Source organism: Symphalangus syndactylus, chromosome 18, assembly GCF_028878055.3.
Source record: "Symphalangus syndactylus isolate Jambi chromosome 18, NHGRI_mSymSyn1-v2.1_pri, whole genome shotgun sequence".
NCBI lineage: Eukaryota > Metazoa > Chordata > Mammalia > Primates > Hylobatidae > Symphalangus > Symphalangus syndactylus.
In genome coordinates this window covers 18,157,495-18,720,729 of record NC_072440.2, presented here as the reverse complement: position 1 = coordinate 18,720,729, position 563,235 = coordinate 18,157,495, and the positions used below count along the sequence as shown (strand labels likewise).

At 50.5% G+C, this 563,235-nt stretch overlaps 13 protein-coding genes, 1 long non-coding RNA gene, 2 other non-coding genes and 2 pseudogenes across 45 annotated transcripts; 9 read left to right on the top strand and 9 right to left on the bottom strand.

Annotated features, from left to right (window-relative positions):
* Positions 1–21,977: 21,977 nt before the first annotated feature.
* LOC129467890 (actin, cytoplasmic 1-like) lies at positions 21,978–23,075 on the bottom strand (annotated as a pseudogene).
* A 17,887-nt stretch (positions 23,076–40,962) lies between these two features.
* On the top strand, positions 40,963–135,144 carry EP300 (E1A binding protein p300). 2 transcript variants are annotated; one of them, XM_055252743.2, is made up of 31 exons: positions 40,964–42,307; positions 67,386–68,020; positions 77,295–77,471; positions 78,593–78,854; positions 81,002–81,115; positions 82,470–82,715; positions 89,787–89,880; positions 91,643–91,780; positions 94,107–94,224; positions 95,016–95,190; positions 101,093–101,170; positions 102,486–102,595; positions 103,682–103,819; positions 104,399–104,836; positions 106,477–106,656; positions 106,852–106,996; positions 109,638–109,756; positions 111,814–112,053; positions 113,063–113,151; positions 115,278–115,358; positions 117,951–118,007; positions 118,894–118,971; positions 121,727–121,794; positions 123,504–123,654; positions 123,776–123,922; positions 124,548–124,661; positions 125,451–125,616; positions 127,305–127,469; positions 128,377–128,538; positions 131,316–131,597; positions 131,842–135,144. In XM_055252743.2, exons 1-31 carry the CDS (start codon positions 42,214–42,216, stop codon positions 134,032–134,034), a joined length of 7,254 nt encoding a protein of 2,417 aa, XP_055108718.2. In that variant the 5' UTR covers positions 40,964–42,213; the 3' UTR covers positions 134,035–135,144. The 2 variants fall into 2 exon arrangements, with proteins under 2 accessions (XP_055108719.2, XP_055108718.2); XM_055252744.2 differs by lacking the exon at positions 101,093–101,170 and having other exon boundaries at positions 40,963–42,307.
* On the top strand, positions 123,269–123,371 carry LOC129468683 (U6 spliceosomal RNA). Its single transcript, XR_008652764.1, has one exon. It is a non-coding gene; the product is annotated as a U6 spliceosomal RNA (small nuclear RNA).
* A 2,973-nt stretch (positions 135,145–138,117) lies between the features above and the next one.
* On the bottom strand, positions 138,118–154,475 carry LOC129467899 (uncharacterized). Of its 3 annotated transcripts, XR_008652508.2 has the most exons (4): positions 154,326–154,475; positions 152,495–152,534; positions 141,412–141,782; positions 138,246–138,258 (listed from the first exon to the last, which is right to left on the bottom strand). It is a non-coding gene; the product is annotated as an uncharacterized lncRNA (long non-coding RNA). The 3 variants fall into 3 exon arrangements; XR_010117036.1 differs by lacking the exon at positions 141,412–141,782 and having other exon boundaries at positions 138,118–138,258; XR_008652507.2 differs by lacking the exon at positions 138,246–138,258 and having other exon boundaries at positions 140,867–141,782.
* Positions 154,476–162,222: 7,747 nt separating this feature from the next.
* On the top strand, positions 162,223–189,709 carry L3MBTL2 (L3MBTL histone methyl-lysine binding protein 2). The gene is made up of 17 exons (XM_055252484.2): positions 162,223–162,396; positions 167,333–167,570; positions 171,548–171,681; positions 173,670–173,793; positions 174,663–174,742; positions 176,957–177,074; positions 178,583–178,717; positions 179,049–179,137; positions 181,574–181,805; positions 182,277–182,353; positions 182,519–182,623; positions 183,343–183,490; positions 184,525–184,607; positions 184,957–185,191; positions 185,673–185,738; positions 187,983–188,099; positions 188,582–189,709. Exons 1-17 carry the CDS (start codon positions 162,373–162,375, stop codon positions 188,692–188,694), a joined length of 2,118 nt encoding a protein of 705 aa, XP_055108459.1. The 5' UTR covers positions 162,223–162,372; the 3' UTR covers positions 188,695–189,709.
* On the bottom strand, positions 187,956–200,354 carry CHADL (chondroadherin like). The gene is made up of 6 exons (XM_055252485.2): positions 199,355–200,354; positions 197,929–198,106; positions 195,672–197,369; positions 194,980–195,146; positions 193,416–193,614; positions 187,956–188,173 (listed from the first exon to the last, which is right to left on the bottom strand). Exons 1-6 carry the CDS (start codon positions 199,690–199,692, stop codon positions 188,147–188,149), a joined length of 2,607 nt encoding a protein of 868 aa, XP_055108460.2. The 5' UTR covers positions 199,693–200,354; the 3' UTR covers positions 187,956–188,146.
* Positions 200,355–204,919: 4,565 nt separating this feature from the next.
* Positions 204,920–247,469, bottom strand: RANGAP1 (Ran GTPase activating protein 1). 4 transcript variants are annotated; one of them, XM_055253052.2, is made up of 16 exons: positions 246,798–247,469; positions 241,435–241,584; positions 235,240–235,367; positions 227,868–227,927; positions 224,289–224,468; positions 221,081–221,215; positions 217,510–217,668; positions 216,292–216,405; positions 215,772–215,871; positions 215,602–215,686; positions 213,899–214,085; positions 212,465–212,584; positions 210,300–210,402; positions 209,023–209,111; positions 208,623–208,744; positions 204,920–205,992 (listed from the first exon to the last, which is right to left on the bottom strand). In XM_055253052.2, exons 1-16 carry the CDS (start codon positions 246,922–246,924, stop codon positions 205,923–205,925), a joined length of 1,929 nt encoding a protein of 642 aa, XP_055109027.2. In that variant the 5' UTR covers positions 246,925–247,469; the 3' UTR covers positions 204,920–205,922. The 4 variants fall into 4 exon arrangements, with proteins under 4 accessions (XP_055109027.2, XP_055109028.1, XP_055109029.2 ...); XM_055253053.2 differs by lacking the exon at positions 246,798–247,469 and adding an exon at positions 242,277–242,498; XM_055253054.2 differs by lacking the exon at positions 221,081–221,215.
* A 15,732-nt stretch (positions 247,470–263,201) lies between these two features.
* ZC3H7B (zinc finger CCCH-type containing 7B) lies at positions 263,202–318,617 on the top strand. 4 transcript variants are annotated; one of them, XM_055253041.2, is made up of 23 exons: positions 263,203–263,628; positions 281,599–281,657; positions 286,185–286,218; positions 286,342–286,539; positions 287,633–287,791; positions 290,437–290,517; positions 292,280–292,336; positions 295,534–295,576; positions 296,261–296,451; positions 297,397–297,718; positions 298,669–298,727; positions 300,420–300,519; positions 301,307–301,468; positions 304,183–304,388; positions 306,245–306,345; positions 307,284–307,465; positions 310,086–310,171; positions 313,992–314,125; positions 314,280–314,385; positions 314,477–314,585; positions 314,864–314,997; positions 315,166–315,329; positions 315,698–318,617. In XM_055253041.2, exons 2-23 carry the CDS (start codon positions 281,605–281,607, stop codon positions 315,948–315,950), a joined length of 2,934 nt encoding a protein of 977 aa, XP_055109016.1. In that variant the 5' UTR covers positions 263,203–263,628; positions 281,599–281,604; the 3' UTR covers positions 315,951–318,617. The 4 variants fall into 4 exon arrangements, with proteins under 4 accessions (XP_063478973.1, XP_055109016.1, XP_063478974.1 ...); XM_063622902.1 differs by lacking the exon at positions 263,203–263,628 and adding an exon at positions 271,977–272,356; XM_063622903.1 differs by lacking the exon at positions 292,280–292,336 and having other exon boundaries at positions 263,202–263,628.
* LOC129468763 (uncharacterized) lies at positions 310,957–311,057 on the top strand (annotated as a pseudogene).
* An 8,018-nt stretch (positions 318,618–326,635) lies between the features above and the next one.
* On the top strand, positions 326,636–358,564 carry TEF (TEF transcription factor, PAR bZIP family member). 3 transcript variants are annotated; one of them, XM_055253079.2, is made up of 4 exons: positions 326,636–326,776; positions 346,881–347,198; positions 353,354–353,574; positions 354,985–358,564. In XM_055253079.2, exons 1-4 carry the CDS (start codon positions 326,710–326,712, stop codon positions 355,198–355,200), a joined length of 822 nt encoding a protein of 273 aa, XP_055109054.1. In that variant the 5' UTR covers positions 326,636–326,709; the 3' UTR covers positions 355,201–358,564. The 3 variants fall into 3 exon arrangements, with proteins under 3 accessions (XP_055109054.1, XP_063479088.1, XP_055109053.1); XM_063623018.1 differs by lacking the exon at positions 326,636–326,776 and adding an exon at positions 340,990–341,405 and having other exon boundaries at positions 346,866–347,198; XM_055253078.2 differs by lacking the exon at positions 326,636–326,776 and adding an exon at positions 340,995–341,405.
* LOC129468479 (uncharacterized) lies at positions 328,242–330,008 on the top strand. Its single transcript, XM_063623995.1, is given in 3 exon segments — positions 328,242–328,374; positions 329,036–329,184; positions 329,186–330,008. Coding segments are annotated over 3 exon segments (645 nt in total). The 3' UTR covers positions 329,549–330,008.
* Positions 336,409–336,515, bottom strand: LOC129468779 (U6 spliceosomal RNA). Its single transcript, XR_008652839.1, has one exon. It is a non-coding gene; the product is annotated as a U6 spliceosomal RNA (small nuclear RNA).
* A 12,356-nt stretch (positions 358,565–370,920) lies between the features above and the next one.
* Positions 370,921–493,222, top strand: ACO2 (aconitase 2). Of its 5 annotated transcripts, XM_063622908.1 has the most exons (21): positions 405,748–405,938; positions 406,621–406,692; positions 408,685–408,851; positions 429,693–429,862; positions 462,516–462,652; positions 471,155–471,413; positions 475,855–475,947; positions 479,607–479,765; positions 479,997–480,147; positions 481,746–481,850; positions 482,697–482,788; positions 484,401–484,506; positions 487,060–487,217; positions 487,435–487,508; positions 488,061–488,172; positions 489,098–489,220; positions 489,452–489,607; positions 490,494–490,685; positions 491,532–491,664; positions 492,141–492,262; positions 492,713–493,222. In XM_063622908.1, the coding sequence occupies exons 4-21, from the start codon at positions 429,827–429,829 to the stop codon at positions 492,845–492,847; spliced, it is 2,343 nt and encodes a 780-aa protein (XP_063478978.1). In that variant the 5' UTR covers positions 405,748–405,938; positions 406,621–406,692; positions 408,685–408,851; positions 429,693–429,826; the 3' UTR covers positions 492,848–493,222. The 5 variants fall into 5 exon arrangements, with proteins under 5 accessions (XP_063478976.1, XP_063478979.1, XP_063478978.1 ...); XM_063622906.1 differs by lacking the exons at positions 405,748–405,938; positions 406,621–406,692; positions 408,685–408,851 and adding exons at positions 370,921–371,394; positions 380,408–380,525; XM_063622909.1 differs by lacking the exons at positions 405,748–405,938; positions 406,621–406,692; positions 408,685–408,851 and adding exons at positions 370,951–371,394; positions 380,404–380,525.
* On the bottom strand, positions 391,765–405,665 carry TOB2 (transducer of ERBB2, 2). Of its 4 annotated transcripts, none has more exons than XM_055253076.2 (2): positions 404,889–405,665; positions 391,765–395,693 (listed from the first exon to the last, which is right to left on the bottom strand). In XM_055253076.2, the coding sequence occupies exon 2, from the start codon at positions 395,629–395,631 to the stop codon at positions 394,597–394,599; it is 1,035 nt and encodes a 344-aa protein (XP_055109051.1). In that variant the 5' UTR covers positions 395,632–395,693; positions 404,889–405,665; the 3' UTR covers positions 391,765–394,596. The 4 variants fall into 4 exon arrangements, with proteins under 4 accessions (XP_055109051.1, XP_055109049.1, XP_055109052.1 ...); XM_055253074.2 differs by having other exon boundaries at positions 404,893–405,665; XM_055253077.2 differs by lacking the exon at positions 404,889–405,665 and adding an exon at positions 403,814–404,880.
* Positions 419,850–429,469, bottom strand: PHF5A (PHD finger protein 5A). Its single transcript, XM_055253128.2, has 4 exons — positions 429,283–429,469; positions 428,806–428,829; positions 428,129–428,295; positions 419,850–420,556 (listed from the first exon to the last, which is right to left on the bottom strand). Exons 1-4 carry the CDS (start codon positions 429,332–429,334, stop codon positions 420,467–420,469), a joined length of 333 nt encoding a protein of 110 aa, XP_055109103.1. The 5' UTR covers positions 429,335–429,469; the 3' UTR covers positions 419,850–420,466.
* POLR3H (RNA polymerase III subunit H) lies at positions 493,073–517,822 on the bottom strand. 9 transcript variants are annotated; one of them, XR_010117023.1, is made up of 8 exons: positions 517,726–517,815; positions 517,316–517,446; positions 510,383–510,479; positions 497,823–497,909; positions 497,264–497,327; positions 495,860–496,061; positions 493,700–494,576; positions 493,073–493,338 (listed from the first exon to the last, which is right to left on the bottom strand). XR_010117023.1 is itself a non-coding variant. In XM_055253097.2 (7 exons), the coding sequence occupies exons 2-7, from the start codon at positions 517,424–517,426 to the stop codon at positions 493,249–493,251; spliced, it is 651 nt and encodes a 216-aa protein (XP_055109072.1). In that variant the 5' UTR covers positions 517,427–517,446; positions 517,726–517,822; the 3' UTR covers positions 493,073–493,248. The 9 variants fall into 9 exon arrangements, 7 of the variants coding, with proteins under 7 accessions (XP_055109072.1, XP_055109071.1, XP_055109075.1 ...); XR_010117024.1 differs by having other exon boundaries at positions 493,073–493,322; XM_055253097.2 differs by lacking the exon at positions 493,700–494,576 and having other exon boundaries at positions 517,726–517,822.
* A 13,860-nt stretch (positions 517,823–531,682) lies between these two features.
* CSDC2 (cold shock domain containing C2) lies at positions 531,683–548,316 on the top strand. The gene is made up of 4 exons (XM_055253119.2): positions 531,683–532,048; positions 543,414–543,712; positions 545,304–545,426; positions 546,384–548,316. Exons 2-4 carry the CDS (start codon positions 543,537–543,539, stop codon positions 546,544–546,546), a joined length of 462 nt encoding a protein of 153 aa, XP_055109094.1. The 5' UTR covers positions 531,683–532,048; positions 543,414–543,536; the 3' UTR covers positions 546,547–548,316.
* A 233-nt stretch (positions 548,317–548,549) lies between these two features.
* PMM1 (phosphomannomutase 1) lies at positions 548,550–561,480 on the bottom strand. 4 transcript variants are annotated; one of them, XM_055253093.2, is made up of 8 exons: positions 561,332–561,475; positions 557,704–557,821; positions 556,175–556,251; positions 555,929–556,020; positions 555,606–555,705; positions 550,453–550,528; positions 549,461–549,576; positions 548,550–549,092 (listed from the first exon to the last, which is right to left on the bottom strand). In XM_055253093.2, the coding sequence occupies exons 1-8, from the start codon at positions 561,416–561,418 to the stop codon at positions 548,970–548,972; spliced, it is 789 nt and encodes a 262-aa protein (XP_055109068.1). In that variant the 5' UTR covers positions 561,419–561,475; the 3' UTR covers positions 548,550–548,969. The 4 variants fall into 4 exon arrangements, with proteins under 4 accessions (XP_055109068.1, XP_063479089.1, XP_055109069.1 ...); XM_063623019.1 differs by having other exon boundaries at positions 548,550–549,576; positions 561,332–561,480; XM_055253094.2 differs by lacking the exon at positions 561,332–561,475 and having other exon boundaries at positions 556,175–556,667; positions 557,704–557,774.
* Positions 561,481–563,235: the final 1,755 nt, after the last annotated feature.

Below are 563,235 nucleotides of genomic sequence, written 5' to 3'. Positions count from 1 at the left end.
AAATAAATAGGCCGGGCGCAGTGGTTCACACCTGTAATCCCAGCACTTTGGGAGGCTGAGGCAGGCGGATCACCTGAAGTCAAGAATTCGAGACCAGCCTGGCCAGCATGTTGAAACCCAGTCTCTACTAAAAAATACAAAAATTAGCCAGGCGTGGTGGCAGGCAACTTAATCCCAGCTATGTGGGAGGCAGAGGCGGGAGAATCATCTGAACCTGGGAGGCAGAGGTTGCAGTGAGCCGAGATCCAGCCACTGCACTCAAACCTGGGGAATAAGAGCGAGACTTCTCTCTAAATAAATAAATAAATAAAATTAAGTAAATTGGTAGAAGTTTCCTATTACTGCTATAACAAATTACTACAAACTTAATGACTTAAAAACGCACAAATTAATTTTTTTTTTTTTTTTTTTTGAGAGGGAGTCTCTCTCCGTCACGCAGGCTGGAGTACAATGGCGCGATCTCGGCTCACGGCAACCTCCACCTCCCAGGTTCAAGCGATTCTCCTGTCTCAGTCTCCCGAGTAGCTGGGATTGCAGGCCCGCAGGCCCGCAGGCCCACACCCCCATGCCTGGCTAATTTTTTGTATTTTAGTAGAGACCGGGTTTCCCCATGTTGCCCAGGCTGGTGTTTAACTCCTGAGCTCAGGCAATCCACCCACCTTGGCCTCCCAAGGTGCTAGGATTACAGGTGTGAGCCACCAAGCCCAGCCACAGATTTATTCTTTTACAATTTTGGAGACTGAAAGTTCATAACGGGCCGGGCACGGTGGCTCACACCTGTAATCCCAGCACTTTGGGAGGCCGAGGCGGGCGGATCACGAGGTCAGGAGATCGAGACCATCCTGGCTAACACAGTGAAACCCCGTCTGTACTAAAAATACAAAAAAAAATTATCCAGGTAAGGTGGCGGGCGCCTGTAGTCCCAGCTACTCGGGAGGCTGAGGCAGGAGAATGGCGTGAACCCCGGGGGGCGAAGCCTGCAGTGAGCCGAGATCGTGCCACTGCACTCCAGCCTGGGTGACAGTGAGACTCTGTCTCAAAAAAAAAAAAAAAAAAGTTCAAAATGGGTCCTACAGAACTGCAGCCAGGTGTCAGCAGGGCTGGTTCCTCCTGGAAGCTACAGGAGAGAATCCGCTTCTTGCTTCTTCCAATTTCTAGAGGCTGCTCATGGCTCTTTCTTCCATCCTCAAAGCCAGCTAAGTGGCAGCTTCTCTTTTAGACTATACGTACCTCCGCTTCCTTCTTCCTATGGCTTTGGAACCTTGACTCTTTCTGCATCCCTCTTATAATTTCCCTTGTAATCACATCTGGTCCACTCATATACTGCAAAACAATCTCCCCACTTTGAGATTCTTAATTACATTTGCAAAATCCCTTTTGCCATATAAAGTAACACTCATAGGTTCTGCAGATCAGGGCATAGATATTTTGGGAGGGCCATTATTCAGTATTCAATAATTGATATTAATTTTTCTTTGACTATTTGGTAGAATTCACCAGTGAAGCTATCTAGGCCTGTATTTTTCTTTATGGAGAGTTTATTATTATTATTATTATTATTATTATTTTGAGACAAGTTCTGGCTGTATCACCCAGGCTGGAGTAAGGTGGCACAATCCCAACTCACTACAACCTCTGCCTCCTGGACTCTCGCCATCCTCCCACTTCAGCCTTCCAAGTAGCTGGGACTATAGGCGTGCACCACCATGTCCAGCTAAATTTTGTATTTTTTGTAGAGACGGGTTTCTGCCATGTTGCCCAGGCTGGTCTCAAACTCCTGAGCTCAAGCAATTCACCCACTTCAGCCTTCCAAAGTGCTGGGATTACAGGAATGAGCCACTGCACCCGGCGAGTTTTTATTATTAATTTGATGTCTTTATTTGTTATAGGCCTACTCAGATTTTTGGTATCTTTTTGAGTCAGTTCTGGTAATTTTTTTCCTAGAATTTGTCCATTTCATCTAAGTTATCTAATTTGTTGGACTACAGCTGTTCGTAGTATTCCCTTGTAATCTTTTTTTTTTTTTTTTTTGAAACAGAGTCTCACTTTGTCACCAGGCTGGTATGCAGAGGTGTGATCTCGGCTCACTGCAACCTCCGCCTCCCGGGTTCAAGCAATTCTCCTGCCTCAGCCTCCTGAGTAGCTGGGATTACAGGTGCGTGCCACCATACCTGGGTAATTTTTCTATTTTTAGTAGAGACCATGTTGGTCAGGCTGGTCTCGAACTCCTGACCTCGTGATCCACCCGCCTTGGCCTCCCAAAGTGGTGGGATTACAGGCGTTAGCAACTGCGCCCAGTATAATCTTTTTTTTTTTTTTTTATACAGCGTCTTACTCTGTTGCCCAGGCTGGAGTGCAGTGGTGCCATCTCAGCTTACTGCAACCCCTGCCTCCCGGATTCAAGCAATTCTCCTGCCTCAGCTTTCCCAGTAGCTGGGATTACAGGTGCCCGCTACCACACCCGGATAATTTTTTGTATTTTTAGTAGAGACGGGGTTTCACCATCAACGTGGATATGTTCTAAGAGGCCCAGTGGATGCCTGAATCCTCAGTACTGAACCCTATATATACTATGTTTTTTCATATACATACATACCTATGATAAAGTTTAATTTATAAATGTATAAATTAGGCACAGTAAGAGATTAACAAAAATAACAACAAAATAGAACAATTATAACAATATACCACTCTTGGCCGGGCGCGGTGGCTCACGCTTGTAATCCCAGCACTTTGGGAGGCCGAGGCGGGCGGATCACGAGGTCAGGAGATCGAGACCACAGTGAAACCCCGTCTCTATTAAAAATACAAAAAAATTAGCCGGGCGTGGTGGCAGGCGCCTGTAGTCCCAGCTACTCGGAGAGGCTGAGGCAGGAGAATGGCGTGAACTCAGGAGGCGGAGCTTGCAGTGAGCCGAGATTGTGCCACTGTATTCCAGCCTGGGCGACAGAGCGAGACTCCCTCTCAAAAAAAAAAAAAAAAAAAAAAAACAATATACCACTCTTGTGCTTTGGGACCATTATTAAACCAAATAAGGATAACCTGAACACAGGCACTGCAATCCCAAGACAATCTGATAACCAAGAAAGCTACTAAGTTACGGCCAGCGGCATCTAGAGCCTGGACAAGCTGGACAAAGGGATCTTTCTCATCCTGGGCAGGACGGAGTGAGATGGTGCAAGATTTCATCATATTACTCAGAACTGCTCAAAATTTAAAACATGAATTGCTTATTTCTGGAATTTTCCATTTAATATTTTCAGAGGGCGGTTAACGGCAAGTAACCACAGAAATCAAAATTGCTGATAAATGGGGGGGATCTAGTGTAGTATAACACTCTGGCTGGGATTAATAGCAATTTAATTCCAATTAATAAACTACAACTTTACTTCTCTGTGGCTGTTTTCCTCCTCCTTTGTGCTGTTATTGTCACAAATTACATTTTTTCCTTAGATAACATGTCCTTGAAATAAATTACTTTTTTTTTTTTTTTTTTTTTTTTGAGATGGAGTCTTTTTTTTTTTTTTTTTTTTTTTTTGAGACGGAGTCTCGCTCTGTCGCCCAGGCTGGAGTGCAGTGGCGCAGTCTCGGCTCACTGCAAGCTCCGCCTCCCGGGTTCACGCCATTCTCCTGCCTCAGCCTCTCCGAGTAGCTGGGACTACAGGCGCCCGCCACCACGCCCGGCTAATTTTTTGTATTTTTAGTAGAGACAGGGTTTCACCGCGGTCTCGATCTCCTGACCTCGTGATCCGCCCGCCTCGGCCTCCCAAAGTGCTGGGATTACAAGCGTGAGCCACCGCGCCCGGCTAGAGATGGAGTCTTGCTCTGTCGCCCAGGCTGGAGTGCAGTGGCGCGATCTCGGCTCACTGCAAGCTCCGCCTCCCGGGTTCACGCCATTCTCCTGCCTCAGCCTCCCGAGTAGCTGGGACTACAGGCGCCCGCCACCTCGCCCGGCTAATTTTTTGTATTTTTAGTAGAGACGGGGTTTCACCGTGTTAGCCAGGATGGTCTCGATCTCCTGACCTCGTGATCCACCCGCCTCGGCCTCCCAAAGCGCTGGGATTACAGGCGTGAGCCACCGCGCCCAGCCAAAAAAATTACATTTTTATACACTGTGTGCTCATCAACAGATTAATAATTCTTGCTTTATGCAGTTGTCTTTTAAATCACACAAGAGAAAAAAGATAAACAAAATGTATTTATACTTGTCTTTTGTATTTACCTATATAAAAGTATGTACTCTGCTGGTAATCCCCAATTACAATGGCCCAAGAGTTCTATAATGCAGAGATTTTCAGGGCTGAAAAAAAAAAAGCCATCTGCTTTGGTATTTCAGATCTAAGTACTTATAAGGAGTGGCTTGGGAGCAGTAGCTTTAGCAAGAGATAAGACTTAACTTCCCCCAGGAGCTATGAGCTGAAAGGCAAAACTGGGAGTAAAGATGTTGGCTCCCAACCCTGTTTCAGAAGGATTGAAGGTGGCTACCACCTTCAAGCTCAGCACAGAGGCTCATTTGTAGAAGACCAAAGAACAGTATTGAGGCTTGAAAGGTGTGTGTCTAGGCCGGCCGTGGTGGCTCATGCTTGTAATCCCAGCACTTTGGGAGGCCAAGGCAGGCAGATCACCTGAGGTCAGGAGTTTAAGACCAGCCTGGCCAACATGGTGAAACCCTGTATCTACTAAAATACAAAAATTAGCCGCTGTGGTGTCAGGTGCCTGTAATCCCAGCTATTCAGGAGGCTGAAGCATGAGAATTGCTTGAACCTGAGAGGCAAAGGTTGCAGTGAGCTGAGATCGCGCCACTGCACTCCAGCCTGGGGGACAGAAGCAAGACTCTGTCTCCAAAAAAAAAAAACCCAAAAAACAAAAAAGGTGTGTCTAGATGAGATCTTTGGCTGTAGTCATTAGCAGAATTAAGCCAACAGCCAGAAACCTGCTAAATGTTTGAAGGAATTATATTACCAAAGAAACCACTAGCTGGCTCACAAAAATTGTAGCTACTCAACCCCTGAAGCCATTCCCAGCCTCCAAAACCTGCACTAGCAGGATGCAGGCTCTGAAAACTGGGCAGCTTACAACAGGCCAATCTCTCCAGGGCCCACCTCTCCCATGTCCATGGGGGATAATGCCAAAGGAAGAACCTCCCAGAAGGCAGAGCTAGGGGCTATCAGACAGTTGCACCCAAGAACTAATTCTACTGCCATACAAATCTTCCCTCTTCCTGCCCAGATACCTTTACCCACTGCAAGGGACCAGCATCTGCAGCGTGTTTCATATCCCCTCGTTTTCCGAGTGCTTTTTTTTTTTTTTTTTCTTTTGAGACGGGGTCTAGCTCTTGTTGCCTAGGCAAGAGTGCAGTAGTACAGTCAGGGCTCACTGCAGCCTCAACCTCCTGAGCTCAAGGGATCCTCCCACCTCCACCTCCAAGGAGCTGGGATTACAGGTGTTCATGTGCCACCATGCCAGGCTAATTTTTAAAATTTTTTTTGTAGAGATGGGGTCTTGCTATGTTGCCCAGGCTGGTCTCAAACTCCTGGGCTCAAACGATTCTCCTGCCTCAGCCTCACAAAGTGCAGGGGTTACAGGCGCAAGCCACCACACCCAGCCCAGTGGTCATTTTTATTGTGATTATTTTTTTCCTATTCCACAATTGTATATTGAAAGATAGTTTGTCTTTCAGTTTATAGGTAGTACCTATATCCAGACCTAATGAATAGTTATGGACTGTGAGCTGAACACACTGGGAGTAAAGATGTTGCCTTTCCAACCCCGTTTTCTCTACTGGGGAGCAGGTGAGTACTTTTCATGTGAAAAGATATATATTTTTCCACATATATATAAAAAATATATATAATCTCTATATACTGATATAGATGTATATATATATATACTGATGATATAATTTATCATTCAATCTATGAATTTTAAAACATCTCTATTGTTATTTTTATCTATTTATTTATTTTGAGACAGGGTCTGGCTCTGTCACCCATGCTGAAGTGCAGTGGCAAGATCTAGGCTCACTGCAACCTCCACCTCCCTGGCTCAAGCGATCCTTCCACCTCAGCCTCCCCAGTAGCTGGGAACACAGGCGTGCACCATCACGCCCAGCTAATTTTTTGTTTGTTTGTTTATTTTGTGTGTGTGTGTGTGTGTGTGTGTGTGTGTGTGTGTGTGTGTGTTTGAGATGGAGTCTTGCTCTGTTGCCCAAGCTGGGGTGCAATGGCACGATCTCAACTCACTGCAACCTCTGCCTCGCAGGTTCAAGCAATTCTCCCTCAGCCTCCCGAGTAGCTGGGATTACAGGTGCCCGCCACCATGCCTGGCTAATTTTTGTATTTTTAGTAGAGACAGGGTTTCACCACGTTGGCTGGGCTGGTCTCAAGCTCCTTACCCCAGGTGATCTGCCTGCCTCGGCCTCCCAAAGTGCTGGGATTACAGGCTTAAGCCACCACGCCCAGCATTTTTTTTTTTTTTTTTTGAGACAGGGTCTCACTCTGTTGCCCAGGCTGGAGTGCAGTAGCGCAGTCATAGCTCACTACAACCTCAAACTCCTGGGCCAAAGCAATCCCCCTACCTCAGAGTCCCAGGTAGCTGAGACTACAGGTGCAAGCCACCGTGCCCAGCTAATTTTTGTGGTTTTTGTAGAGATAGGGTTTCGCCATGTTGCCCAGGCTAGCCTTGAACTCCTGCGCTTAGGTGATCCTCCCACTTTCAGCCTCCCAAAGTGCTGAGATTACAGGTGTGAGCCACCACATCCAGCCTACATCTACTCTCAACTCTTTTGGATATATATCAGGGAATTGCTGGATTATAAGGTAATTCTGTGTTTAACTTTTTGAAGAACCACCAACTGCCAACTGTTTTCCTTTTTTCTTTCTTTCCTTTTTTTTTTTTTTGAGATGGAATCTCGCTCTGTCGCCCAGGATGGAGTACAGTAGCACAATCTCAGCTCACTGCAACCTCTGCCTCCCAGGTTCAAGCAATTGTCCTGCCTCAGCCTCCCAAGTAGCTGGGACTACACGTGCATGCCACCACGCCCGGCTAATTTTTGTATTTTTAGTAGAGACAGGGTTTCACCATGTTGGCCAGGCCAGTTTCAAACTCCTGACCTCAGGTGATTCGCCTGCCTGGGCCTCCCAGAGTGCTGAGATTACAGGCGTGAGCCACCCTGCCCGGCCCTGCAGAATCTTTTTATCCAGCTTAGGCCCCACCCTGAGGCTGATACACAGGTATCCAGCTGCCTGCTGCCACTAGTGCATGGTCCTTTCACAGGCCCATCTGTCTTGATGGCTTCATCATCTGTAATTTGCTAGGACTGCTATAACATAATACCACAGATAAGTAGCTTAAACAACACAACTTTATTTTCTCACAGTTCTGGAGGTTAGAAGTCCAAGATCAAGCTGTTGGTTTCTCCTGGTACCTCTCTCCTTGGCTTCAGATGGCTACCTTCCTACTGTGTCCTCGTGTGGCCTTTTTTCTGTATGTACACATCCCTGGTGTCCCTTCCTCTTCTTGTTAGAATACCATTATAGGCTGAGCTCAGTGGCTCACACCTGTCATCCCAGGATTTCGGGAGGCCAAGGCAGGAGGATCACTTGAGCCCAGGAGTTGAAGACCAGCCTGAGCAACATAGTGAGACCCCATGTCTATTTCTTTAAAAAATTTTTTTTTAATTAAAAAAAAAAGAACACGGGAGGCCGAGGCGGGTGGATCACGAGGTCAGGAGATCGAGACCATCCTAGCTAACACGGTGAAACCCCGTCTCTACTAAAAATACAAAAAATTAGCCGGGCGTGTTGGCGGGCGCCTGTAGTCCCAGCTACTCGGGAGGCTGAGGCAGGAGAATGGTGTGAACCCAGGAGGTGGAGGTTGCGGTGAGCCGAGATCACGCCACTGCACTCCAGCCTGGGGGACAGAGAAAGACTCCGTCTCGAAAAAAAAAAAGAACACTAGTTATAACACTAGTCATACTGGATTAGGACCCCAGTCTGATGACCTCATTTTAGTTTAATCAGCTCTTGAAGGCCCTTTTCTCCAAATATGGTTACATTCTGAGGTACTAGGGGTTTGGACTTCAACATATGAATTTGCAGGGGAGCACGATTCAGTCCTATATATCATCTTTCCCAGAAACTTTTGCCTTCATTTATTCACTGAGTCATTCAATACACATTTACTGAACATGCAGAATGGCACTTAATGCCATGTTTGTGGATGAGGCTGTCCAGGGATAGGTTGTGGTCATAAAGGGCTAAGAATAGTGCCCTAGGGAACTCAGCCTCTTTTTCTTTCTTTCTTTCTTTCTTTCTTTTTTTTTTTTTTTTTTTTTTGAGACGGAGTCTCGCTCTGTCGCCCAGGCTGGAGTGCAGTGGCGCAATCTCGGCTCACTGCAAGCTCCGCCTCCCGGGTTCATGCCATTCTCCTGCCTCAGCCTCTCCGAGTAGCTGGGACTACAGGCGCCCGCCACCACGCCCGGCTAATTTTTTTGTATTTTTAGTAGAGACGGGGTTTCACCGTGGTCTCGATCTCCTGACCTCGTGATCCGCCCGCCTCGGCCTCCCAAAGTGCTGGGATTACAAGCGTGAGTCACCGCGCCCGGCCTCTTTCTTTCTTTCTTTTGGCGGGTGGAGGGGTAGACATGGGGTCTTCCTGTGTTGCCCAGACTGGTCTCCATCTTCTGGGCTCAAGCCATCCTCCTACCTCAGCCTCTCAAAGTGTTGGGATTACAGGCGTGAATCAATGTGCCCAGCCTGAGCTCAGTATTTCACTTTCTTTTATCTTATTTTATTTTATTTATTTATTTTTGAGACGGAATGTCGCTCTTGTTGCCCAGGCTGGAGTGCAATGGTGCAATCTCAGCTCACCGCAACCTCCGCCCCCAGGGTTCAAGTGATTCTCCTGCCTCAGCCTCCTGTGTAGCTGGGATTATAGGTGCCCATCACCATGCCTGGATAATTTTTGCATTTTTACTAGAGATAGGGTTTTGCCATGTTGGCCAGGATGGTCTCAAACTCCTGACCCCAGGTGATCCACTCGCCTTGGCCTCCCAAAGTGCTGGGATTACAGGCATGAGCCACCACGCCTGGCCTATTTTATCTTACTTTATTTTATTTTATTTTTTAGAGACAAGGTCTTGCTATGTTGCCCAGGTTGGTCTTGAACTCCTTAGCTCAAGTGATCCTCCTGCCTTGGCCTCTCCAAATGCTGGGATTACAGGCATGAGCCACTGAGCCTGGCCCTTAGTGCTGCATTTTATTTGTTTAGTTTCGTTTTGAAATAGGGTCTCACTTTGTCACCCAGGCTGGAATGCAGTGGCTCGATCAAGGCTCACTGCAACCTCAACTTGCTGGGCTCAAGCAATCCTCCCATTTCAGTTTCCCAAGTAGCAAGGACTACAGGGCAGGTACCACCACACCGAGCTAAGTTTTGTATTTTTTAGAAACGGGGTTTTGCCATGTTGCCCAGGCTGGTCTCAAGCTCCTGGGCTCAAGTAATTCGACTGCCTTGGATTCCCAGAGTGCTGAGATTACAGACATGAGCCACCACACCAGGCCAAGCTCAGCGTTTTAAAAGCGGGGGAGGAAAGCCCAGAAAATGAGATTGAAGAGCAGTGCAGCCTACCCACTGCCAGCACGTGAATGCTCCCTTGTTCCCCTCTCTCCCCATCCCTCTGGTGTGACAGCAGTCCCAGTTCATTCGCTTCTGATGTTGCATTCCAGTTGAGCCTTCCTCCACTTGGAGGTCTACTTGGTCTCCAAGGAAGATGGGGCAGAGAGGGACTCTAGACCTCCTAGGGAGCTGTAAAATCTTTGGCATTTCCTCTTCGGTTCAGTCTCTATCAGCAGTGGCTGGAGGTGTTTTGCTCCTCAGTTACCAAAGGGCAAAGTCACGTCATCACCATAGAATTCATTTTCTCCCAACCTCACACCGGGTAGTTTCACGAAAAATATAATTTATTCCTATTGGTAGGATTTTGCCTTGTTTACTTCGAAATGATAAAAATTCCCTGGCCTTTTTGTTCCAACAATTCATTTGCTTTTCCCCTAAGCATTTTTTCATAAAAATGATTAAATGACAGCCGGGCGTGGTGCCTCACGCCTGTAATCCCAGCACTTTGGGAGGCCGAGGCAGGTGGATCACCTAAGGTGCGGAGTTCAAGACCAGCATGGCCAAAATGAGAAAAACCCTTTCTCTACTAAAAATACAAAAAATTAGCCATGCATGGTGGCGGGCGCCTGTAATCCCAGCTACACAGGAGGCTGAGGCAGGAGAATCGCTTGAACCCGGGAGGCCAAGGTTGCAGTGAGCTGAAATCAAGATACTGTGCTCCAGCCTAGGCAACAAGAGCAAAACTCCATCTCAAAAAAAAAAAAAGATTACATGGAAAAGATTAAATGTAGGCCGGGCATGGTGGCTCACATCTGTAACCCCAGCTCTTTAGGAGGCCAAAGCGGGCAGATCACTTGAGTTCAGGAGCTCGAGACCAGCCTGGCCAACATGGAGAAACCCGGTCTCTATTAAAAATGCAAAAATTAGCCTGGTGTGGTGGTGAGAGAATCGCTTGAACTTGGGAGGTGGAGGTTGCAGTGAGCAAAGATTGTGCCACTGCACTCCAGCCTGGGTGACAGAGTGAGACTCTGTCTCAGAAAAGAAAGAAAGAAGGAAAGAAAGGAGGGAAGGAAGGAAGGAAAGAAGGAAGGAAGGAAGGAAGGAAGGAAGGAAGGAAGGAAGGAAGGAAGGAGGGAGGGAGGGAGGGAGGGAGGGAGGGAGGGAAGGAAGGAAGGAAAGAAAGAAAGGAAAGAAAGAAGAAAGGAAAGAGAAAGCAAGAAAGAAAGCAAGAAAGAAAGCAAGAAAAAGAAAGAAAGAAAGAAAGCAAGAAAGCAAGAAAGCAAGAAAGCAAGAAAGCAAGAAAGAAAGAAAGAAAGAAAGAAAGGAAGAAAGAAAGACAAAAGATTTCCTACTTTTGGAGACTCCTGAATCCCTTGGCCCCTGCACCACTTCCCCTCTCCTTCCTCAATGACCATGCCTTCTGAGTCGACACTGTGCTGTTCTGCATACAGCCAGCTCCTTAGATGATGCGGTTCTCCAAGATCCAAGACCCTCTTCTATTTTAGCTTTATCAGGTCTCCCTGGGAAAGCTCATTCACCCCTTAGCATCAAGTCTTAATTATATGCTGATACTTTCAAAGACTAATCTCCGTTTGCAACCAATTTATCATGTTTCATATCAGTATTTCTACCTGCTTAGTGAATAATAGGATTAGAAAGATTTTGGTTAACGGATATAAAATTTCAGTTAGACAGGAGCACACAGTACAAGAGATCTACTGTAAAACATGTAACTGTAGTTAATAACAATATATTGTATACTTGAAAATTGTGAAGAGTAGATTTTAAATGTTCTTATCACAAAAAAGATGTGTGTGAGTTAATGGATATGTTAATTAGCTTAATTAGCTTGATTTAGCCATTCCACAATGTATGCATATATCAAAACATTGCCCCGGCTCAGTGGCTCATGCTTGTAATCCCAGCACTTTGGGGGGCCGAGGCAGAAGGATCACTTGAGCCCAGGAGTTTGAAATCAACCTGGGCAACCAAGTAAGACCCTGTCCCTATAAAAAATTTAAAAATTGCTCTTTCGGCCGGGCGCGGTGGCTCACACCTGTAATCCCAGCACTTTGGGAGGCCGAGGCGGGCAGATCACGAGGTCAGGAGATCAAGACCACGGTGAAACCCCGTCTCTACTAAAAATACAAAAAATTAGCCGGGCATGGTGGCGGGCGCCTGTAGTCCCAGCTACTCGGAGAGGCTGAGGCAGGAGAATGGCATGAACCCGGGAGGCGGAGCTTGCAGTGAACCGAGATTGGGCCACTGCACTCCAGCCTGGGCGACAGAGCGAGACTCTGTCTCAAAAAAAAAAAAAAAAAAAAATTAGCCAAGCGTGGTGGTAGCCACCTGTAGCCCCACATACTCAGGAGGCTGAGGCGGGAGGATTGCTTGAGCCCAGGAGTTTAAGGCTGCAGTGAGCCGTGTTTGTGCCACTGGATGCAAACCTGAGTGACAAAGCAAGGCCCTGTCTCCAAAAAAAAAAAAAAAACAGGGTACTGTTATGACAAGATATTTTTTTAGCCAAATTTAGCACTGGGATTGCCGGGCGCAGTGGCTCACGCCTGTAATCCCAGCACTTTGGGAGGCTAAGGCGGGCGGATCACAAGGTCAGGAGATCGAGACCATCCTGGCTAACATGGTGAAACCCCGTCTCTACTAAAAATACAAAAAATCAGCCGGGCGCGGTGGCGGGCGCCTGTAGTCCCAGCTACTCGGGAGGCTGAGGCAGGAGAATGGCGTGAACCCCGGGGGGCGGAGCTTGCAGTGAGCCGAGATTGCGCCACTGCACTCCAGCCTGGGCGACAGAGCGAGACTCCGTCTCAAAAAAAAAAAAAAAAAAATTTAGCACTGGGAGGTTGTATACCAAATGTAGTGACACTAATGTTAGTAAGCTCTGACAACCCACTACCATTGGACCAGCCAAGAAGCCAGATTTGATGTTGGGCATCAACAAACATCTATGACAACGTTCCTCTTCCTGCACCCCTGTTGTTTAATGGTAATATCTTCAATTTAATCACCTGAGGCAATCCTTGTCAGATCCCCTACATCAAATCAGCCACCAAATCTCAAGATTCTAATCTATTTCTCCTCTCTGTCCCCAGTGACAGGTTGCCACACGCTGTCTTACAAGTTCACAATGACCCTCCAACCCTTAACATGTTTGCCTGCCCTGCCGACTTTGGAATTGGCCATATGACATGTTTTGAACAAAGGGATATGAGTGGACATGGATTTTGTCCCTTTTTTTTTTTTTTTTGAGACACAGTCTCTCTCTGTTGCCCAGGTTGGAGTGCAGTGGCGCGATCTTGGCTCACTGCAAGCTCCGCCTCCCGGGTTCACACCATTCTCCTGCCTCAGCCTCTCGAGTAGCTGGGACTACAGGCGCCGGCCACCACGCCTGGCTAATTTTTTGTATTTTCAGTAGAGACGGGGTTTCACCATGTTAGCCAGGATGGTTTTGATCTCCCGACCTCATGATCTGCCCGCCTTGGCCTCCCAAAGTGCTGAGATTACAGGCATGAGCCACCGTGCCCGGCCTTGTCCCTTTTTTTTTTTAGGCAGTCTCACTCTGTTGCCCAAGCTGGAGTGCAGTGGCGCGATCTTGGCTCACTGCAACCTCCACCTCCTGGGTTCAAGCAATTCTTGTGCCTCAGCCTCCCGAGTAGCTGGGATTACAGGTGTGCACCGCTGTGTCTAGCTAATCTTTGTACTTTGAGTAGAAATGGAGTTTCGACATGTTGGCCAGGCTGGTCTTGAACTCCTGACCTCAGGTGATCCGCCTGCCTCAGCCTCCCAAAGTGCTGGATTACAGGCATGAGCCACCACGCCTGGCCTTTTGTTTTTGTTTTTGTTTTTAAGAGAAGGGGTGTCACCATGTTGCGCAGGCTGGTCTGGAACTCCTGGGCTCAAGTGATCCTCCCACCTTGGTCTCCCAAAGTGCTGGGATTACAGATATGAACCACTGTACCCAGCCTGAACTTTGAAACATTTGAGCAGAGCTTGAAATGCAATTGTGTAGCTTGGCTGGGGTACTTTTGGTTAGTCCTCCTCTGTGAGAACAATGTGCCCCAGATAGTGGCTATTGTTTAGCATGGGTTCCAGAATAAGATGTGTGCTGATTGGGCACGGTGTCTCACCCTGTAATGACACACCTTCACTTAATGGCAGGCACCTTCATCCACACTACTCTCTCCACCTGAGGCTCTGCCCTTTACTTGTCTGTCACTACTTGTCCTTCAAGATTTACCCAGGCCGGGCACAGTGATTCATGCCTGTAATGCCAGCACTTTGGGAGGCCGAGGCAGGTTGATCACCTGAGGTCAGGAGTTCGAGACCAGCCTGGCCAACATGGTGAAACCCTGTCTCTACTAAAAAAATGCAAAAACAAACAAACAAAAAAAAATTGGCCGGGCGCAGTGGCTCATACCTGTAATCCCAGCACTTTGGGAGGCCAAGACAAGTGGATCACCTGAGTTCAAAAGTTCAAGACCAGCCTGGCCAATATGGTGAAACCCCCTCTCTACTAAAAATCCAAAAAAAAAAAAAAAAATTAGCCGGGCATGGTGGCACATGCCTGTAATCCCACCTACTCGGGAGGCTGAGGCAGGAGAATCGCTTGAACCCGGGAAGCGGAGATTGCTGTGAGCCGAGATTGCGCCACTGCACTCCAGCCTGCGTGATGGAGAGAGACTAGGTCTCAAAAATAAATAAAAATTAGCCAGGCATGGTGGTGCATGCCTGTAATCCCAGCTACTTGGGAAGCTGAGGCAAGAGAATCGCTTGAACCTGGGAGGTGGAGGTTGCAGTGAGTAGAGATTGTGCCACTGCACTCCAGCCTGGGCGACAGAGCCAGACTCTTGTCTCAAAAAAAAAAAAAAAAAAAAAAAGATTTACCTCCAGCCACATCTTGTATTAAGGAATCTTCTCCCCAAGTCGGATTAGATCTCCTCTCCCTGCTCTGTGCTCCTACAGCTCCTGATGCCCACCTACCCCTCTCTTAGCATAAAGGTCACTAACGTCACCATCCTTGGCCCTGAAGTTCCATGAGGACACAGACAGGGTTGGGTTTGTCTCTAGGTTCCCTAGAGTTGGTGTCTCTCACTGCAGCCTCACCTCCTGGGCTCAAGAGATCCTCCATCTCAGTCTCTCAAGTAGCTGGGACCACAGGTGCACACTACCACGACCGGCTAATTTTTGTATTTTTGGTAGAGATGGGGTTTCTTGGTGTTGCCCAGACTGGTCTCAAACACCTGAGCTCAAGGAATCCACCCACCTTGGCCTCCCAAAGTGCTGGGATTACAGAGACGAGCCACCATGCCCGGCATCAGTGAAGTTTCTTTTTTTTTTGAGACGGAGTCTTGCTCTGTCGCCCAGGCTGGAGTGCAGTGGCGCAATCTCGGCTCACTGCAAGCTCCGCCTCCCGGGTTCACGCCATTCTCCTGCCTCAGCCTCTCCGAGTAGCTGGGACTACAGGCGCCCGCCACCACGCCCGGCTAATTTTTTTGTATTTTCAGTAGAGACGGGGTTTCACCGTGGTCTCGATCTCCTGACCTCGTGATCCGCCCGCCTCGGCCTCTCAAAATGCTGGGATTACAAGCGTGGGCCACCGCGCCTGGCCAGTGAAGTTTCTTAACCTCCTTCAACTTTTAATCTGTAAACTCTCATTACAGCAGTACCTACTTCCCTCGTTGCTGAGAAGACTGAGCGACGGAATCACACCAAGTGCTGGAGAGGTGCTGCCCCCCCCATAGGAAATTCTTTTTTTTTTTTTTTTTTTTTTTTTTTTTGCGACAGAGTCTCTCTCTGTTACCCAGGCTGGAGTGCCATGGTGCGATCTCAGTTCACTGCAACCTCTGCCTCCCGGGTTCAAGTGACTCTCGAACCTCAGCCTCCCGAGTAGCTGGGATTACAGGTGCCTGCCACCATGCCCGGCTAATTTTTTTTGTATTTTTAGCAGAGACGGGGTTTCACCATGTTGGCCAGGCTTGTCTCGAACTCCTGACCTCAAGACATCCGCCTGCCTCAGCCTCCCAAGGAAATTCTTACAAAATATTAGCTTTTATTATTATAATGATCCTCCATTTCCTTCACTCAGTCATCCAATCACCATGTCTGTAGATTCTAAGTTCTCAGGGTCTATTGAATCCGTCCCGTCCTTTCTGTCCCCCACCACCACCTCCTTAATCCAGCCTCCTGTCTCCTCTTATCTGATGACTACAGAAGCTTCCTAACCCATCTTCTTCTTTTCTTTTCTTTTTTCTTTTTTCTTTTTCTTTTTCTTTTTTCTTTCTTTTTTTTTTTTTTTTTTGAGACAGAATCTTGCTCTGTCACCCAGGCTGGGGTGTAGTGGCTCAATCTCGGCTCACCGCAACCTCTGCCTCCTTGGGTTCAAGTGATTCTCCTGCCTCAGCCTCCCGAGTAGCTGAGATTACAGGCACACACCACCACGCCCAGCTAATTTTTTTGTATTTTTAGTAGAGATGGGGTTTCACCATGTTGGCCAGGCTGGTCTCAAACTCCTGACCTCAGGTGATCCGCCCACCTTGGCCTCCCAAAGTGTTGGGATTACAGGCATGAGCCACCGCACCCGGCGTAACCCATCTTCTTGACTCCACTCTTTCCCTTTTCAATCCTTTCTCCACATTTCTAGCATGGCTTTTTCTGAAAACCAATTTGACTCATGTAGGCTTCCGGTTGAGCTGAACTTCTTTCAGTTCCTCAAATTGACAGAGCTTTGCCCTCCTCCACAAATGCTGTTTTCTCTGCTGGGGCCTCCTGTCCCTTAAGCCACCTCCATGGACTGGCTCCCTCTTCTTTCTGCCCCCTATGTAAATTTCAGATTGCCTGCCCACCTCCAAGACTGCTGGGTGTCCCTGCTGTGTGTCACCCTCCTCCAAAGTGCCTTGGTGTTGGTATGCCCCGTCACGGCACTCATCACACATCCCTGCAGCGCTGAGTTCAGGGAGTGTCTCCCAGCACCAGACTGGCAGCTCCCTAAGGCAAGGTTTCTGTTTCGTTCACCACTGTACCTCTAGAATTTAGTACAGGCCTGACATGTTAAAATCACTCAACTTACTTTTATTTTATTTTATTTCGAGATGGAGTCTCACACTCTGTCACCCAGAGACAAGGTTTCCTCATGTTGGCCAGGCTGGCTCGAACTCCTAATCTTAGGTGATCCACCCACCTCGGCCTCCCAAAGTGCTGGGATTACAGGCTTGAGCCACTGTGCCTGGCTGTTTGACTTACTTTTCATAGGGAATACATGCATATCATAGAAAATCTGAAAGGTGCAAATTGATGTACAGTAAAAAAAAAAAATCTCTTTTCACCCTGATTCCCCAATCACCCACTGACTATACCTCTATACCTTTTTAATTAATTAATTAATTAATTTTTTTGAGACAGCGTTTCTCTCTTGTTGCCCAGGCTGGAGTGCAATGGAGCAATCTTGGCTGTATGCAAGCTCCACCTCACGGGTTCAAGTGATTTTTCTGCCTCAGCCTCCGAAGTAGCTGGGATTACAGGCGCCCGCCACCACGCCCAGCTAATTTTTTTGTATTTTTAGTAGAGACGGGGTTTCATCATGTTGGCCAGGCTGGTCTCGAATTCCTGACCTCAGGTGATCTGCCCACCTCAGCCTCCCAAAGTCCTGGGATTACAGGCGTAAACCACCACGCCCAGCCTTCTCCAAGATATTCTATGTGAAAACAAGCATATATGCATATACACTCTGGAGATTATCGTATATTTTACACATATTCTGCACCTGATTACTTTCTTACTTAATATTGTGTCTTGGAAAATATGCATTTTCAGTGTATATAAAATGGATTTTTAAAACTCAGTATACTGTACCTTTGTAAAGATGTATCATAAATTGTTTAATCAGTCGTCATCACTGGGCATTTAAGTTCTTTATTTAAGTTCAAATAAATAATAAATTACCACTCTGTCACACAGGCTGGAGTGCAGTGGTGCAGTCACGGCTCACTGCAGCTTCAACCTACTGGGCTCAAGCAATCCTCCCTCCTCAGCCTCCTGAGAAGCTGGAACTACAGATGCGTGCCATCACACCTAGCTAATTCTTTTTGGGGGGGCGGTTTTTTTTGGTTTTTCTTTTGTTTGTTTTTGGTAGAGACAAGGTTTCGTCAGGTTGTCCAGGCTGGGTTTTTTAGTATTTTTTGTTTGTTTGTTTGTTTGCTTGTTTGTTTTTTGAGACGGGGGTCTCATTCTGTCACCCAGGCTGGAATGCAGTGTCATGATAAGGACTCACTACAGCCTCTATCTCCTGGGCTCAATTGATCTTTCTGCCTCAGCCTCTAAGTAGCTGAGACTACGGGCACACACCACCATGTCTGGCTAATTTCTGTATTTTTTTTTTTTGTAGAGATGAGGTTTCATCCTATTGCCTAGGCTGCTCTCCAACTCATGAACCCAAGAGATCCACCCACCTTGGCCTCTCAAAGTGCTGGGATTACAGGCCTGAGCCACCTCGCCTGGTCAAGTTCTTTTCAATATTTTGCTATTATAAACAATGTTACCCTGAATATCCTTGAACGTGTCATTTCACACACAAGTGAGTATATCCATAGGACAAATTCTGAATAGTAAAATGGTTGAGTGAAACTGTACACACACTTTTTTTTTGTTTTGAGACAGTCTCGCTCTGTTGCCCAGGCTGGAGGGCAGTGGCACAATCTTGGCTCACTGTAATCTCCGTCCGCCAGGTTCAAGTGGTTCTCATGCCTCAGCCTCACAAGTAGCAAGTGCCACTATGCTTGGCTAATTTTTTTTTTTTTTTCGCTCTTGTGGCCCAGGCTGGAATGCAGTGGTGCGATCTTGGCTCACTGCAACCTCCGCCTCTCAGGTTCAAGCAATTCTCCTGCGTCAGCCTCCTTAGTAGCTGGGACTACAGGTGCCCACCAACATACCTGGCTAATGTTTGTATTTTTAATAGAGATGGGGTTTCTCCATGTTGGTCAGGCTGGTCTCAAACTCCCGACCTCAGGTGATCCACCTGCCTCGGCCTCCCAAAGTGCTGAGATTACAGACATGAGCCACTGCACCCAGCCTAATTTTTGTATTTTTAATAGAGACAGGGTTTCACCATATTGGCCAAGCTGGTCTTGAACTCCTGGCCTCAAGTGATCCACCAGCCTCAGCCTCCCAAAGTGCTGAGATTGTAGGCCCGGCCCACACAATTTTTTATTTTTTATTTTTTTGAGACAGAGTCTTGTTCTGTCGCCCAGGCTGGAGTGCAGTGGTGCGATCTCAACTCAGTGCAACTTCTGCCTCCTGGGTTCAAGCCATTCTTCTGCCTCAGCCTCTCGAGTAGCTGGGACTACAGGCGTACGCCACCATGCCTGGCTAATTTTTGTGTTTTTAGTAGAGATGGAGTTTCACCATATTGGCCAGGCTGGTCTTGAACTCCTGACCTCGTGATCTGCCTGCCTTGGCCTCCCAAAGTGCTGGGATTACAGGCCCAGCCTCACACAATTTTAATAGTGTGTTAGATATGCCAGACTGCTTTCCACTGAAGTTCACCAATTTATACTGTGATCCATACATTCTTCACATGACTGTCAACATGGTATTATTAAACCCTTTGGTTTTTGGCCTATCTTATAGTGACAAAAAGAATATCATTGTGGTTTTGTCATATCTCTTTTTATAGTTGAAGTTGAACATCTTATCATATACTTAAGATCCATTTGCAAACTTTTTTTTTTTTTTTGAGACGGAGTCTCGCTGTCACCCAGGCTGGAGTGCAGTGGCACAATCTCGGCTCGCTGCAGGCTCCACCCACTGGGGTTCACGCCATTCTCCTGCCTCAGCCTCCCGAGTAGCTGGGACTGCAGGTGCCCGCCACCTCACCCGGCTAATTTTTTGTATTTTTAGTAGAGATGGGGTTTCACTGTGTTAGCCAGGATGATCTCAATCTCCTGACCTCGTGATCCGCCCGCCTCGGCCTCCCAAAGTGCTAGATTACAGGCGTGAGCCACCGCGCCCGGCCCCATTTGCAAACTTAAAGGGCAAGTAACAAAGTGAGAAATTACAAATCATATCAATGAGACAAAGACAAACAAGAAATTGAAAAAAAACTTGAACTGGAATGTTACAAAAGAAGAAATCCAAATGGGCAATAAAGGAACTACCAATTAAAAATTAGAATCAGCCAGGCAGGGTGGCTCACGCCTGTAATCCCAGCACTTTGGGAGACCGAGGTGGGCGGATCATCTGAGGTTGGGAGTTCAAGACCAGCCTGGCCAAAGTGGCGAAACCTTGTCTCTAGTAAAAATACAAAAATTAGCCGGTGTTGTGGCATACGCCTGTAATCCCAGCTACTTGGGAGGCTGAGGCACCAGAATCACTTGAACCCAGGAGGCAGATATTGCAGTGAGCTGATATCGCGCCACTGCACTCCAGTCTGGGCAACAGAGTGAGACACTGCCCCCAAAACAAAACAAAACTAAACTAAACTAAACTAAAATCACAATAAAGCACCATTGCATGCTCATCTGAGTGTTTAAAATTAAGAAGTCTGTGAAAACCAAATATTGCCAGTGAAGTGGAGCAGTGGGAACTCTCACACACTGGGGCAGGAGTATAAATTGGTAAACTGTACAGACAAGTGGTTTAGCATTATTTAGAAAAACTGAAGATATACACACCCTTTATCCCAGCAATTCCACTCCTAGTATACATACTCCTTGACGAAGCCTTCCCTATGTGTTCCAGGAGTCTTATAAATTATTGTTTAGAGCAGAAGTGTTTCTAATAGAACAAAAATGGAAAACCTAGCTGGGCTTGGTGGCATGTACCTGTGGTCCCAGCTACTCAGGAAGCTGAGGTGGGAGGACCACTTGAGCCCAGGAGTTCGAGGCTACAGTGAGCTATGATCTCATCACTGCATTCCAGCCTGAGCAACAAACACAGTGAGACCCTGTCTCTAAAAATAAGAAAGCGGGGGGACCTCAAATGTTTGTTCATAGTAAAGTGGAAAACTAAATTCTAGTTTATTAATACAGTGGAAATCACACAGCAATAAAATGAACAAATCACAGCTTTACACATCAATGTGGCTGGATTGTCAAAAGGAAAGGGAATAATGGTGACGGGAGTCAGTGTAGTGGTTACATCTTCAGGGAAGCAAAGGGTATATGGGAAGGCCACACAGTTGGGAGCTGGTCTGCTAAGACGGGCTATATTTTATTTCATGGCCTGGGTAATGATTACACAAATGTTGGCTTTATCTTTTAATTGTACTTATTGGCCGGGCACGGTGGCTCATGCCTGTAATCCCAACACTTTGGTAGGCCGAGGCGGGCGGATCACGAGGTCAGGAGATCGAGACCATCCTGGCTAACACAGTGAAACCCCGTCTCTACTAAAAATACAAAAAAATTAGCCAGGCGTGGTGGCAGGCGCCTGTAGTCCCAGCTATTCGGGAAGCTGAGGCAGGAGAATGGTGTGAACCCGGGAGGCGGAGCTTGCAGTGAGCCGACATTGCACCACTGCACTCCAGCCTGGGCGACAGAGCCAGACTCTGTCTCAAAAAAATAATAATAATAAAACTAAAAACTAAATAAATAAATAAATAAATCGTACTTATTATATTTCATATATGCCCTATGTGTATGATTGCCAGGGTTTGAATGTGTATGTTCCTCCAAAAACCATGTTGAAATCTAGTCACCAAGGTGATGATATTAGGAGGTGGGGCTCTGGAAGGTGGTCAGGTTGATTAGGTCATGAGGGCAGAGCCTCTGCCTTTTTTTTTTTTTTTTTAAAGTGTGCACTTCTATTCAACCTGGTCTCAAGTCACTGTACAGGTAAGCCCTGGCTGCCTCCACCCACTCCCAGGGAGACCAAAAGCCTTCATACATCTCAAGTTAGGGGACAAAAAAGGCGGGGCATGAAGGCTGATCATTCAAAATAACACAAAATAAAAAAAAGGCGAAGATTTAAAAAATTTTGCATTACATAATTTACATGAAAGCAATGCTGTCACCTCCCCTGTGTGGACTAGGGAAAGGACCAGGCCATTCTCCTTAGAGAGAAGTGGGGTGGCTTTTAGGAGCTTTGTTAGGGGCTTCCTGTAACAATGCATCTCATGATATTTGGAATGACTATTAAAAAAAGAACAGTGTACAATCAAAGTCCTCGGCCACACTGTAGAACTTTGGGGGATGCTCGCTCCAACCAACTGCTGTCACCTTCACTGTTCCAGTTTTTAAATCCTGAGTCAAGCCAAAAAAAGCCCAAAACAAAACCACAACAACAAAAATAAAGCCATGCCAATCTTATCTTGTTTTCTGCGCGTTAGGTTTTGTCAAGAAAGTGTGTAATGCAACTAAGTCACAGTCCACCTAGAAGCATTCGTGGATGATGGAGGGGCCGGACTGGTCATACTTCTGCTCGCTGATCCACATCTGCTGGAAGGTAGACAGAGAGGCCAGGATGGAGCTGCTGATCCACACGGAGTACTTGCATTCGGGAGGAGCAATGATCTTGATCTTCATCATGCTGGGCGCTAGGGCGGTGATCTTCTTCTGCATCCTGGTACATGGTGGTGCCGCCAGACAGCACTGTGTTGGTGTACGGGTCTTTGCAGATGTCCACGTCACACTTCATGATGTAGTTGAAGGTAGTTTTGTGGATGCCACAGGATTCCATGCCCAGGAAGGAAGGCTGGAAGAGCACCTCGGGGCAGTGGAACCGCTCGTTGCCGATGGTGATGACCTGGCCATCGGGCAGCTTGTAGCTCTTCTCCAGGGAGGAGCTGGAGGCCGCCATGGCCATCTCCTGCTCAAAGTCCAGGGCGATGTAACACAGCTTCTTCTTGATGTCTCACGCACGATTTCCCGCTTGGCCGAGGTGTGAAGCTCTAGCCGTGCTCAGTGAGGATCTTCATGAGGTAGTCAGTCAGGTCCCGGCCAGCCAGGTCCAGAGGCAGGATGGCGTGGGGGAGGGCATACCCCTTGTACATGGGCAGTACGGACAGAGGCATACAGGGACAGCACGGCCTGGATGGCCACATACATGGCTGGGGTGTTGAAGGTCTCAAACATGATCTGGGTCATCTTCTTGTGGTTGGCTTTGGGGTTCAGTGGGGCCTCGGTCAGCAGCGCAGAGTGCTCCTCGGGAGCCACATGCAGCTTGTTGTAGAAGATGTGGTGCCAGATCTTCTCCATGTTGTCCCAGGTGGTGATGATGCCATGCTCGATGGGATACTTCAGGGTCAGGATGCCTCTCTTGCTCTGGGCCTCGTTGCCCACATAGGAATCCTTCTGACCCACACCCACCATCATGACCTGGTGCCTGGTGCACCCCACGATGGAAGGGAAGACGGCCCAGGGGACGTCATCACCCGCGAAGCTGGCCTTGCACATGCCAGAGCCGTTGTCAACAACAAGCGCAGCAATATCATCATCCATGGTGAGCTGGCTGGGGGTGTGGACAGGCAGCCAAGCCTCGAGGGTGAGGCTCTGTGCTTGCGGAGCGGACGCGGTCTCCTTTTTTTTTTGAGACAGAGTTTACTCTGTTGCCCACACTGGAGTGCAGGGCTCCCTGCAGCCTCAACCTCCTGGGTTCAAGCGATCCTCAAGCTCCCTGGGACCACATATACACGCCACCATGCCCAGCCAGGTATGGTGGTTCACGCCTATAATCCCAGCACTTTTGGAGGCTGAGGCAGGTGGATCGCTTTCAGCTCAGGAGTTCAAGACAAGCCTGGCCAACACGGCAAATCCCAGCACTTTGGGAGGCCGAGGCAGGCTGATTGCTTTGAGCTCAAGAGTTAAGACAAGCCTGGCCAACATGGTAAAACCTCGTTTCTACAAAAAATACAAAAATTAGCTAGGTGTTTGTGGCTCGAGCCTGTAGACGCAGCTACATGGGAGGCTGAGGTTAAAGAATTGCTTGAACCCGGGAGGCAGAGGTTGCAGTGAGCTATAATCATGCCACTGCACTCAAGCCTGGGTGACAGAGTGAGCCCCTGTCTCAAAAAAAAAAAAAAAAAAGGTGGGGTGGGTGGGAGTTCAACTTTGTTGCCCAGGCTGGTCTCGAACTCCTAGGCTCAAGCATCCCAAAGTGCTGGGATTACAGGTGTAAGCCACTGCGCTGGGGCCTTATCTCACAATTTATTTATTTATTTATTTATTTTCGAGATGGAGTCTTGCTCTGTTGCCCAGGCTGGAGTGCAATGGCGCAATCTCTGCTCACTGCAAGCTCCGCCTCCCGGATTCACGCCATTCTCCTGCCTCAGCCTCCCGAGTAGCTGGGACTACAGGTGCCCGCCACCACGCCCGGCTAATTTTTTGTATTTTTAATAGAGACAGGGTTTCACCGTGTTAGCCAGGATGGTCTTGATCTCCTGACCTCGTGATACGCCCGCCTCAGCCTCCCAAAGTGCTGGGATGACAGGTGTGAGCCACCGCGCCCGGCCCTTATCTCACAATTTCTGTGGGTCAGTGTCCAGGCATAACTTAGCCAGGTCCTCTGCCCAGGGTCTTCCAGGGCTGCAATCAAGGTATGGACTGGGCTACATTGTCATCCGGAGGCTCCAATGGGGAAGAATCTGCTTCTAAGCTCATGCAGATTGTTGGCAGAATTCATTTCCCTGTGGCTGTGTGGCTGAGGGCCCTGGCTTTTTATTGTTGGCAGGAGGCCTCTGGCAGATTCTAGAGGCCACCCAGAGTTCCTTGCCATGTGGGCTTCCTCAACATGTGGGTTATTTCATCAAGCCAGCAAGGAGAATCTACTGATTCAATCTGCTAACACAGAGTCTTATATAACATGATATAATCTGGAAATGACAGCCCACCACCTTTGCCATATTCATTAGAAGTGGGTCATAGGTTCTGCCCACATGCAAAGTGAGGGGATCACACAAGGATGTGGACACTAGGAGGTGGGAATTATTAGGATTCTACTTAGGGTTAGTCAGCTGCAACTGCTTATTGTTTTGGAAGGTGTTGCCTATTTTTTTTCCCTTTTTTTTCTTATCAATTTACAAGACCTCTATAGATTAAATAAACACACTCTTTGTTTGCCACATAAGGTGCTGCTTCAATACTTTTTTTTTTGTTTTTGAGACAAAGTCTCACTCTGTTTCCCAGTCTGGTGTGCAGTGGTGTAATCATGGCTCATTGCAGCCTCGACCTCCTGGGCTCAAGCGATCCTCCCACCTCAGCCTCCTGAGTAGCTGGGACTACAAGCACCAGCACACTTGGCTAATTATTTTTATTTTTAGTAGAGATAGGGTCTCACTATGTTGCCCAGGCTGGTCTCAAACTCCCAGGCTCACGCAATCCTCCTGCCTCAGCCTCCCAAAGTGCTGGCTTTACAGGTGTGAGCCACCATGCCTGGCCTCAATACATTTTTGATAAATAAATAAATCACTTAATGAATATCTCTACTGGTTTTTCTACACATTTGGCAGCAGCAACAATGATTTCAGCAGCCTTAAGTATCAAGAGTCTGTTTCTCTTACCAAGAAAACTGAGCTGGGTCAAAGCACAGAATTTAACTGAGGTTCAAGAATTTAAACCAAGGTACTGATTTGGATTTGATTTGAAATTGCATTTACTTTGATTTATGGAAAATGAATCAAAGTAGTACAAAAGATCAACCTGCAGTGAGGCTGCAAGGCGGAAGACAAGGCAGGCATTCCTCTTGTGTCTCATGGAGATGCACCTGAAGCCCTGCGGTCTCGGCACCCCATATGGAATATGATATTTGTCAGGTTGGAGGAGCATGGAACGGTGAAGGCTTGCTGTCTTTTTTTTTCTTTTTATGAGACTGGGGTCTCACTATGTCATCTAGGCTATAGTGCAGTGGCACAATCACAGCTCATTGCAGCCTTGAACTCCTGGGCTCTAGCTGGGACTACAGGTGTGCAAGCGCCACCAAGCCTGGCTAATTTTCTAATTTTTTGTAGAGATGAGGTCCTGCTGTGTTGCCCAGACTGGTCTCAAACCACTGGCTTAAATGATCCTCCCACCTTGACCTTCCAAAGTGCTGGGACTACAGGCATGAGCCACCATGCTTGGCCAAGGCTTGCTGTCTTGTATGCCTCTAGCAACCTCGATACCCCCAAAGTCTTACATCACCAGGCAGTGCCATACATTCCCCTCTCTTGTAAGCCACATCACCAGTGCCCATTGTCCAGGTGCTGGGCTTTACGGATTTGCTGTGCCAGCCCTGGCCATGTCCCCCTTACTTGTGCCTGGACTGCAGAGCCAAGCAGTTGTCCAATTATTTCACACAGGCTTCTTCCTTTGGCCCAAGAAAACCACTCGGAATCATTCAAGACTCAACTCCTGGTGGGATGCGGTGCCTCACGCCTGTAATCCCAGCACTTTGGGAGGCCAAGTGGGTGGATCACAAGGTCAGGAGATCAAGACCATCCTGGTTAACATGGTGAAACCCCATAAAATACAAAAAATTAGCTGGGCATGGTGGCAGGCACCTATAATCCCAGCTACTCAGGAGGCTGAGGCAGGAGAATCGCTTGAACCCGGGAGGCGGAGGTTGCAGTGAGCCGAGGTCAAGCCACTGCACTCCGGCCTGGGCGACAGAGTGAGACTCTGTCTCAAAAATAAATAAATAAATAAACAAATAAATAAATAAATAAAATAATTCAGCTCCTAGGCTGTCTCCTAGAGGAACATCAACATTTCCAGGCCGTGGTAGTTATACCATCACCTTTGTGTGAACCTCTGTTCACCTCCACTACAAAGTTCTGTCATTGGGCCAGGTGCAGTGGCTCACGCCTGTAATCTCAGCACTTTGGGAGGCCGAGGAGGGCGGATCACGAGGTTAGGAGATCAAGACCAGCCTGGCCAACATGGTGAAACCCCGTCTCTACTAAAAACACAAAAATTATCTGGGTGTGGTGGCGCATGCCTGTAATCCCAGCTACTCGGGAGGCTGAGGCAGGACAATCATTTGAACCCAGGAGGCAGAGGTTGCAGTGAGCCAATATCGTGCCACTGCACTCCAGCCTGGTGACAAAGGAACACTCTGTCTGAAAAAAAAGAATACTGTCATTGATCTATTGTTTTATTGTGTTTACATTTCTGTTTCACTAGGTAGTAAGACCCTTGAGGACATGGACTGAGTCTGATTTTCCTGTCGACTTGTTTGTCCAGCTGTCCATGCGTGATCTCCATATGGGTGTCCCACGGGCACATCACCATGCCCACTGCTGAACTCATCTGAAGCACTCTCTGAATGTCCATACATCACCCAAGCCTCTATCATTGCTTCTGCACATGAGCTTGCTGTTTCCTATTTATGAGTCCGACTCTCCTACTAGGTAGTGAACAACTGAAGACAGAAACCAGGTGAGTTTCATTTATTCTTGTATCCCTGCTGCCCAACACAGTGCCTGCCACATAGGGGTTAATTCATGTTCGTTGAACTGAACCAGATATTTGTATCTTCAGGGCCAGTTACCTAAGAAATGCTCAAGACCTGTTTGTTACATTACATTCTAGAAAAGATGCTTCTCCCAAAGCCTTCTGCCCACCCTCCTTCTCTGGCAGGCTTGGATTAACACTGAGAGCCAATAGTTTGTCACATAGCAACAATAGTAAAGAATGAGCTACTGCAGAATAGAGCAGACGCTTGCCTGCTGCAGAGAGCAGAGCAGAGCTATTTTGAGATCCTTTAGGTAGAGTCACAGTCTGATAGGTCCACACATTGTGGCTATAGTTACCACACATGGCATCAGCTTAGGGGATACAAGGCATCAAAAAAATCTTATTTGCATATCAGTTTCTTTTGCCATCCTTTGAAGAATCCTTTTAGAATATAAAGGACTAGGCCGGGTATGGTGGCTCGTTCCTGTAATCTTCGCACTTTGGGAGGCAGAGGCAGGCTAGTCCTTTTCAGGGCCAGAAAGCCCTTGTTGCTGTAGTAGCATAGATGAGGTTGGGGCAGGTGGGGATCCACTAACCCTGACCAGATTCACAAATCAATGGTATATATTCATCTGAACAATAAGTTTGGGTTGAGTCCCTCTTCATCAGGTCTTAAATTAGGAGCTGGGAAAGAGAGATGGATGACACGGTCACCTTCCCTGCTGTGCAGGAAAGGCTGACAAGGACCCAGGCAACTATAATATGGTGTGTAATGTAGGTGATTCAAAAGTACAGGATAGGCTGGGAATGGTGGCTCACACCTATAATCCCAGCACTTTGGGAGGCTGAGGCAGGAGGATCGCTTGAGGCCAGGAGTTCGAGACCAGCCTGGACAACATACTGAGAGCTGTCTCTATTAAAATAATAATAATAGCCAGGCACGGTGGCTCACGCCTGTCATCCCAGCACTTTGGGAGGCTGAGGCAGGTGGATCACGAGGCAAGAAGATCTAGACCATCCTGGCGAACACGGTGAAACCCTGTCTCTAATAAAAATGCAAAAAAAAATAGCCAGGTGTGGTGGCGGGCACCTGTAGTCTCAGCTACTGGGGAGGCTGAGGCAGGAGAATGGCGTAAACCCGGGAGGCGGAGCTTGCAGTGAGCCAAGATCACGCCACTGCATTCCAGCCTGGGCGACAGAGGAAGACTCCATCTCAAAAAATAAATAAGTGAACAACTAAAAAATAATAATAATAAAAGAAGACCAGGCACAGTGGCTCATGCCTGTAATCCCAGCACTCTGGGAGTCTGAGGCGGGAGGATCACCTGAGGTCAGGAGTTGCAGACCAGACTGGCCAACATGGTGAAACCCCATCCCTACTAAAAATACAAAAATTAGCTGGGCATGGTGGCGGGCCCCTGTAATCCCAGCTACTCCGGAGACTGAGGCAGGAGAATTGCTTAACGCGCCACTGCACTCCAGCCTGGGTGACAGAGTGAGACTCTGTCTCAAAAAATAAAAATAAAAAAGGCTGGGCATGGTGGCTCTAGCCTGTAATCCCAGCACTTTGGGAGGCCGAGGGGGACGGATCATGAGGTCAGGAGATTGAGACCATCATGGCTAATATGGTGAAACCCCATCTCTACTGAAAATACAAAAAAATTAGCTGGGTGTGGTGGCATGCACCTGTAGTCCCAGCTACTTGGGAGGCTGAGGCAGGAGAATCGCTTGAACCAGGGAGTCGGAGGTTGCAGTGAGCTGAGATTGCGCCATTGTACTCCAGCCTGGGCAACAGAGTGAGACTCCGTCTCAAAAAATCAATCAATTAATTAATTAAAAATAATTAAATAATTAAAAATAAATAAATAATAAAATAAGTACAGGGTATTTGCCAGACAGGGCACAAGAGGAGTGTGTAACTAGGGCTCAGAGGGATCAGCGGGTGGGCACTTTATAGAAAAAGGAATATGTTAGTTGAGACCTGCAGAGTGATCAGGAATTTGTGGGTAAAGAAAGGATTGCTGTGGTATTTCAGACAGAAGGAGTATATGTGTGAATGTCCCAACAACAGAGAGAGTATGGCACCAGAAGAATAGAAATAATTCCACTTGGCTGCCGGGAGGGAAGTTCAGAGAAATAAGGTAGGTAAGCATGGATGATTCCCTGCAATTGAAACTTTATCCTAACAGCAAAGAGGAGCCATTGAAGGTGTTTTTGTTTTTGTTTTTTGAGATGGAGTATCGAGTATCGCTCTGTCACCCAGGCTGGAGTTCAGTGGTGTGATCTCAGCTCACTGCAACATCCGCCTCCCAGGTTCAAGCAATTCTCCTGTCTCAGCCTCCTGAGTAGCTGGGACTACAGGCACACGGCACCATGCCGACTAACTTTTTTTTTTTTTTTTTTGTATTTTAGTAGAGACGGGGTTTCACCGTGTTGCCCAGGCTGGTCTCGAACTCCTGAGCTAAAACAATCCACCTGCCTCGGCCTCCCAAAGTGCTAGGATTACAGGCATGATCCACGGCTCCTGGCCTGAATGTTTTTTTAGAAAAAATACTTTCTAGTTTTGACTTCAAACATCTCAAAAATTTGTAATGTACAATGAACGCTCCCCATAACACTTCTCTCCCCAGTACTGCTAACAGTTTGTTGCATATTCCATCAGCTTCTAACCCTTTATTTATTTATTTATTTTTATTTTATTTTATTTTTTTTGAGACAGAGTCTTGCTTTGTTGCCCAGGCTGGAGTGCAGTGACGCGATCTCGGCTCACTGCATGCTCCGCCTCCCGGGTTCACGCCATTCTCCTGCCTCAGCCTCCCAAGTAGCCAGTACTATAGGCACGTGCCACCATGCCCAGATAATTTTTTGTATTTTTAGTAGAGACGGGGTTTCACCTGTGTTAGCCAGGATGGTCTTGATCTCCTGACCTCGTGATCCTCCTGCCTCAGCCTCCCAAAGTGCTGGGATTACAGGTGTGAGCCACCGTGCCTGGCCCTAACCCTTTATTTATTTATTTATTTTTTATTTTTTTATTTTTATTTTATTTTTATTTTATTTATTTTTTTTATTCATTTTTTTGCATACAAAAACAATAAACATTTTCTAAAAATACATACAAACAAAAAGATGCGTATCAAACATATTAGGAAGGTTGCACATGGGAAGTCGGGGAATAGAAATGGGGGTGGGAGTTAAAATAAATGAAAGAGGGACTTTATATGGATCAGTGATAATAACTCAATCCTCTATTTGACAAAGAAGAGGGAGAAGGAAGAGGAAGAAAAAGAAAGTGGGATAAAGGATCAGAAAGGGAGGAAAATAGAAAAAATTAGAGTATGACTCCAGGGTAGACCTGTTTTGTTGTCATTGAGTTGGTTGGTTGGTTTGTCTGTTGTATTCTTCATGTTTCGCCAAGTTGGCCAGACTGGTCTCGAACTCCTAGCCCGAAGTGATCAACCCGCCTCGCCCCCCAGAGTGCCGGGACCACAGGCGTGAGCCACCACGTCCAGCCCCCACATTGCTTCTGGCCTCCGTGGTAGACCTCCCAGACGGAGCGGCCAGGCAGAGGAGCTCCTCGCTTCTACCCAGACACGGGGCGGCCGGGCAGAGGGGCTCCTCACTTCCCAGACGGGGCGGCCAGGCAGAGACGCTCCTCACTTCTTCCCAGACAATAGGTGGCCGGGCAGAGGCGCTCCTCACTTCCCAGACGATGGGTGGTCGGGCAGAGGCGCTCCCCACTTCCCAGACAATGGGTGGCCGGGCAGAGGCGCTCCTCACCTCCCAGACGATGGGTGGCCGGGCAGAGGCCCTCCTCACTTCCCAGATGGGGCAGCCGGGCAGAGGCGCTCCTCACTTTCCAGACGATGGGTGGCCGGGCAGAGGCGCTCCTCACCTCCCAGACGGGGCGGCCGGGCAGAGGCGCTCCTCACTTCTTCCCGGACGGGGCGGCCGGGCAGAGGCGCTCCTCACTTCTTCCCGACGGGGCGGCCGGGCAGAGGCGCTCCTCACTTCTTCCCGGACGGGGCGGCCGGGCAGAGGCGCTCCTCACCTCCCAGACGATGGGTAGCCGGGCAGAGGCGCTCCTCACTTCCCAGACGGTGGGTGGCCGGGCAGAGGCGCTCCTCACTTCTCAGACGGGGCGGCCGGGCAGAGGCGCTCCTCACTTCCCAGACAGGGTGGCCGGGCAGAGGCGCTCCTCACTTCCCAGACGATGGGTGGCCGGGCAGAGGCGCTCCTCACTTCCCAGACGATGGGTGGCCGGGCTGAGGCGCTCCTCACTTCCCAGACGGGGCGGCCGGGCAGAGGCGCTCCTCACTTCCCAGACGGTGGGTGGCCGGGCAGAGGCGCTCCTCACTTTCCAGACGATGGGTGGCCGGGCAGAGGCGCTCCTCACTTCCCAGACGGTGGGTGGCCGGGCAGAGGCGCTCCTCACTTCCCAGACAGTGGGTGGCCGGGCAGAGGCGCTCCTCACTTCCCAGACGGGGCGGCCGGGCAGAGGCGCTCCTCACTTTCCAGACGGTGGGTGGCCGGGCAGAGGCGCTCCTCACTTCCCTGACGATGGGTGGCCGGGCAGAGGCGCTCCTCACTTCTTCCCGGATGGGGCGGCCGGGCAGAGGCACTCCTCACTTCTTCCCGGATGGGGCGCCCGGGCAGAGGCGCTCCTCATTTCTTCCCGGACGGGGCGGCCGGGCAGAGGCGCTCCTCACTTCCCAGACGGGGCGGCCGGGCAGAGGCACTCCTCACTTCTTCCTGACGGGGCGCCCGGGCAGAGGCGCTCCTCACTTCTTCCCGGACGGGGCGGCCGGGCAGAGGCGCTCCTCACTTCTTCCCGGACGGGGTGGCCGGGCAGAGGCGCTGCTCACCTCCCAGATGGGGCGGCCGGGCAGAGGCGCTCCTCACTTCCCAGACGGTGGGTGGCCGGGCAGAGGCGCTCCTCACTTCCCAGATGGTGGGTGGCCGGGCAGAGGCGCTCCTCACTTCCCAAACGGTGGGTGGCCGGGCAGAGGCGCTCCTCACTTCCCAGACGGTGGGTGGCCGGGCAGAGGCGCTCCTCACTTCCCAGACGGGGCGGCCGGGCAGAGGTGCTCCTCACTGGTGCTCCTCACCTCCCAGACGGGGCGGCCGGGCAGAGGCGCTCCCCACCTTCCAGATGGGGCGGCGGCCAGGCAGGGGCTGCAATCCCAGCACCCTGGCAGGCCAATGCAGGCGGCCGGGGGGTAGAGGCTGCCGCGAGGCCAGTCCACGCCACCGCACTCCAGCCCGGGCAACACCGAGCACTGGGTGAGCGAGACTCCGTCTGTAGTCCCAGTACCTCGGGAGGCTGAGGCGGGGAGAGCACTCGGCGTCAGGAGCTGGCGAGCAGCGTGGCCAAGATGGCGAACGCGTGCCTGCATCCAAAGGAGAAAAGGCAGGCAGCGGTGGCGCGCGCCGGCAGACCCAGGCAGTCCGTGGCGCGGGCAGCAGCAAGCCGAGTAGATTGTAGCCTGGGCCAGAGAGGGAAAGAAAGAAAGAAAGAGAGAGAGAGAGAGAGAGAGAGGAAGGAAGGAAGCTATTTTTATTTTTTTTGAGACACAGTCTCGCTGTGTTGCCCAGGTTGGAGTGCAGTGGCGCAATCTCGGGTCACCACAACCTCTGCCTCTCAGGTTCAAGCGATTCTCCTGCATCAGCCTCCCAAGTAGCTGGGACTACAGGCATGCACCACCATGCCGAGCTAATTTTTGTAATTTTAGTAGAGACAGGGTTTCACTATGTTGGCCAGGCTGGTCTCAAACTCCTGACCTCAGGATCCTCCAGCCTCAGCCTCCCAAAGTGCTGGGATTACAGGCATTAGCCACCGTGCCCGGTCTAACCCATTATTACTAATAATTATATTTGTAAAAATAGAGACATTCTATACCTGCTATTCACCAATATGCTTTTTGTCCTTAGTAATACATAGACATCTTTCTATGGTAGCATATATCTGCCCACTCATTTTCAATTGACTGCATAATAGCCCATCATTGTAAGACTGTTCCATAGTTTTTGTTGTTGTTGTCTAGCTGTGATAAAATCTGTGGTACGTAGGCCATGCGCGGTGGCTCACGCCTGTAATCCCCGCACTTTGGCAGGCTGAGGCGGATGGATCAGCTGAGGTCAGGAGTTCAAGACCAGCCTGGCCAACATGGTGAAATCCCATCTCTATAAAAAATACAAAAATTAGCTGGGCGTGGTGGTGCACACTTGTAGTCCCAGGTACTTGGGAGACTGAGGCACAAGAATCACTTGAACCCAGGAGGTGGATGTTGCAGTGAGCAGAGACTGCACCACTGCACTCCAGCTGGGCAACAGAGCAAGACTCTCTGTCAAAAAGAATATATATATATTATTCCCACAGTGCTGGGATTACAGGGGTGATCTATTTTTCTTTTCTTTTTTTTGAAACAGGGTCTCACTCTGTCGCCCAGGCTGGAGTGCAGTGGTATGATCTCTCAGCTCACTGCAACCTCCACCTCCTGGGTTCAAGCAATTCTTGTACCTTGGCCTCAGAGTAGCTGGGATTACAGGCGTGTGCCACCATGTCCAGCGAACTTTTTGTAATTTTAGTGATATATATATATATATATAATCTCTGTAATCCCACACTTTGGGATTTTTACATATTTTATATATATATGTTATATATATATAACATGTATAGAGAGAAAGAAAGAACATAAAATTTATCATTTTTACCCTTTAAAAAAACTTTAGTAAGTTCTCATGAAATACACATATATAAAATTTATGGTCTTAACCTTTTTTTCCTTTTTTTTTTTTTTTTTTTTTTTGAGACAGGGCCTCTCTCTGTCACCCAGGCTGGAGTATAGTGGAGGCATGATCACGGCTCACTGCAGCCTTGACCTCCCAGGCTCAGGTGATCCTCTCACCTCAGCCTCCTGAGTAGCTGGGACCACAGGTGTACACCATCATGCCCGACTAACTTTTTTTTTTAAATGTTTGTAGAGACAGGGTGGGGGGCGTCTCACCATGTTGTTCAGGCTGGTCTCGAACTCCTAGACTCAAGGGATCCTCCAGCCTCGGCCTCCTAAAGTGTTGGGATTACAGGCATGAGCTACCATACCTGCTTCCTCTTTTTTTATTTATTTATTTATTTTTGAGACGGAGTCTTGCTCTGTCGCCCAGGCTGGAGTGCAGTGGCGCAATCTCGGCTCACTGCAAGCTCCACCTCCCGGGTTCACGCCATTCTCCTGCCTCAGCCTCTCCGAGTAGCTGGGACTACAGGCGCCGGCCACCACGCCTGGCTAATTTTTTGTATTTTTTAGTAGAGACGTGGTTTCACCGTGGTCTTGATCTCCTGACCTCGTGATCCGCCCGCCTCGGCCTCCCAAAGTGCTGGGATTACAAGCGTGAGCCACCGCGCCCGGCCCCCTGCTTCCTCTTAACCATTTTTTTTTTGTTTGTTTGTTTTGTTTTGTTTTGTTTTTTTTGAGACAGAGTCTCGCTCTGTCGCCCGGGCTGGAGTGCAGTGGCGCAATCTCGGCTCACTGCAAGCTCCGCCTCCCGGGTTCACGCCATTCTCCTGCCTCAGCCTCCGAGTAGCTGGGACTACAGGCGCCCGCCACCGCACCCGGCTAATTTTTTGTATTTTTTAGTAGAGACGGGGTTTCACCGTGGTCTCGATCTCGTGACCTCGTGATCCGCCCGCCTCGGCCTCCCAAAGTGCTGGGATTACAAGCGTGAGCCACCGCGCCCGGCCCCTCTTAACCATTTTTTAGTGCACAGTTCAGTGGCATTAAGTACACTGAAACTGTTGTACAGCCAACACCACCATGCATCTGCAGAACTTTCTCATCTGCTCAAAGGGAAACTTGTACTTATTAAATAGATCTTCCCATTCCCTTCGGTCCCCAGCCCCTGGCAACCACTGTTCTACTTTCTGTCTCGACACCTCACATAAGAAGAATCATATCCATTGTTTGTTTGTTTTTTAACCATTCGCCTACATACAAGCTGTTAGTTTGTTTCCCTTTGTTGGGGAAGGTGGAGAGGAGGGACTATTACACTGCTGCAGGGAACATTCTCACATCTTTGTACACTTGTAGAATGTGTCCTAGATTCTGGGATTTTCAAAGGCTATAAACATTCAGTATGAACCTAAAAGTTTGTACCACGCTCTATTTCCACTAACAGTGTATGAAAGCCCAAATTCTCCACTTCCTTGCCAATATTCACTATTAAAATATTTTTCTTTTTCTATTTTTCTTTTCTTTTCTTTTTTTTTTTTTTTTTTTTGAGACAGAGTCTCACTCTGTTGCCTAGGCTGGAGTGCAGTGGCGCAATCTCGGCTCACTGCAACCTCCACCTCCTGGGTTCAAGCAATTCTCTGCCTCAGCCTCCCTCTCGAGTACCTAGGATTATAGGCGCCTGCCACCACACCCAGCTAATTTTTGTATTTTTATTTATCTATCTATTATTTATTTATTTATTTATTTTTTGAGACAGAGTCTCGCTCTGTTGCCCAGGCTGGAGTGCAGTGGAGCGGTCTCAGCTCACTGCAAGCTCCGCCTCCCAGGTTCACACCATTCTCCTGCCTCAGCCTCCAGAGTAGCTGGGACTACAGGCACCTACCACCACACCCTGCTAATTTTTTTGTGTTTTTAGTAGAGACGGGGTTTCACCGTGTTAGCCAGGATAGTCTCCATCTCCTGACCTCGTGATCCACCCGCCTCGCCTCCCAAAGTGCTGGGATTACAGGCGTGAGCCACCGCGCCCAGCCTAATTTTTGTATTTTTAGTAGAGACGGGGTTTCACCATCTTGACCAGGCTTGTCTTGAACTCCTGACCTCAGGTGATCCACCTGCCTTGGCTTCCCACAGTGCTGGGATTACAGGCGTGATCTATTTTTCTTTTCTTTTTTTTGAAACAGGCTCTCACTCTGTCGCCCAGGCTGGAGTGCAGTGGTATGATCTCAGCTCACTGCAGCCTCCACCTCCTGGGTTCAAGCAATTCTTGTACCTTGGCCTCCGGAGTAGCTGGGATTACAGGCGTGTGCCATCATGTCCAGCGAACTTTTTTGTATTTTTAGTAGAGACAGATTTTGCTATGTTGGCCAGGCTGGTCTCGAACTCCTGGCCTCTAGTGATCTGCCTGCCTCAGCTTCCAAAATGCTGGGATTACATGCGTGAGCCACCATACCCAGCCTCACTTCTGCTGTTCTGAAGCCATCTTAAGAGTCACCTTGATTGCCTTTGTGTGATCCTTATTTTCTTGCCATCAGCCACTTCCAACGTGGCCAGTTTCAGGTTCAGGGTCCTGGGGAAAGGCCAGAGGAGCACATCTCAAGAAGATGCACCAAGCATCAGAGTTCTGCGTGTACAGCAGAGCCAGAGGCCATGGCCTCTGATTTCTTTTGGTTGAATTTTCTCATGGGATGTTCCTCAGATCTCCTTCAATCCACTTCTTATATCTAGTCCTACAGTATTTTTGGCCAGGTGGGCAAGGTATGTTTGAATGCTGCTTTGATTCAAGCTGGATCCTCTGTAAAACTAAGCAAATCTTTTCCCCAAAGTTTACAGAAACTCTTTAAAAAGAAAAAAAAAGAAGCTGGGTGCGGTGGCTCACGCCTGTAATCCCAGCACTTTGGGAGGCCGAGGCGGGTGGATCACGAGGTCAGGAGTTCGAGACCAGCCCGGTCAACATGGTGAAACCCCAGCTCTACTAAAGATACAAAAAATTAGCCAGGCGTGGTGGCACACGCCTGTAATCCAAGCTATTCGGGAGGCTGAGTCAGGAGAATTGCTTAAACCCAGTAGGTGGAGGTTGCAGTGAGCCAAGATCGCGCCACTGCACTCCAGCCTGGGTGACAGGGCGAGACTCTGTCTCAAAAAAAAAAAGAAAAAGGGAAGAGGGGCCAGGCTCGATGGCTCATGTCTGTAATCCCTGCTACTAGGGATACTAGGGAGGCTGAGGCAGGAGAATTGCTTGAACCTGAGAAGCAGAGGCTGCAGTGAGCTGAGATCATGCCACTGCACTCCACCTTGGGCAATAAGAGTGAGACTGTGTCTCAAAAGAAGAAAAAAGAGAAACTCTAAAAAAAAAAAAAATAAAATAAGCTGAGGCCAGGTACAGTGGTACAGTGGCTCATTCCTGTAACAGCACTTTGGGAGGCCGAGGTGGGTGGATCAACTGAGGTGAGGAGTTCGAGACCAGCTTGGCATGGTGAAACCCCGTCTCTACTAAAAATACAAAAAATTAGCTGGGTCCATGGTGGTGCATGCCTGTAATCCCAGCTACCAGGGAGGCTGAGGCAGAAGAATCACTTAAACCTGGGAGGCAGAGGTTGCAGTGAGTGGAGATCATGTCACAGCCTGGGTGACAGAGCAAGTCTCCGTCTCAAACAAACAAACAAAAACAGGCCGGGTGCGGTGGCTCACGCCTGTAATCCCAGCACTTTGGGAGGCCAAGGTGGGCGGATCACAAGGTCAAGGGATCAAAACCATCCTGACCAAAATGGTGAAACCCCATCTCTACCAAAAATACAAAAATTAGGTGGATGTGGTGGCGCACACCTGTAGTCCCAGCTACTCAGGAAGCTGAGGCAGGAGAATCGCTTGAACCGGGGAGACAGAGGTTGCAGTGAGCTGAGATGGCGCCATTGCACTCCAGCCTGGCAACAGAGCCAGACTCCGTCTCAAAAAAAAAAAAAAAAAAAAAAAAACTGGGCAAGTAATCTCCCATCAGGAAATGACAAGAGCAAGTTTCCAGGTTTCTCCACATTTCTCATTTCTTTCCTTTGTTTTTTAAAATATCAAATCCTCCACATTTCTCATTTCTTTCCTTTGTTTTTTAAAATATTTATTTGTTTATTTTAAGAGACAGGATCTCTCACTCTATTGCCCAGGCTGTAGTGCAGTGGCATGATTACACCTCACTGCAGCCTTGACTTCCCAGGCTGAAGTGATTCTCCCATTTCAATATCTGGAGTAGCTGGACTGCAGGTGCTGTGTACACCACCACGTCTAAGTAATTTTTTTTTTTAACTTTTGTAGAGATGGGGAATAGGGGGGTCTCTTTATGTTTCCTAGGCTGGTCTTAAACTCCTGGGCTCAAGCGATCCTCCCACCCCCGTCTCCTAAAACTTTGGGCTTACAGGCGTGAGACACTGTGCCCGACCAACATTCTTTTCTTTGTACTCCTTAGTCTGAATATGGGTATAAACTATTAAAAATAACAAAATTATCCCTGAAGGCCAATCTTGATCTTACTCCTACACATTGAATTCATCCTGTAACAACTTTAAGATAAAGAAGTTCTGTCCTTTTCAATTTGCCTGCTTTTTTTTTTTTGAGACGGAGTCTCACTCTTTCGCGCAGGCCAGAGTGCAGTGGCGCGATCTCGCCTCACTGCAAACTCCACCTCCCGGGTTCACGCCATTCTCCTGCCTCAGCCTCCCGAGTAGCTGGGACTACACGTGCCCGCCACCGTGCCTGGCTAATTTTTTGTATTTTTAGTAGAGACGGGTTTCACCATGTTAACCAGGATGGTCTCGATTTCCTGACCTTGTGATCCGCCCACCACGGCCTCCCAAAGTGCTGGGATTACAGGCGTGAGCCACCGCGCCCGGACTTTTTTTTTTTTTTTTTCGAGACAGAGTCTCGCTGTGTCGCACAGGCTGGAGTGCAGTGGGCGATCTCGGCTCACTGCAAGCTCCGCCTTCCGGGTTCACGCCTTTCTACTGCCTCAGCCTTCCGAGTAGCTGGGACTACAGGCGCCCGCCACCACGTCCGGCTAATTTTTGTGTGTGTGTTTTTAGTAGAGACGGGGTTTCACCGTGTTGGCCAGAATGGTCTCAATCTCCTGACCTCCTGATCCGCCCTCCTAGGCCTCCCAAAGTGCTGGGATTACAAGCGTGAGCCACCGCGCCCGGTTCAATTTGCCAGCTTTTTCTACTGCAGTTTGGGTGATCTAGGCCTGAACATTACAGGACAGAATCCATCCCTGTCAGCAACTTCAATTGCTCCATTAGGATCTTCACTCTTAGGTTCTTATTTATTTATTTATTTATTTTTTTTTTTTTTTGAGACAGAGTCTCGCTCTGTCGCCCGGGCTGGAGTGCAGTGGCGCAATCTCGGCTCACTGCAAGCTCCGCCTCCAGGGTTCACGCCATTCTCCTGCCTCAGCCTCCCGAGTAGCTGGGACTACAGGCGCCCGCCACCGCGCCCGGCTAATTTTTTGTATTTTTTAGTAGAGACGGGGTTTCACCGTGGTCTCGATCTCCTGACTTCGTGATCCGCCCGCCTCGGCCTCCCAAAGTGCTGGGATTACAAGCATGAGCCACCGCGCCCGGCCGGTTCTTATTTATTTCTCCCAACATTCATTTAAAAAACAAACAGAAACAACATGAAAAAAAAAAACAAAGAAAATCCAACAATTCGCAAATACCAACTAAGGAGGATGAGATATGAAATAAAAGAAAAAAAAATTTTTTTTTCTTTGGGACAGAGTTTTGCTCTTGTCGCCCAGGCTGGAGTGCAATGGCACAATCTCAGCTCACTGCAACCTCCGCCTCCCGGGTTTAAGAGATTCTGCTGCCTCAGCCTCCCAAGTAGCTAGGATTACAGGCGTGGACCACCACACCCGGATAATTTTTGTATTTTTAGTAGAAACGAGGTTTCACCATGTTGGCTAGGCTTGTCTCGAACTCCTGACCTCAGGTGATCCACCGGCCTCGGCCTCCCAAAGTGCTGGGATTACAGGCGTGAGCCACCGTGCCTGGCCAAGAAAAAGCTTTTAACAGTATCAGTAGATACTGGTGTCGGGGTTTCTTTCGGGGTCACTTACACCCCTGCCACCTCCTCCAGTACCAATTTACCCATGGCCAAACACAGGGTAATGTGTAGGAACCTGAAAGCACGTGTCCGACCTCAGCTGCGAAACTGTGGAGTCCCACACACTAGACTTTATATTCCAGCATTTCCTCCCACCATTACATTTTTGCTTTTTTCTATCCTTACACTACCTTTACCACATTTTTGTTTTTCTCATAATTACATTAGATAAGGCACTGGCTAGACGCGGTCTTTTATTAACTTGTTTTATTGGGAGCGGACGAGAAAAAAGACAAACCCTAAAAATGTCTTCAGGTTCCAGGCATGTTAAGAAAAATACTTAAAGGCTCCTGTGGTGAGAGTGCTACCTGGTAGGAGCGTATGGACACACGTGGAGTGCAAGAAATGAATTTGGGTCTGGTGCCGAAACATCTTTCCACTGCTGTGATTTTGTTTTCTGGTCAGAGTAATAATGCTCGTTGTAAAATAAATAAATAAAAAAAAAATAAAAAGGAAAAGGAAAATTCAGAGAAAATGAAAACAACTCGTAATCAACGTGCTTTTTGGATGTGAAGTGCTCCTTTTGGGAGGGCAATAGAGAAGTGAGGATGCACTGGGTGTCTGGCCCGGAACAGCCAGCAGTGGGTACACCCTGCCTGGTGGATTTGACCGGGGTTTGGGGGACCCGCCACCCAAGGGCCGAAGAGCAGGGCCGCCCTACGGGCGCTCCCATTTGGCCATCTGAGTGGCGACTTGGCGCCTTCCTCGGCGCAGCTCCGGGGTTCCGTCGTCCGGGTTCCCACTGGTCCCTTACGCAGAGACCAAAGCCAGGCACCTTCCCTCGTAACTATCCACCGACTGAAAATAGATTCTGAGTCCGCCCCCGCCCCTCCCCCCCTTAAAATCCTTCCCACTCTTAAAATCCTCCCCTTTAAAGGGAGCCACCGGGTGACGCCGGGGGAGTTTGCGGAAGCGCTAACCGCGTTGGGGCCTAGGGCGGATCCCGTGATTGGGACAAGCCCCGCCCCCGGCTCCACTTCCCCCATTGTGTGAGCGGCTCGGGCCTAGGCCCCGCCCCCTCCGGAGGCCCGGCCCCGCCCCTTTTTCACCCCCCCCCTTGGCTCATTTCCGGCCGCCGCCGCTACCGCTAGCCTGTAAGGAGGATTCGGCAGAGGGAAGAAACAACAGCCGCCATCTTGTTTGTGTGCTAGGCTGGGGGGGAGAGAGGGCGAGAGGGAGCGGGCGAGAGTGGGCAAGCGGGACGTCGGGCTGAGTGCTAACTGCGGGAGCCAGAGAGTACGGAGGGGAGTCGGGTCGGAGAGAGGCGGCAGGGGCCGAGACAGTGGCAGGGGGCCCGGGGCGCACGGGCTGAGGCGACCCCCAGCCCCCTCCCGTCCGCACACACCCCCACCGCGGTCCCGGAGCCGGGCCGGCGTCGACGCCTAGGGGGGACCATTACATAACCCCGCGCCCCGCGGCGCCTTCGCCCGCCGCCGCGGGCGGCCCCGAGCGGAGCCCCGGGGGGCGGGCGCTCCCAGCACCTGGCCGCCGGCGGTGGGGGCCGTAGCGGCGGCCGTATTTATTTATTTTCCGCGGGAAAGGAAGGCGAAGGAGGGGAGCGCGGCGCGAGGAGGGGCCGCCTGCGCCGCCTCCGGAGCGGGGCCTCCTTGGTGGGCTCCGCGTCGGCACGGGCGTGCGGGCGGCGCTGCTCGGCCCGGCCCCCTCGGCCCTCTGGTCCGGCCAGCTCCGCTCCCGGCGTCCTTGCCGCGCCTCCGCCGGCCGCCGCGCGATGTGAGGCGGCGGCGCCAGCCTGGCTCTCGGCTCGGGCGAGCTCTCTGCGGCCATTAGGGGCCGGTGCGGCGGCGGCGGCGCGGAGCGCGGCGGCAGGAGGAGGGTTCGGAGGGTGGGGGCGCAGGCCCGGGAGGGGGCACCGGGAGGAGGTGAGTGTCTCTTGTCGCCTCCTCCTCTCCCCCCTTTTCGCCCCCGCCTCCTTGTGGCGATGAGAAGGAGGAGGACAGCGCCGAGGAGGAAGAGGCTGATGGCGGCGGCGAAGCTCCGAGAGACCTCGGCTGGGCAGGGGCCGGCCGTGGCGGGCCGGGGACTGCGCCTCTAGAGCCGCGAGTTCTCGGGAATTCGCCGCAGCGGACGCGCTCGGCGAATTTGTGCTCCTGTGCCCTCCTCCGGGCTTGGGCCCAGGCCCGGCCCCTCGCACTTGCCCTTACCTTTTCTATCGAGTCCGCATCCCTCTCCAGCCACTGCGACCCGGCGAAGAGAAAAAGGAACTTCCCCCACCCCCTCGGGTGCCGTCGGAGCCCCCCAGCCCACCCCTGGGTGCGGGGTGGGGACCCCGGGTCGAAGAAGAGATTTCCTGAGGATTCTGGTTTTCCTCGCTTGTATCTCCGAAAGAATTAAAAATGGCCGAGAATGTGGTGGAACCGGGGCCGCCTTCAGCCAAGCGGCCTAAACTCTCATCTCCGGCCCTCTCGGCGTCCGCCAGCGATGGCACAGGTTAGTTTCGGCAGCCCCGGCCTTCCACGTTCCCTTTAATCTTTTCTACTCGGTGCGCCTTTATTCTTCCATTTTTTTTTTCTTCCTCTCTCTCTAGTTTCCTGCCCCTTAATTAATTTTAAAGGTATTTGAATGAGCTGGTCGAAGACGTCCAGTAGCCCAACCATTTTCTTTGCCTCCTAATACATTGGTTGCAACACTATGTCATATCGGTGTGTGTTCTGGAATTAGAGCTCATAAGTGGGTGCTGTATAGAAATGGCCTGTATTGTTGCTCCCATGCTGTTTAATTTGGGAAATGCCAATGCATTTGTATGTAAGAGCTCCTATGCAATTTAAGTTTCATTTTTTTTGTTCTTGGCAAATGAATTTCGAATCCTTTCTCCTTACTGTACTTACTGTGTTTCCTGTACTTTCCACGCTTTTCAAGATTTTCTCTCCTTTGCAGAATATTTTCTGTTGAGGAATAGGGTGTAAAAAAATCTTGATTGTGTGTGTGCGAGGTCCAAGATTTCAGGTTAGAGGTGAAGTTTAACAATGTTTTTATCTTACCTACCATTCTTAGCTTTTTTTTCCTTTTTCTTCTTATTTGCTTTAAGAATCAATATGGAGCGCAGTTCATTTCACATCGCCCAGTTCTTTGGTGTGAGACCAAAATGTCTGAAACTCTGGGTTTTTAGGTTGGGAGAACAGGGGCATGTTCTTTGCAGTTTGCAGTCACTTTCTCATTTTAGGGGAAATAAAAAAGATAAAACAATTTCGTGGAGTTACGTACCTGGAAATCAAGGTTAGAAGTTGAAAGAGTTCCAATCATGAACTACAAACACGAACTGATTGTACAAAAGTTTAAAATGTGCATTAGGTTTGGTGTTTGTGTGTGTCTTTGTATTTTTACACTTTTAAACATACTTGGAGATCAAGATTTTCGTTTAAAAGCTTTACGGATTCTTTAGTTCATTCAGTTGTGGACTAGCCCCTTTGTCAGGAGAAGTTCAGGGAGTCTTCTTCCATCATCCCTTCATTCTTTTCTTACAGTTAGTTTAATGGTGTTATCCTGATGGGTAAGGACCTTTTCTTTGCTGGGATAATGAAGATGAAGAATGGCTAGCCATCTGACAGTCCACAAGATGTTCCCCTTTACTACGGAGCATCTCTTTAACTCCCTGAGAGCAGGCTCAGCGTCATCCCTCCATCTGCCAGTGAGAGTGCATAATGGAGTTAAATGTACCCTTTGAGTTTGTAGAGAACTTGGAGAGCATGTTTCTAAGTAGGCTTCATTTCAGAGGGTGAATATAGGAAGACAGAGCTAATGCTTTGAATTCGTTGCTTTTATAAGAAAGATGTGAAATGAATTTAAGTTAACCTGCAAAAATTTAGAAGTAGGAATCTTGCAGAGTTCCTCTACCTAAGGCTTGTAACATTGATTATGCATGAACTTTGATCTGTACCTATTCTGTGAATGTACTGTAGTCTTCAGGGATTTTTTTAGCTGTTTTTTTTCCTTCAAAATTCATACACATACACAGACGTCGTTGTATTCCTTTGCACCTACTAAAGTGCAATTCAGAAAGATTTTTTAGATCATCTTTAGACACTTAATCACCTGTAGATTTTTGTGGTGTTTCCTTAGTATTTGTGTAATGTGGTAGTTTTTGCTTTTTAGTTTTGGTGTAACGTGGTAGTCGATTTTACATTGGAGTTAGCTAGTGACTTGGAACGTAGGGGAAACTTTTTACGTACTTTGAGTAGTCCTGATTTGAGCAGCTTCGTCTTGGAGCTGTATTGTTTAAATACTTCTGTTCAGGTGTGCTACTGCTTTCTCCATGTCAGTCTGTTTTGCTACTTGAAATATCTTTGAATAATTACAAGAGTTTTAAATGTATCAAGTGGGCTTTTATAGTTTAAAAAAAAGCCCTCAACATTGAGATTAATTCATTCACTCATAATACTAAGAGTTTATCTTAGTTACTTTTCTAAATTTTGTAATGAGGGCTGACTTTACCCACCTCCCCAAATCAAGATTCTGCTCCACGAATTCTTTGGTGTACAGTTTTTAATTGTAACCAGTCTGGGTTTGGGGGAGGGGAGAAGTGAGTGTAAAGAAAATACTGTCCGTCTGTGAACTTACTTCAAGTTGGGTACCATTATAATTTTTTTTTTTTTTTTTTTTTTTTTTTTGAGATGGAGTCTCGCTCTGTCACCCAGGCTGGAGTGCAGTGGTGCGATCTCACTACAGCCTCTGCCTCCTAGGTTAAAGCAGTTCTGTCTCAGCCTCCCTAGTAGCTGAGACTACAGGCGCAGGCCACCATGCCTGGCTGATTTTTGTATTTTTAGTTGAGACGGGATTTCACCATATTGGTCAGGCTGGTCTCGAACTCCTGCCTTCAAGTGATCCACCCACCTTGGCCTCCCGAAGTGCTGGGATTACAGGTATGAGCCGCCCGGCCAGAGGTACCATTATATCTTGAATTTTTTTTTTTTTTTTTGGCATTCTGCAGTTTGTAGTATGTTTGCAGGTAACTTTTATTGGAGGCACATCACCTCTTAAAACTTGAAGTTTCAAACTTGCAACTTTTGATTTTTGAGTTGTTACTTGGGTATTTTATAAATGTGAAATAAAATTATTTCTTGATATTATGGTTTTTGTCTAGAACTGGTTGAAATAAGCCCGAAATTCTAGCGCCTACAAACTTTTTAAAAAAGTGATTTAGGCTTGCAAATCTTGTGATGTAAATATATCCACCAAGAGCGTTCTAATGTCATCTTTAAAGGAAAGAAAACTGGAATCCAATGGGATGACATGCTAAAGTGTTACAAATTAAATTAGTACTTAAGTCTCAACCTCTGAATTTCTGTTTAATACTCAAATATTCTCCTAAAAAATTTCCAGGTTGATTCAAATAACTTAGGTTAAACTCAACTTTTACGTGTTGGGATGGGGAATAGAAGACTTATTTGTAGCCATCACACCTTTATGTTCCTGTTTCAGTATTTGCATTTGATCCATTGAAATTTTTATTTCATATGGTATGGTTAGGGTAAAACAAATAATTTGAGAAATGACATTTTGTTCTCCCTCTCCTCCCTCCAAAAAAAAAAGATTATGAAAGCCACTTGTAAACTTTTTTTGTAAAAATGACCAAAAGACTAGAAAAGTTAATGTTAGGCAAATCCTAGAACTATCTTTTGGAGCTGTTTCTGATCATCTGAGTGATGGAAATGATGAGGGTCATCTGTTGTCTTCATTACTCAGTGGACATGTTTTGTCACTGCTTCGTAAATGCTTAATGCTATATGCACTTAAAAAAAGCACCTGGAAAGATAGGATTTTAGGATCCGGCATATAATTAAGTAGGGTAAAGATCCTTCTCGTGTTGGTACAGTTTTGTGGCCTTGGGTTTTGTGCTTTTTTGTTTTTTGGGTTTTTCCACCATTTCAAAGACACAGGGCAGATAGTGTGTAAAGTATCCCTGCCTTTTGACCAGTAGATTAATGTACACAGTGGAGAAGTGGTAAGGATTTTTAAAATGTCAGCTCTACTTTTTTTTTTTTTTTTTTTGAGACTCTTGTTGCCCAGGCTGGAGTGCAGTAGTGCGATCTTGGCTCACTGCAACCTCCACCTCCCAGGTTCAAGCGATTCTCTGCTTCAGCCTCCTCAGTAGCTGGGATTACAGGTGTCTGCAACCATGCCCAGCTAAGTTTTGTATTTTTTAGTAGAGACAGGATTTCACCATTTTGGCCAGGCTGGTCTCGAACTCCTGACCTCAGGTGATCCACCCGCCTCAGCCTCCCAAAGTGCTGGGAATACAGGCGTGAGCCACCACGCCCGGCTGTCAGCTCTACTTTCTTAAAATGCCATTGTGTGTTAGTGGTTCATCATGCTAACCAAAACATTTTGATCAAGACCTTTTTTTTTTTTTTTGAGACGGAGTCTTGCTCTGTCGCCCAGGCTGGAGTTCAGTGGCGCGATCTCGGCTCACTGCAGGCTCCGCCCCCCGGGGTTCACGCCGTTCTCCTGCCTCAGCCTCCCGCGTAGCTGGGACTACAGGCGCCCACCACCTCGCCCGGCTAATTTTTTGTATTTTTAGTAGAGACGGGGTTTCACCGTGTTATCCAGGATGGTCTCGATCTCCTGACCTTGTGATCCGCCCTCCTTGGCCTCCCAAAGTGCTGGGATTACAGGCTTGAGCCACCGCGCCCGGCCATCGAGACCATTTATTTTCCAGCTCTGTAACTTGTGATATGCTATGTTTTATTTTATTTTGGCTTGAATGTTTACCTAAGAGTTTGCTTCTGGAGTCTTGCAGATATAGCTCCTTGATTTAAGTGAGGCATTGCTCTCCTCATTATTAAATTGCAAAATATTTTACTAAAGTGCCTTAAATTTTTCTGGCAATTCTCAAGGCCTTGTAAGTTCATTTATAGGACTTCAAGAAGGTTGTCTCTGGTTGATAGTGAGATAAAGTGACTTTTAAGTTGTAAATCTTGAATGTGTTACAATATGGGTGTGTCTTATTCCAGCAGGAGTTCATCTTCTATAGCAGAGGTTGGAGTTGTATTGGCATGTCCAGTGAATGGATAATAGGGAGGAGGGAAGAAAGGGTTTCTGCCTTGGTGGCCTTTTGGCATTATTTTGTGTTTTTCTTTGCTTTTCTATCTCCTCTTTAGTCTATTTAATAAAAAAAAAATGGAAACAGTTGAAAATTAATGCAAAGTGGTATTTGTAGGGACATTAAGTGGTAAATAAGAAAGAGAAAAAAGAGTAGGAAGAATGTTACAGATACCAGTAGGAGTGTAAAATACTTTTTCCTGGTATATTTTCAAAAACAATTTGAGAGTTATTCTGCCAATTCATATATCCAGCAATTAATGGAAAAGTAAAAGATGCTACTTTTGTGTTTGTCCAGATTTTAGGGTTTCCTCCTTTGAAGATTTCTAAAGTTGAACTTTAAGTGAGGCAAGCGGTAAAATTAATGGGCAAATGAAACAAATTATACCAAGTCTAAAATTTTTCTTTTTTTTTTTTTTGGGGGGGGGGCAGAGTCTCACTTTGTAGCTGGGACTACAGGCGCCTGCCAGGATGCCCGGCTAATTTTTTGTATTTTTAGTAGAGACGGGGTTTCACCATGTTGGCCAGGATGGTCTCGATCACCTGACCTTGTGAACCGCCCGTCTCGGCCTCCCAAAGTGCTGGGATTACAGGTGTGAGCCACTGTGCCTAGCTAAAAAAATTTTTTTAAATTATTATTATACTTTAAGTTTTAGGATACATGTGCACAACGTGCAGGTTTGTTACATATGTATACATGTGCCATGTTGGTGTGCTGTACCCATTAACTTGTCATTTAGCATTAGGTATATCTCCTAATGCTATCCCTCCCCGCTCCCCCCTAAAAAATTTTTTAACATTGAACTTCGCAGGTGACTTTTTTTTCACTTAATAGACGGTAGTTTCATTCTGAAATTTTAATGGGAAATTTTTTATTCCTGCTCACTTTCCTGGAAACGCTTAAGAGGATAAATAATAATTGAGGTGTGAAGCCTCTTCTGAGCAATTTGGATATAATTTGTTTTTAGATACAGATTCTTTTTAATAAACGTCCCAAAGCAATTAGAAGTAATTTTTTTTTTTTTTTTTTTTTGAGGCGGAGTCTCGCTCTGTCGCCCAGGCTGGAGTGCAGTGGCCCAATCTCGGCTCACTGCAAGCTCCGCCTCCCGGGTTCACGCCATTCTCCGGCCTCAGCCTCTCCGAGTAGCTAGGACTACAGGCGCCCGCCACCACGCCCGGCTAATTTTTTGTATTTTTAGTAGAGACGGGGTTTCACCATGGTCTCGATCTCCTGACCTCGTGATCCACCCGCCTCGGCCTCCCAAAATGCTGGGATTACAAGCGTGAGCCACGTAATTTTTTTTTTATGAGACGGAGTCTCCTCTGTCACCCAGTCTGGAGTGCAGTGGCGCAATCTTGGCTCACTTCAAGCTCCACCTCCCGGGTTCAAGGCGTTCTCCTGCCTCAGCCTCCCGAGTAACTGGGACTACAGGCACCCGCCACCACACCTGGCTAATTTTTTGTATTTTTAGTAGAGACGGGGTTTCACCGTGTTAGCGAGGATGGTCTCAATCCCCTGATCTCGTGATCCGCCCACCTCAGCCTCCCAAAGTGCTGGGATTACAGGCGTGAGCCACTGCGCCTGGCCCTAGAAGTAATTTTGTTGAGAGAGAGAGAGAGTAAAACTAAAAGTACTGAAAAGAGTAAGAGAGTAGCTAAGAGAATGAGTATTGGTGTCAGACTGCTAGAGTTCATATCCCAGACTTGTATTTATTAACTGTGAACTTTGGGCCAAATACTTAACCTGGTTCAACCTCCTCACATTTATTCCTAACCACAGCCCTGTAAGGTGGGTACCCACCTTACAGGAACCCACCTTACTTACCCACCTTACAGGAATCCACCTTACTTACCCACCTTACAGGATTGTGGTTAGGAATAAATGAGAATTCTCTTTATCCGATGCTTAGGACTATGCTTGCTTCTGTGTAGTATGTGTTTATTGTTAACTGTTTTTAACTTTACTGCTAAATATACCAGAAGGAAAACAGTGGTAGATGGTTTGGGGGTGGTTTTGTTTTTTTGATATGCGACGAAGTCTTGCTCTGTTGCCCAAGCTAGAGTACAGTGGCGTGATCTCGGCCTACGGCAACCTCTGTCTGCCGGCTTCAAGTGATTCTCCTGCTCAGCCTCCCGAGTAGCTGGGACTACAGCTGCACACCACCATGCCTGGCTAATTTTTGTATTTTTAGTAGAGACAGGGTTTCACTATGTTGGTCAGGCTGGTCTTGAAGTCCTGACCTCATGATCCACCCGCCTCGGCCTCCCAAAATGTTGGGATTACAGGCATGAGCCACCGCGCCCGGCCTGTTTTTGTTTTGTTTTTAATGGATGTACAGTAGTCCCCGTTATCCTTGGGGGGATACATTCCAAGATCTCCAGTGGATACCTGAAACCCTGGATAGTAGTGAACATAATTGTCATCAGTCAGAACACGTTTCTGTCGGTGTCTTCCACACAGAAATTTAATGCCTTTTCCATCTTAACTAATCATTTGTCATGCACTGTGGCTGTCATGTTTGCAGTTTGAGTTACAACAGCAAAACTATCACGAATTTTTTTCCTTCACAATTTCACGTATAAATTTGATCTTTGCAACCTCAGCATACAATTTTTTTTCATTCCTTATTAAGTCAAGAACTTTCACCTTTAAGCAATTTACAGCTTCTCTTTGGCATAGCCAAATAGCTGTCATTGCTACTTTTGGACTTAGGGAGTGTCATTAAGTAAAATAAGGGTTACTTAAAACTCAAGCACTGCCCTCCGCCATAGTCAGTCTGACAATCTGATAACTGAGATGGCTACTAAGTGACAAATGGCTGGTAGTTTATACAGGTGAATACATTAGACCGAGGGGAGATTCACTACCCAGTCAGGTGAGATTTCATCAGGCTACTCAGAATGGCGCACAGTTTAAAACATTGTTGTGACTCATGCCTGTAATCCTGGCACTTTGGGAGACTGAGGCAGGAGGACTGCTTGAGGCCAGGCATTCAAGACCAGCCTGGGCAATGTAGTGAGACCCCCCATCCCCCCACCATCTCTAGAAAAAAAATTTTTAAAAATCATCAAGGCATGATGGTGTGCGTCTGTAGTCCTAGCTTCTTGGGAGGCTTAAGGTGTGAGGATCCCTTGAGCCCAGGAGTTTTGAGGTTACAGTGAGCTATGATCACACCACTGCACACTCCAGCCTGTGTGACATAGCAAGACTGTTTCTAAAACAACAAAAATTAGTGTTTATTTCTGCAGTTTTCTTTGTAATATTTTTGGACCACAGGTGTCTGAAATGGCAAAAACGAAACGGGATAAGGATGAACTACTGTATAGATAGACTGTATAAAGAGAAAGCCAAGTGCATGACCATAGAGGAGTCTTAAGAGTAACTCTTATGTCATCTTTCCAAATGTTGTTTTCTAGGAGTATAAGAATAAAGGAACAGAGCTTAAAATAGAAAAATACTGTACAGTTAGCCTTCCAGATCTGAAGGTTCCGTGTTTGTGGAGTCAGCCACGGATTGAAAATATTTAGGGGAAAAAATCCATGGTTGCATCTGTACTGGACATGTACAGACTTTATTTTCTTGTCATTATTCCCTAAACAATACAGTGTAACAACTATTTATGTTGCATTTACACTGCATTAGGTATTGTAAATAATCTAGAAAGAATTCAAAGTATATGGGTGGGTGTGTGTAGGTTATATGCAAATACTACATGTCCCCTTTATATCAGGGACTGGAGCATCCTCAGATTTTGGTATCTGCAGTGGAGGGAGTGGATTCTGGAACCAATTCCCAGCAGATACCAAGGGACAACTATATACCAAGGGACAACCATATATATATATGCATGTGTACTATCATGTAAGATGTCTTGTATACGTAAGTAATTGAAATGAAAATCAGCAGATAGTTAAGGCATAATGAGAAAATGGAAAACATTGTACTTGTTAGAAATGTTCAAGAATGGCTTCTTGATAAAGAACTGTGTTAAGCATAATTTTTTCTTTCTTCTTTTTAGACACAGAGTCTCACTCTGTTTCCTAGACAGGAGTGCAGTGGTGCAATCTTGGCTCACTGTAGCCTCCATCTCCTGGGTTCAAGCACTTCTCCTGCCTCAACCTCCCAAGTAGCTGGGATTACAGGCACCTGCCACCATGCCTGGCTAATGTTTGTATTTTTAGTAGAGATGGGATTTCACCATGTTGGCCAGGCTGATCTCGAACTCCTGACCTCAGTCTGCCCACCTCGGCCTCCCAAAGTGCTGGTATTAGAGGCGGGAGCCACAGTGCGTGGCCAATTAAGCATAATTTTTTCTATTTTTCATTTTGTTACGTGGATCTTTTTTTTTTCTTTTTTTTGAGACGGAGTCTCGCTCTGTCGCCCAGGCTAGAGTGCCGTGGCACGATCTCGGCTCACTGCCAGCTCCGCCTCCTGGGTTCACGCCATTCTCCTGCTTCAGCCTCCCGAGTGGCTGGGACTACAGGCACCTGCCACCAGGCCCGGATAATTTTTTGTATTTTTAGTAGAGATGGGGTTTCACCATGTTAGCCGGGATGGTCTCGATTTCCTGACCTCGTAATCCACCCTTCTCGGCCTCCCAAAGTGCTGGGATTACAGGCGTGAGCCACCTGGGTCTTAAAGAATAAATTTTCTTGAGATGGAGTCTTGCTGTGTTGCCCAGGCTGAAGTTAACCTCCTGCTTCAGCCTCCTGAGTAGCTGGGATTGCAGATGTGAGCCACTATGCCTGGCTCCAAGAAACTTTCTTATAAAGGAGGAAGAAGAAAAGTAGGAGCAGTGCAGTGCTCCAAAGAATTTTTTTTACACTTAAGAACTACCTTTTACTTGTAGCACTAGAGACTCTGTTTCAAAGAATGCACAAAGAATACTTACCCTTGGCTGGGCGCGGTGGCTCACGCCTGTAATCCCAGCACTTTGGGAAGCCGAGGTGGGTGGATCACGAGGTCAGGAGATCAAGACCATCCTGGCTAACGCGGTGAAACCCCGTCTCTACTTAAAAAAAATACAAAAATTAGCCCGGCGTGGTGGCGGGCGCCTGCAGTCCCAGCTACTCGGGAGGCTGAGGCAGGAGAACGGTGCAAACCCGGGAGGTGGAGCTTGCAGTGAGCCAAAATCGTGCCACTGCACTCCAGCCTGGGCGACAGAGCGAGACACCGTCTCTAAAAAAAAAAAAAAAGAATACTTACCCTTATTACTTATAATATACTCTCGTATTTTCTGTTGCTTTTTTTCTTTTTTTTTAAGTACTGGTTGCAGCCTACTATATTGATTTTGATGACCCACTGTTGGCTTGTGAGCCATAATTTGAAGAATACTGGCATAGAAGAGTTGACAAGATGGCAGTTATTCTGTATTAGGCCAACATTTTCTGCATGCTAGGCACTTATGCTCTGTACATTGTTCCTTCTTTCCTTCCTGGAGTTTATAGATAAGGGAAGAAGACTGGCATTCACTGAGTCTGGTGTGATCAGCATTGTATTTGGGAAGTACGTATATAGTGGGAGGAACAGGAGGACCTAACCCAGTAGTTACCCTGGTGGCTGTCTTTGAGGAATTGTCTGATTTTGGGATCTCACAGATAGAGATAGGGTTAATAAAAATGAGCCCAGGCTAGAAAGGAGACTGTGTGAGGCCAGAGTATATCCTGTTCTGGGAACGTATAAGTACTATCTGACTGGTAGGATAGCCAAAAACTTGACTGTAGAGGTGAGCAAGGGGCCAATCATGGAGGGCTTATAATACAGGAAGTTAGACTTTCCGTTTTACCCATTTAATGGATGGGGCAGAATTGTGCTTTAGGCAGTTAAGTAAAAGGGGGAATAGTTTGGGAAGAAGCAGGGAAAAACGGGAGGCAGGGAGACCAGTGAAACAGCTGTTTTAGGGTTCCAGCCACCCTTACCACAGAAGATGGAAAGAAGTGGAAAGATTTGAGGGAAGATGGATGGTCAGCAGAACTTGGTGATTGATTAGAAGTTAGGTAGTAAGATGGATACGTCAAGGGTAATTCCCAGGTTTAAAGTTTGAGCAACTTGATGGGTGATGATTTATTTATTATTGATTTATTTATTTATTTTGGGACAATCTCTGACCCAGGTTAGAGTGCAATGGTGTGATCTCAGCTCACTGCAACCTCTGCCTCCTGGGTTCAAGCAATTCTCATGCCTCAGCCTCCCGAGTAGCTGGGACTACAGGCATCCACCACCACGCCTGGCTAATTTTTGAGATAGGGTTTCACCATGTTGATCAGGCTGGTCTTGAACTCCTGGCCTCAAGTGATCTGCTCGCATTGGCCTCGCAAAAGTGCTGGGATTACAGGCATGAGCCACTGCGCCCAGCTGGATAATTATTTAATAAATTGGGGAGCATAGGAAGCATAGTATTTGTGAAGTGGGTAGGCAGGTGTGATGGGGGTAGTGATGTTACATTTGGGGCATTTTGAAGTTGTGCGGTTCTTCTGAGTTGAGCAGTCAGTCACTCTTCATTTGCTGCACCTTTATCTCATTTTAGCCAACAGACATTGAATACCTACCAAGGCTTAGGCATTTGCAATGTAAAGACGAAGTAAGGTGCCTTCTGCTGTCAGAGACTTTAGAGATACAGTGGGGTTGGTATACATGTCCACACAGTTTTCTCGTAAGTTATGCTTTAAAAGGTTTTTTAAATGTTCTGTATAAAGGCAGGGGATAGGAGTTGCTTTTGACAGAGTAGGTTTGGAGCGTTGATGGAAAACTTCATGGAGAAAATGTATATTTGAACAGGGTTGGTGGAAATTAAAGTAACATACCTTAGAAGTAGGGAAAGTTGGAAGGGTTTTTCAGATGAAGCTAACATGGTTCTGATGTGACTAGAATATACGCTGTGTGATAGGGTTTTTCATGGGAGAGAGATGGGAAAGGATGTTGGGATTCTATTGTGGAAAGAGAAATATGCTAAGGAATTTGCCATTTATCTTAGCATCAGGATAAAAATTGTATGAGCAGGGGAGTGACATGGTTGGGGAAAGACTAATTCTGGTAACACTGTACAGAGCAGCAGTAGGTAGAACCTATGGCAGGAAGACTAGGAGTATGTTATTTACCTCTTTTGAAATGAGCTTGTCATTTGCCTTGGAAGTTTTTGGTAAATTGTAATTAACAAAGTGAATTGTATATTTTGTTCAAGATCCATGCTTGGTTTGCCAGTCGTTATAAATGTGGAAAATATACCAGATACCAACTTAGAAACCAATCACTCTCCCTCTTATTTACAGATAGGCAAGGTTTTTTTTGTTGTTTTTGTTTTGTTTTGTTTTTAAAGGGTATGTTTCTCCATGTAGGATTCCCTATAGGCCTTCGCTTGTAACAAATCTCGAGGTTTGCTCAAAATCAAGAACTGTTTGGTGACAGTTAAGTTAGCACACAATTTAGGCTTACTATAAAACATGTCCTTGAGTTGATTCTTAAGGTGGGATTTTAATAAATAATAGTGTCTTCATCATGTAGGTTTTTTTTTCTTTTTTCATACAGAGTCTTGCTCTGTTGCCCAGGCTGGAGTGCAGTGGCGTGGTCTTGGCTCATTGCGACCTCCGCCTCCCCGGTTCAAGTGATTTTCCTGCCTCAGCCTCCCAAGTAGCTGGAATTACAGGCGCCCACCACCACACCCAGCTAATTTTTGTATTTTTAGTACACACAGGGTTTTGCCATGTTGGCCAGGCTGACCTCGAACTCCTGACCTCAGGCGATCTGCCCGCCTCAGCCTCCCAAAGTTCTGGGGTGACAGGCGTGAGCCACCGTGCCCGGCCTCGTGTAGTTATTTTTACAAGAAGTGTCACTGTATTAATACATTGAAAAAGAGCAAGGTGAATTGTCAATGTGAATTTTCTAAACATGACCCCAGGTCACGTTCTTGATCAGTTAAAGCACTTCATTTTTTTAAAATTCAAGACTTAAGGCTGGGCGCAGTGGCCTACACCTATAATCCCAGCACTTCGGGAGGCTGAGGCAGGTGGATCACTTGAGGTCAGGAATTCAAGACCAGCCTGGCCAACGTGGTGAAACCCCATCTCTACTAAAAATACAAAAATTAGCTGGGCATGGCCGGGCGCAGTGGCTCACACCTGTAATCCCAGCACTTTGGGAGGCCGAGACAGACAGATCACAAGGTCAGGAGATTGAAACCATCCTGGGTAACACGGTGTAACCCCGTCTCTACTAAAAACACAAAAAAATTAGCCGGGCGTAGTGGCGGGCGCCTGCAGTCCCAGCTACTTGGGAGGCTGAGGCAGGAGAATGGCGTGAACTCGGGAGGCGGAGCTTGCAGTGAGCTGAGATCGTGCCACGGCACTCCAGCCTGGGTGACAGAGTGAGACTCCGTCTCAAGGGAAAAAAAAAAAAAGAAGCTGGGCGTGGTGGATGCCTGTGCTACTTGGGAGGCTGAGGCAAGGGAATCTCTTGAACCCAGGAGGCGGAGGTTGCAATGAGCTAAGATTGCACCTGAGCCACAAGAGTGAAACTGCATCTCAAAAAAAAAAAAAAAATTCAAGATTGAAATGTGTTGGGTTTTTTTGTTTGTTTGTTTCTTTTTTTGAGATGGAGTCTCACTCTGTCATCCAGGCTGGAGTGCAGTGGTACGGTCTCGGCTCACTGCAGCCTCCGCCTCCCAGGTTCAAGCTATTCTCCTGCCTCAGCCTCCCGAGTAGCTGGGACTACAGGCGCATGCCACCACAGCCGGCTAATTTTTGTATTTTTAGTAGAGATGGAGTTTCACTATGTTGGCCAGGCTGGTCTTGAACTCCTGACCTCATGATCCACCCGCCTCGGCCTCCCAAAGTGTTGGGATTACAGGCGTGAGCCACCATGCCCGGCGTGTTGGGGTTTAAGAATAAACTTCAAGTTAATCTCTTCCCAAAGTATAAGTATACCTTTTGATGTCATGACAGCAGGACCATGTTAAGAGTACATATTTTGAAATTTGCTTGCACTTTTGCCCTTTCACTTCATTGGATTTCAAAATTCAACAGCTGTCAGCATTCGTAGCTATGTAATCCTGTATAATTATCATCTTTTATCCAAATTTCTATAAAACTTAAAAGTTTTCCTAATTATTTTGGAAGTATTAGAGATCTTGCCTATCTTTCCAGCATGGATATTTTATTTTACTTTTCTTACTGTTCCATCAAATTACGTAGTTTGAAATGTTTGTACCTCTTTATTTCCTTGCTAGGTGGGTTGCTTATATGATTAGATAATTCCTCATTTACAGAGAGTTAAAAAGTACCTTTTTTAAATGAAGTACTGAATAGAGGTTAGGAAAGTTGTTGGAACCTGATAAATTTGTAAAATTTACAAAATTTCTCATTTTAAAAGCTACAGTTTTAAAATTTCATGCTTTTTAAGCATCCGGTGTAAGAGTAGGAGTGTCCAAAAGCAATAAGAACAAGAAATCTTTGTAAGATTGGTAGTTTCAGCGTTTAGCCAAACCATTATCAGAATTAGAATGACTAATGTTATGTAGGTTTGATTTTCAACTCCATTCTTTTTCTGTTTCGTTTTTTAAAAAATTCCAAATCTCTAACCTGGACTTGGCGCTCTGAGTCTTCTGATCTCTGCCCACCTCATCACTCACTTTGTTCTCCCCACTTTGTTTATTTCAATTGCTGAACTGGCTGAGCTTTTACTCCTCCCCACCTTAGGTTGTTCCACTCTTCATCTGTCAAGCTCCTACTCATCCTGTGGACTCAACCACTGGGTTAGATGACAGAAAAGTTTGGCCGGGCGCGGTGGCTCACCCTTGTAATCCCAGCACTTTGGGAGGCCGAGGCGGGCGGATCACAAGGTCAGGAGATCAAGACCACGGTGAAACCCCGTCTCTACTAAAAAAAAAAAAAAAAAAAAAAAAAAAAAAAAAAAAAAAAAATTAGCCGGGCATGGTGGCGGGCGCCTGTAGTCCCAGCTACTTGGAGAGGCTGAGGCAGGAGAATGGCGTGAACCTGGGAGGCGGAGCTTGCAGTGAGCCGAGATTGCGTCACTGCAGCCCGGGCGACAGAGCGAGACTCCGTCTCAAAAAAAAAGAAAAAAAGAAAAAGAAAGAAAAGTTTGACGTGTCCACTCTTTAAAAACCATTAAGTGTTTTTTGTTGTTTGTTTGAGACTGTCATCCAGGCTGTGGTGCATGCAGTGGCACAATCTTGGCTCATGGCAGCCTCGACCTCCTGGGCTAAATGATCCTCCCACCTCAGCCTGTAGCTGCACCACCATGCCTGGCTAATTTATAAGTTTTTTTTGTAGAGGCAGGGTCTTGCTGTGTTGCCCAGGCTTGTCTAAAACTCCTGGGCTCAAGCAACCTGTCTTGGCCTCCCAAAGTGCTGTGATTACAGTTGTGAGCCACCTACTGAGTCTGACCTAAAAGCATTTCTTTATTTTTATTTTTTGAGATGGAGTCTCGCACTGTCGCCCAGGCTGGAGTGCAGTAGCGCAATCTCGGCTTACTGCAACCTCCGCCTCCAAGGTTCAGGTGATTCTCAAGCCTCAGCCTCCTGAGTAGCTGGGATTACAGGTGTGCGCCATCACTCCCGCCTCATTTCTGTATTTTTAGTAGCGATGGGGTTTCACCATGTTGGCCAGGCTGGTCTCAAACTCCTGATTTCCGCTGGCCTCAGCCTTCCAAAGTGCTGAGATTACAGGCATGAGCCACCGTGCCTGACGTAAAAGCATTTTAATGCCACAGAGAAATTCAGCTAAAGAGAGGAGAAGCAGTAGATGGATTCTGTCTTCTAAGTGAGATTTGAGAATTGACTAGATTTTAAATAATTAATAAAGGTATTTTACTTAATGAACACAGTTTGAGAGAACTGAGTTGATTTTGCTTCATTTTACCTAAAGCACAAAGGTGTGTTTACTCAACAAATAATATGTGAGCCGTTTAAGTAAAAAAAAAAAAAAAAAAAAAGTGTAACTGTGAGAGATACTAATATAGTAGAATTAGATTTTGAGCCAAAATTATTTTAATTTTAAATTACATTTTGTGTCATAGTTAAGTAACTAGAAAATTGTCTGATTTATGTTCATAGTACAGTGTTTGGGATTATATTTTTAATGGTCTTAATTTTGAAGGTTATGCTTCATTTATATATAATTCATTTGTTTAATTTCTCACATATCATTGAATTATTTTGATCCTTTGATTTTTGGAAAGGCTAAATGAACCGAGTTTATTTTTTGATTTATTTATTTGGAGTTTGGCTTTTGTTGCCCAAACTGGAGTGCAATGGTGCAGTCTCGGCTCACTGCAACCTCTGCCTCCTGGGTTCAAGCAATTCTCCTGCCTCAGCCTCCCAAGTAGCTGGGATTACAGGCATGCGCCACCACACCCAGCTAATTTTGTATTTTTTTTTGTAGAGACAGGGTTTCTCCATGTTAGGCTGGTCTTGAACTCCGGACCTCAGGTGATCGCTTGCCTCGGCCTCCCAAAGTGCTGGGATTACAGGCGTGAGCCACCACGCTCGGTCACCAAGTTTATTTTATAAGGGATTATATGGTTAAATCTGTTGCAAGGAGCAGACCACAAGCAATATAGAAGACAACAAGGGTGATCTACAGAATCAGTATGTAATAATGAAAGGATGTTTTGACTCAACACTAGTTTCCCACGTGTTTAATCCAAACTCAGTTGTTGTTTAAATTGTCACATTTCTAATACACGGTCCACTGGGTAAACCATGTATAAGGATACACTTTTCTTTTTCTTTCTTTCTTTCTTTTTTTTTTTTGAGACAGGGTCTCATTCGGTCGCCCAGTCTGGAGTGCAGTGGCGTGATCATGGCTCACTGCAATCTCAGCCTCAACCTCCTGGGCTCAAGCAATCCTCCCGTCTCAGCCTCCCAAGTAGCTGGCACTACAGCTGTGCACCACCATGCCTGGCTAATTTTTGTATTTTTTTTGTTGACACTGGGGTCTTTCTACATTCCAGGCTGGTCTTGAACTCCTGCATTCAAGCAACCCTCCAGCCTTGGCCTTCCAAAGTGGTAGGATTATAGGCGTGAGCCACGGTGCCCAACCTATGCTAAACTTTTCAAATCAGATTTATATGTGTCCTGTCCCGTTTTACTTCACCATGATTGGACTCAGTGTACACTTAGATGAAGAAACTTAAAAAAAAAAAATACTGCTCCTTGTGAAGCAGAAGAAACATTTTACTGAAAGTCATGTTTGTATTGGAGCATCATTAAAGGCATTAAAGGAACTTGTGAACAAACTACTTGGTAGAAGCAGCCTGGTGATGTTGATTGGTTGATACTTTAATAAGCAGGAAATGTCTTACTGGAGATAGTTCATTCATTTCAACAGTCATTTGTGATACTGTTTTTTAATATTTGCCATAGGGTAGTTAAAACATAATGGAACAAAGTTCAGGTTTATAAATTTTTAATTAAATATAAAGAGGGCAAAAGTAGATAAATATCTAAGAGCTCACCTTACTATTTAGAAAAAATACTTGCTGGCCCAGCGCCGTGGCACATGTGTGTAATCCCAGCACTTTGGGAGGCCAAGGTGGGAGGCTTGCCTAAGCCCAGGAGATTCAGACGAGTCTGAGTAACATGGTGAGACCCCCATCTCAACAAAATAAAATAAAAATTAGGTGTGGTGATGTGTGCCTTTGGTGGCAGCTACTAAGGAGGATTGCTTGAGCCAGGAGGTGAAGCTGCAGTGTGCTGTGATCCCATCGCTCCACTCCAGTCTGGGTGACAGAGCAAGACCCTGTCTCAAAAAAAAAAAAAAAAAAGGGAAAAACATGAGACAGCAATCAAATACAAATCAATAGATTTGGCTTCAGTAAATTAAAACCCTCACTGTAGGCCCTAGAATAACAAGACTTCTATATTACTAAAGTTGATTACTGCTTGATGAACTCTGTACGTGTGATGTGGCTAGTATGAACTTCTGAGGTTGTTGAGATTAATGAGAATAAACATGTGAGGTGCCAAGAAAAATGCCTGACACATTGAAAGTGCTGGATAAATGTACGCTGTCATCATTGTAAGCTGGGCTATCTCCTAATGGTGTAATGAGTCCATTGAATAACAATAGGTAACATGTTTATAGTGCTTAGCGTGTGCCAGGTACTGTTCTAAACACTTTACATTTATTCACTCATTTAATCACAAATAACATGAAGTGGGCACTTTGCTGTTATGCAGAGATGGAAACAAGGTTATTCCCTGCATCTTTTTTTTTCTTCGGCGGCGAGAGGAGGACGGGGACGGACAAAGTTGGTGTTTTTGGAGCTTCTGAGAGCCAAGCTTCAGGCCATGCTTCCCCCCTTCCCCCCCAGAGATGTAGTCTCGCTTTGCTTTCCAGGCTGGAGTGCAATGGCGTGATCTCAGCTAAATGGAACCTCTGCCTCCCGGGCTCAAGCGATTCTCCTGCCCCAGCCTCCTGAGTAGCTGGGATTACAGGCGCCTGCCAACATGCCCAGCTAATTTTTGTATTTTTAGTAGAGATGGGGTTTCACGATGTTGGCCAGGCTGGTCTCGAACTCTTGACCTCAGGTGATCCGCCCGCCTTGGCCTCCCAAAGTGCTGGGATTACAGGTGCGACCCACTGTGCCCATCCTGCCCCCCCCCCTTTTTTTTTTAAGTTACTGAGACAGAGCCTCACTTGGTCACCCAGGCTGGAGTGCAGTGGCAGGATCATAGCACACTGCAGCCTCAACCTCCTGGGCTCAAGCAGGCCCTTTGGGTAACTGGGACCTGTAGGTGCATGCCAGCATATCCAGCTAATTTTTTTTTTTTTTTTTTTTTGAGACAAAGTCTCACTCTGTTGCCCAAGCTGGAGTGCAGTGGCACCACTGCAACCTCTGCCTCCTGGGTTCAGGCGATTCTCCTGCCTCAGCCTCCCGACTAGCTGAGACTACAGGCACACGCCACCATTCCCAGCTGATTTTTTTATTTTTAGTAGAGATGGGGTTTCACTGTGTTGGCCAGGCGAGTCTTGAACACCTGGCCTCAAGCGATCCACCCACCTCGGCCTCCCAAAGTGCTGGGATTATAGATGTGAGCCGCCACATCCGGCCTATATCCAGCTAATTTTTTAAAATAATATTTTTGTAGAGAGGTGGTCTTTCTCCACTCGGCTTTCCAATGTGCTAGGATTACAGGGGTGAGCCACCCTGCTGGCTGTCTTTTCCTTTTTATTTTTTCACACTTCCAGTAGTCCTTGGGATCTGTGTATACTTTAGAATCATCTTGTCCAGTTTCTTGACAAACTTCTAGAAGTTTGATTGATACTGCATTGAATCTATAGATCAGTGTTGGGGAATGATGTCTTTAATACTGAGGATTTCTGTCTTAAATGTTTGAGATATTCTATTTAGTCAACCTTTACTTTTGAGTTTACACCTGTTTTATACATTGTCAGTTTTTCCCTATGTTATAAATCTTTTTTTTTTTTTTTTTTTTTTTTTTTTTTTTTTTCATTTTTGAGATGGAGTCTCGCTCTGTCGCCCGGGCTGGAGTGCAGTGGCGCAGTCTCGGCTCACTGCAAGCTCCACCTCCCGGGTTCACGCCATTCTCCTGCCTCAGCCTCTCCAAGTAGCTGGGACTACAGGCGGCCGCCACCACGCCTGGCTAATTTTTTGTATTTTTAAGTAGAGACGGGGTTTCACCGTGGTCTCGATCTCCTGACCTCATGATCCGCCCGCCTTGGCCTCCCAAAGTGCTGGGATTACAAGTGTGAGCCACCGCGCCCGGCCTTTTTTTTTTTTTTTTTTAATTTGAGATAGAGTCTCACTGTTGTCACCCAGGCCGGAATACAGTGGTATAGTCTCTGCTCACTGCAAACTCTGCCTCCTGGATTCAAGCAATTCTTGTGCCTCAGCCTCCTGACTAGCTGAGGTTACGGCTTGCGCCACCACGTACCGCTAATTTTGTGTTTTTGGTAGAGACGGGGTTTCTCTATGTTGCTCAGGCTGGTCTCGAACACCCGACCTCAGGTGAACGCCTGCCTTGGCCTCCTAAAGTGCTGGGATTACAGGCAAGAACCACCATGCCCGGACTTTTTTCTCTTTTTTTTCTTTTTTAGAACTTGTAACCTTTTTTTTTTTTTTTTTTTGAGACAGAGTCTCACTCTGTTGCCCAGGCTGGAGCGCAGTGGTGCGATCCCCAATCACTGCAAGCTCTGCCTCCCGGGTTCACGCCATCCTCCTGCCTCAGCCTCCCAAGTAGCTGGGACTACAGGCATCTGCCACCGTGCCCGGTTAATTTTTTGTATTTTTTAGTAGAGACGGGGTTTCACTGTGTTAGCCAGGATGGTCTCGATCTCTCCTGACCTCGTGATCTACCCGCCTCGGCCTCCCAAAGTGCTGGGATTGCAAGCATGAGCCACCGCGCCCAGCCACCTCTTTTTTTTTTTTTTTTTTTTTTTTTTTGAGACGGAGTCTTTCTCTGTCCCCCGGGCTGGAGTGCAGTGGCGCGATCTCGGCTCACTGCAAGCTCCGCCTCCCGGGTTCACGCCATTCTCCTGCCTCAGCCTCCCAAGTAGCTGGGACTACAGGCGCCCGCCAACAAGCCCGGCTAATTTTTTGTATTTTTAGTAGAGACGGGGTTTCACCGTGTTAGCCAGGATGGTCTCGATCTCCTGACCTTGTGATCCGCCCGCCTCGACCTCCCAAAGTGCTGGGATTACAGGCTTGAGCCACCGCGCCCGGCCAAGCCACCTCTTTTTTTATGTGTGTATGTGAGACGGAGTCTCGCTCTGTCACCCATCCTGGGGTGCAGTGGCCCTGTCTCTGCTCACTGCAACCTCTGCTTCCCAGGTTCAAGCGATCCCTTCAGCCTCCCAAGTAGCTGGGATTACAGGTGCCCGCCACCACAGCCAGCTAATTTTTTGTTCTGTTTTGTTTTTAGTAGAGACGGGGTTTCACTGTATTGGCCAGGCTGGTCTCAAGCTCCTGACCTCAAGTGATCTGCCCACTTTGGCCTCCCAAAGTGCTGGGATTACAGGTGTGAGCCACTGTGCCTGGCCAAGATGAATCTTATATTTTCTTTATCCTTTGTTACTATGGCAAATGACAGTTTATAGATGTTCTAGTGTCCCCTGGATTCCTGGGATTATCCCAGCTTGATGATGATTTTTAAGACTTTGGTTTGCTCTTTTTAAAGAGTCTTGTTTCTGTGTCCATGAAGAAGATTGGCCTGTGTTTTTCTTACATTGGCCATGTGTAATTTTTATAATATTATTTCTGTTTTGTTTAGAAGTATTTGTGTTAGCTCGAATTGTATTTTCCTTGAAAGTTCGGTGTAGGGCATGCCTGTAAACAATTCGGATATGGTGCTTTCTTTATGGAAAGATTAACCAAGGACTTATTTCTCTAGTAGTAGTAGGATTACAGTGTTCTGGTTTCTCTTGTGTTTTTCTTTTAAACTTTTATAAATGGGAAATTTCAATTTAATGGAATATATTATAAAAAAATCCCATGTGCCTATTACCCAGCTTCAAGTTTACTAGTATATTATACTACTCTTCCCTCCTTTTTTGCTGGAGTATTTTAAAGCAAATCCTAGCCATGTCATTTCACCAGAAATATTTCAGTATATATCTTTCAGTAAAAAGGGTTTATTTTAAAATTATGCCATTGTTACAGTCAGTAAAGTTAATGATTTCTTGATATCACCCATTACTCAGTCTGTACTTAAATATCTCTTACACTCATTTCAAAATGTGTGTTCAGAGTTGGCTTGTTTGAATCAGGATTCCACCCCCACCCCCAGCTTATGCTATGGATTTGTTGGAGAAACTGGTACATTCCATAATCCAATATGATTTCTTTTTTATTAAGGTTTGAGTATTTTCTCTGGAATTTATTTATTTTGTATATTTTCTTTATTTGTATAAAGTTGATAATAGTATTGCTTTGTCTTTTAATTTTCTTTTTTTCTTAACCTTCTTGAAGTTCGTCTTTTGTTACTCCAAAAAACTAACTTCTAGTTTTGGTAATGCTGTTATGTTCCTATTTCCTCTTTCATTTATGCTTTAATCTTTGATTGTCTTCTTCCTATTAATACTGTTTTTCTAATATAATTTGGATACTTAATTCACTATTTTTTAGCAACCTCAGGAGACTCACTAGAGAATTCATTAATTTTTAACTTTATTTTCTAACATAGGCCTTTAGGTTTTGAAATACTTTTTTTTATTACTCAATTTCCTTTGTGATTTCTTTTGTAATTTATCACTGCCTGTTTTTAAAATTTCTAAAGTGGAGATTTTTTTGCCCTCTATGTTCAGTATGCTAATGATAAAATATTTTCTTGGATACTCCAGGGGAAAAGTAAAAATTGCAAATAAAGTATGATCTCAGTTTTGTAAAACACGTAAATATAAGGAAATAATGAAGGAACTATATTAGTATATTAAGCAGTCATTTTTGAATAGTGGTTTTAGGTCAGTTTTGTTACACATTTGGGTATTTGTTGTTGTTTGAGATAGGATCTCGCTCTGTCACCCAGGCTAGAGTGCAGTGGTGCATTCACGGCTCACGGCAGCCTCAACTTTTCAAGCTGCCGCGATCCTCCTTCCTCAGCCTCCCTAGTAGCTGAGACCACAGGTGCAGGCCACTAGGCCTGGCTAAGTTTTGTATTTTTTTGTACAGTTTGGTTTTCTCCATGTTGCCCAGGCTGGTCTGCTAAGCTTGAGCCATCTGCCCTCCTTGGCCTCACAAAGTGCTGAGATTACAGGTTGTGAGCCAAAGTGCTCAGCCTTGTGACACATTTTTGATGGAGGAGTCCATATGATATTTCAAAAGGAAAGAGTAATTCTGTAGAACTCTGGACTCTAAATTATGCCCTGAGATCTTGGGATACAATTTGATTTAGTTTATATATGACCACATGTTGGTTTAGTTAATATGTGACCACGTGCTTACTATGTTGCCAGTAGGCAAGGAGCTGGTATATAAGTGGTAAAACACGTCCTTTTCAAAGAGTGTATGGGTAGAGTGAGGGGTGGTCACAAGGGATGGCAAGGGGAGGAGAGGAGGCAAACCCAGAGATAATTGCAGTGACATGATAAAATGGTAAAAGGTACAGAAGGAGCAGGATTGGGAAGGAAAAAAAAAAACTACAAGAATAAGAAGGGCACATACAGGAAGAGTTATACTTAGGAACCAAGATTAATTGGATCAAGTAGACCATTAAGGCAATATTTTGTCTTCAAGGGATGGACTATTTTTTAAGAGGATAATAGCTGTAGATTTTTTGTTGTTGTTAGTAGACAGAGTCTCACAGTGCCCAGACTTGATGTGAATTCCTGGGCTCAAGCTATCCTCTTGCCTCAGCCTCCTGAGTAGCTTGGACTATAGGTATGTACCACTGTGCCCAGCATCCAGTAATGCCTTTTTAATGTGAAAACTACTTTAGAGAATCAAAAGGAAAGAAACCTCAAATAATTTCTATAATAAGTTAATACTATCAGTAGGTCAATCAGGAGTAATTTTCTTCCCCCAGGGGACTTTTGGTGATGTCTGGAGACAGTTTTGATTGTCACAATTGGGATATGGGTGCTACTGGCATAAGTAGAAAGACTCAGGAGTCTCCTGGTGATATTAGAGGGCACAAGACAATCCCCCTCCACCCACAACAAAGAATTATCACATAGCTCAAAATGTTAATAGTGCCAGGGTTGAGAAACCCTGCATTAATCTATACTTAGCACCCAGTTTTGTTTGTTTGTTCTTTTTTGAGACAGGATCTTGCTCTGTCACCCAGGCTGGAGTGCAGTTGTGCCGTTAGAGCTCACTACAACCTCAAATTCCTGGACGCAAGTAATCCTCCCACCTTGGCCTCCTGAGTAGCTAGGACTATAGCTTAGTGCCGCCACACCTAGCTGACTTTATTGTTTGTAGAGACAGGGTCTTGCTATGTTGACCTGGGCTGAAGAATTCCTCCTGCCTTGGCCTCCCAAAGTACTGAGATTACAGGTGTGAGCTACCAGGGCTGGTCTTGCACTCTGTTTTTGATGGGGATGGTTTGTATGGTGAAGGAGCCAGAGGCATGGTGTTGTACCCTATTCTGGCTAGATTTTGGTTAAGGAAAGCATTCTGTAGGCTACAGGTCAAAAACTCAGCCTGTTGAAGGCCTACTTTGAGGCAGGTACTATATAGGAACTTGGTAAAAATGGTGGATAGCCCTCTGCTTAACTGGAGCACACACTGAATGTTCCACAAATGACAGATCTTTTGTATCAGTTGTCTGTCTTTATGTATTACAATATTTAAAATGTTTTCTTTCCATCCTGAGTTTAGTTTGTTATAGATATTTTAACTGTTCTTCTAAGGAACTTGGGAATATTAATACAGCTTAATTGCATTTCTTTTTTCCATGACTGTGGATACAAACCTTTAGCTAGCAACTCATGTAATAATGGGTGTTGTACTTTTTTTTAGCAAAAAATAAAATTTTATTTCAACTATTATGCTAATTCTATAACATTATTTAGAATGTTTTTTCTTTTTTTAATTATAGTTTAAGTTTTGGGATACATGTGCAGAACGTGCAGGTTTGTTACATAGGTATACATGTGCCATGGTGGTTTGCTGTACCCATCAATCCGTCATCTACATTAGGTATTTGTCCTAATGCTATCCTCCCCTAGCCCCCCATCCTCCGACAGGCCTTGGTGTCTGATGTTCCCCTCTCTGTGTCCGTGTGTTCATATTGTTTAACTCTCACTTATGAGTGAGAACATGCAGTGTTTAGTTTTCTCTTCCTGTGTTAGTTTTCTGAGAATGATGGTTTCCAGGCTTCATCCTTGTCCCTGCAAAGGACATGAACTCATCCTTTTTTATGGCTGCATAGTATTCCATGGTGTATATGTGCCATATTTTCTTTATCCAGTCTGTCATTGATGGGGGGTGTTGTACTTTCAATCCCTTTGGTCTTATTTTAGGTACAGTTCTTAAGTGTTTAAGTCTGTTGATATAACCAAGTATCCCCTCAATTTAAACAATCTATAAAAATGGTTTTAGTATGACCTAAAAAACTACAATACATATATACAATAGTATATATATAGGGCTGTGTGTGGTGGCTTGCACCTGTAATCCCAGTACTTTGGAAGGCTGATGCGGACAGAGCTTCAGCTCAGGAGTGTAAGACCAGCCAGGTCAACATGGCAAGCCCCGCCTCTACTAAAAATACAAAATTTAGCCGGGTGTGGTGGTGCGCATCTGTAGTCACAGCTACTTGGGAGGCCGAGATGGTAGAATCACTTGAACCTGTGGATGGAGGTTACAGTGAACCAAGATCGTGCCACTGCACTCCAGCCTGTGCAACAGAGCAAGACCCTGTCTCAAATAAATAGAAAAACGTGGAGTGAGGTTTGGAAGTGATATTTAATGCTTATTAAGAAGAAAACATAGAGCAGTTTTTTATTTTGGTTTTGTCATACTTTGACCTTTGTCTTTTCCCTTTGCTTTTAGATTTCGGCTCTCTATTTGACTTGGAGCACGACTTACCAGATGAATTAATCAACTCTACAGAATTGGGACTAACCAATGGTGGTGATATTAATCAGCTTCAGACAAGTCTTGGCATAGTACAAGATGCGGCTTCTAAACATAAACAGCTGTCAGAATTACTGCGATCTGGTAGTTCCCCTAACCTCAATATGGGAGTTGGTGGCCCAGGTCAAGTCATGGCCAGCCAGGCCCAACAGAACAGTCCTGGATTAGGTTTGATAAATAGCATGGTCAAAAGCCCAATGACACAGGCAGGCTTGACTTCTCCCAACATGGGGATGGGCACTAGTGGACCAAATCAGGGTCCTACGCAGTCAACAGGTATGATGAACAGTCCAGTAAACCAGCCTGCCATGGGAATGAACACAGGGATGAATGCTGGCATGAATCCTGGAATGTTGGCTGCAGGCAATGGACAAGGGATAATGCCTAATCAAGTCATGAACGGTTCCATTGGAGCAGGCCGAGGGCGACAGAATATGCAGTACCCAAACCCAGGCATGGGAAGTGCTGGCAACTTACTGACTGAGCCTCTTCAGCAGGGCTCTCCCCAGATGGGAGGACAAACAGGATTAAGAGGCCCCCAGCCTCTTAAGGTAAGTACAGTTTTGGTTTGTGTGCACAGTCAGCATGCATGTGAGTATTGTCATGAGGGATGGAGGGTTTGCCTTACATTGTATAGTAGTTTCCACTGTTACATGCCAGGAATTTACTGTGCTGTCATAAGTTTTAAGAACTGCCTGGGCCGGGCGCGGTGGCTCACGCTTGTAATCCCAGCATTTTGGGAGGCCGAGGCAGGCGGATCACGAAGTCAGGAGATCGAGACCACGGTGAAACCCCGTCTCTACTAAAAATAGAAAAAAATTAGCTGGGCGTGGTGGCGGGCGTCTGTAGTCCCAACTACTCGGAGAGGCTAAGGCAGGAGAATGGCGTGAACCCGGGAGGCGGAGCTTGCAGTGAGCCGAGATTGCGCCACTGCACTCCAGCCTGGGCGACAGAGCAAGACTCCATCTCAGGAAAAAAAAAAAAAAAAAAGAACTGCCTGTATTTAAGTAAAACATTTATTTTACAACTGGTATTCTATAACTTCGTACTTCCATATGATTGCTGGCTAATGCTGGTTCTCTCTGGCACAAGTATTGGAATGTTTATATCTCATTTCCAAGTCCAGTTTAGCCTTGTAGCCTCCTTATAAAATTACAATTTTGAGATGGCTGGCATTACACTATCTTCAGATGGAGACTCCATTTGTTCCTATTGCTTCAAATGTCCCTAGTTTTCAAGAGATACATTTATTCTGAGAAATGTATTAACTGTTATTTTTCTTTATTGGTTGACGGAAATTAAGGTGCATTTGTTTATGTGAAACCTCAACAGTGTAGATGTTTCAGTGAACCAGAACTTGGCCAAAGACTTCTGTTAGCTTTATTAACTAGAGAATGCTAAGTATATTAAAAATATTTTAAACTTTTAAATGTGTATCCTGTATACATAAATAAGACATAATCACACATACTTTAGTGCTTATTTCTTCATATTTTTCTTTACATATTTTATCCGTTTTTCTTAAAATGGGATCACACTATGGTTGCCGGTGCCTGGCATGTAGTTAGTTTTTGTTGAATGAGAGATGGCTTCACTTGGAAGATGAAATTGGAGATAGGTACGATTTTCACAAGGAGTCAGGAGCAAGCTTTCTCTGTAACAGGAATAATTTGAGCAGACACCAGGACTTCTGTGTTCCTGAGAATCTTGGGTGCAGTGGCTCATGCTTGTAATCTTTGGGAGGCCAAGGCTAGAGGATCGCTTGATCCCAGGAGTTAAGAGACCAACCAGGTAGCATTGACCCCATCTTCTATTTAAGGGAGAAAAAAAAAGAGAACCTTGATGGTGACAGAGAATGCAAGTGTGAATTGGAGACAGATGGACAAACTTGTGTTGGGGGGAACTGAGGTGACATGTAGGAATTCAAAAACCTTAAAATTTTTTTTTGCTGCAAGAATATTGACAAGTTAGGACTCTGTTTTAGCGTTCCTTCTTTGTAGATTCTCGCTTTCTGCCCCTCACCCCCTGCACCTTTTTTTTTTTTTTTTTTTTTTTTGAGACAGGGTCTTGCTCTGTCACCCAGGCTGGAGTGCACTGGCCTAATCATGGTTTACTGCAGCCTCAACCTGCCAGGCTTAAACAGTCTTACCTCGGCCTCCTGAGTAGCTGGAACTAAAGGCACATACCACCATGCCTGGCTGATTTTTTTTTTTTTTTTTTTTTTTTTAGAGATGGGGTCTTACTATGTTGCTCAAGCTAATCTCAAACTCCTCTTGGGCTCAAGTGATCCCCTTGTCTCAGCCTCTCAAAGTGCCAGGATTACAGGTGTGAGCCACTGCACCCAGCCTCTGACACTTTTAGATTGCTGTGTCAGTGTAGTTTACTTAGAATATTTGGAGTGAGAACCAGAAACAACAAGGTAAATTATTAAGTACCTTTTCTAGGATCTAGGAACATAGCTATGAAGAGATAAAGTCCTTGCCACTGATGTTTATATTCTGCTATGGAGAGGAGGGATGACAGACTTACAATAAACCCTCACTGGTGGACAAAATACTTTAGGGTTAAAGTAGTGAATGAACTTACTTTATGTAACCTACTTTCTTTTTTTTTTTTGAGACGGAGTCTCGCTCTGTGGCCCAGGCTGGAGTGCAGTGGCGCAATCTCGGCTCACTGCAAGCTCCGCCTCCCGGGTTCACGCCATTCTCCTGCCTCAGCCTCTCCGAGTAGCTGGGACTACAGGCGCCCGCCACCACGCCCGGCTAATTTTTTTTGTATTTTTAGTAGAGACGGGGTTTCACCATGGTCTCGATCTCCTGACCTCGTGATCCACCCGCCTCGGCCTCCCAAAGTGCTGAGATTACAAGCGTGAGCCACCGCGCCCGGCCAATGTAACCTACTTTCTACTGTGCCCATAGATATAAATTTTAGAGTATTCCAGGTAAGTGCTATGGAGAAAAATAAGGAAAGGCTCATTGACATCTGCTTGGGGATATGGGACGATTATGGTTATAATCTTAATTTCTTTCAGAAACTGGGTTTATATAGAAGTGAACAAAACAAAAATCCCTGTCCTTGTGGAGCTTGTATTTTGATGAGAAGGAGGAATTCAAATTTTAAACTTCTGTTAAACGATATTTTATTTCCTTATTTGATTTTTATTTTGAGACCAAGTCTTGCTGTTGCCCATGCTGGAGTGCAGTGGTGTGATCTTGGATCACTGCATCCCCTGCCTCCCGGGTTCAGGCAGTTCTCCTGCCTCAGCCTCCAAGTAGCTGAGACCACAGGCATGCACCACCATGCCTGGCTAATTTTTGTATTTTTAGTAGAGAAGGAGTTTCACCATGTTGCCCAGGCTTGTTGTGAACTCCTGACCTCAAGTGATCTGCCCACCTCGGCCTCCCAAAGTGTTGGGACTATAGGCATGAGCCACTGCGCCTGCGCCTGTTTCCTTATTTTAAATGAGCCCACCTATATTGATGTGTCGTAGAGTACTTATATCAGTGTTTGACAAATGAGGGAGCTTTAAATGTTTAATAAATTTAAAAAAATTTTTAAGTTATGTAGGTTTAGGATAAGATAACCACTTAAGGCTGGGTGCAGCAGTTTACACCTAGAATCATTCCAGACCAGCCCCAGCAACATAGTGAGACCCCCATCTCTACCAAAAAAAAAAAATTATCCTTGTGTCATGGCACACCCATGCCAGTAGTTGCCCTTCCACTGTACCAAGTCCTAAAATTATCTTTTTTTTTTTTTTTTTTTTCTTTTTTTTGAGACGGAGTCTCGCTGTATCGCCCAGGCAATGGCGCAATCTCGGCTCACTGCAAGCTCCGCCTCCCGGGTTCACGCCATTCTCCTGCCTCAGCCTCTCCGAGTAGCTGGGACTACAGGCGCCCGCCACCACGCCCGGCTAATTTTTTGTATTTTTAGTAGAGACGGGGTTTCACTGTGGTCTCGATCTCCTGACCTCGTGATCCGCCCGCCTCAGCCTCCCAAAGTGCTGGGATTACAAGCGTGAGCCACCGCGCCCGGCCCCTAAAATTATCTTGTAGAGTGAATTGTACGCATTACATTTCTTAAACTCCTAAGACTTGTGATATTTAAGAATTAGGATTTAAGGTGTAAAGAAGTTTTCAGTGAGATTTGATGACTGTAACCCTGTTGGCAAATGACATCAGCTTTTGCACACAGTTCTTTTCATGGATGAATCTGTGGTTCAGGATGTGCAGGCAGGTGGTGACATTACTACTACAGCTGTCTTCCAAAAGTCTGACCCATGGTGATTTATGGGAAGAAACTTGGATCATACTGCCTTTTACCCCAATCTTTAGATTCAGCATAAACTAATCAAAGCCAGAATGCTTTAAGTTACTTTTGTTTTTGAGACAGGATCTCTTTCTATCACCCAGGCTGGAGTGCAGTGGCACCATCACAGATCACTTGCAGCCTTGATATCCCAGGCTTAAGCAATCCTCCTACCTCAGCCTCCTAAGTAGCTGGTACTACAGGGACTGTCATGCCCTGCCAGTTATTTTTGTTGAGACAGGGTCTCACTATGTTGCCCTGGCTGTTACCAGGCTCCTGGCATCAAGCAGTCCACCTGCCTTGGTCTTCCAAAGTGCTCAGATTACAGACAGGAGCCACTAAGCCTGGCCACATTTTTTTCAAGAAGAAAAAACAGGCATGGCTCAGTGGCTCACATCTGTATTCCTACCACTTTGGGAGGCTGAGGCAGGAGGATCTCTTGAAGCCAGAAGTTCGAGATGTGCCTGGGCAACATCTCTACTTTTCTTTTTTCTTTGTTTTTTTTTTTTCTTTTTTTAGAAAAAGAAAGAATAGTTGTCTGCAGGACCCATTTCTTGTAGCTGCCTAGAACTGTGTGTGGCTTCTTCACCCTCTCCTTTTTAGTTTAGGTAGCTATTTGTATGGTGGTGGGTAATTGGACATCTGGAGCATGTTAGCTATGGAGAAAGAAACAAGATCAAATAAGTATAGTGTAGCAGAAATTAAGTACAAAATATTCCTTCCTTATTACAGTTAGTGTGGGGAGTAAAGAAGGGGGGCTCAGGAGATAGAAGGGGCAATGATCTGGAGGTTGGTTGTTATTTTCTAACTCCTCAGCAGATCTCTGTGGGAGATGGAAAAACAAAAGCTGGAGAATCTTTTTTGGTCACAGTGACCAAAAGTGTCAGGAAGAAATTACTGCCAGCTGATCAGCAGTCAGTGTAGTCTGTGTATTTAAACCCATAGTCTGCCATAGAGGAGCTTGGAGTTTCCAGGTAATGCATCGTGATTAAGGGAACAAGCAGTGTCAGGAACTGGTTGAAATTGAGTTGGTCTAGGCAGGCAAGGCATGCAATCATGAAGGATCAGATTGTTTGGGGAAATATTTGGATAAAGACATTACATTTATGAACAAGAGACAACACAGCTTAGAAATTCCAGCATTTTGTTGATTCAGATAATACGACTCTTGAGGGCATAATTTATTGTCTTAGTCTTTTATTGTTTGTCATGCAGGTTCTGTGATAGAATGACTTTCATACTATGTCTATCATGAATTTTCATGCTAGTGAGAAACAGGTTAAGCAACAACCCCATGTATAGGTATGGATATTATTGGAGCCACATAGGATAAATACTAGTACTTTAAACAAAACATAGGTAGCAGCAGCACTTGGAGCCAGATTTGTAACTACCAAAAGTAGCCTTGACTTGATATAAACCTGTTTCTGCATTCTATTGCCTCTGCAATCTTTTGGCCATATTTACATAGAATCAAGAAGGTTTTTTTCTTTCTTTTCTTTTTTTTTTGGAGACAGAGTTTCGTTCTTGTTGCCCAGGCTGGAGTGCAATGGCCTAATCTTGGCTCACTGCAACCTCTGCCTCCCAGGTTTAAATGATTCTCCTGCCTCAGTCTCCCGAGTAGCTGGGATTACAGGTGTGTGCTACCACACCCAGATAATTTTTGTATTATTAGTAGAGACAGGGTTTTACCATGTTGGCCAGGCTGGTCTCAAACTCCTGACCTCAGGTGATCCATCCACCTCCGCCTCTCAAAGTGCTGGGATTACAGGCGTGAGCCACCGTGCCCGACCAAGAAATTATCTTCTCTGAATGCTTCGCATTTCAGGCCATCTCATTCTTTTATGCTTCCATCAAATTGCCACTTGTAAATTATGTGTAAATCATTCTTGTAAATTACTTACCTTAGTCTCTGAATTTCATCTGGAAAATGAAAATGTTCTTTAACTTTTTTTTTTTTTTTCATTTTTTGGTAATAGCATGAAGAAGATTAATTTATATTTTTTTGTCTTTTTTTAATAGAGACAAACTGCTGAACTGAAAAAGATGTCATATTCATAGATTTGCAGAGTATAGATATTGCATATGATTTAAAGAACGAATTTTAGGCCAGGCATGGTGTCTGTAATCCCAGCACTTAGGCAGAAGGATTGCTTGAGGCTAGGAGTTGAGTCAACTCCTGGGCAACATCTGCAAAAATAAAAATAAAAATTAGCTGGTCATGGTGGTGCAAGCTTGTAGTCCCATCTACTTGGGAGGCTGAGATGGGAGAATTGCTTGAGCCCAGAGGTTGGGAATTACAGTGAGCTATGATAATGCGACTGCACTCCAGCCTAGGCAACAGAGTGAGACCCTGTCTTTTTTTTTTTTTTTTTTTTGAGACGGAGTCTCGCTCTGTCGCCCAGGCTGGAGTGCAGTGGCGCAGTCTCGGCTCACTGCAAGCTCCACCTCCCGGGTTCACGCCATTCTCCTGCCTCAGCCTCTCCGAGTAGCTGGGACTACAGGCGCCCGCCACCACGCCTGGCTAATTTTTTTTGTATTTTTAGTAGAGATGGGGTTTCACCGTGGTCTCGATCTCCTGACCTCGTGATCCACCCGCCTTGGCCTCCCAAAGTGCTGGGATTACAAGCGTGAGCCACCGCGCCCGGCCCGAGACCCTGTCTTTTTATAGAAAATGTAAAAGAAAAAAGATTTTATTAAGAGCTCTGTACCTGTCTAAAACAGATGCTTCACAGAGGTAGTAACATTTGAAATTATAAGGATGAGTAGAATCTGCAGGTGTTTCTTAGTTAGGTTGTACTATCTAAGGAACCAACAGAAAATGCCTCTCTGTGAACTTGGTGTTTATTTCCAGGTTAGCATTAAGGAGTCAAATAGGAAAGGAAATGTGCTACTGTTCAGTTGTAGGGAAAGGGAAAAGCTTGAGGCAAATGCTGGAGGCTCAAGGAGCATACTTTCAGAGTTTAAGAAATCAGTACAGGAAATATATAAGATACCATAGATAGGTAGTCAGACTTCATAAAGGCTTTGGTATACGTACTGTGGGGTTGATTTTTTTCTTTTATAGAGGCAGGTGAAAACAGAAGACAGGCAAACCTGTTGTCCACAGTTTGTGCAGGCACTGTGATAGGTTTGAGTTAAGACAGTCACAGTGGGTAGGAATACATGGGAAGGGTTTTAGTGTCTATGTGTGCTTTTAGAGGTAGAATTGAAGGGCCGTTTGACTGATCTTGGCAGACAGAGAAATCTGGTATGAATCCTTTAATTGGGCAGTAGCTGTAGCATCTTGAGTTATTCTGAGTGCTTGCTCAATATTTCTCGTAGTGATGGTGACTTATAGTTGGGATCCTATGTGTAATTTGGCAGAAGAGGACAGTGGCTTCAAACTTTATGTTTGGGATATAAAGTTGGCCCCATTTTGAATTATTTTAAAATAATTTGAAAGATTAATGAAAATGCACTTTTATAACTTTCATTATCAGTAAAACATTTGACTTTAGAATAATAGATGCTGTTTTTCAATTAATTATTATTATAGTATAATGGCTCCAGGTGAACTTAACATAAATATAGAAAAGAAACTACTCTTTAAAGTACATAGGGAGCCGACACAATGGCTAACGCCTGTAATCCCAACACTTTGGGAGGCTGAGGCAGGCAGATCACTTGAGGTCAGGAGTTCGAGGCCAGCCTTGCCAACATGGCAAAACCCCATCTCGACTGAAAGTTAAAAAATTAGCTGAGTGTGGTGGCGCACGCCTGTAGTTCCAGCTACTCAGGCTGAGGCAGGAGAACCCAGGAGGCGGAGATTGCACTGAGCCGAAATTGCACCACTGCACTCCAGCCTGGGTGACAGAGCGAGACTTTGTCTCAAAAACAGAAAAGTACATAAGGGTTGCAAAGTCAAATGACTTGAAGGGCCAAGCAGGTGACTTAATAGAGCAGCTAGGTTTAAAACAGCAAGGAATAGTGTGGAGTCTGGACTTTAGCATGCTCTATGTAAAGGAGTCAGAATCAGAGGTTTTAAAAAAACACTGTTATCAGTGTCCCTACACAAAAAAGGACATATTCCCAAACCATCAGTTTTCTACTTTTTATACAAACGAAATACAGGAATAATTATTCAAATGAGGCCAAGCGTGGTGGTTCACACCTATAATCCCAGCACTTTGGGAAGTTGAGGTGGGAGGATTGCTAGAGCCTGGGAGTTTGAGACCAGCCTGGGCAGCATGGCAAGACCCTGTCTCTATTTTTTAATAGTCAAAAAATAATAAGGAAACATTCAAATGCTTGAACATGACAAAGGGGTTAGATGGCTTATTAAGTTGAATTCGCCATATAGCATCATGTGTTACTTAATGGAAATGAATGGCAAACCTTGTTTAGCAGATAGAATTAAATGAAGATGATTAAAAGTATTTCTAAAACATCTTTATTTCAAATATTTACGAAAATAGCTCTGTAAATTTACCATACCCACGGCCCCTAAATCTTAATTTTGATCTTAATCTTGAAAGTATGTTGTCATTAGCATACTTTGTATAGTGGGTTTTTTTGTTTGTTTGTTTTTGTTTTGGAGACAGGTTCTCACTGTTGCTGAGGCTGGAGTGCAGTGGTCTGATCATGGCTCACTTGCAGCCTCAACCTCCCAGGCTCAGGTGATTCTCCTACCTCAGCCTCCTGAGTAGTTGGGACCACGGGCACATGCCACCACATCCAGCTTTTCTTTTCTTTTCTTTCCCATTTTTTTTTTTTTTTTTTTTTTTTTTTTTTTTTTTTTTGAGATGGAGTCTTGCTCTTTCGCCCAGGCTGGAGTGCAGCAGCGTGATCTCTGCTCACTGCAAGCTCCGCCTCCGGAGTTCACTCCATTCTCCTGCCTCAGCTTCCCAAGTAGCTGGAACTACAGGCGCCCGCCACCACACCCGGCTAATTTTTTGTATTTTTAGTAGAGATAGGGTTTCACCGTGTTAGCCAGGATAGTCTCGATCTCCTGACCTCGTGATCTGCCTGCCTCGGCCTCCCAAAGTGCTGAGATTACAGGTGTGAGCCACCGTGCCTGGCTGTTTTTTGTTTTTTTGTTTTTTGTTTTTGTATTTTGGTACAGATAGGGTTTCATCATGTCCCCAGAATGTTCTCAAACTGCTGGCCTCAAGAAACCCTCCTGCCTTGGCCTCCCAAAGTGGTGGGATTACAGGTATGAGTCGCCAGGCCTGGCCACTTGGTTTTTTGTGATCATAGCTCCCTACAACCTCTACCTCCCAGGCTTAACTGATCCTCCCACTTTAGCCTTCCAATTAGCTGGGACTATAGGCATGCGCCACCATGCCCAGCTGATTTTTGTATTTTTTAGTAGAGATGGGGTTTTGCCACGTTGCCCAAGCTGTAGTGTGTTTTCTGATAGAAGCTGAGAATTTCCTTTGAAACTATCTTTGTGAGCTAGGAAGTAAAATCAGAAAAGGAATAATAATGTCTTAAATTTTATTGCTCATTTTGTTTTCTTTTGTTTCTTACTCTTAGATGGGAATGATGAACAACCCAAATCCTTATGGTTCACCATATACTCAGAATCCTGGACAGCAGATTGGAGCCAGTGGCCTTGGTCTCCAGATTCAGACAAAGACTGTACTATCAAATAACTTATCTCCATTTGCTATGGACAAAAAGACAGTTCCTGGTGGAGGAATGCCCAACATGGTGAGTACTAATCCATTACAGACTTGTTTTCAAACTGGCATTTTGACAAAAGAATTGTGTTAAACTTTCACCCTTCTGTTATATACGCTGGGATTTGTACACACTAGGAGCCTAAATTGATATGTAATTGATGATCCCTGTGAGGAGGCTTGTGCTTCCTTTCCATTTCTCTGTTTTTTTGTTCCGTGTGGTTATTGATCAGTGAGCATGTTGATCCAAACAGGAGTAAGTGGACTGCTACAATGAAGTTTTAGAGGCCTGCCATTCAGCAGCTTGGTCTTGTGAGCATTTCCATAGGATACGAAAGTGGAACCTTTCACTGTACTAGAGCTGTACAGATGAATTAAACATGTCATCTCTGTCCTGAGAAATGTTCACTTTTTTTTTTTTTTTTTTTTTTTGAGGCGGAGTTTAGCTCTTGTTGCCCAGGCTGGAGTGCAGTGGTGCCATCTCGGCTCACTGCAGCCTCTGCCTCCCGGGTTCAAGCAACTCTCCTGCCTCAGCCTTCTGAGTAGCTGGGATTACAGGCATGTGCCATCATGCCCGGCTAACTTTGTATTTTTAGTAGAGACAGGGTTTCTCCATGTTAGTCAGGCTGATCTCGAACATCCGACCTCAGGTGATCCGCCCGCCTCGGCCTCCTAACATGCTAGGGTTACAGGCATGAGCCACCGCACCCGGCCTGAAATCTTCACTTTTTAATTAAAGAAACTAAATTTCTCCCAGAGTTTAGAAAAACTAGTTTTTCACCAACCTGAAAGACCCCTCTGCTGAGTCTCCTGAGAAGTTCTTCATTGCTCTTTAAAAACCTAATTTGGGTGTGCTTTTAACTACAGATGCCTTCTCACCCTTCCCTCTCCTACTGGAGTTTACCATGTCCTCTCTGCTTTTGCTCTCTGTATATTATACATACTTATATAACTTCGTAATGTCATTTTTCTTATTAAATTGAGCTTCTTAAAGGTAGGAGCCATGGTTTATGAATTCCATGTGTCAAAAAATGGAGTCTGGCTTATAGTAGGCTAACCATAAAAATTTTCATTGAAAATATCCACATCTCTATTTATTAAGAAATAGCATATTATGACTCCTACCATTAAATATATTGTTACATCTCTCAGGGTCAACAGCCAGCCCCGCAGGTCCAGCAGCCAGGCCTGGTGACTCCAGTCGCCCAAGGGATGGGTTCTGGAGCACATACAGCTGATCCAGAGAAGCGCAAGCTCATCCAGCAGCAACTTGTTCTCCTTTTGCATGCTCACAAGTGCCAGCGCCGGGAACAGGCCAATGGGGAGGTGAGGCAGTGCAACCTTCCCCACTGTCGCACAATGAAGAATGTCCTAAACCACATGACACACTGCCAGTCAGGCAAGTCTTGCCAAGGTAAGTGGACCCACAAGGTTACTGTACTTAGCAATTAATTTTTATAGCCAGGGAGAAGAGGGAAAATGTGATCAAGTCTATTTTGTGGTGATGGATATGTTTAGTACCTTAATTGTGGTGATGGTGTCTGTGTATGTACAAAGTCACCAAAATGTATACATTAGACCACGTGTGGTGGCTCACACTTATAATCCCAGCACTTTGGTAGGCCAAATGGGGAGGATTGCTTGAGGCCAGGAGTTTGAGACCAGCCTGGACAACATAGCAAGACCTCGCTGGGCGTGGTGGTGCACCTGTAGTCCTAGCTGAGGGACTAAGAAGGCTGAGGAAGGAGGATTGCTTGAGCCCAGGAAGTCAAGGCTGCAGGGGGCTATTATTGCACCACTGTACTCCAGCCTGGGTGACAATGTGAGACCATGTCTTTAAAAAAGCCTGGGCGCAGTGGCTCATGCCTGTCATCCCAGCACTTTGGGAGACAGAGGTGGGCAGATCACTTGAGGTCAGGAGTTCAAGACCAGCCTGGGCAATATGGTGAAACCTCGTCTCTACAAAAAATTACTAAAGAAAATCAGCCAGATGTCTGGGTGTGTTCCTGTAGTCCCAGCTACTTGGGAGATTGAGGTGGGAGGATGGCTTGAGCCCAAGAGGCAGGGGTTGGTGTGATTCGACGACATACTGCTGCACTCCAGCCCGGACGATAGAGCCAAACCCTGTTTCAAAAAAAAAAAAAAAAAAAAAGTGTACATAAATATGTGCAATTTTTTAATTTTATTTATTTGTTTTCTGAGACGGAGTCTCACTCTGTTGCCCAGGCTGGAGTGTGGTGGTGCAATCTCGGCTCACTGCAAACTCCACCTCCCAGGTTCATGCCATTCTCCTGCCTCAGCCTCCCAAGTAGCTAGGACTACAGGCAGGCGCCTACCACCATGCCCGGCTAATTTTTTGTATTTTTAGTGGAGACGGGGTTTCACCATGTTGGCCAGGATCGTCTCGATCTCCTGACCTTGTGGTCCTCCGGCCTTGGCCTCCCAAAGTGCTACGATTACAAGCATAAGCCACTGCGCTCGGCCAATATGTGCAATTTTAAAAATATTTATACCCCAAAGCATTTAAAAAATTCTATTGTCTAAATGCATCATCACCGTTAACTCACTTGGTAAAGGTTGTCTTGGCTGCATCTATTCTGTGGCAATTATGGATAAAGCTGCCATAAAAAAAGGGGTGCCAATTTGAGACTCCTTTACTGATAGTGACATTATTTTAGGAAATGATAAAAACACAGTTGTTTTTTTTTTGAGATGGAGTCTCGCTCTGTCGCCCAGGCTGGAGTGCAGTGGCGTGATCTCGGCTCACCGCAAGCTCCACCTCCCGGGTTCATTCTCCTGCCTCAGCCTCCCGAGTAGCTGGGACTATAGGCGCCTGCCACCATGCCCGGCTAAATTTTTTTGTATTTTTGGTAGAGACGGGGTTTCACTGTGTTAGCCAGGATGGTCTCAATCTCCTGACCCCGTGATCCGCCCACCTTGGCCTCCCAAAGTGCTGAGATTACAGGCGTGAGCCACTGCGCCCAGCCAAAACACAGTATCATTTTTGTGAGCAAGTATCTAAGGATATGAGAAGAGAATAAATTTTAAAGGCCTTCCTGTGTGGTGATCCTCATAGACTTTGATTTTTATTTGCCCTAGCATAGCATACTTTAAATGTTACTGAGGGTTTGCTAACTGTCATGTAGGCAAGTGTTCAATTTAATACAATTTACTGCAATCATTTTTACCTGATCTAATACAATTTGTATGGAGTCATTAAAAAGTGTTCTTATAGGCATGTGTGTCATAACATTGGTTTAGAGTACATTTGCTTAGAATAAAGTAGGTTGTATAGCACGGTGAAAAATGAGGGCTCTAGAGCCAGACTGCTTGAGGTTGAATCTCACTTTGAGTGCTCTGTGACTTTGTGCAAATTGCTTACCCATTCTTTTTGCCTTTCTTGACTGTGAATTCTGAGTATTAATAGGAGCTACCTTATAGGGCTGTTAGGAAGATGAAATAAGTTAATGCATTTATGTTACTTATTAAGTGGCCAAGTTAGCTATTATTAATGTAAAAACATTAACCTGCTCTTGAAAAAAAATTTTTTCTTCTCTTTAGTGGCACATTGTGCATCTTCTCGACAAATCATTTCACACTGGAAGAACTGTACAAGACATGATTGTCCTGTGTGTCTCCCCCTCAAAAATGCTGGTGATAAGAGAAATCAACAGCGTAAGTGATGAAATCTTTTGAAGGTTTATGTGAAAAGTTTTGAAGTCTCACCAGTGCCATTTATAGTACTTCTTGATTATGTGAGGGACCTGTGGTGTTGTACTATGTTGAATAAATGTTTTTTTCCCTTTTAATTTTTCTGCTTCCTTAGTGCATAGAATTGAACTACTTAGGGAGTTTGAGGCTACAGTGAACTATGGTCATGTTACTGCACTCCAGCCTGAGTGATGGAGTGAGAACCTGCCTCAATTCAATTTAAAGAAAAAGAAAAAGTGCAGTGGCTTACACCTGTCATCCCACCAATTTTGGAAGCCAAGGCAAGAGGATTCCCAGGAGTTCAAGACCACCCTAGGCAACTTAGCGAGACCTTGTATCTTCCAAAAACTAAAAATTAGCTTTGTGTGGTGTGTGCCTGGCTGAGATGAGAGGATTGCTTGAATCCAGGAGTTGGAGGCTGTAGTGAGCTATGGTTGTGTCACAGCCTGGGTGACACAGTGATACCCTGTCTAAAAAACAAACAAAAAAAAAACAGAACTGAACACTGCTTAACATCTAAAATAAGATCCAGGAACTCTCAATATTCATTATTTATACAAACAGCAATAGGTAAATTTATGTTCTGCCTTGAACCTATGAAAATTTAAAGACTGTTGCTTTGGCATTGGGCAAGTTATTCTTTTATACTTGTGATCTAAACGTTTCAGTACTTGGAAATTATTTTAAAAAGAAAAAATGAGATTATTTTTATAATATTGGGATATAGAAGAGCTTTTTTTTTTTTTTTAAGAGAAAAGACGAGATTAACATTTTAAAAGCGTAACTACCACATCTCTATAGCAAGAAAAATTTAAGCTTTTAGGGTTAAAGGACAAATTTGGGAAGTATTGTACAGCATTTGAAAATGGAATTAAATTTCATAACAAGAATTGGGAATAGAAAATAGACAATTCACCAGAGGCAGGAGGAGAGAGGGGAACTCACAATATAATTCACTATTAAGAAGAGAAATAAGGTACCATTTCTCTCCTGTAGTGTAGGCAGAAATGATGCCGCCGGGTGTTGGCAGTTGAATGGCTCCAAAACATTCATACAGTGTTGGTCGGAACATTAATAAAGCCCTTTGGGAAGGCTATTGGGCATTCAGAATCAAAAGCCTTTTATACCAGTGGTCCCCTTTTACCAATCAGTTCTGCATCTAGAAATTTCTTCAAGGAAATAATGGAAGACAAGATCCACGTACTCAGATGTTTCATAATCACGTAACAATAATTTTGTGGGTTTTTTTATTAGACATGTTAGTCTTTTTTTCTCACCAGCATTAATGTTGTAATACTATATCTTTTGTTTTCTCTAGCAATTTTGACTGGAGCACCCGTTGGACTTGGAAATCCTAGCTCTCTAGGGGTGGGTCAACAGTCTACCCCCAACCTAAGCACTGTTAGTCAGATTGATCCCAGCTCTATAGAAAGAGCCTATGCAGCTCTTGGACTACCCTATCAAGTAAATCAGATGCCGACACAACCCCAGGTGCAAGCAAAGAACCAGCAGAATCAGCAGCCTGGGCAGTCTCCCCAAGGCATGCGGCCCATGAGCAACATGAGTAAGTTTGTGTCATCCTAATAACATGATATTGGTTGTGTCAGTAAATGACATTTATAAATGCAGGGTTGTTAGCTCCTTTTTTATTTTTTCTGCTACATGATTAATTTTTAAAGTAATTTTTTAAAGATTACAGTGTAAATGGTCCCTTACAGTTCATCTACGAGAGGTAACTGCCACTGGTTTGTATCTTCCTTGATCCTTTTTTTGCATTATATGAGTTTAGATTTGCAGAAATGAGATCCCATATGTTATTCCACAACAAACTTTGATTAATACTGTGTAGACAGGCCGGGCACGGTGGTTCACACCTGTAATCCCAGCACATTGGGAGGCCAAGGCAGGTGGATCACAAGGTCAGGAGTTCGAGACCAGCCTGACCAACATAGTGAAACCCCGTCTTTACTAAAAATACAAAAATTAGTAGGGTGTGGTGGTGCGTGCCTATAATCCTAGCTACACGAGAGGCTGAGACAGGAGAATGGCTTGAACCTGGGAGGCAGAGGTTGCAGTGAGCCGAGATTGAGCCATTGCACTCCAGGCTGGGTGACAGAGCAAGACTCCCATCTGAAAAAGAAAAAAAAAAAAAAATACTGTGTAGACATCTTTCATAGTCAGTACTCTATGTATCTTTTTTTTTTTTTTTTTTTTTTGAGACGGAGTCTCTCTCTGTCACCCAGGCTGGAGTGCAGTGGCGCGATCTCGGCTCACTGCAAGCTCTGCCTCCCGGGTTCACGCCATTCTCCTGCCTCAGCCTCTCCGAGTAGCTGAGACTACAGGCGCCCGCCACCACGCCCGGCTAATTTTTTGTATTTTTAGTAGAGACGGGGTTTCACCGTGGTCTTGATCTCCTGACCTCGTGAGCCACCGCGCCCGGCCCTCTATGTATCATTTTAAATGGTTGTATAGTATGTCATTCTCTTTTTTTTTTTTTTTTTTTTTTTTGAGATGGAGTCTCGCTCTGTTGTCAGGCCAGATTGCAGTGGCACGATCTTGGCTCACTGCATGCACCTCTGCCTCCCGGGTTCAAGCTATTCCCCTGCGTCAGCCTCCTGAGTAGCTGGGACTACAGGCACATGCCACCATGCCCAGCTAATTTTTGTATTTTTAGTAGAGATGGGGTTTTCACCATGTTGGCCATGATGGTCTCAATCTCTTGACCTCGTGATCCACTCACCCGGGCCTCCCAAAGTGCTGGGATTACAGGCGTGAGCCACCGCGCCCGGCCCAACAATCTCTTACAGGTGGACATTGAGATCTACAATTATTCTGCTGTTTTAAACTATACAACAGAAATCGTGTTTTGACTTGAGGCATTTTGGGCTGAAACATAGAAATGAGTGTAGTTGGTAATGATTACCTCATGTCTGGCAGGAGGAATAGTGTGCCTTTTCAAATAGTTTTTTTGGGACTTGTTTGCCTCACTTCCTGTTTTATGACTGAGAGGGAAGAGGGAGAAGTGTTCCAGTATCCTAATTTGGGGATATATAAGTTTCTCTGATTGCATATGATAAAATCGGGAGAATTGTTCTAATATCTTAATTTTGGGATATGTATGTTTCTCTAATTGCATATGATAAAATCAAACAACTTTTTTCTGTGTCTGTCCCTCTGCTGTCAAGCAGTTCAAATATCTAAGCTATTTTGTTTGAGTAGTTAGATATCCAGCATTGTAGAGACTGGGTCTTATCCAGGTTGGTCTTGAACTCCTGGGCTCAAGCAATCCTCCTGCCTTGGCCTCCCAAAGTGCTGGGATTACAGGCGTGAGCCACCGCACCTGGCCTAAGATTATCCCCCCCCACCCCCCCGAGACAGAGTCTCGCTGTGTCACCGAGGCTGGAGTGCAGTGACACGATCTTGGTTCACTGCAACTTCCGCCTCCTGGGTTCAAGCAGTTCTTCCTGCCTCAGCCTCCCAAATAGCTGGGATTACAGGCACCCACCACCATACCCAGCTAATTTTTTTTTTTTTTAGTAGAGACGAAGTTTTGCCATGTTGGCCAGGCTGGTCTTGAACTCCTGACCTCAGGTGATCTGCCCACCTCAACCTCCCAAAGTGCTGTGATTACAGACATGAACCACCTTGCCCGGCCCTCTAAGATTATTTTTTAATACAGATTGAGTATCCCTTTTCCGAAATGCTTGAAAACAGAGTACTTTAGATTTTTTCGGAGTTTGGAATGTTTATATTTGCTGGTTGAGTTGAGAATCCCAAATCCAAAACTCAAAATGCTGTATTGAGCATTTCCCTTGAATATCATGTTGGCAGTCAAAGTTTTAGATTTTTGTATTTGGGATGCCAACCAACCCATACTGCTATTTTTTACTTTCTTCCTATTTTCCACTGCTGTGTTCTTTTGCTCCCATTTTTAGTTTTTGAATTAATCTTCAGGACATTTTCTTCTTCCTGTTTTTCTTTACTATATATTTTCTTTACTATATAATAACAGTATTTTCAAACCAGTGATCTGCTTTTAAGCACATATTGAGCCACTGTGCAGTAAAGTTTTAATGCTACTCTTTCCATAAACTGTTTAACAACTGTTCTCTCGGAAACTGAAAGTTATGAGAGTGAAATGCAAACATTTTTAGACCCATCAATTTTGATTTTGACTTTTAATAATTTAAGATCTAAAATGCTAGATAGTGACATGGAGCTTCTTGTATTCAAGTTTGTAAGTCAGATTTTGCAGTCACTGGCATGCCTGTTTTAGACAGTTGTGCTGATGCTCATTGTACCAGACCATTTCTATTTTAATATTCTTCAGATTCTTCATTCTTGCCCTGTTGTTATTATTTATTACTTGGTCCGTTGATTTCATTTTTTTTTTTCTGATTTCATTCTTGAAAGTAGTATTTTCAAGGAGGATGTTTTTCTTGAGTTTTACCTAATCGGAGACTTAGATAAGTTTTCTTAGATAAATTTTGGATAATTAGAAACGTATATGTGTGTGTGTGAGATTGGTCTCGCTGTGTGCGTGTGTGTTTTTGAGACTGGGTCTGATAGCTAGAAACATACGTGTGTGTGTGTGTGAGATTGGTCTCGGGGTGTGTGTGTGTGTGTGTATGTGTGTTTGAGACTGGGTCTCGCTGTGTCACCCAGGCTGGAATGCAGTAGTGCGATCTTGGACTGCAACCTCTGCTTCCTAGGCTCAAGCGATCCTCCCACCTCAGCCTCCCAAGTAGCTGGGACCACACACGTGCACCACCACGCCTGGCTAATTTTTGTATGTTTTGTAGAGACAGGGTTTCGCCATGTGGCCCAGGCTGGTCTTGAACTCCTGAGCTCAAGTGATCCGCCTGCCTCGACCTCCCAAAGTAGTTTGTGTTTTTCATTACTTCCATGACAACCAGTTCTAACTAGTTAAATAATTATTGAGTGACAAGTTTTTAAGCAGGACTAGGAAAAGGGATGAGGAGCAATCTTGCTTTTTCAGGCTTCCTTTTACCTCTTCTGTATTGAAAATAACATGTACAGGGGTAATGGAAAGTTGGACCTGGACACTAGCATATTTTCCCCTCTTGTTTTATATCTTCTGTCTTGGAATTAGCATTGCTTTTTTCTTTCTTTTTGAGACAATGTCTCACACTGTCGCCCAGGCTGGAGTGCAGTGGTGCCATCTCAGCTCACTGCAACCTCCACCTCCTGGGTTCAAGCGATTTTCCTGCCTCAGCCTCCAAGAGTAGCTGGGACTAGGCGCACACCACCACCTTTTCGTGTTTTCTTTTAGTAGAGACAGGGTTTCACCATATTGGCCAGGCTGGTCTTGAACTGCTGACTTCATGATCTGCCTGCCTCGGCCTCCCAAAGTGCTGGGATTATAGGTGTGAGCCACCACCCCCGGCCAGCATTGCTTTTTTATCTCCCATTCCGTGTTACGCAGAATGAACTTACCTTTTTCCTTAAGTTTTAGTAGGTTGTTGTCTTCCCCTGGCCTGGAATTTCATTATTGTAATTGGGTAGTTCCCTTTTATTTTTCAAACTTACATGTATAGTTCCTGTTACAGCTCTTTTCCTCTCATATTGCCTGTGTACTTTTATATATATACAGAATTATTTGAATGATAATTTTGGGGGATTTTTGCCCCCATTTCTTCATGTCTTTTTATTTAGAATTAGATTTAAGATTACTCAAGTTTCCTTTGTTTTTATTTCTTCAGTTAATAGTACCTTTACAGTAATAATTGTCTTAGTGAACAAAAATCTCTAGAATAGACCTGGAAACCTTGGAGAGAATGTGTAGCTGTGTTGTCATGAACCATCAGAATGCACTAAGATAAGCAAATTCATGTACAGTGTAATCAGTTTTTTATTTCATTGCACTAAACAAAACTTGTTAAATATAATAATTTATCTAGAAATGTAATTTTCACACAAGATTTTTACAGTAACATACATAATTAATGACATCACAACTCTATTTGAAAAAGACACTTCTAACAGCTAAATTTCAGAGCTAGCCTGATAATATTAGAAGGAAAATTCTGCCCAGGCACAGTGACTCGTGCCTGTAATTGCATCACTGGGAGGCCAAGGTGGGAGGATTGCTTGAACCCAGGAGTTTCAGGATGCTGTTATCATTGTGTGCCTGCACTTTAGTCTGGGTGACAGAGTGAGACCTTGTCTCAAAAACAAAACAATGAAGGAAAGTTTAGCCTAAGCTTTTATGGAGCATGATAAAGGCAACAGCATTTCTCTTCATTAAAAATTGTTTATAAATTGAGCCAGTTATTTTCATTTTAGTGGGAAGTTTTGTTTTTAAAAATAACTTGAGTGGTGTATTAATAGAACTGTGTATCAAAAGTCTTTTAACCACATGAAAATCTGGGGGCCGGGCGTGGTGGCTCACGCTTGTAATCCCAGCACTTTGGGAGGCCAAGGCAGGCGGATCATGAGGTCAGGAGATCAAGACCACGGTGAAACCCTGTCTCTACTAAAAATAGAAAAAAATTAGCTGGGCGTGGTGGCGGGCGCCTGTAGTCCCAGCTACTCGGAGAGGCTGAGGCAGGAGAATGGTGTGAACCCGGGAGGCAGAGCTTGCAGTGAGCCGAGATTGCGCCACTGCACTCCAGCCTGGGCGACAGAGCGAGACTCCGTCTCAAAAAAAAAAAAAAAAAGAAAATCTGGTTTGATGTGAATGTTGCTGTTGGTTGTTTATAGTGTTTGTTTTGTTTTTTTTTTTTACATTCAACAACACGGGTTTGAATGCTTTTAGTTTTTCTTTCTTGTTTCATCTCTCCAGTCACTTAAGATGTTATTAGTGTTTAAAGCAGTAGAATATGCAGTCAGGAATGATGGCTTATGCCTGTAATCCCAACACACTGGGAGGCCAACACAGGAGCATAGGAGTTTGAGACCAGCCTGGGCAATATAGTGAGAATCCCCATCTCTATTTTTCTTTTTTTTTTTTTTTTTTTTTTTTTTGAGACAGAATCTTGTTCTGTCGCCACACTGGAGTGCAGCGGCATGATCTCTGCTCACTGCAACCTCCGCCTCTGGGGTTCAAGCGATTCTCCTACCTCAGCCTCCCAAGTAGCTGGGACTACAGGAGTGTGCTGCCATGCCCAGCCAATTTTTGTATTTTTAGAAGAGATTGGGTTTCACAACGTTGGCTAGGATGGTCTCGATCTCTTGACCTTGTGATCCGCCCGCCTCGGCCTCCCAAAGTGCTGGGATTACAAGCGTGAGCCACCGCTCCCGGCCTCTACTTTGGGAGGCCGAGGCGGGCAGATCACAAGGTCAAGAGATCGAGACTCACCTGGCTAACGTATTGAACCCCATCTCTACTAAAAATACAAAAAAACTTACCCGGGCGTGGTGGTGGACGCCTGTAGTCCCAGCTACTCCGGAGGCCGAGGCAGGAGAATGGCGTGAACCCGGGAGGCGGAGCTTGCAGTGAGCTGAGATCGTGTCACTGCACTCCAGCCTGGGCGACAGAGAGAGACTCTGTCTCAAAAAAGAAAAAAGAAAGAAATAGGATATTCATTAAAGGTGTTAATTGAAGAAGTAATGTATGCACATTAGAGCTATTTAAGCCATTTTGTAGGAGTGTTAGAATATTCGATACAAAGTGTTCCTTCACCCGAACACTGCTTTGCGTCCCTCTCTCTAAGGATCACTGTACTTAGGCTCCTATCTCCTTACATAAATTTTTGTTGCTTATGGAAGCATTTGCATGTATAGCTCAATTCTCTAAACAATTTTGGATTGAGGATTCTTTGCTCCTTCTAGACATATATAACTATAAGCCATCAAAAGTGGAAATTCTAAGAATATATGTTAGCACTTGCCAGATAGCTCTTCCAAGAGATTCAAGAGATTATCAGTTTATACATCTGTGCATTTTAGTTGAAAATGTGTATTTCCACACATCATTCTCAACACTTGGATGTAGAAAATCAACTTCTAAAAGTTTTGAGAGTTTCATACATGAAAATATGTTTTAAGTTTAACCATAAGTGCTGTTGTGCACATTTGCCTTTGTTTTTTTGTTTGTTTTTTTGTTTGTTTGTTTGTTTTTTTGAGACAGATTCTCGTTCTGTTGCCCAGGCTGGAGTGCAGTGGCGCAGTCTTGGCTCACTGCAACCTCCACCTCCCGGGTTCAAGTGATTCTCATGATTCTCCTGCCTCAACCTCCCAAGTAGCTGGGATCACAGGCGCCTGTCATCACACCCGGCTAATTTTTTGTATTTTTAGTAGATAGGGGGTTTGACCATGTTGGCCAGGCTGATCTTGAACTCCTGACCTCATGATCTGCCCGCCTTGGCCTCCCAAAGTGCTGAGATTACAGGCGTGAGCCTCTGCGCCTGGCCACATTTGCATTTTTTTTTTTTAAAGTTATGTTTCGTTTTCTATGATTTACTGTTGGGTGCTTCATCTTTTTCTTACCTGTTTGTAAGGGTACTTCAAATCAGCCTTTACATATGTGTTGCCAGTTATATTGTCAATTATTTATTGTATATGCTGCTAATATTTTTTTCCTGATTTGTCATTTGTTTCTTAACTTTATGGTATTTATTGTATGGTGGCTGTTGTGTTTATTTCTGTCTTCTGTTATTTCATTTTGACTTAGGTGCTAGTCCTATGGGAGTAAATGGAGGTGTAGGAGTTCAAACGCCGAGTCTTCTTTCTGACTCAATGTTGCATTCAGCCATAAATTCTCAAAAGTAAGTCTTACCATGATTTGTACCCTGGGTCCCATTACAAATACTGGTTAACAATTCCTTGTTTGACTTTTGAACTTAGTTTCCTCGGTTTGAAGATGTCTTTGAATACAGATAGATGTGTGAGTCCATTCTTTCTTTTTTCGCTCTGTAGCCCAGGCTAGAGTGCAGTGGCGCGATCTCAGCTCACTGCAGCCTCTGCCTCCTGGTTCCAGTTAAAGCATTTCTCCTGCCTAAGCCTCCTGGGTAGCTGGGATTACAGGAGCACGCCAACATGCCCAGCTAATTTTTGTATTTTTAGTAGAGACAGGGTTCCACTATGTTGGCCAGGCTGGTCTTGAACTCCTGACCTCATGATCCGTCCGGCTCAGCCTCCCGAAGTGCTGGGATTGCAGACGTGAGCCACCGTGCCCAGCCCATTCTTTCTTCTTTCTACAGCCTTAATCGAAATTGTATTGATTATCTAGCATAGCCTATACCTTCCCTAATACAGTAGGATGTTGCAAGGTTACAGCTCCATAACAGTCAGCCTTATCCTGATGTTAAGAATTAGCCCACCAGCCTGGGCAATATGTCAAGATGTCTTCTCTACAAGAAAATACAAAAAAGTTAAGGAGGCGTGGTGGCGTGCACCTGTAGTCCCAGCTACTGATGAGGCTGAGGTGGGAGGAGCACTTGAGGCTGGGAGGTCGAGGCTCCGGTGAGCCGTGATTACACCACTGCACCCCAGTCTGGGTGACAGTGAGACTGTGTCTCAAAAGATAAAAATTATTATTTTAAAAAGAGAATTAGTCCATCATCCAAAGCATTCCCTGAGGTGAGCTGTGTTAGAATGACAGCTTCATCTGATAACACAAGCCTTAGAAAACTAAGTATGGGCCGGGCATGGCAGCTCCCCTGTAATCCCAGCACTTTGGGAGGCCGAGGCAGGCAGATTGCATGATCTTAGAAGCTCGAGACCAGCCTGGGCAACATGGCGAAACCCTGTCTCTGCTAGAAATATGAAAATTAGCCGGGCATGGTGGCGCCCAACTGTAATCCCAGCTACTCAGGAGGCTGAGGCGGGAGAATCGCTTGAACCCCGGAGGCAGAGGTTGCATTGAGCTGAGATCACGCCACTGCACTCCAGCCTGGGCGACAGAGCGACACGCCATCTCAAGAAGAAGGAAAAAAAAATGGCTGGGCGCAGTGGCTCACACCTGTAATCAGCACTTTGGGAGGCCCAGGTGGGTGGATCACTTGAGGTCAGGAGTTTGAGACCAGCCTAGCCAACATGATGAAACCCCATCTCTACTAAAATACAAAATTAGCCGGACGTGGTGGCGGGTGCCTGTAATCCCAGCAACTCAGGAGGCTGAGGCAGGAGAATTGCTTGAACCCGGAAGGCAAAGATTGCAGTGATCTGGGATTGCACCACTACAGTCCAGCCTGGGCGACAGAGCAAGACTTTGTCTCAAAAAAAAAAAAAAAAAAAAAAGGCATTACAGACTTACAGACAAAACCCAGAAAATTAAGTCTTATGATATCTTGTGTTAGGACATCATCCTGTCCTCCAAAGAAATACAACTTACCCTCACACAGGTATAAACATGCACAGTTTAAAATCAGTCTAGTCACACACTTCTCCCTGCCTATCTCCTTAATGCAAATAGAAGTGCCATAGCATATTGATTCCATTACAACAATCAGTGTCAGCTTGAATTAAATGAGGTCTTCCTTCTCCTACCTTTCTTCACTAAAACTATTTGGTGACCCCTTTTTGAAGCCCAATGATGAGTGAAAATGCCAGTGTACCCTCCCTGGGTCCTATGCCAACAGCAGCTCAACCATCCACTACTGGAATTCGGAAACAGTGGCATGAAGATATTACTCAGGATCTTCGAAATCATCTTGTTCACAAACTGTAAGTAAGATCGTGGACATATCTCGTTCATAAAGAGATGTCATGTCAACGTGCTTTCAGTCTCCTGGGCATTTAATTACTAAAGGAATATTAGCAATTTTTCTGTAGCATGGACATTGATACTTCTACTCTTGTGGATTTCTTGCTGCTGCTGCTTTTTTCCTTCTCAACCTTTCTCACCATCTGTGGTAGTCTTTCAGCTTTAATAGTGTGTGAACTATTCTGTCTAGTGACAGTAAATAGTATATTAATTAAACACTGTTTTTAGCTATTGCCTTTGCAAAACTTACATATCTAAGAAAAACTAGGCCTCAGCTCATTAAAATATTGCAGTGATAACATTCTTTTCTGTTACTCCTGGTAGAGCAGAGTTTTTTTTGTTTGTTTGTTTGTTTGAGATGGAGTTTCACTCTGTTGCCCAGGCTGGAGTGCAGTGGCACGATCTCGGTTCACTGCAGACTTTGCCTCCCAGGTGCTAGTGATTCTCCTGCCTCAGCCGCCCAGGTAGCTGGGACTCACAGGAATGTGCCACCTCACCTGGCCAATTTTTGTATTTTTAGTAGAAATGGGGTTTCACTATGTTGGTCAGGCTGACTTCAAATTCCTGACATCAAGTGATCCGCCTGCCTCAGCTTCCCAAAGTGCTAGGATTACCGGTGTGAGCCACCACGCCTATCCTGGTAGAGCTTATATTATGTAAAAATCTGATAGGGTGGGGTCTCTGGTCTTCTCATCCTCCAAATGTGCACATGGCAGTTTATTTTTTGAGAAGTTGATATATTTCAGGCACTCTCCCCTTATGAACTCCATCTTAAAGAGTTTTGTCAGATGAAGGAGGGGGAGGCATATAGAGCAAGGTAATGAAATGTGCTCAGCATCATAAAAAGGTAGAGCTTGGACCTTGCCGATTACAGAGTTTACCCTTCAAACACCATGCAGTATTTTTTCTTGGAGAAGTCTTTTCATTTCACTTTCGGTTAATAGCAGGGTCTCCTTTACTGTATCCATATTTTTTAATTGATTGAGGAACTATTTATCATTTTGTCTTAATTTATTTTTATGTTACGTGAAACTACCAATTATATACGTTTCATTTAGGAATTTTTTTTCTCCCAGGAACCCATGCTTGCTAATTATTTAGGATTTTTTTTTTTTTTTTTTTTTTGAGACGGAGTCTTGGTCTGTCGCCCAGGCTGGAGTGCAGTGTCGTGATCTCGGCTCACTACTGCAACCTCCCATCTCCTGGGTTCAAGCGTTTCTCCTGTCTCATACTCCCGAGTAGCTGGGGTTACAGGTGTGTGCCACCATACCTAGCTGATTTTTGTATTTTTAGTAGAGATGGGGTCTCGCCATGTTGGCCAGGCTGGTCTCGAACTCTTGACCTCAGGTGATCCACCTGCCTTGGCCTCCCAAAGGGCTGGGATTACAGGCGTGAGCCACTGCGTCCAGCCAGGAATTCTTCAATGGTAGCACTAAGTAACGGAATTTGACAAGGAAAGAACTTCACAAGTTTAATGAAATTATTCCTTTAATAAAAAATAACCAATCTCTTATTTTGTGACAAACTATTCAGGAACTTTTATTTAATGGACAGAGATCATTTGACTTTACATTAAAAGTTTATTATATATGCTCAAGTTTTCTACCAACTCGGTATTCTTCTAAACTTCCATTTATATCTTCTTGATCGGGTTCCTTCAAGTCCTATGCAACTGAGTATGGGATGTCCAAATAAAATCAGTGCCTAAAGATCACGTTTATCAGTCATAAGAAATACTAGTGCAAAATATTTTGTTGGGGAATTGCATGAAAGTGAAAAACTGAATCTAACAGAATCATTATGCATTTCTGGTCTCTCCACTTCAGGTTTTTGATTTTTTGTTTGTTTTATATAAAAGCCTTTGTCAGAACAGTTCAAGTTTTTGATGTTTTAACATTTTAGAGTGGTTACTGAATTTTATTTCAGTAAGCTAAATAATAAATTTAGAAGAGCAGATGGAACTCTGAAGGCTACTTGATACTATGACAACGCCTGTTTTCCTCACTGTCTTTAGTATGTAGCCCAAAGTAATATTTTGCTTTACGTCTAGAGTAACAGGGACCAAAGAGTGTTTTTTATTGAGTCGTTTCTTATATTGTGATCGGAAATATAGACAAAAATTCTTTTGTTTATCACAAAAAGACAATTTCATTTCAGTAAGTATTTTAATATATATCACCTTGCCGTTATTTTTTCTTTTCCTCTGTGTGTTCAGTGTATAAAAATTGGAAAAATGCTAATTAAATGCTGACACGATATTACAGTGGTAGGATTTTCTTTTTCCAGCGTCCAAGCCATATTTCCTACACCGGATCCTGCTGCTTTAAAAGACAGACGGATGGAAAACCTAGTTGCATATGCTCGGAAAGTCGAAGGGGACATGTATGAATCTGCAAACAATCGAGTGAGTGTCTGTTTTTTTTCTATTAATAGCCAAGATTGAGGCTGTTGTGGTTATTTTATTTCTCTTTAGCATGTACAAGTAGTACATGTGCTTCAGACGGGGGACACGCTGTAGCTATCCCGTCTTATTGTCCCCAAGCACAGTTAGGATAACAAAGCAATTTCTTAAGGGTATGTCATCAAGAATTTTATGTTTTTCCTCCTAATACAATGCACTCATGTGGCATTTTATCTGGTTGTGCTGTCAACCTAAAAAGTGGCTGAGCTGGTCAAGTGCAGTGCCTCGGTGCCTGTAATCCCAGCAGTTTGGAAGTCTGAGGTGGGCAGATCACTTGAGCCTAGGAGTTGGAGACCAGCCTGGGCAACATAGCAAAACTCCATCTCTACAAAAAATTAGCCAGGCATGGTGGCGCGTGCCTGTAGTCCCAGCTACTCAAAAGGCTGAGGTGGGGGAATCACCAGAGCCTTGGAAGTCAAGCTGCAGTGATTCGTGATTGCGCTGCCGGTGACAGAGGGAGACCTTGTCTCTCTCAAAAACAGGAGGGGGGTAGTGCTGAGCTGTTACCACCTCTGTTCTCTTTTCACTAGAATATAATGAAGTAGCGACTTAACTGTTGTTCACGATAGTTCAGATTCTCTACATAAGTTGAACTTTCCTTTCTAAATTGGCACCGGTTCTTAATGCAGCATATAAAATGAAACTAATATCTATTCTCAGTTTGTTTTTTCTGTTACCTGGTGGTAGTTCCTTTTTTCCTCATCTCCCTTATTTTACTTCCAACGATTCAAAAGGCGGAATACTACCACCTTTTAGCTGAGAAAATCTATAAGATCCAGAAAGAACTAGAAGAAAAACGAAGGACCAGACTACAGAAGCAGAACATGCTACCAAATGCTGCAGGCATGGTTCCAGTTTCCATGAATCCAGGGCCTAACGTGGGACAGCCGCAACCAGGAATGACTTCTAGTAAGTGTTTTTTGTTATATTTCTATTTGAGAGAAATTGATAATAAAATAGTTTCTATCCAAAGTCATTAATTTCTGTAAGCTTGTGTAACTATTCTAGAGTTTTTTAAATAACCATTTGCCTTTGCAAAGAAAATAACTCATCTACTAGTAAAAACAGAAGCGGAACAAGTATGTTTAAGATGTCTGGGCATGGTACTTAACATACCTTGATAATCTGGAATTGTTTTTAGAGCCCAAGGTGTAGACTTCTCTAATAGTGACATCTAGAAAGCGATAGCCTACATACAGATGTTCACAGATTCCTCTGAGACTGGCTTGTGTGGTAAGTAGCCGGTAGATGTTTGTAGGCTGACCAGGTTCAGGAGCCCTGTAACACACATAATATCATATTACACGGTCACACTTTCTGCTTGACATAAAATGTTCTAAGTCTAGGAACTCTTTTTTTTTTTTTAGAGACAGAGTCTCTCACTCTGTCACCCAGGCTGGAATACGGTGGCATGATCTTGGATCACTGCAGCCTCCGCCTCCCAGGTTCAAGCAATTCTCCCACCTCAGCCTTCCGAGTAGCTGGGATTACAGGCACATGCCACCACGCCTGTCTAATTTTTGTATTTTTCGTAGAGATAGAGTTTTGCTATGTTGGCCTGGCTGATCTCAAACTCCTGGCCTCAAATGATCTGCCCACCTTGGCATCCCAAAGTACTAGGATTACAGGCATGAGCCACTGCTCCCTGCCTAGAAGCATCATTTAAAATTACATTTTGACAGCTTCAGTTTCTGGTTATAGCATCATTGTTGACCTGATGAATTAACTTAGCCAAGACTATGATAAATAAATAGTCTTACTCAATCATTGACTTACTGGTAGGATCAAAGTAGTGAAATATGGAGCAGGCACACCATTTTCAGGAATGACACAGGCTGTTTAAATGCTGCGAGCAAGGCTATGATAGGAAAAACCTGCATTTACTGAGTTAGGAAATGCTAATGATCTATAAGAAGTGTCAACTGAGCCAGTGGGTAGTAAACCTCATACGATCAGTAGATTAAAATGGGCTGAGAAGTTCATCTCTTTCATTCATTGAAGTAGTAAAGTAGAGAACCATTGGTTACCACAGTCTCATTTGCTAACTGAAGTGTGCCAAGTACTGTTTTGTAATGTGTAAAAAGTTGGGAGGAGCAACATTGCTGAGGAAATAGTATGCATGGAGGCTGCCCTATTAGGAAAAACACAGATATTTTGAGTAGTTAGGAGAACAAATTTTCAGGAATGAAAAAGTCAAGATTAGAGTTGAGACTGCTTCAGTACATGATTTGGACTTGAGTAGTAACTAAAGATTAAAAAAAGTGGACAGGCTGGGTGCGGTGGCTCATGCCTGTACTCCCAGCACTTTGGGAGGCCGAGGCGGGTAGATCATGACATCAGGAGATGGAGACCATCCTGGCTAACACGGTGAAACCCCATCTCTACTAAAAATACAAAACAATTAGCCGGGCGTGGTGGCAGGCGCCTGTAGTGTGAACCCGGGAGGCGGAGCTTACAGTGAGCCGAGATTGTGCCTCTGCACTCCAGCCTGGGCAACAGAGCGAGACTCCGTCTCAAAAAAAAAAAAAAAAAAAAAAAACAAGTGGACATACCTGAGATACTTGGTTTTGGTAGAATTTACTCAAGTTCTGGGTGAAATATGAGCCAAGTTTAAAGTCTGTGAGATATTAAATTGTATTCTAATGTCAGTATAAACAGTATGGTACTGATGTAAGCAGGAATAAGTGGTAGTGGAACTGAGTATCAGCCTTAAGTATATGTTGACCTTTAGCTCGTACTAAATCTGACATTTTGTAGAATGAGATTCTTACCTTAACCTGATACGCAGAAAATAATAGAAGCATAAAAGGGGTTGGGCATCGTGGTGGCTAATGCCTGTAATCCCAGCTCTTTGGGAGGCTGAGGCTGCAGATCACTTGTGCTTAGGAGTTCAGGACCAGCCTTGGCAACATGGTGAAACTCTGTCTCTATAAAAAATACAAAAATTAGCAGGCCGGGCGCGGTGGCTCACGCTTGTAATCACAGCACTTTGGGAGGCCGAGGCGGGCGGATCACGAGGTCAGGAGATCGAGACCACGGTGAAACCCCGTCTCTACTAAAAAGACAAAAAATTAGCCGGGCGTGGTGGCAGGCGCCTGTAGTCCCAGCTACTCAGGAGGATGAGGTGGAAACATCACTTGAGCCCAGGAGGTCGAGGCTGCAGTGAGCCGTGATTGTGCCACTGCACTCAAGCCTGGGCAACAGAGTGAGACCCTGTCTTTAAATAAATAAATAAATAAATAAGGTTTGTAAACTTTAAAAAAAAATTTGAAAGAACTACGTAGAATGTTGAAGAAAACATTCTCATCTTCATGTTTCTTTAACATTTTTTTGTTGTTGTTGGTTTTGTTTTTGTTTTTTTGAAACAGTCCTTCTTTGTCACTCAGGCTGAAGTGCAGTGGCGCCATCTAAGCTCAACTGCAACCTCTGCCTCCCAGATTCAATTGACTCTTGTACCTCAGCATCCCTGGCAGCTGGGATTACAGGCATGCATCACCACACCTAACTAATGTTTTGTATTTTCAGTAGAGACAGGGTTTCACACCATGTTGGCCAGGCTAGTCTCAAACTCCTGACCTCAAGTGATCCGCCTACCTTGGCCTTGCAAAGTGCTGGGATTACAGGCTTGAGCCATCACACCTGGCCACGTTTGATTTTTTTGTTTTAATACAAAGAATACACAGTTATTATAGAATCAGAGAGTGGCAATGGTAGGACTATGTGTATTGGCATAAAAATATGCCCATAGTAGGCCGGGCGCGGTGGCTCACGCTTGTAATCCCAGCACTTTGGGAGGCCGAGGCGAGCGGATCACGAGGTCAGGAGATCGAGACCACGGTGAAACCCCGTCTCTACTAAAAAATACAAAAAATTAGCCGGGCGCGGTGGCGGGCGCCTGTAGTCCCAGCTACTCGGAGGCTGAGGCAGGAGAATGGCGTGAACCCGGGAGGCGGAGCTTGCAGTGAGCCGAGATTGCGCCACTGCACTCCAGCCCGGGCGACAGAGCGAGACTCTGTCTCAAAAAAAAAAAAAATATGCCCATAGTAAACTAATGTAACGTGTACCTTCTTGAAAAAATAATCCCGGTTGTTAATGGAGCTGAAGGTAGCTAACTCTTTCCTTATTAGTTTTTTGCAAAGATACGAAGTTTCAGGAAAAGCTGATGACAGAAGTGTGCATGTTATAGTCTGAGTTTTTTTAAGTGTGGCATATGCCCTAGAAAAAGTTCTGGAAGAAATAAATACTAACCTCTGAACATGGGCTTCTGATGGGGGCAGTGGAATTCCAGGATACTTGTGTTGTGTGATAAAGGGTTTTTGATTATTTGACTTAATGCATATAGTTTGCATTAAGGGCATATGTATTGAAATGTGAAAGATGGACATTTTTGTTTGTGTGTATTTTCTTTACCTCTAAATATTTATATATATACATTTTTGAGATGGGGTCTCTGTCGCCCAGCCTGGAGTGCAGTGGTGTGATCTCGGCTCACTGCATTCTCCATGCCTCCCAAGCTCAAGCAATCCTCCCACCTCAGCCCCCCAAGTAGCTGGGACCACAGGCACACGCCACCATGCCTGGCTAATTTTTTTGTATTTTTTAGTAGAAATAGGGTTTCTGTATGTTGCCCAGGCCAGTCTCGAACTCCTGACCTCAAGATATCCACCCACCTTGACCTTTCAAAATGCTGAAATTACAGGTGTGAGCCACTGCGCCCAGCCTTTAAATATTTATCTTAAAAAAAAAAAAAAAATACTATCAAGATGTTCCTTTAAATAATTCATCAAGTTTCCTTAAATTGACAAGAGCTGCCTCATGGAGCAATAGTAGATACATTCATATCTGCATCATATGGGGCAAATGTGGGCAGTAGGATTGCGGCTTTATTTTTAAACCATTTTCATTTGATTAGTCTCAAATACTTAAAAATCAGAAGATTTTGCATTTAAAAAGTCTGAATTTCTGGCTTCTTTAAAAAAAAAAAATTGACATGTCTAGCAGACTTGACCTCCTTTCTCCTACAGCGACACCTGTCTATAGCTGCACTCATGGCTGACTCTATAGAAGAGTTGGGTTTTCTCTCCACTTCAGTCGTCACAGTTCTCTATTGTTTTGGGTACTTAAAACAGTTTTACTTGATATTAGCTGCCTGGCACTTGCCATTTAGCTTGGAACACCTATCCATATTGTTGACTTGAAAAAAAAGTTACTCATATCTTAGGCGAAACCATTGTTTTGTAGATAGTGTGCATGAATACAGATATGTGTGGGGAGGAAGAGAAAAGGTTTATCTCAAGGTCATTTGTTGGATCCTGATTCATTTTTCTATTCTGATTTTTAATTTTTAAGTAATGAGCATGGATTATGCATATACTTCTTATAAAGCTTGCAGAGTTACAGATAAAAGTTTATATGAATAAATGTTGAGCATTTCCTCTGTCAGTTTTGCTCATTTACTGAAGGTTGAAATTTGTCTGAAGGGATGGACATCTCCTTAGAAGAGCAGCAGGTCTTCCTCTCCTATGCCTGAGGCTTGAATGTACAGCCCTTGACTGAGGGTATGGCCAGGGTGGAGCCAGGTCACTACAGGCATCTGTCCTTTCCCAGGGTGCTGGAAAAATATTTTCTCTGTGCACTATGTTGAAAGTGCTATGCTAGAGCATTGGCAGATAATCCAGGAAGAAGACCTTAGAATTTATGTATTTATATTTTACTTTTTTTTTTTTGAGACGGAGTCTCGCTCTGTCACCCAGGCTGGAGTGCAATGGCGCTATCTCGGCTCACTGCAAGCTCCGCCTCCCAGGTTCACGCCATTCTCCTGCCTCAGCCTCCTGAGTAGCTGGGACTACAGGCGCCTGCTACTACGCCCGGCTATTTTTTTGTATTTTTAGTAGAGACAGGGTTTCACCATGCTATTCAGGATGGTCTCGATCTCCTGACCTCGTGATCTGCCCGCCTCGGCCTCCCAGAGTGCTGGGATTACAGGATATTTTACTTTTTTAAGAATTATTTCTATTTTTGTATTTAAGAGGTACATGATATGTAGTGTGGCATAATATGCATATTATTTAAAATCAATGTTCACAGTTTGTGTGCATAAAAACATTGTGCTACATAATCAAGTTTGGCCACCATTAGACATGATTCATAGCTCTTATCCATGGAGATATTCTGTTGCATGCCAGCCAGACTCAGACTTTGTTAAACAATAACATATTAAATGCTATAATGGCCTCAATTTTTTTTTTTTTTTTTGAGATAGAGTCTTGCTCCGTCGCCCAGGCTGGAGTGCAGTCGTGCGATCTTGGCTCACTGCAACCTCCGCCTTCCAGGTTCATGCGATTCTCCTGCCTCAGCCTCCTGAGTTGCTGGGATTACAGGTGCCCGCCACGACGTCTGGCTAATTTTTTTGTATTTTTAGTAGAGACGGAGTTTCGCCATGTTGGCTAGGCTGGTTTTGAACTCCTGACCTCAAGTGATCCACCCACCTCAGCCTCCCAAAGTGCCAGGATTACAGGCGTGAGCCACTGTGCCTGGCCTATAATGGCTTCAGTAGCTTATTTTTCTATCAACATTGAAAGCACCCGGGCTCATAAAGGAATACCAACAAATCCACTTGGAGACATTTTTCTGTATTCCAGAAATAACATTTCCTTCAAGTTTCTGTCTAGTTCAGAGCTTTATTTTGTGATTCATACTCAATTTTCAAAGGTATTATTAAAAATATTTTGTGGGGTTTGTGTGTGCAGTGAGTTTTTGTTTGGTTAAGGGAAGATGGTGCAAAGATACTTCTTTCTCTTTTTTACTCTAGATGGCCCTCTACCTGACCCAACTATGATCCGTGGCAGTGTGCCAAACCAGATGATGCCTCGGATAACTCCACAATCTGGTAAATAATGAAAAAATTTTTTTTATTTTAAAAGAATCCCTGGTGTACTGCAAGATAATACTTGCTACCTGGACACTCGCTTTATGCCAACAGCAAGTGTCATGATTACCTGCCCATAGAGGAAGAGGGGGTGAAGAGCAGGTTGGCTGGCAGATCACAGGGCAGGTGACGTTAAATGATCAAGTATCCATTAAAAAACAACTGCAGGCTGGGCACGGTGGCTCATGCTTATAATCCCAGCACTCTGGGAGGCCGAGGCTGGTGTACTACCTGAGGTCAAAGTACGAGACCAGGCCAGGCGCGGTGGCTCACGCTTGTAATCCCAGCACTTTGGGAGGCCGAGGCGGGCGGATCACGAGGTCAGGAGATCGAGACCACAGTGAAACCCTGTCTCTACTAAAAATACAAAAAAAATTAGCCGGGTGTGGTGGTGGGCACCTGTAGTCCCAGCTACTCGGAGAGGCTGAGGCAGGAGAATGGTGTGAACCTGGGAGGCGGAGCTTGCAGTGAGCCGAGATCGCGCCACTGCACTCCAGCCTGGGCGACAGAGCAAGACTCCGTCTCAAAAAAACAAAGTACGAGACCAGCCTGGCCAATGTGGTGAAACCCTGTCTCTACTAAAAATACAAAAAATTAGCCAGGTGTGGTGGCACAGGCCTGTAATCCCATTTACTCTGGAGGCTGAGGCTGGAGAATCACTTGAACCCAGGAGGCGGAGTTTGCAGTGAGACGAGATCGCACCACTGCACCCCAGCCTGGGTGACAGCAAGACTCCGTCTGAAAAAAAAAAAAGCAGTTTGTAAAATTCCGTTTGGAGATCCTGTTAGTTGATAATGTCTGTTTACTACTACTGTGAATGAGACAGATTTATTTATACTTAGAAGGTTGAAAGCCAGTTTATTAGTCCTGATAAAATGATATAGAATCAGGGCCAGGTGCGGTGGCTCACGCCTGTAATCCCAGCACTTTGAGAGGCTGAGGCGGGCGGATCACGAGGTCAGGAGATCGAGACCATCCTGGCTAACATGGTGAAAGCCCGTCTCTACTAAAAATAGAAAAAATTAGCCAGGTGTGGTGGCAGGCGCCTGTAGTCCCAGCTACTCGGGAGGCTGAGGCAGGGGAATAGCGTGAACCCAGGCGGTGGAGCTTGCAGTGAGCCAAGATTGCACCACTGCACTCCAGCCTGGGCAACAGCGCGAGACTCCATCTCAAAAACAAACAAACAAAAAGATACAGAATCAGACATAAGAATTCTATCTTTTATTCTTCAGTTTCACAAAGGCATTCAGATCTAATATTTTGCACATATTCACAGGTTTGAATCAATTTGGCCAGATGAGCATGGCCCAGCCCCCTATTGTACCCCGGCAAACCCCTCCTCTTCAGCACCATGGACAGTTGGCTCAACCTGGAGCTCTCAACCCGGTTAGTTTGACATCTTTGGTAATCTCTTTGGCCTTTACCTGGTATTTTGAAAATGCTGTTTGTTCCTACTTTATAAATTCTCGCAGTCATTTAAACAGACCGTAACTCCTAGTTCTTCTGTAATTCTTCTGTATTTAACTCTACTAGAAAGCTGACCAAAAAACAAAAACAGCCAGGCCCTTGTCCCTGGAGTGTCAATGTTAAGTGGCCTGCATGCATTTTCATGATCACCTCTGTTCCCTGATGTCTGTCTTCCCTTCTCCAGGCAGAGAACTGTCTTTTGCAAGGTTGATGGTGCATTTGCCTGGTTCTTGAACTCGGAGAAGAGAGACTAGGCTTCTCCTGCTCCTTATGCGAACTCTTAACCAGTCCATCTCTCTACCTTGACCCTAACCCTCCTGCTGCCCTTTAGAGTTAGCTGGTGCCTCTGATTCTTGACCCTTTTGGGGGTTCCTGGGCATTACTACTTCTCACTAATCTTCCATTTTCAACAGAGAGTTCTGTCCCTTTTAACCTATAAGACAGATGGTCTTAGCTTATGAAGTTTTTGGCCTTTGGTACTCGAGATTTCTTTCTTTAAGGCCTGAATTTGTGTAGGGTAATTTTAGAAATGACATGTAACAATGCTAGAGCGTTTGTGGACCATGAATGCTACCAGATTCTGCCACAACTTGTAAGATTTTCTTGTTTTTACATATTATGGGTCTTAGAATTTGTGTTATTACTACATCACTGACATGACCTCATGAAATTGTGATTAACTCTCCTCACTTAACAGAGCATGCAAAGAAAATTACCTGCTATCCTTGTGCTAGGCATATTTGTGTACCAAGAGAATGTGTGTTCTATCCTCTTAATATTTCTTGAAAGTAGGCCTAGGTAAACTGTGAGGCTATTACCCTTTATCTGGGCACAAGAGTCAGTTGTTCTACAACTTTCTTCCTTCTCTTCAGCCCTCTTCACCTATACTCCTGTCTTTGGCTTTTCTCTACTTAATAAGCCTGACATTAGGAGCATTTGGTGATTTTAGTTATAGTAGAATAACTGTAATGAAACAGTTTGGTGATTTGTGGTTTTTTTTTTCAGCCTATGGGCTATGGGCCTCGTATGCAACAGCCTTCCAACCAGGGCCAGTTCCTTCCTCAGACTCAGTTCCCATCACAGGGAATGAATGTAACAAATATCCCTTTGGCTCCGTCCAGCGGTCAAGTTCCAGTGTCTCAAGTATGTCTCATAAGTGGATTTTTCACTTATTTTTGATTCTTGAAACTTCTCTTGACGTAGGTTTTTATAGGAGAGAGTGGCAGCAAATAGTGGGTGAAAACAGATGATTTAAAAAAAAATAACAATTTTGGACTTAGGGTATTCTGAACATGAAGAGATTATTCTGTGACATAGCAATGGTGTTCATTGTTACAAAGTAGGAAATAATTTAAATGGGTGGTTTTAATTGTTTTTAGTAGGGAACACTTAAATAAATCTTAGAATTAAACACAATGTAGAAGGAAATCTGGCTGAAGAGAGCATAGGCAGGCCCTAGAGCACTCTGCACTCAATTCTGCCGTTTTTCTACAGTGGCTGAGGCCATTCTGCTGAATGGTTTGAAGTCTCTTTAGTTAAGTACTATCTTGATGGTACTGTCCAAAGATACATCCCCAGTAATAGAGTATTTTACACATTTTGAAATAGACACACTGCTACTCTTTGTTTAATCAGTTTGTGTCCTAAATTTATATAACATGCCTGTGTATTTCCTTAATTCTGTTTTGAATTGCTGTCTTGTTATGTTTTTTATTTTAACAGGCACAAATGTCTAGTTCTTCCTGCCCGGTGAACTCTCCTATAATGCCTCCAGGGTCTCAGGGGAGCCACATTCACTGTCCCCAGCTTCCTCAACCAGCTCTGCATCAGAATTCACCCTCGCCTGTACCTAGTCGTACCCCCACCCCTCACCATACTCCCCCAAGCATAGGGGCTCAGCAGCCACCAGCAACAACAATTCCAGCCCCTGTTCCTACACCTCCTGCCATGCCACCTGGGCCACAGTCCCAGGCTCTACATCCCCCTCCAAGGCAGACACCTACACCACCAACAACACAACTTCCCCAACAAGTGCAGCCTTCACTTCCTGCTGCACCTTCTGCTGACCAGCCCCAGCAGCAGCCTCGCTCACAGCAGAGTACAGCAGCATCTGTTCCTACCCCGACAGCACCGCTGCTTCCTCCACAGCCTGCAACTCCAGTAAGTAGAGATTTGGATTTAGGCAGAATCATTAGAGCTATACTGTAGTATTATATTACTTATGGGCCATTTCCATTCTCTTTTCCTTTATCTCTTACTGTTTTCTCCACAAGTAGAATGTAATCTGTTTTTCATTAGGGACTTTTTTATCCTGTTTTGCCTTCCTGTGATAGGACCTATCGTAGCAAGAGCAGAAAGATTTTATTTAGCTCTGACTTTGACCATTATGTTTCATGTTGTACCCTGAGGTCTGAAGGTACGTAAAGGGGTATAACAAGGGGACACAGTCCTTCTCCTTATTTAGTATATTATTTAGTGCAGCACATAAATTTTACATATATTTAAGGAATCTTTTTCAAACAGTTTGAGCTGTAAAACCTAGAGATTGAATTTAAAAATTGCAGATTTGGGTGGGCGCAGTGGTTTACACTTTTCATCCTAGCACTTTGGGAGGCCATGGCGGGCAGATCACTTGAGGTCAGGAGTTCAAGACCAGCCTGGCCAACATGGTGAAACCCTGTCTCTACAAAAAAAAATACAAAAATTAGCCAGACATGGTAGCAGGTGCCTGTAATCCCAGCTACTCGGGAGACTGAGGCAGGAGAATTGCTTGAACCTGGGAGGTGGAGGTTGCAGTGATCCGAGATTGCGCCACTGCATTCCAGCCTAGGCAAGAGTGAAACTCCATCTAAAAAAAAAAAAAAAAAATGCAGGTTTATGAGTCCTTGTAGCCCTAACCAAAGTTGAAAAATAATCTAAGATGAGAGAATTATAGACCCAGAACAACCTATAGCTTCCTTGTGAGAGGTTGGTTATGTATATAATAAAAATCCAAATTCTCATCTAATAGTTGAATCCTTATTAATAGAACTTTTTTTAAGGGTTTAGAAGCTTCTTCTTTGATACCCATATTAATATATATCGGTATCAAATAGTTCTCAGTCATGTTGATGAACTGAGAAGTTCCATGAGTCACAGTCATTTTATAAAGTACTGTACTTGATGGATGGCTGGTTCATCGTGGCCTCTGATAGACAAGGAAGGACAGAATGAGAGAGGAACCAGTGGATCTCCTTGATTTTATTCTTTATAAAATCAAGGGTAGTTCCAGAAAATACTGACTTCTCATTAAGAGGTTTCTTATGACAAGCCTTAGGATAAAGATAGGGAATGCCAGTTATCTCATTAGAATCTAGTGATTCAAAACAGCCACTCTGTGGGACATCATTATATTTATTGTCTCCTTTTCTGTACCTTTGAAACTTTCTCTGGTGAGAAGGTAAAAACAAAAAAGCCAGTCTTCCTTATTTTATTTCACTCATTTCTCTATAAACGTGAGCTCCTCTGAAGCAGACATCTTTGAAATCCCCACACACTGCCAGATAATGATAGTTATCAATGAAATAGTTGCTAGTTCTTTGATGTACAACCAGCGAACCAGTATTTACAAGTCTTAATTCTCCTGTTCTTAAGCATAATCAAAGGAGGTGAAATGGGCAGAGCAAATGAAAGCACCATGATGAATATAAGCCACGAAATAGGTGGCTAATTCTGCTGTCCTGTTGCTTACCTTATATTCTGATTGTATCATTGACAGACTCTGTGTGTGTCTCACCTACTCCCCTTTTTTTTCTGCCCAGCTTTCCCAGCCAGCTGTAAGCATTGAAGGACAGGTATCAAACCCTCCATCTACTAGTAGCACAGAAGTGAATTCTCAGGCCATTCCTGAGAAGCAGCCTTCCCAGGAAGTGAAGATGGAGGCCAAAATGGAAGTGGATCAACCAGAACCAGCAGATACTCACCTGGAGGATATTTCAGAGGTGAGAGTAGGGCAATTACTGTTTGATTTGGTTAGGACCTCAGTATAGGAACCCAATTTTTAAAAAATATCGCAGAAAAATATTTTGATAATTAGATCTCATGGCATAGATTTTGCATGAGAAAGGGTGTTCAGATTACTGATTCCCAACTAGATATCTTTGGAATACTAAAAACTCTTACCTTTTCTTGGTTAGTCTAAAGTGGAAGACTGTAAAATGGAATCTACCGAAACAGAAGAGAGAAGCACTGAGTTAAAAACTGAAATAAAAGAGGAGGAAGACCAGCCAAGTACTTCAGCTACACAGTCATCTCCGGCTTCAGGACAGTCAAAGAAAAAGAGTGAGTCTCTTAAGCCATTCGTTCTGGAGGTAGTTGAAGAAACCAAAGACCCAGGGCAGAATTGCGATCATGCCTCTTGGTCCTCAGAAGTTGCCATTAATGTGATTTCATTATCCTTGAAGCCTTGGGCCTGGTCTCTTCATTGTTACTAATAATTTTTCTTTCTTTTTTTTTTTTTTTTTTTTTTTAAATATTCACTTGCAGCAACCAGTGAGTTAGTCATTCTCCTCAGTTCTTCAGGGTTCCATGTGTTAGTACCCCCTAAAAATTCTCATTTTTCAGAAGAGAGAAATGTTTGTAAATAGCCTTGACTAAAATGCAGGAAAGAATAGCAATAATAATAGCATTTGTCATTCACCTCCTGTGTGCTAAGTATCCACGTTGTCTCATTTAATAATTTCTTTCTTTCTTTTTCTTTTTCTTTTTTTTTTTTTTTTTTTTGGAATCAGAGTCTCACTCTTGTCCAGGCTGGAGTGCAGTGGTGGGATCTCGGCTCACTGCAGCCTCCACCCACCAGGTTCAAGCGATTCTCCTGCCTCAGCCTCCTATCTGGGACTACATGTGCATGCCACCATGCCCATCTAATTTTTGTATTTTTAGTAGAGACAGGATTTCACCATGTTGGCCAGGATGGTCTCGATCTCTTGACCTGGTGATCCACCTGCCTTGGGCTCCCAAAGTGCTGGGATTATAGGCATGAGCTACCACACTCGGCCTCATTTAATAATTACACAACAACTCTGAGGTTATTGGGCTGAAACTTAGCAAAGTTAAGTAACTTTCCACAGGTTACTCAGCTGACCCTAGTGCCTGGGCCAGGATACAGACCCAGGCAGTCTCAGGCAGAGTGCTCAAATGCAGCCATTCCAACAAGTGTTAATTGACTATTTTAGGACTAGAACTTTTTGTGGCTCTAGTGATCTGCAAAAGGCACCAGGTAGGACATACCTGAGGGGTGAGTCTGCTGGCTCTTACAGATGATATATATTAAAAAGTGTACCATTAATACAGTGTGTTGTAAAATGTTGGGATTAAAAAATTATTTTCATTTTAAAAATAAGACTTGTATATATTGAGGTGTTTTAATACGGGCTGTAACAAACCCAATCTTACTATTGGCAGTCTCTCTTTAAAATGTGTGTTCCCTCGTGCCTGTAATCCCACCACTTTGGGAGGCCGGGGCGGGCAGATCACTTTGAGGTCAGGAGTTCAAGACCAGCCTGGCCAATATGGTGAAACTCTGTCTCTACTAAAAGTACAAAAGTTAGCTGGGTGTGGTGGCTCTCACCCGTAGTCCCATCTACTTGGGAGGCTGAGGCAGAAGAATCACTTGAACCCAGGAGGTGAAAGGAGGTTGCAGTGAGCCGAGATGGCGCCACTGCACTCCAGCCTGAGTGACAGAGTGTAATTCTGTCTCAAACAAATAAATAAAATCAAATGTCTAATTTCACAAGTTTATTCAAATAGTCCTTATTTTTAGCACAGCTAAGTATGAGTGACAAGCATCTTCGTAGTCTGGTTTCCCCCCACTCCATGGCAACCCCCCCAGAGGTGAAAAATATCTGTAGTAACAAATATAGTCTCCTGATGATGAAATTTGTTTTGTCAATTAAGAAAAAATAAGGCCCTTGCTGAAATTGAAACCTTTTTAAATGACTAGCTTCTCAACTGTTTAATTCCATTTGGGACACACCAACAAATTTTTCCAGACTTTTTGGGAAATATCATTGAGAACACATTTGAACTTAATTTGATCAACTAAGTCTATTATTTTAGCAATACCATTTTTGTTCTCTCTTCTTTTAAACTTAAACCTAACATTTGTCATTAAAATAGTACATGTCTGTTTTTCTTTGGTTCTAAAATACCAAGCATTTTAACGAAGGAGTCTTCTCTTCTGTGCCCCTTGACTCCTTGTAGTATAAGACAATACCAGATCTAGTCTAGTTCCTGACTTGTTAAATACCGATGTCATGAAGAAAGACTTTTCTGTTCTTGCTTGACTGCATCTCCCTCTTAACACGAGTATCTTGTGAACTTTTTTTTTTTTTTTTTTTGAGATGGGGCCTCACTGTTGCCTAGGCTGGAGTGCAGTGGCGCCATCTCGGCTCACTGCAACATGTGCCTCCCGAGTTCAAGCAGTTCTCTTGCCTCAAGCCTCCTGAGTAGCTGAGACTAGCGCGCCACCATGTCCGACTAATTTTTTGTATTTTTAGTAGAGACAAGGTTTCACCATGTTGGCCAGGCTGAAACTCCTGACCTCAAAGTGATCCACCCACCTCAGCCTCCACCGTGCCTGGTCGCATGGACTCTTATTTGGCAAAGTCTCTTCATACATTTTTAGAAGCCTTTGGATTTTGTGTCTAATTGACCGAGTCTGTCTTCACTGAGTTTGTGACTGAAAAGTTAAGCTGAGGGTGAAGGGTGTTTAAAGGTGATAAGACATTGTTTTTTAGGAGCTGTCTGAAACAAAGCGGGGCTTAGAATCTAGAATCAGTGATTGAGCCTGCAGTGATATTTTCTTGGGGACAGAGTAGTTTATTTTAATTGATTCTTGAGATGCTTTTAGAGCTTCAGCCTGAATGGTTTTTTAATTGATAACTAATTTCAAATGCACTTTTTTTTTTTTTTTTTTTTTAAGTTTTCAAACCAGAAGAACTACGACAGGCACTGATGCCAACATTGGAGGCACTTTACCGTCAGGATCCAGAATCCCTTCCCTTTCGTCAACCTGTGGACCCTCAGCTTTTAGGAATCCCTGTAAGTATTTGGTGGTACTTTTGATTTTATTTTTTAATTTGATAACAGCTTTATTGAGAGATAATTCACATTCCAAACAGTATAGCCACTCATTTCAAATTTATAATTCAGTGATTTTTTTTTTTTTTCGTCCCTGAGATGGTCTTATTCTGGTTGCCCAGGCTGGAGTGCAGTGACACGATCGTGGCTCACTACTGTCTCCACCTGCTGGGCTCAGGTGATTCTCCCACCTCAGCCTCCTGAGTAGCTGGGACTAACTACATTCATGTGCCACCTCACCTGGCTAGTTTTTTGTATTTTTTAGTAGAGACGGGGTTTCGCCGTGTTGCCCAGGCTGGTCTTGAACGCCTAGACTCAAGCAATAGGCCCATCTCAGCCTCCCAGAGTGTTGGAATTACAGATGTGAGCCACTGGGCCTGGCCTAATTCAGTGATTTTTAGTATATTCACAGAGTTGTGCATGACACTTTTATTTTCATCATCTGAAAGAAATCCTTTACCATTAACAGTCACTCACTATTTTCTCCCATAGCACCCCAATCCTGGACATCACCAGACTGCGTTCTGTCTCTGGATTTGTCTGTTCTACATGTTTCATTAAATTGAAACATATAGTATGTGATTCTTTGTGCCAGGACATTCCTTAGCATAGTGTTTTCAAGGTTCATCCATGTTGTAGCATGAATCAGTAGCACATACCTATTTATAGCCCAATAATATTCCACTATTTTTCTTTACCTGTTGATGAGTTGGACATTTAGGTTGTTTACACGTTTTGACTATTAAGATGGGACTATAGTGAACATTGTGTGGATTTAAGTTTCTATTTCTCCTTGGTATTTACCTAGGAGTGGAATTCCTGGGTTATATAGTTTGTTTAGTTTGTTGTTGTTGTTGTTGTTTGTTTGTTTTTGAGATGGAGTTTCACTCTTGTTTCCCAGGCTAGAGTGCAATGGCGCGATCTCAGCTCACCTCAACCTCCACCTCCCGGGTTCAAGCAGTTCTCCTGCCTCTCAGCCTCCCGAGTAGCTGGGATTACAGGCATGTGCCACCACGCCTGGCTAATTTTGTATTTTTAGTAGAGACAGGATTTCTCTGTGTTGGTCAGGCTGGTCTCAAACTCCCAACCTCAGATGATCCACCCGCCTCGGCCTCCCAGAGTGTTGGGATTACAGGCGTGAGCCACTGCACCCGGCCACTTTTGTTGTTTCAAGAGCAATAGGTTATAGCAGAAAAAAGGACTGTGGTTAGCTTTGTTTTTAAAGTTGCCTCCATATACTAGGCTGCTGGCAGGTTTCATTTCATGGTTTTAAACTGTTACTTGGCCGGACACGGTGGCTAACGCCTGTAATCCCAGCACTTTGGGAGGCCAAGGCAGGCAGATAACTTGAGATCAGGAGTTCGAGACCAGTCTGACCAACGTAGTGAAACCCCATCTCTACTAAAAATATAAAAAGTAACTGGGCGTGGTGGCGCACGCCTGTAATCTCAGCTACTTGGGAGGCTGAGGCAGGTGAATAGTTTGAATGAACCTGGGAGGCAGAGGTTGCACTGAGCCAAGATCGCGCCACTGCACTCCAGCCTGGGCAACATGTTGACAGAGACTCCATCTCAAAGGTCAAATGCTTCCAGGGGCAAAAGCCTTTTAGGAATTTTTTTCTCCCATATCTTGCTTTGATTTCAGATGGAACACTTTAAGTTCTGTGGGCTTAATTTCCTCATTGTACACCCCCTTCTAGTACTAAAATTTTAAATGTCTTTAACTTCACTGATCTCACATGTACTTTCATAAAGTACCTGAAGTTGCTTCAGTAGACTGTCAGCCTGATGTCTAGAAGGTCCATAGTAGTTCTGTTTCTCTGCCTTTTGAGTAGTTTAATATCTCTGTAAACTAATGATTTAAAGAAGTGATGGACATCAATCACCTCTTGGGGAATATAGACAGGCCAGAAACTAAAACACTGCCTGGAAGATTAACAATGATAATGGATGATACTCTATCTCCTGTAAAAATAGTGAGACTTGAGTAATGTTTGATGTCACTTATTGTCTTTCTAGGATTACTTTGATATTGTGAAGAGCCCCATGGATCTTTCTACCATTAAGAGGAAGTTAGACACTGGACAGTATCAGGAGCCCTGGCAATATGTCGATGATATTTGGCTTATGTTCAATAATGCCTGGTTATATAACCGGAAAACATCACGGGTATACAAATACTGCTCCAAGCTCTCTGAGGTCTTTGAACAAGAAATTGACCCAGTGATGCAAAGCCTTGGATACTGTTGTGGCAGAAAGGTAAGAAGTGTGTTTCAGATTTGACTTTAACTTTTCTAGGATACCTAGAATAATATAGTGGTGACTGGGATAAGAGAATATCGTGCTTCTGGCTTTGACATGGCTTTTTTTTTTTTTTTTTTTTTTTTTTTTTTTTTTTTTTGACAGGGTCTTATTCTCCCAGGCTGGAGTGCAGTGGTGAGGTCATAGCTCGCTGCAGCCTCAACCTCCTAGGCTCAAGCAATTCTCCCACCTCAGCCTCCTGAGCAGCTGGGACTACAGCCATACGCTACCATGCCTGGCTGATTTTTTAAATTTGTTGTGCAGAAACAGGGTCTCATTATGTTGCTCAGGCTAGTCTTGAACTTCTGGGCTCAAGCAGTCCTCCTGCCTCGGCCTCCCAAAGTGCTGGAATTACAGGCATGAGCCACCTCTCCCAGCCGACACAGTCTTTCTCTTAATGTGTGCCACAGTAGTAATATCTCTTAATATGAAATGGGCTTTCTTTAAAGGCATTTTTTCAGAGTGGCAATTGTATGGAAAAGTTGACTAAATAATCAACAGACTGTGAGCTCATATGGAGTAGGGGCATTCTTATATTCACCTATGGGTGCAGATTCCTCAGCATGTGCTGGCTTTCCTGTACATACCAATTCACATTATTGGTTTTTTGTTTTTAAAATAAGACTGTGGTCTTGCTGTGTTGCCTAAGCTTGTCTGGAACTCTTGGGCTCACGCAGTCTTCCCACCTCAGCTTCCTGAGCACTGCAGGCATGTGCCACCCTGCCCAGCTATTCCTGTTGGGTTCTTTGGTAAAGTGGTGGAAGGATATGACTGCTAAGCCTACCTCAGCATTTTGAAATAATGTAGTAGTAAACTGAGAATGATTTTCGGGAACTGAATTAGCCCATCATTATTAACATCAGTGAGAACTAAGACACCACTGACTTTTGTTTCTGATTTGCCATTCTTACTGTTCCAGCTTGTCCTTAAGGCCCCTGTGCTTTTTAACAAATGGTTTCTTTTGCAGTTGGAGTTCTCTCCACAGACACTGTGTTGCTACGGCAAACAGTTGTGCACAATACCTCGTGATGCCACTTACTACAGTTACCAGAACAGGTAAGCTTGGCCAGGTGTGGACCATGGTCCATGTGTCTACATGTCCAGGGAGCGCATGCGGATGGGCCAGCACACGTACAGTCATGGTTCATGTGTATCTTGCTTGAAGACAGCTGTATAGCACAAGTTCTGTTTTTTGCCTTTTGCCTTTGTTTGCAGAATTATAAAATTTTCTATCAGAGTAGCCTTGCATCAGTTACCTGGGTTCCTCCCAAGACCTTGAGAAGTTAAGCAACTTTGTGAGTTGTTGGCATAGATGGGTCTATATCCCAGGCCCCACTTCTCTTTCTGCTGTGTTTTTGTTGATCACCACAGCCTGAGGCAAAACTGAGAAGATTTTTAAACTTTTAACTGAAACTCGCTAGACAGCTTTTTGGAAAAGTTTCCTTTTTATATGAGGCCTATCCCTAAGTAGTTGTTGTTAGAATATATGAAAACAAGATTCTGGAGTCTTTTCTTTGCCTCATATTAAGCAAATTAAAAGGAAAACCTCACGTAGCTCTGTACGTTACTTTCCCAACACAGCCTTGTATGTGACAGAGGATGATTTGAGTCTAATAAACGAGGCACCTCTGCCTAATTTTCTCCTGCCCAATCAATGGCTGTAATCACATAAATCTCATTCACTAATCTGTCTTAACCACAATTTGTCTTGTTTTCAGTGATCAGCTACAAGTACAGCTTGCATTGGGTGTTTATTTGGGGCTCTGATACAATAATAACAAGGCTGGATGGTATTAATACCCTTTATTTGTTTGTTAATACCAAATCCATGGTGTTGGTTTTTGCTGAACTTGTGTGTTGCAGATGCATTTCTAGCTTTGAAAAGTCACTTAAACTTTTTCTTTTATTTACAAAAAGTTAGATGTGCTTCTAATGCTTTGTAGACCTAGTGCTTTGATTTTGCAGTGAGTAAAAATCTAGCTCTTTACTCATTTGAAACCTAGAAAAGGTGGGACTCAAGTTGTTATAAGTACCTTATGTTTAAAAAAGCAAGTAACTTGACATGAAACTTTTCTCATGTTTACTAAAACAGTAGTCTAAAGTGTTTATCTTTGCACCAAGCCATCTTTAATCAGGTACCTGCACACATCATTTCCTTTTGAAATTTATCACTCGATGGCTGTAGTCAGTATTTAACTGCTTGTGCAGGCTTTTCAGTAAACAGTTTTTTTTCTTTGTTTGTTGAGACAGGGTCTCACTCTGTCACCCAGGCTGGAGTGCAGTGGCGCAATCTTAGCTCACTGCAACCTCTGCATCCTGGGTTCAAGCGATTCTCCTGCCTCAGCCTTCCAAATAGTTGGGATTACAGGTGTGTGCCACCATGCCTGGCTAATTTTTGTATTTTTAGCAGAGACCAGGGTTTCACCATGTTGGCCAGGCTGGTCTCGAACTCCTGACCTCAGATGATCCACCCTTTCAGCCTTCCAAAGTGCTAGGATTATAGGCATGAGCCACTGCGCCTGGCAATGGTTGTTTTAGATTATTGTTTTCTGCAGTTGTATCTATAATGGGCTTTTGAGATGGGGGGTGGGGGGCTGTGGTTTTTTGTTTTGTAAGTGGGAAGAGGTGTGATTCCTGTATTTAGGTAATGAGTAGCAGTTCTTCTCTCCCTGGTATATTTATCCTTCTTCCTCCTTTTGATTATTTACATCACATAGCGTTAATTGCTGAAATGAAAGGATATGGGTCTGTGTAATTGAAACTTTTGCTTTTATTTGCAGTAATCATTTGCTACTTGTGATCCCATTTAAGATATTTAATGCTAATCTGTGCTTTGCCTTGGCTTTCTGCTTTGTGTTGTTCTGTCTTGCTTTTATGTTTTTTGTTGTCTTGCAATCCCTCATTTCTTCGTTTGTTTTGTGTTTTTTTTTTCTCCCTCATGCTTGTCGTTGTCTGCACTTGGCTTTGATTGCAAAAACAAACAAACAAAAAAAAACCAAAAAAAAAACCCAAACTGTGGGGCCCATATATCTGCATCATTGAATGTCCTTGTCGCCGTTGATGACCTGCTCTCTGCTCCCGTCCCCCTCCTTGGCCTGCTGTGATTGGTGGCTTCGTTGCTTGGCTTGGGCTGTGTTGTGTGAACGGAACAGTTCACCCCAGTATGGCCTTCTTGCCGACAGGTATCATTTCTGTGAGAAGTGTTTCAATGAGATCCAAGGGGAGAGCGTTTCTTTGGGGGATGACCCTTCCCAGCCTCAAACGTAAGTAACTGCATTATTTTGAAAAGTGCTAATTAGTTTGTTGTCCAGTGAGTATGCACAGGCTGATTTCTAATGAACTTAAGCTATGCTGTTGAATATGGTAGTTATTAGCCACATGTAGCTATTTAAATGCAAATTAATTTAAATAAAAATTGTTTATCACATGGACTACTCACATTTCAAGTGTTCAGTAGCTATCTGTCTGGTGGCTACCATATTGGTCAACACAGATAGAGAACATATCCATCATAGTAGAAAGCTCTATGAGACATCACTGAATTAGGGAATATGTCAGCAGTGGGCAATCATCTTAGTTCTAGTAAAAGTATTCTGTATAGGAAGCAATCAGCTTCTCTTTGAAAAATTGGAAGGTTAGTACAAGAAAACATCATTATTAACTGTTCTGAGTTTGAGGGTAATTGAACTGATGACCACCTTATACCCTTCTCTTGTAGGTTAACAGAAGACCCAAGTCACTATTGTAGTGAATAATAGACTTTAACAACATGCTGGGGTTTAAGAGATTGCTTGTGCTTTGCAGTCTCACAAGCTCTTACCATTTGGTAAATGGCCAAGAAAAAAATTTCAAACATATAGTCTAATAGTTTAATCTCTGGCCGGGCGCGGTGGCTCACGCCTGTAATCCCAGCACTTTGGGAGGCCGAGGCAGGCAGATCACGAGGTCAGGAGATCGAGACCATCCTGGCTAACTCGGTGAAACCCTGTCTCTACTAAAAATACAAAAAATTAGCTGGGCGTGGTGGTGGGCGCCTGTAGTCCCAGCTACTCGGGAGGCTGAGGCAGGAGAATGGCGTGAACCCGGGAGGCGGAGCTTGCAGTGAGCCGAGATTGGGCCACTGCATTCCAGCCTGGGCAACAGAGCGAGACTCTGTCTCAAAAAAAAATAAAAAGTAACTTAAGATTTAGGCAGTCATTAGAATTCAAACTGGGACTGTTTAAGAAGGAAAAACTGTTTAGTGTAATTTTTTTTTTTTTTTTTTTTTGAGATGGAGTCTCGTGCTCTCACCCAGGCTGGAGTGCAGTGGCACAATCTTGGCTCACTGCAAGCTCCGCCTCCCAGGTTCACGCCAGTCTCCTGTCTCAGCCTCCTGAGTAGCTGGGACTACAGGCGCCCGCCACCACGCCCGGCTAATTTTTTGTATTTTTAGTAGAGACGGGGTTTCACCGTGGTCTCGATCTGCTGACCTCGTGATCCGCCCGCCTCAGCCTCCCAAAGTGCTGGGATTACAAGCGTGAGCCACCGCGCCCGGCTCTGTTTAGTGTAATTTTAATATTATTGAAGGTTCATATTTCTGTTTAGGACGTTGCACAAAAATATGGAATTCTCTTGTTCCTAGTAAAAATGGGGCTTCTGAGAAAAGCTGGTGAATTTTTCTAAATTGGGTTCTAAAGATAGCAGTATCTGGGTGCTAGCTAGGAGAGTAGGTACTAGGAGCCTTTGATCCTTGAAACATTTTGACATTTGGTTAAGCCAGGAAGGTTAGCTCTAGGGTAAGTTTCCTTGATGCAGGAAGAGATGTAAGCCTTGTCATTGAACTCTCAGGTGGCTTACCAAATATTCTAAACCTTAAGGCAGTACATCTCTAACTTTGAAAAGTGTAGGAACAAGACCCTTCCCAATTCTGCAGGCCTATAGTGGACCCAAGTGTCTATTTCTAACTTCCAGATTGTTTTGGTGCTGCTCATCTTCAGATTGCACTTGGAGTAGCAAGATAGGCCATTCAGGAAAATGCTATTAACAGAGATGAATGAATCTCTAGGCCATAACTAGTATAAGAAACAGTTTTCAATGTGGACATGTACTCATTTTTGTAAGGAAGTATAACAGAAGTCCAAGTTGGGCCCCCTGATGTTGATTCTAGTTGGAGAATGTGGATCCTAGTTGGAGAATGGTAAGATCGTTAGCTTTTGTATGTGGTGAGGCTATGAGCAGTGTGTTATGCTGGGTTTCGGGATGGGAAGCCGTGATACCTAACACCAAGAGTAGTAATAGACAAGATTTTAAAAAGAAAAGAAATAGTATTTCTAGTTCTTCTTGGGTTCTCCATTTCTGATAAGAGGAAATTTATTTACTATGAAGTCCTATAGAATATTCCTTTACATAAACATGCATTTGGTGTGAGCCAAGAATGCACCTATTTAAATGTGTATTCTTAAAAAACCTGAATCTCGGCCGGGCGCGGTGGCTCACGCTTGTAATCCCAGCACTTTGGGAGGCCGAGGCGGGTGGATCACGAGGTTAGGAGATTGAGGCCATCCTGGCTAACATGGTGAAACCCTGTCTCTACTAAAAATACAAAAAAATTAGCCGGGCGTGGTGGCGGGCACCTGTAGTCCCAGCTACTCGGAGAGGCTGAGGCAGGAGAATGGCGTGAACCCGGGAGGCGGAGCTTGCAGTGAGCCGAGATCGCGCCACTGCACTCCAGCCTGGGCGACAGAGCGAGACTCCGTCTCAAAAAAAAAAAAAACCTGAATCTCTTCATAGTGTGAAGTTTGTTCCTTTGGTTAGAACAGCAGTCACATTGCTCATCTCTATCACTTTTTCTCATTGTGTCCCTTTTCTCTCCGTAGTACAATAAATAAAGAACAATTTTCCAAGAGAAAAAATGACACACTGGATCCTGAACTGTAAGTACGATCCCCTTGAATAGTCAGTACGCTTTGGCTTTTCTTTTTCCCTTTCATTCTCTTGGTTTGCATGACCAATCAGATGATCCTATATTCTTGGGCTAAATCTACATAACATACATCTAATGGATGGTAAAACCATGGAAAACACTGAAGTATTAAGGAACATTATTTCTTAATGTTAATTTTAATGTTCTTAATGTTGAATGTGAAACATTAAAGATATAAACTTCTAGTTTGCAGTGAGGCCTTTTAGATCATGGAGGACTGACATATATGTTTTCTAGATGTTCCTAAAATGGATGGGATGGTATTTGGATTTATTTGGAATTTTAAGCACCAGGAATCTGTCTTAAAAATTAGCCAGGCTTGGCCAGGCGTGGTGGCCCACATCTGTAATCCCAGCACTTTGGGAGGCCAAGGCAGGCAGATCACCCGAGGTCAAGAGTTCGAGACCAGCCTGGCCAATGTGGCAAAACCCCGTCTCTACTACAAATACATAAACCCAGGAGGCAGGGGTTGAAGTGAGCCGAGATCATGCCACTGCACTCCAGCCTGGGCGACACAGAGAGACTCCATCTCAAAAAAAAAAAAAAAAATAGCCAGGCATGATGTATGTACCTATCCTAGCCAGGTAGCTGAGAGGCCAAGGCAGGAAAATGGCTTGAGCCCAGGAGTTTAAGGTTACAGTGAGCTGTGATCATGCCACCCACTCCAGCCTGTACAACAGAGACCCTATCTCTAAAAAAATAGAAACTTTATTAAAACTATTTTCGGTTCTTTGGTCATGACCTTGGCTGTCTTTGTCAGAAGTCATGGGAAATATTGCAAGTTTTCATTTGGTTAAGGTTTGGGATTAATTTTGGAATTGGCTCTGCTCTTCCAGGTTTGTTGAATGTACAGAGTGCGGAAGAAAGATGCATCAGATCTGTGTCCTTCACCATGAGATCATCTGGCCCGCTGGGTAAGGCTTAACGTTGTTATTTTCTCTGGAATTTTTCTTTATCATAAATATTAAGTTTTTTATTGTATGCAATGACCGTATTATATCTTCAAAGTCACTATCTTTAAATTTTTTCTTTAGGTTTGGCCACGATAATTATAGTTCGCTTTGAAAAAATTAAGTAACCTAGTATCCAAAAATAAATTTTTATCTTATTTTTATGCATTCTTCTTAGCCATGTAAGTATATTTTATTCTGCTGGATTGTTTATTAAAATTATATTGTAGTTATTACACGTCAAAAGTAAATATTTTTGGCCAGGCGAGGTGGCTCACGCCTATAATCCCAGCACTTTGGGAGGCTGAGGCGGGCGGATCACCTGAGGACAGGGGTTCCAGACCAGCCTGACCAACATGGCAAAACCTCGTGTCTACTGTAAATACAAAAATTAGCCTGGCGTGGTGGTGCACGCCTGTAATCCAGCTACTCAGGAGGGAGGCTGAGGCAAGAGAATCACTTGAACCTGGGAGGGAGAGGTTGCAGTGAGCTGAGATCACGCCACTGCACTCCAGCCTGGGTGACAGAGTGAGACTCTGTCTCAAAGGAAAAAGTAAATGCTTTTGTTCAGGCATCTAGAAACTAGGATCATGCTGCTGGCATGATCAGATCTGGCCCTGGTAAGGGTTACCATTTGGTTAGGGCAGGAACAGCAAGTTATAAGGCTGTAGTCATAGTGTAATTGCCTAGTAAAAGGGAGGGACCATCGCTCTGTACAAGAGGAACTAATCCCAGCCATGTTCCAAAGGAAGGGGATATATGGGACATCCAGTGCTTCTCATTAAGATGGGATCTCCATGTCTTCTGCTCTGTTCTTGGGCTGATTGTTGTTCCTGATTTGGAGGTTACAACAAAGGGCAGGCTAATTGACAGATTTCACTTTTCGTTTTTTCACTGTTACTTTCACATAGAAAATATCACTAAGGAAAATAGGTGATGGTTTAGTGGATACTTTATTTTCAGTGTGACTTTTCTTTTAAATGTGCCTTTTTAGTGCTTTCCTTAACAGATTTTGTAAGATGATTAAGAGACTTCTTGTGGTTCTAATTTAGGATCAGTCAGCTGAATGAAAATAATCTGTTACTGTGTTAAGCTTGCTTTTTCTTAAAAGTAATTTATGTTCATTATAAAATTTGAATAGTATGACAATTTATAAAGTAAAAAGCGACGGTCTCAGCTTCTCTCTTCCCACCCAGATTCCTCACTACAGGAGTAACACTCTTTTGTACATACAATCATACATTTCCTTTTTTCTTTTTTTTTTTTTTTTGAGACGGAGTCTTGCTCTGTCGCCCAGGCTGGAGTGCAGTGGCGTGATCTCGGCTCACTGCAAGCTCCGCCTCCCAGGTTCATGCCATTCTCCTGCCTCAGCCTCCGGAGTAGCTGGGACTACAGGCGCCCGCCACCGCACCCGGCTAATTTTTTGTATTTTTAGTAGAGACGGGGTTTCACTGTGGTCTCAATCTCCTGACCTCGTGATCCACCTGCCTCGGCCTCCCAAAGTGCTGGGATTACAGGCGTGAGCCACTGTGCCCGGCCCTTTTTTCTTTTTTTTTTTTTTTTTTTTTTTTTTTTTGAGACGGAGTTTCGCTCTTGTTGCCCAGGCTGGAGTGCAATGGCGCAATCTCGGCTCACTGCAACCTCTGCCTCCCAGGTTCCAGCGATTCTCCTGCCTCAGCCTCCCTAGTAGCTGGGATTATAGGCATGTGCCACCATGCCCGGCTAATTTTTGTATTTTGGTAGAGATGGGGTTTCATCATATTGGTCAGGCTGGTCTTGAACTCCCGACCTCAGGTGATCCACCCACCTCGGCCGCCCAAAGTGCTGGGATTACAGGCATGAGCCACCGCGCCCAGCACATTTTCTTGATTTATGTATATTTAATTTTTAATTTTTGTATTTTGTTATAGGTCATAGATTTTTTTTTTTTTTTTTTTTGATTGAGTCTCACTTTCATCGCCCGGGCTGGAGTGCAGTGGTGTGATCTCAGCTCACTGCAACCTCCGCCTCCTGGGTTCAGACAGTTCTCCTGCCTCAGCCTCTCGAGTAGCTAGGATTACAGGCACATAACACCATGTCTGACTAATTCTTGTATTTTTACTAGAGACGGGGGGGTTTCATTATGTTGGTCAGGGTGGTCTCGAACTCCTCACCTCAAATGATCCACCCACCTCGGCCTCCCAAAGTACTGGGATTACAGGCGTGAGCCACCACACCTGGCTACTTATTCATGTCTGCTGCATTTTTAGTGGATGCATAGTATTCTGTAACATACTATAATCCATTTATTTACTTGGTTGGTGAACAAGTTTATACAAGAAACTCTACTTAGAGACAAATATCATGTGCATTTGCAGTAACTGAATCTACTGGTTCTACTCTCAAAATGTACTTTCCAACTAGTAGCATATAGGAAATGTCACCTCTTGGGATTTTTCTCCCCAATCACATTAGCAAAACCTATCTTGATTTGTAATCCTTGATCATCTTTTCCTGTGTAAGCCAATTTATATGCCCTTCATGTTTCTTCATGTCTGTTGCTTGTTTTTCAATTATCTTTTTTGTTTTTATTGATTTCTAAAAGCTCTTTGTATATTTTATTAACTGTTCATTAGAAATTTAGAAATACTTCTGCTAGATTGTCTTTTGAATTTTAACTTTTTGTTAGTATAAATTCAACAGTTTAAGTTGTGTAAGCAAAGTTTTGGTTTACATTTAGATTCGTCTGTGATGGCTGTTTAAAGAAAAGTGCACGAACTAGGAAAGAAAATAAGTTTTCTGCTAAAAGTAAGTTTTATTCTTAAAGGTAAATTTTGGCAAAACTTACCTGAAGCCTAGATAAACCATCCAAGGTGAATTACTTTGCTTTTAATCACAGTAATAGAGTAAAAATAAAATAATTCTATAATCTCCTTATAGTTGATATACACTTTTTCGTGTGAAATTTATTGACCAAACAAATTTCCAAGGAACGGATTTGTAGAATGCACAAGATAACATGTTTTTCCTGTCCTATATTTTTCCCTATTTGGGGCATTTCATAAAGGAGGAATAAGGTGTGGAAATGATTGGCCGGAATTGCCATCCCTCAGTTTGTTTATTTATTATTTTTTATTTTTTGGGAGTCTCACTCTGTCACCCAGGCTGTAGTGCAATGGCAGATCTCAGCTCACTGCAACCTCCGCCTCCCAGGTTCATGTGATTCTTCTGTCTCAGCCTCTAGTGTAGCTGGGACTACAGGCATGTGCCTCCACACCCAGCTAATTTTTGTATTTTTAGTAGAGATGGGGTTTTGCCGTGTTGGCCAGGCTGATCTCAAACTCCTGATCACAGGTGATCCAGCCACCTTCGCCTCCCAAAGTACTGGGATTACAGGCGTGAGCCACCATGCCCAGCCCCTCAGTTCACACCATTTATATGGGCTACCTTTTGGCCTTATGTGATTCTTTTCTGTTGTGCCAGGAGGATGTCAAAAATTTTATCATGTAAGTAATTAACACTAATAATCTAAATGGAGCATTTGATTTAGTTTTGGGGTGTTTTACTAATCTACAGATTACTTTGATTCTTGTAAGGTTTCTCAAAATTCTCAACCTTTGTTACTTTAAAATATTACTGCAATCTAGGCAAAGTACATAGAGATGTTCATTGTTTATATATTTGTGTGTGTGTGTGTATATATATATATGTTTGGTTGGTTGGGTTTTGTTTTTGTTTTTTTGGAACAAGGTTTCACTGTGTTGTCCAGGCTGATCTTGAACTCCTGGATTCAAACAATCCTCCCACCTCAGCCTCCCAAAGTACAGGGATTAGAATTATGGGTGTGAGCCTTGTCTCCTGGCCGTTGTTCTATTTCTGTTTGTTTTTTGTGTGTGTGGTTTTTTTTTTTTTTTTTTGAGACAGAGTCTCGCTGTTGCCCATAGTGGCGCAATCTCAGCTCACTGCAACCTCTGCCTCCCGGGTTCAAGCAATTCTCGTGCCTCAGCCTCCCAAGTAGCTGGAATTACAGGTGTGCGCCACCATGCCTGGCTAATTTTTGTATTTTTAGTAGAGACAGGGTTTCAGCGTGTTGGCCAGGCTGGTCTCGAACTTCTGACCTCAGGTGATTCGCCCACCTCAGCCTCCCAAAGTGCTGGGATTACAGGCGTGAGCCACCACACCCGGCCCCTGTTCTGTATTTTTATAAACTCTTTGAAAATTGGAAATTTTTCAAAATGAAAAGTTGGGGAAAATGACATTTAGAAATTATTGAGTACTTTGTCTGCTTTAACAGCACATGTATTAAAATTAGAATGATATGGAGAAGATTACCATGTTCCCTGCACTAATATGACATGCAAATCTGCAAAGTAGTGACTGCTTTGCTATGATTTTTTAAAATTTCACCAAGTTATCCTGTTTGTATTGAAAAAAGTACAAATGAGATTTGAGGTTGAACCTTAAGACTAACAATAGTAACTTTGCACCTCAGTAACTTTTAACTTTTACGTTCCTAGGGTTGCCATCTACCAGACTTGGCACGTTTCTAGAGAATCGTGTGAATGACTTTCTGAGGCGACAGAATCACCCTGAGTCAGGAGAGGTCACTGTTAGGGTAGTTCATGCTTCTGACAAAACCGTGGAAGTAAAACCAGGCATGAAAGCAAGGTATCTAGTCATTTCACTTTTCTTCTCCTCGTGGATCCAAAATTGCTTATACATGGTTACCATTGGTGATTCCAATCTGAACGAGTTATGTTGTGGTCCCTCGACCATCTCAATTCTATAGGTTTGTGGACAGTGGAGAGATGGCAGAATCCTTTCCATACCGAACCAAAGCCCTCTTTGCCTTTGAAGAAATTGATGGCGTTGACCTGTGCTTCTTTGGCATGCATGTTCAAGAGTATGGTTCTGACTGCCCTCCACCCAACCAGAGGTATGACTAGCTCGCAGTGGCTAGCTCCGGATTTGTGTGGGAGTTCCAACTTACAATAGGTGGAAAAGCATAACAGGCAAGAAAATATTTAGTGTGTTTGGTTTGGAAATGCAAAATCTCAAGTGTCCAATCATTTTAAAGTGAAACAGATTAAAAAGCAAACCCCCAAACAAAATAACTGCTCAATACTGCTCTTCTGTGGTCATAGTAATAAAGGATATGAATAGCAGCCTGAAATTGGCATTTGAAAACAAACGTACTACTCTTCAGAAAATGAGCTTAAATCTGGATTAAGTAGCTCTGTGAAAACATATCATACGAATAGGGTGGGAATTTCTTTTCTCCAAAAATAGTATAAAGGCAATAATGAGAATGTGTAGGGATCACCAAATACTGATTGATGTGTATGTGCCAGGCACTGCTAGTTACTACAAATAGAAGGAAACCACAGGCTCACTGAACTTTCCTGAAGGGTTCACGATGGAGTCGACTACCTGCCTGTGATGAGCTTCACAAATAACGACGTGAGCAAAGAGCCTGGGAGAGTGAGAGGGTGTTATTAGGCACATGGAGTAAAGAACTCATTATATGACCTGACTTTTTTTTCTCTCTTCATTTTGTATAGGAGAGTATACATATCTTACCTCGATAGTGTTCATTTCTTCCGTCCTAAATGCTTGAGGACTGCAGTCTATCATGAAATCCTAATTGGATATTTAGAATATGTCAAGAAATTAGGGTAAGCATATTTTGATAATGGTTTTTAATTAGCATGGCATTCTGGTGAGATACAGGTTAAATATGCAAATACATAACTCTTGGCCTTTTTTTCCTCATTTTAGTACTTACCTAACAATTCTCTCAACTTTGTTGGAGCCCCTTTGAAGTTAATGTTGTCAGTAGAGAGAAATGGATATGTTGGCCCTAGTTTCACCCATCCAACATTAGTTTTATTTGTAAGCTAAGCCATTGGGTCCACTTTGCTTTGAAGTTTGATTTGTGCCTCTCCTTTGAGGGCAGAATTTTAACTGCATTTGATCCTTTTACAACCTGGGTATCAAGACCAAAAACAGCTCTGGAGATACTACTTACCCTTAGAGTATGTATGTCATTGGAAACATTCACTCCCTCATCTTGAAGTCTGTTTCTCTGAACAGTGTGCCTTTTAATTTAGCTCTCTTGTTAAACGGGTCCATTTTCCTTTGCAGTGTAATCTTCATTTGGTCTTAACATGCAAACTTAGGGTTTTTGGATCCAGGGCTAAGTCATCCACTTTGTGGCTGAGATTCACAACATCCCGCCATGGCCTCCAAAAATAAGTAGGCAATATGAGATCCATTGTTACTACTGTGAGTTATGCCTAATTTTGGCCTCACAATGCTAATCTCATTCTGGGTTGTATATACACTGTGTTACCTTGGGAAAAATTATTGGTATCTATATCAACTCCACCTTGTGGTTTAAAGTGTAGCCTTCTAGAATAGATTATCTTTTTTCCTTAATGTTCTTTCTCTTTGTATATTGTTAGTTACACAACAGGGCATATTTGGGCATGTCCACCAAGTGAGGGAGATGATTATATCTTCCATTGCCATCCTCCTGACCAGAAGATACCCAAGCCCAAGCGACTGCAGGAATGGTACAAAAAAATGCTTGACAAGGCTGTATCAGAGCGTATTGTCCATGACTACAAGGTCAGTTGGAACATGGGGGCCAGGTGCTGACAATAGGTGTGGAAATGCATTAATGTTGCTGCTCTGTATTCTGTCATTTAACTTTTTTTTTTTTTTAAACAAAAGTCTTGCTTGTTCTACCTCTTGCATGTAATTCGTAAAAATGCTAATTTGATTGCATTTATTTTGTATATTCAAAATTTTTCAATGTAAGAAAAGCCAGGTTTTGAAGAGTGGTAGATCAAGAAGATCAAGAAATCCCTGTTTTAAACATGTAACCAAAATTTTATTTTATTTATTCTTGGGGGGAGGGTTGGGATAGAGTTGGGGTATCGCCATGCTGCCCAGGCTGGACTTGAACTCTTGGCCTCAAGTAATCCAAAGTGCTGGGATTACAGGCATGAGCCACTGTACAGGCCTGGCCTTAAAATACATCTTTTTGTTTTGGTTTTTTGTTTGCTTGGTTTGGGTTGGTTAGGGTTTTCGGGGTGGGGGTGTTTTGTTTTCAGACAGGGTCACTCTCTGTCACCCAGGCTAGGTGCAGTGGCATGATACCCGCTCACTGCAACGTGTGCCTCCCAGGCTCAAGCCATCCTCCCACCTCAGCTTCCTGAGTTGCTGGGACTACAGGTGCACACTACCACACCTAGCTAATTTTTGTGTATTTTTTGTAGAGGCAAGATTTCACCCGTTGCCCAGGCTGGTCTCAAACTCCTGAGCTCAAGTGATCCGCCGTCTCAGCCTCTCAAAGTGCTGGGATTATGAGCATGAGCCACATCACCCGGCCAGAAATAAATAAATAAATAAATAAATATATATATATATATATATATATATTTTTTTTTTTTTTTTTCGGACGGAGTTTCAGGCTGGAGTGCCATGGTGCAATCTAGGCTCACTGCAACCTCTGTCTCCTGGGTTTGAGTGATTGTCCTATCTCAGCCTTCTGAGTAGCTGGGATTACAGGCATGCGCCACCACTCCAGGCTAATTTTTTGTATTTTTAGTAGAGATGAGGTTTCTCCACATTGGTCAGGCTGGTCTCGAACTCCTGACCTCAGGTGATCCACCTGCCTCGGCTTCCCAAAGTGCTGGGATTACAGGTGTGAGTCACTGCACCTGGCCAAAAATATATTCTTAATTAACAATATTATGTTAAACATTCATAAATATAGGCTGTCTCATGATACAGGCTTGTCTTCCTCAGTTTAGTAGTTCAACTAAATAAAGAATTTGTCCTAAGCAGCCCAGCAAATCATTCTGCAGCAGATACTATTTCCAGTATTTGTAGTTTTGGTCATTTTGAACAAAGCTGTCAGTAAAAGCTGCTGAAATTCCAAGGATGGGTATGAGGAGGGTATGCTTCATACCACATATTCTGTGATAAGGAGTGGTAAGGGCCATGGCATACGTGATGGTGCTACCACGCTGACATTGATCCTGGCAGGATAATTGCCACTTGGTTATATAAAGGCAGATAAGCTCCCTGTTTTTGTGGGTAGAAGAAATAGAAAACCGGAAATATTACCTTTAGGCCAGGCCTTTTTACTATTTATTTTTCTAAATACTCCCTGGCTTATGGCTTAGGTATACAGTCTCTGCCAGCTTTCAAGACATTTTAAGCTTTCATGTTTGTCAGCCATGATTATTCTGTATAATCAATGCTTTAAAAGAACAGAAATTCCTATATGTACATGCATGTTTTCACAGGATATTTTTAAACAAGCTACTGAAGATAGATTAACAAGTGCAAAGGAATTGCCTTACTTCGAGGGTGATTTCTGGCCCAATGTTCTGGAAGAAAGCATTAAGGAACTAGAACAGGAGGAAGAAGAGAGAAAACGAGAGGAAAACACCAGCAATGAAAGCACAGATGTAAGGGCATTGAGTTTCCTTTGAAACTTCTATCATGATTCTAATATTTAATCCAGAAGTGCACTTAAACTTTCAATTGGGTTTTAAAGCTCTCAGGTGTAAAAGAGCTCTTTAAGTTGGACAAAAAGCATCAGACCCCCTTTTAAAATGGCATCTCAGACTTCGAGTAATGTGAAATGATAAAAGAAACTGAAGGAAATCCTGAAAAACTGATAGAAGATTACTTATCTGAAGGACTAGGTTATGAATATTATAGGCCTTGTGGGTCACATATCTCTGGCATATTTTCTCTCTTTTAAAAACACACACTCTTTTTAAATATAAAAACCATTCTTAGCTATACAAAACAGGCCTGAGTCAGAATGTACCTGTTAAGTTACTAAGCCTGGCTTAGTAACCTCACCAGTTATTTCCTCATAGCGTATCTAGAATTACCACCATTGAATTTAACTTACAAGAGGCACCCTTAATCTGTTAACAAACTCTTACAGCCTTGTCATTTAGTATTTTTACGCTCATAACATTTTAGAATATGAGTGGAAGGAAATAAAACGAAGGTCTTTTGGCTCCCCACTTTGATACACTCTTCACTACCCGAAAGTGCCACCCCTTCCTTGTTCCCTAGCCCCAATCTGGGATACATTCAATTTGCAGGGTCTGCACATTCTGCGGCCTCTTGTAGGCAAAAAGCTAAAGGGCTGCCATTGCCTTAATGAAAGATCACTGGGAGAAAATTAGGTCAAATAACAACTTTAAGGAGAAAGAGTAAGTGAAGAGGACAGCTAGTAAAATAAGTTACAGGCATAAGATTATGATATCTAGTTTCAAAGAAGGGAGATATTCATTGTTATTTCCAAATTACTTAACAAAAACCTTGTTTTCTTATCTCCTTTGTGCTACTCTACAGGTGACCAAGGGAGACAGCAAAAATGCTAAGAAGAAGAATAATAAGAAAACCAGCAAAAATAAGAGCAGCCTGAGTAGGGGCAACAAGAAGAAACCCGGGATGCCCAATGTATCTAACGACCTCTCACAGAAACTGTATGCCACCATGGAGAAGCATAAAGAGGTAAGATGCAGCCACCCAGAGTTGGGGACAAACAGCAAGATTTCTGGCCAGGCATGGTGGCTCACACCTGTAATCCCAGCGTTTTGGAAGGCCGAGGCAGGTGGATCACCTGAGGTCAGGAGTTCAAGACCAGCCTGACCAACATGGTGAAACCCTGCTCTACTAAAAATACAAAATTAGCCAGGCATGGTGGCACATGCCCGTAATCCCAGCTACTCAGGAGGCTGAGGCAGGAGAATCGCTCGAACCTGAGAAGTGGAGATTGTAGTGCGCCGAGGTTCACCCCATTGCACTCCAGCCTGGGCAACAAGAGCGAAAGTCCGCCTCAGAAAAAGAAATAAATGAATAAAAACACTGTTTGCTGGGCGTGGTGGCTCATGCCTATAATCCCAGCACTTTGGAGGTTGAGGCAGGCAGATCACTTGAGGTCAGGAGTTGGAGACCAGCCTGGCCAACATGGCGAACCGAAACCCCATCTCTACTAAAAATACAAAGATTAGCCTGGCGTGGTGGCACATGCCTGTAATCCTTGGGATGCTGAGGTGGGAGAATCACTTGAACCTGGGAGGCAGAGGTTGCAGTGAGTCGATACCACACCACTGCACTTACAGCCTGGGTGACAGAGTGAGACTCTGTTTCAAAGATTAAAAGATTAACCTTTCTGAAAGTGAATTAATAAATAGAATTGGAGAAAAGTTAAACTTCCACATATGGACTTACAACCCCCTTCTCCAAACTTTTTGAGTTATTTCATCATTTACATTGTTTAGTTGTTTTTGTAGTCATTTGGGAAAATAACTGGGTAAGATTTTTTTTGTCTCTTTAATATCATATAATTGATGATAAAAGCCAGGAGAACTGAAGAGTAATTCCTGTCAGAGTTTGTCCAATGGTAGTAATCTCGATTGTTCAGTCAATTACAGATCAGACTCCTCATTTTACTATCCCGGTTCTCAGACATATAATCAAGTTCTTCTTATAGGAAGTGGTAATTAAGTTGAGAGGGAAATGAAGACTTCATTTCAGTGTAATTCCGTACCTAAAAATTGGTTGACCAGTCTCTTTGGGAGAGAAATAGTTACACAAAATCTTTTTTAGAGAGGAATTTGTTATAATGATGTTATAATGGTGAACACCTATATACATAGGTGTTCCAAGTATCTTTTCCCCCACTGCTCCCCCCCATCACCACCCCTTTTTTGTTAGCCTAGAATAATGGGCTATGATGTAATAATGATAATAACCATTATCTCAGCCATGCTAGTGAAATGGAAGGATTCCTGAGTTCTAATACGTTAGGTAATGATTATTAACAATTCATAGTTACTGCAGTAAGTAATGCCACAGAATCCTAGGCAGTTGGGAAAAGCCCTTAGAATATATTGTAATAGGTTTGACTTAAATTGTGGACACATTCCATGACTGTTTAAATTTAGGTTGTAAATCCAAGTATTGGCCTGGTTGTAGGGTGGCAGAAGCAGTGAACATTGCTAGCCAGAGACACTGTGAGTGTGGCTGCCAGTGTGCACAGATGATGAATAATCTGTTATCAGTACAGCAGTTTCTCACATGTTCCTAATTTCTAAGGTGATGTTTTACATTTTATTACTTTAATAGGTGTTTATAGTTATATACTAATTAATGTCAAATACATATGTAATACCAGCTGCTTTTTTTTTTTTTTTTTTTTTTTTTTTTTTTTTTTGAGACAGAGTCTCGCTCTGTCGCCCAGGCTGGAGTGCAGTGGCGCAGTCTCGGCTCACTGCAAGCTCCGCCTCCTGGGTTCACGCCATTCTCCTGCCTCAGCCTCTCCGAGTAGCTGGGACTACAGGCGCCCGCCACCACGCCCGGCTAATTTTTTTTTGTATTTTTAGTAGAGACGGGGTTTCACCATGGTCTCGATCTCCTGACCTCGTGATTCGCCCTCCTCGGCCTCCCAAAGTGCTGGGATTACAAGCATGAGCCACCGCGCCCGGCCTAATACCAGCTTTTTATACCTTTTACACTAATGATTATGAGAATTGATGGTTGTTACAAGTTTTTTCAAACTTCAATGAACAAGAATTTTATTGCTTTGTCAACAAGAACTAAGATTTTTTATCCATTCCATTCCCTTCCAAACCTGTAGGAAAAGTTACACAGACCTTCATGAGTCCAGGCCAGTTGTTTTTCATACTGTCTCCATATTTGGATTTGTCTGGTTTGTTGTAATTAGATTGAGGTTAAACCATGGATTGCATCTTAAAGTAGACTGCCTTGAGGCAAAATGTCCACTGTGCGTGGTGCTATACCTCACCCAAACCATTCTTACTCTGAAGGAGTTACTGAATGAAGGAGAAAAAAATCACAGGATGTGCATTTCAGTTCTATTTATAGTCAGTCTCGAGACCAAAGAGGTAAAGCAGGAAAAGGAGCAGGAGGCGTATGGCGGTGAAACTAACTCAGCGTTCGCCAGTCTCATTGGTGCTCAGCCTGCTGTACCTGCTCACACCTGTAATCCCAGCACTCTGGGAGGCTGAGGCAGGCAAATCACTTGAGCTTAGGAGTTTGAGACCAGCCTGGGCAACATGGCGAAACTTTGTCTCTACAAAAAATGCAGAAATTAGCCAGGCGTGGTGGTGTGGGCCTGTGGTCTCAGCTATTCAGGAGGCCAAGGTGGGATAATTGCTTGAGCCCAGGAGGCAGAGGTTGTAGTGAGCCAAGATCACGCCACTGCACTCCAGCCTGGATGACAGAGCGAGGCCGTGTCTCAAAAAAAGACACTGTCTGTTTTGCAGGTGTTCTTTGTGATCCGCCTCATTGCTGGCCCTGCTGCCAACTCCCTGCCTCCCATTGTTGATCCTGACCCTCTCATCCCCTGCGATCTGATGGATGGTCGGGATGCGTTTCTCACACTGGCAAGGGACAAGCACCTGGAGTTCTCTTCACTCCGAAGAGCCCAGTGGTCCACCATGTGCATGCTGGTGGAGCTGCACACGCAGAGCCAGGACCGCTTTGTCTACACCTGCAATGAATGCAAGCACCATGTGGAGACACGCTGGCACTGTACTGTCTGTGAGGTAGGCACCGGGTTGTGGGAAGGAGGTGAGCTCTGCAGGGTTGTTGTGAGGGGCCATGCAGCCACATGTTTTATATAGGCCTGTGGGATGCTAGGGGCTTGGCCTCGTGTTTGAGGGGCAGAGCTGAAGAGGCTAGTTTTTTGTTCTACGAAAGGGGCTTTTCTAGCCCAAACAGAATATCTAAAATACTTTTGAATGACTTAAGTCTTGGAGAGTTTACCTGCACCTCCTGTTTTTTCCCTAGGATTATGACTTGTGTATCACCTGCTATAACACTAAAAACCATGACCACAAAATGGAGAAACTAGGTCTTGGCTTAGATGATGAGAGCAACAACCAGCAGGCTGCAGCCACCCAGAGCCCAGGCGATTCTCGCCGCCTAAGTATCCAGCGCTGCATCCAGTCTCTGGTCCATGCTTGCCAGTGTCGGAATGCCAATTGCTCACTGCCATCCTGCCAGAAGATGAAGCGGGTTGTGCAGCATACCAAGGGTTGCAAACGGAAAACCAATGGCGGGTGCCCCATCTGCAAGCAGCTCATTGCCCTCTGCTGCTACCATGCCAAGCACTGCCAGGAGAACAAATGCCCGGTGCCGTTCTGCCTAAACATCAAGCAGAAGCTCCGGCAGCAACAGCTGCAGCACCGACTACAGCAGGCCCAAATGCTTCGCAGGAGGATGGCCAGCATGCAGCGGACTGGTGTGGTTGGGCAGCAACAGGGCCTCCCTTCCCCCACTCCTGCCACCCCAACGACACCAACTGGCCAACAGCCAACCACCCCGCAGACGCCCCAGCCCACTTCTCAGCCTCAGCCTACCCCTCCCAACAGCATGCCACCCTACTTGCCCAGGACTCAAGCTGCTGGCCCTGTGTCCCAGGGTAAGGCAGCAGGCCAGGTGACCCCTCCAACCCCTCCTCAGACTGCTCAGCCACCCCTTCCAGGGCCCCCACCTGCAGCAGTGGAAATGGCAATGCAGATTCAGAGAGCAGCAGAGACGCAGCGCCAGATGGCCCACGTGCAAATTTTTCAAAGGCCAATCCAACACCAGATGCCCCCGATGACTCCTATGGCCCCCATGGGTATGAACCCACCTCCCATGACCAGAGGTCCCAGTGGGCATTTGGAGCCAGGGATCGGACCGACAGGGATGCAGCAACAGCCACCCTGGGGCCAAGGAGGATTGCCTCAGCCCCAGCAATTACAGTCTGGGATGCCAAGGCCAGCCATGATGTCAGTGGCCCAGCATGGTCAACCCTTGAACATGGCTCCACAACCAGGATTGGGCCAGGTAGGTGTGAGCCCACTCAAACCAGGCACTGTGTCTCAACAAGCCTTACAAAACCTTTTGCGGACTCTCAGGTCTCCCAGCTCTCCCCTACAGCAGCAACAGGTGCTTAGTATCCTTCACGCCAACCCCCAGCTGTTGGCTGCATTCATCAAGCAGCGGGCTGCCAAGTACGCCAACTCTAATCCACAACCCATCCCTGGGCAGCCTGGCATGCCCCAGGGGCAGCCAGGGCTGCAGCCACCTACCATGCCAGGTCAGCAGGGGGTCCACTCCAATCCAGCCATGCAGAACATGAATCCAATGCAGGCGGGCGTCCAGAGGGCTGGCCTGCCCCAGCAGCAACCACAGCAGCAACTCCAGCCACCCATGGGAGGGATGAGCCCCCAGGCTCAGCAGATGAACATGAACCACAACACCATGCCTTCACAATTCCGAGACATCTTGAGACGACAGCAGATGATGCAACAGCAGCAGCAACAGGGAGCAGGGCCAGGAATAGGCCCTGGAATGGCCAACCATAACCAGTTCCAGCAACCCCAAGGAGTTGGCTACCCACCACAGCAGCAGCAGCAGCAGCAGCGGATGCAGCATCACATGCAACAGATGCAACAAGGAAATATGGGACAGATGGGCCAGCTTCCCCAGGCCTTGGGAGCAGAGGCAGGTGCCAGTCTACAGGCCTATCAGCAGCGACTCCTTCAGCAACAGATGGGGTCCCCTGCTCAGCCCAACCCCATGAGCCCCCAACAGCATATGCTCCCAAATCAGGCCCAGTCCCCACACCTACAAGGCCAGCAGATCCCTAATTCTCTCTCCAATCAAGTGCGCTCTCCCCAGCCTGTCCCTTCTCCACGGCCACAGTCCCAGCCCCCCCACTCCAGCCCTTCCCCAAGGATGCAGCCTCAGCCTTCTCCACACCACGTTTCCCCACAGACAAGTTCCCCACATCCTGGACTGGTAGCTGCCCAGGCCAACCCCATGGAACAAGGGCATTTTGCCAGCCCGGACCAGAATTCAATGCTTTCTCAGCTTGCTAGTAATCCAGGCATGGCAAACCTCCATGGTGCAAGCGCCACGGACCTGGGACTCAGCACCGATAACTCAGACTTGAATTCAAACCTCTCACAGAGTACACTAGACATACACTAGAGACACCTTGTAGTATTTTGGGAGCAAAAAAATTATTTTCTCTTAACAAGACTTTTTGTACTGAAAACAATTTTTTTGAATCTTTCGTAGCCTAAAAGACAATTTTCCTTGGAACACATAAGAACTGTGCAGTAGCCGTTTGTGGTTTAAAGCAAACATGCAAGATGAACCTGAGGGATGATAGAATACAAAGAATATATTTTTGTTATGGCTGGTTACCACCAGCCTTTTTTCCCCCTTGTGTGTGTGGTTCAAGTGTGCACTGGGAGGAGGCTGAGGCCTGTGAAGCCAAACAATATGCTCCTGCCTTGCACCTCCAATAGGTTTTATTATTTTTTTTAAATTAATGAACATATGTAATATTAATAGTTATTATTTACTGGTGCAGATGGTTGACATTTTTCCCTATTTTCCTCACTTTATGGAAGAGTTAAAACATTTCTAAAACCAGAGGACAAAAGGGGTTAATGTTACTTTAAAATTACATTCTATATATATATAAATATATATAAATATATATTAAAATACCAATTTTTTTTCTCTGGGTGCAAAGATGTTCATTCTTTTAAAAAATGTTAAAAAAAAAAACAAAAACAAAAAAAAAACTCCCTTTCTTCCCCTCAAGTCAACTTTTGTGCTCCAGAAAATTTTCTATTCTGTAAGTCTGAGCGTAAAACTTCAAGTATTAAAATAATTTGTACATGTAGAGAGAAAAATGACTTTTTCAAAAATATACAGGGGCAGCTGCCAAATCGATGTATTATATATTGTGGTTTCTGTTTCTTGAAAGAATTTTTTTCGTTATTTTTACATCTAACAAAGGAAAAAAAAAAGAGGGTAAGAAACGATTCCGGTGGGATGATTTTAACACGCAAAATGTCCCTGGGGGTTTCTTCTTTGCTTGCTTTCTTCCTCCTTACCCTACCCCCCCCCCCCACACACACACACACACTTTCTATAAAACTTGAAAATAGAGAGCAAAAACCCTCAACTGTTGTAAATCATGCAATTAAAGTTGATTACTTATAAATATGAACTTTGGATCACTGTATAGACTGTTAAATTTGATTTCTTATTACCTATTGTTAAATAAACTGTGTGAGACAGACACCCTGACTTTGGTTCACTTGATAACACATCTTTGTCTTGGAGTACACCCGTTTAAGTGCCTAATGCTTAGGATTCAGAGGAAAAAGTGAAATCATTAGCTTATAGCCTCTTTAATCTACTACGTATAATGTATTCACAAGTAGATCTTGGTGAATTTGTCCAAAGTTCTGGGAAAAAGTACTGCAGGTACCAGCTAACAGTCAAGGTGGAAGTGATACCTACTTAACACCTTGATACAGGACCCCTTAAGGATGACCTCATGGTCTTCTAATCACCTTCATCTTACAGGGATGAGAAGGAGGACCAAAGAAGACGGATCATATCTGCCTAAGTCCCGAGTAACTTCTTGAAAAAAACAAGACTTGCCAGGCATGGTGGCTCTCGCCTATAATCCCAACATTTTGGGAGGCCAAGGCAGGCAGAGCACGAGGTCAGGAGTTCAAGACCAGCCTGGCCAATATGGTGAAACCCCCATCTCTACTAAAAATAAAATAAGCAGGGCGTGGTGGTGGGCACCTGTAGTCACAGCTACTCGGGAGGCTGAGGCAGGCGAATCTCTCAGATCCTGGAGGTGGAGGTTGCAGTTAGCCGAGATCTCACCACTGCAGTCCAACCTCAGCGACAGAGTGAGACTCTGTCTTTTAGAAACAGAGAAGACGAAGGGGAACACTCCTGTTTGCTAACTGCATACAAAGAAGTCAGCTGGAATCGGGTTGAAGGGAAGGAAAATGTGTGGAAATAAAACCTAGAAGGCTGAGAGAGATTACACGAGTCCAGTAATAACGCTAGATGCTCAAAGAATGGAGAGATTATTGATCCTCCATCTGAACATTGCAGTAGCTGTGAACAAGTTGTTAAATGTTAGTACACTAAAAAGTACTGAGCTGCTTTGGTATCAATTCCAGATCTTTTATCACAGAGATTTGCACTAACCATATATGACTGCTAAAGGATTTCAGATATGTTGACCTGTTGCTACTATGTTAGTCTGAAAACAACCATCTTTTTTTTTTTTTTTTTTTTTTTAGGACAGTCTCATCACCCAGGCTGGAATGCAGTGGCACAACTGTAGTTCACTGTAGCCTCAAACTCATGGGCTGAAGCAGTCCTCTCACCTCAGCCTCCCTAGTAGCTGGGACTCAAAGGTGTGTACCATCATGCCTGGCTGACTTTTTAAAATTTTTATAGAGACAGGGTCTTGCTATATTACCCAGTCTGGTCTCAAACTCCTGGACTCAAGTGATCCTCCCACCTTGGCCTCCCAAATTGCTGGGATTACAGGCATGAGCCACCTTACCAGCATTTTAATGTGAGGTGAACTCACTCAGCGTTCATCAGAGCCAGCCCCAGAAAATGTATCAAGCATCCACCTGCTTCAGCTCAGTGACCCAGCAGATATCCATGAAGCAGCTACACCTGTGCCAGGCCAGGCAGAGCACACGAGCAGCATGCAGCCCTGCCCTCAACCTAACCAGCTTAAGGTCTAGAAGATAGCATGACCAAGTACCAAGTGATGTATGCAAGGAATGCAAGAGGGAATCCATGAAAGAAAACCTAGCTGATGGGAATTGGAAATGTTTCTGGAAAGGGTAGCGTGGAAGCTGGATGTTGGAGGGGAGATAGGGAGAGGAGGAGAGGAGGAGGCGGCGCCCAGAAGAGTGCACCACATTCTGCTAGGGAGCAGCTCCAGGTCTACTTGGCTGAGACCAGATAAACGGAAGTAGTGAAGACCTGTTCCAGAAAGATGGCCTTCCAGCTCCCTAAGACTAGGGGCCCAGGATTCATCTGAATAAACCCTCAAAAGGGAAATGTTTAGAATTCTATCCCATTTCCAAGCAGTAAATTCCCAGGTTTCAAATCTCTGCCTCTGGCTAAAGACAGCCGGGTTGAAGTGTTAGACCAGCGCATTCTTACTGCAATGATGAAAGCAGGAAGTAGGGGCAGAAGTCATTAAATAGGAGGCTGGACACGGTGGCTAACACCTGTAATCCCAACACTTTGGGAAGCCAAGGCAGGTGGATCACCTGACGTCAGGAGTTCAAGACCAGCCTGGCCAACATGGTGAAACCCCGTCTCTGCTAAAAATACAAAACTAGGCCCCGGGCGCCGTGGCTCACACCTGTAATCCTAGCACTTTGGGAGGCTGAGGCGGGTAGATGACCTGAGTTCAGGAGTTTGATACCAGTCTAACATGGAGAAACCCCATCTCTACTAAAAATTTTTTTAAAAAGCTGGGCATGGTGGCGGGCACTGGTAATCCCAGCTACTCGGGAGGCTGAGGCAGGAGAATCGTTTGAACCCAGGAGGCGGAGATTACAGTGAGCCGAGATCACGCCATTGCACTCCAGCCTGGGAGACGAGCAAAACTCCATCTCAATAAAAAAAAAAAGACGAGCAAAACTCCATCTCAATAAAAAAAAAAAAAAAAAAAAAAAAAAAAGGTGGGGGGGAAAGCTGCCCTTGCCCAGATCAGAAATAGTGTTATGGAGGTAGAAGATACAGATTGATCCAGAGTCAGCAATATTAAGATGATTTCAACGTTTGTAGTTTTTTGGATGTTCACAAAAGTTAGAGGCCAGGTGCAAGTTTCCACCTGTAATCCCAGCACTGTGGGAGGCTGAGGGAGGAAGGATTGCTCGAGGCCAGGAGTGGGGAGACCAGCCTGGGTAACAGAGTGAGACCCTCATCTCTATAAAAAATAATTAAAAAAAAAAAAAAAAGGCATGGTGGCACACACCTGTAGTCTCAGGTACTTCGGAGGCTGGGGCGGGGAGGATTGCTTGAGCCCAGGAGGTCGAGGCTGCCGTGAGCCATGATTGTGGCACTGCACTTCTGCTAGGATGGCCGAGACAGACCCTCCTGGGCTGTTACAGCACATCAATCTATGAAATGGGCCCAGTGTGCTAGCAGTGCCCCAGGTGCTGTCATTCACTTCGATTATTGAATCCTCAGTAACAGCCCCACTCAACAAATGAAAAACAAGCTCAGGTGAAATAACGTCCTCAAGATCACACGGCCAGTAAAAGGCTTACCAGGACAATGGCCTGTTGGACTCCAAAGCCATTCCTCTCCATGTCCTTTATCTCCTTTATAGCAGAGACGCCCCACTGGTGGCTGCAAATTAACCAGCAGACGTGTCATAGGGACACTCAAGCAAACTCAAAATACAGACTAAACACTGAAAAGTGGAGAGGAAGGGGACAACTAATAAGGAAGCATAAAAATAATCTCCCTCCCTAGGCTTCTCATTTTACAACCAAGGAAACATCTCCAGACAGTATTATATTCATGATGAGGTCATCCTACTTAAAGACAGAGGACAAAGGCCGGCATCAAAAAGAATAAAATTGGCCGGGCACAGTGGCTCACGCCTGTAGTCCCAGCACTTTGGGAGGCCAAGGCAGCGGATCATGAGGTCAAGACATCGAGACCATCCTGGCCAACATGATGAAACCCCGTCTCTACCAAAAATAGAAAAATTAGCTGGGCATGGTGGTACGCACCTGTAGTCGCAGCTACACAAAAGGCTGAGGCAGGAGAATGGCTTGAACCGAGATCTCGCCACTGCACTCCAGCCTGGTGACAGAGCGAGACTCTGTCTCAAAAAAAAAAAAAAAAAAAAAAAGAATAAAATGTTTAGGAATTTTTTTTTTTTTTTTTTTTTGAGACGTGTCGCTCGTTACCCACGCTGGACTGCAATGGCATGATCTCAGCTCATCTCAACCTCTGCTACCCAGGTTCAAGTAATTCTCTTGCCTCAGCCTCCCAAGTAGCTGGAATGACAGGCATGCACCACCATGCCCGGCTAATTTTGTGTTTTTAGTAGAGATGGGGTTTCTGGATGTTGTTCAGGCTGGTTTCAAACTCCTGACTTCAGGTGATCCTCCTGCCTCGGCCTCCCAGAGTGTTGGGATTACAGGCATGAGCCACCGTGCCCGGCCAGGAATAAATGTAACAGAAGCGCAAAAAACTTGTACATTGAAAACTAGAAAAGACTGTTGGAAGAAATTAAGGACCTAAATAAATGGAAAGACATTCCTGTTTATTAATCAGAAAACCTTATATTGTTAAAGCAATACTCCTGGGCCTGGGTCAGTGGCTCATGCCTGTAATTCCAGCACTTTGGGAGGCTGAGGCAGGCAGATCATTAGGTCAGGAGATCGAGACCATCCTGGCTAACACGGTGAAACCCCGTCTCTACTAAAAATACAAAAAATTAGCCAGGCATGGTGGCACGCGCCTGTAACCCCAGCTACTTGGGAGGCTGAGGCAGGAGAATCCCTTGAACCCGGGAGGTGGAGGTTGCAGTGAGGCCGAGATGGCGCCACTGTACTCCAACCTGGGTGACAGCGTGAGACTCCATCTCCAAAAAAAAAAAAAAAAATTAACAGGCTGGGCACAGTGGCTGACACCTGTAATCCCAGCACTTTGGGTTTGGGAGGCTGAGGCAGGAAGATCACCTGAAGTCGGTTCAAGACCAGCCTGGCCAATATGGTCACCTCTACTAAAAATACAAAAGTTAGCCGGGTGTGGTGGCACATGCCTGTAAGTCCCAGCTACTCAGGAGGCTGAGACGGGAGGACTGCTTGAACCCAAGAGGCGGAGGATACAGGGAGCTGAGATCACACCACTGCACTCCAGCCTGAGCTACAGAGTGAGACTCTGTGTCAAAAATTAAATAAAATAAAAAATAAAAGCCTACTTAAAAAAAAATGTTTGTCTTCAGACAAGGTCTCTCTCCATTACCCAGGCTGGAGCGCAGTGGTGCGATCTCAGCTCACTGCAACCTCCACCTCCTGGGCTCAAGTGATCCTCCTGCCTCGGGAAGCTACTCAGCTTCCCAAGTAGCTGGGACCACAGGCACATGCCACCAAGCCTGGCTAAGGTTTCTTTTGTTTTTTGTTTTGTAGAGATGGGATTTTGTCATGCTAATCTTGAACTCCTGAGCTCAAGCAATTTGCCTACCTCAGCCTCCCAAAGTGCTGGGATTACTAGCGTGAGCCACCATGCCCAGCTGAAAGGCTGACCCTAAAATACATATGAAAATCCAAAGAAGCCAGAACAGCCAAAATAATCTTGAAAAATAAAAACAAATTTGGAGCACTCACACTTCGTGATTTGAAAACTTACCGTGAAGCTATAGTAATCAAGACTCTATGGTACTGGCATAAGGACAGACATTTAGATCACTGGAATAGAACTGACAATCCAGAAATAAATCCATGCATTTATGGTCAATTGATTGTTTATAAGGTTGCCAAAATAATCCAATAGAGAAAGAATAACATTTTTAACAGATACTTCTGGAACAACTAGACATCCACATTTAAAAGAATAAAGTCGGCCGGGCACGGTCGCTCACGCCTGTAATCCCAGCACTTTGGGAGGTGGAGGCGGGCGGATCACGAGGTCAGGAGATCGAGACCATCCTGGCTAACACGGTGAAACTCTGTCTCTACTAAAAATTAAAAAAATTAGCCGGGTGTGGTGGCGGGAGCCTGTAGTCCCAGCTACTCGGGAGGCTGAGGCAGGAGAATGGCGTGAACCCGGGAGGCAGAGCTTGCAGTGAGCCGAGATCGCGCCACTGCACTCCAGTCTCGGTGACAGAGCGAGACTCTGTCTCAAAAAAAAAAAAAAAAAAAAAAAAAAAGAATAAAGTTGGAGGCCAGGCGCAGTGGCTCACGCCTGTAATCCCAGCACTTTGTAGGGCAGAGGCGGGCAGATCACTTGAGGTCAGGAGTTTGAGACCAGCCTGGCCAACATGGTGAAACCCCGTCTCTACTAAAAATTTAAAAATTACCATAGTGATGGGGCCTGTAATCCCAGCTACTCAGATGGCTGAGGTGGGAGAATCACTTGAACTTGGGACACAGAGGTTGCAGTGAGCTGGATCGCACCATTGCATGCCAGCCTGGGCAACAGAGTAAGCCTCCATCTCAAAAATAAATAAAGTTGGCCGGGCGCGGTGGCTCACGCTTGTAATCACAGCACTCTGGGAGACCGAGGCGGGCGGATCACGAGGTCAGGAGATCGAGACCACAGTGAAACCCCGTCTCTACTAAAAATACAAAAAAAATTAGCCGGGCGTGGTGGCGGGCGCCTGTAGTCCCAGCTACTCGGAGAGGCTGAGGCAGGAGAATGGCGTGAACCCGGGAGGCGGAGCTTGCAGTGAGCCGAGATCGCGCCACTGCACTCCAGCCTGGGCGACAGAGCGAGACTCCGTCTCAAAAATAAATAAATAAATAAATAAATAAAGTTGACCCCTACCTTATATCAAATACAAAAATTTACTCAAAATGGATCATAGACCAAAACATAAACACTAAAATATTAAAATCACAGAAGAAAATATAGGTATAGGCCGGGCACAGTGGCTCACGCCTGTAATCCCAGCACTTTGGGAGGCTGAGGTGGTGAATCACATGAGGTCAAGAGTTGGAGACCAGCCTGGCCAACGTGGTAAAACCCCATCTCTACTAAAAATACAAAAATTAGCTGGGCGTGGTGGTGGGCACTTGTAATCCCAGCTACTTGAGAGGCTGAGGCAGGAGAATCGCTTGAACCCGGGAGGCAGAGGTTGCAGTGAGCCATGATCACTCCATTGCACTCCAGCCTGGGTGACAAGAGTGAAACTCCATCTAAGAAAGAAAAAAGAAAAAAAAAAAAAAGAAAATGTAGTTACAAATTTTCATGATCTTGGAATAGGCAATGGTTTCTTAGATATAACACCTAAAAAGCACAAGCAACCAAAGCAAAAACAAATTAGACCTCAAAACTTTTGTGCATCAGAGGACATGACCAAGGAAGTAAAGATACACAGAATGGGAGCATATATTTGCAGATCACATACTTCTGTATCTAGAGTATACTTAAAAATTTTGGCCGGGCACAGTGGCTAATGCCTGTAATCCCAGCATTTTGGGAAGCTGAGGTGGGCAGATCACCTGAGGTCAAGAGTTTGAGACCAGCCTGGCTAACATGGCGAAACCCCTGTCTCTACTAAAAAAAAAATTAGCCAGGCACAGTGGCAGGTGCCTGTAATCCCAGCTACTCAGGAAACTGAGGCAGGAGAATTGCTTAAACCTGGGAGGCAAAGGATGCAGTGAGCCAATATCACGCCATTGCACTCCAGCCTGGGTGACAAGAGCGTGACTCAGTATCAAAAAAAAAAAAAAAAAGGCCAGGCGCTGTGGTTTACGCCTGTAATCCCAGCACTTCTGGGAGCCCGAGGCGGGCGGATCACGAGGTCAGGAGATCGAGACAATCCTGCCTAACATGGTGAAAACCTGTCTCTACTAAAAACACAAAAAATTAGCCAGGCATGGTGGCAGGCTCCTGTAGTCCCAGCTACTCAGGAGGCTGAGGCAGGAGAATGGTGTGAACCCGGGAGGCAGAGCTTGCAGTGAGCAGAGATCTTGCCACTGCACTCCAGCCTGGGGGACAGAGCAAGACTCCACCTCAAAAAAAAAAAAAAAAGAAAAAGGAAAAACTTACTCTCAACAATAAAAAAAAGTAGTAACACAGTTTTTTAAATGGGCAAAGGATTTTAGTAGATATTTCTCCAAAGAACATATACAAATGGCCAATAAGCACATGAAAAGATGCTCAAAACTGTTAGTCATTAGGGAAATGCAGGTCAAACCAAAATGAGATACTGCTTCACACCCACTCAGATGGCAATAGTCCAAAGGACAATACCAAGTATTGGCTAGAACAGGGAGAAACTAGAACCCTCATACACTGCTAGTGATCACAGAAAATGGAAAACAGTCTAGCAGTTCCTCTAAAAAGTTCAACAGAGGTGGCCAGGCGCGGTGGCTCACGCCTGTAATCCCAGCACTTTGGGAGGCCGAGGCAGGTGGATTGCAAGGTCAAGAGATGAGACCATCCCGACCAACATGGTGAAACCCTGTCTCTACTAAAAATACAAAAATTAGCTGGGTGTGGTGGCACGCGCCTGTAGTCCCAGCTACTCGGGAGGCTGAGGCAGAGAATTGCTTGAACCCAGGAAGCGGAGGTTGCAGTGAGCTGAGATTGTGCCACTCCACTCCAGCCTGGCAACAGAGGGAGATTCCGTCTCAAAAAAAAAAAAAAAAAAAGTTCAACAGAGTTACCATAGGACCCAGCAATTCTCCTGAGTATACACCCAAGAGAACTGAAAATGTATGTTCACACAAAACACATACACAAATGTTCACCAAAAGTATAAGCAATTCAGGCCGGGCGCCGTGGCTCACGCCTGTAATCCCAGCACTGTGGGAGGCCACGGCGGGGAGATCACCTGAGGTCAGGAGTCTGAGACTAGCCTAACCAACATGCAGAAACCTCGTCTCTACTAAAAATACAAAATTAGCCAGGTGTGGTGGTGCATGCCTGTAATCCCAGCTACTCAGGAGGCTAAATTAGCCAGGTGTGGTGGTGCATGCTTGTAATCCCAGCTACTCAGGAGGCTAAGGCGGGAGAATCACTTGAACCCGGGAGGCAGAGGTTGCGGTGAGCCGAGATCGCACCATTGCACTCCAGCCTGGGAAACAAGAGTGAAACTCCAACTCAAAAATAAAAAATAAATAAATAAAATAGAATAAGTTAATAATTAACAACTTCCCCCTAGAATACTCCAGCCCCAGATGGCTTTGTTGGTGAATTATATCAAATATTTAAGGACAATATAACACCCATCTTAAACAAATCCTTCAGAAAGTAGAGGAGAAAGGAATACTTCCCAACATGATTTATGAGGACAGCACAACTCATACCAAAACCAGATACTGCATAAAAAGAAGACTGCAGATCAATATCATTCATCATTCATGAACATAGAAAAAATCAGTAAACTGAAAAATATTTTAGTGAGTTGTACCACAAAATAAAACATTAGGCCAGGTGGGGTGGCTCACACCTGTAATCCCAACACTTTGGGAGGCCGAGGTGGGTGGATCACCTGAGGTCGGGAGTTCGAGACTAGCCTGACCAATATGGTGAAACCCTGTCTCTACTAAAAATACAAAATTAGCCAGGCGTGGCGGCGCATGCCTGTAATCTCAGCTACTCAGGAGGCTGAAGCAGAAGAATTGCCTGAACCTGGGAGGCGGAGGTTGTGGTAAGCTGAGATCACAACATCGCACTCCAGCCTGGGCAACAAGAGCGAAACTCCATCTCAAAAAAAAAAATTAGGCACAGTGGCTTACGCCTGTAATCCCAGCACTTTGGTAGTCTGAGGCGGGCGGATCATTTGAGGTCAGGAGTTCAGACCAGCCTGGCCAACATGGTGAAACCCCATCTGCACTATAAATACAAAATTAGCCCGACATGGTGGAGCTCGCCTGTAGTCCCAGCTACTCGGGAGGCTGAGGCACAAGAATCGCTTGAACCCGGGAGAGGGAGGTTGCAGTGAGCCGAGATCACAGCAGTGCACTCCAGCCTGGATGACAGAGTGAGATTCCCTCTCAAAAAATAAAAATAAAAATATAGATATGTATCAAAAATAAAATACATTTAACACACCACTTAGCAATCACATGTCTAGATATTTACCCAAGAGAAATAAAAACATTATGTCCACACAAAGACCCTCATGTGACTGCTGATAGCTTCTGATAGCATTATTAAAAATAGCCAAACGATAGGAACAACCAGAATACCTAACAGCTACTAACAGCGTAAACAATCGCGATACATTCAAACAATGCATTATCACCCAGCAATCAAAACAGCAAATAAACACAACATGAATGAATCTGAAAGCATTATGCTCGCCGGTCGCGGTGGCTCAAGCCTGTAATCCCAGCACTTTGGGAGGCCGAGGCGGGCGGATCATGAGGTCAGGAGATAGAGACCATCCTGGCTAACACGGTGAAACCCCGTCTCTACTAAAAATACAAAAAAATTAGCCGGGCGTGTTGGCGGGCGCCTGTAGTCCCAGCTACTCGGGAGGCTGAGGCAGGAGAATGGCGTGAACCCGGGAGGCGGAGCTTGCAGTGAGCCGAGATCGCGCCACCGCACTCTAGCGTGGGGGACAGAACTAGACTTTGTCTCAAAAAAAAAAAAAAGCATTATGCTAAATGAAAAGAGCCAGATTTGGGGCCGGGCGCGGTGGCTCACGCTTGTAATCCCAGCACTTTGGGAGGCCGAGGCGGGCGGATCACGAGGTCAGGAGATCGAGACCACGGTGAAACCCCGTCTCTACTAAAAATACAAAAAAAAATTAGCCGGGCGTGGTGGCGGGCGCCTGTAGTCCCAGCTACTCGGAGAGGCTGAGGCAGGAGAATGGCGTGAACCCGGGAGGCGGAGCTTGCAGTGAGCCGAGGTCGCGCCACTGCACTCCAGCCTGGGCCACAGAGTGAGACTCCGTCTCAAAAAAAAAAAAAAAAAAAAAAAAAAGAAAAGAGCCAGATTTGCTGGGTGCAGTGCCTCACACCTGTAATCCCAGCACTGTGGGAGGCCGAGCCAGGAGGATCGCTTGAGACCAGGAGTTTGACTCCAGCCTGGGCAACATAGTGAGACACTCATCTCTACAAAAATAAAATGAGTAATCATAACTAGCCAAAAAAAAAAAAGAAAAGAAAAAGAAGCCAGATGCAAAAGAGTAAATCCCATATGGATTTCGAGAAAAGATAGTAAAGGAAAGCAGCGGTTTCGAGGGGAAGTGGTTGGGAAAGGGAAAGGAGCACAAACGAGCTTTTTGGGGTGATGGAAGTGATGTTGGTGGTGGTTTCACAACTGTGTACGTCTGTCAAAACTCATTGAAGCAGAGATTTTAAAAAAGATGGATTTTATTGTATATAAATTATATCTCAATAAATTTGAATGCCACAGTGAGACACTAGTCATACTCACAAAAAAGGCTAAAACAAAATGATGGACAATACCAAATGTTAGTAATGACATAAAACAATGGAAACTCTCGGCCGGGCGCGGTGGCTCGCGCTTGTAATCCCAGCACTTTGGGAGGCCGAGGCGGGCGGATCACGAGGTCAGGAGATCGAGACCATGGTGAAACCCTGTCTCTACTAAAAAATACAAAAAATTAGCTGGGCGTGGTGGCGGGCGCCTGTAGTCCCAGCTACTCGGAGAGGCTGAGGCAGGAGAATGGCGTGAACCCGGGAGGCAGAGCTTGCAGTGAGCCGAGATCGTGCCACTGCACTACAGCCTGGGTGACAGAGCAAGACTCCGTCTCAAAAAAAACAAAAAAAAAATGGAAACTCTCATCTAATTCTGGTAGCATGTAAAAATAGTGAAACTATCTTGGAAAAAAGTTTGGCCATTTCTTTTTTTTTTTTTTTTAAGACAGAGTTTTGCTTTTGTTGCCCAGGCTGGAGTACAGTGGTGTGATTTCAGCTCACTGCAACCTCCACCTCCCAGGTTCAAGCGATTTTCCTGCTTCAGCCTCCCGAGTAGCTGGGATTACAGGTGTGCACCATCACGCCTGGCTAATTTTGTATTTTTAGTAGAGATGGGGTTTCTCCATGTTGGTCAGGCTAGTCTCAAACTCTTGACCTCAGGTGATCTGCCCGCCTCGGCCTCCCAAAGTGCTGGGATTACAGGCATGAGTCATGGCACCCAGCCTCTTTTTTTTTTGAGATGGAGTCTCGCTCTGTCGCCCAGGCTGAAATATGCAGTGGTGTGATGTAGGCTCACTGCAACCTCTGCCTCCCAGGTTCAAGCAATTCTCCTGCCTCAGCCTCCCCAGTAGCTGGGACTATAGGCACAAGCCACCATGCCAGGCTAATTTTTGTATTTTTAGTAGAGATGAGGTTTCACCATGTTGGCCAGACTGGTCTCGAACTCCTGACCTCAGGTGATCCACCTGCCTCAGCCTCCCAAAGTGCTGGGATTATAGGTATGAGCCACTGCATCCAGCTGGCCATTTCCTTTTTCTTTTTTTTTTTTTTTAAGATGGAGTCTCACTCTTGTCGCCCAGGCTGGAGTGCAATGGCGCGATCTCGGCTCATGCAACCTCCGCCTCCCGGGTTCAAGCAATTCTCCTGCCTCAGCCCCCCAAGTAGCTGGGATTATAGGCGCCTGCCACCATGCTGGGCTAATTTTTGTATTTTTAGTAGAGATGGGGTTTTATCATGTTGGCCAGGTTAGTCCTGAACTCCTAACCTCAGGTGATCTGCCCACCTCAGCCTTCCAAAGTGCTGGGATTACAGGCATGAGCCACTGCTCCCGGCTGGCCATTTCTTATATAGTTACTCGTTCATTTTTCCTAGGTCCCAACAATTCTACTTCTGGTATTTATTCAAGAAAATAAGAATATTTGTCCACAAAAAGAATGTTTACAGCAGATTATTCACCATAGCTAAAAACTGGAAACAGCTCAAATGTCCGTCAACAGATGAATGGATAAACACATTGGTACAATGGAATACTGCACAGCAGCAAAAATGAATGACTATAATACGTGCATTGACATGACTAAATCTGAAAGACATTATGCTGTGTGAAGGAGAACTCGAAAGGGTACATACTGCATGATTCTATTTATATGAAGTTCTAGAGCATATAGAACTAACGTATGATTATAAAAATCATTATAATAGTAGAATATGTTGCAAAAATATTAAATACAATTTATACTTCTATTTTTAAAAAATTAAGCTGAAACAGGGATTAAGTTAGTATTCAAAATACATGCCATCAGATCCAGTACACCTGCAAGGACAGGGTCACAGATTTGACTTTTAGCTTCTTAGCCACGGAAGGAAAGCGTTCAAAACAATCAGTCACATGATTGTATCCAAAAGACGGGGGAAAAGATCAGCTATTGGCCGGGCACAGTGGCTGATGCCTGTAATCCCAGCACTTTGGGAGGCCGAGGTGAGAGGATCACTTGAGCTCAGAAGTTCAAGACAAGCCTGAGCAACATAGCGAGACCCCATCTCTACAACAAATTTTTTTTCTTTTATTATTTATGTATTTTTTGAGACGAGGTTTCACTCTTGTCACCCAGGCTGGAGTGCAGTGGCTCGACCTCAGCTCACTGCAACCTATGCCTCCCAGGTTCAAGCGATTTTCCTGCCTCAGCCTCCCAAGTAGCTAGGATTATGGGCACGTGCCACGTCCGGCTAATTTTTTGTATTTTCAGTAAAGATAGAGTTTCTCCATGCTGGCCAGCCTGGTCTGGAATTCCTGACCTCAGGTGATCCGCCTGCCTCAGCCTCACAAAGTGCTAGGATTACAGGCATGAGCCACTGCACCTGGCCAAAAAAAAAAATTTTTTTTTTTTTTTTTTTTTTTTTTTTAATTAGCCAGCATGGTGGTACAGGCCTGCAGTCCCAGCTACTCGGGAGGGTGAAGCAGGAGGATCACTTGAGACCAGGAGGTCAAGGTTGCAGTGAGTTATTGCACCACTGTACTCCAACCTGAGAGTGAGGCCTTTTTACATTTTGGAATTGAGATATGAGAGAAGTTCCCACACTGCACCACAGTTGAGATAGTGGACAACCAAGTTCAGTCTACACACATTTCACTTGGCTGTTGCTTAAAAGGTCTTGTGATGTAACAACAAAGTAAACTTCAGTTGAAGCACCTTTATGAGAGGCAATGACACATGAATCGGACCCCACTGAAACCAGTAATAGGGATAAATGGACATGCTGTCAGGGTATAAGACAGCCAAAAAATGTTCTCTCAGGATAGACATTACAGCCCTAATAACACACCTGATTCTTTGCTTTAGCCTAATAAGGAAAGCAGATTTCCAATCAGTGAGGAGTTCCCCTCTGCCAGCGATTTGGGAAACTGTTGGGAGTTGTGGTGGTAGCAGAACACAGGAGAAAGCCACTCAGGAGCTGGACAAGGGTGGTAGCAGTGGGGATGCAGAAAGGGGACATACTGGAGATACGTTTTGTGGTGAGAAGTAGTTCAGATTCAGAACTTGCTCACTGATTTGCAAGCAGGAGAAAGTGAAATCAAGGCTAATAGTTCCTAGGTTTTTGTTTATAATTTGGTTTTCTCTTGTGATTACATTCTTTCATTTCAGTTTTTATTGAGAGCCTGCTAAACGCCATGTTACATTCAAGGTGCCTGATTACAGAGGTGGGGAAGATAAGGACCTGCTGCTCTCGCTTGATTAAGAGCATGGATGCTGAAGCTAGTCTGCTTGGATTCAAATCCCAGCTCTGGGCTGGGCATGCTGGCTGATGCCTGTAATCCCAACACTTTGGGAGGTCAAGGTGAGAGGATCACTTGAGCCCAGGAGTTCGAGAGCAACCTGGGCAACATAGTGAGACTCTGTCTCTACCAAAAAAAAGAAAAAGAAAAATTAACTGGGCATGGTGGCACATGCCCATAGTCCCAGCTACTGGGGAAGCTAAGGTGGGAGGATGGCTTGAGCCCTGGAGGTCAAGGCTGCAGTGAGCAATGATCGTACCACTGCACTCCAGCCTGGGTAACAGAGTGAGACCCTGTTTCAAAATATAAAAAATAAAAAATCCCAGCTCTGCCATTAACTAACTGTATGACCATGTGCAAGTTACTTAACCTACCAAGACTCAGTCTCCTCATCTGTAAAATGGGCATAATAAAAGTATCCACCTTCTAGAATAATAGGCCCGATTCTAAATGCCTAACAAGATTAAACATTAGCCAGGTGCGGGCTCACACCTGTAATCCCAACAATTTAGGAGGCCAAGGCGAAAGCATTACCTGAGCCCAGGAGCTTGAGACCAGCCTGGGCAACGTGTCAAGGCCCTGTCTCTACAAAAAATACAAAAACTTAGCCAGGTGTGGTGGTGCACACCTCTGGTCCCAGCTACTTGGGAGGCTGCGGTGAGAGGATCACTTGAGCCCAGGAAGTGCGGGTTGACATATTCCAGCCTGGGCAACAGAGTGAGACCCTGTCTCAAAAAAAAAAAAGCATATTAAGTTTTAGCTATTACAATTTAAGGAGCTTTCATTCTAGTGAAGGGAAGCAGAAAATAAACTAGCACTAAATATTAGGTTATGGTAAGTTCAAAGAAGAACATTTAAAAAGGAGATATAATAGAGAGCTTCATGAACTACTTCACTTAGGTGCTCCGGAGACAACATTTAATCTGAGACCTAAATAGCAAGGGGCCAGACATGAAAATATCTAGGAAAATAACATTCTAGAAAGAAACAATGAATGCAAACTCCTCAGGGCAAGAACAAGCTTAGCACATCCCAGGGACAGAAAAACGGGTAACGGCCGGGCGCAGTGGCTCATGCCTGTAATCCCAGCACTTTGGGAGGCCAAGGTGGCGGATCATTTGAGGTCAGGAGTTAGAGACCAGCCTGGCCAACATGGTGAAACCCTGTCTCTACTAAGAATACAAAAAAATGAGCTGGGCATGGTGGTGCACGCCTGTAATCCCAGCTACTCGGGAGGCTGAGGCATGAGAATCAGTTGAACCCAGGAGATGGAGGTTGCAGTGAGCTGAGATCGCACCACTGCACTCCAGCCTGGGCAACAGAGTGAGACCCTGTCTCAAAAAAAGAAGGGAGGAAGGGAGGGAGGGAGGGAGGGAAACAAGGCTGGAATTCAACGATAGAGGGAGAAAACAATGCAAAATGAAGTTGTAAAGCAAGTAGTTGACACATTAGTAGGTCCTGATAGGTCAAGGCAAGGAATTAGATTATTATTATTATTATCATTATTATTTTGGAGACAGAGTCTCACTGTGTCTCCCAGGCTGGAGTGCAGTGGCGGAATCTCAGCTCACTGCAACTCAAGTGATCTCCTGACCTCAAGTGATCCTCCTGCCTCGGCCTCCCAAAGTGCTAGGATTACAGGCGTGAGCCACTGCACCTGGCCTTAGATATTATTTTAAGCTCAATGAGGGGCTAGGGGAGCACTTTAAGAGAAGGGTGGCATGATGTGTCCTACATTTTAAATAAATCAGTCAGGCTGTTGTGTGGAGAATAGGTTTTAGGGTGGCAAGAAAGGAAGCAGAAAATTAGGAAGCTGCAGGCAAGAAATGACAAGTGACTTCATCTGGGGTAGTAGGCGATGGACAGATCTGGGATGTGTCTTAGATAGCATCAGCAAGACTTACACTTTAACCTGAGCACAGTGGCTCACACCTGTAATCTCAGCACTTTGAGAGGCAGAGGCAGGAGGATGGCTTGAGTCCAGGAGTCTAGAGACCAGCCTGAGCAACATGGTGAGACTCTGCATTTCTTAAAAATAAAAAATAAAAAAATTAGGCTGGGCGCGGTGGCTCAAGCCTGTAATCCCAGCACTTTGGGAGGCCGAGGCGGGTGGATCACGAGGTCAGGAGATCGAGACCATCCTGGCTAACATGGTGAAACCCCGTCTCTACTAAAAATACAAAAAATTAGCCGGGCGTGGTGGCGGGCGCCTGTAGTCCCAGCTACGCGGGAGGCTGAGGCAGGAGAATGGCGTGAACCCGGGAGGCGGAGCTTGCAGTGAGCCGAGATCGCGCCACTGCACTCCAGCCTGTGCGACAGAGCAAGACTCTGTCTCAAAAAAAAAAAAAAAAAAAAAAAATTAGCTGGACGTGGTGGCATGTACCTGTGGTCCCAGTTACTCAGGAGGCTGAGGCAGGAGGCTCACTTGAGCCCAGGTCAAGGCTGAAGTGAGCCACGGTCACACCACTGCACTCTAGCCTGGGCAACGTGAGACCCTCAAAATAAATAAACAAACAAACAAATAACTTCTACCTTTCAAGTTTGTTGGGAGGATAAACAAGCTATAGGATAAATGAAAAACACTTAGCCCCAGCACCTGACACACATCATAGGTATTAGGGTAACAGCCGGCTTCTCTTCCCTTTCACAGTCCTATGGGGATTTTAAAAAAAAATAGCATCTCTTGGTATATTGTCAGTGTTTGTGGTGATGGACTACCACCTGTGTAGACCTCGCAGCATGTATTAATAAATATATTCCTCAAAAACGGACATTTGGGAGCTGGGCATGGTGGCTCACACCTGTATTCCCAGCACTTCAGGAGGCTGAGGTGAGCAGATCATCTGAGGTCAGGAGTTCAAGACCAGCCTGGCCAACATGGTGAAACCCTGTCTCTACTAAAAATACAGAAAATTAGTCTGGTGTGGTGGCGGGTGCCTGTAACTCCAGCTACGCAGGAGGCTGAGGCAGGAGAATTGCTTGAACCTGGGAGGCAGAGGTTGCAGTGAGCTGAGATTGTGCCACCACACTTTAGCCGGGCTGACAGAGTGAATGAGACTCCGTATCACACACACACAGACACACATGCACACACACGCATACACACACACGCATTTGATAAGCAGTTGCCAATTAACTTTATACATCCAGAAATAACATCACCAAATTAACTATCATTATTCTAAACATAAACAATTTTGGGTATTTTAACTGATACTTCAAAATCCCTACTTACTTTTCTCATATTCCTTCCAATAATTTGTTAGGAGGTGGACCTGTCAATAGGAAGGACAAAAAATTATTATCACCAATACTTTCAAAGTAATCGTCACCTAGAAAACCCAATACACTCGGGGAATTTTCAGAATTCAATCAAGCCCATCAAACTGTCTCCAAGTTTTGACTCTGCCTAAAGGACTCCTCACAGTTGGTTTAGCCCAACCCAGTAAGAAACATTTAACAAATAATTAAAAGTGCCGTGCCAGGGTGATTGTGTTGCTGAGATACGGTTGTTGGTAGCTGGGGAGTGGCAGGCAGATCCAGCCAAGAATTGTGCCCTAAACCAGGAGCTCTGATGATGAAATCACAGGATGTTTGAGTTTGGGGCTTGATGTTCACCCCAGGTGGTTTCCTATCGTGGAAAACATTTGATGTATAAGAGCAAGGCTCAGCTGGGCGCGGTGGCTCATGCCTGTAATCCCAGCACTTTGGGAGGCCGTGGCAGGCGGATCACCTGAGGTTGGGAGTTCAAGGCTAGCCTGACCAACATGGAGAAACCCCGTCTCTACTTTAAAAAAAAAAAAAAAAAAAAAAAGCCGGGCGTGGTGGTGCATGCCTGTAATCCCAGCTACTTGGGAGGCTGAGGAACGAATATCATTTGAACCCAGGAGGCGGAGGTTGCGGTGAGCCAAGATTGCACCATTGCACTCCAGCCTGGGCAACAAGAGCATAACTCCGTCTCAAAAAAAAAAAAAAAAAAAGAGGCTCCACTGGGTGCGGTGGCTAACGCCTGTAATCCCAACACTTTGGGAGGCAGAGGCGGGCAGATCACTTGAGGTCAGGAGTTCAAGACCAGCCTGCCAACATGGTGAAACCCCCGTCTCTATGAAAATACAAAAAGCAGCTGGGTGTGGTGGCTGGCGCCTGTAGTCCCAGCTACTCAGGAGGCTGAGGCAAGAAGAATTGCTTGAACCTGGGAGGCAGAGGTTTCACTGAGCCGAGATGGCGCCATTGCACTCCAGCCCTGGGCGACAGAGTGAGACTCCGTCTCAAAAAAAAAAAAAAAAGTAAGGCTCTATTGCTACTCCCTGATTTAATAAACGTCTCTGGGACACAATTTCTTCATCTGTAAAAAAGGTAAATAAAAAACCGCTTACTTGGCAAGTTCATTGTGACGAATTATCTACGACACCGGAATGGAAAGTGCTTTACAGATTGCAAAGCACTCCTTACACATGGGTAATTAGTGTTCACAGGTCCAGCCACTTTTGGGGAGGAAAGTGTGGTCTTTTAGAGGCCAAACGTCTTCCCAAAGTCCTGACAGCCAACGAACGGCTCGGTGATCGCGCTTCAAACTCTGCCCAATTCTCAAAGCCTGGTTTAAGTACACTTTTCCCTCAGCCTAAGGGAGTGGCCCAAGGGCAAACCGTCCCGGGTTCGTGTCCCACTTCTGCCTCAAAGATTACACCCTCTTAGGACAGGTGCGTGTCCCTGGTGGCTTGGGCTGCCAGCTCGGGAAGGAGGCGGTGGCAACCGCACCTGGGCGGCCGAGTGCTTAATAATGGCAGTTGCCCTGCCAGCCCCGTCACCTGTCACTCCCTCCTCCGACTCCTCCCGCACCGCGGCCGCAATCCAGCCCGGACACTCTGAGGGCTCTGAGCTGGGCACGGTCCTCGCTGCTCGGCCGAGTGCAGCCCCCTCACCTCAGTGCGACTGAGACAAAGCAGGGTCCCACCGGCCCCTGTCCCCTCCCTAAGGCGCGCCCTCAGGGCGGGAGACCCACCTCAGCCAGCCCCCCAGCTCAGTGGTCCAGAGGCTCGGCTCCCGCGCTGACGCCCAGCGCCTACCTCCTCCACAGCCGTCACTGACCGCTCCCCTCTAGCCTGGACCCCGCTGTCCAGCAGTCCTGGCTGGCCCGCGCCGCGCTCCTCCCGTTCTGGCAGTGCTGGCACCGGTAGGACGCCAGCAGCCTTCCAGCCTAGAGGGCGCCGGGCGGGCACGCGCTGGGGGCTGGGGGGCGGGGCTGGGGGCGGGGGCTGGGGGCGGGGCGACGCAGCGCGGGGCGGCCTGCGGTTGGTGCTCGCAGCCCGCGCGCCCGCCTTCCCAGCCACGAGACCTTTGGGCCCCGCCCAGATCGAGAGTTGCGCACGGGCTCTTGGTGCGACCCCCTCCCCCTGAGCGCTCGGGTCGGGACCTTCCCGGTGTCCGTGTGGGACAGAGTCCCGTTGTGCAGAAGAGGCGAGCTGAGGCACGGTGGCAGGCGGGGCGTCCAAGCAGTTAGCGCCGCGCCTGGCCGCTTATCCGCGTGGGAAAGCGTTGTCTCCCTTCCTTCGGATGGAATTGGAACGGCAGCTCTCGTAGCGCCCAAAATGTGCGGTCCTAGAGTTCACTGCTGTACCCACAGTGCGCAGTGCGCAGGGGCACGCGGTACATTATTTGAATGAATAACTTTCTTATCCTGGCCTTTCTCTAACTCTCTCACTTCTGCTTGGGTCACCCGCCCCCTCCCCAGGAGTCTTATAAAATAACTGGGGGGAGAGGAGAGAGAAGTGGCAAAACAAAAGTTTTTTTTTGTTGTTGTTGTTTTTAATTGTCCGTGTGATGTCTCACTCCTGTAGTCCCAGCTACTGAGGCGGGGGTTGGGGGTTGGCTGACGTGTGAGGCTTCAGCCCAGGAGGTGGAGGCTGCAGTGAGTCGTGATCGTGCCACTGCACTCTAGCCTGGGCGACAGAGGGAGACCCCGTCTCAAAAAGATAAATAGAAGTAAAAAATATTTGAGGTAGCTTTTGGAGCAGATGGATTGAACAATAAGGGATGGAGAGGGAGAAATCAAGAGGAAATCCTTGAGTGGTTGGTAGTGCTATGTATTAAAATGCAAAAACTGCCTGGCGCGGTGGCTCACGCCTGTAATCCCAGCACTTTGGGAGGTCGAGGCGGATGGATCACTAGGTTAGGAGTTCAAGACCAGCCTGGCCAACATGGTGAAACCCTGTCTCTACTAAAAATGCAGCAATTAGCCTGGCATGGTGGTGCACGTCTGTAGTCCCAGCTACTCGGGAGGCCGAGGGAGGAGAATCCCTTGAACTAGGGAAGCAGAGGTTTCAGTGAGCCAAGATCATGCCACTGCACTCTAGCTTGGGCGACAGTCAGTTTCAAAAAATAAATAAATAATAAGTGTGTAGTACTGGGCACAGTATATGGTAGTTAATGATCATCCTATTAGACATTAGACACTGGGATGGTAGCAACTAGCTGAGAAAAATAACCTTTATTAGTTGCTTAATCTTGTATTAATACTTTAGGAGCACAGCCATACATTTCACAGAGAATCTGCTAGTGACAAATCATCTTATTCATCAAATATTTATCTATTTATTTATTTGAGACAGTTTCGCTCTTTCTTGCCCAGGCTGGAGTGCAGTGGCACAATCTCAGCTCACTGCAACCTCTGCCTCCTGGGTTCAAGCGATTCTCCTGTCTCAGCCTCCCAAGTAGCTGGGATTATAGGTGCCTGCTGCCACGCCCAGCTAATTTTTGTATTTTTAGTAGAGATGGCGTTTCACCATGTTAGCCAGGCAAGTCTCGAACTCCTGACCTCAGGTGATCTGCCCGCCTCGGCCTCCCAAAGTGCTGGGATTACAGGTGTGAGCCACTGTGCCTGGCCTCATCAAATATTTATTTAGTGCCTACTGTGCACTAGACCCGGTGCTGGACTCTGGGAAAACACAGGTGAATTTCTGTCCTCACAGAGCTTCCTACCTCCTGCAGGGAGACAGCGAAGACTCATGAAACATCTAATTCTAACTGAGGAGGAATTTAGCAGGTGTCGTGATGGAGCCTAGGCAACGGGGGAAAGTCCTGCTAAGTAGGGAACATACCTTTACTTGCAGGATAAGAAGGAGCCATTTCTGGGAAGGGAATTGTGGGGGAAGAGCATTTCAGGCAGAGACCCAGAATATAGGGACTGAGGTGGAGAAAAGTTCCAGTTAGCAGGAGAGCACAATGGAAAGTCTTTGAAGGTTTTAAGCAGGAGAGTAAATTGATTTGATGTCTGTATTACATTTAGTGTCTGTGTGAAGAATGAACTGGAGGTAGATCAAGAGAAGATGCAAGGGGGCCGGGTGCAGTGGCTTGTGCCTGTAATCCCAGCTCTTTGGGAGGCTGAGGGGTGCGGATTGCTTGAGTTCAGGAGTTTGAGACCAGCCTGGCCAACATGGCAAAACACTGTCTCTATTAAAATACAAAAATTAGCCAGGCGTAGTATCCCATGCCTGTAATCACAGCTACTAGGGAGGCTGAGGCTGGAGAATTGCTTGAACCCAGGGGGTGGAGGTTGCAGTGAGCCGAGATGGCGCCACTGCACTCCAGCCTGGGTGACAGAGTAACACTCTGTCTCAAAAAAAAAAAAAAAGGAAAAAGGAAAAGTAGGGAGACCAATTAGAAGGTTCCTGTGGGGCTGCGCTCTGTGGCTCACACCTGTAATCCCAGCACTTTGGGAGGACAAGGTGGGTGGATTGCTTGAGTCCAGGAGTTCAAGACCAGCTTGGGCAACATGGAGAAACCCCCTCTCTACAAAAAATACAAAAAGTAGCCATGCCTGGTGGCACACAGCTGTGGTCCCCACTACTCAGGAGGCTGAGATGGGAGGATTGCTTGACCCTGGGAGGTTGGGGCTGCAGTGAGCCATGATTGTACCACTGCACTCCAGCCTGGGTGGTGACAGAGCAAGACCCTACCTCAAAAAAAAAAAAAAAAAAAGGAAAAGAAAGACGTTTCTTGTGGCTGGATGTGGTGGCACACACCTGTAATCCCAGCACTTTAGGAGGCCAAGGGAAGTGGATCACTTGAGGTCAGGGGTTCTAGACCACCCTGTCCAAAATGGCAAAACCCTGTCTCTACAAAAAAAAATACAAAACATTAGCCCAGCATGGTGGCACGTACCCATAGTCCCAGCTACTCTGGAGACTGAGGCAGGAGAATCGCTTGAACCTCGGAGGCGGAGGTTGCAGTGAGCTGAGATTGTGTCACTGCACTCCAGCCTGGGTGACAGAGCTTGACTCTGTTTCTTTTCTTTCTTTCTTGTTTTGAGACGGAATCTCGCTCTGTTGTCCAGGCTGGAGTGCAGTGGCATGATCTCGGCTCACTGCAACCTCTACCTCATGGGCTCAAGCAATTCTCTGCCTCAGCCTCCTGAGCAGCTGGGATTACAGGCACCCACCAACATACCCAGCTAATTTTTGTATTTTTAGTGCAGAAGGTGTTTCACCATCTTGGCCAGGCTGGTCTTGAACTCCTGACCTCGTGACCCACCTGCCTCGGTCTCCCAAAGTGCTGGGATTACAGGTGTGAGGCACTGCGCCGGGCTGAGACTCCATTAAAAAAAAAAAAAAGCCAGGCGCAGTGGCTCACACCTGTAATCCTATTCCCAGCACTTTGGGAGGCCGAGGCGGGCAGATCACCTGAGGTCAGGAGTTCGAGACCAGCCTGACCAACACGGAGAAACCCTGTCTCTACCAAAAGTACAAAATTAGGCCAGTGGCGGTGGCTCACACCTGTAATCCCAGCTCTTTAGGGAGACTGACTTGGGTGGATTAACTGAGGTCAGGAGTTCAAGACCAGCCTGACCAACATGGTGAAAACCCCTCTCTACTAAATACAAAAATTAGCCTGGCATGGTGGCGCATGCCTGTAATCCCAGTTACTCGGGAGGCTGAGGCAGGAGAATCGCTTGAACCCAGGAAGCAGAGGTTTCAGTGAGCTGAGATCACGCCATTGCACTCTAGCTTGGGCAACAAGAGCGAAACTCTGTCTCAAAAAAAAAAAAAAAAAATGCTTCATCAACAGTACAAGGAAGTAAAAACCTGAGCATCCAGTTTCAGCGTTGGAAATAAGCAGAGCAGGAACACCAGTGACAGGAACCGTTGGTGTAAGTTGAAATGGCCGTTTATTAGGAATTCAGTTGAAACATCTTATTAAGCACAGGTTGCTAAGTAACAGTTCCCACCCCAGAACAGTAACAATGTGGCAGTTCCTTCTGCTGTGGAGCTCCTTGGGCAGGGGTTTCATCCTGCAGCAAAGGTACCCTTTTTAGCTGGACTAATTCATCCCTCTACATGTGGACCTAATACGCTCCTCTCTTTTAAGGCCCTCCCTCTGTGCATCACCGTCCCTCTGTCTGGGATCATTGATCTGTCTCTCTCTACTGGATCACTCCCAATAGCAACACAAACGTGCTCTTCTGTTCCAAACTATGTACATAAATCCCTTGAACTCAACTCCTCTGCTCTATGCCCTGCCATTGTGCTATTCCACCCAGACAACTTTTTTGTTGTTGTTGAGTTTTTTTCTTTTTTTTGTTTTGTTTTGTTTTTTTGAGAGAAAATCTTGCTCTGTTGCCCAGGCTGGAGTGCAGTGGCATAATCTCGGCTCACTGCATCCTCCGCCGCCCCGATTCAGGCAATTCTCCTGTCTCAGCCTCCCGAGTAGCTGGGACTACAGGCACATGTCACCATACCCGGCTAATTTTTGTAGTTTTAGCACACATGGGGTTTCACCATATTGGTCAGGCTGGTCTCGAATTCCTGACCTCAGGTGATCCATCCGCCTCAGCCTCCCAAAGTGCTGGGATTACAGGCATGAGCCACTGCGCCCGGCCAATATTTTTCTATTTTTAGTAGAGATGGTGTTTCACCATGTTAGCCAGGCTGGTCTCAAACTCCTGACCTCAAGTGATCCACCCACCTCAGCCTCCCAAGTAGCTGGGACTATACGCTTGTGCCACCAAGCCAGGCTAATATTTTGTATATATTTTTTTAATCGAGACAGGGTTTTCACCCTGTTGGCCAGGGTGGTCTAGAATTCCTTTTTTTTTTTTTTTTTTTCCAGGCTGGCGTGCAATGGCGCAATCTCAGCTCACTGCAACTTCCGCCTCCCAGGTTCAAGCGATTCTCCTGCCTCAGCCTCCTGAGTAGCTGGGATTACAGGCACGCCTCACCAAGCCAGGCTAATTTTTGTATTTTTAGTAAAGATGGGGTTTCACCATGTCGGCCAGGCTGGTCTCGAACTCCTGACCTCAGGTGATCCGCCCACCTTGGCCTCCCAAAGTCCTAGGATTACAGGCATGAGCCACCACATCCGGAAGAACTCCTGATTTCAAGTTATCCACCTGCCCCAAAATGCTGGGATTACAGGTGTGAGCCACCATGCCCAGCCAGACAACTTTATTTTTCCTCTGTCACCAGGGTAGAGTGCAGTGGCATGAACATGGTTCACTGTAGCCTCAACCTCCTGGGCTCAAGCAATCCTCCCTCCTCAGCCTCCAGAGTATCTGGGACCACAGGTGCATGCCACCAAACTTGGCTAATTTTTAAAAATTTTTAGCCGGGCGCAGTGGCTCAGGCCTGTGATCCCAGCACTTTGAGAGGCCAAGGAAGGCGGATCATGAGGTCAGGAGATCAAGACCATTCGCCCAGGTGGGCGAATCACCTGAGGTCGGGAGTTCGAGACCAGCCTGACCAACATGGAGAAACCCCATCTCTACTAAAAATAAAAAAAAAATAAAAAAAATTAGCCAGGCATGGTGGTGCATGCCTGTAATCCTAGCTACTTGGGAGGCTGAGGCAGGAGAATTGCTTGAACCTGGGAGGCAGAGGTTGTGATGAGCCGAGATCGTGCCATTGCACTCAAGCCTGGGCAACGAGAGTGAAACTTTGTCTCAAAAACAAACGAACAAAAAAACTCTAATGCCTTTCCCTTGCACAGAATAAAATCCAAGCACTCCATAAGACCCTGAATGACCTGGTCCCAGCTTTCTCTAAAACCTCATCTCGTATCACCCTCTCCATCTTTTGCTATATCTATCTACTCTCTCTGTCTTTCTGTTTATTGCATACCAAGCTTAAGTTGGCCCCAGGACCTTTGCACTTGCTGTTCCACCAATGTGGCCTTTGCACTTGCCGAACCAACCTTTCTTTTTCTTTTTTTTCCACCACTATCTTATTCCAGAACATTTATTCTTATTTTTATTTTTTGAGATGGAGTCTTGCTCTGTTGCCCAGGCTGGAGTGTAGTGGTGCAATCTTGGCTCACTGCAACCTCTGACTCCCTTGTTCAAGCGATTCTCCTGCCTTAGCCTCCTAAGTAGCTGGGATTATAGGCACCCGTCACCACACCCAGCTAATTTTTGTATTTTTAATAGAGATAGGGTTTCACCATCTTGGCCAGGCTGGTCTCGATCTCCTGACCTTGTGATCTGTCCGCCTTGGCCTCCCAAAGTGCTGGGATTACAGGCGTGATCCACTGCACCCGGCCAGGTCAATGAGTTTTAAAGATCACCTGTGTGGATTAAAGGTGAAGATTTAAAAAGGGTGACCACGGGAGGCGGAGGTTGCAGTGAGCGGAGATCCCACTGCACTCCAGCCTGGGTGACAGAGGGAGACTCCATCTCAATCAATCAATCAATCAATAAAAGAAAGAAAGAAAGAAACGGTGACCAGTTGAAGGGCTGCTGCAGTGGGCCGGTGGCTTGTATGAGAGTGGTAGTGGTGGAGGAAATACAGGATATATTTTGGAGGTAGAAAAACCAACACGTTGACAGCATGGATACAGGGGTTTAGGGTGGAAGGGGCTGAAGGAAAGAAAGACATCTAGGAAGAGTTTCACATCTCCACAGCGGACTTCAAATTTAGGCATATATTTTATATGTGTTCAGCCTCTACATATTGCATTTAGAGTCTCAATTAATTCATTGGGACACAGCATGGCATAGGGAAGGAATTTGTACTAAATTTGGAATCCCAATCCTGTGTGATCTTGGAAAGTGCCTAAACCTGAAGAGCCACCACTTCCTCTTCTTTCAAACGGTGATAGGATGTGTAAGGGTTTGAAAAGATGTTTGCAAAGCTCCACAACAGCACCTAGAACTCAGGGTGTCTAAGGAGGTTGTGGGAAACCCTAACGGGATGAGGCAGAGAGCCTCAGATTCCAGGTTTTTACCCAGGACAGAGTGGTGAAGGAGGAATGTTGTAAGATTTTGAGCAGGCTGGACATTTACAGTATTGAGAAAAAGAATATTCCAGTTTCAGCCGGGTGCGGTGGCTCACGCCTGTAATCCCAGCACTTTGGGAGGCCAAGGCGGGTAGATCCCGAGGTCAGGAGTTCAAGACCAGCCTGGTGAAACCCCGTCTCTACTAAAAAATACAAAAATTAGCCGGGCTTGGTGGCGGGCGCCTGTAGTCCCAGCTACTTGGGAGGCTGAGGCAGGAGAATCGCTTGAACCTGGAAGACATAGGTTGCAGTGAACCGAGATCACGCCACTGCACTCCAGCCTGGGCGACAGGGCAAGGCTTCGTCTCAAGAAAACACACACACACACACACACACACAATTCCAGTTTCTTCCTTTTTTTTTTTTTTAATCTGGAGTATTCCAGTTTCTGCCTGAGTTGGAAATGAGTCCCTCTGCTATGCATCCCAGCAAAAGGGCACCTTAAATATCTAACCCGGGAGAGTACGAGGTTATTCCTGGAGTCTGGAACAGTGACTATCATAGGCGCCCAATAACCGTTTAGGGAAGAATAACATCCCAGGGAAGTCAAGAGGTTGGCGTAATTGGAACACTCGGCGTGAGGAGCACCAGGGTTCCAGCGCCCCTGGTTTCCACGTCGCTATGGTAACGCCTCACCCTGCACACATGCGAACTACAATTCCCATAACCGCCCGCGGCTTCCCCGCCCACAGGGAGAGAATGGCGCGAGCAGGCACGGAACCGGCTTGTCCTCCTTCCTGCAGTGTGATTGGCCCGCGGCTCAGGGAGGACCAATGAGTGCTCTCGCGGAGAGCGACGAGGCCAATATGGCTTCCTGCACCTGGTGACGCTTGGTGAAACTGAGGTCTCATGGAGAAGCCCCCGAGTATTGAGGTGAGAAGGGGAGGACTTAGCATGACTGGGAAAGGGAACCCCGAGAGCCTCGCTCCGTGGGCCCTTCTTTAGGGCTTTTAGCGACGCCTGGAGGGTGGAGGGTGGAAGGATGGATAAACTGAGGTAGTTAAACTGAGCCAGGGCCAGAGGCAATTGGCGTTACTTTTCGCTCCTCTCCTGCCGGGGCCAACGTTCGGCGAGGAGTTCAGGGAGGAACAGCCGTCGCTGGTCTGGGGGAAAGGGAACTAGGTTTAAGATCTGAGAGCTCCTGGATCTTCCTTATCCTGCTTGTCTCGTGGCCGTGTTGTTTAGGGCTTGTGAGGCCTGTTACATGAGGTGGGAAGTGAAGGGAGATTAAAGTTGGGTGAACATCACTCCTTGTCTGTAACGTTCACGTGCATTATCTTCCAGTACACTCACAGCAATCATGTATTATTCTTTCGTCTTTGTCGTTCAAGCCACTGAGGCATAGAGGTGGTGCGACGCCCCAGGAAGTTACCCCGGCTGGAAAGTGAAGGAGGTTGGCACTAAGTCTGTCCGCCTCCGAAACTTTGCCTGTTACGCTTTTCACACTGTACTGCAATCTGGAACCCACTCATCCCTTTTTTTTTTTTTTTCTTTCAGACGGAGTCTTGCTCTGTCGCCCAGGCTGGAGTGCAGTGGAGCGATCTCGGCTCACTGCAACCTCCGTCTCCCGGGTTCAAACAATTCTGTCTCCACCTCCCATGTTCCTGGGATTACAGGCATGTGCCACCACACCCGGCTAATTTTTGTATTTTTAGTAGAGACGAGGTTTCGCCATGTTGGTTGGACTGGTCTCCAACTCCTGACCTCAGGTGATCTGCCCGCTTCACCTCGGCCTCCCAAAGTGCTGGAATTACAGGTGTGAGCCACTGCACCCCGCCTCATCCCTTAATCATTTGGTTTCTAGGCACCTTATATTTGTTTTAAGAGACGGGGTGTTCCTGTGTTGCCTTGGCTGGAGTGCTGTGGTTACTCACAGGCGTGATGACAATGCACTGCAGCCTCGAACTCTTGGGCTCAAGCAATCCTTACACCTCAGCCTCCTAAGTAGCTGAGACTATAGGTGGTCTCTGTTACCCTGCCTGACAAGGGTACCTATATTTGAATTGTTTCCTTGCTGGGCGCGGTGGCTCATGCCTGTAATCCCAGCAGTTTGGGAGGCCGAGGCGGGCAGATCACGAGGTCAGGAGATTGAGACCATCCTGGCTAACATGGTGAAACCCCATCTCTACTAAAAATACAAAAAAATTAGCCAGGCATGGTGGCAGGCGCCTGTAGTCCCAGCTACTCGGGAGGCTGAGGCCGGAGAATGGCATGAACCTGGGAGGCAGAGGGCTCCTGCACTCCAGCCTGGACAACAGAGCCAGACTCCGTCTCAAAAAAAAAAAAAAAAAAAAAAATGGCCAGGCCTAGTGGCTCACGCCTGTAATCCCAGCACTTTGGGAGGCCAAGGTGGGCGGATCACCTGAGGTCAGGAGTTCGAGACCAGCCTCAACATGGAGAAACCCCGTTTCTACTAAAAATACAAAATTAGCCGGGCGTGGTGGTGCATGCCTGTAATCCCAGCTACTCGGGAGGCTGAGGTAGAATTGCTTGAACCTGGGAGGCGGAGGTTGCAGTGAGCCGAGATCGCGCCATTGCACTCCAGCCTGGGCAACAAGAGCAAAACTCCATCTCCAAAAAAAGAAAAAAGAATTGTTTCCTTTCTAGCATATTTGCATGTGTAGTTGCAAATATAAGGTGGAACAGCTCAAACATTCTGCAAGGGTAAAGGAGAATAATCATATGGAGAATAAGAATAGCAAGTCACACTTTTAGAGCTGTTACTGACTGCTGGAAATAGAACTAGGCTTTACATATCTTATCTCAATCTTCGTAAGAATTCTCTAAAGAAAGCTTATTACCTCTCTTGTAATAATGAGCGCAGCAAGATAAAATAAGCACAAAATCACACAGTTAATAAATGTTAGAGCCAGGATTCAAACCCAGGCAAATCAGAGCCTATGCTTTAACCAGTAAAAATTGGCAACCTTTATTGAGCACTTACTATATGCAAGTCACTATTCTGAGTGCTTTGCCTGTATTGTCTCTTACTTCTCCCCCAATCTTTTTTTTTTTTGAGGCAGGGTTGCTCTCTGTCACCCAGGCTGGAGTGCAGTTGTGCAATCATAGCTAACTGCAGCCTTGACCTCCCTGGCTCAAGAGATTGTCCCACCTCAGCCTCCCTAACCAAAACGCCCAGCTAATTTTTTCTATTTTTTGTAGAGACAGGGTTTCCCTATGTTGCCCAGTCTGGTCTTGAACTCCTAGGCTCAAGCAATCCTCCTGTCTCGGCCTCCCAAAGTGCTGGGATTACAGGTATGAGCCACCATGGCCAGCCCCCAAACCCTATGAAATAGGTGGTACTATCCTCATTGTACAGATGTGGAAACTGAAGCACTGCAAAATTGACTTGCTGCAGGTCATACAGCGAGTAAGCACTAGAGATGATATTTGAGCTCTGGACCAGAGGCCAAACTTTTCTCCTTTCTTCACACCTTTTTTTTTCCTTTGAGACAGTGTCTTCCCTCTGTCATCCAGGCTGGAGTGCAATGGTGTGATCATGATTCAGTGCAGCCTTGACCTCCCAGGCTCAAGCTATCTTCCCACCTCAGCCTTCTGAGTAGCTAGAGTCACAGGTGCATGCCACCACCACCCGGCTTCTTTTTTTTTTTTTTTGAGATGGAGTCTCACTCTGTTGCCCAGGTTGGAGGGCAGTGGCGCAATCTCGGCTCACTGCAACCTCCAACTCCTGGGATCAAGTGATTCTCCTGCCTCAGCCTCCTGAGTAGCTGGGATTACAGGCACCCACCATCATGCCCAGCTATTTTTTGTATTTTTACTAGAGACAGAATTTCACCATGTTGGCCAGGATGGTCTTGAACTCCTGGTCTTAAGTGATCCCCCCACCTCGGCCACCCAAAGTGCTGGGATTACAGGCGTGAGCCACCGTACCCAGCTTTTTGTTTTCTTTGGAGACAGGATCTCATTCTCTTGCCCAGGCTGGATTGCAGTGGCATGGTTATGGCTCACTGCAGCCTTGACCTCCCAGGCTCAAGCAGTCCTTCCACCTCAGCTCCAAGAAGCAGGGACTACAGGCTCATGCCACCACACCTGGCTAATTTTTTTTTTCTTTTGTAGAGATAGGGTCTTGCTGTGTTGCCAAGGCTGGTGTCAAACTCCTGGGCTCAAGCAATCCACCTGCCTCAGCCTCCCAAAGTGCTGGGATTACAGATGTGAACCCCGTACCCAGCCTCTTCACACATTTTCTGTTACATGCTAGGTAGATTCATACACATTATCCATTGCGCTACTGGCCCGTCGGTAGATTCATACACATTATCTCATTTGCATCTCACGAGTCAAATATTTTTGTTTTATAGATGAGAAAGTTGAAGCCCACAGAAGTTAAATGACTTGCCCAAGGCCCTATAGCTAGTTAGGATCAGAGCTGAATCTAGCACTATAGTACACACCAAGATGCCACAGTTATCTGTGTGTCATCTGCCTCTCCGATCCTCTTTGGAGCAGTCTAGGTCCCAAATTAACTTTTCTGTGACTTAAATTGTTTCTGAGTTGAGATCTTTTTTTTTTTTTTTTTTTTGAGACGGAGTCTCGCTCTGTCACCCAGGCTGGAGTGCAGTGGCGCGATCTCGGCTCACTGCAAGCTCCGCCTCCCGGGTTCACGCCATTCTCCTGCCTCAGCCGCCCGAGTAGCTGGGACTACAGGCGGCCGCCACCACGCCCGGCTAATTTTTTGTATTTTTTAGTAGAGACGGGGTTTCACCATGTTAGCCAGGATGGCCTCGATCTCCTGACCTCGTGATCCGCCCGCCTCGGCCTCCCAAAGTGCTGGGATTACAAGCGTGAGCCACTGTGCCCGGCCATGAGTTGAGATCATTTTGATGTATATTGAACGGGGAAGAATGTTTTTTCTTTTTGAGACAGCATCTCACTCTGTCACCAGGCTGGAGTGCAGTGGCGCAATGTTAGCTCACTGCAACCTCCACCTCCCGGGTTCAAGAAATTCTCTGCCACCGCCTCTCAAGTACCTGGGATTACAGGCACCCGCCACCACACCCGGCCAATTTTTGTATTTTTAGTAGAGACGGGGTTTCACCATCTTGGCCAGGTTGGTCTTGAACTCCTGACCTCGTGATCCACCCACCTTGGCCTCCAAAAACGCTGGGATTACCGGTGTGGGCCACCATGCCTGGCTAAGAATTAATTTCTAATATATCTTCTACCCCAGAAAGTCTTTGTGAAGTACCTTAGGATATTTCACTTTTTTTTTTTTTTTTTGAGATAGAGTCTTGCTCTGTCACGCAGACTGGAGTGCAGTGGCACGATCTCGGCTCACTACAACCTCTGCCTCCTGGGTTCAAGCGATTCTCTGCCCCAGGCTCCCAAGTAGCTGGACTACAGGCGCCCGCCACCACGCCTGGCTAATTTTTTATTGTATTTTTTAGTAGAGACAGGGTTTCACCCTCTTGGCCAGGCTGGTCTCAAACTCCTGACCTCAGGTGATCTGCTGGCCTTGGCCTCCCAAAGTGCTAGGATTACAGGCGTGAGCCACCGCACCTGGCCCACATTGTTATACAGTATTCTATTTGAACTATGTTAAAATATCATCATTTGTAAATCCACAGAGGAGCGTGGTAAATTCCTAACACATATTTTCTGTCTTGTTAAGCTATTGAATTGCATCATGGTGGAGAAATGTGTAAATAGGAGTAATGATCTTGTCGTTTGTAAAAGGGGTATTTGAAAGGTTCCCGAAAGTGTGAGGGGGCTGATAGCAGATCTGCAGCTTCTCTCCCCATGCACTAAAGCCAATCACAATTCTTTCTACCTGGTTTGTGTCATCCATTAGGAGACCCCATCTTCAGAACCAATGGAGGAAGAGGAAGATGACGACTTGGAGCTGTTTGGTGGCTATGATAGTTTCCGGAGTTATAACAGCAGTGTGGGCAGTGAGAGCAGCTCCTATCTGGAGGAGTCAAGTGAAGCAGAAAATGAGGATCGGGAAGCAGGGGAACTGCCGACCTCCCCGCTGCATTTGCTCAGCCCTGGGACTCCTCGCTCCTTGGATGGCAGTGGTTCTGAGCCAGGTGCCTGCAGAGTGTCCCCTGAGGATGGAGAGGAGATAGAAGATTATAGAGGAAGAGGGGGATGGATATAGGCTATATGGGCAGAGCCATCCAGATGTAAAAGGCTGTTAACTCTGATTTCTAAGGGATCAGATGTGTAAGGACCTGTAAGGGAGACAGAAGCACCCCAAGTAGCCACTGTGTTAACTTCCTTTGCTGAAGTCTAATTTCTTTTTTTTTTTTTTTTTTTTTTTTGAGACTTGAGTCTCGCCCTGTTGCCCAGGTTGGAGTACAGTGGCATGATCTCGGCTCACTGCAACCTCCATCTCCTGAGTTCAAGTGATTCTTGTGCCTTAGCCTTCTGAGTAGCTGGGACTACAGGCACCCACCACCACACCCAGCTAACTTTTGTGGGTTTTTTTGTTTGTTTGAGACGGAGTCTCGCTCTGTTGCCTAGTCTGGAGTGCAGTGGCGCGATTTCAGCTCACTGCAAGCTCTGCCTCCCGGGTTCACACCATTCTCCTGCCTCAGCCTCCCGAGTAGCTGGGACTACAGGTGCCCGCCACGACGCCCAGCTAATTTTTTGTATTTTAAGTAGAGACAGGGTTTCACCACGTTAGCCAGGATGGTCTTGATCTCTTGACCTTGTGATCCACCCGCCTCAGACTCCCAAAGTGCGGGGATTACAGGCGTGAGCCACCGCACCTGGCCTAACTTTTGTATTTTTAGTAGAGGCGGGGTTTCACCATGTCGGCCAGGCTGGTCTCGAACTCCTGAACTCAGGTGATTCACCCACCTCGGCTTCCCAAAGTGCTGGGATTACAGGAGTAAGCCACTGTGCCCAGCCCTAGTCTAATGTCAAATTGTGACTTCATTCATTCTTTCATACAACTAATGTGTATTCAGCACAGATTAGATGCCACTGAGTGGCATGGTCCTGCTTTTTTGTTTAAGTATACCGTGGATTTCCAACCTGGATGTTGAGAAGATAGGAAACCTAAAGTGTTTTGGTTACTTTCTGAGAAGGGACAAATAACTTATGGTTTGGAAGTCAGAGTGGGAGTGGGGAGGTAATACAGGATAAAGTGACCCTGGGTAGGAGGATTGGGTTGGGGGCGGGCAGATGAGAATCCCTATGGATCATCTGGAAGCCAGTTGACTTCGGAAATGTGATGCTTGGACAGCTGCTGAACCCCTGTGAAGAGAGGCAGGCTAGATAGTCTGTGAGGACACTGCCATCCCTTAGATCCCAAACTTTTTTTTATTTTGAGACAGGGTCTCACTCTGTCACCCTGGCTGGAGTGCAGTGATGTGAAAATGGCTCGCTGCAGCCTTGACCTTCTGGGCTCAGGCAATCCTCCCACCTCAGCCTCCCAAGGAGCTGAGACTACAGGCGTACGCCACCATGCCTGGCTAATTTTTGTATTTTTTTTTTTTTGTAGAGACAGGGTTTTGCCATGTTGCCCAGGCTGGTCTTGAACTCCCAAGCTCAAGTGATCCCCCACCTCGGCCTCCCAAACTGCTAGGATTACAGGCATGAGCCACCGCACCCAGCCCCAAACTCGTTAGAAGAGTAATCTAACACTCTTTGCAGTTGAATCTTATTTCTTTTTTTTTTTTTTTTTGAGACGAAGTCTCACTCTGTCGCCCAGGCTGGAATGCAGTGGCACGATCTCGGCTCACTGCAAGTTCCGCCTCCCGGGTTCAAGCCATTCTCCTGCCTCAGCCTCCCCAGCAGCTGGGACTACAGGTGCCTGCCACCACACCCGGCTAATTTTTTTTTTTTTTTTTTTTTTTTTTTTTTTTTTTTTTTTGAGACGGAGTCTTGCTCTGTCGCCCAGGCTGGAGTGCAGTGGTGCAATCTCGGCTCACTGCAAGCTCCGCCTCCTGGGTTCACGCCATTCTCCTGCTTCAGCCTCCCAAGTAGCTGGGACTACAGGCGCCCGCCACCACGCCCGGCTAATTTTTTGTATTTTTTTTAGTAGAGACGGGGTTTCACCGTGTTAGCCAGGGTGGTCTCAATCTCCTGACTTTGTGATCCACCCGCCTCGGCCTCCCAAAGTGCTGGGATTGCAGGCGTGAGCCACCGTGCCCGGCCTTATTTCCTTTCTATTTATATTGTCTTCTTTTCATCCTTTGCCTTTTATCTTTCTCCCTTCTATACTCTTCCAGCCCTTCTCTTAGAATCTTAGGATTTAGAACTAGAAGGAACCATTAGAGACCACTTAGACCAGGGGTTCTGCTCATTAGAATCATCTAGGGGAGCTTTTAACAAACTACAGGTGCCAGTATCCCATCACAGACCAATTCATTAGAATTTTAGATTCAGGCCTTTTTTTTTTTCTCGAGACAGCGTTTCGCTCTTGTTGCCCAGGCTAGAGTGCAGTGGTGCCATCTCAGCTCACTGCAACCTCCGCCTCCCAGGTTGAAGGGATTCTCCTGCCCCAGCCTCCCGAGTAGCTGGGATTATAGATGCCCACCACCACACCCAGCTAACTTTTTTGTATTTTTAGTAGAGACGGGGTTTCAGCATGTTGGCCAGGATGGTCTCAATCTCCTGACCTTGTGATCCTTCTGCCTCGGCCTCCTAAAGTGCTGAGATTACAGGCGTGAGCGACTGCGCCCAGCCAGCTCAGGCATTTTTAAAAGCTCCCCAGGTGGGTCTAATAGTGAAGTCATGGGCCAGGCGTGGTGGCTCACGCCTGTAATCCCAGCACTTTGGGAGGCCGAGGCAGGCGGATCACCTGAGGTCAGGAGTTCAAGACCAGCCTGCTCAACATGGCAAAATCCCCGTCTCTACTAAAGATACAAAAAATTAGCCAGGCGTGGTGGCACACGCCTGTAGTCCCAGCTACTCAGGAGGCTGAGGCAGGAGAATCCCTTGAACCCGGGAGTCAGAGGTTGCAATGAGCCAAGATGGCGCCACTGCACTCCAGCCTGGGCGACAAGAGCAAAACTGCATCTCAAAAAAAAAAAAAAAGTGAAGTCACGATTAAAACACTGATCTAGCTGGGCGCATTGGCTCACGCCTGTAATCCCAACACTTTGGGAGGCCGACGCAGGCGGATCACGAGGTCAGGAGATTGAGACCATCCTGGCTAACGTGGTGAAACCCTGTCTCTACTAAAAACACAAAAAAATTAGCCGGGTGTGGTGGCGGTGCCTGTAGTCCCAGCTACTCGGGAGGCTGATGCAGGAGAATGGCGTGAACCCGGGAGGCAGAGCTTGCAGTGAGCAGAGATTGCGCCAGTGTACTTCAGCCTGGGCAACAGAGCAAGGCTCTGTCTCAAAAATAAATAAAACACTGATCTAGTTCAGTCCCTTTACTATATAGATGAGAAAATAGAGCCACAGAGGTTAAGTGACTTTGGCACTTTTTCTTCCTATAAATTTTTTCGCTTTTTTTTGAGACAGTGTCTTACTTTGTTGCCTAGGCTAGAGGTACAGTGGTGCAGTCATGGCTTACTGCAGCCTCAACCTCCTGGACTCAAGCAGTTCCCCCCACCACCAACTTTAACCTCCCAAGAAGCTGGGACAACAGGCGGGTGCCATCACACCTGGCCTTTTTTTTTTTTTTTTTTGCAACAAGTTCTTGGTATGTTGCCCAGGATGGTCTCGAATTCTTGCCCTCAAGCAATCCTCCCTCCTTGGCCTCCCAAACTGCTGGGATTACAGACAGGAGCTACCATGCCTAGTTTCGTCTCACTTTCCTCTCACAAACTTTTCAACACTCACCTGTTCCCCTAGTCGTCCTCATGGATTTCCATTAGCCCCTCTGTTGACATCTGTAGCCAAGGGAGGCCAAGCAGCAGCACTTCATTCAGGTAGATTCAGGATATACACACCAGTACCTCCCATTCCTCCTCTTATTCCATTAGCCTTTGTGGGGGCAGGGGCTCACCTGGTTAATGCAGTGCCCCAGGTTTTGAAGGGCCCATCATTTTGTTTGCTTTGAGGTGGCCATATCGGGTGAGTCATGTGCTAAGTTCTCTTCCCAGCTGTCTGTGAGATGTGTGGTATCGTGGGTACAAGGGAAGCCTTCTTCTCCAAGACCAAGAGGTTCTGCAGCGTCTCCTGCTCCAGGAGCTACTCCTCCAACTCCAAGAAAGCCAGTATCTTGGCTAGATTACAGGTGAGAGGCAGCCACTTGGATCCTTCCCGGTGCCTTTGGTGCTGAGACAGGAACCACCAAGTGACTGAAGGCAAGGGCCAGGAAAGTTTGAAAAGGTCCTTGCTTGTGGCCAGCTGGTATTTATTATGTTCTCAAACTTCAGAGGACAGAAGAATCCATTTGTGGAGCTTTTTAAATTATAGGTTCCTGAAGCTACCCTCCATTACCTACCGTCATCCTCCAGAGTCTGGTGTATTCAGTACATTTTAAACAAGAACTATGGAGGAGTCTGACACCCTTGGTCTCCACCCCACACTTTTATAAATCCTTTCAAAGGAAGTTGGGAAACAGGTCCAAGGTTCACCAGCCATGGTGGCTTCAGGAAGACCATGCCTTGTCTGCCTCCATATCACAGGCAGCTACCTAGAAAGCCTTGCCAATTTTCTAAATTACTGACATGTATAGAATTTTTAGAGATGGAAAGATTCTTGGATGTGGTGTTGAACCCACACATTTATTGATAAGTATACTGAGGTCAAAGGAGGTAGAATGACATACCTAGTGTGGCTCTGTAGGAAGAGAATGGCGGAATTGAGGCTGGAACCTAATCTCAGGGGCCTGATCTTACATTGTTTCCCAGTAGCTGGGACCAGCATCTGCAAAACTGCTTCCCAAATTTGCCTGCATGTTGGGATCACCTGGAAAGTTTAAAAAATATTGATGCTGGTCGGGCACTGTGGCTCACGCCTATAATCCCAGCACTTTGGGAGGCCGAGGCGGGCGGATCACGAGGTCAGGAGATCGAGACCATCCCGGCCAACATGATGAAACCCCGTCTCTACTAAAAATACAAAAATTAGCCAGGCGTGGTGCTGTGCACCTGTAGTCCCAGTTACTCGGGAGGCTGAGGCAGGAGAATCGCTTGAACTTGGGAGGTGGAGGTTGCAGTGAGCTGAGATCGTGCCACTGCACTCCAGCCTGGGGGAAAAAATTATATAAAAAAAATATATTGATGCTTGGGTCCTACTCCGAAAGATTCTGATTTAACTGGGATGGCGTGTGGCCTGGACAGAGATTGAAAGAGCTCCCAGGTGATCCTAAAGTGCAGCAAAGTTTGAGCAGCACCGATGTTTATTAGAAATTGCTGTGTCCCAGATCCTTCTGCTTACTGCTTCATACACTATCGCCTTTGTGGGACAATTACCATTGTTTCCCCATTTTGTGGATTTTAGTCAAGAAACCGAAAGATCCCTCTCTTCAGAGAGCTAAGAATAATATTGGTAATATTAATAGCTATAGTTTGAGAGTACTTGCTAAGGGCTTGACATTCTCAGTCCAATTAACGATCTTAAAAAATTTGATTTTTTAAAAAATTCCTTTTTATAAGGGCTCAGAAATTTTAGTAACTTAAAGGTATACAACTAAAAATTGTAGAACTGGGATTTGCCCCTAGGTTTGTTTGGGACTTAAACCCAGATTTCTGCTTCACTGATCTCTTTAGTAAATTCCTGGCCTTCCTGTTCAGTACTTAAATTACAAAATACAGACCAGATCAGTGGCCATTCCCTTTGGAAAGGGAGGACCCCCTTTGAGTACCTGAGGAAAGCTGTGGGCCCTCTCCCGAACATTCGCATATGTACAGAAGGTTGCCTCCCAGTTCATGAGCATTTCTGGCCCCCTGTGAGGCCCATTCTTTGCGTTGGATCTATCAGTAGCGACACTGGAGGAAGGAGATGACTGAGACTTGAATCTGGGAGGACAGAAAGGCTTAAAAGCTAGAACATGGGTCTCTCCCTGCTCTGCAGCACTGCCTAGCACTCCTGACCCTTCCCCACAACCACCCCCTGAGCTCAGGATTGTTATTGTCATCACTGTTTCACACATGAAGAAACTGAAGCCCAAAAGAGGTTAAGTCACTGACCCAAGCCCAGGACTTCAACTTGGCAGCCCAAATCCAGACTCATGATCCCAGCCGCTGGGCTACACATAGCCTCTCTCCTTCTCTCCAGGGAAAACCACCGACCAAAAAAGCCAAAGTCCTGCACAAGGCTGCCTGGTCTGCCAAAATTGGAGCCTTCCTCCACTCCCAAGGGACAGGACAACTGGCAGATGGGACACCAACAGGACAAGACGGTAAGATAAGCAGAGGGCCCTGCTTAGGAAGCTGCCATGGCTGGGGAGGAGACTGGGTTTGGGGTGGCCTTTCCTAGGAATGAAGACTGGGCAAACCAGCCAGGTAGAAAGTGCCCTAAGCCAGGGTCACCGCGGATTGCATCTTCCTCACCTGTTGGGTATTGTGGAAATTACCCAGAAAAATCCCTTCAAACATCCTTAAATTACCAGGACTCCTACCCATGATAATTCAGAAGCCAAGAATTGGCTGTTTTTGTTTCTCTTTGCTTTTATCCCTGTGGTTTCTGTTTCCCTGGGGCAATGAAGGCCCAGATATGGTTTGAAGGCAGGTTTGGAGAGGGGTGGTGGAATAAGGAAAGGAGCCTCCCTCTTTTTTTCTGAGTGTGTAGCAATTGCTAAGCAAGTTAAATGTATGCATAAAGCAACTCCGCTATCATTGTTCTGAGTTTCTAACTGAAATTGAGCTCAGCAGGCAGGAGCTCAGTTGGAGGGGCCTGGTGTGTGCGCACCCCTCCCCCACATTTAGACTGGGTGTGGCCAATCAGGTTGAGGGAGGAGGGAGGAATTTAAGCCCAGGGATATTTCAGTTTTCCTCTTTGCGGGAGGAAGGGCGAGAAATTTCCCTTTGAATGTTCCTCTACTCCTGAGAGTCTTGCCACCTTTCAATTCAGTCCTCAACGGTGGTCCCTCATGGCCACTGGTGGAGCAGGTATGGGAGTGAAGGAGGGTGTCGTGGGCAGCGCTGTGAGAGGGGCTGCTGGGGGTGGGGGACCTACCTCTGCAGGTCCCACAGGGCCCTTGAGGTCCAGGCTCCTGGAGTGGCTGCTGCGCAGGCTCCCAGTCTGACTCGTCCTCTCTCTGCTCCACAGCTCTGGTCTTGGGCTTCGACTGGGGGAAGTTCCTGAAGGATCACAGTTACAAGGCTGCTCCTGTCAGCTGTTTCAAGCACGTGAGTGCCCTGGAGCTGAGGGAGGGAGACCGGGGAGCCGGGCATGGAGCTGCTCCTCCACCTGCTTCACCAGGGCGGCTTCAGGCTGGACAGTGACAGTGGGGAGGTCTGGGCAGGAGACGGATGGCGTTACCACTCGCTCCATTTCATGTTCATGTCAAAAAAATCCTCCTACAAACACTTCTATCACCTGCTTGGCTTCACTCCCGGTCTGAAGTCCTTCAGTTTATTTACATAATGGAACTTGGTGCTAGCTGATGTCAAAGGGTCTTTCCACTCTGAAACCCTTCTCTCCTCTCTTCCCCATTTGCAGCATTTTCTCATGGAAAGCATGGTGCTTCTGTAGCTGGCCTGGGCCCCTTGGACCCCGAGAGGCAGATGTGGATACTCTTGGAGCCCACTTCTGTAAAAGGCTCCTTGATGCGTATCGTTTAAAAGCCAGAATGAAGGGCAAGGCCCTTGGGGGCTGGGCTTGAGCGCAAGAACGGAATATCCAGCAGCTGTAGCGTGTGGGAGCCTGCAGGCCGGGAGAGCAGAGCCCACAACAGCACTCTTGTTTTGTCTTCACACCACTTTCCTAAGCTCCAGGAAATCCAGGAGGAGGCCTCTTTAGTCTTGAGGAAGTAGGGAGTCTTTTACCTAGAGTAAGCCCACTTCCTAGCCGCCTTTCAGAACTGCCACTGAACGCTGGGGAGTGCCCTGAACAATGACAGCTGGTTCTTGACTCAGCTAACTCACTCCTCTGGTCTCTGAATGGCTAATGAAGGTGCACATCCTTCCTGCTGGAGGGGGAGCCTCTTTTTTGCCCTGAATTCTCTAATAGTCTCAGCATTTTCATTCCCAGGAGAGTTGCATCATACTTGTGTCTAACACATATAATCCAATTTGCTTTGTAAAAAGCCTGCCCCCGGGTGCCTGGGCTAGCACAACTGTGTCCGGGTTCTGTGATGAACTAAACTCAAGTGACCAGGGAGATGGAATGGGATACCTCAACTGGCTGAAGCCAGGGCTGAGAATAAAAAAGGTGAATTTGGCCAGGCGCAGTGGCTTACCCCTGTAATCCCAGCACTTTGGGAGGTCGAGGCGGGCAGATCACCTGAGGTGAGGAGTTCGAGACCAGCCTGGCCAACATGGTGAAACCCCATCTCTACTAAAAATACAAAAATTAGCTGGGTGTGGTGGCGGGCACCTGTAATCCCAGCTACTTGGGAGGCCAAGACAGGAGAATCCCTTGAACCTGGGAGGTGGAGGTTGTAATGAGCTGAGATTGCACCATTGCATTCCAGCCTGGGTGACGGAGCAAGACTCTAAAAAAAGTGATTCTCCTAAAGGAGAGTCAGAAGTACCATTGGCAGGTGAGTGAGGGTTAGGTACTGGGAAAGCTAAAACTAAAACAGTCCAGTGCTGTCCTGGGTTATTTTATTTTATTTTATTTTATTTTGAGATGGGAGTTTCACTCTTGTTGCCCAGAGCTGGAGTGCAGTGGCACTATCTTGGCTCACAGCAGCCTCCCCCTCCCAGGTTCAAGCGATTCTCCTGCCTCAGCCTCCGGAGTAGCTGGGATTACAGGCGTGCGCCACCACCACGCCCAGCTAATTTTGTATTTTTAGTAGAGATGGATTCTCCATGTTGGTCAGGCTGGTCTCGAACTCCCAACCTCAGGTGATCCGCCCGTCTCGGCTTCCCAAAGTGCTGGGATTACAGGCGTGAGCCACCATGCCCGGCCCCCTGGAGCATTTTAGTAGGAGGGGAGGTAGAGAGTAAACTTGCAGGTGGATGGCTGGGTGTAAACAAGGGGATCATAATGCCCACAGCCCAGGTTTGAGTGATGATTGAAGGAAAGTATATTTGTGCTAAGAACAGTGCCCCACCATTGCTTGGGCTGGCACAGGGACGAAGGGATCGAAGCTTACCAAGGCATCATGTGCCCAAAGTGATATAGTAAGAAACCAGTCCTATAAAGATTAGGACTCGGTTCTGTCTGACTCTGGGTCTCTAGCCATCACCCTGCATCCCACCACCTCCACCTCTACTCCCCGGCTCAGCTCTTCAAGGACAGGAGACCTCATCTCTATCTCTAGTGGCTGGTTCTGCACACAGTGGATGATGTGAAAAGTTGAGGTGCAAACGGGGACTTGACTGAGGCCATGAGGCAGTCTGTCTCCCCTGCTAGCGCAGTTAGCTCACTCTCGGTACACTCTCATCGCCACACAGGTCCCACTCTATGACCAGTGGGAGGATGTGATGAAAGGGATGAAGGTGGAGGTGCTCAACAGTGATGCTGTGCTCCCCAGCCGGGTGTACTGGATCGCCTCTGTCATCCAGACAGCAGGTGAGTGTTTGGCCAGGGCAGGGCCAGGGATGTGTCTGCAGAGTGACATCTCTAGATGGGTGAACAGTGTGGTAGGCAGGAGTTGGCTTCATAAAACAAAAATCCCACCCACTGGAATATGTGCCCCACTTCTAAGGATTCTTCTACCAGCGAAGGGAACACAGAGCTTGGCAGGCTTGGAAACCCCAATTTTTTTTGTTTGTTTTTGTTTTGTTTTTTTAGATGGTATCTTGTTCTGTCACCCAGGCTGGAGTACAGTGGCACGATCTCGGCTCATTGCAACCTCCGCCTCCTGGGTTCAAATGATTCTCCCGTCTCAGCCTCCTGAATAGCTGGGACTACAGGCCACCTGGCCACCACACACGGCTAATTTTTGTATTTTTAGTAGAGACGGGGTTTCACCATCTTGGCCAGGCTGGTCTCAAACTCCTGACCTCAGGTGATCCTCTGCGTCCCAAAGTGCTGGGATTACAGGCTTGAGCCACCATGCCTGGCTGGAAACCCCAATTTTTAAAAGTTTGTTCCAGGGCCAGGTTTCGTGGCTCACACCTCTAATCCCAGCACTTTGGGAGGCAGAGGCAGGAGGATTGTTTGAGCTCAGGAGTTCGAGACCAGCCAGGGCAACATAGTGAGATACTGTCTCTACAAAAAATTAAAAAAATTTAAAAAGTAAAATTCCTTCCAGGGATGATCAGGTTATAGAGAATTAACTCTCAGCACCATGCCATAATGCTTTCTGAACTAGGAGCATGAATTTCTTTTTTTTTTTTTTTTTTTTTTGAGACAGAGTCTTGCTGTCGCCCAGGCTGGAGTGCAATGGCGCGATCTTGGCTCACTGCAGGCTCCGCCCCCTGGGGTTCACGCCATTCTCCTGCCTCAGCCTCCCGAGTAGCTGGGACTACAGGCGCCCGCCACCTCGCCCGGCTAATTTTTTGTATTTTTAGTAGAGACGGGGTTTCACTGTGTTAGCCAGGATGGTCTCGATCTTCTGACCTCGTGATCCGCCCGCCTCGGCCTCCCAAAGTGCTAGGATTACAGGCGTGAGCCACCGCGCCCGGCCCAGGAGCATGAATTTCTTTGGCTAGGACTGTTGTGGACAACAGGAATCCACTTGCCTGGAAGTATAGATGCCCGAAGTCCAGCTTAGGCTAGAGAAAAGAGAATGCTTAAGAACATACCTTCCCCAAGCTAGGCGCGGTGGCTCACGCCTGTAATCCCAACACTTTGGGAGGCCGAGGACGGCAGATCACGAGACTGGGAGATCGAGACCATCCTGGCTAACATGGTGAAACCCCATCTCTATTAAAAATACAAAAAAAATTAGCCAGGCGTGGTGGCGGGCGCCTGTAGTCCCAACTACTCGGGAGGCAGAGCTTGCAGTGAGCTGAGATTGTGCCACTGCACTCCAGCCTGGGCGACAGAGCAAGACTTCATCTCAAAAAAAAAACAAAAAAGCATACCTTCCCCAGCTCACCCTCCCTCACAGGTGCCCTTTCCTTTCCTTTCAGGGTATCGGGTGCTGCTTCGGTACGAAGGCTTTGAAAATGACGCCAGCCATGACTTCTGGTGCAACCTGGGAACTGTGGATGTCCATCCCATTGGCTGGTGTGCCATCAACAGCAAGATCCTAGTGCCCCCACGGAGTGAGTTGATGAGAACATTTCCTCTCTTGTTCCCATAGGGCCCCTGGTAGAGGGAGAGTCCTCTGCTTATGTTAGGTAGAATGGGAGTCCTCTGTCTTGTTAGAACAGAATCCACTTGCCCCCTGGCTTCCTGCCCTCCCCATCCCAGAGGCCCGGGGGCAGATCCACGTGTGGAATCTGAGGTTCTCAGATGAAGTCATTGCTGGCCTGAAGAGGCAGCTATTTTCAGTCCCCACTGCTGAGGGGTCCCCACTCTGGGTTGGCACTAGCGTCCCTGTCAGTGGAGGAGTTGTCAGTCTGTGTAACCAGGATTCCGCTGGTGCCTCCACAGCCATCCATGCCAAGTTCACTGACTGGAAGGGCTACCTCATGAAACGGCTGGTGGGCTCCAGGACACTTCCCGTGGATTTCCACATCAAGGTCAGCTGTGAGCCCTTAACTGATGTCCCTCCTTCCGCTCTTCCATTTTTCTCCATCCTCCGTGCCACTCACTGGAGCATGTTACCTAAGACTCCCTTGCCTGATTATCTTCAGCAGCTCCACATTTTGCAAGGCTGGAGACAAATGCTGCTGCTACATTGTTGCCATCTGCCTTTCTAGCCTGGCGTGGGCCACTGCCCCACCCAGACTGTGCTCCTACCGCTCCAGTCATGCTGCTTTGTCTGTCTTTTGCTCTTCCAGAACCTTACCTTTGCTCATAGAACTTTTCAGAAGTGTTCACTCAGTAGATTTTATTAACATAGTTTTTTTTTTTTTTTTTTTCTTTTTGGAGACAGAGTCTCGCTCTGTCCCCCAGGCTGGAGTGCAGTGGCACGATCTCGGCTCCCTGCAAGCTCTGCCCCCGGGTTCACGCCATTCTTCTGCCTCAGCTTCCCAAATAGCTGGGATTACAGGTGCGCACACACCACCATACTTGGCTAATTTTTGTATTTTTAGTAGAGATGGGGTTTCACCATATTGGCCAGGCTGGTCTTGAACTCCTGACCTCAAGTGATCCACCCGCCTCGGCCTCCCAAAGTGCTGGGATTATAGGCATGAGCCACTATGCCCAGCCTTACATACTTGTTTACAAGGCACAGTGGGAATACAAAGAATACAGACCCTGCCATCCAGAAATCTCTAGTCTGGCAGAGGAAACAAAAGCCATGCACACGAGTAATTGTAATATAGCCTCGGTTCTGAGCCAGGGATGTGCCTGGCACAGCACAGGGTAAGGCCTGGCCTGGGGCCCCTCTGGGCTGTCTGATTCTGTCTGGTGTAGGACTCCTGTGTGGCACAGAATCATCTGTGTGGCATTTAATTTTAAGAAATTATTTAGTAAAAATTAAAAAGTCACATATATACATGGTAAAAGTGACTCATACCTGTCTCAGTGTCTCAGCACTTTGGGAGGCCAAGGCAAGAGGATCACTTGAGGGCAGGAGTTTGAAACTATCTTGGGCAACACTGTGAGACTTTGTCTCTTAAAAAAAAAAATTAGCTAGGCTGGGCAAGTGGCTGACTCCTGTAATCCCAGCACTTTGGGAGGCCGAGGTGGGAAGATCACCTGAGGGCAGGAGTTCCAGACTAGCCTGGCCAACATGGCGAAACCCCGTCTGTACTAGAAATACAAAAATTAGCTGGGTGTGGTGGCACGCACCTGTAATCCCAGCTAACTCAGGAGGCTGAGGTGAGAAAATCGCTTGAACCCGGGAGGCCGAGGTTGCAGTGAGCTGAGATCGTGCCACTGCACTTCAGCCTGGGCCACAGAGCGAGGAGACTCCATTTCAAAAAAAAAAACAAACAAATGGCGTTGGATTGTGGGCTGCACTGTGTTGGCTGTAGAGGAACAGAACGTGGCAGGGAAGGCAGCCCAGAGGGGCCCCGAGCCAGGCCTTGCCCTGTGTTGTCTCTCACTCTCCTGAGTGAGCTGCTGGGATACCGGATGTGGGAAAGGCAATTGATGTGAGGACGTATCCCAAGCCCTTGAGCTGGGCCAGAGGGTCTGTCTGGTTTAGGACCCCTGTGTCAGCTTTGCCTGTTGGCTGCTTTGTGACCTCTGAGACGCTTTCCTTCCTGGTGTGTTTGGAAATAGCACTGCTTAGTCTAGTCTAGGCCGGTTCTTCCTGACCCAGCAGTGCCCTGGGGCTGGAAAAGCCCTACACCCTACCTGTTCCCTGCCCCGGGCAGGACAGCACTGAAGTCACAGTGAACAAAAAGAACCTCCTCCTCTGTACCCCAGCACCGTGGCTCTCTGTAGAGCAGCTCGAGGGCATCTTGGTCACCATCCCTCATGAGGTCAGTTGCCACCAAGGCACTGGGAAAGCATTGCAGAGCTGCAGCCCATCAGGGTCAGAAAGGGACACAGGAAGACTCAGTTCTGTGTACATGAGTCTTGTATGTGCCACAGGCAGAGGGCTGGGAGGTGGCGGGGAGCGCAGGGTGCCTGGGGATCAGAGCGCAGAGCCCATGAAGAGCACGGGCTGCACACCAGCTTCCAGGCCCAGCTCTGGCACAAATGAGTCTGTGTAACTCTGGGCAAGCGTGACCTCTGGGTCACTTTTCCTTAGTCTAAAGTGTGTTTTGTGATTTGCATCAACTCATTGGCGTTTTAGTGGCAAGAAGTGGCATGCCCATTGCGAGCTGTGTGCCTTCCCTCTGTGTCCTCCTAGGGAGAGCTGTTGCCTCCCTCTGTGTCCTCCTAGGGAGTCAGGGCCAAGGTGAGCCTGGCAGCACAGGCGGTCTCATCTGCCACCTCCCGACAGACTGAGTGTGGGGGATAACACCACACCTTCCCCGTCCTCCACTCACCAGAGCAGGAGGGTGGGTGGGAGGAGCCCTCGGCCATAGCAGGCCTGTGTTCTGACGTCGTTTCAGATGGTGGAGAGCATGAAGTACCCCTTTAGGCAGGGCATGCGGCTGGAAGTGGTGGACAAGTCCCAGGTGTCACGCACTCGCATGGCTGTGGTGGACACAGTAATCGGGGGTCGCCTACGGCTCCTCTACGAGGATGGTGACAGTGATGACGACTTCTGGTGCCACATGTGGAGCCCCCTGATCCACCCAGTGGGTTGGTCACGACGTGTGGGCCACGGCATCAAGATGTCAGGTTAGCAGAGCCCCAGGCCAGAGGGACTGCATGCTATGCTTCCCCAGGGATGGAGTGGGAGCACCTTCCTACTCCTCACAGCAGGACAGCAGGTGGAGGTTGGCATGGCCCCCCTGCAGTGATGATACTGAGCTCCAGAGAGCTTGAGTAACTTGACAAAAGTCACTCCACTCAACTTGTGAGTGGTAAAATCAAGATTTGAACCCAGATGCTACCAGCCCCGATCCTCTCCCTTGTCATGCGGGAGCAGTCTGGGTTTCGAGGGCTGAAGAGTCCCTACAGAGAGCTCTTGATGTTTTCTGGACTCAACCTTTCTGTCTGCTACTCTGGGGTGGGGGGTCCTGAGATACAGAGATACAGCTGAGAACACGTACAGAGCAGCCCCACATTCCCAGGGAGGCTCGTGGAGATGGCCCAGGAGCCGCCTCCAACTCCCTTCTCTCCCTCATTCCCTATCCATCTCCTCCAAAGAGAGGCGAAGTGACACGGCCCATCACCCCACCTTCCGGAAGATCTACTGTGATGCCGTTCCTTACCTCTTCAAGAAGGTAAGGCTCAGCCCTTGGGCGCTTTCCACCTCAGCCATGGGTCCATTCCGGGCCTGAGGGACCTGGCTCTTCCCCTGGGACCATCCCTTTCCCTCCTGAGGCCTGCTTCCCTCACCCTTCCTCCTGGCCTGTCCAGGGAGTCCCCAGCCGTCCCATTCCTTTAAGGTACGAGCAGTCTACACAGAAGGCGGTTGGTTTGAGGAAGGGATGAAGCTGGAGGCCATTGACCCCCTGAATCTGGGCAACATCTGCGTGGCAACTGTCTGTAAGGTGAGCCAGGGGCCGGCCCTCCAGCCTCCAGATTTCTGAGGGGACCCATGTGGCCCAGAGCTCTAACTCCACTCGCCACTGTCAGGGGGTCTGTGTCCCAGCCTCTCATCACTGGCTGCGCCTAGGGTCCCTGACTTTTGTGGGTGGGGCCCGGCCTGCCCCTTGCTCAGAATCTGCTTTCGTGTCAGGGTCCAGGGCTCCCTGGACGAGTGCTTATTCAACACCTGAGCCTGGTCCTGTGTCAGGGTAGGCCCCTCCCTGTCACCTCACTGGGGCCTTCTTGCTGTGTGCCATCTCCTTTGAGTGCTGGCCTAGGCAAGAGCCACAGCTGGGGTCCCCTTGCTCCAGACCTCCTCATCGCCTCATCCTGAGCAGCACCCCCACCCCTGCCTGGCCCTCCTGGAGGAGGCTGCTGACTCGGCCTCGCCGCGGATCCGCTCCACGCCAGGCGCGTGCTCACCCCAGAACACGGTCCAACGGGATGGACGCGGCCCCTGCTGGCGTGGTGTTTGCTGTCTAGTGGGGAAGAGAAAGAATCCCACGTGTATGCATCACAGAAGTACTGTGTGCCCCAGAGAGGCCCAGGTGTCCTCTAGGAGGGCCATGCCCTAGATCCGTTTGGATCCATCTGTCTCGTGTCCCTATTGGGGTGTGGTGCCAACCCAGGATGGAGTGCAGTTCATGATATGATCTGTCTGCCTGCTCCCGCCACCCCCCAGGTTCTCCTGGATGGATACCTGATGATCTGTGTGGACGGGGGGCCCTCCACAGATGGCTCAGACTGGTTCTGCTACCACGCCTCTTCCCACGCCATCTTCCCGGCCACCTTCTGTCAGAAGAATGACATTGAGCTCACACCCCCAAAAGGTAAGACTAGAGAGGCCACCACATGCTGGCCTTGCCATCAGAAGGGGCAGGGTGTCCAGGCGCGGTGGCTCCCGCGTGTAATCCTAGCACTTTGGGAGGCCGAGGCAGGTGGATGACCTGAGTTCAGGAGTTTGAGACCAGCCTGGCCAACATGACAAAACCTCGTCTCTACTAAAAATACAAAAATTAGCCAGGTATAATGGCAGGCGCCTATAATCCCAGCCACTCGGGAGGCTGAGGCAGGAGAATTGCTTGAACCCAGGAGGTGGAGGTTACAGTGAGCCGAGATCATGCCATTGCACTTCAGCCTGGGCGACAGAGCAAGACACTGTCTTCAAAACAAAACAGAAGGGGCAGGGTGTGGCCACAAGCCCAGATTCCTGGTCAAGTCAGGCCCCAGAAGTGTAGCATTTCAGGGTGTATGGGAAAGGTGACAGAGCCCACCACCAGCCCTTAACTGCTGGGCTGACCCTGCCCCATGGCCAGTCTACGATTGATGAACAGAGCTCCCACTTATCCCATTGGTCAGTGAACAACCTATACAACAGGACTGTGGTGCTACAGCAGGTACCACCCTGAGGGGATGAGAAGAAGGCTGCTGGGGAGACTCCATGCTGGGTCCTGACAAAGCTGCAGAGCTCCTTCAGCCATGTGTCCTTTCCCCCTGCCCACTTCCTGCTTCCCCCTCTCCCTCTGCATCTGAGCTTCCTGCTCCGATTCCCCCTCTCCCTCTGCATCTGAGCTTTCTGCTCCTGCTTCCCCCTCTCCCTCTGCATCTGAGCTTTCTGCTCTGCTTCCCCCTCTCCCTCTGCATCTGAGCTTTCTGCTCCTGCTTCCCCCTCTCCCTCTGCATCTGAGCTTTCTGCTCCTGCTTCCCCCTCTCCCTCTGCATCTGAGCTTTCTGCTCCGCTTCCCCCTCTCCCTCTGCATCTGAGCTTTCTGCTCCTGCTTCCCCCTCTCCCTCTGCATCTGAGCTTCCTGCTCCGCTTCCCCCTCTCCCTCTCCCTCTGCATCTGAGCTTTCTGCTCCTCCAGGTTATGAGGCACAGACTTTCAACTGGGAGAACTACCTGGAGAAGACCAAGTCGAAAGCCGCTCCATCGAGACTCTTTAACATGGTGAGGAGACTGAAGTGGAGCAAGGGGCCTGCGGTGGCCTCAGGACAGGCCCTGCCTGCTGCTCTCAGTGGTGGCAGTTCCTACCCTTTCTCTCGAGTCTCTACTGCTGACATCAGCCACTTTCAGGAGGAAGTCCCCAGCTATGGCCTGGGCACTCCAGTCCCTCTTCCATGGAGAGGCGGTGTTGGGAAAGAGGTGCAGTGGGATTACTATCTAGAGGAACCTGCCCCAGCAGGCATTCCAGTCCCAGCCCCCTCCCTGCCAGTTCTTCAAGTGCCTCCAGGCCCGGGTGAGCCTGCTGGTGTAGGGAGCTGACTGGCTTGGCCACCGCCTCCTTTTTCTGCCCCAGGATTGCCCAAACCATGGCTTCAAGGTGGGCATGAAGCTGGAGGCCGTGGACCTGATGGAGCCCCGGCTCATCTGTGTGGCCACGGTGAAACGAGTGGTGCATCGGCTCCTCAGCATCCACTTTGACGGCTGGGACAGCGAGTATGACCAGTGGGTGGACTGCGAGTCCCCGGACATCTACCCCGTCGGCTGGTGTGAGCTCACCGGCTACCAGCTGCAGCCTCCTGTGGCCGCAGGTGTGGACTCTCGTGGCTCTAAGAGGCTCTGACTTTCTTTCCTCTTCTTTTTTCCTTCTTCCTCCGCCCCTGTGCCCATCTCCCTTCTTTGGCATGAGATGGAGATGTCTCATGGACCACTCTAAGTAGAGAGTGAGCCCCGTCACCCAGCCCCTGCTCCTGACTTCTCTGTCTCCCTTTCCGTCTGGCCTGCAGAGCTCCTTCCTTCATCTTGCCCACTCTGTCATATGTTCGTGCCCTTGTGCACCCAGGTAAACTACCCAGGTCCCTCTGAGCAGCCCTGGTGACAATGGTGGGAAGAAGGGACAGCTGTTCTCCAGCCCCTCCTCCAGCCCCGCCCTCTCCTCATTGCCCAGCTTTGGCTTCCTGTCTTTGGGGTGTCCCGTGTGGGAGGGTAGACAGGGTCTCGGGATGCGCCTGTGCCCTGTATCCTCCCAGGGACCCTGTTCTCATCTCTTTCACCCTTGTCTTTCAACAACAGAACCGGCCACACCACTGAAGGCCAAAGAGGCCACAAAGAAGAAAAAGAAACAGTTTGGGAAGAAAAGTAAGTGCTGCACCAGTGCAGCCAGGCTGGTGTGGGCCCGGGATCAGTGGGCCTGCGTCCCTGGGAGCAGGCGGGGGTCAGCCCCCAGGCACTAGTTCCCAGGTGCTGTCCTACTGACATAGCTCTCTTCATGTTCCTGTCCTGTCTCTTTTCCCTTGCCCTCTGGCCTACGGGCCTTTCACCCTGTCTCTGGGGACCCAGACCATAAATAGGGAGTGTTCAGTCTCTGGCCATGGTCAGGGTGCTGAGGAAAAGAGGTAAGAGATTGAGGTTGGGGGATCCCATCCCTGATGCCCCATGTTCAGAAAAAAACAGCCTGGCCTGGGCAAGCCGCAGCTGCTAGGTTCTAAAGGAAAAGCCACAGGAAGAAATAGAAGCTGTCTCTCCAAGGCTGTCATTCTTGACCTCGAGACCTCTTTGAGGGTGGGAGAGGGTGGGAGCAAAGGCAGGCAGCTGAGTGGCAGGACTCCACCTGGCTCTCGGGCTGTGGGTGTCGTTTCCCTTGGTGGGGCCTCACTCTGCAGATTCTGAGCCCAGCTTGGGTTCCACTTGAGGGGCAGAGCGGGAGGGGGCAAAGCCATCCTTCAGAGCCGCAGGCCTATGACTGAGGTGGGCACCACAGTGTGGTACCATGCGGGGAAGAGGATGTTCTGAAACAGGAACAAGGTCCCTCGGGCAGGATTGAGATTGAGTGAGGGGCTGGGCGCAGTGGCTCACGCCTGTAATCCTAGCACTTTGGGAGGCTGAGGCGGGCGGATCATGAGGTCAGAAGTTCCAAGACCAGCCTGACCAACGTGGTGAAACCCCGTCTCTACTAAAAATACAAAAATTAGCCAGGTGTGGTGCCAGGCGCCTGTAATCCCAGCTACTTGGGAGGCTGAGGCAGGAGAATCACTTGAACTCAGGGGGCGGAGGTGGCAGTGAGCCCAGATCGCGCCACTTCACTCCAGCCTGGACGGAAGAGGGAAACTCCATCGCGCCAAAAAAAAAAAAAAAAAAATTGTAATCCCATCACTTTGGGAGGCCGAGGTGGGCGGATCCCGAGGTCAGGAGTTTGGGACCAGCCTGACAACATGGTGAAACCATGTCTCTACTAAAAATACAAAAATTAGGCCGGGCGCGGTGGCTCACGCTTGTAATCCCAGCACTTTGGGAGGCCGAGGCGGGTGGATCACGAGGTCAGGAGATCGAGACCACGGTGAAACCCCGTCTCTACTAAAATACAAAAAAAATTAGCCGGGCGTGGTGGCGGGCACCTGTAGTTCCAGCTACTCGGAGAGGCTTAGGCAGGAGAATGGCGTGAACCCGGGAGGCGGAGCTTGCAGTGAGCCGAGATTGCGCCACTGCACTCCAGCCTGGGCGACAGAGCGAGACTCCGTCTCAAAAAAAAAAAAAAATACAAAAATTAGCCTGGCACAGTAGCACACGCCTGTAATCCCAGCTACTTGGGAGGCTGAGGCAGGAGAATCAGTTGAACCAGGGAAGTGAAGGTTGCAGTGAGCTGAGATTGCACCATTGCACTCCAGCCTGGGCGATAGAGCAAGACTCCATCTCAAAAAAAAAAAAAAAAATTGCGTTGGGGGTGTGGCATTTATCCAGCAGGCAGAGGCTCTGCACCATTCAAACAGTAGGGCCGGGAATGGTGCATGTTGTGGGAGGAAATCAACAATCAAAAACGGGGGCCAAGTGCGATGGTTCACACCTGTAATCCCAGCACTTTGAGAGGCTGAGGTGGGAGGATCTCTTGAGCCCAGGAGTTTGAGACCAGCCTGGGCAACATAGCGAGACCCCTAATTTAAAAAATTGTTTTAATTAGCTGGGTATGGTGGCACAGGCCTGTAGTCCTAGCTACTCAGGAGGCTAAGGTAGGAGGATTACCTGAGCCTGGGCAGTCAAGGCTGCAGTGAACTGTGATCACCCCAGTGTATTCCAACCTGGGTGACAGAGTGAGACCCTCTTCAAAAAATCTTTTTATTTAAAAAAAGATTTTAAAAAGCAGTTACAACCACGACTGCCTGGGGCTTGGTTTGAGGGAGGTGGTGGTATTACTTCCCATTGGAGAGAATCTGAGCTCAGGGCACACAGCCAATAAGATGTGTTGTCAGAGTTGGAGTCCAGTCTTTCTGTCCCCAAACTGGTACTTTTCCCTCTGCCACGCTGCCTGACCACTGGGTGAGACCTATCCCATAAAGCCTTACCTAAATACAACCCTAATGCTGAGTTTGAATCCATTTTTATTCAAAGGGAAAAGAATCCCGCCCACCAAGACGCGACCCCTCAGACAGGGGTCCAAGAAGCCCCTGCTGGAGGACGACCCTCAGGGTGCCAGGAAGATCTCGTCGGAGCCCGTTCCTGGCGAGAGTAAGAGCCACCGGGCTGGGTCAAGGCAGGACCAGCCTGCTCCATGCTCAGAGACGACCCCTCTCCTTCCCCACCTGGGCACAGAAGAGTAGAGTCAGGTTTCTTCGGCATTTTCTGGGCACCAAGCAGTCCTGTACCACTGGACCCAGAGTGTTTCCCAGACACGCCCCCAGCTGTGAATGGAGCCGAGTCCCCCTCTAGCCCAGCCCCAGCCCCTCCTCCTCCTCTATCTCTACCCCTACCTCTAGTGCTTGGCAGAGTGGTGACAGATTGGTACATGGCAGTGTCGCTGGCATAGCCTGCCTGGCTTGGGGCCTTGGCCCTTTGCTGCTGCCACTGCCCTCCCAGAAGGGAAACTGGAGGGTGAAGGTGCATCCTAGGCCCCCATCTATAGGGAGCCAGGTCCCTTTCCCAGCCCCTCCGCCCCTCCCCCTCCCAGAGTTATTTACTCGCGCACCCACCCGCCTCCCCTCCCTCTTCAGTCATTGCTGTGCGTGTGAAGGAAGAGCATCTAGACGCGGCCTCGCCCGACAAGGCTTCAAGTCCAGAGCTGCCTGTCTCCCTTGAGAACATCAAGCAGGAAACGGACAACTGAGCCTTCCTGCCTCCAGCCTGGCTTCTAGCTGGACGCCAGCCTGGGGTTTCTCTACCACCACCACCATGCCTCCACCTGACTTTGGCTTGGAGACTGATCGTCTGTGTGTAAATTCTGCCCGGTGCTGTGAAGGCTGGACGGTGGAGGACCTGCTGGGGTCTCCTGGGACCCGCCTGTTGCCTCTGCCCTCCCCTGTGGAAAGGCCTATGTGACGGGCTGCCTGAGGCCCCCGAACTCATCTGTGAACCACCTTCTCCAGCCAGAGTTCCCACAGCTGGAACGCTAGCTGCCTGCTCTTCCTTAAGATGGCCTCCACCCGACCCGCCACGGCCCTCAGTTGCCAGGGATGGGGCCACCCGTCACACTGTGGAAGACAAGACAGTGAACTCTGTCTGCCCGAACGAGTCATGTAAATTAAGTTCTAGAGCCGCTCTCTGAGCAGGATAAGGTCCCCTGACAGTGAGTTGTGTGGTGGGGGCAGCCTCTGCCTCAAAAATTCGCCAAGCAGAATGCCTCTCAGCCTCATGTGTTGGTTCTCTGCTCCCAGCTCCCCAGGGATGTTGGGGACCCAGCTTGTCTCGGCAGCTGAGAAGCAGTGACCAGGATGTGGATTTTGGCGACCTGTGTGGTGGCCTTGAGCTGCTTTCTGTGTTTGTGAGGACTGACTCCCAGTGCCTAAAGGAAGTGCCCCTGGGGAGGAGGTTGGGAGGAAGATGGCCTGAGTGTGCACTCTTGCTCTGCTACCTGCTCCTGAAGCCCCGCTAAAAATAATTCAGCCAAGATTCCTTCGTAGTTAAAGGGTCCAGTTCCGACTGGAGCCTCTGGAGAGCTGGGCTTGTATGCTCTTTTGGCCTTTTGTTCCTACCTGAATGAAGAAACCATGCCTGGAGGGGCCGTGAACACAGAACCCTCAGGACAAGGATGACAGAGCTGGAGGACACATCTAGCTGCCATTGCAACCTCACTGGGCTCCCCAGACTTTGTGTATGAGAAATTAAATCCCCTACTTGCTTGAGTCCCGTTTGTTAGATCTCTATTCCTTGCAGAGTGTGTTCTGACCCCGCCCCCCGCCACCTCATGGTATCGATTATGAAGGCCACGTGAGTCAAGACACGAGTGTGCAAGGCCGTAAAGAATGTCGCCTGTCATCAGCTCGAGTTCCCTGTCTTAGCCACATGCTGTCATTATTTACGGTTGTGCCATTCTCCCCAAAGACTGTGAGTTCCCCAGAGATGGAGCCTGTGTCTGCCTGTCCGTAGTGCCTGGCATAGGCTGGCATAAAGGTGGCCTTGTGTGTGTGTGAAATGGGAATGTGCACATGACCATGTGTTGCTGGTGCCTAGAGGTCAGCTTGATTTGTTGGAGATGGAAGTATTGATCTCTTGGGAATTTTTGCTCAATCCATGCAGTAACCTTGTGCCTCAGTTTGCCCTTGGAGGGAACTCAAGTTCTTGGAGTCTCAGCAGTGGGGCTGCTGGCAGGGAGGCATTTGCAAACCCCTCATCCCTGCTTCTGCCTGAGGACCCACAGGGGCTCCTGGTACAGGTGAGACCAAATCCAGACCCTTCAGGAACCTGCCCTGCCTCCCTCGTCCTTTATGGTCACCCAGTCTAGCCCCTCTGCTGCAGGGAAAGGGATGCAAGGGAATTCCATTGTACCAAGAGCCCCTACCCAGGTGCCCGGTTAAATAGGTATCTAAATGGCTCACTTCACAGTAACCCTGTGTGGTACTGATGGGAAAAAGGCAGCCTCAGTACAATTTAGTCATTTGGCTGCTTAAATTTACACCTGTTGTCGGGCGCGGTGGCTCACGCCTGTAATCCCAGCACTTTGGGAGGCCGAGGTGGGCGGATCACAAGGTCAGGAGATGGAGACCATCCTGGCTAACATGATGAAACCCAGTCTCTACTAAAAATGCAAAAAATTAGCCGGGCGTGGTGGCGGGCGCCTGTAGTCCCAGCTACTCGGGAGGCTGAGGCAGGAGAATGGCGTGAACCCGGGAGGTGGAGCTTGCAGTGAGCCGAGATTGCGCCACTGCACTCCAGCCTGGGCAACAGAGCGAGACTCCGTCTCAAAAAAAAAAAAAAAAAAAAAAAAATTTACACCTGTTAAGGACGGCAGTGGGGTTGAACCCAGGTTTGTCTGCCAGATGACCTAGTAGTGAGTCAGTCATGCAGCCTGCCCGAGCATCTTCTGGGTGCCAGACACCAAACTAGACACGGGCATCAAGGGAGACTGGCAGATGTCTGTCCTCGTGCCTTCAGCAGGCGAGCATCTCCAGCCCGGAACAATGCCAGTGCCTGAGCCTCAAGATAAGAGCCCTCTGCCTTGAATTCCTTTGTATTCCTGGGAGGAAACTGCTACTTTCATCAAAATAACCCACAATACTGAGAGGAGTATCTGCATGTCAGAAGGGATGGCTAGGTCAAATGGCCTGAGAGGTCCCGATTCTCACAAACAGCCACCGTACTGTGTGTGGGGGTGGGGACCGGGGGTGTCTTCCCCTTTTAACTAAAGCCCTGACCTGGAAGTGGACTCATCGGAGCTTCCACTCCCGAACCCAGCTCCGCTTCTGCATGAGCCTCCCGGGGCTGACACAGGGAGAAAGCACTGCTGCCGTTCCCCAGTCGCACACGTGACTGCCAACTGAGATTAGTATTGCTGTCATCAACGATAGTTTTGGGTCTGGCTTCTAAGGCAGAACTTGCTTACCTTCACCTTGGGGTCTTTTCAGGAGTTCCTTCCCGGCTCCCAGCCAGAAATTAGCAACACTTTATAGACTGACTTGTGCCCATCCCAAAAGACTGGAGCCCTAACCCCAGTACCTCAGAGTATGACCTTACTTGGAAATAGATTCCTTACAGAAGTAATGAAGTAAAATGACATCATTAGGTTGGGCCCTAATCTAATAGGCTGTTACCTTTATAAAAAGGGGAAATTTGGCTGGGCGCAATGGCTCACACCTGTAATCCCAGCACTTTGGGAGGCTGGGGCAGGTAGATCACCTGAGGTCAGGAGTTCGAGACCAGCCTGACCAACATGGTAAAACCCCTTCTCTACTAAAAATACAAAAGTTAGCCAGGCGTGGTGGCACGCACCTGTAATCTCAGCTACTTGGGAGGCTGAGGCAGGAGAATCAGTTGAACCCAGGAGGCAGAGGTTGCAGTGAGCCGAGACTGTGCCATTGCACTCTAGCCTGGGCAACAAGAGCAAAACTCCGTCTCAGAAAAAAAAAGGGGGGGGTGGGAATTTGGGCAGAGACAGATTATAGAGGGAAGATGATGACACACAACATCATGTGAAGGTGGGGACAGAGATGGAGATTATGCTGCCACAGATCAGGGAGCATATGGGACCACCAGAAGCTGGAAGAGGCAAGGGGGACCCTTCCACTACCGGTTCCAGAGAGCACACCCCTGCCAACACCTCAATGGCTGACCCCTAGCCTACAGAAGCTCTGCTGTTCTAAGCCACCCAGCTCCTAGCATTTTGTTGTGGCAGTCCTAGGGGACGAATACAAACACCAACTAATGGCCCCAGGAATCCCAGATGTTCAAAATGCAGGTCCAGGGGAGATAGAGCCCTCTCCCCACCTTCCCAGGCCCCACTCTATTCTCACTTTCCCTCGAAGGACTGCCTCTCCCCTTTGGACACCTCCATGGCCTTACAGGCAGTGGTTCCTACGTACGGTGGTGCCTGTATCTTGTGCACCCTTCTCTGATATGCTGTGAGTTTGCTACAACTGAGGGGTCAAGCTGGGACTAGATATGTCAGGATGGTGAATGTACTATCAAGTGGGGTCCAACCTATGGCTGACAGGTGGTGGGAGGCAGAGCCAATGATGCACCTGCACTTCCACTCTCCCCATCCCTGGGATCCTGGGATGAGGGAGACCCCTTAAGTCAGGCTGGGACATGGTTAAGTCAACAGTGATCCAGCAAATATAGAAACAGCAGGACTGATTTTAGGGACACATCTGGACCAGCACACTGTGGCTTATAGGAAAGGCCACTGTCTCACAGCAGGAGCAAATGGTCATTCCTTGCAAACTCACCCTGGGTCTAGCCCAGAGGTGGGGGCAGGGAGGAGGGGAGAACGGGAGGATGGACATTATTATTATTATTATTATTACGGAGTCTCACTCTATGGCCAGGCTGGAGTGCAGTGGTGCGATCTCTGCTCACTGCAACCTCTGCCTCCAGGGTTCAAGCGATTCTCCTGCTTCAGCCTCCCAAGTAGCTGGAACTACAGGTGCACGCCACCACACCCAGCTAATTTTTTTTTTTTTGAGACAGAGTTTTTTTGCGTCTTGCTCTGTCGCCCAGGCTGGAGTGCAGTAGCGAGATCTCCGCTCACTGCAAGCTCCACCTCCTGGGCTCACGCCATTCTCCTGCCTCAGCCTCCCAAGTAGCTGGGACTACGAGCGCCTGCCACCATGCCCGGCTAATTTTTTTGTATTTTTAGTAGAGACGGGGCTTCACCGTGTTGGCCAGGATGGTCTCGATCTCCTGACCTCATGATCTGCACGCCTCAGCCTCCCAAAGTGTTGGGATTACAGGCGTGAGCCACCGCGCCTGGCCTCGGATGGACATTATTGAACTGACCCAACCGGGTCATTGCCCAGCTCTGGAACCAAGCCAAGTCAGGCTCCTGCTTCCTGGGGACTTTGGAACCTGGCCCACCACCCACCAAGGCCTCACCCCTCCTGCCCCATGGCCAACCTTATCTGCTCCACGCTGTCTTCCTTTGATGGGGGTTCTCCTGGCACTGGGCCTAGAGGCTGGTGTCCGCTTGGCCTTTCCGGCAGCCCAGCCCGGGCAGGCTTCAAAGACAGCAGCTGCAGCCTTCACCCTCTGGCCATGGGCACTGGGAGGAGTGGCGCAGGTGGCCCCCACCCGCAGGTTCAGCCCAGTAAGCCACCTGAAGAGAAGAGAGAGCCGGGGAGCTGGCTGTGCTGATTCTGCTCCAGTGGCCTGGAGCAGGTGGGCAATGGGTGTGGGGCAGGGTTGGTGCAGAAGGCAGCACAAGGCCACAGGCAGTGTGCATTTGGGAGTGGTGGAGCCTATAGGTGACAGCAGGCTCTGCTGAGAATCTTGGCGGCTCACCAATTATGTGACCTACAAGCCACTTCAAGCCTCTGATCCCTTCTTTGTAAAAAGGGGATAATAACAGTAATAATAAACAGTTAGAGGGCTTACAACGTAGCAGACACTGTTCAAATCAATTTATGCCTGTAGTCTCAGCACTTTGGGAGGCCGAGGCGGGTGGATCACGAGGTCAGGAGATCGAGACCATCCTGGCTAACACGGTGAAACCCTGTCTCTACTAAAAATACAAAAAATTAGCTGGGCTCGGTGGCAGGCGCCTGTAGTCCCAGCTACTCGGGGGGCTGAGGCAGGAGAATGGCGTGAACCCAGGAGGCGGAACTTGCAGTGAGCCAAGATCACGCCACTGCAGTCCAGCCTGGGTGAAAGAGCGAGACTCCGTCTCAAAAAAAAAAAAAAAAAAAAATCATGTATGCTAATTTCATTCTTACAACAACCATCATGAGGTTAGATACTACATCCCCCCTTTTTACAGGTGGGCAGGAAAGGTTATGCAGCTTGCAGAGTTAGTTAGTAAAATGGCAAAGCCAGGACTGGAGCCCAGGTCTGCAAGACTCCAGGCTTCTTGTGACTTTTTCTTTTTTTTTGAAATGGAGTCTCACTCTGTCGCCCAGGCTGGAGTAAAGTGGCACGATCTCGGCTCACAGCAACCTCTACCTCCCAGGTTCAAGCGATTCTCCTGCCTCAGCCTCCCAAGTAGCTGGGATTACAGGCACCCACTACAATGCCCAGCTAATTTTTGTATTTTTAGTAGAGACAGAGTTTCACCATGTTGGCCAGGCTAGTCTCAAACTCCTGACCTCAGGTGATCAGACTGCGTTGGCCTCCCAAAGTGCTGGGATTACAGGTGCGAGCCACCATCCCCCACCTCTTGTGACTTTCTTATGTAATTATGTAAAGTGGCCCCACCTACGTATTAGGTCCCAGCCTGCTAGGCAGAGCAGATACCATGCCCACTTTATGGATGATGAAATCAAGGCTCAGAGAAGTCCCCCTCAACATCCGCAGGAAGGGTAACTGACCCTGGAAAAGGGTTATACATGCCTGGCTCTCGCAGGACCCGCCCCTCTCCACAAGCTGCTCGGATGGGCATGGACATCGTGTGCCCGGGGAGATGACAGGGGCTTGACTGAGAGTGGCTGGGTGGTCTTTGGCTGGAGGTCTAGGTGGGGGTGCCAACCTGTGCAGCGGAAGCAGCTGGCAGTCACAGTGGAAGGGATTACTACTGAGGTCGATGAGCTCCAGCTGGCTGAGACTGGGCAGGGCAGGCAGGGCCCGAAGCTGGTTCTTCTGCAGGTGCAGGCTCTGGAGCCCAGGCCCCAGGCCTGAAAAGGCCCCAGGAGAAATCTGCAAGGAGTTGCCAGGCCCCAGTGTGAGCTCCTGGCAGACCTGTCCCACCCCCAAGTCTGGAAGGGAGCCCCATCTTCCCTCAGCAGAAGAGAAGCTGGAGAACCCAAGATGGTCCAGCCAGGAAGTGCAGTGCTGGGTCAAAGCCCAGGCTGGTCTGATGTCAAAACACTTGCTCTGTCAAAGTCACCCAGATGCCCAGTTCATGGTCCACCCCACCACCCAATAATGGCAAAACCTCTTGGGGGCTCTCAATATGTACAAACAGTAGATGACCCCATGGTCCCAAATTCCTCCCTCCTCTATGCTCCAGCAATCCCCTCCTGTGCAGGCACCGTGTGTGGCCTGGGTTCTGCCTGGACTGTCACTCACACCGGCAGGGGCAGTCCTGGTTTATCTCAGGGTCCCCGTGCCCAGCCTGAGACCTGTCACCAAGGGGCTGGCAAATGCTTGTTGAGCGAATGCACGCTGCCTGTGGCCTTGTGCTGCCTCCTGCACCAACCCCGCCACATGCCCAGTGCCCACCTGCTCCAGGCCACTGCTGTTCAGGAAGAGGTGCTGCAGCGATCTGCCCACAGGCTGGAAGGCTCCGTCACGCAAGGCCCTGAGTGGGTTGCCCGAGAGCTGCAGCTCCAGGAGGGCAGGCAGCCCCTCCAAGGCCCCAGTGGGCACCTCTCGCAGCTGATTCCTGTCAAGGTGCAGCTTCTCCAGCTCCCGAGCTGGGCCCAGCGCCCCAAGGGACACTTCGGTGATGCGGTTTCCACTCAGGTAGACCCAGCGCAAGGCCAGTGTTCCCCCCAGGTCCCCAGGTGCCAGGCGGTCCACAGCGTTGTCCTGCAGGTGCAGGGAGAAGAGGCTGGGCAGGGCGCGCAGGGCAGCCCCTGGCACCTGCAGGAAACGGTTGCGCTCTAGGTACAGGTAGCCGAGGCGGGGGGCCCCTTCAAGGGCAGCAGCGCTGAGGTCTGCGAGCTGGTTGTCGGAGAGGTACAGGTAGATCAGGCGGCCCAGCCCGGCCAGGGCGCCCGCCTCCAGCTCCGCGATGCCGCAGTGCTGCAGGTGCAGCGACACCAGGTGGCCCAGGCCGGGGAAGGCCGCTCGGTGCACCGAGGGGAAGTGGTTCCGCCTCAGGTCCAGGAGCTGGGTGTCGTTGGGGAAGCCGCGGGGCACCGCCTGCAGGCCGCAGCCCTCGCAGCTGCTGTGCCGGGACTCGGGGACGCACACGCAGGCGCGAGGGCAAGGCGCAACTGCCCGCTCCTCCACGGGGCCGCGCGGAGGGGCGCGGGGCCCGGCCACAGCCCGCTCCCCCTGCTCTTCCTCTTCCTGCGCCGCGTCCTCAGGGCAGCGCAGGTCCCAGGGCCGGAGGGCGTCCAGAGCCTCGCCCCGCAGGCGCCGCGGCCCCTGGCACGCGCCGTCCGAGCGCACGCGCGTACGCGCCAGCCACTCGAGTAGGGGCCGCGCCTGGCAGCCGCACCACAGCGGATTCCCCTGCAGCCGCAGCCGGCGCAGCTGGCCTGGGCCCTGCAGCGGGGGCAGGGTGTCTAGCTGGTTCCCGCGGAGGTCGAGGGTGTGCAGGCGCGGACAGTGAGCGAAGGCCCTGGGACCCAGGGCCTGCAGGGCCCCACCGTCCAGCAGCAGCTCCTGCAGGCCGGGCAGCGCCAGACCGTCTTCCTCGCCCGCGTAGGTGAGCGGGTTGTGGCCCAGCTCCAGACGGGCCAGGCCGCGGGCCTGGGACAAGGCGGGCCCGGGCAGAGCCTGGAGCTCGTTGTGATGCAGGCTGAGCCGTCTTAGGGCGGGCAGGCCAACCAGGGCCTCGGGAGCCAGCACGCTGAGCGCGTTGTGCGACAGCCGCAGCCAGCGGACGCGCAGTAGCCCCTGGAAGGCCATGGCGGGCAGGTAAACCAGGGCGTTGTGGGCCAGGTTTAGCGTGGCCAGCGCACCGAGTGCCCCGAACGTCCCCGGCCGCAGCTCCTCCAGTGCGTTCCCCTCCAGCTCCAGCCGCCGCAGCGAGCCCAGCCCGTCCAGCGCCTCCTGGGGCAGCTCACGCAGGTGGTTGGAGGCCAGGTTGAGCAGGAGCAGGCGGCCCAGGCCACGGAAGGCGCCCTCGGCCACCAGCTCCACCTGGCAGTGGCGCAGGTCCAGGTGTGTGAGGTGAGGCACGCCCTGGAAGGCGGCTGCGGGGATCACCTTCAGCAAATTGCCCTGCAGGTCCAGCCGCTGGGTCAGCTGGGGACGGCGAGGGGAAAGTGGGGCTGAGCTAGGTAGGGACCCCGCCTTTTGCAAGTGCTGCTCCTTCCCCGAAACACTCTTCTCTCCTGTCACCTTTCCCGTATTTCTCTTCATCCGACCCCTGACACCTCCTCCAGGAAGCCTTCCTCTCTAGTGCCCTGGGCATCACCCACTGTGGCACTTTTCACACTGTGCTGTCCCTGCCTCCTCGCTCGCTCTCCTCCACTAGCTGATGACTCCGCAGAGCAGAGACCACACCTCACCCTGCCACAGCCCCGCCTCTCCACCACAGGGTCTGCAGTGAATTCGGTATCGATCTATGGGTCACCTACTTATTCCATTCACACAGCAAGGATTTTAAATAGACCATCTCCCTGTTACTGGTTTTTATTATTCCCATTTTACAGATGTGTAAACTGAGGCTCAAAGAGAAGTAATTTGCCAAGGTCTCCCGGGCAGGCGGTGGCAGATCTACTGATGCCCAGCCCAGGCTCCTCCTTCTGGGTCCCCACCTAGCCCCACTGCCACTCTGTGCCCGTGCTCCTGCCCTGCTGACCTCAGGAATGGCGTCTGGCACCTCAGTGAGGTTCTGGTGCCGGCAGGCAACGTGTCGCCTGGAGTTGTCACAGATGCAGGCCTGTGGGCAGCGCTGGGCGGCGGCCTGCCTAGCTGGGCCCAGCAGCAGAAGTACAAGAAGCGGCAGCACCAAGGAGACATGGGTGGAGCTCCGGGGCCTGGGACGGGGAGGGAGAGTCTGTTCTGCACAAGAGCTGAGGCCACATGCTGTCTCTCAGTCCTAGCCATGGTGCAGCTCCTGCCCCGAAAACCCCTCAGAGCCTCCTCCTTTGGGCCCAGGAAAGTGCCAGTCACCCTGAGCCTCCCTGCCCCCCACCCCCCACGCAGTGGAGGTCCTATGATTAGTCCTGTTTTACATGGGAGGAAATTGAGGCTCAGAAAAGTGACCTGGTGCGTCCCTTTGCCTCTGCCCAGTGGCTCAGTGAGGACTTGCTGACTGTGAGAATGACTCCAGTTCAGAGCATGTTCTCAGGCTGTGGTGAGGCTCCGGTCCAGGGTAGGTTCAGAAGCAGCCTGTCCTCAGACTGATATGATGCCAGCTCCCAGGTGGCAGGAGCATAATGGTGCCCACCGGAAGGGAGGGAGGCATCCAGTCCGGGTCCTTGAGCCTGTTTTTGTTTGTTTAAATAGAGACAAGCCTTGCTCTGTTGCCCAGGCTGGAGTCTGGAGTGCAGTGGAATGACTATGGCTCACTGCAGCCTTCACCTCCGGGGCTAAAGTGATCCTCTCACCTCAGCCTCTTGAGTAGCTGGGACTACAGGCACGCACCACCAGGCCTGGCTAATTTTTTATTTATTTCTGGTAGAGACAGGGTCTCGCTATGTTGCCTGGGCTGGTCTTGAACTCCTGGCCTCAAGTGATTGCCCCACCTTGGCCTCCCAAAGCGCTAGGATGATAGGATCACCTCCCCTGCCCAGCTGGCCCCTCTGTTCTCAGGCTATGTCAGGCATGGCCTCTCCCCCATCTCTGGGCTGTTCCCTGGCCCCCAGGAGCCTCCCCCTTGCTGCTCACTGGACTGTCGTCTGTTTTGGAGTCTCCTTTGGGTCCCAGGCTCCAGCCCCTGCGTTGGAGTTGGTGGCTTCTCCAGAGCCTGTGGTGAAGGCTGTGCCTCAGGGCAGGCCAGGGAGGGGACCCATGGGGACAGATTGCTGAAGCGACAAGCATTCATAACGCAGGGACCGCTGCTGGGCTCTCAGACAAGCCCCAGAGAACCAGTCCCTGGCAGCGGCCACATTGCCACATGTGTCTCAGAGCCCACCTTGGGAGAACCCCTTCCTGGAGAACCCCAGGAAGTCCCCAGAGCCCCTGCCCGCAAGCCTCTCAGAGGCCCAGAGAGGGGCAGAGACTTACCTGAGGCCACTCAGCTGCTCTGAACCCCCCTTGCACCACTGGGCCCAAAGACTCACCCCTCCATGCCGCCTGGAACTGCTGGTCCAGCCTGGAGGTGCAGCGCAGGGAAAGGCTGTCCCCGCCTGGCGGGAGCCCCCTTCCGCGGCCCGCAGGCCTGGCAGCTGGGACAGGGCTGAATGGGAGGCATTGTCGGCAGACCGGGCAAGCCAGGCTTCCCCAGGCTGAGGTGAAGGAGGGGCGGGCGGCGGGCGTGAGCAGCGGCTGGAGTTACAGGGCCTCCTGCCTGCCCCGGCCCAGGATGGAGGCTCCGGCCTGAATCCTTGGGCCAGCCCGACAGGGAGGGGGCACCAGCAGCTGGCCCGGGAGTCAGCAGTCCTGGGCTCCCTCCTGCCATGTGGGCTGCCCTCCCAGAGGCTGCTTCCTAGTCTCTGAAAAACACATCCCATTAGTAAGTAGCTCTGAGGTCACAGTGGGGGTTCAGGCCCGCACCTGGCACACAGTGGGTGCTTCAGAACAGGTGACCCTTTCCTTCCATCTGTTTGTGCTTATGCATTTACATACATAGTTTAACACTGGACATACAGGATTCTAGACACTCATTTTTTTTTTCACTTAACCTCAGATTACTGGGAGTTATCAAAATTGACTCTTCCGAATCTCATTTATTCTGTGGTATAGTATTCCACCGTGTAAATGTATCACATTGACTTAGCCATTCATCTTGGACATTGGCTACCTCCAATTTTTTGCTATTTACAAACAATATTGCAAAGAATATCCAAATACGCATCTTCCCAAGCTCATGTTTGTTTTTTAAATAATACATCCAGACCATAGCCAATGTTTATGTATCTTATGATTTTTCAGATTCCTGTTTCTGATGGAATTGCATCTTCTATTGTTTGTTTCCTTTAATTGGAAACAGGGGTCAGGCACAGTGGCTCATGCCTGTAATCCCAGCACTTTGAGAGGCTGAGGTGGGAGGATCACTTGAGCCCAGGAGTTTGAGACCAGCCTGGGCAACACAGACTCTGTCTCAAGAAAAAAAAAAAAAAAAAATAGGCCAGGCGCGGTGGCTCACGCCTGTAATCCTAGCACTTTGGGAGGTGGAGGCAGGTGGATCACTAGGTAAGGAGATCGAGACCATCCTGGCAAACATGGTGAACCCCTATCTCTACTAAAAATACAAAAAATTAGGCAGGTGTGGTGGCGGGCGCCTGTAGTCCCAGCTGCTCAGGAGGCTGAGGCAGGAGAATGGCATGAACGCGTGAGCGGAGATGGCGCCACTGCACTCTAGTCTGGGCGACAGAGTGAAACTTTATGTCGAAAAAATATATATATACACATATATATGTGTGTGTGTATAATATATATGTGTGTGTATATATTTTATATATAAAAATATAAATGTATGTGTATATATATTTATATATGTAAAACAATGAACATCTGCGTGTACTTTTCCTAGGCTGCAGGAGTTTTTTGTTTTTTGAGACAGAGTCTCACTTTATCGCCCAGGCTGGAGTGCAATGGCACGATCTCAGCTCACTGCAACCTCCGCCTCCCAGGTTCGAGTGATTCTCCTGCCTCAGCTTCCTAAGTAGCTGGGATGACAGATGTGTACCACCACATCTGGTTAATTTTTTTTTTTTTTTTTTTTTTTTTTTTTGAGACGGAGTCTTGCTCTATCACCCAGGCTGGAGTGCAGTGGCCCGATCTCGGCTCACTGCAAGCTCCGCCTCCCGGGTTCACGCCATTCTCCTGCCTCAGCCTCTCCGAGTAGCTGGGACTACAGGCGCCCGCCACCACGCCCGGCTAATTTTTTTTGTATTTTTAGTAGAGACGGGGTTTCACTGTGGTCTCGATCTCCTGACCTCGTGATCCACCCGCCTCGGCCTCCCAAAGTGCTGGGATTACAAGCGTGAGCCACCGCGCCCGGCCCATCTGGTTAATTTTTGCATTTTTAGTAGAGACGTGGTTTCGCCATGTTGGCCAGGCTGGTCCCAAACTCCTGACCTCCAGTGATCTGCCCACCTTGATCTCCCAAAATGCTGGGATTACAGGCGTGAGTCACCACACCCAGCCCTGCAGTAACATTTTAAAAAAAGAAATAGTGCCATGCCACACAGACATCTGCTTTGTGCTTTTTTTGCTTGGCAAATTCCAATCAATGGAACTTCAGTGTGCTCTTTCGTCCTTTTTTTGAGACAGGGTCTTACTGTTGCCCAGGTGTGAGTGAAGTGTGATCATGGCTCACTGCGGCCTCGACATACCAGCCTCCCAAGCAGCTGGGACCTCCAGATGTGCACCGCCACCTCCAGCTAGTTTTAAAATTTGTTGTAGAGTTGGGGTCTTGCTATGTTGTCCAGGCCGGTCTTGAACTCCGGGGCACAAGTGATCCTCCCACCTCGGCCTCCCAAAGTGTTAGGATTACAGGCATGAGCCACTGCACCTGGCTGTGTCTGGCTTTTTTCACTCAATATTATGTTAGTGAGATTCATCTTTTTTAAAATTTTTTCTTGAGACGGAGTCTAGCTCTTGTTGCCCAGGCTGGAGTGCAGTGGCGTGATCTCGGCTCACTGCAACCTCCACCTCCCGGGTTCAAGCAATTCTGCTTCAGCCTCCCGAGTAGCTGGGATTACGGGCACCCACCACCACGCCCAGCTAATTTTTGTATTTTTAGTAGAGACGGGTCTCACCATATTGGCCAGGCAGGTCACAAACTCCTGACCTCAAGTGATCCGCCCGCCTCAGCCTCCCAAAGTCCTAGGATTACAGGTGTGAGCCCACACCCGGCCTCATCTATTTTAATTTTTTTTAAATACAGCATTCTAGCCTTCCATTCTATAAATACATGACAACAGTGGCATGGGGTAGGGGTGGGAGGCAATCTACCCATGAGGCAGGCAATAAGCAGGTGTGCTGTCAGTGGAGAAGTGAGATACAACGGGACTGACTTAAAGTTGGTCTCTGCTTTTTATTATCATGTGCTGACAAGTCTAAACAATGTCAATGCTAAAATACTTCTTCTTGGGCAGACCATTCCTGCCTTCTTGGTACCTCACCGTACCACAAGTAGTTTAGCCATTCCTCTAGTGATGGACATTTGGGTTGTTTCCAGCATGAGTTTATTAGAAAGAGCACTGTAGCTGGGCATGGTGGTTCATGCCTGTTAAGTGAGCTGAGGCGGGAGGATCACTTGAGCCCAAGAGTTCGAGACCAGCCTGGACAATACAATGAGACCCTGTCTTTACAAAACAAAAAAAAAAAAAAAAAAAAAAAAGAAGCTGAACATGGTGGCTTGTGACATGGTCCTAGCTACTTGGCAGGCTAAGGCACGAAGATCTGAGTGAGCCCGGGAGGTCGAGGCTGCAGTGAGCTGTGATCAGACCACTGCACCCCAGCCTGGGTGACATGGCAAGACCCTGTCTTTTAAAAAAAAAAAAAAAAAAAAAAAGGTTGTACCAATTTACACATCTGCCAGCCAGTCCAGTTGCCCCAAATCCTCACCAAACTTGGTATTCTCTTTTATATTTTAGCCACTCTAGTGAGGGCAGAAGAGTGTCACACTGTGATTATGTTTCTCTGAAGACTAATGAAATTAAGCACCTTTTCACATGCTTTTTGTAAAGTGCCTATTTGAGCTTTTTGCTTTTTCCTGTTGCCTTTTATTTATAGAAATTCTCCCAACCTGGGCAAGACGGCAACACCCTGTCTCTACAAATACAAAACATTAGCCAGGTGTGGTGGTGTGTGCCTATAGTCCCAGCTACTTGGGAGGCTGGGGTGGAACACCTGAACCCGGGAGGTAGAGGCTGCAGTGAGCTGAGATAGAAGCTGGGCAACGAGACCCTGTTTGAAAAAAATTAAAGTTATCCCCCCCCTCCACCCACATATATATACAGAGTTTGGGCAATTATTTTCTCCCTGTCTGTAAGTTGCCTTTGTACTCTTTTTTTTTTTTTGAGACGGAGTCTTTCTCTGTCCCCCAGGCTGGAGTGCAGTGGCGCGATCTCGGCTGACTACAAGCTCTGCCTCCCGGGTTCATGCCATTCTCCTGCCTCAGCCTCCCGAGTAGCTGGGACTACAGGCGCCCGCCAAAACGCCCGGCTAATTTTTTGTATTTTTTTAGTAGAGACAGGGTTTCACCGTGTTAGCCAGGATGGTCTTGATCTCCTGACCTCGTGATCCGCCCGCCTCGGCCTCCCAAAGTGCTGGGATTACAGGCTTGAGCCACCGCGCCCGGCCACCTTTGTACTCCTTAATGAATATTTTGATACACAGAAACCTGTTCTCACTGCTACATCGTTTCCACTGTGTGAACATCCCACAATAATGGCAAAGGTTAAATACAGCTTAATTTATTCATCTTTTCCTTACTCCTAAGGCCTTGAAGATACTCACCTACACTATCTCCTGCAAGCTCTCTATTTTTTGAGAAAGGCTCTCGTTGTCAATCATGCTGGAGTGCAGTGGCACAATCATAGCTTGCTGCAGCATCGACTTCTTGGGCTCAGGTGATCCTCCCACCTCAGGTTCCCAAGTAGCTGAGACTACAGGCATGCATCACCACACCCGGCTCATTTTTGTATTTTTAGTAGAGACAGGGTTTTGCCATGTTGGCCAGGCCAGTATTGAATTCCTGGGTTCAAGTGATCTGCCCGCCTCGTCCTCCCAAAGTGCTAGGATTACTACAGGCGTGAGCCACCACACCCAGGTGAAGCTCTATAATTTTGCTTAATTTTTAAAAAATTAACTGAGGTAAAATATATTAATACATAAGATCTATCATTTTAACCATTTTTATGTGTACAATTCAGTGCATTAAGTACATTCACAATGTTATGCAACCATCACCTCTCCATTTCCAGAACATCTTCATCATCCCAGAGAATCTGTTTGCAGCCTCACTCCCTATTCCACCCTTCCCCTAGCCCTGGCAACCTCTACCTTCTTGTCTCTGAATTTGCTTATTCTAGATGCCTCATCTAAATGGAATCACATTTGTCCTTTTGTGTCTGGCTTATTTTATTTAACATGTTTTCAAAGTTCATCCATGTTGTAGCTGGCCATCAGAACTTAGTGTCAGCCCCGCACCCACCCCCTACCTTATCAACTCACACAGAAGACAGGGGACAGGGCCAGCACTATCCTCTGCCACCTGGTCACCTACGTGGCCGACTTGCCAATGAGAAAATATTGCCCTCTAAGAAACCTTGGAGGGACTTCTTCTTGGAGGCCGTTTGTGGGGCACGTGGGCTCCCCAAGCACACACATGGTGTAGGGTAGGAGGTAAGGAGGGTTGGCTGGGCTGTCCTCACATATGTGGCAGTGCAGCAAACGATCCCAAGGGAAGTGGCTTCCATAGTGAAGGAGCAACACAGGAGCCAGGCGAGCTGTAGCCCAAAGGCAGGGTGCTGGGTGAGGTGTGGCCAGGCAGGAAAATGGGCCCCCACTCAGGACTGCCACTTCCCAGGTAGTGGCCTGAGGCCGAGGCCCGGCCCTTCTGCAGGGCTGACTGCCCCATAGACTGCTGCGGGGCCATGTGCTCTGCTGAGGTGGGACTCCATGTACGATGGCCCCCGAGACTATCCCGCTTTAGGTGAGAGTTTCTGAGTCTCTGAAGCTGCCACACATGACTTTATTTGTGAAGCCCCCGGGCACAGCCCAGACACACACAGAGCACAAAGGGGAAAGCATGGGGCGGTCACGGGCGCTCAGGGAGGTCGTACAGCATCTGCCCAGTCCAGACCCTACCGCTCCCCTGCCCCAGGAGGTCCTTTCAGAGCAGCATCCAGATGCAGCTTGGACATTGGGGACCCTGCCCCTCCCTCCCCAGACTAGAGAACAGCTTTGGGTTGTCAACACACCCCCTCCAGCTTAGCCCCCAGGCCAGTCACAGACGACATCTCAGCAGCCAGGAGAAGGCCCACTAGGTCCGGGGCCAGCGCAGTCCCAGCAGCTCCTGCTCCTGGACAATCTGGTGTCTGCCTGTCCACATGGTGTGGGGCCCAGGGTTGCCCTCTGCCAACAACCCCACGATCTGACCCCCACAGTCCCACCCATGGCATTCTCTGCTCTTCAGGCTGAGCGGTCAGCACAGTGGTATGGATGGTAGGGGTGACAGTTGCCGCAGGACCAGGGCTTGGTGACGAGAAGCAGCCCCAGGCAGGGCAGGAAACAGCCCAATCACAACACAGAGGGGAAGGACAGCACGCGGGCAACTCCCTGGGCTCTGGCTCCACCAGGGAGCCCGGCCGGAAGGCAGGTGGGTGGGGACAGCCATCAGGGCCCAGGCGGAGATCAGCAGAGTGCCCTCAGGTGGAGGTGAGTTTAATGGCGGAGCAGCTCACAGCCCTTTCCCCTGGTGGCCAACTCCCCGCAACAGAGCAGGGCTGGGCCAGCAGAGAGACGTTAAAACCCAAATCCCGACAGGAGGCACAGACCTGCACACGCACCATACCCACACACATACTCAGGGGACTGACAGGACACACGGGACACAGACCCGCCCTGCCTCTGGCCAGAGTCCTGTCCAAGACAACGGCGTGGGCTGCGCCTCGGTTCATCCGAGTCCCTCCGCAGCTCACTGGTCCAGGCCAAGGGATGGGAGAGGCTTTGAGGCTAGACCTTGTACAGCGTCTGCAGCAGACTGTGGCGGGCGAAGGAGCAGGATTCCAGGGCGCTGTTGGGCCTGCGGGGAAAAAAAGGGTCAGCAGGTGGGTGGATGCCTCTTGCTCCGTTTTCCAAGTGTGGGGTCCATTTTGGTGCCAGACTCATTTTTGTTAATTTGCACAATGACTCAGCAAGGGAGACATTAGCCCTCTGCTTTCTGCACACTGTGGGTGGGGGTGGGAGGTGTGAAAGGCTCAGAGAGCCAGGCACCCAAGGCCACACAGCCCAGAGCTGGCCAGAACACAGCCCCCCTCAGCCAGGCTCTCCAAGGGCCCTTCCAGCGGACATAGGCCAAGGAATCCTCACTGGCTGCCAGTGGCCACATAGGACTGGCCCACTAGAATCCAATCTGGATCACAAGTAAATGGCTAGCCATTGTTTTTTTGGTTGCTTTTTTCTTTTTTTTTTTTGAGACGGAGTCTCACTCTGTCACTCAGGCTGGAGTACAGTGGTGCGATCTCGGCTCACTGCAAGCTCCACCTCCCGGGTTCATGCCATTCTCCTGCCTCAGCCTCCCGAATAGCTGGGACTACAGGTGCCCACCACCACGCCCAGCTAATTTTTTGTATTTTTAGTAGAGACAGGGTTTCACCGTGTTAGCCAGGATGGTCTTGATCTCCTGACCTCGTGATCTTCCCACCTCGGCCTCCCAAAGTGCTGGGATTACAGGCATGAGCCACCGCGCCCGGCTGGTTGTTTTTTTCTTGAGACAGGGCCTCTCTTTGTTGCCCAGGCTGGAGTACAGTCCTAGAATCATAGCTCCCTGCATCCTTGACTTTCCAGGCTCAGGTGATCCTCCTGCCCCATCCTCCCAAGTAGCTGGGACCACAGGTACACACCACCACACCCGGCTAATTTTGTATTTTTTGTTGAGATGGGGTTTCACGAATGTTGCCCAGGCTGGCCTTGAACTCCTGGGCTCAAGTGATCCAGTTGCCTCAGCCTCATAAAGTGCTGGGATTAAAGATGGGAGCCACTGCGCCTGAGCTGGCTGTTGTTGCCCTCAATATTATTAGTTTCACTGCAAAGGAAGAAACTGAGGCAAGACTCTGGGGGACTGGGCAAGTGCAGGATGCAGCCAGGACCAGGCCTGACAACACCTCTGGCCTGCAGCCAATGAACAGGCCAGGATCTGCGCCAGGCCGGGCATCCCAGACCATTTGGCTGGGAGCTGAGGGAAGAGGGTCCGTGCATATCACTACATAGTTAATCAGTCACCTTGGACAAGACCCAGGGGGCAGACTGAGGCCTGTGCTGGAGGTTGGGCAACAAGCTGGGAAAAGGCATTCTGCTCTGACCAACAAGGGCAAGGGGCGCATGCCCAGCTTAGGATAGCACGGGGGCTGCCAGGGATACAGAGGGAACTACTCTGATCAGGGGGCAGGAAGGACACAAAGGACTTGGGTGCAGGTGCAGGCAGGGGCTGGGGCCACTGGCCAAACAAGCTCTGGACAGCATGGGCAAAGCTCGGCACTGCAGCAACAGCACTGCTGCGGAAAGGGACTCAGGGAGAGCACACTGTGCTGGGGTGGGGTGGGGTGGCGGTGAGGCTGTGGCCAGCCACAAGATTCACAGTGAGGCTTGACCTAGCCCCCGGCAGAGGAGGGCAACAGTGAGATCTGCCATTCACCAAGGCCAGTCCAGCTGCAACCCAAGGAGTGGTCTGGTGGGGGATACGCGGCCAGAAGGTAAGGCCTGGCTAAGGAGGCAGCACCATGCAGACGCTGGAGTGGACAGGGCTACCGCAGCACTAGCTGGGTGCTGGAGGCCAGTGGGGGTCACTCACGCTCCGCCAGCCCCGCCTCCTCACATGTACCAAGCATCCTGCCTCGGCTGGTGGGCTCTGGGCTCCCCCAGCAAAGGGACTTCCTTGCTCCTCTGCCTGCCCCACTTCCCCGGATGGCACCGAGTGACTGGAAGTGTGGCTGGTCAGGGCGCTTGGAGACAATCTCACCTAACCCCCCGGTTGGGCAAATGGGGAGACTAAGGCCTGATGAAGGCCACAGGTTGGCCAGAGGCCACACAGGGCCTTCAGAGGGCAAGCCTCCCGACCCCTCCCTGGTGGGGCCTTGCCTCTCTTACTTGACTGTGCCCATCACCCCATCAATGCCCCGGGACCCCCCAGGACCCTCCAGAACAAGTCCAAGGTTCACACATTGCTGAGCATTTGGCGGCTCCTGTGGCAATGTGTATCCCCAGGAGAGGGCCTGGGGCTGCAGAGCCTGGTGTGACCAGGCCCCTTTGTCCTGCGCTGCTGTGAACGTGGACAAAAAGCCACTCCAGAGATGTCACCAAGTGCAGCACCTCGCTCAGCAGATGTGGGTCTGGACACTGGCCCAGCCTCTTGCTAGTGTGTGACCAAGGGAAACTCCTTAACCAACCCGGTGCTCCTCATCTGCAAAATGGGGGCGTCGCATGTCTCCTCTCTCACTGTCCCTGAGCCCCATTGTCCTCAGCTGGGCAGAGGGGAGTGGGCCTCCCAAGGGTGCAAGGCAGATGCTGAGAGCCCAGGAGGCATGAGGGCCTCTCATGCACCTGAGCGGGGCCAGCAGGCTGGCTGGGCTGGGCCTCCCGGGACTGGGCACCTTCGGAACTGGCCAGAGAAGCCTGAGAGGGCAGGCACCGGCAGAAGGACAAGGCCACACTCACTTGGTCATGAACGCCAGCAGCAGGGGTGCAAGGGCCTTGGGGAAATAGTCCTGCTGCACCATGTGGTTCAGCGCCATCAGGGGGCCGTACAGGTTGGCAATGGCCTTGACCTTGTCTTCACTCTGTGAGGGGAACACAGTGAAAGGCGGGGTGAGCTTCAAAGTCACCTGGGGGGCCCCTGGACTCCACCATCCAGACTCTGCTGACAGTGCCCACAACTGAGTCCAGCCGGAACCTCCTCGTGAAGACCAAGGCTGCTGGGGCAGACCCAGGCCTCAGGGCCCAGTGGGCGAGACGGCTCAGGACTTGAGGTGAGGGAGGTTGGCGGGCATGGCTAAGGCAGCTTCTGTGTAGACCCAACCCACCTCCCTCCCGGGCCTGCTGTTTCTTCCGGCCTCACCTTGAGCAGACCCATGTGCACGAGAAGCCTGGTGAGGAAGGTGTTGGAGTTGAAGGACGAGGAGCTGAAAGCCTTCTTCATCAGGGCATCTGTAGGGAGAAGCAGCAGGGGCAGGCTGCTGGCTACGGCAGAGGGCTGGGCCAAGGCACCCAGGGGTCCCCCAACACTGTGCACACACAGGCTCGCCTGCTTCCTTGCCTTGATGAAGAGGCGAACATGAGAGGGACGGCAGAGACACATGAACCAAAGGGAGGGGCAGTTGGCATCAGGGGATGGGCTCAGTCCATCTACCAGCTGTGACACTCTGGCCCTTGCCCATCCTGGCCTCAGGTGTAAAATGGGCGTGGGGATGACACCCACCGTGCTCACCTCACACCGTGGGAATGGAGATTTCTTGAGGCAGGCTACCACTGGGGAGGATTCAGGTTATTTTGGCAGGGTAAGGGGACGTGCAGGGACTGTGCTAGGCTTCCTGGGAAACAGAACTAGGGCAACTTGTTCCCAAAAATGCCCACGGGCAGGCCCTCAAGGATCAGGCTTGTGTCTGGCCCCCACCTCCTTCCGAGCCTCATTTCCCACTGGCCGCCCTCCCCGCTTCGACGCCACACCAGGAAGAGGCACCACATGTCCTTCTACGCCTTTCTATCTTTTCCAGGAGCCGTGCCCCTCGCCTCAGGGCCCTTCCTCCCCTCTGCCTAACCAGAACTGGCCCAGGTTTCGTTAGATGTGGAGGCTCAGTCAAACACATGGAAACAGGGTGGAAGGTGACAGGTGCTGGAATGGAGGAAACAGACAGGGTGGGGAGAGGGTTTTGGTAGGGCTGGAGGGACGTGGGCTGGTGCTCCGAGGAAGCCCTCATAATGTTATGGGGAAAGGTGTCCTCTGTGCAAGGAACCTCCAGGTAGAGTGGACGTGAGCACAGAGGCTCCGAGGTGTGGACAAGGGCTCAGCTCTCACCATCCCTCCTCCTGATAGACCTGCGTCCATTGGGCTTGCGGATTTGACTGTCTGGACTTCCTAGAGCGGACTCTGGGTTCTAACTGTATATGGCTGTGTGGATTTGGGAAAGGCCTCAGTTTCTCAGTGGTGAAAAACAGGGAGAAGAGCACCCAGCCAGCTCCACGGCAGGACCCTGACGGAGGAAAAACTCAAGGTGGCCAAAGAGCAGTTCCCATGAGAGCACTGGGGCTGACGAGTTATGGCAACCACAAAGGATACCTGGGGCTCACGAGCATCAAGGGACAGAGGGCACCCAGGCCTCACCCAGCCCACATTACCTACTGCATCCTGCACTGCCGTCCTCACGGTAGCTTCGTCCTTGAACACAGATGACACCTTTAGGAAGGCAGAGACCACCTTCTCGGGGTCAGACGTGTCAGTCTGAGGACAAAAGAGACAATGGTTGGCCTGTGGCACATGGTGGAGATGTACCTGGGCTCTGACGCTAGCTAGGAGAGGCCTGGGCAGTACAAAGGCCCCTGGCCAGCAAGGACAGGTCCTGCCTTACCCCATGCTGTCCCTTCAGAGTCTGGCTTGGATTTGGCCTGCAGCAAGCACACATGCAGCATAGAGAGGGAATGAACGAGTGAATGAACAAGGATGAAAAATCATCCCAGCCGGGTGCGGTGGCTCATGCCTGTAACCCCAGCACTTTGGGAGGCTGAGGTGGGAGGATGGCTTGAGGCCAAAAGTTTGAGACCAGCCTGGGCAACACAGCAAGACCCATGTCAACAAAAAGGAAAAAAATTAGCCAAGGATGGTGGTGCGTGCCTATAGTCTCAGCTACTTGGGAGGCTGAGGCAGGAGGACTGCTTGAGCCCAGGAGGTTGAGGTTGCACTGAGCCATGATTGCACCACTGCACTCCAGCCAGAGTGACAAAGCAAAACATTGTCTCAGAAAAAAAAAAAAAAAAAAATCATTTCAGGGATCCAGTGGTCCCCATCTTGTAATCGAACTTGAAGAAATAATCTAGCATGTAGACAATACTCACAACGCAGAGCCGTTTACCTCAACCTCACAACAGGGAAAAGTGGAAAAAAACGTCAGAAACAGTGCCTGGCTTTTAAGTGCTACATCCACACATTGGAATAAAAATCCTGACATGAGTTTTATGGGCACAAGAAAGTGATGAACGGTGTTAAACCAAAGTGATAGGCCACAGAAAGGCTTATATCATCTGATTTATCATGTTAAAAGAAACAAAGAGGCCGGGCGCGGTGGCTCACGCTTGTAATCCCAGCACTTTGGGAGGCCGAGGCGGGCGGATCACGAGGTCAGGAGATCGAGACCATGGTGAAACCCCGTCTCTACTAAAAATACAAAAAATTAGCCGGGCGTGGTGGCGGGCGCCTGTAGTCCCAGCTACTCGGAGAGGCTGAGGCAGGAGAATGGCGTGAACCCGGGAGGCGGAGCTTGCAGTGAGCCGAGATTGCACCACTGCACTCCAGCCTGGGCGACAGAGCGAGACTCCGTCTCAAAAAAAAAAAAAAAAAAAAGAAACAAAGAATACAGGCAAAACCTGACAAAGCAATTGGCCGAAATGTTAAGCCAACTCTGAGAGTGGGCCCGTTTGATTTCTCTGTAACCTCGGAGCCTCCGCTTTCTTATCTATAAAATAAGGGCTGGCCAGGTGCAGTGTCTCATGCCTGTAATCCTAGCACTTTGGGGGGCTGAGGTGGGTGGATCATGAGGTCAGGAGTTCGAGACCAGCCTGGCCAACATGGTGAAACCTCATCTCTACTAAAAATACAAAAATTAGCTGGGTGCGGGAGGCTGAGGCAGAAGAATCACTTGAACCCAGGAGGCAGAGTCTGCAGTGAGCCGAGATCGTGCCACTGCACTCCAGCCTGGGCGACAGAGTGAGACTCCGTCTCAAAAAATAAATAAATAAATAAATAAAAAATAAAATAAGGGCAGTAGAGTCTACATTTCATGTTGCCAAGAGGCTTAAATAAAATCATGCCCAAATACAGTGCCTGACAGAAAATGGATGCCCCAAAGATCATCTCTGAATGAATGAATGAGCCAACCAACAAGTGAGGCTGGAGTGAGGGCACCCGTCCTGCAATAGGCACGTCACTTCCAAAGGAGCCCTGGGCAACAGAGTTGTTCTCGAAGCAGCTGGGCTGACAGAACACGCAAAGAGAAGCCAAGGAGGGGGTGGGCACATGCAAGAGTCTTAAGGAAATTCCCTAACCCCAGTCAGCATGGGAGCTGGTGAGCTGCACTTTCTGTAGGCTGAGTGGGGAGGGAACATTTGCAACCCCTGGAGGCTTATAAATACCCTGGACATTTGAGCGTGTTGTAACAGTGGCAGGCCAAGCCTCCCCGCTCCCAGCTGAGAGCGTCGCACCCCCAGGTCCCTGAGCTGTTCGTCCCTTTTCTCTAACAGCTCCAGAAGCCACAGCGCATACAGCGTGGGGGTCAAGGTGTGGTTATTACCTGCTGGGCTATCAGCACGGAGCTCTTGGGCCCTAGGCGCAGCAGCTTCTCTGGAGAGGGAAAAGCCAGGAAGGTGGAGACGTCTGCAGGAGGTGGGGAGGACAGCACGGGAGCTGGCTCCTGGGAAGTAGGGGCACAGAGGCTCTGGAGAATTCCGGACCCCAGACTCCCCAACACAGCTGTGCCCATCCCCACACCCAGCACATCCACCCTTCACTCCAGCCCATCTAGGCTCAAAGTCTAGAATTCTTCCTCCCACTCAGCTGCATTTCCCATCTATCAACATCACCCAGAGATGCTGGCCCTGGATGGCTGTTGGTCCAGGAGCCTTTGGGGTGAGGGGGAAGCCACCTCCCTGGGACTCAAAAAACCTGCTACGGCCAAGTGGATCCTCGTCATGACATGCAGTGCCCCAGAAGTGACTACAGAGGCAATGGGGGCAAAAGTGGGTCCCTGTAGAACTACAGTCCAGCCTGGGTAAGCCCTGCTAGCACCAGAGGTGCCCAGAGAAAAACCTGAATTGAGGCGCACCTAGCCATTTGTTTAATTGCTTCCATAAACCAGAGAAGCAGCCCAATTCAGCATAAGCGTGGGGAGTCCTTGTCCAGAGCCAAGTTCTCCAGGAGCTTTACTTAGGAACCTGACAGGGAAGGCAAATGAATGAACTGGAGGTGTGGCAGCCCTGATGCCACCAGCCCCGGGCCAGACAGGGGACACCAAGTGCCCAAGCCAGGTCATGGCCCAGCCACCATCCCAGGAATGGGGGAGCGGTTCCTAAGGGTCACCAAGACAATCCTCTGGTGGGTGGGAAAAAAAAAAATCAGAATTTCTATTTATGCTTATTTGTTTCTTCTTTCAGAAGTCCTTATGCATATCTTATAATATACATAATGCAGCAGCACTGCCACTTATAAATAGACATTTATATTGGGGTAAATAGAAATATAGGTAACTACGGCCGGGTGCGGTGGCTCAATGCCTGTAATCCCAGCACTTTGGGAGGTCGAGGCGGGTGGATCACCTGAGGTCAAGAGTTCAAGACCAGCCTGGCCAACATGGCGAAGCCCCGGCTCTACTAAAGATACAAAAATTAGCCAGGCGTGGTGGCAAGCATCTGTAATCCCAGCTGTTTGGGAGGCTGAGGCATGAGAATCGCTTGAACCCAGGAGGCAGAGGTTGCAGTGAGCTGAGATCACACCACTGCACTCCAGCCTGGGTGACAAGAGTGAGACTCCGTCTCAAAAAAAAAAAAAAAAAAGAAATATAGGTAACTATCATTACACTGGGACCATTTTCTTTTTTTTACTCAATATCATGCAATAAAAAAAAAATGTTTGTGGCTACTATGCTTAACGAGACACCACTGTGAAAGTGCCTCAGGATTTCACGTTCTCAGGACCAAGGCTCTGATCGCGGCAAATGATAGAAACTCACCCCAGTGTTAGGGTCCAGAATCTTCCGTGAGGGCGTGGCTGACTTCTCTCCCTGCCCTTGCTGCTGAGGCTCTTCTTCCTCCTCCTCCTCCTCTTCCTCCTCTTCCTCATCTTCCTCCTCCTCCTCTTCTTCTGCTTCCTCTTCTTCCTCTTCTCCTTCCTCCTCCTCCTCCTCGTCCTCGTCATCACTGCAGAAAGAGCTGGCTGAAGCAGATCCTCTCTACCCAGCAGCCCAGGTTGGCTCCAAGGCCTAGCTCCATAAGCCCAGAGACCTTACCTCAGCCAGGCGGGAGAGAGCCTGGTGGGGTGGGAGCACCTGTTCCCAGGGCAGGGGCAGGTGGATCACCAGGGAAATCCACGCTGTGGACACAAAAGAATCAGATCGGCCAGGCACGGTGGCTCATGCCTGTAATCCCAGCACTTTGGGAGGCCGAGGCGGGTGGATCACGAGGTCAGGAGACCGAGACCATCCTGGCTAACTCAGTGAAACCCCATCTCTACTAAAAATATAAAAAATTAGCCGGGTGTGGTGGCGGGCGCCTGTAGTCCCAGCTACTCGGGAGGCTGAGGCAGGAGAATGGTGTGAACCCGGGAGGTGGAGCTGGCAGTGAGCCGAGATTGTGCCACTGCACTCTAGCCTGGGCAACAGAGCGAGACCCTGTTCCCCCCCCCACAAAAAAAAAATCAGATCTTGTCCCTGTCCTCAAGGAGCCCCAGGTTTCATGGGGAGACAGAAAAGGAAGACAGCTTTGTCACACCTACAGCCCAGGGCTTGGCAGGAACACTGCCCAGGTTGAGATGCCAGGGCAGGGGCGCCCACATCCACATGACCTCAGGAAGCTACAGGTGTGGGGGAGGAAGAAGAGTAGGGGTATCCTTGCCCCACAGGAAGGCTGGTCCATTTCCCAGGGACAGTGGGGCCTGTGAGGTTCAGCCCACCTCAGAGTCCCCAGTTCCCAGCCTCAGCTCAGGGCCTAGCACCGAGGAGACACGACTGAGTATCTGACACACAAATGAGGCTGACTTGGAGATGCGAGGGGCACAGGGAGCCAGATGCTGATGGCCCAATCGGACTTGGATCCAGGAGATGGCCGCTCCCCGGCCACCCACCTTCGCCTCCAAGTAGACTCCCAAGGCCCCACAGTCTCTTCCTTTCTAGAGTCAGCATCTTAAGAACAATCCTGAGTGCAGCCCCTTCTGGCTGCCCCCACCTCCCACCCCCATCACTCCCCAGGCCCCCACATCAGGATGAGATCTGGCCTCACCCCTTCAGAGGCCTCCCCAACTCCACCACTCTACAGGATGGCCGCGCTCAGCCCGTACGAGCTCCTCTGTTGAATGGACAACTCATTCTGTCTCCACCCCATGAGACAGAAACCCTGACTGTCCCACCCTTATAGCCCTGATGCCTAGTGTATGACCTGGTACATAACAGGAGTGCAACCAACGTTTCTGAATAAATACAAGTAGAAACAAATAAAGGGGCCAGGTGTGGTGGTGGGTGCCTGTAATCCCAGCTACTTGGGAGGCTGAGGCAGGGGAATCACTTGAACCCAGGAGGTGGAAGCTGCAGTGAGCCGAGATCGTGCCACTGTACTTTAGCCTGGGCAACAGAGCAAGACTCCATCTCAAGAAAATAAAAAGAAAGAAAGAAAGGAATGGCCTGACCCCGACCTCTGGGGCCACCCACCCCGAGTTCCCTACCTGAGGGACGTCAGCACCTTGGCCATGTTGAAGCCCTCCAGCACCTCCTGAAGCTGTTCACAGCCTTCTTCTCCCAGGGTGTTGCCTGCTCAAGGGGAGGGAAGAGCAGTCAGCCGGGGTGCCAGGGTCAGCCTAGCAGACCTGTGCAGAGGCCTCCCCCATCCGACTACCATTCAGGTCCAGCTTCTCCAGCTCAGCTTTGTCTACCATGGCCTCAGCAACAGCCAGGGCAGCATCCCTCTTGATTTCACAGAATGACAAGTTCAGCTCCTGAAAATAAGAGGAAGGGTTGGAGGCAGGCAGAAACCCGGGCCAGGACACCAGGTTCTACTCTAAGCCTCAGTTTCCCAAAGTGAGGATATGGCAGGCTCTGTCCTCCAGGTTGGGCAAAGTGGGCAGGAAGAATAACACCAACAACAAAAATAATGCCCTGCAGCCAACGATGAGTCACGTACTGTGTTTACTTAAATTATACGACAGTGACGTACAGCGCTCCCTGACTCCCGCTTTAGAAATGAAGAAACCATGGCTCAGAAGGGTGAGGAGGCCCACACAGCATCACAGGGCCCAAAGTGGAGGAGCTGGGATATGGACGCAGGCCCACCTGCCTTCAGACCAGACCCCTGTGCCCCCAGCCGCCCCACCACCCACAGACCCCAGAGGAAGGACATCAGGCGTCCAGGCTGGCACCTTTAGCTTGGGCAGGCCGCCGCGGATGGCATCTGCAATGGCAACTGCACCCTTGGAGCGCACCAGGCAGTCCCCAAAATTAATCACCTCCACCTGCCGCAAGGTCTTCAAGGTCTGTGAGGGGGAAGCAAGGGTCCAGAGTGAGGGTGCAGAACACACCCCAGCCCTCAGCAAGCCCCGGGGGCCCCACACGGTCACATCCCACACCAGCCACCACACACTGTCCTCCTCTGCAAGTCACCAGCTTTGCCGTCTTCTCCTTGTTGGCCTCTGGGCCCCTGGCCAAACCTCTTCCACCCCTCCCCACGTTACGGCCAGAACTCTTCCTGAGACCAACCGAGCAAGGCTCCTGCCCGAGTCTCTGGGCCTTCCACACATAAGCTGATCCCTCTGCCTGAAACACCCATCCCCCACCCTCTGTCCAGAGAAAGACCACTTGCCCTATACAACTTAGCCAAAATGTGATCTCTGCCAGGAAGCCTGCCCTAAGTCTGATTTGAACTTCCTTCTGGAGTGTTCCCCAATACCTGCACACATCTCTGCTAACACATAGGCAGCCGGACTAGCCTTCTGTGGGGCCACGGGGCCCTGGCAGCCAAGAAGCCACTGCATTCAGAGCCCGGCACTGTTACCACTGGCAGCTTCCTTCCCTCCTCGAGCTAGGGTCTCCCTGAAGGCGGCGTCTTTGGCTCAACCCTGTGTGGCCTGCACTTGGTACAAAGCCAAGCACTAAATGGGGCTCAAAAAACAGCTGCTGGGCCAGGCACAGTGGCATGCACCTGTAATCCCAGCTACTCAGAAGGCTGAGGTGGGAGGATCACTTGAGCCCAGAAGTTCAAGACCAGCTTGGGCAACAGTAAGACTCCGTCTCAAAAAGTGATAATAAATAACAAAACAAACAACAGCTGCTGAACAAATCAACCAGGAAAACAGATGTGGGGAGCAGCCTGCTCCTGTGCAGCCTGAAAACAAACCAGCGCCAGCCGCTGGGGGCCACAGAGGCGGCTCAGGAGGTGGCATGAAGAATCAGAGCTGCGCGAGGAGGGCGCGGGTTACCTTGGGACCTGCAACCCTGTTCAGGACGTGTTCAAAGAGATGGAGTCATGGGGCACACACCCAGGGGGCAGGCAGGGGGTAGAGGAGTCCCTGCTAAACGGAGCCCCGGCTTCCCTGGAAAGACAGTAGCCAGCCTAACTGGCTCTGCCACACTCGCCTCACCTCGGCCATGGCCACGGCGCCCTTCTCAGTGAAGGTGTTGTCATTCAGGTTGATGACCCGCAGCAGGGGGTTGACAGCGAAAGCCTGGGCCAGGGCAGTGATGCCAGGGTGGTTGATCCCATTCTGTGGCATGTGGACCTCCTCCAGGGTCCCGATGACCTGTGAAGAGGGGGCAGAGAGTGGAGGGGGCCCCGAGTGCCAGGTTACATCCAGCAGGCAGGAGAGCAATTCCACACAGCAGGCACAGGAATGGGCTGCCGCCAGCACAGGACAGGGGCTCGTCTGTGGGATTTTGGGGCATGGCTGCATCTGACTCTTTCCACAACCTCAATGAGGGAGGTCTACTGCCTGGGATAGGATCCCACCAGAGAAAAGACTAGGGATCAAAGAGGCAAAGTGACTTGCCCCGGGTCACAGAGCTCTAGATCCAGCAGGTCGATTTCTTGTTCTCAGTCTGGTGTCCTCGGCACAGCGGGGACCCTGGCTCTGGTGGGCAGTCACTCACGGCCCTTCTCTGGATGACATAGCTCCATGTGACCTTTCTTTCTTGGGGGCCCTCCTAGCCCATCCACCTACACAACATAACCCCTTCGACATGGCGTCCTTCTCTAGGGATGAGGAGGGTGTTCCCTGGCCCATGCAGCCCTATCACACCCTGGCCTTTTGATACCCATTCTCTCTGCCTCCTTATTTTCTTTTTCTTTTTGCTTTTTTTGAGACGGAGTCTCTTTCTGTCACCCAGGCTGGATTGCGGTGGCATGATCTTGGCTCATCGCAACCTCCGCCTCCCAGGTTCAAGTGATTCTCCTGCCTCAGCCTCCTGAGTAGCTGAGATTACAGGCGTGCGCTGGGCCAGGGGCTGGGCCAGGCTACTGTCAGCATTCGCACCATCTAACTTCACCTCTTCTGAGCCTGGCAGATGACACTCCTTGGTCAGAGGGGCCTGCCGACTAATTTTGTATTTTTAGTAGAGATGGGGGTTTCACCATGTTGGGCAGGCTGGTCTCGAACTCCTGACCTCAGGTGATCCAGCTTCCTCGGCCTCCCAATGTGCTGGGATTACAGGCATGCGATACCACACCCGGCCAGTCAGCATTTTCTTGACAGGCTAACTCATATGAGTTCTAGGGCTCTTGTTTTGGTCACCTCCTCTCCTAGAAAGTCTTCCTGGATTCCCCCAGCCAGGGGCCAGTGCGCTTCCTCTGTGCTCCCGGAGCACCTGGTCCCTCCTCTATCATGGTGGTCCTCATCCTGCCTACATTCAAAGCCTATATTCTGCAGCCCACCAGCCCCTGAGGTTTGGAGGAGAGGGCCGTGTCCCAGTCTCCACTGTGACCCAGGACTGAGGGTTGGCCTGGCATAACTGTGCCAAGGAACCTTCTGCTGTCTTCAGGTGCTCAGTGCAACATGAGGCAATGTGGGAAGCAGGTGGTCCACAAATAAATACAGGAATGCCAACTTGGGCACACTCCAGGTCAGGCCTTCTTAATATTTTCTGTGCCATGAACCCTTCAGGCAGTCTGGTGAAGCCCCTGGGTCCCCTCCTCAAAAAATGTTTGTTTTTTTTTTAATTTTAAGATAAATTATACAGAATTACAAAGGAAATCAACTCAGTTGGAACAGTTATCAAAACATTTAGGAAAAAACTCCAAACGCATGCTGTAGTGACATACAAACTTCTTGTTAATGCACTAAATAACAAGACCTAGGGGTGGGTCCAATATTACTGTAATTTTGATGTAGTAAGAAATATTTCTATATATCAGCAATAACTATAACTTCATATGAAACATCTGTGATTTCCACTGGGGATAAAGTCACAAGATTTTCTTTTTATTTATTTTTTTAAAAACTTTAAGCTGGGCGCTGCGGCTTATGCGTATAATCCCAGCACTTTTAGGAGGCCAAGGTGGGTGGATCACCTGAGGTCAGGAGTTTGAGACCAGCCTGGCTAACATGGTGAAACCCCATCTCTACTAAAATACAAAAATTAACTGGGTGGGCATGGTGGTGCGCACCTGTAGCCAGCTAATCGGGAGGCTGAGGTGGGAGGATCACTTGAGCCTGGGAAGCTCCAACTGCAGTGGGCTGAGATTGCACCGTTGTACTCCAGCCTGGGCAACAGAGTGAGACCCTGTCTCAACAAAAATTTTTTTTTGGGGTTCAGGGACTACATGTGCTTGTTTGTTATGTGGGTAGTCACAGGCCTTTCTAATGCTGTGAGGTTGTCTACATTCATAATCAAAGGTCACACTACATATTTTAGCTACATTAGTAATAAATAATGATGTTATTTTTTCCTCAACCATGTTCACAGACCCCTGAATTCTATCCACATACTGGGGGGGGTTAAGAACCCCCATTTTAAGACCACCAGAGGACACCTATGAAGGCTCAGCACAACCACAGCGCACCCCCTCCTCCCAGTGCACTGAGGACAGCAGGCTGAGGGCAGGGAGGGATCCAAGGATGGCAGCGAGGCCCTCACCAGCTCCAGAGGAGGCAGCAGGAGCTCCCCTGCAGCCAGGGGTGCAGGGAGACACAAGGCAGATCTCTGCGATGTCCACTTGGCACTGAAGAAGGCAAAGGGTGTCTACAGGCAGCCTCGGTGGGCAGCCAGGACAGTGGGTGCCATTCCGGCCCGTATGAGCAATGCTCCTAGGATACTGTTTGCTGAAGAAAACATTTAAATTAAGAGAAGAGGGGCCGGGCGTGGTGGCTCACGCCTGTAATCCCAGTACTTTGGGAGGCCCAGGCAGGCAGATAACTTGAGGTCAGGAGTTCGAGACCACCTGGCCAACATGGTAAAACCCCATCTCTAATAAAAATACAAAAATTAGCCGGGTGTGGTGGCAGGTGCCCGTAATTCCAGCTACTCGGGAGGCTGAGGCAGAACTGCTTGAACCTGGGAGGCGAAGACTGCAGTGAGCCAAGATCGCACACTGCACTCCAGTATGGCTTACAGAATGAGAATCTGCCTCAAAAAAAACAGAAAAGAGAGGAGGGAGACAGACCCCAAAGTTTTCAGTCCTGTTAGAGGCAACTGTAGCCTTCTGCTGGCACTCACGGTCGGGGACTCAGCAATGTCCTGCGGGGATGGGTAGAGGAGGAGAGTGGAAGAGGAGTGGGGACAAGGTCACCTGAGAGCATGTCATTTGACACCTGAGCCCTGCGGCTGCCCCTGCCTATCTCCGTCTTGGAAGTCTGGTATGTTCCTTCTCTGTGCCCCACACCAGGGGCTGGGCCAGGCTACTGTCAGCATTCGCACCATCTAACTTCACCACTTCTGAGCCTGGCAGATGACACTCCTTGGTCAGAGGGGCCTGCCTGGCCTGAAGCCTCACCTGAGGGAGCCAGTCACACACCTTTCCAGAAAGTCACACACCTTTCCAGAAATGCACGACAGGAATCCTGGCTCATTTTCAGATGGGTTAACAGGCTTGGAGAGGGCACGTGACGCCCCAGGTCTCTTGGTTGAGTGCCAGCCCTGGGATTAGCATCCAGAACTGTCAGCCTACTATGCCGAGTGCACCTCAAGGCCGCAGCGGCAGGATGGACAGAAACCACTCACCCTAAAAGCTTCTGCCAAGGCAGTGGCGCCATCGTTCTCCAGACGGTTTCTGCCAGCCACAAAGACCTTCAGGGACAGAGGCTTGCCTTGGGCACTGGATTTCCGGTGACATTCGGTCAGAGCTGCAGCCAGGATCTGTGGGGAAAGGCAAGGGGCCCAGGCCATGGGCAGGAGCCCCTTCTCCCAGCGGGGTGGCCACTGCCACTGAACTGCTCTTCAACATCCCACACCACCCATCGCTGCAGGTCAAGGCACACAGGACTGCTAACAGCACAATAGTCACACCTTCCATATGCTTAGCACTTCAGTTACAAAAGGTTTTTATCTCTAATGCTGTGTCACACCAGCCTGAGAGGTTTAGATTCACTTTCGAGACGGGGAGACCAAGCCCTATTGAGCAAAGGGAGAGACCACATGGAGTGCATGAACTTTCAGCCAGGTCCAGGGGAAGGACTTCCTAGTCAGCTCACTTCACTGTCTAAGGCCCTCTGCTAGGTGGGAACATCATGACTCCCGTTTTCCAGCTGAAGAAACCCAGGGTAAGAGGAATGGAAACTTTCTTATGGTCAATAAAGAAGTGGTGGACTCTGGACCAAAGCCCAAATCTTCCAGCTTCTCTTCCACACACCACAATGTCCAAGGGAGCCAGCTGCCAAGTCCACGGTCCAGACGAACCTGTCTGATACATGCCTGTGCCTAAGCTGGCCAGGCACAGCAGGGGCTTGCCTGCTGGTGGTAAAAACCTAACACCCAGCTTGCCCTGTCCCTGGTGTGGTGCCAGGAAGTAGCTTCTACGCTGGTTACACCATTAGGAAAAGCACTGAAAAACGGAGACTGACCAATGGGAATCAGAGCCCATGGTAAATGCGACATAAAAGAATCACGAGCTAGTGCACCAAGAGAGAAGTGATATTTGCAGAACACCTGATGTTTGCAGAGCACCTGCTAGGGCCTGGGCATCCTCGGCATATTTTCTCGTTTCAACCTCAACAGCAGCCTGGGAGGCAGGCAGGATTGGCCGTACTTTACAGATGAGGAAGCTGAGGCTCTGAGAGATGAGTGAATTGGCCAAGGTCACCCGGCAAGTATTTAGCAAAGCCGCACATGGCGGGTAGGTTGGCCTAACTCCTGGCATGAGACTGCACACAGCCGTCCTTGAGGAACAGAAAAGCCAGCACCTGCCTGACTCCACAGTGGTGATGGTGGATCACGCACACACAATCACACACACACTCAGGGTAGAGACATCAAACTTCGGCCAAAGACCAGCCTCCGAGGAAGCTACTCAGCAGCAGCAGCTGACTGCTAGGTCACCCCCATTCTCCCAGATTCCCTGGAGGCCATGTGGTGAGGGCCTTAGCTCCTGCAGGAGTCCAACTTGGGTATGGAGAGTTCCCAAGCACAGGGCCATGCCTCTTGCCCCGCCAACACCTCTGGGACCTTCTATTCTCATGGTGCATGGCGCAGAAACCACACTAAACACACTGCCCAGAAGAAAAAGATTCCAAAGGACCTGCAGGCCTTGGTTAGACACCCAGACCATGGCGTATGAGCTCCCAAGAGGCAAAGGTCAACAAGGCCGAGACCCAGAGACCTAATCAAACCAGTGGTCAGGGAGGCGCAATCAAACTCCAGGGTGGGCCTGTCTGCCCAGGAGGCCCTCTGGCCCTGGGTCTAAAACTCATTCCCCAACTCACCCCACTACAAGTATAGGACAGGCCAGACAACTCCTGGCCAGTAGGAAAGCTCCCTGAGCCTCGGTTTCCAGGCACTGCTGGGAAGGAGAAGGGAAGTAATGGAAGGAAAACCGAAGCACTTTGCTAGAATAGAGTCTCTGGCTCTCCCAGCGTATCTCACTCACTCTAGGTTGGGCCACACCTGCTTTCTGTGCTGATGCAAACATTTTTATATGTTTCTGTTTGGTTTTTGTTGTTGTTGTTCTTTTTTTTTTGAGACAGAGTTTTGCTCTTATTGCCCAGGCTGGAGTGCAGTGGTGCCATCTCGGCTCACTCCAACCTCTGCCTCCCAGGTTCAAGCAATTCTCTTGCCTCAGCCTTCCGAATAGCCGGGACTACAGGCACCTGCCACCACACCCAGCTAATTTTTGTATTTTTAGTAGAGATGGGGTTTCACCATGTTGGCCACGCTGGTCTCGAACTCCTGACCTCAGGTGATCCACCCGACTCAGCCTCCCGAAGTGCTGGGATTACAGGCGTGAGCCACTGTGCCACTATGCCCGGCCCATTTTTACATCTTAACACAGGGATAGCTTATTGCCCAAGTGGACTTGGGGGAGGGCTGGCTAAGGCACGCACAGAGCCTGCCCCTGCTCACCCTCACATCAGGCCGAGGGACACAGGCGCCCTCTGCAGGGGAGGCCACTCCAGCTACTCAGCCTGGGGCTCCATGGGCCTCACAGCACTAGCTATGTGATCCACTCCACTCCATCTCTCTAAGCCTATGCTGAGTCATGTGGAAAAACGAGGATGGCACCAGCCACCTTTCAGTGTGGGTGGGAAAAGTTAAGGTATTGCATATTCAAATAAGATGTCCAACTGCTGTTAGTTCCATGTCCCCAGCCCTTTTCTCCCTTTGGTTAGAAAGTATGTGTAGGGGTTGCAGCCTGGCACTCAGTGTCCTCCAACCCTGGGTCTAAAGGCACTGGGATGGGGTTGGAAGAGAATAATACAGCAGGCCACCCTTGATGCAGGTTCTGGGAAGCAAAGAAGCTCCACTCTACACTGACCAGCCCAACATGAAGCTCTACACTGACCTTGCCTGAGGACACCCCCCTGGGCAAGGCCCTGTCCAGGAATAAAGGTGAGCTGTGACAGTGCCCCCCTGAGCGTACGCTCCTCTTTTCAGACTCCCTCTGCCTATGTGCCAGGCTCTACCAGCTGCTCTGTGGGTACAGTGAGTACAGGGATGCCCCAAGCCCTGAGTTTTGCAGAGCCAGCAGGCTGGAGCAGGTATGCAGCGGCACTCCCTCTGCGTTGCCAAGCCAACCCAAGAACTTCGGATGGTTGCTTGGCAACCCCACCCTCATGGATGCCTCTACGCTCCGGCCACCGGCTGCTGCCTTTGAGGCCTTTCTCTTTTGAAAACAACGGCTGACCATCCCAGATGGTGGTGGCCCAGGGCCAGGGCACACATCAGACGGATGTGGGTGGACCAGGAGACTCTGAGGGGAGGGGGCTGCCACACCCACCTTGCCGCCGCCAATGCCCATGCCACAGTTGTTGAGCTTGAGTTCATGTAGGGTGAAGCAGGCTGAGCTCTTGAGCAGGGCCTCGAAGCCTTGCACACCGTCAGGCCCGAATGCATTGTCACTTAAGTCCAGCTCCACCAGCTGGGCCCCAGCTGTGATGAGTCCTTCCCCTAGTGAGATCTGGGCACAGAGGAAGCTCGTGTCAGTTTCATAGACACCCAGCAGGTGCTGCTTCTGTGCCAGGCCCAGTTCTGCCTTCCAAGGACACCCTGGCTGGTGCAGAACCAGCACAGACACAAACCATTTTGGTATTCTTAGGACTGGAAACCCTGCAAAGGGCTCCTAACAGCTGGAGAGTGGGGCATGCGTATGCATGGGGTGGCCCGGGAAGGCTCCTTGTAAGAGGTGGCATTTGGGCTTAGTCTGGATGAGAATCAGCTAGTCAACGTGAAAAGACTCCAGGCAGCTGAAAAAACAGGAGCAGAGAGACATAAGCATGAAGCAGCAGGCTGTAAGCCTGGGGGAAAGCTGTGGGTAGGCTCTGGAAGAAGCCGTGGCATGGGTTTTGGGTGGAAGGGAAGTGACGGATCAGATCAGGCAAGAGCCTTGAATGCCAGGCCAAGGACTGTGAGCCTCAGCCTGAGAGCAGTAGGCTTTGAGGTGGCTGAGGGATATGGAAATAACATCCCCGGACCTGAGGTGAGCAGATGCACAGGAAGGGGAGCTGCAGTGCCCACACGGGAGTGTGAGGCAGCGACACTGGCAACAGAGGGGACCTGCCGGCCGGTGTGACAAGTCTGGGAGAGGAGCTGCCTGTTCACGGAGCAGGGGACATGCGGAAGCTGGTGGTTCCCTGGACGTGCAGGAGGAGGGAGGGAGGGAGGAACCACAAATGCCTCCAGGGTTTCTGGTGGTGACCGGCAGATGGAGGTGGCCATCTCTAAGCCACAGCCAGGATCAGCTTTGACAGGGGGATTTGGAGCTCTCCTGGAAACCTCCTGGGCTAGGGAGAGCTACACTCCCTCACCCCACCAGGAGAAGTGGTCAGAGAGGAGGCTCTGCCAGAGACTGGGGCAGAAATGGGGGCTGGGCAGGTGGTCCATGGGTGTGGGGATGTGGAAGGGAGACTTTCTGCCCTCACCCTGGCCACAGACATGGCAGATGAGGCAGTTTCTACCATCCTCCCACCACTCAGTAAGCAAAAGGCAATGTGTCCTCTGGTTGCCCTACCCACAGAAAGCCTAGCCCCTGGTGGCTGGGCACGGTGGGTCACACCTGTAATCCCAGCACTGTGGGAGGCCGAGGCGGGCGGATCACGAGGCTGGGAGATCGAGACCATCTGGCTAACACAGTGAAACCCCATCTCTACTAAAAATACAAAAAATTAGCTAGCATGGTGGTGCCTGCCTGTAATCCCAGCTACTTGGGAGGCTGACGCAGGAGAATTGCTTGAACCCAGGAGGCGGAGCTTGCAGTGAGCCGAGATCGTGCCACTGCACTCCAGCTTGGGAAACAGAGTGAGACTCCGTCTCAAAAAAAAAAAAGCTCAAATACCACAGGGTATTTGAGCAGCTCTGACTGCTTCAGGGCTAGAGGTCCATTGGGGCTAGATCGCCGGGGCTAGGCTTTTTTTTTTTTGAGACGGACAGAGTGAGACTCCGTCTCAAAAAAAAAAAAGCCTAGCCCCTGGCGATCTAGCCCCAATGGACCTCTAGCCCTGAAGCAGTCAGAGCTGCTCAAATACCCTGTGCCTACTCCACTGCATGCCATCTTCTAACCCTAAATTCTCTTATCCCCCTAAGATTTGTTCTCATGATTGGGAACATAGAGATAAGAATACTTTCTCTTCCCCATTGCTACAGGGTCAAGTAAAAGAAAACAAAAACCAAAAGAATACCTTCTGAAAGCTCAGGGAAACGAAACGCTAAAATTTAGGCAAAACTTGCACAGTGAGAATTCCACAGTGAGTATGCAAAAGAGAGTTTTCTTCACCATCTTTTCTGACTTGAAATTGTTTTTTTTTGAGATGGAGTCTCACTCTCTCTTGCCCAAGGTTGCAACGCAATGGCACAATCTCAGCTCACTGCAACCTTCATCTCCCAGGTTCAAGTGATTCTTTCGCCTCAGCATCCTGAATAGCTGGGATTACAAGGCACCTGCCATCATGCCCAGCTAATTTTTGTACTTTTGTAGACACACGGTTTCGGCATGTTGGCCAGGCTGGTCTCCAACTCCTGACCTCACGTGATCCACACCTCCCACCTCAGCCTCCCAAAGTACTGAGAATACAGGCATGAGCCACCGTGCCTGGCCTGACTTGAAATTCTTTAACATATATAATCACTGAAATGAATTTCCTTTTTTTTTTTTTTTTTTTTTTTTGAGATGGAGTCTTGCTCTGTCACCCAGGTTGGAGTGCAGTGACATGATCTTGGCTCACTGCAACCTCCACCTCCTGGGTTCAAGCAGTTCTCCTGCCTCAGCCTCCCAAGTAGCTGGGATTACAGGTAGGCACCACCATGCCAGCTAATTTTTGTATTTTTAGTAAAACGGGGTTTTGCCGTGTTGGCCAGGCTGGTCTTGAACTCCTGACCTCAAGTGATCTGCCCGCCTCAGCCTCCCAAAGTGCTGGGATTATAGGCATGAGCCACCACCCCCGGCCAGAAATGAATTTTCTTAACCTACATTCCAAATCTTAGCCTCACAAGCCAGGTGCAGTGGCACGCACCTGTAATCCCAGCTACTTGGGAGGCTGACGTGGGAGGACTGTTTGAGCCCAGGAGTTCAAGACCAGCCTGGGCAACATAGCAAGACCCTGTCTCTTAAAAAAAATAAAAGGAGGTTGGGCGCAACCAGGGTGAGGGGCTCAGCAACATCAATGTGCACACTCATCACTGACCAGAAACCTGCACCCTCAGGGCCTGCCATGTGCAACCCCGTGCCAGGAGGATACACTGAGAGGCTGCCGACCGCCAGCCCTGCCCTCTTCCCTTGGCCAGGCATGCCTTTCTGTGTTCTGTGTTGCCCCTTTCTATTTCCTTCCACACACACGCACTCAGAGACTGGGAACTCGACCCAAGCCAGTCTGAGCCCTGGGAATGAAGAACTGGGAAGCCACCCGTGACAGGCACAAACCAAAGCAGAGAGTGGTATGGAGAAAGGGAGGAGCCAGAGAAAGATGGGGACGGCTACATGGGCTGTGTGCAGAGAAGTCATGAAGGAGCAGGACTGCGAGGTGCAGAAAGGGGTTGCCAGGAAAGGCGGGGCAATTGTATTGGGGTGAAATCCACAGTCAACCAAGCCAAGCAGCTCAAGAGGACCCAGGAGTGCGTGGTCTCAGTTCTCCCACCTCCCTGAAATCCCCACCCTCAGGGTTCCTCCCCTGTCAGTCCCTGTGCCCCCACCCTCCCCTCCTGTCAGGACACAGGGCACATGCTGGACTTGCCAGGCTTCCATTCCAGCAGCTCAATCACCCACAGGGCTTATCTTAGGCTCCAGAAAGAATAAAGCATGAGAAAAGCCCTGGGATTGCCAAAGAGGGCTTTGTGCGTGGAGGGGAAGAGCAGCTTGTTCGCTTACCAGGGCTGGTGGGATCTCGGTCCGCAGCCTCCCCGTGAACATGTCACTCCAGTGGCAGCGCTGCAGCAGAAAGAAGAGTTAGCGGGAGAGAGACCCCTGGAGGCCCATAGTGAAGCCTCATCCTGGTGGATTTCAACTACCCGAGCATCACAAGACTTTTTTTTTTTTTTGAGATGGAATTTCGCTCTTGTTGCCCAGGCTGGAGTGCAGTGGCGCAATCTCGGCTGACCACAACCTCCGCCTCCCGGGTTCAAGCAATTCTCCTGCCTGAGCCTCCGGAGTAGCTGGGATTACAGACGTCCGCCACTATGCCTGGCAAATTTTGTATTTTTAGTAGAGACAGGGTTTCTCCATTTTGGTCAGGCTGGTCTTGAACTCCCGACCTCAGGTGATCTGCCCACCTTGGCCTCCCAAAGTGCTGGGATTACAGGCATGAGCCACCGCGCCTGGCCCCCAAGACTTAACTTGAGCTTTGTTTGTGAAAAGCTGGACCCATTCTGGCTGTAGCTGGTGGGACCTGGAGGCCTGTCCTCAAATCAAGAGGCCTCCAGGGGTTATTGGGGGCTCAGAAGTATCAGGAAAATCCCTGACTTGTACAACCCTCTAGGTGGACGTGTGACATGGTTATGGATAACAGAGAAACATGAACATAAACAACACAGAATTCCGCGTTGAGGGCCAGTGGCTCACGCCTGTAATCCCAGCACTTTGGGAGGCCGAGGTGGGCAGATCACTTGAGGTCAGGAGTTCCAGACCAGCCTGGCCAACATGGTGAAACCCCATCTCTACTAAAAATACAAAAATTAGCATAGTGACGGGAACTTTTTAACAAAGGGAGAGCAGGCCTCAGGCTCAGAGCCATTAAACAGCAACAGCATCAAATAATAATTCAGTAACACTATTTTATTTCCTTTATTGTAAGGAATGTCAGCTTTCCATTCATAGAAGTGCTTTGAAATTACATGAAAGTGGCCGGGCGTGGTGGCTCACGCTTGTAATCCCAGCACTTTGGGAGGCCGAGGCGGGCGGATCACGAGGTCAGGAGATCGAGACCACAGAGAAACCCCGTCTCTACTAAAAATACAAAAAATTAGCCGGGCGTGGTGGCGGGCGCCTGTAGTCCCAGCTACTCGGAGAGGCTGAGGCAGGAGAATGGCGTGAACCCGCAAGGCGGAGCTTGCAGTGAGCCGAGATTGCGCCACTGCACTCCAGCCTGGGCGACAGAGTGAGACTCCGTCTCAAAAAAAAAAAAGAAATTACATGAAAGTTTGCTGTTTTTTTCATTTTTTTAAGAGATGGGTTCTCACTCTGTTGCCTAGGCTGGAGTGCAGTGGCACAATCATAGCTCACTGTAACGACCTCCTGGCCTCAAGTGATCCTCCCACCTTAGCCTCCACAGTACCTGCAATTACAAGCATGTGACACCACTCCTGGTATGATTTAAAGAAAGTATTAGGCAATTCGTGAAGATAGTAGATTGGTAGTTACCAGAGGCCTGGAAGGTTAGAGGGAGGGGAGGCTGAAGAAAGGTTAATTAATGGAGACAAGTATAAAGTTAGAAGAAATAAGACCTAGTGTTCAATAGGTCAACAGGGTAACTATTGTTTACATTACTCTACTATACATTTCAAAATACCTAGAAGATGCCGGGCACGGTGGCTCACACCTGTAATCCCAGCACTTTGGGAGGTGGAGACGGGCAGATCACCTGAGGTCAGGAGTTCGAGAGTAGCCTGGCCAACATGTCAAAACCCCATCTCTACTAAAAGTATAAAAATTAGCCAGGCATGGTGGTGCACGCCTGTAGTCCCAGCTACTCAAGAGGCTGAGGCATGAGAATTGCTGGAAACCGGGAGGCAGAGGTTGTGCTGAGCTGAAATTGCGCCACTGCACAGGAGCCTGCTGGGTGACACAGAAAGACTGTCTCAAAAAAAAAAAAAAAAGCCGGAAGAGAAAAATTTGAATGTTCCTAGCATAAAGATAAATATTTAAGGTGATGGATACCTCAATTACCCTTATTTTATTTATTTATTTTTGAGACAGAGTCTCACCCTGTCGCACCCAGGGTGGAGTGCAGTGGAGCAATCTCGGCTCACTGCAACCTCTGCCTCCCAGGTTCAAGTGAGTCTCCTGCCTCAGTCTCCCAAGTAGCTGGGATTACAGGCGCCCGCTACCACACCCGGCTAATTTTTTGTATTTTTTTTTTTTTTTTTTTTTTTTTTTTTTTGAGACGGAGTCTTGCTGTGTCACCCAGGCTGGAGTGCAGTGGCGCGATCTCGGCTCACTGCAAGCTCCGCCTCCCGGGTTCAGGCCATTCTCCTGCCTCAGCCTCCCGAGGAGCTGGGACTACAGGCGCCCGCCAACACGCCCGGCTAATTTTTTGTATTTTTAGTGGAGACAGGGTTTCACCGTGTTAGCCAGGATGGTCTCGATCTCCTGACCTCGTGATCCGCCCGCCTCGGCCTCCCAAAGTGCTGGGATTACAGGCTTGAGCCACCGCGCCCGGCCTAATTTTTTGTATTTTTAGTGGACATGGGGTTTTGCCATATTGGCCAAGCTGGTCTTGAACTCTTGACCTCAGGTGATCCACCCACCTCAGCCTCCAAAAGTGCTGAGATTACAGGCATGAGCCACCGTGCCCGGCCTATTTTATCTATTTATTTATTTTTTGAGACAGAGTTTCACTCGTCGCCCAGGCTAGAGTGTAATGGCCTGATCTTGGCTCCCTGCAACCTCCACCTCCCAAGTTCAAGTGTTTCTCCTGTCTCAGTCTCCAGAGTAGCTGGGATTACAGGCATCCACCACCACGCCCAGCTAATTTTTGTTGTTTTTTTTTTAATAGAGATGGGGTTTCACCATGTTGGCCAGGCTGGTCTTGAACTCCTAACCTCAGGTGATCCACCTGCCTCAGTCTCCCAAAGTGCTGGGATGATAGGCATGAGAGCCACCATGCCCAGCCCTCCCTCATTTTTTATTTTGAGACAGGGTCTCACTCTGTCTCCCAGGCCGGAGCATAGCCATGCAAACACGGCTCACTGCAGCCTCGACCTCCCAGGCTCAAGCCATCCTCCCACCTCAACCTCCCAAGTAGCTGGGACTACATGTGTGTACCACCACACCCAGCTAATTTTTGTATATTTTATAGAGCTGGGAATCTCCCTATGTTGTCCAGGCTTGTCTCAAACTCCGGGGATCAAGTTATCTGCTCCCACCTTACATACTAAGGAAGCTGGTTTTTGCAGAAAAATCCGCATATCCACCAATAAAGCAGACCATGAACACACCTGGGGCCTCAGCTGTCTGCTCTACACCAGATCTGCTTAGTAGTTACACTTGCACGCAGGTCCATAGGGCCAGGAACAGGCAGCCAGAGCCCGAGCGCCACAGTCCCTCACAACAGATACTGGCATGTCACTCTGAACAAAGCTCCCCAAACCCAACTCTAATGAGCTGAACAGTCAGCACAGGACTCTAGGGCACACCGTCTGGGTTCCAATCCTGATTTAGCTGACTCCAGCCACCACTCCCCCTCTCCAGCCTCTGGTATCCTATCTCTGAAATGAGGTTTTAGGTCCTAATGATCTCCCACGTGAACAGCAAAGCAGTTAAGAGCTTGCTTGGACTGGGCACATTGGCTTACACCAATAATTCCAGCAATTTGGAAGGCCAAAGTAGGAAGACTGCTTGAGCCTAGGAGATCAAGATCAGACTGGGCAACATAGCAAGACCCCATCATTTAAAAAAAAAAAAAAAAAGAAAAAAATTAGCTGGGCATTGTGGCACACACATGGTCCCAGCTACCTAGGGGGCTGAGATGGAAGGATCACTTGAGCCTGGGAGTTCAAGGCTGTAGCGAGCTATGATCATGCCACTGCACTACAGCCTGGGCAATGGTGTGAAACTGTCTCTTAAAAAAAAAAAAAAAAAAGCCAGGCACGGTGGCTCACACCTGTAATCCCAGCACTTTGGGAGGCCGAGGCGGGTGGATCACGAGATTACGAGATTAGGAGATTGAGACCATCCTGGCTAACATGGTGAAACCCGTCTCTACTAAAAATACAAAAAATTAGCCGGACGTGGTGGTGGACGGACGCCCATAGTCCCAGCCACTCGGGAGGCTGAGGCAGGAGAATGGTATGAACCCAGCAGGCGGAGCTTGCAGTGAGCCGAGATCACGCCACTGCACTCCAGCCTGGGGACACAGCGAGACTCCGTCTCAAAAAAAAAAAAAAAAAAAAGAGCTTGGGCTGACACCTGGACTCCACCTCAGCCTACCCCTAGTTGTGTGACTCTGGGCTGCACTTCTCTCACCTGTCAAGACCTCGCTCCTCACTTGCACACTGCTGCAGCAGCGGAGAGAACACCTCTGGCATCAGCACTACGCCCAGAACACTGGGCCATCAAGAGCAGATCCCACCCTGCCCCTGCCCTAGGCTGCTTCCTACACAGAGGAGGGCCTGGGAGGTGGCGTGCAGTGATTCACTGGAGCCACTGCATCTGCAGCAGGCGGGAAGGTGCATGCAGCACTCCTACCGACCAAGCTCTCCCAGGACAACCTCTGAGGAAGAAGGAAGGGCTCTATCTCCTATTTCATATAAGAGCCCAGCCTCAGAGCTGCACGCAGGGCAAGGCCACATACGGCAAACAAGGTGGTGCTGTTAGGGCTTGATCCCATGTGCTGAACGCAAGCTCAGCTCCTGCTGAGTCCTGTAGCCTTCAGGCCCATGGCTCCTTCATTCCTGTTCTTCATAGGTCTCAGGGAGGGCTGAGTTCTGAGTTCTTTGGTTGGAAAACATCCTAGCTTATGCTCAGGGAAAGTACAGGCCCAGGGCAGGAGAGCAGAAACAATCACTGTCTTGGTGGTTAACTTGACCATGACCTTCCTAAGGAAACAAATACGCAGTGACACTTTGTAAATAAGCTTGCAGGCCCTTCCGGGGTGAATCCTCTCATGGCCCCCAGTCCCATATTCCTTCTCCTGCAGAAACTGGTGCCACAGAGAGAACACTGATCTCAGGAGTGTGATGTGTGGCTTGGCCACATCTCTGCTATTTTTTTTCTTTTTTGAGACAGAGTCTCGCTCTGTCGCTAGGCTGGAGGGCAATGGCACGATCTTGGCTCACTGCAACCTCTGCCTCCTGGTTTCAAGCAATTCTCCTGCCTCAGCCTCCTGAGTAGCTGGGACTACAGGCGCACGCCACCACACCTAGCAAATTTCTGTATTTTGAGACGGGATTTCACCTTGTTGGCCAGGATGGTCTTGATCTCTTGACCTCATGATCTGCCCGCCTTGGCCTCCCAAAGTGCTAGGATTACAGGCGTGACTCACCAGGCCCGGCTTTTTTTTTTCTTTTTTTGAGACAGGGTCTTGCTCTGCTGCTCAGGCTGGAGTGTAGTGGTGCAATCTTGGCTCACTGAAACCACTGCCTCCCAGGCTCAAGTGATCCTCTCATCTTAGCCTCCCAAGGAGCTGGGATCATAGGTGCACACCACCATGCTGGGCTAATTTTTGTACTTTTTGTAGAGACGGGGTTTCACCATGTTGTCCAAGCTGGTCTCGAACTTCTGGGCCTTGGCCTTCCAAAGTGCTAGGATTACAGCTGTGAGCCATCATGCCCGACTGATCGTGGCTATTTAATGAGCCCCTCTGAGCCTCAGTTCCCCTGACTTATAAATGGAGACTCAACCCAGTCTCTTCCCTGGTTGCTGTGAGCAGGCAATGGCATGCAGAAGAGCCCAGCCCAACCCTAGCCATGCACATATGAAGAGACAATGCCATTCTGGAACTCTGGTCTATCTCCCTCATGACTTTGGGATTTCAAAGAGAGGGGAATACCCAGTGACATCTCCCAGCGCTTTGAACATGATACTCTTGCTTTTCTCACAGAGCGTATCGGAAGACTGGTGTTTAGTAGAACCTGTTTGGGGAACACGGGCTAGAATAACCTGACTTGCCCTTTGTGTTGGCCAAGAAGGGCACCACTTGGATCTAACCTTCAAGAGAACTTGCCAGCCGCATGCGGTGGCTCATTCCTGTAATCCCAGCACATTGGGAGGCCGAGGCGGACAAATCACAAGGTCAGGAGTTCGAGACCAGCCTGGCCAACGTAGTGAAACCCCGTCTCTACTAAAAAATACAAAAAATTAGCTGGGCGTGGTGGTGGGTGCATGTAATCCTAGCTACTTGGCAGGCTGAGGCAGGAGAATCACTTGAACCTGGGAAGTGGAGGTTGCAGCAAGCTGAGATCGCACCACTGCACACCAGCCCGGGTGACAGTGTGAGACTCCATCTCACGGGCAGATCACAAGGTCAGGAATTCGAGACCATCCTGGCTAACACAGTGAAACCCCATCTCTACTAAAAATACAAAAAAAAATTAGCTGGGGCCGGGCGCGGTGGCTCACGCCTGTAATCCCAGCACTTTGGGAGGCCGAGACGGGCGGATCACAAGGTCAGGAGATTGAGACCATCCTGGCTAATGCAGTGAAACCCCGTCTCTACTGAAAATACAAAAAATTAGCCGAGCATAGTGGCAGGCGCCTGTAGTCCCAGCTACTCGGGAGGCTGAGGCAGGAGAATGGTGTGAACCCGGGAGGCGGAGCTTGCAGTGAGCAGATATCGCGCCACTGCACTACAGCCTGGGCGACAGAGCAAGACTCCATCTCAAAAAAAAAAAAAAAAAAAAAAAAAAAAAAATTTAGCTGGGAGTGGTGGTGGGAGCCTGTAATCCCAGCTACTCGAGAGGCTGAGGCAGGAGAATTGCTTGAACCCAGGAGGCGGATATTGCAGTGAGCCGAGACTGCACCACTGAACTCCAGCCTGGACGACAGAGTGAGACTCCGTCTCAAAAAACAAAAAAAGAGAGCTTGCCTCTGCTGCGAGGAGTGTAGGGAGCTGGCAGTCTCCGGCTACAGCACCTTCCTATTGCTGCAGCATTTGAGCTAAGGCCTGGCCACTTCTGCCCAACACGAGACTCCTTTCAATGGACAATCTTTGCTCTGCAACTCCGAGAGGGTGGGTCTGTCAGAGCAGCCTCACAGTCAGAGGCTCCTGCTGGTTATTTCTGCAACCTTCCCGCCTCACATGTGACAGCTCTGCATTATGAGCAAAAGGCTCTCCCTACTTTATCTTTCACAGGTGTCATGCCAAAACTCCTCCTGCACCCCAACACCCTCTCAGGGTCTGCTGACTACGGGGAGAGGGTCCCTAGCCAATGCTGTGTGCCCTGGGGAGGCCAGAGGAAGAGGAGCTGCTTGGGGTACAGCCACACAGGCATGGGCCTGGAAGAGACTGGACACAGGCAGGGGCTGTGGAAGTATGAACAGAAGCTTGTTCAAACCAGCCTGGGCCTACTCGCCCCACTCTGCTCACCTTCAACTCTGACTTCTTCTCTAAGGCCTTGGCGATGACCCTGGCTGCTTCCACGCCCACTGTGTTGCCTTCCAGACGCAGAGCCTCCAAGCCATCAAAGTCTTCAATCTCTTTAGTCACATCTTTAGCTGCCAGGGACCAAAGAGCAGAGAACCTTAGGCTTTTGGAGTCACAAACAGCTAAGATAGGAGAGAGGTTGGCAACCAACTACCTTGCCACTAAATAGTTTATGGTGCACCTACCGTGCAACGAGCCCTGGCTTACAGAGAATCGGACAGGCTCATGGTCCAGAGTACAGAGCTATGCAGATGATTTCTCTGTAATGAGTGTTAAAACCAGGCATGTAGAGAGGCTTGGGAGCCGAGGGAAAAGAGCAACTGGCTGCTCACAGCAAAGAAGACTTTGCCAAGTGGGTGGTGTGTGTGGAGCCTCCAAAGATGGGCAGTGTACCAGGCCAAGCAGAGAAACGGCACCCAAGCCAGAGGGCCAGCAGGCACGATGGCACAAAGGCTTTCATTGTTAAGTGATTCATGTGGGGGGTGTTTGTTCACTACTGTACTATTTTATTTTGATGAAACATTCCAAACCACCTAAATGTCCATCAAGAGAAGACAGAAGGCCCAGTGCAGTGGCTCACGCCTGTAATCCCAGTACTTTGGGAGGCTAAGGCAGGTGGATTGCTTGAGCCCAGGAGTTTAAGACCAGCCTAGGCAACATGGTGAAACTCTGTCTTACTAAAAATACGAAAATTAGCTGGGCGTGGTGGTGGGTGTTTGTAATCCCAGGTATGCAGGAGGCTGAGGCAGGAGAATGTCTTGAACCTGGGAGGAGGAGGGTGCAGTGAGCCAAGATCGTGTCACTGCACTCCAGCCTGGGAGACAGAGCAAGACTCCAACTTAAAAAAAAGTCAGGCATGGTGGCATACGCCTGTAATCCCAGCATTTTGGGAGGCCAAGGCGGGCAGATCACAAGGTCAGGAGTTCAAGACCAGCCTGACCAATACAGTGAAACCCCATCTTCACTAAAAATACAAAAATTAGCTGGGCGTGATGGCACATGCCTGTAATCCCAGATACTCACGAAGCTGAGGCAGGAGAATCACCTGAACCTGGGAGGCGGAAGTTGTAGTGAGCCGAGATCACACCACTACACTCCAGCCTGGGCGACAGAGTAAGACTCTGTCTCAAGAAAAAAAAAAAAAATTAGCCTGGTGTGGTGGCATGCACCTGTAGTCTCAGCTACTTGGGAGGCTGAGCTGGGAGGATCAGCTGAGCCTGAGAAGTTGAGGCTGCAATGAGCCATGATCATGCCATAGCACTCCAGCCGGGGGGACAGAGCAAGACCCTGCCTTCTCAAAACAAAAGAAACAAAAAAAGAGAGAGACAGGAAGACAGAGAGGAGGACAGAGGTTCACTGTGGCGCGTTATACAAATAGTTACACCAGCACTGCTATGAAAGATGACACAGGTGTTTTTGACTTGGAAAAATCTGTTATAGCAATAAGTGAAAAATTAGGTTACTCAAGCATTTGGGCTGATCACTCTTTAAAAACGTATGTATTCACACACAAACACACATGCACACATGTGCATATAACAAGGTCTAGGAACATAGAAACCAAATGTTATAGCAGTTCTCTCTAGCTGGTAGGATAATGGATGATTGTGTGTTTTTCACTACTTGAAGTAAAACATTCTCAATATATCAGGTTATACAGCAGCTTTTAAAAGATCTATAACATAATCCCAATTAAAAACAAAATGGGCCGGGAGTGGTGGCTCACACCTGTAATCCCAGCACTTTGGGAGGACAAGGCCTGAGGATCACCTGAGGTCAAGAGTTGGAGACCAGCCTGTCCAACATGATGAAACCCTGTCTCTAACTAAAAATATAAAAATTAGCTGGGTGTGGTGGTGGGTGCCTGTAGTCCCAGCTACTAGGGAGGCTGAGACAGGAGAATTGCTTGAACCTGGGAGGCTGAGGTTGCAGTGAGCCGAGATCATGGCATTGCACTAATCCCTGGACAACAAGAGCGAAACTCTGTTTCAAAATACAAACAAAACAAAACGAACTCAGCTATGTTCAGGAAAAAAAAAAAAAGACTAGGCTGGGCACGGTGGCTCACGCCTGTAATCCCAGCACTTTGGGAGGCCAAGGTGGACGGATCATGAGGTCAGGAGTTCAAGACCAGCCTGGCCAACATGGTAAACCCCATCTCTACTAAAAATACAAAAATAAGTTGGGCATGGTGGCGCATGCCTGTAATCCCAGCTGCTCGGGAGGCTGAGGCAGAATTGCTTGAACCGGGACCCAAGAGGTGGGGGAAGCGGTGAGCGAGATCTTGCCACTGCACTCCAGGCTGGGCTACAGAGCGAGACTGTGTCTCAGAAAAAAAAAAAAAAATAGTAGTCATATCCCTGGGGTTATATGAAAGTGAGGATATATTTTTTCCCTGTTCTTTGAATGTTTCTGTATTCTATAATAAACCTGCATTAATTATAAAATCTGAACAAAACCAAAACTTACATGAAACATAAAGTTGAGTCTGGCTGGTACAGGATGGAGTAGGGCGACATGTGGGAGGGAAGAGACAGAGATGGGTATGGGAGATAAAGTTTGAACTTGACCTTCTGGTCAAGAAGGGTCTTGAGAAAGGACTTATAACTTAGTAGGGGCTCCCTAAGAAGTTGTCCAAGGTGGGCCTAAGGTTCCCTGGTTGAGCCGGAACCCAAGGATGGCTCACTGATGCGGGTAACTTGACTTCCAGATGCCAGGGGATTCAGGGTTGGTCAGTGCCAGCCAAGCCTTGGCAAGGGATGAAAAGACTTCCTGAGTGCTCTTAAAGTAAAAGTGAGCTCTCTCCCTGCCTTACTTCCCAGAGCCTTTTCACTTGTTTTCATAGAGTATATTCACATTTTGCCTTCAATTAGTTGCCTGGGTATATCATTCCTATTCCAGATTTGCTGCTTCTTAGGAGCTGGCTAAGCTGGGCACCCCTGGGGACTTACAAAATGGGAGACACCACATTCAGCCTGTGCTGGGAGAGTAAAGAAGTTAACTGGATGGATTTCAGAGCCAGCCAAACTTGAGTTTTTTTGTTTTGTTTTTTGTTTGTTTTTGAGATAGTCTCGTTCTGTCACCGAGGCTGCAGTACAGTGGCACAATCTCGGCTCACTGCAACCTCCGCCTCCTGGGTTCAAGCAATTCTCCTGCCTCAGCCTCCCGAGAGTAGCTGGGATTACAGGTGTCCACCACCACACCCGGCTAATTTTTGTATTTGTAGTAGACAGGGTTTCTCCATGTTGGCCAGGCTGGTCTGGAATTCCTGACCTCAGGTGATCTGCCCACCTCGGCCTCCCAAAGTGCTGGGAATACAGGCGTGAGCCACCGCACCTGGCCCAAAACTTGAGTTCTAATCCCAGCCCTACTCATTAAAGCTGTGCCCTTAGGCATGTCATACCACCTCCCTAAACCTCAGTTTTCCAATCTGCAAAATGGAAATGCAATCTATCTCAAGGGATTTTGTGAAGATAAACTGAGATACTACTTATCTGGCACTTAATACCCTTATCTGACAGTGTTCAATAAATGGCATTTAGCATCAAATCCATGTTTCCTAAATGGAGCTCAATGTCTAATTAGAAGCACAGGAATAGGGATTTCACTGGACCTCTGTGAAAATCCTAGCTCTGCTACTTATCAAATGTGTGACCTTGGCCAAGTTACTTAAAGTCTACTAAATTCTTTTTTCTCATTTATAAAACAGCAACATTCCCATCTATCTCTCACAAGGGTGACACAAGCATCAAAAGTGATAAACGAGGTCAAAGTGGGCGGATCACCTGAGGTCAAGAATTCAAGACCAGCCTGGCCAACATGGCAAAACGCTGTCTCTATTAAAAATACAAAAAAATTGGCTGGGCAGTGGCTCACACCTGTAATCCCAGCACTTTGGGAGGCCGAGGCGGGCGGATCGTGAGGTCAGGAGATCGAGACTATCCTGGCTAACATAGTGAAACCCCGTCTCTACTAAAAATACAAAAAATTAGCCGGGTGTGGTGGCGGGCGCCTGTAGTCCCAGCTACTTGGGAGGCTGAGGCAGGAGAAGGGCATGAACCCGGGAGGCAGAGCTTGCAGTGAGCCGAGATCACGCCACTGCACTCCAGCCTGGGCGACAGAGCCCCAGACTCCGTCTCAAAAAAATAATAATAAAAATAAAAATAAATTAGCCGGGCACGGTGGCGGGCGCCTGTAGTCCCAGCTACTTGGGAGGATGAGGTGGGAGAATGGCGTGAACCCAGGAGGCGGAGCCTGCAGTAAGCCAACATCATGCCACTGCACTCCAGCCTGGGTGACAGAGCAAGACTATGTCTCAAAAAAATAACAATAATAAAAATACAAATACAAAAATAGGCTGAAGGCGGGACACAGTGGCTCACACCTGTAATCCCAGTACTTTAGGGGCTGAGGCGGGCAAATCACCTGAGGTCAGGAGTTCAAGACCAACCTGTCCAACATGGTAAAACTCCATCTCTACTAAAATACAAAAAATTAGCCAGGCGTGGTGGCGGGTGCCTGTAGTCCTAGCTACTCGGGAGGCTGAGGCAGGAGAATGGTGTGAACCAGGGAGGCGGAGCTTGCAGTGAACTGATATCGCACCACTGCACTCCAGCCTGGGTGACAGAGCAAGACTCTGTCTCAAAAAAAAAAAAAAAAAAAAAGAGAGAAAAGAAAATTAGCTGGGCATAGTTGTACACGCCTGTAGTCCCAGCTACCCAGGAGGCTGAGGCATGAGAATTGCCTGAACCCAAGAGGCAGAGGTTAAAGTGAGCTGAGATCACACCACCGCACTCTAGCCTGGGCAACAGAGCAAGACTATGTCTCAAAAAAAAAAAATTAGCCAGGCGTGATGGTGTGAGCCTGTAGTCTCAGCTATTTGGGAGGCTGAGGCAGGAGAATTGCTTGAACCTGGCAGACAGAAGTTGCAAGGAGCCAACATCGCACCACTACACTCCAGCCTGGGTGGCAGAGTTAGACTCATCTCAAAAAAAAAAAAAAAAAAAAAAAAAAATGCTGGGCACAGTGGCTCACGCCTGTAATCCTAACACTTTGGGAGGCCAAGGTGGGCAGATCACCTGAGATCAGGAGTTCGAGAGCATCCTGACCAATATGGCAAAACCCTATCTCTACTAAAAATACAAAAATTAGCCGGGTGTGGTGGCGGGCACCTGTATTCCCAGCTACTCAGGAGGCTGAGGCAGGAGAATCGCTTGAACCTGGGAGGCAGAGGTTTGCAGTGAACCAAGATCACGCCACTGCACTCCAGCCTGGGTGATAGAGTGAGACTCCATCTCAAAAAAGAAAGTGATAAACGCACAGGGAGGAAGTCTACAAATGTTAGGCCTTATGGAGATGTTAGGAACGTGCATCAGCACGCTCCCAGCTACCCAAGGACTCAAGCAGCCTCCGATCTGGAGAGGAGAACAAGGCTGCCTACAAAACATGACAACCAGGCATGTCTAGACCAGTTCCCCTGGTTGGGCCAGAATCCCAGGAGGCCTCACTTGATGCAGGTGCCTTCACTTGCAGGTGCCAGGGGATTCAGGGTTGGTCAGTGGCAGCCAAGCCTTGACGAGGGATGAAAAGACAGGGTCTGCTGTCTGGTTCCTAGTTTTCTGTGGTTGCAGTACCTGTATACACACAGACAGCCATCCCTCTCCCAAGTACATCTGGTTGCATGAACCAGCATCTCCCAAGAGGGCCCGGGTTGTTTTAATGCAGCTCCACCAGAGCCTCAGCTCTGGGGAAAGCTGCAGCTATTCGCAGGCCTGCCTGGGATCATGGGGGTTAAGGACAGGGGTGGGGAGAACACCAGATATGAAGTCAGAGTCAGAGGCTGTATCTTGGGACTGGCACTAACTGTGGCCCCTCATTACCTACCATCCCCTCCTGAGAAAGAAAGGGCAGGGCACAAAGGGATGCCCAATGCAAACATGCAAAGTGCAGGGGAGCTTGCTCATGGGCAAACGACCTCTGAGCTTCATTGTTAGAATAGGCCCAATGATACCTCACAGAGCTGCTGGGACAAATAATGGAGACAATGTAGCAGAAAGAGCCTGACAGACAACCAGTAAGAGTTCAGTACACTCCCTTTCCTCCCCTGGACACACCAGTGCACAACTTCCAGAAACTCACCATCTTCTGCAGTGTTGAGTTTGAGGCTCTTGCCCTTGAAACTCAGCTGTCCCCCAGCCACCTGAGTCTTGGCCAGTGTCTCTGCCAGCTTGGCAATGTCTTCTGAGGCCATGTCGACTAGGCTGGTGGGCTCCCCTGGAGATCTGCAGACTGAGGAGGCCAAAGTTGCAGTAAGAAAAAGGAGTCTCCTGGGGCCCCTGGTTAGGGGGCAGGGTAGGACATCAGCCATCTCAGGAGTCTGACCCTACCTCCCCTGCTATGGAGACTCTAGAGCTAAACCACCGGAAGAAAGGAAAACAGCATCAGAGAAGGAACAGTTCTTTTTTTATTTTTTGAGACGGAGTCTCGCTCTTTCGCCCAGGCTGGAGTGCAGTGGCGCAATCTCGGCTCACTGCAAGCTCCGCCTCCCGGTTAACGCCATTCTCCTGCCTCAGCCTCTCTGAGTAGCTGGGACTACAGGCGCCCGCCACCACGCCCGGCTAATTTTTTTTTTTTTTTTTTTTTTTTGTATTTTTTAGTAGAGACGGGGTTTCACTGTGGTCTCGATCTCCTGACCTCGTGATCCGCCCGCCTCGGCCTCCCAAAGTGCTGGGATTACAAGCGTGAGCCACCGCGCCCGGCCTGGAGAAGGAACAGTTCTAGAAGGTGCAGGAGGTAGTAAGAGAACAGAAAAATCATGTCTTAGCCTATAAGGAGCTACCATCTCATTACAAGCCCTCCTCTGCTAAACTGCCGCAGCTGGACACCCAGCAACACCATGAGCTGCCCATTTCCTGGGCCCCTTCAGTGAATGATAGTCAAGTCCCAAACCAAAGGCTGCAGAGTCTGGCCCAAGCACACACCTGCTTGAGCATCTTGGCTGTTCTCTGTTTGAGGGTCCCATTCCTCAAACAGGACACAGATGGCTATGGGATCCAGATCATTCATCCCAGAGAATGCCCCACCACCCATGCTGGCATGACTCTGGGGTGGGGCACAGGGGTCAGCCCCACTGCACGTCTGGTTTCAACCCTGGTCGGGAGACTGGGCAGGCCACAGTGGCCCCTCAGGGGTTTCTAGGAGATCAGAGATGGCCACATCACAACAGCTACCATCATAATAGGACAGGGACAGGGCTGCCACCTATGAAGCCCTACTATACTCAAGTTTACCAGAAGATTTGGGTAGAAATGGGGTTGATAAGCCTTACTGTTTATAAAATCAGGAGTGCTGGTAAAAGTAAAGCTGGCCAGGTGCAGTGGCTCACACCTGAAACCCCAGCACACTGGGAAGCTGTGGTGGGAAGATCGCTTGAGCCCAGCAGCTCAAGACCAGTCTGGGCAACATGGCAAAATCCCATCTCTATTAAAAATAAATACAATTAGTGGGGTATGGTGGTGTGCACCAGTAATCCCAGCTACTGGGGAGGCTGAGGTGGGAGGATTGATTGAGCCTAGAGACAGAGGCTACAGTGAGCCATGATCTCGCCACTGCACTCTAGCCTGGGTGACAGAGTAAAACCCTGTCTCAAAAAAAATTAAATAAAAATAAAAATTAGCTGGGTGTGGTGGCACGTGCCTGTAGTCAGTCCCAGCTACTGGAGAGGCTGAGGCAGGAGGATCATTTGAGCCCAGGAGTTCAAAGCTGCAGTAAGCTATGACTGCCACTGCACTCCAGTCTGGGCAAGAGCGGGAGGCTCTATCTCTAAAAGTAACTAAATAAATGAAAAAAAAAAATTTTTTTTTTTTTTTTTGAGACGGAGTCTCGCTCAGTTGCCCAGGCTGGAGCGCAGTGGCACAATCTCGGCTCGCTGCAAGCTCCACCTCCAGGGTTCACGTCATTCTCCTGCCTAAGCCTCCTGAGTAGGTGGGATTACAGGCACCCGCCACCATGTCCAGATAATTTTTTTGTATTTTTAGTAGAGACGGGGTTTCACCGTGTTAGCCAGGATGGTCTCGATCTCCTGACCTCGTGATCCACTCGCCTCAGCCTCCCAAAGTGCTGGGATTACAGGCATGAGCCACCACGCCTGGCCAATAAATGAAAATTTTTAAAACAACAAGTAAAGCTTTGAGAATTCCTGCGCCTGCTCATGGTACTCCATCTTTACTTGGAGTACATGTGAGATTAAACATCTCACGTGTACTGCCTATAAATTGAAGCTAGCTATATTAGACAGGAACGTGGAACATCACTACATACCTGCATAGTGTTTACTTTGTGGTATGAATAAATGTATCTGTGAGATGCTCCAAAAAAAGAGGAGAAACAGCAAGTAATCAGGAGAGACCAAGGAAGCAGATATGAGGGGCAGAACTAGGGGGTGCTATCCAAAAGGCCTCCTCCTACAACCTCCTCATTCTCAGATACAGTTGTGATACCCTGAATCCTCCCACCCCTAGGCTTCCTCTGGGTTCTAACTTATCACCCTGGTTTGTCTGCCTTTATCAATAAGCATGAATTATTATCCTGGGTAAGGTGTCCACTCATTCGTTCAAAAAAACATTGATTATTACCGTGTGCTGGATGTTGTTCCAGGTCAGGAGTATAGCAGTAAAGGAAACATAAACCCTGACCTCTTGAAGCATGTGTTCTAAATGACACATTTAGTATGTGATTTAAAAAAAAAAAAAGTGGGGGATAGGGGGCCGGGAGTGGTGGTTCACGGCTGTAATCCCAGCACTTTGGGAGACCGAGGCAGGTGGATCACAAGGTCAGGAGTTCAAGACCAGCCAGGCCAACATGGTGAAACCCCGTCTCTACTAAAAATACAAAAATTAGCCAGGAGCAGTGGCACATGCCTTTAGTCCCAGCTACTCAGGAGGTTGAGGCAGGAGAATTGCTTGAACCCAGGAGGCGGAGGTTGCAGTGAGCCAAGATCGCGCCATTGCGCTCCAGCCTGGTGACAGAGCAAGACTCCGTCTCAAAACAAATAACAACAACAACAACAACAAAAGGCATTATTAACAACAACAAAAAAGCATTATTAGGAAATAGTTAAATAAAGATGTCAGGGATTGGGCCATGCACACATCTGGGGGAACATGATTCCTGCAAAGGGAGTAGCAAATGCAGTGGCTCTTGTAGGGGCAGAGGGTTGGAGGAACTGCAACAGGGCCAGTGGAGCTGAAGCACAGAGAGAGAGGAAAAAAACAAGGTAAGAGACGAGAGAGTTAACAAGGGGCCCAAGTCATAAAGGCCATTTGAAGAACAGTGGCTTTCGCTGTAAGTGACAAGGAAAGCCACTGAAGTTTTTAGCAGAAAGCAGATGTCATTTGACCTATGTTTTGACAGGATCACTCTACTTGCCACAGAGCCTGGCATTTAGAAGGTGCTCAAGAAATGACCAGTTGAAACTGCATAAAAATTAACCAGGCCAGGGCTGGGCGCGGTGGCTCACACCTATAATCCCAGCACTTTGGGAGGCCGAGGTGGGCGGATCACGAGGTCAGGAGATGGAGACCATCCTGCCTAACACGGTGAAACCCTGTCTCCGCTAAAAATACAAAAAATTAGCCGGGCGCGGTGGCTCACGCTTGTAATCCCAGCACTTTGGGAGGCCGAGGCGGGTGGATCCCGAGGTCAGGAGATCGAGACCATGGTGAAACCCCATCTCTACTAAAAATACAAAAAATTAGCCAGGCGTGGTGGCGGGCGCCTGTAGTCCCAGCTACTCGAGGCTGAGGCAGGAGAATGGCGTGAACCCGGGAGGCGGAGCTTGCAGTGAGCTGAGATCGCGCCACTGCACTCCAGCCTGGGTGCCTGGGTGACAGAGCGAGACTCCGTCTCAAAAAAAAAAAAAAAAATACAAAAAATTAGCCGGGCCTGGTGGCAGGTGCCTGTAGTCCCAGCTACTCGGGAGGCTGAGGCAGGAGAATGGCATGAACCTGGGAGGCGGAGCTTGCAGTGAGCCGAGATTGCGCCACTGCACTCCAGCCTGGGCGACAGAGCAAGACTCAGTCTCAAAAAAAAAAAAAAAAAAAAAAAAATTAACCAGGCGGGGTGCGGGAGCTCACGCCTATATTTTTAGTAGAGATGGGGTTTCACCGTGTTAGCCAGGATGGTCTCAATCTCCTGACCTCGTGATCCACCCGCCTCGGCCTCCCAAAGTGCTGGGATTACAGGCTTGAGCCACCGCGCCCGGCCGCTCACGCCTATAAACCCAGCACTTTGGGAGGCTGAGGCGGGCGGATTACCTGAGGTCGGGAGTTCGAGACCACCTTGGCCAACATGGAGAAATCCTGTCTCTACCAAAAATACAAAATCAGCCGGGCGTGGTGGCACATGCCTGTAATCTCAGCTACTCAGGAGGCTGAGGCAGGAGAATCGCTTGAACCCGGGAGGCAGATGTTGGGGTGGGCCGAGATCGTGGCATTGCACTCCAGCGTGGGCAACAAAAGTGAAACTCCGTCTCAAAAAAAAAAAAAAAAAAAAAAAAAAAATTAACCAGAGTCGGGTGTAATGGCTCACTCCTGTAATCTCAGCATTTTTGGAGGCTGGGGTGGGCGGATTGATTGAGCTCAGGAGTTAGAAACCAGCTTGGGCAGTATGCCGAAACCCCGTCTCCACTAAAAATACAAAAACTAGCTGGGTGTGGTGGCAGGTGCCTGCAGTCCCAGCTACCTGGGATTTAAGGTGGGAGGATCACTTGAGCCCCGGAGGTGGAGGCTGCAGTGAGCTGAGATCTTGCTACTGTACTTCTGGAGACCCTGTTTCAAAAAATAAATTAACCAGAAACCAGCCCAGTGCAGTGACTCACACCTGTAATTCCACCATTTTGGGAGGCTAGGCGGGAAGATTACTTTAGACCAGGAGTTCGAGACAAGCCTGGGCAACAGAATGAGACCCTGTCTCCACAGAAAAATTTAAAAATTAGCCAGGTGTGATGGCACCTGTAGTCCCCATGACTTGGGAGGTTGAGGTGGGAGGATCGCTTGAGCCCAGGAAGCTGAGGCTGCAGTTCAGCGGTGATCGTTCCACTACACTCCAGCTTGGGTGACAGAGGGAGACCCTGTCTCTAAAAAGATAAAAAAATAACCTGAAACCCCAGCATCTCTTGCAGTTCTGAGATGGGACAATTTGAGGGTAAAAGGTGGTGGTGAAGCCTCCAGATAGAATAGGGACAGAACTTCTCAGCTGAAAGGGGGCCCATTCCTCAGTCCAAGAGAGAGCGAGACAAAGAGATGCACCCCTCCACACACACTTTATAGACCAAGAAACTGGAGTACAGAAACGTAAATTGATTTGTCCAAGGTCAGCAAAGGGTCAGCGCCAGAGCAAAAGCAAAGGGTTAATAGAGAAACATCCTCTCCCCGCTCCGCAGCAGCGTCGGAGACTTTCTGAGGTGAGATGCATGCTCCTGCAAAGCGTCAGCAGTGACTCACATCGATTCCAGGGACAGCGGCGCCAGCCCGGGCCCCCCGCGGGCGTAGGCCTGCTGGGAGGCGGCGCCGCGGGAGCGACGCGCGAATACAGGCCGCAAATGACAGGCGGGCGGCGCAGGAGCCCCATCTGGAATCCCCGGCGGACTCGCACCGCCTCCGGTTGACAACGATGCTAATATGAGACGCCACTGCTAGCAGCTGCTGGCTGAGCTGCTCTGGCGAATCAGACGCCCTTTAAGCCTCAGTTTCCCCATTTGTGAAAGGAGCCAGCGCCGCCCAACAACCCCACTCCCACCGCCACCCCTGGGGCGCTCGGTCGTCGAAGGCTAAGTGAAGAAGGCCGAGGGGGCAGGCAGAAGGCGCACAGGGGCGCCACGCCCTCCTCGCCCCGCACCCCTGTTCCAGGCAGGTGACGGGGAAAGGAAAGGGACCCTGACTCTACCGTAAACAGGCGGCGCCGCCGCGTGGAGGGAACCGAGCGCGCGCCTCCGCCCGGTGGGGCGGGGACGGATTTAGGGTCCGGGTCAGGCCGGGGTCGCCACCTCCGGATCCAGCGGTCCAGATGTCCAGCCGGCTAGTCTGTCAGCTCTCTCAAGCTCCCGGCCCCACGCGCTTCCAGCACCACCTGCTCTCCGCACCGCGGCGGATGATGGCGGAGGAGGAGGATTTTGAAAGCCGGCAGTTTCTTTGCTTCGATTTGATTTGTTCGAGGCCCTGGCCGGCTTGCCCTCGCCCTGCACGCGCCGCCTCTCGGGTAGGGTAGTCCCGTTCCCTACCTGGGAACGCGATGGGGCGCGCGCCGCGAACTACCCGTCCCATGGCGCACCGCGCGCAGAGCGCCCCCCACCGCCCTCCTCTTCGCCCTCCCCTGGCGGCTTCTGGCTCTTTCTCGCAGAGACCGCAGGGCGGTGTTCAGCCGGGAGCGCCCAGAGACTACAATTCCCAGAATGCGTTGCACCCAGGTCCCTCAGCTCTTCCGGAAAGATTTTGTTTGCCTAACTTTGTTGACACAGGCTGCTGGGTCTCTTCGGCAAGACACAGGTATCTATTTCCCGAAAGACTCTTTTCCGTCCCATGAAGCTGAAACGGCATTCGAAGGCTTCCACATAAATATGCACAAATTACCTGATAATTAAAAAGGGGAAATAGTAACTATCGTAGAGAAGCTCTGCAGACACCACTTGAACGGCCACGTTAACATCAACAGCAGGACAAGCTGACATTCATCGCACGCTTTCTGTGTGATGCACTGAGAAAAACACGGCGTCACCGTCCGGTCCATTATGCATGACCTTAGTCTAATCACGAGAAACCCAAGCCGAGGGACATGGTACAGAATAACTGATCTGTACCCTTCCGGAAATGTCTGTATTATGTAAGACAAAGAAAAACTGAGAAACTGTTGCCGATTACAGGAAACGAAAAAGACAACTGAATGCAATACATGGTCCTAGATAGGATCCTGGATGGGGATTGCTATAAAGGACAATACTGAAACAGCAAAACTTGACTGTATATTAGATAATAGTATTGTATCAATGTTAAATTTATTAATTTTGATTATGGTACAGGGTTATGTAAGAGACTGCCCTTGTTCTTGGAAAAAATGCTGAAATAATTAGGGACAAAAAGGACATGATGTCTGCAACCTTTATGGTTAAAAGAAATATACCTATGCGTATACATAGAGAAAGCAGAGACACAACTGTGGCAAAATGTTAATCAGTTAATCTAGTTGAAGGATATGGGAGTTCTTTGAACATTTTTGCAACTTTTCTGTAGGTGTGAATTTAAGCATAAAAACACAAACAGCGTTTTGTTTTTTTTTTTTTGAGATGGAGTTTCACTCTTGTTGCCCATCTTGGCCTCCCAGTGTTGGGATTATAGGCGAGAGAGTTTGAGACCAGCCTGGGCAACATGGTCAAACCCTGTCTCGACAAAAAATACAAAAATTAGTTGGACGTGATGGTGCAAGCGTGTAGTCTCAGCTAAGGGACTGAGGCAGGAGGATCTGGAGCCTGGGAGCTTGAGGCTGCAGTGAGCCATGATCGCATCACTGCATTTCAGACCTGGCGACAGAGCAAGACCTTCTCTCAAAAACTGAAAAAAGAAAAAAAAAGTTATAAACACATCATGCAGGCTGGGCGCAGTGGCTCACACTTGTAATCCCAGCACTTTGGGAAGCCAAGGCGGGCCGATCACCTGAGGTCAGGAGTTTGAGACCAGCCTGACCAACATGGAGAAACCCTGTCTCTACTAAAAATACAAAATTAGCCGGGCATGGTGACGCATGCCTGGAATCCCAGCTACTCGGGAGGCCGAGGCAGGAGAATTGCTTGAACCTGGGAGGCGGAGGTTGCAGTGAGCCGAGACACGCCATTGCACTCCAGCCTGGGCAACAAGAGCGAAACTCCGTCTCAAAATAAATAAATAAATGAATAAATAAATATCATGCCATATCCTTTTACACACAGCTCATTTAATCTTCACCACCACAAGGTAAGTGGGCATCATTACCACCCTTCCCAGCACAGAGATGAGAAAACTGAAGCTCTAGACAGAGTGTAACTCTCCCAGTTTTCAAAGTGCCTGGATATGCATCCTCTTTCCACCTTCCCTCTCCTTTTTACCTACAAGGCCCATGTCAAATGCTACTTCATGAGTCTCTCCCTCCTGCAGATGCACACAGCAAGATGCAAAGCCCCATAGCAATTGGCCTGGGGCTCTGGGGCTCTTTGACAGAGTTAACACTGTTCTTGGCAGTTTCCTCCTCAGTCTGGGAGGGTCTCCAGAGCAGATGCTGTATCCATCTGGGCAGTATCTTCTCTGGGCCTGGCCTGTCATAGGTGCTTCAGGTTTCCCCATTTGAACCGGATACCAGTCGGGTTACCGGATGTTTGCTTAAAATGAGTCATAGGCGTCCTGCTATTCCTGTGCTGCTTCCAGCTAGGACTGATAAATCAGTTGGGATTTTCCTTGGGGTGATCTGCAGGCTCCCTTTTCCAATTTTACTTCTTGAGACTTTCCTTGGCCCTCGCACAGAGACCTCCAAAGAGAAGAGGACGGTGGGCAGGGGAACATCTTAGCTGATCCCGTCCTCATCCAGCTGATAGGACATGGGTTTTCGGAACTGGAAGGGAATTATTAGACAACAGAAATTCAGTGGGCTTCAAGGACCTAGGAGGTAACAGGAAGTCATGGGGCTTTGTGGGGCTTGGGGGGGCTTGGGGGGACTCGTGGGGAGTTAGAGAGTGGATGTTCTGCCTGAAGGTGTTCACGTTCAAAGCTAAAAATCACAAACTCAGCCTGACAGCACCCCCTAGCAATCTGGATTCTGTCACTCCTATATCCTGATTTTTTTTTTTTTTTTTTTTTGAGATGGAGTCTCACTCTGTTGCTCAGGCTGGAGTGCAGTGGTGCGATCTCAGCTCACTGCAACCTCTGCCTCCCAGGTTCAAGTGATTCTTCTGCCTCAGCCTCCCGAGTAGCTGGGACTACAGGTGCACGCCACCACGCCCAGCTAATTTTTGTATTTTTAGTAGAGACAGGGTTTCACCATATTGGCCAGGATGGTCTCGAACTCCTGACCTGGTGATCCGCTTACCTCGGCCTCCCAAAGTGCTGGGAGTACAGTACAGGCATGAGCCACCGTGCCCAGCCTCCTGAATCTATCTTAAACCTCTTTACAAATGGGGAGACTGGGGTTTGAAAAGGAACAGGGGGTTTGCCCAAGGGTGCCCAGTGAGTCAGAAGAATCAAGAAACATCACTGTTTCTGGCCGGGCACAGTGGCTCATGCCTGTAGTCCCAGCACTTCAGGACGGCGAGGCAGGTGGATCATCTGAGGTCAGGAGTTCGAGACCAGCCTGGCCAACATGGTGAAATCCTGTCTCTACTGAAAATACAAAAAATTATCTGGGCATGGTGGCGGACGCCTGTAATCCCAGCTACTCGAGAGGCTGAGGCAGGAGAATCTCTTGAACCCAAGAGGTAGAGGTTGCAGTGAGCCGAGATCACGCCATTGCACTCCAGCCTAGGCAACAAGAACAAAATTCTGCCTCAAAAAAAAGAATCATCACTGTTTCCAAGCAACACACTTATCTTCTTTCTCCTTCCAGCCCTTTCTGCAGCTTTCTCTCTTTCAAGTTATCACCTGAGAGCTAGTCTGCCTGGCCCAAGAAGTGTAATCATAGCCTTTGACAGATGGATAGTGTCATCCAAGACTATCTTGTTCCTTATTTCAACAAATGAAGAACTAAAGCCCAAGTTACAGTGTGACTTACACATGAGACAAGGCTGGGCACAGTGGCTCACAACCAACTGTAATGCAAGCACTTTGGGAGGCCAAGGCAGGAAGATTGCTAAAGCCCAGGATTTGAGACCAGTATGGGCAACATAGTGAGACTCTGTCTCTACTAAAAACAGTTAGCCAGGCATGGTGGTACATACTTGGAGTCCCAGCTACTAGGGAGGCTGACGCAGGAGGATCCTTGAGCCCAGAATGTGGAGGTTGGTTGCAGTGAGCCATGGTCAGGCCACTGCACTCCATCCTGAATGATAGAACAAGACCCTGTCTCCAAGAAAAAAGAGAGAGAGAGAAAGAGAATAAAAGCCAGGTCTCTAGGGTCCTTTTCTATTATTATTATTATTATTATTATTTTTTTTTTTTTTTTTTTTTTTTGAGATGGAGTCTCACTCTGTCACCCAGGCTGGAGTGCAATGGCACGATCTCGGCTCACTGTAACCTCTGCCTCCCAGGTTCAAACGATTCTCCTGCCTGAGCCTCCTGAGTAGCTGGGATTACAGGTTCCCACCACCATGCCTGGCTAATTTTTGTCTTTTTAGTACAGATGAGGTTTCACTGTGTTGGCCAGGCTAGTCTCAAACTCCTGACTCAGGTGATCCACCCACGTTGGCTTCCCAAAGTGCTGGGATTACAGGTGTGAGCCACCATTTCCGGCCTTCTAGGGTTGTTTTCAACATATACACTTCACTTGTGAGTGCGAGGTGAGTTTAAGGGGGAATCAGGAGAAGCAGAGAGTGTTCCAGGCCTTTCTCTGTTGTACAGCCTTTTTTTGTTGTTTTTGTAAAGAATGTTTCAAAGACAAAAGCAGGCTGCCTCTGATTAGTCTGGTTTACTTAACTGAGTGTTTTAAATTCCATTCTGGTGCCTGAAAACGAACTTAATTGCCAATTGTAAATGGAATAAATAATAATATTTATGTTGGATTCCTGAAAACAGACCAAGGCTGCTGACTTGCCATTTAGTCAGATCGAAAACAAATGGCTAAAGTATGCCAGACATGTGAGGAATGTGGAGGGAAATTCCCAACACCCAACAGGGTGCTTGCCTGCAGCCCCTGGAGAGAGATGGGTCAGCCCACCTGCAGGGCAAGGCAGGCTCCCCCAGGGTCCCCTCCACTGGTGGGAGTGGGTTGGCTGCATCATCTATGAAGGACACTTGAACCACATCTTTCTCAGGGCTCAAGCCAAGGGCTTCCCACTAGAGCAAACTATTTCTTTAACCTTGATAAATAACCATCATTAAAATAATTCATTTGTTCTACAAATAGTTATCAAACATCTATGTTCCAACAGGCACTGTTCCAGCTCCTGAAAATCCAGTGATGAAAGAGATTGAAAAGGATGGTGTCTATGGAGGAGCTTAAATTCTGCTCTAATGTTTATGGAGGATTTCCAGGTACCAAATGGTTTCTGGCAGATTATCTTCTCTTTTAATAATTCCTTCATCCGCCGGGTGCGGTGGCTCCTGCCTGTAATCCCAGCAGTTTGGGAGGCCGAGGTGGGCGGATCATGAGGTCAGGAGTTCAAGACCAGCCTGACCAATATGGTGAAACCCTGTCTCTACTAAAAATACAAAAAATTAGCCGGGCATTGTGGCATGTGCCTGTGGTCCCAGCTACTTGGGAGGCCTAGGCAGGAGAATCGCTTGAACCCAGAAGGTGGAGGTTGCAGTGAGCTGAGATCATGCCACTGCACTCCAGCCAGATCAACAGACTGAGACTCCATCTTAAAAAAAAAAAAAAAATAGGCCAGGCGCAGTGGCTCACGCCTGTAATCCCAGCACTTTGGGAGGCCGAGGCGGGGGGATCACGAGGTCAGGAGATCGAGACCATCCTGGCTAACACGGTGAAACCCCGTCTCTACTAAAAAAATACAAAAAAATTAGCCGGGCGTGGTGGCGGGCACCTGTAGTCCCAGCTACTCAGGAGGCTGAGGCAGGAGAATGGCGAGAACCCAGGAGGCAGAGCTTGCAGTGAGCCGAGATTGCGCCACTGCACTCCAGCCTGGTGACAGAGCGAGACTCCGTCTCCAAAAAAAGAAAAGAAATAATTTTTAAAATACTTGGGTTTAAAAAAAAATTCCTTTTTCTCTTTTTGCAGATGTGGGGTCTCACCATGTTGCCCAGGCTAGTTAGTCTCAAACTCCTGGGCTCAAGCAATGCTCCTGCCTCAGCTTCTCAAAGTGCTGGGATTATAGGCATGAGCCACCATGCCTGAACCACCGAACTTTTTTGTTAAAAAAAAAAAAAAAGAAAAGAAACAAGTTTGGGTGAGGTAGCTCATGCCTGTGATCCCAGCACTCTGGGAGGCCGAGGTGGGTGGATCACCTGAGGTCAGGAGTTCAAGACCAGCCTGGCCAACATGGTGAAACCGCGTCTCTACTAAAAATATAAAAATTAGCCAGGTGTAGTGGCGCATGCCTGTAATCCCAGCAACTCAGGAGGCTGAGGCAGGAGAATCTCTTAAACCCAGGACGTGGATGTTGAAGTGAGCCGAAATTGCGCCACTACACTCTAGCCCGGGTGACAGAGTGAGACTCTGTCTCCAAAAAAAAAAAAAAACACACATATATCAATGCTTTGCATATAATAACTCAGTCCTTGCAGTGACCCTGTATTAGAGTTCTCCAGATAAACAGAATCAGTAGGAGATACACATACATATGAGAGAGAGACACACACACACAAAGTGATTTATTATAAGGAATTGGCTCATGTAAGTATGAAGACTGAGAAGTCCTAAGATCTACAGTCAGCAGGCTAGAGAGCCAGGAAGAGCTGATGGTTCAGTTCAAATCCAAAGGCAGGGAAAAAATTAATGTCTCGACTGGGCATGGTGGTTCAGGCCTATAATCCTAGCACTTTGGGAGGCTGAGGCGGACGGATCACTTGAGATCAGGAGTTCTAGGCCAACCTGGTAAATACGGTGAAAACCGTTACTAATAAAAATATAAAAATTAGCCGGGTGTGGTGGCGCATACCTGTAGTCCCAGCTACTTGGAAAGCTGAGGCAGGAGAATCACTTGAACCCCTGGGAGGTGGAGGTTGCAGTGAGCTGAGATAGCACCACTGCACTCCTGCCTGGACAACAGAGCAAGACTCTCTCTCAAAAAAAAAAAAAAAAAAAGTCAATGTCCCAGCTTGAAGGCCGTCATGGAGGAGGAATTCTCTCTTCTTTGCAGGAGAGTCAGGTTTTTGGTTCTATTCAGGTCATCAACTGGTTGGATGAGGCCCATCCACCTTAGGGAGGACAATCAGCTTTACTCAGTTTATAGATTTAAATATTAAACTCATCTGGAGACACCCCCACAGAAGCACCCAGAGTGTTTGACCAAATATCTGGGCACCCTGTGGCCCAGGCAAGTAGACACATCATGAGCCATCACAGACCCTTTCAGGTGGGTACAGTACCTTTTTTTTTTTTTTTGAGACAGCCTCTTGCTCTGTCACCCAGGCTGGAGTGCAGTGATGCAGCCATGGCTCACTGCTGCCTCCACCTTCTTGGCTCAAGGATCCTCTGCTTTGAGGATTCTGGGCTCAGCCTCCTGAATAGCTGGGGACTACACGCACTTGTCACCACACCTGGCTAATTTTTTTTTTTTTTTTTTTGAGACCAAGTCTTCCTCTATCGCCCAAGCTGGAGTGCAGTTGTGTGATCTTGGCTCACTGCAACCTCTGCCTCCCAGGTTCAAGCCATTCTCCTGCCTCAGCCTCCGGAGCAGCTGGGACTACAGGTGCGCACCACCACGCCCAGCTAATTTTTTTGTTTTTTGTTTTTTTTGAGATGGAGTCTCGCTCTTGTCACCCAGGCAGGAGTGCAGTGGAGCGATCTCGGCTCACTACAACGTCCGCCTCCCGGGTTCAAGCATTTCTCGTTACTCAGCCTCCCAAGTAACTGGGATTACAGGCGCCCGCGACCACGCCCGGCTGATATTTATATTTTTAGTGGAGACGGGGTTTCCCCATGTTGGCCAGGCTGGTCTCGAACTCCCTACCTCAGATGATCCACCCGCCTCTGCCTCCCAAAGTGCAGGGATTACAGGCATAAGCCACCGTGCCCGGCCACGCCCAGCTAATTTTTTGTATTATTAGTGGAGACAGGGTTTCACCATATTGGCTGGGCTGGTCTCGAGCTCCTGACCTCGTGACCCACCCGCCTTGGCCTCCCAAAGTGCTGGGATTACAGGCGTGAGCCACTGCACCTGGCCACACCTGGCTAATTTGTTGTTGTTGTTGTTGAGACTGAGTCTCGCTCTGTTGCCCAGGCTGGAGTGCAATGTCACGGCTCACTGCAACCTCCGCCTCCCAGGTTCAAACGATTCTCCTGCCTTAGCCTCCTGAGTAGCTGGGATTACAGGTGTGTGCCACCACACCTGCCTAATTTTTGTATTTTTCGTAGAGATGGGGTTTCAACATGTTGGTCAGGCTGGTCTCAAGCTCCTGACCTCAGGTGATCCACCCACCTTGGCCTCCCAAAATTCTGGGATTACAGGCGTGAGCCACCACGCCCGGCCTCGGCCTCCCAAAGTGCTGGGATTACAGGCATGAGCCACCACACCCGGCCAATTTTTTGTATTTTTTGCAGAGTTAGGGTTTTGTCATGTTGCCCAGGCTGGTCTCAAACTCCTGGGCTCAAGCGATCTGCCCACCTCGGCCTCCCAGTGTTGGGATTTTGGGTGTACCCCATCGAGTACAGTACTCATATTACCCCCATCTTAGTCACCTCAGGCTGCTATGACAGATACCATAGACTGGACGGCTTAAGCAGTAGAAATTTATTTCTCACTGATCTGGGGGCTGGAAGTCCAAGACCAGGGTCCCAGCACGGTCAGGTTGTTGGTGGGGGCCGCCTTCCTGGTTTATAGATGGCTGCTTTCTTGCCGTATCCTCACCTGGCAGAGAGGGAGATAATCTCCCCAGTGTCTCTTCTAAGATCACTAACTCCATTCATCAGGGCTTCATTTTCATGACCTAATTATCCCCCAAAGGCCCCACCTCCTAATACCATCAAATCAGGGATTAGAGATTCAACATATAAATTTTTTTTTTTTTTTTTTTTGAGATGGAGTCTCGCTCTGTCGCCCAGGCTGGAGTGCAGCGGCGTGATCTTGGCTCACTGCAACCTTTACTTCTCAGGTTCAAGCCATTCTCCTGCCTCAGCCTCCCGAGTAGCTGGGACTACAGGCATGTGCCACCATGCCTGGCTAATTTTTGTATTTTCAGTAGAGATGGGGTTTCACCATGTTGGCCAGGCTGTTCTCAAACTCCTGACCTCAGGTGATCTGCCCCCCTTGGCCTCCCAAAGTTCTGGGATTACAGGCGTGAGCCACCATGCCCAGCCCAACATACGAATTTTGATGAAACACAGAGATTCAGTCCATAGCACCCCCAATTTACAATGATGAAAAGGGAACCTAAGCCTAAAGTTGTTTGTACATTTTCAGAGCCCTTCTCTAAACCCCAAGTTAAGATTCCTGCCTGGAGGGCTAGAACCTGGGACCATCTGGAGCTGTGGAGACCTGGGGCCTGGGAGTGAATGTTTGCTGAGTGAATGAATGAATAAGCCCTGCACATGGCTGCAACCAAGGTTGCCTTGCACTCAGGCTCTCCCAGGAGATAAGCCTGATGGAGAATGTGCTCATTGAAGAAGGGATAAACAAATGATGTATGTACCTGTCAGTTCCTCAGTTAGGAACATGAGCCTCTGACTCCCTTTCTCCAGTGAGTCAATCACATGACAAGCCCTTGGGGGTAGCTAGTGATAGATCTGGAATTAAGATGTCCATGTCATGGTGCTGTGGTCATGCCTTATAAGTGCACAAGCCTGGGACTGAATCCTACTTCTGCCTCTTTCTTAGCTGTGTGACCTTGATCAAGTCACAGAACTGTTTTGTTTCTGTTCCTATCTGAAAAAGGGTAAAAAACAATCCCTATCTTACAGGTTTTTTTTTTTTTTTTTTTGGATGGAGTCTCGCTCTGTTGCCCAGGCTCGAGTGCAATGGTGTGATCTCAGCTCACTGCAACCTCTGCCTCCTGGGTTCAAGTGATTCTCCTGCCTCAGCCTCCTGAGTAGCTTGGATTACAGGTGCCCACCACCACACCCGGCTAATTTTTATATTTTTATTTTTATTTTTTGAGACAGAGTCTAGCTCTATCGCCCAGGCTGGAGTGCAGTGGCGCGATCTTGCTCACTGCAAGCTCTGCCTCCCGGGTTCACGCCATTCTCCTGCCTCAGCCTCCCGAGTAGCTGGGACTACAGGTGCCCGCCACCACGCCCGGCTAATTTTTTGTATTTTTAGTAGAGATGGAGTTTCACCATGTTAGCCAGGATGGTCTCGATCTCCTGACCTCGTGATCCACCCGCCTTGGCCTCCCAAAGTGCTGGGATTACAGGTGTGAGCCACCGCGCCCGGCCTAATTTTTGTATTTTTTTGTAGAGACAGGGTTTCACTATGTTAGCCAGGCTGGTCTCGAACTCCTAACCTTAGGTGATCCACCTACCTTGGCGTCCCAAAGTGCTAGGATTTCAAATGTGAGCCACCGTGCCGAGCTATAGGGTTTTTGAGAGGGTAAAAGAATCAACATATGCAAAGTGTTTGGCTCATAGTAAAGAAGCGGTGGCTGTTACTGCTATTTCAGCTTTAACGTGGGGACATAGAGCACACTGTGACAACATGGGACTGACAACATGGGGCTTCCCAGAAAACCTACCAATGCCAGCCTCCTGGCCCTTTTCTTTTTTTTTTTTTTTTTTTTTTTTTTTTTTTTGAGACGGAGTCTTGCTCTATCACCCAGGCTGGAGTGCAGTGGCCCGATCTCGGCTCACTGCAAGCTCCGCCTCCCGGGTTCACGCCATTCTCCTGCCTCAGCCTCTCCGAGTAGCTGGGACTACAGGCGCCCGCCACCACGCCCGGCTAATATTTTTTGTATTTTTAGTAGAGACGGGGTTTCACTGTGGTCTCGATCTCCTGACCTCGTGATCCACCCGCCTCGGCCTCCCAAAGTGCTGGGATTACAAGCGTGAGCCACCGCGCCCGGCAGCCCTTTTCTTTTCTTCTTTTTTTTTGAGATGGAGTCTCGCTCTGTCGCCCAGGCTGGAGTGCAGTGGCGCAATCCCGGCTCACTACAAGCTACGCCTCCCAGGTTCACGCCATTCTCCTGTCTCAGCCTCCTGTGTAGCTGGGACTACAGGCGCCCACCACCATGCCCGGCTAATTTTTTGTATTTTTAGTAGAGACGAGGTTTCACCGTGTTAGCCAGGATGGTCTCGATCTCCTGACCTCATGATCCTTCCGCCTCGGCCTCCCAAAGTGCTGGGATTACAGGCGTGAACCACCGCGCCCGGCCTCCTCCTGGCCCTTTTCTCCAAAGCATCCTCACCTCTGGTTGGGGTCTTGTAATAAAGACCCCTTTACTATCTTAGGCAGCCCAAACAATTGAACAAGTTGGTACCAACTTGAAGAGATAAGAGGCTGGTGTCCTGCTGAATCCCCCTTGAATGATGGACAGTCCTCTTCAAGAATATGTGTTCGTTATTTCACCAGCAACCTGCGGTGGTGGAATCACCAGACCATTTGCCACCTAGTTCACTTGAGGCAAAATGCAGCAATCCAACTGGCCTCAGCATCCTCATCGATGAAATGAGAGTGATAATAACCATGGTGGTAAATGTGATAAGTTATCAAGGGTGTTTCATTGTAAATTGCCTAGGGGATAGGGGATATGGGAACACACACACACACACACACACACACACACACACACACATATTTTTGGAGACAGTTTTGCTCTTGTCGCCCAGGCTAGAGTACAATGGTGCAAACTTGGCTCACTGCAACCTCCACCTCATGAGTTCAAGCGATTCTCCTGCTTCAGCCTCCCGAGTAGCTGGGATTACAGATGCCCGCCACCACACCCAGCTAATTTTTGTATGTTTAGTAGAGATGAGGTTTCACCACGTTGGCCAGGCTGGTCTCGAACTCCTGACCTCAGGTGATTCGCCTGCCTCAGCTTCCCAAAGTGCTGGGATTACAGGCGTGAGCCACCAGGCCCGGCCTGACATTTATATTTTTTCAGCCTTCACTACATGATTTACAGACATTATTCATTATAATCCACCCCCACGCCGCCTTTTTTTTTTTTTTAGATAGAGTCTTTCTTTGTCGCCTAGGCTGGAGTGCAGTGGTGCAATCTCGGCTCACTGTAACCTCCCCTTCCAGGGTTCAAGGGATTCTCCTGCCTCAGCTTCCTGAGTAGCTGAGACTACAGGTGCACATCACCATGCCTGGCTAATTTTTGTATTTTTAGTAGAGACAGGGTTTCACCATGTTGGCCAGGCTGGTCTCGAACTCCTGACTCAAGCAAGCCTCGCGCCTTGGCCTCCCAAAGTGCTGGGATTACAGGTATGAGCCACCGTGCCCATATTTCATTAAAATCCTTAAATCAAACTTTATGTGGATTCAGTTTCCTTAGCTTTATCTTACAAATGAAGAAATTGATGCTGCTAGATTGCCAGGGTCACATTGCCAGCAATTGGCAGGGCTGGGGACCTTGGTCCTCCTAATGTCTTAGTGACATAAGCACCACACCATTCAGCCTCCCTAAATCGCCAGGCGCAGCCTCTCACTGCCTCTAGCCCATGATCTTGCATCTATCCCAGGTGTCTTAAGGGTTGATTTCCCATTAAACAGCAGAAATGTCTGATGGCCACTGAACTCTGTTTTCAGATTTGGACAAAAGCATCTACCTTCTTCATGCCAGAGGCTTTCTTTGTTTTTTTTCTTTTTTTTTTGGCAGGGTCTTGCTCTGTCACCTGGGCTGGAGTGCAGTGGCCCAATCATGGCTCACTGCAGCCTCAGTCTCCTGGGCTCAAGTGAGCCTCCCACCTCAGCCTCCTAAGTAGCTGGAACCACACACACGTGTCACCGCACCTCACTAATTTTTTGATTTTTTGTAGAGATAGGATCTCACAGGCCAGGTGCAGTGGCTCATACCTGTAATCCCAGCACTTTGGGAGGCCAAGATGGGTGGATCATTTGAGGCCAGGAGTTCGAGACCAGCCTGGCTGAAATTGCAAAACTCCATCTCCATTTTAAAAAATACAAAAAGATTAGCTGGGCAGGGTGGCACATTCCTGTAACCCCAGCTACTCAGGAGGCTGTGGCATGAGAATCGCTTGAACCCAGGAGGCAGAGGTTGCAGTGATCCAGGATTGTGCCACTGCACTCCAGCCTGGGTGACAAAGTGAGACCTTGCTCAAAAAAAAAAAAAAAAAAAAAGAAAAGAAAAAGAGATGGAATCTCACTGTGTTGCCACGGCTGGTCTAGAATTCCTGGGCTCAAGGATTCCTCCCACCTCGGCCTCCTGAAGTGCTGGGATTACAGCTGTCAGCCACCACGCACAGCTGAAGTTGTCTTTTTGTTTGTTGATCTCAGAGTAGTGAGGAGGAAGAAGGCACCTAGAGAAGGAAGTCTGACAGCTTCTGTAGGTTCAGGTGCATTTTGTTCCCCTTTAAAGTCTCCCTTAAAGCAGAGACAGAGGAAAGCATAGGAGGCCATGTAAAGCACACAGACTCTGGAGACAGAACTGCTACCTTGGGCAAGTCACTTCATTCTGAGCTTCAGTTTCTCATCTGTAAAATGGGCATGATGAAACCAATCTTCCAGGATTACTGTGAGAATTAAATAGGTAAATGTAGACTGTGTGCAGTGGCTCACACCTATAATCCCAGCACTTTGGGAGGCCGAGGCAGGAGGATCACTTGAATCCAGGAGTTGGAGACCAGCCTGGACAACATGAGACCCCATCTCTACAAAAAATTTTTAAAATTAGCCAGGTGTAGGGATGTATACCTGTGGTCTCAACTACTTGGGAGGCTGAGGCAGGAGGACCATTTGAGCCCAGGAGCTGGAGGCTGCAGTGACCCATGATCACCCTACTATCCTCCAGCCTGCTCAAGAGAGTCAGATCCTGTCTCAAAAAAAAAAAAAAAAGTTAATCACAGCTCCAGGTTCCTGTCTCTCCTAGAACTTACCACAGTGCATTTAAATATTTAAAATTTGGTTCACTGTTACATCCCCGGTTCCTAAGATTGTGTCTGGCACAAATGTTTGTGGAAGAGATAACATTTGTAAAGATAAAGTCTGCCAGGCTCACAGATGATCTGAAATAAATTAAAAATATATACACATGTGTGTATGTGTGCATGTGTGTAAAATGAGGATTAAGCGGGAAATCTGAGAGAACTCTTGAGAGAGTCCTCCAGGAATTAATGGGGCAGGTAGTGCTAAATGAACACTCTTTGGATCATGAGCTGTGGATTCAAATATAGCCTCTTCACCAGTCCTGAGGCAGTATCATGGATATGCATAGCTGGTCTGTCTGGTTAATCTCCCCTTACCTAGTAGGTCTTCTAAGCAGCCTCAAATCCTTTCTAGAAAGATCCCTGGCAAAGATTCTCTCCTTGACTAAACTCTATTTAGGCTCCCCTGAACTTTTCAACTAGGCCTTGACTTTTGGACTTCTGTGTTCATCTTTACATTGTCCAGTTTTGTTTTCTTTTTTTTTTTTTTTTGAGACAGAGTCTTGCTCTGTCACCCAGGCTGGAGTGCAGTGACACGATCTCAGCTCACTGCAAGCTCCACCTCCCAGGTTCACGCCATTCTCCTGCCTCAGCCTCCCGAGTATCTGGGAGTACAGGCGCCCACCACCACGCCTGGCTAATTTTTTGTATTTTTAGTAGAGACGGGGTTTCACCATGTTAGCCAGGACGGTCTCGATCTCCTGACCTCATGATCCGCCTGCCTCAGCCTCCCAAAGTACTGGGATTACAGGTGTGAGCCACCGCGCCCGGCCTGTTTTGTTTTGTTTTTAGGGACAGGGCCTTGCTCTGTTACCCAGGCTGGAGTGCAGGTGGCATGATCATCACTCACTGCAGCCTCAAACTCCTAGCCTCAAGTGATCCTCCTGCCTCAGCCTCCAGAATAGCTGGGACTACAGGCGCATACCACCACGCCAGCTAATTCTTTAATTTTTTGTAGAGACAGGGTCTCACTATGTTGCCCAGGCTGGTCTTGAACTCCTGGGCTCAAGTGAACCTCCAGCCTAAACCTCCCAAAGTGCTGGGATTACAGGTGTGAGCCACTGCCCCTGGGCTGCATTGTCCAATTTTGGCAAGAATCCTGCTAAGTTGGTTTAGCTAGACTCCCCCATTCTCCATACCTGATTGTCAATATCTTTTTTTTTTTTTCTTTTTTGAGACGGAGTCGCACCCTGTCGCCCAGGCTGGAGTGCAATGGCACGATCTTGGCTCACTGCAACCTCCACCTCCGGGGTTCAAGTGATTCTCCTGCCTCAGCCTCTTGAGTAACTGGGATTACAGGCACCCACTACCACGCCTGGCTAATTTTTGTATTTTTGTAGAGATGGGGGTTTCACCATGTTGGCTAGGCTGGTCTTGAACTCCTTACCTCAGTTGATCCACCCGTCTCAGCCTCCCAAAGTGCTGAGATTACAGGCGTGAGCCACTGCACCCAGCCCTGATTGTCAATATCTAATCAGGTTCCTCATTTTCCACCATTCCCCAGGTGATGTCTGATCACCTTGGCCTGCCTTCAGCAAGAATCTTGTTAGATGGGTTTAAGCCAGAATCCTCTTATCTCTGATGCAGTTTCCTATGCACTGGCCCTCAATCAGTGGATCCTTTCTCCTTCCTTATAAATTCCCAGTTGCCCATGCTGAATTCTGAATTGAGCCCAAATACTCTCCCAGACCGCAAATCCCACTGCAGTGGTCCCTACACCCTTCATCATGCCAATAAAGTCGGCCTTGTAGTCTTTAACAAGTGTCATTCAATATTTTTTTTAACATCCTATACATAAAACTCCAGTCAAGTGAGGTCCTGATTCTTCTATGTGTCTCCGGTTCCCATCTATGAGAAGGGCACAACGCAACCAGGGTTTTGGGCAGCCTTCCATGAAAGCACCTGGAAGCCGGAGGGGGGGGCCGGAGGGCTTTTGACACAGATGGGGAAGGGCAGAGGCGCTGGGTTTGAGCAACATCAACCCAGAAATGCAGAACTGCCAAAAGAAACCCCCCTAAAAGGCAGGACACTTTTAAAGAAAATAAAGGTGAATTCCAGGCATGAGCTTTCGACGGGGAATGGGGCTTCCCCGACTCGCCCACCCACTTCTCCCCAGGTGCGCAGCCCGCGCCGCCCACCCCGGGCGCGGCGAGGCGACGGGAGCCGAGCTCTCTAGGACCCGAGGAGGAAGAGCTGCAGGGAGACGGTGCCTCAAGCGGGTGCTGCCGCGAGCGGCCTGCCGAGGGGCTGGAAATGAAAGTAAAGCGCTCCAGAGCCACATGGACGGAGCTGCCGGGGCGGCGGCGCCGGGAGCAGGATGCGGCCGCCCGTAATTAAATAGCATTTACTTTTATTATTACTAATAATAATAACGTAATCATACCTCTAGTCATAGCATACCATTTATCGGGCTCGGCGCAGGCCCGCGGGGAGCGCAGCCCGGCGGAGGTGAGTGCTTGGCGCGGCCCGAGCCCCGCGGGGCCGAGGCTGGGGCCACTGCGTCCGGAGCCGCCCGCGCGCGAGGGTTCGGGGACGCCCGGGCCGGGCCGGGCTGGGGAAGAGGCGCGGAGAGCCCTTTCCAGGCCGGGGCCGCGCGCCGAGTCACCTGGAAAGTGGGATTTTGCAAAAAATAGTCTCTAAACCCCCATTTCCTCCTTTTTGGGGATCCCGGTCCCCGTGCCCTGCCCCAAAGTTTTAAAGTTACCGTGCGGCCGGGGGCACCTGGCGCTGGGGAGACTCGGCCGCCCCTGCAGCCCCCAGGAGGTGTCTTGAAATTTTCGAGGGGCCTCTCTCTTGGGCGTCCGGAGCTTCTGGGGTGTCCGGATGCTTTGCCGACCCCGCGCAGGGGGTCTCCGGGGCTGGCAGGGGCGTCGCTGGCAGGGCCCCCCTTCCTTTTGTGTTCTCCTTGGCTCCGCAGCACCCGGAGTTGGAGGGGCCACGGCGAGGGCCGGGGAGCGGGGCCGCCCGACGGGCCGCCCCTTTCGGCTGCGGCGGCCACGCGAGCCCGGGGATCCGGGGCCTGCAGCCGGGCCCGCGGGAAGGGGGCGGCAGGAAAGGGGGGCGCGGTCTGGGCCTGCTGGGCAGGGGGGCGTTTCCGGTCGCAGGATCAGTCTCTGGACTCCGAGGCCTGTGGGAGGCCCCCGGCCGTCCAGGGAGTGCTAGGGGGCTGCGGACCCCGGCTCTGGCGCCTGGGGAGGGGGGCGCCCTGACGGGGCTGGGGGCCTGGGAGCCGCCGACCCCGGCCTCGTACCCCCATCCTGCCCGCAGCGAGCCTCGGGGCCCCCCTCCGCGCTTGCTCCCTCCCCCTTTCCCCTCCTTTCTCCTTAACTCTGTCTGTTTTGGGTGTTTATAAGGCGCCTGGTTGGGGGGACTTTTACAGACAAAGCCGTTTTCCCAGGGGGGGAAATAATCATATAAAAACGCTCACTCTGATAGAACCTGATGGCTATATTGCCAACAGGGCATTGATGGGGAAGACTAGGGGGCTAGGGCCCTGCATGGGGAGTCTGGGGGCTCGAAAAGGGGGCTGGGCCTGAGTGGGGAGCTGGTGATCAGCGGTTTTATTTCTTGGGTTGCTAGCCTTGGCATCAGACTTTGAACCCCAACTTCTTGCCATATTCCTCAGCATCTGCAGTTCAGCCTGATGAAAATAGCAGAATGCAGATCCTTGAATTTTCACACAAATGAGATAATTATAGTACATGTAGCAACTGTGTTGGACACAAAATGCTGGCAGAATCTTTAGTTCTACTACCAATACTTCCCCCACACACATACAGCCATCCCCTCCGTGGTGGTCTTCTTTCCCCGTGTCCACCTCCCACAGAAGTTGGAATGCAAGGTGGAAATGACACCTGGTCAACAGTTGGGTGGAGCATGTTTGAGAAGTGGGGAGACTTAAGGTGGGAAGAAAGAACCTGTCCAGGAGGGATGAGATCTGAGGATGGGAGAGAGAGTTTGTTGTCCCTGAGCTGGGATAAAGTTTCTGTTCCATAGATGCTGTGTGTTCTTAGCTGCTAGCTTTTGTATAGGTTAGACAAGAATGTGGGTTTTGGTAGATTATTGTGAGGCTAAGAAGCTTGGTGGGATGTGCTGATCTATTGAGTCTCAGTAGGAAAGCTGAGGTGTCGGTTGAGACATGGATAGAGAATCTGAAAATAATCCCTCAATCTGAAAATAATAATCCCTCAAATATCACTTTTTAGTTTATAACAAAAGGGCTTTCACATGTGTTGGCTCGTCTGTCCTCCATAGCAACTGTGTCAGGTAGACATTTTCTAGATAAGAAACCTTAGGCTGAATTGTGTGTCTTGCTGGAAAGTCAGACAGCAGAGGTAGGATTCCCACCCAGTTTTCTGGCTCCAAATCGTCACCCTTTCTCAGAGTCCTGGGGCACCTTAGCAAGTTACTTTTCATTATTTTATTTTATTTTATTTTACTTTCTTGAGACGGAGTCTCGCTCTGTCGCCCAGGCTGGAGTGCAGTTGCGCGATCTTGGCTCACTGCAAGCTCCGCCTCCCGGGTTCATGCCATTCTCCTGCCTCAGCCTCCTGAGTAGCTGGGACTACAGTCTCCCACTACCATGCCCAGCTAATTTTTTGTATTTTTAGTAGAGATGGGGTTTCACTGTGTTAGCCAGGATGGTCTTGATCTCCTGACCTCGTGATCCAGCCACTTAGGCCTCCCAAAGTGCTGGGATTACAGGCGTGAGCCACCACGCCCAGCCTTCTTTTTATTTTTTATTTTGAGACAAGGTCTCACTCTGTCACCCAGGTTGGAGTACAGTAGCACAATTGTAGCTCAGTCTGCCGGGCTCAGGCAATCCTCCTGCCTTGTCCTCCCAAAGGGATAGGGTTACAGGCATGAGCCACCAAACCTGGCTGCTGCAAGTTTCTTTCTTTCTTTTTTTTTTTTTTTTTTTTTTTTTTTTTTGACAGAGTCTCACTCTGTTACCCAGGCTGGAGTGCAGTGGCACGATCTTAGCTCACTGCAACCTCTGCCTCCCGGGTTCAAGTGATTCCTGGGCTCAACATATCTGGATTCAAGTGAACTCCTGGGCTCAACGTATCTACCCACCTCGGCCTCCCAAAGTGCTGGGATTACAGGCGTGAGCCACCTCATGCCTGTCTGCAAGTTACTTTTCAAGTGCCTCTTGTGAGATGCTGTGGGGCAGGTTTGCAGTTGACTTTGTCATTTATTATCTGGCTGGAAAGAGAAAGTTGACTCTAGTGAACCAATGAGAACACAAGAATTCTGGGGTCAGTGCAGTGGGAGTGGAGAGAAGAGAGCTCAAGGCTACCTGGAAAAGTTAGAGAAGGCTTCTTCTAAGAAGTAGAATTTGAACTTGAAAGAATGGGGAGGCTTGCCAGGGTGGAGAAGAAGGGAATTTCTGGGTTAGCCACAATTGCTTCTGTGCTTGGAAGTTGACTTACATTCTCTCTAATTGTTATAGCAGCTCCATGAGGGGTGGGCATTGTAATCTCCATTTCACAGATGAAGAAATTAAGAAACATGGGATTTGTGTGCCCAGCCCAAGGTCAATCTGCAGGATTTGAATCCAGGCCTTCTTGACTCTTGAGTGTGCTCCTGCCCTCTGCACCACCTTCCTCTCAGATATGTAAGCAAGAACAGGGACTGTCCTGTAATCCCAGCACTTTGGGAAGCTAAGGCGAGCTGATCACTTAAGGTCATGAGTTCGAGACCAGAGCTGGCAACATGGTGAAACCCAGTCTCCACTAAAAACACAAAAATTGGCCGGCTGCGGTGGCCCACACCTGTAATCCCAGCACTTTGGGAGGCTGAGGCGGGCGGATCACGAAGTCAAGAGATTGAGACCATCCTGGCCAACATGGTAAAACCCTGCCTCTACTAAAAGTACAAAAATTAGCTGGATGTGGTGGTGCATACCTGTAATCCCAGCTACTTGGGAGGCTGAGGCAAGAGAATCGCTTGAACCTGGGAGGCGGAGCTTGCAGTGAGCCGAGCGCGCCACTGCAATCCAGCCTGGGCTACAGAGCGAGACTCTGTCTCAAAAAAAAAAAAAAAAAAAAAGATTAGCTGGGCATGCTGGTGGGTGCCTGTAATCCTAGCTACTCAGGAGGCTGAGGCAGGAGAATCTCTTGAACCTGGGGGGGTGGAGGTTGCAATGAGCCAAGATCATGCCACTGCACTCCAGCCTGGGCGACAGAGTGAAATTCCATCTCAGAAAAACAAAAACAGAGACTGGATGGTCTGAATTAGCAAATGAAACTGGGGTAGCATTGTCAACAGGCTCCCCAGGACCAAGGAGTTCTCCTAAACTGGCTCTGTGTCCCAGGGCCCCGAGGGGCTGGCCCAGTGAAGGCACTCTCAGTAGGTTTCTAACTGCAGAAAGCAGAATGACAGTAGAAGGAGGACCGGTCCCTGAGCGTGGGGATCTGAGCAAGTTTGGTTCCTTAGTGCCTGCTGGGTGCCGGCCCAGCACCCTGGAGGAGCTTGGAGCTTGGAATGAGATAGATATGGACCATTAATCTGAGCTTCCCAAAGACAGGAACTGGGTCTGATTCACCCTCTGTGCCTCCAGCCCCAGAGGCCGTGCCAGGATGACACACTCAGCCATTGTGTTGTCAAATTGAATTATGCCCCAGTGTAGAGGAGGAAGGTTTATTTTGCCCAAGAGTGGAAGATCTTCCTAAAAGTGCCGTTTGGACATCTGAAAGATAGGTTGAAAAGCCAGAGAAAGGGTGTTCTAAGCAGAGGCATTGAGATGGACAAAGGCAGGGATGTAGAAAGAACAGGTCACCTGGTACAGCCACAGTCTAGTGGGCAGATATATGACTTTGGGTTCAAGTCAGGCTCTGCCATCATGATCCTTTCGATTCTCTGGGCCTCAGTTTCCCCTTCTGAAAAGGAGCCCTGAGATTTGATATTTAATGATAACCCATGCTTGGGGATCAGGGTAAGAAACTTAGATGAAAAGAGCTAGAAGTGTTTAAAAATTTTTATTAATTTAGTAATCACTGAACCAGCAATTCTCTAGGCCCTGTTGCAAGTGTTTTTTCCTAAATTAGCTTATTTAATTCTTTTTTTTTTTTTTTTTTTGAGACGGAGTTTTGCTCTTGTTGCCCAGGCTGGAGTGTGATGGCGTGATCTTGGCTCACTGCAACCTCCGCCTCCCGGGTTCAAGTGATCCTCCTGCCTCAGCCTCCCGAGTAGCTGGGATTACAGGTGTCCGCCACCACGCCTGACTAATTTTTGTATTTTTAGTAGAGACGGGGTTTTGCCATGTTGGCCAGGCTGTCTTGAACTCCTGATCTCAAGTGATCCACCCACCTTGGCCTCCCAAAGTGCTGAGATTACAGGCGTGAGCCACTGCACCCAGCCTTTATTTAATTCTTTCGACAGCCCTAGAGGGAGGCACTGTAATTATCCCCATTTTACAGGTGAAGAAACTGTGGCATAGAGAGAGTTTCAGTGAAGTGCAGAAGGGGCAGAGCTGCAGAGCCAAACCAGGATGTCTGGCTCTGGAGCTGGCCTGGTGTGGGCCTGGGAAGGAGCCTCAGGGGGGACCTGAGGTTATTCAGACAGCAGGGGGTGGAGGTGCTGCAGCCCCAAGCTGGAGGCTCAGCCTGGGCTGATGATGGGCTGTGCGTCAGCTCCCAGGAGCCTCCACAGAAGTCAGCTGCTTTCTTTTTTTTTTTTTTTTTTTTGAGACGGAGTCTCATTCTGTCACCCAGGCTGGAGTGCAGTGGTGCAATCTCGGCCCACTGCAACCTCTGCCTCCCGGGTTCAAGCAATTCTCCTGCCTCAGCCTCCTGAGTAGCTGGGATTGCAGGCGTGCACCACCACACCCGGCTAATTTTTTTTTTTTTTTTTAGTAGAGACAGTGTTTCACCATGTTGGTCAGACTGGTCTTGAACTCCTGACCTCGTGATCCACCCGTCTCGGCCTCCTGACTGCTGGGATTATAGGCATGAGCCCGCGCTGGGCCTGAAGTCAGCTCCTTTCATCACATTTCATGGCCCCTGGAAAACAAGCTCATTTTCCTTCCTCTGTCAGCACCAGCTACAGACTCCTTCCCACCAAATTCATTCCCCCCAGGGAGACTGTTTCTTTGCAGGCGTGTTGGTTGTGTTGGTGCTGTGTTGGTTGTGTTGGTGCAGTCTCCCCACCGGGCTATGGAGGCCCAGAGGTAGGGACATTCCTGCATTCAGAACCCTTGTTCCCTTCAGAAACATCTGGTAACTTCAGTTCTGCAGCATCACAGCTCCTCAGCATCAGAGGCTGAGACATGAGCATGGTGGTGATCGTGGGGATACGATCACCCATATAGCAGCATATAACACCCATATAACAGCAGCCCCCATATAGTTAACACTACTGTATACCAGCATCATGCTTGACATTTCCTATGCCTTCTCTTATTGAATCCACTTAACAGCTCTTCGAGACTGGAGTAATCATTGGCAGCCCCATCTTGTAGATGAGGAGCCTGAGGCTCAGAAAGACTAAGTAACACTTCTGAGATCACACAGCTGAGGTAGAGAAGGGGGTCAGATGAAGCCACCTGGCATCCGAGGTCTTAGCTGCCATGCAGGAGACAGCCTTCAGGTTACTTCCAGTTTCCTCGAAGCTCTTTTCTTATCAGTCTGGAAATCCTAACTACCACCAACATTTGTGTCCTGCTGTGTCCACAGTCTCTCATTAATTGTCATGACAGTCTTTCGATGTAAGGTAAGAGGTGTCCCTGTTTTTCAGAAGAAAAAGACTGAGGCATCACCTACCCACTGCTCTTCCTACCCAGCCCACAATGTGACTTGGGAGGGGAACAGGGTATTGGATTCCCTGAGACTGAGAACCGTGTCTTCTGATTGGTTTGTGTTACTGAAGTGCTGGGGTCAGCTGATGATCATTCCTTGAGCACTTCCTGTGAGGGCTGCAGGGAAGGTGGGGGCTCTGGCCCTCCTGGGGTTTTCAGAGGTCGCCCTGGTTCAGCTATGCTCTTGTTCCCTGGAGCATCCCTGTGTCATCCCTCTCCCTCCACAGGCGGAGGAACGCAGGGCAGGGAGCCCAAAGTCCTGAGTTTCATTCCCAACTCCTGTTCATGCTGGCTGTATGATGGAGGCATGATTATTTTGTCATTCTTGGCTTCTTTTCTGTGAAAAGAAGAAGGCCGTCTCCTTTTCTGTGAAACGGCCGTACTGATCCTGTCGAATCTGCATCAGGGGTTGCAGTTGTGATCATTTAATAGCCTTCAGAATATTCCTGAATCTTCTTCACTGTCTGCCTTGATCCAGGCCTGGACCACTGCAATAGCCTCCTAACGAATCTCCCAGTATCCTCTCTTGTGATACATCCTCCCTGCAGTAGCCAAAAGGATCTTCTTGCGAAATAAATAAGCTCCTGTCACTCTTCTGCTGAAAACTCTCCTGCAGTTTCCTGACACATGCAAAACACAGCCCTGGCTCCCAGCATGGCCTGTGAGTGGTTCTGAGACCAACCTCGCCTGCCCCTTGCACTTTGCCTCCCACGTGGCTTGCCCTCGCTCGGGCACCGCAGCCACAGTGGCCTTCTGAGTTTTCCTGGAACATTATCAGCTTGTTCCCACCTCAGGGCCATTGCCTGTGCCCTGTCCCCTGCTAGGTAGGTGCCCTCTTACCCCACCTCCTATCTTCCATGGCCGGCTAGCTATCTCTCTTAAATGTCAGCTTCCTCCTAAGGGCCTTCCCTAAACTCCCAGTCTGCTTTCTTTCTTTTTTTTTTTTTTTGAGACGGAGTCTCGCTCTGTCGCCCAGGCTGGAGTGCAGTGGCGCAATCTCGGCTCACTGCAACCTCCTCCTCCCGGGTTCACGCCATTCTCCTGCCTCAGCCTCTCCAAGTAGCTGGGACTACAGGCGCCCGCCACCACGCCCGGCTAATTTTTTGTATTTTTAGTAGAGACGGGGTTTCACCGTGGTCTCGATCTCCTGACCTCGTGATCCGCCCACCTCGGCCTCCCAAAGTGCTGGGATTACAAGCGTGAGCCACCGCGCCCGGCCTTTGTATTTTTTTTTAGAGATGGGGTTTCACCATGTTGGCCAGGTTGGTCTTGAACTCCTGGCCTCAAGTGATCTGTCCACCTCAGCCTCCCAAAGTGCTGGGATTACAGGTGTGAACCACTGCATCCGGCCCTAGTGTACTTTCCCATCACTCCATGCCACGCCTCCTGCTTCAGCTTCCTTGTGACTCTGATCTCTATTTTAACTTGTCGTGTGCATTTCACGCTGGTTTGTCTTCCTGCCCATGGATGACAAGTTCCACCAGGGAAAGGACTTTATTAACTGTGTTCCCCTAGCACCTGGTAGGGCCCCTTGCACTAAAAGTGCTTCATGGTTATTTGTTGAATAAATGAATAACAGTAGCAGGTTGGCCACAGAATAGCCCTTGCCAAACAGCCCACAACTGGGCAGGGAAACTGCAAAGAAATCAACACTGATGGCCGGGCGCGGTGGCTCACGCCTATAATCCCAGCACTTTGGGAAGCCGAGGTGGGTGGATCACAAGGTCAGGAGATCGAGACCATCCTGGCTAACACGGTGAAACCCCGTCTCTACTAAAAATACAAAAAATTAGCCAGGCGTGGTGGCGGGCGCCTGTAGTCCCAGCTTGCTACTCGGGAGGCTGAGGCAGGAGAATGGCGTGAACCCGGGAGGTGGAGCTTGCAGTGAGCCGAGATCGCACCACTGCACTCCAGCCTGGGCGACAGAGCGAGACTCTGTCTCAAAAAAAAAAAAAGGAAAAAAAGAAAAAAAAGAAATCAACATTGACTGATTGAAAACTTACAGGATAATTATGTCTGTCGTGAGTGCTCTCTACAGCATCCAGTTTAGCAGAAACATGAATTTCTGACCCCTTCTGGGGGAGGCACACCAGGTGGAGCTGCAAAATTGTCTTGTCAGGTGTGTATCATCATCCCTGTCTCCCAGATGACAAAACTGAGGCTCAGGGAGGTGCCCTGAAAGCCAGTGTGGGACAGTGCTGGGATTTGAACCCAGGGCTGATGGATTGCATGGCCCAGCCTGCCTCCCTGTCAGCACCAGGCACGAAAGCAAGCAGAGCAGCGCTGGAAACTCTCTTGATGCCCAAGGATGCACCACAAGGATTTCCAAGCTCCCTGGGAGCAGGAGCAGTGACTAATTAACTGCTCAAGAGGAACAGGGTATGCCGCAGTGTTAGACAGTCACTCTAAGCTCTGGGTGATTCTGGCTTATTTTTTAATACTTGCCTATAATTTCCAAAGCTTTTACAATGACCTTCTGTTACTGTTTTAAAAAGGGTTCTTTTTTTTTTTTTTTTTTTTTTAAACGGAGTCTCGCTCTGTCACCCAGGCTGGAGTGCAGTGGCGCTGTCTCGGCTCACTGCAGCCTCCGCCTCCTGGGTTCACGCCATTCTCCTGCCTCAGCCTCCTGAGTAGCTAGGACTACAGATGCCCGCCACCACGCCTGGCTAATTTTTTGTATTTTTAGTAGAGACGGGGTTTCACCGTGTTAGCCAGGATGGTCTCGATCTCCTGACCTCGTGATCCACCCGCCTTGGCCTCCCAAAGTGCTGGGATTACAGGCGTGAGCCACCGCGCCCGGCCAGGGAGTATTTTTCAAGAGCCTCACTTTAAGCACTACATCTGGTGGGTCTTGATGTAGAAGCTAGAGCAGGGCCAGAGGCTGTCGCTCACACCTGTAATCTCAGCACTTTGGAAGGCCGAGGTGCGCGGATCACTTGAGGTCAGGAGTTCAAGACCAGCCTGGCCAACATGGTGAAACCCCGTCTTTACTAAAAATACAAAAAAAAAAATTAGCTGAGCATGGTGGCGTATGCCTGTAGTCCCAGCTATTTGGAGGCTGAGACAGGAGAATCGCTTGAACCTTGGAGGTGGAGGTTGCACTGAGCCGAGATCGAGCCACTGCACTCTAGCCTGGGTGTCAGAGGAAGACTGTCTCAAAAAAAAAAAAAAAAAAAAACAAAAAAACAAAACATGAAGAAGAAGAAGAAGAAGCTGGAGCCCAGGCCCCCTGGAGACAGGGATGTGGGTTTGAACCATTCCTGCGCAGTTTGGCCCCAGGTTGTTGGGAGGGTAAGACAAGATTATCAAGGAGAAGCCCTTTGTAAGCAGAATGCTGCCGGAGGGCAGGGGAGGGTGCTTTGCTGCTGACTCTTAGTTTAGTTTATTGGGCAGGGACCAGGGAGTTGGGAGGTCTGGGGAAGTTTCCTGAACTTTGGTTTCTGTTCAAGGCGAGCCAGTTGACAAGAACACAAGCTGCAGGTTGCCATTTCACATTCATTACTGGAGCCGGGAGCCCTGCCAGTAGCTCCAGCTTTCTTCCTCAGCAACAGTGTGGCCTTGGGCAAGTCACAGATCCCCTCCACACTTCACTTTTCTGTGAAAAGCCGGGTAACAAAAACCTACCTTTGATATGATTGTGTGGATAAATAATATGATTCCTTAAAATAGGGTTTCTAACCCCATCTCTACTAAAAATACAAAAAAATTAGCCAGGCATGGTAGCGGGCGCCTGTAGTCCCAGCTACTTGGGAGGCTGAGGCAGGAGAATGGCATGAACCCGGGAGGGGGAGCTTGCAGTGAGCCGAGATCGCGCCACTGCACTCCAACCTGGGAGACAGCAAGACTCCGTCTCAAAAAAAAAAAAAAAAAAAAAAAAAAAAGAATAGGGTTTCTAAATCTTTTCAGATCTGTCATGTTTTTAAATGTATGAAGTGCCAGCCTAGGCAACATGGCAAAATTCTGTCTCTACAAAACGTACAAAAAATTAACCAGGCATGGTGTAGCGTGCCTGTGGTTCCAGCTACTCAGGAGGCCGAAGGTGAGAGGATCACTGGAGCCTAGGAGGCGGAGGCTGCAGTGAGCTTAGATCCGGCCACTGCACTCCAGCCTAGGTGGCAGAGCAGGACCCTGTCTCAAAAACAAAAAGTATAGGCCGGACGCAGTGGCTCACACCTATAATCCCAGCACTTTGGGAGGCCAAGGTGGGTGGATCACTTGAGGTCAGGAGTTCAAGATCAGCCTGGCCAACATGGCGAAACCCTATCTCTACTAAAAATAAAAAATTAACCGGGCATGGTGTCGGGCGCCTGCAATCCCAGCTACTCGGGAGGCTGAGGCAGGAGAATTGCTTGAACTGGGGAGGCAGAGGTTGCAGTGAGCCAGGATCATGCCATTGCACTCCAGCCTGGGCGACAGAGTGAGACTCTGTTTCAAAAAAAAAAAAAAAAAAATATAAAGGAAATACATAGGATTACAAAGGAAGGTAGTTGTCTTGGATTATAGTATCAATTAAAAAACCAGATCTAGCAGTCTAATGGAACTACCCTAATTTCTTTTCTTTCTTTTTTTTTTCTGAGACGGAGTCTCACTCTGTCACCAGGCTGGAGTGCAGTGGCGCAATCTCAGCTCACTGCAACCTCCGACTCCCTGGTTCAAACAATTCTCCTGCCTCAGCCTCCTGAGTAGCTGGGATTACAGGCATGCACCACCACAGCCAGCTAATTTTTGTATTTTTAGTAGAGACGGGGTTTCACCATGTTGGTCAGGATGGTCTCGATCTCCTGACCTCGTGATCCAACCGCCTATGCCTCCCAAAGCGCAGGGATTACAGGCGTGAGCCACTGCGCCTGGCCCTGAACTACCTTAATTTTAAAAGTGATGAGTGTGAACATTTTGTTATGTCTGCAGTAAATGCAACCTGATAGGAAAAGATTCTGGCAGTGACAGGGTCACAGGTGGCTACAGGATATTCCTGCAGTGTGTTGCCTACATTCATAATTGGAAGGCGTGCCAAACATCAGGTAGGGGTTAGTGAAAGCCAGGTTGTAAATGTTTTCCTTGAGTTCTCTCCATTTAGAATCCCTGCCATAGAAGGTACTTGATATGTTGCAAGTAATGCCCAGAAGTGAGGTATGACTCCTCCCTGACCACCTTGGAGCAGAGGGTCCTCAGGGTGGGCAGACATGTCATGTGAGGACCGTGGGGAAGGGATATATGCAGGCCTGGAATGCTGACTAATAGGGCTAAGGATGGCAAAATTAGACCTTTCCTGGTCTCTCTGGGGAAGCCATCAAGAGCCCGGTGAGTCAGGAGATGCGCCGGGTGTCTTTAGAGATGGCATAACCTCACATAGTGTTCATGTGCCGTGTGGCGTGTCTGCAGTCTGGACTGACTGCGTCTCTTTCATTAAACCTGGGGAAGTGAGTGCAAAGGGGTGGGTCAAGGCTGGAGGCAGCCTGGTGCAGAGTGGAGAGGAGCGCCGTTAGGGTAGGGAGGTGACAGAGTGTGGGCTCCAGAGGCCAACTGCCAGGTCCAATCCCAGCTCCATCTCTTACCAACTGTGTAACCCTGGCAGGTTGTTTCATCTCCTTGTGCCTTAGTTTCCTCATCATAAGATGGGGAAATAATGGTACTTTCTTTTTTTTTTTTTTTTTTTTGAGACGGGAGTCTTGCTCTGTCGCCCAGGCTGGAGTGCAGTGGCGCAATCTCGGCTCACTGCAAGCTCCGCCTCCCGGGTTCACGCCATTCTCCTGCCTCAGCCTCTCCGAGTAGCTGGGACTACAGGCGCCCGCCACCACGCCCGGCTAATTTTTTTTTTTGTATTTTTAGTAGAGACGGGGTTTCACCGTGGTCTCGATCTCCTGACCTCATGATCCGCCCGCCTCGGCCTCCCAAAGTGCTGGGATTACAAGCGTGAGCCACCGCGCCCGGCAATAATGGTACTTTCTTATGGGATTTGTGAGGATTATTATATTTAAAGCTTTTAGAGCAGTTTCTGGTAGGAGAAAGTGCTTAAGAAATGATGACTGAGGCTGGGTGCAGTGGCTCACGCCTGTCATCCTAGTGCTTTGGGAGGCCAAGTTGGGAGGATCGCTTGAGCCCAGGAGTTCAAGGCCAGCCTAGCAACAAATTGAGACCCCCATCTCTACTATAAATTTAAAAATTAACGAGATGCAGTGGCTTGTGCTCCAGTTATGCCAGAGGCTGAGGCAGGAGAATCACTTGAGCCAGGAGGTTGAAGCTGCAGTGAGCTATGATGGCACCATTTCACCCCACCCTGGGTGACAGAGTGAGACCCTGTCTCTTTAAAAAAAAAAACAAAAAAGAAATGATGACTGATAGCATCCTCACTGTTTTTCTAGGATTCATAAGTGCTACCTAATCAAAATAGGTTTCCTGGACAGTTTTTTTTTTTTGAGATGGAGTTTCACTCTGTCACCCAGGCTGGAATGCAGTGATGTGATTTCAGCTCACTGCAACGTCTGCCTCCCTGGTTCAAGCGATTCATTTGCCTCAGCTTCCTGATTAGCTGGGATTACAGGTGCCCACCACCATGCCCAGATAAATTTTTGTACTTTTAGTAGAGACGGGGTTTCACCATGATGGCCAGCCTATTCTCGAACTCCTGACCCCGTGATCCGCCCGCCTCGGTCTCCCAAAGTGCTGGGATTACAGGCATGAGCCACTGCGCCTGGCCCCCAAACAGTTTCTTTGGGCTGCTTAGAGGTGAATCAGGTACAGTGTCTGCCTTCAAGAAGTTCATAGTTTAGGGAGAGATGGGGACATAAGCACATAATTTCAGTTATCGAGGATGAGCACAGTGGTTGCATTAAGCTTGGGGTACTGTGTGCAGTAGTGGTTGGGGAAAGAAGCCTTCCTGGTAGAGGAGCCACCTTGGCTGAGCTTTAAAGAAGTGGTGGGCATTAAGCTAGGGTGGGAAGCAGTGGGCATGGAGCCCCACTCAGAGCCGTCAGCTTGGGCAGGAAGCTGGATGGTCCGTTGTCGTGGGAGTGTGACATTCCAGGCGGGCCGTGGGGCAGAAAGAGGCCAGGCATGCCTTGCGGTATTGCATGAACCAGGATGAGGATCTCGGACTTTGTTCTCCGAGTAGTGTTGTCATGGAAAGTTCTGTTTGTCTTTTAACTTTTTATTCACAAGAAGTTGCAAAAATAGTACAAAGAATTCCCTTTACCTAGCGTCCCTGAATAGTGATATCCTATGTGCTCCAGAAAATTAGAATTAGTACATTACTAGGCTACAGTGCTTATTTGGTTTTGGTTTTCACCCTTTTTTTTTTTTTTTTTTTTTTTTTTTGAGATGGAGTCTTGCTCTGTTACCGAGGCTGGAATGCAGTGGCGCGATCCCGGTTCACCTCAACCTCCACCTCCTGAGTTCAAGCGATTCTCCTGCCTCAGCCTCCCAAGTAGCTGAGATTACAGGCGCCTGCCACCACGCCCGGCTAATTTTTGTATTTTTTGTAGAGATGGGGTTTCACCATGTTGGCCAGGCTGGTCTTGAACTCCTGACCTCAAGTGATCCACTGGTCTCGGCCTCCCAAAGGGCTGGGATTACAGGCGTGAGCCATCGCACCTGGCCCACCCTTTTCTTTTTGTGAGACAGTGTCTTGCTCTGTCACCCAGGCTGGCGTGCAGTGACAGTTACGGCTCACTGCAGCCTCAACCTCTTGGACTCAAGTGATCTTCTCACCTTAGCCTCCCACGTAGCCAGAACAACAGGTGTGTGCCACCATGCCCAGCTTATTTTTTTATTTATTTGTAGAGACAGGGTCTCACTATGTTGCCCAGGCTGGTCTCAAACTCCTGGGCTCAAGAAATCCTCCTGCCTCGCCTTTCAAAGTGCTCAAAGTGCTGGGATTACAGGTGTGAGCCACTGCACCTGGCCTGGTTTTCACCTTTTTTTTTGAGATGGAGTCTCACTTTGTCACCCAGGCTGGAGTGCAGTGGCTCAATCTCAGCTCGCTGCAACCTCTGCCTCCTGGGTTCAAGCAATTCTCCTGCCTCAGCCTCCCGAGTAGCTGGGACTACAGGCGCACGCCATCACTCCTGGCTATTTTTTGTATTATTAGTAGAGATGGGGTTTCACCATATTTGCCAGGTTCGCCTTGAACTCCTGACCTCGGGATCCACCCACCTCAGTCTCCCAAAGTGCTGGGATTACAGGTGTGAGCCACTGCTCCTGGCAATTTTTTGTATTTTTAGTAGAGATGGGATTTCACCATGTTGGCCAGGCTGGTCTCGAACTCCTGACCTCAAGTGATCCACCCACCTCGGCCTCCCAAAGTGCTGGGATTACAAACGTGAGCCACTGTGCCCAGCCTCACCTTTTTTTTTTGTTTTTAGCCTGCATTCATTCGTGTGTATACGTGCATGTGTGCACATCGGTTTTGAGTGGGGGAGTGACATTGGCATATGCGTTACACAGATATCCCTGACCACTGAATGGGAGCATATTGGAGGGGGCGCATTGGAAACTTGGCAAGAGATGTTTCCATGGCTGTCCGAGAGATAGCCATGCTTGTGGAGAGGATATGAGGGGTTGCAGGGTGGGGAAATATTTATGAGGTAAAGGTGGCTGAGAACAGGATGATGCTCAGAGCTATGAATAGAGTCAGGGAATAATGGAAGAGGAGTAAGATTACAGGAGAAAACACTGAGTTCCGTTTGGAATGTGTTCAGTTGGAGAAACACCCAATCCAGCTGAGATGGCACCAAAGAGGACTTTGGACACAGAGGCATCTAAGCTGGGTCTTAAAGGATGAGTAGGAGTTGGGAAGGTGTGTGTGGCAGAGGGCATTCCAGGTAGAGGGTCCAGGATTAAGAAAGGAATGGAAGTCATAGGCAGCCTGGGTGTTGGACTTCCAGGTACCACTACCCAGAAGATAAGAGATATGAGTCTGAAATACTAGGAAGGGGGGTGGGCCTGGCAAGAGGAAGAGATAGGTGAGTCATTAACATGACTCATGTTATCATGAAATGCAAGAGCTCATCTGGGGAGCGGGTAGTGAAGAGAGCAGAAGCACTCCCTTAAATGGAAGCTCGGGGTTGTTGGTCTTGCGACCTGGGCAGAATAAGAAGAGCCCCTAACAGAGAAATCTGGTTCTTTTTTTGTTCCTCAACCATGCACGGAGGCATCTCCATGACAATACATATGGATTCAATAGCTGCATTGTATTCCATGGTATGGAATTTAATTAATCAATTTAATTAATTAATTTAATATAATTTAATTAATTAATATAATATAATATAATTAATTTAATATAATTTAATTAATTAAGTTAATCCTTTACTGGTAGACATTAAGGTTGCTTCTAGTTTTTCACTTACTCTTAAAAATAATACATCTTCGGGAGGCTGAGGCAGGAGAATGGCGTGAACCTGGGAGGCGGAGCATGCAGTGAGCCAAGATTGTGCCACTGCACTCCAGCCTGGGCGACAGAGTGAGACACCGTCTCTAAAAAAAAAAAAAAAAAAAAAAGACCAGCCTGGGCGACATAGTGAGACCTTGTCTCTACAAAAAATTTTAAAGGTTAGTGAGGCATGGTGACGCACGCCTGTGATCTCAGCTACTTGGGAGGCTGAAGTGGGAGGATCCCTTGAGCCTAGGAGTTTGAGGCTGCAGTGATCATGCCATTCTGGGCAACAGAGTGAAACTGTCTCAGAAAAGAAAATGAAAATACCTCTACATGTGGTCTTCCCTGCTAATCTCTCTGACCTTCCTATTCACCACCCTCCCCACTGCCCACTCTGCTCCATCCTCACCAGCCTTCTTGCACATTCTCAGATACACCAACAAGGCATCTCCCTCAGGACCTTTGCACTCACTGTTCCCTCTGCCCGGAGCCCTTTCCCACCAGGTATCCGCGGGGCTGGCTCCCTCACATCATACACGTAGATCTCCATTCAAATGTCAAAGTGAGCCAGGCGCAGTGGCTGATGCCTATAATTCCAGCACTTTGGGAGGCAGAGACGGGTGGATCACTTGAGGTCAGGCGTTTGAGACTAGCCTGGCCAACATGGTGAAACCCTGTCTGTACTAAAAATACGAAAAGTAGGCTGGGCGTCGTGGCTCACGCCTATAATCCCAGCACTTTGGGAGGCCAAGGTGGGCAGATCACAAGGTCAGGAGATCGAGACCATCCTGGCTGACACAGTGAAACCCCGTCTCTACTAAAAATACAAAAAATTAGCTGGGTATGGTGGCACGTACCTGTAGTCCCAGCTACTCGGGAGGCTGAGGCAGAAGAATCGCTTGAACCTGGGAGGTGGGGGTTGCAGTGAGCTGAGATCGTGCCACTGCACTCCAGCCTGGGCGACAGAGCGGAACTCCCTCTCAAAAAACAAAACAAAACAAAACAAAACAAAAAGTAGCCGGGCATGGTGGCAAGTGCTTGTAGTCCCAGCTACTTGGGAGGCTGAAGCACAAGAATCACTTGAACCTGGGAGGTGGAGGTTGGAGTGGGCTGAGATCACACCACTGCACTCCAGCCTGGGCAACAGAGTGAGTCTCTGGCTAAAAAAAAAAAAAAAAAGGTCAAAGTGGCCTTTCAGACGACTCAGAATTATAGCACCCTGTCACTCTATCTTATTATTTTTTCTTAATTGCGTGTATCCTTCCTGTGTTATGTGTTACATTTACTGTCGTGTGCCTCTCCACTAGAACATACGCTCTAAAAGAAAGCCTTTGTTGGCTGAGCACAGTGGCTAACGCCTGTAATCCTAGCACTCTGGGAGGCCAAAGCAGGCAGATCACCTGAGGTCAGGAGTTTGAAACCAGCCTGGCCAACATAATGAAACCCTGTCTCTACTAAAAATATGAAAATTAGCTGGGCGTGTGGTAGTGCATGCCTGGATTCCCAGCTACTCCAGAGCCTGAGGCAGGAGAATTGCTTGAACTCAGGAGGTGGAGGTTGCAGTGAGCTGAGATTGCGCCACTGCACTCCAGTCTGGGCAATAGAGCGAGACTCCATCTCAAAAAAAAAAAAAAAAGGAAAAAAAGGGAGGCCGGGCATGGTGACTCATGCCTGTCATCCCCGCACTTTGGGAGGCCGAGGCAGATGAATTACCTGAGGTCAGGAGTTCGAGACCAGCCTGGCCAACATGGTGAAACCTTGTCTCTACTAAAAATACAAAAATTAGTTGGGCATGGTGGTGGGCTCCTGTAATCCCAGCTACTCAGGAGGCTGAGGCAAGAGGATCACTTGAACCCAGGAAACGGAGGTTGCAGTGAGCCGAGATGGTGCCATTGCACTTCAGCCTGGGTAACGGGAGACTCTGTCTCCAAAAAAAAAAATAATAATTTTCTCTTGAACTTGAGGGTGTCCATACGGTATTGTAGCTCAAGCCTGTGTGGGAAAGGGCAGGTGCCCTCTATGCCCCTTGTCCCTTGAGGGTACCACACAATCTAGGAGTCCAGGGGGCCATGGGTGTGGAGGACACCGGCCTGAGGGTGGTCATCGCCCTCAGGGACATCCCTCTTGACATGGGGAAGGGAATGAGAGTGGGAGTGAGAGCACCCAATCACAGGGCCCACGAAGTGGTGGTGGCTGACGGCAACCTGTCTCTTGCTGACTGACTGATGGACTGTGCTCTCTCCCCCAGAGACTGATGGAGAGGCAGAAACGGAAGGCGGACATCGAGAAAGGGCTGCAGTTCATTCAGTAAGCCTGCATGCGGCAGGGGCTGGACGGCTGGGTGGGCAAGGGTGGGTTCTCTGAGAGCCACTCCCACCCAGCGCTCCCTTTTCTTGTTGCTGAGACTTTGCTGCCAAGGCTCCTGTGTGCGCTGGGGTGCGGGCAGATGGGAGGAGCCAGGAAGGGGCTGGTGTGGCTGGGCGTGAACTCCACATGCACACATGCTCCCTGGCCCAGGTTACCCTTCCATCTTGTCCAGTAGGTAATTCTGCCCTCACCCTTCACATTTGCACTCCCTGTTAATTCTCTTGCATGACTGCACGAGTTTTCTGATAAATCAATAGTCCCTCTGTTACAGTCTCAGTCTCCATGCTGGGACCTTCACATCTGTGTCTTCTTTGAGACAGAGTCTCTCCTTGTTGCCCCGGCTGGAGTGAATGGTGCTCCTGACCTCCTGGACTCAAGCAATCCTCCTGCCTCCACCTCCCATGTAGCTGGGACCATAGGTAGACACCACCATACCCAGCTAATTTTTTTTTTTTTTTTTTTTGAGACAGAGTCTTGCCCTGTTGCCCAGGCTGGAGTGCAGTGACATGATCTCGGCCTACTGTAACTTCTGCCTCCTGGGTTCAAGCGATTCTCCTGCCTCAGCCTCTCGAGTAGCTGGGATTTCAGGTGTGTGCCACCATGCCTGGCTAATTTTTGTATTTTTAGTAGAGATGGGGTTTTGCCATGTTGGCCAGGCTGCCTTGAACTCCTGGCCTCAGGTGATCTGCCCACCTCAGCCTCCCAAAATGCTGGGATTACAGGCGTGAGCCACCACACTAGGCAATTTTTAAAATTTTTTTGTAGAGACGGGGTCTTGCTATGTTGCCCAGGCTGGTCTCAAACTCCTGGGCTCAAGTGATCCTCCTGCCTCAGCCTCCCAAAGTGCTGGGATTACAGACATGAGCCACTGTGCCTGGCCAATCCATCATCTTTTTAATCTTCACAACAGCCCAGTAAAGTAGGTAGCCTTATTTCCATTTTGTAGATGAGAAAGTTGAGGCTCACAGAGGTTAAGCAACTTGTTTAAGGTCATGGAGCTATTGAGGAATAGCATTCTAGCCCAAGCCTGGTTGACCACAAAACTCAAAACTCACATTCTTTGTATTGTATGCCTCTGAGCACCCACACGCCACACTTTTTTTTTTTTTTTTTTTTTTTTTTGAGATGGAGTCTCTGTTGTCCAGGCTGGAATGCAGTGGCGCGATCTCAGCTTACTGCAACCTTCATCTCCCAGGTTCAAGCAATTCTCCTGCCTCAGCCCCTAAGTAGCTGGCATTACAGGCGCCAGCCACCACACCCAGCTAATTTTTGTATTTTTAGTAGAGACGGGGTTTCACCCTGTTGGTCAGGTTGGTCTCGAACTCCTGACCTCGTGATCTGCCCTCCTTGGCCTCCCAAAGTGCTGGGATTATAGGTGTGAGCCACCGCATCCAGCCCCACATTTGTTTTTGTCTTATTTCTCTTTTTTTTACACACAAAATATTTTGAGTAACCTTTTTCTCTTATTGCTCTTAAATAGATCCTCAGAGGCATAATTATCACAACATTAATGAAGCGTGGGCATCGTGGCCTCCCACTTGCACGAGCCCCTTCCGAGGCCCTGGAAGGCATGCACCGTTACAATCCTGTGTTCATCATTTTGTGTTCTTTTTCTTAAATAGGGCTCCCCATAAAACTGGAATTTCCCTCTATGTTCCCTTATATACCCCCCACTTTTGTTCTCTCACACAGACCAGTAAAACACTCCTTGCCTTTTCTTTTCTTTGTGATGGGATCTCCCTGTGTTGCCCAGGCAGCTCTCAATCTCCTGGGCTCAAGCAGTTTTCCTACCTCAGCCTCCCACGTAGCTGGGATTGCAGGCACGTGCCGCTGTGCCCAGCATACTCCCTTGCCTTTTCTCACCCGTGTCACTGCAGACTGGGTCCCTTTTCACACGCCCTCGGTATCCGTGCTGCTCTCACAGAGCGAGTGTTCATATTGACACAACACATTCTCCTTCCTCATTGCACAACGCAGTCACTTTTCCTGGCCACTTCTGGAGGGTGTCCTGTGCTGGGCTGATTTGATTAGGGGTTTTGGGTGCACCTAGAGCATGGCCCCAAGTTCAGCACCCCTTCCCTGGGCTGTTGGCCAACCCCACCTTGCTGCCATGGCTGGGAGTTCGCAAACCCTCCTCAGACTTGGTCATCAGAGCGGCTGCTAGCTCATCTCTCTTCATGGGCGGCAGGTCCTCTCCCATTTTGGGGAGCGAGGGTTTCATTTTGGGTAAGTGTTCCAATTTATTCAGAGGCCAGTCTGGTGAACAAGGTGACTTCGGCCACTGCTGTCTTCCATAAGAAGAGTTCTGTGTCCCCAGCCTCAGTCACTGATGTCTGTGGAGCTGGATTCCCAGCCCAGTTCTCCCATTTCCCCTACGGGGTCATTGTGAAGGTTAAGGGACCAGGTGGTGCTTGGGGTAAATGTTCTCTCTTGTCCCCTCCTTCTCCTTTCCAAAGGGGAGTTCTAGGAAGGCCCAGCTACAAGGCAGCCTCCCTGAAGCCGTCTGTCGGCCTCTTAAGGCTTTGCAGGAAGCACAGTGGGACTCACTGCTTTTCACATCAGTCCCGCTATTTTTGCCCCACTCCTCCTATGCTGTGTTGGTGCATGTGTGCCTCATGTGCTTAGCACGCCCTGAGAGCCCTAAGTGAATTGGGACAGGTGGGTTGGCCCCAGCTTGCGGAGGACCTTAAGATGTCTACGGCCGGGCGCGGTGGCTCACGCCTGTAATCCTAGCACTTTGGGAGGCCAAGGTGGGCGGATCACGAGGTCAGGAGATTGAGAACATCCTGGCTAACATGGTGAAACCCCATCTCTACTAAAAATACAAAAAATTAGCCAAGTGTGGTGGTGGGCGCCTGTAGTCCCAGCTACTCTGGAGGCTGAGGCAGGAGAATGGCGTGAACCCGGGAGGCAGAGGTTGCAGTGAGCCGAGATTGGGCCACTGCACTCCAGCCTGGGCGACAGAGTAAGACTCTGTCTCAAAAAAAAAAAAAAAAAAAAAAAAAAGATGTCTCAGGACCAGGCATGACCTATGAAAGGTAGAGCCGATGCTGGAAGAGGGGAGGCTGGAGGCAGGAGGCCAGGAGGGTAGTGATGGGGTCCTTGGTGGGGGCAGCAGAGGGGATGGACAGTGCAGCAGTATGGGGAGGGAGGGCAGGGCTGGGGCCCAGACAGTGGGGAGGCAAGTGAGAGGTGGGCTGGTGAGCCCCGATGTCACAACTGGGGACACCTTCCACACACACGTGCATACACAGCCCTCCCGGCGTTGCGCCTCTACCCACCTCTTGCGCACTAGCCTAGGCCGCTCTTTCCTGCCCAGGTGCTGGCGGCATCTCCAGGCAACGGAAAGATCTCCCCAGCCCTGCATCCGATGCCTTCCTGCCGAGCAGCCTTGGGCAAGTCCCTGTGCCACTCCGAGTGTCTGTTTTTCCCTCTGTGGAATGAGGGACTGGGAGACAAAGCCCAGCTTCCCTTCCAGCCTGGCCATTGAGCCCATCGGAGAGACGAACCTCAGTTCTCCTGGGCTGATGCCCTCTTTCATACTGAGGGAGCGTTAGCCACAGGAGGGAGCAGGTGCCCAGACCCCACCTAGAATGATTTGTTGAGTCCAGCATGAGGGACTGACAGGCTCAGTGAAGATCTGGCATTGGCTGGGGCGTGTGTTATGTGGGAGTGGACAGGGGAGGGGCCTGAGGTGGACTCCCAGTGCCTCAGTGTCTGTGGGCCTGTGGTCTCGGATTTGGTTTGATGGGGCGTGGTCCTTCCCAAGGCCTGTTCTAGGTGTTAATTCCCTGACAATGCTCATACTTCCTGCCTTTTCCTGCCTGCTCCTGTCCCTGGCACTCCTGCTACAGCAGCCCCTGCACCATCCTCTCCTCCTGGCCTTGAGCTGCAGCTGGAGCCTTCCCCCGCTCTGCCTTGGCCAGAGTCTGATTTTCCTCTTCTTGTTCTTTTCCAGTCCTGGGGGCCTCCTAGGCCCTGTGGCTCCTCCCTCCTTCCCCTCATGTAACTGAGAAAGGGCTTGGAATGCCTGCTTTCCTTTAGGAGAGGGCTGGTTTTTTCAGCAGTAGGGGCTGGGGCTGGATCCAGAGCCAGAGGTACAGCTGGAACTGGGCTGGGCTAGGGCTGGCTTGGGGCTGGGGCTGGCTGGGTTAGGGCTGGAGCTGGGGCTGTGGCTGGAACTGGGGCTGGAGCTGGGGCCAGGCTGGAGGTGGGGCTGGGGTCGGTCTGCTCTTTCTCAACACCTGTACCTGGCAAAACCTGGCTGTCTGGCCCCAAGGAACATGCAGGTCCTTCCATCAGAACTGGAAGGCCTGCATGGTAATGATTTAGGGGAAGAAAACCACTGTCTGTTCACCCTAGTCCACAAGGTGATGGTTGAGGTCTGAGTTGGAGGAGTAGCTCTGGACCTCCATGAAGCTGGGACCGCTGGGCTCACCCAGGCCTCGTGTTTTCTTTTCCTGCTAGGTCGACGCTACCCCTAAAGCAAGAAGAATATGAGGTGAGTGTCAGCTGCTAGGCTGAGTAAAGGTGAAGGGCAGAGATGTGCAGGGGAGAGGCTTGGGCTGGGTGCCAGAGCTGGGGCCAGAGGTCATGAGCCCCCTACACACCTTGCCCCCAACAGGCCTTTCTGCTCAAGCTGGTGCAGAATCTGTTTGCTGAGGGCAATGATCTGTTCCGGGAGAAGGACTATAAGCAGGCTCTGGTGCAGTACATGGAAGGGCTGAACGTGGCCGACTACGCTGCCTCTGACCAGGTGGCCCTGCCGCGGGAGCTGCTGTGCAAGCTGCATGTCAATAGGGCCGCCTGCTACTTCACCATGGTGAGCCCGCACCCTCCTTTCTCTCCTCCGCTGCTGCCCTGATCCCCTGGATGCCCAGTTGAGCCAGGCCCGTACCCCAGTGAGCCTGTAGACCAGGGCCAGCCTCCTCCCAGCCTGCTTTCAGAATTTCATTGTCTGTTCTCGTGGTCTTAATCTCAACTGTACAACATGCTCAGCCAGACAGCTTTTAAAAGTACAGATGCATAATAAAAAGTTTTTTAAAAAATAATGCTGATGCCCTCACCCTACCCCAGATGAAGTAAGTTAGAATCTTGGGGTGACCCTGGGCCTTGGTGGGAGTCTGACTTCTCCTGCTCCTCCCTCCTGGCCCCACTGTTCCTTCCATAGCCTCAGCCTCCTCACTGTTCCTCCCATAGCCTCAGCCTCCTCACTGTTCCTCCCATAGCCTCAGCCTCCTCACTGTTCCTCCCATAGCCTCCTCACTGCTTCTTCCATAGCCTCAGCCTCCTCACTGTTTCTTTGCGGACTGCAGTGCCTTCCTCCTCCCCCTCCTCTCCTCCTTAGAGCTGCAGCCTCCTCCTCTTCCCTGTCCTGTGCACCCACTGACTCAGGTTCATGAGCTCCTGTGGGAGGCTCTGCTGCAGGCTCTCTAGAGGACTCCGTAACACCTCTGCCATCCAGCGAACTCTTCTGGATAAATGGCTTCTGGGTGCCTCAGAGTTAACCCTTGTACACACTCTGCACACAGAGCTGCCTTCATGGTCTCACTGCCTTTTAGAGATGCCACTGTTACTCTCAGCCCATCATGTTCCGAACCAAAGGCAGAGATGGAAATAGACGTGTTTGAGTGACCGGGCTCATGGTTGTAGATCTTCAGGCCCTTCCCTGCAGTGTCCTGCCCGTGCCCACTGCAGCCCCATCAGCTAGACACACAGATACCCTTGATCAGAGGCTGGACACCAGAGTGCTTCCTTCTCTCCTGGAGCCTCGAGCCCTGTCCCTGACCCAAGACTTCAGCTCCTCCGTCTCTGCCAGGAAGGGAAGCTGGTGTTCCTTCCTAGGCAGGGGCAGGAGGCCTGGGGGAGGGAGGGTAACAGGTGTTGACCAGTGACCACCTGCTCCTCTCTGGCAGGGCCTGTATGAGAAGGCGCTGGAGGACAGCGAGAAGGCGCTGGGCCTGGACAGCGAGAGTATCCGGGCGTTGTTCCGCAAGGCACGCGCTCTCAATGAACTGGGACGCCACAAGGAGGCCTACGAGTGCAGCAGCCGGTGTTCCCTCGCCCTGCCCCACGTGAGTGTGGCTCTGCAGCCACGCCGGTGCCTGCTCAGAGGCCAGGCTTCTAACCTTCTGGCCCTCACTTGGGCGCAGCCACCACATCCTTCTGTGTCTCAGCTTCCTCCCCTGTGACATGGACTTGCAGATCCTGATGTTAACACTAGCTCCCATTCTCTGAGCGCTGACTGGGTACCAGGCACTGCTAGGATGCATTGTGTATATTAACTCACCTAATACTGGCAATAACCCTAAGAGGCAGATACTGTGATTATTCTCATTTTAAAGATGATGAGGCCAGACACAGTGGCTCACACCTGTAATCTCAGCACTTTGGGAGGCTGAGGCAGGCGGATCACCTGAGGTCAGGAGTTTGAGACCAGCCTGGCCAACATGGCAAAACCCTACCTATCTCTACTAAAAATACAAAATTTAGCTGGGCATGGTGGCGTGCACCTGTTTCGCTAATTCTGTTTAGTTCACAATTAAGAACCTTTCTTGGCCAGACACGGTGGCTCATGCCTGTAATCCCAGCACTGTGGAAGGCCAAGGTGGGAGGATCACTTGAGCTCAGGAGTTTGCAACCAGCCTGAGCAACATAGCAAGACCCTATTTCAAGAAAAAATTTTAAAAAAAAATTAGCTGGGCATGATGGCATGCACCTGAGATCCCGGCTACTCAGGAGGCCGAGGTGGGAGGATCGCTTGAGCCCAGGAGGTGGAGGTTGCAGTGAGCTGTGTTTGCGCCATTGCACTTCAGCCTGAGTTTGACAAAGCAAGAGCTTGTCTATTAAAAAAAAAATAAAAAACCTTTCTTTATGACCATAGTCCCCTGACCCATATAGCATTTTAGAGTGTCCACAACAGATCCACACCTAGGTCTCACTGGTACTTACTCATGAGGAGGACAGAGCAGCTTTCATCCGCACCACAGGGGATAGAAAGGAGCCGGGACCCAGTTAGGGTTAGTAAATGACCAGGGAAAGTAACTAAGGGCTCCTGGCTCTGCTTTAGGAAACTCTGTCTTTTCCCAGTCTTTGTTGGGCAAATACTGACCGAGCTCCTGCTCCATGCTGGGCACTGGGGACCAGAGATGACTCCGACCCAGGCCCTGGCCTCCAGGAGGTTGTCAGTGAGGTAGGAGGTAGACACGTGCACAGATGTCACAGTGTTTTCCTTGCCCTTTTGTGCCTGGACCTCAGTTTATAGCCACCTGTTTCTTTGTTCACTGACTGATCTCCCCCTTTAGATTGGAATCTCCATGAGGCCTGGGCCCATCTGCCCTGTTCGCTGGGGTATCTTTTGCCCCTCACTCATGCTTGGCACGTAATGCATGTTCTGTATTACAGCCTTGGAAGGGAAGGAAGGATGGTTGCTGTTTAGTGATCACTAAGTGTGGTCCAGGCACTGTTACAAGCTTTCTACGCCCTGTCTCCTTTGGGCCTTACAACCCTGTGCCTCATCTATGTATCGTCACTTGCTGGGGGTTGCAGGACATTGTTTGGTGATAGAAACAAGTTGCAGAACTATATAATGTGACCTCATTCCTGTTCAAAAGAAGAAAGAGACTGCTGGGCGCTGTGGCTCATGCCTGTAATCCCAACACTTTGGGAGGCCAAGGCGGGTGGATCACTTGAGGTCAGGAGTTCAAGACCAGCCTGGCCAACATGGTGAAATCCCGTCTCTACTAAAATACAAAAAAAAATTAGCTGGGCATGGTGACACATGCCTGTAATCCCAGCTACGCGGAAGGCTGAGGCAGGAGAATCTCTTGAACCCAGGAGGCAAAGATTGTAGTGAGCTGAGATCGCACCACTGCACTCCAGCCTGGGTAACAGAGCAAGACTCCATCTCAAAAAAACAAGAAAGAGACAATCCCCAAATCCCCACAAAACAAAACTAAGCTTTTTTTTTTTTTTTTTTTAGATAGGGTCTTGCTCTGTCGTCCAGGCTGGAGTGCAGTGGCGCAATCTTGGCTCACTGCAACCACTGCCTCCTGAGTTCAAGCGATTCTCCTGCCTCAGCCTCCCAGGTAGCTGGGATTACAGGCACCCGCCACCATGCCTGGCTAATTTTTCTATTTTTAGTAGAGATGGGGTTTCACCGTGTTGGCCAGGCTGGTCTCGAACTCCTGACCTCAGGTGATCCGCCCACCTCTGCCTCCCAAAGTGCAGAGATTACAGGCATGAGCCACTGTGCCCAGCCAGAAGTAAGCATTCTTTATAGGTCTGCATGCATGCATTCCTAGAAAAGAGCCCTAAGGAAACACATCAGCCCAGCAGAGTGTGATTCCCTCCTGGAGAAGCCTAGGGTGAAGGGGGAGACCCAGGGAGCACTTGCTGTCCCTGTAACATTCTTCCCTTCTACAGTGACATTGTCACTTTTGCTGAATTTTAGAAATAAAAAGATTATATTAAAAACAAAATGATTCATTTTCTACCCTCAAATAAAAGGAAAAACAGAAGCATGGGATGGTGGTCCTGGTGCCACCACTCACTAGCTGTGTGACTTGGACAAGCCAGGGACACCTCCTGGGGCCTCACTTTCTCATCTATAACATGGGGTGACCATGACCTCCCTCCGCAGAGCTGCACAGGTGTCCAGGAGCACAGCTTTGTGAGCCTGGGCAGACTGACTCACTGCCCTGTGTCTTGTCCTCTGCAGGATGAAAGTGTGACGCAGCTTGGTCAGGAGCTGGCCCAGAAACTGGGGCTGCGAGTTCGCAAGGCATATAAGAGGCCCCAGGTAGGTGGGCTCGGGACCCTGGGAGGGTTGGTGTGGACGTGAGGAGGTCTGAAGGGAGGGACCAAGCACCGTGGGGAAGGTGGGTGAGGATGGCCAGGGCTGGGTTAGGACAGAGGGGAGCGACAGCAGGTGATCTTCCTTGTCTGTTGGCTGAAAGCCCTGGAACCTTTCGGAAAAGGAGAGAGCAGCCACCGCTTCTAGCTCACTTTAGACTCCAACTGTTGAAAACCACTCCCTCCCCTGTGCTGGCTGACTTTAATCACCTGGAGGTGGCCTGAGTTGACACTGGCGTCCTTCAGCATTATGTTTTCAACACCCATATGGTGCAAATTTGAAATGTCAGTATCTGTTTGGCTGGTTCAGATCCACATAGATTCACTTGGTACCTGCCGAGGGCCAGGAGGCTGCACATGGAAAAGCTCATGACTCGAGTCTCTGCTGTGACCTTGAGCAAGTTAGTTCATCTCTTTCCACCTTGGTTTCCTCATCCAGAAGATGGAGATAATTTATGCCCACCCCAGAGGGCTCATGGGAGGATTAAAAAGAGAATGGATGGGCTGGGCGCAGTGCCTCATGCCTGTAATCCCAGCACGTTGGGAGGCCAAGGCAGGCAGATCACCTGAGGTCAGGAGTTTGAGACCAGCCTGATCAACATGGAGAAACCCCGTCTCTACTAAAAATACAAAAATTAGCTGGGGGTGGTGGCACATGCCTGTAATCCCAGCTACTCGGGAGGCTGAGGCAGGAGAATCACCTGAACCCAGGAGGCGGAGGTTGCGGTGAGCGGAGATCGCACCATTGCACACCAGCCTGGGCAACAAGAGCGAAACTCTGTCTCAAAAAAAACAAAACAAAACAAAACAAAAGGCTGGGCGCGGTGGCTCACGCCTGTAATCCCAGCACTTTGGGAGGCCGAGCTGGGAGGATCACGAGGTCAGGAGATCAAGACCAGACCATCCTGGCTAACACGGTGAAACCCCATCTCTACTAAAAATACAAAAAAATGAGCGGGGCGTGGTAGCGAGCACCTGTAGTCCCAGCTACTCTGAAGGCTGAGGCAAGAGAATGGTGTGAACCCGGGAGGCGGAGCTTGCAGTGAACTGAGATCACACAACTGCACTCCAGCCTGGGCAACAGAGCGAGACTCCACCTCAAAAAGAAAAAAGAGAGAGCGCGAATGGGCCAGGCGCAGTGGTTCATGCCTATAATCGTAGTACTTTGGGAGGCCGAGGTGGGCAGGTTGCTTGAGCTCAGGAGTTCAAGACCAGGCTGGGCAACATGGCGAAACCATATCTCTACAAAAAGTACAAAAATTAGCCTGGTGTGGTGGTGCATGCCTGTAGTCTCAGCTACTTGGGAGGCTGAGGTGGGAGGATCACATGAATCCCAGAGGTCAAGGCTGCAGTGAGCTGAGATCACATCCACCCTAGGGGACAAAGTGAGACTCTGTCTCAGAAAAAATTTTAAAAATTAACAAATACATTAAAAAATAGAATGTTTGAGATGGTGCCTAGCATGGTGCCTGACACACAGTAGAGGTGTGCAGGGAGGTCCTCTGCCCAGGTCAAGGTTGGAGGAAGAAAACCCCAGAATCTGACCCAGAGAGACAGAGCAGTTGATTTCCGGCAGGCCTGGGGACAGGGACTCTCGGGGCACTGCAGACCCCAGCTGCCTCAGGGCCTCTTTGCTGCCCCGGCTAAGGGGACCTTGAGCATCTTTTCAGAATCTTTACCTCTGCCCACCTCTCTCCAATCTCTGGCAGGAATTGGAAACCTTTTCTCTGCTCAGTAACGGCACTGCGGCTGGCGTGGCAGATCAGGTAGGATCAGGGCTGAACCAACCTGTCTCGGTTTATCCATTATGAGAGGTTTGGATTCACTCTCTCTGGGTATAAATGACCTCAGGCAGTGGGTCCAGGGGCCTCTGCCTCCCCAGGAGGTACCTCCCGTGACCACGGGGGCAGGATGTGGGGACAGGCCATGGCTGCTGTTGGCAGGGAGTGGTCATTGCCAGGGATCCGCTGGGGGCAGCCTCACTCATGGACCCTGGCCAGGACACAGTCTGGGCAGCCTGGTCCCACGCGCCTTCCTTCTGCCTCCCGCCCCACATTTCCTGCTGTGTTGCCTTTTTTCTCACCAGCCTTTCTGCAGGTTCAGGCCCCTGGGCCTCAAATGTCTTCCTCTTCCCCACCCTGCCTTTCTCTGTCTCTTTGCTTTTCAAAACCCAGCTCAAGGGCATGCCCCCACTGAAACCCATCCTGCTCTCCGTGGCTCAGTGACTCTGTTGGGGAGGGGCAGCCGAGACTGAGGACTCTGACAAGGAAGAGCCCAACTGGGCCCTGCAGCCTTGGGCAGGTCCTTCAGTTTCCACGTTCTGATATGCAGACCATCCCTTAACAGGAACAAGGGAGGAAGGTGCTTGATAACCTGGCACGCAGGACCCATCAGGAAATGCAGTGGGCAGTCACTGCAGATAGCTGCTGTGCTGTCCTGAGTTAGGGACTCCTCCCAAGGGCCAAGACACTTGTGCACCCCAGTCAGGCCTGGCTCATCCCAGGGGGGGTAAGGCAGGGCCTGGCACACGACTGAGACCCCTGCCTCCCACTCACCACACAGGAGCTGCTCAGGTAGACTTTGAGGCTTTCTGGGAAGTGAGGGATGGGCTATAAGAGCACTGATGGAGCCTGGGGTCCTGCCACCTTGTACATTAAGGGAAACTGAGGCACAGAGTGGGGAGGGGACGGGGCCAGTGTCACACAGCGAGGCAGCAGCAGGCCTCCCTCCTCCAGAGCTTTGCAGCACTTTCTTTCATTCATTCCATAAGGAGGCCCACAAAACACTCTTGGCCCTGGGCCTGAGAGAGCTGTATCCTTGCCCTCAGGGACTTCCCAGCCCGCAAAGGAGGCAGGTGGTGATCTGCCTTTGTAGCACTCATGGTTTATAACCGGAAATTATAGGTCAGGCACAGTGGCTCATGCCTGTAATCCCAGCACTTTGGGAGGCTAAGGTGGGCAATCACTTAATTTCGGGAGTTAAAGACCAGCCTGGCCAACATAGTGAAACCCCATCTCTACTAAAAAATTCAAAAATTGGCCGGGCGCGGTGGCTCACACCTGTAATCCCAGCACTCTGGGAGGCCAAGGCGGGCGGATCATGAGGTCAGGATATAGAGACCATCCTGGCTAACACGGTGAAACCCCGTCTCTACTAAAAAACACAAAAAATTAGCCAGGCGTGGTGGCAGGCGCCTGTAGTCCCAGCTACTCAGGAGGCTGAGGCAGGAGAATGTCATGAACCCAGGAGGCGGAGCTTACAGTGAGCTGAGATCGCGCCACTGCACTCCAGCCTGGGCTACGGAGTGAGACTCCATCTCAAAAAAAAAAAAAAAAAAATTTAAAAATTAGCTGGGCGTGGTGGCATGCGCCTGTAATCCCAGCTACTCAGGAGGCCTAGATTAGAGAATCACTTGAATGTGGGAGGCGGAGGTTGTAGTGAGCTGAGATCACACCATTGCACTCCAGCCTGGGTGACCAAGCAAGACTCCATCTCGAAAAAAAAAAGTTGGGTGTGGTGGCTCAGGCCTGTAATCCCAGCACTTTGGGTGGTTGAGGGGGGTGGATCACCTAAGGTCAGGAATTCAAGACCAGCCTGACCAACATGGAGAAACTCCGTCTCTACTAAAAATACAAAAATTAGCCAGGCATGGTGGCACATGCCTGTAATCCCAGCTACTCGGGAGGCTGAGGCAGGAGAATCGCTTGAACCTGGGAGGCAGAGGTTTCGATAAGCCAAGATTGCACCATTGCACTCCAGCCTGGGCAACAAGAGCAAAACTCCATCTCAAAAAAGAATAAATAAAAATACAAAATAAAAGTACAAAAAAATTAATCAGGCATGGTAACAGGTGCCTGTAATTCCAGCTGCTCAGGAGGCTGAGGCAGGAGAATTGCTTGAACCCAGGAGGTAGAGGTTGCAGTGAGCCAAGATTGTGCCACTGCACTCCAGCTTGGGCAACAGAGCGAGACTCTGTCTCAAAAAAAAAAACAAACCCGAAACACAAAGCACATCTTGTGTGCCAGGCCCCATTCTAAGCTCTTCACACATAGCAAGTCATTTCATCCTGATAGCCTTCCCCAGCAGTGAGTGAAGCAGGCCCAGAGTGGATGGGGAACTTTGCCCAGGCTGTGCAGCCTGCTTAGGCCCAGCTTCCCTCCAGCAGGAAGGCAGTGGGATCCCACCTGGGCTGTATGCCCTTCTCTGCTTCCTGGGGGGCCTGGGGCTACCGTGGGAGAGGAGAGCCTGGGGACTCAGGGAGGGGGCACTTTTGTCTTTGAACTGCAAGCCATCTGTGGTGCTGTGTGGGGGGCTTGCTAAGACCCTTGCCACCTTCACCAGGGTGAGGACCCTGCCCTGTGGTGGGTGGAACCAAGACTCAGAGGTTCCCTCCCTGCCCTCAACCACCCCTCCCTAGAGGGGCAGCTGTGGGGATCCACTGAGCCCATGCCCCCACCTGCTGGCCCATCCAGCCTCTTGCTGGGCACCACAGAGGTGAGGACCCAGCACGTGCGAGGGCTTTTTTTTTTTTTTTTTGAGGCAGAGTCTTGCTCTGTTGCCCAGGCTGGAGTACAGTGGCACGATCTCAGCTCACTGCAATCTCCACCTCCTGGGTTCAAACCATTCTCCTGCCTCAGCCTCCCAAGTAGCTGGGGTTACAGGCTCCTGCCACCATGCCCGACTAATTTTTGTATTTTTAGTAGAGATGAGGTTTCACCATGTTGGCCACGCTGGTCTTGAATTTCTGACCTCAGGTGATCCACCCACCTCGGCCTCCCCAAGTGCTGGGATTACAGGCGTGAGTCACCACGCCTGGCCGCATATGAGGGCTTTAATCTCCCCTGGCACTCTAAGTGCTCCTCGGTGCTGGGTCAACAGCGTAGTCACGTAGGGAGGGGCTGGTCCTGGATGCCGGGATTGGGGCCTTCCCAGCCACAGAGCCATTGTGGCCCTCTCCCCACAGGGAACTTCTAATGGATTGGGGTCCCTAGATGACATCGAAACAGGTAATGTCCCTGATACGAGGAAACAAGTGGAAATTGGGGCCCCAGGTTGGGGGGCACTCAGCCCCCCACCCCCGATGTCCCCGAGAGGTCAGGGGAGTCGAGCCCCCTCCGCATCCCAGCCCTGTAGATGGGAGGGCCTCCGAGGGGTTCCCCACCCTGGTACTACCTGAGGCATGGGAGAAAACAGTGGGTTGAGAGCCACAGACCCGCTCAGGGAGGGGAGGGCATCTCTGGTCTGGCGGAGAGGGGTGCTGCCTCTTAGCTGGGTGCAACAGTCCCATGGCCTTCACTCCAGGCTGCCTGCACACCCCCACCTCTTCCAAAGCCCTTTCCCCTCCTCTTCCTCATTGGCTTCCAGAAAAGGTTGCCTTTTAAGAGTGTCCCCTGGAGAGGGCATTGCTTACCCCAGAGGAAGGAGGCAGCAATGGTGGACATTCAGGTATTGAGCCTGGGCCAAGGATTGACATCATAAGACTGAGGGCCCCTCCCTGTTCTGGGGCTGTGGCCTTCCTTGACCACCCCCTGAGCATCTGCCAGTGGGATCAGCCGATGGGGAAAGCAGGGCTCCTGGCAAGAGCTGAAAGAAGAAGGGAAGGTGTAGGGTGAGCATCACGGGGCCCGGGACGCCTCCTCCACCCCCACCAGGCAGTGCTCCCCTTCGGCTCTTGCCCACCCCATCCGCAGACTGCTACGTGGACCCTCGAGGCTCCCCGGCCTTCCTCCCTTCCACGCCCACGATGCCCCTGTTCCCTCATGTTCTGGACCTGCTGGCCCCTCTGGACAGCAGCAGGACCCTCCCCAGCACCGAGAGCCTGGATGACTTCTCAGACGGGGATGTCTTTGGCCCAGAGCTGGACACCCTCCTGGACTCGCTGGTGAGCCACACCACCCTCCTTGTGCTCCCCTGAGCCCCTCTCCCCGCTGTGTCCCCATTGTCCCAGGGGTGGAGGGAAGGCCCCAGTGCTCATGTCATGTGTCTCAGGAGGAGGCCTCAGTAGGGACTTGTTTGGTACAGAAATGAAGCTGCACACTGGGTGCGGTGGCTCACGCCTGTAATCCCAATACTTTGGGAGGCCAAGGCAGGCGGATTACTTGAGGTCAGGAATTCAAGACCAGCCTGGCCAACATGGTGAAACCCCCTCTCTACTAAAAATACAAAAATTATCCAGGCATGGTGGCGCATGCCTGTGGTCTCAGCTCCTCAGGAGGCTGAGGCCGGAGAATCACTTGAACCTGGGAGGCAGAGGTTGCAGTGAGCTGAGATCACACCACTGCACTCCAGCCTGGGCAATGGAGCAAGACTCCGTCTCAAAAAAAAAAAGAAAAAGAAATGAACCAGGCTGGGCGCGGTGGCTCAAGCCTGTAATCCCAGCACTTTGGGAGGCCGAGGTGGGCGGATCACGAGGTCAGGAGATCGAGACCATCCTGGCTAACACGGTGAAACCCCGTCTCTACTAAAAATACAAAAAATTAGCCAGGCGTGGTGGCGGGCGCCTGTAGTCCCAGCCACTCAGGAGGCTGAGGCAGGAGAATGGCGTGAACCTGGGAGGCGGAGCTTGTAGTGAGCCGAGATTGCGCCACTGTACTCCAGCCTGGGTGACAGAGCGAGACTCCGTCTCAAAAAAAAAAAAAAAAAAAAAAAGAAATGAACCTGCAGAATGTCTGGCCAGAAGGGAACATAGTGAGCCCTGCTCCCCCATGGGACAGGCTGAAGCCAGGCGACAGGGTGCAGGTCTCCTTGCTTCCCCAAGTGCCTGATGCTGCCCAGGCCTGGGCAGTCCTGTTTTCCTCTGACCCCTCCCTCTGTCCCTGCCTCGTAGTCTCTGGTCCAGGGTGGCCTGTCTGGCAGCGGCGTGCCTAGTGAGTTGCCCCAGCTGATACCCGTGTTCCCCGGCGGGACCCCACTGCTACCACCTGTGGTGGGTGGCTCCATCCCTGTCTCCAGCCCACTGCCCCCCGCCTCCTTCGGCTTGGTCATGGACCCCTCCAAGAAGCTGGCTGCCTCTGTGCTGGATGCCCTCGATCCCCCGGGCCCCACGCTGGACCCCCTGGACCTGCTGCCGTACTCGGAGACCCGGCTGGATGCACTCGACAGCTTTGGGTCGACACGAGGCTCCCTGGACAAACCTGACTCCTTCATGGGTAAGGCCATGGGTGGGCACGTTCAACCTCCCTGGACAGGTTGCACAGTGCTGTGGCCTCTTTGGTCCCTGGAAAGTGGAGTTGAGTTACAGATCTGTTTGTCCCCATCACTCCTTAGCAATCCCGGGCCATGTCTGTGTGTTGCTGTCTCTGCAGTGCTCAGCACAGTGTGGGGCTGGGCTTGAGGGGTGGGTGTCTTGCTCAAGATCAAGCAGAGGAGAGCTGCGACAGTCCAGGCCTCTAGACTCCCAGTCTGGCGCTCCCTGCCCAGCCTCCCAGGACCCTGGGTCACCAGGCTGGTGAGATCCCATGGGATGATCCTGAGGCTGGGGGCGGGGCACAAGGTCATGGCCTCCCACAGCACCACTCTGGGCTGGGTGCCAGGGACCCAGGGAGGAAGTCGGCTTGTCTAGGCCCTGGTGGGGCTAGCTTTCGGCAGTCGGACACAGCCCAGGGCACTCGACTGAGAGGGCTTAATGGGACTGTGGGGGCACGGAGGGGACTTCACTCAGCCTCACGGACAAAGGAGGCTTCCTGGAGGAAGTGGTGACTAGGCAGGGTCTTGAAGGAAAAGTTCACCTGCCAGGCAGAGGAAGCAGGGGCACTAGCCTGGCATGACATGGCGCGGGGCTGGCTGATGAGCGGAGCAGCTGGGGTAGGGGCCTTGGTCTCCAAGGACCTGGGAGCAAGCTAAGGAACTTGGGCTTTCTCCTAGGGGCAGCGGGAAGCCCTGGCAAGTTTAAGCAAAGAGTGGGCACACTCAGGCTGGGAGGCGTCTTTGCCCCAGGGGAGTGGAGAGGAGAGGATAGAGTCAGGGGTTCAGCAGGAGTAGGAGAGGATGTGTGGCCTGGGGGCTTCTCTGAGTCAGCAATACATAAGGGGAAGCCCTAGGAAGGCGCCTCACGCCTCAGAGCCAGAGCCACTGACCCCTATGTCTTCTCCCTGCCCAGAGGAGACCAACTCACAGGACCACCGTCCCCCTAGCGGTGCTCAGAAACCAGCCCCCTCGGTGAGTGACTTGAGTGGGGATCCAGGCCTCTCACTCCCTGCTGGGGGTTGTCGGTTCTAGAGTTGGGGAATGAGCCCTCTGCATGGGGTAAGGTGCTGCATTCCCCACGGCGGGGCACTTCCAGAGTGGATGGATCAAAGATGATCACCTCGTGCCCTTCCTCACCAAGCTATGTGCTGGGCGGGCACACAGAGGGCACCACTGCCCTTGTCTGATGGAAGAATTCAAGTCTCAGAGGGTGAAGCGACTTCCCCAGTGTTAGTAGCATCCCTGGTCTCCAGACTCAGCCAGGTCCCGAGTTTAAAAGAGCATCTGGGGCCGGGCGCGGTGGCTCACGCTTGTAATCCCAGCACTTTGGGAGGCCGAGGCGGGTGGATCACGAGGTCAGGAGATCGAGACCACGGTGAAACCCCGTCTCTACTAAAAAAATACAAAAAATTAGCCGGGCGTGGTGGCGGGCGCCTGTAGTCCCAGCTACTCGGAGAGGTTGAGGCAGGAGAATGGTGTGAACCCGGGAGGCTAAACTTGCAGTGAGCCGAGATTGCGCCACTGCACTCCAGCCTGGGTGACAGAGCGAGACTCCATCTCAAAAAAATAAATAAATAAAAATAAAAGAGCATCTGAGCCGGGTGCGGTGGCTCACGCCTGTAATCCCAGCACTTTGGGAGGCCGAGGCGGGCAGATCACAAGGTCAGGAGCTCGAGACCATCCTGGCTAACACAGTGAAACCCCGTCTCTACTAAAAATATAAAAAATTAGCTGGGCGTGGTGGCGGGCGCCTGTAGTCCCAGCTACTCGGGAGGCTGAGGCAGGAGAATGGCATGAACCTGGGAGGCAGAGGAGTTTGCAGTGAGCCGAGATCGCGCCACTGCATTCCAGCCTGGGTGACAGAGCAAGACTCCGTCTCAAAATAAATAAATAAATAATAAAAGAGCATCTGATGAGGGGCCAGGCGTGGTGGCTCATGCCTATAATCCCAGCACTTTGGGAGGCCGAGGTGTGAGGATCACAAGGTCAGGAGTTCGAGACCAGCCTGGCCAACATGGTGAAACCCCGTCTCTATTAAAAATACAAAAATTAGCTGGGTGTAGTGGCGGACACCTGTAATCCCAGGTACTCAGGAGGCTGAGGCAGGAGAATCACTTAAACCTGGGAGGTGGAGGTTGCAGTGAGCCAAGAGCACACCATTGCACTCCAGCCTGGGCAACAAGAGCAAAACTCCATCTCAAAAAAAAAAAAGAGCATTTGATGAGGTTGCTACACTCTGACCGACACTAGCTGTGTGGTCCTGGGGAATTTCCCTAATCTCTCTGAGTCTTGCCTTCCTCCCCATCTGCTGATGACTTGGGGGATTGGGGGAGGGCATGAGCACAGGCTGCAATCAAGGCCCCTCCCATTTCTATGCTTTCACATTCAGCTTGCCTTCAAAGAAAGGCTCAGAGCCAAGACCCAGGTCACCCACTAGCCTGGGGGCTTCCCAAGGCGGTCCTGATATTCTAGACTCTTGGACCACGTTACAAAGAACTCCCCTGGCTGGGAGGGTGGAGGAAGAGGAAGGGTCCTGGGCTGTGGTTTTGCTCTTGGGTAGGATGGGGGGGTCATAGAACACTCCCCACTTCTGGTGCCCTGGCTGGCCCCAGTGGCCTCAGCCATCATCCAGTGCCCACAATGGCCTCCTTCCTCCTGTCACAGCCAGAGCCCTGCATGCCCAACACTGCCTTGCTCATCAAGAACCCCTTGGCTGCCACCCACGAGTTCAAGCAGGCCTGCCAGCTCTGCTACCCCAAGACAGGTAACCTTTCACCTGCAGACTCCACCCCTCTGCCCAGAGAACTGGGAATCCCAGAAACATGGGATCCCAGATCAGAAGAATCCCAGTGTCTCAGTTGGAGATAAGTGCCAGAAATCAGAAGCCCCTCTGGGGCAGAAAAGGAAAGCGGCAGGAGTTTGGGGTCTGTCCCTGCCAGGGACCTTCACAGTTCTTTCTAGGGAAACACTAACATGGTCAGACTCACTAGAGAGTGAGGACGGTGATAGAAAGGGGATGGGTGGGCCGGATGCGGTGGCTCACACCTGTAATCCCAGCATTTTGTGAGGCTGAGGCAGGCGGATCACTTGAAGTCAGGAGTTTGAGATCAGCCTGGCCAACATGCTGAAATCCTGTCTCTGCTAAAAATACAAAAAGTAGCCAGGCTTGGTGGCGCATGCCTGTAGTCCCAGCTACTCGGGAGGCTGAGGCAGGAGGATGGCTTGAACCCGGAAGGCGGAGGTTGCAGTGAGTGGAGATCACACTACTGCACTCCAGCCTGGGTGACTGAGCGAGACTCTGTCTCAAAAAAACAGGAGGGGGGATGGGTGCCAAGAATGGGCTCCTTGGAGGGGCTTCCCCCAGCACAGTCCCCCGGTCTCCAGGGAGCAAGTAGCCAGGAAGGGTGTGGTGGGAGCTGGCAGGAGGCCCTCAGAGGGGAGGGGAGGTAGGTGTATAAGGAGGGGGCCGATTCCTACCCACCGCATGGGCCTGCCAGCCATCACCCTTTAATTCTGCTTTCGGAATTATCGTGTGTCCACCCTGCCCATAGGCCCCCGGGCTGGCGACTACACCTACCGCGAGGGCCTTGAGCACAAGTGCAAGCGGGACATCCTGCTCGGCCGGCTCCGGAGCTCAGAGGACCAGACCTGGAAGCGGATCCGGCCCCGGCCCACCAAGACCAGCTTCGTGGGCTCCTACTACCTGTGCAAAGGTGGGTGGGCTGCAGCGGGGCAGGCAGCACAGCTGGGGCCCAGCCCCTCCACCCCCAGCCGCCGCTCTGCTCCCCATCACAGGTAGACAGAACAGGGATGGGCCTCACAGCTGCACGGGAGGAGAAAGCCACGGCATAGGCTCCTGGGGCCTGTGCAGGATGAATTCCACATCAGAATGAGCGTCTTCCCTGAGCAGCTTCCAGAGGCAGGTGGGACACATTTGGGACATTCAGCCGGAGACCAAGCCCCTCACTGGCCTGTGCTCTGGAGTGTCAGGAGCCTACATGACTCGTAGGGGGCTGGCTTCTCTTACCACTGCAGGGCCCTGAGGGGCTGTGGGGTGGTGTGCCCAGCAGCCACATGAAGCATTTAGGACTGGCGCATGGTGAGGGCTCCATCCACCTGAGCTCTCTGTCACTGTCCTCATTTCTGGCTCACATCAGCCTGGTTGGTATTTAATGGAAATCCATCATGTCCCTGACTAGCTTCTTTCTGGTCCCAGCCAAGCGCCTTGGTCCTGCTGTACGGCGATGTGTGAATAGTCACGAATTGTTAAGACCTTCCCAGTGTAGCCCTTTCATTTCACCAGCATGCAGCCTCACAGCTCTGGAGGAGGAAATGGAGGCTTTGAGAGTGCACCCACGGCTCTGCCTCTCCCCCGACCTGCCCCCTAGCAGTGGCCCGCCCAGGCCTCCTGAACTTGCTCCTTGTCCTCCCAGCAGCCAGGCTGGTCTAAGGACATGTCACTCTTGGGTCGAAGGCCTCCATCAGCCACTGCCCGTGGCCAGTGGGATGAAGTCCAGGTTCTGCAACAAGGCCTACACGTGCCCTTATCCACCCCCTCACCCTTCTGCCCTAACCATTCCCCAAATGCACTGACCCTCCCTGATTCCATCACACATGCTGTGCCCTTTGAGCCTGGTCGCCCTCTGCTCCTCCTTCAAGCACCGCCTGAATTTGGGAAGCCCTTCTCTGCGGTGCTTCCCCTTGCAATCACCCCCACTCCCACCCGGGGATCTGCCCCACTCCTCCAGGTCTGTGGCCTGTTTGTCCTTTTTTTTTTTTTTTTTTTTTTTTGAGACGGAGTCTCGCTCTGTCGCCCAGGCTGGAGTACAGTGGCGCAATCTCGGCTCACTGCAAGCTCTGCCTCCCGGGTTCACGCCATTCTCCTGCCTCAGCCTCTCCAAGTAGCTGGGACTACAGGCGCTCACCACTACGCCCGGCTAATTTTTTTTTGTATTCTTAGTAGAGACAAGGTTTCACTGTAGTCTCGATCTCCTGACCTCGTGATCCGCCCGCCTCGGCCTCCCAAAGTGCTGGGATTACAAGCGTGAGCCACCGCGCCCGGCCTGTGGCCTGTTTGTCCTTGTGCGCCAAGAGCCTGGCAGAGAGATGGGACAAGGCAGACTTAGAGTGGGAGGAGGAGAAAGAAAAACAAGTCCCACCCCCAGGAAACGGCAGAGCTCCAGGTTCTGAGCCACCTTTCCTCTCTCCAGATGGCCCAGCCCCCAGAAATTTTGTTTTGGTTTGTTTTTGTTTTATGAGACAGGGTCTTGCTCTGTTGCCCAGGCTAGAGTGAGTGGTGCTATTATAGCTCACTGCAGCTTCAACCTCCTGGGCTTAAGCCATCTTCTTGCCTCAACCTCTTGAGTAGCTGAGACTACAGGCACATGCCACCACACCCAGCGTATTCTGTAATTTTTAACTTTTTTGTAGAGATAGGGTCTTAATTTGTTGCCCAGCCTGGTCTTGAACTCCTTGCCTCAAGCAATTCTCCTGCCTCAGCCTCCCAAAGTCCTAGGATTACAGGCATGAGCCACCGTGCCCAGCGCCCCCGCCAGCTTTATGTATTATCTCACTTGATTCCAACAACCCAGTCTCCTCCATTCATAGCAAAGACAGCTGAGGCTCAGGGAGTAATGAGGAATCCTAGCCCAATTCTGTCTGACACCAAAGTACATGCTCTTAACCATGCAGTGTTATTTTCCTGGTAAATAATTGTTTTTAAATCCCTTATATTTGCCGGGCACAGTGGCTCATGCCTGTAATCCCAGCACTTTGGGAGGCTGAGGCGGGCAGATCACCTGAGGTTGGGAGTTTGAGACCAGCCTGACCAACATGAAGAAACCCTCTCTCTACTAAAAATACAAAATTAGCCGGGCGTGGTGGCACATGCCTGTAATCCCAGCTACTCAGGAGGCTGAGGCAGGAGACTCACCTGAATCCAGGAGGCAGAGGTTGCAGTGAGCTGAGATCGTGCCATTGCACTCCAGCATGGGCAACAAGAGCAAAACTCCGTCTCAAAAAAAAAATCCTTTCTATTTATTTAGAGACTTTTCTACAAAAGCAGTCCTGTGGGGTGAGTGGGGTAGGAGTGATTACCATACTCTGCAGGTGTTGAGTGCAGAAGGGGGCCTGGTGTTTAGAAAGGAATTTTCAGCTCTGCCAAGTCCTGGCAGCAGGGGGTGCAGCAGACCCTGCCTCACCTGCGTTGGGGTGCAGAAGGGGGCCTGGTATTTGGAAAGGACTTTCCAGCTTTGCCAAGTCCTGGCAGGGGGTGCAGCAGCCCCTGGCTCACCTACCTGTGTTGGGGTGGAGCCAAGCCCTGCCTGGCTCATGGGGCCAGAGCCCCACAGGCTGCAGTGGGGTGGCGAGGGTGCTGCAGGCTGCTGTCCCCGCCTGGCGGAACGTGTGTCCTGTTGCCTCTTTGCAGACATGATTAACAAGCAGGACTGTAAGTACGGGGATAACTGCACCTTCGCCTACCATCAGGAGGAGATCGACGTGTGGACCGAGGAGCGGAAGGGCACCCTCAACCGCGACCTGCTCTTCGACCCGCTGGGGGGTGTTAAGCGCGGCAGCCTCACCATCGCCAAGCTCCTGAAGGAGCACCAGGGCATCTTCACCTTCCTCTGCGAGGTACAGCCCGCCCACCCGCTGCCACCCCATAGGCCACGGCACAGACAGGGCCGGGGATGCTCCCTGGCACGGACCACCATAGGAGGTCAGCCCTGGAACCCGTGGGCTGTGGAGGCCTGGCCTTAGAATCAGTAGGTCCTGGAGGGTCAGTAAGTCAGGGTCCTAGGATACTATTTGCTAGAGGCCAGATCTGATCCAGCCCCCTCATTTTGTAGAGGCAGAAACTGAGGCTGGAAAGAAAAATCATAACCCTCACACCTGCTCTTTCCTGACAGCGGGTCATAGGCCGGGCTTGGCACGTTGTTTTCATTTCTCATTCCTAGCCTGATGCGGTGGCTCACGCCTGTAATCCCAGCACTTTGGGAGGCTGAGGTGGGCGGATCAATTGAGGTCAGGAGTTTGAGACCAGCCTGGCCAACATGGTGAAACCCTGTCTCTACTAAAAATACAAAAATCAGCTGGGCGTTGTGGTGCACGCCTGTAGTCCCAGCTAGTTGGGAGGCTGAGGCAGGAGAATCAGTTGAACTGGGGAGGCAAAGGTTGCAGTGAGCCGAGATTGCGCAACTGCACTTCAGACTCCATCTCAAAAAAAAATTAAAAATTAGCTGGGCTTGGTGGCATGCGCCTCTGGTCCCAGTTACTCAGGAGGCTAAGGTGGGAGGATTGCTTGAGTCCAGGAGGTAGAGGCTGCGGTGAGCCAAGATCGAACCACTGCACTCCAGCCTGGGTGACAGAGTGAGACCCTATTCAAGAAAAAAAAAAAAAAGATGTCATTTCCATCGTCACGGCAGTGCTGGCAGGCAGATATCCCCGTTTTACAGATGTTGAGGCTGAGATTCAGGGTAGCGAGGAGCTGCCCTCAGCCACACGGACAGTGCTGTGCAGAACTGAGCTTCAAACCCAGGCAGCCTGTCCCTGGAGTCATGCCCACTCCCAGCACCAGCTGCTGCTGGTGGTCCCCACAGCCAGGCCCCCAGGACACAGGCAGATTGAGGGCCTGTCTGGGGCTTCCCCTGCATCCCTTGTTGTGGGTATGATGTATTTGGCATTGCTCAGCCGTCCCAAGCGCCGTGTCCATGGCCCCACATCTCAGGCCTCCTCCACGTGCCATCCCTCGGCCCTGCTGGCTTCGGTGGCCATTGCACTTCCCTGCCTGGGTTTGCCCTCCCCACAGGGCGCTGTCCTGTGTTTCTGGGCTTGGAACCTCTCAGCTGGACTCTGATCCCAGCAGCCCCACTGAGCTGTTGTTAATTCCCTCCCCAAAGCTGTCCCTGAAGACCCTGCTTGGCCTCTGGAGTGAACTTGGCCCCTGTATCCCCACCCAGTCGTAGCATATTGAGGGCAGGGGCAGTGGCACGTCTGTGTCCGTAGAGCAAGGGCTCCAGGTCTGGGTTGCTGGCAGGGTTTGGTGCAGCTCAGTCCAACCCTCATCCCTGGCACCACCAGCCCTTCCCCCAACTCTTCCAGGTCGGGACTTGTGCCAACCCTCTGCAGGGAGCATTGGCCTGGGAATCATAGTTCATAGCCGGGTGACAGCCTGTAGTTCATAAAGCACTTGCCATTCCTTTTTATCTTTTTTTTTTTTTGACATGAAGTAACCCCCTGCCTCAGGCATTGGGAGTGGTGGGATCAGAGGGAGGGAGGAGGGCGAGGAAGGGAGCCAAAGCCCAGGTCACCTGTGAGCTGGAACCAGAGAGACAAGACCACAGACCCTGGGATTCCCTTCCTCACTCCTCTGACGCAGGGCAGGGCTTGCAGGGACCCAGCTGTCCTTCCCCAGGTAGCTGTGCGGGGTCCCAGCTCACCCCCTTCCCAGGTGGCCATGCCAGGTCCTAGCCCTTCCCCTCCCTGGGCAGATCTGCTTTGACAGTAAACCCCGGATCATCAGCAAAGGCACCAAGGACTCTCCGTCTGTCTGCTCCAACCTGGCTGCCAAGCACAGCTTCTACAACAACAAGTGAGTGGGACCCTCAGCCCAGGCTGAGGCCTAGGGGCCAGTGGAGAGTCCCCTCAGGCAGCTCAGATGGCTGAGGAAAGGCTGAACTGAAAGGGTGGATGTAGGGTGCAAGGAAAGGGGCAGAATTTGGGAATCAAATCCAGCCTCCACCTGGAAAGGATGGGAATCACATTTGTCGAACATCTGCTATATTCCAAGCATCATCTTGGGTATGTTAATTATCTTAGCAATCCTGTGAGGGAGGAGTTACTGGCTCTGTTGTACAGAAGAAAAAGCTGAGGCTTGGAAGTAGCTTACTTAGCTTACTCAGCAGACAGCAAGCAGGGGGCCTCATCTCTGACTCTAGCCCAGCACCCTCCAATGTCATGACATCAGCGTCAGGCAGTGAGGGGAGGCCTGGGTCAGGTCTGGCATCACCCCTTTCTCCCTCTTGTTCCCCTTGGTTCTGGCATGGTGTGCATATGGAGCCCAGGCCCTGCAGTCAGACAGACCTGGGTCCAATTCCTGGGCCAGTCCTGTCTTACGTCCAAGCCCGGGTTTCCTCGTCTGTAAAGTTGATGATGCTCTAGGCTCCTGGGGCTGCAGTGAGGGTAATTAAGACTCCTGGCCCAGAGGACATGCTTGGTTAGTGTTCCTCAGGATGCAGGACCAGCTCTGCAGAATCAAGCTGGAAACCTGAGGGCGGTGCCCTCTGCTTGTTGGCAGCTCCATCTTTGAATCCTGGGGGAGGGACAGGAGTAAAGCAGCCCTGGGACCCAGGCCCGGGGTGCCTGAGCAGAGGAGCCCTGTTTCTGCCCTCCTGTGTCATCCATGGCCTGGACTTTGTACATAGATCAGGGGGTGCCCAGGGAGAGCCTGGCACTGGGAAGGTGGCCCTACCAGGAGAGAAGGTCAGAGGGGCTGCGGACTGCATCGTGCCCCTCCTGCCTGCCCACCAGGTGCCTGGTGCACATCGTCCGCTCCACCTCCCTCAAGTACTCCAAGATCCGCCAGTTCCAGGAGCACTTCCAGTTCGACGTGTGCCGCCATGAGGTGCGCTACGGCTGCCTGCGGGAGGACAGCTGCCACTTCGCCCACAGCTTCATCGAGCTTAAGGTGTGGCTGCTGCAGCAGTACTCAGGTGAGGGGCAGGCGGTGCAGGTGGAGGGCGGGTGACTCAGGTGAGGGGTGGGCAGTGCAGGTGGAGGGCGGGTGACTCAGGTGAGGGGTGGGCGGTGCAGGGGAAGGGAGCACAGGACTGACTGGGGGTGACAGGCCAGGGCCCCATGGTCGCTGGAGGGGGCTTCGGGAGAGTTCAGGAGAGGTGGCTGCGGGGTGGGCTCTCTGGAGGAGCTAGTGTGTCCCAGGCACCACAGAGGAGAGAAGCTCCGCTCTCAGGGCGCTTCCAGGCTCGGAGATCTGGGTTTTTCCCCTCGTAGGCACTGTCCAGGGAGCACGGAGATGGGAGAGGGAGTCACCTGGGCTCCTGCAGCAGCACCTCTGCTTGCTCCCTGGGTGGTTGGCAGCAAGTCCCCGCTTCTCACTGAGCCTCCAGTGCTCATCTGGGAAATGGGGAGCCCCATCTCTACCTCGCAGAGCTGCTGCGGGGTTTGGAAGGTGTTCTCCCACTCACCCACCAGGGATTTACCGAGCACCTTCTCTTGTCAGGGCGTTCAGCCATGGTCTAGTCGAGGCCCTTACTTTCAGAGAACCTACATTTATAAGTGGGGGCCAGACAGACAATATATAAACAGGTGAATAAATCCTGTATTCCATCCATTCTAGGATGCACATTTACCCCTACTGCCTGTCATCATTTAATTGGCACCATTTTGTCAGGCGGGGATTTAAAATGTGGTACATATAACACTCAGTGTCTGCTTAGAGTTGATGAAATGCAGTGGTAGCATTTCAGGTGTGCCTCGGTATTATGAGGAAGATAAAGCCGAGCAATGGGACAGAGACAGACTCGGGGATGGGAGCATTTTAGGTAAGATGGCTGGGAAGGCCTCTCTGAGGAGGTGACTTTTGACCAGGGCAGGGTGGGGAGTGCATTCCAGGAAGAGGGACCAGACTGAAGGCTCTGAGGCAGGAGCAAGTTCCACACAGAAAGGATGGTCCCTGGGGTAGAGCAGCTTAGTCATTAGAGGGGGAATGAGGCCTGAGAGGCTGGAGGGAACTGAGCATGTGAGAGTCTCTAGGCCTTAAACAGGAACAACTGGGGTTGTTCTAAATATGATTTACAGGCCGGGCGCGGTGGCTCACGCTTGTAATCCCAGCACTTTGGGAGGCCGAGGCAGACGGATCACGAGGTCAGGAGATCGAGACCACGGTGAAACCCCGTCTCTACTAAAAATACAAAAAATTAGCCGGGCGTGGTGGCGGGCGCCTGTAGTCCCAGCTACTCGGAGAGGCTGAGGCAGGAGAATGGCGTGAACCCGGGAGGCGGAGTTTGCAGTGAGCCGAGATTGCGCCACTGCACTCCGGCCTGGGCGACAGAGCCAGACTCCGTCTCAAAAAAAAAAAAAAAATATATATATATATATATGATTTACGGTATCTGGAGAAGGGTTTTAAGTGGGTGGAGTTATACGATCTGATCAGTACTTTGCAAAAGTCACTCTGGCTGCTGGGTGGAGATCAAGGAGCAAGGGCAGAAGCTGGGAGATCAGGGAGGGTGGCTCAGGCCAGGGTGGTGATGCTGGAGGTGGGAGAAGTGGTTAGATTCTAGGTGTATTTTGAGGGTGGAGCCAACAAGATTTGTTGATGGACAGATATGAAGTATGAGACAAAGGAGAGCGTCAAGGTGGACTCCAAGATCAGAGCAACAGGAAAAATGGGGCTACCATGTTCTAAGAGGGGGAAGGCTGAGAGGAGCAGCTCACGCTCAATGTGGGACGTGGGAAGTCTCAGCTGCCTGGCGGACTTCACGTGGAGATGTTGGAGGCAGCAGATGTGGGGGTCTGGAGGTTCACATGAAAGGTCTGGCCTGTAGATACATACTTGCAGATCATCAGCAAGAAACTGGATGTCAAGTGCAGTGTTTTGCCCCAAGTAAGCACTGATGATGATTGGCTGTCGTGGAGCAGGGGCCATAGGTCAAGGTGGAAGGCCACATCTGTTGTGGGAAAGACGTGAGAAAGATGGAGAGCGTTGAGAAGAGGGCAGGCTTCACGGAAGAGTTGTGAGCTGGATCTCCAAGGTCGGGCTCAGTGGCAACAGTCTGAGGCTGGTGGGGAAACAGACTGGGGAGTCCATGCCACCAGGCTGGGGTATTTGCCCTTTGGGGACTGGCAGTAAAGAGCTGTGGTACCACAGCGAGCTGATGAGCCAGTCTGGGCAGGCATGGAGCCCTAAGTGCCAGTGAGGCCAGGGGCTGCCAAGCAGGCACTAGGCTTGCAGCCCCATTGAGGGAGATGGGGGTCAGGGAAGGGTGCTGAGTCACCAGCCCCAGAGACAGGGTCACTGGCATGGGAGCAGGGGACTCCCTACCACAGTACAGAGCCAATATCTTTCTACTGCATTTTCCCACTCTTGGTTGCATTTAATTCTTTCACTTCCAGTGAGGCTCGGAGCAGGTCTTTGTTCCCATTTTGCAGATGGACAAAGTGGTTCCCTTGCACCCCATGTCTTACTGTGGCTGGGCTGAGAATAGGGCTCCTCCAGCTGGGCCTCGGGGGGCCCTGGCACCTCGTGGACCCCTGCCTCCCTCCTTGCTGAGCACCTTGAAAGATGCCTGTGTCTGCCCCCACCCTCCCCAGGCATGACCCACGAAGACATCGTTCAGGAGTCTAAGAAGTACTGGCAGCAGATGGAGGCGCACGCGGGGAAGGCCAGCAGCAGCATGGTAAGGCCTTCTGATACTATGCCATTATTCAGATTTCGTGAATTGTCCCCAGATTACAAAGAGGAAAGCTCTAATTTTACAATAGAGAAATGTTTACAATGGAGGCACCTTGAATCAAGTTACGAAAGTAACTTGGATAATGTACACATTCAGCTGTTGTGTCTCATTTTATTTTATTTTATTTTATTTTGAGACAGGGTCTTGCTCTGTCACCCAGCCTGGAGTGCAGTGGTATGATCATGGCCCACTGCAGCCTCCACCTCCTGGTCTCAGGTGATTCTCCTGCCTCAGCCTCCTGAGTAGCTGGGATTACAGGCATGCACCACCACACCCGACTGATTTGTCTATTTTTTAAGACCATGGGGCTGGGGATGTGGGGCTTGCCATCTTGCCCAGGCTTATCTGAAACTCCTGGGCTCAAGCAATCCTCCCACCTTGGCCTCCCACCTTGGCCTGCCAAAGTGCAGCGATTACAGGCATGAGCCTTATCGTGTCTCTTTTTCATCTCTCTTGATGAAGAAACAGTTCTTTAGTCTTTGCCTTGTGTTGCATTGACATTTTTGAAGAGCCAGATGTTTTGTAAAAGGTCCATCCCTCTGGGCTCGTGTGAGTTTCCTCATTCCACAGAGGTGATGTCGTGTTCTCAGCTCACGCATCAGGGGATGCATCATCTCAGTGTGTCCCTTCACTGGTGACAATCTAATTAAACTTTCATAACTTGATTCAAGGTGCCTCCATTGTAAACATTTCTCTATTGTAAAATTAGAGCTTTCTTCTTTGTAATTAAGACTATACTTTCAGGGATCATTTCTATAGTTTGTAATTAATAAATGTCTTCAGAGGCCGGGCACAGTGGCTCACCCCTGTAATCCCACCAGCCTTTGGGAGAGTGAGGCAGGCGGATCACGAGGTCAGGAATTCGAGACCAGCGTGTCCAACATAGTGAAACCCCATCTGTACTAAAAATACAAAAAATTAGCCGGGTGTGGTGGTGGGCGCCTGTAGTCCCAGCTACCTGGGAGGCTGAGGCAGGAAAATCGTGTGAACCCAGGAGGTGGAGGTTGCAGTGAGCCGAGATCACACCGTTGCACTCCAGCTAGGGCAACCGTGTGAGACTCCGTCTCAAAAAAAAAAAAAAAAAGTCTTCGGGAGGCCTGGCGTGGTGGCTCACGCCTGTAATCCCAGCACTTTGGGAGGCTGAGGTGAACGGATCACCTGAGGTCAGGAGTTTGAGAGCAGCCTGGTGAACATGACGAAACCCCATCTCTACTAAAAATACAAAAAATTAGCCGGGCATGGTGGCGGACGCCTGCAATTCCAGCTACTTGAGAGGCTGAGGCAGGAGAATTGCTTGAACCCAGGAGGCAGAGGTTGCAGTGAGTTGAAATTGTGCCATTGACCTCCAGCCTGGGCGACAGAGTGAGACTCCGTCTCAAAAAAAAAAAAGAAAAAAAAAAAGGTCTTCAGGAGAAATCCGTTGAGAACTTGTAAATATCCCAGTACGGCTTGGACTGACACCACTGATTGTGGTATCCCCTCCCATCCCTCCTGATCTTCGCCATGGTCCTGAAGAGAGCATGGGATTGTGGCATTTGCAGATGGGGAAGCTGAGGCTGAGAAATTGTTAGTGACTTGCCCAGGGGCACACTGAGTGGGGCAATTCCCAGGTTCTCTGATGTCCTGTCCGGGGCTCGCTCTTCTCCCTCCCACCTGCAGCATTCCCGTCCATCACCCCCACGCAGGGATCGGAACCCTGGCCCTCCTATCTCCTGGGGTGGGTGTGAGGCTCACAGGAGCCAACCTAAGCTGCCCTGTGCTCACATCGTCCCCAGGTGGTGGGATCACTGTAACTATAGATGACAGTGGAGGACCCTGGGGCTCAGAGGAGTGGGCACAGCACCCAGGAGACAGTAAGTGTGAGATGACGCCTCCGTGCCATCCAGGCATGAGCACTGACCCTTTCATCCACATGAGGCCACCCGCTGATTAACTTGGGGGAAGGCTGGGCCCCTGGACCCCTCAGGAGGCTGACCAGAGTGTGGCAGGGAGCAGGGCAGGCTGCCTGAGGGGGTCCCTGGGCCAGGCTAGCTGGCAGGGCTGCCCACCACCTCGAGCATTCCCTTGCTTCCTGACTTTGTTCCTGGTCCTCTTCTCTTTTTCTCCCCTCTTCCTGGTCCCTGCTGCCCTCCATCAGTCTCCCGTGAAGTCCTCTTTTCCCCTCCCCATCTGTTTCTTTTTCCTTCTGGCCAGGAGCCTGGCAGAGAAGGAGTGAGGAGCTGATGGGACGTTTTAAAGAGAGAACACTAGCTGGGTGTGGTAGCGCACCTGTAGCCCAGCTACTCAGGAGGCTGTGGCAGAAGGATCCCTTGAGGCCAGGAGTTTGAGATCAGCCTGGGCAACATAGTGAGACCCCTCCTGCCACTTGCTATGGCAAGGAGCTGGTGAGACTATGCAGTCATCAACGTGGGCATGGGGTCTGGCCCTGAGGGAGGAGCTCAGGACTGCAGTGGCTGTCAATAGTGCAGTGGCTAAGCCACCACACCCTCGGTGCCCCCTTTCTCTCGCCTGGGAAATGGTAATAGTGCCTTCCTCTCATGCTTCTTATGAGAATCGAGGGGAACTCCCAGAAATCAGTAGCCACATGGGTGCACTTCTTGCCTGCTCTAGTGCAGGCCATCCCACTCATAAAGGCATGACCTCACCTTATTATCAGGGTCATACATGTGTTATTCTGGGGCTGAGCAGCCCACGAGTTGTCCAGCGCCAGGCCAGGGGTCAGTCAGCAATGAGGACAGCTCCTTCCTGCTCCAGGGCCGACCCTGGGCAGGGCAATGCTGGGGACACAGGGGAGTAGGCCACAGCTTCTGCGGGCGAGTTCCTATGGCAGGAGGATCATGCCCAGCAGCGTGGAAGAGCAAGGGGTGACCCTGCACTCGAGGCTCCTGGGAAGACAGGGAGGCTCGAGGTTACATGAGGGAGAGGGGACAGCTGGTGCATTCACAGAACAGCAGGCTGGCCAACGTAGCCAGCTGAGGGGGTTCAAGGTGGCGGGAGACAAGGCTGAGTGAGCATTTTTCCTACCTCTGGCCCCCAACCCTGTCCCGGGGTGCAGAAGAGCAGGCCAAAGGCTGGGGCGTAGGACAGAGAAGGAACGTGGTGGGTGGGGCCTTAGAGACCAGCAAGGCCTTGCCCTGGAGGGAGGGCCAGAGACCAGGGCCACTCAGATGCCTGTCCCACCTCCCAAGGCTGACTCTTGCCACCACCACCCCACCCCCGCCGGGGCGGCTTCCCATCTCCTGGACCCCCCGCTCTACAGGTTCGGCACTCATAGCCGGGTGAGTCAGTCAACAGGAGCAGTTTAGAGACTGTGGGAGCTCACAGAATGGACAGCTGCAGCTTAGGAGAGCTCCGGGGCAGGCTTCCCACAGGAGATGCACTTGAGCTGAGTTTTGAAGGACAGTTTCTAGAACAGGCTGGATGAAGAATGGAGGAAGGGCAGTGGGAACAGCCTGTACAAAGGCAGGGAGGTGTGGCGGAACAGAGCTTTGCCCTGGGAAATGCAGCATCCACAAAGCAGGCCTCCCAGGGAGTTGGGCGAGGCAGGGACCAGCCACAGAGGGTGGAAAGAGGAGCCCTGTTCCAGGCCTGGCTCCCCTGGGAAGCCCTTGGGCCTGCAGTTGGGAGGTCACTGCCTGCCAGGAAGACCTGGGAGCAGACCAGCTTATTCCAAGGCTCTCCCGGAGGCCACCTGTGTGGAGACCCCAAGGCCTCAGGCCTGGTGCCTGCAGCTTCACCAACCCCCCTCCCCATCCCCACACAGGGTGCCCCGAGGACACATGGGCCCAGCACCTTTGACCTGCAGATGAAGTTTGTATGTGGCCAGTGCTGGAGGAACGGGCAAGTGGTGGAGCCCGACAAGGACCTCAAGTACTGTAGTGCCAAGGCCCGGCACTGGTAAGTGGGATGCCAGGTGGAGGCTCAGGTGGGATGGGGCCACCCTACCACCACAGGTGTGGAGGCCAACTGAGAGAGGCCAGGGCTCTCCACAGAGGTCACATAGCACACAGGCTGTGCCCTGACCTCTCCCCAACCCTGCTGTTTCCTGGAGCTGGACCAAGGAGCGGCGGGTCCTTCTGGTGATGTCCAAGGCCAAGAGGAAATGGGTGTCAGTGAGGCCACTGCCGTCCATTCGCAACTTCCCACAGCAATACGATGTGAGTGCTGGGATGGGGGGCTGGGGGTCCCCAAGGAGGCAGCGATGCTTTCCAGCGGGACTCAGAGGATCTCCCCACGCCCACCCCACAGCTCTGCATCCATGCACAGAACGGCCGCAAGTGCCAATATGTGGGAAACTGCTCCTTCGCACACAGCCCGGAGGAGAGGGACATGTGGACCTTCATGAAGGAGAACAAGAGTGAGTGGGCAGACGGGGCGGGCGGGCCCTCCCCCGGTGTCTCTTCAGTGCTGAACGTCTCTACTCACCAGCGGGCCCAAGAGCGTCTGCTGCACCCCTTTGCTGCCTGCCCTTCTCCACCTACCCCAGGCCGGGCCCTCTCTGAGGCCAGGTCCTGAGGCCAAGCGGCCCATCAGCAGGACTTGGGACACCCACGGCTCCCAAATCAAGTGGGGACCATGGGGCAGAATGGATGGAGAAGCCCCTCAGCAGGTGCCCTGTCCCTGTCCCCTGCCCAGTCCTGGACATGCAGCAGACCTACGACATGTGGCTGAAAAAACACAACCCAGGGAAGCCTGGGGAAGGGACCCCCATCAGTTCTCGGGAAGGGGAGAAGCAGATCCAGATGCCCACAGACTACGCAGACATCATGGTAACACCCCTGCCCTGCATGCTCGGGGCTGTGGTCGGGGCTGTGGTCTGAGCCTCACCTGGTAGGGGCAGCCTGGAGGGCCCAGCCGGCCAGCGCTCAGTTTCTCCAAGGGAGGTGGTCCGGGCAGAGGTGTTGGGGAGCAGGCACCCATGATGGCTGTGCTCCCAGATGGGCTACCACTGCTGGCTCTGCGGCAAGAACAGCAACAGCAAGAAGCAGTGGCAGCAGCACATCCAGTCCGAGAAGCACAAGGAGAAGGTCTTCACGTCCGACAGTGACACCAGCGGCTGGGCCTTCCGCTTCCCCATGGGCGAGTTCCGGCTCTGCGACAGGTGCTCCTGGGAGGGCAGGGCCTGGTGGGACATGGGGTGGCCCAAGGAGATGGAGTCTGTGGCCAGCTCTGGCTCCTCTTGGCCTGGAAGTGGTTTGCAGGGAGTGGTGAGGCTTGGCTGTGCCTGCAGCCATGGGGGTGGTGGGGAAGGGTGGATTGGAGGGCTGGGCTCAGACCTATCCATACCTTTAATTTGCAGCTGTGGGGCAGATCCCAGAGAGGGAAAGGACACCCAAGTTTTCCCTGAGCTGGGACCCAGCTGCCCAGGGAAAGGCTTGTCTTGGGGGAGGTCAAGTGGCTGCCCCCAGATTGATAGCCTGGGGTGGGAAGGGCACAGAGCTTGGGCAGTGAGCCTCCTGCCACCCACAGGCTCCAGAAGGGCAAAGCCTGCCCAGATGGGGACAAGTGCCGCTGCGCCCATGGACAGGAGGAGCTCAATGAGTGGCTGGACCGGCGCGAGGTGCTGAAGCAGAAGCTGGCCAAGGCTCGCAAGGACATGCTGCTGTGCCCACGGGATGACGACTTTGGCAAATACAACTTCCTGCTGCAAGAGGACGGGGACCCTGCCGGTGCCACCCCAGAAGCCCCTGCTGCTGCTGCCGCTGCCACCACTGGGGAGTAGGGCCAGGTGTTGGCCGTGGGCGAAGTCCTGGGGTCAGGGGGTGGGGTGGGGCCAGAAGGCCTGATAGAAGGGTCAGGGCAGGCCAGGGGGCTGGGGGGCCGCCCTCATCAGGCAGCCCCCAGCCCCCTGAGGCCCCATCCATCTTCTCCCCACCACTGCCCCACTGTGCGTACCCAGGCGCACGTGCTGCAGCCCCCAGAGGCCCCGCTGAAACCTGGGCTGCCCTTTCCCAACTCCCACGGCTCTCCTAGTTGAGGAGGGAGGGGCCTGGCTGACCCCTCCAGCTTCAGCCTCCAGCTTTAACTTCTGTCTGCTCCTAATGGGGGCCCAAAGCTCAGGGCTGGGGAGCCTGGGGTCCCCACTTGAATCTGCAGCAGGGGGGTCCTTCTCCCTGGCCCGTCCTCATCTCACCCCCTCCCCCTGGGGGCAAATCAGGACACAACAGAGGGCGGAGGCCCCATTAGCTTTAAAATGTAGCCCCAGGATGGAGCTGGGCACACTGTGCTGGTCACTTACCCTCTGGGGCCTCAGCTTCCCCTCCGGAAGGCTGGGAGGAGCTGGGCTAGATGATCTTTGGAGCTTAAGGAGTCCCGGCCCTTTCTCGGATGCCACCACCTGAACCCTGCTCCCTCAGGGGCCAGTGAAAATAGACTATAGGTCCTCAGAGCCTTCAGAGATGATCCAGCCCAAACCCCATTTTGCAGAGAGGAAAACTGAGGCCTAGAAGGGAGGAGTGGTCCGCCCAGGGTCCCAGCACAAGGCAGAGCTGGGATGAAAACAGGGCTGAAAAGACTCGGCCAATTATTGGCTGAGCCCACGGTCCCCTCAGCAGGGATGTGATGGTCTCTGAATCGGTATGCAGCTGGGGTCCCAGGCAGCCCTGCCTGGGGGCTGGGGAAGGGAGGCCCAGAGGAGGGCTGGCTATGTGAGCACCCCATGAAGGGACTGCCTTCCAAGGGGCGCCCAAGGATGGTCCCTTTGGGTGCAGCAGCAGAGGTCGCCTCCCGACATGCGCTCTGGGGAAAGGTGGCAGAGGGCAGGACACCATGAGCTCAGGATGTGTGCGAGGTGTGGGAGGTAGGAAGGGTGAGGGTCTGGGGGATGTGGAGAAAAGGGAGGCTTGACCCCGGGCACCATGGGCCACTCCAGGATGGGACACCGCCCCTCTTTCTTGGGGACCCAGTATGTCCTCTTCTCTAGACCCAGACATACAGTTATAACCGTCTGTCCTAGCCCCTCCCTGATCCCTGGCCCTACCCGCTGTCTGGGACTCCAGTGGACCCCCCGCCCCTGCCCCCACTCACCAAGGCCTCTCTCGTCCCTCTCGTCTGACATGTCTGTGTGCACCCCCCTCCTCTCCACCCTACCCTCCATGGGCAGATCCACCCTCCCCTGGTTCCCCAGACATTCCAGAATGCCCCACACCATTGGCACAGGAGTGGGGCAGCCCCAGAAGGAACCAGGGATTAGGCTGTAGGGGGGTGAGAAGGAGAGAAGGGACCACCCCATTCTTCTCAGCGTGCTGACACAGTGACGGGCTGCCCAGGGCTGGAGGGGACGCTGTTCCTCCCGCCGCCACTGCCCAACCTTTCCTGATAATCGTGGCATGCACTCTTTCCTCTTCCCTGCCCCACCCCCTGCCCCACCCCCTGCCCCCAGCAGGCCAGCACTGCAGAGTTTGGGTGCTGGTGGTGTGGCTGTAGGGGAGGGGAGACCACACCCAAGGTGGGGGCTGTGGCCATGTGTGGCCGTGATGTCGATGATACTCGTTTTCCCTGATCCGTGGTGTTGCAGTCTGTTGTCACCAGCCTTGTTTCTAGTGTGTATATATGTCGCCCCCGTGATGCATATATACACAGGTATTAAATATATCGCTCTATATAATATTATATACGTGTGTGGTATCCAAGGAATCACTTTTATGAGGGCTAAAGATAAAGAATTTGGCCAGAAAATGCAGCCATCCTTGTGTGATTAGGAGGGTTTCAGGGGCCACTGGACTATTTGCAAGGTGACAGGGATTGGAGCCATGGCTCAGAGGTGATTCGGGCAGCCAGGGGCAGGAGCCACCCTCCCCAGGCCCAACTCTGCTAGCTTCCCAGACCACCCCCATCAAGTGCGGAGAGAGTGGGAGTGCTCAGGGAAAGAAGGTGATTTGTATTTGTCTCCCTGCTGAAAGGAACAGGATTCAAGTCCAGAGTTTTCATCTTCAGCCTGTGATCTGTCCAGGGACTTTGGGATCTGGGGCTCCCTGGGCTGGCCAGAGCTGGAGCCCCCACAGGGTAAGGAAGAGAGAGTGGGAGGTAGAGTATGATGGGGAGGAGGGACAGGAAGACCCTTTTAATGATGAAGGTAACTATTTCAGTTGTGAGCCTTCTAGGGCCCCAGGCTGGGAGGCTCAGAGGGCTGAATCTGGGGCCTGTGTTCCCCCTGGCAGGCAGGGACAAGATGGCATGGCAAGCATGGGGGCAGGGTGGGTGGGGAGGGATGCTGCATTTCTCAGCTGGGCAGTAATCAATTTAATGGTCCTTTAAAGTGTCTGTGTATTAAAAATTTAAGAATACCACACTTTAATATTAAATATTCATAAGGTCTAGTATCTTGATAATAATGTAGATGTTTTAATAACAATTTTTGTCCTTCTTAAAATAAAATGAAAGAAACTTGCTTCCTTTAGCCTTTGTTCTAGAAAATAAACTTGTGCATTTTGACCTCTGTCCCCAAGATGTCGCTCCTGTTCCACCCCACCTGGCACTTATATCCAGGGGCCTTAGCTGCTCTGTCCTCATGGGACAGGCCTGGCCAGTACTAGCTACTCTGAGGAATGCTAAGCATTCCGAGGGGTAAGGGGCAGGTCTGTGTCCCTATGTACACACGGAGGCCAGCTGACCCTGGCTCCGGCAGCATCTCACTGGCAGCGACACGCTGCCACTTGCCACCCTTCCCTGGCTCACTGCAGCTTGCCTGCTCTCAGCCTTCCACGTGGGGCTGCCAGTGGTGCCCACACTTCCCTACACTTACGCTGCAGTGTGTGCCCAGCTGGGTTCCAGGACCCACCTCTGCCCTTTCTGGAGGTGGCTATTCCAGGAAGGCAGGGGGCCATGCCTCGCCTATGATGCTGAGTGTGATCCCGACTGCAACCCTGGCTTCTGTGAACCCAAAGGAGACTGAAGTCACATGGGTCCAGTTTCCTCATCTTTAAAAGGAGCTGGTGGGGGGCCGGGCACAGTGGCTCACGCCTGTAATCCCAGCACTTTGGGAGGCCGAGGTGGGTGGATCACCTGAAGTCAGGAGTTTGAGACCAGCCTGGCCAACATGGTGAAAACCTGTCTCTACTAAAAATACAAAAATTAACCGGGCATGGTGGCGCATGCCTGTAATCCCAGCTACTTGGGAGGTTGAGGCAGGAGAATCGCTTGAACTCGGGAGGCGGAGGTTGCAGTGAGCTGAGATTGGGCCACTGCATTCCGGCCTGAGTGACAGAGCGAGACTCCGTCTCAGAAATAAATAAATTAAAGGAGCTGATATATTAGATCTGGAGTTCTCAGGGGCTCAGTCTGCTGGGGTGGGAGGTACTTTGTCAAATCTTTTGGATTGTGCATGGCTGCAGGTGATAGAGGGGGTCCCATAGGGAGGGACTGCTCATGTCCAAGAGCAAGCTGTCACCAGACAGCTTTTTTTTTCCTTTTCTTTTTTTTTTTTTTTTGAGACAGTCTCACTCTGTCACCCAGGCTGGAGTGCAGTAGCACGATCTTGGCTCACTGCAACCTTCGCCTCCCAGGTTAAAGTGATTCTCCTGCCTCAGCCTCTTCAGTAGCTGGGACTACAGGCTCCCGCCACCATGCCCAGCTAATTTTTGTATTTTTGGTAGAGACAAGGTTTCACCATGTTGGCCATGCTGGTCTCGAACTCCTGACCTCAAGTGATCCACCCGCCGCCTTGGCCTCCCAAAGTGCTGGGATTACAGGCATGAGCCACCGTGCCCGGCTTCCCAGACAGCTTTAAACTGCAGTGTGGAGTGGACCAGGACAGCGGTTCGAGACCAGAGAATTGCCTGAAGACAGGGAGTCATTTGGGCCAGGTGTGCAGTAGACGCTCAGATGCTTGATAAATGATGGCGCGAGGAACAAAAGCAGCCAGCTTTACTGAGCATCTTGTTTGCAGCAGGTACTGTGCAGCTAGTACATCCGTCCCTCACAGCAACCGTGGAAGTTCGCTGTCCACGTTTATAGCCCAGAGAGTTTCAGCGAAGGTTCCAAGGACCCTCAGGAAGGAGGCAGAAAAAAGATCGAGAACTACTGGAAACTGGTTATTGGCAAACGTCCCTTCCGCCCTGACATTCTGGAATTCACAGCACCTCTGGATGTGTTGTGAAAAACCGAAGTGGCGTGGCAAGGCAGAGTTCCCAGAAGAAAAATACAGACTCATGCTTAGGCTGGAGAGATCGCGTGCCTGCATCAAGACCTTCCCTGGGTGACTCACTCCTGTAATCCTGCCTTGGGAGATCAAGGCAGGAGGATCATTTGAGGCCAGGAGCTTGAGACTAGCCTGAGCAACAGTAAAACCGTATCTCTACAAAAAAAAAAAAAAAAAAAGTAAAATTAGCTGGGCATGGTGGTCCACACCTGTGGTCCTAGCTACTTGGGAGGCTGAGGTGGAAGGCTGGCTTGAGCCCAGGAGGTTGAGGCTGCAGTGAGTCATGATCACACCACTGCACTCCAGCCTGGGAGAGCAAGATCCTGTCTCAAAAAAATAAAAATAAATAATAAAGGAACAATTAAAGAATAAGACAAGCAGAGGCTGGGCTCAGTGGCTCACTCCTGTAATCCCAGCACTTTGGGAGGCGGAGGAGGGTGGACGAGGTCAGGAGTTTGAGACCAGCTTGGCCAACATAGTGAAACCCCGTCCCTACTAAAAATACAAAAATTAGCTGGGTGTGGTGGCACACGCGTGTAATCCCAGCTACTCGGGAGGCTGAGGTGCGCGAACCGCTTGAACCTGGGAGGCAGAGGTTGCAGTGAGCTGAGACCATGCCATTGCACTCCAGCCTGGGTGACAGAGTAAGATTCTGTCTCAAAAAAAAAAAAAAAAAAAAAAGCAGGACTTCAATAAACCTAGTGGAATAAGATTGTATATTCTCGTCAATTCCCTTAAATTCTCTTCTGGTCCTCACATGGCTCAGATTGGTAAACATCAACTGAGCACCCACTCCATCCCAGATCCAGGGGATACAGGATTACTTAAGAAACTGCTTCCCCTTCAGGTCAGTCAGTGCTAAAGGAGACCGACTTAATAGAAGATTGCAGAATGATGCGATGGGGGTGATGGGGGGAGACACTCAGGGTACCGGGGAGGTACCTCATCCAGGCTCAGGAGCCAGGGAGGACTTCCTGGAGGAGGTGAAACTGGAATTGAAGCTTCAAAGATTCATCATTGTAATCCATGTCACTTACTGTTCTCCATCTTTCTTTCTCTCTTAATTTTTATTTCACATGTGCAGTTCCATGCACCCGTGTCACCTGGATATTTATGGTCAGTAGCTGATATTCATCCTATCGATGAGTCAGAGCTGGCTTCAGCAGCTCCCAGTTACTGAACGCAGCCCCGTGTCTGGTCTTCAGCCCTGTGAGTAGGGGCCTCAGTGAGCACAACCAACACAGTGCACCAGCTGCCTCAGCTCTACACCTCTCTACAGAAAGCCCTTGACAGTTCTGCAAATAATTGCATCCATCTATCCCCACACCTGGGAGCCCTTTGCAGCCTCCTAAACCCCCAGTCCTCAGAAAAACGCAGCTGGAGCCACTGAACCTGCTCAATTGATGATTGGTAAGATTATGCCAGCCTCTTCTGGCACCTTCGTTTCGAGCCTAGAAGTAAATATATATGCGCTGCTGGTCAAGGAGAGGATGAGGCACAGGGAACGTTTTTTTTTTTTTTTTTGAGACGGAGTCTTGCTCTTGTGCCCAGGCTAGAGTGCAGTGGCGTGATCTCGGCTCACTGCAAGCTCTGCCTCCCGGAGTTCACGCCATTCTCCTGCCTCAGCCTCCCAAGTAGCTGGGATTACAGGCGCCCGCCACCATACTAAGCTAATTTTTGTGTTTTTGGTAGAGACAGCGTTTCACTATGTTGGCCAGGCTGGTCAAGAATTCCTGACCTCAGGTGATCCACCCACCTTGGTCTCCCAAAGTGCTGGGATTACAGGAGCCACCATGCCTGGCTGAGAACATATTCTTGATAAAGTTCTCCCTCAGCCCGGCCTCTCAGCTGCACAAGGTGTTAGATGTTCTTAGGGAGCCACTGTGACTCTGACTCCAGACTTCTGTCTGGGATTACAGCTCCCCTACAAGGAGACATAGCTGTAGACACAAAGAACACCGTGTTCTGGCCGGGCGCGGTGGTTCACGCCTGTAATCCCAGCACTCTGGGAGGCTGAGGCGGGCAGATCATGAGGTCAGGAGATTGAGACCATCCTGGTTAGCACGGTGAAACCCCATCTCTACTAAAAATACAAAAAATTAGCCGGGCGTGGTGGCGGGCGCCTGTAGTCCCAGCTACTCAGGAGGCTGAGGCAGGAGAATGGCGTGAACCCGGGAGGCGGAGCCTGCAGTGAGCCGAGATCACGCCACTGCACTCCATCCAGCCTGGGTGACAGAGCGAGACTCCATCTCAAAAAAAAAAAAAAAAAAAGAAAACACCATGTTCCTAGTGAACTGGGGGTAAATACAGTTGATGAAAAGTCAAGCGCAGGGCATGGGAATGGGCTCAGTGGCATTGATAAGGACACCAACAGACCTCAGACCGTCTGCAGTGGAAAGCAGATCCCTGAGCTAGGAAGTCCAAGCAGTGCAGACAATCCCAACACTCCCAGCATACGGCCCCCGTCTGAAGGTCTCTAGGTATGTATGCGGCCTTCCCTTCCCACTACCTCTGGCCTCCCTGGCTGCCTGGCCCAGCAACCCACTGGTGTGGTCCCTGTCTGACCTTGGGGATGCTGCCAGCTGGACACTGTTGAGTGCCGACTGGGGGCTGCCAACATGGACTCCCAGTGGTGTAAAAGTTCTCTAAGGATAGGGAGTTGCCCGGCTGGGTATGTTATTAACTTTGAATTCCTCACAGGGCTTAGGCTGGTGCCAGGTATGTGATAAGCACTCATTCATGGTCTGAGAGGCTTAGGACATTCGCACATTAAAATGAGCCTGCAGAAGCCAGGTACGGTGGCTCACGCCTGTAATCCCAGTGCTTTGGGAGGCTGAGGCGGGTGGATCACCTGAGGTCAAGAGTTCAAGATCAGACTGACCAACACGGAGAAACCCCGTCTCTATTAAAAATACAAAATTAGCCAGGCACAGTGGTGCATGCCTGTAATCCCAGCTACTTGGGAGGCTGAGGCAGGAGAATTGCTTGAACCTGGGAGGCAGAGGCTGCGGTGAGCCGAGATCGTGCCATTGCACTCCAGCCTGGGCAATAAGAGCAAAACTCTGCCTCAGAAAAAAAAAAAAAAAGAAAGAAGAAAGAGCCTGCAGAGAGCTCACAGGAATGAATCTCTCCAAGAGAAAAATGTCTTGCAGCAGGTGGGTATGTTTGAGAAACACAGGGTGCTTCCTATTCCTTTTGAGGTCGTACCGATGGACACCTGCCCACTCCACCTTTGTGATAAGCGGTCTTACACTCGAGAATTCTTGGGCCAAGGAATGGTGAATGCGGCAGCCCAGCCTGAGTCTGCCCCTGGCTGCAAATCACAGGTCAGCTGGGGGCCTGCACACCAGGCCCACTTTCACCCTTACCCTCACCCCCGGGGTCACAGAGCAAAGAGCACTGGCCAGGGCTCTGGCTGGAAACAGAGCAGTAAGGGGGTCTCTCCTTTGTAGTTACAAGACACTCTCTGCTGGTCAAAACATACAACTCTGCAAAATTAAATGTTGTGTGTGTGTGTGTGTCATAAATATATACATATGTATGCTTACTTTTGCAAAAAGAAACACTGGGGAATGGGAAAGAGGGACAGGGATAGAAAGGACATTTCTAAAGTATACTTCCTTGAGGCTGGGCACAGTGCCTCACACCTGTAATCCCAGCACTTTGGGAAGCCAAGGAGGGCAGATCACCTGAGGTCAGGAGTTTGAGACCAGCCTGGCCAAAGATGCGAAACCCTGCCTCTACTAATAATACAAAAATCAGCTGGGCGTAATGGTGTGTGCCTGTAATTCCAGCTACTCAGGAGGCTGAGGCAGAAGCCTGGTAGGCAGAGGTTGCAGTGAGCTGAGATCCCGCTACTGTACTGCAGCCCGGGCAACAGAATGAAACTGTGTGTCTAAATAAACAAATAAATAAACAAACCTTATCGGAGGTTTTGAGCTTTGAACCACGTACTGTTTTTTTGTATTCAAAAGTTAAAGTTAGGCCGGGCGCGGTGGCTCAAGCCTGTAATCCCAGCACTTTGGGAGGCCGAGGTGGGCGGATCACGAGGTCAGGAGATCGAGACCATCCTGGCTAACACGGTGAAACCCTGTCTCTACTAAAAATACAAAAAATTAGTCGGGCGTGTTGGCGGGCGCCTGTAGTCCCAGCTCCTCGGGAGGCTGAGGCAGGAGAATGGCCTGAACCCAGGAGGCGGAGCTTGCAGTGAGCCGAGATCGCGCCACTGCACTCCAGCCTGGGTGACACAGCAAGACTCCGTCTCAAAAAAAAAAAAAAAAAAAAAAAAAAAAAAAAAAAAAAGTTAAAGTTAATTTTTAATTAATTTGGGAAAGAGCGGCCGGGCGCGGTGGCTCACGCTTGTAATCCCAGCACTTTGGGAGGCCGAGGCGGGCGGATCATGAGGTCAGGAGATCGAGACCACGGTGAAACCCCGTCTCTACCAAAAAAATACAAAAAATTAGCCGGGCGTGGTGGCGGGCGCCTGTAGTCCCAGCTACTCGGAGAGGCTGAGACAGGAGAATGGTGTGAACCCGGGAGGCGGAGCTTGCAGTGAGCCGAGATTGCGCCACTGCACTCCAGCCTGGGCGACAGAGCGAGACTCTGTCTCAAAAAAAAAAAAAAAAAATTTCGGAAAGAGCATAATTTGGGGAGGGTCATTAGGGAGGGAAGGAGGGTAATCAGAGGATAAGCTGGGGTCATTGGGAAAGGAAGAAGCCAGAAGGGGCTCCTGGAGTATTTTTGATTCTGTACAAAATGGAATTTTGGAAAACAAAGGACTGCTTAGAAACCAGCTACAGACAAGGGGCAGTGTTCACACCCGTAATCCCGGGAGTCTGGGGAGGCCAAGACTGGAGGATGGCTTGAACACAGGATTTGAGACCAGCCTGGGCAACAGTGTCTTTATAAAAATAAAAAAAAAAGTCCAGTGTGGTGGCATGCACCTATGGTCCCAGCTACTCGCAAGGATGAGGCAGTGAGCCGTGATCCCACCACTGCACTTCAGCCTGAGCAACAAAGACCCTGCTTCAAAAAAAAAAAAAAAAAAAAAAAAAAAATCAGCTACTATGCAGAAAACCAAATGTTTATTGCAGCCCACCTGGAGCTTCAGAGCCATAGAACTAGAGCTGAACCGCACCTTAGAGGTCACTGCATTCGGTGGTTCGGGAACTGAGACCCAGAGTTGCTGCCAAGCTTGCTCGAGATGCCACAGCAATGTACAGCAGAATAGAGAACCTGGCATCCCCTGGCAATTGTGGCTTTGATGTGATGTTGGTCTGAGGTAGACGGTGACATCCAGAACCTCGGCTTCACCCACACATTCGAGTAACCCAAGGACCACGGGGGCCAGTGTCCTGGTGGGAGGGTATGAGAGGGAACTACAGCAAACAGCCAATTGGCACTTTAAGTCCCCACAATGACTGGGAAGCAGGGATTCCTCATCCAGGACAAGCCTGAAGCAGGCTGGCAGAGCTGCCCCCCTTTCAGTGGTGCCTGGTCTCCTGGCACCTGCCCCTTTTTCCCTCTCCCCTGAAGACCAAAGAACCTGAGGCAGTAGGTTTTATCACTTCCTTTTGGGGAACAGGCTTCAGGCTGTGCAGATGGTATAAAGCTCCAATTATGCATGCCATATGTACACTGGCGTGCTTTGTAGGGTAAGTGTGCGTGGCATAAACACAGCAACAAAACAAGCCACAAACCTTTGAGGCTCACAAGCGCACAGGTGAAGGCATGATGCCCACCCGCGTCCCTGCATCTGCCAACACAGGGTATCTTGTGCTGGGCTGCCTGAGGTGCTGTCCTTGCCTGTCATCCTCCTTTTCTCTTGGAGCCTCAGGTCCCAGCCTGGGATGGTTTCCACTGCGTGCCTGGGCCTCCAGGGCACCTCCATGCCGATGCATGCTTGCTGTGGGTGTGGAGCTTACCGTTCCCACCTGGCAGCCCCAGTTATGGCTCCCAGCCTGGGGAAGAACTTCCCTTTGGAAAGTTAGATAACAGGCTGGGCTCTCTGTCAGAGGATTGGCGCGACAGCTCCACGTGCTGCAGCTGGCGCAGGGCCAGGCCCGCCCTGCCAAGCAGCGGGAAGGGAAGGCCTGGCTGCAGCCGGAGCTGGCAGGTGGCCGAGCTGGGGGTGGACGGGCGGGCCGGGACTGGTGCTGGCCATTGGCTGCCTCAAGGCTCCCACCCCGCCTGCCTCCCTAGCCTGCGGCTTTGGCCGGCCCCTGACTCTCCAGCTGCCTCTGAACTCCCGGGAGCAAGCACCTCCTGCTGGGCTGTGTGAGCTGGGAGCAAGCACCTCCTGCTGGGCTGTGTGAGCTGCGACTGGTTCTCAGTGGCCCCTGCCATGGACATGCCTGAGGTCCTCAAGTCCCTGCTGGAGCACTCTCTGCCTTGGCCAGAGAAGAGAACAGGTAGGAGCACAGGTGACCTGCACTCATTGGCTGCCCAGGTACTCGAGAGGGCGAGGGGCAGCCACAGGCACAGTGGCAGGACAGGCATCTCCCAGCCAGGGAGGGGCTCAGCAGTGGTGTGCCCTTGGTCTCAGGGTGCAGAGTGTGGAGAGGGGTTCGAGAAGGCATGTGTCACACCGGCTCTGGGACTGTCTCCTAGGCCTGCTGGATTTGGGGAAGCCATGGCCAGTGTGTGGCCACTGACAGGTGCTGTGCTCATGTGGGACCAGGACAGGAGAGGGGGCCCCACTGAAAGAATCTGGCTGGATGCTGACTGCTTATGAAGCTCCCTCCCCCCGTACGCTGGGGGTGGCAGAGGAGTGGCAGGCACTGTGGATTTGGGCAGCAGGAGCCTGGGTCTGAAGTAAAGGCTTTCCTTGGTGCGCCTGCTGCAGCTCCCGCTTGCCGGAGGGCTGAACTCATGGATGGGATGGAAGCTGTTATGTAACAGGACCACAAGGCTCGAAGCCCTGCGTTCCTAGGATACCACAGGCAAAACACGCGCAAGGGAGGAGAGGAGGGCGTGGACTGAGGAGCAGACCTGGTGGCCAGCACCAGGTGTCTCCCAAGTCCTGCCTGGGAACCCCATGGCCAGATTAGTTTGGGGGAGAATACTGACAAATCTCTCTCCAAATCTATTCTGCTCCCAGAAGTCAGGGGTCACCCCCAGGTCCCCAGGGCTCCAACTCCTCCTTGCCCAGCTGGCCTTTGCTGCCTGAGTCTGACTTGGGCACCTGGGGTGTCCTCTCAGGGGACCTTTCTCAGGCCTCCCTCTCATCCTGCTGTGCCAGCATCTGCTACCTAGCATCATCAGGTGGCCCTGGTTGTCCCTGCAGGACTTCCTTCCACAGAACGCTCTCACCCCACTCTCAAACCAGAGCCAGGAGACAGATCCCACAGCCCCCGGCCTCCCTTCACCCCTCTGGAACCGGGTGTGGGTTTGCTTGTGCTAAACCAGGAAAGGAGGGTCAGCAGGTTCTGTTCCTAGGGAGACATTGCCCGAACGGGGAAGGAGGTACTGGGAGCTTAGGGCAGGGGCTCTGGAGCTCTCGCACGCAGCTCTGGGCTCAGGCCCCTCCGACCACACCCCATGCTGTCAAATGGTGGGACAGTCCAGGCCACCCTCTGAGATGAGTGTCACAGAAGGCGCTCCTGTGGCCTCCTAGCACTGGGGACACCAGTTGCTCACCAGGAGAAGCCCACCTCCTCAGCGAAGCCCTCTGCAACTCAGCCCGAGGGATCTGCCCCCATTTGGAGTCCACACCCACAAACAAGCCACAGCTGACTTTTTGGCATCTCTGAGTGGCTTGTGTGGGTGGGCAGAGCTGAACACATGTCCAAAAGCTAAGGTAGAGGGTCCCTTCCTTGGTCCAGGAACCCAGGAAGGGTGGTGCAGCCCCTCCTGGCTCCCCTGAAGTGTCCCAAGATGCCCCCCAGAACACACATGCAGGGCGAGGCTGCCAGCGGGGCATGGAGGAATCTCAGGGGCGACTCGGGGCACTGCTCCTCAGATGAGGATAACAAGGCCTTTGAAGTGTGGCAGCAGCTGCCAGTCTCTGGCTCCCAGCTGGTCTGCAGAGCCCTGCAATAGCCGAAAAGTCCCCCTCCCTCACTGTGGATGAGGGAAGTCGGCCTGGCACATAGGGGACCGCCCAAGGTTTCAGGCAGAGCTTTGCCGAGCACTGGCAAGCTGTGGCCAAGAATTAGTTAGTCCAGCATGGCTGGGCAGGTCCAAGGGGTGTGGGCCACTCTTGGGTCACCTCCTGTCACTTCACGTGGCATCTCACTGAGAGTGAGAAGCATGAGGTCCCACAGGACCGACAGATGCCTGCAGCCAACTGCTAGATAAAATGAGGGGAAGAGGGTTGAAGAGCCACAGGGGTCACAATGACCGCAGCACATTACTGCCCCCTAATCTGCAATCAGTTTCCCAAAGCTGCCCGAATCTCCAGACCATTTATAAACAGAAATGTCTACCTGAAAAGCAATAGACCCTGTTGAGAAGAGGGCATATCCACCACACAGAATGATACAGAATTACTTGCCATCAGGGACCATGTACTTAAGCAGTTGTTGAAGTGGCTTCTCTTCCATCTGCCACTGCTCTGACTTTGGGTGTGAATGGGAGAAAGACAACAGAGGCCAGGTGCTACAGAAAACAGGGATGCCCTCAGGCCCACGTGCCCTTGCTTTGGTGGACTTCCTGCTGCTCCCGTCCAGTGGAACGGGGCAGTTATCTCTTTGGAGGACTGTTTACAAACTCCCCATTTTCTCTTGTTTCTCCTGCCCAATGGCTGTGCTTCAGCACGCATTTAGGTCATGTGCAGAGCGTATCTCGCCTCCAGTGGGAGGGAAGTGTATAGGAAAGCCATACGGAGTGTGAGAAACTCCAGGTGTGCTCTCCCCATGCTCTCCGCTCCATGCAGCCTCTCACTCCACTTTCTTTTATTTTTTCTTTCCTTTTTTTTTTTTTTTTGAGACAGAGTCTTGCTCTATCACCAGGCTGGAGTGCAGTGGTGCGATCTCGGCTCACTGCAACCTCCGCCTCCTGGGTTCAAGCAATTCTCCTGCCTCAGCCACCTGAGTAGCTGGGACTACAGGCACCCACCACCATGCCAGGCTAATTTTTGTATTTTTAGTAGAGATGGGGTTTCACCATGTTGGCCAGGATGGTCTTTATCTCTTGACCTCATGATCCGGCTGCCTCGGCCTCCCAAAGTGCTGGGATTATAGGTGTGAGTCACTGCGCCCGGCCTTTTTTTTTTTTTTTTTTTTTTGAGACAGTGTCTCACTCTGTTCCCCGGCTGGAGTGCAGTGGTACAACGTCAGCTCACTGCAACCTCCACCTCCCATGTTCAAGCAATTCTCCTGCCTCAGTCTCCTGAGTAGCTAGGATTACAGGCAACTGCCACCATGCCCGGCTAATTTTTGTATTTTTAGTAGAGACAGGTTTCACCATGTTGGCCAGGCTGGTCTCGAACTCCTGACCTCCAGTGATCCAGCTGCCTCAGCCTCCCAAAGTCCTGGGATTACAGGTGTGAGCCACTGCACCCGGCCTCATTCTGTTTTCTAGTTCAATGATGCCCCTTGAAACCCAGACTTGGGGTCTCTCTCCCTCGTGCTGCCCCTGGGCCTCCCAGCCCAGCCCGTGTAGACCTTGCCTCTTTCCTGTCCCTGGATAAACAGACTTTCTCCACCAGAGCTGATCAGCTCCCAGACTCCCTTGGCTTTCAGCGACAATGGCTGCTTGGTGGCCTTCACTCTAGGCCATGAGTTCAAACAATTTCCCTTTTGGCAGAGAAATCCATTTCCAGCAAAAGGGTGGGTCTGTAGCCAAGCACTGACTCAGTTTCCCCTCTATGTCCCTGGGCCCTAAATCCTGAAAACCACTCTTCCTGTCTTCACTCCCACCCTGTCTCCCAAGGATCCTTTTCCAAGAGTTGATTCTGTTCCAGACTGCTCATTCCAGCTCTCACGTCCTTCTCTTCCAGCTTCTGGAAAGACACTGTGTCTCTAAATCATATGATTAGCATTTTATACCCTATCCTTCCCTCTCCCATGGGGCCTTGGCCATGCTTAGAGACACCTCCTCCCATTTTCTTGCTATCTCCGGTCACTCAGGCCTCCGTTTCAAGGAGTTGTGAAGCCAGAACATACACCTCAAAGGCTGAACAAGGCCTTTGCTTTGGGCTAGGCAGGCGGCATCCCCACGTAGGGGCACTCCTGATCTAGAATCCTTTCTAGGCAAGGCAGTGTGGCCTTGGGAAGAGAGCAGGGGGCTTACGATCAGAGTCAGTACACGAATCCTAATTCTATAACCCACTGGTTGGGACTTGCCCCCCTCTCTATCTCCAGACTTTAAAAAGCGGAAAAGAATATCTGTGTCACGAGCTTGTTGCCGAGATTAAGTAAGTTATCCCATGTGAAAGTGTCTGCAAACCGTGAGATGCTGTGCTGGTTTTTTCTGTGAAAGGCAAACAGCAGCATGGCCTGGCATCGTGCGCCTTCCACCTACATCCCATTTGCAACCTGACCCTCATTCCCTTCTTTCCACCTGCCTTTGAAGAACTGGATGTTACAAGTTGGTGTGTACCCACACACACACACACGGCTGTCTCCTTGGAAACACGTGCTAAGGCTCCTAGAGGCATGGTGCCATCTGCCCTGTACCTAACGGGGATAGCCCCATTTCATAGCAGGCAGGATCTCAGCAGGACTTGCTGGGGCAGAGGCAGGGGTACAGGAGGGGGCCTTGGTGTCATCCTCTTGGTGGACTGAGGGAAATGAGCCCAGAGGGTGGACTCGGTGCAGCCTGGGCTCTCCCGAGCTTGGCCTAAGTAAAGGGCCCTGTGTTTGCCTCCATGCACAGCCTGGGAACCAGAGCAAAACTGAGAAATCGAGGAGTTTGCTTTCAGGGATGAGGATGGGGAGACGGCCTTCTATGTGCTGGATATGCTAGCTCATTTAATCCTCACTACCTCTTTCTAAATGGTATATTTCCCCTGTTCTTCTCGTGAGAAAATGAACTCAGAGACACTGGCTACCCTCAGGGCCAGTCTCTCTCTTCTTCCTTCCCACCCTAGGCACCCAGAGCCTTCTTCTCTACCTGCCCCCCACCCCACCCCTTCAGAGAAATGTGAGAAACTCATTCTTACCAAGTGCCAGGCATTGACGCCATGTGGAGGAGTGATCCTTCCAGATGGCTAGGCTGCTGCAGGACAGGCTCCTGACTTGACAGCCACTGTCTCCTGAGCGTGTGCCAGGACTGTATTGTGTGCTCCTATGTCACTATCTGTGCAATGGCTCTGCAAGGAAGGTATGATCATCCACTCTACGAATAAGGACATCGACGCTCAGAGAGAGGGAAGGCCATACAGTTGTTGAAGGATTCAAACCCAGTTCCTCCTGACACCAGGCTCGTGTCTACCCATAGGGTGGGTTCCCTGGGCTCTGAAACGATGTCTCGGGCGGTAGCTCTTCGTCACCCAGCCACTCATCATGTGCTTCCAGAGCATTTGCTATGCTTGGGGAGCCCGGGGTGAATGAAACCAACTCTACTCTTGCTCCCCTGGTGTTTGGATTCTAGAGGGGAGACACAATCCTCTGTGTTTAGGCAGGAGGCGGTGGTCGTCGGGACCAGCCTATCCCAGGGAGAGGCATTTGAACTGAGGCCTGGAGGCCTGGAGGGTGAGGAAGAGCCAGCTACCCGAGGAACTTTCAGGCTGTGGGAAGAGCACCTGCAAAGGCCCTTCCTGGGACAGGAAAGACAAAACGGGTCTGAGGAATAAAAGGCCACCATGGGTGCAGAAAGCAAGCAAGGGGAAGAGGAGTACGAGGTGAGGCTGGAGAGACCCGAAGGGTGAGCGCCTGCAGAGCCTTGACAGTCATAAAGAGGAGTGACGCTCTCATCTCCCTGTCTGTAAGGACCCCCCACACGCACTATTCTTGGGGAAGTGGCTGGTGGGGAGAAATGAGGTATCCCCAGAACAACCCAAGCAGGAATTACAGTAGAGTTAACTTTAACCGAGCACATGCTATAGGCCAGGTGGGGTCCTAGCACTGTGCCTGAATGGACTCCTTTACTTCGGACACCAAGGTACAGAGAGGTTCAACAATTTGTCCAAGGTCACCAAGAAATACAGTTAACCCTTGAATACCACGGGGATTAGGAATGCTGCCCCGCCACGCAGTAGAAAATCTGCATATAATTTTTGACTCCCCAAAAGCTTAACCACTAATAGCTTATTATTGATGGGAAGCCTTACAGATAACATCAACAGTCGATGAACATATATTTTGCATGCTGTATGTATTATATACTGTATTTTTCTTTTTTTTTTTTTTTTTTTGAGACGGAGTCTCGCTCTTTCACCCAGGCTGGAGTGCAGTGGCGTGATCTCGGCTCACTACAGGCTCCGCCTCCCGGGGTTCACGCCATTCTCCTGCCTCAGCCTCCCGCATAGCTGGGACTACAGGCGCCTGCCACCGCGCCCGGCTAATTTTTTGTATCTTTAGTAGAGATGGGGTTTCACCGTGTTAGCCAGGATGGTCTCGATCTCCTGACCTTGTGATCCGCCCACCTCGGCCTCCCAAAGTGCTGGGATTACAGGCGTGAGCCACCGCGCCCGGCCTTATATACTGTATTTTTCTTTTTTTTTAGACGTAGTCTCACTCTGTCGCCCAGGCTGGAGTGCAGTGGCATGATCTAGGCTCACTGCAACCTCCGCCTCCCAGGTTCAAGCGATTCTCCTGCCTCAACTTCCCGGGATTACAGGCGCCCACCACCACGCCCGGATAATTTTTGTATTTTTAGTAGAGACGGGGTTTCGCTATCTTGGCCAGGCTGGTCTCGTACTCCTGACCTCGTGATCCACCTGCCTTGGCCTCCCAAAGTGCTGGGATTACAGTCGTGAGTCACCACACCTGGCCTGTTTTTTTTTTTTTGGAGACGGAGTCTCCGTTACCCAGGTTGGAGTGCAATGGTGTGTCCTCGGCTCACTGCAACCTCTGCCTCTGGGGTTCAAGCGATTCTCCCGTCTCAGTCTCCCGAGTAGCTGAGACTACAGGCGCATGCCACCACACCCGGCTAATTTTTGTATTTTTAGTACAGACAGGGTTTCACTATGTTGTCCAGGCTGGTCTGGAACTCCAGACCTCGTGATCTGCCTGCCTCAGCCTCCCAAAGAGCTGGGATTGCAGGCATGAGCCACCGCCCCTGGCCTATATACTGTATTCTTACAACAAAGTAAGCTAGAGAAAAGAAAATGTTATTAAGAAAATCATGGCCGGGCACAGTGGCTCACGCCTATAATCCCAGCACTTTGGGAGGCTGAAGTGGGAGGAGTGCTTGAGCCCAGGAGTTTGAGACTAGCCTGAGCAACACAGTGAGACCCTGTCTCTACAAAAAAAATTAAAAATTAGCTAGGCAAGCCAGGCGTGGTGGCTCACGCCTGTAATCCCAGCACGTTGGGAGGCCGAGGCATGTGGATCACACGGTCAGGAGATTGAGACCATCCTGGCTAACATGATGAAACCCCATCTCTATTGAAAATACAAAAAAAATTAGCCGGGCATGGTGGTGGGTGCCTGTAGTCCCAGCTACTCGGGAGACTGAGGCAGGAGAATGGCGTGAACCCAGGAGTCAGAGCTTGCAGTGAGCCGAGATCACACCACTGCATTCCAGCCTGGGAACTGAGCAAGACTCTGTCTCAAAAAACAAAACAAAACAAAACAAAAAAACAAACAAACAAACAAAAAACAACAAAAATTAGCCAGGCAAGATAGTGCACACCTGAAACCCGAGCTACTCTGGAGGTTGGGGCAGGAGGATTGCTTGAGACCAGCAGTTCAAGGCTGCAGTGAGCTATGACAGCACCACTGCACTCCAGCCTGGGGGACAGAGCAAAACTGTCTCAAAAAAAAAAAAAAAAAAGAAAAGAAAATCATAACAGAATCTTAACTAAGTTGAAGTGGATCATTGTAAAGGTCTTCAGCCTTGTCTCCATATTGACTAGGCTGAGGAAGAGGAGGAGGTGGAGGAAGAAGAGGAGTTGATCTTGTTGTTTCAGGGGTAGCAGAAGTCGAAGGGCAGGCAGGAGAGGCAGGCAAACTTAGTGTAACTTTTGTCGAAAAAAATCCACCAGTAAGTAGACTCATGCAGTCCAAACCCCTGTTGTTCAAGGGCTGACTAAAGTGGAAGCAGGAGTCAGCCCCAGGGGGTCTGGCTCCAGAGCCCCACCTCTGTCCCCCCAGCATGGCTTTCACTGCAGAAACCGTGGCTATCCGGTAGTGGCTTCCGAGACATCACACAGGGCAGAGGTGATGGCTTCTCTCTGGAAAGGGCACTCTTGGCGGAGCTCTCCATTTGCAGACCAAGCCCTGGTAGCGGACACAATGCAAGACAAACAGGAAACTAGCACTTTTGACAGTACTGACGAGGAGGGCAAGAATCAGTAAAGAGCCTCCACCCACCACTTCTCCCCTGGAACACACTGAGACCAAGGAGGGTACAAATCACAGAGCCCAGGCACAGGAATGTGGGCTAAAAAGGAGAGCTGCTGGCAAGGCTTGTGCGGGCAGACTTGCTGAAGGATGGCTCATGTTTGCTGTTCCAGGTTCAATTGTGAATCAAACACAATGCCTGTTATTCGATGTTATTAATGCTCCAAATGCATATCATTTGGCTCTGAAAGGTTTGGTTAACTGTCCTACTAGCACCAAGAACAAAGCAAGCCAACAAATACTTACTGATGGGGCGGGGATTTTTTCAAAAAAGAGAAAAAAGTATATTTTTACTGAGTTATTACCCTGAACAAAGCATCGTGCCCTCCTGCATTTGATTTGCACAAAAGACACAGATAACCAGGCTTTCTTAGAGCTCAATGGAAGAAGCCTTATCACCCTCCTGCTCTCACACGTCCCAGGCCCATGTCCCATTTTCAGTAAGCCAGAAAACAGAGTGGCACTGTTCTACTAGGCGCTGAATATATGGCCAAAGAGATCATTATAGGGTATCTGGCCAAAGGCTCCTGTGTTGGAGTTTTAGCTCCTCTAAACTTCAAGTTTAAGTAAAAATAATCCAAATTGGCAAAATGGCTTAATGAAAATCACTTGTTCTGCATATGCTAAACTGAATGAAGTTTTTGTTCTGTTTTTGTTTTTTTGTTGTTGTTGAGATGGAGTCTCACTCTGTGGCCCAGGCTAAAGTGCAGTGGCGCAATCTCGGCTCACTACAACTTCCGCCTCCCGGGTTCAAGTGATTCTCCTGTCTCAGCCTCCAGAGTAGCTGGGATTACAAGTGCCCACCACCATGCCCAGCTAATTTTCAGAGATGGGGTTTTGCCATGTTGGCCAGGCTGGTCTTGAACTGCTGGCCTTAAGTGAGCCATCCGCCTCGGCCTCCCAAAGTGCTGGGATTACAGGCTTGAGCCACCGTGCCAGGCCTGAACAAAATTTTTAACTTGGGCTAGTTAGCAAGTTTCTGGAACAGTCATGACTAGAATGTACAGCCAGTCGTCCAGCTTTGGAAAATGGACATTTCACATCCAATCTTGTCTGTAGCTTAGACTCTAAACCCACCCTCAGGCCCACAGCCTTGTCCTCACACCCAAAATAATTCTACTCCTGACCCAACACAGCTTGAACGGAAGGGGAAGGGTGAGTACCCACCCACTCCACACTGTACACCGTGCCAGGCGGACACTTGGCATTGCACATCACAGGTCATCCTCACAACCATCCTGTGAGGCGGGCGTATCCATCTCTGTTTCCAAGGGGAAAATAACTGAGGCTTAGACAGGAGAAGTCGCTTGCCCATGGCCATGTGGCTGGGTCAGCAACTGAGGAAGGCCTCCCCACAAAGTCACTGCTGCCCCAGGACCCATGCTTCCCTAAAGAAACCAGTGTGGTTTTGTTTCTGGTTTTGTTTTTTGGAGACAGGGTCTCTCTCTGTCACCCAGGCTGGAGAGCAGTGTAGCACAATCACAGCTCACTGCAGCCTTGATCTCTTCGGCTCAAGCAATCCTCCCACCTCAGCCTCCTGAGTAGCTGGGGCTACAGGCGCACCACCACACTCAGCTAATTTTTTTTTCTTTGAAAAAACAGAATGCTTCACGAATTTGCGTGTCATCCTTGCACAGGTGACATGCGAATCTTCTCTGTATCGTTCCAATTTTAATATTTGTGCTGCTGAGGCGAGTACGTCAGGCTAATTGTTTCCTGTTTATAGAAATGAGGTCTCACTATGTTGCCCAGGCTGGGCCGCTGTTCCACACCATACCTTTATTTTTCTCTCTCTTTTTTCCCCCTGAAAAGCCTCTCTAATCTCTCAGCCTTTAAAGTCTTAATCGTGTAATAACATGTTCTTCTCATGGGGTTTATTTCTTTGTCGGGCTCACAAACTATGGAAATTAGCTAACTACTTCTCCCAACATTTAGTCCTCCACTAAGACGGGGCAAGGTCACACCATTATTCCCACTTTAGTGATAGGAGACAGACGTAGAGAAAGGCTACTGTGGTGGAGAAGGAAGAGGAGAACATGATGGCTCCCAGCTCCAGGATGGCACTGTTTAATGCCCTAAACTGATGTAGCTAACCTCTCACGGCTGGCAATTAAGCACGATAGAGAACGGGTTTGCAATGCTCCTGCAGTATTTGTGACACATCATTTACCCTCTGGTTATCCAGGGGAAAACTCTCTGGGGAGTGTCAGTACATGAACACCAAGTCCTGGAGGCTTAACCTGCTGGTCTCACTTCTCACCAGCGTCACTTGCCTGTTAGGGTAGCTGCTGCAGGCTGGGAGATGAGTGGAGTAGGCATTATTCATTTTGGATAACTACAGCTAAAAAAAGAAAATCTAAATCTTTACTTCCTCTTACTATAGCCCATCTTTCTCACAAACACGTGTTAGAACCTTCACGTTATCATTAATCATCCTCTAATACTTTGAGAATGGGTTTTTCTTCCCAGCAATAATGTCATATTAGCCATTAGACTATATAGATAGGATTCTAAGACATCAAGTCTCCTCATGGCCAAACTAGCAGGTTTTTGAAAGAGCTTCCTATATATATATATATATATATATATATATATATTTTTTTTTTTTTTTTTTCTTTTTTTTTTGAGACAGAGTCTCATTCTATCCCCCAGGCTGGAGTGCAGTGGCACGATCTCGGCTCACTGCAACCTCCGCCTCCCACGTTCAAGCGATTCTGCTGCCTCAGCCTCCCGAGTAGCTGGGATTACAGGCACTCACCACCACGCCCAGCTAATTTTTGCTTTTTTTTTTTGAGACGGAGTCTCGCTCTGTTGCCCAGGCTGGAGTGCAGTGGCACGATCTCGGCTCACTGCAAGCTCCGCCTCCCGGGTTCACGCCATTCTCCTGCCTCAACCTCCCGAGTAGCTGGGACTACAGGTGCCCGCCACCACACCCAGCTAATTTTTTGTATTTTTTAGTAGAGACAGGGTTTCACTGTGTCAGCCAGGATGGTCTCGATCTCCTGATCTTGTGATCCTCCCGCCTCGGCCTCCCAAAGTGCTGGGATTACAGGCCTGAGCCACTGTGCCCAGCTATATTCTTAATAGAGACAGGGTTTCAACATGTTGGCCATGCTGGTCTCGAACTCCTGACCTCAGGTGATTCGCCTGCCTCAGCCTCCCAAAGTGCTGGCATTACATGGGTGAGCCACCACGCCCGGCCCCTGTATTGGTTTAATCAGTTTCCTTGGAATGTCCTTTGTCTAGGTTAGCTTCCCCTAAAGATGTTTAAGTTTTGCCACATACAGAATTCTCACTAACAATTCTACAACACAACAAATTTTCTGTACACGATTTACTATTTTCACTACAGACAGTGACACAGGCACCATACTAACCTCTGGGATAATGGATATGCCAACCAGTTTTAGTAAAATTATGAAAACTACATTTGTTGAAGGTTTGCAACTGTGCGCCTACACAAATTGGCTCACAGAAACCCCGTAAGGTAGGCCAGGCACGGTGGCTCACGCCTGTAATCCCAGCACTTTGGGAGACCCAGGCGGGTGGATCACCTGAGGTCAGGAGTTCGAGACAAGCCTGGCCAATGTGGTGAAACCCGTCTCTACAAAAAACACAAAAAATTAGGCGGGCACGGTGGCGGGCGCTTGTAGTCCCAGCTACTCCGGAGGCTTAGGCAGGAGAATGGCGGGAACCCGGGAGGCAGAGCTTGCAGTGAGCCCAGATCCCGCCATTGCACTCCAGCCTGGGCGACAGAGTGAGACTCCGTCTCGGAAAAAAGAAAAAAAAAAAATTAGCCGTACGTGGTGGTGCACGCCTGTAATCCCAGCTACTCAGGAGGCTGAGGCAGGAGAATCGCTTGAACTCAGGAGGCAGAGGTTGCAGTGAGCCGAGATCCCGCCATTGCACTCCAGCCTGGGCAACAAGGGCGAAACTCCATCACAAAAACAAAAACAAAACAAACAAACAAACAAACAAACAAAACCACCATAAGGTAGAGCCTGCCCTAACTCCATTTGGCATAAAAGGAAAAGAAGCGGGGCGCGGTGGCTCACGCCTGTAATCCCAGCACTTTGGGATGCCGAGGCAGGCAGATCACCTTAAGTCAGGAGTTCGAGACCAGCCTGACCAACATGGAGAAACCCCGTCTCTACTAAAAACACAAAATTAGCCGGGCGTGGTGATGCATGTCTGTAATCCCAACTATTCGGGAGGCTGCAGTAGGAGAATCGCTTGAACCCGGGAGGGGGAGGTTGCGGTGAGCCGAGATCGCGCCATTGCACTCCAGCCTGGGCAACAACAGCAAAACTCCGTCTCAAAAAAAAAAAAAAAAAAGAAAAGGAGGCCTGAAAAGGTAAAGCAATCGAGGCATCAGATTCAGAAAATGACTGAGGTTCAATTAGAGTGGCAGTGAGAGCTTGAATTTTGGAATCAGACCCATCATCCTGTCTCTACCACCACCCAAAGTCCTTAAAATCTCTTGCTTTCCAGGCCTGGTCAGCTACCCAACTTCTTTTTCCTCTTCACCCCCCCCGGCAAAATTATTTATTTTTTTTTTGAGATGGAGTCTCCCTCTGTCGCCCAGGCTTCACTGCAGTGGCGTGATCTCGGCTCCCTGCAACCTCCACCTCCCAGGTTCAAACGATTCTCCTGCCTCAGCTTCCCCAGTAGCTGGGATTACAGGCGCCAGCCACCACGCCTGTCTAATTATTTCTGTACTTACAGTAGTGTCGGAGTTTCGCCCTGTTGGCCAGGCTGGTCTCGAACTCCTGACCTCAGGTGATCTGCCGTCTCGGCCTCCCAAAGTGCCGGGATTACAGGCGTGAGTCACCAAGCCCAGCCCCAGCAAAATTCTGATTGCATCAGCTTCATAACTTTTAGCTGGCTGTGGGTGTTTGGCTCATGCATCTACCCCCTGAACCAAGGACTATCACTATACCGCCCCCTCAACCCCTCCTGCTAGAAGGGCTGGGCCACTGTAGGGATGCTGGATAAACAAGCCAAGCTCTCTGTCTTCGGGAGTTAAGCGGGGAGTCTAATGTTGCCTGGGTTTGCAGCAGAGTCTGATCTGTACTGTAAAGACGTACAAAGTTCTGAGCGCTGTTTAGAAGCAGCTTTACATTTGTGTACCGCTCCACATATTACATTTTTACAGATTTCTGCGGAACTCCCGGGGAGGCTTTATATTTTAAGAGAGGAGGTGGTTCTCCCACAAAATGTGGCATCGGTACCGGTACCTGGTGTCAAGGAGGTTTTTGTTTTCTAGGTAAAAGAAGGGTGTCCTAGAAAGGAAAATAATTTCACATCTGTTTGGGACTGTAGAGATTCTCTAGCCCAACCTCTCAATTTTATGGCCGAGGAAACAAACTCCAGTGAAGCAACCGGACTTTCCCAAGGTCATAAGCTAGTAAGTGGGAGGGCGGAAACATGTACCCGGGCCCTGGCTCAGGACAGAGCCTCAGGAATGCTCCCTCCACGCTAGTGTTTATCTGGATGCGTGAGCAACCCGACACCCCGCTCTAGGGCGGCCAAGCCTGCTCAGACCATCCCTACGACTCGGCAGGTCGCGGTCCCCGGCTCTGCCCTCAGGCGACCTCTGGGTCGCGTGGGAGCAGAAGTGCGGGCTAGGCTCTGTGTCCCTGTCCCGCGACCCTGGACAGAGTCCCCAGAACAAAAAGACCCCGCCCTCCCTTCCCCTCCCGCCCCGCCGCAGCCCCGCACGTGCGGCGCCTCGTGCACCGCCCCGGGTCCCGCCCCCACCCTCCATTGGCTGTTCCCGTGCCTTCCTCCCCTGCCCCCTCCCCCCGCGACCAGACTCGGCTGCGGCTCCACGTGACCCGCGGGGGGCGGCCACGCCGCGCGAGCAGGAGCTCGGATAGGTCCCCTTGGCCGGTCTGGCCGCTCCGAGCTCCGCCCCTCTTCGGTGGCGCGTCCGGAAGGTTGCGAGTCGGGGACAAGAGGGAGAGGCTGCCGTGGATGGGGAGGGCAAGGGTTATGAAGAGGGCGGTGAAGGGGGAACACTGGTAGGAGGGAAGGGACCGCGCCGAGGAAGGCCCACGACAACTCCAGGAGGCGCCAATCAGGGGACACAGGGGCGGAGGGGCGGGGCGTCCGCAGGGGTCCTCACCTGGTTCCGCACGTGTCTATCTTATCCCGGCTGCCCGACCAATCACGGCCCGAGGATCTGCGCCTGCCCCTCTCGCAGGCTGGGCCAATCCAGAGCCACGATCCGGGGAAGCTGGCCTGGCCTCATGAATAATTAATATGCCAGAGCCTGTCCGCAGGCGGGGTAGCGATGGAGGGAGGCGGGGGCGCCGTTGGGCGCCTGCGCAGTAGCTGCCCGTGTCGGCAGCTGCAGCGGGTCGCACGGCTCCGGCCCATCTCGAGGGGCGGGCGGGGGAGGCAAGGCGCGCAAGCCGAGTCCGGGGCACGATGTCCGACGCGGGCGGCGGAAAGAGGCCGCCTGTGGACCCGCAGGCAGGACCCGGTCCGGGGCCGGGGCGCGCAGCTGGGGAAAGGGGCCTGTCGGGGTCATTCCCCCTGGTCCTGAAGAAGCTGATGGAGAACCCCCCGCGCGAGGCGCGCCTCGGTGAGGGCGGGGGGGGGGTGGTCCGCGCGGGGCTGGGGGCGGGGCTTATGCAGGGGCGGGGCCTCGTGAGGGCGGGGCCGGGGAGGCTGTAGGTCAGGGAGCAGTGGTCCAGCGGAGGGGGATGGGGCCGGCATGACCAAGAGCCTGGAGGACGAGGCCGGGGGGCTGGGGACAGAGGGTCAGGGGCGAGCTGAGACGGTGGGTCTGGCGGGAGAGGGTGGTGGGGGGGTTTTGAGGAGGCGGAAGGGGATCGGGAGCAGTCACTTAAATGACGCTCCAGGGCCCCTCCCCCGGGGCCACCTGCATCGGAGTCACTCGGGATGCCTGTTTAAAATGCCGGTTCCTGCGCCCCACCCAATCTGCGGTCACCAGGACAGGGGTCTTGCATTTTAAGGAGCACCCCGCCGCACCCCCATTATTTTCCAAGTACACGAAAGTTTAGGAAGCGCAGGTCTAGGGTAGCGGACTGTCATCGTACCTGGCCTTACCCCTCCCGGGGGGGGACCTGGCTTCCTCCTTGGGTGTGAGTAGCCCAGCTACTAGGTCCACGCGGGAGCCTTTCTGTTGAGGGGCTTCTGCTTAGCGGGTCGAGGGGGTGTGGGCGAGGAGTGCGGGGCGCCTTGGGAGGGGAGTTTTGCGCCAAGCAGGGAAACGATGAGGGTCAGATGAGGCCACTGAGGCCCTTCGCCTGGTTGGCTGGGGCTGACCCTAGACTCTGGGGCCACGGCGGCAGGACTGAGCTTCATCTTTTTGCCTAGGCCACGAACGTCCCTGGGGCGTATGTGGAAAGCAGGTCTGGCCTTGTTTTTCGCCCTGGGAGATGGGGTGCAGGGAGCAGCAGGAGGGCCGCCTGAGGTGGGGTTGTGGGTGCACTGAGGTATACTTTGAGTGTGAGACCTTTGCATTTCCGAGAGCCATCAGTAATTCAGGGTTTGGGAAAGGGATAGGCCTTCGAGAGTTGTCTGGCCTGGGGAATGGATTTTCTTTTTTAAAATGCCATTTCTCTTCCTTTCCTGGGTGTGTTTTGAGGCTCCCATCCCTGTGGCTGTCACTGTTGAGTTATAAATAGCTTTAGCACATCAGGTGAGGCCAGCCTCTCTCCTCCTGCTTTGGGACCTCATGTGCACAAACCCTTTTGTTTGTTTTTGAGACGATGCTTTGTTCCAAATCTGGGGCTGAGACAAGCTGCAGGGAGAGGTGTACAGATCTGATAGTTTCTTGTTTGAAATTACCAGGTAGTAACCATCCATAACAAGAATTCTACCCGATATTCATAGAGTGCTCACAAAGCACGCTGACATCATCTTATTTCATTAACAGTCCTAGAAGGTATTCTCCCCACTTCCCAGATGAGGAAAATTGAGGCTCAGGGAGGTGAGGGTGCTTCCTCAAGGTCACACAGCTAGACCTTTTGACTCTCAGTTTGGTGCTCTTTCTACTGTATCACGCTGGCAGCCACTGTTGCATGACCTGAGTGATGGACTAGTCCTTTATCTCTTACAATTTAAAATTCCACCTTACAAAAACACTGATTTAAAGTATCCCTCATTGCTTAGGCCAGGCAAAACCTGGAACTTATTGTTGCCTGTCTTTCAGTATGGCTGCTTTTCTGTCTCCTGCCTTCTCCTGCCTCCTTTGATCCCAAATGACCCCACCCGACATCGGTCACAGTCATTTTTGAACAGAGTGAGGAGTCCAGATCTCAGGGAAGGAGAGCAGGAAGGCCATCTGGCCCACCCAGCCCACCAAGGCTTGACTTTCTTACTTCCCAGTTGGTTTTAAACCAAAGCCTGGTATAGAAAGCAGTTGCAGGAATTCAGGTTAATTTGTATTAGAAAGCTATGACCAAGTTGTTTGTTAAAACCTCCACCTTCTTAACTCACTGGGTGTGTTCATTTTTATTGGACCAACAAGCTGCTATTTGGTCTGGGAGTCCATGCGTGACTGGTTTATTTCCAACTTAATCATATTTGATTTCTCCTTTTCACTTATAAATCCAGAGTTCAAAATTGTCTCCCTCAATTTTGAAAACCCATCATGAGCTTGTCATGATTTTATCTCCCACTTCCCTGATTAGTCTCCCTGTCACTTTGATTTCCTTCCAACTTTGTCACGTTGCTCTCTTGTCTTTTTTTAATTGCCCTCTCTTGGATATCCACATGTGTAACTTTGTGACTGAGACAATTGGGTAGATCTAGTCCCCACTAATTGATTAGTTTTGCTTTGAATAGGAGCAGTCTTTCTTCTTCAGCTCCACCACTCTCCTTCCTCCCAGAAAACCTGCCTTCAGTCTTTTCTGCTTATTCAGGGATAAAGATCTCTTGAAATGGTTGCTCTGAAAAGGGTCCTGAAAAGACAGCTCCAGGCCCTTTCTAATAAACCTAACCTAAATCTGTTTGCAAATCCAATATTCTACAGTTAGTATATATATTTTCCCGTAGTCCACCATCTGCCTACCCCTTGTTGGGCCCTTGAGATCTATAAATAAATCAGTTCATACCTTCAGTGAGCCCACAGTAACAATGATGCCTACAGTGTGCCAGGAACACCGTAAAGACACTTTTTTTTTTTCTATCGAGACGGACTTTCGCTCTCGTTGTCCAGGCTGGAGTGTAGTGGTACAGTCTCGTCTCACTACAAACCTCCGCCTCCAAGGTTCAAGCAATTCTCCTGCCTCAGCCTCCCAAGTAGCTGGGATTACAGGCATGCACCACTATTCCTGGCTGATTTTTTGTATTTTTAGTAGAGACGGGGTTTCACCATGTTGGTCAGACTGGTCTCAAACTCCTGACCTCAGGTCAGGTCAGGAATCACCATTCGCCCGCCTCGGACTCCCAAAGTGCTAGGATTACAGGCGTGAGCCACTGCGCATGGCTGTAAAGACACTTTCAAATGTTATCTCTGGCCAGGCGCTGTGGCTCATGCCTGTAATCCCAGCACTTTGGGAGGCCAAGGTGGGTGGATCACCTGAGGTCAGGAGTTCGAGACTAGCCTGACCAACATGGAGAAACCCCATCTCTACTAAAACAAAATTAGCCGGGCATGGTAGCACATGCCTGTAATCCCAGTTACTTGGGAGGGTGAGGCAGGAGAATCGCTTGAACACGGGAGGTGAAGGTTGTGATGAGCTGAGACCGCACCATTGCACTCCAGCCTGGGCAACAAGGGCGAAACTCCTTCTCAAAAAAAAAAAAAAAAAAAGTTATTTCTAATCTTCACCAAAGAAACAGCTTTATCCTAGTGTACAGTGGAGGATACCAAGGCTCAGAGAGGTTAAGTAACATGGCTAAGGTCACACATCAAACAGCAAGTGGCAAAAATGGGACTCCTCCCTGGGCTGGGTTGCTGTGGAGAAGCATAACTGGAGGGAACAGGACAGGGGAACACAAAAGTTCTTGGCCTGAAGATCTCAGCCCTTTCTAAGCTAAGGTATCAGGAAAGGTCAGAGACTCCATTTCTCTGCTTGTAGTCTCCTGCAGATGCTAATCCTACAGCCTATTTTGTTTTTGTTTTTTTGTGGCGGAGTTTTGCTCTTTGTGGCCCAGGCTTGGGGTGCAGTGGCATGATCTTGGCTCACTGCAACCTCTGCCTCTCAGGTTCAAGTGATTCTCCTGTCTCAGCCTCCCGAGTAGCTGAGATTACAGGCGCCCGCCACCACGCCCAACTAATTTTTGTATTTTTAGTAGAGATAGGGTTTCCCCATGTTGGCCAGGCTGGTCTCAAACTCCTGACCTCAGGTGATCTGCCCACCTCAGCCTCCCAAAGTGCTGGGATTACAGGGGTGAGCCACCGCCCCCCCGGCACCTGGCTAATTTTTCTATTTTTAGAAGAGACGAGGATTCACCATGTTGGCCCGGCTGGTCTCGAACTCCTGACCTCAGGGGATCCACTCGCCTGGGCCTCCCAAAGTACTGGGATTGCAATCCTGACTCACCGCACCTGGCCAGTGCTACAGGCTATTCTGAATTAACCCTGTGGCCGGGTGCAATGGCTCACGCCTGTAATGCCATCACTTTGGGACGCCGAGGCAGGTCGATCACCTGAGGTCAGAAGTTCAAGACCAGCCTGGCCAACGTGGTGAAACCCCTGTCTCTACTAAATACAAAAAAAATTCATCAGGCGTGGTGCCACATGCCTATAATCTCAGCTACTTGGGAGGCTGAGGCAGGAGAATCGCTTGAACCAGGGAGGCGGAGGTTGCAGTGAGCCTAGATTGTGCCATTGCATTCCAGCCTGGGCAACAGAGCGAAACTCCATCTCAAAAAAAAAAAAAGGCTGGGCGCGGTGGCTCATGCCTGTAATCCCAACATTTTGGGAGGCTGAGGCGGGTGGATCACCTGAGGTCAGGAGTTTGAGACCAGCCTGGCCAACATGGTGAAACCCTGTCTCTACTGAAAATACAAAAAATTAGCTGGGTGTGGTGGCAGGCTCCTGTAATCCCAACTACTCGGGAGGCTGAGACAGGAGAATTGCTTGAACCCAGGAGGCAGAGGTTGCAGTGAGCTGAGATTGTGCCATTGTACACCAGCCTAAGCAACAAGAGTGAAACTCCATCTGAAATAATAAAATAAAATAAAACAGGCCAGGCACAGTGGCTCATGCCTGTAATCCCAGCACTTTGGCGGGTAGATCACCTAAGCTCAGGAGTTCGAGACTAGCCTGGCCAACATGGTAAAACCCCATCTATACTAAAAATACAAAAAATAGCTGGGCATGGTGGCACACGCCTGTAATCCCAGCTACTCGGGAGTCTGAGGCATGAGAATAGCTTGAACCCAGGAGGTGGAGGTTGCAGTGAGCCGAAATTGGGTCACTGCACTCCAGCCTGGACGATGAGCAAAATACTGTCTCAAAATAATAAAAAATAAAATAAAATAAATAATGAATTAACCCTATGACTGCTTAAGGTCTCAGAGCATGTGGTGAGCCTTCTGGGAAGGCCAGGTATGGATGAGGATGGGATGCCGTGTCTAAAGGAAAACAGTGGGGCCCGGTTCAAGTGCGAGATTCGAACTGGAGAATAGAGTGGGTTCTTGAAATGCATGAGTTGAGGCCGGGCACGGTGGCTCACGGCTGTAATCCCAGCACTTTGGGAGGCCGAGGCGGGTGGATCACAAGGTCAGGAGATCGAGACCATCCTGGCTAACACGGTGAAACCCCGTCTCTACTAAAAATACAAAAAATTAGCCGGGCGAGGTGGCGGGCGCCTGTAGTCCCAGCTACTTGGGAGGCTGAGGCAGGAGAATGGCATGAACCCCGGGGGGCGGAGCCTGCAGTGAGCCGAGATCGCACCACTGCACTCAAGCCTGGGCGACAGCAAGACTCTGTCTCAAAAAAAAAAAAAAAAAAAAAAAAAATGCATGGGTTGGAATCGGGGCTCTGAGAAAGGGGCCAGGCCTGTGAGGCTTACTGCCCACTTCCTGGGATCGAGTTACTCTCCTGTGTGGTATTTCATCACAGATTTTGTTTCTGCAGATAAGGAAAAGGGGAAGGAAAAGCTGGAGGAGGACGAGGCCGCAGCCGCCAGCACCATGGCTGTCTCAGCCTCCCTCATGCCACCCATCTGGGATAAGACCATCCCATATGACGGCGAATCTTTCCACCTGGAGTACATGGACCTGGACGAGTTCCTGCTGGAGAATGGCATCCCCGCCAGCCCCACCCACCTGGCCCACAACCTGCTGCTGCCTGTAGCAGAGCTAGAAGGGAAGGAGTCTGCCAGCTCTTCCACAGCATCCCCACCATCCTCCTCCACTGCCATCTTTCAGCCCTCCGAAACCGTGTCCAGCACAGGTTGGTGAAAGGCCATCGAGCAGGGCCACCTGTCCCATCCAGGGAAGTCCATTTCCCACCGAGGGCTGCTTGTGTCCATGTGCCCAGTGAGTCCCTTCTCTGAGGGGAGGTCCTGGTGGGGCTGCAGTGTGGAGAAACTCTTCACTCCCCACCCTTCCACCCAGTTCCCCAAGGCTGGAGATAAAAAAAACCTTTCTGTTGGTTGCTGTGCTGCAAACAGTCAGGATGGGACCTTCCAGGCCAAAGCATTACAGGTTAGAAATCCCATTCTGCATTTCCTCAATGCTGCTCTTTTTTTTTTTTTTTTTTTTTTTTTGAGAAGGAGTCTTGCTCTGTTGCCCAGGCTAGAGTGCAGTGGAGCAATCTCGGCTCACTGCCACCTCCACCTCCTGGGTTCAAGCAATGCTGTGCCTCAGCCTCCTGAGTAGCTGGGATTACAGGCACCAGCCACCGCGCCTGGCTAATTTTTGTATTTTTCAGTAGAGACAGGGTTTTACCATGTTGGCCAGGCTGGTCTTGAACTCCTAACCTCTGGTGATCCGCCCGCCTCAGCCTCCCAAAGTGCTGGGATTACAGGCTTAAGCTACCACGCACAGCCTTAATTTTTGTATTTTTAGTAGAGACGGGGTTTTGCCATATTTGTCAAGCTGGTCTTGGCTCACTGCAACCTCCAGCTCCCAGATTGAATTGATTTTTATTTTTAGTAGAAATGGGGTTTTGCCATATTTGTCAGGCTGGTCTTGAACTCCTGACCTCAGGTGATTGACCCACCTTGGCCTCCCAAAGTGGGGAATGCTTTCTTTGTCCCAGGGCATAAGCAGTATTCAAGTGCTACCTCCATTACCTACTAGCCTGGGCAATAGAGTGAGACGCCATCTCAAAAAAAAAAAAAAAGCAAGCATTCCTACCACCTGGCCAGGACAGACATCATCTTCAGAGTCTGTCCTTACTCCTCCTTCTTTTACATTTTATCTCTGGGGGTTTGTTTTCATGCCCCTTGGACACGAACCTACCAAAGGAGACATGGCTCCTGTTTCAGGGGTTCTGCAAAGCTTTCTGCAGGCTCCGAGGCATACAGGCTGATAGCTCCTGCCAGCCGGTATGTCACCCCAGTAATCCACACCCAGTAAGTTCTCATACTCTTTTTTTTTCTTTTTATTATGGAAATTTTTTCAAACAAAATACAAAAGTAGGAGACGACTATAATGAACCTCTATGTAACCATCACCCAGCTTCAACAATTCTCAACTCAGAAGTAGTTATTTTCAATCAAATTATAAGTATTTCAATATGTATCTAAAATATAAGGGTTCTTTTAAAAAGACATAACGAAAATACTAGTTTTACATCTAAAGTTGACAATAAATCCATCAACATTCAGATTTCCAAAGTTGTCTCATAAACGGTATTTTACAGGCTGGGTGCAGTGGCTCACGTCTGTAATCCCAGCACTTTGGGAGGTCGAGGCGGGCAGATCACCAAGGTCAGGAGATAGAGACCATCCTGGTTAACACGGTGCAACCCCGTCTCTACTAAAAAGTACAAAAAATTAGCCGGGCGTGGTGGCAGGTGCCTATAGTGCCAACCGCTCAGGAGGCTGAGGCAGGAGAATGGCATGAACCTGGGAGGCAGAGCTTGCAGTGAGCCGAGATTGCACCACTGCACTCCAGCCTGGGCAACAGAGCAAGACTCCGTCTCAAAAAAAAAAAAAAAAAAAAGAAAAAGAAAAAAGAAAGATCAAGACCATCCTGGCCAACATGGTGAATCCTCGACTCTACTAAAAATACAAAAGTTAGCTGGGTGTGGTGGTGCGTGTCTGTAATCCTAGCTACTTGGGAGGCTGAGGCAGGAAAATCGCTTGAACCCGGGAGGCGGAGGTTGCAGTGAGCCGAGATGGCGCCACTGCACTCCAGCCTGGTGACAGTGCGAGACTGCATCTCAAAATAAATAAATAAAAGTTTTTTTTTTTTTTGTAGAGTCAGGATATCGCTATGTTGCCCTGGCTGGTTTCAAATTCATGGCCTCAAACAGTCCTCCCACCTGGGCCTCCGAAAGTGTGGGTTGAGATTACAGGCATGAGCCACTACCCCCAGCTGCTTTGTTAAGTTTCATTGCTGAATAGTAGTCTGTTGTACTAACATACCACAGTTTATCCATTTAACCGTTGAAGAACATTCTGATTTTGGTTATGAATAATGCTGCCGTAAACATTCATGTGCATGTCTTTTTTGGTTGTTTGTTTTGAGACGGAGTCTTGCTTTTGTTGCCCAGGCTGGAGTGCAGTGGCGGGGTCTCAGCTCACTGCAACCTCCGCCTCCCGGGTTTAAGCGATTCTCCTGCCTCAGCCTCCCAGGTAGCTGGTATTACAGGCGTGCGCCACCATTCCTGGCTTATTTTTGTAGAGACAGGGTTTCGCCGTGTTGGCCAGGTTGGTCTCAAACTCCTGACCTCAGGTGATCCACCTGCCTCGGCCTCCCAAAGTTCTGGGATTACAAGTGTGAGCCACCGTGCCTGGCCCATCTACATGTCTTTTGGTAAATATATATATGTGTTTCTTTTGGGCATTTGCTTAGGAAGAGAATGGCTGGGTCATTGGACATGCATATGTTCAGCTCCTGCCAAATAGTGTACAAAGTGGTCATATCCATTTGTTCTTCCACCAGCAGGGCATTGGAGTTCCAAAGTCAGCCTTTGATTTTAATTTTGACATCTTTTGTAATGGTGGACCTATGAGAGAATTATATTTCAGGCAAGTTACCAACAGATCTATTCCCTTTCCCTCTTCTTCCAGCAAAGTCATTTTAAGGTCTCATTGTCATCTTTATTTATTTATTTATTTATTTATTTATTTATTTTTAAGAGGGAGTCTCACTCTGTCGCCCACACTGGAGTGCAGTGGTGCGATCTCGGTTCACTGCAACCTCCGCCTCCCGGGTTCAAGTGATTCTTCTGCCTCAGCCTCCTGAGTAGCTGGGAATACAGGTGCCCACCACCACACCTGGCTAATTTTTGTATTTTCAGTAGAGACAGCGTTTCACTGTGTTGGCCAGGCTGGTCTTGAACTCCTGACCTCAGGTGATCCACCTGCCTCGGAAAGTGCTGGGATTACAGGCATGAGCCACTGCGCTCAGCCCTCATTGTCATTTTCTAGAATTTGTTCATAGAGGTATCCACTGGGAAATGAGAATTCCTCAAAATCTTGTCCCCAGGCCTCTTTGCAAATTTTCCCCTTTTGTTTCCTGCGGCTTTCTCTTATCCTGTCCCTGAAACTTAACCACATCTTGCCACTTCGTTGTTGCTGAAGGGCACCCAGGCATGGCATCACTTTGAACAACATCGTTATGTGGTCGTACCTGAGCTGCTTGTCCTGCAGGTACTAGGTTTGGCATGCCCCAAACTGCCTACAGTTACCATGTGGGTCCCTGGTCATTCACTCCTCTGACACTCAGAAGTCTCTGTAATTAACCCCTGTCTAATAGGATACAATGAATTTATGTGCATAATCCGATTAAAGCCTAAGTCTGATCATGCCACACCTCTGCCCAGAGCCCTCCAGGTGTTCTATCTCAGGATAAAAGTTGGAATCAGCAGCACCATTGACATTTAGACCAGATAGATGATTTTTTGTTGGGGTTGGAGGAGTGACTGACCTATGCATTGCAGGATCTTCTTTTCTTTTTTTTTTAAGACAGTCTTGTTCTGTTGCCCAGGCTGGAGTGCAGTGGTGTGATCTCAGCTCACTGCAACCTCCGCCTCCCGGGTTCAAGCAATTCTTCTGCCTCGGCCCCCTGAGTAGCTGGGACTACAGGCGCCTGCCACCACGCCTGGCTAATTTTTCTGTTATTAGTAGAGATGGGGCTTCACCATGTTGGCCAGGATGGTCTCCATCTCTTGACCTCATGATCCATCCACCTCAGCCTCCCAAAGTGCTGAGATTACAGCTGTGCGCCACCGCGCCTGGCCTATCTGACATTTTTATATATCGTTTTTATTTATCTTGTGTAATGCAGTTTTCCTCACTAGAATAACATTTCATGCAGGCAGGGATTTTTACCTGTTTGTTAACTGTTTTGTCTTTGCCAGGACAGTGCCTGGCATATAACAGGTATTCAATAAGTATTTGTTGACTGAATAATTATTTTGTATACTCCTATCAGTAGCATTGAATAAGCTGGTCAAAGGTGTAGTTTTTCTTAATATAACTCTTATCTCTAATAACACACAACCTTAGAATTCTAGAGGTGGCTTTAATCCAATCGGTGTCCACTATTAAATGGCAGCCAGGTGGGGCAGGGAAGAACAAGGAATCAGCCAGCCAGACGAAGTTTCAAATTTTAGTTCAATTGCTTATCATCTGTGTGACCCTGGGAAAACCATTTTATTTATCTGAGTGTTAGTTTCCTCATTTGGAAACTAGTTGTCATAAGACTAAATGGGGCCGGGTGCAGTGGCTCACACCTGTAATCCCAGCACTTTGGAAGGCCGGGGCAGGTGAATCACGGGGGCAGGTGAATCACGAGGTCAGGAGATTGAGACTATCCTGGCCAACATAGTGAAACCCCGTCTCTACTAAAAATACAAAAATTAGCCGGGTGTGGTAGCAGGCGCCAGTAGTCCCAGCTACTTGGGAGGCTGAGGCAGGAGAACAGCTTGAACCCAGGAGGTCAAGGTTGCAGTGAACTGAGATCACACCACTACACTCCACCCTGGGAGACAGAGTGAGACTCCTAAAAAAAAAAAAAAAAAAAAAAGACTAAATGACTAGATGGCACAGTAACAGACATGTCTCAGGGACTCAAAAGTGGAACCCGGGCTGGACCTGGTAGCTCACACTTGTAATCCCAGCATTTTGGGAGGCCGAGGCGGGGGGATCACTTGAGCTCAGCAGTTAAGACCAGCCTGGTCAACATGGTGAAACCCTGTCTCTACTAAAAATACAAAAACTAGCCAGGCGTGGTGGCTCATACCTGTTGTCTCCACTACTCGGGAGGCTGAGTTGGGAATCAGTTGAACCCGGGAAGTAGAGGCTGCAGTGAGCCGAGATTGCACCACTGCACTCTAGCCTGAGTGACAGAACAAGAGTCAGTCTCAAAAAAAAAAAAAAAGAAAAAGAAAAAAAGTGGAACCTGGCCAGGTGCAGTGGCTCACACCTGTAATCTCAGCACTTTCAGAGGCTGAAGCAGGAAGATCACTTGACCCTAGGAGTTTGAGACTAGCCCTGGCAACATAATGAAACCATGTCTCTACAAAATAAAAAAAATTAGCCAGGCATGTTGGTGTGCACCTGCGGTCCCAGCTACTCAGGAGGCTGAGGCAAGAGGATCACTACTCCAGCCCAGGAGGTCGAGGCTGCAGTGAGCCATGATCATACCACTGTACTCCAGCCTAGGTGACAGAGCAAGACCCTGTCTCCAAAAAAAAAAAAAAAAATTGGAACGCATTTCTATTCTTCAGTCTGTGTCCCTGGAGAGATGCAGCTGTTTCTCATTACTGGAGATCTTGAAATCGCAGGAAGTTAAGGGAATACAAAAATTTAATGTTTTAGGCCGGGTGCAGTGGCTCATGCCTGTAATCCCAGCACTTTGGGAGGCCAAGGCAGGTGGATCACAGGGTCAGGAGATCAAGACCATCCTGGCTAACACAGTGAAACCCCATCTCTACTAAAAATACAACAAAATTAGCCAGGCGTGGTGGCGGGTGCCTGTGGTGGCAGGCGCCTGTAGTCCCAGCTACTTGGGAGGCTGAGGCAGGAGAATGGCATGAACCCAGGAGACGGAGCTTGCAATGAATCGAGATTGTGCCACTGCACTCCAGCCTGGGCGACAGAGCAAGACTCCATCTCAAAAAAAAAAAATTAATGTTTTGCTTAACATTTCTGGAGGGGGTGGAAACAATTGGAAAACCCTGTCTTTTTCTAGGGCTTCTGTTTCCTTCTGAGCATTCTGTTTCTGAAGGAAATAATTCTTTGAATGTTTGTGTTGTGGAATTGAACTGTGTGCCAGTCTGGCTTAGGGGTTGGTACTGTTGGGGTTTTCTTCTCCCCAGGCGGCAGTGGCTTATGCAGCCTTGAGGTTCACCCAGGTGTTTGGGTGTGTGGCGTGGGTCTTCTCTGTCCAGTGGGCTGCTTCGGGACCACCTGTCTCTGTGTCTTTCAGAATCTTCCCTGGAGAAGGAGAGGGAGACTCCCAGTCCCATCGACCCCAACTGTGTGGAAGTGGATGTGAACTTCAATCCGGACCCTGCCGACCTGGTGCTCTCCAGTGTGCCAGGCGGGGAGCTCTTCAACCCTCGGAAGCACAAGTTTGCTGAGGAGGACCTGAAGCCCCAGCCTATGATCAAAAAGGCCAAGAAGGTCTTTGTCCCCGACGAGCAGAAGGTAACCTGGTATTCCTTATAAATAAAGATGCAATGTTGGTTCAAGGGCCTAGGGGATATGGCTCCTCACATTTGATTTTATCTGGAGAGCCTTCCCTCCTTGTGACGCCATTTGGAAAGACATGAGTTCAGTGCTTAAAGCCATGTCCTTCAGCAGTTTGGTAGAAAGAAAGGGAGTCATGTGGCATTTGGCCCCAGTGTGACTCCCTGTAGTTTCTCTCCTTCCCCGGGCCATCGGCTGTGTTGATGTTCCTGCCTCCCTGGCTGTAGCCCAGCCACTGGGCAAGAGCTCACTAGGCCACAGGAACTGGGGTTGAAAAAGTCCTTGCTTTGAAGGACAAAGGGTTGCTTGTATGTTGCCATCCCCAGGGATGAGCAAGCAGCTTTCAAGCTGGTGGTGCTGTTAGGAACTGGTGGGAGGGGAGAATTTTGCAGTTTTCCATCCTTTCCTATGAAAAACTTACAGCAAGGATTTTTCATCCAAATCTTTGGAGTCAGGCAGACCTGGGTCCAAACTCCATGTTGCCACTTGTGGCCTAGCTGTGCCTCAAGTTCCTCATCTGTAAAATGGGAGCAACTGAACCTGCCTCCCGGGGAGGTTTCTGAGACTTTAATAATGATGTGATGATCATGGTAAATATTTAGATGGTACTCACTGTAGGCCAGGCACTGATTTTTGTTTTGTTTTTTTTGTTTTGTTTTGTTTTTGAGACAGAGTCTCACTGTGTCACCCAGGCTGGAGTGCAGTGGCATGATCTCGGCTTACTGCAACTTCCGCCTCCCAGGTTCAACCGATTCTTGTGTCTCACCCTCCTGAGTAGCTGAGATTACAGACATGCACCACCACGCCGGCTAATGTTTGTATTTTTAGTAGAGACGGGGTTTCATCATATTTGTCAGGCTGGTCTTGAACTCCTGACCTCAAGTGATCCACCTGCCTCAGCCTCCCAAAATGCTGGGATTACAGGTGTGAGCCACCACACCCGGCCTATTATTTCTCATTGTAAAGATAAGGGACCTGTGATATTGAGGGGTTAAAGTACTTGCACAGTTTCACTGCTAGTAATCTTGGAAAGCCAAGATCTGAACTCGGGGAACTAGGCCCTTACCCACAACCAACATGCCTAAGTGAGGCAAGGGTGTGGACAGTGCAATGCTTTGTGCTAGAACAGCAGGTACGAGACCTCCAGGAGATGAGTCTCCTTCTCTTCACCATGTAACATACCAAATAACTTGTTTCTCCTCCTGCAGTGCCCTCAATGTGCCCAGGTTTGTGCTGCTCCCTCCCTGGTATCCCTGCTTTAGTTCTGGCCACACCAGATGTGTTAGGGGAATCCAGGTGGTGGGAGTGGAAAAATCGGGTTCTCTCGTGCGGAAAGACGAGAGACTCAAAGAGGGCACTTCCCTACAGGATGAAAAGTACTGGACAAGACGCAAGAAGAACAACGTGGCGGCTAAACGGTCACGGGATGCCCGGCGCTTGAAAGAGAATCAGATCACCATCCGGGCGGCCTTCCTGGAGAAGGAGAACACAGCCCTGCGGACGGAGGTGGCCGAGCTACGCAAGGAGGTGGGCAAGTGCAAGACCATCGTGTCCAAGTATGAGACCAAATACGGGCCCTTGTAACCCGTGCCCCCGCCCGGGCGGGGCACTGCCTGCACCTCAGACCTCTGCCTGGGGGCTCCCTGAAACCCCTCACACGTGTGGAGACTTATGACTCGTCGTGGGCTCATGGTGGTGCACCTGCTGCAGGAGCGGCCACGCCTCAGCTTCATTATACCACGGCCTGCGCACGTGGCGACGTCCCTGAGGGGCCAGTCTCCTCACTGGTGGGAAACGCAAGAGAATCTGCGTAGATGGGTGACTCAGCCTTAGTTTCTATTCTTGGATGTCCCAGTTGAATCGGAAGGGGACCTCTGGAGTACACACCTCTCTCCTGGGCGCTCAGGGTCCCTGGACTCTCCCTCAGTCTCCAGCCTGGGCTGCCGAGGGCTATCTCTGCAGAATGAGTTGTGATCATTGTCACCCTATTGTCTTCTCAGGTAGCAGGGCGCGTTTCCACTCAAGGTGTGTCTGTCACGCACCTCATCCTCCCCAGACGGTCTTTGAGTAACATCTGTTCCCATCTTCCTTGGAAGCAGGACACACCAGCTCCTCCGTCAGTGTCTGCATGGGTGGCAGGCTGTAGGAGTGGGGTCTCTGCACAGCCTGGGATGGGGCTTGGGGCTGGGGCCTGCCGCAGAAGTGTGCCCAGCCTTTCTCAGCTCCTGCACCCCTTTTCCCTTATGGCTCTGAGGCTGTCGGCTCTCTCTGCATTTCATTGGCTGTGGAGGAGAGACTCCTAGGATGGCTGCTCTCTGAGCCCTGAGTGCCAGGGCTGAGAGAGGCCTTTTCATTTCCTCTCCAAGCTACTCAGAGGCCATCTGAAGCTCATTTGTCCCACTAGACCAGGCCTCTGGGCCTGCTCTTTCTTTCCACCCAATGTCCAGTCTTGGATCATAGATTTAAAAGGAAAACTCCTCTTATCTAGGAGGCTTTTACTTCCTGGACCCCAGGATTCACCTTCCTAGTGGTGTTTAGAAAATGCCTCCACAGCCCCCTTCCACCATGGGCACGAGAGCTGGGGTGTGTTTCTCGAGAAGCTCCCTTTTTTCTTGCTCTGCTCACTGGTGTGGCCTGGCTGGAGTGCACTCTCCCTGGGGGCAGCTAGGGCCTCACAATTCTTGCTGCAGGATCCCTCCCATGTGAGCTGCCCGGAGGGTGTCAGCAGGGCAAGACACCTAGTCTAGAGTCACCAAGGTCACAGTGCCACTTTTACAGGATAGCAGGCTCTTGGGACGTTTACACAGGCCTAGGGTCCCCTCAGCCTTGGTCCCAGGAGATACGGGCCACTCATGAGGCTGGCCATGCTGTGGCTTCTCACAGCCTGGTCTCCCCTGCCTCACAACGACTCCTTTCTCTTGTGTGGCGAGACTCGCCCTTTTGCCGTGCTCAGAAGATTCACTGAGGAAATTCATGGAAGCCTCTGCTCATTTGGGTCACTGGGACACCCCTGAGATGGGTGTGTTTATTTGCTCAGGGTGGGCAGCCTGTGGTGAAGAGGAGACAGAGGCGATGGGTGTGCTTCGTCCTCCGTAACACTGGCTTTATTTACCGTGGTGGGTCAGAGTCCCGGGCTCCGACCTCTAAAGACTTCATAACAGATGTTAAGACCAAGCCGTGGACCTCACCCCAGGGGAATGCCACGGCCCTTCGGGGACCTGCACACCCACCTCTCCGGGGGACTTGACAAGGGGCCCTGAGGCCAAGGGAGGTCACTCCTCCCTCCAGGCCCCTGACTTTTACTTTGTGGTTCTCTAAAAACCATGTAGACACTTTCACTCTATTGTAACCACACAGGGCAGGCGCATCCAGCATGTCAGTGTCCTGCCCCGGGCAGCTCTCCCTCCCGGGCACGCTCCCTCTGGCCTGGTGGATCACCAAGAGGGCGGTTCTTATTTTGTTATTAGTGGAAGAGCCTCGAGCTTAAAAGCTCTTCATTTTCTTTGCCGGAAAGTATATGGTTTGTGTTTTTGCAGTTTTATTTTTTTAAGGATGGACACTAAATCTCTGGTGTCCATGTTCCGAGCCCGGTGGCTGGGATGGTGGCTTGATGTCTCTCCTCTTTATCCCGCCCTCTGCCTGTTTGGTGCCCTCCCTTCCTTCCACCAGGCAGTGGGTATCGGGTTCTTTCCCAAAGTGCTTACTTGGAAAGAGTGCGGCTGCTGGACTCTTTTCGAAATGCCCCTCTGAGTCAGGAGCCTGGTGGGAACAAGATGGAGGATGTCCATAGAGGCTGACCTGTGGGGGAAAAGAAGTGCTCAGGTAAGGTTGTCTCCTCTCCTGTCCTAAAAATCCATGCTTGCAGGAGAGGGTTGGTGCCTGCTCAGTTTCTATCGAGGGAATGGGAGTCTGCTTGGCTCCCTCCTGGGCCCTCTGCTTCTTGGAGGCCGACTGCCGGAGACTGAGGCTCCCGTGCTTGGAACTTTGACATCTGTAAATCACTGGAGGCTAGAGAAGCTGACTTTACCTTGGCTTTCTGTGGGTTCCCGATGGGCTTGGAAGTGCCATCTACTTCCTAAGCATCCTGTCTAAAGCTTTGTGGCACCCTCAGTGCAACCTCAGAACAGACAAATCATGAATGAGCTGGAACTTTGCAAGAATATTCATATTATAAATGTCTCATCTGATGGAGGAACATGTGCATTTAGAGAGAGGGAGAGTTTTCAAGGTTTACAGCAACTTTGTGGAGGACCTGGGTACCTCTTATCTTTGGCCAAAGGAAGAGGTTTTCCTGTCTGGCTTCTGAGGTTGGAGGGGGCACTTAGCAGTGAACCTTAAGTCTGGGTACATGTAACCCTGCTGAGAGGGGCTGTGCAGGCCACTCCTACGGTCCTCTGGCCTGAGGCAGGGTGGCAGGCATGCAAGCCAGTGGGGGAAAACCCCCAGAAACTGGGCAGCCCTCTACCTGGACCCCGGGATCCGTGCTCCTTGGAATGCCAAGGGCTGAGGAACATCTGGTTTTCATGGCAAAGCTCTACCCCAGAGCTCCTTTAACATCTGCTAATTAAGTGCAATAAATTTTTCTAGAAAATGGCAAAGATGACTTCCAGGTGGATATTGCTCTCTTACGGTGTTGGGGATGCCAGAACACCACTTGGTTTTATTTTTCTAAGTGCATGTGATGTGATAGAGTGTGTGGGGCTCTGTGTCCTTCCCTGGGAGCTGGCATTCCAGCGGGCCCCTCTCTTCTTTACTTTTGTTGGGGGAAGGAGGCAAGAGAAAAATTCCTTCTTCCCAGCCAGAGAGGGCAGAGGCAGACCGTAGCCCATTGGCCTTATGTGCGTGTGTGCGTGCGAGTGTGTCACTGCTGGTGGGCCGGAGTGATGTGGTGGGAGGGAAGCCGGGAATGTATCCTTTTCAGAAAAAATTAAATATTTTGAAATGAGAATGTTGGGACTGTCTTTTCTGTCCTTCCCCTCACCCCCAACCCCGAGTTTCCTCTCTTGAGTGTTGGCCTAGGAGCTGGAGAGTCAAGCTGGAAAACTTTATCTCATTAGAATCCACCCCAGACACCCCCTTCATCACAATCCAGACACTCTTAGCATCTGACCCCAACCACTCTGCCTCAGTTTCCTCATCTATCAGATGGAAGTGATTCTTGCCTTGCTTATATGGAGGAGGGACAAATATCAGACCAAAAGCGGTTTGAACAGGTAAAAGTGCTACACAACTAGAAGACAGACAGGGAACTGCTTATGACAAGTGTTCTTGAATAGAGAATGCGTGATGGCAGCTCTGTAAAGAAAAGAAAGGGCTGGGCGTGGTGGCTCACGCCTGTAATCCCAGCACTTCGGGAGGCCAAGGCGGGCGAATCACAAGGACAGAAGTTTGAGACCAGCCTGGCCAATATGGTGAAACCCCATCTCTACTAAAAATACAAAAAATTAGCCAGGCGTGGTGGCGGACACCTGTAATCCCAGCTACTCAGGAGGCTGAGGCAGGAGAATCGCTTGAACCCGGGATGCAGAGATTGCAGTGAGCCAAGACCATGCCACTGCACTCCAGCTTGGGCAGCAGAGCAAGACTCCATCTAAAAAAAAAAAAAGGACAGGCACGGTGGCTCACGCTTGTAATCCAAGCACTTTGGGAGGCCGAGGCAGGCAGATCACTTGAGGTCAAGAGTTTGAGTCTAGCCTGGCCAACATGGTGAAACCCTGTCTCTACTAAAAATACAAAAATTAGCTGGGCATGGTGGTGCAGGCCTGTAATCCCAGCCACTTGGGAGGCGGAGGCTGGAGAACTGCTTGAACCTGGAAGGTGGAGGTTGCAATGAGCCGAGATTGTGCCACTGCACTCCAGCCTGGGCGATAGAGCGACACTCTGTCTAAAAAAAAAAAAAAAAGAACACCAGCTTCATAAGACAGTTGTGCCATGAAGACACCTGGAGCAGGGCGAACACTCACTACTCGGCAGCTGCCATTATGGTGACAGAGAGGAAGGTATGGACCTACACGGAGACCATCACCTCCAGTCCCAGCAGCTGCTGCCCATCGCAGGTTGTCTACCAGCTGGTGTGGGATGCAGCCAGGGTCAGACCAGCTGTGTGGCCTTGGACAACTTATCCATTTCCCTGAGCTGTTTCTCTCTGTCCAACAAGGATGCGCTACACAGGTCACATGTGCATGCCTGACAGCACATCTCGACCCTTCTCCTTCCCCTCCACCCTAGCTCCCTCAAGGACAAATTCCAAAGCTGGACACATGCCCCCTTCCTTGACTGCACCCTATTACCAGACAGCCCTTCACACACTGCCCCGTGGCTGTGCCAGGCTGGCCCAGCTGGCAGCTCCTGACGTCAGCAGCTAATCCGGGAAAGCTGCCAGCCAGAGATAGGGGTGAGCAGCAAAGGAAATCAGAAACAGGTTTTAAGATGGGTGCCCCAACCCCCCAGCCAGCCCTCGGGGAGCTTTCAACAGCCTCTCACTTCAGCAAATCCTCCCAACCATGCGTCCTGATGCCCAGTCCCCTCAGGATTAAGTAAGGGCTGAGCAGGAGGCTTTTATTTTAAGCTGCAGCTCTGTCATCAGGAGCTAGGCACACAGCAAGCCACTGCCTAGCTGTCGCGCAGGTTTCTCCAAACAGTAGTGGGCGCCCACTCAGGTCTGGATTTCAGGCTAACTCCAGGAAGTCCAGACTGCAGGGAGGTAGAGGGGGCGGCGCAAGGGTCAAAGGATCAGAGGTAGAGAGGACGGGACAAGGGCCTCAGTCTGTTGCCTCCAGCTGGCCCTCCCTCTTAAGGCACAAGGCCAGGTGCACCATTCCTCACTGTTCTTATGTCTTCCCAGTGTACAGCACGCAGGACGGTGCTATGGTTTGAATGTCTCCCCAGAATATATGGGTTGGAAACTTAATCCCCAATGCAATAGTGTTGGGAGGTGGGGCTTAATGGAAGGTGTTTACGTCATAAGGCCTCCACCCTTATGAATGGATATAAAAGAGCTTGAGGTGGCCAGGTGCGGTGGCTCATGCCTGTAATTCCAGCACTTTGGGAGGCTAAGGCGGGCGGATCACCTGAGGTTGGGAGTTCAAGACCAGCCTGACCAACATGGAGAAAGCCCATCTCTACTAAAAAGACAAAAATTAGCTGGGCGTGGTGGCGCACGCCTGTAATCCCAGCTACTTGGGAGGCTGAGGCAGGAGACTTGCTTAAACCTGACAGGCAGAGGTTGTGGTGAGCCGAGATTGGGCCATTGCACTTCAGCCTGGCCAAGAAGAGTGAAACTCCATCTAAAAAAAAAAGAGCTTGAAGCTGCACGTTGGAGGTCTTGCTCCCTCTCACCATGGGATGCCTTCTGCCACGTTACGACACAGCAAGAGGGCCCTCACCAGATGCAGCCCTTGATCTTGGGCTTCCCGGCTTCATGAGCTATAAGAAATCTCTATTCATACCAGCACAAAATGGGGCTGGGCGCAGTGGCTCATGCCTGTAATGCCAGCACTTTGGGAGGCCAATGCAGGCAGATCATCTGATCATCAGGAGTTCGAGACCAGCCTTGCCAACATGGTGAAACCCTGTCTTTACAAAATACAAAAATTAGCTGGGCGTGGTGGCGGGCATCTGTAATCCCAGCTACACAGGAGGCTGAGGCTGAAGAATTGCTTGATCCCAGGAGGCGGAAGTTGCAGTGAGCCGAGATCACGCCATTGCACTCCAGCCTGGGTGACAAGAGCGAAACTCTGTCTCAAAAAAAAAAATTATTTCCTGTAGAGACAGGGTCTTACTGTATTGCCCAGGCTGGCCTCAAACTCTTGGCCTCAAGTGATCCTCTCACCTTGGTGTCCCAAAGTGCTGAGATTACAGATGTGAGCCACTGAGCCTTGCCTTTTTTTTTTTTTTTTTTTTTTTGAGACGGAGTCTCGCTCTGTCACCCAGGCTGGAGTGCGATGGCGCGATCTCGGCTCACTGCAATCTCCGCCTCCCGGGTTCACGCCATTCTCCTGCCTCAGCCTCCGGAGTAGCTGGGACTACAGGCGCCCGCCACCACGCCCGGCTAATTTTTTGTATTTTTAGTAGAGACGGGGTTTCACTGTGGTCTCGATCTCCTGACCTCATGATCCGCCCGCCTCGGCCTCCCAAAGTGCTGGGATTACAAGCGTGAGCCACCGCGCCCGGCCTGAGCCTTGCCTTTCTTCCTCTCCACCCTTAGCACCCAAGTCTAGTTCTTTAACCCATTTGCTCCTCCTGGGTCTCCCCAACTCCTTCCTGTCTCAGAGCCATTGCACTTGCTATTCCTTCTGCCTGGAGTGCATGCCCCCACATCTCCTCAGCCTCGCTGTGTTCTCAGTGTCTGGCCTGCCCATGCGCAGCAGCAGTAGCTGCTCCCCAAATATCTGCTGACCCGGGTGTGGGGCGGATAACACCAGAGCCGGGTGTGGCAGGGATGCTGTATCACCACCAGGTGGCGCTGCAGACACGTCCTGGGCGATGACCTCGGGTCCAGCCTCCAGATCTGTCCTCTCAGCAAAGCCTCCAGGGCCCTCCGTGCCAGGCAGTGCTGTGGGCACCAGCTGACTCGGCCGCCGCCCCTCCTGCCCTCCAATGGCTACTGGCGTACGTGGTCCAAGGACGTGCACAGAAGCCTGGGAGGAAGGGAGGGCTGGCTGCCGCCCAGGGCCTGTGTTTCTAGGCTCTTTCTGGGGAGGGAGGGGATGTCGAGGGAGTTGGGTGGGGATGGTAGCTCGGCAGAGCCAGGCATCTGGGATGAGGGGTTCTGCAGAGGCGTCGGACTTGGAGTCTATCTGCTGCCTGAATTTGTATCCCACCACCCCCAGTCCTCCATATGTCTTTGACAAGCCTGGCTCTGAGCCTCAGTTTCCCCATCTGTCAAAAAGAGAGAATAGACTGGGCATAGTGGCACTTTGGGAGGCCAAGATGAGTGGATCACTTGAGCTCAGGAATTCAAGACCATCCTGGCCAATATGGTGAAACCCCATCTCTACTAAAAATACAAAAAATTAGGGCCAGCCCTGGTGGCTCATGCCTGTAATCCCAGCACTTTGGGAGGCTGAGGCAGGTGGATCACGAGGTTAGGAGTTCAAGACCAGCCTGGCCAAGATGGTGAAACCCCATCTCTACTAAAAATGCAAAAATTAGCTAGGCATGGTGGTGCGCACCTGTAATTCCATCTACTCGGGAAGCAGAGAATTGCTTAAACCTGGGAGGTGGAGGTTGCAGTGAGCCGAGATCGCTCCACTGCACTCCAGCCTGGGCAACAGAGTGAGACTCCATCTCAAAAACAAAAACAATAACAAAAAAATTAGCCAGGTGTGGTGGCAGGCACCTGTAGTCTCAGCTACTCGGGAGGCTGAGGCAGGAGAATCGCCTGAACCTGGGAGTCAGAGGCTGCAGAGAGCCGAGATTACACCACTGCACTCCAGCCTGAGCAACAGAGCGAGACTCCGGCTCAAAAATAAAAAAAAGTGGGCCGGGCACGGTGGCTCACACCTGTAATCCCAGCACTTTGGGAGGCTGAGGCGGGCAGATCACGAGGTCAGGAGATCGAGACCATCCTGGCTAACACGGTGAAACCCCGTTTCTACTAAAAATACAAAACAAAAAATTAGCACTTGTAGTCCCAACTACTCGGGATGCTGAGGCAGGAGAATGGTGTGAACCCGGGAGGCGGAGCTTGCAGTGATCCGACATTGTGCCACTGCACTCCAGCCTGAGCGACAGAGTGAGATTCTGTCTCAATAAATAAATAAATGTTAAAAAAAAATTTAAATAAATGAACATAAAGAATAAATGGGCCGGGCGTGGTGGCTCACGCCTGTAATCCTAGCACTTTGGGAGGCTGAGGCGGGCGGATCATGAGGTCAGGAGATCGAGACCATCCTGGCTAACACGGTGAAACCCCATCTCTAATAAAAAATACAAAAAATTAGCTGGGTGTGGTGGCGAGCGCCTGTAGTCCCAGCTACCCGGGAGGCTGAGGCAGAAGAATGGCCTGAACCCGGGAGGCGGAGCTTGCTGTGAGCCGAGATCGTGCCACTGCACTCCAGCCTGGGTGACAGAGCGAGACTCCATCTCAAAAAAAAAAAAAGAATAACTGTGGGCAAGAACTGGAACCCCATGGGGTGCAAGGAGCAAGCCTGCCATATCAGGATGAGGCCAAGGAAGCTTTTTCAGGGGCCTCCTCGAGTGGGGGTGGTGTGTGCAGGTACTGTGTGTGTGGGTTGGGGAAAAGGCGGGTGGACAGGAAACCAGGGGCCCCTGGGGCCTCAGCACTGCCTTTTCAAGTGGGGCAAGATCTCTAGGGCTTCCCCTGCCCTGAGGCCCAGAGCCTGAGTTGCCGGAGTGCCTGTGTCTGAGTGTGTGTACAATTGTGTCTATGTGTGTCTGTGACTGTTCCTGGGTATATGTGTGTGTGTCCAACTGTGTCTGGCAGGGTTAGAATATGTGTGCACAAATGGGTCTGTGTGTGTCCTCACCAGGGACCATCTCACCTTGACCGAGGAGGTCCGGGGATCCCAGGGCACCAGGACGTTTTTTTTTTTTTTTTTTGAGACGGAGTCTCGCTCTGTCGCCCAGGCTGGAGTGCAGTGGCGCTATCTCGGCTCACTGCAAGCTCTGCCTTCTGGGTTCACGCCATTCTCCTGCCTCAGCCTCCCGAGTAGCTGGGACTACAGGCACCCACCACCATGCCTGGCTAATTTTTTTTTTTTTTTTTGTATTTTTGGTAGAGACAGGGTTTCACCATGTTAGCCAGGATGGTCTCGATCTCCTGACCTTGTGATCCGCCTGCCTCGGCCTCCCAAAGTGCTGGGAGTACAGGCATGAGCCATTGCATCCGGCCCAGGAGGTTTCATATCCATGCCAGGAGGGGCCCACAGGGCCTGGGGCAGCTGCTCAATTGGCAGCTGGGGCAGTGCCCTGTGAAGGCTCTGGGGTACCCTGCTTCTGTTCCAGCCCCCTACCCCCATCCCCAGTCTCTGGTAACTGGATCTTCTCTCTCCACCTCTCCCCTGGAAGGACCCAGTGCTTCCTGATTTGCATGAGATTTACATACATTTGGATTTAGATCCCTGCTTCCCTGAGGCATACAGCATTATTCTCAATCTAAAATCTCTTCTCTGCTAAAACAAAAAACTTAGCCGGGTGTGGTGGCCGGTACCTGTAGTCTCAGCTACTCAGGAGGCTGAGGCACGAGAATTGCTTGGGCCTGAGAGGTGGATGTTGCAGTGAGCTCAACTGAGATCGTGTCACTGCACTCCAATCTGGGCAACAGAGTGAGACTCCGTCTCAAAAAAAAGAAAAACAAAAGACTGCCAACTCTGGCTGGCTGGGCTGGGCTGGGCAAAGTAAGTCAATCTCACTTCTTGTGGGGCTGGAGGATAGACACACCCCGCATTCTAGCCACAGCCACTGTCTGGGTCACTCCTCCCCTTTGAGCCTTAGTTTCCCATTTTTTGTTTTGTTTTGTTTTGTTTTGTTTTTGAGACGGAGTCTCACTCTGTCGCCCAGGCTGGAGTGCAGTGCAGGGCCAGGTGCGGTGGCTCACGCCTGTAATCCCAGCACTTTGGGAGGCTGAGGCGGGCGGATCATGAGGTCAGGAGATCGAGACCATCCTGGCTAACACGGTGAAACCCCATCTCTACTAAAAATACAAAAATAAGCTGGGCATGGTGTCAGGAGCCTGTAGTCCCAGCTACTTGGGAGGCTGAGGCAGGAGAATGGCGTGAACTCGGGAAGTGGAGCTTGCAGTGAGCCAAGATTGCACCACTGCACTCCAGCCTGGGCGACAGAGCAAGACTCCGTCTGAAAAAAAAAAAAAGAAGATTCAGGGCTGGAAGTGGTGGCTCATGCCTGTAATCCCAGCACTGTTGGAGGCCGAGTTGGGCAGATCACCTGAGGTCAGGAGTTCGAGACCAGCCTGGCCAACATGGTGAAACCCCTATCTCTATTAAAAATACAAAAATTAGCTGGGCATAGTGGCTAATCCCAGCTACTTGGGAGGCTGAGGCAGGAGAATCACTTGAACCAGGAGGTGGAGGTTGCAGTGAGCTGAGATTGTGCCATTGCACTCCAGCCTGGGCAACAAGAGCAAAAAAAAAAAGAAAAAAAAAAGAAAAGAGGATCCTGGTCCTCTCGTCCTTGCCCAGCTTCCCAGGGCAGCTATGAGGATAGAAGAGTCAAGGCTGCCATTTTCAAATGGCTTTTTGAAGTAGAACATCATTTTCACCCATAATCTTATCCAGAAGGCCAACATATGAAATACATAAAATGGGTGTTTCATCAGCATAAATTTCTACGCTGAAGATGGGGACAGATCATTAGTCTAAAGTCACTCCAGAGGGTAAGTGTGTAACATCTGTGATGGACACACACCCTGCCCAGGGTGTGGGTGAGCGCCAGGATGCTGAGCTACCCCAGCACCCAGTCTATCTCTGCAGTTGTCTGTGTTGCACTGATATGAAGAAAGACTTGAAGCTTCCAGACAAAAAGCTGCTTTTAAAAAATAAATTCAAAGCAAGCTTTGGTGACAACTCTAAGGCCCAGACCGGGGCTCCAAGTGTTCACACAGCCCCATCTGATGATCCTTGCCCTCCTGCCATCTGGGCTTCAGACTCCCCCTTGGGGACACAGGGAAGCTGTGGTCTACCTCCAGGGGCCCATCTGTTTACTTCTGCAGGTCCAAATCCAATGGCCAAGATCACTTGGCCAGTGACCTGGCTCCCCACAACCTCTCAGAAGCCTGAGTGCTGCAGGTTGGGCAACAGAGTGTGTGTGGAGAGGCTTTCAACGACCAGCCTGGAGCTCAGCTGGGATGTGGGAAGCAGGGCAGGTAGGGTGAGATGGGGTAGGATGGATGAGGGGTAGGGAGCTGGCCAAGGCCTGGGAGTTTAAAAATAAATCCTGTCGGCCTGGTGACATCACTGGAGTACAGGATGTCCCTGGCAGGGGCTGGGAGTGGCAGAGGGGACATAGCAGGGGGTAGGGCAGAGAGGGTCCTGATCTGCCTGTTCTGTTTCTGGGAGGGGTGTGTGTGTGTGTGTGTGTGTGTGCGCGCGCGCACGCGCGCGTCTGTGTTTGAGACAGAGTATTGCCCTGTTGTCCAGGCTGGAGTGCAGTGACACAAACTTGGCTCACTGCAACCTCTGCCTCCCGGGTTCAAGCTATTCTCGTTCCTTAGCCTCCAAGTAGCTGGGATTACAGGTGCACGCCACCACGCCCGGCTAAATTTTTGTATTTCTAGTAGAAATGGGGTTTCACTGTGTTGGCCAGGCTGATCTTGAACTCCTGGCCTCAACTGATCTGCAAGCCTTGGGATCAGGGCTGGGATTACAGGCGTGAGCCACCGTGCCTGGCCTCCTTTGTGTTTAGAGAGACCAGGCCTGGGTTGTCCTGGGGCAGAGAGGCTGCCAGGGCCTCCTCCCCACTAGACACTTGGGAGCATTTATATTGCATCTGTGAAAACTGAGGCCCAGAGAGGCTGTGACTTGCCTGAGGCTCCACTTTGAGAGAATTGGCAGCTTCAGGACTCCAGCCAGAAGTGCCGGCCTCTCCTAAAGTCTGGTGGGCATGGTCGGGAGGACCACGGGGGAGAAGTCTTGACCGGATGGGGGTTGGGAGATGCACCAATTGAGCCAATGCCTAGCAAGGTGCTGACAGGCGCTGTGCAGCAGACAAGCCCCTCCCACCTGGCCATCGCCTCTGCGCCTCACTCACCCCGCAGAGGGACTGGGCAGGGATTAGTGCTGCCCCCATTTTACAGAAGAGAAAACCAAGACCCAAGGGGACAAAGTGGCCTGCTGCAGGCCACACAGCAAGCACATCATGCCCAGCTAGAATGGGGTCTGGTCTCTCCTGACAGTCCCCAGCTTAGCTGCTGATAGACAGCCAGGTCCACAGCTAAGGTAGAGTCAGGGTGGGGGAAAAGGGGGTTGCCATGGAGATACAGGGAAGGGGCAGGAGGGAGCCCTGTGCCTCTGCTCTTCTGGCCTTCTTCAGGTCCCTCCTACTGCTCACCCCTCCTCCACAGGGCTCACACTCTTACTGCACTGTAGACAAAATCCAGCCTCCTTGCCTGGCCAAGGCTCTCCGGGCACATCAAGCCTCATCTCCCACAAAACCAACACACTCTAAGCTCAGTCTCACCAAAGAGCTCACAGATCCCTACAGCGATTGCTATTTCAGGCCTCTGAGCAGCGGAACAAGCTGTTCCCTCTGCCGGGGATGCCCCTCCCGAATCTTCCGGGGTAACTCCTCTTCATCCTTCAAAATTCAGCTCTGAGCCCTCACTGCTCCATCAGACCTCCATGATGATTGTGATTGCGATTGTGATATGTTTGCTGCCTGCTCCTCTTCCTGTACCAACAACTCTTTTAGGGCAGGAAGTGTACTTTATTCATGTTTCCATGCCTAGTGTCTAGCTAGGGCCTGGATGGAGGAATTAAACTGAGTCCTGATTCTTCTGTACCCTCCTCACCAGGGACTTTGTCCAAGTCACATCCCCTCTCTGAGCCTTGATTTTTATTTATTATTATTATTTTGAGGCAGGGTCTCACTCTGGTTGTCCAGGCTGGAGTGCAGTGGTGCAATCTCGGCTTACTACAGCCTCCACCCCCAGGTTCAGGTGATTATCCTGCCTCAGTCTCCCGAGTAGCTGGGACTACAGGCACATGCCACCATGCCCGGCTAATTTTTTGTATTTTTAGTAGAGGCAGGGTTGTGCTATGTTGGCCAGGCTGGTCTTGAGCTCCTGGACTCAAAGCAGTCTGCCTGCCTCGGCCTCCCAGAGTGCTGGGATTACAGGTGTGAGCCACTGCGCCTGGCCTCACTCTCTGAGCCTTTAAAATAGGGACAATAAGGCCCATTTTGCAGGGTTGCTGGAGGACAGGGTCCAATGTATCCCTCAGCAGGCAGTAAGGGATACCTGTACGGGTGGGCATGGTGCTCCAAGGTCATGATCCGGACATTCTTTGACCAAGGCTCCCAGTCCATCTTCGTCTGCCCTGTCTTTCCATCCTGCCCCATCAAATCAAGGCTGCCGCAGTCCCCACCTGCACCTGCCATCGCCTGCTGTCAGCTAGCTCTCTTCCCTAAAACCCTCCCTGATCTCAAATCATCTCAAAGCTTAGAAGGTAGAGCACATTTCAAATGCAGAGGCCCAGGCCCCACTCCCAAGAGGCCTGGTGTGGAACCCCGGAATTAGCTTTGTTCAGCAGCCTCCCCGCGGCCATGCCCCTGCTTTAGGGGAGCCTCCTGGGGCGACATGGAAGCGCCCGATGATGTCCTAACCTGGGGAAGCAGTGAGAGCAAACGTGGTGTGGTGGGATGTGGGTGGCCATGACCTTAGGTGGCAGCTGCCTCCTGTCCTCTATTGCTTTCCCAAGGGTGAGGTGAGCCAGCCTGGACCAGGGGCCTCCTCGGTCCTGGGCAGCAGGCGGCTGGGCAGGCGGCTTCCTGCCTTGGCCTTGCACTTTGTGCACCGGCTGTGTGCGTCTGGGCCGCGGCCTCCTCTCCGCCGAGCTCTGTCTGTGGAGACATAAATAACACCCAGCCTTGGCCAAGCACGGTGGCTCACGCCTGTAATCCCAGCACTTTGGGAGGCCGAGGTGGGCAGATCACCTGAGGTCAGGAGTTCGAGACCCGCCTGACCAATATGGAGAAACCCCCTCTCTACTAAAAATACAAAATTAGCCGGGTGTGGTGGCGCATGCCTGTAATTCCCACCTACTCGGCAGGCTGAGGCAAGAGAATCGCTTGAACTCGGGAGGCAGAGGTTGCAGTGAGCCAAGATCGCGCCATTTCCCTCAAGCCTGGGCAACAAGAGCGAAACTCCATCTCAAAAATAAAAACAATAAAAATAACACCCAGCCACGTCGAGTGAGGTCGGCACGAGAATCGGCGGGGACAGCTGCGGGGCCTGAGGGCAGAAGACGGCTCAGTAGGGAAGAGCGCGCGGCCGGGCCCCGGGGCGGAAGTCCCTGCTGGAGGTGAAGTCCGAGGAGGAGGAAGAGGAGGAGGAGGGGGGAGGAGGGGGAGGAGGGGGGAGGGGGAGGGGGAGGAGGGGGAGGAGGGGGGAGGGGGAGGGGGAGGGGGAGGAGGGGGAGGAGGGGGAGGGTAGGGGGGAGAGTAGGGGGGAGGGAGGGGGAGGGGAGGGGAGGGGGAGGGGGGGAGGGGGAGGGGGAGGGGGGGAGGGGGAGGGGGGAGGGAGGGGGAGGGGGGAGGGAGGGGGAGGGGGGAGGGAGGGGGAGGGAGGGGGAGGAGGGGGGGAGGAGGAGGGGGGAGAGCAGGAGGAGAAGGGAGAGGAGGGGGGGGAGGAGGAGGGGGGAGAGCAGGAGGAGAAGGGAGAGGAGGGAGGGGGAGGACGGGGAGGGGGAGGAGAGGGAGGGGGAGAGCAGGGGGAGGAGGAGGAGGGGGGAGGAGGGGGGAGGAGGAGGAGGAGGGGGGAGGAGGGGGAGGAGGAGGAGGGGGGAGGAGGGGGAGGAGGAGGGGGAGGGGGTGAGGAGGAGGAGGGGGAGGGGGTGAGGAGGAGGAGGAGGGGGAGGGGGTGAGGGGGAGGGGGTGAGGGGGAGAGGAGGAGGAGGGGGAGGGGGATGGGGCGAGGAGGGGGAGGGGGGGAGAAGGGGGAGGGGGAGGGGGAGGGGAGGGGGAGAGGAGAGGAGGGGAGGGGAGGGGAAGGGGAGGGGAAGAGGTGGGGGTGGGGGAGGGGGAGGGGGAGATGAGGAGGGGGAGGGGGAGAGGAGGAGGAGGGGGAGAGGAGGAGGAGGGGGAGGGGGAGAGGGGGAGGAGGAGAGGAGGGGGAGGGGGAGAGGAGGAGGAGGGGGAGGAGGAGAGGAGGGGGAGGGGGAGGGGAAGAGGAGGAGGAGGAGGAGGAAGAGGAGGAGGGTTCAGCGGTCTCGAAGCTGCGGCCCAGGCGAGGCAGGAGGTGTGAAGATGCCAGGCCGCCGGGGAGGGCAAAGGGCGTGCGGGCCTAAGGGACAGCAGAACGAACGGTCGGGGCCGCCCACCCGGCAGGCGCCGGAGGCGAGAGGCCCCACCCTGGCTCCTCTCCACATCCCGCGCAGCCTTGGAGAGTCAGCCCAGGACTCGCTCCCGGCAGGCGTCCTACCCGCCCCCGGTCCCCGCTGGCGCGGCGGCCGGCACGGCGGGCGCGGAGGGGGCCGCGCTGGTGTCACGAGGACTGAACAGCCGCGCTATTCAGGGAGGGGGCGCCCCGGCGCTGCCCCGCCGCGACCCGCGCTGACGTCGCCGCGCAGCCCGTTACGTAACCCCCCTCCACGCCTTCCCTCCCGGGCCCGGCCCCCTCCTCCGGCGCCGCCTTGCCTGCCTCAGCGCCTCCGCGTTCCGCTTTGCGCCCAAAGGGAAACTGAGGCCCTTCTCCAGCAGAGCACGGCGGGTGGTGCCCGCGGGGGTGGCTGTAACCGCCCTCGCTAGGATTCTTGGGTCCCTAGGGGAGCCCAGACTGCGAGGGGAGCCCCAGCTCCGCCTGGGGGACTCGGCTTCCTCCTGTGTACCGCGTTCTTCCTTCCTGGACTGGACTCTGGGGGCTCTGGAGCCTTCTGTGGCCGCTCCACCCACATTTGTGCCTGGGCCACCATGTGCCTTAAATTATAAAGTCGGGCAGTGACGCTCAGTAGGGGCTGGTTTCGCCACCTTCCTCTGGGCGACCTTGGGCAGATTTTGCCTCTCCGAGCCTCAGTGTCCCCACCTGTCTAAAATGGCCCCTTCCTTCTAGTGTGGTGGGGAAGAACAGCAGCATGTCGACACCCGGTGAGTACTTAGCCAGGTAGCTGTGAACTCTCCTTATCTAACTCTCCCTGCCAGGGGCCTGCCACAGCGCCAGACCTGGGCCTGGTTAGGTGGTGCCCAGCTAGGCCAGTCACCTCCCTGTGGACCTTGGCCTTTGCCCTGGGAGCACGCGGTGCAGGCCTGCCCTGTGGCCCAGCAGCTGCAGACGGGCTGGTGTTCTGTGGCCTGGTGATGGTGGGGAGTGGGTGCTTCCCTGTCACCCTCCTTACAAGACCCTGGGAGCACCTGAGGGTCCCTTGCGGTCCCATTCATAGTCTTACTGAGGTAGCTCACCCAGAACCTGTTTTGAGCATCTAGGAAGAGCAAGCTGTGAGATGAGGAAGGTATCTGCCCAGGCCTTCTCTGAGCTCCTCAGACACTGGGAACCTCAGTCTCTTCATCTGTTCCTTGGGCATAGATATCATACCTCCTTCCCTTCCCTCCTGCTTGGCCTCTGCCAGCATGAGATGAAATGTCACTTTCGCTGCTCCCACAAATTGGCTTGGACATAAGCCCAGGGCTTTATGCTCATTTTACCTTTTTTTTTTTTTTTTTGAGGACAGAGTCTTGCTCTGTCACCCAGGCTGGAGTGCAGTGGTGCGACGTCGGTTCACTGCAACCTCCACCTCCTAGGTTCAAGCGATTCTTCTGCCTCCGCCTCCCTAGTAGCTGGGACTATAGGTATGTATAGTCCGGCTAATTTTTGTATTTTTAATGGACATGGGGTTTCGCCATGTTGGCCAGGCTGGTCTTTAACTCTTGACCTCAAGTGATCCGCCCGCCTCAGCCTCCCAAAGTAGTGGGATTACAGGCGTGAGCCACCGCACCCGGCCTCATTTTACCTTTGAGCAAACATATGAGAGGAGAATTAGTGTCAAGGCCACACAGCACCAGCCCCGCCTTTGACAATTGAGGAAACCAAGAGGTGGAGTCGCTCTTCCAGGCAGGGTGACCAATCATCCTAGTTTGCTGGAAACTGAGGGGACTGAGGCTTCAGTGGGAAAACTGGGAGTTACCCTATCTCCAGGATACACACCTGGTAAGTGACAGTGTCCATGTTTAAAGTCTGGCTGCAGAGCCTCTGTGTGGCAACACCAAACTATTGCCTTCAATTTTTTGTTTGCTGAATTAATAAATGCAAATGAATGAATGAATCCTTCCCTCTCACTACCCTTCTCAGTCCTCCTTGGGCACCTTGGCTCATGTGCCTTGGTCTGAGTCTAGACTGTGCCAGCAGCATCCTGTGGGAGGCCAGATGGCTGGTTCTGCTGCTGAGTCCCAAGAAACCCCTTGGCCCCTGCTTGGTTCAGCCTCAGCCTTCAGGAACCCCCCAGGGTCCACCCAACAGGCTTGTACCGTCTGCCTATGGAGGAGGCTGGGTTCCCACCTGGTGAGCCATTCAGCCCGGTAGTATTAGCGGTTTGGCTTCAGACTTGTCACTTTGCTTCTTGGAGCTCAGTTTCCTCATCTATAAAATCATAGTATTGGGGGCCGGGCGCGGTGGCTCACGCCTGTAATCCCAGCACTTTGGGAGGCCGAGGCAGGCAGATCACGAGGTCAGGAGATCGAGACCATCCTGGCTAACACAGTGAAACCCTGTCTCTACTAAAAATACAAAAAAAAATTAGCTGGGCGTGGTAGCGGGCGCCTGTAGTCCCAGCTACTCAGGAGGCTGAGGCAGGAGAATGGCTTGAACCCGGGAGGCGGAGCTTGCAGTGAGCCGAGATCGCACCACTGCACTCTAGCCTGGGGGACAGAGCGATTCTGTCTCAAAAAAAAAAAAAAAAGCCGGGCGCGGTGGCTCACGCTTGTAATCCCAGCACTTTGGGAGGCCGGGGCGGGCGGATCACGAGGTCAGGAGATCGAGACCACGGTGAAACCCCGCCTCTACTAAAAATGCAGAAAATTAGCCGGGCGTGGTGGCGGGCGCCTGTAGTCCCAGCTACTCGGGAGGCTGAGGCAGGAGAATGGCGTGAACCCGGGAGGCGGAGCTTGCAGTGAGCCGAGATCGCGCCACTGCACTCCAGCCTGGGGGACAGAGCGAGACTCTGTCTCAAAAATAAAATAAAATAAAATAAAATAAAAAATCACAGTGTTGGTTGGGCTCAGTGGCTCACACCTGTAATCCCAGCACTTTAGGAGGTCATGGTGGGAGGATCACCCAAGGTCAGGAGTTCGAGACCAGCCTGGCCAACATGGTGAAACCCTATCTTTACTAAAAATGCAAAAATTAGGCCGGGTGCAGTGGCTCATGCCGGTAATCCCAGCACTTTGGGAGGCCGAGGCGGGTGGATCACCTGAGGTCGGAAGTTCAAGACCACCCTGACCAACATGGAGAAACCCTCTCTACTAGAAATACAAAAATAGCTGGGGGTGGTGGTGGGCACCTGTAATCCCAGCTACTTGGGAGGCTGAGGCAGGAGAATTGCTTGAACTCGGGAGGCAGAGGTTGTGGTGAGCCGAGACTGGGCCATTGCATTCCAGCCTGGGCAACAAGAGCGAAACTCCGTCTCAAAAATAAATAAATAAATAAAAATACAAAAATTAGCCAGGCATGGTGATGCACGCCTGTAATCCAGGAGGCTGAGGCACGAGAATTGCTTGAACCCGGGAGGTGGAGGTTGCAGTGAGCGGAGATCATGCCATTGCACTCCAGCCTGGGTGACAAAGTGAGACTCCATCTCAAAAAAATAAAATAGTCGGGCACGGTGCCTCATGCCTGTAATCCCAGCACTTTGGAAGGCTGAGGTGAGCAGAGCACGAGATCAAGGGATTGAGACCATCCTGGCCAACATGGTGAAACCCCATCTCTACTAAAAATACAAAAATTAGCCAGATGTGGTGGTGTTTGCCTGTAGTCCCAGCTACTCAGGAGGCTGAAGCAGGAGAATCACTTGAAGTTGGGAGGCGGAGGTTGCAGTGAGCCGAGATGATGCCATTGCACTCCACCCTGGGCGACAGAGCTAGACTCTGTCTCAAAATAAATAAATAAATAAAATGAAGTAAAATAATAATAAATAAATAAATAATAAAAATAAAAAATCACAGTGTTGGCCGGGCATGGTGGCTCACGCCTGTAATCCCAGCACTTTGGGAGACTGAGGCAGGCAGATGGCTTGAGCCCAGGAGTTTTTTTTTTTTTTTTGAGACGGGGTCTTGCTCTGTCGCCCAGGCTGGAATGCAGTGGCACAGTCTCGGCTCACTGCAAGCTCCGCCTCCCAGGTTCACGCCATTCTCCTGCCTCAGCCTCTCCGAGTAGCTGGGACTACAGGTGCCCGCCACCACGCCCGGCTAATTTTTTTCTTTTGTATTTTTAGTAGAGACGGGGTTTCACTGTGGTCTCGATCTCCTGACTTCGTGATCCGCCCACCTCGGCCTCCCAAAGTGCTGGGATTACAAGCGTGAGCCACCGTGCCCGGCGGACCCCAGGAGTTTTGAGACCATCCTGGACAACATAGGGAAACCCCATCTCTATCAAAAATAAAAAAATTAGCCGGGTGTGGTAGTGCAGCCCTGTGCTCCCAGCTACTTGGGAGGCTGAGGTAGGAGGATCGCTTGAACCCAGGAAGTCAAGGCTGCAGTGAGTCATGATTGTGCCACTGCACTCTAGTCTGGGTGACAGAGAAAGACCCTGTCTCAAAATAAGGAAATAATAAAATAATAAAAAATAAAGCGAGGTAAGACATGTCTACCAGGTTGCTGCCAGTATTTGGGACAATACAGATGAAATTCTTGGCACACAGGATGCTCTTAATAAATAAATGTTATTATTGCTTATTAATGTGGCAGTACTAGCATACTTTACTCCACTAAGCACTTTCTGTGTGAGGGTTACTGTCCTAAATGCTGCCCATGCATTCACGCCCAGTGAAGATCTGGGTTTCAGAATGGTGCCCTGGCCAAGGTCACACAGCCAGCAAGGTGCTAAGCTAGCATTTGTAAGATTTGGCATTCTTGTAGAACTTAGCTCAAATGATGGCAGTTGTTCATGATCTGGGGAAACTGAGGCAAGAGGAAGTGAGTGACTGCTGAGGTTCCCTGCCTCCAGAAAGCTGGCCCTCTCCTTGCCCAAGGTGGCAGGACAGGTTGTAAGAACAAGCCCTTTGCTCAGGCTGGGCTGCCTGCCTCCAGTCGGCTCGCTGCCCGTGCCCTCTGCCAGCCACTGTTCCCTGTTGGCCAGCCAAGCTGTGGAGCAGTCCAGGACATTGTGTCCAGAGAGAGGGCCAAGCAGGCCCATCCCCAACTGTGGCGCTGACCTCCCTCCCTGCCCCTCTGGGCCTCGGGCCAACTTGGCCTATCCCCAGACCTGGTATGAGCAGGACAGAGCTGCCCTCACGGAAGCAACTCTGAGGGCAGTGCCTCAGCTCCTCCTGCCTTAGTTTGATCCTTGGTTAGGAGGGGTGCCCCACTCCAAGCCCTGCTGTCTCTCCAGAGGATACCATTAGTCCCAGGGGACAGACTCCCCAGGATGCCCCTCAGGACAAGCCAACTGACCTCCTGAGATGCCTGTTTTTCTGCCCTTGGCATGTTTGCTCTGCATGTCCCAAAATGCCAGCTGTGTGGAAGCCCAGTGCCCAGGTGAGCTGGACACAGCCTTGTTTCCCGTCTTTATGGATAAGAAAACTGAACTGCATATAGAGTGGGATTCACACAAAGCCGCACAGCCATGAGCTGAGACTCTGCGGGAAGGGGCTGAGGAGCGGAGAAAAGTAAGGGTGGGGGAACAGTCTCAGGGAAAGGGGCGGTGGCTCATGCCTGTGATCCCAGTACTTTGGGAGACCAAGGTGGCAAGACCCCTTGAACCCAGGAGTCTGAGACCAGCCTGGGCAACGTGGTGAAACCTCGTCTCTACAAAAATTAGGGTGGTGTGGTGGTGCACACCTGTAATCCCAGCTACTCAGAAGGCTGAGGTGGGAGGATCACCTGAGCCTGGGAAGTTGAGGCTGCAGTGAGCCGCCATTCCACCACTGCACTCCAGCCTGGGCAACAGAGCCAGATCCTATCTCTGTATAAATAAATAAAGAGCGGCTTGGCCGGGCACGGTGGCTCACACCTGTAATCCCAGTACTTTGGGAGGTCGAGGTGGGTGGATCACCTGAGGTCGGCAGTTTGAGACCAGCCTAACCAATGCAGAGAAACCACATCTGTACTAAAAAATACAAAATTAGCCGGGCATGGTGGTGCATGCCTCTAATCCCAGCTACTCAGGAGGCAGGAGAATCGCTTGAACCCGGGAGGCAGAGCTTGTGGTGAGCCGAGATCACACCATTGCACTCCAGCCTGGGCAACAAGAGTGAAACTCCATCTCAAAAAAAAAAAAAAGGCCGGGCGTGGTGGCTCATGCCTGTAACCCCAGCACTTTGGGAGGCCAGGGTGGGCGGATCATGAGGTCAGGAGATCGAGACCATCCTGGCTAACACGGTGAAACCCTGTCTCTACTAAAAATACAAAAAATTAGTTGGGCATGGTGGTGGGCACCTGTAGTCCCAACTACTCGGGAGCCTGGGCGACAGAGTGAGACTCCGTCTCAAAAAAAAAAAAAAGGAAAAAAGGGCCCCTTTGTATGTTCCAGGTCTCAGTTTACTGCCTACTCAGAGACACCCTCCCTGACCCCCACCCTTGTAGAGGACAACTGTTTTGTTTCCCTGAGGACAAATCTCCACATGGATTTTTCTTGTTTCCTTATATTTATTGTTTATCTTGCCCACCAGAATTAGTAAGGCTGGCAAGGGCAGGGACTTTTGATTCTGCTGGGACTCCAGTGCTGAGAACAGACTCTAGCACATAGTAGGGGCTCAGTAAATATTAATTGAGTGAACCATGAATGTTTGTTGGGCGTTTCCGTCATTCTAGTACGTCTGAGCGGCTGCTTTGTTTTTCTTTTTTAATAGCTTGAGGAATGATTGACATACAATATGCTATACGTACTTAAAAATTGTAATTCGGGGCTGTGTGCAGTGGCTCATGCCTGTAATCCCAGCACTTTGGGAGGCCGAGGTAGACGGATCATCTGAGGTCAGGAGTTCGAGACCAGCCTGACCAACATGGTGAAACCCTGTCTCTACTAAAAATACAAAAAAATTAACCAGGCCTGGTGGCACATGCCTGTAATCCCAGCTACTAGGGAGGCTAATGCTGGAGAATCGCTTGAACCCAGGAGGCAGAGGTTGCAGTGAGCCGAGATGGCATCATTGCACTCCAGCCTGGGCAATGAGCAAAAGTCTGTCTCAAAAAAAAAAAAAAAATTATAATTCGAGCCAGGCGCTGTGGTGCACACCTGACCTGTATGTAGTCCCAGTTACTTGGGAGGCTGAGGTGAGAGGATCTCCTGAGCCCGGGAGTTCCAGGCTGCAGTGAGGTATAATTATGTCACTGCACTCCAGCCTGGGTGACAGAGCGAGACCCCCATCTTAAATTAAAATATATAGGTATAGGCTGGGCGCAGTGGCTCACACCTGTAATCCCAGCACTTTGGGAGGTCGAGGCGGGCAGATCACAAGGTCAGGAGATCAAGAGCATCCTGGCTAACACAGTGAAACCCCGTCTCTACTAAAAATTCAAAAATTAGCCAGGCGTGGTGGCAGGCGGAGCTTGCAGTGAGCCGAGATCATGCCACTGCACTCCAGTATGGGCGACAGTGCGAGACTGCATCTCAAAAAAATATATATATATATTATATATGTATATTTTAAATATTTTAAAATATTTTAATTTTTTTTTTTTTTTTGAGACGGAGTCTCGCTGTTTTGCCCAGGCTGGAGTGCAGTGGCACTATCTCAGCTCACTGCAAGCTCTGCCTCCCGGGTTCATGCTATTCTCCTGCCTCAGCCTCCCGAGTAGCTGTGACTACAGGCACCCGCCACCGCTTCTGGCTAATTTTTTGTATTTTTAGTAGACACGGGGTTTCACCGTGTTAGCCAGGATGGTCTCGATCTGACCTTGTGATCCTCCCGCCTCGGCCTCCCAAAGTGCTGGGATTACAGGTATGAGCCACCACGCCTGGCCTTAAATATTTTAAAATAAATAAAATTGGCTGGGCATGGTGGCTCATGCTGTAATGCCAGCACTTTGGGAGACTAAGATGGGCGGATCACCTGAGGTCAGGAGCTAAGAGACTAGCCTGACCAACATGGTAAAACCCTGAAAATCTTCTAAAAATACAAAATCAGCCGGGCGTGGTGGCACATGTCTGTAATCCCAGGTGCTTGGGAGGTTAAGGCAGTAGAATTGCTTGAACCTGGGAGGCAGAGATTGCAGTGAGCCAAGATCACACCATTGCACTCCAGCCTGGACAACAAGAGCGAAAGTCTCAAAAAATAAAATAAATAAAATTATAATTTGATAAATTTTGTCTACCCATGAAACCATCACTACAATCAAGGTAATGACTATATCCCTCACCTCCAAGTTTCGTTATTCCCTGCCATTAAAAAAAAATTTTATTATTATTTTTTGAGACAGGGTCTCACTCTGTTGGCCAGGCTGAAGTGCAGTGGCTTGATCTCAGCTCACTGCAGTCTTTACCTCCTGGGCGCAAGTGATCCTCTCACCTCAGCCCCCAAGTAGCTGGGACTACAGGCACATGCCACCACGCCCAGCTAATTTTTATATTTTTTGTAGAGATGGTGTTTTACCGTCTTGCCCAGGCTGGTCTTGAACTCCTGAGCACTTTGGCTTCCTAAGTGCTAGGATTACATATTCCCCTTTTTAAATTCCTCCTGCTTGACCCCCCCATCCTCATGTCCCCAAGCAACCACTAATCTGCTTTCCTTCGCTATAGGTGAATTGGCATTTTCCATAAATGGAATCAAATAGTACCTACTTATTTTTCTTTTAAGGTGTGGCTTTCAGCCAGGCATGGTAGCTCACACCTGTGATCCCAACACTTTAAGAGGCCGAGGAGGGCAGATCACGAGGTCAGGAGATCGAGACCATCCTGGCTAACACAGTAAAACTCCGTCTCTACTAAAAAATACAAAAAATTAGCCAGGCGTGGTGGCGGGCGCCTGTAGTCCCAGCTAATCAGGAGGCTGAGGCAGGAGAATGGCATGAACCTAGGAGGCAGAGCTTGCAGTGAGCCGAATTAGCGCCACTGCACTCCAGCCTGGACGACAGAGAGAGACTCCATCTCAAAAAAAAAAAAAAATTTTTTTTTTTTTTGGGGCCAGGCATGGTGGCACACACCTGTAATCCCAGCACTTTGGGAGGATGAGGCAGGTGGATCACCTGAAGTCAGGAGTTCGCGACCAGCCTGACTAACATGGTGAAACCCAGTCTCTACTAAATACAAAAAAATTAGCCGGGCATGGTGGCCTATGCCTGTAATCCGAGCTACTTGGGAGGTTGAGGCAGGAGAATCACTTGTACCTGGGAGGCAGAGGTTGCAGTGAGCTGAGATTGTGCCATTGCACTCCAGCCTGGGCAACAAGAACAAGACTCTGTCTCAAAACAAAAAAAAATTCTTTTGGCAGGGCATGGTAACACACACCTGTAATTCCAGCACTTTGGGAGGCCAAGGCAGGCAGTTCACCTGAGGTCAGGAGTTTGAGACCAGCCTGGCCAACATGTTGAAACCCCATCTGTACTAAAAGTACAAAAATTAGCCATGCATGGTGTCGTGTGCCTGTAGTCCCAGCTACTCAGGAAGCTGAGGCAGGAGAGTCACTTGAATCTGGGAGGTGGAGGTTCCAGTGAGTGAGCTGAGATTACACCACTGTATTCCAGCCTGGGTAACAGAGTGAGACTCCGTCTTAAAAAAGAAAATTTTTAAAGGTGTGGCTTTTACTCAGCATTATTATTTTGAGATTCAGCCATGTTGTGTGTGTCAGTAGTTCATTTCTTTTCATCATGAGTAGTATTCCATAGTATAGATGTGCCAGCATTGGTTCAACCATTCACCCATTGAAGGACATTTGAGTGTTTCCAGTTTGGGGCCATAACAAATAAGGCTGGTATGAACATTTGCATATAAGTATTTTATTTTTCTTTGAGACAGGGACTCACTCGATTCCCCAGGGTGGAGTGTAGCAGTACGATCATGGTTCACTGCACCCTCAATCTTCTGGGCTCAAGTAATCCTTCCCGCTCAACTTCTGAAGTATCTGGGACTACAGGTAGGCACCATACCTGGCTTAATTTTTAAAAACGTTTTTGTGGTTAGGTGGGCTTGGTGTTGCGTGCCTGTAATATCAGTTATTCGGGAGGCTGAGGCAAGAGAATCACTTGAACCTGGGAGGCAGAGATTGCAGTAAGCCAAGATCGCGCCATTGCACTCCAGCATGGGCAACAGAACAAAACTACAACTCAAAAAAAAAAAAACAACATTTCTATAGAGATAGGATCTTGCTATGTTGCCCAGGCTGGTCTCAAACTCCTGGACCCAAGTGATCCTCCCACCTCGGCCTGCCAAATACTTAGGATTATAGGCGTGAGCCACTGTACCTCACAAAGACTTGCACGCACCTGGCCTTACATGCAAGTCTTTATAAGGACATAACGTTTATTTCCTTCCCCCCCCCCCCTTTTTTTTTTTTTTTTTGAGACGGACTCTTGCTCTCATTGCCCAGGCTAGAGTGCAGTGGTGCTGTCTTGGCTCACTGCAATCTCTGCCTCCTGGGTTCAAGTGATTCTCCTGCCTCAGCCTCCCAAGTAGCTGGGATTACAGGCACTGGCCACCACGCCCGGCTAATTTTTGTATTTTTAGTAGAGATGGGATTTCACCATGTTGGCCAGGCTGGTTTCGAACTCCTGACCTCAGGTGATTGGCCCACCTTGGCCTCCCAAAATGTTGAGATTATAGGCGTGAGCCACCTCACTAGGCCTTATTTCTTTTTCTTTTTTTTTTTTTTTTTTTTTTTGAGATGGAGTCTTGCGTCTTGCTCTGTCGCTCAGGCTGTAATACAATGGCAAGTTCTCGGCTCACTGCAACCTCCACCTCCTTGGTTCAAGCAATTCTCCTGCCTTAGCCTCCCGAGTGGGTGGGACTCCAGGTGTGCACTCCTACGTCCAGCTAATTTTTTTTTTTTTTTTTTTTGAGATGGAGTCTCACTCTGTCGCCAGGCTGGAGAGCACTGGCACAATATCAGCTCACTGCAACCTCCGCCACCCGGGTTCAAGTGATTCTCCTGCCTCAGCCTCCCGAGTAGCTGGGACTACAGGTGTGTGCCACCACGCCCAGCTAATTTTTGTATTTTTAGTGGAGATAGGGTTTCACCGTGTTGGCCAGGATGGTCTCGATCTCTTGACCTCATGATCCACCCACCTCAGCCTCCCAAAGTGCTGGGATTACAGGCGTGAGACACTGTGCCCAGCCTATTTCCTTTTCTTATGAGGAGATAGGAATGGAATGGCTGTATCACATGGTAAGTGTATAACTTCTTTTTGAGCCCAGGTCTCACTCTGTCACTCAGGCTGGAGTGCAGTGGCCCACTGCAGCCTTAACATCCCAGTCTCAAGCAATCCTCTCACCTCAGCCTCCTGAGTAGCTGGGACCACAGGCGTCAGCCATAACACCTCACTAATGGTTTTTTTTTTTTTTTTTTTTTTTTTTTTTTGAGACAGTGTCTTGTTCTGTTGCCTGGGCTGTAGTGCAGTAGGGGACTCTCAGCTCACTTCAACCTCTGCCTCCCAGGCTCAAGCGATTCTCCTGCCTCAGCCTTCCAAGTAGCTGGGACTACAGACACACACCACCATGCTTGGCTAATTTTTGTATTTTTAGTAGAGATGAGGTTTCACCATTTTGGCCAGGCTGGTCTCGAACTCCTGACCTCGTAATCCGCCTGCCTTGGCCTCCCAAAGTGCTGGGATTACAGGCGTGAACCACCGCGCCCAGCCCGCTAATTTTTTAACTTTTTTGTAGAGATGGGGTCTTGCCATGTTGCCCGGGCTGGTCTTGAACTCCTGGGCTTAAGTGATCCTCGCACCTCAGCCTCTCAAAGTGGTAGGATTACAGGTGTAAGCCACCACGCCTGACCATTTTTTGTAGAGACGAGGTCTTCTCACTGTGTTGCACAGGCTGGTCTTGAACTCCTTGGGCTCAAACAATCCTCCCACCTTGGCCTCCCAAAGTACTGGGATCACCGGCATGAGCCACTATGTCTGGCTGTATGTTTAACTTTTTAAGAAACTTCCCAGCCAGGCGCAGTCGCTCATGCCTGTAATCCGAGCACTTTGCGAGGCCGAGGTGGGCGGATCACGAGGTCAGGAGATCGAGACTTTCCTGGCTAACACGGTGAAACCCTGTCTCTACTAAAAATACAAAAAATTAGCCGGGCATGGCCGGGCGCGGTGGCTCACGCCTGTAATCCCAGCACTTTGGGAGGCTGAGGCAGGCAGATCACGAGGTCAGGAGCTCGAGACCATCCTGGCTAACACGGTGAAACCCCGTCTCTACTAAAAATATAAAAAATTAGCCAGGCGAGGTGGCGGGTGCCTGTAGTCCCAGCTACTCGGGAGGCTGAGGCAGGAGAATGGCGTGAACCCCGGGGGGCGGGGCCTTCAGTCAGCTGAAACCGCGCCACTGCACTCCAGCATGGGCGACAGTGAGACTCCGTCTCAAAAAAAAAAAAAAAAAAAAAAAAAAAAATTAGCCGGGCATGGTGGCGGGTGCCTGTAGTCCCAGCTACTCGGGAGGCTGAGGCAGGAGAACAGCGTGAACCTGGAAGGTGGAGCTTGCAGTGAGCCGAGATCGCGCCACTGCACTCCAACCTGGGTGACAGAGCGAGACTCCATCTCAAAAAGAAAAAAACAAAAACAAAAAAAAAGAAGAAATTTCCCTTCTGGCCGGGCGGGGTGGCTCATGCCTGTAACCCCAACATTTTGGGAGGCCGAGGCGGGTAGATCCCCTGAGGTCAAGAGTTCAAGACTAGCCCAGCCAACATGACGAAACCCCATCTCTACTAAAAATACAAAACAATTAAGTAGTGTGGTGGCAGGCACCTGTAATGCCAGCTACCTGGGAGGCTGAGGCACGGAGAATTGCTTGAACTTGAGAGGCAGAGGTTGCAGTGAGCCGATATTGAGCCACTACACTCCAGCCTGGGCAACAGAGTGAGACTCTGTGAAGAAAAAAAAAAAAGAAGCTTCCCTTCCAAATTATTTTTCAAAGTGGTTGTACCATTTTACATTCTCATTAGCAGTATATAAAGTTACTAATTCCTGCACATCTTCACCAGCATTTGGTGTGGACAGTCTCTTTCATTTTAGCTGTTTTAATAGGTATGTTCATTGTGGTTTTAGGCGGGGTGCAGTGGCTCAAGCCTGTAATCTCAGCACTTTGCGAGGGGTTTTACGTTTCTGCCTTCTGGAAACCTCTGTGGTTTGTTGAAAGAGTCAGTTACACTTGCTGTGCCCTTGGCTTCACCCTTCACTCCTGTGCCCCTTAGTCTCACTCCTCTTTCCCCTCTCCATAGACTCCCTAAGGCCCCTCAAATCCAGGCGTAACAAATCCAGGTGTTATGTTACCCTGCAACTCACCCTGAAGCACTTGGCATAAGTGCTATTCCCCTTTCTTCAAATTCTTCACCTACTAGCTTCTGTCAACCCTCTGAAAAGCCTTCCAGGGCCACGTGGGAGCCTCATCTGGGTGCATATAGCTCCTGGGCCTCCTCCTGCTGTGGATCTGATGTGGTGTTGAAGTATGAGACCTGGGTTTGTCTTCTCCCAGCTCTTCCACCAGTAGAAGGCCCCTCCAAGGGTAAGGCCTGGGTCTGCTCCTGCAGCGGTCCTTGCTCTGGGCCTGGCATAAAGGAGGGCTCCAGGAGGGTTTGCAGTTGAATATGTGAGAGAAAGCTCTCTCTCTCTCTCTTTTTTTTTGAGATGGAGTCTCACTCTGTCACCAGGCTGGAGTGTAGTGGTGTGATCTCGCCTCACTGCAACCTCCGCCTCCCGGGTTCAAGTGATTCTTCTGCCTCAGCCTCCCAAGTAGCTGAGACTACAGGGGCGCGCCACCATACACAGCTAATTTTTTGTATTTTTAGTAGAGACGAGGTTTCATCATGTTGGACAGGCTGGTCTTGAACTCCTGACCTCAGATGATCCACCCACCTGAGCCTCCCACAGTGCTGGGATTACAGGCGTGAGCCACTGCGCCCGGCCGAGAAAGCTCTCTTATTGTCTCTGCCCCTAGCTACAGATAAGGCAACCACGGGGCAAGAAACTTACTGCATATTGAAGAGAAAATCCCAGCTTCCCATCCAGGCTTCAGGCAGGGCCCATGCTATGGCCTGGGGCCCCCTTCGACCTCATCTGCTCCACTTGCCTCTTGCTTGCTGCTGGTCTTTTCTTCCCTGAACCCACCGTCCTGTTCCTGCCTCTCGCCCTTGGAAGTATCTGGTCCAGCTGCTCTTCTCCCTGTTAAGCATGTGACAAGGAATCGTATGCTTCAGGTCACGGGTTGAAAGCCCCCTTCTCGGGAAGACCTGCCTTGTCTTGTCCACCCAATATGTGTCCACTTGGTCACTAGCCACTATCACTGGTCGTGATTATCTTACCATCTGCCATTTTCTCATTTATTTGTTTGTTTTCAGTTAATAGAACATTGCTTCAGGAGAGCAAGGAATTTGTCTGCAGTTGCCCCTTATTTCCTCATGCCTAGCACAGTGTCCAGTGTTTATGGGGGCCCCATATTGAATGTGGAATTTTGGGGTTTTTTTGAGACAGGGTTTCACTCTGTTGCCCAGGCTGGAGTGCAGTGGCACGATCACATCTCACTTCTTCCTTGACCTCTTGGGCTCAAGTGATCCTCCCACCTCAGCCTCCTGAGTAGCTGGGACTGCAGGCATATGCCACCATGGCTGGCTAATTTTTTAATTTTTTGTAGAGACATGGGAGTCTCACCATGTTCCCCAGGATGGTCTCAAACTCCTGGGCTCAAGCAATCTTTCTGCCTTTGCCTCTCAAAGTGCTAGGATTACAAGCATGAGCCATTGCCTCAGCTGAATATTGAATGTTTAATATAATGAATCAGGCCGGGCGTGGTGGCTCATGACTGTAATCCCAATACTTTGGGAGGCTGAGGCAGGCGGATCACTTGCGGTCAGGAGTTCTAGACTGGCCTGGCCAACATGGTGAAACTCCTTCTCTACTGAAAATACAAAAATTAGGCCGTGCGCGGTGGCTCACGCCTGTAATCCCAGCACTTTGGGAGGCCGAGGCGGGCGGATCATGAGGTCAGGAGATCGAGAGCATCCTGGCTAACACGGTGAAACCCCGTCTCTACTAAAAATACAAAAAATTGGCCCGGCACGGTGGCGGGCGCCTGTAGTCCCAGCTACCCGGGAGGCTGAGGCAGGAGAATGGCATGAACCCGGGAGGCGGAGCTTGCAGTGAGCCGAGATCACGCCACTGCACTCTGGCCTGAGAGAAGGAGCAAGACTCCATCTCAAAAAAAAAAAAAAAAAAAAAAAAAAAATACAAAAATTAGCCGGACATGGTGGCATGCACCTATAATCCCAGCTACTCGGGAGGCAGAGGCAGGAGAATCGCTTGAACCTGGGAGGCGGAGGTTGCAGTGAGCCAAGATCACGCCACTGCACTCTAGCCTGGGTGACAGAGCCAGACTCCATCTCAAATAAAAATAAAAATAGTATAGTGAATCAGGTTGGGTGAGGTGGCTTATACCTGTAATCCCAGCACTTTAAGAGGCATGAGGATCACTTGAACCCAGGAATTTGAGACGAGCCTGGGCAACATAGTAAGACCCTGTCTCTACAAAAAATTAAAAGTAAAAAATTAACTGGGTGTCATGGCTTGAACCTGTAATCCTGGCTACTCGGGAGACTGAGGCAGGACGAGTGCTTGAGCCTGGGAGGTCACAACTGCAGTGAGCCGTGATCATGTCACTGGACTCCAGCCTGAGTGACAGAGGAAGGAAGACCCTGTCTCAAAAATAATAATAATAATAATATAGTGAATCAGGGCAGAGCTAGAAAAAGAACCCAGGTGTCTGGGCCTCTGGGCGAAGACTCTTCTCCTGTCTGGACTTCCCAGCCCTGCCCCAGCCTGGCAATAGTTTGACTAGGTTCTTGTGTCTTGGGTTGGGGGGGTCCCACCTGATGGGCATATGGTTCTGCCCAGGGCTCAGCCCATCATTATTTCCTCACATCTTTGGGAAAAGTGCCACCATACAGGGTCCTCCTAGGGCCCTCCCCAGGGCTCAGGAGCCAGTGGGGCAAGAAGAGGTGCAGGCACAGGGACCATCTTGAATGTCCTAGCTGGATAGGGGCCTAGCCTCACTGTCCCCTGTTATACAAATGGGACAGATGTCAAGAGGGGTTCAAAGTTACACAGTGAATTGATAGCTTCAAGGACCTAGAACCTACTTCTCTCTGATAGTGAAATTCCCCAAATTAAAAATTCAGAGAATCGGCCAGGCGCGGTGGCTCATGCTTGTAATCCCAGCTCTTTGGGAGGCTGAGGTGGGCAGATCACCTGAGGTCAGGAGTTTGAGACCGGCCTGGCCAACATGGCGAAACCCTGTCTCTACTAAAAGTACAAAAATTGGCCAGGCATGGTGGCTCATGCCTGTAATCCCAGCACTTTGGGAGGCTGAGGCAGGTGAATCACGCGGTCAGGAGGTCGAGACCATCTTGGCTAACACAGTGAACCCCCGTCTGTACTAAAAACACAAAACATTAGTTGGGCATGATGGCACGCACCTGTAATCCCAGCTACTCGGGAGGCTGAGGCAAGAGAATCACTTGAACTCGGGAGGCAGAGGTTGCAGTGAGCCAAGATCGCGCCACTGCACTCCAGCCCGGGCAGCAGTGCAAGACTCCATCTCAAAAAAAAAGTACAAAAATTAGCCTGGTGTGGTGGCACACACCTGTAATCCCAGCTACTTGAGAGGGTGAGGCAGGAGAATTGCTTGAGTCCAGGAGGCGGAGGCTGCAGTGAGCCGAGATCGTGCCACTGCACTCTAGCCTGGACGACAGAGCGAGACTCCAGCTCCAAAAAAAAAAATAAATAAAATAAAAAAATAAATCAGAAAATCAGCTGGCTTATTTGCCTAGAGGCTTGGAGACCTCTGACTGGTCCCAGTCTGACCATAGGCCCTGTCCAGGCAAAACTTGGGGAAGCTGGCCAGGCCTAGAGAAAGGAGAAAGGCATGCCCCTCTACCCCAACTAACTCATGGGGAGGTGGCGGTGGTGAGGACCAGAAAATGGCATCCCCTTGGCCTATGGGCACTGAGTCAGGCGATGATGAAGGCAACAGCGTTCTCCTGCCGCCATGACTCACCCTCCCCACCACCCGTCTGCCTCTCCAGGGAGAAATTCCCAGGTTTTAGGACACACATTGAGGGTCCCGTTTCATCCCCAGACAGAAGGCCAGGCCCCTGGAGAGAAGGAGTGGGATTCAGTGTGCTTTGCAGGACACTGTCTTGCTAGGAGACAAGCAGCCTCCCACCTTGGCAGAGGGCAGGGCTGGGGCAGCCTAGGCTCTGCTTGAAGGACACAGTTTTTTTTTCTCCCCCAGCCTGGTCCTGCCAGCGGCTTGGGTTTCAGTCTGTATGCTGATGCAAGGAGCATACTGGCCTGGGTTGGCTGGTGGCATTTAAGGATGGACAATAATGGCCATGATGATGAAAATGATACTCGCCGTTCACCAAGTTGTTTACTGCAGGCCAGCCACCATGCTCCACATTTTCCACCCATTATTTCATTTAATTTTCACAAGTAGGTACAATTATCATCCCTATTTTCTTCCTCTTTTTTTGGTCTTCTTATTTTTTTCCTTTTTTTTGGAGATGGAATTTCACTTGCCACCTAGGCTGGAGTGCAGTGGCGCGATCTCGACTCAGCTCACTGCAGCCTCTGCCTTCTGGCTTCTGCCTTCCAAGTAGCTGGGATTACAGGTGTGTGGCACCGTGCCTGGCTAATGTTTTGTGTCTTTGTTTTTTTTGTTTTGTTGTTTTTTTTTTTTTTTTTGAGATGTACCCTTGCTCTGTCACCCAGGCTGGAGTGCAGTGGCGCGATATAGGCTCATTGCTACCTCCACCTCCCAGGTTCAAGCAATTGTCCTGCCTCAGCCTCCCAAGTAGCTGAGATTACAGGTGTGTGCCACCACACCCAGCTAATTTTTGTATTTTTAGTAGAGATGGGGTTTCTCCGTATTGGCCAGGCTGGTCTCGAACTGCTCACCTCAGGTGAGCCACCCACCTCAGTCTACCAAAGTGTTGGGATTACAGGCATGAGCCACCACGCCTGGCTTCTTTTCTCTTTTATGTTTTGTTTTTGATCTCCATTTTCAAGGTGAGGGAACTGAGGTGCCAGGGTAGGTGGAGTGATTTGTCCGAGGTCACCTAGCAAGAGAGTGACAGGGTTGGAATTAGAACCTGCACTTTTTTTTTTTGAGACAGAGTCTCGCTCTGTCACCCAGGCTAGAGTGCAGTGGCACCATCTCAGCTCACTGCAAGCTCCACCTCCTGGGTTCACGCCATTCTCCTGCCCCAGCCTCCCGAGTAGGTGGGACTACAGGCGCCCGCCACCACGCGTGGCTAATTTTTTGTATTTTTAGTAGAGAGGGGGTTTCACTGGGTTAACCAGGATGGTAGAACCTGCACTTCTTTTTTTTTTTTTTTTTTTTTTTTTTTTTGAGACGGAGTCTCGCTCTGTCGTCCAGGCTGGAGTGCAGTGGCGCAATCTCGGCTCACTGCAAGCTCCGCCTCCCGGGTTCACACCATTCTCCTGCCTCAGCCTCTCCGCTTTGCTTCTTCTTAACTGACTTGTACTCTTTTTATTATGTATTTATTTATTCATTTAGCGATCCTCCTACCTCAGCCTCCAGAGTAGCTAGGACACAGGCATGCGCCACCACACTCAGCGAATTTTTTAATTTTTTGTAGAGATGGGGTCTTCTTCTATTGCCTAGGGCTAATGTTGGACTCCTGGGCTCAAGAGATCCTCTTGCCTTGGCCTCCCAACATGTTGGGATTACAGGCATGAAGTACCACACCTGGCCCATACTCTGTCTTCACCTCCTCTGAGAAGCCTTCCTCAGTCTCTGGCTCTCAGGTCGCCTGTGCATACCTGTCCTGAAACTGCTTTCCCACCTGTGTTCCCAAGGCAGATAGTGGATGCCCATGGATCGTTTGTCAAAGGAATAAATTAGCCTTTTTTGGAGGAACTGTCTACTAGAATATTCTTTCTGCCCCTGCATCCCTTTACCCCTCTAAGTCTCCCCATCCACCTCTTCAGAGCCAGTGAGCGTTTGCTGAATAAATAGAGGCATGAATGTCTGAATGAGTGATTTCTGTCTATGCCATGGAGAATTTGGGTTTCTTTTCAAATATGTAGTGTATACCTTCAGAGGGATGGGCCAGGCCAGGAAGGTGAGTCTCGGCTTCTGAGCTAGGTCTCGCCCAGGACCTTCCACTGACAGCATGACAGGGAGTGGGAGCAGGCACCTGCCGTGTCAGGACCTGTGTCTACATGAAATAGGAATGAGCAGGTGAAGGCCATCCTGCCCCTGCCGTGGTGCCCAAGGTTGGGTGGTCAGCCCATACACAGGGATACAGGGACAAGGTGGGCTTCTCCCTGGCAGGACGGAAAAAAGTGAAACCCCTGCAAATGACCCTGTGTCTGGCAGGCCAGGGCCTTGTTATCCTGGATGGGGGCCTCCCTCTGCTCAACAGGCCCTGCAGAGGGGAAGTGGCCCATGGAGGGGCTGGACATCAGGCCTCCTGCAACCTGTCCAGAGGTTGGATGTTTGTCCTGGGACCTTCCAGTTCACAAACTTGGTTGGGGAGTGCTCAGCGTTGCCTGTTTGGGGAGTGAGGGGCCTGAGGAGGCCCCTTACCCCACTGATACCCCAGAACTGTTTGCCCCCTACCCCAGCCCAGTGGTGGCAGTAGAGGTGGCAAGGTCATCCCCTGCCAATCTTAACCTGTATCACTCTTCTATAGCAGTTATAATTGTATCAAATGCATGTGAGACGTCAACTCTGGGAAGGCAGACACTGTCTGATTTATTCTCCAGTGGACAAGAACTGACACTGCCCAGTATCACTTGGATCAATAAATGAAAAAATCAGACACGAGTCAAAATCTTTACCACTTACTAGTTTTGTGAATCTAGGGTAATCTAAGTTGGAGCCTATTTCTTGTTTGTTTCTTTAAGACGGAGTCTTGCTCTGTCACCCAGGCTGGAGTGCAATGGTGCGATCTCAGCTCACTGCAACCTCCGCCTCCCGGGTTCAAGAGATTCTAGTGCCTCAGCCTCCCAAGTAGCTGGGATTATAGGCGCTTGCCACCACACCCAGCTAATTTTTTTTTTTTTTTTTTTTTTTTTTAGTAGAGACGGGGTTTCATCATGTTGGCCAGGCTATTCTCAAACTCCTGACCTCGAGTGATCCGCCTGCCTCGGCCTCCCAAAGTGCTGGGATTACAGATGTGAACCACCGCACCCAGCCTACTTCTTAACTGCAAAATGGAGACAATCCCTGTGAGGATGAACAATCCCTGTGAAAATTCAACAGGATGAGGAATGGTGGCTAACATCTGTAATCCCAGCACTTTGAGAGGGAGGCCAAGGTGGGAGGATTGCTTAATCCTAGGAGTTCAAGATCCTGTCCAATTAAAAAAAACGAAAAAAAAACAAAAATAATTTCACAAATATTCTGAGCTCCCTTCAGCCCAGGGGCCTTGCCAGTTTCTGACATGAAGTGCACACTGGTGGGAGACCGTATAGAGAGATTTCCTCTCCTAGATGGGCAGCATTGATAGGCACAGGCCCTGGGAAGGGGAAAATATGGCCTGGGGCACTGGGAGATGGCAGAGCTCCTAAGGAAATCGGCCACTGGCAGAACGGTGGCTTTCTGTAGGCTGGGCTGTCTTACTCTTAAGGCAGCTCCGAAATTGTCTAGCCCAAGAAAAGGGTTGAGAATCCAAGCACCAGGCTTTTGGATGGAACCTGGCTTAGGCGAGCTGTTCTCATCCTTGCCCACATCTAAGGATCTAGTACTAAGGATCAAGTACTAGATCTAGAGTAGGCTGGAGGCTGCCCCCTCTCTCCTCCCCCCAGGAATAGACAATTCCTAAAGAGCCATGAAGTACCCTGTTCTCCAGGCTCTGCTGCCACCACCAACTGGCTAAGGGAACTGGAGCAGTTCCTAACTTCATGGAACCTGTTTCCAGTCTAGAAAAGCATCTGGGGTAGCAAGCACAATGATGTATCCTGTGTTGATGGGATGGATAGGTGGTCAAGAAGGGGCACCAGGACAGCTATGTCCATCCGAGGCTGTCACTGTAAGAAGGACCAATCGTTTCTTGGAGTCTGTAAGGGCTGCGCCACTCCCATTCCCTCCATCCCAAAAGGGATGCTAGAAATCAAGCAAGCCAGAAGCAGGCAGAAGGCTATTATGTATCATGCTTTTAATACAAACTTAAAAAAATCTGGAACAATAGAAACTGTACAGATTTGATCAATCTTTTTGTTTTGTTTTTAAACTAAAATCTCTAAACACACCAATGTCCCATTCCAAAATATTGCACAACATTCTGAATACAAAACCCTTGATTGTATTCCTCCTTCACTAAAGAAAAAAGTTCATGACCCTGCTCCCCGGGCTCCTCTCCAGGCTTGCCTCAATGCCCCCTTCCCATCCCTAGGGAGAAAACTAGAGAATCTATAACTCACTGCACTGAGAAAAAGACATCATTCTGGACTAACAGTTTCCATTCTTCAGAAGATAATCCACCTTTTGATTTGTTCCTGGGAAAGAGGGATAGATAGAGGATGGGGAAAGGGGAGAAAAGGTTTTATTTCTCCTCTTTTTTTTTTAAAGTTTGTTTTTCCTGAAAAAATATGTTTCTCTCATCTTTTTAAGAAAAAATCTTGAAAAGAAAAAAATTATGTTTTTTTACGTTAGAAATATACATATATTATATATACCTCTTACATTTTACAAATGTAGCAAATTATTCAATACAAACGGACACCAAAAAATGTAAAAAATAAAAAAAAGTTTTCCTACGAAACCAGGTAAATTAGTGCAGATTTCTGTTTTTGTTTTCTTAAAAAAAATAAAATTGAAGCAAAAATGCCTAGATTTGAGACAAGACAGACTGAACTGGGCCCAAGAGCCCAGCACTAGAGCCATGCTCCTGAACACACATTTTTCTTCGTATTTCAAAAGACACAAAGGGGTTGGTTTCCCCTCTCTCCCTACATGTGAGAAACAAGCCGACCTGGTGTGGGTGGGTGCCTGTGTGTGTGGATGGGAGGAGGGCTAGAAGGGGACGTAAGGCAGCATCCAACCTTTCCCAGAGAGAAGCTATCTGCTGGGCCTGTCACCTGTGTGGGAGCCGAGGATGAGGGAAAGGGTGGCCCAGACTGGGCTGGCCCCTGAGAAGTCTAGGGGAACAGATGGTGCTGGGCTGAGAAGCCAGGACATTGCCTGCAGGGGGAGGTAGAGCTGGTGCCTACTGCAGGGAGAGGAGGCTGGCAGTGCCGGCCTGGGCTGGACCCACTGCCATAGCAGTTGCCTACTTGGGGTCCCTGGGTAGGATGGAGTGGGTGGGGTGCCAGGGGCTTTGGTGCTTTCTGGTGATAGGACCCTGATGCCAAGTGCCCACTTTGCAAAGAAGAAAAAGTTAATGACCCTGCTCCCTTGGCTCCTGTCCATGCTTGCCTGGCCTCCTAGGGTTGGAGGAACAAGCCCTCTCCTGGCAGAGGCAGGACAGCAAGCGCTCTCCTATGATCCAATACATCAGGCGGGAGTGCTGAGTCCATCAGGACACCACTCCTCGCAGCATCAAGGTCCAGTGGGGTTGGGTCAGGGCAGTGAGAAGGGGTGGCAAGAGGTACCAAGAAGCTCTCAACCAGGCAGGGGCACAAATGCACTGAACATCTCCAAACTAAGAGACCCCAAAGTCTCAACTCCAGGATCAGGGCTGCCCCCACACAGACACTAACTCTAAAACCCACCCTGTCTCCCTGCCCACCCCCAAGCTGCTCAGGTGAGCAGCTCCTGCTGGACTAAGGCCAAACAACAGGAGGGTTGAAGTCCAGGGACTTCTCATAGGCATCAGAGGCTTGGGTATTCCCTGTGCCCTTCAGAGCTAACTTATTATTTTTTTGGTCAAAAACAAAAGAGCAGATCCTTCCACAGTCTGCAAACCAGTTCCTTCTGCAGTGTTTTCCTCTGGGAGTGTCTTGGGCTCAGCCACAGCGGTGTCACCCCACCACGCACACTGCCCTGCAAAAGGACTGCCAATACCCCCAGCCCATTCCCCAGCCTCACATATAAATAAGCACTTGCTGCAACCCAGAATCACATCCAGAAGGGAAGTTTCACATGGCTTGGAATCCTTTAAAAAAGGACAGCAAACCACACACACACACACACACACACACACACACACACACACACACACACCCCTCCCTACCCACAACCTCCAGCCTGGGGAAGAAGGGGGTGCATGAGGGAAAGAAAGGCCATACACATCAATGGCCAGGGCCATGATGATGGTCTGGGCCTAAAGGGAATGGTGGGGTGGGGCCATAGGACAGAGATGAAAGGAGTTTCACTAGACTAAGTGCTAATCTCCCTGTAGTCACAGACATCAGCTCTAGGGGGAGGTGTCAAGTGGCCAGCCAGCAGCTCCCTGTGGCCCAGACCTGAAAGGGAGTGGGGACTGGGGTCAGACCTATTCAGGTGGCAGGGCCCGAGCAGGCCTGCTGAGGTTGGATGGCTTTGAGTGTGAGGACAGCTGGGTGACAGAGGCAGTGACACGGGCCAGCCTCTCCCTGTTCCAGGGAGGGTTAGGCTCCAGCTGCAGCTCTTTCTTCCCTGTGAGCTTGGACACATCAATCCTAAACTAGGAGTGTGAAGGAGGAAGGGAGGAGCAGGGAGCAGCAGTTCACATCTGGACCATTCTTAGCACAGGAAGCCACTCATTAAAGATGTTATATAGAAAACTACATGTAAGAAAAAAAAAAGAAAAAGAAATATAAAACCCAAACCAACCAAATAAATCACAGGCCGGGGGGCGAGCGGTAAGGGGTGAGTGAAACACACTTGGGTGCTTTGTGGGCCCCTCCCATTCCGTGCCTGGGCTGGATTTTTCTAGAAGTAAGAGTGAGAAGATCGAAAATCTTTTTGTACATTTTTCTTTTCCTTTTTTGGCCTTTCCTTTCTCTTTTCTATGGTCTTGGGTGCTCCTGGCCCCACGGGCAGGTAGATGGTCAGTTGGCCAGCACCACGGGCTGGAACGGCTGGCTGGGATACTGCATGGTGTTCAGGTTGTAGCTAAGGCCTTCCACAAAGGGTGTCTTCTCCAGGAAGAGGCTGTTGGCACCACCTCCAAATACCTGGGCCATGTCAAAGCTGCTGCTGTTGCAGGTGCCAGCCCCACTGCCTCCAAACGGGCCTGGGGTGCCACTGCCCTGGCCATCAGCCGCATCAAAGAAGAGGCTGGGTGAGCCACCACCGTTGTACACGAACTCCTTGGCATTGGGTGAGAGCTGGGACTGAGGGGCCGGGTTGGCCGTGATGAAGTTCAGTGAATGCATAGACAGAGAGAGGCTCTTGTGCTTCAGCAGGCTGTTGGTGGGTGAGCGGGCCATGCGAGGCTGCTGTGGTGGCTGCTGGCCACCGGCCCCACTGCTGGCTACACCCCCACCACTTGCTGCCCCGCCCCCCTTCTTCATCTTAGTGGAGCCAAATTTGGTGGCAGCAAAGGAAGCGGTGGTGAAGGTGATGGGCTGAGCGGAGCGGGGAATGAAGGTAGGGCTGGGTGACTGGCCAAAGGATGGCGATGGGGAGTTGGACAGGGAGCTGTCCTGGCTGCCAATGGGCACGAACACCTGGGCGTCAGGGTTGAAGCTGCTCTTGATCTCCTTGTCCAGCTCTGGGGCACCGCAGCCCTCACTGTCATCCAGGTACAGCACTTTCACAGCTCCCTTCTCACCAATCTGGTAGGACACCTCAAAGGGATCAATCCAGACACTCAGCTCCTCAGGCACATTGGCCCGCACATCTTCCACCGCCAGGCCACTCCGCTTGGCAGCCAGCTCCACCACGGGGTCCACCATCTCCCCAATGTGAACACAGCGGAAGCCAGAGCCTTTCAGTGGCTTCTCAGGGTACCAGTGGCCTTCATATTTCTTTTTCAAAAGCCGCTCTAGCTCCTCCCCAAACAGGTCTGCCCGGCGCCGGGGCAGCTTGTTGTACAAGTAGGAGATGATGAAGTTCAGGGCCACTTTGATCTCTAGCTGCATGGTCCTTTCCTAGGCAGATAATCACCACAGGGCACGTGTACAGCCTTGCGCTCCAGACGGCTCTGGGAAATGAGAGGCACCATGAGAAAATATGCAGAAAGTTGGTTGTGACCAACAGCTAGGGATAGACAGAAAAGCACCAACTTTGGATCACACAGAACCAGGAGCCTCTTTCTGCCCTACCAGTGCTAATGTCTGACTGTGGGCCCTAGTTTCCTCATTAGTAACATGAGGCCATCATGAAGTTAAGTTAGTTCAAGGATATAAACTGCCTCACAATGTGCCTGGCAATTAAAAGGTAATTGATAAAGTTAGCTACTATTGGCCAGGCGCGGTGGCTCACGCCTGTAAGCCCAGCCCTTTGGGAGTTTGAGGCAGGTAGATCACGAGGTCAAGAGATCGAGACCATCCTGGCCAACATGGTGAAGCCCCATCTCTACTAAAAATACAAAAATTAGCTGGGCATAGTGGCGCATGCCTGTAGTCCCAGCTACTTGGGAGGCTGAGGCAGGAGAATTGCTTCAACCCAGGAGGCAGAGGTTGCAGTGAGCCGAGATCACGCCACTGCACTCCAGCCTGGCGACAGAGCGAGACTCCATCTCAAAAAAAAAAAAAAAAAGCTACTATTTTAAAGTAATTCTAAAGAAATAGGGAAGCTGTGTTTTCCACCATCTTGAGAATTCAGGTCACTGTATGAATGACACTAAAAAAATCAAGTCCCTAAATCACGTGAAGAAGAGAAGGCTCTTGCTGTCTCCGCAATATCTTGGTGAAGTCGTGCCCCCAAACTGTCACAGACTAAGATGTAAGTTTAAAATATTTGGTTGTCCTCCTTAAATGAAAAGGGATACAGGTCACTGAACAGAAAGAGCACTGCCAACTCTTCACTGGGGGCTGGACTCCAGTCACATCCATCTGTCATCATGGGCCCCATGGGTGTATATGCTGTCTGGTTCAGTCTGGGTTTGCAGAACTGATTTAAGAACTCCGGCCGGGTGCGGTGGCTCATGCCTGTAATCCCAGCACTTTAGGAGGCCGAGGTGGGTGGATCACCTGAGGTCGGGAGTTCGAGACCAGCCTGACCAACGTGGAGAAACCCTATCTCTACTAGGCTGGGCGCGGTGGCTCACGCTTGTAATCCCAGCACTTTGGGAGGCCGAGGCGGGCAGATCACGAGGTCAGGAGATGGAGACCACGGTGAAACCCCGCCTCTACTAAAAATGCAAAAAATTAGCCGGGCGTGGTGGCAGGCCCCTGTAGTCCCAGCTACTCGGAGAGGCTGAGGCAGGAGAATGGCGTGACCCCGGGAGGCGGAGCTTGCAGTGAGCCGAGATCGCACCACTGCACTCCAGCCTGGGTGCCTGGGTGACAGAGTGAGACTCCGTCTCAAAAAAAAAAAAAAAAAAAAAGAAAAAGAAAAGAAACCCTATTTCTACTAAAAATACAAAAAATTAGCCGAGCGTGGTGGTGCATGCCTGTAATCCCAGCTACTCGGGAGGCTGAGGTAGAAGAATCACTTGAACCCAGGAGGCGGAGGTTGTGGCGAGCCGAGATCGCACCATTGTACTCCATCCTGGGCGACGAGAGCGAAACTCCGTCTCAAAAAAAAACAAAACAAAAAAGAGTAAGACAAGAGCATGAGCCCCAGGAAAAAGGCAAGACCTGTCACAATCAGAGATGTGGACCAACAAGGGAACTGCTGACTGGGGGCTGCCACAGGGAAGCAGAGAAAAGGAGAGGGAATCTCTGTAGTTTCTGGCGAGAGTGTAAGTGATGAGGGTGGCAGAGGAAAGAAATTTTCCATCACCCTGCAGCCTCCAGCAGGGACCCATCATCACTCAGTCTCCCAGGGACTGTCTGACCACCTGTGCTCGGCAGCAGATCAGATTTATCAAGTGTTTTGAGATCCCTGGAGAGAAGGCAGCCCAAGATAAACACCAGATTGTTATTTTGGGATTCTCTCACAGCCAGATCCCACTGAGGTCAAAAAGGTTTATTTCCTCGGCCTGGGCCAGCCTCATGTCTCAGGATCTGTGAGATCCTGAGAGCCAGTGATCCTAATCTCATTTTCTCCAAAAGGGCAGCTCTGGGGCTCATGATGGGGGAGAAACTGAACTGAAAGAGCCATCTCTGAAGGGAGGCAGAGCCAGAACATGTTCCTAGCCGGACCTCTGGGCAAGGCTGTGCTGCTGAGCTAAGCACAGAGACATGACTGCTCCATGAACTGTCAAGGGCATCTTCTGTCCTGTGAAAGACTCGGGGCTGGATTTTGATTCAGATCCTTTCTGGATCCAGCTTGAAGTATCCAGGTGCTAATTTCAGGCTTGGGGATTTTGAGTTTTCTAAACACCTGCCCCAACACATTTCCCTGTAATTCTCAGGCCTGGGCCCATGGCTCTTAAGGGGCATTTAATTTAATTTAATTTAACGTATGTATGTAGAGACTGAGTCTCATTCTATTGCCCAGGCTGGACTGCAGTGGCGCGATCTTGGCTCACTGCAACCTCCACCTCCCAGGTTCAAGTGACTCTTGTGCCTCGGCCTCCTGAATAGCTGGGACTATAGGCGCCCGCCACCACGCCTGGCTAGTTTTTGTGCTTTTAGTGGAGATGGGGTTTCAACATGTTGGCCAGGCTGGTCTCAAACTCCTAACCTAAAGTGATCCGCCTGCCTTGGCCTCCCAAAGTGCTGGGATTACAGGCATGAGCCAACACACGCGGCCTTAAGGGGCATTTTTGGGACTAAATCCTCAGAAAAAGACTTTTGGGGTGAATGTATCAGAGAAGACTCACTGAGTCAATCTGGAGCAGCATGACAGTGGCTAAATCTAGTTAACTCTCATTTCAGTTCTGAGGAACAGAAGTCACATGGGAGTCAGCAGAGGTACCACAACTATGCCTCTCCCAAACCCTCCACAAGAACACTTAGAACTCAGAATACCCTGGTTACCCTCTTTTCCCAGCCTCCAACACAGACTTCATCTCTAAGTTTCTTCAAATGTCTATTTTTTTCTTTTTCTTTCTTTTTTTTTTTTTTGAGACGGAGTCTCGCTCTGTCACCCAGGCCGTAGTGCAATGGCACGGTCTCGGCTCACTGCAACCTCTGCCTCCAAAGTAGCTGGGATTACAGGCATGCACCACCACGCCTGGCTAATTGTGTTTTTTTTTTTTTTTTTTAGTAGAAACGGCGTTTCCCCATGTTGGCCAGGATGGTCTCAACTGCTGTCTTCTTGATTCGCCCGCCTCGGCCTCCCAAAGTGCTGGGATTACAGGCGTGAGCCACCGCACCTGGCCTCTTTTTTCTTTTTTTGAGATAGGGTCTCACTCTGTCACACAGCTCACTGCAGCCTCCACCTCCTTGGGCTCAGGTGATCCTCCCACTTCATCCTCCAAGTAGCTGGGACTACAGGCATGCACCACCACACCTGGCTTTTTTTTTTTTTTTTTTTTGAGATGAAGTCTCACTCTGTCACCCAGGCTGGAGTGCAGTGGCATGATCTCGACTCACTGCAACCTCTGCTTCCTGTGTTCAAGCAATTCTCCCACCTCAGCCTACTGAGTAGCCGGGATTACAGGCGTGCATCACCACACCCAGCTATTTTTTGTATTTTTAATACACATGGGGTTTCATCACGTTGGCCAGGCTGCTCTTGAACTCCTGGCCTCAAGTGATCCACCTGCTTCAGCCTCCCAAAGTGGTAGGATTACAGGCCTGAACCACCATGTCCAGCCTCATTTTTTTTTTTTTTTGTATTTTTATGTAGTGATGGGGTTTCGCCATGTCGCCCAAGCTGTTCTTGAACTCCTGTGCTCAAGTGATCCACGTGCCTCAGCCTCAAATGTCTATTAATGATCAATACAGACCAATTTCAGGGCTTTTTGGGTATAAAAAGTAAGAATAGTAGAGGCCGGGCACAGTGACTCACGCCTGTAATCCCAGCACTTTGGGAGGTCGTGGCGGGCGGATCACGAGGTCAGGAGATCGAGACCATCCTAGCTAACATGGTGAAACCCCATCTCTTTAAAAATACAAAAATTATCCAGGCGTGGTGGCACGCATCTGTAGTCCCAACTACTCGGGAGGCTGAGGCAGGAGAATCGCTTGAACCCAGGAGGCGGAGGTTGCAGTGAGCTGAGATCGTGCCATTGCACTCCAGCCTGGGTGACAGAGCAAGACTCTACCTCAAAAAAAAAAAAAAAAAAAAAAAAGTAAGAATAGTAGAAAGAATAAAGGGCTTTCTGTTTATGAGGATCAGGCTCATCAGCAGATACAAAACTACTCACCAGAACCATGAGCCTTCTCTCAGGAACAGAGGTCTGAAGGGCCACATGGTCCACGGAGGTGTCCAACAAGGAGCAGACTAAAAAGTTGTGAAGAGCCAGGTGTGGTGGCTCACACCTGTAATCCCAGCACTTCGGGAGGCCGAGGCAGGTGGATCACTTGAGGCCAGGAATTCAAGACCAGCCTGGCCAACGTGGCGAAACCCCATCTCTACTAAAAACACAAAAATTAGCCGGGCATGGTGGCTCATGCCTGTAATCCCAGCACTTTGCGAGGCTGAGGCGGGCGGATCACAAGGTCAGGAGTTTGAGACCAGCCTGACCAACATGGTGAAACCCTGTCTCTACTAAAAATAAAAAATTAGCCAGGTGTGGTGGCACGCGCCTGTAACCTCAGCTACTCAGGAGGCTGAGGCAGGAGAATTGCTTGAACCCGGGAGGCAGAGGTTGCAGTGAGCCAAGATCACGCCACTGCGCTCCAGCCTGGGCAACAGAGTGATCAAAAAAAAAAAAACCCACAAAAATTAGCCAGGCATGGTTGCGGGTGCCTATAATCCCACTACTCCAGAGGCTGAGGCAAGAGAATTGCTTGAACCTGGGAGGCAGAGGTTGCAGTAAGCCGAGATCATGCCACTGGACTCCAGTCTGAATGACAAAGTGAGAGAAATTCTGCCTCAATAAAAAAAAAGAAAAAAAAGTTGTGAGGAAAGTTGATACTGGTTCCCTAGAATGGAATCTGTTATTAAAGACAGTGTTTCCAAAGTATTTTTGAAATCTAAAACAGACTGAAGTCAACATATGATACTTCTCCCAAGGTACTGCATGGCCTCTTAAAATGCACCTCTTGGTATTTCCACTGAGAGCAAAGGGCTTCTACACCTTTCTAGGCCTCCTCAAACCTGGCTGCATAATTGCCTTCCAAGTTAACCACTCCTCAACAGTTTGGCCTCAAAATGAGAGCGTTTTAAATGCAGGCCAAAGTCATTGGGAAATAAGCCTCCCACCCCAAAATACAATAGAACCACTGTCATCAGCCCTGCCTAGCTAACCATTTTCTGCAGCATAAGCAACTAAAGCTGCACACCAATTTATACCTCAGTGATGTTGCCGCACAAATAAGGAAGCATATAATGCCACCTTTGCCTCTTTAATTAGAGAACAGGCTGGACCAGATGGCTGTGGGGTGGAACCTTACAAAAATGATGGACAACCAGAATGAGATTTTCTGCTCTATCAGCTCAGGCTCTAATTTTGACTGCAAGAAGCTTATGGAGCAGAGGATTAAAGCACTGGTGCTGGCTTGTCTTTAGCTAAAGATAGGAGTGGCCATTCAGAGGAGTTTGTTCATTTTTTAAAAAGCTATGAACAAATTCTAGAGCTTATATATAAAATATTTATGGAAGTATGGTAAGATTAGAAAGCTTAGAAATAACTACCTGTCAATAAAGGGAACAAGTAAAGGGATTCACTTAAGTGGCTGCAGAGGACACTAAGATATTTTCCAACCCCAGTGTAGGCACAAATGGCCAAAAAGGAGCAAGAAGAATAAAAATGGTGAGGTGTTTAACAACAGCAAAATCTCCCTTTTGTCAACCTATTAAAAAGGGCAAATATGAGAGCAAAATTCTGTCAAATTTCACTAAGAATCTTATCCTCACTTGTTCACTTCCAGCAGCAAAGTTAAACCTGGATTCTGATCCCTTGTGCTGACTTGTGTTTTATTTTTTTTTATTTTTTATTTTTTTGACTTGTGTTTTAAAGAGTAGGTGCCTAGGAGAAAGATGACAGGGAGGGGAAGAAGTGGGGCGTGAAGCTCAAAAATGTCTCAGTCAGTGCAGATTCCAGAGAGAACTTCTGATAAAAATGTGAGGAAGGTGTGCGTGTGTGTGCGTGCGCGCATGTGTCTGCCTGCTCTAATGTCAGAAGCGAAGGAAGATTTTTTTTTTCCCCCTCGAGACGGTCTTGCTCTGCAGCCCAGAGCTGGAGTGCAATGGCGCCATCTTGGCTCACTGCAACCTCCGCCTCCCAGGTTCAACCAATTCTCCCGCTTCAGCCTCCCGAGTAGCTGGGATTATAGGCACGCGGGACCACGCCCGGCTAATTTTTTGTATTTTTAGTAGAGACGGGCCTTCACCATGTTGGCCAGGCTGGTCTCGAACTCTTGACCTCGTGGTCCGCTCGCCTCGGCCTCCCAAAGTGTTGGGATTACAGGCGTGAGCCACTGCCTAGCCTTAAGATTTTTTTTTTTTTTTTTGAGACGGAGTTTCCGCCTTGTTGCCCAGGCTGGAGTGCAGTGGCACGATCTCGGCTCACCGCAACCTCCGCCTCCCGGGTTCAAGCAATTCTCCTGCCTCAGCCTCCCGAGTAACTGGGATTACAGGAATGCGCCACCACGCCCGGCTAATTTTATATTTTTAGTAGAGACGGGGTTTCTCCAAGTTGGTCAGGTTAGTCTCGAACTCCCGACCTCAGGTGATCTGCTACCCGCCTCAGCCTCCCAAAGTGCTGGGACTACAGGCGTGAGCCACCGCACCCGGCCAGAAGGTATTTTAGAAAGAAAATTCTGTTTCAAAGAGGGAAAGGAGGGATAATGGTGATGGAATCCACTGAGCCCCAAACCCAAAAAGATACTCAGACACCTCTAAGCCTTAAATGTGCAAACTGTCCTACAGTGACGGACTACAGGACTCAACTCAGCGTGGAGGGGCCAGCAGGTGTCACAGACCGGGTGGATGTGAGTGCCCTGCCGCTGTTCGAGGAGTGAGAGCCAAAGGCAGGCAGCTCCTCTCCTTGGTGAGACACGGGATCCGCCCCAACTCGCTGGTCCCAGAGGCAGCGGCCCAGACAGGCGGGTGTGGATTGAAAGGCTTCCAGGACTGGTGCTGACTGACTGCACCACCGCGCCCAGTCTCTCATCATCTCCCCCTAGACACAGACCGGTCAACCTTAGGTCTGACAACAAGGCCTCTTCCGGCTAAGAAGACCCTTTCTAGGGCACTCCATGTTCCTCAGGAGGCAGGAAAACTCGACTCAACCCAAACGTAGGCGGAGGAGGGCGGTGAGGGCGCGCTCTGCACTCTGGGAATTGTAGTCCTCGAACGCCTCCGGACCAGGCGATAGCAAGAGTGACCTACTTTCCCTGCACACTACACTTCCCTGAGCACTTTGCGAAGGCCCAACTGGCCGCAATACGCATGCCCGGTAAGGGGAGCCGACCGAGGGTCGAAGAGCCCAGGAAAAGTTTCCGATGCACATGCGCGCTGAGGCGGGTCGGCGCCCCCTCCCATCGCCTAATACATTGCATGTAGATTCTACCCAAAAGGCCTACTCCCCGTATTGTATGGCCCCACCACATCCTCTAGGCTTTACGAGAGCTTAATTTTCCCACCTTTCCCTTCATCGCCTCCCATTACTGTTGAAACTAGGATCTGCTTCTAATGAGTTTTTTCTGGGTGAAGGGGGTGGGCTCGCTTAGATAAGGTCACGACCCCTTTCCCCCCACCCAATCTGAATTCCAGGGCCTGGGCCGTCCGTGTGGGGTTGCTGGATGGACGGTGGATTCAAAGGGAAACGGATCTTTTTCACTTAATGCCTAGCGGACTCGGCTCCAGCACCCCAACAGCCAGGAAAGGAAAGGCAGGAATCAAACCCAGTTCTCCTGTCCTCTCGGCCAAAGAAATTTCCAGTCAAGCTGTGGGGAGGCGCCAGGCCAAGGCTAGCAGGGCCCAAGCCTCACCCCATTTCTAATCCAAGTCTGAGTAACCAGATCCGGGAGAGGGAAATAGGAAAAGGTTCCCAGGCAGAGAGGAAAAAAACTGTACACCTGACACCTGAGCATCTTCTCATACTAAAATTCTGTGTGTCTCCTCCCATTGCAAGGTCTGCTTTTCGACCAGACTTACCAGATCCTCGGCAAGCTCCCCTGCTGGGTGTTAAACCTCCTTAATCCTTCCTCCCACACAAGCTTCTTTCCCCCTATGCTTCACGGAGGGAAGGGAGTAGAAGCCCAAGAAAGCAATAGGATTGTTTTTCTGCCGGAAAATCAGAGATGAAGGACCCATTCCCAGGGTACGGTGGGTAAGAAGGAGAAAAAGACCGTTTAGATACGGAGTAGCACCAGAGACTGGCCTCCACTGGTCCCCAAGTTGAAGCTTCCTGTGCGGGGTTCTGGTTTCTCCTGGGGGAGGGAGAGGGCCTGCCGACTGTGCCTCCTCTCTGCACCCTCCTTCCCCTCCCAGATTTCTGGTGGTCAAGGGCACAGTTCATCCTCCGGACAGGAGGGGAAGGAGTTTGGGGGTAGGGCCCCACCTCGCAGGCACCTTACCAAGATAAGCAGAATCCACTCACTGGCACTGCTCTAAGGGTACTTTTTTCTGCCCAATTTTCCATTAAAACACTTAAGAGTATAAAGAGCTCAAGCCGAAACGGTGAACTCTGGCTCAGTGGCCCAAGGACAATCTCCACTGACCTGTCCCGTCGCCAAAGGGGGTGTCCAACCTCCACCCTTCAGGCTCCACAGAGCCAGAAATAGAGCCTATTAACAATTACCACCCCCCTTCCCTGCACACGGGAAAAGAAGCAGAAAAACAAGGCCTGGATCCCCTTCCTTGGATTTATTTAACGGTGGGGGGAGTTATGTTTCTTTGGAGAACAAGGAAGATCTAGCGAGTAGCTGGGATATAAAGAACTGGGGGAGGCGGGGAAGGGAGGAAATGCACCCCACCCAGGAGAGGGCCACTCTTGGAACTGGGAGAAAAGGGAGCTCTTGGGCACCCCAGGAGCACAGATGGCGTGAGAAGAGGAGCAGGGGAAAGGGGTCTGGAGGGAAGCTGGATGGGGAAAGAAAATGCTGGCCAGGCGGGGAGGGAGCGGCAGCAACGTGGAGTCCAGCAAAGCGGGAGTGGGGCGGGGTGGGAGAGGTAGTCCGGCCGGCTGGGTCTCGGGGCGGGCCCCCCGCCCGCACGCCCCCCAACTCACTCACTCGGGTCTCCGCGGCGGCGGGGCGCTCTGCCGGCCGCGGGGCGGCTTCTCCCTCCAGGGAGGTCCTGAGCGCGGGGCGGAGGTCGCTCTCCCTTTCTTCTCGGGCGTCGCCGGGCCGGGGGACTTAAGTCCTTTTCGTCGTTGAGGGTTGGGGGGACGAAGCAGGGGGCTATGGACTATGACTCAATAATTTCTTTCAGCTCTTAGGAGGTCGGGCTCGGCGGCGGGGGGCCGGAGGGCGGGCACGACGCGGGGATGGCGGACCGGAGGGTGGTTCGTGTCGCGGAACGAAAGACGGTATGGGCTGTCGCCGGCAGGCGGTCCTGCCCTCCTGGCCCCGCGTCGCCCGAGCCACTGGCTTGCCTCCGCCAACAACCCGCAGCTTCCCGCGCCCCGGCCCGAAGTGAGCAAAGTCAATGAAAAGTTTCACCCTTAGCAACCCTGCGCACGGATCCGGCTTCCCCACCCCTGCGTGATGCGTCCCTCCGCCCTGCAGGGGCGGGGCCGGGGCCCGGCCGGGACTACTTCCCAGCCAGCCCCGCGCCTCAGCTTACTGGTACCTCGCGGAGCAGCTCCCAGGCCTTTCTGTGCTCGCCGGTCCTGCGTCCGGCTCCCCGTCTTCCCTTTCCTGTCACAGCGCCGCACCGCGCCGCACTCCTTTCCTTCATTCCCATACCACTGTCTGAACTTGTGCGCGTTGTGTGAGGTGTTCTCCCAGGGGCGCTCCGTGAGGGCCGGGGACCACCTGGGGCCGGGTTGCTCACGGGCCGGGCACAGTGTACTCTTAGTTGTGTTTGGGGTACGAGTATCGCCGGGGAGGGGAGGGCGTCACCATGCCCTCCGGAAACCCCCCGCTGAGTCGTCCGCCCTGCACCTGCCTCGGAGCCCATGGTTCGGACGTTTGCCCGAGCCGTTTCCCGGGGCCTTCCCTCCAGCTCCGAGCGTGTGGCCGTGTCCGCGGCGATAGCATCGCCCCGTTACGGCCTCTGCGGGAGGGGGAGTTGAGGGGACTACGCGGGCTCTGGAAACGTTTCGGACCCATTTCGGGTAGGCATGAGTCTTCCGAGCGCCTTGTGCTTCCTCGGGGGACTCAACGTCGAAAGAAAGGCGAGGGGGACTCTGGGGCCTGGGCCGCGCTGTGCGGGAGTAAGAGGAGCCGAGGACGAGGCCGACGGCCGTGAAACGAGCCGAACGCCACAAAGGACCATTGGCCTCACCGCCTCTGGCGCTCCTTTCCTTGCAGCCTGGAGGGCCGGCTCCGGCTCTGCGCAGGCGCGCGGGCGCATCCCCTCTCCCAACTCTTGTTTGCTCTTTCTGGCCAGCGACCCCAGTGTGGGGCACGCGGGAGAGCCACATTTCTTCTAGTCACAGTCCCGCCGGCGTGGGATGGCCCCTGACCGTGCCACGGGCGCAGGGCTCGCACCCACTACGGCCCTTCGGGCGGCGGAGCGAGGCTCCGCGAACCTCGGACTGGGCGAGCCAGGCCCGCGCGCTGAGGCCCCCTCCGCCGGCTCTGGCCACGCGGGCTGCTCTGCCTCTTTGTGAGTGTGCGGGACACAGAGCCAGGGATAGGGAGGGCCGTGTTCTGCGGTCACAGGCAGACATGAGTGCCGGAAGATGCAGTCTGGAGCCCCCGGGGGACTGTGAGTGAGGTCTTCTCCCCGGTCCCCCCTTAGATCGCCCATTTCCCAGTTCTCCCCTCCCGCCCACACCTTTTTTGTCATTCCAGACGGTTCCGGCCCAGGAGCAGCCGCCAACCCCACGTTGGGTGGCGAGATCCGAAAGTTTCCAGCTACGAACGGTTTGCTTTTTTTTTCCTTGATCGCTTTTTTTGGCAAGGGCGGAGAGCACCAGTAGCGTGGGGGTTTAAATGCGCTTTCCCTGAATGCAACAGAGAAATGCCGGGCTGGAGGGCAAACTCCACCGGGACAGGGAGGCGGGAGAGAGCCTGAGCGCCCCCCCATCCCCCACACTCTGAGCGCCGCAACCCCGGGGGCACCTCCAGGGACTACTTGCCTTGTGCGTCAGCGAGTGACAGCGTCACACACACGCCCCCTCCCGCACAGCCCCGCTACACCCTCCCTTTCCTCCTCCCCTCCTCTCTTTTCTCCTAGCTCTTCCCACCAGGCAGAGAGGCTCAGCCGACCCACACGCTCCCAGAGCACTGAGAGCTAAAAATATAGCCAGCGTGTTAGCAACAGCCTTCCCATTGGTCGGGGGAAAGGGAGAATAGGTGTCTGATTGGGTTTAGGATCCAGCCGCTAAGACTGGGCCCTTGGGAGTGTGCGATTGCGCCAGCGGGCACGGCAAGGGATACTGGTATTTGTAGTCATTGATTAAGGCAGCCATAGAAATAGCTGGGTTTACATCCCAGTTCGGCTACCTACTGTGTGATCTTGATTTAATGCAGCAAAACGCTTGACATCACCAAACCTCCGTTTCCTCATCTATAAAATGGAGCTCGTGTGGGGGATTAAATATGATGCTGTATGTTAAGCCTGGCTCAAATCGTTGCTATTCTTAATTTAAAGATTAGTGTTTGTGCCAAATTGCCTCTGCATATCCTGCATATCCTGTGCTGAGTATGGTGTGCACTCTCCAATGTGAAACTTTTGACAATGGTAAAGGTGAAGGTGAGCTGAAGCGAGTTGTCCTACGGCATCTTAGGAGGAACAGCTGGAGTACATACAAGCAGTTAAAGGGTAGACGTCTTCTACCGTTCCGGACAGGCTGAGGGAGGGCGGACTGAATCCTTAGAAGGAAGGCCATGAATTTCTGCGTGTTTGTGCGTTTAATAGAATCTCTTTTGCAACGCTGGAAAGACATCAGCCCTGAGCAGCATCATTAGAATGAAATGAGAAATCCAGTCTCCTTGGTGGGAGCTCTGGGTAAAAGGTTAGCATATAAGTAGGAAAAGATTAAATCGAGGGGAAAAAACGTAACCACCCTTCTCAACTGCTGATGTCTCCATTTATCATGTGGTGAGGAAGAAGTTTTTTTTTCCTTCCCAGTGTGTGATTACATCTTGCCAGGGCTTAATTGTGAGCTGAATGCCTACTCAGACATTCCAGATTCCCCTCCCATTTTGAATAATCGTATGTTGAAAGGCATGCACCGTGCTTGCAAGATGGTGAGCTCTATGAGCAAGCAAGTGAGGCAGGGAGAAGGTGGGGGCACATCTCCTGTCTGAGAGTAAGCAAGATGTGGCGCCATGACAAGTCAGGCTGGTCATAATTGGCCCCAGTTAAGTCGCATAGATGCGTCACCCTTTCGTACACACTCCAGGGCAAGAAATTTTGTATTGTTTCTTTGAAGTTATCCAAGAAAATAGTTCTTCAATTTGTTTTCTTCAGCAGGTGCAAAGACAGAAACTGGCTTTGGGGAAGCGTGGTTGCCTACTTAGGAAAAATGATTTTTAAAAATTTTTATTTATTATTTGTTTATTATTTATTTTGAGACGGAGTCTTGCTCTGTTGCCCAGGCTGGAGTGCAGTGGCATGATCTCGGCTCACTGCAACCTCCAGCTCCTGGTTTCAAGTGATTGCCCTGCCTCAGCCTCCCGAGTAGCTGGGATTAGAGGCATGTACCACCACACCTGTTTTTTGTTTTTTTTTTTTTTTTTTTGAGATGGAGTCTCGCTCGCTCTGTCGCCCAGGCTAGAGTGCAGTGGCGCGATCTCGGCTCACCGCCAGCTCCACCTCCCGGATTCACGCCATTCTCCTGCCGCAGCCTCCGGAGTAGCTGGGACTACAGGCGCCTGCTACCACACCTGGCTTATTTTTTGTATTTTTAGTAGAGACAGGGTTTCACCGTGTTAGCCAAGCTGGTCTCCATCTCCTGACCTCGTGATCCACCTGCCTCGGCCTCCCAAAGTGCTGGGATTACAGGAATAAGCCACCATGTCCAGCTGACAAATGATTTTTTATATATTCACCAATACTGTGAAGTCTAGTAAACAAGGTAAGTAAACAAACCTGTCTTGCTAAGATGCTAAAATGCAGTGTTCAAAGAAAGTAACATTTTAGCTTTGGTGGTGTCAACAGGCCACTCGGGACAGAGCTGATAAGGAATTGAGTGACTGGGAACAGGTGGAAATAATCAGAGTCTTTTAAGACAGGAAAATTCCAAGCAAGGCAAAGAATCTTTTCCTTCTATGTCCTTGCTTCAAACTACAATAAAAAAGCTACAGGACTGGCCGGGCATGGTGGCTCACGCCTGTAATCCCAGTACTTTGGGAGGCCAAGGCGGGCAGATCACCTGAGGTCGGGAGTTTGAGACCAGACTGACCAACATGGAGAAACCTCGTCTCTACTAAAAATACAAAATTAGCCGGGCGTGGTAGCACATGCTTGTAATCCCAGCTACTAGGGAGGCTGAGGCAGGAGAATCGCTTGAACCTGGGAGCAGAGGTTGCAGTGAGCCAAGATCGCACCATTGCACTCCAGCCTGAGCAACAAGAGTGAAACTCCATCTCAAAAAAAAATATTTAAAAAAAACCCACAAAACAAAACAAAAAAACGCTACAGGTTAGGTCTGGGCGCGGTGGCTCACACCTGTAATCCCAGCACTTTGGGAGGCTGAGGCAGGTGGATCACAAGATCAGGAGATTGAGAACATCCTGGCCAATGTGGTGAAACCCCGTCTCTACAGGTGGGACACGGTGGCTCACGCCTGTAATCCCAGCACTTTGGGAGGCCAAGGCGGGCAGATCACCTGAGGTCAGGAGTTTGAGACCAGCCTGGCCAACATGGTGGAACACCGTCTCTATTAAAAATACAAAAAAAAAAAAAAACTAGCCGGGTTTGGTGGCGGTTGCCTGTAATCCCAGCTACTCAGGAGGCTGAGGGAAGAGAATTACTTGAACCCAGGAGTCGGAGGTTGCAGTGAGCTGAGACTGCGCCATTGCACTCCAGCCTGGGCGACAGAGTGGGACTCTGTCTCAAAAAAAAAAAAAAAAAAAAAGAAAAAGAAACCCTGGCCGGGCGCGGTGGCTCACGCCTGTAATCCCAACACTTTGGGAGGCCGAGGCGGGCGGATCATGAGGTCAGGAGATCGAGACCATCCTGGCTAACACAGTGAAACCCCGTCTCTACTAAAAAAATACAAAAAATTAGCCGGGCGTGGTTGCAGGCGCCTGTAGTCCCAGCTACTCGGGAGGCTGAGGCAGGAGAATGGCCTGAACCCGGGAGGCAGAGCTTGCAGTGAGCCAAGATCGCGCCACTGCACTCCAGCCTGGGTGACAGAGCGAGACTCCATCTCAAAAAAAAAAAAAAAAAAAAAAGAAACCCTGTCTCTACTAAAATACAAACAATTAGCCGGGCATGGTGGCACGCGCCTGTAGTCCCAGCTACTAGGGAGGCTGAGGCAGGGGAATTGCTTGAACCTGGGAGGCAGAGGTTGCAGTGAGCCGAGATCATGCCACTGCACTCCAGCCTGGTGACAGAGCAAGACTCCGTCTCAAAAAAAAAAAAAAAAAAGTTACAGGTCAGAATAGAGTGACACATAGTCTCTCTGAAATTTAGTCAGTTCAGTTTGATTCCCTGAGAAGTTAATTTTAATTTAGAAGCTGCTAATTGGCAGCCCAAGGTCCACATCTGGCAGATTTCTTTTCTTGGCATATACTGACATATTACGGTTTTAAAAGTGAGTTGCCAATATTGAAAATTTGGGATATTGTACAAAAATATCCTAAGTTGCCACTTGTCCTAAATTCAAAATATCTGGCAACACTGGGCATTCAAACTGGCAGCAATTGTCTGGAGTTGAATAGCAGCTGTCTCCTTTAGACAGGGCTTGTGTTCTCTGGTTGCCTAAGGTCCCCACCACTCCCCTATTGTGTCCCAGACACCGAGGCTGAGGGTCACATACCATTTATCATCACACTTGGGCTATTCTTCTTTTACCCCTCCCTTTTCAATCAATGATATTACTCATCCAGACTCCTGAGTTTGTGACCCCTTTTTTAGTTTAATTTAGCAAATAATTGTTGGAGTGGTTGCCTATTGTATGCCGTGGGTGGCAGGAGAGGCAAAGGGAACTCAAGGATCTTATTTATGATCTAGTTAGTTCCGACTGTTGTTTTCTTAATATAGACAGGGTCTTGCTAGGTTTGTTGGCCAGGTTGGTCTTGAACTCTTGGCGTCAAGCAATCCTCCACCTCCCAAATTGCTAGGATTACAGGTGTAAGCCACCATGCCTGACCTAGTTGATTTTATTTTTATCCCCTGCCCCGCCAACTCCATCCCCAAGCAGCCCCTCTTCTAGTTAATTGTTTTAAAACTTGAGGTTGTTGTCCATTAGTGGGGGTCATAAAATTACCCAGTTTAGGCCAGGCACGGTGGCTCATGCCTGTAATCCCAGCAGTTTGGGAGGCCAAGGCGGGCAAATCACGAGGTCAGGAGTTGGAGACCAGCCTGGCCAACATGGTGAAACACCATCTTTTTTTTTTTTTTTTTTTTGTTTTGAGACGGAGTCTGGCTCTGTCACCCAGGCTGGAGTGCAGTGGCGGGATCTCAGCTCACTGCAAGCTCCGCCTCCCGGGTTCATGCCATTCTCCTGCCTCAGCCTCTCCAAGTAGCTGGGACTACAGGCGCCTGCCACCAGGCCTGGCTAATTTTTTGTATTTTTAGTAGAGACAGGGTTTCACCGTGGTCTTGATCTCCTGACCTCGTTATCAGCCCACCTCGGCCTCCCAAAGTGCTGGGATTACAAGCGTGAGCCACAGCGCCCGGCTGGTGAAACACTATCTCTACTAAAAATACAAAAATTAGCTGGGCGTGGTGGCAGGCACCTGTAATTCCAGCTACTCGGGAGGCTGAAGCAGGAGAATCGCTTGAAACTGAAGGCAGAGGTTCCAGTGAGCCAAGATCACGGCACTGCACTCCAGCCTGGGCAAAAGAAGGAAACTCCATCTCAAAAAACAAACTAAATCCAGTTGAATGGATTTCAGCCAGGAGTTTTAGAATAGAATGAAAGAAAATGAAGGCCGGGCGCAGTGGCTCAAGCCTGTAATCCCAGCACTTTGGGAGGCCGAGGTGGGCGGATCGCAAGGTCAGGAGATCGAGACCATCCTGGCTAACACGGTGAAACCCCATCTCTACTAAAAATACAAAAAATTAGCCGGGCAAGGTGGCGGGCGCCTGTAGTCCCAGCTACGCGGGAGGCTGAGGCAGGAGAATGGCGTGAACCCCGGGGGGTGGAGCCTGCAGTGAGCCGAGATCGCGCCACTGCACTCCAGCCTGGGTGAAAGAGTGAGACTCTGTCTCAAAAAAAAAAAAAAAAAGAAAATGAAAATATCAGGCCAGACGCAGTGGCTCACGCCTATAATTTCAGCACTCTGGGAAGCCGAGGCAGGTGGATCACAAGGTCAGGAGTTCGAGACCAGCCTAGCCAATATGGTAAAACCCTGTCTCTACTAAAAATACAAAAATTAGCCGAGCGTGGTAGCGGGCGCCTGTAGTCCCAGCTACACAGGAGGCTGAGGCAGGAGAATCGTTGAACCTGGGAGGTGGAGTTTGCAGTAAGCTGAGATCGCGCCACCGCACTCCAGCCTGGGTGACAGAGTGAAACTCCGTCTCAAAAAAAAAGATGAAAATATCAGATTATAGCACGCACAGTAATATTGTTTCATGAAACTTTTGTTTCTGTTGTATGTAGGTACTAGACATGAAAATAATGCAAATGACAGAAATTGTTGTGGGGTATGGTGCTTCTGGAAGCTTTCATGAGATGTCAGGGGCTTGAAAGGAAGAGGTATCCATTTGGCCAGTAGATAGGAAGGTAGAAGGGTATTTCAAACAAAGGAAACAGATAGCCATGGAAAAGGCAGGGAGTATTCAAGGGATGTCCCTTCAACTGCCTGATGGAGTGAGGAGCACAGACAGAAGTCAAGTAAGGAGGCTGGGCGTGGTGGCTCATGCCTGTAATCCCAGCACTTTGGGAGGCCAAGGCCGGGGGATCACCTGAGGTCAGGGGTTTGAGACCAGCCTTGCCAACCTGGGGAAACCCCATCTCTACTAAAAATACAAAAATTAGCTGGGCATGGTGGTACATGCCTGTAATCCCAGCTACTCGGGAGGCTGAGGCAGGAGAATTGGTTCAACTCAGGAGATGGAGGTTGCAGTGAGCCGAGATCGAGCCACTGCATTCCAGCCTGGGCGACAGCAAGATTCCATCAAAAAAAAAAAAAAAAAGCTGGGTGAGGTGGCTTATGCCTGCAATCCCAGCACTTTGGGAGGCTGACTACTGTCTCTACTAGAAACACAAAAATTGGCTGGGCATGGTAGGGCGCGCCTGTAATTCCAGCTACTCAGGAGGCTGAGGCAGGAGAATCGCTTGAATCCAGGAGGTGGAGGTTGCAGTGAGCCCAGATCCTGTTACTGCACTCCAGCCTGGGCAACAGAGCAAAACTCTGTCTCAAAAAAAAACAAAAACAAAAACAAAAAAATCTGTGATCCTAGCACTTTGGGAGGCCGTGGCTCAGGAGTTTGAGACCAGCCTGGGCAACATGGTGAAACCCTGTCTCCACTAAAATATGAAAAATTGGCGGGGCGTGGTGGCCCATGCCTGTAGTCCCAGCTACTCGGGAGGCCAAGACAGGAGAATCGCTTGAATCTGGGAGGCAGAAATTGCAGTGAGCTGAGATTGCGCCACTGCAGTACAGCCTGGGCGACGGAGCAAGACTTCATCTCCAAAAAAAAAAAAAAAAAACCAAGAATGGGATTATTAAATTGACAGAGAAGCAGGTTTCAGTGGAATTCACTTGACTGAGGTTGAACTGCTGATTTGAGATGCTACAGGGCATTAATCTTATACATACAGAGGCTGATGGAGTGCAGTTAAGGTGATGTTTTGATGAAACTAAGGAATAGTTTTTTAAACATCTGTAGTTACAAGATGTCATGTGGACCAAAGGGGTTAATAAGTAACTTAAATTTTTTTTTGATACAGTCGCTCTTGTAGCCCAGGCTGGAGTGTAGTGGTGGCGTGATCTCTGCTCACTGCAACCTCTGCCTCCCATGTTCAAGTGATTCTCCTGCCTTAGCCTCCGGAATAGCTGGGATTACAGGCTTTCACCACCACACACGGCTAATTTTTATTTATTTATTTCTTTTGAGATGGAGTCTTGCTGTGTTGCCCAGGCTGGAGAGCAGTGGCACGATCTTGGCTCACCACCTCAACCTCTTGGTTGGGTTCAAATGATTCGCCTGCCTCAGCCTCTGGAGTAGCTGGGATTACAGGCATTTGCCACTACACCTGGCTAATTTTTGTATTTTTAGTAGAGATGGGGTTTCACCATGATGGTCAGGCTGGTCTGGAACGTCTCCTGACCTCAGGTGATCCACCAACCTCGGCCTCCCAAAGTGCTGGGATTACAGGCGTGAGCCATGGCGCCTGGCCAAAAATTTGTTAAATTTTTTTTTGTTGTTGTTATAGACAAGGTTTCCTTTTTTAAGAGACAAGGTTTCATTTTGTCACTCAGGCTAGAGTGTAGTGGTGCCATCATAGCTCACTGTAACCTTGATCTCCTGGACTCAAGTGATCCACCTCAGCTTCCCAAGTAGCTAGGGCTATATGCATGTGCCACCACACCTGGCTAATTAAAAAAAAATTTTTTTAGGCCAGGCACGGTGGCTCATGCTTGTAATCCCAGCACTTTGGGAGGCCAAGGCAGGTGGATCACGAGGTCAGGAGTTCGAGACCAGCCTGGCCAACATAGTGAAACCCCCGTCTCTACTAAAAATACAAAAATTAGGCCGGGCACAGTGGCTCACGCCTGTAATCCCAGCACTTTGGGAGGCCTAGGTGGGTGGACTGCCTGAGGTCAGGAGTTCGAGACCAGCCTGACCAACATGGTGAAACCCCATCTCTACTAAAACTACAAAAATTAGCCGGGTGTGGCGGCAGGCGCCTGTAATCCCAGCTACTTGGGAGGCTGAGGAAGGAGAATCGCTTGAATCCGGGAGGCAGAGGGTGCAGTGAACCGAGATCGCACCATTGTAATCCAGCCTGGGCAACAAGAGCAAGACTTCGTCTCAAAAAAAAAAAAAAAAAAAAAAAAAAAAAAAAAAAAAATTAGCTGGGTGTGGTGGCACATGCCTGTAGTCCCAGCTACTCGGGAGGCTGAGGTGGGAGAACCACTTGAACCCGGGAGGCCGGGGTTGCAGTGAGCTGACACCATGCCATTGCACTCCAGCCTGGGTGAGAGAGTGAGACTCCGTCTCAAAAAAAAAATTTTTTTTTTTTTGTAGGGACAGGGGCCTCACTGTTGCCCAGGCTAGTCATAAACTCCTGGCCTCCCAAAGTACTGGAATTACAGGCATGCACCACCATGCCCGGCTAATTTTTGTATTTTTAGTAGAGACGGGGTTTCTCCATGTTGGTCAGGCTCGTCTTCAACTCCCGACCTCAGGTGATCTGTCTGCCTCGGCCTCCCAAAGTGCTGGGATTACAAGCATGAGCCACCACGCCCGGACTATTTTTTATTCTTTTTTTTTTTTTTTTTTTGAGACGGAGTCTTGCTCTGTCGCCCAGGCTGGAGTGCAGTGGCGCAATCTCGGCTCACTGCAACTTCCGCCTCCCAGGTTCACGCCATTCTCCTGCCTCAGCCTCTCCGAGTAGCTGGGACTACAGGCGCCCGCCACCATGCCCGGCTAATTTTTTGTATTTTTAGTAGAGACGGGGTTTCACCGTGGTCTCGATCTCCTGACCTCGTGATCCGCCCGCCTCGGCCTCCCAAAGTGCTGGGATTACAAGCGTGAGCCACTGCGCCCGGCCCTATTTTTTATTCTTAACTAGGGCTTTTTTGCACATTCTAATTACAGTCTGAAAATGATCTGGTCTCTCTACCTCTTTTGACCTACCACACCTTAGTCAGTTTTCTTTTGCTTGTAATACCTAAAACTATGTTATTTATAAAAAGAAATTTATTTCTTATAATTCTGGAGGCTGGGAAGTCCCAGGTTGAGGGGGTACATTTAGTGAGAGCATTCTCGCTGGGAGGTGGCACAGGGCATCACATGGCAAAGGGGCTGAGAGTGCTGGCTCAGTCTCTCCTCTTATAAAGCTATTGGACCCAGCCGGGCACGGGGGCTTACGCCTGTAATCCCAGCACTTTGGGAGGGCAAGGCAGGTGGATCATGAGGTCAGGAGATTGAGACCATCCTGGCTAACACGGTGCAACCCCATCTCTACTAAAAAATACACAAAAGGCCGGGCGCGGTGGCTCACGCTTGTAATCCCAGCACTTTGGGAGGCCGAGGCGGGCGGATCACGAGGTCAGGAGATCGAGACCACGGTGAAACCCCGTCTCTACTAAAAATACAAAAAATTAGCCGGGCGTGGTGGCGGGCGCCTGTAGTCCCAGCTACTCGGAGAGGCTGAGGCAGGAGAATGGCGTGAACCCGGGAGGCGGAGCTTGCAGTGAGCCGAGATCGCGCCACTGCACTCCAGCCTGGGCGACAGAGCGAGACTCCGTCTCAAAAAAAAAAAAAAAAAAATACACAAAAATTTAGCCGGGCGTGATGGCGAGCGCCTGTAGTCCCAGCTACTCGGGAGGCTGAGGCAGGAGAATGGTGTGAACCCGGGAGGTGGAGCCTGCAGTGAGCCGAGATGGCACCACTGCACTCCAGCCTGGGCGACGGAGTGAGTCCGTCTCAAAAACAACAAAAAAACCCAGCTATTTTGGGGGTATCGGTCCCATTTATATGATAACCCATTAATCCATTAACAGTGAAAGGATGGGCTGGATGTGTTGGCTCATGCCTGTAATCCCAGCTCTTTGGGAGGCCGAAGTGAGTGGATCATTTGAGGTCAGGAGTTCAAGACCAGCCTGGCTAATATGGTGAAACCCTGTCACTAATAAAATTACAAATTTTTTTTTTTTTTTTTTTTGAGACGGAGTCTTGCTCTGTTGCCCAGGCTGGAGTGCAGTGGCGCGATCTTGGCTCACTGCAAGCTCCGCCTCCCGGGTTCACGCCATTCTCCTGCCTCAGCCTCTCCGAGTACCTGGGACTACAGGCGCCCGCCACCACGCCCGGCTAATTTTTTGTATTTTTAGTAGAGACGGGGTTTCACCGTGGTCTTGATCTCCTGACCTCGTGATCCACCTGCTTCAGCCTCCCAAAGTGCTGGAATTACAAACGTGAGCCACCGCGCCCAGCCTAAAATTACAAAAATAAACCAGGCATGGTGGTGAACACAAAAATTAGCTGGGCATGGTGGCACGTGCCTGTAGTTCCAGCTACTCGAGGCTGAGGCAGGGGAATCGCTTGAACCTGGGAGGTGGAGGTTGCAGTGAGCCCAGATCACGCCACTGCACTCCAACGTGGGTGACAGAGGCTCCGTCTCAAAAAAAAAAAAAAAAAAAAGTGAAAGGATGAATCCCCTCCCCTCATGCGGGCAGAGCCTTCATGACCCAATCATTTCTTAAAGGTCCCACTTCTGAATACTGCCACATTGGGAATCAAGTTTCAACAAGAGTTTTAGAGGGGACAAACATTCAAACCATAGCAATCACCTCACTGATGCATTAGAATTGCTCAGAGCTCCCTAAACACATCACCCTAGGCTAGGGGTGGTGGCTCATGCCTATAATCCTAACTTTGGAAAGCCAAGTCAGACGGATCGCTTGACCTCAGGAGTTCAAGACCAGTCTGGCCAATATGGTGAAACCCTGTCTCTACAAAAAATAAAAATAAATAAAAAAATAAAAAAAAAGCTGGGCATGCTGGTTCACAACTCCCAGCTACTCAGGAGGCTGAGTTGGGAGGACTGTTTGAGCCCAGGGGGTCGAGGCTGCAATGAGCTGTGTTCGACAGTGCACTCCAGGTTGGGGGACAAAGTGAGACCGTATCCGAATCAATCAATACATATCACCCTGTTCACGACTGTCTTTGCTCAAATTGATGCCCCCCCAACAAATACCCTTATTTGCCTACTGCACCCTTTGCCTGTAGGTTCTGACATATCAAAGTCCAGTTTATTATCCAGTTTCCTTGACTTTGAGTATTCATTCAATAGTGAACACCTAACCTGCTACCTACTGGGCAAAACAAACTTGCTTCCTGCTCTTGTAGACACGGTCTTAGGTTACTTTCACTAATCACCAAATGCTTTAAGAAAACATAGGGTTGGGTGTGGTGGCTCATGCCTGTATTCACAGCACTTTGGGAGGCTGAGGCAGGAGGGTAACTTGAATCCAAGGGTTTGAGACCAGTCTGGGCAACACAGCGAGACCTTGTCTCTATGAAAAATACAAAACACAGGCCGGGCTTGGTGGCTCATGCCTGTAATCCCAGTACTTTGGGAGGCCAAGGTGGGTGGATCACGAGGTCAGTTCAAGACCAGCCTGGCCAACATAGTGAAACCCCATCTCTACTAAAAATACAAAAAATTAGCTGGGTGTGGTGGCAGGCACCTGTAATCCCAGCTACTAGGGAGGCTGAGGCAGGAGAATCGCTCGAATCTGGGAGGCGGAGGTTGCAGTGAGTGGAGATTGCGCCACTGCACTCCAGCCTGGGCAACAGTGCAAAATTCCATCTAGAAAACAAAAAAACAAAAACAAAAAACTAGCTGGGCAGGGTGGTGCATGCCTGTAGTCCCAGCTATTCCAGAGCCTGAGGTGGGAGGATTGCTGAGTCTGGGAAGTAGAGGTTGCAGTGAGCTGAGATCGTGCCATTGCACTCCAGCCTCGGTGACAGAGATGCCCTCTCAAAACCAACCGACCAAACCAAAAACCCTCATATGATGCTATGTGGGAGTACAAGGAGAACTTAGATTAAGGGTCCGGAGAGGCATCTTTGAGGAAATATTTGGCTAAGGTCAGAAGGGAGTAGGGGTTAGCTGAGTAAAAGAGACGGGGGCGCAAGCATTCTAGAGGGATCAACATGTTAAAAATTAACCCAAAGTAGAAGCAAAAAGGAAAGCAGCAGTTTTGGAACTGAAAAGGGGCCTATGGCTGCAGTGCAGAGAAAGGGGTGGCCAAAAGTGCCCGGAAAGTGCTGTAGCCCTATGGCCTTGGCCTTCCCCTGCCTTCCTGAGGTACCTCCACGCTAGGCCTAGAACCCTTCCTTTGTGCATCCTCTGGGTTATACTGGAACCATTTTTTTTTTTTTTTTTTTTGAGATGGAGTTTCACTCTTGCTGCCCAGGCTGGAGTGCAATGGCACGATCTCAGCTCACTGCAACCTCTGCCTCCTAGGTTCAAGCAATTCTCCTGTCTCAGCCTCCCGAGTAGCTGAGACTACAGGCGTGTGCTACCATGCCTGGTTAATTTTTGTATTTTTAGCAGTGACGGAGTTTTGCCATGTTGGCCAGCCTGATCTCGAACTCCTGGGCTCAAGTGATCCGCCTGCCTTGGCCTCCCAAAGTGCTAGGATTATAGGTGTGAGCCACTGCGCCCAGCCCATCTTTTTTTTTTTTTTTTTTTTTTTTGGACAGTCTTGCTCTGTCACCCAGGCTGGTGTGCAGTGGCAGGATCACTGTTCACTCCAGCCTCAATCTCCAAGGCTCAAGCGATCCTCCCATCTCAGCCTTGAGTAGCTGGGACTAAACTACAGGTGCATGCCACTATACCTGACTAGTTTTCATATTTTTCATAGAGATGGGTTTTTGCCATGTTGCCCAGGCCGGTCTTGAACTCCTGGGTTCAAGATCCACCCGCCTGAGCCTCCCAAAGTGCTGGGATTACAGGCGTGGGCTACTGTGCCCAGCCTCCGCCAAAACTGGAAGCCATCTCTTCAGTTCAAAATTAAAGTTGGACAGGAAGGAAAAAATAGTACGTTTCTAAAAATGACTTTGATCTATCTATAATGAAAGGTATGGGTGGTTTTGAATTCCTTCCAGTGGTAATAAGAGGAGGACAAAGTACTTAACCAATCCCACTACCTCTGTTTTGAATCACAAAGTCCTGGGTGACTAAAATAAATTCCTAGAGTTAAAGTTAAATGGGGAAGGTGACTACCAGAAAATAAACACCAACTTTATTAATATAATAGCAACAGAAAGAGTTTCCAATTTCTCAAAAGGAAAATAACATGACACCAGCACAAGTGTTAAACAAGTAAATGCCTTTCAAGAGGGCAGAGCCTGCCCCCCCCCCGTAAAAAAATGGGAAATGCCTACATTTCTTGTTCTGATAGCTTCCCACCATACACCGAAGGTTCCTCAAGGACAGCTGCCACCAGAGCTGCTGCAAGAACATGTTTTTCACTGGGCGTCGCTTCAGTCAACTCCGCAAGCAGAAGACTAAAATTATTTCTTTTTAGAAGATCTTGGTTGAGGGAGAACATACCAATATGGAGAACAGATCTTTGCTTCTCGAATTCAAGAAAAACCACTAACTAATCTATCAACTTTTCTCCGATATGGAATGCCAGAGTGCTCTGTGAAGAATCCTTTTCCATCCCTACCACGTGTCTGGGTGAAGGGAGAGGAGGGGGTGGCAAGCTGCCAGTACACTAGCAGGCACTCCTGGTGATGCTCTGGGCTCTGCTCCCTTTCTGCTGGTAGTAGTAGGCATGTTTTCTGGCAGCTGCAGCAGACTGTTGTTGGGGGGAGGAAGGGGCCACCCACCAATCACCTCTTTTTGAAGCCGTATTTTTTGCGTTCATAGAAGAGGTCTGTCTTAGAGCTCCCCAGATTGACAATTTTTGGGCAGCCATCTCTCTGGAAAACAGAACAGAGAAGTTGTTAAGTCTTTGAGCCTGAACCAAGAGTGACTTAAGATAAAAAATTTAAGCCCAGTGTGGTAGCATGTGCCTTTAGTCCCAGCTACTACTCAGAAGGCCGAGGCAGGAGGATTGCTGGAGCCCAGGAGTTCGAGACTGTAGTGAGCTATGATCACGCCCGTGAATAGCCAACTACTGTACCCCAATGTAGGCAACATAGCGAGACCCCCGCCTTTTTTTTGGAGACAGAGTCTTGCTCTGTCACCCAGGCTGGAGTGCAGTGGCACGATCTCGGCTCACTGCAAGCTCGGCCTGCCGGGTTCACGCCATTCTCCTGCCTCAGCCTCTCCGAGTAGCTGGGACTACAGGCGCCTGCCACTACGCCTGGCTAATTTTTTTTTTTTTTAGTAGAGACAGAGTTTCACCGTGGTCTCGATCTCCTGACCTCGTGATCTGCCCGCCTCGGCCTCCCAAAGTGCTGGGATTACAAGCGTGAGCCACCGCACCCGGCCGACCCCCATCTCTTGGAGAAAAAAAAAAAAAAAAAAAAAAAAAAAAATTGGTCAGAGAGTTCAAATTCTCATCTTAGTATTTGAAGAACCCAATAAATGGGTTTGTAAATGTGTCCAAACACCAGTATCTCCTTAATTGGGAGGCCCAGATCAGCACTGTTTCTTCCCTATCTCTTAGCACTTATGAAAGATCATTTATAGGCTGGGCATGGTGGCTCATGCCTGTAATCCCAGCACTTTGGGAGGCCGAGGCAGGTGGATCACCTGAGGTCAGAAGTTCGAGACCAGCCTAGCCAACATGGTAAAACCCCGTCTCTACTAAAAATACAAAAATTAGCCAGACGTGGTGGTGCATGCCTGTAGTCCCAGCTACTCAGGAGGCTGAGGCAGGAGAATCGTTTGAACCCAGGAGATGGAGGTAGCAGTGAGCTGAGATCGCGCCATGGCACTCCAGCCTGGGTAACGACAGAGAAACTCCGTCTCAAAAAAAGAAAAAAAGACCATTTTATAACTTTTGGATTAATGGTTTAGCCATTTATCTTACCAATTATCCTATCTGATCTATCATCAATAATTTACTAAACACCTAAGAATGTGCTCAGGGCCTGCCTACCCTCTATCCAATGACTTGCAATTCACGTAGAATGCTAGATTCTCAGCCATGTCTGCTGCTAATATGATACAGTTGAGGTAGACTATGAAACTCTTTTTTTTTTTTTTTTTTTTTGAGAAGGAATCTCACTCTGTCGCCAGGCTGGAGTGCAGTGGCACAATCTCAGCTCACTGCAACCTCCGCCTCCTGAGTTCAAGCAATTCTCCTGCCTCAGCCTCCCGAGTAGCTGGGACTACAGGTACACGCCACCGTGCCCGGCTAATTTCTTTTGTATTTTAGTAGAGACAGGGTTTCACCATGCTGCTCAGGCTGGTCTCAAACTCCTGAGCTCAGGCAACCCGCCTGCCTCAGCCTCCCAAAGTGCTAGGATTACAGGCATGAGTCACTGTGCCCGGCCATACCTTATATTTTATTTTTTTTTGAGACGGAGTTTTGCTCTGTTGCCAGGCTGGAGTGCAGTGGCATGATCTCAGCTCACTGCAACCTCCGCCTTCCGGGTTCAAGCAATTCTCCTGCCTCAGCCTCCCGAGCAATGGGGACTACAGGCGCCCGCCACCACGCCCAGCTAATTTTTGTATCTTTAGTAGAGATGGGGTTTCACCATGTTGGCCAGGATGGTCTTGATCTCTTGACCTCCTCATCCACCTGCCTCAGCCTCCTAGTGATGGGATTTCAGGCGTAAGCCACTGCGCCCGGCCCTTATATTTTAAATACCATAGGAGAATAATGGGTTTTGTGTCTTCATTAATTCACTTAATTTGACACACGGTCTTGGGGGTACAGAGCACTACTGGCTAGAGATAGATGGCTGTTGACAGACTATGCACTGATTTGTCATGACAGGCTGCCCTGGCCATTTGATGAGCCTGAGTGCTTTCAGTGAAGCCCCTAGGAAGCTGTGTTATACAGAAATGATGACTCCATCAGTTGATTAGGGATGATGGGAGAAAAACCGGGGAAGCTGTAACTGGAAAACCCTTACAGGTCTGTTGATTTTATTAAACACCCATGACAGAGTTTGAGTCCCGTGATATTAGGCGATAGTATGAATTAATCAAGTCCTTAGCCATCTCATTTCTAATTCAACTAATATCTTTCTTTGGGGGCAGACATCAACAACTACAAAAATCTCTGAAAACACACAAAACTAACACTAACATTTTAGGATCTCCTAGAAAACAAGTACTGAGTCATTACATTGAGCACTTCCATCTCTGAAGCCTGGTGTACCAAGGAAGCCGCCCACCAATAGCTTGCTAGATGAACCCAAGTAAGCAACGTAATCTATATTTAACGTCCTCGTAAAAATGAGGCACTAGCTGCCTCTCCTGGACAAAGGCCTGATATTAGACATAATAATAGGACTCTAAACTCTTTAGAGAGGCTACGAAACTCATGGTATGATGATAGCTTAAACTGTGCCTTACTGACTTGTGCAAATGTGGGCAAGTTGCTTCTCTTGGGACATATATTACTCCTCAGCTGTAAAAGAAGACTGGATCAGGTCAAGGTTTACAAACTATCCTTATAGATACCTAAATATTCCTGGAAGGTACCAAGTGATGGTATGACCCAATCCTCCAATCTGCACAGCTCTGTTCTTTACTTACGGGTTAGCTTTTTTTTTTTTTTTTTTTTTTTGAGACGAAGTCTCACCTGTTGCTCAGGCTGGAGTGCATTGGCGCTATCTCAGCTCACTGCAACCTCTCCCTCCTGGGTTCAAGCGATTCTCCTGCCTCAGATTCCTGAGTAGCTGGGATTACAGGCACTCACCACCGCGCCCAGCTGGTTTTTGTATTTTTAGTAGAGATGGGGTTTCACCATGTTGGTCAGTCTGGTCTCGAACTCCTGACCTCATGATTCGCCTGCCTGGGCCTCCCAAGGTGCTGGGATTACAGGCGTGAGCCACTGTCCCCGGCCTACTTACAGCTTAGCTTTAAGATGGTAGGCTCCTGCCCAGCCCCCAAATTTAATTAATTTACATTAACTTTTAACTTTTCTCCTTAGGGGTGCAATGATGAGAAAAAAAAAAGAAACACTGAGTCACGACGGGCGTGGTGGCTCACGCATGTAATCTCAGCACTTTGGAAGGCTGAGGCAGGCAGATCACCTGAGGCCAGGAGCTTGAGACCAGGCTGATGAACATGGTGAAACTCCATCTCTACTAAAGATACAAAAATTAGGCTGGACGCGGTGGTCCATGCCTGTAATCCCAGCAACTCTGGGAGGCCGAGGAGGGTGGATCACAAGGTCAGGAGTTCAAGATCAGCCTGACCAACATGGTGAAACCCTGTCTCTACTAAAAATACAAAAATTAGCCGGGCGTGGTGGCGCACGCCTGTAATCCCAGCTACTCAGGGGACTGAGACGGAAGAATTGCTTGAACCCAGGAGGCGTAGGTTGCAGTGAGCCAAGATCACACCACTGCACTCCATCCTGGGAGACACAGTGAGACTCTGTCTCAAAAACAAAAACAAAAAAAAGCCAGGCATTGTGGCATGTGCCTGTAATCCCAGCTACTTGGGAAGCTGAGGCAGGAGAATTGCTTGAACCTGGGAGGCGGAGGTTGTAATGAGCCGAGATCATGCCATTGTACTCCAGTCTGAGTGACAAGAACGAAACTGCATCTCAAAAAAAAAAAAAAAAAAAAAAGGAGTCAGACCACCTAGGTTCTAGTCCTGGATCTGTCACTTATTAGCCATGTGACCTTGGGCTAACCAAGTTGCTTAACATCTCTGAGCCTTAGCATCCTCATCTGTATCACACAGAACTTTTGGAAAACAACGTTCAGCTAAGTACCTGGCATATATTAAGAGCTTCATAAATGTTAGGGCTATTTTTCTTATTTTCTGGTTGGGAGAACTGAGGAAAATGGTAAGCAAAAGGAATAAAGGAATCAAGATTAAGGGGATTACATGATGCGGCACCATAAGAACCTACAAATCAGTCCTCTGGTAGCAATGTCCATAGACAGCATCCCTGTCTCCTGGTTGTTCTTGTGGCTTTGAAAAATTACAAATGAGAATACCTAGCTTAGCTTACCTGTCTAATTCCCTTATCAATTATGAAAGTTGCAGGAAGAAAACAATAACAAGGGATGTCTTGGTTGTAGGAAGGTTTCTGCATAGGAAAGAGCCTTGGCCACTTAATCTACATGATGATCTGTAAGGCTGAGAGCCTGGATCATGTCACTGGGCTTCTTTGTGTTCCTTGGAAACTAGTGCTGAAAATGTGAGCTAGATTCCATCTCAAATGTCCTCAGAACATTCGTGTATAATGTGAAGTGGGGGAAGTGACGTCTAGAATAAGTCTCAGGGACAGAATGAGGCATGAGGATCCAAAGGTATCAGTTCACACACCACATTCAGAGGAGTCAGACAGCAATTAACATTTATTAAGCATTCTCTGGTTGCAAGCTTACGCTAGATAAGAACTCTAGCTAGACCCATGCAAAAATTCAAGAAAATGCTGTCTTAAATAGCTATCCTGTATCTAGTTTAGGAACTGTTTGTTACTTTTCTTCACTGCTGTTACCTTATCATGCTTTCACTGCTTATAGACCAGAAGTAATTAACAAACACCTACTATGTGCTAGACACCCTACAGGAGATACCTCTGGATGACTTACAGGGACAGCACCAAAACACAATTACCATGCTTGCACCGCGTGTCAGGCACTGTACCATGACCTAAAGGAGAGGCAAATAGACAAACCAAAGTCCTGCCTCTAATGAAGTGTAATCTAGCTGGTAGACTAGATCTGGATTTTCGGACAGCAGGATGTGACTTGATAGTTGAAGATAAATGCAAATCAGAGTTGAGGACAAGAGAAAGGTCCAAATCATTATGTTTTTGGTACTTCAAGACCTTTCTCATCTCCCTAAACAATAGAAGATTCAATGGTGTACTCACTTTTTTTTTTTTTTTTTTTTTTTGAGAAGGAATTTCGCTCTTGTTGCCCAGATTGGAGTGCAATGGTGTGATCTCGGCTCAGCTGACTGCAACCTCTGCCTCCTGGGTTCAAGCGATTCTCCTGCCTCAGCCTCCCGAGTAGCTGGGATTACAGATGTGTGCCACCACATATTTTTAGTAGAGACGGGGTTTCACCAAGTTGGCCAGGCTGCTCTCAAACTCCTGACCTCAGGTGATCCACCCGCCTCAACCTCCCAAAGTGCTGGGATTGCAGGCATGAGCCACTGTGCCTGGCCCAATGGTGTAGTCTTATCTGGCCCAATCTCTCCCACTTACTGGGGATAGGCAGGATCCAAGTGCATGAAATGAGGTACTGGCGTTATTGCCTTCACCATGGGCACATCCCAAAAGCACTTGTAAAAGGACAACATAAGGCCAGGTGTGGTGGCTCACGCCTGTAATCCCAGCACTTTGGGAGGCCCAGATGGGCGGATCACAAGGTCAGGAGTTTGAGTCCAACCTGGCCAACATAGTGAAACCCCATCTCTACTAAAAATACAAAAACTAGCTGGGCATAGTTGCATGCGCCCGTAGTCCCAGCTACTCAGGAGGCTGAGGCAGGAGAATCGCCTGAACCCGGGAGGCGGAGGTTGTGGTGAGCCGAGATGGTGCCACTGCACTCCAGCCTGGACAACAAGAGTGAAACTCCATCTCAAAATAAATAAATAAATAAAAGGACAACATGGTGAAATTGGGACACTACAAGGTTTAGTTGAACAGCCTGGACTTGTCAGAGGAACTATAAAATGGGCATCATAATAATAATCCCTATTTCACAAACTTATTGTGAGGAACAAGGTGTGATAACATCTATAAAAGACCTATTCTTCGCTCATGGGAATATGAAGAATTACGTATCTTTTGACTTATTCTAAATTAGAATTAAATAACTAGGTACCGTCATTAACCTAGTGAGACTGTATCATACTTCCTTTTGTTTTGTGTTTTGGAGAAAACAAGCTGATTCATAGTTTTCTCCCACAAAGAACCCTGCTGCCAATACTAACCGAAAGAAATGGGGTAAACCTTGCCTGTAGCACTAGTCTATGAGCTCTCTCTCCTGGCATTTGGCTCAGGGAGTTGAATAGTAAGTAGCCACTGCCACTACACAGTGTCAAGGGACAAAAAAAATCACGATGCAGGTCCACAATCATTTTTGCAATATTAAACCAAAGGCATCTGTTACCTGCTTAAAGCTGAAGTCAACTTGAATTGTCCCAAATTCAACTTTGTCACGATATACACCCAAATAGTGCTTAATGATAGATTTGCGTGGCTATGACATAACATGGGCTGTACAGGACTTATATTTTGACAGGGTTTCCGTCACCCAAGCTGGAGTGCAGTGGCGTGAAAATGGCTCACTGCAGCCTTGACCTCTTGGGCCCAAGTGATCCACCTGCCTCAGTTTCCCAAGTAGCTGAGACCACAGGTACACACCAGCACACCTAATAAAAAATATGTTTTTTTGCCGGGCGCGGTGGCTCACGATTGTAATCTCAGCACTTTGGGAGGCCAAGGCAGGCGGATCACGAGGTCAGGAGATCGAGACCACGGTGAAACCCCGTCTCTACTAAAAATACAAAAAAATAGCTGGGCATGCTGGCAGGCACCTGTAGTCCCAGCTACTCGGAGAGGCTGAGGCAGGAGAATGGCGTGAACCCAGGAGGCGGAGCTTGCAGTGAGCTGAGATTGCGCCACTGCACTCTAGCCTGGGCGACAGAGCGAGACTCCGTCTCAAAAAAAAAAAAAAAAAAAAAAAATGTTTTTTTGGCCAGGCGTGATGGTTCATGCCTGTAATCCCAGCACTTGGTGAAGCTAAGGCAGGAGGATCACTTCAACCCAGGAGTTCAAGACCAACCTAGGTAACAGAACAAGACCCTGTCTCTACAAAAAAAAATTAGCCAGGTATGGTGGCGCATGCCTGTAGTCCCAGCTACTTGGGAGGATGAGATGGGAGGATCATTTGAGCCCAGGGGGTCAAGGCTGCAGTGAGCCTTGCACATGATCATGCCACTGCACCCCAGCCTGGGCCACAGAGCAAGAGACCCTGTCCTAAAAAAAAAAAAAAAAAATTTTTTTTTTTTTTCTTTTTGTCGAGATGGGATCTTGCTCTGTGGCCCAGGCTGGTCTTGAACTCCTGGACTAAAGTGATCCTCCTAACTTGGACTCCCAAAGTGCTGAGATTACAGGTGTGAGCCACCACGCCCAGCCGGATGTCATTTCTGAATAAGAATAACCACAGAGACATGAATATAGAGGGCTCTCCAAATTGCTGGTCTTGACAAAGATTTGCTTCCCTTGCATTTTTCCCCTTGATGCAAAATAACTGCCTTTCACAGAACTTGAAAAAATTATAACCTAGATGACTAGATAAACACAGTAATCTCCATAGACCACAGGAGATTGCAGTGGATGGCAAAGTGTTACTAAACAAAAGGAGGAAAGGTCAGATGCAAAGCTGCACACTTACGTCCTTCTCCTGGATGGTGCACTCCTTACAATAATAGGCATCAGAGACCCCAGGTCCTCCACAGATCACACAGCGCCCCTGGTAAGATCCATAGTTACACTCATCACATATGCGCACCAGAGTGCAGGGACGCACATAGGAGTCACAAATCACACACTTGCCATCACCTGTAAGGAAGAGAATGGAGTCATGCTCACAAGTTCTTCAGTCCTCTGCTATCTCCTGCCATGGGGAAATTATACTAGTCTCCTGGGAAATACACTAGTCTCCTTTTGACAGTGACTTTAGGTCCCTCCTCTTGGCATCACAAAACTTAGTTTCCCCAGTGTCCATCTCAAGCCTCTCAACACATACAAAAGTTTATCAGTTAACATATGTAAAGAGCTTAGAAAAGCACCTCGGAGATGATAAGCCTGTATAATTGCTGGCAAAGTGCTGTATGTTGGGGAGGGGTCATGCTACTCTGGCGATTCTTCCCGTTGAAAACTAGAGAGACATAGCGTTAAATGTGCAAGTGGCAGTGGAGAGATAGAGGGGCCTTTGGTTGAAGTGCAGCATTCAGTGTTCACATACTTCCAGGCACATCTACTCAAAGCCCTCTTTGTGGCACTTTTGCTGGTTCCACAGAAACTGGGAGTGGGAAGGGTGGGGTTGTTGGGACGGTGTGTTCCACTCACATTTTTCACACAGTCTTCCGATGGCTGCAAGATGAAAGATGGTAAAAAGTGCAATTAGAATAAAGGTTTTGACAAAGAGGGGAAGTACATCCTCGAGCTGGGGGTAGGGACATGAGTAAGGACTGCAGTGAGTGAGACCTGCGGATAGCCATTTTATCATTACAAATTTCCACATGAACCAAACCCACACCCAAGAACCCTCCTGAATCTCCTCCAACGTCCTGGGCAAGCTCTGAGTTTCTCTGGACCCGGTCCAGAACCCACGCCCGATACCTGCCTGGGGCTCCCAGCACGCGCACCCCCGCCCTCTTCTCATCAGAGGCCACAAACTTGCGCGCTCCTACAACACCCCGCGCCTGAGAGGCGGGAAACGTGGCGCCTGCGAGGCAAGCCCCTAAAGAACAGACGGGAACCCCCAACTCCCCAGCTCCTAATACCACCCCTACCCAGACAGCCAAGGGCAGGGCGCAGTCTCACCAACACCAGCCTGCTTGCGGCAAAATATCAAATCAGGATGATGTTTAGCCATAGCTCCTAACTAAGCCGGCCACCGGAAACTTCGGGAACTTCCGTTCGACCTTTAACCCCCATTGTTCCTGCCTCCACGTCGCTGTGATTGGTTCTCTAAGCTTCCGTCAGTTTACAATCCTTGCACCAGGCCCCTCTGCTCTCGCGCGAGTTTCTGTCGCTGTTGGGCAGCCAGGTCCTGGCAGGTGCATGAAACTCTTAAAAACTCTGCAAGATTTGGATGGCAGAGATAACTAAACTTTGTTCTTGGGTAAAACATCTTTGTGCTTGGTATCTACTTCTGCAAGTGTCTTTAGGCAGTCCTATTTCCTCTTGCGTGTCTGTTCATTACACGTGACCTCCGCCCATTGCTTTCGCAGCGTTCCGGCGCCTGTAGGGAGGCCTCGCCTTCACCGTGACGCCCCACTCTTCCGGGCACGCCCCTACCCAAAGGCTTTAAAGGCGCCGTGTGGGACGTCACTTTCATGCGACCTCATCTTTGTCAGTGCACAAAATGGCGCCCTACAGCCTACTGGTGACTCGGCTGCAGGTGAGCGAGCTCAGGGACCTCTGGGTTCATGGGAGCGGGGTGCCTCCTACTGTGCCGGCGGCTGTGGGCGAGGCAGGGCGAGGCGGGCCCGACCTGGGGCCAACTTCTCGTGTACCTGTCCCGATTGTGGGCCCAGCACCTGTGCCCGCTTCTCTGGTGCCCTAGGTCAAGGCGTCCCCGGCACAGTCAGCTTTTCTGGCCCTGTCCCTGCCTCGCAAGAAGCGTGGGCCCAAGCAGCGGCGGCCGGGTGAAGAGCGGAGGCGTCTCTTTCTTTTTGAGGACAGCATTCCCTGCTCCCGTGGGGTGTGTTTCCATTCCTCAAGGTGAGGACAAGGTGACTAGGGGGCGCGGTCGTTGTTGAGCCTTCTAGGCCCAGTTCCTGAGGCCTCACTTCCCATCGCTTAGCAACAGAGACATGACAGCATCTACGGTTGCCAGGCCTGGAGTCTGGAGAAGAAACTAGGACCCTGTACAACCTTTTGAGGACCCTGCGGAACATGGAATGTCGGGGGCGGGGGCGGTCTTCTGGGCCCCTACGTAGTAAATAATAATAGTCTCTCACCTTTGCACAAGATTTCAGGACTGTTTTAATTCTTCATAATATTATTTGATTCAGATAATCATAGGAATGAGATGGTTTTTCTCATTTGATATGTGATAAAGCTGTAGAAAGTAGGTGAAAGTTCTGTTTCTCAGAGTGTCACCGAAGTGCTGTGGCAGAAGCATGGGCCCTACCACCACTCAGTTCTTGTTTATGTCATCCTGCCCTCACAGAACTTTATGAACCAGGGTGCAATTATTTCTGTTTGTCAGAATGCAGCACGAATATTTTGAGCCTCACAATAAGTTGCTTGTCAAATATGGGAGGATAAGGAGACTCCAGTTTGACCTTGACTCCCCTGTTAGGAGCTATCTAGAAAGCTGACTGACTGCCAGATGATTTTTTCACTTCTAACTTGACAGCCCTGGGAAGGTGTTACACTCACAGGTTCAATGTCAAATGTGTCCTTTGTTAATAAAAATCAAGCAAACATCTGTAGACATTCTCTGTCAACCTTTCACAATTAACTTTGTGAATTTCTTTTGGATCAAGTAGCACAACTTTGATAATATAATTTTACGGGTTGTTATGCGTTGTACTCTCAGGAAGCATTGTGGTACTTGAAGTTATTTTTCATCACATTGCTTAAATTTAAACCATATGATTTAAAGTAAAATCATTTATCTGAAAGAAAATATTTCTGATCTCAATTCTGGGCTAAGGGAAAGGATTTGCACCTAATTATCTCTTCACGTCTTTTTTTTTTTTTTTTTGAGACAGTCTTGCTGTCACCCAGGCTGGAGTGCAATGGCGCAGTCTTGGCTGGCTGCAACTCTGCCTCCTGGGTTCAAGTGACTCTCCTGCCTCAGCTTCCCGAGTAGCTGGGATTACAGGTGTGCGCTACCATGCTTGGCTAATTTTTGTATTTTTAGTAGAGACGGGGTTTCACCCTGTTGACCAGGCTGGTCACAAACTCCTGACCTCAAGTAATCGGCCTGCCTTGGCCTCCCAAAGTCCTGGGATTACAGATGTGAGCCACCACACCTGGCCTCTTCACGTCTTTTGATTCTCTAGGTTAATGATGTGGAAATAGTTGTTTCTTCCTGTCTCATGATTTAAGGGAGTCAGGCAAGATTATTTGATAAGATAAATGATTATAGAGTTCTTGAACTTGGCAAAGAGGAGTAATATCACACCATTTTGAACTGAAAAAGATCTTGGAAGGTGTGAGTATTAGACTGGTGTAGAAGGAGATCTGGGCTCTCTTTCCTGATCCTGTGTCCTTAGCAAGTTACTTCCTGAATCCATTGTCTGTCAATTGGAGATGATCTTCATTGAACAAATGTACATTCAGCAACTGATGTTAGAAAGTGATGAGCAAGTAGAATGAGTTTACAACCATCATGTAGACTAACCTCTTTTACAGGTGGAAAAATATAAGACCTTGAGAGCCTGGGTGACTTCCAGTAGCAGAGTCAGGATTAAAATCCTTGCCTCCTTGTTTGTTCCTTCAGCTAAGATGAATGAACAATATTATGCAGTTTGCACACTGCCTCCCAATAACCAGGCTGTCTCAAATAACCAACTAACACGGTTTCTCTGAGAAGCTTGTATATTTACCTCTTTTGTGCTTAGATACATTTGAGAAGTGATGGTTACTACCTTAATAGTCATGTATGCAAAACCCTATGCCTGTAGTCAATTCATTCCTACTTCATTCACCATGTATTTACTGAGCACCCACTGCTTGTTCTGGATACTGTGGTAAGCAAAGACAGTCCCTGTTCTCGTGGAGCTTCCGCTGTATTCTAATGTACCTGACTGCAGAGGGCCTTGGAGATCTTTCTCAGCCAAATACAGTATTTTTCTTTCCTTGGCTGGACCAAAGGTGAAGGTAGGTAATAGAATGATGGGTGTTACTCCCAGCACTGAGAGTACCTAACATTTATCTTACTGTGTATGACTAATTTCACATGACTCTGTGAGATGAGGCAGGCCTATTGGCCTGATTTATAGATGAAGAAACAGGATTAGAGAGCAAACATAGTGTTATGGTTGAGAGCATGGACTCTGGCATCAGGCAGCCTAGATTTGAATACTGTAATAACTCTAATACTCATGTAGCTGTGGTTTTGGGTAAGTTACTCAACCTCTCTGCACCTGTTTCCTTGCCTTTAGATACAATAATAATAGTATATCTGTTTCAATCATGTAATAGTTGCAAAGTATTTAGAACCCTGCCTGGTACTTAGTAAGGGCTATATAATTGCTAAATAAATTTGTGGCAGGGGGCAGTGTGGCTCACGCCTGTAATCCCAGCACTTTGGGAGGCCAAGGCAGGTGGATCACAAGATCAGGAGTTCGAGACCAGCCTGGCCAATATGGTGAAGCCCCATCTCTACTAAAAACACAAAAATTAGCCAGGCATGGTGGCTCGCGCCTGTAGTCCCAGCTACTCGGGAGGCTGAGGCAGAAGAATCCCTTGAACCCAGGAGGCGGAAGTTGCAGTAAGCCAAGATCGTGCCACTGCACTCCAGCCTGGGTGACAGAGCGAGACTCCATCTCAAAAAAAAAAAGAAAAAAAAAAATTGCCTGGGGCCTTATCAGTAGTTGTTAGTAGGTATGGTTTGAATCTGGACATGTCTGATTCCGAAGCCTGAGGGCTTAGCAATTGGCACTATGCTGCTTCCCTTTGGCATCGAGCTGTGGGTCAGGGCACCATAACCTCAGAACAAGGCCAAGTTGAATATGTACTCTTGTTTGACAGTACCTGCTACCAGGTAGTAAGATTAGAAACAAGAAAATAGAATGTGGGTTTTGTTTTGTTTTATTTTTTTAAAGAAATGGTTATCTCACTATGTTGCCCAGGCTAGTCTCAAATTCCTAGGCTCAAGCAATCCTGGCTTGGCTTCCCAAAGTGCTGAGATTACAAGTGTGAGCCACTGCAACCAGCCAAGGAGGTGAGATTTTTGGAAAACCACATTTATTCTCTGGTTTTTAGCATTTATTTTTGTGCATAAAACTGAGTAGTACACAAGAGGGGCTGAGCAGTTGCAAGTATGTTTATTAGGTGTTTGGTTTTGCCTTGAGATAATGGGTGCTGAGGTTTCATGTGACCTTGGAGGAAGTCATGTAACCTCTTGCATATAAATTTGTGATGGCAGTTAACTACAAAAATATTTGGCAGAAACTCTGTGCCATGTTAAAATAAAATCTTGGTTTGAATTGTGAAACAGATGATTCTGGTTGTATGGTGACTGTGATAACCTTCCCAGATATCAGTTGTTATTAGAATTGAGTGAATGAATGAATTGGTAAATAAGCTTCCATCTTAGATGTGGACAGAGGGAACAGAGACACCATCCTGAGGATTAAGGGAGCACATCATTACCTTTCAAACCAACTGCTTCACAATGTTCTTTGAAAGCTTTGTCTGGGCTCGTTGGCTCACACCTGTAATCCCAGCACATTGGGAGGCCGAGGCAGATGCATCACCTGAGATCAGAAATTCAAGACCAGCCTGGCCAACATGGTGAAACCCAATCGCTAATAAAAACACAAAATAAGCCAGGTGTGGTGGCACATGCCTGTAATCCCAGCCACTCGGGAGGCTGAGACAGGAGAATCACTTGAACCCAGGAGGTGGAGGTTGCAGTGAACCAAGATCACGCCATTACACTCCAGCCTGGACAACAAGAGTGAAACTCTGTCTCAAGAAAAAAAAAAGGAAAAGCTTAATGTCTAGCACTGCCTAGCATTGTTCTAGACACTGGGGATGCAGTAGTGAACAAGAATAGTGGGGCTTAAATTGTAGTCCTGGGGAAATAAAGTAGAAAAATAAGAATATTGTTTTTTTGTTTTTGTTTTTGTTTTTTTGAGACGGAGTCTTGCTCTGTCGCCCAGGCTGGAGTGCCGTGGCGCAGTCTCGGCTCACTCCAAGCTCCGCCTCCCGGGTTCACGCCATTCTCCTGCCTCAGCCTCTCCGAGTAGCTGGGACTACAGGCGCCCGCCACCACGCCCGGCTAATTTTTTTGTATTTTTAGTAGAGACGGGGTTTCACAGTGGTCTCGATCTCCTGACCTCGTGATCCGCCCGCCTCGGCCTCCCGAAGTGCTGGGATTACAAGCGTGAGCCACCGCGCCCGGCTGAAAAATAGTATTACTGAGTGTTGTGGGGAAGATAAGGTAGAGAGAATAGGGGTGGGAACGTGGCATTTTTAACTGGGGTGTTTGGGGAAGACCTTGTAGAAGAGGTGACATCTGAACTGAGACTTAAATGATACGAACGCAGCTGTTTACCATTTTTGGAGGAGACTTCAAATAGAAGGAGCATGTGCAGAGCACCCACCTAGGTGTGAGCTGAGTGTGTTGAGGATAAGAGCTAAGGCCAGTGTTGCTACAGTGTCCTGAGGAGCGAAATGTCTGAACAAGAGGCTGGGGCTAGGGTCAGGCAGGCTTTGGTAAGGAAATCCAAATGTAGTGAAAACTGGAAGATTTTAAGCCGGGGAGTGACGTGATCTGATCATCTGGGCTGCTGCGTGCATGACGGACCATAGAGGGTCAAAAGAAGGAGGCAGGGAGACCAGTGGGGGACTGTTGGGAGTCATCCCAGGAATGGCAGGGGAGTCTGGGACTAGGGATCTGGGGGTGGAGATAATGAGATGTATTCAAAATTGGGATATATTTGGAGGCAGATGGGTTGGCACATGGGAGGGATAGAGAATAAGGGTGACTCCTGGGTTTGGGGTCTTAGTAACTGAGGGATGGGTGAGCTTGAATTCAGTGGTCGTGTGTTTGCACAGTCTTTTTTTTTTTTTTTTTTTGAGACAGAGTCTCGCTCTGTCACCCAGGCTGGGGTGCAGTGGCACGATCTTGGCTCACTGCAAGCTCTGCTTCCTGGGTTCATGCCATTCTCCTGCCTCAGCTTCCCTAGTAGCTGAGACTACAGGCGCCTGCCACCATGCCCGGTTAATTTTTTTTGTATTTTTAGTAGAGACAGGTTTCACGTGTTAGCCAGGATGGTCTCAATCTCCTGACCTCATGATCTGCCTGCCTCGGCCTCCCAAAGTGCTGGGATTACAGGTGTGAGCCACTGCGCCTGGCCTTTTTTTTTTTTTTTTTGAGATGGAGTCTCACTCTGTCCCCCAGGCTGGAGTGCAGTGGCGCGATCTCAGCTCACTGCAAGCTCCGCCTCCCAGGTTCACGCCATTCTCCTGCCTCAGCCTCCTGAGTAGCTGGGACTACAGGCGCCTGCCACCACGCCCAGCTAATTTTTTTGTGTGTTTTTAGTAGAGACAGGGTTTCACTGTGTTAGCCAGGATGGTCTCGATCTCCTGACCTCGTGATCTGCCTGCCTCGGCCTCCCAAAGTGCTGGGATTACAGGCGTGAGCCACTGCCCCCGGCCTGCACAGTACTTATAAAAATTAGCTAAAGACAGAATCTCATTGATAAATTTTTGATTCTTTCATCAGTTCTCAAGTACTTTATTTCACAAGTGAGAAAGCCAGATGACGTCAAGGGTCTTATCCAGGGGCCCTCACTTGAGTCAAGTATGAGCATCCTGTCTCATGTGGACTCTGTCCTATCTGGTCTTATTGTGAAACCTGGTGCATGTCCAAGAGGGCCCTCTTGTAAATGCTTACCATTTTTATAAAAAAAAAAAAAATTCTTTTTTCCTTTTTTGTTTTTTTTGAGATAGAGCCTCATTCTGTCACCCAGGCTGGAGTGCAGTGGTGTAATTATAGCTCACTGCAGCCTTGACCTCCTGGGCTCAAGCAGTCCTCCCACCCCAGCCTCCCTAGTAGCTGGGACTAGAGGCATGTGGCAGCATGCCCAACTAATTTTTTATTTTTTGTAGAGATGGGGATCTTGCCATGTCACCCAAGCTGGTCTTGAACTCCTGAGCTCCCAAAGTGCTGGGATTATAGGCATGAGCCACTGTGTCCGGCCAGTGGGAAGTGAGTGTTGAGTCTTCCTTGGCTCCAGCTTTCTTTGACGTGCCTTGTTTTCCCAGCACCTGGTTTGGAAGGCAGTTGTGGGCTCTGGGCCTCTCAGCATGAAGGAGGGAAGGTATTGCAGAGAGACTTCTTGTAGCCTTTAAAAAGCAGCAAATGGGCCTGACGTGGTGGCTCATGCCTGTAATCCCAGCACTTTGGGAGGCTGAGGCGGGCAGATCACAAGGTCAGGAGTTCGAGACCAGCCTGGCCAATATGGTGAAACCCCATCTTTACTAAAAATACAAAAAAAATTAGCCAGGAGTGGTGGCACATGCCTGTGATCCCAGCTACTTGGGAGGCTGAGGCAGGAGAATCACTTGAACCCAGGAGGCGGAGGTTGCCATGAGCCGAGATTGCGCCACTGCACTCCAGCCTGGGCAAGAGGAGTGAAACTCTGTCTCAAAAAAAAAAAAAAAAAAAAAGGCAGCAGATGGACCATCAGGAGCCTTGGGAAGACTTCTGCCACTGGCTTACTGTGTAGCTTCGGGCAAAGTCTCAATTCTCTGTGGTCCTGCAGTTAGTTACACATCTGCAAAACGGTGTAATTAATAACTACCCTTCAGTTAAGAAGGGTTCTGAAGGCCTAATATTTGAAAAGTTGTTTTGACTCTGTTTGATGTGCTATAAAGCATTGTGAGCCGGGTGCGGTGCCTCACACCTGTAATCCCAGCACTTTGGGAGCCCAAGGCAGGTGGATCACCTGAGGTCAGGAGTTCAAGACCAGCCTGACCAACGTGGTGAAACCCCATCTGTACTTAAAATACAAAATTAGTCAGGTGTGGTGGCGCATGCCTGTAATCTCAGTTACTTTGTAGGCTGAGGCAGGAGAATCGTTTGAACATGGGAGGCGGAGGTTGTAGTGAGTTAAGATTGTGCCATTGCACTCCAGCCTGGGCAACAAGAATGAAACTCTGTCTGAAAAAAAAAAAAAAGGCAGATGCAGTGGCTCACACCTGTAATCCCAGCACTTTGGGAGGCCAACGCGGGTGGATCACCTGAGGTCAGGAGTTTGAGACCAGCCTGACCAACATGGTGAAACCCTATCTCTACTAAAAATAGAAAAAAATTAGCTGGGTGTGTTGGTGGTCGCCTGTAGACCCAGTTACTCGGGAGGCTGAGGTACGAGAATCGCTTGAACCTGGGAGGCAGAGCTTGCAGTGAGCCGAGATTGCGCCACTGTACTCCAGCTTGGGCAACAGAGCGAGACTCTGTCTCAAAAAAAAAAAAAAAAAAAGACACACTGCGAATAGTTTCTGATATTATTTTAGGAGTAGGACATTTCTAAGATTGAGAGTAGGGACAGATTTTCCCCTTGTAGAATATCTTCATTTTGGAAGTCTTGAAAGGTAGGAAGAACGGGCCGGGCATGGTAGCTCACACCTGTAATCCCAGGACTTTGGGAGGCCGAGGTGGGTGGATCACTTGAGGTCAGGAATTCAAGACCAGCCTGGCCAACATGGTGAAACCCTGTCTCTACTAAAATACAAAAAATTAACTGGGCATGGTGGCGTGTGCCTGTAATCCCATTTACTTGGGAGGCTGAGGCAGGAGAATCAGGTTCAAGCGATTCTCCTGCCTCAGCCTCCCAAGTGAATTAAAGGTAGGGGGAATGGTTTCCTTAGTTTTTTTTTTTTTTTTTTTTTGAGACGGAGTCTGGCTCTGTCTCCCAGGCTGGAGTGCAGTGGCTCATCTCCGCTCAGTTCAAGCTCCACCTCCCGGGTTCACACCATTCTCCTGCCTCAGCCTCCCGCGTGGCTGGGACTACAGGCGCCCGCCACCGCGCCCAGCTAATTTTTTGTATTTTTTTTTTTTTTTTTTTAGTAGAGACGGGGTTTCACCACGTTAGCCAGGATGGTCTCAATCTCCTGACCTCGTGATCCACCTGCCTCGGCCTCCCAAAGTGCTGGGATTACAGGCGTGAGCCACTGCACCCGACCTCTTTAGTTTTATTCTGCAGAACCTGGGCCAGAGGAAAGGGCACCAGCTTTGGAGCCAGGCCTGGAATTCCACCTTGCTGCGTGACCCTGGGCAAAATAGTTAGCATTCCAGAGCTTCAGTTTCCTCATCCATTAAATGGGCACAATGCCTTCTGTCTCACAGGGTAGTCATGGGATTGTGTGGATAAAGTACTTGGGGCAAATCCAGTGCAGGCAGGATAGAGGCACTGGGTGAATATTCATTTCTATCTCCAGCCCCTGCAGATGGCCCATGGCATCCATCACCCCAGCCTTTATCCTCAGCTCATACGTTTAAAAATGACCAGTTGTGGCCGGGCACAGTGGCTCACGCCTGTAATCCCAGCACTTTGGGAGGCCGAGACGGGTGGATCACGAGGTCAGGAGTTTGAGAACAGTGTGGCCAATGTAGTGAAACCCTGTCTCTACTAAAAATACAAAAATGAGCCGGGCATGGTGGCGTGCGCCTGTAGTCCCAGCTACTTGGGAGGCTGAGGCAGAAGAATCGCTTGAACTCGGGAAGCAGAGGATGCAGTGAGCCGAGATCGCGCTGCTGCACTCCAGCCTGGGCAACAGAGCGAGACTCTGTCTCAAAAAAAAAAAAAAAAAAAAAAAAAACCAGTTGTGAAAATTGCTTGTTCCTCCCATCATCTCCCCAGATAGCAGGTAAGTGGTAGTTGTTCAAGGAAACTTTTTTTTTTTTTTTTCCCCAAGACAGAGTCTCTCTCTGTTGTTCAGTCTGGATGCAGTGTCACGATCTCACTGCAACCTCTACCTCCTGGGTTCAAGCAGTTCTCTTGCCCCAGTCTCCCAAGTAGCTGGGATCACAGGCACACACCACCATGCCCAGCTAATTTTTGTATTTTTTGTTTTAGTGGAGACAGGGTCTCACCCTGTTGGCAAAGCTGGTCTCGAACTCCTGACCTCAAGTGGTCCACCCACTCCAGCCTCCCAAAATATTGAGATTACAGGCATGAGCCTGGCCAAGAAAACCCTTTCAATACTGTTTTAAAAGAGTTGGGGGAAGAGGTAGAAATGAATCTTTTGGTTTAGGTTTTTAATTCTCTAAGGACAACATTGGGGAAGTGAGCTTTAGAGTTATATTTGCAGTATTTATTTTTATCATGAAATATTCAAGTCTAGGCCCTTGGTGAATTGAGGCCTGGTGAGTATTTCTGCTTTCCCCCTGGAGAGACTGAGACGGTTTCTGATTGGGAGTTTTAATTCTGTGGGCATTTGTGGGACTTACCAAAGAGGTATCTAGAGTTCCTTTAAAACCCCCGCCCTGTCCCTGCCACATTTCTTCTTTTTTTTTGAGAAGGAGTCTCACTCTGTAGCCCAAGCTGGAGTGCAGTGGCACGATCTCTGCTCACTGCAACCTTCGCCTCTGGGGCTCAAGCAATTCTCCTGCCTCAACCTCCCAAGTAGGTGGGACCAGAGGCATGTGCCACCACACCCGGTTAATTTTCTTGTATGCCACACTTCTTTAGTTCTTTGTAGCCAGGCTCCTTGACCTTCTGCAGGGCATCTATGGTTGTGGTATTTATAAGCACTCACTGTGTCATGAGTGTGTTCACAGAGCTCTAAGACAAGGGCCCTGTCTGTGGAAGAGCTTTTAGGGTGGTGAGGGAGAAGTCATCTAAATAACTATAATACATGGTGCTGAAGCAAGGAGTAGGTTGGGGGATTTGCTGGGTGGGGCTAAGTACAGCCTCAGCCACCCGTCCTGGAACATGGATGTAGTGGTGGTGTGTTTGGTCCTCCCACTGACAATGACAGATGCCCATCCAGGCCTGGAGGAGCAGAGAAACGCATTACCCACCATCTGTTGAGCAATCAGGCCCTCTGCGCCAGTCACAGAACTAGGTCTTGTTTTACAAATATTGCCTCATTTGTCCTTCACAACAACCCTAAGAAATACATGTGAGTAGCCTGTTTCACAATGATGAAACTGAGTCCCAGAGAGGTTAAATAGCTCATCTGAGGTCACAGCTAGCACGTGAATGCAGATTTGACTGCAGAACCCAGGCTTTTTACCGGTTAGCCAGACCGTTTCCCTGGAGGGAGTAGAAACTGATCTCTGTGGAGTGGGCTGGATATAGGGGACACAGTTCAGTCGGCTCTGTGCCTGTTTGGGTTATGTCTTTGAGACTGTGATTGTCTCCTGCCCTAAATACCAGTGAGGCTGGCGAGGGAGAGGCTAGAGGGGTGGGTTGCACAGAGGCAGCTTTATTCCTTGACTGAGCTTCGGCTCAGCCTCACAGGCTGCCTGTTGAGCTTGCAGAGGATGCCCGTCTCAAGTGTGTAGGTGCAGAGCTGCTGCCTGTGGGGCCAGAGCAGGGCTTGGGATTTGTATGCAGTTCACAGTGTACGACTGATGTGGGCAGCAAAAGAGAATTAGTCAGATGAGCGAATCTGTCATCAGCCTATTCCTTAAAGGAACCCCCTGCTGCCTTTGGTACCCATTTAGAGGCTTTGACTTGGAGAGACATGGCTCCTTGCTCCCTTTCCAAGCCTCTGAAAAGGACTGCATCACTTTTGTTCCTGCCAGTTGCATAGCAACCAAGCTAGCTGACTGCCTGCTGGCAGGAGGGAATTGTTTAGGTTTGGTTTCTTGGGAGAGGAGCCAGGCATCGCCTACCAGGAGGGGGAGGATATTGTTAGAAGCCCTGCAGTGGAGGTGAGGGAAGATGCTTCTCCTTAGGAGGGTGTAAACTGATGTGCATTCCTGTGTTGCCCACTTAGACAGAGTCCACCTGAGACTTCTCTGCCAGGAAGGGCTAGGCAGTTAGTTGCTAAGAGATGTGAGCCTGAAGTCATCCTTCTGTGAAATGGGCTGCCGTATAATGTATGAGTTCCCCACTGCTGGAGACAGCTTGGCTAGGTTGGGTGAGTGTGTTAGGCATTCAAATGCAAAAGGAGTGGATAGATGAGGCCTTTCAGTTCCATTTCAATTCCAAGATGTGCTGTCCTGGTGCTTGGGACCTGCTCTGGGGCTCTGGTCTTTGGTGGCTGGGGAGGGAGAAGTAGGGGGCATAGTGGAAAAACATCTGCCTGTAATCCTCTCCCCAGTACACAGGCCACGTTTTAGTAGCAGCATCTCATTCTCCCAGGAGAACTGAGTAATAGCAGCTTACGTTTACTGAATGCCTTCCAGAAGCCCAGCTACCAAGCTCTATGTCTTTCGTATTTTTTTTTGTAACAGAATGCAGTATATTCATAAAAGCTCTCTTCTCCCCGTCCCAGTCCCCAGGGGAATTTTGTGTTTATCATTCTAGACTTTTTTCCTCTGTATTTACAAGTCTTTCTAATCCTCACAAAATCTCTGCCATTTTTGTTGTTGTTGTTGTTGTTGTTGTTCTTCTGAGATGGAGTCTTGCTCTGTCACCCAGGCTCTAGTACAGTGGCTCTATCTTGGCTCACAGCAGCCTCAAACTCCTGGGCTCAAGCAATTCTCTCGCCTCAGGCTCCTGAGTAGCTCAGACTATAGACACAGGCTAATTTTTGTATTTTTTTGCAGAGATGGGGTCTCACTTTGTTGCCTAAGCTGGTCTTGAACTCTGGGCTCAGGAGTGGTGGTGATCCACCTGTCTCGGCTTCCCAAAGTGCTGGGATTACAGGCATGAGCCATTACCCTCGGCCAAAATCTCTGCTCTTTTACCCCTATGTTACAGAAGAGGAAATTAAGGCTCAGAGAGGTAAAGAATCTTTTCTGAGGTCCCACAGCTAGGGAAGCTGAGATTCCAAGCCAGATCCCTCCAGCCTTAGAGTGGATGCCGTTTCTGTGACTCGGCACTTGTCTTGGAGTGTTTCCATGGTGGCACTCTGACAAGTGCTTGGTGACTTCTCTGTCACTTGTTAAAGCAACTGTCTCAAGAGACCTGGCCTCTCCCAGACTCTGGCCTGTTTGGGTGGCTCGGCACCCTCAGCTCTGTAGCTTGCTCTGTGTGCTGGGGCTCACTGGTACATGGCTCCCCAAGAAGCAGTGCTGTGTGCACCATGCTTGACAAGGTGGGCAGAAGCCTGCCCGAGAACAGGTCAGTCCGTTTGGATTGTAGTATTCTCTGAATACAAGTGGTCCCAAGGGAAGACCTCCGACCTCTGTCCTTTGGGAAGAGGGGGCAGCATGTCTGACTTGGCCGAGTGGGGTTGCGGGGAGTTCTGAGTGGGCGTACATGTGACGTGCCGTGGGGGGGGCCCTTTTCCCATCTGCCACGGCTCTGAACCCGTGCTGTTGCTCACCACGGCTTCTGCCAGAGGCACTTGACTTGAGTTTGAAAGCACAATCCAGAAGGCTGGTGGTCGTGTCATGGCTCTGCCTTCATCTGTTTCATCAGTAAGTCTTTCTCGAACTTCTATGTGTTGGACATTGTCCTAGGTTCTGAATATATTGTGACCAGAATAGACCATTTTTTGTCCCCGTGGAGCTTATATTTTAGTGGACTTTACTTTCCCATCTGGTCCAAGTCTCTGTCTTCTCATGTAAACAAGGGACAGAATGACCTGTAGTAGTCCCACTTGGCACAATTGTTAGGGTAAGAGAGCTGTTGTCATCTCGCCAGCAGCGTCCTTTCTTCCTTTGTCTTGCCTAGCCGTGTGGTGCCTGGCTCCCCTTTGGGGGTCTGCTGTGGGGATGCCCCTTCCCTCAGCGTTTGCCCACTGTTCTGTGTTGGTAGATGCAGGATCAGCAGAGCCTCCCTTACTTCCTGGAAGCCCTGGAGATTTGTGGCTCATCCAGCTAGACTCCAATAAAGGCACTTAGGGTCAGCAGTTGGGACCAACAACCCCCGTGGAGGACTCAGCCCACCTGGCCGCTGGGCCTGAAGCAGAGGTTGGGAGACACTGTCAGTAGCACAGGGAGAGTCTGGGCCTCTGCAAGTTCCCAGCTGTTTGACTTTAGGCAGGCCCCTTCCTGTCTCTGAGCCTCTGTAGCTTCAGGCAGTTAGGGAGGCTGAGCTGTGCACAGCAAGGTTCACCAGAGTCACTAGCACAGAGATGTGTGGGAGGTGGTATTTACTCCAAAACAGATCTGTGGGCATCTGGCTACTGGTCACCCTGATGGGAGACTCCCACTTAGGTGTAAAATTAGGAAGTTGTTTTGTGGCTGAGGAAGTGCTATAGAGATGCTTAGGATGGAGAAGACACAATTGTGGTTTTCAGTGATTTGAAGGGCTGGTTGTGGAAGACTGACTAGCCTTATTTGATCTGGTTCCAAAGGATAGAACTAGGAAGTTACGCCTGTCATGTGCCAGGCACTGGTCTAGGTTCTCTCCTTTCATCCTCACTGCAGCCTGTGAAGGCGTTATTCCCATTTACAGATGGGAAAAATTGATGTTTAGAGGGATTAAATAAAACCACAGAAGGTTATACAGCTTGTAAGGGGCAGAGCTGGGATTTGAGCCCAGATCTCCAAAGCTGGAATGATGTAATGGGGGCACATTTTCATTTGATTTAAGAAGCATTAGTTTAAAATCTTAGAACTGACCAGTAGTGGAATAGGCTTTCGGGAAGAGAGTGAGCTTCCTGACCTAGTCATGTTGAACCAGGGGGCTTATGGGAGTTGATGAGGGGAGATTTTCTGCCTCGAGGCCACCTCAGTCCTGCCCTCAGCCCCTTTGTTCCCCAGAAAGTGGGAGAAAGTGGAGGGCGAGGGTGTAGTGAAAGTATTTCTTCTAGATGAGGGCCTGGGATTTACCAGTGAGGATTTTACAAGGCCTGAGACGTAGGCTCCAAGTATGGGAAAAAATTTTCCCATTTCCCAGTTTTGGGAAAACTGTGTTGGACAGCCTTATGGGTGATCTCAGGAATGTCTCTGTGGCCTGAGGTTGAACTGAGCATTGAGTATGTTTTACTTTTGGAATCAGGAAATAAAAACAGAACTCTGTAAAGTTATTTTTAAAAAATACAGCTGGGTGCAGTGGCTTATGCCTGTAATCCCAGCACTTTGGGAGGCCAAGGCGGGCGGATCACTTGAGGTCAAGAGTTCGAGACCAGCCTAGCCAACATGGCAAAACCCTGTCTTTACTACAAATACAAAAATTAGCTGGGCATGGTGGTGCATGCCTGTAATCCCAGCTACTCAGGAGGCTGAGGCAGGAGAATCACTTGAACCCAGGAGGCAGAGGTTGCAGTGAGCCAAGATCATGCCGCTGTATTCCAGCATGGGCGACAGAGTGAGACTCTGTCTCAAAAAAAAAAAAAAAAATTAAAAATATGCCTAAGGCATCATCATCAGCCTTCCTTAAATAATACTGGGCTGGGCATGGTGGCTTACACCTCTAATCCCAGCACTTTAGGAGGCTGAGGTGGGAGGATGGCAGATACTTGAGGATGTGTTCTCTCAGAACAAGAGTAATCTAAAAAAATCCATTGAATCCAGGAAACAAGAATCCAACTCAAGAGAAGGACAGGATATTCTAAGGATACTAATGGATGTGAGTTCCAGAGAGGTATTAGACTTTATGGGGAAGGAGACAGAGGCTCCAGGAGATGACGGGGCTGGTGGATCTCCTGACGCATTCATAATATTGAGTGTCGTAGCCGATGGAGAGTTTGAGAATGAATTTGTGATAAGTACACCAAGTGTTGAAGTTTGTTGTCTTTGAGGCAGGGAAATGGGGGGGTTGGGACTTGAGTCCTGGTTTCCTTTATAATGATAGTTTTTAAATTTTAATAATGCGTAAAGATGTTACTCTGATCAAAATAAAAATTATATTAAAAACAAAAGTATCAAATGCTACTAATAAAGATTAGTATTATCATGGTTGTATTTGCTCAGAAACTTCAGCCCTGACACCTGTTCAGTGTGGGTACAATAGATTCCGTGGTACCAGGGATTATGGTGAGGGAGAGATGCAGCATAGACTGGTGCTTGGTGCCTCGCTTGGAGTCATTGAGTATTGGAGACCCACAGGATATCCTGTACCAGGCCAGGGAGGCTGGTGGAAGGGTAATGATGATAGACGTTCCTGGATGGGCTTCAGGGAGTCTGTAAAATTGTGTGTTTTATGATTTTTCTATATTTTCTCCATGAAATATATCTTGCTTTTTATAACGGAGGAAAAATTCTGGTAATTTTTTTTTAAATAGAGACTAGGTCTCACTATGTTGCCCAGGCTGGTCTTGAACTCCTGAGCTCAAGCGATCCTCCTTCCTCAGCCTCTCAAAGTGCTGGAATTACTTTTAGTATTTTACATATTACATAATTACATACTTGCTATTCTTTGGAAACCCATTCATATTATGTCATGCCTCACAGTAACTCGGAATAACATTCATGTCATTTCATTCCTCGCATAATACTGCAGATATTATTCTTTTTTTCCAAATGAGGAAATTGGGGCGAAACGTGCTTGTCATGTAGGTAGTAAGTGACAGAGCTGGGCTTTGGAGCCAGCTTTTTTTTTTTATTTTTTTTTTGAGTTGGAGTTTCACTCTTGTTGTCCAGGCTGGAGTGCAATGGTACAATCTCGGCTCGCCACAACCTCCACTTCCCGGGTTCAAGTGATTCTCCTGCCTCAGCCTCCTGAGTAGCTGGGATTATAGGCATGTGCCACCACACTCTGCTAATTTTTTTGTATTTTTAGTAGAGACGGGGTTTCTCCATGTTGGTCAGGCTGGTCTCGAACTGCCAACCTCAGGTAATCTGCCCACCTCAGCCTCCCAAAGTGCTGGGATCCATGAGCCACTTCTTCCGGTCGGGTTAAGTTATCTTTACTGTGCCACATGCCCCTTGTAAATCGCAGGTTATAGTTCAGGTTTTTAGGACAGCGAGCCACACCCTCCCCTGCCTGGCTGGGTTTCCAGCCTGATCTTCCACTATTTCCTGCTTTTCTTTTTTTTCGAGATGGAGTTTCACTCTTGTTGCCCAGGCTGGAGTGCAATGGCGCAATCTCAGTTCACCACAACCTCTGCCTCCCGAGTAGCTGGGATTACAGCACGTGCCACCATCGCCGTCTAATTTTTTTTTTTTTTTCCCCCCGAGACGGAGTCTCGCTCTGTCGCCCAGGCTGCAGTGCAGTGGCACGATCTTGGCTCACTGCAGGCTCCGCCTCTCGGGTTCACGCCATTCTCCTGCCTCAGCCTCTCGAGTAGCTGGGACTACTGGCGCCCGCCACCACGCCTGGCTAAGTTTTTTTTGTATTTTTAGTACAGACGGGGTTTCACTGTGTTAGCCAGGATGGTCTCGATCTCCTGACCTTGTGATCCACCCGCCTTGGCCTCCCAAAGTGCTGGGATTACAGGTGTGAGCCACCGCGCTCAGCCCACCCGGCTAATTTTTGTATTATTAGTACAGACGGGGTTTCTCCATGTTGGTCAGGCTGGTCTCAAACTCCCGACCTCAGGTGATCCGTCTTTCTCGGCCTCCTGAAGTGCTGGGATTACAGGCTCGAGCCACCGTGCCTGGCCTCCTGCTTTGTCTTTTACACCCCAGCATTTTGAGTGGTTGGCAGCTTCTGCACGCTTCACTTGGTGAGTCTCTGTGCGCATGCTGTGTGTTCTCTTCACCTGCCCTGCAAATGCCTGGTTGCCCTCTGCGACCCTGCTCAGGTGCTGCCCTCTCTGTGAAGCCTTGTGGAAACATCCCAGGCAGAGCTGCTCATTCTCTGTGCTGCACTCCTGCCCCTTGTGTGTGTGTGTCCTTCTTTCAAAGGTTACAGTGAGGTTTTGCATTTACTTCCTGATCTTGGCCAGACTGAGGCATATTAGTATAGTGACTTTCTCACTCTTCTTGGTATCTGAGTCCTATTGCTTGGCACATAATAGAGTTTAAATGTGCTGCTAGGAATGAGGTTACACGATAAGCTACTGTCAACCTCTTCTTTTTTTTTTTGAGATGGAGTCTCGCTCTGTCACCCAGGCTGGGGTGCAGTGGTGTAATCTTGGCTTACTGCAACCTCCGCCTCCCAGGTTCAAGCGGTTTTCCTGCCTCAGCCTCCCAAGTAGCTGGCACTACAGGCGTGTGCCACCACGCCTGGCTAATTTTTTGTATTTTTTTTTTTTTTTTTTTTGAGATGGAGTCTCACTCTGTCGCCCAGGCTGGAGTGTGGTGGCGTGATCTCGGCTCACTGCAAGCTCCGCCTCCCGGGTTCACGCCATTCTCCTGCCTCAGCCTCCCGAGTAGCTGGGACTACAGGCGCCTGCAACCACACCCGGCCAATTTTTTGTATTTTTAGTAGAGATGGGGCTTCACCATGTTAGGATGGTCTCAATCTCCTGATGTTGTGATCTGCTCGCCTTGGCCTCCCAAAGTGTTGGGATTACAGGCATGAGCCACCATGCTTGGCCATGTCAACCTCTTCTAATACCTTCGCCCGTCTCAGATGCATTCTCTACAGAGCAGCCACAGTGATTTTTATTTATTTTGATTTTTTAAATGAGACAGGTTCTCACTTTGTTGCCCAGGCTGCTCTCGAACTCCTGGCCTCAAGCGATCCTCTCGCCTCTGCCTCCCAAAATCCTGTGGTGATTTTTATTATTCATTAATTAATTTATTTATTTTTTGAGATGGAGTTTCCCTCTTGTTGCCCAGGCTGGAGTGCAGTGGCACAGTCTCGCCTCACTGCAACCTCTTCCTCCCAAGTTCAAGTGATTCTCCTGCCTCAGCCTCCCCAGTAGAGGCATTACAGGCATGCGCCACCGTGCCTGGCTAATTTTGTACTTTTAGTAGAGATGGGGTTTTACAACGTTGGTCATGGCTGGTCTCGAACTTTTGACCTCAGGTGATCTGCCCACCTTGGCCTCCCAAAGTGCTGGGATTACAGGTCTGAGCCACTGCACCCAGCCGATATTTATTTATTTAGAGATGGTGTTTCACTCTTGTTGCCTAGGCTAGAGTGCAATGGCGCAATCTCGGCTCACTGCCACCTCCGCCTCCCGGGTTCAAGCAATTCTCCTGTTTCAGCCTCCCAGGTAGCTGGGATTACAGGCATGTGCCACCACACCCAGCTAATTCATTGTATTTTTAGTAGAGACGGGGGTTTCTCCATGTTGGTCAGGCTGGTCTTGAACTCCTCAGGTGGTCTGCCTGCCTCGGCCTCCCAAAGTGCTGGGATTACAGGCGTGAGCCACCGTGCCCGGCTGACTTTTATTTTTAATGCAAGTGTGATCCCGTCATGATCCTGCTTAAACCTTCAGTGGTTTCCCGTTGCTTTTAGGATCAAGTTAAACATCTAACATGTCCTACTGTCAAGCTCGTATACACTTACAAGACAAGGCCAAGACCTGACTGATTGGACCAGATACAACAAGCCGCTTTCACAATCAGACTGTTACTTACATAGACAGCGAAAGGGAGAATAAGCCACAGGGGCCAGCTCCCTGGTCCTCTTCCCGAATACCAAAAAGGATGACACCAAAACAAAAGAAGCTGATGACTGCGCCACAAGGTGTGGAGTGCCCTGTTGCCAAGAGCCACGTCCAGACTGCAGCCAAGAGGCTTCCCTTCTGCAGCTCTACTGTGAGGGGGCCGGGGCAGAAAGCCCCTCACTCTATCAGAACCTGGAGGCAGGAGAAACTGTCTCCTGACAGCCTTCCTGGGGAGACAGGGAGACAGGTGGGAGGTGGGCTCAGGGCAGCTCCTTAGAGGCCTCCCGTCCTTCCATGCTCCAGGGGGATTGAGGTATTCTGCCAAGACTCAGGTAAGCCTTGGCTCAAAGTTGTTAGGGCATCACTGTGTAGCTTTTTTTTTTTTTTTGAGGCAGAGTCTTGCTCTGTCTCCAAGGCTGGAGTGCAGTGGCACTACCTCGGCTCACTGCCAGCTCCGCCTCCCGGGTTTACGCCATTCTCCTGCCTCAGCCTCCCGAGTAGCTGGGATTACAGGCGCCCACCACTACGTCCAGCTAATTTTTGTGTTTTTAATAGAGACGGGGTTTCACCATGTTGGCCAGGCTGGTCTCGAATTCCTGTCCTCAGGTGATCCACCCACCTCAGCCTCCCAGAGTGCTGAGATGACAGGCGTGAGCCACCGTGCTTGCCTGGTTTTCTTTTCTTTCAGTTGCAAGTGGTTTCTTGCACATGGTGTTCTCTCTGTGCCAGAGTCCCTGGACTCCTTCCCCTAAAGCCCATTTGTTTAGCATCAGATCAAACATCACTTTCTTGGAGAAGCCCTTCCCCCATTCTAGATTAAGCTGTCTAGCTTTATGCTGTTACAGCAGCTTAACTTTTCTCTCATAGCATTTCTCTCACATAGTCACTTACACAGTCCCTTGAGTGATTACTTGACATGTTTTCTCACCTAAAATTGAGGCACCACAACACATAGTCTGGGACTGGAGAAATATTTAATGAATCAGGAAGACGTTAGTTTAAATTGGGGAGGTAGTATGGGAGGGAAAGCATTGACTTGATAATTGGAGGGCTTGAATTCTGCCCCTAACTTCTGTTAACTAGGTATGTGACCTTGGCATTCATATCCTCATCTATCAAATGAAGAAAACATTCTTGGTGATCTGGGGTCATCTTGAGTTGTGATAATCTATACTTCTAGATGAATCATCAAATTAACAGAGCTCTAGAAGGCTGCTTATCTAGGATGAGAATCCACCTGCCTGTTTGGCCTTTCCACTTGGGTATCAGGTAGTCCAATGTCCAGAACCAAACTCCTGATCTCACCCTGCATGCCTGTTCTTCCTGTTGCTTTCCCCATTTCGTTTATAGCAACCCATTCTTCCGGTTACTTACGTCCAAAACCTAAGTGATATTCTTGACTCCTTCTCTCACACTCCTTGGCCAACTTTTCAGCAAATCCTACTGTTATTACCTTCAAAATATATGCATCTCTAGCCAGTTCTTTTGAACTTGAACTCAAACATGATCTGGTTTGAGCCTGATACAATCTTGGCTTCTTTTGCGCTTGATTGCTCATATTTCTGTGGCCTCACTGAATCTTGCACCTAATGTGCACAATAACAACTATAACACTACAGCACTTTTTGTTTTGGTGTCTTTCTTATTCTACCAGATGGTAATCCTGACGGTAGGGGCCCCATGGTGGTGTTCCCAGTGTCCAGTGTGGTACAACTAAGCATCCCTCAGGTGCGCTATAGCAGATGGGACATGGGCATGCCAAGATAGTGAGCCCTGGCCCTACCCTACCCTAGCAGGGTGACATGCTGAGCCTGCCGGTTGCCTCCTGGTAGCAGGTTAGTCTGTTACTGCTCTGTGGTGTCCAAATGTATTATTTTGTTGATGTGCCTTAACTTGGAAAAGCTTGGAAGCCTCATGGTAACAGCATTTGGCACCTAGGAAAGTATTGATTGTTAAATGAATTTCTTTGTTAAGTGAGGTAGACTAAAGGGATCATTCTCCCTGTTTTATAGAAAAAAGAGTAAGCTGTGTGACCAGCCAGGGGCCTGATCATAATTGAGTGCTGTTCTGAGTCTCATGTGCGTTCTGGGGCAACACACTAGGTTGCATTTCACATGTGCACATGTGTAGCTCGTTGCTTCCTTACCTGCGTGTACATGAAGGTGAAGGCTGTGGCTAAGCCAGAAGGGCCTGGGTTCTGGGGATTTCCTCCTTGGTACAGATAAATCCATTCTGACATTGCTGCACTTTCCTCCAGGCGTTTGGGGATTAAGGGGGTTTATTGGAGAGCTTGCTTGCTGGGGAGGAATATTTATAGACTGTGAGCTGGAAGGAACATTGTAGAACATCAGGTTCAGTGGTTACCAGATGTGGCTATCTCAGAGTAACCTGGTAATCTTTTACTGATGCTTAGGCCCTACTGCAGGTGATCTGGTTCAGAGCTCTGGGAGTGATAGGGCCTAGAAGCTGAGTTTTTACAAAACCTCCCAGGTGGTTTTGATACAGCTGGAATAATCCAGTTCCTCCTCCTCCCCTTTTTTTGAGATAAGATTTTGCTCTGTGGTCCAGGCTGGAGTGCAGTGGCACACATGATCACAGCCCACTGCAGCCTTGACCTTCTGGACTAAAGCTGTCCTTCCACCTCAGCATCTCAAGGAGCTGGGACTACAGGTGTGTGCCACCATGCTTGGCTAATTTTGTTTATTCTTTGTGTAGACAGGGTCTCGCTATGTTGTCTAGGCTGGTCTCAAACTCCTGGGCTCAAACCATCCTTCTGCCTCGACTTCCCAAAGTGCTGGGATTACAGGTGTTGTGAGCCCTGCACTGGCCAAATAATAATACTCTTAATAGTAATACCCAGACCCCATTCTTAATTTCTTCCAAAATGTCTTTGATAGCTATCTTTTTCCAAATCAAGATCTAATAAAAAACATACATTGCATTTGTTTTTCCATTTCTGGCTCTCTTAATCTACAGCAGCACCCCCGCTCCCTGCCCCAGCCCTTTCTTCCCCATGACACTGACTCTTTGAAGAGACCAGGCCAGTTTTCCTGTAGAATGTCCACCTTCTGGGTTTCATTCTTCTTTTTTCCCCCTGCATTTCCCTTACTCTGGAGGTAAGGTTCCAAAGCTTGCTTAGATGCAGGTTAAACATTCTGGGCAAGACTTCTTTATAGGTGAGGCCATGTCACCAGGAGGCACCGGTGTCGGGTGGTCCTGCTGTCAGTGGTGCTGTGTTTGATCTCTGCGTTAAAATGGTGGTAATCAGATCCTGCTATTGTAAAGGTACATTTTTTTTTCCTTTTCCTTCATAGTGATAACTTCCTGTAAGTAAACTTGCTGAAACAAAGGGTTTGCACATTTCAGAAAACCAAAACGCTTTTGATTATTGTCAAATTGCCACTAAACAATTATGCTACTCTACATTTTAAGGAGTATGCTTTTCTTCACCTATTTGCCTGGTTTATTTTTTCTTTTTCTGATTACAAAAGAAATGTATATATCATGCAACATTTAAAAGTTACGGGCCGGGCACGGTGTCTCACGCCTGTAATCCTAACACTTTGGGAGGCCGAGGCGGATGGATCACCTGAGGTCAGGAGTTCAAGACCAGCCTGGTCAACATGGTGAAACCCTGTCTTTACTAAAAATACAAAAATTAGCTGGGCATGGTAGCATGTGCCTGTAGTCCCAGCTATTGAGGCGGGCGGGGCGGGGGTGGTGGCTAAGGCAGGAGAATCGCTTAAACCTGAGCCGAGACTGTGCCACTGCACTCCAGCCTGGGCCACAGAACGAGACTCCATCTCAAAAAAAAAAAAAAAAAATTGTGGTCAAATCTAACATAAAATTTGACATTTTAACCACTTTCAGTGTTCAATTCATTAGTATTAATTATGTTCATAATGCTGTGCAACCATCGCCATTATCTTCTTTGTAAACAGCTGTGGAGTGGCATTCCATGGTGCATGAGCCAGAATTTATTCAATCAGTGCCCTGTGTATGGACAATTGGGTTGTTCTCTTAAAAACAGCCCTGCGAACAGTACCTTTGCCTGTCTCTCTGCTCTTTTATGTATTTTATTTTATTTTTTATTTATTTTTTTTTTTGAGACGGAGTCTTGCTCTGTCACCCAGGCTGGAGTGCAGTGGCGCAATCTCGGCTCACTGCAAGCTCCGCCTCCCGGGTTCACGCCATTCTCCTGCCTCAGCCTCTCCGAGTAGCTGGGACTACAGGCGCCCGCCACCACGCCCGGCTAATTTTTTTGTATTTTTAGTAGAGACGGGGTTTCACCGTGGTCTCGATCTCCTGACCTCGTGATCCACCCGCCTCAGCCTCCCAAAGTGCTGGGATTACAGGCGTGAGCCACCGCGCCCGGCTGCTCTTTTATGTATTTTAATTAGATAGTTTCCTGGAAGAGGGAAAGCTAGTCAAAGAATGTAAACACTTTACATTTTAATAGGTATTACCTAATTGTCTTTCAAAATGTTGAACCTCTTTACACTCTAACTAAAAGCATCTAAGACTGATAAAGTATTGATTTGCCTTGGTAACTGTTGGCTCTCACAAGACTAACTCAACCTGCTCTGTATTTTAACCCTGCTTAGTAAGGAAGAGCTGGTTGGGAAAGTAGAAGCAACATCCCTTTTTTTAACTAATTGGTATTTATGTAACACCTCCTGTGTATCGGGCTTGCTTTTCAGGCCGGGGGATTTTAGTTATGAATAAACAGACACAATGTCTCCCTAGTGGAGCTTACAGACTAAAATATTTGGAGACAGACATCATCTCATGAATGAAGTCAAGAAGAGGTAAAGGGCATATATAATAGGAGGCTCTGATAGGGCTGGGGATTCAGAGGATTCCCTGAGAAAGTGAAATGTATTTGGAGTTTGAAGGATCAACTGGATGTTCCCTAGGCAAAGGGCAGACGTTCCAAGCAGAAGAAAAACTGCATCTGTAAAGGCCTGTGGCAGGTCCCTTTAGAATGTGTTCTGGCCAAGGAAGTTCATCATGTTCAGTGCCCTTGAGGAAGGCTGGTTCTGAATTTCCCAGATACCAGATAGATGAAATCCCACTGCCAGGGGCCCATGAGCAGAAGGGGTTTGAGAGGGATGGGAGGCTTTCCAAGGCAAATTCTAACAAATTACAAATAATCTGGAGAGGAGGAAGAGAGGCACCTAAATAAATCAGTTTGGAGTTTTAGAATGACTTGTCCAAAGTTGGCAGGGGGTCAGGTAACCAAGGAGGAATAGTACAGAGCAGCTGGAATACATCAGAAGGGGGTCAGGAATGCCAAAGGACCCGATGAGTTAAGGCTTCTAGAAAATGCTAATCAGCCACAAGGGCCTTTAAAACTGTCTGCAGTAAGAAAAATAAGAAGAGGCATGCTGCTTCTGGCAATATCCAGAGAACGAACACAGTGTCACCACTTCTAGTTTTACGTTCATCTCCTTTATGGAGGAAACAATATAGTATAGCACATGTGGAGTGCTTTTATTATGAATAGGCGGTGTGCCAAGCACTTTATGTAGATGATTTCATTTTATATCAATGCTATGAAGTTTATCTTCATTTTCTTTATGGCAAAACTAAGACGTGGGGAGCTTAAATAACTTCCCCAGGGTCACAGCAGTTAAGTGGTGGAGCTGGGTTGGGCAATCTGACTATAGTTCTTCAATCCGAACTATCACACTTTGCTGGGAAAGGATGGGCCATATGAGGTGAGAGGGACTGGCCGAGATTCTAGAGGTAGCAGAATCTAGAAGAAGTGATCTGTCACAGAAGGAGAGACCTGAGCTTGCATCCTGGAGTCACTGCATACCAGCTATCGAATTCTGACTTACCTCCCTGACTCCAGTTTCCACATCTGTAAGATGGGAATAAGTTACTTGCACTGTTATATTGGGAATTCAAAATAGGCACAGAAAGCGTTGGCATGGAACATATGCTTAATTAGTAATTGTTTTTATTTTTATTCTAAAAGCAGGGTAAATACCCAAAGCTAGTCTTTTATTTATTTGTTTATTTAACACATGAGAGATATGTGGTCCATGAATGAATGATACGTGGTGTCTTGGTCTATTTTGTGTTGCTATAACAGAATATCACATACTGGGTAATTTATAAAGGAATTTAGGCCAGGCGTAGTGGCTCATGCCTGTAATCCCTGTACTTTGGGAGGCTGAGGCAGGCGGATCACCTGAGGTCAGGTGTTTGAGACCAGCCTGGCCAACATGATGAAACCCCGTCTGTACTAAAAATACAAAAAATTAGGTCAGGCGCAGTGGCTCACACCTATAATCCGAACACTTTGGGAGGCAGAGGCAGGCAGATCACCTGAGGTTGGGAGTTAACGACCAGCCTGACCAACATGGTGAAACCCCGTCTCTACTAAAAATACAAAATTGCTGGGTGTGGTGGTGCATGCCTGTAATCCCAGCTACTCGGGAGGCTGAGGCAGGATACTCGCTTGAACCTGGGAGGCAGAGGTTACCATGAGCTGAGATCACGCCATTGCACTCCAGCCTGGGCAACAAGAGCTAAACTCCATCTTAAAAAAAAAAAAAAAAAAAAAAAAAAAGAAAGAAAATTAGCCAGGCCTCATGGCAGGCGCCTGTAATCCCAGCCACTCAGGAGGCTGAGGTGGAAGAATATCTTGAACCTGGCAGGCAGAGGTTGCAGTGAGACGAGATAGCACCACTGTACTCCAACCTGAGCAACAAGTGTGAAACTCTGTCTCAAAAAAAAAAAAAAAGGAATTTATTTCTTACAGTTCTGGAGGATGGGAAGTCCAAGATTGAGGGGCTGCATCTGGTGAGGGCCATCATGCTATGTCATCACTTGGCAGAAGGCGTAAGGGCAAGAGAGAGGGGAGGAAGGGGGCCAGACTTAACCCTTTATCAGGAACCCACTCGCATGACAACTAACCCACTTCTGTAATAACAGCATTAATCCGGTCATGAGGGTAGCACCCTTCTGACTTAATCACCTCTTAAAGGCCCCACCTCTCAACACTGACATTGGGCATTGAGTTGCCAACACATAAACTTTGGGGGACACATTCAAACCACAACGCATGGTGGCCTTGCCCTTGAAGTTAGTCTACAGGGTAAGCATATTTCTTGCCCATGTGTAGAGGATAAAATTAAAAAAAAAAAAATACAGGGTAGGCATGTTGATATGGCCCCCTCTTTAACAGTTTCCATGTGACATTTCATGCACTACAGCCTCTCACTGCTCTGAAGCCAGGAGTCAAGCTGAGATTTCCCCTGAGGCCTGGAGAAGATAGGTGAACTGGCAAAGACCGAAAGTCTAGCTGTCTTTTACTTTTTTGTTGCAATGAGCACATAGACTAGTGAGAATGAGTGTTTCATCCTTACTAATTTATAAACCTAAGCTGTTCAATCTGGCAATTTAAAATTCAGTGACATAAAAAATTCCATTCCTTGGCTGGGTGTGGTGGCTCATCCCTGTAATCCTAGCACTTTGGGAGGCCAAGGTGTGAGGATCGCTTGAGTCCAGGAGTTCGAGACCATCCTGGACACCATGTTGTAAAAAATAAAAAGGCCAGGCGCAGTGGCTCACGCCTGTAATCCCAGCACTTTGGGAGGCTGAGACAGGCAGATCATCTGAGGTCAGGAGTTCGAGACCAGTCTGACCAATGTGGCAAAACCTCCTCTCTACTAAAATACAAAAATTAGCCAGGTGTGGTGGCACATGCCTGTAATCCCAGCTACTTGGGAGGTGGAGACAGGAGAATTGCTTGAACCCTGGAGACGGAGGTTGCAGTGAGCTGAGATCATACCAGACAGCACAGATCTAGAACATGTTCATCAGGGCAGGAAGTCCTCTTGGACAGCACTGGATGTTGAGAGCAGACACTTTGACACAGTTGGAAAGCAGAACCACATGGTGATTAAGGGTGAAATGTGTAGCTGATTTCATTTGTGTTTAACACTGTGAAGTGTATCTCTATTAAGCACTGAGGTTTAAGGGGTTAAATGACTTGCCTGAGGCAACAGCAGGCACGTGGGTCACTCAGGCTGGATTTGGATCCCGCCTGGGATAATCACAGGAGCCGCCTCACTGGGTGGCTGTGAAGATTAGGCCATGTAATATATTCCAGGTGCGTCACACTGTGCTTGTCTCATATTAGACACATCGTAATCTTTCTTTACCCATAAGTTGTATTCTTTTTTTTTTTTTTTTTTTTTGAGTCAGAGTTTCTCGCTCTTGTTGCCTAGGCTGGAATGCAGTGGTGCGATCTAGGCTCACTGCAACCTCCACCTCCCGGGTTCAAGCGATTGTCCTGCCTCAGCCTCCTGAGTAGCTGGGATTACAGTCGTATGCCACCACGTCCGGCTAATATTGTATATTTAGTAGAGATGGGGTTTCACCACGTTGGTCAGGCTGGTCTCGAACTCCTGACCTCAAGTGATCCGCCTACGTCGGCCTCCCAGAGTGCTGGGATTACAGGCGTGAGCCACCGTGCCAGGCTGTATTCTGTATCAACATATGATTTTGTCCTTTTTGTTTTTTGAGACAGTCTTACTCTGTCACCCAGGCTGGAGTGCAACGGTGGGATCTCGGCTCAGTGCAACCTCTGCCTCCTGGGTTCAAGCGATTCTCCTGCCTCAGCCTCCCAAGTAGCTGGGATTACAGGCGCCTGCCACCTCACCCTGCTAATTTTTGTATTTTTAATAGAGATGGGGTTTTACCATGTTGGCCAGGCTGGTCTCGAACTCCTGACCTCAGGTGATCCACCCGCCTCAGCCTCTCAAAGTGCTGGAATTATAGGCATGAGTCTCCGCGCCCAGCCTGTTTTGTTTTGTTTTGAGACAAGGTCTTGTTCTGTTGCCCAGACTGGAGTGCAGTGGTGAGATCATAGCTCACTGCAGTCTGGAACTCATGGGCTCAAGTGACCCTCCTGCCTCAGCCTCTTATGCAGCTGGGACTATAGGTGTATGCCACCACACTCAGCTAATTTATGTTTTATTTTATTTTGTAGAGACGAGGTCTTACTGTCTTGCCCAGGCTGGTCTTGAACTCCTGGGCTCAATTGATCTTCCTGCCTCAGCCTCCCAAAGTGTTGGGTGTTGGGATTACAGGTGTGAGCCACTGTGCCTGGCCTATTTTGTCCTTGACAGTTCTTGCTGTGTTGGCCAGGTTGGTCTTGAATTCCTGGGCTCAAGCAATCTTCCTGTGTCCAAAAGTGCTAGGATTACAGGAATAAGCTACCGCTTCTGGCCCAGCATTATTTCTTAAGCCCATCTGCAGGTATTGATACGTAGTCTATAGTTTGCTTAACTGTGCCCTGGCTGTTGGGAATTGGGGATTTGCCTTTTCCCCGGTACTATAGATAAGATTACAATGTGTTGTCTTGCCTACTGACCAGGCAATAGGTATTGTTACAATTATTTTTATTTTATTTTATTTTTTTTTTGAGATGGAGTCTTGCTCTGTCGCCCAGGCTGGAGTGCAGTGATGTGATCTCGGCTCTCTGCAAGCTCCGCCTCCCAGGTTCACGCCGTTCTCCTGCCTCAGCCTCCTGAGTAGCTGGGACTACAGGCGCCCGCCACCACGCCGTAGTAGAGATGGGATTTCACCGTGTTAGCCAGGATGGTCTCGAACTCCTGACCTCGTGATCCGCCCACCTCGGCCTCCCAGAGTGGTGGGATTACAGGTGTGAGCCACTGTGCTCGGCCACAGTTGTTTTTATTTCTAAGGGAACTGAAACCTAGGGCAATTAATTTGTAAAAATAAAGAAACAGATTGGTAATTTCACATTGGAAAGATGTCTGAGATTTGTTAGTAAATGAAAAAGATGAGTTGCAGGCCAGGTGTGGTGGCTCACACCTGGAATCCCAGCACTCTGGGAGGCCAAGGTGGGTGGATCACTTGAGGTCAGGAGTTTGAGACTAGCCTGGGCAACGTGGTGAAACCCCATCTCCACCAAAAAAGTACGAAAATTAACCAGGCGTGGTAGTGCACGCCTGTAGTGCCCAGCTACTTGGGAGGCTGAGGCAGGAGAATTGCTTGAACCTGGGAGGCAGAAGTTGCTATGAGCTGAGATCGTGCCACTACACTCCAGCCTGGATGATGAGAGCAAGACCCCGTCTCAAAAAAAAAAAAAGAAAAAGAAAAAGATGAGTTGCAGAACAACTTGTACGGTTTCTCATTTGTGTGAAGAACATGGTGGGGGTGGTTGTGTGTACACTTAGGAATGCACAGGGTAATAATCATGGAAACGTACTCAGTACTTTATATAATCTCTCCAGATCCTCACAATAGCTCTGTGAAGAAATGATTGCTTGGAGAGGTTAAATTGTCCAGGATCGGGAAGTTGTGGGGCCATCCTTAAACTCAGGACTCTGCTACTCCATCTACCCCATGCACTGGGCTCCTCCCCCTGTCACAGGGATAGTGTTTATCACTGCAGCAGAAATGTACTACCTTCTTCCTATGCACACACACTGTGGAAGGTCCTTCGACATCATGTCATTAGTGGGTTCTTTGCACCTACCCAGTGAGGCAGGCAGTGAGGAGCCGTCAGTCAGGTTTGAGCTTGAGGGCGAATGGATGTGAAGTCTGGACTGGGGATGTCGCCTCTGCCATAGAGAGGTTAGAATGGGTGATGGTTGGGGGTGCTGTTTCAGAATGTGGCCTGTTCTTACTGCTGGGTGACTCGAACAGGGAATGGCTGCTCTGGATACATACTGGGTTCAGGTGCTGAGGTTGACAGTGTTTGGATTATATATCCAGGTGACATACAGAAGGGAGCCTGGGGCAGTGGCTTCAGCTTTGCCTCTTCCCTTACCCAAGGTATGACAAGGAACACCAACCACCTAGAAAGGAAGCAGCTCTTGCCTTCTTGCTGTCATTTCTTTTTTCTTTTCTTTTTTTTTTTGAGATGGAGTTTCACTCTGTCACCCAGGCTAGAGTGAAGTGGGGCTATCTTGGCCCACTGCAACCCCTGCCCCCTGGGTTCAAGCGATTCTCCTGCCTCAGCCTCCTGAGTAGCTGGGATTATAGGTGCCTGCCACCATGCCCAGCTAATTTTTGTGTTTTTAATAGAGACGGGATTTCACCACGTTGGCCAGGCTGGTTTCAAATTCCTGACCTCAGGCGATCCGCCTGCCTTGGCCTCCCAAAGTACTGGGATTACAGGTGTGAGCCACTGCGCCCGGCCTCTTGCTGTCATTTCTTTGGATTCATTTATTCTTCTCTGGTAACAAGGTACCCTTGAAGGTTGTTATTCATAGTTTAAGATTAGCTAATACAGGTCAGGTACAGCAGCTCATGCCTGTAATCTCTGCTTTGGGAGACTGAGGCGAGAGGATTGCTTGAGGCCAGGAGTTTGAGATCAGCCCGGGCAATGTAGTGAGGCCCTATCGCTACAAAAAATAAACATAAAAGAATTAGGGGCCGGGCGCGGTGGCTCACGCTTGTAATCCCAGCACTTTGGGAGGCCGAGGCGGGCGGATCACGAGGTCATGAGATCGAGACCACGGTGAAACCCCGTCTCTACTAAAAATGCAAAAAAAATTAGCCGGGCGTGGTGGCGGGCGCCTGTAGTCCCAGCTACTCGGAGAGGCTGAGGCAGGAGAATGGCATGAACCCGGGAGGCGGAGCTTGCAGTGAGCCGAGATCGCGCCACTGCACTCCAGCCTGGGTGATAGAGCGAGACTCCGTCTCAAAAAAAAAAAAAAAAAAAAGAATTAGGGTGGGCGCAGTGGCTCACGCCTGTGATCCTAGCACTTTGGGAGGCCGAGTCAGGTGGATCGGCCTGAGGTCAGGAGTTCAAGACTAGCCTGACCAATATGTAGAAACTGCATCTCTACTAAAAATACAAAAATTAGCAAAGTGTGGCAGCGTGCACCTATAGTCCCAGCTACTTGGGAGGCTGAGACAGGAGAATTGCTTGAACCCGGGAGGTGAAGGTTGCAGTGAGCCAAGATCAGCCACTGCACTTCAACCTGGGCAACAGAGCAAGTCTCCCTTTAAAAAAATAAAAAAAAATTGGGAGGCTGAGGCAGGCGGATCACAAGTTCAAGAGGTCGGGAACATCCTGGCCAACATGGTGAAACCCTGTCTCTATTAAAAATACAAAAATTAGCTGGGCATGGTGGTGGGTGCCTGTAGTCCCAGCTACTCGGGAGGCTGAGGCAGGAGAAGTGCTTGAACCTGGGAGGCGGAGGTCGCGGTGAGCTGAGATCACACCACTGCATTCTAGCCTGGCGACAGAGCAAGACTCCATCTCAAAAATAAATAAATAATTAATTAAATAATTGGGTGTAGTAGTGTGCGCCTGTAGTCCCAGCTACCGAGGAGGCTAAGATGGGAGGATCATTTGAAGTCAGGAGCTTCAGACTGCAGGGAAGTATGATCTTGCCCCTGCACTCCAGCTTGGACAACAGAACAAGACACTATCTCTTAAAAAAAAAAAAAATTAACTAATACAGATCCCACCATAACAATCATTTATTTATTGCTGTGTAACAAATTGCCCCCAAACTTAAAGGCTTAAAACAACAACAAGCATTTATCTCACATTTTTGTGGGCCAGGAATTTGGGAGTGGCTTGGCTGGGTGGTTCTGGCTTGGGGCCTCTCCAGAAGTTGCAGTGAAGATGTCAGCCGGGGCTAACCATCTGACGGGTTGAACCGGGGCTGGAGCATTCGCTTGCAAGATGGCTCACTCACACCTGGCAAGGTGGTGCTGGTTATTGACAAGAGGCCTCTGTTCCTGTCTAGGTGGGCCTCTCCCAGGATTGCTTAACAACATGGGGACTGTCTTCCCCCAGAGCAATCCAAGAGAGACAGCAAGCCAGGCAGAAGCTGTTCTTCTTATGACCTAGTCTCGAAGTCCCATAGCATCACTTGTCACATTCTATAAAGTAGAAGTAAGACCGCCACACATTCAAAGGGAGGGTAATGGCTGGGCGCAGTGGCTCCTGCCTGTAATCCCAGCACTTTGGGAGGCTCAGGTGGATGGATCACTTGAGGTCAGGAGTTTGAGACCAGCCTGGCCAACATGGTGAAACCCCGTCTCTACTCAAAATACAAAAATTAGACAGGCTTGGTGGTGCATGCCTGTAATCTCAGCTACTGGGAAGCTGAGGCAGGAGAAGTTGAAGCTTGAACCCAGGAGGCGGCCGTTTCAGTGAGCCGAGACCCCACCACTGCACTCCCGCCTGGGCGACAGAGTGAGACTCTGTCTCAAAAAAAAAAAAGGGGGGAAGGGAATTAGGTACCACCTTTTGAAGGGATGAGGAAACATCCAAAGCTCATGCACAGGGTTTTCCTCATTCATTCTTCCCTCTGACCCACGGATATTTGTTGAATCTCCAGTATGTGCCAGGTAGTCCAGACATAGAGATGAGTAAGATAAATAAGGCTTGATCTCAACCCTCATGAAGCTTATAGTGCAGGTAGACTAATAGCTATGGTTTGGGTAGTGTTTTACAGCTTAATGAGCACTTTCACTTATGGTCTTATTTAACCTTCCCAGTACCCCATGTGATCACCAGAGCTGGTTATATCCCTATTTTCTATCTCCTCTGGGTTTTAGGCAATGAGGGCTTTTCTTACATTGATACACCTTACATGATAGAACTTGACTTTGATCCCAGCGATTTTTGCCTATAAATCCCTTGCACTTTTTTCCTACCCCAGGCTGTGTTCCTTGTGGCTGCTTTGTCATCCCTGTCCTGCAGATGAGGAAGCTGAGGCTGCAGTTACTGAACAGCTCTTGACACTTTAATTCCTGGATTTTTTTCACCATACTGAGCTGCCCTCGGGGATGGACTCTCCTAAGTGCTCCATTGACAGTGGCTGTCATGTTTCTTCTTGCAGAAAGCTCTGGGTGTGCGGCAGTACCATGTGGCCTCAGTCCTGTGCCAACGGGCCAAGGTGGCGATGAGCCACTTTGAACCCAACGAGTACATCCACTATGACCTGCTAGAGAAGAACATTAACATTGTTCGCAAACGGTAAGGCTGCAGATGGGAGGCTGTGACTGCTCAAGGGCACTGCGTCTGCTGCCTGCCCCTGTCAGGCAGAGAAGGAGGTATTTCGTGAAGGATGGTTGGTGATAGTGGCAGGGTCAGGGTATTCAGGGTACAAAGGTTTCTGCTGAGGAAAGGCATTCCAGATCAGTGGTGTAACTTCTGCCCTCTCTGCCAAGGGAGAATCTGTGTTACCAGGAAATCTCTAGATGTGAACCACAGCCAGGTCTCAGGGACACTTTGGTGCTATAACCTGAACCTCCCAACCTTGTCAGGGCAGGCTGCTGACCCTCGGCTTGCCCTCTGGAAGCCACGGGGCCCAGTGCCTGGAGAATCATCTTCTATTTCCTCTTCAGTGCACAGGCACAGAGGGGAGCTCTGGTCTGAGACCCAGAAGATAAACTAAGATGGGACCTTTTTTTTTTTATTTATTTTATTGATATATATATTTGAGGCAGAGTCTCACCCTGTTGCCCAGACTGGAGTGCAGTGGTGCAATCTTGGCTCACTGCAACCTCTGCCTCCCAGGTTGGAACGATTCTTGTGCCTCAACTTCCTGAGTAGCTGCGATTACAGGCACCTGCCACCACACCTGGCTGATTTTTGTAGTTTTGGTAGAGATGGGGTTTTGCCATGTTGCCCAGGCTGGTCTCGAATTCCTGAGCTCAAGCAATCTGCCTGCCTCGGCTTTCCAAAGTCCTGGGATTATAGACGTAAGCCACTGCGCCTGGCCTATTTTATTTTATGATTTTGTGTTAAGTTATTTTATTTTTTGAGACAGAGTCTCACTCTGGTCCAGGCTAGAATACAGTGGCGCAGTCTTGGCTCACTGCAACCTCCGCCTCCCAGGTTCCAGCAATTCTCCTGCCTCAGCCTCCACAGTAGCTGGGACTACAGGGGTGCACCACCATGCCTGGCTAATTTTTTGTATTTTTGTAGAGATGGGGTTTCATCATGTTGGCCAGGCTGGTCTCAAACTCCTGACCTCAGGTGATCCACCTGCCTCAGCTTCCCAAAGTGCTGAGATTACAAGTGTGAGCCACTGTGCCCAGCTGGGACTATTTTTTTTTTTTGAGACAGGGTCTCACTCTCTTGCCCACACTGGAGTGTAGTGGCACGATCACAGATCACTGCAACCTCAACCTCCTGGGTTTGAGTGATCCTCCCACCTCAGCCTCCTGAGTACCTGGGACCACAGGCGTGAGCCACCATGCTCACCTAGTTTTTTTATTTTTATTTTAATTTAATTTAATTTAATTTAATTTTACTTTTTTTGAGACAGAGTCTCGCTCTGTCACCCAGGCTGGAGTGCAGTGGTGCGATTGCGGCTCACTGCAACCTCCGCCTCCCGGGTTCACGCCATTCTCCTGCCTCAGCCTCCCTAGTAGCTGAGACTACAGGCACCCGCCACCACGCCCGGCTAATTTTTGGTATTTTTCATAGAGATGGGGTTTCACCGTGTTAGCCAGGATGGTCTCGATCTCCTGACCTCATGATCCACCCACCTCGGCCTCCCAAAGTGCTGGGATTACAGGCGTGAGCCACTGTGCCTGGCCTAGTTTTTTTATTTTTTGTAGAGATGGGGTATGGCCATATTGCCACCAATCCCGAACTCCTGGGCTCAAACTGTTCTCCCACCGTGGCCTCCCAAAGTGCTGGGATTACAGGCGAGAGCCGTGGTGCCTGGCCTAAGGTGGGATCTTGAGCATGTCTTTTTTCTGGGCCTCATTTTCCTTACTTGGTAAAATGGCAGTCAGCCCCGCTCTGCTGTCCTGTGTGCCAGGTCCTGGGCTAGATGCTGCCACCAAAAGGATGAATAAGGTACCACAGAGGATGAGGAGTCGGGGCTGGCAATGCACACCAGCCCGCACTGCCACACTTCCACCTTGCTCTTCATCAGGCATGAAGGAGAGCTGTCATAGAGGTTTGCTTTGATTGATTGGAACCTGAACAACTGCAGACGGGGCTGTGCCCTTGCCTGCCTGGTGGCTTCTTTGATACTGACAGTGGTGATCCTGGGAGAGAACAAATCTGAGTCTACCCACTGGGCAGCTGAGGCTCAGCTGGAGAAGGAACCTGCCCACAGCCATGCAGTGCACGAGTGGTGGTGTCTCGTCTTTGTACCCTCCAGTGCTCTAACCACTACCCCATACTCCCTTTCTCATGCCACTTTGCTTTCTATCTACTGGTAACCCCACTTCGGTTTTAAGGGTAGGGACTTCCTTAATCTGGATCTCCAGCCTCCAGCACAGCATCATCTAATTATAGTAAAGGACCTATTGTTTGTCAAGGACGGCTGTGACAGAAGTACCCATCTCATTGTCCAGTCTGGCCTAGGTACTTGACACGCATTATTTCTGTTCTCAACAACCCCTGTAGGTTGCTACTTTCCATCTCTGCCCCCCACCATTCTGCAGGTAACAAAATTGAAAGTCAGATTGGGGAAATACCCTAAGGCCATACATGTATTGAGTGACTGACCCCACACTCAAGCCTGGGTCTCTGTGACTCCAGGGCTTGTTCTTGTGGGTTTCTTCTGGGCTCCATGTTAGAATCACCTGGGAAGCTTTAAAAATGACAGACACCTGGGCCCCACTCCCAGCAATTCTGATTCCAGCGGTCTAGGCATTGCTATTCAAAATGTGGTCCATGGGCCAGCAGCATTGGCATCACCTAGGAGCTTGTTAGAACTCCAGCATCTTAGACCCCACTCCAGACCCACTGAGTCAGAACCAGCCATTTAACAGGATCCCCAGGGGACTTGTGTGCCTGTCAAAATGTGAGAAGCACTGGCCTGTTCCCCAGCAGGTCCCATAGTGCAGTCAGGACGAAGAACCACTGTCCCCGTCAATATAGGACGTTGTATTTATTCTTGGAGCTCTCAGACCGCTGCTCAGTGGAAAAGTGATAGATTTTTCTTTAGTCTGTAAAACACTTCCACCTTGCTTTCATCAGGTACGAAGGAGAGCTGTCATAGAGATTTGTTTTGTTGTTGTTTTTGTTTGTTCTTGTTTCAGACTGAGTCTCACTCTGTCGCCCAGGCTGGAGTGCAGTCGCGCAATCTCGGCTCACTGCAACCTCCACCTCCCAGGCTCAAGCGATTGTCCTGCCTCAGCCTCCTGAGTAGCTGGGATTACAGGCGTGCATCACCATGCCCAACTAATTTTTGTATTTTTAGTAAAGATGGGGGTTTCACCATGTTGGCCAGGCTGGTCTCGAACTCCTGACCTCAAGTGATCCGCCTGCCTCAGCCTCCCAAAGTGCTGGGATTACAGGCGTGAGCCACTGCGCCTGGCGTTTTTTTTTTTTAATTAATAAAAAATTTAAAAGACGGGGCTGCCCAAGCTGGTCTTGAACTCCTGGGCTCAAGTGATCCTCCTGCCTTTGGCCTCCCAAAGTGTTGGGATTACAGGCCTGAGCCACTGTGCCCAGCAAGAGGTTCGCTTTGAGATAACTTGACAACAGAATATTATTCACCATTTAGTTTTTGCATTAAACAATTAATAACAACAACAAAATACCCTTTAAGGCACTGGGAGTTTTTTAGTTTTAATTTTATCGTTAAAATTGACAACTACAACACTATTTTTCCTTGCTTACTTTTATTCCAACCTTGCTTTGCAACCAGAAAAGTCCAATAACTTTTTTCTTTTTTTTTTTTTAAAGTCCAATAACTTTTTTCTTTTTTTTTTTTTAAAGTCCAATAACTTTTTTCTTTTTTTTTTTTAAAGTCCAATAACTTTTAACATTTTCCAGATTAGTACAGACAAGGGGATTGTTCTCTGTTTTCTTTTTTTTTTTTTGAAACGGGAGTCTTGCTCTGTCGCCCAGGCTGGCTGGAGTACAGTGGTGCGATCTCAGCTCACTGCAACCTCTGCCTCCCAGGTTCAAGTGATTCTCCTGCCTCAGCCTCCCGAGTAGCTGGGATTACAGGCGCCCGCCACCACGCCCAGCTAATTTTTGTATTTTTAGTAGAGACGGGGTTTCGCCATGTTAGCCAGGATGGTCTCAGTCTCCTGACCTTGTGATCCGCCCGCCTCAGTCTCCCAAAGTGCTGGGATGACAGGTGTGAGCCACCCACCTGGCCTGTTCTCTGTTTTCATTGTTGCCACAGAGCAGGTCTCAACAAGGTGGGGGGTGGTCAGTTTTGTCCCCTAGGGCCCATTTGGTGATGTCTAGAGATGTTTTTGGTTGTCATAAACTTGGCTGGGGTTGGGGCTTACTGTTACCCAATGGGTAACCAGGAATACTACCAAGCATCCTACAGCGCACAGGGCAGCCCCACAACAAAAGAATCCTCCAGCCCAAATAGGTTCATAGTGCCCTGGCTGAGAAACCCTGACATGGAGAAAGAGGGCAGAGGTGAGGTTATGCTAAAAAGAATTATATTCTAGCCAGGTGTGGTAGCCCATGCCTGTAATCCCGGCACTTTGGGAGGCCAAGGCAGGTGGATCACTTAAGATCAGGAGTTTGAGACCAGCCTGGCCAACATGGTGAAACACCGTGTCTACTAAAAATACAAAAAAATTAGTCAGGCATGGTGGCGAGCGCCTGTAATCCCAGCTACTCGGGAGGCTGAGGCAGGAGAACCACTTGAACCCAGGAGGTGGATGTTGCAGTGAGCTGAGACCACACCACAGCACTCCAGCCAGAGTGGTGTCTCTGGTGACAGAGGAAGAGACTCTGGCTCAAAAAATAAAAATAAAAAAAAAAGCATTCTATTCTAAGAATTTTTTAGAAGGCCTAGGGACTTGCTGGGCAACTTCTCTTCCACCTTGTGTCTCTAACAGAAGAGGTCTAAGTCTGTTCTTGAGAACTGGATCTGTGTCATCTGGAGAGCAGAGGGACAGATGGATACGAAGACCCATTTTGTCATCCTCATTTAATCCTCAGGGACATTTAATGATGAACCCATCCTAAAGCTTCAGCATTGTTGAGCTTTTTTATATAGCTTCAATCATTTGCTTCCAAGGTCTTGGGTTTTTAAGCCCAAGTGCTATTTTTTGTCTCCCTCGGGGCCCAGAAGGAGGGGCTGTGAGTCATTGCCCGTACACCAGCCTTGGTGGTGCTGCCGCAATCGGCGCAGGCTGTACCTCAGGCTAGTGCTATTTTTATTCATAGAGATGCTCAGAGTCTCCAGTTGCTCTGCTGTTGCCAGCAGATCCAGCACCTTAGGGAACTTTTTTTTTTTTTTTTTTGAGGTAGGGTCTTGCTCTGTTACCCAGGCTGGAGTGCAGTGGTTCGATCATGGCTCACTGCAGCCTTGACCTTCTGGGGTCAATCCATCCTCCCACCTCAGCCTTCCCAGTATCTGGGACTATAGGCACATGCCTCCATGCCTGGCTTCTTTTTATGTTTTTTTTTGTTTTTTGTTTTTTTTTTTTTTTTTTTGAGACGGAGTCTCGCTCTGTCACCCAGGCTGGAGTGCAGTGGCGCGATCTCGGCTCACTGCAAGCTCTGCCTCCCGGGTTCACGCCATTCTCCTGCCTCAGCCTCTCCGAGTAGCTGGGACTACAGGTGTCCGCCACCACGCCCGGCTAATATTTTGTATTTTTTTAGTAGAGACGGGGTTTCACTGTGTTAGCCAGGATGGTCTCGATCTCCTGACCTCGTGATCCGCCCGCCTTGGCCTCCCAAAGTGCTGGGATTACAGGCATGAGCCACCGCGCCCGGCCCTTTTTATGTTTTTTGTAGAGGTGGAGTTTTGCCATGTTGCCCAGGCTAGTCTCAAACTCCTGGACTCAAGTGATCTGTCCGCCTCGGCCTCCTAAGTGCTAGGATGACAATTGTGAGCCACCACACCCAGCCGGGAACTCTTACTTTGAAGAGGTTGGGTAAACTTGGGGGTGAGGGACTGGAACCTAGCTTGCAGAAGGAAGTCTCTCTGCCTTCTCAGCATGCATATTGATGATAACAATAATGATAACTGAGAAAGGACGAGGTGGCTCACACCTGTAATCCCAGCTCTTCCGGAAGATCATGTGAGCCTAGGAGTTCAAGACCAGCCTGGTCAATATAGTGAAAACCCATTTCTACAAAAATAAATAAATCAATAAATAAAATTAGCCAGTGTGGCGGTACATGCCTATAATCCCAGTTACTCAGAGGCTGAGGTGGGAGGATCGCTTGAGCCTGAAAGGTAGAGGCTGCAGTGAGCTACGACTGTGCCAGTACACACCAGCCTGGGTGACAGAACAAGAGCTGTCTCAAAATAATAATAATAATGAAAATGGAACATTCACCATGTGCCGGCCCCATTCCAGGTTCCAGTGTGGAGAGACCGGGTAGATTAGCGTCAGGAGCACAGCCATAGGGCCACACTGCTGCCTCTTCATGGTCCAGCTGTGCCCCTCACTGGCTTTCGTGGTCTGGAGCAAAGCTACTCTGTCCCTCTGTGCTGCAGCTTCCTCATCTGTGCTGTGAGGATAAAATGAGTTTTATACATGAAAATACTTAGGGTATTGCTGAGCTGAAAGTAAATGCTATGATAACACTGTTCTCTAGTGACAGAAAGCCAATCAGTGGTGGCAAAGGGGTGGGAGGGAGTTACCAAGGGGTGGGGAAACTCGAAGGAGAGATTGTGGTGCTGGTTTCACAGGTGTATACCGTGTCAAAACTTAGCAAATTGTGTACCTTAAATATGCAGTTTATTGTATGCCAATTATACCTCAATAAAGCTGTTTAAAAATGAAGCGCTATAGAAGTGGAAGCTGTTATCTCATCCCAGTGCAAGCCCTGGTATTTAGAGATGGGCTGCCTGAGCTGAGAAGAGCAGTTGCTTATCTTGTTAAATAGCAGCTTCAGTAATAGGTCAGGTTTGGGCTTTTTTGTTTTTTGTTTTTGTTTGTTTTTATTAGAGACAGCCCCTCGATCACGGCTCACTGCAGCCTTCATCTCCTGGGCTTAAGTGATCCTCCTGCCTCAGCCTCCTGCGTAGTTGGGACTACAGGCACGCATCACCCTGCCTGGCTCATTCTTTTTTTTTTTTTGAGATGGAGTCTTGCTCTGTTGCCCAGGCTGGAGTGCAGTGGTGCTATCTCAGCTCACTGCAAGCTCTGCCTCCCAGGTTCACGCCATTCTCCTGCCTCAGCCTCCTGAGTAGCTAGGACTACAGGTGCCCACCACCACACCCGGCTAAGTTTTTTGTATTATTAGTAGAGACAGGGTTTCACCGTGTTAGCCAGGATGGTCTTGATCTCCTGACCTCATGATCTGCCCGCCTCGACCTCCCAAAGTGCTGATATTACAGGCGTGAGCCACCACGCCTGCTCTCATTCTGTTTTTTATAGAGACAAGGTCTCACTCTGTTGCCCAGGCTGATCTTGAACTGGCCTCAAGTGATCCTCCTGCTTTGGTCTCCCAAAATGCTAGGATTACAGGCGTGAGCCACCACACCAGGCCCCCAGGTCAGGGTTAAACTCAGAGCTTCTGACTCCCAGTCTGAAACTTTTTTCTTGGCCTCAAACAATAGGACAGAGCCTGTCAGGTGTGGGTCCAACTGTGCTCTTCCCTAGGAAGGAAGTCTCAAGCTTGGCCTAGACTTTGAGAATTCTGGGGGGCAGAGCATGAGGTCCCAAAGGGGCTGTTGTGGCAGGCAGGGTGGCCACAACAGCCCCTTTGCTCTGTTGTGTGGGCGCAGCTGGGAGTCAGCCGGAACGTTGAGCCTGGTGGGGAGAGTGGACCTGCGCAGAGCTCAGTCTAGATGGCTGGGAGGCTTGTGGGGAGAAGACGGTTGAGTCCTAACAGGGCCGGACCCCAGGGCAGGTTTGGACTGCCATTTTGGCTCTGATGAGGAAGGGAGGGGTGGGGCCTCCGGGGAAATGGGGTCTAGGAAGAGGAGGAGCTGTGAGAGGCCAGTGGCAGTGACCGGGTCTCTGTTCTTGAAAACTGACAGATACTCCTGTCTATGTCTGGAGCTAATGGGCAAAGCCTTAGCGTCATAGTTGGGTAGCCAGGCATCCCAGGCCTGAGGTGTGGAGGGTTGTGGATGGCGGACAGGGTGGACAGGTGAAGGGGATGCTGGTCCTGATTCCCTGTGCCTTAGTGGGGCTGAGGGCACAGAGGGAAGTAGCGAAATCTAGCTGTGAACTTGGTCACTCTGCTGAGCCTGTTTCTTGGTTGTTGTTAAATGGCAGGAATGATGAGATATGCATGTTGCGGGGACTTAGTAGATAGTAGGAATTACGATGCTGGGAAAGCCAGGATCCTTTGAAAAGAACCAACGCTGCCCTCTTGTGATGTTGTCATTCACTTACTCATCAAGTAATTGTGGAGCACCTAACAAGTGCCAGGTGCTGCGGGAGGTGAGGAGGTCGTGCAGTGAGCAGGACCCAGCAGTCCCCACCCAAGTGGAACGTTGAGGTCCTGAGTTCAGGCTCCCTGTCCTTGGCCACTGTTGAGGTTGCCACATGGACTGAGAGGGAGAGGCAGGGCGGGAGGAGGCCGTGCAGTTGGCACCAGGCCACCCTTTTGCTCTTCTCCCCACAGATTGAACCGGCCGCTGACCCTCTCAGAGAAGATCGTGTATGGACACCTGGATGACCCGGCCAGCCAGGAAATTGAGCGGGGCAAGTCGTACCTGCGGCTGCGGCCGGACCGTGTGGCCATGCAGGATGCGACGGCCCAGATGGCCATGCTCCAGTTCATCAGCAGCGGGCTGCCCAAGGTGGCCGTGCCGTCCACCATCCACTGTGACCATCTGATTGAGGCCCAGGTTGGGGGTGAGAAAGACCTGCGCCGGGCCAAGGTGAGCGGAAGGTGGCCTTGGGGGCGGGCAGGTGGGCAAGACTGGGCGAGAGACCTCACTTTCACACTGGAGCAAACCAGGGCATCGCCTCCAAATTCTCACAACTCTTTGGATTTGTCTGCTTTTAAAACTTGATTTTGCTTTTTTCTCTTTCTAAAAATACCACTTGCTCATTATGTTAAAAAATACAAGGCCGGGCGTGGTGGCTCACGCTTGTAATCCCAGCACTTTGGGAGGCCGAGGCGGGCGGATCACGAGGTCAGGAGATCGAGACCACAGTGAAACCCCGTCTCTACTAAAAATACAAAAAATTAGCCAGGCATGCTGGCAGGCGCCTGTAGTCCCAGCTGCTCAGAGAGGCTGAGGCAGGAGAATGGCGTGAACCCGGGAGGCGGAACTTGCAGTGAGCCGAGATTGCGCCACTGCACTCCAGCCTGGGTGACAGAGCGAGACTCTGTCTCAAGGAAAAAAAAAAAAAAATACAGAGGAAGCCTAAAGAAAGTAAAAATCATCCTTGACCTTACCACACTGCAGGTCCTTTTTCCGTCCCGTTGGAAGATGATGTGGATCCTGCCAGGTGCTCTGGAAGGGGCCATGCAGGCCTCCCTGTCTGCCTAAGCAGTGAGGGGCGCATCTTAGCATAGTTTGCCAGCATCCCATTTGCACCCACTCCTGCTCTCCTCTGACCCTCCAAGGACCCTGTCCGGGAGGTAGGCGTGCTAGGGCCACTGTTTGTAAATTTGAGGCGGCAGTGGCATCATACTTGCGTTCTGTAATTAACATGAGGGCACGATTAGGGCTCAGTGCTGATCCTGGCTCCCACTCTGGTGCTCTCTCACTGAGGAGCCTCCTTTGGGGGCCATTCTTCTGTGAGTTTTGCTTAACTACATGGGGGTGGCTGTATGCCACGCTGAAGGCTTTTCCCCCACCCTTCTATGAAATCGAGTTCCTGCTTCTTCTCCCAGGCTCGGCTTGTGGGACCTTTGTGTCAGCCTGCTCTTGGCAACAGCGGGCCTCTCTCTCCCAGCTCTGGGCCTCCCCACTCTCTGGCCCCTGCAGTGGGAGTGGGTCCCCCTCACGGGGAGGGGCGTTGGCAGGAGCTGAATGCTGGCAGGGCTGCGGCCTGTGGGCATGTGATTGAAAGTGCTCCGGCTCCCGGGGTCAGCATGGCTCAAAGCCTCCCAGCCCCATGGGAAACACTCAGGGCGGCGCTCTCACTCAGGCCCTCTCTTCCACCATGGCCCCCTGGTGGTATCCTGGCTCCACAGTGGCTCTTTCCACTCAGCTGAAAGGACAGTCCTGCCTGCCGGCCGGCGGTTTCCCCATTAACAACAACACTGGTGGGGGTAATGTTACAGGAGCTCCCACAGTGCTGGGAGCTGCACATGGCCAGGAACGTGGGTCCTCTTCAGCCCTGGGGACAGCTGCTCACAGCAGGGCTACTACCTTCCGGGGCTGGCTTTCTGCTTGCTTTATGGGCTCAGAGTCAATCTTCTGGAGAAGAGACTCACAGTCAGAGGATTCAGAACTCATTCCCTCATGCGTTCAACAAATTGAACATTCTTTATGTGCCAGGCACTGGGCTAGGTACTGAGGTTCAGTGTGAACAAGTCAGGCAGGGGCCCTGCCTTCAGGGATCTGCTTGTGGGTGTGGACGCTAAACAATGGCCGAGGTAGGTAACTGCAGATCTGGGTATGTGTTAGGAAGGGAAAGTGCGGGACTTGGTCAGTATAAAAAAGAGGTCTAGCCGGGCGCGGTGGCTCACGCTTGTAATCCCAGCACTTTGGGAGGCCGAGGCGGGCGGATCACGAGGTCAGGAGATCGAGACCACAGTGAAACCCCGTCTCTACTAAAAATACAAAAAAATTAGCCGGGCGTGATGGCGGGCGCCTGTGGTCCCAGCTACTCGGAGGGGCTGAGGCAGGAGAATGGCGTGAACCCGGGAGGCGGAGCTTTCAGTGAGCCGAGATTGTGCCACTGCACTCCAGCCTGGGAGACAGAGCAAGACTCCGTCTCAAAAAAAAAAAAAAAAAAAAAAAAAAAAAAGTCTAATTTAGATGCTGGGGGAAAGAGAGAGTTTCTTTGAGGATGTGACAGATAACCTGGGGACTGAACATATGAGTTGCATTGACTGGAGGAAGAACATGCTAGAAAGAACAGCATTTGCAAAGGCCCTGGGGCAGGAAGAAACTTGATGCTTTTGTGGAAGTGAGAGGGGGCCTGTAGTGCTGGAGTTCTCTGTGTTTGGAAGAGCAGGTGGTATGAGGTGGGCAGGGGCAGCCAGGAACTCCAGGGCTGTGGGAACACTATGGTCACCATCCTCAGAGTCCTAGAACGGTTTAAGCGGGGAAAGAATATGGTCTTTTTTATTTTGAGACAGAGTTTTGCTCTATCCTCCAGGCTGGAGTACAGTGACACAATCTCGGCTCACTGCAATCTCAGCTCACTGCAACCTCCGCCTCCTGGGTTCAGGCGATTCTCATGCCTCAGCCTCCCGAGTAGCTGGGATTACAGGCACCCACCACCATACCTGGCTAATTTTCGTATTTTTACTAGAGACAGGGTTTCACCACGTTGGCCAGGCTGGTTTCAAACTCCTGACCTCAGGTGATCCACCCACCTCGGCCTCCCAAAGTGTTGGGATTACAGGCGTGAGCCACCACGCCCGGCCTAGAATACGGTCATTTTTACGTGTATTTGTAAAGTGTCCCTCTGGCTAAGGCTCAGAGAGGCAGTGACCTGTCTAGGGTCACAGAACAAGAGATGGATCCAAGCTGAGTCCAGGCTGAGACTCTGGCACCAGTCTGGGGTCCTCCCACACCCCTTCCTCACACTTAACACAGACGTATAGTCACATGCGCCCAGACACGACCACAAGTCACGTGCGCCCAGACACGACCACAGCCTGCTGTCCTGGATACCAATTTCATAAGTGACCGATTTGTAAATGAAAAATCCAGTGTATTAATTATTAATTGGAAAGAGACTGCTCTGGAAACCCACGTTCTTTGCCATTCTCTTACCTGGGGGAACCCAGTAGGCCTTCAGCGGATGCACACTGGTCTGGAGTCTCAGTGAAGGGGTGTGTGCTTTGATTGTATCTTATCAAGGGTCCGAGGGCACTGGCTGGGGTCCCTTCTCTGAAGCATCGCTCTCCCATGCCAGAGGTTGGCAGGTCCCATTTCCTAGTTCCTCCTTTGAGACTCAGTAGAGTCCACCAGAGTCCCACCCTTTTGTTACTGGGGTCAGTCTCACTGACCCCACACAGGGACCTCCCATGTCTTCCAGATAAATCCTGGCCTCACATCTGCTGTGCAGTGGGCCCTTACCTGTCCCTCAAGGAAGCTTCCTTCAGATTACAGGCAGGATGGCCACAGCCCGCGCCATCATTTCGTTTTGCCGAAACCTCCTTTTCAGAACTGGTCCATTCAACAGCCGTCCATCTGGGCCCATCAAACACATTACCAAGAATTCAGCACTTCCGACAGTCAGACACCAGTCCAGGGAGCTCTCTCAGGTGTCGTCTAAGTCTGGGATCTCCAGCAAGTTATTTCAAAAAAAAAGCCTCGGGGGCTTTTGTTTTGTTTTGTTTTGAGACAGGGTCTTGCCCTGTCGCTCAGGCTGGAGCGTAGTGGTACGATCTCAGCTCATTGCAGCCTTGAACTCCCGGGCTCAAGTGATCTTCCTGCCTCGGTCCCCAAGTAGCTGGGACCACAGGTGCACGGCTAATTTTTATTTATTTTATTCTTATTTTTATTTTTTGAGACAGTCTCGCTCTGTCTCCTAGGCTGGAGTGCAGTGGCACGATCTCGGCTCACTGCACCCTTTGTCTCCCAGGTTCAACCAATTCTCGTGCCTCAGCCTCCCGAGTAACTGGAATTACAGGTGTGTGCTACCACGCCTGGCTAATTTTTGTATTTTTAGTAGGGTTTCGCCATGTTGGCCAGGCTGGTCTTGAACTCCTGACCTCAAGTGATCTGCCTGCCTCAGCCTCCCAAAGTGTTGGGATTACAGGTGTGAGCCACTGCACCCAGCCACTGTGCCTAGGCCAGGGCCTGCCTCTGCACTGCTGGCCTCAGCTGGGGACTTGAGTGCCACAGGCACTCTTGGCAATTATTTAGACTAGTCCCTTCTCCAGATAAGGAAACTGAGACTCAGACCAGGGCAGGGACTTGTTCCAGACCCACCACCCTGGCCAGGTGTCACAGAACTGGGGCTCCATCTCTGTTCCCCTGTCTTTCTCTCTGGCACTGCTAGTGGAGACTGGGCCAACATCCAAGCTCTTTGGAATTATTTTTAGAAGGTCTTTAAGAGAGGGCCTATCTCCAGTGCCAGCATTTCAGAGTCAGAAGGGAGGCTGGTGGGGTGGGGAGGGCTTGGTGAGGGTCACCTGGACACAAACCATGTTGCTAACGCCCAATTATTGATTTGTCTCAATAGGACATCAACCAGGAAGTTTATAATTTCCTGGCAACTGCAGGTGCCAAATATGGCGTGGGCTTCTGGAAGCCTGGATCTGGAATCATTCACCAGGTAAAGCTGGGCTCGGCCTGCCATCCCAAGGGCCCAAGCCAGAGAGTATGTACCAGGCCTATGGGGGGAGGGGGTTCGAGGCCCAGGGGGGCTGAGGGGAACTGGATGACATCTCCATCAGCTCTTATGCTCTTCCTCCTTTGTTTTGAAACTGATTTTCATTATGTCATTATACATTCTCATCTTCTGGGTGAGAAGTTAAAATAATCCCTCCTAACCACCCAGGTAACCAGCATTTTAAGTGCGACATGTTTCTTTCCACATTGTCTTCGGGGCGTGTACTCAAGCATTTCTATTCCCATAAACTCTCATACAGAACATGGTATTATTTTGTTTTTTTTCCACAAGTGTCACCCCTTGTAGCATGTGTCACTGATATTTGATGAGCCCATACTGTGTGTCAGGTACTAGGCTGAGCACTTGAAAGATACTCGCCATGCCCTGTGAAGTAGGTGCTTTTACTGTCCACACCCTACAGAGGAGGCAGCTGAGGCACAGAGATGTTAATGTTCTTGCCCAGGGACACCTAGCTGGCTTACTGTGGAGCCAGGACCTGTGGGCAGGAGGGCTGGTCTGGAGCGAGTGCCCCATGCCACCGTGCTGCTCTGCCGCCTCCCTCGCCCCCAGAGCTCTTTCTGCTTCTGCACGTGGCGCTCGGATTTCTTTTTGGCTCCTTCATGGTGTTCTGTAGGGTGGAGGTACCATAGGTCACATGGCCATGTCAGCCAGGGGCTCTTCTGAGGTGTCCCAAGGATGGATCTTCTTTTGGTGGACAGTTGGACAGTTTTGTCTCTGGAAGTGCAAGTGTGAACGTGTATATTCTGGGGAGGTGGGTGCTTCTCTTTCTTCCAAGGGTACTGTTAGGGACCACTGACCTAGTTTGTGTCCATTTACATCCACCCTGTATGTATGAAACCTGCCTCTTCGCATCTTTACAATGTGGCCCTTCCCTCCACCTCCATCCCAGACCTCACTGTCCGGGCCTCCTCAGGATGTGCTGAGTCAGGCTGTAAGCTGACCCCACATGGGCTCCCAGCACTGCCCCGCTCTGAAACCAGAGCCAGCAGGGGATCACTCCTCTGCCCTGCCCAACCGTCACTCTTGCCAGGAAGGGGCTGTGTGGAATGGCTGTTTGCAGCGGCCTGTGGGGACTAGAAAGCCCCTCTCTGCAGCAGGGTTAGGGAGTCAGGTGGACCCAGCCTTGGCCTTCTGTTACAAAGGGCACTGCAATGTGGGTGTCTCCCTTTCTACCTCAGTACAAATGCCCAGGCCTTTATGGCAGCTCCTGGGCCAAAGTTTGGAACCGTGAGTGATGGCAGTTCACATCTGCCACCGGCTAGCTGCTAAGCATACAGCCTCGTGTGTTTGTTTCTTTAAAAAGAAAATGCCCAGGGGCCATGGGAGTACTTTGCAGCTTTACTTTCTTCCAGCCTTGATGTCACCTTGTCAGCAGCCTCAGTCTACTAGGTCCAACCCAAACCTGAACCCCTTTCCCTCCAGGAAGTGCCCTGGCCCCACTTGGCCCGCAGACCTTCCTCCACATCACAGCTTTCTGGTTCCTCTGCGGAGCCTCCCCGGCCCTCCCCGTGCCTGGCACAGTGGCTTCCAGTGGGATCCTCTCTGGGATCTCTTCACATTATGTTCCCAGCGTCTGCCAAGTGCTTTCTGCACTGGATCATGTGCTCTGTGGGGACAGGGACTGTGGCTTATTTATTCTTCTCTAGCTCTGGGTTTGGGACCAGGTCAGTACAGAATAGGTCCTTAATGTATGTGTGTGTTGTGTGGATGGATGGCTGAATTTCCAGGTGTAGTTCTAGGCATTAGTCCTCCTTCCCAGCCCTCACCCCCATCTGTCCAGCCACACCCACAGACTGGGGAGCTCACTGTCACGGCCAGTGTCATCATGGCACCTTCTGCAGTCCTCATGTCTGCCTGACCTCTCCCCCTGGATGTGGACCACATGTGTCTACACTGTGTAGACCACCCCGAATTCTGTGTGCCCAGCCTTCATGGATCCAACTTTTACAACTTTGAGGCTCTTTTTTTTTTTTTTTGAGACGGAGTCTCGCTCTTTCGCCCAGCCCGGAGTGCAATGGCGCAGTCTCGGCTCACTGCAAGCTCCGCCTCCCGGGTTCACGCCATTCTCCTGCCTCAGCCCCCCGAGTAGCTGGGACTACAGGCGCCCGCCACTGCGCCCGGCTAATTTTTTGTATTTTTAGTAGAGACGGGGTTTCACCGTGTTAACCAGGATGGTCTCGATCTCCTGACCTCGTGATCCGCCCGCCTCGGCCTCCCAAAGTGCTGGGATTACAGGCGTGAGCCACCGCGCCCGACCAACTTTGAGGCTCTTTAGGGATGTACTAGTCTTAAATCCTTGTACATGGCAGAATTGGCCAGTTCTTCCCAGCCAGGTCTTCCCTCTGCATCCCCAAGAGATGAGACTCTTTGGACCTTAGAGTCTGTTGGGCAGATGCTTGTCCGGAGGCAGAGGCCCTGGGGTTTCTGTAAGATTTCTGGGAGCATTGGTGGGTCCTGAGAGTTCACAGAGCCTGTCACACCTCTCATCTTATGTGTTCTTCCCCACATCCCCGGGTGGGGCACTAACTCCATCTGACTGATGAGCGGCAGAACCTCAGGTGAAGGCTCTTGCTGCAAAACAATAAATAAAAATGTTGCTTCCCCCAGGCACTATTCTGTGCCTCATGGACAGGATCTCATCCAGTCATCAGTGAACCAATGATGTGAGCACGATTGTTAGCTATTTCTTGATAGGGAAACTGAGCTTGGAGAGAAGTGACTTGTCCATGGTCCCACAACAACTAGTAGATGGTGGGGCCAGACCTCAGACCCCCACGCAGGACGCCTGGCTCAGGGCTTGCTAGGCAGTGTCCTGCAGCCTCAGGGGGCCGGCGCCTTAGAGGTGCCTGGTGCCTGGGCCGCACTTGGGTGTTCAGCCTATACCTCTGCTGCCTTTCTTACCAAATGTTTTGGGGGAAGTGCTCCCCCTGGCTGGGAGGAGCGCCTCAGTGAAGGGAGTACTGTGAAATGGGACAGGTGATGAGGCAGGGTGGCATCGGGCCTTGAACAAGTCACATGGGTTCTCAGAGCCACCTCCAGATGCTGAAGTGGATGAGGCATCACCTATTCTTTGCAGTTGAGGAAAAGTTCATAGCTTTGTGCACCCACTGGGGCCCCAGGACTTCTTCCTCAGGGGTCCTGTGGGGCTGGAGCCAGCTCCTGGAAGAATCGCCAACCCTGATGAGAAGCCAGGTGGGGACGCTCCACACCCAGGATGAGGCCGGGCCCGGGCCCATCACAGGACAGTTTCTTTGGTTCTTGTCACATCCTGGGGTCATGGTGGTGTGGGTGTTTGGTTACTATGCTACAAATGAGGAAACTGAGGCATGGGGCGGCATTCAAAGGCCCAAGACATATAGCAGGAACTATCAGAGCTATTTAAGAGCCCAGGCCACCTGTCTCCCAAGGCTCCGGCTCTTCTTGGCCACCCTGGAGACGGCCTGGATTAAATGGGGCTGCTCCCACCAGTTCCATCCTGGGAGAGTGGCTGGACGTGGTTGGGAGGCCCCGGGTCAGTGGGGCCATTTTGTGGTATTCTCAGCTGAGGGCTTCTAAATATAACATCTTGGATTATTTTTCAGATTATTCTGGAAAACTATGCATACCCTGGTGTTCTTCTGATTGGCACTGACTCCCACACCCCCAATGGTGGTGGCCTTGGGGGCATCTGCATTGGAGTTGGGGGTGCCGATGCTGTGGATGTCATGGCTGGGATCCCCTGGGAGCTGAAGTGCCCCAAGGTGAGGATGGGGAGGGACTCATTCTGGGCTGCCTGTGGGGTGGTGGTTGGTGGGGATCAACGGGAGACGGTGGGACCCAGGAGGGAAAAGGGAACAAGTTAGACTCGAATCTTCTGGGAGGGAGGCAAAGACCAATAAGCAGCAATGGGAATGGCAGCAGGCCCATCCTGACTTCGTGGCTGGCACAGGCACACAGGGCCTCTGACCGCTGCCTCGCCCCCTCCTGTCCAGGTGATTGGCGTGAAGCTGACAGGCTCTCTCTCCGGTTGGTCCTCACCCAAAGATGTGATCCTGAAGGTGGCAGGCATCCTCACGGTGAAAGGTGGCACAGGTGCAATCATGGAATACCACGGGCCTGGTGTAGACTCCATCTCCTGCACTGGTGAGGAAGGCGGCCAGGCGATGTGGCCCCTACCCTGTGCTGGGCCTGATGGGTCTCCAGTTGGGAGTAGAAGCGGTGAATGGCCTTCACTTAAGAATCTGTCTGTTCCGTTTGGGGACTTGGGATAGACAGAGGTAGAAGGAAAATTGGAGACAGCATTAGAGATTGTCTAGTCCACACCCTCATTAAACAGATGAAGAGATTGAGATACCCGTCAAGGCTGCGGGTAACTTCCTGTGGCCACACACAGGAGCCAAGACAGCTTCTGCTGCTGGGCCCAGGCCATAGCACTAGGCCACCTTGGGTGATCTAGACGAATCCAGAGAGGACAGAGGCAGTGGTGGGAATGGGCAGAGCCAGGGCTTCATTCATGAAGCAGCCGCAGGCCCACATCCTCCCTTGGCTGAAGTTCAAGCCTCACTCACTTCTCTTGGATTAGAGATCGGTGCCTGTCTGCCTCCAAGACCAGGTAGGAGCCAGCTGCTCCCTGCCTGTCACTCCTGGTGACCTGGCCTCGATGCCTGGCCCTCAGAAATCCAGGGAGACTTGGAACAGTCCAGACTTCCCAGGTACCTGCCTGGGCTCCCCAGCAGCCCTGCAGAACTCTGGTTCCCCTGCAGTGATGGGGGTTCACTCCTGCCATGGGACTGCTCAGTCGGGACGTTGGTAACAGGCCCATACCTCGGTCCTAGTGGCTCCTGAGGCAGGTGGCCTGGTAGCAGCTGCAGTACCTGTGAGCCCCACCAGTTCTGTGACGCTTTGTGGTCCAGACAGTGTGTATCATTTCAGTTTTTTTTTGTTTTTGTTTTTTGAGATGGAGTCTAACTCTGTCGCCCAGGCTGGAATGCAGTGGTGCAATCTCGGCTCACTACAACCTCCGCCTCCTGGGTTCAAGCAATTCTCCGGCCTCAGCCTCCTGAGTAGCTGGGATTACAGGTGTGTACCATGATGCCCAGCTAATTTTTTTGTATTTTTTTTTTTTAGTAGAGACGGGGTTTCACCATGTTGGCCAGGCTGGTCTCAAACTCCTGACCTCAGGTGATCCACCCACCTCGGCCTCCATCACTGGAAAACTTGAGACACAGAAAAATGTCTCCACCATGGTATGGCTGAAGGAGGGCGGGCCACCAGGCAGACAGACCAAGATCCGAATGCCACCATCTACCTTTATGTGCTTTATGGCATGACCTTGAATCTCTCTGAGCCAGTTCCTCCCCTGCCAAAAAGAATAGCAACTGGGCAGTGTCTGGTCAGGTCAGCCTACAGTACGTGGTGCCTGTTCAGTCTCTTGAGCGACAGTCAGGCCCCAAGCTCGCAGCTCAGTGTGTGGGGGCTGTATCTTCACCTGAGTCCTCTTCATTCTACCCAGCAGCCACCCTGAGCTGCAGCCCTGAGCTCTGATCCCCATGGCCTCCCCTCACTGGCCCAGGTTTTACCCAGGGCCTCAAGGGATGAGTCGGCCTGCTGTCCCCACATCTCTCTGAGTGGGGGGAGAAGCAATGCAGCTCCCTGGTGTGAAGATGCAGGTGGCCGTGTAGCAGGTGCGTGGGACCCTGGCCTGGCCACCAGCCAATGCCCGGGGCTCTGTTGCTCCACAGGCATGGCGACAATCTGCAACATGGGTGCAGAAATTGGGGCCACCACTTCCGTGTTCCCTTACAACCACAGGATGAAGAAGTACCTGAGCAAGACCGGCCGGGCAGGTGAGCTGGCAGGGGCAGGTCCGTGTGGGCGGGACAGTCACATGCCCGCTCCTCCCCAAGACAGCTACGCCTTTCCCTGTCGGGCAGGAGTCCTTAACCCAGGTCTCCAGACAGGCGTCCGAGGCTCTGAGAAAGCCCTGAAGAGGTGCAATATGTTTCTGAGTAGAGTGTCTGGAGCTCTCTCCAGCTTCTCAAAGGGCCTGGTGTCTGAGTTCAAGATAGCCCCACCTCAGGATGGGCATTTCATTTTCCCTGGAAGGTGGCTGAATGCCTGCCCTTCTCGGCCTGGTCCCTGCTGCCCCCCACAGGAAACTCCGGACACGACAGGGATCGCTTCTGTTGATAATTCCTGACCTAGCAGGGGAACTTTTGGAAGGAGAACCACTTTCCCAGCCTCCCCTGACAACTTCCCTAAGGCTCTAGCCTGGCTTCTTTGGAGCTCAGAGGGCATTGGCACCTGTGAAGGGTGGTGCTTTGCGGGAGTGAATGAGGAGCCAGAGACCAGGGGCCATGGGGAGAGCCATAAGCACGTGGAATCCTTGGAAGGCTCTTCCCTTTCCTTATTGAGTGACTGCTTCTTCAAAACCCAGCTGTTCACTTCCAGAACACCTTCCCCAGCTCTGAACCTTAGCTGGTGCTCCTCCTCTGTGTCTCTGTGTCCTTGACAGCTCCTGCACTAGGGTGTGAGCTCTGTAAGGGCAGGGACAGCAGCCTTGGTTTCTTCATTGGCCTAGTCAGTGCCCAAGGCGGGCCTGGTGTTTGGCAGGTGCTCAGGTGGGTGGTGAGTGAACTCTAAAGAACAGTTGCTGTTTCACGTGCTCCATCCCCATCCCTTGTTGATTTCAGACATTGCCAATCTAGCTGATGAATTCAAGGATCACTTGGTGCCTGACCCTGGCTGCCATTATGACCAACTAATTGAAATTAACCTCAGTGAGGTGAGGAGACAATTAATTGGGTTCAAAAAGTTTCTGAGAGTAGTGGGGAGCAGGGTGGGTCCTGCCTAAATACTCATTGAGGGCCGGGCGGTGGCTCACAGCTGTAATCCCAGCACTTTGGGAGGCCAAGGTGGGTGGGTCAGTTGAGGTCAGCAGTTCAAGACCAGCCTGTCTAACATAGTGAAACCCTATCTCTACCAAAAAAAAAAAAAAAAAAATACCAAAATTAGCTGGGCATAGTGCCATGTGCCTATAATCCCAGCTACTCAGGAGGCTGGAGCAAGAGAATCGCTTGAACCCGGGACGCAGAGGTTGCAGTCAGCCAAGATCGCACCACTGCACTCCAGCCTGGGCGACAGAGCGACACTGTCTCAAAAACAAAACAAAAAAAACCTCAGGGTGACTCGTGGGCCCCTGGGTCCCCAGTGTTCCTGCAAACTGCTTCCTGAAGCAGCCTGGAGCAGGGGGTGGGGAGGGAGGAGACACAGCTACGGGGAGAGCAGAGGTAGCTCTGGCTGCTGAACCAGAAGTAGATGTCAGTTTGCCACCAGCTCAGCTTTAGGAGAAGCCAAGGTTTCACCCTGAAGGGTTTTTGTTATCTGAGTTCAGAGGGCAAATCCCAGCAGGGTTAGGCACCCTGAGACCCACAGATCAGAGCAGGTGTTTGCAGAGCCAGAGGAAGGGCAGGCTAGAGGATCCTGTCTGCAGGAGTTCACACCTCGGCTCTGCCACTTAAGTTGTGTGGCCTTGGTCACGCACTTAGCCTCTGTAGGCCCCTTGCTCCATCACGTGTGGAACCTACAGCAGTCATGAGGATTGAATGAATTCATATAACTAACACTGATGGAGGTTTACTGCATGCTGGGCACATAGCTGAGTGCCTCACATTTACTGATGATTATGACATGTAAAGCATCTGGCCTTAAGTCCGTTTTTGTCATAAGATTCCAAAAGCAGCCGGGTGCGGTGGCTCACGCCTGTAATCCCAGCACTTTGGGAGGCCGAGGCGGGCGGATCACGAGGTCAGGAGATTGAGACCATCCTGGCTAACGTGATGAAACCCCGTCTCTTACTAAAAAAAATACAAAAAAATTAGATGTGGTGGCGGGCGCCTGTAGTCCCAGCTACTTGGGAGGCTGAGGCAGAAGAATGGTGTGAACCTGGGAGGCGGAGGCTGCAGTGAGCCAAGATCGCGCCACTGCACTCCAGCCTGGGCAACAGAGCAAGACTCCGTCTGGAAAAAAAAAAAAAAAAAAAAAAAAAGATTCCAAAAGCAACATCGAATGGGAGATAATGAACTTAGGAAGCTGACAGCCTTGATCATTCCATGCCTCTGCTGTCTCCTAGCTGTGTGACTTCGAGCACAGCATGTCACTTCTGAGCTTCAGTTCCTTCATCTGCAGAGCAGAGCTGAGCCCAGCCTTGCAGGGCTGGAGGGAGCCTGGGAGTGGGTGTGTGCAGAGCCAACTGCTCAGTTCTTCCCTGTGATGAGGTTTCAGTCAAGAGAAAGTCGTTGGCCTCTCTGTGGGGACGTGCTGAGGCAGTGAAAGAGGCTGTCCCCACTTCAAGGTTTCTTCCCTCCTCTCTTCTCCTTTCATGTTTGTTTCTTCAGCTGAAGCCACACATCAATGGGCCCTTCACCCCTGACCTGGCTCACCCTGTGGCAGAAGTGGGCAAGGTGGCAGAGAAGGAAGGATGGCCTCTGGACATCCGAGTGGGTAAGCACCTTCCACCCCATCTGTTTAGCAGGTCTCAGGGCCAGTGGCTCTGCCCAGGGCTGTAGACAATCACCTATGCCTACTGTGTGGCACTTTCTAAGGTGGGCAGTTTCTGAAATGGGTTTATTATTGAAAAATTACTTTTTCGGCCAGAAGTGGTGGCTCATGCTTGAAATCCCAGCATTTTGGGAGGCCAAGGCAGATGGATTACTTGAGTTTAGGGGTTCAAGACCAGCCTGGGCAACATGGAAAAACCCTGTCTCTTAAAAGAAAATGCAAAAATTGGCCGGGCGGGGTGGCTCACGCCTGTAATCCCAGCACTTTGGGAGGCCAAGACGGGTGGATCATGAGGTCAGCAGATTGAGACCATCCTGGCTAACACGGTGAAACCCCATCTCTACTAAAAATACAAAAAATTAGCTGGGGGTGGTGGCATGCGCCTGTAGTCCCAGTTACTTGGGAGGCTGAGGCAGGAGAATCGCTTGAATTCGGGAGGCAGAGGTTGCAATGAACCAAGATTGTGCCACTGCACTCCAGCCTGGGCGACACAGCAAGCCTCTGTCTCAGAAAAAAAAAAAAAAAAAAATTGGCCAAGTGTGGAGGCACATGCCTATAGTCCTAGCTACTCAGGAGGCTAAGGTGGGAGGATCACTTGAGTCCTGGAGGTCAAGGCTGCAGTGAGCCGAGATGGTACCACTGCATTCCAGCCGGGGCAATAGAGGCAAACTCAAAACTGCAGACTCAGGCAACAGAGCCTGTCTCCAAAAAAAAAAAAAGAGAGAAAAGAAAAATTACTTTTTCTTGGCAGAAAAGAAAAATACGTTTATTGTAGAGAATATTCACAATCAAGAAGAATTTTTAAAACTCCTAATCTCAACCCCCAGCCAGGAGCAAGCTCTTAGGAGCTCTTGGAGAGGTGTGCTGTGTTTCTGTGTATTGTGTGCATAGATTTCTCTGTTTTACATTTTATATCACCCTTGCTGCTTTATGTGACTTTTCATGGTTTACACATGCAGACATCCTGGCATGCCAGTCACTGGCATCCGCTGCTGCTGGGTACAGTGTGGCTGTGAAGAGCGTGGAGCCTGGAGCCAGATGGCCTGGGCCTGAATCCTGGCTCTGCCACCTAATAGCTGAGTGACCCTGAGCAAACTACTTCACTGTCTACGTGTGGGTTCCCCATCTGTAAAACAGGAGTCATGATCGTACTGACACCTTTGAAGGTGGTGTTGGGCCTATTGCTGCTATCACCAATGAGAAAAATAAATAAAAAATAAAGTTGTCTGGAGAAGTGACAAATTAATATGTGAAAAGAGGTTTCTATACTGTCTGGCCAAAAATAAGGGCAATATAATATGTTCGCCCTTACTCATTGAAGTAATTTTAAGAAAAGTCTTTGGTGGTTTAATAATTAGAAAGTAAATTACTAAATTAATAAAAGAAACTATCTTGGCTGGTTGCATTGGCTTTCGCCTGTAATCCCAACACTTTTTTTTTTTTTTTATTTTTTTTGAGACATAGTCTCGCTCTGTCACCCAGGCTGGAGTGCAGTGGCGCAATCTCGGCTCACTGCAGCCTCCGCCTCCGAGGTTCAAGCAATTCTTCTGCCTCAGCCTCCTGAGTAGCTGGGACTACAGGCACCCGCCATCATGCCTGGCTAATTTTTGTATTTTTAGTAGAGACGGGGTTTCACCGTGTTAGCCAGGCTAGTCTGGAACCCCTGACCTCAAGTGATCTGCCTGCCTCGGCCTCTCAAAGTTGTGGGATTACAGGTGTGAGCCACCGTGCCTGGCCAATCTCAACATTTTGAGAGGCTGAGGCAGGAGGATCATTTGATCCCAGGAGTTCAAGACCAGCCTGGGCAACATGGTGAGACTTTCCCTCTACAAAAACAATTTATTTAATTAGCCAGGTGTGGTGGTACTCACCTGTGGGTCCCAGCTACTCAGGAGGTTGAGGTAGGAGGAGTTGCTTGAGCCCCAGGAGTTAGAGACTGCAGTGAGCAAGCCATGACTGTTCCCTTGCACTCCAGCCTGGGCAACAGAGCAAGACCCTATCTCAACAACAACAACAAAAAGAGACTGTCTATACAGACAATGCGATGTTATTCAGGTTTTATAGACTTTTTAAAAAGAACTCTTATTGCCCTAATTATAAAACAATCTTTAAAACCCCCAAAATATTAGAACGTATAAAAGAAAATTAGCATCTCCTGTCAGCCCCAGCCATCAAGGATGGCTGTTCATACGTTTGTATGAGCCCTCTGACGTGCCTACACATGTACATGATATTGCTATAAAAGGGGTCATAGTACTAATGTGTTCAGCGTCATGGCCAATGGCTACAGCATCTTTCTTCAAATGATGCCAAGTCATGAGTAGCCTGTCCTTTATTGTTGGATATTTCGGTTGCTTGCAACTGGTCTCTGTTAAAAAAGTCTCTGGCCCAGCCCAGATGGTGAACTCTTTTGGCCAAGTCTAGATAATTTGAGGTCATGTGGAGACCTCTGCTGTCTCCTCCTGACCCTTAACCCCACCACCCACAATGCACCAGGTCTAATTGGTAGCTGCACCAATTCAAGCTATGAAGATATGGGGCGCTCAGCAGCTGTGGCCAAGCAGGCACTGGCCCATGGCCTCAAGTGCAAGTCCCAGTTCACCATCACTCCAGGTTCCGAGCAGATCCGCGCCACCATTGAGCGGGACGGCTATGTGAGTGCCCATATCCCCCTGCCCATCTCCCCCACCCCATGCTGAGTAATGCCTCCAGGTGGCACAAGCCCACAGGCCTGTTGGGCCGGGGCTAGGGCAGGTCCCAGTGGCTGCCCTGGGGTTCCAGTACAGCACTTCGTCCTGCAGCCACCAAATCACCCCTTCCCATCAGACTCTCACCTGCCCTTGACATTCTGTCTTCCTCTCTCCGTGGCAGGCACAGATCTTGAGGGATCTGGGTGGCATCGTCCTGGCCAATGCTTGTGGCCCCTGCATTGGCCAGTGGGACAGGTAAGAGGCACATCTTTTGACAGGACAGCCCCTTGTGCACAGGGTACGGAGCCCCAGAAGTTGGAGGCGGGATTATTGGGGTGGAGAGAAGAGACTCCAGCCAAGGTCTGTAGCTCCAGGGACTCCTGCCCATTAGAAGCCTCTGGCAGACATGCCTGGGAAGTGGGGCTGGGTGAGGAAGGGCCCTGCAGAGGCACTGGGGGGCCACTTGGCTGAAGCCTAGGCTGGCAGGAGGAAGCCAGCGCAGCCTCACCCTAGTAGACACAGCAGGAGCCGTTTGGGAGGAGGCAGTGGCCCCAGGTCAGGAAACTCAGGCCTTGACCAAGGCCTTGCCTCTGGCTTACGTGTGGTTGCAGGCTGGGCCCAGTGATCCTGAGGTTCCCTTCTGCTCTGCACGTGGCCCAAGGAGGAGGCAACCCTGGCAGGGCCTCTTCATTTTCCCTCGGTAGGAGCTAGGCTGGGCTGTGCCACAGGAACCCAGCTTGTCTGTCCTCGGGACAGGCCAGGTAACAAGACCGGATATCCCTAACCCCGTTCCCTCTGACCTGGCAGGAAGGACATCAAGAAGGGGGAGAAGAACACAATCGTCACCTCCTACAACAGGAACTTCACGGGCCGCAACGACGCGAACCCCGAGACCCATGCCTTCGTCACGTCCCCAGAGGTGAGACCACCCAGCTGTGCACGAGCCTGGGACGGCCTCTGGGGGCCCCTGGCGGGTCAGAGGAGGAGGCAGGAGGAGATGGGGACTGGGGCCAGGTTTGGCATCGCAGGACAGGGGTCATCCAAGTGGTAGCCGGGAGCCACAGGCCTTCCCAGCCCTAGGCGCAGGCTTGGTGCTTCCTGCCTGGGGCTCCCTGGGTCGTGGGATTATGAGATTATTTATACAGTGGTTTGTGCTTATGAGCATGGAATTTGGAATCTCACTCACTGCCTAGGACGCATCCCAGCCCTGCCTCTAACTCGCTGTATGAGTGTGGCCAAGTCACTTACCTTCTCTGTGTCCCCGTAATCCTTGGGATTACCTGGGAAAGTGTGTGGGACACATGCAGTTTCCGACCCCAGGTAGGAATTCCACAAAAGGGAGGCCTTTGCCATTGTTCCTGTGGTCAGAGTGAGCCTTGCCCTTGGCGGTATTCAGCCCTGGCCGTGACTGGCACATAGCCAGGCTCTCTTGACTTGGTTGTTTATCTGTGTGTTCTACAAATACTTCTTGCTACATGGGTGAAGGAATGGCCCCTTCCATGTTTTTAGTGTCCTCCGCACTGAGCAGCTTTGCATCATAGCAGCATTTCTGCGCCAGGGCTCCCACTCCCTCCAGGATAGCTGTGAGGAGAGAGGACAGCACTGCCGGTCCGGCCCTGCAGGGATGGGAGAGGCCACACTGCCCTTGGCTTCCTGAGTCCTCTGCAGGCCCAAGGCCCCGTGGTCCCAAAGATCATCCTGCAGCTCTGGCCTCTGAGGAACACAGCAGTCTGGGGAGGAAATTTCCTGGGTTCCTTTCTCAGTTTTGGTCTAGGCTTCTGGTAGGTGCAGGAGACAGGAGTGGTGATTGGTGCTGACCAACAAACTGGCCACCTCCACTTCAGATTGTCACAGCCCTGGCCATTGCGGGAACCCTCAAGTTCAACCCAGAGACTGACTACCTGACGGGCACGGATGGCAAGAAGTTCAAGCTGGAGGCTCCGGATGCAGATGAGCTTCCCAAAGTGGTGGGCACCCACGCCCCCTGCGGGGGCTCTGCTGGTTGTTGTGAGGCCACAGCACTTCCTTCTCAACCTCATAGCACCTCCTGTGCAGGCAGGGAGGGCACTGCTAGTGAGAAGGAAGCAGCTCTGTTCCCTGGGAGGGGAGGTGGGGCCCGGGAAAACTTGCCTTCTGAGAGTCTGTCCTTGTGGGAACTGAGGACTCAGCACCCCACGCATCCCCATTCCCTGCTGCAGGAGTTTGACCCAGGGCAGGACACCTACCAGCACCCACCCAAGGACAGCAGCGGGCAGCATGTGGACGTGAGCCCCACCAGCCAGCGCCTGCAGCTCTTGGAGCCTTTTGACAAGTGGGATGGCAAGGACCTGGAGGACCTGCAGATCCTCATCAAGGTCAGCAGCATGGAGACGGCAGGACAGCCCCACCCTGCCAGGGCCCCTGGTCCCCTGAGCATCAGGAAGGGCCATAAACCTAGAGGAAGTGAGCAAACAGTCAAGACGCAGGTGGGAGATGGAAGGGAGGTTTGGCTGCAGAGCAGAAAGGGTATTGCAGTCCAGCGTTCCTCTTCTCTGTGGCCCCGAACTGGGCAGAGCTAGATCTGGCCAGCCTCCGTCTGCGGCCCTCAGCCATCCAGCAGCAGCTGATCAGAGCCACCTCCAGTGGGTGTGGGCAGGTGAATACAGCTCAGGCTGGGCTGGGACGGTGTGTGTGATTGCACAGCAGGCTCCACACCTGGCATGTCCACACAGGCTCTGGAAGCCATGGACGACTCCTGCCCCCACGGTTGGGCACCCGTGGATATGGGATGGCCTGTGTTTGGCACTGACCAAAAACAAGCCTTTTTGGTGTGGCCAGAGGCCTCCAATCTGTGTCAGATATTAATTTATGCTGCTTATTAAGGGGTCTCCAGGCACCCCTGTGACAGAAGAGACTAATCAGTCATCAGCCAGGACCCAGGCATGTCCTGGGCTCCTGTGTCCGGCATGAGATCTGTGGCTGATCTTGCAGCCGAGGCCTGAAGGGTGAGCGAACATTGACCTGTCCTGACTTTGGGTGGCCTCTGCCCCATAAGGGAGACTGAGCAGCCAGAGGCCTTTGAGGGGATGAGTGATGGCCTGGCCTGAGCCCATGTGGCCTTAGGGTGGAAGCACCAGGACCACAGAACAGGTGTCTAAAGCCTTGCCTGCCTCTCACCCCTGCTGCCTGCCTCTGGAGAGCTTGTCATCCACCCCTCCAGGGCCATGCCCTGACCTCTGTCCTCTCTACTTACCACCCAAGGTCAAAGGGAAGTGTACCACTGACCACATCTCGGCTGCTGGCCCCTGGCTCAAGTTCCGTGGGCACTTGGATAACATCTCCAACAACCTGCTCATTGGTGCCATCAACATTGAAAATGGCAAGGCCAACTCTGTGCGCAATGCCGTCACTCAGGAGTTTGGCCCCGTCCCTGACACTGCCCGCTACTACAAGGTGGGTCAGAGTTGATGGGGGCAATGCCAGTGGTCACTCCTGAAGGGGCCCGGAAGGCAGGTGCAGGGAGGACTTTAGGGGAGTGGAAACTGGGAAGGAGGCCGACCAAGCCCAAAGGGGGCTGCTGTGGAAGGGAGGAGAGGCCTGCAGCCCCTCCCCGTGGCTGAGAGGGCATGAGGCCCAGGTCCAGTGATACAGCTGGGTCCCTGCACCAGGGAGTTAGAGCAGTGCTCACGAGATATCTGGCCTTAGACCAAGACAAGGAAGGGGGCCGACTCGGGAAGTCAGAGGCCAACAAGCTCAGAGAGGGAGCTACGCGGGGCCTCGCAATGAGCGGGCAGAGAGGGTCTGAGGCCAGTGTCAGGGTCTGAGGTGACTGGACTTTTTCTGCTTTGAGAAACGAACAGAACGAGGGCTGAACCCAACCAAGTCCTGGCCCAGCCGGGTGAGAGGACTCTGGCACCCCCTGGTGGCTGGGTGGGGTAGAGAGTGCTCCCAGGAAGGGGGTGCCTTGAGCTTCACAGATGCATGTTGTGTGGGGCCCGGAGGCTGTCCGTCTCACCCAACCTCCCTCCACACACACCTGCCTCCCTGCCAAGCACCAATGGGTGGGTTCTGTCTTCTTTGCCACTGCAGACAACCACGCGCCTCTGGGCCTTGTTTGGGTCTCATTCACCCAGGCTTCACTTGCCCTTAGGCAGCAGGTGAGGAAAGGCCCCTCTAGCCCCTTTACCGGGAGCCTCAGGATGCCCAGGTGCCAGGTGGGTGAGGCCAGGCAGGTAGGGCTAGACAGGTGGGGACGGTGCCCTCCTCTGCCTTATAACCTTACCCCCGCTTGCCTGACAGAAACATGGCATCAGGTGGGTGGTGATTGGAGACGAGAACTACGGCGAGGGCTCCAGCCGGGAGCATGCAGCTCTGGAGCCTCGCCACCTTGGGGGCCGGGCCATCATCACCAAGAGCTTTGCCAGGATCCACGGTGAGCTGGAGTCTACCCGGGCCATCCTCATCCCATCCCTAGTGATCAAGGTCACTCGCCCTGCCCGTGGCTGAGTTGGGCCTGGTTCTAGGCTGTGTCCACTGCAGCCCACAGGCCTGTGAGTCTCTTGTCCCTTAGGCTCACACAGTGCACATCTGACGCTCAGCTTCCCGGCTTCCCGCAGGCCCTGCTTCCAGGCTTGTAGATCTGAGCCACTGAGATCTAGGGCATGTGCCAGAGGGTTCTTTCTGATCATGAATGTGCAGCAGGAAGGCCTCACAGACCTCAGCACCAGCGCACACTTGCTAGGGGTGCCCCTAGTGAAAGGGAGCAGACCAGGGCCCCGTAGTCACTGCCCGGGCGTTGTCCCAGGCAGCAGGATTAGGCGCATCTCCCAGAGCCCCACATGGGTTCAGAAAATGAAGCTCTCCAGGCTAGTCAGGCTCCCTGATGACCGAATGCCACCTGCCTTCCAGAGACCAACCTGAAGAAACAGGGCCTGCTGCCTCTGACCTTCGCTGACCCAGCTGACTACAACAAGATTCACCCTGTGGACAAGCTGACCATTCAGGGCCTGAAGGACTTCACCCCTGGCAAGGTTAGGGGCCCGGGTCCCCATGAGGTGGTGGGGTAAGGGGCAGCCACCTTGTTTCTCCTCCTGCACTGGCCCCAGGGTAGCTTCTCCCAGGAGGCTTCATTCCAGCTGGAAAGGCCCCCAGTTCTCCAGGTGGCCCCACAGAGAAAGCAAAGTGCCTTCTCAGAGTTGGGCGTTGGGGTCAGCCTGGGGCCCTCCCACCTCCCCAACCTCCCTTTACTCACCAGGACTTGGCACTCAGAGGACAGCCCACCCACTGCAGGACCCTCTGGTCCCCAGGAATCCCCTGTAGGTGCCACCTGGGTCTGACCTGGGCCATCAGGCACAGACTGGCCTAGGATTAGCCTGCTGACCTCCTAGGTCCCTAGGCAGTGCCCTGTCTCCCTGCCCCCCTGCAGGGCCAAGGGCACGCAGTACCCACCACTTCTACCCATACCCACCTTCTCCTTGCAGCCCCTGAAGTGCATCATCAAGCACCCCAACGGGACCCAGGAGACCATCCTCCTGAACCACACCTTCAATGAGACGCAGATTGAGTGGTTCCGCGCTGGCAGTGCCCTCAACAGAATGAAGGAGCTGCAACAGTGAGGGCAGTGCCTCCCCGCCCCCCCTGCTGGCGTCAAGTTCAGCTCCACGTGTGCCATCAGCGGATCTGATCCATCCAGCCATGGCTTCTTATTCCAAGATGGTGTGACCAGACATGCTTCCTGCTCCCCGCTCAGCCCACGGAGTGACTGTGGTGGTGGGGGGGGTTCTTAAAATAACTTTTTAGCCCGTCTTCCTATTTTTAGTTTGGTTCAGATCTTAAGCAGCTCCATGCAACTGTATTTATTTTTGATGACAAGACTCCCATCTAGTTTTTCTCCTGCCTGATCATTTCATTGGTGGCTGAAGGATTCTAGAGAACCTTTTGTTCTTGCAAGGAAAACAAGAATCCAAAACCAGTGACTGTTCTGTAAGTGAGTGATTGGTGTCTGTGCCGTTTGTTATCAAGTCCAGGGTCCAGGAAGGGTCTTTTCAGTCACCGTCAGTGGAGGCCCAACAGCCACAGATGGATCCATCACTGCAGTGAAGGAGACCTGAGGTCTGGCAGAAATGACCTCCCTGTCACCTCCCACCCCACCCCACTTCTACCTACAGAGCAGCCCTGCCCCCCATGTTCCTGTAGCTTCCCTGCTGGGACAGGATGGAGTCTCCCAGAGACAGGCCTTCACTCTCCACCTTCCCTGGGCACTGATATGCCAGGCATGGCCTCATGTAGCCCTCTAAACACTGAGGGTGGGCACAGCAGATGAGGCCACCTGGAAAGGGAATTGGCCCAAGTGGAGTGGCATCAGCTGACACCACCAGCACCTCCACACTCGGGGGTCCTATGAGAGCCGAAGAGGCCAGGGCAGGAGGCAGGTTCCATGGAGGCCCCATCACCAGGGCAAAACTTACTGCTAGGCAAGCGTCCTGGTGTCGGCAGAGGGGCAAGAGGAATCCTGCGAAGTCACGCTGCTGAAGAAATGCTGTGGGCCCAGAGCTGGGGTGTCACCAGCAGTCCCACAAGGTGCTCGTGGCAATAGCTGAGGTCTGAGGGACAGGTGGTCCCAGGCTTGCTGCTGTCTTGTGTCTTGAATTGGGTAGGGGGTACCAGCAAAGCCCAGAGCCTCCACTGTTTTGATCAGGAACTGTTCTCCTCGAGCTCAGGGGCTACCCCACCTTTTTCCACAAGCTGGTGGGAAGGTGCCTCCCCTTCATGCCCACTCAATTCCGACTGGCAGCTTCCAGCACCCAAAGCACCCACCCCAGGCAAGCCAGCCTCACTTCCTATGTCACTTTATGGCGCCACCAGGCTCAGCCAGCCCAGAGCCCAGCCTGGGGCAGCCCAGAGCTCACAGCCCCCACATGCTGGCACCTGGGCGGGGTTGGGGGAACCCATCTGCCATAAGGGAGGCCATGCTGTCCCAGCGACAGGAACTCAGTGACCTCAGATCGTAACACTGGCCATTGAGACAAGGGTGGCCCCTTCCCTTCTGATGCTGCCATTGTTTATTAAATGGCTTTGCTGTCACTGAAAGCAGCGACTTGAGAAGCTCTGGGGGGAGGGGCAGGGCCTAGATGGTGGAGGAGGGGGGCAAGCTGGTGGGCACTCCTGGCCTTGCCTCACTGTCCAGCTCGAGACACTATCTCCTTAGCATCGGCCTCAGCTGCTGTTGTCTTCACAGCCGGCCGTACCACCTTCCCGCAGGCTGGTAGGATCCACTGACCAGCCCCAGGGCTAGTTGCTGGTCCACCAGGAGAGAAGGCCCAGGCCTGGCTCACTGATGGATCCCTGCCAGGGATAAAGAACACGCACATTTCACTGACATGCTGGCTTGAACCAACCTGGAGAGGAGGTTAAGGGAGCCCAGCACAGGCAAAGAGGAGGCGGGGCACACGGCAGCCCAGAGGCTCTGGAGAGATGGAGCCACAGCAGTGCTCCTGACGGGCACGCAGCATGCAGGGCGCAGACCCCTCTCCAGGGACCCCAGGCCCTGACAGGGTCAGGGACCCTTCCTCACCCTTAGGCCTGCCCTCCAGGGCCACCTAAGTTCTAATCGTGGCAGGAAGGCTGAGCAAACACAAGGCCCATGCTCCAGACCCATCCAACAGGGAACAGCCTGGAAGGCCACTCTTCCCTGGAGCTCTCCCTTTTATTTCACTGCTGCAATGCTGCTCCTACAGGGAGCCCTACCTTTTTTTTTTTTTTTTTTTTTTTTGAGACACAGTCTCACCTGGGCTGGAGTGCAGTGACACGATCTTGGCTCACTGCAAGCTCTGCCTCCCAAGTAGCTGGGACTACAGGCACCTGCCACCACACCCGGCTAATTTTTTGTATTTTTAGTAGAGATGGGGTTTCACCATGTTAGCCAGGATGGTCTCGATCTCCTGACCTCGTGATCCACCCGCCTTGGCCTCCCAAAGTGCTGGGATTACAGGCGTGAGCCACTGCGCCCCAGCTGCCCTACCCTTAATCTCAGGGCTTTGATCTCTCCAAGCCCCTTCCTTGATTTCTTTCTCCCTCAAACCCCTCCCTACCCCCCAATTTTTTAAAGACAGCGTCTCATTCTGTTGCCCAAGCTGTAATGCAGTGGCACAACCTTGAACTCCTGGGCTTAAGGGATACTCCCATCTCAGCCTCCCAAGTAGCTGGGACCACAGGGCACGCCACCATGCCCTGCTAACTGTTTTTTATAGAGACAACCTCTCACTTTTTTAGCCAGGCTGGTCTCAAACTCCTGGCCTCAAGCGATCCTCCCACTTTGGCCTCCCAAAGTGCTGGGATTATAGATGTGAGCCACTGCACCTGGCCTCAAAGCCTCTTTATCAGTGGTCTTGTCCAGCGTGAGCTCTGTCCCCTTTGCAAGCTGACTCGCTCACCCCACCAGCAGCCATGTACCTTTACTGCCTCACAGCCCTATCCTACAGAAACTCAGGCTCCAGCCAAGATCCCCCCAACAGGATCCCTGACCTGCTGGGGGAGATCCCAGAGCAGAACCCCCAGGACAGAGCTTCCAGCCCTGCACTCTGGCTCTCGCACCTCATGGGGGCTTCAGCACCATCAGGGCCACTCACCACAAGCGTGTACGGAGCCTCCTTCTTTGGCAGCTCCTCACTGGAAGCGGTGGCATCTGCTGAGCTGGGCCCTGTGGGGGACGTGTCAACAAAGCTCTCGTCCACCACCCGGAAGCGGATCTCCTCGCCAGTGTCCATGTAGAGGTCGTGCGCTCCTTCCTCCGTCTCGTACTCCCACACCCACACCTGCTCCGCTTCGTCGCTGAGGGGGTCCAGGGTCAAGGCAGCAACCAGGTCACGGGAGGGGCTTCTCTCAGCACCCACCACCACCCCGCAGGAAAAACCAATCCCAGGGTGAGATCACTGTGGCTGGGAAGTCACAGGAAAAGCAGGTCCCAGCCCCATGTACAAGGCCTGGGCCAAACAGCAAGGAGTAAGCGCTCTTGGATGCCAGGACCCAGAATGGGGAACATGGGGTCCCCAGCCAGGCACCATGGCCAGACGCACATGGATCTCAGAGCACCAGAGCAGGAGGGGACGAGACAGGGTCCGAGTCCCACCTCTCAAGACAAGAGCAACCTGGGCCTCCTGCCACGGAGCCCCACATACCCTTTTCATCAAAGCCTTGTGACAGGCTGATGGGCACCCAAGGACTTGCCGTTTTCAAGAGGACGTAGTAGGATGGGAGGTCACCTGCCCACTTGGATGACAGCTGGTGAGAGAACCAGCCAGGCTGCACCAGGTTTTCTAACACATCCTGGAGTCACGGAGACCCAGAGCCGTGCGGCCACCCAGCCAGGGCAGCCCCCCTTGGCTCTCCATCGTTCCTGGCAGAGCCCACACAGGGGAGCCATGGGTTCTCTGGTGGCAGTCCCACTATTGGGTCCTGCCTCTGTGCCAGGTCCCGTGCTGTGCACCGTGGGTACAGCTGTGACACGTCAGAGTCCTTCCCAGTGAGGAGTCTCAGATTCGTGGATAGCCCCACAGAAACAGACAACCCCAGTACAGCAAGGTGAGGGGTGGGACAGGGACAACGGAGGCCCAGGAGGAACACATCTTAGCCCATGACCCGGCACACAGGCAAGGCCTCATGTCCCAGGGACCAGCACATGCCTCCAGGGCAAGTGATCTTTAAGATGATTCCTGCAGGGACAACCTAAGTGAAGTGAACCAGAAGTGAATGGTGTCCCCCAGGACACCACAGCTCTAAGGGTGTGCAGTGTACAACCCAGACAGCCAAGCCTGATGGCCCCAACAAAGACAGGCATGTGGGCATCACATCACTCCCTGCATGGGAGGCACAGACAGGCTGGTGCCTCTGGAGCAAAAGCACAGGTAGGGGGCAGGCACAGAGGCCAGTGACATCAGGTTACAGGACCCAAAGGCCACCCTAAGGAGTGGGGACCTTCCTTTGGAGAGGCCTGAGCTACTCTGTGACAAACCACTTTAACCCTCGGAGGATACAACTTGGCTGGCTGCTGCAGTGACTCTGGGGGGATGAGAATGTCATCGAAGAAGCCTAGAGAGACTGGAAGGAAGCAGGTGACGGCATGAGATGGGGGTCCCAGTGGACGCCAAACACTGTGGGGTCTGATGCTTGACAGGCAAGCCCTGCCCGGCGCTGCCCACGAGGCAGATGTCACTGTGGAAACCTAGGCCCCTTCCTCACCTAATGCCTCTGCCTACACCACCTACATAGTGGAGCAGCCCTGGGCAAAGCCCGGAGCACCTAGTCCCCAAAACCTCTGTACACGACAGGGACCAGTGGGCGCTGAAGACTCCCAGTCACTTCCACCAGCTTCAGTGCCCACCCTGAAGTCCTGAGTGACGGCCTCACAGTGAAACCTCACTGCTGACAGAGGTCCTCAAACAACACATAAAACGGAGGGTGGGCAAGCTTCTCTGACACCACGGGGAAGGTTCGGCCGACACCTGAGCCCTCCCTTGACCATGTGGATGGGCACAGACCTCCTGCCCCCACAGTGTTCCCAAGTCTTGTCTGAGGCGTCAGGGCCACTGTTACCGTGCACTCCTTCCGGGCTGCAGCCTTTGATCTTCCCAATCAGAATCTCATCTAGGAATGGATGAAACACCACGTAGCGAAAATGGACTGGAAATGAAAAAAGCCCATCACTGATGCTGACCGGGGCCCCAGCGTGCTCCCATGTCACCCTCAGGTGCCAGCACACCCGGGGGCCTGTGTGGCTGCTCCATGCCACATCCCGCTGCAGGCCTAGACCCTCCCTTGTCTCCTGCAAGTTCACAGCATGGCCCCCACAAGGGGCCAGCAGCAGTGTCCTGTAACCGGGCACTCCCAAAACTGCCAGGTTACGCACACCTGAGCCCAGACTCTGAGCCATCGGTGGCTCCAAAGTCAATTTCAACCTCCCTCCAGGCTCTCCTTCAGCTCCTAAAAAGGGCAGAAGCAACTGGTAAAGAAAGCAGGGTTTGGAAACTCCCACCTCCTGCTGAGCAGCAAAGTCGGCCCCAGGCACAGCTCTGACCTGGAGTGGAGGCTAAAAATGCCCTGGTGTTGTGGGGCGCAGGCCAGCAGCCCAGCAAAAATGCCTCTGTGGGTTCTCAGGCCCTGCTGCAGGTGGTCCCCACTCACCTGACCGCAAGGAAAACACCAGGTGGGGTCTGTGCCCACATCGCAGACTCTGACCCCAGGCCCTGGCATTAGCTGTATGTCACCTTGTCACTCAGGCCCTTGCTCGAAGCCCCAAAGTGGGAGTCCAACGCTGACCTGAGAATAAGCACGCAGCTGCCCCCTGCTGGTCAGCAACGGAGTTCCCACCATGAGGATAAGGAAGTGGCTCAGAGCCAGGGAGACCCACTCACAGCCACATAGCCATGGGGAGACACCTGGTCTTTCTGTACCCACCAGACAGGGCCACCGGGTCGAATCTTGCCTTTCTCAGACAGGTTTAATCCCAAACACAGGTTTCCACGATGCCGTCAACCATTTAGTCAGCCAACATGCCCCCCAGGACAGCAGGGACCCTGGCCCCTGGCCCCCAGGCATCAGCAGGGCATGAGGAGAGGCAGCCGATGGACCTCTCACCCTGGGAAGACACAAACGTGAGCCATCACAGCCACCATGAAGATGACTGGGCCTTGTGCTGACCTCCCAGAGAGCAGATGAGGGCGGCCAAGGGCCACTTACCCACAGAGGGAAAAACCCTGTCCCCCACATGACCCAACATTCAGTTTGGTTTAATAAATCCTCACAGAGGCCGGGTAGGGTGGCTCAAGTCTGTAATCCCAGCACTTTGGGAGGCTGAGGTGGGCAGATCACCTGAGGTCAGGAGCTTGAGACCAGCCTGGCCAACATGGTAAAACCCCGTCTCTACCAAAATACAAAAATTAGCCGGGTGTGGTACCAAGTGCCTATGATCCCAGCCACTCAGGAGGCTGAGGCAGGAGAATCACTTGAACCAGGAGGTGGAGGTTGCGGTGTGCCAAGATCATGCCACTGCACTCCAGCCTGGGCAACAGAGCAAGACCCCGTCTCAAAAAAAAAAAAAAAAATTCGCTCTCTCTCTCTTGCTCTCTCTCTCTCTCTCTCTCTCTTTCTTTCTTTCTTTCTTTCCTTCTCTTTCCCTCTCTGGCCCAGGCTACAATCTACTCCGCTTGCTGCTGCCCGCGCCGCGGACTGCCTGGGACTGCCGGCGCGCGCGACCACTCCCTGCCTTTTCTCCTTTCGTTGCAGCCACGCGTTCGCCATCTTGGCCACGCTGGTCGCCAGCTCCTGACGCCGAGTGCTCTGCCCGCCTCAGCCTCCCGAGGTACTGGGACTACAGACGGAGTCTCGCTCACCCAGTGCTCGGTGTTGCCCGGGCTGGAGTGCGGTGGCGTGGTCTGGCCTCGCGGCAGCCTCTACCCCCCAGCTGCCTGCCTTGGCCTGCCAGGGTGCTGGGATTGCAGCCCCTGCCCGGCCGCCGCCCCATCTGGGAGGTGGGGAGCGCCTCTGCCCGGCCGCCCTGTCTGGGAAGTGAGGAGCGCCTCTGCCCGGCCGCCCCGTCTGGGAAGTGAGGAGCGCCTCTGCCCGGCCACCCACCGTCTGGGAAGCGAGGAGCGCCTCTGCCCGGCCACCCACCGTCTGGGAAGTGAGGAGCGCCTCTGCCCGGCCACCCACCGTCTGGGAAGTGAGGAGCGCCTCTGCCCGGCCACCCACCGTCTGGGAAGTGAGGAGCGCCTCTGCCCGGCCACCCACCGTCTGGGAAGTGAGGAGCGCCTCTGCCCGGCCACCCACCGTCTGGGAAGTGAGGAGCGCCTCTGCCCGGCCGCCCCGTCTGGGAAGTGAGGAGCACCTCTGCCCGGCCACCCATCGTCTGGGAAGTGAGGAGCGCCTCTGCCCGGCCACCCATCGTCTGGGAAGTGAGGAGCGCCTCTGCCCGGCCACCCCGTCCGGGAAGAAGTGAGGAGCGCCTCTGCCCGGCCACCCCGTCCGGGAAGAAGTGAGGAGCGCCTCTGCCCGGGCGCCCCGTCCGGGAAGAAGTGAGGAGCGCCTCTGCCCGGCCGCCCCGTCCGGGAAGAAGTGAGGAGCGCCTCTGCCCGGCCGCCCCGTCCGGGAAGAAGTGAGGAGCGCCTCTGCCCGGCCGCCCCGTCCGGGAAGAAGTGAGGAGCGCCTCTGCCCGGGCGCCCCGTCCGGGAAGAAGTGAGGAGCGCCTCTGCCCGGCCGCCCCATCTGGGAGGTGAGGAGCGCCTCTGCCCGGCCACCCCGTCCGGGAAGTGAGGAGCGCCTCTGCCCGGCCACCCACCGTCTGGGAAGTGAGGAGTGCCTCTGCCCGGCCGCCCCGTCTGGGAAGTGAGGAGCGCCTCTGCCCGGCCACCCCGTCCGGGAAGAAATGAGGAGCGCCTCTGCCCGGGCGCCCCGTCCGGGAAGAAGTGAGGAGCGCCTCTGCCCGGCCGCCCCATCCGGGAAGAAGTGAGGAGCGCCTCTGCCCGGCTGCCCCATCTGGGAGGTGAGGAGCGCCTCTGCCCGGCCACCCATCGTCTGGGAAGTGAGGAACGCCTCTGCCCGGCCGCCCCGTCTGGGAAGTGAGGAGCGCCTCTGCCCGGCCTCCCCGTCCGGGAAGTGAGGAGTGCCTCTGCCCGGCCACCCATCGTCTGGGAAGTGAGCAGCGCCTCTGCCCGGCCGCCCCGTCCGGAAAGAAGTGAGGAGCGCCTCTGCCCGGGCGCCCCGTCCAGGAAGAAGTGAGGAGCGCCTCTGCCCGGCCGCCCCGTCTGGGAAGTGAGGAGCGCCTCTGCCCGGGCGCCCCGTCCGGGAAGAAGTGAGGAGCGCCTCTGCCCGGCCGCCCCATCCGGGAAGAAGTGAGGAGCGCCTCTGCCCGGCTGCCCCATCTGGGAGGTGAGGAGCGCCTCTGCCCGGCCACCCATCGTCTGGGAAGTGAGGAGCGCCTCTGCCCGGCCACCAACCGTCTGGGAAGTGAGGAGCGCCTCTGCCCGGCCGCCCCGTCCGGGAAGAAATGAGGAGCGCCTCTGCCCGGCCGCCCCGTCTGGGAAGTGAGGAGCACCTCTGCCCGGCCACCCATCGTCTGGGAAGTGAGGAGCGCCTCTGCCCGGCCACCCATCGTCTGGGAAGTGAGGAGCGCCTCTGCCCGGCCACCCCGTCCGGGAAGAAGTGAGGAGCGCCTCTGCCCGGCCACCCCGTCCGGGAAGAAGTGAGGAGCGCCTCTGCCCGGGCGCCCCGTCCGGGAAGAAGTGAGGAGCGCCTCTGCCCGGCCGCCCCGTCCGGGAAGAAGTGAGGAGCGCCTCTGCCCGGCCGCCCCGTCCGGGAAGAAGTGAGGAGCGCCTCTGCCCGGCCGCCCCGTCCGGGAAGAAGTGAGGAGCGCCTCTGCCCGGCCGCCCCATCCGGGAAGAAGTGAGGAGCGCCTCTGCCCGGCTGCCCCATCTGGGAGGTGAGGAGCGCCTCTGCCCGGCCACCCATCGTCTGGGAAGTGAGGAACGCCTCTGCCCGGCCGCCCCGTCTGGGAAGTGAGGAGCGCCTCTGCCCGGCCTCCCCGTCCGGGAAGTGAGGAGTGCCTCTGCCCGGCCACCCATCGTCTGGGAAGTGAGCAGCGCCTCTGCCCGGCCGCCCCGTCCGGAAAGAAGTGAGGAGCGCCTCTGCCCGGGCGCCCCGTCCGGGAAGAAGTGAGGAGCGCCTCTGCCCGGCCGCCCCGTCTGGGAAGTGAGGAGCGCCTCTGCCCGGCCGCCCCGTCCGGGAAGAAATGAGGAGCGCCTCTGCCCGGGCGCCCCATCCGGGAAAAAGTGAGGAGCGCCTCTGCCCGGCCGCCCCATCTGGGAGGTGAGGAGCGCCTCTGCCCGGCCACCCATCGTCTGGGAAGTGAGGAGCGCCTCTGCCCGGCCACCAACCGTCTGGGAAGTGAGGAGCGCCTCTGCCCGGCCGCCCCGTCCGGGAAGAAATGAGGAGCGCCTCTGCCCGGGCGCCCCGTCCGGGAAGAAGTGAGGAGCGCCTCTGCCCGGCCGCCCCGTCCGGGAAGAAGTGAGGAGCGCCTCTGCCCGGCCGCCCCATCTGGGAGGTGAGGAGCGCCTCTGCCCGGCCACCCATCGTCTGGGAAGTGAGGAGCGCCTCTGCCCGGCCACCCACCGTCTGGGAGGTGAGGAGCGCCTCTGCCCGGCCGCCCCGTCTGGGAAGTGAGGAGCGCCTCTGCCCGGCCGCCCCGTCTGGGAAGTGAGGAGCGCCTCTGCCCGGCCGCCCCGTCCGGGAAGAAGTGAGGAGCGCCTCTGCTCGGCCGCCCCGTCGGGAAGAAGTGAGGAGTGCCTATGCCCGGCCGCCCCGTCCGGGAAGAAGTGAGGAGCGCCTCTGCCCGGCCGCCCCGTCTGGGAGGTGAGGAGCGCCTCTGCCCGGCTACCCATCATCTGGGAGGTGAGGAGCGCCTCTGCCCGGCCACCCATCGTCTGGGAGATGAGGAGCGCCTCTGCCCGGCCACCCATCGTCTGGGAGGTGAGGAGCGCCTCTGCCCGGCCACCCATCGTCTGGAAAGTGAGGAGAGCCTCTGCCCGGCTGCCCCATCTGGGAAGTGAGGAGCGCCTCTGCCCGGCCACCCATCGTCTGGGAAGTGAGGAGCGCCTCTGCCCGGCCGCCCTGTCTGGGAAGTGAGGAGCACCTCTGCCCGGCCGCCCCGTCCGGGAAGAAGTGAGGAGCGCCTCTCCCCGGCCACCCATCGTCTGGGAAGTGAGGAGCGCCTCTGCCCGGCCACCTATTGTCTGGGAAGAAGTGAGGAGCGTCTCTGCCTGGCCGCCCCGTCTGGGAAGTGAGGAGCTCCTCTGCCCGGCCGCCCCGTGTCTGGGTAGAAGTGAGGAGCTCCTCTGCCTGGCCGCTCCATCTGGGAGGTCTACCACGGAGGCCAGAAGCAATGTGGGGGCTGGACGTGGTGGCTCACGCCTGTGGTCCCGGCACTCTGGGGGGCGAGGCGGGTTGATCACTTCGGGCTAGGAGTTCGAGACCAGTCTGGCCAACTTGGCGAAACATGAAGAATACAACAGACAAACCAACCAACCAACTCAGTGACAACAAAACAGGTCTACCCTGGAGTCATACTCTAATTTTTTCTATTTTCCTCCCTTTCTGATCCTTTATCCCACTTTCTTTTTCTTCCTCTTCCTTCTCCCTCTTCTTTGTCAAATAGAGGATTGAGTTATTATCACTGATCCACATAAAGTCCCTCTCTCATTTATTTTAACTCCCACCCCCCATTTCTATTCCCCAACTTCCCATGTGCAACCTTCCTAATATGTTTGATACGCATCTTTTTGTTTGTATGTATTTTTAGAAAATGTTTATTGTTTTTGTATGCAAAAAAAATTAATAAAAAAAAAAAAATTCTTCACAGAGCCTGCACCAGGTTTGTGCCAGGCCCAGTCTGGGCGCTGGGCTCACGGGGATGGGACAGCACATGATCCTGCACCGAGGGAGCCCCAGGCTGGAACAACCACATCCAAAAGCAAATGCTGGGCACCCAGAGTCCCCCATGGATGGATGAGAAAGCAAAACATGCTGGAGACACACAATGGAATATTATGCAGCCTTACAAAGGAAGGAATTCTGACACGCGCTACAGTGTGTCTGAACCTCAGGCTGAACCTTCACATGGGGCCAAGTGAACGCAGTCAGACACAAAAGCCACACAGTGTGCGACTCCATTCATGTGCAGTGTCCAGAACCACATCCACAGAGACAGAAAGCAGTTAAGTGGCTGCCAGAGGCTGGGTGAAGGACAGGATCAGCAGTGACTGCTACTGGGCGGGGTTTCTTTGTAGGGTGATAAAAACGTTGTGGAATGGCCTGTAGTAATCCCAGCACTTTGGGAGGTCGAGGCGGGCGGATCACCTGAGGTCAGGAGTTTGAGACCATCCTGACCAACATGGTGAAACCCCGTCTCTACCAAAAAAATACAAAAATTAGCCAGGCGTGGTATTGGGTGCCTATAATCCCAGCGACTTGGGAGGCTGAGGGATGAGAATTGCTTGAACCCAGGAGGCAGAGGTTACAGTGAGCTGAGACTGCGCCATTGCATTCCAGCCTGGGCAACAAGAGTAAAACTCTGTCAAAAAAAAAAAAAAAAATTGTGGAATTAGATAGTGGTGATGGCTTAGCTGATGAGGGTGTTGTTCCTGGTGGTAGGGGGCCCTCTCCTGCCCTGCTCATATCTGCCTACCTACCATAACCCCTGGAGGCCTGTGGTGCCAATCACTGTATTCCTCCATCCCTATAGTTCCTCCGAACTGGAACTTGCATCTAGATTTTTTATCAGACTCGAGTCCTAATGTTTAGCAACAGAACTGCTTCATGATTGGTGTTGAGTTCTTCCACTGCGAACTATATAATGCTTGTTTGTCTCTCTTTGGGGGAAACTAAAAAGCTAATGATCATTGATGAGATCTGTCTTCATAAGGAGTTGCAAAATGGTGATAATTAATTAAAAAAAAGATACTGGTGATGGTTGCGCAACTCTTAATATAGAAAAACCACTAAATTGTATGCTTTGAAAGGGTGAATTTTGTGGTATGTGAATTATATCTCAGTGAAAAAACAGAAGGACACAGAGCAACAGACTGGCCAGCCAGGAGGGTGCTGGATCTGCAGTTCATCTCACAAGAGCCCCACCTGGAGGTCTAGGGATGTGTAGCCTGCAGAGGGGATGCCTGGAAAGTCAGAAAGGATGAGTCTAAAGGACCATCAAGAAGAGGAAGGAAGCTGGGCGCGGTGGCTCACGCCTGTAATCCCAGAACTTTGGGAGGCCAAGACAGGATGATCCCCTGAGGTCGGGAGTTCAGGACAAGCCTGATCAACATGGAGAAACCCCGCCTCTACTAAAAATACAAAATTAGCCAAGCATGGTGGTGCATGCCTGTAATCCCAGCTACTCGGGAGGCTGAGGCAGGAGAATCACTTGAACCCGGGAGGCAGAGGTTGCAGTGAGCCGAGACTGCACCACTGCACTCCAGCGTGGGCAACAAGAGTGAAACTCTTGCAATTTTTCAGAGACAGGGTTTTAGCATGTTGCCCAGGCTGGTCTCGAACTCCTGGGCTCAAGTGATCTGCCCGCCTCAGACTCCCAAAGTGCTGGGATTACAGGCATGAGCCACCATATCTGCCCTATGAAAAAGTTCTGGAGGTGGGCTGGGCACGGTGGCCCACGCCTGTAATCCCAGCACTTTGGGAGGCTGAGGCGGGCGGATCATGAGGTCAGGAGATGGAGACCATCCTGGCTAACATGATGAAACCCTGTCTCTACTAAAAATACAAAAAAAAAATTAGCTGGGTGTGGTGGCGGGCGCCTGTAGTCCCAGCTACTCGGGAGGCTGAGGCAGGAGAATGGCGTGAACCCGGGCAGTGGAGCTTGCAGTGAGCCGAGATCGTGCCACTGCACTCCAGCCTAGGCAACAGAGCGAGACTCCATCTCAAAAAAAATGAAAACGTTCTGGAGGTGGATGGCAGTGAAGGTTGCACAAGAATATGAGTGTGCCCAGTGCCACTGACTTATACACTTAAAATGCTTAAATTGGTAAATTTCATGATATGTATATTTTACCACAATAGAAAAAAATGAAATAAATGATAAACAAGTCAAAAAAGGTTAAAAAAAAAAAAAAAGGCCAGGTGCGGTGGCTCATGCCTATAATCCCAGCACTTTGGGAGGCCAAGGCGGGCAGATTGCCTGAGGTCAGGAGTTCAAGACTATTCTGGCCAACATGGCGAAACCCCATTTCTACTAAAAATACAAAAATTAGCCAGGCGTGGTGGTGGGCACCTGTAATCTCAGCTACTCGGGAAGCTGAGGCAGGAGAATGGCTTCAACCCGGGAGGCAGAGAGGTTGCAGTGAGCCAAGATCGTGCCACTGCACTCCAGCCTGGGCAACAGAGAAGACTCTGTCTCAAAAAAAAAAAAAAAAAAAAAAAAAAGGTTTTAAAAAAAAAAGGTAGGGGGTGTCTCTGCACCAACTCTGGCTGAGGAGGCTGCCCGATTTGCAAATCAATATAATATTTAAAAATGTTAAAAAATAAATAACTAAAGGTGGTCGCAAAGGAGTGCTGCTCTGGAGCTGAGAGCAGGGCCCCCGATCAGTATGGGGCAGGCGGGGGCAGGGTACAGCAGGCACTAGGCTTGGAGGGTGCAGGGAACAGGGGCTGGCACCAAATGACGAGGGATAAACTTGGCCAATGGGGGTCAGGGTCCCATGCCACAAAGGCCATCATCTGTGAGCACTCCCCACATGCAGGGCGCTAGACCAAAACTTCACTCAGACTTGCTCGTTGACTCCTCACAGATATCTGATGAAGGAGGAAGGCTCTATTACTCTTATTACACTGTGTGCACAGACAGGGAAACTGAGTCTCAGGTAAAGCAACTGCTCCCTTGGCCGGGCGCGGTGGCTCACGCCTGTAATCCCAGCACTTTGGGAGGCCGAGGCGGGCGAATCACGAGGTCAGGAGATCGAGACCATCCTGGCTAACACGGTGAAACCCCGTCTCTACTAAAAATACAAAAAATTAGCCGGGTGAGGTAGCGGGCGCCTGTAGTCCCAGCTACGCGGGAGGCTGAGGCAGGAGAATGGCGTGAACCCCGGGGGGCGGAGCCTGCAGTGAGCCGAGATCGCGCCACTGCACTCAAGCCTGGGTGAAAGAGCGAGACTCCATCTCAAAAAAAAAAAAAAAAAAAAAAAAAAAAAAAAAAAAAAAAAAAAAAAAAAAAAAAAAAAAAAAAAAAAAGCAACTGCTCCCAAGGCCCAGGCAAATAAATATCCCTCTGAGCAACGGTGAAGGCACAGCATGACCTGGTGCTGAGCCCTTCAGCACTGGCTCGGTGACAGCCCTGAGTGAGGCTGTGGGGTTGCAGGAGTGGGAGCAGTGGGAACACGGCCTGGGGTCAGGCAACAGCCTCAAAGCATGGCAACTGGTTCCCACCACAAAATCACAGCTCACCCTGCATGGTGCTCAACAGGACTTTTATAGCTGCAGGATTAACCCCATTGTACAGAGGAGGAAACCGAGGCCGAGAGAGGCAGAGGTACTCGCCCAAGGTCCCCATCCAGGAGACCAGAGCCAGAATTAATTCAAATTTAGGTCCTTGTGATCACTCCATGCCTCCCGCCTGGTTCCCAAGAAAACAGAGACCCAGGACAGATGAGGGTGGGGGCTAATAAAAGCCAGCAGTAGAAATCTTCCAACTGAATAGACAGAATTTCCTCCGACTTTTTTTTTTTTGAGACGGAGTCTCTCTCTGTCACCCTACTGGAGTGCAGTGGCATGTTCTCGGCCTCCTGGGCTCAAGCGATTCTCCTGCCTCCACCTCCACCTCCCAGGGAGCTGAGGTTACAGGTGTGTACACCACCATACCTGGCTAATTTTTTTTTTTTTTTTTTTTTGAGACACAGTCTTACCCTGTCACCCAGGGTGGAGTGCAGTGGCACAATCTCAGCTCACTGCAACCTCTGCCTCCTGGGTTCAAGCGATTCTCCTGCCTCAGCCTCTGGAGTAGCTGGGATTACAGACATGTGCCACCATGCCCAGCTAATTTTTTTTTTTTTTTTTGAGACGGAGTCTCACTCTGTTGCCCAGGCTGGAGTGCAGTGGTGCGATCTCGGCTCACTGCAAGCTCCACCTCCTGGGTTCACGCCATTCTCCTGCCTCAGCCTCCTGAGTAGCTGGGACTACAGGTGCCTGCTGCCACACCTGGTTAATGTTTTGTATTTTTAGTAGAGACGGGGTTTCACCGTGTTAGCCAGGATATCTCCTGACCTCATGATCTGCCCGCCTCAGCCTCCCAAAATGCTGGGATTACAGGCGTGAGCCACTGCACCCGGCTTTTTTTGTAGTTTTAGTAGAGATGAGGTTTTGCCATGTTGGCCAGGCTGGTCTAGAACTCCTGACCTCAGGTGATCCACCCACCTTGACCTCCCAAAGTTCTGGGATTACAAGCATGAGCCACCACACCGGCCCCAACTTGACTTTTTTCTCCAAGTTTTTCTGGAAGTTCTAGTACCTGCTACCACTTGTCTCCTGGACAACCAAGGCCCCCGTCCAAATGCGGAGACTGGGCTCAGCTCGGCATCCTTCTCTGTAAACAGAGGCCCTCGTGCTTGTTTTCACACTGCAATCTTATTTCTCTGCTAATGAAAATGCTCCTAGTCCGTACAAAGACAGCCTGTTTCTTCGGCCTCTCAGCGTAGCATGGTAACATCCATGTGAACTAATTAATTCCCTGAATGGCTGGATACAGACACTAGGCAGTCTCACAGCATACTCTGGAATGTTCTGGCATCTCTGTGCTGAGAAGCTGACCAGTATGGACTACAGCAGGGCTTATCCAACACAAGCTCGTGTGACAACCACCTGGCACCTTGTTAAAACAGTCTTTGGGGCTGGGGGCAGTGGCTCACGCCTGTAATCCCAGCACTTTGGGAGGCTGAGATGGGCGGATCATGAGGTCAGGAGTTCAAGACCAGCCTGACCAACATGGTGGAACCCCCTCTACTGAAAATACAAAAATTAGCCAGGCGTGGTGGCACGTGCCTGTAATCCCAGCTACTCGGGAGGCTGAGGCAGGAGAATCGCTTGATGCTGGGAGGTGGAGGTTGCAGTGAGCCAAGATCAGGCTTCTGCACTCCAGCCTGGGCAACAGAGTGAGATTCTGTCCTAAAAAAAAAAAAAAAAAAAAAAAGTATTTGGGCCCATCTCCCAAGATTCTGACTCAGGTGGCCTGGGGCAGGCTGAGAATTACACTTCTGAGTGCCCAAGGGATGGCAGGCTTGGCGCCTGCGCTCTGGGAGCCTGAACCGTCTCAATGGGCCTCTCACCATCTCCTACACTGGTTTGGTCCAGACATGAGAATGAAGAATGCCCCTCTCCCGGGGCTCATCACCTCCCTTGACTGGTGGTCCTGGCTCCTCTCAGGGTGGTCCTCTCTCTACTCCTCCCTCCTTCCAGGATCTGGTAATCACCTTCCATCCCTGGATGCACACCCCTTTGCAACGTGACTACACTTTCTACCACCCAGAGGTGAAGTCTATTTCTCCATCCCCTCACCCTAGCCAATGGGATGGAAGCAGAGGCTTGAGAAGTACTTATGCACTGAACTTTGGAACCTTAAAACCGCCAAACCCAGCCTGGCCTACTGAAAGATGAGACCATGTGGGGCAAAGATGGGCCAGCCCAGCCCAGGCCCCCAGTAAACAACCAGTCTACCAACCTTCAGAATGTGAGACCATCCTAGATTGTCCAGCCCCAGGCCAGCCAGCCCAGAGGAAAATCACCCAACTGACCCACAGAATAGGGAGAAACAATCCACAATAAGTCACTGAGTGCTCGACAGTTGCCAAGGCTCTGTCCTAAGAGCTTTCATGTATTAACTCCTTAATCCTCACAATGGTCTTAGAATATAAAATCTATCCTGACCTGCAAGTGACATCCTGAACTGCAATTGACAGATGAGGAAACAGAGGCACAGAGCGATGACATATTCAGCCAGGACACACAGCTAGTAAGAGGCAGAGTTCAGCTTTGAATCTTGAGGCCACACTCTTATCTACTGTGTCCTACTATCGAAGTCCCCCACCCCCAGCCAGCCTGCTGATCCCCCTTCTGTCTGCTCTCCACAGGCAGCGGGCAGCCCAAGGAATGGACAAGGTACAGGGCTCAGTAGCAATGAGACCAAAAGGGCACAGACATAGAGCTATGATGTCAGAGCTGAAGAGGCCTTGAGAACCACCTAGTCCATATCCCAGGCCTCACAGATGAGGAAACAGAGGCCCAGAGAAGAGAAGTCTGCCGCTGTCACCGGGTCAATTCCTGGCCGATTTAGGATGAGGCCCCAGGTCTCCCAACCTCCAGGACTCCCACCATCCTCTGGCCATCTCTTTGGCTTTAGCCTTTTAAAATTTTTTAATATTTTATTTATTTATTTAAAGACAGGGTCTTGCCATGTTTCCCAGGCTGGCCTTGAACTCTGTGGCCCAAGAGATCCTTCCGCCCTCAGCCTTACAGGCACGCACCACTGAACCTGGCTTTGGCTTGACCTTTGGCACAGAAAACTGAGCCCCAAGAAACCCAATGCCCCAGGGACAGAAGATACCCACCTTTGGTGTGTGATGCGCCATCCCCAGGGAATACATAGGCATCCTCCAGTTTGGTGATATCAAACAGACAAATGCAGAGTCCCACGTTGTACACGACCTGTATGCATACAAACACAGACACACAAGCACATACGGATACAGAGTGACCACAGGCCCAGCTCCCAGGCAATCTGAGCCCCTCACAACCACAAGCAAGCCATGATTATCTCCTTTTTAAGGTGAAAATGAGTTTGTGGAGGGAACCAGGGTAAGGAACCTAAGAAGGATGCAGAGCTCTGGAAGGAGCAGGGCCTCGGGTGACAAAACAGGTCCAGGTTCCAAGGCCAGCTCCACCACCCACTGTGTGACTGCCAAGAGGGTCACTTCACCTCTCTGAGCCTCAGTCTCCCCATCTGCAAATGTGAAATACCAGGCTGCAGGGTTATAAAATCAAGAGAGATAACCCTTCCTTCCTTCCTTCCTTCCTTCCTCCCTCCCTCCCTCTTCTTTCTTTCTTTCTTTCTTTCTTTCCTTCCTTCCTTCCTTCCTTCCTTCCTTCCCTCCCTCCCCTCCTCCCCTCCTCCCCTCCTCCCCTCCTCTCTTTCTCTCTCTCTCTCTCTCTCTCTCTCTTTCTTTCTTTCTTTCTTTTCCCCTCTGTGGCCCAGGCTGCAAACTACTCGGCTCGCTGCTACCCCCCACCGCGGACTGCCTGTGACTGCCGGCGCGCGCCGCCTGCTTTTTCTCCTTTCCCTGCAGGCGCGGTTTCGCCATCTTGGCCACGCTGGTCTCCAGCTCCTGACCCCGAGTGCTCTGCCCGCCTCCCGAGGTGCTGGGACTGCAGACGGAGTCTCGCTCACCCGGGCTGGAGTGCGGTGGCGTGGTCTTGGCTCGCGGCAACCTCCGCCTCCCAGCCGCCTGCCTTGGCCTACCAGGGTGCTGGGATTGCAGCCCCTGCCCGGCCGCCGCCCCGTCTGGGAGCTGAGGAGCGCCTCTGCCCGGCCGCCCCGTCTGGGAAGAAGTGAGGAGCGCCTCTGCCCGGCCGCCCCATCTGGGAAGTGAGGAGCGCCTCTGCCCGGCCGCCCCGTCCGGGAAGAAGTGAGGAGCGCCTCTGCCCGGCCGCCCCGTCCGGGAAGAAGTGAGGAGCGCCTCTGCCCGGCCGCACCGTCTGGGAAGTGAGGAGCGCCTCTGCCCGGCCGCCCCGTCTGGGAAGAAGTGAGGAGCGCCTCTGCCCGGCCGCCCCATCTGGGAAGTGAGGAGCGCCTCTGCCCGGCTGCCCCGTCCGGGAAGAAGTGAGGAGCGCCTCTGCCCGGCCGCCCCGTCCGGGAAGAAGTGAGGAGCGCCTCTGCCTGGCCGCCCCGTCCGGGAAGAAGTGAGGAGCGCCTCTGCCCGGCCGCCCCGTCCGGGAAGTGAGGAGCCCCTCTGCCGGGCCACCCATCGTCTGGGAAGTGAGGAGCGCCTCTGCCCGGCCGCCCCGTCTGTGAAGTGAGGAGCACCTCTGCCCGGCCACCCACCGTCTGGGAAGTGAGGAGCGCCTCTGCCCGGCCACCCATCGTCTGGGAAGCGAGGAGCGCCTCTGCCTGGCCGCCCCATCTGGGAAGTGAGGAGCGCCTCTGCCCGGCCACCCATCGCCTGGGAAGTGAGGAGCGCCTCTGCCCGGCCACCCATCGCCTGGGAAGTGAGGAGCGCCTCTGCCCGGCCACCCATCGTCTGGGAAGTGAGGAGCGCCTCTGCCCGGCCACCCATCGTCTGGGAAGCGAGGAGCGCCTCTGCCCGGCCGCTCCGTCTGGGAAGCGAGGAGCGCCTCTGCCCGGCCGCCCCGTCCGGGAAGTGAGGAGCGCCTCTGCCCGGCCGCCCCGTCCGGGAAGAAGTGAGGAGCGCCTCTGCCCGGCCGCCCCGTCCGGGAAGTGAGGAGCGCCTCTGCCCGGCCGCCCCGTCCGGGAAGTGAGGAGCGCCTCTGCCCGGCCACCCCGTCCGGGAAGTGAGGAGCGCCTCTGCCCGGCCGCCCCGTCCGGGAAGTGAGGAGCCCCTCTGCCCGGCCGCCCCGTCCGGGAAGTGAGGAGCCCCTCTGCCCGGCCACCCATCGCCTGGGAAGTGAGGAGCGCTTCTGCCCGGCCACCCATCGTCTGGGAAGTGAGGAGCGCCTCTGACCGGCCACCCATCGTCTGGGAAGTGAGGAGCGCCTCTGCCCGGCCGCCCCGTCCGGGAAGTGAGGAGCGCCTCTGCCCGGCCGCCCCGTCCGGGAAGTGAGGAGCGCCTCTGCCCGGCCGCCCCGTCCGGGAAGTGAGGAGCGCCTCTGCCCGGCCGCCCCGTCCGGGAAGTGAGGAGCCCCTCTGCCCGGCCGCCCCGTCCGGGAAGTGAGGAGCCCCTCTGCCCGGCCACCCATCGCCTGGGAAGTGAGGAGCGCTTCTGCCCGGCCACCCATCGTCTGGGAAGTGAGGAGCGCCTCTGACCGGCCACCCATCGTCTGGGAAGTGAGGAGCGCCTCTGCCCGGCCGCCCCGTCCGGGAAGTGAGGAGCGCCTCTGCCCGGCCGCCCCGTCCGGGAAGTGAGGAGCGCCTCTGCCCGGCCGCCCCGTCCGGGAAGTGAGGAGCGCCTCTGCCCGGCCGCCCCGTCCGGGAAGTGAGGAGCCCCTCTGCCCGGCCACCCATCGCCTGGGAAGTGAGGAGCCCCTCTGCCCGGCCACCCATCGCCTGGGAAGTGAGGAGCGCCTCTGCCCGGCCACCCATCGTCTGGGAAGTGAGGAGCGCCTCTGCCCGGCCACCCATCGTCTGGGAAGTGAGGAGCGCCTCTGCCCGGCCGCCCCGTCTGGGAAGTGAGGAGCGCCTCTGCCCGGCCGCCCCGTCCGGGAAGTGAGGAGCGCCTCTGCCCGGCCACCCCGTCCGGGAAGTGAGGAGCCCCTCTGCCTGGCCACCCATAGCCTGGGAAGTGAGGAGCGCCTCTGCCCGGCCGCCCCGTCGGGAAGAAGTGAGGAGCGCCTCTGCCCGGCCGCCCCGTCCGGGAAGTGAGGAGCGCCTCTGCCCGGCCGCCCCGTCCGGGAAGTGAGGAGCCCCTCTGCCCGGCCACCCATCGCCTGGGAAGTGAGGAGCGCCTCTGCCCGGCCACCCATCATCTGGGAAGTGAGGAGCGCCTCTGCCCGGCCACCCATCGTCTGGGAAGTGAGGAGCGCCTCTGCCCGGCCACCCCGTCTGGGAAGTGAGGAGCGCCTCTGCCCAGCCACCCATCGTCTGGGAAGTGAGGAGCGCCTCTGCCCGACCACCCATCGTCTGGGAAGTGAGGAGCGCCACTGCCCGGCCACCCATCGTCTGTGAAGTGACGAGCGCCTCTGCCCGGCCACCCATCGTCTGGGAAGTGAGGAGCGCCTCTGCCCGGCCGGGAAGTGAGGAGCGCCTCTGCCCGGCCGCCCCGTCTGGGAAGAAATGAGGAGCACCTCTGCCCGGCCACCCCGTCTGGGAAGAAGTGAGGAGCACCTCTGCCCGGCCGCACCATCTAGGAAGAAGTGAGGAGCGTCTCTGCCTGGCCGCCCCGTCTGGGAAGTGAGGAGCGCCTCTGCCCAGCCGCCCCGTCTGGGATGTGGGGAGCGCCTCTGCCCGACCGCCCCGTCTGGGAGGTCTACCACGGAGGCCAGAAGCAATGTGGGGGCTGGACGTGGTGGCTCACGCCTGTGGTCCCGGCACTCTGGGGGGCCGAGGCGGGTTGATCACTTCAGGCTAGGAGTTCAAGACCAGCCTGGCCAACATGGCGAAACATGAAAAATACAACAGACAAACCAACCAACCAACTCAGTGACAACAAAACAGGTCTACCCTGGAGTCATACTCTAATTTTTTCTATTTTCCTCCCTTTCTGATCCTTTATCCCACTTTCTTTTTCTTCCTCTTCCTTCTTCTTCTTTGTCAAATAGAGGATTGAGTTATTATCACTGATCCATATAAAGTCCCTCTCTCATTTACTTTAATTCCCACCCCCCATTTCTATTCCCCGACTTCCCATGTGCAACCTTCCTAATATGTTTGATACGCATCTTTTTGTTTGTATGTATTTTTAGAAAATGTTTATTGTTTTGTGTGCAAAAAAAATTTAAAAAAAAATAATAAAATAAAATCAAGAGAGATAACGGATGTGAAGCCCCTAGCCTCGTGCCTGGCTCGTGTGCTGGAAACCATCATCATCAAGGATCTTTGTTATTACTAGTGAGGACCAGCGACAGGAATGCTGGCTAAACGTGCACTCTCCGACATCCCAAAGCCAACGCCAGAGCTCACAGTTTAGTGAGCATCAGAGCCACAGCTAAACCCCACTGTGCTCACAACACCTCAGACACACAGACGCAGCCACAGGGACTGCAGCTGACAGAGGGACACATGACCTAGGCCCCAAGAATGTGCAGAAATCCCATGCCCTCACCCCACACCACCGCGGTTCAAACGACTGGCTACTCAGTGTCTGCTTATCTGCCACCATGTCATCACCCCCACTTAGAAGCCTTGCGGGAACTGTCCAAGAATTAGCAAGAAGCTCAGAGAACTCAGAGTCGTGGCCAGACCTCACCAAGGTAACACCACAAGATCTGTGCCCTTTGTCAGACCATGGATTTCTGTGTGGGCCTCCTCTCAAACGATTCATCTAATCAAATACTAAAAGACTTGTCCCAACAGGACCTGTACCCCAAAGCAACTATATTCCCTTCTTGGACTTTCCACACCTTCTGTCTCCACAAGGTCCATACCTCCATCCCCCAACAGACCCTCACCTTCAACTTCACAAAGTAACCAGAAGCCATCCACTTAAAGACTCCATGAGTTCCCTTCACTACCTAGCAACCCTCAAATCAACCTCACCTCTTCTGAAGGGACCTGCCTCATGTCTAAAGCCAGCTGAGCATCCTCTTTCTGGCTCCTTCTCAGCCCATCACCTTCTGATGCTCCATGGATAAAGACCAATACCTCAACTCCGACATCCTACAGGGCTGTGTGGCCTGGCCCCCACCCACCTGTCCAGCCCACCCTCCCCTCTGCCCAAGTCACACCAGCCTCTTCCACACCATGGTGGGTATTTTACCCCTTCTTTTTTTTTTTTTTTTAGGCAAAGTTTCACTCTTGTCACCCAGGCTGGAGGGCAATGGTGCGATTTCAGCTCACTGCAACCTCCGCCTCCTGAGTTCAGGTGATTCTTCTCCCTCTGCCTCCCAAGTAGCCGGGATTACAGGCGCCCACCACCATGCCCAGCTATGTTTTGTATTTTTAGTAGAGATGGGGCTTCACCATGTTGGACAGGCTGGTCTCAAACTCTTGACCTTGGGTGATCCACCCACCTCAGCCTCCCAAAGTGCTAGGATTACAGGTGTGAGCCACCACGCCCGGCCTGTATTCCTTCTTCACAGGGCCTTTGCACATGACAGTTCATGCCTTCAGGGCTCTTCTCTCCACCCAGCCCCCTCCCACCCCAGAAAGGAATCCTCTGGTTGGCTCCACTTCACCATCAGATCTCAGCTTCAACCCCACCTCTTCAACAAAGCTGCAGGTCCCCTCATTCCAGGGGACGTTCATTTGTTCCACAGGTGTGTGAACACCTGTCCCTCATAGCATTTACCTCAATTTGTCACCACACACTCAATTGTGGACCCCTCTCATTCATGTCTGCTTTCCCACCACACTATAGCACAGAGCCTTGTCTCTGTTTCATTCATTCAATCAACAGACAAATGGCTGGGCGCGGTGGCTCACACCTGTAATTCCAGCACTTTGGGAGGCTGAGGCAGGCAGATCACCTGAGGTCAGGAGTTTGAGACCAGCCTGGCCAACATGGCGAAACCCTGTCTCTACTAAAAGTACAAAAATTAGCTGGGTGTGGTAGCAGGTGCCTGTAATCCTAGCTACTCAGGAGGCCGAGGCAGAAGAACAGCTTGAACCCGGGAAGTGGAGGTTGCAGTAAGCCAAGATCGCTCCACTGCACCCCAGCCTGGGCGACAAGTGCGGCACTCTGTCTCACACACACACACACACACAAAAAACAGAAAATTGTGGGACATCTACTCCCACCAGGCTTTGGCTAAATGAGGAGATACTTCAGGGGAGAAGACAGATAAGGTCCCTGCTCTCAAGGAGAGGGAAAGGAAAAAGTCTAAGAAGGAAAGAGAGTGATGTGACACAGAACACCTGGAAAGGGAGGACTGCCAGAGAAACGGCAGTGGGAAGACCTCTCAGCTGACACTAAGGCACATAGGCACGGCGCAGAGAAGGCGCACAAATATTGGCTGCTGGAATGAAGGGATGAACCTCCTGACAGTTAACTCTGTACTACTAGAACTGTCCATCTTCACAAAAACAATGCATTGACCCGAGGCGGGGCTCACACCTGTAATCCCAGCACTTTGGGAGGCCGAGGCGGGGGGATCAAGAGATCGAGACCATCCTGGCCAACACAGTGAAACTCCATCTCTACTAAAAATACAAAAATTAGCTGGGCGTGGCGGCGCGCGCCTGTAGTTGTCCCAGCTACTCGGGAGGCTGAGGCAGGAGAATCGCTTGAACCCGGGAAGCGGAGGTTGCAGTGAGCCGAGAACGCGCCACTGCACTCCAGCCTGGACGAAAGAGCAAGACTCCGTCTCAAAAACAAAAAACAAAACAAAACAAACAACAACAAAAAAAATGCATGGCTGGAAGGACAGCAACATTTTATCCCCATTTTACAAATGGAAACTGAGGCCCAGAGGGGGTCAGTAACTTGCCTGCAATTGCAAAGTAATTTAGAATTGTGGAATCTAACACTTCCAGTTACAACTCCCTTTTTCAAGCCCATTTTCTTTTGATCACCTTCAATATCCCGTTTCACGGTGAAGAAAAGTTCTGAGACATTAAGCTGCTTGCCCACGGCCAGGCCTTGGCGTGACCGAGGCCAGTGGGCGGCGCTGGCTCTCCCACGCCAAGGCCTGCCCGCGAGCCGTGGGCCCAGTACCTTGTTGGCCAACTTCTTGTTCAGCTCCTCGGCAATGGAGTCGTTGAGCTTCCTCTCAAACTGCCAAGGGGAGATCCGCACGGTGTCCACCATCTCCACCAGGACGAACATCCCGGCCTGCGCTGGGGGCTCTGGGAACAGGAGGGTCAGTCACGCACCAGGGCCAGGGGCAGGAAGAATCCCCGAGCCCCTTGGTCCCCTCCAGGTCGCTGAGGCCCCCAGGCTGGCGGTGAGGCTGCACCGGGCGGTCTCAGGGGTCCCGTCCGGCCCATGCTCCGCTACTACAACGTGAGGAAACTGAGGCCAGAGGGAGGCGCTCTCCGTCCAGAGCTCCGGGTGACCGCCCGCGCCGCGCGACCCCGCCACGCCACGCCACGCCCCGCACCCGCGCCACGTGCCGCCGCACGTACCACGCACCACGCACCGCACACAACCTCTCGGGCTTGCGTGGCTGCGGGCGAGATTCCGAATCCATCGCTTCCGGAAAACCCACCAATAAGAAGCCTCTGCCCACCCCCGAGGCGGGGCGGGGCTGCCTGTGTGCTCGCGCACAGCGTGGGGCGGAGAGAGGGCGGGGAGGGGGCGGGGCCTCCTCCTTTCACAGGGGCAGAGCGGTTCCCCAGCCCCCGACAGCGCTTTCTGGTTGCTAGGCGACCTCCGTGCAATCCTGCCTGATTATCCCTCGCCTGGCCTGTGCTTTACCCGCCTTGCTGTCCTCTGCTCGGCAGCCAGAGTGATCCTTTGGAAACGGAAACATATATTACCACATCTAAGTTAAAAAAAAAAAAAACCCGGCCGGGCGCGGTGGCTCACGCCTGTAATCCTGGCACTTTAGGAGGCCGAGGTGGGCGGATCATGAGGTCAGGAGATCGAGACCATCCTGGCTAACACGGTGAAACCCCGTCTCTACTAAAAATACCAAAAAATTAGGCGGGCGTGGTGGCGGGCACCTGTAGTCCCAGCTACTCGGGAGGCTGAGGCAGGAGAATGGTGTGAACCCGGGAGGCGGAGCTTGCAGTGAGCCGAGATTGCGCCACTGCACCCCCAGCCTGGGCGACAGAACGAGACTCTGTCTCAAAAAAAAAAAAAAAAACCCACCGCAAACATAACATGCTTAGCACCCTTAAGTGTTCGGAGACAAGGAGAATTGACAGGAAAGGTGCACTTGGGACTTTTCTGGGGTGACGGAAATGTTCTGTATTTTCTTTTCGGTGGTATAACATTGACGTATATAATTGTCCAAACCAATTGAACTCAAGACAAGATTTTTGCATTTATTTGTAGACATTATGTCCCAATTGAAAAGTAATAATAAATTGGAACAAAAAACACAACCCATTGAACTTAGAATACTAAATCCAAGCCGGGCGTGGCGGTGCACACCTGTAGTCCCAGCTACTCAGAAGCCGTCTCAAAAAAAAAAAGGTGTGTGGTGGCCAGGCGTGTGGCTCACGCCTGTAATCCCAGCACTTTGGGAGGCCAAGGTGGGCGGATCCCCTGAGGTCAGGAGTCTAAGACCAGCCTGACCAACATGGAGAAACCCCGTCTCTACTAAATACAGAATTAGCTGGGCGTGGTGGCGCATGCCTGTAATCCCAGCTATTCGGGAAGGCTGAGGCAGGAGAATCACTTGAACCCAGGAGGCGGAGGTTCTGCTGAGCGGAGATCGCGCCATTGTACTCCAGCCCCAGCAACAAGAGCAAAACTCCATCACGGAAAAAAAAAAAAAGTGTGTAGCACCTCCCTCCCCCCACTCTCTCTTGCTCCTCTTTTCCCCATGTGATGTGCCTGCTCCTCCTTTGATTTCCGACATGACGGGAAGCTTCCCGAGGCATCCCTGGAAGCTGGGCCTATGCCAGTACCATGCTTGCTGTAAAGCCTGTAGAACCATGAGCCAACTAAACCTACTTTTTTTTTTTTTTTTTTTTTTTTTTTTTGAGACGGAGTCTTGCTTTGTCGCTCAGGCTGGAGTGCAGTGGTGTGACCTTGGCTCACTGCAAGCTCTGCCTCCCGGGTTCATGCCATTCTCCTGCCTCAGCCTCCCAAGTAGCTGGGACTACAGGCACCCACTACCATGCCCAGCTAGTTTTTTGTATTTTTAGTAGAGATAAGGTTTCACCGTGTTAGCCAGGATGGCCTTGATCTCCTGACCTCATGATCCACCCGCCTCGGCCTCCCAAAGTGCTGGGATTACAGGCATGAGCCACCGTGTCCAGCCAGCCTATTTTCTTTATAAATTAACCAGCTCTGTTACCCAGGCTGGAATGCAGTGGCGCTATCAGGGTTCACTGCAACCTCCACCTCCCCAGTTCAAGCGATTCTTCTGCCTCAGCCTCCAGACTAGCTGGGATTACAGGCATGCACCACCACGCCTGGATAATTTTTCAGTAGAGACGAGGTTTTGCCATGTTGGCCGGGCTGATCTGAAACTCTTGACCTCAAGTGATCCTCGGCCTCAGCCTCCCAAAGTGCTGGGATTACAGGCGTGAGCCACCACGACCAGCCAGGTATTTCCTTTTGTGTGTGTGTGTGTGTGTGTGTGTCACCCAGGTTGGAGTGCAGAGGTGCCATCTCAGCTCACTGCAACCTCCGCCTCCTGAGTTTAAGCGATTCTCCTCCTTCAGCCTCCTGAGTAGCTGAGACTATAGGCACATGACACCACGACTGGCTAATTTTTGTAGTTTTAGTAGAAATGGGGTTTCACCATGTTGACCAGGCTGGTCTCATACTCCTGACCTCAGGTGATCCGCCTGCCTCGGCCTCCCAAAGTGCTGGGATTACAGGCATGCGCCACCGCGCCTGGCCCAGGTATTTCTTTATAGCAATGTGAGAACAGCCTAAAACAGAACCCACATGTGATGCTGTTCTCATTCATTCGTGCATTCATTCAACATACTGTTGTGCCCAGTTGTTGGAGATGCAATGCAGAAGAAAAACTGGGCCTCAAACCAAGCTTCAACTCAGAGCACTTGGTGCTGGAGTTGGGGGGCAGCGGGGTGGGCATTGAGAGAAAGAGAGAGTTTGTACTCTCAGGTAATTAAAAGTATTTGGAGCCAGGCACAGTGGCTCATGCCTATAATCCCAACATTTTGGGAGGCAGAGGCAGGAGGATTGCTTAAGGTCAGTTTGACACCAGCCTGGGTAACAAAGTGAGATACTGTCTCTACTAAAAAAATAAAATAATTAGCTGGGCGTGATGGCACTTGCCTGTAGTCCTAGCTACTTGGGAGGCTTAGTTGGGAGGATTGCTTGAGCCCAGGAATTCCAGGCTTCAGTGAGCTTTGATCATGCCACTGCCCTCCAGCCTGGGTGACAGAGCAAGACTCTGTCTCTGAAATAAATAATAATATTTGGGCTGATTTACATGGGAGATGAGAACAAGTAAGCTAAGAGGTTAGAGACCTAAGCAGCATCCAGATCAGAAAGCCTTATGATTATATTAACAGCTAACATTCATGAGCACTTACTACATGTCAAGTACTACTTAGGTGCTTTACATGCATTAAGTTTGATCCTCAGAACAGCTGTATACAGTAGGAGCTATCATCATTATCTCACTTACCCAATTGTCTCATTTTGCCTCCTCTAAGGTAAATAGAGGTTAAGTAGGTCATTTGAGGTCATACAGCCAGTAAGTGGCAAACCTGGGACCCAGGCCCCAGAGTCCATAATCATGACCACCAGGCTGTGCCCCGCCATGACATTAGCCTGAGGACAGCAAAGGGAAGCCTTGGAAGGCTAGGACAGTCCAGGGGTGGTGGCTCACACCTGTAATCCCAGCACTTTGGGAGGCCGAGACCGGTGGATCACTTGAAGTCAGGAGTTCGAGACCAGCCTGGCCAACATGGTGAAACGCTGTCTCTACTAAAAATACAAAATTAACTGGGCATGGTGGCACACTCCTGTAATCCCAGCTACTCAGGAGGCTGAGGCAGAATCACTTGAGCCTGGGAAGCAGAGGTTGCAGTGAGCCAAGATTGTGCCATTGCACTCCAGCCTGGATGACAAGAGTGAAGCTCTGTCTCAAAAGAAAAAAAAAAAAAAGGCTAGGATAGGAAAATAACACAGGGACATATCAGCTGGGTAGACAGCAAATGGGAAGGGGGTGGAGCGGAGGCAGGACCAGGAAGGAGGTTATTGTGTGGCCGCAGCAAGAGATGGCCAGAGCAAGGCTGGTAGCCATGGAGAGTGACGCTGGTCAGACAGAGTCCAGAGGTCTTCAGGGGGTGGAATGGGTGGGATGACCTGGAGGACAGAAGTGGGAGGAGCCGACGCCTGCGGGCTTTAGCCTTCACCTCTGAGATGGGAAACTGCAGCCGGTCCAGGCTGGGGGCAAGGGGCCAGCGCTGAAGTGGTCAGTGTGTGGGTTACCAGGCTACTGTTATGGTATTCCGCTCACAGGATTGCAACAGTGATGTGTTGGCACGTTTGGTTTACTCCTTGGTAAAACTAGAGATCAGGCCTCTTTATGAATTCTCCATGTTGCCCCATGGAAGGTTTGAGGTACAAAAACACAAAAGTGGGCCAGGCATGGTGGCTCACACCTCTAATCCCAGCACTTTGGGAGGCTGAAACGGGTGGATCACGAGGTCAGGAGATCGAGACCATCCTGGCTAACACAGTGAAACCCCGTCTCTACCAAAAATACAAAATATTAGCCGGGCGTGGTGGTGGACACCTGTAGTCCCAGCTACTCAGGAGGCTGAGGCAGGAGAATGGCGTGAAACTGGGAGGCGGAGCTTGCAGTGAGCCCAGATCGTGCCACCGTACTCCAGCCTGGGCGACAGAGCAAAACTCCATTTCAAAAAAAACAAAAAACAAAAAACACCACAAGTGGCTTCATCTTCAAGCTCCATGACCACAGGGCTTCTCTACCTATCGCGTCCCTGCATGTGCTCTGGCCTAACCCAGTGTCTGATACATGTTATTTGAATGAACAAAAGAATAATAAAAGAATTGGCCGGGCGCAGTGGCTCACGCCTGTAATCCCAGCACTTTGGGAGGCCAAGGCAGGTGGATCACAAGGCCAGGAGTTCAAGACCAGCCTGGCCAAGATAGTGAAACCCTGTCTCTACTAAAAATACAAAAAATTAGCCAGGCATAGTGGCATGTGCCTAATCCCAGCTACTCAGGAGGCTGAGGCAGGAGAATCGCTTGAACTCGGAGGGCAGAGGTTGCAGTGAGCCGAGATCGCGCCACTGATCTCCAGCCTGAGCGACAGAGTGAGACTCCGTCTAAAAAAAAAAAAAAAAAAAGAATTGCTGAAGGTATAGGAGTGAGGGAGAAACAGGGCTGGAAACTCATCAAAGCAGGAGAAAGAGAGTCACTCAGGATGACTAGGAGCGTAGTGTTCCCACGCCACAGCACACGAGCTGAGCACCTGCAGGGACGCCCATGACCCTCTCAGTGCCCCATGGCCTCTCTGTAAAAGGGAAGCAGCAATAGAACGCATCTCAAATGACTGTCCATCAGCAGAGTACTGGCTGAAAAAAAAACATGGTACATCACATACCGGAAAAATATGAAGCCATAAAAAAAGAATGAGAATGTCCTTTGTGTATTGATATAGAATGATATTTAGGATATATTGTTAAATCCAAAAATACAAGGTTCAGAGCACTGTGTAATGGTGTAATGGGATGTTACCATTTGTGTAAAAAAGGGAGAAAAATAATTATCTAATAATATTTTACGCAGAAAATAGCTCTGGAGGGTTCATAAGAAGTGGATTACACTGGTTGTCTCCGGAGTAAGGAATGAACAGCTGAAGCATGGTGAGGGGCAGTGGGAGGGGAGAGAATTTTTTCCTAAATGCACTTTGGAATCTTTTTTTTTTTTTTTTTTTTTTTAAAGAGACAAGGTCTTCGCCCGGCGCAGTGGCTCACACTTGTAATCCCAGCACTTTGGGAGGCCGAGGCGTCTGGATCATCTGATGTCAGGATTTCGAGACCAGCCTGGCCAACATACCCCATCTTTACTAAAATTACAAAAAATAAGGTGGGCATGGTGGCGGGCGCCTCTAATTCCAGCTACTTGGGAGGCTAAGGCAGGAGAATCACTTGAACCCAGGAGGCAAAAGTTGCAGCAAGCCGAGGTCATGCCATTGCACTCCAGCCTGGGCAACAAGAGCGAAACTCTGTCTAAAAACAAACAAACAAACAAACAAAAACAGAGAGAGAGAGACAAGGTCTCACTCTGTCATCCAGGCTGGAGTGCAGCAGTGCGATCATAGCTCACTGCAGCCTCGAACTCCTGGGCTCAAGCAATGCTCCAGCCTTAGCCTCCTGCATGCCTGTAGCTGTGTACTATAGGCACGTACCACCCCACCCAGCTAATTTTTTTATTTTTTATTTTTGTAGAAACGGGGTCTGACTATGTTGCCCACGCTGATCTCGAACTCCTGAGCTCAAGTGATCTTCCCTCCTCAGCCTCCCAAAGTGCTGGCATTAGAGGTGTGAGCCATTGTGCCCGGCCAGGAATCTTCTTTGTATGGGATCATGGGAATATATTACCTGTTCAAAATGAATAAAACAAAATTTAAAAAGCAATTAAGATTTCTTTCACATCTTAAAAAAAAAAAGCTTCTCCTGGCCCCCTTTCCTGGCCCCCTTTTCCTCCAGTGAATGCTCCATTTTTCTGCTCCCTTTACTAGCAAAACTGCTTGAAACAGTCGTCTGCACTTGCTGGGTCCCATCCAAACCTCTCTTCTCCTCTCTCAGACCTGCTCCAGCCAGGGTTCTGCCCCTGCTGCTCCAGGGAATATGCTTCCTCAAGGTCATTAATGGACTCCGTGTTGCCAAATCAGTGGTAATTCTGTCCTCACTAGCAGTTTTTGTCCCAGAAGGTTAGACACCCTTTCCCCTGTGGCCCAGCCATGTTCACCCACCTCACAGACTCCTCTCTCGGCCTCACAACACTGGCGGGCCTTGGGCTCACTTTCGGCTCCGGGTACACTCCTGCGGGTACCGTGCCTCCACACAGCACCTGCTGCTCACGGCTCCACCCCTTCCTGCCAGCCTAGCCTCTCTCCCCGAGCACGGACTCCACAGCTCCATCTGGTCACTCGAGTTTAACATGGGTCATAATGGGACTCCTGACTGGCCCTCCCAACAAACCTGCTCCTATTCATCTTCCCTGTCTCTTTTTTTTTTTGAGACAAGGTCTGTCGCCCAGGCTGGAGTGTAGTATTGAGATCACAGCTCACTGAAGCCTCTACCTCCCAGGCTCAAGTGATCCTCCCACTTCAGACTCTCCAGTAGCTGAGACTACAGGTGCGCATCACCACACTCAGCTAATTTTTGTATTTTTTTAAATTTATTTATTTATTTATTTATTTTTGAGACAGAGTTTCACTCTTGTTGCCCAGGCTGGAGTATAATAGTGTGATCTCGGCTCACTGCAACCTCCGCCTCCAGGGTTCAAGTGATTCTCCTGGCTCAGCCTCCCAAGTAGCTGGGATTACAGGCACGTTCCACCACTCCCGGCTAATTTTTGTATTTTTAGTACAGACAGGGTTTTGCCATGTTGGCCAGCCTGGTCTTGAACTCCTGACCTCAGATGATGCACTCGCCTCAGCCTCCCAAAGTGCTGGGATTACAGGCGTGAGCCACCATGCCCGGCCTTATTTATTTGGGTACTTTTAAAACCTCCCTCACACACCTGTAATCCCAGCGCCTTGGGAGGCCGAGGTGGGCAGATCACAAGGTCAGGAGATCGAGACCATCCTGGCTAACACGGTGAAACCCCGTCTCTACTAAAAAATACAAAAAATTAGCCAGGTGTGGTGGCGGGCGCCTGTAGTCCCAGCTACTCGGGAGGTTGAGACAGGAGAATTGCGTGAACCTGGGAGGCGGAGCTTGTAGTGAGCCGAGATCATACCACTGCACTACTCCAGGCTGGGTGACAGAGCGAGACTCCATCTCAAAAAAAAAAAATGTCCCTCCATGGAGGCCAAGGCACAGGCAGAAGTGCCACTGGGGAAGGAGATTCTAGAAAAGGCCTAAACACTAGACATCCTGGGCCAGGTGCGGTAGCTCACACCTGTAACCCCGGCACTTTAGGAGGCTGAGGCTGGCAGATGACTTGGGGTCAAGAGTTCAAACCAGGCTGGCCAATATGGTGAAACTCTGTCTCTGCTAAAAATACAAAAATTAGCCAGGTGTGGTGGCAGGTGCCTGTAATCCCAGCTGCTCAGGAGGCTGAGGCAGGAGAATCACTTGAACCCAGGAGGCGGAGGTTGCAGTGAGCTGAGATTGCACCATTGTACTCCAGCCTGGGTGTCGCAGCAACTCCATCTCAAAAATAAAAATAAAAACAAAAACCACTAGATATCCTGATGTCTCCCAGGATGCTGCTCCCTGGTTTGGCTTGGACCAAAAGTGAAATGCAGAGAGTCACCAGGTATTCGGTGACTATAGGGGCCAGTGCTCTGAGGGGACTGACAGGAAACGGAAACAGACACGTAGGGAGATCATTTCAGGTGGTGCCATTGAGAGGGTCACATGGATAATTTGATGGGGCATAACTAGAGACCACTGCCCTCTCCAGGGCACCAGCGATGGCTTTGTTCAGAAGGTGAGGATGAAGAGGAACCCTCAGCTTTGAGAAGGCTGGAGGCCCATGGCCCAGAGGGTCCAGGAGTGTGTGTGAATGGATGGATGGCTGAGGGAGGCTTGGCTCACAGCCCAGACCAGCCCTGTAGCAGCTGGGAGACAGCCTGCTACCCTAGCCTCAGGATCTCAGGGCAGGGTGCAGGGGAGGTTGACTGTGGGCCAGAGCCCGCTACCTATCACAGAGAGCTACTCCCATGGACCTGGGAGGAATTCTGGAAGGAGTCTGAGCAGCAGCTGCAGAAGGAGACCCTGCCCCACGGCCCAGGGACCTCAGCTGGGGGAACCCTCTCACCTCCCCCATTCTTCTGCTTGCAGTGATCTCTACCCCAGACAAGGGTGCCAAGCTTTGAAGCCTGCTGGCCACAAAGAGGCTCTGCCAGGTTGCCAGCTATGCTGTTTCTTGGCAGGAGCACGTCATTCCTTCTCCTCTCATTTCAGATGAGGAGCAAACCTCTCACCAGGTCCCCCAAATCCCACACAACGTGGCTGCTGCCCTTCTCCTACTTGCTGTCCAGCCACACGTGCAATCTTAAGTTGCTTGAATGTGCAGAATTCTTTCTCGCCTCTGGGTGTTCCCTTCCCTGCCTTTTTTTTTTTTTTTTTTTCTGAGAGGGAGTCTCGCTCTGTCGCCAGGCTGGAGTGCAGTGGGGTGATCTTGGCTCACTGCAACCTCTGCCTCCCGGGTTGAAGCGATTCTCCTGCCTCAGCCTCCCGAGTAGCTGGGACTACAGGCGCCCGCCAATACGCCCGGCTAATTTTTTATATTTTTAGTAGAGACAGGGTTTCACCATGTTGGCCAGGATGGTCTTGATCTCTTGACCTCATGATCCACCCACCTCAGACTCCCAAAGTGCTGGGATTACAGGTGTGAGCCACCACGCCCAAACCCCTTATTTTTTATTTTTTGTAACTTGTGATTCTACATTTGTCTGTGGATTTTGTATCATCTGTATCATCTCTAGATGAGATGCCAGCTCCATGAACTCGAGGAGTTCACCTGTGTTGTCTGCCGCTGTCTTCCCGGAGCTTTGGCCATCTGGTACATGGTAGGCAGGCAATAAATATTTGCTGAACATATGAATGAATGCGCAAATGATGTGGTCAGATCTGCAGGAAAAGATCTTCCCTGGCAGAAGGGTGGTAGTCGGATTGGAGGAGACAAGTGGGAGACAAGGAGAGAGGAAGGATCACTCTGATTTACTGAGTCCAGGCTGGAGATGAGTCCCACTGTAGGGGAGATGGGCATCCAGGGGATTGAAAAGACATTTCAAAGACAGTGTGGCATAGCAGGAAGAATAGGAGTGTAATGAAGCCAGAACCTCTGAGTGTGTGTATGTGTGTGTGTGTGTGTGTGTGTGTGTGTGTGTGTGTGTTTGAAATGGAGTCTTGCTCTGTCGCCAGGCTGGAGTGCAGTGCCGCGATCTTGGCTCGCTGCAACCTCCGCCTCCCGGGTTCAAGCAATTCTCCTGCCTCAGCCTCCTGAATAGCTAAGACTATAGGCACGTGCCACCATGCCCAGCTAGTTTTGTACTTTTAGTAGAGACAGGGTTTCACCATGTTGTCCAGGATGGTCTTGATCTCCTGATCTCGTGATCCTCCCACCTCAGCCTCTCAAAGTGCTGAGATTACAGGCATGAGCCACCGCACCCGGCCGAACCTCTGTGTTTTAATACCAGCTCCATCACCAGCTGTGATGCTCTGTGCCTGAGCATCCTCATCATCTTGTCACATGGCACCAACACCTTAGAGGTGTATGTATCTCAAAGGGATGTGGATTCAATGCCACATAGGTCCAGGCCTGGCCACCACAGGTGGGCTGACCATCGATAACAGGAGTGAGAATTGTAATTCGGGTGGAATCAGTAGTCGCAGGGGCTATTTGGCTCTAACCCACCTCTTCAGCTTCTCCAAGGCAAGGGAGGCTTTCGAGGAGATGAGCTTTTGAATTCTCAGCTTTTCACAAAAATAGCCTCCATGCCGGAGCCCCTGGTTTCAAGCAGACGATTTCTTTGTTACTCAGCTGCTGGTGGGTGGGTGGGTGGGGCTGCGGCTGCTCTTTTCCTGAATGAACAGCTGTGCCCTCTCATCGCTGGCTCAGGAATAATCGTAACACTGCTTCAGTGCTCGGCCCAGCCTCCTTCATTCACTGCTCTCTGGCTGCCTGGCAGCCCTGGGCACATATTCAACTGCCCATCGGAGGGGCCAAGAGAAAGGAGACTCGATGGGAAGGGAGGGGTCAGGGCCTTGGCCACAGCAGCCAGGCCTCAGCCTCCTGAGAGCTGACCTCCGGGACCCTGCCTCATGTTCCTCGTTCCCTTCCCTCACCCTGTCCCCTGACACTGCCTCCTTTCTGTTCCTCCGCCACCCCAAGCTCATACGCAGCCAAGGGCCTTCCAACCTCCCGAGCTTCTTTCCTCTCGATATCTTCTCTCTAGGTCCTGACAAGCTGGGTCACGAGGTCACCTGGAGTGAAGAAAAGTCCGCCCAGCCACTCCCCCTCTGCTGGCCAATCAGCTTATAACCCATCACTCAAACAACGTGGGGGCCCCTGGAAGAAGGGCCAGCCTGGGCATCCACATTCCAGCTCAAGTCCTGATGCCAGTTCTGGTTGGCCAAGCCTGGGCCAGAGGTCCTACAGACCAAGAGAGGGGAGAGGTGATTCCCCAGGTGACAACATCAAGTCAGTTCCCAGCAGACAGGATAGTAAGGGTGGCCAGGGAAAACTGCCAGTGTCCACCATGGCTCCAGCGCTTCTGCTGGGAGGGCAGGTTGGTGTGTTTGAAAAACATGGGTCCACTGGGCACGGTAGCTCATGCCTGTAATCCCAGCACTTTGGGAAGCCGAGGTGGGCGGATTGCCTGAGGTCAGGAGTTCGAGACTAGTCTGGCCAACATGGTGAAACCCTGTCTCTACTAAAAATACAAAAAAAGTAGCCGGACGTGGTGGCGTCCTCCTGTAATCCCAGCTACTCAGGAGGCTGAAGCAGGGGAATTGCTTGAACCAGGGGGGGTGGAGGTTGCAGTGAGCCAAGATCACACCACTGCACTCCAGCCTGGGCAACAGAGCAAGACTCCGTCTAAAAAAAAGAAAAAAAAGAAAAAAAAGAAAAAAAAAAAACATGGGTCCAGAGATCAGGCCTGGGGCCTCTGCTCCGTCACTCCTCCACTTCGGAGCCGCGTGACTCAGTGGAGCCCCATGAGCTCTCTGAGCTGTTTCCTCATCCCGCTGAACCCGATAGAGCTGTCAGAAGAAGCAGGCAAGGGGCTGGGCGCAGTGGCTCATGCCTGTAATTCCAGCACTTTGAGAGGCCGTGGCAGGTGGATCACCTGAGGTCAGGAGTACAAGACCAGCCTGGCCAACACGGTGAAACTTCATCTCCACTAAAAATACAAAAATTAGCCAGATGTGGTGGCACATGTCGGTAGTCCCAGCTACTCAGGAGGCTGAGGCAGGGGAATTGGTTGAACCTGGGAGGCAGAGGTTGCAGTGAGCTGAGATCACACCACTGCACTCCAGCCTGGGCGACAGAGCGAGACTCTGTTTCCAAAAAAAAAAAAAAGAAAAAGAAGAAGCAGCAGCAGGCAAGGGGATGCCTGTGAGGGCCCTTTGAAAGATATTATTGCTGGGCCGAGCACGGTGGCTCACGCCTGTAATCCCAGCACTTTGGGAGGCCAAGGCGGGCGAATCACGAGGTCAGGAGATCGAGACCATCCTGGCTAACATGGTGAAACCCCGTCTCTACTAAAAATACAAAAAATTAGCCGGGTGTGGTTGCAGGCACCTGTAGTCCCAGCTACTCGGGAGGCTGAGGCAGGAGAATGGCCGGAACCCGGGAAGCGGAGCTTGCAGTGAGCTGAGATCTCACCCCTGCACTCCAGCCTGGGCAACAGAGTGAGACTCCGTCTCAAAAAAAAAAAAAAGAAACATATTATTGCTGGAGGAGAGGAAGGCAAAGAAGAAAGAAGAGACGATGTTATCCCAGCACTTTGGGAGGCCAAGGCAGGAGGATCGCTTGAGGCCAGGAGTTTGAGACTAGCCTGGGCAACATAGTGAGACCCCATCTCTATAAAAATTTTTTGAAAACTTAGCCAGGCATGGTGGTGAACCCCTGTAGTCCCAGCTACTCATGAGGCGGAGGCGGGAGGATCATTTGAGCCCAGGAGTTGGAAGCTGCAGTGAACTGTGATTGCACCACTGCATTCCAGCCTGGGTAACAAAGCAAGACGCTGTTTCAAAAAAGAAAAAATAAATAAATAAAAAGGAAGAAAGAGAGAGGAGAATTTAAAGGGGAAGGGAGGCTTCTCTGGGTAGAGTTCTCAGGTGGAGGTGTGAAATAAAATCAGAACCCTGGCCGGGCGTGGTGGCTCACATCTGTAATCCCAGCACTTTGGGAGGCTGAGGTGGATGGATCACGAGGTCGGGAGATTGAGACCATTCTGGCCAACATGGTGAAACCCTGTCTTTACTAAAAATATAAAAAAATTAGCTGGGTGTGGTGGTGTGTGCCTGTAGTCCCAGCTACTCAGGAGGCTGAGGCAGGAGAATCGCTTGAACCCGGGAAGTGGAGGTTGCAGCGAGCTGAGATCAAGCCACTGCCCTCCAGCCTGGGCGACAGAGCAAAACTCTCTAAAAAAAAAATAATAATAATTCAGAACCTTCCCAGGTAATCACAGGTAGCATTTCTCAACAGTCTCTCTTGCAGAACCAGAAACCCAGACTGTCTGAGCCTGATTGTCCTGAGAGGTTCTGGAAGGGCAGGGGTGTGTGGTGACATTGGGTGTTCCTGGGTTCCAGTACCTCTCTAACCAGTTGGAAGAATATAGGCAAGTCAAGTCCTTCCTCCTCCCTGAGCCTCTAATTCCTCACCAGTAAAGTAGGGATGACAAAAATAAATTATTAAATTGTTGTGAGGTTGATTTCAATGAGAGCAAAGCTTGCTGCCTGACACAGAGCAAGCCCTTGTAGAGTCTTAGCTATTTGTATTAGTTACTTGTATTTTTCTCTGTGGTTTCCCTTTTAACTCCCACCTTCTTTCTATTTTAAAAAGACTCCTTTTGAAAATGCCAGCCTGCCTCAGTAGTACCAGGAAACACCAGGGAAAGGCTTCCATCTTTCCAAGCCGAGGCTGAGAAGGAACGGGAAGAAGGAAGAGAAGCCCCTTTGTGGAGGCCTCCTTCAGCCGGCCCTGGGTTTAGGAACATCACACACTCAACCTCCAAAGGCACTCAGGGGCTGGCCCGAGGTCACACAGCTTGACAGTGTGGGCACTTCAAAGCCAGGGCGTGTGGTGTAGAACAGGCTGGGTGCCTGAATTCAATCAGCCCTCTCTACTTCTCTACTCAGAGCCTCCCAGGCTGTGGGGTGTGCACCTGTGCACCTACAAGCCGATCACTTCCTTGGGGTCCTCGTCAACTCAATTCCATGGAAATATTACAAGGAGTAGACAGAGATGAGCCGTGTCAGTGTCTGTACTAGCAGAGGGCAGGACCACTGAGCGTCCGGAGGGGAGACGAGTGTCTGGGTGTCCCTGGGAACCTGGCTTGTCTCGACCCCTCTGGGGGGCTCCTCTTGGCTCTGACCTCCATTCTCTCAGACTCACCCCCACTCATGCCCACCCACCCCAAGGGGCCCCCCAGTGTGCACTCACACACTCACACTCAAACTCACCACCCCACTTGCTAATTACCAGGAACGTGGCGCTGTCTCATGTTCTTCCTCCCCTGCATTCCTCAGCAGCTGCCCTCACTGGGCAGGGCAAATTATACCGTGGCCCAGCCATAAAAGCCACTTTCCAAAAAAAGAAGCTTTAAGGCCCCTGAGAGACGCAGCTGAGCCTCTCACCTGGCAGTGCCTGACTCAGGAGGTGACGTCTGGGCCATGAGCCATAGAGCCTGGTGTCCCTTTAAGCAGGGAGTACAAATTCTCATCCCTCCCTCCTGCTCTCCCTGACGTCAGCTGGAAGGCGTGTGAGTGAGTGAGGGGCCGAGGTACCGCCTGCGCGAGCACACACACACACACACATCTTCCAGACCCATCCCCTGCCTGCCAGCTGCACGAGCCAGAGAGAGACAGAACGCGGACGCCGCAGGAGGCAGTGCCTGGACCCCGCTGCCCAGGAGAGGTGAGGGGCTAGATGGGGCCTGAGGACACTGTGCTAGAAACTGTGGCTTTGGCCAGGCCGAAGGAGAGAGATACAACGTGAAGGTGGGGGCTGGATCAGCCCAGTTCAGCTTACAGATAGGGTGTTGGGGGTATAGAGGATACCACCTGTCTCTCCCTCCCTCCTTCTCTCCCCGTGACCCCCAAATGAGGTGAGGCTGTGTGGCTCCCGTGGGAGCATGTCTGTGTCTGTGTCTGTGTCTGTGTCTGGGACCTGCGTCTGGCTCAGGAGGCAGAGAGCAGCAGATACCTGCCAAGCCGCAGCCTCCTGTCTGGGAAGCAGCGGGAGAGAGGACCGCCTTGACCGGAGAAACCCCAGTGCCGCTTCCAGATGCTGAAAGCAGAGTGCAGCAGGGACCCTCGCTGGTCCTTCCCCTGGAATGTCGGGCTGGGAAGGGACCGGCTGGGAAAGGCAGACAGTTGGACCTGGAGCAGCTGTCTTATCCTGACTCTATTTTTTCCCCAGTGTGATGGGGATAATTGTGTTAGTTGGCTTGGAGAGGTGGCTCCATGTGGTTATTCTCTTCCCCCAGGTACCACCCCACCCCGAGCCCTTGCTTCTTGCCTGCCTGCTGGTCTGCTCTGACCTCCACCCTTGCCAGGGCACAGCTCCCGGAGGGCAGGGGTGATAAGCCAGGGCCTGCTAGGCCTCCTCTGTCATGGGATACCGGGACTTAGGGTGGCCTTGGCTGGTGCCAAGCCCATGAATGGCCTGACCCTGGCACAAGGAGTCCAGGTGGAGATAAGGGGTGACGCTGGTACCCACAAGGAGACAGCAGGTTCCTGCCAAGCTGCCAGCCTGCAGGCTCTTCCCAGGGAGATGGGAGGGGGACACAGAGCGAGAACAATAATAAATACAGAGTGTGAACTGCTGCATCCACTGGGGCTGGGGGAGGGGAGGAGGAAGTGTGCCCAGCAGGGGGTGGGCAACCTCTCTGAGAGCCTGGCATCATGCCGCCTGGCTGTGATCCGGCAGGGGCCTCTCCCTGGGAAAGGGGGTCTCCAGCTTTCTGGGGGATGGGGAACTGGTTTCCCAAACCTGACTCCATCCCAGAGTCCTCTGGGCCCTCCAAATTCTGAATGTTTCCTCCTCCCAGCTTTGCCCCACCCCCCCCATTTCCTTGAAGTCTTCTACAAAAATGTCTGTTTTCCGTGTCTGCCCATCTTGACCCATCCTCACCCCCTTCGAAAAAAAAAATAGACAGTTATAGACAGGAACTGCCTGCCTGGTGCCCTGGGAAAGGCCAGAGGACAGTTTTGGCCGCAGATGGCTCTCCCAGGCTTGGAGAGACATGGCTAGGCAATGTTCGTGGATGCGCAGGGGGATTCCCTGAGGGGGACCTGGGGACACTCTTGGATGGCTGGTGGGGAAGGGACACCTGCCAGCCAGTCTGGAGTAGAGCCCCCTAAGGGGTAGAGGGCACTTAGGACCTGGCTGAGCCAGTCATGTCCACGGTCACAACTGGGGCAGCCAGGACCCAGAGCCCTGTAGGAATGGGGCTTGGGGCAGTTCAGACCTTTGTCCATGCTAAGCAGCAAAATGGGAGGCTAAAAGTAGTAGGGAGCTCTTCTGCTCCACGGCCAGCAAAATGACACTCCTGGGCTGGGGGGCTGGCATGGCACACCAGAAAGCTTTGGGGTTACACCGATTGGAGTTCAAGTTCAGATGCTGTATGTATGACTTTGACCAGTCTATTCGTCTCTCTAGGGGGTCTCAAAATGGGAAAGTGACTTGCCTAGGTTCGCACAGCCAAGCAGAGGTGGGACTGGGGTGCGAACTTGGCTCTCCCAGTGCTGTCCTGGTTTCCCCACCACCACCCAAGCCACAGAAGCCCAAAGGCCTTAACCACAGCAGTTCCCCAGGGCAACCTGGGCATGTGACAAGGAGGACTACAGGGTCTCTTAAATAATTAAGATCAAGTATTGGCTGGGGCAGCCCCCATGCCCAGATGCAGGCACACAGGCTGTGTGGGGGAAGGAACCAGGTTTAATCAGGTCACCTCAGGCTGCAAGAGCAGCTCAGGCACTGATGTATTTTAAGGAGCATCTGGGAGACTGGGGGAGGGGGATGAGCCAGGGAAGTGTCACCTCCTGCCTGGGGGTCGTGAGTTTGTTTTCTCACCCTCCCAGGGCCCACCATGCACAAGCTCCCGATGTTCGGGAAGCCCTTCCAGCGTCATCCTTGTGTTCCCCGTCCTTTCTATTTTTAAACCACCGTACCCATTCCTCCCATCTGCTCCCCTGTGATGGGGGCTTGGGGCTGGGACATTTTTATTGGGGGAGTTGTTTTTAAGCTTAGCAGAGTTGGTGAGTGACTCACCCAAGGTCATGGTCTGAGTCAGCGCAAAGCCAGAAATAAAAGCCCGAGTCCTGGCTCCCCAGGAATTCCACATCCGACTCCTCCTTCTCCAGGGGAGGGTGGGCGCCGCCCTCAAGGAATGGCTGGTCTTCACCTCCCCTAGACATCTCCAGAGGGCAGATATGCTGCACCTGACCTGCTGTGAGAGCTCAGTGAGGCTCTTCACCTCTTTGAGCCTCAGTTCACTCTTCAGAAGAATGGGTGTACTAAGCCAGGCGCGGTGGCTCATGCCTGTAATCCCAGCACTTTGGGAGGCTGAGGCGGGCGGATCACGAGGTCGGGAGATCGAGACTATCCTGGCTAACACGGTGAAACCCTGTCTCTACTAAAAGTACAAAAAAAAAAAAATTAGCTGTGCGTGGTGGTGGGCGCCTGTAGTCCCAGCTACTGGGGAGGCTGAGGCAGGAGAATGGCGTGAACCCAGGAGGCGGAGCTTGCAGTGAGCTGAGATGGCGCCACTGCACTCTAGCCTGGGCGACAGAGCAAGACTCCATCTCAATTTAAAAAATAAATAAATAAATAAATAAGTAAGAAGAATGGGTGTACTAATGGTAGTTACTGCATGGGGTTCTTGTGAGGATGAAATGAAAAAATGGGACAAAGGGCTTGGCACATGGTCAGTATCGATAGATCACTAGATGGTGGCTGAGGCTCGCATCAGGACTTCCCATGCTGCTTTTTTAAAATTATTATTACTTTTGAGACGGAGTCTTGCTCTGTCGCCCAGGCTGGAGTGCAGTGGCGCGATCTCGGCTCACTGCAAGCTCCGCCTCCCGGGTTCAGGCCATTCTCCTGCCTCAGGCCTCCCCAGTAATTGGGACTACAGGCGCCCGCCACCACACCCGGCTAATTTTTCATATTTTTAGTAGAGACAGGGTTTCACCGTGTTAGCCAGGATGGTCTCAATCTCCTGACCTCGTGATTCGCCTGCCTTGGCCTCCCAAAGTGCTGAGATTACAGGCGTGAGCCACCACTCCTGGCCCCCATGCTGCATTTTAATAATCTGTGTCTGTTCCCCCTACTGGACTGGGGTGCTCTAAGGACAGCTGTCGCCCTCACGTTTGTTGTTCCGGTGCCTGCACTCAGTGTGATTTCTTTTTTTTTTTTTTTTTTTTTTTTTTTTTTTTTTTTTGAGACGGAGTCTCGCTCTGTCGCCCAGGCTGGAGTGCAGTGGCGCAATCTCGGCTCACTGCAAGCTCCGCCTCCCGGGTTCACGCCATTCTCCTGCCTCAGCCTCTCCGAGTAGCTGGGACTACAGGCGCCCGCCACCACGCCCGGCTAATTTTTTGTATTTTTTTTAGTAGAGACGGGGTTTCACTGTGTTAGCCAGGATGGCCTCGATCTCCTGACCTCGTGATCCGCCCGCCTCGGCCTCCCAAAGTGCTGGGATTACAAGCGCGAGCCACCGCGCCCGGCCAATGTGATTTCATTTACATATGTGTTTTTGAAAACCTCAGAGGAGAATTGGCCTGACCTTCATTAGTCATCTGGACCAACGATGATTCACATAGCTGAAGAGAAAGGTGAGGTCCAGAGAGGAGCAGGTGCCTGCCCCAGGTCACACAGCACTGGGTGGCTGACCAGGCTGCCTTTCCCTGATCCTCTCAGACTGAGAGGACTCATGGTCAAGAGAAGACCATACAGTCAGGCGCAGTGGCTCACACTTGTAATACCAGCACTTTGGGAGGCCAAGGGGGTTGATCACCTGATGTCAGGAGTTCAAGATCAGCTGGCCAACATGGTGAAACTCTGTCTCTACTAAAAATACAAAAATTAGCTGCGCATGGTGGCGAGCGCCTGTGATCCCAGCTACTCGGGAGACTGAGGCAGGAGAATCACTTGAACCTGGGAGGCAGAGGTTTCAGTGAGCCGAGATCGCGCCACTGCACTCCAGCCTGGGAGACAGAGTGAGACTCAAAAAAAAAAAAAAAAAAAAAAAAAAAAAGATGGGTGTGGTGGCTAATGCCTTTAATCCCAGCACTTTGGGAGGCTGAGGTGGGTGGATCACAAGGTCAGGAGTTCAAGATCAGCCTGGCCAACATGGTGAAACCCCATCTCTACTAAAAATACAAAAATTAGTCGGGTGTGGTGGTACACGCCTGTAATCCCAGTTACTCAGAAGGCTAAGGAAGGACAACTGCTTGAACCCGGGAGGTGGACGTTGCAGTGAGCCGAGATCATGCCACTGCACTCCAGCCTGGGTGACGGAGTAAGATTCCATCTCAAAAAAAAAAAAAAAAAGAGGACTATGGCCAGGCACAGTGACTCACACTGTAATCCTAGCACTTAGGGACACTGAGGCTGCAGTGAGCCACGATGGTGCTACTGCACTCCAGCCTGGGTGACAAAGTGATACCCTGTCTCAAAAAATTAAAAAATAAGAGAGGACCATGACAACCATTTCCTGCCCCATTCTTCATCCTTTTGGGGGAGCTGAGAATTGGAGCAGAGCCCCAGCGTGGGCTGTGGTTCATCTGCCAAGAAGGCTGAGTCACCACCCAGAGTGCCCCATGACACCCGTCCAGCCTCAGCTTATCTCCAAACAGCCTGACATTTGTGTTTACTTCTAGGCCCCTTTGTCTGCAGAGTCAGTCATTTGGGGTCTGACCTGCAGGGAAATGAAAATGAGCTTGGCTCAGAGCCCACACTCAGGGCCAGGGGACAGGGGGATGCACATTCGCCAGAGGGCCTTTGACACAGCCCTGTGGCTCCTCCCGATAACCTGGGTAGGATGTTACAATCAGCCCCATTTGACAGATGAGGGAACTGAGGCACAAAAAGGGAGAGCTGGCCGGGTGCAGTGGCTCATGCCTGAAATCCCAGCACTTTGGGAGGCCAAGGCGGGTGGATCACCTGCAGTCAGGAGTTCGAGACCAGCCTGGCCAACATGGTGAAACCCCATCTCTGATTAAAAAAAAAAAGGCTGGGTGCAGTGGCTCACGCCTGTAATAGCACTTTGGGAAGCTGAGGTGGGCAGATCATGAGGTCGAGAGATCAAGACCATCCTGGCCAACATGGTGAAACCTTGTCTATACTAAAATACAAAAAATTAGCTGGGCATGGTGGCACGTGCCTATAGTCCCAGCTACTCGGGAGGCTGAGGCAGAGGAATCTCTTGAACCCCGGAGGCAGGGGTTGCAGTGAGCCAAGATCACTCCACTGCACTCCAGCCTGTTGACAGAGCAAGACTCCATCTAAAAAAAAAAACACAAAAAATTGGCTGGGTGGGGTGGTGGGCGTCTGTAATCCCAGCCAGCTACTCGGGAGTCCGAGGCAGGAGAATCACTTGAACCTGGCAGGCAGAGGTTGCAGTGAGCCGAGATCGCGCCACGGCACTCCAGCCTGAGGGACAGAGCGAGACTCCGTCTCAAAAAAAAAAAAGAAAAGGGAGGGTCACCAGGCGCAATGGCTCATGCCTGTAATCCCAGCACTTTGGGAGGCCAAGTGAGGCAGATCACAAGGTCAGGAGATCGAGACCACAGTGAAACCCCGTCTCTACTAAAAATACAAAAAATTAGCCGCGCGCAGTGGTGGGTGCCTGTAATCCCAACTACTCGGGAGGCTGAGGCAGGAGAATGGCGTGAACCCGGGAGGCGAAGCTTGCAGTGAGCCGAGATCGCGCCACTGCACTCCAGCCTGGGCGACAGAGTGAGACTCCGTCTCAAAAAAAAAAAAAAAAAGGGAGAGTCACAAAACCGGGTTGCAGTGGAACCAGGATTTAAACTCAGCCAGTCTGGGTCTCAGGCTGCCCTCTTACCCGACTGCTGGTTCTGAAGGGCATTATTCCCGGCAGGAGATGGCCCCAGAAGGACACACGAAATCCCCCTGGAGCTGGCCTTTAGCTCTGTTTGAGTGGAAACAAATGTTCTAGAAACATATCAGTTTCTCTGCTCTTGGGGGAGTTTATTTTCCCACTTAGTTTCTCAGGGAAAGTTCTTTTGGAAAAACTCCAGCCTCATCTTGGCTGAACCAGGAACAGAATTTATATTCACAGGAAGAGCACTGGTTTACTGTTAGACAGATCTGGGACTCTGTCACCTGCTGTGTGACTTTGGGCAAGTCACTCAACCTCTCTGAGCCTCAGCTATCTCATCTGTAAAATGGAAAAATTGTAATTTCAACTCTATAGGGTAACTGGGAGGTTGAAACATAGAAAATAATTTCTGTAAAGACTTTTGCACAGTACATGGCATTCAGCCAATGAAATCCTCATTTTCACTTGCCCTCTTTGGCAGCAATGCTCTGGAGAGGGGGTCTGAACTGGAGGGTTGCTCCGTATCTCCCTGTTCCCTTCTCTCTGGTCTCTCGGGCTGCTGGGCATTGTATAGCTCCTCCAAGCCCACGCCCTGGCAGGGCCCAGAGAGGAAAAGGCCCTGTACCAGCTCACACAGTAGGTCAATAGCAATGCAGGGCCTGGACACAGGACTCCTGCCTTCCCACTGGAAGGCTCCAGATCATACTGATTCAAATTCTGGCTCAGACTTTGATTGGCGTGTGTCCTTGAGTGAGTGATTTAACCTCTTTGAGCCTCAGTTTTCCTGTCTACAAAGTGGGGTAATAATAGCACCAGCCTTGAAGAGCAGTTGCAGGAATTAAATAAAACAAGAGACTGTGGAGCTTTGAGGGGTGGGTGATCCTTAGGGAAGAAGAGAGGATGAAAGTGAATGGTGGGCTTGGCCCAGCTCGGCTGGATCTCTCCTTCCCCCACTCCCTCTTCCCTCAACGCCCAATTCCACAGCCCTGTCAGAGAGGGGCAGGCTCTCGCCCAGCACCCAGCGCCTACTCAGTGCTTCCCACATCTCACCTCAATTCTCATTTCATCCTCAAAAGAGCCCTTGGAGGAGAAAGTCTTTCTCTCTCTCTTTTTTTTTTTTTTTTTTTTGAGACTGGGTCTTGCTCTGTCCCCAGGCTGTAGTGCAGTAGCTTGATTACCACTCACTGCAGCCTCAACCTCCTGGGCTCAAGCAATCCTCCCACCTTAGCCTCCCCAGTAGCTGGGACCACAGGCATGCACCACTACACCCAGCTAATCTTTCTTTTTAAGACAGTGCCTCACTTTGTCCCCCAGGCTGCACTGCAGAGGTGCGATCTCGGCTCACTGCAGCTTCGACCTCCTGGGTTCAAGCAATCCTGCTGCCTCAGATGCCCAAGTAACTGGGACTACAGTTGCGCCACCACCATGCCCAGCTAATTTTTGTAATTTCTGTAGACACGAGCTTTCACCATGTTTCCCCTGCTGGTCTTAAGCTCCGGGGCTTAAACGATCCTCCCGCCTTGGCCCCCCAAAGTGCTGGGATTATTGGCATTGAGCCACCTTGGCAGTTGGAGGAGGGATTCTTGTGATCCCCATTTCCCAGATAAGGAAACTGAGGCTGCAATGGGCGACAGGGGAGAAGCCTGTTCTCTCTGCCTTGTGGAAGCTGCCTGTCTCCTGCCCCTGCCTGAGCTCTTGCCCTGAGGCCGACTCGCTGCCTCCTCTTGGTCCTGTCTTTGCTGTGGCTCCTCTGCTTCCCTTCTGCTCTCTGGTCTCTCTGCCACCTGAGAGCCCATCGTGGGGAGGCTGCCCTCAACCCTGGCCCAGAATCATTGGTGGGTTTTTCTCCCATCCCTGCTGCCCACTTAGCATGAGGCCCTGGAGCTGCGTGGTCACTTGGGTGGGAGGCCTGGCTGGCCAGAGCAGGCCCCAGCTCAGCTGTGTCTCCCTGGTAACCACCATGAGCTGCATCTCTCCCTCTCCATCCTCCTCTTCCCTCCCTGCCCCTTCATGGCCTCCCAGCACTGGCTGTCACTGCCAAGCACAATACCAGGCCTGGGAAAACTGCAGTTGGGAGGCCAGGACCGCCCTGCTCTCTAGAGAGAGGGAGGCAGGGCCTCTGTCCCCATCTCCTGCCACCCCTCACCCAGGTGGGGCAGGTGGCACTCTAGGAGTGCACTGCAGGGCGTCTGGTGCTTCCCAGCTGTGTCATCTTGGGTAACTTTGCTGCCCCGTCTTCTTTTTTTTTTGAGACGGAGTCTTTCTCTGTCCCCCAGGCTGGAGTGCGGTGGCGCGATCTCGGCTCACCGCAACCTCCGCCTCCTGGGTTCACGCCATTCTCCTGCCTCAGCCTCCCAAGTAGCTGGGACCACAGGCGCCCGCCAGCACGCCCGGCTAATTTTTTTGTATTTTTTAGTAGAGACGGGGTTTCACCGTGTTAGCCAGGATGGTCTCGATCTCCTGACCTCGTGATCCACCCGCCTCGGCCTCCCAAAGTGCTGGGATTACAGGCTTGAGCCACCGCGTCCGGCCTCCGTCTTCTTTTTTTGGTAACAGCTTTACTGTGATATCGTTCACATACCATAAAATTCACCTGCTTAAGGCGTTCAGTTCGGTTGTTTTTAGTACATTCACAGAGTTGTGCAGCCATCACCACAGCCAATTATAGAACATTTTCATTCCCCAAAAAAAAACGTTCTACCCATTGGCAGCCCTCCCCTCTCCCTCTTCCCCAGCCCTGGTGACCACCAATCGACTCCTTGTCTGTAAGGATTTGCCTCAGAGATGGAATCATGCCCTCTGTGTTTTAGGGACTGGCTTCTTCTCTGTAACCTTGCAAACATTAAAGCATAATGTGTGCAGGGTTCATCTAGGGTGTAGCATGAATCAGTAGACACGTATTTCTTCTTTTCTTTTTCTTATGGCCAAGTGCTAGTCTACCATGTGTCTAGACCATAATTTATTATCCATTCATCTGCTGATGGGCTCGGGCTGTTTTCACTTGTTGGCTGTTGTGAATGAGCACTGGTGTGACCATTCATGAACATTTATGTCAAAGTGTTTGTGTGGTTGCTTCTTTTTTTTTTTTTTTTTTTTTTTTTTGACAGAGTCTGGCTCAGTCACCCAGCCTGGAGTGCAATGGTGTGGTCTTGGCTCACTGCAACCTCCGCCTCCTAGGTTGAAGCAATTCTCATGCCTCAGCCTTCCGAGTAGCTGGGAATACAGGCAGATGCCATCACACCCGATTAATTTTTGTATTTTTAGGAGAGACGGGGTTTCACCACGTTGGCCAGGCTGGTCTCAAACTCCTGACCTCAAGTGATCTGCCCGCCTCAGCCTCCCAAAGTGCTGGGATTACAGGTGTGCGCCACCACACCTGGCTGTTTGTGTGGTTGCTTCTTTTTTTTTTTTTTTTTTGAGACGGGGTCTGGCTCTGTCGCCCAGGCTGGAGTGCAGTGGCACAATCTTGGCTCACTGCAAGCTCTGCCTCCTCGGTTCACGCCATTCTCCTGCCTCAGCCTCCGGAGTAGCTGGGACTACAGGCTCCCGCCACCACGCCCGGCTAATTTTTTGTATTTTTAGTAGAGATGGGGTTTCACCGTGTTAGCCAGGATGGTGTTGATCTCCTGACCTCATGATCCACCCGCCTCGGCCTCCCAAAGTGCTGGGATTACAGGCGTGAGCCACCGCGCCCAGCCGTGTGGTTGCTTCTTGAAGCTTCCGTATTCTTCTCTCTAAAATGAGGATAATGGGTGAAAAGGCCAAACCTGGTTTGCCCTGCCTCCTGGTGTGAGCTTAGACAGAAAAGCCCCACATCAGCCTTTTCAGGGTTGAAGGTCTGTGAGGCGAGCCAAGCCCGGGACTCTACTGCCTTCCTGACTGGAGGGGGAGGGTTTTGGGAGGAGGTAATCCCAGCACTTTGGGAGGCCGAGGCAGGTAGATCAACTGAGGTCAGGAGTTCGAGATCAGCCTGGCCAACATGGTGAAACCCCGTCTCTACTAACAATACCAAAATTAGCCGGGCGTGGTGGCAGGCACCTGTAATCCCAGCTACTTGGGAGGTTGAGGCAGGAGAATCACTTGAACCTGGGAGGCAGAAGTTGCAGTGAGCCGAGATGACACCACTGTACTCCAGCCTGGGTAACAGAGTGAGACTCTGTCTCAAAAAAAAAAAAAAAAAAATTAGCTGGGCGTGAGGGTGCATGCTTGTAAATTCCAGCTACTTGGGAGGCTGAGGTGGGAGGATTGCTTCAGCCCAGGAGATGGAGGCTGCAGTGAGTCATGATCATGTCAGTGTTCCCCAGACTGGATGAGACAGTGTCTCAAAAAAAAAAAAAAAAAAAAAAAGATCAATGCTAGCCCCATTTTAAAGAACATAAAAAACATAAAAGAAGAGTCAGAAGTTAAGTGTGTTGACCAATGGGCCGGACAAGTTGGCTCACGCCTGTAATCCCAGCACTTTGGGAGGCCAAGGTGGGCGGATCACCTAAGGTCAGGAGTTCGAGACCTGCCTGGCCAACATGGTGAAACCCCGTCTCTACTAAAAATACAAAAAATTAGCCAGGTGTGGTGGCGGGCGCCTATAATCCCAGCTACTCAGGAGGCTGAGGCAGGAGAATCGCTTATACCCAGGAGGCAGAGGCTGCAGTGAGCCGAGATCGTGCCATTGCACGGGCAATAAGCTGGGCAATAAGAGTGACTGGGCAATAAGAGTGACTCTGTCTAAAACAAAAAACAAAAAAAAGTTGACCAGGGCCAAGGCCATGTAGCCAGAAGGTGGAGGATGCAGGATTCAAACCCAGGCCTGGGTATGGAGCCCACACTCCCACCTGCCATGTTGGAGCTGATGTGTGGCTTGGCTTGCTTGAGGTCACCAAGTTGTAGGTGACAAAGCTAAGGTTTGAACCAAGATGTGTGACTCTGAAACAACTGACCCTTATGCCTAACCATATTCCAGACCATCACTGGCCACCCTACCCAGCCACCTCCCGGGCCCCTGGAATTAGAGAACTGAACTGCAAACTGGAAGGACTTAGGGGTCATATGACCCCTAGTTTTGTTTTTCTGGTGAGGGCTCTGAACCACGATGGGTCGTTTGTGACTTGAAGTCAGGCCGTGAGGATAGCAGATGGGACCAGCCCTCCTGACTGTGGCAGGGTCCAGGAGCTGCTGCCCTGGTCTGGGCTCACCTGTGCCTCTTTCTTCCTCTTCCAGACGGAGCCCGTGGCTGGTGAGGCTGCAGAGCAGGGCCAGGCCGGGCCCTGCCCGCAAGGACGCCCAAATCCCTCACCGGCCCCTGGGCCCCAGAGCCCACCAGGCTCTCCCGCTGGCCCCACCATGACTTCGGAGTCCACGTCACCCCCAGTTGTGCCCCCACTCCACTCCCCCAAGTCCCCAGTCTGGCCCACCTTCCCCTTCCACAGGGAGGGCAGCAGGGTCTGGGAGAGGGGTGGTGTCCCACTTCGGGACCTACCCAGCCCTCTGCCCACCAAGCGGACCAGGACCTATTCAGCGTGAGTACCTGCCCGTTGCCCAGGCCCTTGACCCTTGTCAGGACATGGGCTGACCATCCCCATCCTCTTCCAACTCCTGTTGTCCTCACCTGGGACAGGGGAACTGTGTGTGGACCTTCCAGTAACTGGATGGATGTTTGTCCCATACATCGATTCATCCATCCATTCATCCATCCATTCATCCATCCATCCATCCACCCATCCACCCATCCACCCATCCATCCACCCATCCATCCATCCACCCACCCACCCATCCATCCATCCATCCACCCATGCATCCACCCATCCATCCATCCACCCACCCACTCATCCATCCATCCATCCATCCATCCATCCATCCATCCATCCATCCACCCATCCACCCATCCATCCATCCATCCATCCATCCATCCACCCACCCATCCACCCATGCATCCACCCATCCATCCGTCTGTCCGTCCATCCATCCACCCGTCCATTCATCCATCCATCCATTCCACAAAGATTTACTGAGCTCCTGACCAGGGGGGATCCATAAGCTGCTTACAATCCAGAGGGAACTTGTTCACCATCCATTACCACCCAGCAGCGTTAGGGGAGGACCCAGCATGGGGTACCAGAGGAGATGATGTCCTGGTTGGGTCTGGAACATGTATCAGGTGAAGAAGCGAGCTGGCGATTCTGGGCAGATGGCACAGCATGGGCAAAACCCAAGACACGGAGTTAACCTTTGGAGAGGGGTGGGCAGGTGGGACAAAGACTAGGCCTGGGCCTTTGGGGTAGGTCACCGATGAGGTGGCATGGGGGAGTAATATGGGTCCATATGGGGGAGGCCAAAGGATCTTTTGGGGAGGACAGGGTCTCGCTTTGTCGCCCAGGCTGGAGTGCAGTGGTGCAGTCATGGCTCACTGCAGCCTCAACTTCCTGGGCTTGAGCGATCCTCCCACCTCAGCCTCTTGAGTAGCTGGGACGACTCATGCGTGCCACCACCCCAGCTCATTTTTAAAAAAAAATGTTTGGGCCAGACATGGTGGCTCATGCCTGTAATCCCAGCACTTTAGGAGGTCGAGGCAGGTGGATCGGTTGAGGCTAGGAGATCAAGCCAGTATGGCCAACATGGCCAAACACTGAAAACCCTGTCTCTACTAAAAATGCCAAAACTTAGCTGGGTGTGGTGGTGGGTACCTGTAATCCCAGCTACTCAGGAGACTGAGGCATGAGAATCGCTTGAACCTGGGAGGCACAGGTTGCAGTGCGCTGAGATTGCACTCCTGCACTCCAACCTGGGTGACAGAGCGAGACCCAGTCTCAAAAAAAAAAAAAATTTTTTTTTTTGTAGAGATGGGAGTCTCCCTATGTTGTCCAGGCTGGTCTCAAACTCCTAGGCCCAAGTGATCCTCCCGCATCAGCCTCCCAAAGTGCTGGGATTACAGGTGTGAGCCACTGTGCCTGGCCTCATTATCGTTGAATGGGGATGACTGTGCGGTTTCTGGCCTGGGGCAAGTTTCTCACAGCCCTGAGGCACGCTCAGCAGAAATGGCCCAGAATGGCTGTAGGGGTCCGGGGAGGAGTTCCTCAGGCCACAGCTCCAATCCCACTACCCTATCTCCAGGACAGCCCGGGCCTCAGCTGGCCCCGTGTTCAAGGGCGTCTGTAAGCAGTTCTCACGCTCACAGGGCCATGGCTTCATCACCCCCGAGAACGGGTCTGAGGACATCTTCGTACATGTGTCTGAGTGAGTCCCCTCCACCTCCCTGTTCTTGGCCCCTGCCCTAGTGTCCCCAACGGTGCCTCAAAAATGTCTCTCCAGGCCTCTCCTCTCACTGGCTGAGGTCTGTATTCGTGGCACCTTTTCTGTCCTGAGTAGGGGCTGAGGGTGCGTTGCGGGAGGAGGGCTGGGGCCAGGTGAGGAGTGGGCATGCAGACCCCAGAAGCCTGGGAGCCAGCGGCTGGGCCCTGGATCCTGTTCCAGCATCGTAGGGGGTCTGAGAGGGCTAGGCCAGCTCCTGAGCCTCTTGGCCTGGAAAGGGCCTTCAGGTGGGTGGGCCAGGAGGTAGAGATGGATGTCGTGTCTAGGCCTGGGCCCACCCACTTCTAATGCCAGGAGGACCGGGGGACGTCACTGAGCTTCTCAGAGCTTTAGGGACCTCCCTGTGCCCTTTCACATCTCAGTCCCCAAGGGACCCAGAAAGGGAGGTACAGTTTATGAATCCCATGTTATTTTATTTATTTATTTATTTTTTGAGACAGAATCGCACTCTGTCGCCCAGGCTAGAGTGCAATGGCACAATCTCGGCTCAGTGCAACCTCCATTTCCTGGGTTCAAGCGATTCTCCCGCCTCAGCCTCCCGAGTAGCTGGAATTACAGGTGCCAGCCACCATGCCTGGCTAATTTTTGTACTTTTAGTAGAGCCAGGGTTTCGCCATGTTGGCCAGGCTGGTGTCAAACTCCTGACTCAGGTGATCCGCCTGCCTCGGCCTCCCAAAGTGCTGGGATTACAGGCGTGAGCCACTGTGCCCGGCCATGAGTCCCGTTTTACAGATTCGAGAGCTGAGGTTCTGAGAAGCAAGGCCTGGCCAGGCCTCCTGGACTAGGGAGGCTTAGGGCCAGGCTGCCCCCAAGGCCAGGCCGCAGGATTGTCTGGGACACAGGGCCTGCTGCTGAGCTAACACCCCTCTTCCTGTCCTCCAGCATCGAGGGGGAGTACGTGCCAGTGGAGGGTGACGAGGTGACCTACAAGATGTGCCCTATCCCCCCCAAGAACCAGAAGTTCCAGGCCGTGGAGGTGGTGCTCACTCAGCTGGCCCCCCACACTCCCCACGAGACGTGGTCTGGCCAGGTCGTGGGCTCCTAGGCTGGGTGGCTCACAGGCCAGCTGGCCGGGGGGTGGGGAGCCACACAGGGTGAACGGGCAGCGGCCGGCTCCATGCCCCACTGCCCTGGCTGATCAGTTCTTCGGTGGCCTCAGTGCGCACGTCTGTCTGTCCGTCTGTGCTTGTGGCTGTGAGCGTGTGCCTCCACCCACCCCATGACCCGTGACTACTGTGCAAGCTGGCCAGGAGGTGGGTGGAGGGCGAAGCCACCAGACCTGGCTTCTCGCTGTCCACTGCCTCTCTCCTCCCCTCCCTGCCGCAGACACGCAGGACCCGCTCGCCCTCCTGCCTACCCGTCCCCGTGGTGACTGAGCCGAGAGAGCCTGCACTGGGCTCACTCCTTGGCCTCCGCCCCTGAGCTGTCCCGTGTCAGTCCCTGGCCCGGAGCCAGGCTCTCTGTGCTACTTACATCTCCCTCCCTTGGCTGAGGTCCCCCGCCACGGCCTGGACCCTTCCCTCAGAAGCCCGGCCGGTGGGTGCTTTTGGGGAGCCTCTCAGCCTCTGCCAGGGGAGGAGGACTGACACGGAGGCACACAGGCCTCTCACTGCCAAGGCCAGCCTTCCGTCCTGCTCTGCTCTCTCAGTGCCATAGAGAGGCAGGAAGAGGGGCCTGAGGGTGGAAGGGGTTTGGGGCTCCCGTTTCGCCGGCCAGTCCCTCCTCCTCAGCCTGGCAGTGGCGCTGGGCTCCTTCCCCTGGGCTGTACTGAGCCAAGCCCAGGGGTTTGCAGAGGGTGGGGGTCCATCTCTCCAGCTTGGCTGCAGCCCTCCTTTACCCTGACTCACAAGCCCCACTGATGCTCTGGGCCACACCCGGCTGATGGCTGCTGAGGATGCACGAGGGACGGACATACGTCCGGGGCACCCACGAGGAGGGCCCTCAGCCTAGGAGACTGGCCCTGCGGCCTCCACGTCAAACTCTCTTCCCAAAGCCCTGACAGACCAGTGGCCGAGGTGTGGCTCTTATGGCATCCATCCCTGAAGATGTGTGGCTGTTGCTGTCACCCAGAGTCCTTCTGGGGCCAAGATGTGTGTGCACCTGGGGTTGTGGCCATTCACTCCCAGGCAGGGGTGAGGGTGGCCTGGCCCAGGAGGCCAGGAAGGAGGACCCTGTCTGCCTCCACCTCTGGGTGCACCCCCTGCCTACCACCCTCCCTTCTAGAGAGCACATCGCCTGACTGGGGAGAAGTGGGGCCGTGGTTCAAGGGAGGGCCGGCCAGGGGTGGGACCCTTATGAGACTCAGTCTGTGAGTAAAACTGGGGGCTCAAATGCCCAGGATGAGGGGATCAGTGACTGTCTGGGAGGATCCCTGGCCTTGTAGGTGCCCCAAGACCGCAGGGGAGAGATCAGCGGGGGTGCCTGCATCCCACCCCCGCCCCCAGGGCCCACCACATAAAATCTGGGAGCCCAGAGCTGCTGAGGTGTGGTCAGCTCCCCTAAAATAGGCACGGCCCAGCCTGTCCCATGAGGAACAAAGGCCCCTGGCCCCCTTCAGAGAGGGCTTGTTGGTGAGGGTTGACTCCTGGGGGCCCCCAAGGCTCCCCTCCTGTAGGGAGGCCACCTTTTAAGGCACCACTAGCAGTCAGGATATGGTGGCATTAGCCCTGGGGCCGCCTGGGTGGCAGGGGGGCAGCAGCTCTCCTCCCCACTCACAGGCCCTGCAGTGCCCATCTGGAATTCCTCCCAAGACCCCTGGCCACCCAGACCCCCCATTCTTCCTAACACTGGCAATAAACCCTCAACTGTGACCCACTGTGGCCTGAAGCTGCCTCTGTGTCAGAGTCCCCAAGGAAGGGGCTGGGGGTGGACACACCAAACCATCTCTTCTTTGGGGATTCAATGGCCCCCTCCTCGACTGGATCAGACTTCCTTTGTGACCTGGGCCAAGTCCCTGCCCTCTCTGTGCTGTTTACTCATCGGCAAAGTAGTGGCTGTGACAGCATGTGACTGGGGCCAATTATCCATTCAGACACAGCTGACACCTACTTTGTTCTGGGAACTTTAATACTGTGACAAAGTTCTCTAAAATAGGCACCTTCCCCACCGTACCTCATCGCCCAGGGCAGGCAGGCAGAGCAGGCTAGATCTCGTACCGACACTTGCGCACGCCTCCTCCTGGCGCAGAAAGAAACCTGTTCTGTACCAAAATATAAGCAGCAGCTGTGGCTTGGGCCACCAGGTGGAGCATGGGGAACACTCTGGGCCCTGGGAGGACGGAGCCAGTGCCACTAGGAGCTGACTGGCTGGGGATGGTTGTCCACACAGACTCTGGCACCATCTGGGTGGGCCTTGCAGCAGGCGTCCTGGGCCAGACGACGGGGCCCTGGCATCTATCCACCACCAGGACCTGTCTTTAGGCCTAGGCCAAACTCTTCAGAAATCACTACGCACAGATGTGGGCCCCGGTCACGCCTCATGGGCTGTCTCTGGGAAGAAAATCTCCCGGCATCGCTGCACTGTGTCCTGAGGAGACACCACGCTGTGGCCAACAGTCCGGGGGTCGGCAAAGATCTCAAAGTCGTTCCCACCCTGCACACAGAGGACGGGCAGAGGAGGCATATTTAGGCAGAGTCCCTCTCCACATTGGCTGCTACGGACCTGCCCCTCCTCCTGCCCCTTCAGAACTGCCAGGAAGCCCACCTTCTCACCCCTTGTCAGACCTGCCCTGACTTGCTGTGTGATGTAGAACAAGTGCCCAGCCCTCTTGGGGCCCCAGCTTTCCGATCTGTGAAATGGGGCTGGTGAGCAATGGTTGTTCTCCAGGAGCTCCCCAAGAGGTCTGTTGTGTTGCCCCATGTTCTGGCCTTGACCTCGGGTGATTTGCATTGGAGAAGCCACCAGACCTGGCTTCTCGCTGTCCACTGCGTTGGGGGAAACCTGGGGTGGGCCACACTCACAGGGCTGGTCTCGTTCCCAAAGAAGTGGATGGTGTCGAAGCTGTCCTGGTCCAGGCTATCCAGGCAGTAGCGCTTGTCCCAGCCCTCGGGGAAGACGTCAAAGCTGATCATGCCTCCTGTGGGCAGGGGTGGGGACTGTTATTCCCTGCTGGGAGGGGCAGACAAGGCTAACAGAAGGGCTGCTTGTTCATTCATTCATTCAACAACCCTTGAGTGCCTACTGAGGGCCAGGAACAGGACACGGGACAGACTTAGGATCCTCAAGGAAGTTATGACACAGGTTGGACAACAAACAAGACCATGAAGTGGGTGGGGGAAGCTCATCCAGCCAGGGTGGTCAGGCGAGACCTCTGAGGAGGTGGCAATGAGCTGGGACCTGAGCCGAGTGGGGATGGCTGGGGCGCAAAGTACAGCCCCTGAGGCAGGGAAGAGAACGAGCGTCCCAGCAACGGAGGAGGCCGGGAGAGGCAAGGCAAGGATGGGCAGGCCCTGGGCATCACGTGGAGAGGAAGAGCCTAGGGAGGACTTTGGGCAGAGGCATGTCATGACTACAGCTCCAGCCTCTCTGGCCACTGGAGAATGGGTGAGGTGGCAGAGGGGAGCCCGGCTGCGTCAGGGTCAGTTGGAGCCTGGACAAGCTGCTGACAGTGGAAGTGTGAGCACTGGTGGGATTCCAGACAGGGGGCCCTGGGACTTCTAGGAGTTTGGACTTGGGAAGGGGCGGGGGAGAGCATTCAAGGGAGAGGCTCTGGTTTTTGGCCTGAGAAACTGGGTAGGCATGGGGCGTTTACCTCTGAGGTATGAGGTGGGGAAAACTGGGGGCCAGTAAACGCTGAACCCCTTTCTGCATCGGGCTCAGCCACCCTCTCTGCCCTGAGCAGGGGAGGGGCTCCTAAAGCTACTGGGGGCCACAGCCTGGTCTTGGGAGGGGCAGATGGTTTGAGGAGGGGCCCTGTACCAGGCCTCCCAGGTCCTCCGCAGGGTGGACGTACCTCGGGAGAACCTCAGCCCTTTGCCAGCAAACTCTGTTTTCAGGGCTTCCACAAACTTCTCCCGGATCTTCTCTTTCTGCAGAGGGGAGGGGGTGGATGGCAGCTCAGAGGACCTGCTGTGTGCCAGGCCCTGGCTGGGCACACAGTCCACGTGAGCGTGCTGAGCATTCTAGGAGGGTAGGACCCCCAACTGTGCAGATGAGGAAACTAAGGCTCAGAGAGGGGTCGTGCCTTGGTCAAGGTTACCTAGCCTTGGTGGCAGAGCCAGGGCCTAAATCCAGAAGGGATGAGGCTGCCAATGGGGCTGTGAGCTGGGTCTTCTGAAGGGGGCCTCAGAGGAGAGACACAAGCAGGAAGGGCGAGGAGACGGGGCAATCTGGATCCCACATCAATGTCCACCTCAGGGCAGGGCTCGATCCCGTTAGCTGTGCCCAGCTCAACAAAGCAAATACTCAGAAATGAGTGCGGGAGCTGAGAGCAGGAGACCTGTGAGGAGGTGGCTGTGGGCATTCACAGAGGGCAGTAGGATGTCAGTCATGACAGAGCACCCACCATGCAAAGACATGGCTGGGCTGGGGACTAGGTAGTGCCCAGGCCGGCCCCGTCCCTCTGAGCAGGAACTCTGGCAGCAGCTCTGCAAACATGGAGCAGGGGGACATTCCCCCCCAAGCCCCCATGATCTCCATCTCAGAGGGCCACAAAGGGGAGCAGCTATGCCCAGCCTGAGGGGCAGCTGAACATCTAAACCAGCCAGCAGGACATTCAGCTGACAGAGGGTCTCGAGACCGGGCTGGGAAGTCTGACCACATCCTTGGGGACAAAGAGGCGCTGAGGATTCTGGAGCACAGGAGTGGGGTGGCTGGTATGGCCCTGTAGTCAGAGCTGGGTAGGACTGGGGCGGAAAGGCAGGCAGTGGTCAGCAGCATGGAGCTTGGAGAAGTGGACCAGGGAGGATGTCAGATATAAAGCCAGACACCCCCCAGCCTGAGTTCTGAAGGCAAGTAGCCAGGCTTGGCTACTGTACTCCTCAGCTGTGTGACCATGGGCAAGTCACCTGACCTCTCTGAGCCTATTTCCTGGAGTAAAGGATGGAGAAGTAATGAATGACCAGTGCCTGCTTCCCTCTCATGGAAAAGCAGAGATAAGGGATGTGAGCCCCCTGCCAGCCTTGGCCTGGCTTTCCAGCAGGTAGGTGGGCCCCAGGGAGGCCAGAGTGCCCACCAGTGGCCACTCTGTAGGCCCAGGGCTACCACTAAGAGTGCCCCAAGCTCTGAAGAAATGTTTCCACATGGCTGAGGCTGGCTGCACCCCCCTTCTCTGGAGAACAAGGCTGGTCACTGGACAGCCCCATGTGCAAGGCCAGCCTCGGCAGGGACCGGCACTGTGACCTGGAGCTGGTTACTCACCCTCTGGCCTCAGTGTCCTCATCTAAGGAAGGGAAGTACTCATCCCCCCTTCAGGGTTCTGGAAGACGAGCTGGGTTAAGCATTTATTTATACTAGCTCTGGGCCAGGGCAGGGCACACAGATCAGGAAGGTTCATGCCCCTCCAGTGCCAGAAGGGAGCAAACAAGAGCCAAAAATACTTGAGAAGGCCCTGGGGTGGGGAGTTAGTGTGTGGCTCCCCAACCCCATGCCAGGTGGGGTTCATGTGCCACCTCGTCCAGTCCTCATGACAGCCCATGGGATGGGAACTGCTATTACTCCCACCTTACACATAAGAAAACTGAGGCACACGTTAGTAAAGATGCTTTTCCAGGTTACAAGGCAAATGGGTAGAGCTGGGACTGGGAACCTGGGTGGACAGGAAGGGATAACCTCTCAGCACGTGTGTGTGGGGGAGGGGTTCTTTGCCAGTGACCAATCCTAACTACTCCAAAAAAAAAAAAAAAAAGTCCCCTTGGCTGGGCACAGCGGCTCACGTCTATAATCCCAGCACTTTGGGAGGCCAAGGTGGGCGGATCACTTGAGGCCAGGGGTTTGAGACCAGCCTGAACATGGAAAAACACTGCCCCTACTAAAAAATACAAAAATTAGGCCGGGTGCAGTGGCTCATGCCTGTAATTCCAGCACTTTGGGAGGCCGAGGAGGGCGGATCACAAAGTTAAGAGATCGAGACCATCCCGGCCAGCATGGAGAAACCCTGTCTCTACTAAAAATACAAAAATTAGCTGGGCGTGGTGGCGGGTGCCTGTAGTCCCAGCTACTCGGGAGGCTGAGGCAGGAGAATCGCTTGAACCCGGGAGGCAGAGGTTGCAGTGAGCCGAGATCTCACCACTGCACTCCAGCCTGGCGACAGAGTGAGACTCCATCTCAAAAAAAAAACCCAAAACCAAAACCAAAAAAATCAGCCAGGTGGTGGCATGAACCTGTAATCCCAGCTACTCCGGAGGCTGAGGCAGGAGAATTGCTTGAGCCTGGGCAGCGGAAGTTGTAGTGAGCTGAGATCACGCTACTGTACTCCAGCCTGGGTGACAGAGCAAGACTCTATCGAGAAAAAAAAAGTCCCTGTGCCTGTGGGCACTGCCTTCCCTAAGCCTCAGCCTTAGGAGTCAGGAATCACTGAGCTGGGAGGCACCCTCAGGGAGGCACCAGAGGGCCAAGGGCAAAATCAAATCTTTGCTCTGCAACCAGCTCCCTATGTGACCTCGGGCAGGGCCCTTCTGATCGAGCCTTGGTTTCCTCATTTATAAAATGGAGATAATACTACTCATTTCATTCATTCAAAAGGTATTTCTTGCCGGGCACAGTGGCTCACACCTATAATCACTTTGGAAGGTTGAGGTGGGTGGATTGCCTGAGCTCAGGAGTTTGAGACCAGCCTGGGCAACACGATGAAACCCCATCTCTACTAAAATACAAAATATTAGGCCGGGCACGGTGGCTCACGCCTGTAATCCCAGCACTTTGGGAGGCTGAGGCAGGCGGATCACAAGCTCAGAAGATCGAGACCATCCTGGCCAACATGGTGAAACCCCGTCTCTACTAAAAATACAAAAAATTAGCTGGGCATGGTGGTGCATGTAAGCCTAGCTACTTGGGAGGCTGAGGCAGAAGAATCGCTTGAATCAGGGAGTCAGAGGTTCCAGTGAGCCGAGATTGCGCCACTGCACTCCAGCCTGGTGACAGAGCGAGACTCCGTCTCAACAACAACAACAAAAAATTAGCCAGGCGTGGCGACATGTGCCTGTAGTCCCAGATACTCGGGAGGCTGAGGCAGGAGAATTGCTTGAACCTAGGAGGTGGAGGTTGCAGTGAGCCGAGATTGTGCCACAGCACTCCAGCCTGGGTGACAGAGCGAGACTCCAAAAAAAAAAAAAAAGGGTATTTCTTTGTGAGGTGCTGTGGCTCACACCTATAGTCCTGGTGCTTTGGAAGGCTGAGACAGAAGGCCCACTTGAGGCTAGGAGTTCAAAACTGGCCTGGGAGACACAGCGAGATCCCATCCCTACAAAAAATTTAAAAAATTAGCCTGGAATGATGTAATGCACCTGTGGTCCCAGCTACTCAGGAGGCTGAGGTGTGAGGATCGCTTGAGCCTCAGAGATCGAGACTGCAGTGAGCTAGGACTGGATCACTGCACTGCACTCCAGATTGGGCAACAGAGTAAGACCCTGTCTCAAAAACAACAATAATAACAAAAAGTATACCATGTGCCAGGCATAGGGGATCCAGAGGAGAACAAGCCGCAGAAATCCCTGCCCTCATGGAGCTTACAGTTCTGGGACAGGGACAGACAGTAATTCGGATTTTAAAAGTAGATGGTGAAAGTTGTCCAAGGCTGCTTGGGGAGAAATAAGGTAGGGGAAGGAGCAGGAAGTGCAGCAGTGGATGTGATACTCTCGGAGGCCCCACTGGGAAAAGGACGTGAAAGGGGATTTGAAGGAGGGGAGGGACGAGCTGGGCCTGAGAGAAGTGTGCTCTGGCAGAGGCACAGCACTCTAGAATCAGCCAAGAGGTCATAGCTGGAGCAGAGGGCAGGGAGAGCCACCAAACAGGTCAGAGAGAATGACGGAACGACGCAGAAGGGCCAGCGTGGAAAGGTTTGGATGGGTAGATGGCTCCATCCCCGAGAGGGATGGAGGCGGTGGGGAGAAAAGCAAAATGCACATCAAGGTTTAGCAGGGGCAGCACAGGCAGAGGTGAGAGGACCCTGGTGTGTTCCAGGAATAGAAAGTGGAACTTGAAGGGCACAGAGAGGAGACGCGGAGAGCCGGAGCCAGACAGAGCCCTCAGGGCTTGAGGCACCATAGGAGGAGGCTAGGACATCATCCAGTTGGCAAAGAGGAGCCAAGGAAGGATCATAAGTGAGGGGACGGGGCTGGGGGGTGAATGCAGCTGATGTGTTTGAAAGGTTCTAATGGGCCGTGCGCGGTGGCTCACGCCTGTAATCCCAGCACTTTGGGAGGCCGAGGTAGGCGGATCACCTTAGGTCAGGAGTTCAAGACCAGCCTGGCCAACATGGTGAAACCCTGTCTCTACTAAAAACCCTGTCTCTACTAAAACCCTGTCTCTACTACAAAAATTAGCTGGGTGTAGTGGTGCACACCTGTAATCCCAGCTACTTAGGAGGCTGAGGCAGAAGAATCGCTTGAACACGGGAGGTGGGAGTTGCAGTGAGCCGAGATCATGCCACTGCACTCCAGCCTCTATCTATTTTTTTGGAGACTCTATCTCCAAAAAAAAAAAAAAGAAAGGAAGGTTCTCAGTGGCATTGCTAGACAGCAGGCTGGCAGGGCTATGCAGGGGGTGGGGAGGGACAGAGAGGAAAGTTGGGGTAGCCTGGGGCTGGGGAAAGGGGTAATCTAGAGAGTGGGGTCTCAGTTCTGCAGATGAACAGATTTGACACTGACTTGAGAGGCTGATGAAATAGGAGTTGTTGGACCCAATGTGGGTGGGAAGGTGGAAATGATATTCCCAGGTGTTGGCCTGGCTCAGTAGGTGGCTGCCTGGTGCTGGCCACCTAGTAAGGGGGACCAGCAGCACTGGAAAGATGCAGGTATGTCTACAACAATGGCGCAAGGTAGGTGCCTGAAAGGGTATCAGTTAAATCAGAACACATCCCCCAGTCTATTTTACCGATGAGAAAATAAAGGCTCAGATAAATTGAGTGACGGAGGCCCTACAGGCCTAAGGTTGCATAGCTAGCGGTACCTTGTCCAGTTCGGAGAACTCGATCCTCTCCTCCAGGGTGCAGCTCCGGCCTATGGGCGAGATGTTCAGCATGCCATTCCGGAACTCGATGAAGGTTCCACTGGTGGTGAGGGAGGGCAGGGAGCCAGAGAGAACCAGAACGGCCCTGAATTCAAATCTAGCCCCACCTGGGACCCCAGCCTCCTAGGACTTCAAAGGGGACAAGAATCCACACTCCCCACAAAAAAATCAGGGGCCCTAGTATCTCCAGGCTCCCTCTTAGGGACCCACACTTCTCCTCCCTCAGGCCCCAGGTTCTGGAGACCAGGCTGGTAGGACCTCACCGCTTCTTGGGCAGCCTGAGCAGGGCCATGTAGCTGAGGCAGTAGTTGATCAAGTCCTGCAGCAGCTCCTCCCCCAGGTGGTTCTGGATGGTCTGGCCAAGGAACACAGGGCTCTGAGAGTGGCCTGGGCTGCCTGACCCTGAGACAGCCACAGTGTCTCTCCCCCAACCCAGGACAGAAGCCCCCATGGACTGCTCCACTATGGAAAAGTGGGGTGCCCCTGGCTAAGCCCTGGGGGACACTGACCTGCTTGGAGAGCAGTCGTCCGTGCTTATACTGCACTGTCCCGTTCTCGGCAAACACATAATCAAATTTCTCAATGACTTCGGGGTCACATAGAGGACAGGAGGAAGAAAGAGTGTGAGACCACGTCTGTGACCCCACAGGCAAGTAAAGAGAGAGGAAGCCCACACCCTTGGTTTCACGTTCAAAGGCCATTTGTTCAATCCGAGGCTGCAACCTGCTTCTCCAGCCTTTCTCCCTCTGCAGCTTGGTTTTCTTCCAAAGAAGCCAGTCACACCTGTGGGCCTCTGCACACAGGCATCCGTGCAGGTCCTTCTGTCAGAACCGCCCTTCCCTGGCTTCCCTGCCACTCATCCTCCAAGATCCAGCTTCCTCCTCTGGAAGTCATGCAGTACTCTGGCAGAGGGCGTCATTTCCACTCTGTGCTTCCCTGCCCCTCTGCAGAAGGGCTTCCTTCTGTTCTACAGCTGCCATCGCACTTGGTTCTCAAGGCTGGCTGCATGGGAGAGTTGGAGGTTTCAGCTCTGGCTGCCACGAGAAGCAGCTGGAGTGGGTGGGAGGTTGGAGGCACAGGGAGCACAGCCCAGAGGCTGTTGCGGGGTCTGGGTGGCACGTGGTTACCTGGACTATGATGGCGTGGTGGAGATGGAGACAGAGGGGACAGGGAGATATTTTGGGGTTTGCTGATGGAATAAACAAGAGGTGAGGAAAAGGAAAAATTCAAGGAAGTTTCTGGCTTGAGGAACTGGAGGCACCCACTTTGACTGGGCTGAGACCAATGGCTCTGAGGTCCAGTCAATTTCCTGGATAACTTCAGAGTCATCCTCTGTTAAATGGGATGATCACGCCTACTCTAAAGTGTGATTGTAGGGATCAAATGCAATGATATTAACACATGATCATTTTTGACAAATGGTAGCCATCATTGGTTCTGCCCTTTATTTATTTATTTATTTTATTTTTTTGGATGCGGAGCCTCACTCTATCACCCAGGCAGGAGTGCAGTGACCTGATCTTGGCTCACTGCAACCTCCGCCTCCCAGGTTCAAGCGATTCTCCTACCTCAATCTCCTGAGTAGCTGGGATTACAGGCACATGCCAACATACCCAGCTAATTTTTTGTATTTTTAGTAGAGACAGGGTTTCACCATGTTGGCCAGGCAGGTCTTGAACTCCTCATCTCAAGTGATCCACCCGCCTCGGCCTCCCAAAGTGCTGGGATTACAGGTGTAAGCCGCTGTGCCAGCCGGTTCAGCCCATTTTAAAGATGAGGAAATCAAGACTCAGCAGGGAGAAATGAGAATGTAAACTGCATACGGGCAGGTTTTGCTTGCTTTCTCCCAGCTATTTCCCAAGGGCCTGGCACAATCCCTGGCAATAGGAGGTGCTCAAGTGTTTGTCAAATCAGTGAGGGAACTATCTGGCTGCTCTCTCTCTACTTCTTCTGCCCCACAGAAGCAGGACTGGCTCTTTGAAGATGCCCAGGAATCTCTCAAACTCCCCACTCCCTCTACCCCCAGCCTCACTCCTACCTTCATCCCCGTCACCCAGCTGCTCAGCGATCTTACAGTAGTCAGAGCCGCCCACCACACCGATCTGCACTCTACTTCGCAGCTTCTGCAGGAAGGCAGCCACCTCGGGGTCAATTTTCTATGGGGGGAGAGGGGAAGCATAGCATTCTGGCTTTCAACATGTCTAGGACCTCCACTTAGCCCTCACTTAGTGCTCAGAGCCCAGGAAGCCCACATTCTACCTGGATCTGAAGCAGTACAAAGCTTAGACACCAAAAATTAGACAGGTTGGGCACCGTGGCTCAGGTCTGTAATCCCAACACTTTGTGAGGCCAAGGCAGAAGGATCACTTGACCCAGGAGTTTGAGACTACAGCCTAGGCAGCAAAAGAAGACATCGTCTCTATGAAAAAAAAATTTTTTTTTTTTTTGGAGATGAATTTTTGCTCTGTCACCCAGGCTGGAGTGCAGTGGTGTGATTCCGGCTCACAGAAACCTCTGCCCAGGCTGGAGTGCGATGGCACGATCTTGGCTCACTGCAACCTCCGCCTCCCGGGTTCAAGCGATTCTTCTTCTTCAGCCTCCCGAGTAGCTGGGATTACAGGCACCTGCCACCATGCCCAGCTAAGTTTTAAATTTTTAGTAGAGACAGGGTTTCGCCATGTTGGCCAGGCTGGTCTCAAACTCTTGAATTCAGGTGATCCACCCGCCTGGGCCTCCCCAAGTGTTGGGATTATAGGCGTGAGCCACCGTGCCCGGCCGAAAATTTTTAAAAATTAGCCAGGCATGGGCTGGGCACGGTGGTTCACGCCTGTAATCCCAGCACTTTGGGAGGCCCAGGAGGATGGATCACCTGAAGTCAGGAGTTTGAGACCAGCCTGGCCAACATGGAGAAACCCAGTCTCTACCAAAAATTAAAAAAAAAAAAAAAAATTGGCCATGTGCGCTGGCTCACGCCTGTAATCCCAGCACTTTGGGAGGCTGAGGCGGGTGGATTATGAGGTCAGGACATCGAGACCATCCTGGCTAACATGGTGAAACCCCGTCTCTACTAAAAAATACAAAAAATTAGCCGGGCGTGGTGGCACGTGCCTGTAGTCCCAGCTACTCGGGAGGCTGAGGCAGGAGAATGGCGTGAACCTGGGAGGCAGAGCTTGCAGTGAGCCGAGATCACGTCACAGCACTCCAGCCTGGGCAACAGAGCGAGACTCCGTCTCAAAAAAAAAAAAAAAAAAAAAATTAGCTGGGCATGGTGGCAGGCGCCTGTAATCCCAGCTACTCAGGGGCTGAGGCAGGAGAATCCCTTGAACCTGGGAGGTGGAGGTTGCAGTGAGCCGAGATCATGCCATCGCACTCCAGCCTGGGGGCAAGAATGAGATTTCGTCTCCAAAAAAAAAAAAAAAAAGAAATTAGCCAGGCATGGTGGCACTTGCCTGTAGTCCCAGCTACTCCAGAAGCTGAGGCGGGAGAATCACTTGAGCCCAGGAGTTCGAGGCTGCAGTGAGCTGTGATAGCGCCACTGCACTCCAGACTGAGTGACAGAGCGATTCCCTGGTCTCTAACAACAACAAAATAGCATCACAATCAAGATGATTTTTGAGGAGCCAAAGAACAGCAACAACAAAAATAGCCTCACAAAACAATGCTTAATATTTGCTCTGGGCAAATAGATCCAGATAAAGGCCTGGAGGGAAGCCACACCACAGTAACCACATTAACTTGGGGAGCCAGCCAGGCCTGGGATCCTGGTGTGGTCAGAGGGGACTTTACCCTTCTCTGTTACGTTTCCATTCTTTACCAGGAAAGTGTGCTCATGAAAATGTGTACAATTAAAAATTAACTTTCAAAAGGCACTAAGCACAGAGGCTGGCCCATAGACAAATTAATAGGCTGTTCTTATTCAGGTTGTTATGTTTGTGGAGCAAAAGGTCAGAGGGAGGGGTCAGAACTGTGCCTAGGCCCTGCCACCTTTGTTCCAGTTCTTTGTTTGTTTGAGATGGAGTTTCACTCTTGTTGCCCAGGCTGGAATGCAACGGCACAATCTTGGCTCACTACAACCTCCACTTCCTGGGTTCAATCGATTCTCCTGCTTCTGCCTCCCCAGTAGCTGGGACTACAGGCGCACGCTACCACGCCCAGCTATTTTTTGTGTTTTTTTTTGTTTTTTTTTTTGTTTTGAGACTGAGTCTCGCTCTGTCACCCAGGCTGGAGTGCAATGGCACATTCTCGGCTCACTGCAACTTCTGCCTCTCAGGTTCAAGCGATTCTCCTGCCTCAGCCTCCCGAGTAGCTAGGATTACAGGTGCATGCCACCACGCCTGGCTAATTTTTTGTATTTTTAGTAGAGACAGGGTTTCACGATATTGGTCAGGCTGGTCTTAAACTCCTGACATCATGATCTGTCTGCCTCGGCCTCCCAAAGTGCTGGGATTACAGGCGTGAGCCACTGAACCCAGCCTAATTTTTGTATTTGTAGTAGAGACGGGGTTTCACCATGTTAGCCAGGCTGATCTAGAATTCCTGACCTCAGGTGATCCGCCCACCACGGCCTCCCAAAGTGCTGGGATTACAGGCGTGAGCCACGGCAACTGGCCCACCTTTGCTCCAGTCCTGCTATCTTCCTCCCGGATCCACCCCTGCAGGAAGGCCTCCAGGGCCCAAGCCAGGGCAACTTCAACACAGAGGATGGGGAGGGGCATTCGGGACCTAAGAGAGGAGGCTAAGACCTGGGTTCCCATCAGCCACTGCCCAGTAAAGCCCATCCCACTGCTCTGCCACGCTAGGAGACCTGTTGGTTGGTCCTTGAGGCCCCCAGACTGGAGGGTGGGTTACCCACAGGGAGGGCATGAATGAAGCCTGCTTACTGATGCATCCAGCTGGTGAGGGGGCTTTTGGGGACTCACAATGAGACCCAATGGGAGAAAAACTGAGCAGAGGTAAGAGGCTCAACACAGCAAGAGTCTTTAGAAGAAAACTACACTCTTACCCTCACTATGCCTCAGTGTCCTCACAGCAAACAGACTAGGCCTGGAGCCTCTCACCTCCGGGTGGGTAGAGCCCATTAACGAATTCGAAAAGAAGCCCTCTCTGCTCCTCGACTGGGGGTGGAAGGTAAAGTGGGTGATGGGGCTTCAGAAACTAGACCCAGGCCCAGGCCTGCAAAAGTCGGGGTGGGAAGACTCCCAGACGCCCTGTCTCCCACAGATGGTGACTGACGCTTGGCTGTGTGCTTGTGTGCCTGGAACCCCGGTTCAGAAGCCAGCTCCGACCACTGGTGTGTCCTAGGGCTGAACTAGGGTGGGATTCCCGGCTCAGGAGGCGGGAGCGTCCGCGAGCCAGGCCTTAGCGGCGTGCGAAAGCCTCTGGGGAGGGAGGGAGCTAGGCCCCTGCTCGCCGCCTCCTCCCTCCAATACTGGATCCAACCCCAGCACTCCCAAGCAGAACACAGGCAGGGACGCTGCGGGTCAGTGACGTGAGGGCCAGTCCCCTTACTCCCAGTGGGTGGCCCCGGATGTCAGGGGGCCGGGTACCGCCGCATCCCACACTCTGTCCTGGGGTGTCCACGGTCACGCTGCTGCAGACCCCACACTCAGCCTCGGAGGTGTCCGCGTGACACTCCCGGCGGGAGCTTCCAAACTTCAGGGTCCTACCTGGCGAGCCGGCGTGAGGGTCCCGTCCACGTCAAACAGGCAGAGGACGCGCTCCTTCCTGCGGGCTGCCTGGGCGGTGACTGCCATGGCTGCAGATCCGCGCGCGGGGCGGAGTCCCGAAGATACAGCCGCAGAAGCAGCTCAGGGATAAGATCCGACGGGGCGGGGCCTTGGGAGGGCGGGGCCAACAGACTGCCTGATTGGCCGAACGGAGAAGGGGCGTGGTCTCGGCGGACGGAGGCGGAGGCGGGGCCTGAGCTGATTCTGATTGCTCCTGGGAGCGCGGTATAGGGCGGAGCGGAGACCTCCAGGTTCGATTGGATTGCTCCAAACAAGACGGAGGTGGGGCCTGAGCCTGGGACCGGCAGGAAGTGAGAGGGTGCACAAGGAAGACAGGGGCGGGGCCAGAATTGGCGGGTTGATAGTGGTTGCAACAGGCCGATTAAGGGGCTGGGTCGGGCGGGGCCTCTATCATGCAGTGCAGTGTCTGGTGGGCCAGGCGGTACTAAAGAGAGCCGAGGTCGCTCTCCACTCTCAAGATTTGTGGCCATCTCTTTGCCTTACAAATTTTGAGCTGTAGGAAATCTCCCGAGCCGGGCGCGGTGGCTCACGCCTGTAATCCCAGCAGTTTGGGAGGTCGAGGCGGGCGGATCACCGGAGGTCGGGAGTTCGAGACCAGCCTGACCAACATGGAAAAACCTCGTGTCTACTAAAAATACAAAATTAGCCAGGCGTGGTGGCGCATGCCTGTAATCTCAGCTACTCAGGAGGCTGAGGCAGGAGAATCGCTTGATTCTAAAGAAGCCAGAGGTTGCGGTGAGCCGAGATCGCGCCATTGCACTCCAGCCTCAAAAAAAAAAACAAAAAAAAAACAAAAAAAGGAAAAGAAAAGAAAAGAAATCTCCTGAAGGCCTTTGTTCAGGCTTTGGACTTTGCCGAATTGCCTTCCCCGAGCCTTATTCCTTCTGTCCACACATAAGACCCAGCTCTCAGGGTCTACCTCCTTGGAGACCTTCCCAGATTCTTCTTCTTCTTTTTTTTTTTTTTTCTGAGACAGAGTCTCGCTCTGCCCAGGCTGGAGTGCAGTGGCAGGATCTCTGCCCACTGCAACCTCCACCTCCCAGGTTCAAGCGATTCTCATGCCTCAGCCTCCCGAGTAGCTGGGACTACAGGCGTGTGCCTCCATGCCCAGCTAATTTTTGTATTTTTACTTACTTTTATGTTTATTTTATTTTTTTTTGACACAGGGCGATTTATTTATTTTTTGAGACTGGGTCTCACTCTGTTACCCAGGCTGGAGTGCAGTGGCACGATCTCGGCTCACTGCAACCACCGCCTCCCAGGTTCAAGAGATTCTCCTGCCTCAGCCTCCTGAGTAGCTGAAACTACAGAAGTGCGCCACCACGCCCGTCTAATTTTTTTTTTTTTTTCTGAGACGGAGTTTTGCTCTTGTTGCCCAGGCTGGAGTGCAATGGCGCGATTTCAGCTCACCACAACCTCCGCCTCTCGAGTAGCTGGGATTACAGTCATGCGCTACCATGCCCGGCTAATTTTGTATTTTTAGTAGTAACTTTGTATTTTCACCATGTTAGCCGGGGTGGTCTCGAACTCCTGGCCTCAGGTGATCTGCCTGCCTCAGCCTCCCAAAGTGCTGGGAATACAGGCGTGAGCCACTGTGCCCAGCCAACCTTCCCAGATTCAATTTACAATTATTTAACCATTGCGTTGACTTTGGAGTCAGTTCCAGGTTGTCTTCCCGGCTCCACCACTATGGGACCTTGGACAAGTCACTTCACCTCTCAGAGGCTTTGTGTCTGCACCTATAAAATGGGATGACCACCACCTGCTTTGTAGGGTTGCTTTTCTTTTTTTTTTTTTTTTTTTTTTTTTGAGACGGAGTCTTG

Excerpts from the sequence above, each read along its gene's own strand:
- CSDC2 (XM_055253119.2), top strand. The coding sequence starts at position 543,537 with ATGACTTCGGAGTCCACGTCACCCCCAGTTGTGCCCCCACTCCACTCC. Across the intron at positions 543,713-545,303 it reads CGGACCAGGACCTATTCAGC|GACAGCCCGGGCCTCAGCTG; the intron begins GTGAGTACCTGC and ends CCCTATCTCCAG. Across the intron at positions 545,427-546,383 it reads ATCTTCGTACATGTGTCTGA|CATCGAGGGGGAGTACGTGC; the intron begins GTGAGTCCCCTC and ends CCTGTCCTCCAG.
- POLR3H (XM_063623030.1), bottom strand. The coding sequence starts at position 517,426 with ATGTTCGTCCTGGTGGAGATGGTGGACACCGTGCGGATCTCCCCTTGG. Across the intron at positions 510,480-517,315 it reads ACAAGAAGTTGGCCAACAAG|GTCGTGTACAACGTGGGACT; the intron begins GTACTGGGCCCA and ends GTATGCATACAG. Across the intron at positions 497,328-497,822 it reads CAGCCCGGAAGGAGTGCACG|TCTCTCTAGGCTTCTTCGAT; the intron begins GTAACAGTGGCC and ends GCTTCCTTCCAG.
- CHADL (XM_055252485.2), bottom strand. The coding sequence starts at position 199,692 with ATGGCAGGAGGGAGCCCAGGACTGCTGACTCCCGGGCCAGCTGCTGGT. Across the intron at positions 195,147-195,671 it reads ACAGCAGTGGCCTGGAGCAG|ATTTCTCCTGGGGCCTTTTC; the intron begins GTGGGCACTGGG and ends AACTCCTTGCAG. Across the intron at positions 188,174-193,415 it reads GACAGCGTGGAGCAGATAAG|GTGGGGAAGGAGAGGGGTCG; the intron begins GTTGGCCATGGG and ends TTCTGTGCCCAG.
- TOB2 (XM_055253076.2), bottom strand. The coding sequence starts at position 395,631 with ATGCAGCTAGAGATCAAAGTGGCCCTGAACTTCATCATCTCCTACTTG.
- ZC3H7B (XM_055253041.2), top strand. The coding sequence starts at position 281,605 with ATGGAGAGGCAGAAACGGAAGGCGGACATCGAGAAAGGGCTGCAGTTC. Across the intron at positions 307,466-310,085 it reads GCTGCTGCAGCAGTACTCAG|GCATGACCCACGAAGACATC; the intron begins GTGAGGGGCAGG and ends CACCCTCCCCAG. Across the intron at positions 314,998-315,165 it reads CAGACTACGCAGACATCATG|ATGGGCTACCACTGCTGGCT; the intron begins GTAACACCCCTG and ends CTGTGCTCCCAG.
- ACO2 (XM_063622906.1), top strand. The coding sequence starts at position 429,827 with ATGGCGCCCTACAGCCTACTGGTGACTCGGCTGCAG. Across the intron at positions 480,148-481,745 it reads AGACTCCATCTCCTGCACTG|GCATGGCGACAATCTGCAAC; the intron begins GTGAGGAAGGCG and ends GTTGCTCCACAG. Across the intron at positions 488,173-489,097 it reads CCTTCGTCACGTCCCCAGAG|ATTGTCACAGCCCTGGCCAT; the intron begins GTGAGACCACCC and ends CCTCCACTTCAG.
- RANGAP1 (XM_055253052.2), bottom strand. The coding sequence starts at position 246,924 with ATGGGGCTCCTGCGCCGCCCGCCTGTCATTTGCGGCCTGTATTCGCGC. Across the intron at positions 215,687-215,771 it reads GGAGAAGCTGGACCTGAATG|GCAACACCCTGGGAGAAGAA; the intron begins GTAGTCGGATGG and ends CCCCTTGAGCAG. Across the intron at positions 210,403-212,464 it reads CCGTGCTGATAGCCCAGCAG|ACTGACACGTCTGACCCCGA; the intron begins GTAATAACCACA and ends TTTTGTCCTCAG.
- PMM1 (XM_063623019.1), bottom strand. The coding sequence starts at position 561,418 with ATGGCAGTCACCGCCCAGGCAGCCCGCAGGAAGGAGCGCGTCCTCTGC. Across the intron at positions 557,822-561,331 it reads CCCTCACGCCGGCTCGCCAG|AAAATTGACCCCGAGGTGGC; the intron begins GTAGGACCCTGA and ends CTCCCCCCATAG. Across the intron at positions 555,706-555,928 it reads CTCAGGCTGCCCAAGAAGCG|TGGAACCTTCATCGAGTTCC; the intron begins GTGAGGTCCTAC and ends CCTCACCACCAG.
- TEF (XM_063623018.1), top strand. The coding sequence starts at position 341,249 with ATGTCCGACGCGGGCGGCGGAAAGAGGCCGCCTGTGGACCCGCAGGCA. Across the intron at positions 341,406-346,865 it reads CCCGCGCGAGGCGCGCCTCG|ATTTTGTTTCTGCAGATAAG; the intron begins GTGAGGGCGGGG and ends ATTTCATCACAG. Across the intron at positions 353,575-354,984 it reads TTGTCCCCGACGAGCAGAAG|GATGAAAAGTACTGGACAAG; the intron begins GTAACCTGGTAT and ends ACTTCCCTACAG.
- EP300 (XM_055252743.2), top strand. The coding sequence starts at position 42,214 with ATGGCCGAGAATGTGGTGGAACCGGGGCCGCCTTCAGCCAAGCGGCCT. Across the intron at positions 113,152-115,277 it reads TACTACAGTTACCAGAACAG|GTATCATTTCTGTGAGAAGT; the intron begins GTAAGCTTGGCC and ends TCTTGCCGACAG. Across the intron at positions 125,617-127,304 it reads GTATTGTCCATGACTACAAG|GATATTTTTAAACAAGCTAC; the intron begins GTCAGTTGGAAC and ends ATGTTTTCACAG.
- L3MBTL2 (XM_055252484.2), top strand. The coding sequence starts at position 162,373 with ATGGAGAAGCCCCCGAGTATTGAG. Across the intron at positions 182,624-183,342 it reads GCGTGGCAACTGTCTGTAAG|GTTCTCCTGGATGGATACCT; the intron begins GTGAGCCAGGGG and ends GCCACCCCCCAG. Across the intron at positions 185,739-187,982 it reads GAAACAGTTTGGGAAGAAAA|GGAAAAGAATCCCGCCCACC; the intron begins GTAAGTGCTGCA and ends TTTTATTCAAAG.
- PHF5A (XM_055253128.2), bottom strand. The coding sequence starts at position 429,334 with ATGGCTAAACATCATCCTGATTTGATATTTTGCCGCAAGCAGGCTGGT. Across the intron at positions 428,296-428,805 it reads CGGAAGACTGTGTGAAAAAT|GTGATGGCAAGTGTGTGATT; the intron begins GTGAGTGGAACA and ends TCTTCCTTACAG. Across the intron at positions 420,557-428,128 it reads GCACCATCCAGGAGAAGGAC|AGAGATGGCTGCCCAAAAAT; the intron begins GTAAGTGTGCAG and ends TCTGTTTTCCAG.